General features: G+C 37.4%; 14 protein-coding genes and 2 long non-coding RNA genes across 26 annotated transcripts; 9 read left to right on the top strand and 7 right to left on the bottom strand.

The window, feature by feature from the left end:
* Positions 1-3,922: 3,922 nt before the first annotated feature.
* Positions 3,923-17,124, bottom strand: LOC105380000 (shootin-1). Of its 3 annotated transcripts, none has more exons than XM_048630576.1 (10): positions 16,797-17,124; positions 13,931-14,470; positions 11,612-11,798; positions 9,441-9,565; positions 8,212-8,360; positions 7,077-7,234; positions 6,448-6,631; positions 5,524-5,842; positions 4,998-5,171; positions 3,923-4,523 (listed from the first exon to the last, which is right to left on the bottom strand). In XM_048630576.1, exons 2-10 carry the CDS (start codon positions 14,205-14,207, stop codon positions 4,327-4,329), a joined length of 1,770 nt encoding a protein of 589 aa, XP_048486533.1. In that variant the 5' UTR covers positions 14,208-14,470; positions 16,797-17,124; the 3' UTR covers positions 3,923-4,326. The 3 variants fall into 3 exon arrangements, with proteins under 3 accessions (XP_048486533.1, XP_048486534.1, XP_048486535.1); XM_048630577.1 differs by having other exon boundaries at positions 16,943-17,124; XM_048630578.1 differs by lacking the exon at positions 16,797-17,124 and adding an exon at positions 8,866-8,917 and having other exon boundaries at positions 9,493-9,565; positions 13,931-14,874.
* A 9,250-nt stretch (positions 17,125-26,374) lies between these two features.
* Positions 26,375-74,939, top strand: LOC105379999 (protein Skeletor, isoforms B/C). 4 transcript variants are annotated; one of them, XM_048630634.1, is made up of 17 exons: positions 26,375-26,469; positions 28,722-29,343; positions 57,166-57,397; positions 59,962-60,073; positions 62,412-62,630; positions 63,517-63,717; positions 64,564-64,584; positions 64,914-65,006; positions 65,859-65,989; positions 66,688-66,800; positions 67,442-67,650; positions 68,100-68,241; positions 68,573-68,605; positions 69,084-69,207; positions 69,611-69,741; positions 73,262-73,425; positions 73,854-74,939. In XM_048630634.1, the coding sequence occupies exons 2-17, from the start codon at positions 29,289-29,291 to the stop codon at positions 74,016-74,018; spliced, it is 2,145 nt and encodes a 714-aa protein (XP_048486591.1). In that variant the 5' UTR covers positions 26,375-26,469; positions 28,722-29,288; the 3' UTR covers positions 74,019-74,939. The 4 variants fall into 4 exon arrangements, with proteins under 4 accessions (XP_048486591.1, XP_048486592.1, XP_048486593.1 ...); XM_048630635.1 differs by lacking the exon at positions 64,564-64,584; XM_048630636.1 differs by lacking the exon at positions 68,573-68,605.
* A 3,577-nt stretch (positions 74,940-78,516) lies between these two features.
* LOC105379998 (protein Star) lies at positions 78,517-89,925 on the top strand. Its single transcript, XM_048630638.1, has 6 exons — positions 78,517-78,768; positions 79,310-79,610; positions 80,167-80,357; positions 86,667-86,840; positions 88,570-88,746; positions 89,131-89,925. The coding sequence occupies exons 1-6, from the start codon at positions 78,757-78,759 to the stop codon at positions 89,260-89,262; spliced, it is 987 nt and encodes a 328-aa protein (XP_048486595.1). The 5' UTR covers positions 78,517-78,756; the 3' UTR covers positions 89,263-89,925.
* A 2,067-nt stretch (positions 89,926-91,992) lies between these two features.
* On the bottom strand, positions 91,993-111,044 carry LOC105398848 (clathrin interactor 1). Of its 2 annotated transcripts, none has more exons than XM_048630633.1 (11): positions 110,839-111,038; positions 107,203-107,404; positions 105,749-105,877; positions 105,209-105,317; positions 102,299-102,385; positions 101,135-101,243; positions 100,539-100,714; positions 100,061-100,199; positions 99,583-99,782; positions 99,123-99,281; positions 91,993-94,563 (listed from the first exon to the last, which is right to left on the bottom strand). In XM_048630633.1, exons 1-11 carry the CDS (start codon positions 110,886-110,888, stop codon positions 94,190-94,192), a joined length of 1,734 nt encoding a protein of 577 aa, XP_048486590.1. In that variant the 5' UTR covers positions 110,889-111,038; the 3' UTR covers positions 91,993-94,189. The 2 variants fall into 2 exon arrangements, with proteins under 2 accessions (XP_048486590.1, XP_048486589.1); XM_048630632.1 differs by lacking the exon at positions 91,993-94,563 and adding an exon at positions 94,849-98,524 and having other exon boundaries at positions 110,839-111,044.
* A 792-nt stretch (positions 111,045-111,836) lies between these two features.
* LOC105398847 (TBC1 domain family member 7) lies at positions 111,837-114,193 on the bottom strand. The gene is made up of 6 exons (XM_048630604.1): positions 113,876-114,193; positions 113,214-113,410; positions 112,776-112,954; positions 112,376-112,471; positions 112,155-112,284; positions 111,837-111,960 (listed from the first exon to the last, which is right to left on the bottom strand). The coding sequence occupies exons 1-6, from the start codon at positions 114,060-114,062 to the stop codon at positions 111,862-111,864; spliced, it is 888 nt and encodes a 295-aa protein (XP_048486561.1). The 5' UTR covers positions 114,063-114,193; the 3' UTR covers positions 111,837-111,861.
* A 460-nt stretch (positions 114,194-114,653) lies between these two features.
* Positions 114,654-122,535, top strand: LOC105398845. Its single transcript, XM_011571085.3, has 16 exons — positions 114,654-116,846; positions 116,921-117,129; positions 117,220-117,499; positions 117,631-117,744; positions 117,923-118,100; positions 118,495-118,615; positions 118,891-119,107; positions 119,205-119,352; positions 119,431-119,525; positions 119,596-120,123; positions 120,203-120,408; positions 120,517-120,679; positions 120,769-120,888; positions 120,993-121,337; positions 121,499-121,698; positions 122,075-122,535. The coding sequence occupies exons 1-16, from the start codon at positions 114,764-114,766 to the stop codon at positions 122,465-122,467; spliced, it is 5,400 nt and encodes a 1,799-aa protein (XP_011569387.3). The 5' UTR covers positions 114,654-114,763; the 3' UTR covers positions 122,468-122,535.
* Positions 122,536-129,985: 7,450 nt separating this feature from the next.
* On the bottom strand, positions 129,986-138,876 carry LOC105379997 (nuclear hormone receptor HR96). The gene is made up of 8 exons (XM_048630688.1): positions 137,886-138,876; positions 134,801-134,929; positions 133,816-133,924; positions 133,282-133,389; positions 131,569-131,694; positions 131,228-131,311; positions 130,595-130,819; positions 129,986-130,228 (listed from the first exon to the last, which is right to left on the bottom strand). Exons 1-8 carry the CDS (start codon positions 138,620-138,622, stop codon positions 130,025-130,027), a joined length of 1,722 nt encoding a protein of 573 aa, XP_048486645.1. The 5' UTR covers positions 138,623-138,876; the 3' UTR covers positions 129,986-130,024.
* A 5,626-nt stretch (positions 138,877-144,502) lies between these two features.
* LOC105379996 (inactive heparanase-2) lies at positions 144,503-150,594 on the top strand. Its single transcript, XM_038111364.2, has 7 exons — positions 144,503-145,007; positions 145,347-145,768; positions 146,569-146,773; positions 147,177-147,288; positions 147,817-147,942; positions 148,806-149,056; positions 149,344-150,594. The coding sequence occupies exons 1-7, from the start codon at positions 144,823-144,825 to the stop codon at positions 150,560-150,562; spliced, it is 2,520 nt and encodes an 839-aa protein (XP_037967292.2). The 5' UTR covers positions 144,503-144,822; the 3' UTR covers positions 150,563-150,594.
* A 127-nt stretch (positions 150,595-150,721) lies between these two features.
* LOC105398834 (complexin) lies at positions 150,722-423,323 on the bottom strand. 2 transcript variants are annotated; one of them, XM_011571071.3, is made up of 6 exons: positions 423,180-423,323; positions 400,940-400,990; positions 264,027-264,112; positions 174,400-174,563; positions 156,190-156,322; positions 150,722-155,876 (listed from the first exon to the last, which is right to left on the bottom strand). In XM_011571071.3, the coding sequence occupies exons 3-6, from the start codon at positions 264,079-264,081 to the stop codon at positions 155,803-155,805; spliced, it is 426 nt and encodes a 141-aa protein (XP_011569373.1). In that variant the 5' UTR covers positions 264,082-264,112; positions 400,940-400,990; positions 423,180-423,323; the 3' UTR covers positions 150,722-155,802. The 2 variants fall into 2 exon arrangements, with proteins under 2 accessions (XP_011569373.1, XP_011569375.1); XM_011571073.3 differs by lacking the exons at positions 264,027-264,112; positions 400,940-400,990; positions 423,180-423,323 and adding an exon at positions 192,806-193,107.
* On the top strand, positions 202,152-206,489 carry LOC105386939. The gene is made up of 5 exons (XR_007267835.1): positions 202,152-203,447; positions 203,947-204,075; positions 204,723-204,856; positions 205,288-205,347; positions 205,846-206,489. It is a non-coding gene; the product is annotated as an uncharacterized LOC105386939 (long non-coding RNA).
* LOC105398837 lies at positions 247,179-248,181 on the bottom strand. Its single transcript, XM_011571075.3, has 2 exons — positions 247,674-248,181; positions 247,179-247,422 (listed from the first exon to the last, which is right to left on the bottom strand). Exons 1-2 carry the CDS (start codon positions 247,800-247,802, stop codon positions 247,189-247,191), a joined length of 363 nt encoding a protein of 120 aa, XP_011569377.2. The 5' UTR covers positions 247,803-248,181; the 3' UTR covers positions 247,179-247,188.
* Positions 260,062-261,714, top strand: LOC125490681. The gene is made up of 2 exons (XM_048630677.1): positions 260,062-260,474; positions 261,406-261,714. Exons 1-2 carry the CDS (start codon positions 260,349-260,351, stop codon positions 261,712-261,714), a joined length of 435 nt encoding a protein of 144 aa, XP_048486634.1. The 5' UTR covers positions 260,062-260,348.
* LOC125490682 lies at positions 273,429-274,388 on the top strand. Its single transcript, XR_007267836.1, has 2 exons — positions 273,429-273,543; positions 274,038-274,388. It is a non-coding gene; the product is annotated as an uncharacterized LOC125490682 (long non-coding RNA).
* On the top strand, positions 318,378-324,619 carry LOC119691185. Its single transcript, XM_048630665.1, has one exon. The coding sequence runs from the start codon at positions 321,233-321,235 to the stop codon at positions 324,287-324,289; it is 3,057 nt and encodes a 1,018-aa protein (XP_048486622.1). The 5' UTR covers positions 318,378-321,232; the 3' UTR covers positions 324,290-324,619.
* A 4,004-nt stretch (positions 423,324-427,327) lies between the features above and the next one.
* LOC105379992 lies at positions 427,328-434,954 on the top strand. Its single transcript, XM_048630497.1, has 8 exons — positions 427,328-427,515; positions 428,328-428,663; positions 429,159-429,288; positions 429,613-429,703; positions 430,986-431,134; positions 432,795-432,933; positions 433,379-433,499; positions 434,827-434,954. The coding sequence occupies exons 1-8, from the start codon at positions 427,328-427,330 to the stop codon at positions 434,942-434,944; spliced, it is 1,272 nt and encodes a 423-aa protein (XP_048486454.1). The 3' UTR covers positions 434,945-434,954.
* Positions 434,955-435,244: 290 nt separating this feature from the next.
* Positions 435,245-504,621, bottom strand: LOC105398833 (protein Skeletor, isoforms B/C). Of its 4 annotated transcripts, XM_048630663.1 has the most exons (15): positions 504,431-504,613; positions 487,403-487,540; positions 472,929-473,110; positions 472,193-472,355; positions 468,666-468,793; positions 465,930-466,067; positions 448,918-449,017; positions 448,515-448,699; positions 441,125-441,319; positions 440,587-440,721; positions 440,052-440,214; positions 439,527-439,720; positions 438,868-439,095; positions 438,200-438,340; positions 437,964-438,104 (listed from the first exon to the last, which is right to left on the bottom strand). In XM_048630663.1, exons 1-15 carry the CDS (start codon positions 504,468-504,470, stop codon positions 438,102-438,104), a joined length of 2,133 nt encoding a protein of 710 aa, XP_048486620.1. In that variant the 5' UTR covers positions 504,471-504,613; the 3' UTR covers positions 437,964-438,101. The 4 variants fall into 4 exon arrangements, with proteins under 4 accessions (XP_048486619.1, XP_011569371.3, XP_048486620.1 ...); XM_048630662.1 differs by having other exon boundaries at positions 435,245-438,340; positions 504,431-504,611; XM_011571069.3 differs by lacking the exons at positions 472,193-472,355; positions 472,929-473,110; positions 487,403-487,540; positions 504,431-504,613 and adding an exon at positions 471,772-471,898 and having other exon boundaries at positions 435,245-438,340.
* Positions 504,622-506,092: the final 1,471 nt, after the last annotated feature.

Here is a 506,092-nt window from a genome sequence, read left to right as displayed (position 1 = left end):
TCGACTTTTTAAAAAAAGTTGTAAAAAAAAAAAATTTTTTTTGTTCCTCCGTTTTGGTGACCATACATTTTTTTATATTTCGACGGTGTGTTAAGAATGTCTGACAGATTATAAAAAAAATATAAAAAAATAAAAAAACAAAATGGCGGCCGAGTTGCAGTGAAGCAAAGTTTAGGGCGTGTCAGACCCGACTTGAGGTGAATTGATCTCCCGGAAGGGGGGGAGATAGGGGGATGGTGTTTTTTGTAAACGGTGGGGCACATGATGAAATTTATGGGAAAATTCCAAAAAATTGTTTTTTTTTTACTGCAGGGGGAGGGGAGATTTTTTTATAAAAACGTGTTTTTTCGGGGATTTTCAAAGCATTTTTTTATTGTGTTGGGGGCATTTGACAAGTTTGACTTGTATGGAGCGGTTATGCAGTTTGACAAGTAAAGTTGCCATGCGAAAGAATTTTCCCCATTTTTAGGGTAAATTTCAAGATTTTCCCCAAAAACATGAAAAGTAGAAATAGCCAGTTTTAATTTTAAAATTTGATGCAGTTTTGTCGGAAAGACCTGTACTAATGACATTTGACCATTTTTATTACTTTCGACTGGCAACCCTGCGCGATAGGCGAGATTATATTTTTTCGGATTTTTTTACGTCGACCCAACTTGAGGTGAATTGATCTCCCAGAAGGGAGGCAGGTGGGGTGATGATTTTTTTTGGACACGGTCTGTTGTATGGTGCAGTTTATGGGAAAATTCCGAAAAATTGAAAAAACAAAATGGCGGACTGCTTTGGCGGCCAATTTGTAAAAGTGACTTTTTTTCACAATTTTTGATTGGTTGTTTCACATGTTTCGAGTGGTTGGGGAGATTTGTCTTGTATAGCGCATTTGTGTAGTTTGTTGGGTAGACTATACCAGTTAAATAAAATTTCCCCATTTTTAGGGAAAATTTTGAGATTTTCCCCAAAAACCTGAAAAATAGAAATAACCGTTTTGGATTTTAAAAAATGATGCAGTTTAGTCAGAAAGGCTCATACTAATGACATTTGACTATTTTTATCACTTTCGGCTGGCAACCCTGAGAAATACGGGAGATTATATTTTTGAAAAAGTTCGACGTCGATTCAAGTTGAGGTGAATTGATCTCCCAGAAGGGGGGAAGGTGGGGTGATGTTTTTCTTTGTACATGGTTGGATATATGGTGAAATTCATGGGAAAATTCCGAAAACTGCAAAAATAAGAATGGCGGATGAAGTGGCAGCCATTTTGTAAAAGAGAAATTTTAAATGTTTTTAGGCTATTTCAGCTGTATTGAGTGGTCTGACAGTTTTGACTTGTAGAGCGCGTTTGTGTGTTTAGGTACGTTTAATTTTTCTATGCAATAAAAACTCCCCATTTTTAGGGAAAAATTAAAATTTTCCTAAAAACATGGGAAATTATACATAAATATGCAATTTTATCGTTTTATGATGGTCTGAGGAGATTCGAATGTATGGCGCGTTTGTGTAGTTAAATGCATAGATTTTTAATTAATAATAAAAAAACTCCCCACTTGTAGGGAAAAAATCAAAATTTCCCTAAAAACGTTGAAAAAATTACCTACATTAGCAATTTCACCCCGTTGAAGTGGTCAGACAGATTTATAGTATATGGCGCATTTTTGTATATAAATACAAACAATAATTATTTAAAATAAAAACTCTCCACTTGTAGGGAAAAAATCAAAATTTCCCTAAAAACGTTGAAAAAATTACCTACATTAGCAATTTAACCCCTTTGAAGTGGTCAGACAGATTTGTGGTATATGGCGCATTTGTGTAGATAAATACAAACAATAATTATTTAAAATAAAAACTCCCCACTTGTAGGGAAAAAAAACAAAATTTCCCTAAAAACATTGGAAAATTTACATAAATATGCAATTTTGTCGTTTTGTGATGGTCTGAGGAGATTCGAATGTATGACGAGTTTGTGTAGTTAAATGTATACAATTTAAATTTAAAATAAAAACTACCCACTTATCGGGGAAAAAATCAAAATTTCCCTAAAAACGTATAAAAAATTACCAACATTAGCAATTTCACCCCGTTGAAGTGGTCAGACAGATTTATGGTATATGGCGCATTTGTGTAGATAAATACAAACAATAATGATTAAAATAAAAACTCCCCACTTGTAGGGAAAAAAATCAAAATTTCCCTAAAAACGTATATAATTATAAATATTAATAAAGAAAAACTTCGGGAAAAGTCCCGTTTATGAAGTGGAAAGCCGAGCGAAGCGAGGCAAAACAACCTAAACCATCAATCCAAAACCTAGAGAGCCGAGCGGAGCGAGGCAAAACTACTGAAACCAACATCCGAAAACCCGAAGAGCCGAGCGAAGCGAGGCTAAAGCACAATAAACAGCAAGTGCCTATGTAACTGCAGAGCCGAGCGAAGCGAGGCAAAACAACCGTGACTACCATTCCGAGACCTGGAGGGGAGCCGAGCGAAGCGAGGCTAATGTACTTTAATCACCAACTACCTGTTTAACTGGAGAGCCGAGCGCAGCGAGGCAAAACATTTCAAAACGTTATACCACAAACACTGAAGAGCCGAGCGCAGCGAGGCAAAACAATGCAAACCACCATACCGCAAACTCTGGAACGCCGAGCGAAGCGAGGCAACACTACTAAAACCCTCGTCAACACAACTACCTATACAGGGTGTTACAAAAAGGGTATACTAAGCCGAAACCTACATATGCAGCATGGTATATTTAAGCCCGAAAAAGAAATCAGAATTTAAAAATTCGCGAAAAAAATTTATCAATTTCCATAGAAACTATGTTGGTCACGTGACTTTTTACTATGGAAAATGACTTTAACCTGAGAGCCGATTGTGGCAAAGAAATACCTTGAATGAATAAAAAAGAAAGTCAAAGTGTTGGTTTGGGTGCGTTTATACTCGTAGTTCGAATTATGGATTAAATTGAAGTATTAAAACATAGTTCTGTAAAAAATTGTCTTAAACAGCAAACCTCCATAAGAAATTAATGAATAAAAAAGCCTGTAAATTTCATTGCTATGAAAAAGTTTCTCTTGAGGACAGATTAAACTAATAATCGAGATGCTAGAAAAACGCGCGAATGGAGGTGAGTCAGATTTATGAGGTGTTAAAGAACCCAATATTTGTACATAAAACTATGTCGCCTCAATACTAGGTAAAGTTTACGAAACCAAAAATTGTCCACAAAACAAAGGCAAAAGCTTCAATACCCACATGCTGATATCGAAATTCATAATGAAAATAGTTTTTAAGGCAAATATAAACATTCCTGTGGAGTTTTTTGTAAAGCCTGAAATATCCGTTGAATTATGGCAAAGTCAATTCCGATTTGTTAACAAATTTCATACTGAAATCATTTTTCAGCTACGTTAAATGCTTCCATATAGATGTTATACCTATATTCAGACTGAAATTAGATTTCAAGGGAAAACGAAACCCCTTAAATGTTCGATACGTTAAGGTTAAGTTAATAACCGTATCTTACCAAAATTCATACTGAAAACTTTATCCCACCTGAAACAAAATCATCAGGTACCCCTTTGATAAAGAAATTCATAGTGAAAACAGTTGTAAGGCCTTAGAAAATGCAAGAAAGATTTGCTACGGTATGGTCAAGTCAATACCCTGCTGAAACCGAAATTCATCCTGAAAACTGTATCTCACCTGAAACAAAATCATCGTACCCCTTTAATGAAGAAATTCATAGTAAAAACAGATTTTAAGGCATAACATAACGCAAGAAATATTTGCTACGATATGTTCAAGTCAATACCCTGCTGAAACCAAAATTCAAAATGAAAACAATCCCACCTAAACCAAAAGCATCAAAGCACCGCGCGGCTGCTTGCAGCCCGCGCCACAACGCGACCTCTAGTTTAAATATAGAACGAGAGCTGTCAGGCAAAATACAATGAGATAGAGTCGTGGTAAGCCCAGCGTTCCGAAGCTTTAGGAATAAAATATTAGCAAGTAATGCCATAAATATAATCAATTAAGTCCACTTTCACCCGATAAGGTTGTGGCACGGTATAAGGTAGCCGTTTTCCCGTCAAAGAGTAGCAAAGTTAACAAAGAGTTTTATTACTTATACCATAGAATAACAAGTAAGTACAGTAGTACTAGTACTCGTTATTCTATGCTTATACCCTGATAACACCTACCGAGTGTAGGGTGGCCGAACACTCGGTCAATAGCTAGCTGTCCATTGGCCGAGGATACTGTCTCGCCGTTCTATTCGGTAGGTGTAACAAGGGTATCAGTACCACCCCTCTCCCCCCATCTCGGTCATTCCCCGCCACCCCCTACAAATGCGGGTCGGCTTACACTCCGTCTCTTCCTGAGCGTGCCGAGGATGGCCAGCATCTCGGAGACGGCCTCGGGCGGCTGCTCGCGGGGACGCCGCTCCAGAAAGTTCTGGTCAGTGGATTTTAGGTGGAATTTTCCGCCTTTGATTTGGTCCACTATTGCGTCGATTGCGCCGCCTGGAATGGGGGAAATGTTTTGGATTAATAATTGTTTATAAGCTGAAGGTCAGCAGTGGGAGTAGTGGGACAGTCGGAGTTTGGAGTGTGAATTTCACTGCAGGAGTTCAGAAAAATTTGGTATTTTACAGTTGAACCAAGCCTTCGAATAATGACTAATACTACAAAATGGATACCGTGTAAATGAACCCTTAGATCTCAGACGTTCCTGAGACGAAGCTTCAGAAAAACTAGCATACCAAACTCGTCTGCCCCAAAAGATCCATCTTAGATAGATATGGAATTTCTACTACAGCATGCATAAACCATTACGTTTTATATCGAACAAATTAAAAATTCAAAAAATGCCCTATTCGATGGCGTTGCCTGTGTCGCATGGGCGGCAAAAAACTGTTACTTCGTGTTTGAAGTGCCACCAACTGTCCCATAGATGGCGTGTTACAGAATAAATAAAGTTTTCGTTTACAAACTCACCGTTATTAACTTGCGTCTTCTTCAGCTTGCCCTGCTTGCTGGCCAACAAGGCTGCCATGTCTCCGCCCGCGGCGGGGGTGAAGGCGGGCGGCGCGGGGGGCGGGGGCGGAGGCGGGGGCGCCAGGCACGGCGGCGGCGGGGGCGGGGGCGGGGGCGCGTGGAATACTGGCGGGGCTGAGGATGCCATGATAGATAGATTATTTACTTAGTTAACACAATACATACAGACGTTACACGAAATGATTAGAATAGGTAATGAAAGGGTAATGATAATACAGGAAATTTAAAAACAGACAGAACAAAATGCGCTAAAACAGAATAGAATGTGCATGGCATGTTAGCATAGCAAAAGCCTGATCTAAGTCCTGAGTTTCTGACTCAGCATAATGTCGGAAATTATGGTTTCGGAAAATATCAGAAAGGTTGGTCGCCGAATCTATTATTATATATGTTAAGATTAATTGTTATGATTAATGGAAATAGAAAATATATCCTTCTATAAAAGCTATAATTGATCAACTCTTACCCGATTTCTCAATCACTGCTACTTTTTCTTCTTCCACAACATCTTCCTCCATTTTAACTTCTTCTTCTACTTCTGCTATCTTCTCTGTTACTTCTGTTCTAGTACTTCTACTCTCAGGCGTCCCTCCACTCTCGAAGTAACTTATCCTAGACATGAGATTGCTGCGTTTGGCCCCAGACTTGGCATTAGCCAGTTCGGCTAAACGTCTTTCGGCCTTTTCGGCCCGCTCCGTGGCTTTCCTGGCGTCCTCTTCGGCCAACTTGATCTTCTCTTCCCAGAGTAATATGTCGGTGTCTTCGTGTTTCTCTGCTAGTTTCAGCTGTGGAAGGAAAAAGTAACCTATTGTGAACATTGATATTTAGAGTAAAATTATTTTGTTAAACAAAATTGGAAAATATTTACAAACTAATATCAAAATGCGATAAATGTAATCATAATTTAAGTTTAATAAGATTGTACAAAATTGTTAAATCTACGGTTAGAGCACTGCTTTTTAGTGTGTCGGAGGCAAACACACTAGAGCTGGTCTCCAGTCTCCATGACGTAGGTATATGAAGTACAGTTGACACGTCGAGGAGGCTCCTTTAGTGCATTATTCAACAACTTGATACCGTAATTACTAATTAGTCTCACTTACCTTTGCACGAACCAGGGTCTACACTATCCTATGAAAACCTATCGTAGGTAGTCAGTAGCATACGTTTGCTCTCAGATATGCGCCCTCAGCTTTCGTCTGCTGCCAATGCCCAGGAAAACCCACCCTAGGTACAGTCAGTAGCATGCCTTGGTACTAACATATTATGCAGCTTCAACTCTCGGCTGCTCCAGTCTCTAGTCGGCTGCTCTCACCTGCAGCGCCTCCACCTCCTGCACAGCAGCTGCTCGCTCTCACCTGCAGCTGCTCTCACCTGCAGCTGCTCTCACCTGCAGCTGCTCGCGCTGCTCGTGCTGGCGGGCGCGCTGCTGCTCCAGCGCGGCCCGCAGCGCCTCCACCTCTTGCAGCAGCAGCAGCAGGCGCTCGTCCGCTGTGAGCTCCCCGAGGAGGAGGCTGCTCTGGTGCGTCAGGACGGTGACGCGCTTTTGCGCGGCGCGGGCTTCGGATTTGTAGCTGGAGAAGGGAATTTGGGCTTGTTAAGGTTAAGCTTGTAAAATTCAAGATTTATTGTATTTTATTTATTACTTGGTAGCCACTATAATAGTAACAGCGAGTCACTTAGAAGTGACCACTGTATTGTGGGTGATTGTTTAAATGTCGCCTTTGGCAATGGCAACCCTTTTTCAGGGCCACGCGCGTCTCGGACTTGTAGCTGGCGGAGAATATCAGCACTATTCTTGAGTGGTTTGACCTCCTCTATGAGTAGTTTCTATATTGTATCACTACTAGTATCTGTGTAGGCGTGTGTATGTGTCTCTCTCTCTCTAACTCACGTCTCAACCAGTTCCCGGTGTTTATCAGCATTATTCATCGGCTATGCGACCTCCTCTATCAGTTTGGACAGCGTGTCGCTACTAGTGTGTATGTGTGTGTGTGTGTCTATCTCTCTCTAACTCACGTCTCGGCCAGCTCCCTATCCTTGTCAGCATTATCCTTCAACTTGGTGACCTCCTCTATGAGTAGCTTGGACAGCTTGTCGTGTCGCTCGGCTCGGGAACGTAATTCTTGTAGTTCTGTCTCTTGGGAAGAGGTCTTCTCGCGTTCTATTTCTAGCTCCTGGAATTGGAATTTAAATTTTCTTTAGTTTATGTGATATTTAATATTACGATTATTATCGATTGTTGAAAGGTCAGTCTACGACATTGTCAATATGTAAATAAAGAAGCAATGGTTGAAAACCTAAAATGTCGACAAATGCAAGGCAAGGTAGGGAAAAGTAACTGCTGAAATAGACATAAATATAGTGTTTTCTACTAGCCATCCTGTGAGTGCGGGTGTTCCTCAAGGCTCGATGTTGGGACCATTGTTCTTTCTTTAGGACCAATATGGTGATTCAGAGACAACTCACCTCAGTAACCGTGACAAGTTGCTGTTGAGCCTCGAACTCCTGTAACTGAGCCGCTTCAAGCTGCGTCTGCAGCTGCGCCACCTGGCGGCTGAGAGGGGAGACTGTCTGCTTGAGGAACTCGATCCCTTGTACACATGTACAGTCTGCTTCAGAGACAACTGACCTCAGTGACTGTGACGAGTTGCTACTGCCTAGACTATCCTGTGAAGGTACTCCACAAGGCTCGATTTTAAGACCATCTTTCTTTCTTATCTACATCATACATGTACTGACAGCCTCAAAAACAACTGACCTCAGTAACCGTGACCAATTGCTGTTGAGCCTCGAATTCTTGCAGCTGTGCGGCTTCAAGCTGCGTCTGTAGTTCCGCCACCTGGCGGCTGAGCGAGGAGACCGTCTGCTTGAGGAACTCGATCTCTTCTACACATATACTAGACCTAGAGCCTCTGCTGAGCCTAGGCTAGCTGTCCTGTGGGTGTTCCTCAAGGCTCGATTTTAGGAGCATCTGTCTTTCTTATCTACATCATACATGTAGGAGTAGGTACTATGTGCCTCAGAGAAAACTGACCGCCATAACCGTGACCAGCTGCTGTTGAGCCTAGGCTAGCTGGTCCTGTAAGTGCAGGTTTTCCACAAGGCTCGATGTTGGGACCAATATTGTTTGTTATGCAATTCATGTACTGACCTCAGTAACCGTGACAAGTTGCTGTTGAGCCTCGAACTCTTGTAACTGTGCCGCCTCGAGCTGCGTCTGTAGTTCCGCCACCTGGCGGCTGAGGGAGGAGACTGTCTGCTTGAGGAACTCGATCTCTTCGTTGGTGCTCGCGTCTGATACTGGAATGGGGATGGGAGCAATATTAATTATGTAAATTAAGGAATAGTAGGCATCAATATGCTATCAAACTCTATGTGACGATCCAGCGATAGCCGTTTCAATATATACATACATATTTGTATAATAGGTATGATCATAGACGTTAATTTCGCCAGGGAGGTCGTTCAGATACGTTCGTATATGTAGAACGATGGAGCGTCGCCTCAGCTCAGTCGACGCAGTGATAACGCAACGACACAAGTATAGTTTGTAAAAATTGGCGTTCATCAGAAATTTTTATATTTATACGATGAATAAAACATTTGACTTTGACTTTAACACACACCCTTCACACTAGCGGCATCGCACTAATAGGCAGATCAGGTTCTCTCGGGGATTCTGCTTTCATGTTCTATTGCTAGGCTGCATTCCAAATATCCACTGGCTCTACGCAATTTGCAGCGGTACTCGCGCCTATAACGGGCGAACAGTTTGCCTACTGGGAACGCAGTTAAGGACACTCACCGCTGTCGCTGGAGTCGGTGAGGTCTATCTCCACGGCGCTGGGCGGGAGGGCCTGCGCTTCAGCTGCTTGTTCTGTTCATCAGTGTTAGACACGTGTTAGACAGCTGTTAGACACTCACCGCTGTCGCTGGAGTCGGTGAGGTCTATCTCCACTGGGCGGGAGGGCCTGCGCTTCAGCTGCTTGTTCTGTTCATCAGTGTTAGACACGTGTTAGACAGCTGTTAGACACTCACCGCTGTCGCTGGAGTCGGTGAGGTCTATCTCCACTGGGCGGGAGGGCCTGCGCTTCAGCTGCTTGTTCTGTTCATCAGTGTTAGACACGTGTTAGACAGCTGTTAGACACTCACCGCTGTCGCTGGAGTCGGTGAGGTCTATCTCCACTGGGCGGGAGGGCCTGCGCTTCAGCTGCTTGTTCTGTTCATCAGTGTTAGACACGTGTTAGATAGCTGTTAGACACTCACCGCTGTCGCTGGAGTCGGTGAGGTCTATCTCCACTGGGCGGGAGGGCCTGCGCTTCAGCTGCTTGTTCTGTTCATCAGTGTTAGACACGTGTTAGACAGCTGTTAGACACTCACCGCTGTCGCCGGAGTCGGTGAGGTCTATGTCCACGGCGCTGGGCGGGAGCGCCTGCAGCAGGGCGGTGCTGCGTCGCTTCAGCTGCTTGTTCTGCTTGTACCACTCGCCGGCTTGTTGCATAACCCTGGGGGGATAGAGAAGGGGTTTATAGTAATAATAAGATTACATTATACATATACAGTATTTACAATTTCCCCAATACCATATTCACCCAATGTCACAATATGCTACCATCTTTTACGGCCATCATTTAGGATGAGGAATAAAAGTTTTGTAGAATAAACGATATTTCTAACCGAACTAATTCAAAATAAGGGCTTATTGGTAGAAAAGGGGGTGTTATTTATTTGTTGAGACGTTTTTTTGCACTGACACTCCATGTAGTTCGTAATGAAATATCGTTGCGTAAAATGGGAACATGAAAGATGACGGTACACGGTGATATCAAACTTAGAATAGCGTAGTACATAGTTCAGATCACGCGAATAAAGAATTACGAATAATGAAGGTTTCGGCAGCACATAACATAAGCACAGCACATACGGGTGAATCTGGGGGTCATTCTGAATACCTCCCGAGTCAACCCCTTTTCAGTCACTTTTTCATCACCCTGTATACGAGACTTATAAAATAAAATATATGCATTTTAAACAAAGACTTACATTTTGACATCACAATTAGTAGTCTCACTGAACAGTAACATTAGAAGACCAACTAAAGAAAGCCAATTTTATTATTGATAACGTTTTATAATATAAAACTTATTTCACAGACAAGACAACAACCAAGTGTTCAATATAATGGCTAGATTAAAACTGCAGAAGTCAATGGCTAAATGCGAAATTCTCCCCAATGAATAATTCTGCATAAGTTATTAGCAATTTAGTCTGGTGGCTGGTTGGTTTTAGCAAAATAACCAATAATCACTTTCTCTCGGGTCACAATGGAAAACAAACGTAAGTATTTATTACAATGTGATGTGAGCACATAAGTTGATCTATCTTCCTGCTATAGACTATACCTCTACTAGGGTCTTGGGTTACATTCGACCTACAGAAAACCTTCATTTTGATATGATGTAGATGAAGATTTCTCGAATGAACACTACGAATAGACAAATGTAACGTGGGGCAACCATTGAAACCATTGATTTGTTGTGATTGTGGTCACAGGTGAGTTGCAGGGATTAGGCAAGTATACAACGCATACAAAAATAGGCACATAAAAACAAACATTTCATGGTCATAGCGATTCTGTCTCAGTAAGTAGGGTTTTTATCAATTTAGGTGCAGTGATGATAAACAGTCAGCATTGAAAATACCTTTTATGGAAAACAATGGAGTAATTAATTAGGTAGGTACACAAAGTATGCATCAGTACACATGTATTGTACATACAAATAAGGTAAGATAGCTTCATACTCAATTTGAGGAAAGAACCCTATTTTGAAGCATAAACAATCATTTAAATTATATACCCACAATAATATTGTTACTGAAATTATGTAAAAACTTGTTCTTTTACTCAATTATTCATATTCAAATTCCTTGTGCAATCCAATAATCGTTTAAATGATAATCGCTATAACATAAACAAAGACTGTCTATAAATGTTAAATATTAGCATATAAAGTGGTAGGTGGCGAGAGTTTAATATTCCGACAAATCGTATGACTATATCAGTTCTGATTCACATTCAAATAAGAGTATTTAATTACTTGCGGAAGAAATGTAGTCAACATTTCTACTCTCATAATAGTGCGTAGTTTCGCACAAACTTTTTCACTACGAAAATAAATTAAGCCTCCTAGGATATACACCTTTTCCTAACAGGGACCTGCCTTTATAGCATCAGTATGATGAATGAATACCCTACCTGAACTATCTAGCTAGAGCTGGTTGAATGCCTAGGTAGTAGAGTACCCAGGTATATACCTAGTGAGGATGCAATTATCTCTCCCTCCTCATTTTAACATGAGTAACAAACATTATGATTCATATCATAGTATTCATAGTTGGGAATTTGGGATTGACAATATTATTGTGGAATATTCTTATTTTAAATTGGTTTCAATAAAGAAGATTATAAAAAAGAGAGACCTACCCCCAGCAGTGAACAATCACAGACTGATTATATCCATAGATTCTACTCCAAACAAAACGAGACTCACTTCTGCATGACCCCAGCGTCAACCTCATGTTGGTTCTTGAGCTGCTGGTACTCGGCAAACAGCTTCTCCGACACCTGTCTCAGCTTGTTCAGTTCTCTCTCTCTTTCTCTCAGCTCGGCCTCCAGGTGGTTCCGTTCTTCTGTGACGATGTTGCAGCGGCGCTGCAGCTCCGTGGCGTCGCGCCTGGCTGGAAATAGAAAGGAGGGAAATGAGGTTGAGGTGTAAAGTGTTGGAGAAAAAATATGCTTGTGAGAAAATGTGGTTTGAGGTTTTTTGGTGTTTTTTTTGGTTGAGAAAGTATTTGTGACTGTTGGTAGATGGCGGTGGAAAAAAATTGGGATTTTTCTTGTTGCATTGATTATTTCAAATAATAGAACAGTTATAGATAATGGTTTGTGATGTCGGTAGTGTTTGATTGAGTTTTAATTATTTGGTTTAAGCAGTGTTTCTGTGCCTATTGCTGCTGGTTTATAGTTAGCAATTAAATGTTTTTATACAATAAAAATTGTGTATTCAATTAATCCTACATATGCCTATTTCTATGTTAAACTAAGTATTTCCTTATGTGTAAATATCAACAGATTGACATTGAGCATGATCGTCTCAGGCTGCGGGAATTCAAATTCAAATTCAAATGGTTTAATCGACGTAAAATTTTAAAATTATTTGTCGATAGTCATCTACCACCTTGCATAGGTTCTCGCACTTAGCATAGGAAATAGTGTGTAAGGTTGAGTGTTTGTTCCAGTACCATATCCAGCCTACCCTCCTATGACTTATAGATAAGAACCAAGAGAAGGACCTAAGACAGATCCTATCGCGACTTAGGGCAAAGCGAGCTTGCAGGCTAGTCTATTTATAAAATACAGTTTTAGATAATTATCACAACAATAACAAAAGATAACTAACTCTACACCTAATTTGGCAATTTGCTAATCAGTTATCATGTCACAATTTCATAACATGAGGTAGATATAATAATATGACACGCCATTTACTCACAACTTATCATATTTATCAATAAGAAACAGTGATAAATAAAGATTACAAGGAATTTATTTATGACTAAACAAGGGGAAACTAATAACTAACTGAACTGTATGTATAGAACCAATACTCAGGAATTGCATGTTGAAATATCTTATTTATAGAGTAGTAAGATATCCACAATCAAGTTCTTACGGAGGAAGAACTTTGTTAATCTAATTATTCAGACAGGATAACTATGGTTATGTTATTTCTGCGTCTTGGGAGGCAAAAAACAATAAATGTATAAACAATAAATTAATGAAAATAAATGCGTACCTTCGCCAACACTGGACCATTTCTAGATTAATATATTTCAAATACATTTAGGTACTTAATAATAATAATAATAATGTCCTCCTAGCCGAATTTCGACCACGGCGGCCAATCTCAATTGAGATCAGCCATCTACGCAGGAGTAGATTATAGTGCCCAAGTGTGTGCGCAGAACACAGGAGCACTCTCTGTTCCATCACTCTCATAACCCAATGGGACGGATTGACCGACACGACTGGAGAGAGCTAGGCGCAGGACCGACTGCTTTACATGCCCATCCGACAGCATGGATCGTTTCACTGTTTCGGACATCAGGTGATCAGCCTTCTATGTCCTAACCAAACTTGAAACCACAATTTAGAAACACAAATTGATGGTCCCACCCGGGAATCGAACCCGGGACCTCTGGGTCATGCCTGACTGCCTCTGTGGTCTAGTGGTAGAAGCTTCGCTAGGTACTTATAACAGCTCTAAATTACACTAAATATAAATTTTAACAATAATAACCGCTGAATAACAAACCAAAAAGTATTAAAATAACAAAAAAGCGTTCATCAAAGTAGAAAGTTTTGTTTTGACGTTTTGATTTTTGATTGACCTTTGTTTTTGTTTTGACAGTTCGAAAAAAATATTAACAAATAAGGATGTGTTTACAGTTGATACAAAAATTTTAGTTATCGATATTTTTAAAGAATGTATTTTTAAGGGCAAAGATAAAAAATATAATAAGGCAGGCACTGGCAAGTAGTACCTAACTGGTATTAAGTACTAAAAGTTTGTTGAACAGATGAAATAAATTTCTTTGGAACTCGAGCAGTAAAGTTTATGAATATTTAATGTGTAATGTGTGCAACAGGTTATCATTTCTCATAATCCCACAAACACACGGACGAATAGGATCTCGTCCTTTATTTTTTTGCACACGATTAAGTGGGAGGGTGCCTGTGTTGGAGCATGCGCAAAGGTACAAGACGTATTTTGAAATTAAATTTACGGATAAAATTCAATGAAACCTACCTTTTTCGTTTTTGAGAAGGCATGCTTTGTGTTTTCTATCAGCCTCCTCGTATTTGTTTTTCCATTTCTCGACGTATGTGCTCAGGGCGATGTTGGCTTCCTTGGAGTTGTGTTCTGGGTCCGCGGGCGGCGGCATCCTGGCGGCGCGCGGCTGCGGGATCCTCGTGACGACGGGACTAGCTCCGGGACAGAGCGAGACGGCGGCAGCGCTTCTGGCCGGGCACTGATTGCCGCTCGACGCGATCGCAAATACATTATCGCCGTTCCTTTTAATCATTTTTGCATTCGATTTTTATCATACGCGCGCGTCGGGCAATCGCATCGTCTCACGTTTTCACGTATGTATAGTTCCGTACACGTGGTTGTATCAACAGGCTGGCGCGTCGCTTATTGGAAAGTGTTTATAATTTTGTAACTAGTATTTCTTTGTTCTCGAGCGTTAAGGAAAATATCGGAAACATTCGAGTAGGTCCTCGGTCTCGGTACGCAGCACGGTATCTGTGTCATACGCCTTCACTCAATAACAACAGCCTTGAACGTCTGTTAGAGGATAAAAAATATTTAACTTAACTAATATTGAAATATATTGTACAGCAAATGTATTTATACGTGTTATATGATCAAGAGTTAGTGTGGAACTAAATAACTTCGTGTTTATGATAATGAATAATGAAACATCGTCTTTGTGAGTCATTAGGTTCAATGTTTACGCTTTTTGTTTACGCATGGTGATGTCTACTACATGTGTGTTATAGAATAGTTTTTTTAGACATTTTTTAAAATCTAATTGGTAAACAGTAGCATGCTTGATGTTTTTGTTAATTTATTCGATGTTTATTCCATTAACACACCTTTAAGTAGGTATAAAGGTAGCCTTTAAGCTTTATAAATGTATTTTTCAATTAATATGTACTAAGTTACCTTAAGTATGTACTTACTTTATAATTGTGTAAGTATTTATTATTATATTATGGATTGTTTTTTATTTAAGTAGGTAATTCATCATTTTTATTACTTATAGTACTTTAACTCTTTTTAATTACTTACACATTAATATATTTAGAGCTTTACAATTTACATGCAATAATCACCTACCAACCTACGTAATATCCTGCGGGGGCGGTCAAGGGATCACTTAATTTTCAGCTAGATATGAACGAACGACTATACTATTAAACATTTGCGGTTTAATTTTGATGAAACATTACAGAATCAGATTGAGCATTAAAGTTTAATAATAATGGCTAAAATACTTTATTTAATACACTGCCGGGCAATGAAATAGTTCCACTGATATAATACCAAATTACTCCGAAACGAAAAATTCTAGCTTAATGACGCCTTCTGCAATATTGGAGAATATTTAATTGCGCATCAGAATATTCCCATGTAAAAACTTAAATAATGTAATAAAAATTTAAATTAAATGTTTTAAAAAAATGGAGCATTTGGCAAATAAAACAAAATCTGTAATTATGCGTTTATTAGGTGTAAACGTGGTATTTTGATAACTCAGTACTTGGTGTTTCCTCCATGTGCTATCAATACAGCTTCTACGCGATTGGGCATGCTGAATACCAGATTCTTCATCATATGCTGAGGAATGTTCTCCCGTTCTTTGATGAGCGCGTCTTTCAAGCCACGAAGTGTAATTGGAGGTGGATCTCGGTCTCTCACACGTCGGTCAAGCTCATCCCAAGCATACTCAATGGGATTCAAATCGGGGCTCCTTGCTGGCCACTTCATTTTGTGGATTCCTACGTCATGAAGATACTCATTTACAACTTGAGCAGTGTGCGCCCGTGCATTATCGTGCATGAACATGGCATTCTCGCCCATATTGACCAAAAACGGACCAGCATGTTCATTGAGGACCTCATTGATGTATCTCACAGTAGTTAGGACCCCGTTCTCGATTGAAACTAACGCTGTTCGACCCTCTGCAGAGATACCCGCCCACACGTGAAAGCTGCCTTTGCCGTGTGCCACTTTTTCTTCAAAACATACTTGTGAAAAACGTTCTCCTGGTTGTCGGTACACTCTTTTCCTGCCATCATGATGGTACAGCATAAATTGTGACTCATCTGAGATCATCACTCAGCCCCATTCGTCCTCACACCATTCTGTATGATCACGGGCGTATCGCAATCGGGCAACTTTATGATGCCGTTCCAGTTTTGGGCCATTTGCTGGCCTGTAAAGCTTTAATCTTCTTTCGGCAAGACGTCTCCTGACTGTCCACTCGCTTATTGGCTCCCTTCGAACTTGTAGAAGTTGCTGTTGAACGGTTACTCCCGTCTGATGTCGATTTCTTAACATGATTTCCGCAATGAATCGATCTTTTCTGACTGTTATGCACCTTGGCTTGCCAGTACCTGGTCTTCTCAGGTTTAATCCAGTCTCCCTAAACCTTTAGATCACTCGTCGTACAGTATTATGAGTCACACCCATTATTCTGGCCACATTTCTTTGGCTGGTTCCCATTTCCACCATGGTGATGATTCTCACACAATCCTCGCGTGTTACAGGCATGATTTATGGGTACGAGAGCCGTAAGACTTTACAATTTTATAATTCATTCACAACGACAAAAAAAAGAATGAAATAAAAAGCAAAACTAAAAAGGAAACAAATGTTTTCCAACATTTTCAAACACAAAATTTTTCCTTCTTTTCTTTTTTTATCCATGGCTTCGAAAATAATACTATTAAAAAGAGTTTGCATTTTAAAATGTTTGCATAATAAACTATATTTCATTAAACTTTTTAATTCATGAAGCTAGGTTCTATATCTTAGGAGATATTAAGGTGTTTGTCGGCATTTTGTCGGTGGAACTATTTCATTGCCCGACAGTGTATGTACCTACTTTTAGATTTCTGCTATAGTAACTGGGAATTTTAATTTTAAGAAAACAGTGTAGGTGCTTCGGTAACAAACAACATTTCACTGCGCAGCACACATAAAAAAACGAATTGGCACAAATTTAACTTCGATCACTAAAAGAACAATCACCACAGGCGTCAACGATCACTGGGAAAATGCAGCGGGCACATTTCGTCCAACTAGGGCCGACAGAAATTCTAAATTTAAACTGTTTCCAGCGAAAACGGTAGAGCAAACACAGAGTTGTGTGTAAACTAAGTGAGCGGCCGCCTTGTGTGGGACGGCGACGCTCAAATGGCTGATGTAGTAAAGTGATTGCCGACGACTGTCGCATTAATCTTGCTCGGGCTGGTGCCCAGATGACGTGGGTATAGTCTAGAGTGCTCTGGAGTAAATTGAAAATAATTAGCTATGCTGCTCCTTGGGTTTCTCTATGTACCTAACTACTACACTACATTTTAAAGAATCAATCTCTTTATTTGCTCTTGAATATGACTGCCGATATAACTACCTATGCTTAAAGTATGATAAAAGTATGTCATAAAATACCACCATGAACAGTCAAGAACAGCTAGTTCTAAATATACATATACGACAGGATGTGTCTACTGCTACATCTATCAAATCACTCTTCAGCTTTGTAACTATTTATGTGGTAGGCATGAAAGTAGGGTAGGTACCTATAGTTAGATTAAAATTATTATTCGATTCTTTCTGAAAAAAAAAACACAAGTAGTACATAAGTAATCAAAAATACAGAGAGAAAATAAAAATGGGCATGACCCAATATACCTACTTAAATGGCAAGGTAAGAATATTTAAAATACAGGAGCACCTACATATAAAAACCAAAAAGATAACGAGTTTCAAGTGAGCGCAAAAGCCTGATAGCCTTACAAAAGTATACCATATTTAGGTAAGGAGGTCAAGAGAGTCCTTACCTTTGCCGACCGGTAGTAGCCGGTATGGAAATCCGATTATAGGCTGATAACCATATTCGTACTACAATATGTTCATTACGGATCGCATTGTGATACATATACACACATAATGTATCTTCTTAAATACTTGAATAAATAATAGACCACAGCAGGATATCGGCATCCTCTAAGATTTTTTGCCTGGTTTTTGAAGGTTTTTTGCCAGAGTTAGAGATATCACAAAACACACATTGAAGACCAAGTGGAATACTTCGGTATGAAGGTGCCTACATAATATTGTAATATGTTTTCAAAAAATAACTTGGTATGAAACGACCGAAAAAGGTCAATGCACTGATTTTGGCAACGTTCGTTGTGTAAATAAACACTAAATTAGATTACATACTTAAGTTTTTTGTTCTGTTTCAGCAGAATGGAGACGGTACGATACCCGTAACATTAACTTATAAATAGAAAGCACTTACCCTTTAAATAATTCGGTTACAAGGTAGAAAATATTAACAATAATAATATATTATTATGACATTTTCTAATAATAGGATCAACATAAAGTATTCGATATACCTATCTGGTAATATTACGATGATTTATTTAAGAAGCCAAAAGTTTGCGATTAATTGCTGTTAGGAATAACTGTTAGCGACAGTTTAATCAAAAATATTAATGTTGATACTACTTACTATTCCTTTCGACGCCATTTAAAACCGTTATTACTGATTAGTAGTACCTACTTACCTACCTACTTTTAATATGATTTTAATGTTTGTCATGTCCATGTATACCTACATAAAGTTATGATTTGACACGAATTTTGTACTTAATTGCCGCTATTAGATGTTTTGTTTGAGCATGTTTTACTATAATTTAACAGATAACGTATCTTTATGTCATAAAAAATGGCAGATGGGCAAGGGAATTTAATTAAAAAGTACTTATTTTTTCACCTTTTAATGTTATTTTATCACACAACACAATGTAACATAAGTAAATAAATATTATTATACTTTCTGTTCTTATACAATGTTATGATAGTTTGCATTGATTTGCGTTTATTTTAATCTCTTAGGTACCTACTAAACTAAGTACGAACATAGTGACTCAAGATTGAGTGAACAAGTGAAACGATGTGTGAGTAATACGTTGACCACATTACCTACTCAATATCACTACGTGCTATACACCTAGATACTTACTGGTCTTGTTAAAATATCACAATGGACTTGGACACTTTGTTTTTGTTGAATATCCAATACTTTTCAATGCGGACTTGCTTTTGACGATGGTTTACTCTAACTACCTACCAACTTCGTTTTGTCTTCTTTTTATGTAAACTACCAACTAGGAAAGTAATCTGTAATTTTGATAATAATCCATCCAATTATACGTGCTAATTGAGAATTTCATTTTAGCAAACACGTAGGTAACACTGATACACTGTTGAGTTCCCATGGCCATCTTCCAAATCCATCATCAGACTCTCGTTACCATCTAAATACTTTAGAAAAAAACTCCTCAAGATGAATCAAATAAGCCCATTTAATTATTGATTTTCTATGGCTGTCTTCAATCAGCCTTATCCATCAGTAGGTAAGGTAGGTACTCGTCAATACGAATCAAACGAGTATTGTATGAATTGTATCGTTACTGTCGTTTGGTTATTTAATTATACTGATTTCTTATGGCCAACCTGCAGTTCAATCGTCGGGCTTAACAAAAAAAGAACCGCTTGAAACGCTTTTTTTCTCTGTTCCCTAATGAAGTACCTAACGATATAGAAATAAAAGAACACGCATAACATATTTAAGTCAATAACTCATTGAAACTTTTTTAATATTCGGTAATTTTGGTATAAAACCATCAAAATTCTCTTTAATGACGTCATTACGTACCTACCTATCTCATTCTTGCACGGTGCGTCATTCTTGCTTGACCCCGTATCGGTCATCACTATATTGTGTTGTTAATTATTGTGCAGCGGTAATTTGTTGAAATATAAAAATCACTCGACAGTAGGTACATACTAAAGTTTTTTTTCAATATCATGTGAACAAGTAAACTAACTAGGTATTTTTTTTTCTTTCGCGTAGTGTTCCTTTTTTCGTGTGCAAAAGGCGTAAATACTATACTTAATATACCAATACTATACTTTAAATATATTTTTTATTAATGGTAGGCGGGTAAGTATTACATAAAACAGATAGGAAGGCTAACTACTTTTATTTATGATAGTTATGATAATATGACTACCATAATTTATTACAAAGAAATTTATGCTTACTGAAAAGTAACTATTTTACTTAAATAATAATCGTAGAGATGCTTTCAGGAATCCAAGGTATAAAATTGTTTTTTCCATATACACATACAATAACTAAGGAATAAAATTATCGATAAGCACTATTCGCTGCGCATCTCAGAGCACAACCCTATTTTGCTTTAGAAATTCAACTCCTGACATCTGTAGTATTTTTATAGTACTTTTACAAGATTGTTTCTGGTATGATTAGAGTTAGAGTAGTCTATGGTCTGGCCGCTGTCGCTGTTGTGCTTATATTTCTTAAAGCCTTCGATAGATGGCAGCAGTAGTTTTGAATTTTTAGTTTCCCTTTCTTCCCATGGAAGACGGGACGTAGGTACTTACCTACGTAGAAAAATATTTCTTCCATAAAAATTTTAGCACAGCACAGTGTTTATACTTTGTAAAATAATAACAAGACTCCTATGGAAGGGTTTTGGCGGAATCGGAAAACGCATCAAAATATTAATTAAGTTGTCGGAATAAAGCGAAGAATACCTATCATTTGTGAACACACTCATAATGGTTATAAACTAAATGAGTATAGTTTATAGTTACTTCTTATACTTACCTACCAAAGTTTTGCGGTGCAGCAGATCTAGAAAGATGCTGAACTATCAGTGTGCGGACACTTCTGGGGTGAGTGGACATAACAATAACATTATGGCTTTTACGTTAGTTTAGTTTTCTACTTCCATGGTAATACCACGGTAATACTTACTATGTTTCTATACACATCTGATTTGGGACATACTGCTAATGCACCATGATGGTCCTTCGAATAAATTGATACAACGGACGGTTTTTTTCAATTTCTCAATCGAATATAATTGCTAATTAGAGTAACTAGTGGACTCCCGTCTATCAGTGGCTTTATTGATTAACTAAGTACTTATAAATCGAAGGGTGTTTATTTTGAACCCCTTTCTTGTTATTCTAAGCATTTCTAGATCCCCATAGTCTCGTAGCAAATATTAATTAGGTAACCATAATACCTATTGATTGTAATAAGTTAGAGGTACTTACCTAACTCACCATGAATTTAAGGACGACCGAATGGCGTAGTGACGACCGAATGGCGTAGTGGTTAGTGACCCTGACTACTGAGCCGATGGTCCCGGGTTCGATTCCCGGCTGGGGCAGATATTTGTTTAAACACAGATATTTGTTCTCGGGTCTTGGATGTGCCCGTAAAATGGCAATAGGCCCGCCCCCTATTACATTGGGACTAACATAACACTCTGGCGAAAAGTGGGTGCAGCAATGCACCTCTGCCTACCCCGCAAGGGAGTACATTAGTACAAGGCGTGAGTGTGTGTTGTGGTAGGCTTTTTTATTCCGGAATATCCACGAAAACGAAGACCAAGCGATGCGTGCCTAGCTCTGGTATATTTTCAGAAGTATCCAGGATAAGTACTTACCAATTACAGGTACATTAGGCTGAAATACTTAATACTTTTAAAAAATCTACAGAGAATCACTGTTTTCATTAATCAGTGACTTTTGTTTCCATTTCCCACACTTCCTCTCAGGAATAACTGCCTACCTATAACTTACACATCCCCATTTTCATCACTTTCCGTTCCCCCGCGGCACTAGTGCAGGGGAGACCCGCGTGACGGGAGCTACTCTGAATCAGCGACTGCCTGAGAATACAATAGAATATGTATAAGTAATATAATACTTATACAATACAACACTCTTTATTTACACCAAAGGAAATAAAACAAAAAATAACTTAAAAAAAACAGTAAGTACAAAAGGCGGCCTTATTGCTTAAAGCAATCTATACCAAACAACCTTTTGATTACTTATTACATTTTTGAACATAGTAGGTAGAGTAGGCACTTACCTTACATTTAAGTAGTTACAGACCAGCGACCTGTGACTCCTGTGAGCGACCTCGTTTCGCGTTCCACCAATCACAGCGCCGTATTTATGGTGAATTGCGATATAGTTTCGTTTATCTACTTATGTCGATAACCTGTGTAGCTTGTAGTAGGAATATTAGAAGATACGCGAATTTTGACATTCTGATTTCATTTTCTGGCTTCGATAGGTATACTTACTTATAACATGCTGCACACGTAGGTTTCGGCTTAGTACCTACCCTACTTATACCCTTTTTGCAACAGTCTGTATTTCTATAAGCGATGTCTTTTAAAGTTAATTATGCTTACCCTGGTTTACCTTGTCATCAGCTTCCTGACTCGTCACCCCGTCAGTGTGCCACACGATTCCACTGAACTTTTTTTTCTGTACATTGGCGATGAATCACGTCCCCAATCCCCATTATCAGGCAGTAAAACCGGAGTGCACCGCCAATTTACCACCGTGACGGTCCCTAGGGGTGGAAACACCATCGCAATAATCATTATAATATTGTAGGCGATTACTTTAATGCACTTTGTCCAAACGTTTGGGGAGGATTTCGGCCATTCTCCTGACGCCATTCAACTTCCTTTGAGAGGAAACGAAGGAATAGAATATTTACTAGGTACCTAAATTGTTTTTACATAAAATGAAATTAAAGGAAGGTATTTTCAAAATTCTAGACTCTGGATCTGTACCCTAAATGCATTGTACTCTTTCAAAAACGGAGATACGGCTTGAGACCTCGTGAGTACAAACTACAAATGCACAGCGAAAAGCGGTGACTACCCCTGACTACCCCTTCAGGGATTACAGTCGTGAGCATAATATTAAAAATTATGTTCTTATATGTACCTATGTATGTAGGTATTTTCAAAATTAAAAGTGTCTAAATGAGTCCTTTTGTTTATCCTGTGCCAGTTGGGTTGCCCATTTACCTGATAACTCTCTCAGCACAAGCTTGCATGTGTTGGGGTCCACCAACCCGCACTAGGCCAGCGGCGTGATGGACTAGGCCTAAAACCCTTCCTTCCTTGGAAGGAGACCCGTGCCCCGGCAGTTGGGATGCGATGGGTCGTGAATCGTGATGAAAATAGCCTTTGCCTTGTTTTTGTTGTATCTTTTATGTTTCCTATGACTTTATTAAATACCTAACGTGACTAACTGAATATCAGATACGCTCAAAAATACATGTATACCTAACTACTTACACAAAACACACAAGCTCAATTAAAACTTGTAACATCCATATTTTTCGGTGGGAGGTTAATAACAGGGAGGGAGTGCATTAGTCGGTGCCGGGGGTAGGAGGTACTCGCTAAATGATGAAGGCAGTTTGTACAGAATCACAATTTGTCGCGTCCCCTTAGTATTCATAATGTTCATAATCATAATATTAATGTCTTTGTAAATGAATTTGTATAGCGGCGGGGAAACTTTTGGGCGTAGTCATTTCACTAAGATACACGTGAAGGATGGGGTGGGTGGAAGTTGAGTTCGTTTATTTTAAATGAAATCATTTTTTTTAAGAACGCAGCCTTCTATAAAAAGTGCTCTAAGAAATTATATCGAAATGTAAAAAAAGCTTGTTCTAATGCCTCACCTTGTCAGCTCAATTTTTTGTATGAATTTGATCGACTGTCAATTCAACTCTAATTACTTACAGCAATACCTACTTATTAAAAATAAAATATAGTTACTTAATAAAAAAATATATTCGCACGTTTTTAACTTCATTTCGACGGATCAAAACCTCGGTAGGTACGTAATTATGAAATTTAGTGGCTTGCCTGCTCAAATTATAACTAGTCCCTCTGGCCAAAATTCTTCAGTCAAGACCGAAATACCCACCTACCACCTACTGAATTAAATTTGTTCAGTCTTTGACGTGCTTATTATAAAGTGCTTCAGTCAAATCAAATAAAAAATAAATCTATATTTTGGCTATTGATTGATTGGCTAGTCCAACCTAGGAGCGCATTAGGCCTTCGTAGTTGTACTACTATAACATATAAGTAGCTACTTTATTTATTTATTATTGATTAAATACAATTTAGTAGGAACATTTGATTACATCAGTTTTTAGTTAGCCAAACCGAAACCTTTAAGGTTTATAAATGTTGACTAATGAGTTCGGTAAGTAGGTACATTATTAACATTTTATATTATTGTAGGTAGGTTAGCATTCCTAGCATTAGCAGTCCTAGAGTACGCCTGGAACAAATCTACACGAATACTTGGAACTTCCGTAATAATCTAAGTTTAGCCTACATTTCAGACCTAAGTTCCGTGTGTTTACTCCAGAAGAGACAGACAGATACGCTAAACATGGAACCTAATTACTACTTTACTTACATCCTACTTTATTTACGTTAACTACTACTTGCATGCTGTAGACACAATATTTTTTGGAGTGTTAACTGTTTTCTGTGTTTGTATTATCTGTAATATTGTTCATGGTATTGTTAACTTTCTGTATTGTGTTCCAATAAATAAATAAATACAGAGTGAGTCTTTCGCAGATGATGATTATGACAATAACTCTGCAGTCTTGGATGAGGTCCATGTTCTGCCGTGTATTATACCTACATATTATTATTATCAAGTACTTATTTAGGCACCATAGTTGACCAACATAATCGCGTAAAAACCGCCTCAGCACTCAGAATAAGGAACACACAGTACATAACGTGTACAGTACTACTCGTACTAGCTACAGGCACATCTGGTAGTACACTATAGGCAGTCCCGTAGTGGTGTAGGTAGTGTGTGTAGGTAGGTGGTGTAGGCAGGCGCAGCGGGCGGGGTCTGGGAGCGTACTCCGCGGTCCCGGGGTTGCCAGGGGGTAGCTAGATATTCCCCGGTAGAAACTTGCATGAATTCCCGAAAGTCGTAGGCTTGTTGTACTTAAGTAGTTCCTAGATAAAAGGTTTGCTGAAGATCACGAGGTCAGAGAAGCTATCATGAGCTAACGTGGCAGTTTGATAGGTACTAATTTCGATACTACACAAACATATGGAAAAAGAACAGCACCAACGTTAGTAACTTTTGGAACTAACTACCTTACATTTTGACAGTAACATTTGACGATACGCAACGTAAACGTAGGTTCGAAAATCTTATAATAGCTGCACAAGTGCACAGTTATCTTCTTTTCACTTACGAATACAAAACATATAAGTACCCACCTTTTAAATAAGGTAGGTAATTTACCTACTTGTGCTTAGAATGGAGGCTTCCATGGGTGTAATTATAACTTTTAAATATAAAAACATTCGTCTGTAACCTCGGTCGAAAATTCTACATCGACAAAAATCCACACCACAGTAACAATCTTGTCTCATCAATAGGTAAATCGCGATTGTCAAACTTACCTTACATCGATACGTATCGATCGTACCGCTTACCCCATCACTATTTCCTGAGCGAGCCGTGACGTAGTCGGTAGCCGGACAAAACTAGCCTCTGCGGCCGCTGCATACTATGATAGCAGTTTTTTGCCAGTTACCCTCGAGGTAATTTATAGCTTTGAGTCAAATATTGGTACATCGTAAGTACTAATATTACCTTGTCAACAAATATTAATCTCCTAGGTTAATATAAATATTCAAGTATGATGATTAGGTATTCTGTATTCCTTACTTTAGATTTAAACAGTGCTCAATTCTATTATTTTATAAGTTTAAAAAGGCGTTTAGCTTGTAAAAACATTTCAATAACTTTATTGTTTTGTTCACACTGACCGTGTTAGTGATGTAACTTTATTGTAAAAATATTATGTTAATAAAGAACTTTTATAAACTAAAACTAACTAATTATAACTGCTCTATACATAGTGTGCGTACAATGTAGGGTAAGATTTCTTCTGATTAATTTCAGAAAAAATCTTACCCATTCACATGCATTTAAATCATATCACTTCACTTTTAGTAAATAAGTACTTTAGTAACCAATAAGTGTTCTAAGGTAAGTAATCTTTTTTATTTATGATCTAATGAATTATGTGTGCATAATATCTATGCTTGCGTAAGTAATTATTTGCACGATTTTACCTGAGCATACATTTATAATAATTATATCCGCATGTGAACTGTTTATTTAATTCATTATTACACAAATATTATTGTTTATACCAGTAGGTACATTCGTGTCATGGGTGGATTTAAAGCTACATAACTACTTCCTACCAGTCAACCAAAAGCATACCTAAGTATGGGTTGAAGCTAGTACTTAGATATGATGTTAGCTAGTTGCTTTGTCTGTGTACTGTAGGTGTAGTTTTTAAGACTCACATTGACACAAGTAAATTAAACAAAATTAATTGACACAAATTACACAAAATTATTTTACTTCCACTTTCAAGAGCTTGACTTTACACCTAGTCAGGACTGACCTATTTATTGTATTGCTTAAAATTAAGAAGAGCATTTCACAATTTTCCCGAATGTGGGGAAATTCCCACCCCTTCTGGGCACCCCGGTGAAAATCTGGCAGTACCATCCCAGCCGCGCGCCGGCCGTCGCGTCCCTCCCGCCGACACACGCCAAGTAACGTACCCACCTAATACATTCAACTACAACACACCATCATTAAAACAATAACAAGAAAACTTACAAAAAAAAAACAAAAGTGATTTCCCGCCTTTTTTGAGGTTATAAATAAATTGGGACGTGAATTTGCGAGCGATCGATTCTTTTCGCGGACGTTTTTCGGCGTTCCTATAAGCTCTTTGCTCCAATACCTACATTGCAGGCCCCTTTTTTCAAGTGAAAATGTTTTTATTATATTTTTTATGGAGGTGGAATGTTTGTTCTGAATATTGTGCAGAATTTTTTGTTAGGTTACAATGACAAAAAGTTACATTTTTAATTTTATTTTCAAAATATACTAACTATATTAAATTACTCATATTGTATCATTGTGTGTGAATTTATTACAATGCAATACTGTTGGTAGATACAGCACAAAAAACTTAAGTAATTACATATTCTTTAATACAAATCTGACAGCTCAGAAAAAATAAAAAAATAATTTAGGTAATTGCTGACAACAAAATAACAAAACAATAAACCGTAGTTTTTTAAAAAGAAATAAAACATTTGCCTTCTTAAAAACTAAAACTTATTGTTGATGCTGCTGGCCGGAAATCCGCCAAGTCAAAATGGCGGTGGATGTTTTGTGTCTAGGTCTCACGTCGCACTGACTACATACGAATCGGAAACCACTATACCACCCTTAAAATTCATAGGAAATTAAAAAAATATACCTACTTACTTAAAGATTGTGTTCAGATTTCCTCTTTCTAACTTAACTACTAAATTGCTTAAATACCTATAGATTTTTAGTAAGTAAATATTTTAATCAGCTTTTAAAGTTCCTATGGTACCTATATAAGTTCATTTGGTAATAAAAATCAAGCTTTTTTGATAGGTAAGACAACTACCTTTAACTCAAAAAGTGGCATAGACCCCAAAAGCGTCTCTAGATGTGTCGTAAGACAATAATATAAATACTTACTTAAACTATTTAAGTTATCAGTAAATATAGATATCATAAGTAGTTAGACTTCGTTGGATTTACAGCCTGGGTAGAGCTCAGACTGAATCAATTACTTAATTTGAGAATTTATAATGCTTCATCTGTCGGGCTACTTGAAGGCCGTTTGACTGGTTCGTACTTTTGTAATGTACGTGTTGAATTTTATCAGTGCTATTGGAAAACAAGGCGATGTGCCGACCACATATTATAAAAAACAAAAAAAAATGGTATAAATAAAATATATATAGCAATTAAATAGGCACCAGCCACCATGGGCCAGAAAAATAATAATTTGGTAGGTACTTAGGGTGGTTTGTACCAAAAAGTAAATCAAAACTAAATAAATTTAAACGTTCGTGCAAGTCACCCTTAAATGTACTTATACATATAAGAAGGCTGGTATACTATACAAATTAATGTTTGTTCCAGTATTAATGATCAGTGATTTTGAAAATATCTGAAGTCCGTTGAGGGATGATTTGGATACAAAAGTGTGTACCTATAGTTTACAATATTTAATGAAATAATACTTAATAAACAACAACAATATTAATGAATTATACTGAAATTTACCTGGGTAAGTAGGTATTTGCTAACAAGCGATGTTTCTACTAAACTTTCTATCTGGGTTATGGAAATTTTCCTTAAAATGTTTACCGTGAGTATCTCACTCGACGTCATCCTAGCAGAGATGAAAGAGGAAAGAAAACTTCTAACTTTGCTCCTCATTAAAATAACAAAGTTTTTCCAAGAAAAATCTGCGACATTATGAGCTAAGTAACTTTACATTGCGGAGTAGTATCTAATATGTAGGTAAGGAATTATACTCAGGTAGGTACTTAATCAGGTCGGCATAAAATAAAGAGGATTACTTACTTCATTTATTAACCATACTGATGATAAATAAATGATAAGATTTTAAAATTATTTGATTTTGAATTAAACTTCTGACAACATGATGTCCTCTGAGCGCGCAAGCGTTAGCGTTTGTCTAGCTCGCTCCGTGGCGTGAATCGTGATGTAAGCAAAACGCATTCATGTAGAAATTAATATCCGGCGACGAATACTCGATTCGTTCATAAGGTTCAGTTTGGGGTGGCAAGGAGTTCTCATGATGATGAAATTGCATGCTTCTAGGACACGCGAGGAGATTCAACTCTACAATTTAGATTGTCTATACAGTCTCTTTAGTCCCAATTTAATTTACTTAAGTTACCTTATAAAAAATAACATAACCTTATTTTTTTTATTTTTTTTTCAGAATCCTGGCGGACGAAACGGTCAATCAAACGATGACAATACTAATTACTAAATAATCAAACCTAAATTAAAATTAATCTAAGTATTTAAATACAACCAGTCTGGTTCGACAATAATAGTAAATAAGTATAAAACCTAAAAAAAAAAACTAAAAATGTATTTGCACGAATGTGTATCAGTGAAAGGCTATACCGGTATATTTGCCGAAATGTGACGTAACGGTGATATAGTGAGTTTGAACTTTACAAGTGAAAGTTGTGCGTCTATCGGGCCAGTTTAGTATACAACACGCGCTGGCTGAACGCGAGCGTACCTTTGCCGAGCAAAACAACTATTTAAAAGTTTATAAAAAAATCTGTGCAAATTTTCCCGCGCGCGAACTGTCAAAGAAAACCATAGACAGTCCAGTGTCTACCAAGTGCAAAAACTGCGTTCACAAAAAAATATCAATCGTAAATTTTGGAAAAAGTTTGATGTGCAAATGTGAGTGGTGAAGTTTTCAGCAATTTGGAAGGCTGTATTATATATAATCGTGTCGGGTCGGCTCGCCGCCCCCACCGCTCGTCCAATGACGCGCCGGGTGACGCCCCCGGGGCTGGCTGCCTGCGTGTTGCTCCTAGCCGGTAAGTGGATATGCGAGTCGGCTTCTTGTCTTCACTTATGCCATGACTAGTGTTTAGCTCCAAAATTGGGAATTCACCAACTGTAGTAGGTAGTAAGTAGAAGTTTTGGCAGTAAAAACCGGTCTAAGAGTTCCTATGTTAGTGTTTGGTTGCATAAAGGTTCTATAGTTGCATTAGAGGAGCATTGATGTCGATTCTGCAGACACAAAATTTAATTATAAAAAATGATATGAGATTTATGCATATTCATTCATTATCGATTCGAATTTTAAACAATAGAATCGGTGCCTTTACAATCGATATCATTAGTAGTGTTATTTTGGTGTTATCAACCAAAACTTTTACTTTACTGTTTGCCCATGATATTTCTGAGTACTCATAGACTACATTTTAAATAACTAGGTAGATATTCTCGGAATAAATTCTCACGCCCATAGGCGGCCCCCCATGGCTCTATAGCAACAGATAGCGTTGGGAGGTAGTAACAAAATATCCTATTGTAGTTACATACATATATATATATATTTATGTTTAGGTACCTATGTATACTTTTTCTTATTCTTATTAGATAATAACCTGTCTAGCCTGCGAAGACAAAAACTTGTTGTTATTTATCAAAAAACGTATCTATCTCATATATTGTCGATATACCGGTTGGTTGAGTTAGATCTTGTATAATAAATATTCGCCGAGTGGAAATTTCTCTACCATTTCTTACCGGAGTTAACACCCAAGAAGATGGCCAGAAGATCTTTTGACTTAATATTTGTTTATGTTATCTCCTAGGGGTGAGGTGGAATGGGTGTATATTTTCAAACTTATTGACATGACAGGCTTTCATTAGTATCGTCTTTTTCGAATTAGGAATTAAGAAGTAAGGCAAATCAAACATCCAGCAGAACAGCAAACATCCAATCACAAATACGAATAGCCAAGTGGGGTAGCAGCATAACAGAGTAACTTTAATCATAATGGCGCAAATAATGTCTGCGTGGATGCTAGTGTGATATGTGAGAGACGCTCGTGTATGTCGATATTTATCATCATTTGATCATCCCACTCGGTAATTAGGCTGTGATGGAGACGTTTCATGACTGACATTTCATTCATGAACGTTCCGCCTACGTGCAAGGGAAATTAACCAAATTGAAATAACTTACACTTACTTTCCAACGCCTCGGTAATGTATTGCTTATTTTTTTTTATCTGGAGACTAAAGAAAATCTGATAGTCGATATAGGTCCATTCTGTAGCGAGATGCCGATTATTTCGGTTTTTCGACTTTTAAATTATTCATACCTAGTATCGGCAAGCCGACTTTAGCAAAATTAGCGTTTTGTCTCTGATTTGAGAAAAGTTATGGTTTTGACTCCAGATTAGTGTGTAACTAAGTATTTTATTTCAAAATACTATTCACCTACAATGAATACAGTAGTATACAGCATAAGGAGTTGATATTTATAAACGTGACATAAACTAATGATCTAGTGCACATGTGGCAGAACTCAGCTTTAACACTAGGTCAAGATAAACCTACAATAATAAATACATATACATAATAATTTAAGCCTTGTCCCATAATAATGTGTCCTATGTATACCTACCAACCTAATAGAACGATTCCTTTCGTCACCTTTCTTTAAACTTCCCATATTTAGTTTAGTTGAGATTAACCCCTAACTTAAAAAGTTTAGTGTTATAAGTTTAACGTAAGTAAGTATCTACTTTTATCTGTCTAGAATCGACGAACAGTGGTCGTAGCATGGTCATATATTACTAATCATCTTTATAGCTGCAAATAGTTCCACGTCCGACGTTTCCAAACCACCTGAGGTCATCAACCTTACAACACCACTACCCACTAGCAAACAATGTGTTGGAGACGCGAGAGTGTTAGGTATATCCATGGTTATATCACTGACTGTAGAGTCTTGTGCATTGACACTCAGTTTAGCACCTGAGCACGGAACTTGGATCATTTGGATGTTGAATGCAGAGTATCGCGAACTTTTTTTTGGCAACTATTTTGGGATTATAATGTATTGAATTTAACACTTATGTCACTAATTCCTTCGTAAATATTATTTAGTTTTGTATCCGCGATAGGGCGCCAAGCCCAAACACAAGCCCGCACCTCAGCTTACATCGCTACATATTATGAGGTACTGATTTATTTATTTAAAAAGTCACATTACTTACCTTTTAATTAAACATAATTATTAAAAAAATATTCCATTACACGTGCGTACCTACAGCTCTTTGATGGACAGTAACCCACTGGCCCAGCCGGCCATCCAATCTCCATTGCAAATATTGCGACAGATCCATTCGCTGCTCATTCTCACATTCCTTCTTTGTCTTTGAGTTGTGGGAAACGACGTCTTGCTTCTACATTATAGTTGTACTGTAGGGGTTTAGATGATCGTAACACTTATTTTAGATATTTTAAGTAGTTTTTATTGTTAGTTTTTATTAATTAAAGATGTCACATCATCTGCAACTTAAAGAACAAGATCATGTAATTTTTATATTTCTAGGATTGTAACTCAATTTCACCATTTTTTGACTTAACGTTTGTTCTGAGGGTACAATGTGTTAAGTATATAATACCTACCGAAATACAAAAAAAAACCCACGTTCACCAAATAACAAAACCATCAAACCAACACCAGCTTGAAGATTAAATCTAATCTTCAACTACCAAAAAACAATTCAATAACATTCGTTATGGCAAGATAAGTTATTCTGAATTATGAAAGGGGACAGCCACCTAACAACAAGCGCTGTAAGAGGGAGGATTAGAGCCTGACGACTCAATAGAGAAGCGCGGGCTCAGCAGAAGCGACCCCACTTCACGGCGTCCCCTGTAGCACCCACGGCTGTATAATCGATTCCGCACACACCCCGCAATGTGCATGGGCCTTGTTCGACGGAGTACGGAGTTTAGAAAAGCTGGTGGCTGGTGGGCTCAACTCTTTACTACATACAATATATGTATAATTACTGTTACATAACAGGATTTTGAAATAATATAAAGTGATGATTAATTTATGGACCCGGGAGGGCACAGCAAATTCCGGCAGCAGTTTTTTTCTTGCCAGTACCTTCATACTCAGATTAATTAGACCAGTGAAAAATAACTGTCTGCAATCTGTTTCAACCTATATTATTTATTATAAGTTATAAAATATATAAGTACTCAGTTATAAAAAGTTGCTAAGTTAACTACAGCTAATTTAATGATGATCCGTAAAACCCGAAAATTCGCACCCCATAGCGTGTCCCCCATCAAAAAGGGTAACCGAGATAGACTGCCTACGATAGTTAGTTACTAGCTGGGTATGAAAAGTAGGAATAGCATAAGCAACGAAATCATGTCCTTATTTACTTTATTCGGACTATTAAAAAATCACCCCCAAAGGTTACCCAGACCTTAAAGGGTTTTGGTAAAGTATTTGGTAATAATGCTCTTCGGTACGACCAATATGTACCTACCTACAAATACATATTATTATATTCGTCCAAAGTTCCGTTTTCCGTCTAGACACCTACGCACCTTCTGAAATAAGGAGACCACAGGTAGCTATGGCTATTTTAAACTTTAACTCGCCTAACCTTTCGCAATTTCAACAGCAGGTTTCTAATTACTTTAAGGGTCTGCAATAGGGAATCGAGGGTTGGCATTGTCATAGAATTATGTAGTAAATGATGCTCTACAGCCTTGAAAAAAATCACACAGGTAGTTGAAAAGTCTAGCTAGGTGCTGAATCATTCGAATTTAAGTAAATGATTATGGATAACTGTAAATTAATTTCAGAATATCAAGAAAAACCAGTCAGTCACACTCCCGTATTGTAACAACTGTGTCGTAATTATAAAGAATTTTCATATGATTTTTATCATATTATAAAGTTAAAGGCTTGGACTAGGCGCTAAATACCTTGTTTTTTAATAAACACACACTTATTTTGTGTAAATTAATCCCAAACTTGAGCAATTTTTTTCCCTCAATTCTTCATACAAATATCTATGGCGGCTTTCTGTGTTATAAAATCATAAACACAAGTGACGTTTGACTCAGTTGGCCGCTGGCCTCCAAAGAAGGGTCACGTCGGTTTAGGCAGCACTGACAGCTCGCGATCTTATCGTGTACAGATACAAAATCACTGCACATTGATTGTCATTGCACTTTTTCAACTTTTATGACACCAACATAATTTGATTTGAAATTGAGGAAGCATAATTCTTCCAGTATATTCAATACATTAAATTAAATTAGATAGTGTGCAATATTTTCGTGATATAACAGTCTCGTAAAGGTCTGATGAGGAGCAGGAATATAGCGAATGGATCTAAGTGATGACAATACGCACGAACATTAGGTTAGGGATCAAAAATACAGTCTCTTGGTGCTGGTTGAGGTATGGTCTCGTGAGGATCTGATGAGGGCAGTAACACGGTGGTGGCTCAATTTTATTTCAAAGATGTTAATAGCTAAAAGCATCGAGTTTGGGCTATTAAGTATGTTTTTCAGAGAGAGGGAAAGAGATTTTGTTTTTCCTCTGGATGTGTTAGGTTTACTGGGTTTACTAAGTTCATTCTGTTAATGGCATCAAGTTGTTATGTGTTCATAAGTAATAATTATTTATTAACAAAATGCTGTTGATTCTCCACGAAAATGTAAAAATAAAAATAAAATAAATAAAAATAAATTCGTAACGTAAAATTGTCTATGACGGAATTTCTTCTATAGACAGTAGCCACAAAAAAAACAAACGATAGATGGCGTGATTTGAAGATAAAGATACATTTTTTCGACACATAGACAGCAACAACAAAAAAAATACAGATTTAAAGAAAAGAAACACATACTTATACAAAACAACAAAGAAAAAAAAAGGATACACATCAAAATAACTGGAAAAAATATAAGCCCCAATTTACTTGTGTGGGACAGGGAGTACCATAATATTTTTTTTGGGGTACTCCCCATCTATGCGAAATATAAGCTTGATATCTTTACCCGTTTCTGAGAAAAAGGGCGGTGACAGACAGTCAGTCAGACAGACGGACAACAAAGAGATCCTATAACGGTTGCTTTTTTTCTTTTGACGTTCGAAACCCTAAAATTAAGTTAAAATATTATGCTGCCAAAAAATGTACGGTGGCCTGCGCCTAAAAGTATACAGGCGGAGTTTTTAAAATAGCGATCCCTGATGATGAAGGGACCTGCTACATCTGTTATAAATCCGGGGACGTGTTGTGAGTGATGTGTATAGCAGTGGTGTTTATGTGGATGTGCTTGAGCAGCATGTGAGCTTGAGATCGCTATTTTAAAATCTCCGCCTGTATACTTTTAGGCGCAGGCCACCGTACTTACAGGTATTGAAAAAGCGGTATATAAACAAATTATACCAGCAGAGGGTTCACCATTTAGCTGAATGTTACTTAGAAAACGGCCTTTAGTGGCGGTCAAGTTGGTCCCCGCCTGCGATACTTTCCATTAACATTGGGACTCGTTTTCATGTTTTTAGCGTACAGTCAGGTTTTTAGTTTTTTATAATTGTATTTTTTTATTTGTAACTTTTTAGTTGTTTTTATTTTATGAAATTTTACGTCGGTAGGTAGTTCATGATCATTTTTTATTTCAATAATTTTGGTGTTGTTATTTAAATACCTTCAATATGCATATTTTTGTAATGTGAAAATCAAGTCCTTTCATTTGATACCTTACACGGCAAAGTTGAATTATTATTTTTTCGATCATCACGTTATGTCCTCAAGAGGGCGCTATGTACATTTTAATGGAACGTCACATAGCCTATAGCCATCGCGCCATCAATACGCTTCTAACAATACCTCATACATCAAAATCTATCAAGCCGTTTAGGCTACAGGAGGGAACAAAGAAACAGACAAACATACATATATACATACATACAATCAAAAAACATTACCCTCCTCCTTCGGCAGTAGGGTAAAAAGGAGTAAGACAGGGGGTCATTCTGAACTTTTGCTCTACGAGTTTTGGAAATTAACAAAAAAAAACCTTTTTCATAGAAACTTTGTTGGACATGTGACTTTTTACCATGGAAAACGAATATTTTTTTTCGCGAATTTGCAAATCTCGTGGAACAAAAGTTGTTCAGAATGACCCCTTGAGTCATCCCCTTTTGGCTTAGTATAGCCCTTTTGCGACACTATGTATTTACTTTGCTTTGTCGTCGGGGTTCAGTTGGCTGGAGAATGCCCGAAACTTATTATTTTTTTTTTTTTTTTTTTTTTTTTTTTTTTTTTTTATTATTTGGTCTACAAAACTGAACATAATCTACGCAATGTAACTTTAAACAATTAAAAGAACTTAAGATTATATTCTACTAGTTGCAGACACAGCTTGCGTTTCTTAAAATACTTAATAATTTAGGTGGCACATGCTAGCCAAATTACATTAATATTAGGGTTAATCTTGATTACTAGGGAATATGATTATTATTATATTTACAAAATTTTCTTCAGACTACTTTTAAGTGAGGTAATAGAACTACAGAATATATCTATTTCGTCTCTGATGTAGTTAGTGGAGGAGCACATACGATATATAGGTAAGTGTAGACCAAGATTGGACTTCGATTGAGGTAGGCTGAATGTTTTGCGGTTTTGAAGGCGGCTGTTTGAGCGAGGAATAGAGATATTTACTCTCTGTAGTAATTCAGGACAATTAATATGCCCGTGAATTATTTTAAAAAGAAAGCATATGTCCAATAACTTTCGACGAGTATTTAGAGGCGACATTTTGTAGTACCGAAGACGATCAGAGTAAGAGTCTAATGTTCTACACTTCTGGTCAGAGTAAGCGAGATGGTAGAGAAATCTTTTCTGGACTCTTTCGATTCTATCAATATGAACCTGATAGCTTGGGTTCCAGACAGTACTGCAATATTCTAGGATTCCGCGAACAAGAGTATTATAGATGACGACAGTGACGGAAGGCTGCTTTAAAGATTTCATTTGTCTGTTAATGAAGCCGGAGAGTTTTGAAGTTTTATTTATAATATTATCTATATGGTGACGGAAACTGAGAGAGCTATCGATAATAATACCTAGGTCACGTATGCTGTTGACTTCCTTAAGACTTGTGTGGTTGATGCTGTAATTAGCTGGCATTGGGTGTTTTTTCCTTGTGAATTTTATGTGAAGACATTTCTCAGCGTTTAATGACATGCAGTTATCTGTGCACCACTTGTAAATATTATTTAGATCATTTTGGATTAATTCACAGTCCTGAATGTCACTAACGATACGATATAATTTCAAATCATCTGCAAAGAATTTAAATTCAGATTTAATAATATTTGATAAGTCATTAATGAAAATCAGAAAGAAAAGTGGACCAAGGTGAGACCCCTGTGGAACTCCAGATGGTACTGGTTTTTCCACAGATCTGAATCCTTTTATGTAGACAAGCTGCGAACGATTGCTCAAGTAAGATTCACACCATCGCAATAAGGATCCGTGAATACCCATTCCTTCAATCTTCCTCAATAAAAGGCTGTGGTTTACCAGATCAAACGCCTTACTAAAATCAGTATAGATAGCGTGTACCTCATTCTGTTTGTCTAATGCATCAGAGAGATATGAAACATAGCTAACTAAGTTGGATGCAGTCGACTTCTTTGGTAAGAACCCGTGTTGGTTTTCATCTATTTGGTTTTTAACGTGGTTTAGAATGTATTTTTGGACTAGTGATTCAAGCACTTTGCCACAAACAGATAGGTTGGAAATGGGTCTATAGTAGGCAATATTGTTATAATCACCTGATTTGTGTATAGGAGTTAAATAGGCCAGTTTCCATTTGGTAGGATAAAAACTTGTCTTCAGTGAGAGTTGAAATATTTTAGTAAGAGGTTTTACTAAATTACAGGCACATTTTTTTAGAAAAAAGGGTGGTAATTGATCTGGACCTGGGGCTTTATCACTATCTAATGCTTTCAGTTTTTTTAATACTTCTTCTTCCGTTATTGTGAAATTATCTAAGGCTAGATTATTAGTTACAACGTTGTCACCAATTAATTGTGTGGTACTTCCACTTATACTATAATTACTGTAGACTGACTGGAAATGTAATGAAAAAAGATCGCATATATCCTGACCTCCTTTAGCCATTATACCATTTAACGTCATTTCATTAGGTAGTGAGTTACTATTGCGCTTTAGGTCGTTAACATATTTCCAGAACTTTTTTGGGTGTTGCTTTAGGTGATCCGCTGCGTTTTTTTTAAAGTTAGTGTAACATTCTCTGATCAATTCATCACATCGGTCTCTTAGCATGTCAAAAGTCAATTTGTCTCTAAGGTTATTGAATTTTTTGTACTTGCTGTGGTACTTTTTTTTCTCTTTGATACATTTCAAAAGTGCAGGACTGTACCAGACTGGATACTTTTCATTTCGTGGTTTTCTCAGAGGCGTATGTTTCGAAATTATTGGCATCAAAGTTGCATAAAATACATCCACAGCTAGGTCAACATTAGAAATATTTCCCAGCTTTTCATTCCAGTCAATTGATGACAACACTTCATTCACTGCCTCATAATTAGTCAAGAAGAAATTCAGCGAGGGTATATTATTCGGTTTAATAATAGATTCTGACATTTTAACAAAGTTAACCTCGATAGCGGGGTGATGGTCATCTGGTGGTACTGCAGAGTTAGTGTCTTCTATAGGTGTAATAGAGATATTCAAGGGGAAATTTGAGCAGACTAAATCAAGGATTTTTCCGTTCTTATTTTTAACGTAGTTATATTGGTGAAAGTTATTGTATGACATATTATCTATACACATATTTTCAATTGAGTTTGATGAACAGGAGGGATACATAGCATTTGTGTTTGTGTCTGGCACCCATTCAGTGTTAGTTAGGTTGAAATCTCCAATAAGCAAAGTAATTGACGAATTGGGTACTTTATTATGCAATATATTGGTAAGATTGTTTAGAAATACCTGCATGTACTCATATTTTAGAGGAGAAGGAGCATAAACAGCACAGATATTTAGCATAGTTCTACCTATTTTAATTGTAATCCACAAGTCCTCACATTCGGATTCCCATTTAGTCCTCCGTAACACCTCATAATCCTTACTTATCGCAACCACTACACCACCTCCATCCCTTTTGTCCTTGTTTGATACGGTTGTACAACGATCGCGTCTGAAAATATTGTACCGATTGTCTAATATCTCACCATCAAATACCGTAGCATTCAGCCATGATTCAGTAATAATAATAATATCAAACTCATTACGCAAGCAGTACAAATAAAAATCTTCTGTTTTGGTTCTGAGACCTCTAACATTTTGATAATAAAGTTTGAGAGTGAATTTAATATATCAGTGTATAACTATTGAGCTTATAAGTATATAAATTCTAAAACTACTTCATTTTAGTTGGCAATATAATAATTTTAAAGAGAGTCCAAACAGTTCAAGTCTTTAATTAGCTTTACTGGCGATTTTATGTCTTTGCGCATGAAAATACGTCCATTCTTGATCCATACAAACTCGTATTTTTTGTCTTTGGCAGTGATTCTGGCTGCAGCATGCAGTTTTTTGTTGAGAACAGATAGGTGTTCTACGACATAAATGGGATTCTTATCACCAGCAATCCCCAGATGAGATGTGTTCAGTTTCTCCTTCTCGTGTTTCTTATTGTAGATTTTGCTTGCAGCGATAAAGTTGTCTCTTATGTGTGGGCTTCCGAGCTTAACAACAATGTTACGAGGCCGCTTGCTTTCCGTATTCAATTTAGCTACTCTGTGAAAGTCTTTGATATCTCCTTCCTGTAGTTCAAAGGACACTGTTTTTGCAAGTTGCTTCACAACAGTTAAGATATTCTCGTTTTTGTATTCTGGCACACATTGGATTTCGAGATTGCAATCTCTAGTCTTCTGATCCATTAGGGCCAATGCACTTGTCACTTCCGATAGTTGAGCATGTAGTGCAGAGTTTTCCTTGATTAATTTAGACATAGTTGTTTTATTTTCCTCGTTTATCTTTATTTGGTCATCGTGACTATCAGATAGGAACTTCATAGATGTAATTATACCATCCATTTCTTCACGTATCTTGGAAAAAGTCACTTTGACATTATTTATATCATGCTGAATACTTGTCAAAGTAGTATTGTACGTCTCCAGGTGCAATTGCTGTTTTTCGAATTTATTATTCATCTCGATGCGAAGACTCCGCAATTCCGCCAGTATGGAATCCTGCTGCTGGGACATCGAAGATGTGTTAAGCGATGTTGAGCTTTCTAATAGAGCGGCACCTTTTGGAGGGCCTGAGGTGCACTCAGGGCATAACCACTTTGAGCGTGGTGAAGCAGCTTCGTTAAAATTAACACATTCTTGATGAAAATATCGTGAGCAGTTAGTTCCCGTACATTGTACTCTTTTCTGGGTCACCAAAATCTTTTTTGGGCATAATGAACAGTGCATCATTTTTTTATCCGCGGACATAATTTTTCAACACAAGAAAAAAAATAAAAAAGATGAAAGTTGCTTCTCCCAGGATCGAACCACGGCTCACTTAGTCAGTGGGTTAGCAGACCAGTTGCCGAGACGACTACACCACAGTGCAGATATTGTACGTGGTGAAAATTTACGTTATGTGAATACGTTGTGTGAGTTTCTTGTGTATGAATAGCTGTTGACGAGTTTAATATATTTTGTTCGTCCACCCGCAAGTTACACTTCACTTATCACTGTTTATTGTTTTCAATGTTTTTAGTCGATTTCGATAGTTTACGCAGTAGAATCATTTACTACGGCTTCACTCGACACACACGCTCAGTAAGTTGATAAAAATTAGCACTAAACTGATATGTTTACTATTTTTAATTTGAAATTATCTTGGAGAGGTAAACAAACTAGACTGCTTGCAGTGGTACCAACCGAAGAAAAAAAAAGTTATTATCTACACTTTAATACTTTTAGTTACCTTTCTACAAGTAAATACCACATTTGTTTGAGAAAGCTAATCGGGTTCCGAGTATAGAGTAAAGTGGCACCCCTATTAATTTCTACTCTTTCCTGGTGCCTACCAGTGTAAGTAAGAATTATACTTACTTACCATAAAATCACCCAAAATGTACTTGAACATAATTGTCAATAAAGTTGGCGAGTAAAAGTTTATCGACCCACTGTGCAAACTTACATGTGTGCGTGTCACTGCGTGTGCTGTGTGAAGAGCATTGAAAACCCAAAATTGGCGCGGCACGTCACCCTGTACGGGCCCTTAAAGTCAAAGGTCAAGTTGTGTCGCTCCAAAAAAAAAACAATTAGATAGATATTAGGTTACCTATACAATCTCCAGGAATAGAAATAGTTAGAATTTCGTGCTACCGAGTACCATTATAGCTCACAAAGTAAATACCGTGAAACCAGGATTATTAGTGAAACTTCAAGAGACATACAAATTTGTTCAACTTATACTGAGGAATTCCACTAACTCAGTGTCTCAGATATCCAGTCGTCTCATTTAGGTATAGGGGGTCCCATCAATTTAAAGTGGTAGTTTAGCATAAAGGATACTAAGCACATTGACTTATAAATTAACTAAGCCATTCTAAACAAAATTTGTCCTACCACTTTTGTAAATTCTCTTTTCCATAGAAATGGTTGGTGAGGTGACTTTACTATGGAGAACCAATTTTTTTTGGATGGCGACTTTTCATCATTTTAAGTAAATTTTTAGCAAAAAAAATAATAATGCGATGCAAACAGGAAATAGGAAATACCTGTATCACAACCACAGCAGACTATCTACTCTATCCAGTGATGTTAGATTAAATTTTCACCACTTCCGGCCCGCCCACGACTTGCTCTAAATATCCTGAATTACGGGTTTAATCTAAATGTTATAGATCTACACTCAGATTCAAAATTTTACTAGAAATGTGATTACGAGAGATGGGGTGACGATTTGAGAAAGGTGGCTCGTAATGATTGGATGCGGAAAGCTATAGATCGCATCCAGTGGCGTGCATTACGTCCAGCACTGCTACAGGGTGATGATGACTAGAAATAGAAATGTCTTCAATTTGGTAAAAATGTACGGACTTCAATGGCCTTCAACTTCACAGTTAAAACCACGTTAAAACAGCCAGATACCCGGGTCCGAGTGGTTCTATGCAGCCAGGTTACTACGTAATATTACGTCGCGACGTGTGACGTAGCGACTGCTAACGTGGAGGGTTGCCAGTTGCCACTCTCTGACGAGAAACGAAGTTTCGGAGCGCTGCAGCGCTTATCACGACTCTATGTCGTTCAATATTAAACGTGCCGATTTCACGACAGCTCTCGTTCGCTCGTTTTCCGTCAGTAAGGAGTAACCCCCGTATGACGTAGTCACAGCTAACCTGTGACGTCATCGCGTCACTACCCGCAGCCCACACCGCGTCCCACGCGTCCGTAGGCGGTGCGTAGTATTGGGAAAGTTTGTTTATTCCATTCTCTGATAACGGGAAAACACCCCCGTGTCTGCAGAGATTCTTTGACCTATTCTCACAGCTCCGATTATTGGGTGTTTCGGTGAAATAATAGGTAGATGAGCAGTCAATTGGCAGTAAAATCGGTGGCTTTTGGATCTCAGTTTGGAGTTTGTCCGATAGCTTCTACGTAGTCCATTTAATCCTAGTGAGGTGCTAAAGTTTTTTTTTGTAAGCTTTTCGACTGTATACAAATGTAGGCAGGTACCTATATGTAATAAATATTTTTTTTTTATATAAAAAGCTGTTCTACGCTCAGGCGCCGTTCTCCAAAATAAACAGATTCCAACCCTTGGGTAACAATCTAACAATGTACCTACCTACATTGCAAGGAAAAACTCTAATGTAATTCTATCGACGCCGTAGAGTATAATGCGATGCACCCCGCTGTCTCTCCGCCGCTGTATTATGCTAAAGAGGAGAATTGAGTGGATCCGAGGAATACATTTGACGGCTTGGTGGGAATCTTCTATTGGATCACTGGAAGTAGGTAGGTAGGTAGGTACAGTGGTAGATTTTCAAGTGAAGCAGCTTAATTTGAGGTAGCCTGTAAGAGATGCAATGCAAAACTTTTGTCAAGTCTGATTTACGCGTCTTGCGCCCCTTGCTTGCCATTCTTCTTCTTTCATATCAGAAAACATTGAACATGCGAATTAAATTTGTCCAGACCAAAAAAAGCAACTTTGATAGCATTCTGGTTGGCCTGGAGTAAGTCTTCCCGAGTGCAGGTGGAAGTACCTACACAGGGGACAGGAGAGTAAATGCTCCATAGTCTGGGGGGCGGTACCACAGTCGCATAGTACCATCCTATGCGACTACCACCTGTATAGCCCCACTTGATGTAGGTGTGTACATACACATATCTACATACGTTTATCAGTGCTATAAAATAAGATTGTTAGTAGTCAATTTCAATTTCCCATGTAACGGAGAACCGATGCGGTTGCGGTTTCAGTTAACAGCGTTGTTAACTTTTTTGTTGCCCTTCATTCCCCGAGATCATGTTCTATCGGTTCCATCCATGTTTAACTTTTTTTCAGTTCGTCTAGCACGGGATTTACAGTTTACGAAAACGAAATATTTTTACTTCTCCTACCCCTTCTGTCATCTGCATACATTTGTCGCGAATTCATTAAACTATTTATATGAGTAAACGCGAATATCTGAACTGTTAATAACCGTGATTAGTACAAACATACTAATCACGGTGACGAACTGAATATGGGATATATCATAAACATATTAGTTACTTAATATCACGCACACGTGATGACCGATCAGTCTAATGACCTGATCGTCTGAATGTCAAGGATAATCCTGATGTTTTTAGGGGTTTCACCCCAGTGGCCTCCAACCTCCCCTATAGCCACCCCGTGCCTCGCTAGCAGGGTTGTTCCCTGGGACTGATCACATAGGACTGTTTCCCTAGCTTCTTACACTGATCACATGGGACTATTTCCCTAGCTTCTTACACTGATCACATGGGACTATTTCCCTAGCTTCTTACACTGATCACATGGGATTGTTTCCCCTGGCGCACTGAATATCTAATCTATCTATTATCACACGGTACGGGTACGGTATGTACTCGTACCTCCTTTAAACCTTACATTACCTCCTTAGTTTCCTTACTCATTATAAACACAATTGGTACATCAAGAAATCAAGTGTAGGTCTAACTTATCAATCATAAACGAGAGATAAAAGGTAAGTAGAAAGGTCACTTAGCTGTAACTGCGCGCACTTGCTGTAACTGGCTGTTGTCTGAACCGGGCCATCACGCCCGCCTCGGCTCCCCGAGCCTGGGCGCCTCGGCTCCGCTCCGCCGGTTCCTCACGCACCCACAACACTGATAACTCCCTCACTCTCCGTCTGCTCACCGCGGCTGCTCACAAAAAGTGAAAAAGGGCTCCCGCGCTGCTCGCTTACGTCGATATTATCGTCTACCCTCAACTCGCCGATATTAATATTAAGGCTCGTCTACACTCAGAATAATTATCTTGATTATTCTGTGAGTCGAAATCGGTACAACTCCCGATAATTCGGGACACTCCCGCCGAGAGAAAAGTTTCTATGAGTGAGACGCTTTTACCTATTCTAATATAGGTCATAAGTGTATGTATAGATCAGCCACCGACAAATTAGACCCTTCTCAAAATTTTCGTGTTTTGATTTTACGTCTATATTAATACCTGTTTCATTAATAAGCAATAAAGCATACATCGGTAGCAATCTCTAGTTTTGGCTCCTTTGCTACAAGTTCCTCAATTGCACTTCTCCTTTCGTACCATAACAACATTCCAGTAATTCAAGCAATTTTCTATTGCAAGTTCTATTTCATACTTCTACTATGTGGCTTCTATTACAAATAATAGTTCATCCTATTTTTCTATTATCTTTTATTCTTACTACACCTCTTCTTTTCTTACTACACCTCTTCTTGCATTTACATTTATTACTGATATCTGTCACATAATACACACGACTGTACTGCAATTTTCTGCTTTTAGCTATTTTTCCTGTTGACTTCAGCATGTAGACACTTGAACACTCTAAATCTTAATACTCAATCAACGATAATCTTAAATCAAATAAGAATTAGCAAACAAACTATTGTGACAGTTTACTCGGGAGCCGTGGCTGGCCTAGCCGAAACCAAGGGGAAATGCACAAAGGTTCTACTCGAGAGAGCCACGCACAGAAACATCGCCCCCTCTCTGCACAGAATAGAATAGAATACATCTATTTCAACACACAATAATGTATTCGGTGTCGACACGTCCCCCATATAGCTAAATTAACGCTTCAGACTAAACAATATAATCATGTCATATTCTTATCATTTATCTTTATTAATATTGTATTTATTGTTTGCTATTCTAAGGATATAAATATTAGTAGGTATCCCAAATGAATGTTCAATGTACAACAACTATATTAATCTCTTCATCTATAACCATACTGTAACTCAATTTTATTATTCTATATGTATTTATGTTTTGGTATAATTGGAGTGTTAGCTACTACAAGCTATTATCTTGAACTACGTTCGAAGACCCTCCCCGGCACAGAAAAACTTTTAATTTGAACATCTAAGCCTTAGCTTTTATTGTAACAAGCATTAGAGTAAATTTCTGTGTATTGTAATATTTCACATTCTTTTACCTCCATCATTATTATTTCTTCATATTTATGCTTTCATATTGCCTTTGACAGTTAAAATGTTGAACCAACACCAAGGTTCAAGGGCAAATATAGGAAGTTAACAGCAGTAGTTCAAAGTTAACAATTGTGATTTGGTATTCGACTTATTACGTCGTTGCCCTATGGCAAGGTTTTTATCCTTACGACTATTCGTATAAAACAGTGCTAGTTATTAATGATTGGTAATGATAATAAATGCTAGCAAAACAACAAAATTCATTTTGTTACTGAAATACCTAGTGAAAACAGGTATACTTATGTCTGTCTGTCTGCCATAAAACATTAACTTAGTAGTCATCAGACTCTTATTGTATGCCTGAACTTTAGGAGTGCTATTCTGTCTTTTCATCCCTTCATATTAGAATACCATTAAAGAATCTGTCTCTTTATCATTAACAGATTATGATATAAGTTTGGAAACATTCATTGCAACAAGTATTTGTAATAGGACTAAGTTGCTGGGAATATTATGTCATAGTAAACCCACATAAAAGTCAAGAGAAGTCCTGATCATGAATAAGATACTTTAGTATATCTAAACTGAGGCTAACTCTCTCTTGTTCTGACACTGGACTTGGTTATTATACAGAGTTTGATGACACGGTTAGTCATACACCGATACTGATGCTGATACTGATATGCAATTATATGTTCTGTCTATAGTTCTGTTCAACGTTCTATGAAAGTTCAGATGTGTGGGTAGGTTCATTACTTATAAATTAGCTCAACCTTTCCAATTACAACGGGCACTGATTTTGCCACTGGCTCTGACTGTGACTCTGACTGTGACTGACTGTGACTCTTACTGTGACTCTGACTCTAAAAATATGATATAATGATTCAAATCTAAAAATATTGCAGATCTCAATAAAAGAGATGTGTTTATATACTACTTGGTTACCCATACTATTTACCTATGGCAAACTTGTTTTTACTAATAAAACTATTTTGGATTCAAAATAACGTGAATCTTAATTTTATCTTTGATGACTAATTTAAGTCTGTGGTGGTCTATGTTCTATATCTAACGTTCCTCTATATCAGTACTGTTATAACCAAGGATTTAAGACCACGTTTCGTAAAGTAAAACTCTAAATTAATAATCGATCTACTGTACCAACATGATATGTATCACTAAGATTTTGACAGTTACTTTGTAGGTATTCCACATTGTCAATGAGTAGTCTAGATTGACTTCTTAACTAGATCTGAATTCTTATGTCTTAATAGCAATGCTTTTTCTGCAACTGGGCTATTTTACGTGCTATAACTAGAATGTTATAACATTAATCATAGAAGAACTTTCATAAAAAATGCCAATTTTACGACAGATTTCAATATTATGGTGGTAAAAATATGGTGAATACCACATACCACAATGCTGATTGACTGACTTAACTTGGTCTCTCTGAATAGGCAACTTACTGTTGGACAACTTACTGTTACTGATAAGTCATAACATGCAACCATGCAAGTGTTGTCGCGCTACTTTATTTACTTGTGTTATAATTCTAACAGCTATAACGACACTAATCAACTTCATCTCACATAAGTACAACTGTTTCAACTTTGACGAAACTGAAACTACTTTTTGTCCTCTCGGTCTCATTGACTAACACTTCTGAGATCACTCGTGATCCTTTAAATTCTATGATTACTATAAACCTTGTATAATGTATATCTTATTTACGTTGGCACGTAATTATGTGTCCCAACTTGGTACTTATGTAGGTATATGCAAAGAAAAAGAATAGTCTTAGTTAACCCAGTATACATATATCTAATTTCAACTGAGTATATCAATTTTACAGTTTGTTTTCCTTTACCTTCAGAAACTTTAGGTTGAAGGTACAGTACTTAGGCAACTATACAGACTTATGTTACGTCTGGTCTGCTTGAGAAGAAAATCGCAAGAATTTATCTGAAATTTTACATTGCTAAGATATATGTAAGTATAAGTAAGTATACTCAGTAAGAGTACGAGTTTCAATACAATGACAATTCAAAAATTCTTAACAGTATTGGGCACAATGTGAATCATATTCATTTTTAAGAGGAGATTCATTCTCCGATATTGGCCACCCTGCTTGGTTATTAATAACCAAAAACGTTCTTTGATTTATAAGTTAAGTACTTTAAATTCTGATCCTTTTCTGAGTCGCTCCTTGGTTAAGGCCATTCACTTGTAACTAAAGCTTAACACTTACTGAAATCTAAACATTTTAAAGTTCACATTGAACTAAAGTAAGACATTTAACTTCTAAATAACTTGAAGCTTTATATTATAAAGTATAACTTCAGAGAACAGTATATACCTACATATACGGGTATAATCTTCGTTAGCTGACAACTTCACTATTCATATTCGGTACTAATTTTGTTTTATTGAATTACTTGACTCCATGTCAAGAGATTAATCTTGACCGTCTCAGGCTACTGATATACCTAGTACAAGTTCTATCAACTTTCACGATATCTAATTCTAATATCCTCGAATTATCAATCCGACGAGAACTATAAAATGTTTGGTAATAGGTAAACTGTTCCTTTCGAACATCTGGTATAGGTATATTCTGTAGCTCATAAATTTTCAACTGGTTATTCTAAATTTCAAGGGGTAGGTACCCACAAGCAAGAGCATCACCTGAGTCTGTACTACTTATCATCAAATCAAAATAATATTTTCTGCGAAATCCTTCATTAAACTGAACCATATTCAATAGGCAATAAAAAACAAATTTCTTTGCAAATTATTTAGACTGCAACAATGTAACATAACAAAGAAACGGCCGGTGGCGCCAGCGCGGGCGCCTGTTGTCTACTCGCGTCGTACAGTTAGCTTACTGTGACTTGCTCCTTTACAAGTTTCATTTCACTATAAAATTGTAGAATTTGTGCTTAATTTATCAAGAATAGCATTAACTATGTAACATCTTTGCAGTTCAATAACTTGTGAGCAACCACTTGATTATCCCGATGGCGTCTAATTCAATCACTAAATATCTGAATCTGCACCATAATAAGTGCCAGGAATAAATTACTCACACACGCTATGATATATTACTCAAAAATTCACTAAATAGGTATATCTATAATACTCAGGGAAAAATATATGCTGAGTGAACAGATTGTAGACTACAATACTCATTATCTAAAAGTCACATTTCGGTGAACGGACTGTACTATCACATTATTTCAGTATGATAACTAATAAATTCAAATCTGACTTCGCTCATTTGCAGGTCTAAATTTGATCAATTGCTAACTGCAAATTGACATACTGCAAAATTCCAATCATAATCCTCTCAAATATCGTATGCCATCCACTACTGGAAGGATCTTGTCACTATAATGTTACGCTACTCTAAAAGCGACTCTAATGCATGTATCATTTAAACTCTCAAAGGTTTACTTCAATTTATAGGTACTTGTAATTTCATCAAATACTCAATAAGTAATGCTTAAATCAGTCAAATACTATTGACTACTAATATAACAGTTACACCAAACTAATTTACTTGCTGTATCTTAATCTTTATGTGTATATTTTCATTAAAACCTTTCACGAGTCTCAAGAATAGTCCCCAATTTCTCTCAAACAACTAAAGTATTCACTGGTGAACGTTTATCATGATATTTCAAAATAACTTTTCTTGTATTTTGCAAAACCCTTTTGCAGGGAAAAATAAATCACACGTAAGTCAAACAAAGCTGTAACACTGCACTCAAATCCCAGCATCTCCACCATGTCGCGTATTCATTAAACTATTTATATGAGTAAACGCGAATATCTGAACTGTTAATAACCGTGATTAGTACAAACATACTAATCACGGTGACGAACTGAATATGGGATATATCATAAACATATTAGTTACTTAATATCACGCACACGTGATGACCGATCAGTCTAATGACCTGATCGTCTGAATGTCAAGGATAATCCTGATGTTTTTAGGGGTTTCACCCCAGTGGCCTCCAACCTCCCCTATAGCCACCCCGTGCCTCGCTAGCAGGGTTGTTCCCTGGGACTGATCACATAGGACTGTTTCCCTAGCTTCTTACACTGATCACATGGGACTATTTCCCTAGCTTCTTACACTGATCACATGGGACTATTTCCCTAGCTTCTTACACTGATCACATGGGATTGTTTCCCCTGGCGCACTGAATATCTAATCTATCTATTATCACACGGTACGGGTACGGTATGTACTCGTACCTCCTTTAAACCTTACATTACCTCCTTAGTTTCCTTACTCATTATAAACACAATTGGTACATCAAGAAATCAAGTGTAGGTCTAACTTATCAATCATAAACGAGAGATAAAAGGTAAGTAGAAAGGTCACTTAGCTGTAACTGCGCGCACTTGCTGTAACTGGCTGTTGTCTGAACCGGGCCATCACGCCCGCCTCGGCTCCCCGAGCCTGGGCGCCTCGGCTCCGCTCCGCCGGTTCCTCACGCACCCACAACACTGATAACTCCCGAGCTCCGAATCGTTTTCCGAATTACTCTTCTCCGATAGCACGGTTCGTCGAAATCACTGTTCGTCGACGGTTTGTTCATCGAAAAAATCCTTCTCCGATAGCACGGTTCGTCGAAAGCACTGTTCGACGATGGTTGCTTTGCCGAAGAAATCGTTCGTCGATTGAAAGATTCGTCGAAAGCACTGTTCGACGATGGTTGCTTTGCCGAAGAAATCATTCGCCTATAGAGAGATTCATCGAAAGCATTTTAAACCGATGCGGATGGTTTGTTTAACGAAAGAATCAATTACCGCCGCAAAGCATTGTTTGCCATTTTAGTATCGATAATGAAATTATGAATGATGATTAAATTAACAATACACAATTGTAAATAAATGTTAATGTACAATTGTTTCTAAGGCATAGAGTTTTATTTAAGATTTTATCATTATAGATGACAAGACTGATAATCGAATTAAATTAAAAAAAACAAAAAACACTCAAATCCAGTGCCGGTCAAAGGTTTTTTTTTATTTCATGAAATAAAGGAGATTTGGTTGTGATTTTTAAACTTTTTAAAAATTATATTTTTTAAATGAAGTGTGTAAGTTTCGTGGTAGATTTATAATAAAAGCATTTTTCTTGAAATAAAAATGAAATATTATGTATGAAGACTGCCTGAAACTATTTTGATTTCAGGAAAAATGCTTCTATTATGATTTCTGCGCCTGTCTGAAACCGGGTGAACATTGTGAGATGTGTTTAGTATTGCATGGTGGAGAGAACACCAACTGTAAGCTACTGATGAGTACCTATCTCAGCAGATCATAATCTGAATCTATAAATTATGCATCGATCTTTAGGTTAGTAATACTATTAGTAGGTATACTAAATGGAAAATCATAACTGCATTTGTGTTGTGTACCTATAACATTATAGCTTGGACATAACTCAATTTGTTATTCCTGACTTACCAAAAAGTTGAGGTAGATACCCTATCTAGGTAGGTATTTATACACATGGATACACACAGTAGTTACCTTTTCGAAAGCAATACTTATAATGATTATACTTACCTTAAATATTCCAATAAAGATATTAATCCATTTGGTTCGATTCCTAACGAAAATGGTGAACAATAAAATTCTTTGCGGCGGCAATTGATTCTTTCGTTAAACGAACCATCCGCATAGGTATTGGGTAAGCGTAAGCAAAAAGAGCAAGATTACCTTATAACTTGGATATTTATTGGAAAACGATAGTCACACATATTATACACCGTTAGGCCGGGACTCCACCAAAGCGGAGACGAGACGAGCGGAGAGGAGATGTTTTTAAACAACCAATAGAATTGAGTTATTGACACGTCTCCTCTCCGCTCAGCTTCAGTGGAGATCGCTGTGCGGAGATGAGTAATATTTGTATGTCGCGGAGGAAGCGGAGATGTGAGCTGTCGGACGACGCGCAGTGGAGACGAGAGATGTGAGCGGCGGCGTGCAGTGAGCGATGTCACCCTCCCCCCTCTCGCCCGCTAGCAACCCGTCAGAATGCGTACTGAGCACTCAACGCCTCGCACCCGAGCTGAAAAACATCTCTTCTCGCACAGCACACAGCACACCGCACACATCTCTGCTTTGGTGGAGTCCCGGCCATAGGCAGGCAAACAGAAAGAGAGAGACGTTAGGTGCATATAGAGCAAGTATAGAAATAAAAATTACTTTTCTTAAATATTACACAATGACACAATAAGGTTATACTAGTTTATACATCATTATTCCAATCATATACCATCGTCGAACAGTGCTTTCGACGAATCTCTCTATCGGCGAATGATTTCTTCGGCAAAGCAACCATCGTCGAACAGTGCTTTCGACGTATCTTTCAATCGGCGAACGATTTCTTCGGCAAAGCAACCATCGTCGAACAGTGCTTTCGACGAACCGTGCTATCGGAGAAGGATTTTTTCGATGAACAAACCGTCGACGAACAGTGTTTTCGACGAACCGTGCTATCGGAGAAGAGTAATTCGGAAAACGATTCGGAGCTCATAACTCCCTCACTCTCCGTCTGCTCACCGCGGCTGCTCACAAAAAGTGAAAAAGGGCTCCCGCGCTGCTCGCTTACGTCGATATTATCGTCTACCCTCAACTCGCCGATATTAATATTAAGGCTCGTCTACACTCAGAATAATTATCTTGATTATTCTGTGAGTCGAAATCGGTACAACTCCCGATAATTCGGGACAACATTGTCTGTTAAAAGTTTCATGATAGTTTCCGCTAGAGGTGCCACTTCTTATGCGAGAAAATGAAAAGTTTTACCTATAGTTTTCGTCAAACTATCAAACATAAACGTAACTTAAACGATTGTTATTTTCACCAATTTTCAAAAGTCGTAGAATAAAATTTATTTAGCATGAGTCACCACTTTCCTGTCATCACGTAGCGAGTCGATTTCCTATCCTAACTAATATTATAAATGCGAAAGTAACTGTGTCTGTCTGTCTGTCTATCTGTCTGTCTGTCTGCCTGTTACTCTTTCACGCGAAAAGTACTGAACAGATTTGAATGAAATTTGGTATACATATGGTATAGACCCTGGGAAAGAACATAGGCTACTTTTTATCCCGGAATTCCCACGGGAAAACTTTTTAAGGCGTAGCGAAGCTCGCGGGAACAGCTAGTTTAAAATAATAATAATAAAATAAGTAGGTACCTAATTTTTATCAGAAACAAGCCCAGACGCAGTTAAACAAACATAAATCATTATCTCGACAGAGCTCGAAGACAGAGCCGTACGTATTCCCCTTAATATCCGCAACGGAACTAGAACTCGAGGGTTTGGCCGGTCTGCAGGGGCCTACTCCTGCTTCATGAAATACCTCCGTCAAGCATCGAATTAACTGCTTTCGTAGAAATGTCATCCAATCAGTACGTTTTATGAGACGATTTGAAATTTAGACAAAACTGTCAATATTTGCATGGACCTGCTTGACAGATAAGCGATGATGCTTAACCATTGTTGATTGCTAATGTATCAGAGTTAGTAAGGCAACTAAGGCAGTAGGATACCCAGTAGGCCCTGTAGAAAAGGCCTCACACTCAGCCCAGCTGTATATCCCGGTGGCAGGCGCTTGTCTACATAATTTAGCTAAAGACGCTCCAGTTAAATGATTTCCCGTCTCTCCCCCGCGATCACGGCGGCGCCGTCGATGTATTTATCTAATATCCTAAGCGGAACGGAGCGGGGGCCCATTAAGGGATATTTTGATTGACATGTTCGCCCCCGAGATTTAGACTGCGAGGGTGGGTTAGGGCTGCCACAATGTGGAAATTATAGAAAAGACGACAATCATCATGTCATGACATGAGTCTCTTCAATGAAGTGTGTAAAAGGGAATAAGTTTACGGTTACAAACGTATAGCTTTTGAATCTTTTGATACAGATGAAAGCTCGCCTTCCTGAAAATTATTAAAGTCCAAAAGTCCGAGACAACCAACAGGCAGACAAAAAAAATACATTTTTTTTTTTTATTTATTTATTTATTGGCACGTCAACAGCACACACTACAAACATTGAATTAAAAGTAAGTTTATAATAATGTAGGTCCGAAGTGTGCACACATAACAGACATGCACAGCATTTACAAATAATGTATTAAATTAAATTACAAAATATAGGCAAAAAACATGCAATATTAATTAACTATTAGAAGATATAAAATTTATACAATAAAATGAAAATAAAACTTAATTTTTCATCAGAACCGAGATATTATATATTATGTAAATCATGCAAAATTTCCATGAAACTATAAAACTCTGCTTTACGCTCAAACTATTTGCTCTGCGAGTGGATACTAATGACTAATTACATACTAAACAAGGTACTCTAATCTAATAAACACATAAAATAATATCTGAAACACATAACAATTCACAATGCGAGATGTTTTCCAACAGCTGCGGATGAAATCGGTGGGAAACTCACAACATTTTCTTTGCAATTGTCTTGAGAAAATAAAACGACTTCATACGACGAGCACACGCTTTGCATTTTTCCTCTGGAGAGGAAATTATCTTCTTATTTCTGTAATTTCTTGTTTATTATTCCGATTTATTTGTGAGTTTCCATTTATATGTCTAAATTGTATATTTTATCAATTATAGACTGTATTTACAGGGTGTATTTTAGTGAGTTATTGATGTCGATTCTGAAGGCACACAATATAATTTTAGAGCTGTCATACCTTAATTTCTTTGTTTTAAAATCCGACTCATATACTCACTCGATCCATATTTTTTCAGATTTATTATGTTCATGCTATTTTATTGATTGGTAAGAGAGGCAACCCTAGCGACCCCGGGATCCACCCTCGCCCTAACACAGCTTTGTCTCGACATTTTGATACTCATTTTTATACTCGTTTCTTCGCCACGGATAACGTATTATTATTATATTGCGATCTATTTTTTGAGTTTTCCCGCGGGATTTATGGGATGGGCGATGGTGTTGACGCTCACGAATAAATGAGCTTTAGATTAGTGCTAAAATTCTCTTTGAATAACAATGATAGTATAATACTAGTACCTACATTATGCTCTGAATTATAACTTAGCCATTGAAAGTGGCATTTATTTATTTATTTATTTATTTCACAAAATCCACAGCACAAGACAAAATAATAGCTTAGGTATTATATAAGCCATACATAGGCCAATTACGGACTTACATTATACAAACGAATCACAATTACATCAGACAGAAAATAAAGTATAAAAAATACATGCAAAATTTAGGTTACATTACAATACAGTCACACAAAAAATTACAGAAGAGGACAAGCAATTAAAATTTACAAGCAACAAAACATAAACAAAAATTCATTTAAAGTTGACTCATGTATATTAAACACAAAAGTTACCAGCATGTCATTTAAAAAAAAAAAAAAATAAAAAATAAGACGTAAAGTTACCAAAAATCTAAATTTGGAGGCTAATTCCAAATTTTTAAATTGTAAATCAATAACTGTCCTTGGCGAAAAACCATTCCCTTATTCTATTTACAAAGCTCAATTGCGTTAAATGAAAAATGTCAAAGTCTGAGAACTGTTTATTATAAGTTTTAGGTAGTCGGCAACTTATGGAGTTACTTGCGTAGTTTGTATGCACTAAGGGTATGTGGAAAAGGGCTTTGCGAGTATGACGTGTGCGGGTGGATGGTGTATTCAGGGCATTCTTAATTTCTTACGTCTAAGTATTCCCTTACACAAAAATTAACAAGAAACTAGCCTCATCGTCGATTTAATTTGAAACTAATCGTAACCTGTTAAATTTGGTTGCTTCATACCTTTGCATGTAGACATCTAAGTACTCGTAGGCCACAAACTTGGCTAAAAATATACCTACATATAAAATATTATATTTCCAGCTCTGTTTGCAGGCAAACGGCTTAAAAACTAAAATAATTACATACTCCATAGAGATACAGATAACTCAATTCCCGGTTGGCATCCTCAAAGGCCCAGCCCCGCCCCAACATAAGCCTTCACTATAATCGCCATAATATCTCTATTTGAACCCCAAAAATAAGCGAACAGTTTAAATTAATAACTGCGAAACCGACGGGGTGGAGCCCTACTCTGAGTTTGCGATTCATTGCGGAGTCAGGATACGAAAACAGTTAAGAATTGCGTTTCTGCGCTAACGACCCACGACTCTATCTTGTTGTAAAACGTACCTAGTAGTACCTACCGATTGCATAGTGGCACTCGGTAATTTCGTATTAGATGAAGCTAGAGTAGCCCCTCAGGTGCATCGTGTGCATGCAGTTAGTAGGAGCCGGAGTGCACCTTTACATCAAATACTTATCTGCGAGCATTCTTACCGACACTTATAATAAGGGCGATGCTTGCGGTCTATCGTGAAGTCAAAACGAAATAACATTTACGAAGTTATTCGTTTCAAATTCAATACATTTTGAATCCGAAAATGGTTGTCAAAATAAGTTCGCGATAGCTACACTGATCTTACAAAATTTACTATTAGTTACAGAAGTATGTAGTTACCTAGTTTGTTGCTATTATATAAATATTATTTTAAATTGTTTACATTGATATTTCCCAAGATAGGACCCTATTAATCACAATAACTTCATGGAAGGTTCAAACTTAGTGTCGAATAAGTCACAACCTTCTCCCGAGCGCCATACGAAGAGTGATCGATCAATGCTTTTAACATTATTAAACTTATAAAACGTCTTATGTCCAGCATAAAACACGAGCCAATATGAGCCTTAAAACCTCAACATAAAGGTACAGATATAAAGTGTAGTGGTGTGGCGTTTATGATAGATTTTCTGGGCGGAAAAGCGGGTTTTCCGGATCCAAATCGTTTGGAATCACACGTTACGTTGTACATCAACAGCGTACATTGCCGGTGTGTTATGGAACCGCTTTTAATGCTATGAAGGTAATCGGCGACAAGTAAGCCTATTAGTTAAGCCGCGTTTTTTCTAAAAAGTTACATGAACATCACAATAATTTTAATATGTTCATTTTCAGTTTGCCTTAATTTATAGAAAAAGATACCGTATAAAATTAAATAGGTACTATTCCATACTATCCATTTTTCATGTGCGTTATTTTATATACTTACTAAACATGGTTTTGCTTGATATTCAAGTAAATGTTAGTGGTAGCTAACGCGTAGGTAAATTTTCTCTTTTCCCCTTTCCCCTCTTCAGTTAAATTTAAATTTAGCGATAAAGACTTCATGGATTTATATATGAGTATATATTTCCGAATATAAATAACGAAAACAGATAATATGAGTAGGTACTTATGTCCAATGTTTTCTATGTCTATCTGTAATATACTAAGTTATATCTCTGCCTACGATCAGAAGCACGAGCAATTGTTACAAAATAATCCCCCTATACAATGAAAGGTCACGATTAAATCCTTCCCTTGACCCCTACAATATAGATCTAGGTCTCAATCTAGGTCAGCCGGTATTACTGTGAACTTATCTAGTATTTGCGAGAGTTGCATTGTGCTAGCCTTTGTGTGTAACATATAGGAGTGGAATATAATATGAAGCTTTCATTGGTTGAAATTGAAAATGATTCTTCACTTTCCATTTAGGGAGAAAAGATCTGCTACCCAGCAAACTATAATATTTCGCCTTTGCCACCAAATTTTTCTGTACGTATTTTAGTTATAGGTTAGGAATAGATAGATGAATATAATATGTACTTCGGTTTTTTTTTAGCTCCCAAGTAGCCGATGATCCCATGATGCTGGAAGTAGAAAGTATATACCTACCCCATGCCTTACCATGGAAAACACCGTGTAACTTATCTAGACACCAAATTTTCTCTTCATGCGTAACGACTTTCGATGTTCAACTAGCTAATCTAAAGCTTGAATCGTAGTTAACGCAGCAGCGCTCCTGAACTTAGATTTTTCGTAATCTAGGGTGATCCTTAAACGTAACTTAAACGGATCGCCTTTCTGTTCTTCTGTCACGAGCTCGTGAAAAGGCGATCCGTTTACGTTTGTATGAGCCGTGACTTTTACACACAAAACTAACCACCCGTCTCCCCCAGGCCTGGCCTCCGGGAAGCACCCTCAGCCCTACTACGGGCGGCTCATCGGCCGTCTATCCAACTACGCGCACGGCATCAAGGGAACAGTCTACGCGGTGGACGAGGCCACGGTGTTCGTGCGAGGGTTCGCGTACGACGGCACCGGCCCTGACGCCTACTTCTGGGTGGGGGACTCCCCGCAGCCCTCGCCTGAGGGGCTGCTGGTGCCGTACCCTGATGATTATAGCAGCAGGTTAGTTGGTGGAATAACAGAAGGGCTAGCACGGGGCGCAAGACGTGCAAGTCAACACAAGTTTGTGGCGCTTTTATCACGTCTTGACATGAGAGAGACTTTGGGGCCAAGAAAATGCTTTCCTACAAGTCACAAATTGGCAATTCTGAAGGTGGTACACTTACACCTACAGACTGTCTATACCTACAGTATTGTGCAAATTAATGTGAACACGAGTAAAAATTTGAAAAAATACATTTATTAGTACTAAAATAAAAGAACAGAGATGTATTAATACAATTTAGGTTATTTTAATAAAAAATGTGTTCTCCCTGGCTTTTATACTTCTTCATCACGTTTTGGCATAGAATCGATATGATTTTAACAGTTTTCTGATATTTACTGGTCTAAAAAAACTTACGTATGGATTACAGCGTCAATCATTTTAATTTTTCTTGTGCAATCCGTTTTACGAAGTCTAATTTTCACGATGGCCCACTTATTTTCAATGGGATTAAGTGCCGGTGAGTTCTCTGGCCATCCAAAGGCATGATGTCTTGTTGTCCTTGAAATATTTAAGCATAATCTTAGTCTTAGACTCGTGGCATGGAGACGAATTTTGTCGAAAAACTTATCGACCGTTATCATCAAATTTTCTTAGTTTTACTTCTAATCTCCGTTCTAGCAAGTCACTGTAATGTAGCGAGTCCATCCTCCCTTCGATGGGAACAAGTCATCCGGTACCTATATAAGAAAAACAGCCCCAAACTAAGAAAAGTTGATGCTATGACGGTCAAAAAGTTTTTCATCAAAATTCGGCTCCATGCCACGTGATTATGCTTGAATATTTCACGGAAAACAAGATATCATGCCTTTGGATGGCCAGAGAACTCACCGGCACTTAATCCCATTGAAAATAAGTGGGCCATCATGAAAGTTAGACTTCGTAAAACGGATTGCACAAGAAAATCTAAAATGATTGAGGCTGTAATTCATACAAGTTTTTTAGACCAGTAAATATCAGAAAACTGTTAAAACCTTGTCGATTCTATACCAAAACGTTTTGATGAAGTTATACGAGCCAAGGAAGACACATTTTCTATTAAAACAACTTAAATTGTATTAATATATCTCTGTTTTTTTTATTCTAGAACTAATAAATGTATTTTTTTCTAATTTTTACTTGTGTTCACATTAATTTGCACAATACTGTAGGTATTCAATGTGTTTGTTACTAAAGTTATCAATAACTAATATTTTTATCCTTGACTCAGCACAACGACCTCAAAATCCATTAAAAAATCGAACCTCAACCGTTGGGTTTGTCCCTTTGAACAATTATCTAAAGAGTAAAAAGCTGCCTATATCAGCCGGATCGAATATAAACATGCCTATTGATTATTATTTTTATAATATTGTCCGATGTTATCTGTAATGGTGGGTAGGATACGGCAAAGTTACGTGTCGTGTGGATAACTAGATAGTAACATGCTATCGAATCACGGAAAGTGAATAGTTTGAAAGCTTCAGTTTGCCCTAAGCTTTGTTTTACTTATCCATATAAGCGTATATAGATAAGTTTACATATACCTACAGCCTACGTTTAAATAACTTCAATTATATTATTATGGTTTTACCTATTTAATCATGTAAGTACTTACATGAATAAATAGGTAAAACCATATTTTTCTTTTTTCTTTCTCGTATTATCGTCAGAAGTGGAAAGCTGTAGTTGTGGCCCTATGCTCCACTAGGAGTTAAAGGACTTAAGAAGAAGAAGATTATTTCTCGTATTATTGTGTTACGAATACGATTGACTATTACTATTTCTAAAACACAAAAATATGAAACCAGAAAATAATTGTATTTTTAGTGATTTTTCAGAGGATGGCTGAAATATCCATTATTATTTAAATCAAGGTCATTATCATCAATTAACCTTCATGAATTCCTTATTAAGCTAACATAAACAAAACAAACAATTTCACGGCACATTAATTAAATAAATTAAGTTCTCATTTACATAATGATTCTCCTCTTATCCTGGCATAAATTTATGTATTTTTTGTTTTTTTTGCGTTACCCATTCAATGTTTTTTGTCTTCTACGGTCGCATTTGCAATTCTAAAAGTTTAAAAGTATTTATTTATATTAAAACTCTAGTTTTTCCTCCTGTGCATCCAGGGAGTTAGTTTCCTACACACCAAATTTGATCAAAATAGTGCAAGTGCTTCTATTTTCCTGTCAACAAGTAACAAACATCTATCCATACTTATAATCCGTAAGTAGGATGCTCTGAACAACTCAGAGCTTCATCATCATGATTGAAGACCTTTATGAAGACAAGATTTCTCATCCTTCAAGGAACTTAAAAACAATAATTACCTATATGTGGAACAACTCACACATGACCATTCGATCCAAACAGGACCAAAGCTAGGCACCGTCTCTACTACTGGTATCTGACGGCTGACATATCTACACAGATACATAGATCTACCTTTAAACAATGAGCAAAATCTACCCCGGCCGGGGCTCGAACCCAGGACCTCCCAGCAGTCACTAACCCCTCCCCTCCCCCTCAGGGAGCCGCCGATCCTGCAGGCGCACAGCGGCACGGACATCCTGCTGCGGCTGCCGGCCGGGAAGCGACTCCGGGACATCAAGTGGCTCAGCGTGTGGTGTCGGCGGTTCACTGTGAGTATGCCGTACTCTGACTTACAGGATCTGGTAAATGGTATACCATCATCGGACATGGATGAGCTATGCGAAGCCTTTGATATCAACTTATCATAGATAGGTATAACGATTTATTTCACATTATCGCAGCATAACTGCATACTTTCCCGGTGCCCTTAGGCGCATGTACAGTCTCCAAAAGAGATAAGTATCCCCCACAAATTTTGAAATTTTTTATAAAAATCTACTCATGGTGATTGGAAGCACGTAATGAATGATACATGGCAATTGAATAGAGCTTTTGTCTATGTTAGGTTCAAGATGACGTGCTAAACTGCTAATAAGTTGAGTCACCTTTTTTCGGCTTCCTAGACCACTGTATAAGCTACCTATATTTCATTAATGTTATATGTATTAGAGTGGAGTTTAAGATTGCCATGAATTCTGACCTGCCCTAGACTGGGTCACTGATAATAAAATTCCTCATCCCATGGGATCATTTGTATCTGGCCAACTAGGAAAATCTTCTTTTCTATTGAACTTTCCCATTAGAAAACCGAAACATAAAGGCCGACCAATAAAACAAATAATGAATGATAATGAGCGAAGCCAAATCGCGTTAACTTCAGCCGGCGGATGTCATCGTAATATCGATCAGGCTCTAGGGGACGGGAGGGGAAGGGGAGGGGGGGCGCATGCGCGGGGGTTCGCGCCAAAATGTGACAGCTCAGCGGCGATGAATGAACGTGACGTCACGCACACACGGGGACTTGGGGAGAGGAGTAAGTTCCATGGATTAGGGATGATAATGCTATGGCTCTTATCCCCAAAGGAACCCCTAGGCAATAATGAAAATCGTATAGAGAAGCGTTTTCTTCCCTTGCTGGTTTCATACCTTACGATAAATTAATTTTAAGAGCGATGTCGGTGCTGCCATGACTCTATTAAACGTACCAACGATGTTAGCTCTCGTTAGTTCTACGAAAAGCTGAAAATACAACATGGATGTTGTATGAAAAAAAATATTAGATTAGACTAACGTATTCCCCTAAAATATCAGTCAGTTCCAATGATTTTATTCAATGGTTAGTTCATAAACAAGAGAAACTAATTAGTAATTACTTATACATCGTTTCCATGAAAGTAACCTTAATTTAACAAGTGCAAGTAGCAGAAGATATTAATTTAAAACTTTTCCTTTCATTCCGTCCATCTGTATCACAGGACCGAGGCTGCGGTGCGTTTGTTCGATGACCTCCTCATTTCCTCTTCAACAACTTTTATTATTATCTGTTCACATCTCATTGAAATGAAACCCTTTCTGGATGTAGCTTCATAATATTATTTGTAAGGGATCTGCAGTCAAATCTTCACTCATCATTTATTTACAACTTGAATGGAACTAGGATTTTATTACAAAATATAGAAAAAGAAAATGTGTTTTTAGGGTTCCGTAGCCAAAATGGCAAAAACGGAACCCTTATAGTTTCGTCATGTCCGTCTGTCCGTCTGTCCGTCTGTCCGTCTGTCACAGCCGATTTACTCGTAAACTATAAGTACTACAGTGATGAAATTTGATGGGAATATGTGTTGTATGAACCGCTACAAAAATATGACACTAAATAGTAAAAAAAAGAATTGGGGGTGGGGCCCCCCATACATGTAACTGAGGGATGAAATTTTTTTTTTCGATGTACATACCCGTGTGGGGTATCAATGGAAAGGTCTTTTAAAATGATATAAAGTTTTCTAAAAAACATTTTTCTTAAAGTGAACGGTTTTTGAGATATCAGCTCTCAAAGTCGTAAAAAGTATGTCCCCCCCCCTCTATTTTTATAACTACGGGGTATGAAATTCTAAAAAAAATAGAGGTGATGCATGCTAATTAACTCTTTCAACGATTTTTGGTTTGATCAAAGTATCTCTTATAGTTTTTGAGATAGGTTGATTTAACTGTAATTTCAATAAGTTTATTATATTTGCTGCTACGGAACCCTTTGTGCGCGAGCCCGACTCGCACTTGGCCGGTTTTTTTTAATGTAGCGTTTCTGCTTATAAAGCAACTTTTGAACGGGATTGTAATAGGAAAGAGAGTGAAATCATTGCCACACACTATTGCACCAACAATGGATGTATAAATTCCGCCCTAGACGAAAATAAAACCTCACGATATTTTGCAACACAAGTTTTACAACAGGCTATGGTACCGAATTTGAATCAAAAGGCACTGATTAAAATCTTGCGGTCCCATATTTACTGTTATTTAGTAAAAAGACATAGCAATTACATAGCTGGTTACAATGAACAATTGAAAAACTCCTTCAAACGCCTCATAAACCCTCCAACCCTCTTCCAGGTGAATTTCGGCGACGTGTTCATCCCGGCCGGCCTGGACCCGCCCCGGCCGCGGGTGCTCCCTGAGTTCAAGCGCCTGGCGCACGGCCTGCGCTCCGGGAACATCAGCGTACTGGATGCCAAGACCTTCTACATACCCAACCTGCACTATGATGGAGCCGGGCCGGATGCCTACTTCTGGGTCGGGAATGGAAGTGAGCCTAATCCTTTTGGGACTAAGGTGAGTGGTTGATGGGGAAAGATGGGTTTTTCTGGTTGTTGTCCTGAGACAATAAGGCGGTTTTGTCCTGGATGCCAAGACCTTCTACATACCTAACCTGCACTATGATGGAGCTGGGCCAGATGCGTACTTCTGGGTCGGGAATGGAAGCGAGCCTAATCCTTTTGGGACTAAGGTGAGTGATTGATAACAAGAGTAATTATGATCGGGGTTGTTGTATAGGTACGGTGTAATCATCAGATAATAAGACGGTTTTGTACTGGATGCCAAAGACTTTCTACATACCCAACCTGCATTATGATGGAGCTGGACCGGACGCATACTTCTGGGTCGGGAATGGAAGCGAGCCTAATCCTTTTGGGACTAAGGTGAGTGGTTGAGAAAGGAAAGATTAAGGAGGTTTTGTCTGGTTGTTATCATGAGACAATAAGGTGGTTTTGTGCTGGACGCCAAGACCTTCTACATACCCAACGTGCACTATGATGGAGCTGGGCCGGATGCCTATTTCTGGGTCGGCAATGGAAGCGAGCCTAATCCTTTTGGGACTAAGGTGAGTGGCTGATAAAAGAAATATGGAAGTGGTTGTATCAGGTTGTTTGACTTTGGTTGTGCAACTATTTTTGAAGGAGTGCCTGGAGATTATCCTTGACTTTCGTAATTTAAGATTTATCATCGTCAGCGCCTATATCAACCCCAATCATCTAATTTATAATCGAAGGAAAATGAGACGATAAAGTATCATGATTAACTACTTAGTTGAGTTTTAATACTATCCATCAGCAAGTCCAGCTACCTTTGTCTAAGGACGTCAATCCAGCGGGCTCTACGTGTGCCTGTTTTATGGTTCCCACTAAATTGAGATATATTTCCTTCCCAACCCCCCCAGGTACCAAACGAGATGGGTTCCCTCCACCCGCTCCGAGGCTACCAGGGCGAGGACATCGAGATCCAGCTGCCGGAGCGGCTCACAGTCTACGCGGTGGACTGGCTCGCCGTCTGGTGCGTGGAGTACCGGCACAACTTCGGGCACGTCATGTTGCCGAAGGACCTGGACGTGCCGCCGGCGTTGGGGCAGACTAAGATTACTGTGAGTTTGGGGTCGGGGTGGGGTGGTGAAGGTTTGGGGTACTTACTGGGGAAACCGGGTGTGAAAAGAGCATCCTCGACTTATGGGCTTGTACACAAAACTTCGATCATTAATAATCAAGCTTTTACCCTGAAAAACTGTCAAAACCGTCGCAATTTTTTGTGTACAAGCCCTATTGACAGTCTGCCACTACGGTTACATTTCGACGAAGGCCGGTAAAGTGGCACTAAGTAAAAGACCACATACAATGTCGTATTTTCCTAACTTTGTGAATAGTCTGGTAAAGGCTCTAGAAGACAAGGATTCACCATTCATGCAACATGCAGTATTCAGTAACGATTTGTTTATCGTGGTCTACATTATTTTTATTTTTATTATAATGACAAAACGTTTTGTCCCCTTTTTCTCCTATTTTTTCTCATGCAGCTAACACAGGATTACTAATATTTACTTACAGGGTGCAGACAGTTAATAACCTTTGCTTTTCCTAACATGAAACTTTGCAATTTCAGAATAAACACAAAAAGCCGTCGAGGAAGCGACCGCAAAAAACACGCACTACCACCACACGTAGACCCTCCTTATTCGATTTTGATTGGTTTAGGATCCACCAATAAACCTACATTTGTTTTTTGATATGTGATTTATTATTTTAAAACACCGTGCGTTGCCTTAAGACTGAATTAAACTACTATTTTTCGGGGTCTACGGTCCTACTCGTTAACATTATTTCGTTGTTATATTATTTGTCATCTGAATTAATTTAAGAATTTAATTACACATTTAATAACAATCCATTGTGTTTCTCTCTGATCTGTTTGCTTGCCTGTGGATTGTGTGGAACAGCCGGCATGGTGGTATAACCCCGTAAGTATAGCTATTTAATAACTTTACTAAGTTTCCTTTTCTTTCACTAACTATAATGGGCTTAGCAACTAATCTTCTGCTTTAGCTAAAGCGGTTCATTGATCCAACAAAGCTTACAATTTGAAATGTCAAAAAATATTATTACTCCCGAAAGTCCCGAATAAGGGCTATCTCTATATGTATATCCATCCGAAAGCTACTTGGATAAATATATTACACTTTACCTACATAGTTTTAAATTAACAGGTGGAGGTGATCCTAATTAGTTTTAATGTTCACGATTATCCATGTATCTAAGATAAATTGCTAACAAATGTACAATTTCACAGACAAGCTCCACCACGTCTCAGACTCCCTTTAGCGCCACCAATAATTGCAAGGAAATGTTGGACAAGCGACTGCAGGTGCGCTGGGAGATACAGGTAAATAAGACCGCCTTTATGATTAAACTTCATAATTGTAATTTTTCAAATTAATTTTTAGATTAAGAACCTATTACGAAGGACTGCAACTAGATTGTACTACCATCGACACATACATTAACAATCCTGCTGTACCTCTACCTACTGCCAGCCGATTTGACAAACATCTCTGATCATCAGAGAATGTAGTTATTGTGTCTAATCGTAAAGGTACATAATTAAGTATTTAACAATTGAAATCATCTGAAAAACTTGTGCATGATACTGAAAGTGAAATAAAACATGAAAGTAATTAGATGTTCCTCTTTCTTCCTCCACAAGCGAGTGCTACTGCAATAAGGTAATAATGATTGTTTCACAACTGCTAACTATATTTTATGCTAATTTTAAGCTATTAGGTAAGTATAAGTACTTAACATGACAAAATATAATCTGAGATTGTCTTGACATAATTAGATTGTCCCCAATGTCCACTTTTAGTGCTAATGACAAAATATCTTGACTACGTATTTAAGGAAGATTACATTAGGTAGAGAAAGACAGGCAGAGTGGGTAGGATTTAGGATTGAAATTTTGCAGCAGCAGGCCAGAACGTAAGTTAAAATCGCAACAATATGTTTATACAGTGTCGTATGACATCACGGCTTTGTATGTCTTAATCAAAGAACCATCTAGATCTCCTTTATACCCATCCCAGACAACAACAACTTCACTTACCCTACCCCTTACTCTTACGGTGAAGGAAAATATCGTGAAGAAACCTGCACACCTACAGTCACCTCTGACTACCCCTTGGGGGATTACAGTCATCAACATATAAATGAATGTGTTAACCCCCTTTCCCTTCCCCAGGGCGACCACGTCCAGATCTCGCTCTCGGCGCGACTGCGCAAGGAACAGTACATGGCATTCGGCGTCTCCGGGGCTGTGGGCAGAGCCGCCATGTTGGGAGCCGACGTGGTGGTTGCTTATTGGGATAACAGGTGCGTTGGGTTGGGGTTAAAATCATCATCAGCCAACAATCATCCACTGCTGGACACAGGCCTCTCCCAAGGAGCGCAACAACACTCAGTCCTCGGCCTTCCTAATCCAGCCACTACCGGCTACCCGCCTAAGGTCGTCGGTCCATACTGTTCGTGGTCTCAAAGAACACTCGAGAATTCGTCTAAACTCTAACCCAACGGTGGTCTAAATAAAACTACCTATAGTTTGAGTCAAAATCAAAACTTATGGTCTCACCTGTAGTCTGTTTTCATTATGGAATCTGTAAAATATCAATTTTTGGCGAATAGCTAATAATGTTCGAATTTTTTGATAAGACTTTTCATAATGAATAGATACTGATGTCAAAAGGTAAGATTTTATTTAGTGAAGTATCTCAGAGACAAATTAAAATACTTATAGGTTTACAAAATATTTCACTCTTGGAAAATTTGTTAACTACTTAACTACCTAGGTAAATACTGTTTAAAAGCGTGCGGATTTCATCATGCACGAGGGATTGCGCGCAACAGGACACCTCTGCAAGTGTACAGTGTAATGCATGGAATATACGCAATCCCTCGTGCGTGATGAAATCCGCACAGCAATAAAATTACATGACTCTGATCCAGCACGCTAATATGGACTACTAGGTATTATGAAATAAATGTATTTTAACCCAACCTCCCTCAAACTCCAGGACCAACCAGCCCCGGGTCTCCGACTACACGATCACGCACCTAGCGCAGTGCGACGGCGAGCGCGGCGTGTGCCCCGACGCGCGCCTCGGCGGCAGCGACGACGCCAAGCTAGGTGAGAATGAACCGGGCTAGGCGAGAATGAACCGAGCTAGGAGACGGTGAGCGCGGCGTGTGCCCCGACGCGCGCCTCGGCGGCAGCGACGACGCCAAGCTAGGTGAGAATGAACCGAGCTAGGCGAGAATGAACCGAGCTAGGAGACGGCGAGCGCGGCGTGTGCCCCGACGCGCGCCTCGGCGGCAGCGACGACGCCAAGCTAGGTATGAGAGTCTTCTTCTTCTTCTTAGCGTATCGGTGTCAACCAGTCTGAACCTTCACTACGGAGACACGGACCAGCCCTTCTTCTTAGCATATCGGTGAGAACCTGAAAGGACTAGCCTGTCAGATTAGCTGATAGTTGCGGACCGCCCAGGCCAGGGTAGATGAGAAAGATCGAATCATATTTATCATCAATGCGCGCAGCCGCAGGCCGCAGCTTAGAGGGCTAGATATAGATTCAACCGAAAGATATCGAAGAGTACCGAGAGAAAACTTCCAATCCCTCCATCTCCGCCTGTGAAAAATACAGTCGTGTTTTGCGACGGTTTAACCCCTAGTGACGAAGGGTGTCGCCAATTTACCTGGCTCTGTATCCCTAACATCAACAACACAGGTTACACAGGCTTTACTAACACCCATTTCTATCCAAATTTCAGTGTCCGGCCAAAACAAGAACGGTATCGTCACCATCACATACAAGCGTCCTCTCTCGGCCACAGAGCCGCTGAAAGACAAGGAGGTCCTGTCGTCCAGGTCTCAGTCAGTGATAGCTGCCTTTGGACCCCTCAACTCCAAGTATGAGGCTAATGCGCATTCCTTCATGGACACTACGAGGGATGACGTGCAACTTGACTTTGGGGCTATGGTGAGTTATAGTTTCTTGTCTTCTTCTTGGTATAGCATATGACCCTTCAGTGGGGCAGAGGGTAGACACAAGAGTTTTCCATGCCTGTTTGTCGATAACAGCGATAGTTTCTTTAGGTTGTCCTATTTTTAAAGCGTTTGCTGGGTAAACATACAGCTTGGTAGTTTAGTTAGGTTAGCCAACCTCTACTGGCTAATTTAGGAAGCCTGTCACGCGCACTTTTACATGCTGAGAACTTACATCATTATCATAAAAAATGCTAAGACCCGTTGCGTAGGCTGCCGTGTAAATCTGTTACTTAACTGAAACATTTAGTGCTCTTGTATACCTACCTACTAATTAGGTAGGAGGTACTCGTAAGTCACTTCTAATGTGTCTACGACTACTTGAGTTGTCCCACTACCTTCTCTAACTCGACATTTTATTCAATTGACTCCTCTCCCCTCCAGAACGACAACACGTGCGTGGGTCTAGCGGAGTCGGCCGGGGCGGGCCCGGCGCCGTGGCCTCCTCGTGTCGTGTCCGGGGCCACCTCGCTCACGGCCCGCATCGGCCCGGCCGGCGGCGCGCGCGGGTACACGCCCATCACTGGTGAGTAAAAGCGTAAAACAAACGCATAACTTGTGGACATGGATCTCCACGCTTGGCAGACGGGTTGGAGATATCATACAACACAATCACCGGAGAGTAGTATACTGTGTGCAACTGTACACTGTGTGCTACTGTACACTGTGTGCAACTGTACACTGCGTGCAACTGTATACTGTGTACAATTGTACACATGGGCCTAGCAATTATTACCCTAAGGGCCTAGCCTAATATATCCGTCGTCGTCGCGGTTTTCACTTGGTAAGGAGTATTTCCTTTATGTGAATATGTGTGTTAGAATTAACTGACTTGTTGTTTTATTTGTTACACGCAGACAATGATATTTCAAATGGATTAGTTCCTTACGGTACGTACCTACAACCTATACTTAGTTTTAGTACCTACAGATTTAAACTTTTACCACCAATACCTAAGTAGTAGGGATACTGAATACCTACATGATACACCGCAACACAATCAAATCAACCATCACGCGCTGAAAGAATGGAGCCTTTTACAACAGTCGTGCTTATTTTTACCCCTAGAAGCTAGAAGAACATGGGAGTTTTATGTCCATATTCCAGATTTTTTTATGCTCCGTAAACATCCGCCCTTTCCAAATGGAGAATAAGTAGTATAAAAATATTCTTTTAGGGTGTTTTTAATAGCATGCGTCCCGCGTGAATATTTCACGCGTTACAATGAATACCTGTATGAAAAGAGCACTTGATATTGTCACGCTAGCGGGGCAATCCCGCGTGCGTGATGGAATCCGCACGCTATTAAGAACACCCTAAGAATGACGTCATTTCACAACTCACTAACACCATCCTTGCCTCCCACAGGCCACCCGTCGTGGGGCATCGCGTGGTACATCAACGACCAGCTGATCCCCGAGGTGTACGTGGAGAGGGGGAAGACGTACACCTTCCTGGTGGAGGGGGGCGATGACCGGACTAACCCCGCCAAGTGAGTAGAGACAATTTACGATTATTATAGATAGGGGGTTAGCCCGGCTCACCAGTGATCAGAATATTGCAATAACACCTTAGCAAAAAGTCGATTTCTGATCATTTTTTGTTTTACGGCTGTTGGATATTGAAAATAAAAAAAATGAATTGTTTCGCAGTAAATTGATGTGACTCTGAAAGTCCCTCTAAACGTGTTTTAATTTTTACTTCTACGTATTTATAGGTATTTTTGACTTATGTTTGTATTTATTTAGTATTTATTGTACACGGAATAGAATGCTGTGGTACCTAATATACATATAAAAAGTACAAGTACTTAATACTATATACTTAGGTACTTACGTGTAACTTCCTATCAAACCTCAAATCTCTCTCATCAAAAACCCCGTCTCTCCACCCAGGTTCCACCCGTTCTACATCAGCGACTCCCCCGAGGGCGGGTTCGGGCAGAAGCGCGAGGAAGAGCAGCGCAAGCAGCGCGTGTTCGCCGGCGTGGCCTACGACAACGAGGGGTACCCGTATCCTACTGCTGGTGAGATTTTAATAGCTTAGATACAAATATTTCTTACGACCATAGAGAAAATAACACTAACGTTTCTTACGACTGCTGGTGAGCTGCCCAAACCATCCGGCCTGGTCGGAGGATACCACCCAGGCCCTATATACCTATGCGTAGCATATAAGGAAAGTGTATATACCTAGTCCCAGCTGCACCTACATGGTCGCGGTATATAGGCGGGATTCCACTTTATCTATATTTCTTACGCTATATGATCGATTTATGTCGTAGGACTTACTGATGTAGTGGAATGACTTTTTAAAGTTTTGTGTATTCATGTACTTTGTTCAATTTTTGTACAAATTTCCCGCCGAAAAAAATACAATCCACGTGTGACAGGCAGTCTTACATAAAAGCTCGGAATAATAATTGCCGCGCAATCATTTACAAATGAGTAGGGTAAACTGGCCTAAATCAAACCAGTGAACTAAATTCGAATTTTATAGCTGACATCATATTTTAAAATTTACTTTATTTATTTATTTACGACTAAAATATTAATGTTTATTATGTTATTATGTTTGCCACGAATGGGGTCAGAGACTTCTTTGCCTTGATGCGTAATCTTACAACTTCATTTCACAATAGAATTGTTAACTGTAATAATGAAATTATTAAAACTATTTTTGTAACTGTTTACCAAAAAACCACACCGTTCTGTGGCCTTAAGACTAATGATAAAATATGTAAAATGCCTAATCAAACTGTTCAATTTGTACCACACTCTCTGACAAACTTACTTACTTACTTACTCCGCTGGCTCAGCGACCCGAAGTGGATCTTGGCCTCAGACACAAGAAGTCGCCACTGGTCTCTATCCTGCGCAGTCGCTCTCCAGTCGCCTGCCTGTAGTTGGCGCAGGTCCTTGCCGACTTCATCGCTCCAGCGATATTTGGGACGGCCAACTGGTCTACGACCGCTTGGTACTCCAAGGTAGGCCCTCTTGGCAGCGCGATCCTCCCCCATCCTTTGCAGATGACCAAGCCAACGGAGTCGCTGGGATTTAATGTGACCAATGATGTTTGGCTCGGAAATCAGGTCTTCGATTTCCTGGTTCTTCCGTACTCTCCAGCTACCATCTTCCCTCCTAGTTGGTCCGAGCATTTTCCTCATCACCTTTCTTTCCGCAACCAGAAGTTTATTCTCTTCCTTGAGAGTGAGTGTCCAAGCCTCAGAGCCATACATCAAGATCGGCCGGATTACGGTTTTATAAATTCGGATCTTGGTTTTCCTGCTGAGAAGCTTTGACACTAGCACTTTATGAAGAGCAGCGCTGCATCGGAGGGCGTTTTGTACTCGGATGTCGATCTCCTGCTCCCTTGTGTTTGTGTCAGTGATCGTACAACCTAAGTATTTGAATTTGGCCACTCCCTTATAGGCTGTCTCTCCCACTTGCAGGTTTTTTCGTACCTCATGGTTGCCTCGGTGTCGTGTCATGTGGAGGTATTCGGTCTTTTCCGTGCTGATTCTGAGCCCGACCCTGTGAGCTTCCTCTTCCAGTATCTTGGCAGCTTCTTGGACCTCGCGTTCACTCTCCCCCAACAGAGCTAAGTCGTCGGCGTACCCGATCACCTTGTGCTGTCCATTCAGTTGTACTCCGCCATCATGTGTCAACACTTTTTGGATGACATACTCCAACACCAGATTGAACAGCGCGGGTGACAAGGCGTCCTTGCTTGAGCCCGGTTACCACGGAAAAGGCGTCAGTCAGGTCACCGTCCACCTTTACGCGCATCCTACTTATGCCCGTAGCCACTTTTATCATGGACACTAGTTTTCTCGGCATTTTAAATACTAGCAGTATTTTGAACAGTATTTCCCTGTCTACACTGTCGTATGCCTTCGTGAAGTCCACAAAAAGTGCGTGAATGTCTTGCGCGTATTCCCACTTCTTCTCCATTAGCTGTTTAAGCAGGAAAATCTGGTCAACGGTGCTACGATTGCGTCGGAATCCACACTGGTAGTCTCCCAGAGTCTCTTCTGCATACGGTTCTAGTCTACGTAGCAGTATGTAGGAGAGGATCTTATAAGCAGTCGGCAGCAATGCAATACCCCGGTAGTTTGAGCATCTTTTCCTAGATCCCTTTTTGTGGATGGGGCAGATAACGCCAACATTCCATTCGTCCGGCTGTCTTTCTGTTTCCCAGATCTTCAGAATCAGCTTGTGTATTCGTGCCTGTACCTCATTACCACAATGCTTCCAGACTTCGGCGGTGATATTATCAATACCCGGACATTTATTGTTCTTTAGCCTAGTGATGGCGCTTACTACTTCATCAATGCTTGGTGGTTGTACTTCTGCTTGGTTCTCACTATCTTCACCTATGCCAAGGCTTTGAACGTCAACCGGAGGACAATTCAGTAGCTCCTGGAAATATTTAAGCCACATGTCCTTGCGATTGTCTTCATCCGTTACCAGGTTCCCTTCCGAGTCTTCAAGGAACTGTGAGGTTGGTTGATAGCCTTTTTTCACAGACCTTAGCTCTTGATAGAACTTACGTGTGGCATTGGCGTTCATTAGTGCTTCCATGTCTTTTACTAAGTTCTCTAGGTGTTCTTTCTTAGCCTTTCGTATGGTGTTTCTCGTTGCCTTTTTCACTTCTTCATACTTCGCCTTCCATACTTCGTCTTGTTCTGCTAGTAATCTATAATGCCGCTTTTCTTCACTTGCTCTATCACATTTGTCCGTCCACCACTTCCTTCGCTTTCTCTTCTTCCTTTTGCCTAGAACTTTCAGAGCAGTGTCTTTGATCGTGGCTTTGATTACAGCCCATTCACTGTCGATGTTTTCCTCTACCTGCAAGTGTTTAAACCTGTTGCCGAGTTCTATTTTAAAAGTTGTTCTCATGTTTAGATCCTTAAGAGCTTCTGTATCAAATGGTTCTTCAGTTGGTTTCCTATGCTTCTTTGCAAGTTTTATCTTCGCCCTCATTTTGACACCTAGCATATAGTGGTCACTACCACAGTCTGGTCCCCTATATGCTCTGACATCCTCTACCACACTCTTGTGCCTTAAGTCAACTAGGATATGATCAATTTGATTGACTGTTCTTCCATCTGGTGATTTCCACGTTCCTTTGTGTATATCCTTGTGTGGGAACATTGTACTCTTCACTACCATGGATTTAGAAGACGCAAAATTGATCAATCTGATGCCATTGTCGTTTGACTGGTCATGTTTACTAATTCGATTCAATTCTATGACATTAAATAAATCTCATAATTTTTGTTTATAACAATTTAATAATAATTTAATTTAATTGCTTACTTTATAATTGTAAATTAAGTAACAATGAATGTTAAATGTAAATTTTGATATTTATTATGTTAAATGTAAATTTTTATGTATTATGTATAACTATGGGACCCTGTGCCTGAAATAAAATGATTTTATTTTTTTTATTAAACAAAACCTAAAATTATTATTTTTGTCATTAATCGTTGTTCAATAATAAAAACACGTAATCTAATCCCCAACGGTACTTTTCCCCAGTGGGCCGCTACTGCGAGTGGACGCACAAGACGACGGACCAGTCGGCGGTGTCGGAGACGTTCGAGGACTACATGAAGACGCTGCAGCTGGAGTGCAACGAGGGCGAGCCGGCCGCGCTCAACTGGACCGTCGCCAGCGCCACGCCCGACCTCGTCTACTATCAGGTAAAGTGAATTTAGTAGAGTAATTTGAAAAAATTTACGTTCATCAGAAAATTTTATATTTGTACGATGAATAAAAAATTTTGACTTTGACTTTGACTTGACTTTAAAAAGTTTTAATGAAATAAAAAAAAGTTTTTTTTTCTTTGTTTGTGGTGTGAATATCGATGACATTGAAATGAAAAATGCTCGTATTATAATGTAACTGATAAGGATGCGTCTGGATCAGATATTTCTTGTGGGTGTTGTTGAATTCCAGCCGCTAGTGGAGGCTCCTTTTGTGCTACTATATATTATGAGCTTACACTAACTTAGCTAAGTTGTTTATAGAAGAGAGGATCAGCTTTAGGGTGGAACTACCCTATGTGGTCCTACAAGGATCAACCAACTATGATGAATGGTTAATAATGACAAATGTTTGATATTTACAGTGTTACACGCACAACAACCTGGGATGGAAGATCCACGTGGTGGACCCTGGCGCGCAGGTGCCGCGGCCGGGCGACCAGCGCGCCCGCCTCAACGTCGCGCCCGCGCCGCCATTACTCGCGCCTGTCACTGTTGCCGTGACAGCTGTCATCGCCGCGCTCAGATAAGGATGCGTGCAAGATAAGCATCGATTGCTCACCTACTTTCATCGATTTTTTCAGCCTAACTATAAATGTACCATTTTCTGAATTTTATGATCGTTACTAAGTATGTACTTATCTATTTATATCAAAGTGATTTTTAAGAAATTGAAATGAAAAGATTGTTGGCCGCTTTTACGTGGTGATTCAGTGATAATAATGAAAGGTATGACAATAATAAATATTACCTATCTCTATATGTATAATGGTATGCTCCGCTGTTTGAGAAAGCTTGTTGCTTGTGAAAGCTCGTTTGAGCTTTTTATAATGAATATTGTTTGTGATAGTGATAAAAATTGTTGGAAGTTAGCGGAGCTTACTATATATGGTAAATGATATACAGGTGGTTCACGTTTTTGTACTAATATCACAAATGTCAATCTTTATATATCAATTCCATATCAATATTTAAAAATAGCATTTCGATGCATGATCTATCTTATACAGATTAGCACATTTACTGAGTATTTGATAAAATGTAGTTTAATTATAAAATTATTACTATTTACACTACTAAGAGTTAAGCTTCGTAAATACTAAATCAATAAAGCCACAATGGAAATATTGACAATAATGAATGACAATTTTAAATATTTAAGTACTTAAGTTTATAATAAATAGATAATTATGTAAGAATATAACATTATCGTTATAAATTACTTTGTACGTCCTGTCGAGTGACAAAAATAATTTGTACTATATTTTATATCTAAGTATTCAATTTTAAACGCAACACAAATATACATAATATAAAATAAGCTTTGAGAAGAAAATATCCAGTCTTTATTAGTATTGGGGGTATTTTTTTTGTCTTTTAATTTAAAGGGAAGAAATCTAAAAACGAAAGGGTTCACCTTCATTTTCAAAATGTACAAAATAAAAACTGTTAATTAACATATCAACGTTAATTTTCATTAAAAGCCACAAATATTCTTAAAAACTTGTATGTTGAAGTACCTACATATCTAGAAGTACAACACAGTCATGTTTGACTTCTATGTTACTACTAAGTTGATACTAAGTACTTATTTCTTATTTCTTATTTGAGTATACATTTTCGGCAATTAGGTACCTATGAGTAGCTTTGATTAAATCAATGTATGTTTACCTTGGTATAGGTATCTATACTTATTTAATTACTTCAGCAGTTACCATTCAATCAATGCAGGTAACTATTTATGCAAGTTAGTCTGTAGATAATTCGTAATTGCTTTTCTTTTATGTTTACGTCAACGATAATAATTGTATTTATAATAATAATATGAAACGATGGATAATGTGTAATGTAATGTAAGACAATAACTTTTCTATATGAATTAAGTATAATACCTACTTACTAATATTTGCCTAGAAAGATTTACAAACTTTTGACAATAATTGTCCAATGTACGCTTGGGTAGCTGGTTCAGTTCATATACAATATGTATATTATTATTATTATTAAGTACATAAAAATATTTAATTTTAAATTAGTAAAATAAATGTATCTATGATTATTTTAAAAATATATAATAGGCATTTGTATGTAGGTTATTTCAAAACCGAACAAAATAATCAAAACTCTATTTAACTAAAGGTTTTCGAAGATTTAAATCATTTGAAAAATATAACATGTTTCCGCAATTTCCAATTATTTGGTTAATTTTGCGGCACAATATAATAGAATACCTACTTTATACCTACTTGGTAGCTAAATTATGTACTGATAATACTTATTATTATATAGGTATAAATTGACAATAAAATAATGATTTACTCATTATTATATTAGCTTTCTTAAAACTGGCACTATAGGCAATTAATATATCATATTAGAGATTTTATAATATTTCTAAGTTCATATACTACTTTTTGTTTTATGTAAAAATATACACCTTACTATCTAATGAATATTTTTTTGGATTTTAGAAAGTTGTAGAACGTAATTTTGAAAGGAGTTTTTCACTTAGTAGTCGTAGACGTTGATGCACAAATTAAATTTTGTTAATTTTAAGAATTTTATTCGTAGTTGACTAATTGTTAAATCACGGTTATATAAACCATTTATACACATTCATAGATGAGATATTTATTAATAGTATTAAAAAATACAAAATCCAGTGCAATTAAGTGGGTGTGGAGGGTTTTTTTAAACTTAAAAGTTTTCCAAAACGACATAAGCTTGTTAATTACCTACGGGCCTACGGCTAAGCCAATCAGGACAATATATCTACTTACCTACATAATAATTATGTTTTTCTTACTAAAGATCTTAGCGAATAAAGACAAAAGATAAAATAATCTTATGTACTTTTACATAGGTACCTAAAATTTATAAATATGTATGTACTATGTACCGCTAAGGTTTCATGTCACGTTAGAAAGGTCATAGAAACTATGATTCAAAACTCGTGTATACCGATAGTTTAACCAATCAAAGCCACATACAGCACAGGCACATCACTGTGCCTGTGTGCCTGCCTGCACATAAAGAGTAATCCATGAGTCATGTAGCTTGGGCTGGTATCTATAATTTTATGGAACTTAAGTATTTTTTAGCATTTAACTTTACGATACAAAAAATTCCCGTACATTAAATCATGACAATAAAATATCTCACTATTATGTAAGTTACGTAGGTACTGTACCTAGAGCGAATGTTTTTGAAAGACATGCTGTATATATTACATTTATTTTTTGTGAATCGCATTCCAATTTCTACACTTTAGCCTGCAGTTGTAATGATGAATTGCTGTTAATTTGTGTAATTTACTATAAATTTGACAATAAACGTTTCCTAAACTACTTATGGATATTTTTAATACGAAACCTATAGTTGTTCGATACCTTAGTACCTTGGAAAGGAAGTCTCTGATTATGGATTAATTGCACCGGTACGCGACAGTGATAATAGACTGAGTTACTTACATACTAATACTGACTGAAATATCTATTTTTTTAAAGTTATTTTGTTGTATTTTGGTAGGTTATTTTAATTATAAAATTAAAATTGTCCTAACTATCTAAGTTATGTTATAAATGAAAACTGTTTTGGTTTAAGTTATTATTTGGTGTTTATGTTACTGTAAAAGCCCGAACAACGGTAAATCCTAGGATTTACCAGTAAATCTTAGGATTTACCAACATGAGTTGGTAAATGTAAGGATTTGTGAAAATGGGTCATTTTTTTCGGGCTTTTACCATGAGAATTTGGTAAATGCTAGGTTTTTCCACTGACACCTAGTAAAAGTTGGTTTTGGAAATAAAACAAAGATTAATTATTACCTATTCATTTATTTCAACCCAATAACCACTTGTCGAAAAGAAATTGGAGGTCAAGGTCATTCATCAACTTTTGGGCGATGTAATGCACCGGATTATGGTATTTATGTGTATAGTGATAGATGCGAATTATCATTGAATGCTGGATTATTGGAAAATAACTTTATTTTCACTCATTCACTGAACGATAATTTAAACACGTAAACCGGAAGTAAAATAATTTTCACGTATTATTATTGTTGACGTCGAGTAAATTAGATTGCAATAATAAATATTTCTTAAGTTCGGTTAGTTATAAGTTATCATCATCATCACGACTCATTACGTCCCCACTGCTGGGGCACGGGTCTCCTTCCAATGAAGGAAGGGTTTCGATCTAGTCCACCACGCTGGCCTAGTGCGGGTTGGTGGACCCCAACACAAGCAAGCTTGTGCTGAGCGAGTTGTCGGGTAAGTGGGCAACCTGACTGTCAGACGTTTTCAAGCCGCCCGAAGGCCTCTGACTAGGCTTAACGACTGCTGCCGAAGCAGCAACCGGGACTCACGGCTTAACGTGCCGTCCGAAGCACGAAAGCATCCAGAAAGGAACCATTTGAAATCGGTCACCCATCCAATGGCTGACCATGCTGGTTGTTGCTAAACCTCAGTGATCAGTTACGATCACTGAAGCCCGCTCGACTACGGACGCTTTGTTCGACTACGGAGGTTATAAGTTATAACCTGGCTTTTTCAACATTTACCGTGCCTTAATGTAAATCCTAAGATTTACCAAGTGAATAGTGGTAAAAGTGCGAATCGCAAAATCTTTCGGGCTTTTACCATTAAGAGTTGGTAAATCTTAGGTTTTACGCGTAAATCTTAGGATTTACCGTTGTTCGGGCTTTTACAGTAACATTTACATTATTTGCTGTTTACCCACCTACATACGTACGTTACCGATTACAATCCACAACAGCTGCTGTAGATGTATAATTAATGTATAAACCAAGGAACATATTATCGAAAAAATACTTATACTAAAAAGATTGACGGTGTATACTAAATTACATGTCCAGTGTCCACGTATGGCCAAGCTACCCTAAAACCATAGACATTCATCCATTCGTTTCGTTGCTCATTCACCGTCTCAGAATAATAAAGACCGCTCTATTTAAATTTGCTCTGTGTAGAGTTGTTGCTCGGTTATCTGTGATTCTTTTTTTTTTTACAAGTTTGTTGTGTGATTGCTGTGATTGTGACTCATTTTTGTGTGTGAAATTTATTCAAAAATCAACAAATAACACGATATTCAGATAATGATTTCACAAATTACCTATATGATGTTTGTGTTTCTATAATAAACTGTATAAATCATCAATCAAGTGAATCCATTGTGTTTTGCGCTGCAGGTGTTGTTTTATGTTTTAACACTAAACCTATTGTTTCACTCTGCGTACTACCTACGATGGCTGAGAAGGTAAGCAATGTATAACATTACATTCAATCCGTATTAATTAATCCGAAGCTCTGAGTTTAGTGTAATAATGAGCCCGAGATAACCTAATAAAATTCACACTCCATGGAGTTTCATTGTTACGCTATAAAAAGTGTGAACACCTTTGCGCCTTCTTGCGCCACCTGTCTGGAGTCTGTCGTCTGTGCGTTGTTTGTGGATTATATTTCTTGGCTCAAAAGGACATGTTTCCAGGGCCGTTAAACTGATTTAAAAAAGTATTATATTTCATTTTGGTATTGGTAAGCATCACCTAAATTGATTGTGTTTTTGCCTGATTACTAAATTACTGTTGCATACAGGTGAATTTCTTCCAAACATTTATGTTCTAAATTCAAAAATCACAGAGAAGGGTATTTGTCAGGTAATAATGTAAAATATAAATGCAATAGAGGGTAAACCTATGCCATGGTGGTCTGCACTTAATCAGCTAGCATACTCACATTCAAATATGCCTTCCTTTGGTATATTTGCTCAGAAAAACATGACTGCTGTCCTGTTGCAGAAAGCCCAAGAAATTTCCATACCAGAGGAGCAAATAAACAGCCAAGCAGACAAGGAGAAACCCGTGAAGATGCAGAGTCAAGAGAAAGCTACAAACACGGAGAAGCCCCCACCGGTGATGGTCCCCGTGGCGCTCCCCACAGTGCCGGTGGCTACTGCGGTGCCCGGGCGGGTGGCAGTGATGCCCATCTTCAGCAAGACTCCTCCGAATGATCTGTACCGACGCCTGCTGCCGGCAGTCTTGTTCCTACTGACATTTGTTACTGTCATGACAATGCTGCTGGTGTATATGGATACTGTTGGTAAGTTATTGTGTTTGATACCAGATGTTTAGGCATTGTTGGAAAATGTTTTCATGGCTACAGTTGATGTTTTATGATTGTTTAGGGAGAGATGCACAAAGGTTTTGCTTGTGTGATTTTGTTATTGCTAATAGATAGTTATTACATAAATACAATTTTCAAAAAACTAAACTTCTGGTCACCAACCAAACCCAACAATTTAATGCACAATATCTGGTTTTTTACAATAAAATAGCTCATGTGGGTGAATGCAATGATTTTAGAATCAATCTCTATTCTTTTCTTCAAAACGATGTTAGTAGGACCTGCTCTCTCCAATGGAACCTTTGTGCATATCATTTTCCAACATGCTGGTCCATTGCAGGTTTGTGGGCTCACATATTATATCTAGATGGGCTATACTTTGTAACATATACCATAGGTTGTTTGATTGATAGATGATTGTGCCTAGTAAATAAGTTTCAGTTTCTCTTCTAACATAAATATTAGACTTGGCATCTGCCATAGGATTCATGCTATATTTAACAACAACCTCAAAACCATTTCCTCCCCCCAGCACTAGGCGCCCAACAGTTCCGCCTCAACATGTCGCGCGACTACGAGCTGGCGTCCATCGCGCAGGACTCGCCCTCACTCATCCAGTACGTGCGGCAGGTGCACCTCGCGCCCCGGCCTGGACCCGCTGATGAGGAGCCGCTGGTCGAGACGGAGAGTGTTAGGACGCTGGATAAGCTGTTTGGGCCTGATGTGAGTGGGAATTTTTACTTTACTAAGGCCCTGTTTCACAACGTCTGGATAATGGATACCTGAGGGATAAAATACATGCTGTCACTGTCTAAAACACAATTAGAGAGAGAGACAGTGTGTCTTTTATCCCACAGGTAGCCATTACCCAAACATCGTGAAACAGGCCCTAAGTCTACTGTTCTTTTTCAGTGTTTCAATGACAAATGCGAGACTGTAGAGCACTTCTGAAAGTTGTCACCAGTCAGAATAGCTGCATTTGTGCAGCCCATCCTACTGTTGATAGTTACATACTTTGTGCAAGCCACCCTTGTATGTATGATCTTCTTTTAAATTGTTTAAACACAATCGTGATGATGGTGATGATGCCTCAAAAGAGGATGGGCAAAAATATATGGGAGCTGGGACCACCCTCCAATAGCAGTAAGACTAACGTCGTTGGATAGGTCTTGTCAATAGGAATAACTTTTGCTATGACAGTTTTGTTGTCACAGTTGTCCGTTCAGAGATATATGACTTATAAGTTCCGATACTCGTCAGTTCATCTTACTGCTATTGGAGGCTAGACCACCCTCCAATAGCAGTAAGGCTAACGTCGTTGGATAGGTCTTGTCAATAGGAATAACTTTTGCTTTGACAGCTTTGTTGTCACAGTTGTCCGTTCAGAGATATATAACTTATATAAGTTCCGATACTCGTCAGTTCATCTTACTGCTATTGGAGGCTGGACCACCCATCAATAGCAGTAAGACTAACGTCGTTGGATAGGTCTTGTCAATAGGAATAACTTTTGCTTTGACAGCTTTGTTGTCACAGTTGTCCGTTCAGAGATATATGACTTATAAGTTCCGATACTCGTCAGTTCATCTTACTGCTATTGGAGGCAGAATACACCTCCACCGCTGCCCTTTTTGTTTTTTATCGTCAGTTATTGTTATCCAATATGCCCTGATAATATAGTTGAAGCTACTCCTACCCAGGCCAGTAAAAGGACTAGGTCGGAGGAGCAAACGCCGCCAAATCCACCGCGGAAGCAACCTAGGTGTGATGGGACCCCGGAGGACCGCCCCACCTATAGTGCCGCCGCCAGCTCTCTCAAGGTGGGAGTGCGCGATGAGCGAAGGGCCCTCAGTATTGAGGACGTAGCGCTCTTTAACGCTGCCATCGAGAGAGAGCTCTACGTGACTGATTTTGCGCCAGGGACAGCACCCGTCTTCGGGGGAGTGTCCTACGCTGACGGTCTCATTATCGTCACGTGTCTTAACCAGGCCAGTCGGGATTGGCTCTGCGGTTGTAGCGGCAGACTTCGGCCCTGGGTGGGGGCAGCCCTGAAGACAGTTGAAGGGCAAGCCCTACCCAGGCCCGTGATAGCGACGGCCTACTTCAAGTCCCTTGCGGAACCGAAGGTCCTCCTAGATCTGCTGCGAAAGCAGAACGCCGGTCTCGACTGCAGCACATGGCGAGTGCTTGGTAGGAGGCTCGAGAAGAATGGTCAACACTTGACCTTTTCTGTCTCCAAAGCCTCCTACGAAGTACTGAAGGCTGTGAAATTCCGCCCCAACTGTGGAACGGCTGGGGCTGTCTTCAGGGTCAGAGTCCCGAAGGGCGCAGCCGCCGTGGAGCAACCCACCGCGCAAACCACTCTCCCGGCGGCTCACTGCCAAGCTAGGCCTGATGGGCCGGTGGAAGCAGAGAGCCGAGGGGGGTCGAGCGCGGCTCCGGCGGTAGAGCCAGTTGCGGGGCCGAGTGGTATAAGTACTCACCGGCCGGGGCCGTCACGCGCGCCGCCGGCCGGGGGTGCTGCACCGCGGGGCGGCAAGCCCGCGCGCCCGGGGGCCCGCAAGGCACCGGCGCCACGTGGGAGAGCTGCTGGAGCTGCAGCTGGAGTGAGGCGGCCCGCGCAGCTGCCCTCTCTGGCAAAGGAGCACTCCAGCAAGAAGGCCTCCCGTAATCCCCTCAACAACCCACCTTAACCCACCAAGTCCCTAAACCTAATCCCTTCAACCTACCCTCCTTAATCTCCAAATCCTAAATCCTATCCCCTCCCTTCCTACCACCATGTTGAAAATCTTACAAGCCAACCTCCAACACGCGAAGGCATCCAGTGCCATTGCGTGCAAGGTCCTCCAAGAGGATGGACTGGACATGGCTTTGTTACAAGAACCGTGGATCCATGGAAACACGGTACTGGGACTGACCGCTGCAGGTAACGTTTTATACAATACTTGTGGCAATAGACCCAGAGCTTGCATAGTCTTTAAAAAGAATATGAAATTTCTGCCGATTCCAGGATTCTGCACTGATGACCTAGTAGCGGCACATGTAATGCTGCCCGGCTGTGAGGGCATGAAGCTCATTGTTAGCTCGGCCTACCTGCCCGGGGAGCACACAGATCCGTCGACGGCCCTCGCTCCACTGGTGGAGTACTGTGAGGACCAAAATGCCCAGCTTGTGATAGGGGCCGATTGCAATTCCCATCACACAGCCTGGGGCAGTACGGATACCAACAAGAGAGGTGAGATCTTGTTCGACTTCCTCCTGACTAACAACCTATTAACACTCAATGATGGCAACACACCAACTTTCGTCACACGCGCGCGTCAGGAGGTTCTAGATGTAACAATCTGCACAGGTCTACTTGAAAGACGTGCTTGGAACTGGCATGTCTCGAAAGAGGCATCCATGTCTGATCACAGACACATACGATTCGACATTGCTCTCATAGGGAAGAGCCAAGTGGAGACCTTCAGAAACCCGAAGGCTACAGACTGGGACGTTTATCGACACCAAGTTTCGGAAAACCTAGGGGTTATGAGAGGCTCCGTCAAATCCACACAGCAACTCGAATCAACAGTAGAGGAGCTCGGAAGGTGCATGTTAGATGCCTACGAGAACAGTTGCCCTCTAAAAACTAGATGCTCTAACACTAAGGTCCCCTGGTGGAACTCTAACCTGGAGCATCTAAGAAAAACAGCTCGGAAAGAATTCAACAGGGCTAAAATCACGAAGCAATGGGATTTGTATAGGAAAGCCCTCACTGAATTTAATCGCGAGCTCCGGAAGGCGAAAAGGCAATCTTGGAGGCGCTTCTGTGAAGAGGTAAAAAGTGCCCCTCATGTTGCGAAAATCAAAAAGATTTTGTCTAAATCGCCTTCCGCTAATCTGGGACTGCTTAAAAGACCAGATGGGACCTTTACTGAATCCCCAGAGGAGACTCTAAGGCTGCTTGCACAGACCCACTTTCCTGGATCGCTGGATGGGCACAGTGATGCACATGCAGGGCAGCAGCCTACCAAAATTAGGCCAAGTAATGAGGACTGGAGAAAAGCCTCACAGGTCTTCACTCCTAACCGTGTTAGATGGGCAATCAAAAGCTTCATGCCCTTTAAAACCGGGGGAGAGGATAATATATTTCCAGCACTACTACAAGAAGCATGTGATATTATCCTTCCAATTGTGGTAAAAATCTTCAGAGCTTCTTATGCCTGGGGATACATGCCACACCTATGGACTAGGGTGAGGGTGACCTTTATCCCCAAAACGGGAAATAGAGACAAGTCCCTACCTAAGTCCTATAGACCCATAAGTCTCACCTCCTTCATGCTCAAGGCTATGGAAAAGGTGATCAATCTTCACATTAGAACGGGCTACCTCACACAAAACCCACTGCATGTGAAGCAGCACGCCTATCAAAAGGGCAAATCTACGGAAACTGCCCTTATTGAACTTACTGATAGGATTGAGAAAGCACTAGAGGACAAAGAAATTGCCCTCTGTGCTTTTCTAGATGTAGAGGGCGCTTTTGATAACACCTCGACGAATGTCATTCTCAAATGTATGAGGGACAAAAACATCGATAACACAACACTAACGTGGGTAGAATCGATGTTAACCAACAGGACTGTTAAAACAACACTCCTGGACAAGAGCATTGAGGTTAAAATAACAAGAGGATGTCCCCAAGGCGGCGTACTATCGCCCCTGGAGTGGTCCATTGTTGTCGACACCCTGCTCTGCGAGCTCAATGAAGCTCGCTTCGACACTCAGGGCTACGCTGATGATCTCGTTATAACCATCGTAGGCAAAAGCGCCAGCACGATTTCAGATCTGATGCAAAGAGCCCTAAGGATGGTAGAGCGCTGGTGCAGGGAGTATGAACTCTCTGTAAATGCCAGCAAAACCATAATTGTACCGTTCACCCGAAGAAGGATCCTAGATGGTCTGAGACCACCTGATTTCTTTGGGGAAACGGTAAACTTCTCCAAAGAAGCCAAATATCTTGGTGTAATCCTAGATCAGAAGCTGACTTGGAATCAACATCTGCAGTACATAGCCCAGAAAGCTAAATGCGCTATGGGATCGTGCTGTAGACTAGTTGGGAAAAAATGGGGCCTAAAGCCGAAGTTAACTCTTTGGCTATACGAAGCCGTAGTGAGACCTATGGTAACATACGGCTGCGTAGTATGGCACAGGAAAACCCAACAAAAAACCTGTCAAGATGTATTAAGTAGTCTTCAAAGGTTAGCGTGTCTGATGGCCACTGGAGCTATAAGGTCCACTCCGACAGCGGCGATGGAAGCCATGCTGAATCTTAGCCCTTTACACATACATGTGCAGAAAGAGGCTCGATCAGCTATGCTACGGGCTGCTGAAGGAGGCAGGAACCGATGGCACTCGGCTGTGTTCAGCTCGCTCCACCGAGAGCTTCTCAGTACCCATGCCATGGCGATGCCTTCCGACGCTATGGAAACGGAGTACTGTTTTTCAAGGCTCTTTTCAGTTGAGATACCAGAAAGGGAGAAGTGGAATGATGATAAGGCCCTTCAAACTTTCCGGTCGGGAGACATCGTGTGGTACACCGATGGATCCAAAAAGGAAGGCCTGGCAGGTTCAGGCATTTACGGAGAAAGGCCAAGAGCACGCAAATATGCGAGCCTGGGAAGGTTTGCCTCCGTATTCCAAGCCGAGATATATGCCATCATTGGATGTGCATACGAAAACCTGGACAGAGCCTTCACTTGGAGGAATATATTTATTCTGTCAGACAGCCAAGCTGCTCTTAAAGCATTGACTTCTGCAGAAGTTAACTCCAAACTTATAATGGAGTGCATCCTCATCCTGAACAAAATTGGCGCTAACAACAGAGTGACCCTGCGATGGGTGCCCGGGCATTGTGGCATCAATGGCAATGAGGAAGCAGATGAGCTCGCACGTCTGGGAGCAGAAAGCCTACCGTTGGGCCCCGAGCCCATCATCGGGCTACCAAAATGCACCAGTCGTCGCGAGATCAAGGACTGGGCACATAACCAAAGCTTAGAAGCTTGGAATAATGTACCAGGGCAACATCATGCAAGAGCCCTAATCGTGGGCTATTCACAGAAATTTACGCGTCGAGTTTTGGAGCTCACACGCAACCAGATAAGGGTTTTGACAAGAACCTTATCAGGTCACTGTAGGTTGAACCGTCACCTACATAAAATGGGTCTGTCCGACACTCCAATTTGTAGATTCTGCAATGAAGAGGACGAAACGCCCATGCATATTCTCTGTGAATGTGAGGCCATCATTCACAAGAGAAACAGAATCTTGGGCGGCTACAAATTAGCCCCCATAGATGTCAGGTCTCTCCCTCCCGGTAAAATCATCAGGTTTATAAAAGACCTGGGCCTGGAGAGTGAGATTTGACTCGGCAAGGGGAGTCACAATAGATCTTTTAGGTCGCAGTGGCGAATGGGCACTGGTTGCCCTCCCCTTTTCTATAACTATAACTATAACTATAACTATATCCAATATGCCCAGATCTCGTCTGATATGAAATGAAATGAAATCGTTTATTTTTTCGACGTAGAATATTAGAATTACTTGTCATAAGTCATAATCTACCACCATTTCACTAAGGCCCCGTCATTAAGGAGGAAAGAAGTGATAGTGATAGTGTAGATAGTGTATTTAATTATAATAATAAATAATTAAAGAATCACCCGTGCTATTATTTTTCTTCCCTACAAAATATTTAATTAACCCCCTATCGGAACTTATATGTCATATATCTCTGAACAGACGACCGTAACAACAAAGCTGTCAAAGCAAAAGTCTTTCCTATTGACAAGACCTATCCAACGACGTTAGTCTTACTGCTATTGGAGGGTGGTCCCAATCTGCCCATTGTCATTTATCTACAAAAAAACGTTCATAATATGTGTAACTGGATAGAGAGGTAATGTAACATAGTAATCAGTTTTACACTAAACTGCTCCCTTTCTCTTGTTCTCAGTTTACACTAACTTAATATCTCTCCTCTCCCGTCCCCAGTACATAGGTACATTCGTCGAAATCCTGCCGTCCGGCGGCGCCTCGGCCTCCGCGCTGGCGCTGCAGCGGCGCGGCTGGCGCGGCGTGCTGGCGCGGGCCGCTCCTAGAGACTACCTGGCGCTGCGGGCCGTGGCCCTACATGCGTGTCTGAGCCCTATAGATCATCCTAGAGAGGTTAGTGATTGAAGAAAATATAGGGTAAGGTTGTTTTAGAACAGCTATAGAGACCAATGAGGCTATTGCTACAAAATTTTTGCCAAAAGTGGGCTTGTCGGAGTAACTTAGATCATTCGGGTGTGTTTAATAAGCCAAAAAACAAGTGAACGTGTTATTTTACTGGGATGGTAACCATTGCGGTAAATAAGTGCGTCTGTCATAGACGTATACATATATAGTGTGCCAATAATGCGTAGAAATATAATAAAAAGCGAGTCAAACGCACCCATTGGTGTCTAGTGCGTAGAAAAGACACTAAATCCGGTCAAGTCCGTCAGAAACCGACTCATGAAGAGCGGTACAGCTCGCGCTGCAGCGGCGCGGCTGGCGCGGCGTGCTGGCGCGGGCCGCTCCTAGAGACTACCTGGCGCTGCGGGCCGTGGCCCTGCATGCGTGTCTGAGCCCTATAGACCATCCTAGAGAGGTTAGTCACTTGTTTTAGAAAATCTAGAGAGACATGACGCTATTGCTACCAAATTGTTGCCAAAAGTGGCCCTACCTTGTCGGAGTTCCTTAGATCATCCGGGAGAGTTTAATAAGCTAGCTAAAAAACAAGTGAACGCGTAATTTTAGTTTGATCTAGCCCGTGCGGTAAATAAGTGCGCCTGTCATGGACGTATAGGTATAGTGTGCCAATGGTGCGTAGGAATGGAACAAAAACTGTTCAAGTGCGAGTCAAACGCACCCATTGCTGTCTATTGCGTAGTTATATGGCACTAAAACCGGTCACAAGTCCGTTACAATCCTTATGAAGGGTGGTGGCGCTCGCGCTGCAGCGGCGCGGCTGGCGCGGCGTGCTGGCGCGGGCCGCTCCTAGAGACTACCTGGCTCTACGGGCTGTGGCTCTACATGCTTGTCTGAGCCCTATTGATCATCCTAGAGAGGTTAGTAGCTGGAGAGATGAAATGAAAGAGACAAATGAGGCTATTGCTACAAATTTGTTCAAAAAGTGGTCGTTTCTAAGGCCTTTGGTCTTAGTTTCATAGATCGTCCGAAATAGTTTAATAAGTTAGCCAAAAAACAAGTGAACGCGTAATTTTACGGGTATGTAACCAGTGCGGCAAATGGAGCTATCCCAACAGTGTAGTGCGTAGAAAAGACACAAAAACCAGTCAAGTCTGTTAGAAACCGTCCTATGAAGGGTGGTGGCGCTCGCGCTGCAGCGGCGCGGCGCGGCGCCCCGAGGGACACCTGGCGCTGCGGGCCGTGGCCCTGCATGCGTGTCTGAGCCCTATAGACCATCCTAGAGAGGTTAGTAGCTGGAGAGAGATGGAATAAATGAGAAAAAGCGTTTTAGAATAGCTAGAAAACTCAACTGAGTGGGGTCATTCAAATTCAAAAGGTGTATATATAAAAAGTGTCCCTGCATCCTTCTCTGGGCTTCATAGATTATCTGTGAGATTTAAGTGAGGGTGTGAGGCATCACAAGTGAACCAGTCAACGGAGCGTAGAAATTTCCAGGCCAGACCAAGAAACATGTGAGCTGAAGCGTCGAACTGACTTATGAAGGGTTGTTAATATCGACACCTCTCGGGGGTGCTTCGCCCTCGGCCCGAGCTCTAGACCGCTCGTCTAGAAGAATTTTGAAAACGGTTTTCATAAATTGCCGGCGTTAGTTGTTTTTTGAGAATGTGCAATAAAAAATCAAATGTAAATCATCAATAAAATTAACTTCCCTCCCCCGCAGGTGGCATACCACGAGCCCTCATCCCCCGGCGGCTCCTTCTGGTCTCGCGTGCTGTGCCTGCCCCTCTACACGGTGTTGGCGGCGGCGGACGCTCTCAGGGCGGACTACCTGGCGCTGGGCGGGGCCGCCGCGCCGCCTGCCTTGAGGGCGCTGCCCGCCCAGGGGACTAGAGTTAAGGTGAGGATGCTATGGCAGTAGTAGTACTAGTCAATATGAATCATCATCATCAGACCGTAATGATGGGATACTCGATGGATATAGGTCTCTCCTCTCTCCCAAAGATGCCACAAGACTGCCGCTCGACCCTCTTCATCCAGCCTAAGGGTTATATATTTAAGGCAGTCGGTCCAGCCAGAATTAGGTAGGCAGTAGTAGGGGGCACAAATACATAACTTAGTATTGCAAATACGTTCAGAAACAGGTTATTTTTTTGGGTTGGCATCCCTAATTATATCTATGGGAAAGCTACTTGGGTGACCATGACCAATTGACCATGTATTAAGTGAGTTTTGCACTTGATGTATATGTTTTTTAGTAAATGAGTATATATTATTGTTCCAGGTGATAGAATACCTCTCAACCGACGCGTCTCTCCGCAACCAGACGGCGGCGGCGCTGCTGGCGCGCAACTACACGCTGCTGGCGGAGAGAACCGACGGGATCATGTATGTACTGCAGGAGGGGGGGGACTAGAGCCTAGCGGGGGGACGGGGGAAGGGGTGGACTGGCGTGGCGGTTGTGAAGGCAAGCAAATCCATGATAGCCCTAGTTTCACCATAGTCTGTTAGATCATTAACACCCTGTTACATTGTTAAGTGTCATCTAAAATAACATTTCTGTATTGATATCTTGACGGATGTGTCAAACGTCAGCGACTAATAACTTGTTAAGTATAATGTAACAGAGTATGGTGAAACTAGGAATAAACCTACCTTCTTTGTAAAACATAACGTGAGCCCTATGACAGCTTACAAATCCATAAATTTCATGTGTCATTTGTTTTCAAGAGAGTAATAGATTCCACTAGAGGCGCCACTTTGTATGCGAGAAAAAGTATATGTATACTTTTTTAGTTTTGGTAAATCATAAAAAACTTACTTTCTGCCTTCATTTTCTGTTCTAGGTTAAAGTTCTTTATGTCGCCAACAATATAAGATTGTTCGGGGAATATACAATTATGGTAAATTTGACAGTGGGTCATATACTCTCAATAACCTCTTATCTGTTGCATAATATTTCACTCAGGAATCTGTATATCCCACCACTGATACACACAAAAACTACCCTTATTCAAATGTAACAAGGGTTCTGTCAGATGACTTTCATCATTATTAGTTACACAGAATGAGTCTGTGATTTGTATCAGTATTTGTGTTGTGCAGTAACAATACAGTCGTATGGAATTCTACATTTGATATATTCCTCGCAGAACATAGTACCTAATGCTATTTTTAAACTCGAATCTATTCTGTATACCTCTTCTTACAAATAGTAGGAAGACTTCTACAAAACAGTACCTAATAAGTATTTAATCACATGAAAATAATTTAATTTAATTAAAAACGGCTTTTTCAATGGTCAGATAAAAGTTATCTGATTGATTAATAAATGTATCCGAGCTTCTATCTGACTGATGAATAATCGGGCCTAATGGAATAAACTAACAATTTAGATGTAATTCTATTTTTAATTTATATTTACAAAAGAAGTGCCTTAAAATTGTAATTTTTATTTGCAGTTTTAAATCATTTTTCACAAAAGTATTATTAGACGGTTTTACAATGTCTGAGTAACTAAGTACACCCGTGATAAAAAAAACTATCAAAATAAAAGCAGCTTCGTGGAAACGAAAAAGCTGACTTCACGTTTAATCAGACATTGAAAAACATGCCCTTAGAATAATGGTATACCTACACATAGTTATGTCACTAAGGATACAATTAGCTTCACTATTCCAATAATTATAATGAAGAGAAAGATTAAACGATGCCATAAGACTGCCTTTATCTTAGTATGGGGTGGACACTTGTGTCATTGCAGTTTAAACCCTGATGAAGTGGTCTTACGGTATTTATTGCTCGGACAATAATAAGGTTTGTGGTATAAGATCGGTAATGTAATAATTAAGATAGATAGGTTTTAAATTATAATTCTCACTAGTTTAATTCTGATGATCTACACCAGGGGGCGCCTTACGCTAACGTTGAATAAAAATATAATCTAGCTTTCTAGTTATACCTAGGCCTTTACTCAGCACTCCATGACACTTTACAAACTTGTATTTTGGTCCACATTTTCTACAAAATGTAGAGTTTAATTTCTGAAATACATATTTTCTACAGAACATGTATAAGTAGGCATGTACGTACAGAAAGTTTACACTTTCATTACAGCCAATTTGATGATTTATGATGAAATGAATGTATCAGCACTAGTTGGAAATATTCAGAACACATTGTTAACGATATTCTTATATGTATTGAATTAATCTCGCACATTTTGTGGTTACTTTCTTTCTAAAGGTTTCTCAATCAGCACTCCATTTTGATATTATGATAGTTATTTCCCTGAAAATATAAACTATTGGAGTGTAAGCTCGTATTTATCCGATTAAGATTTTCTTATCAGTTCTTTTCTCACATTCTACTTTGACTGTTTTATTAGCCATTGCTTACAATTTTTCAACGACCTGCTCACAATCTTTAGAGCAATGGCATGTCTAGCAGCAGCTTTCCAGTTTTGAAACCTACGATCGTAGAGTTCCCTGATTCGCATTTGGTAATATTATGTCAAACTCTGTAATGACAAAGAAAACCTATTTCGGTTCTATTTTCTTTTAACCCTGTGTTTGTCCCTGTCTAATTCATTCCGATTGCCTGATTTTAATTTTAAGTACTTTAGTTGTAAATCTTTTAATCTTAACGCATTTTAAGCACAAATTATTTAAATGCGCATTCCAATTTTATAATTTGATTTTGAAGACTGAATGTAATTTTACTCGAATCTAAATGTCTTAATTATTTATTGTATAAGAATTGTCCGTATAATTATTTTATTTTTGGCAATTTTTAGATACTTTTTATTTTGAATCGCTTTAATGACAAAATTGTAACAAATGATACAAAATGAATTTGAAATACTTTTTAATATTATTGATAATTAACAGTTTATGTGATTTCTTTCAGCGAGTATTGTGTAAGATTACCTAAGTTAAGCTTAGTTATCTATGCGCTCAATTTTTCACGAATAAATGGCTTTAAATTTAGTCCCTGTGTTTTATTTGGGTACTTACTGTGAACTAAGGGAGAGGCTCCATTAGTGCGTTTGGCGCAAGTAAAAAAAACTAAGCAGCGACGACGAAGCACAGCGCAACGCACTAATGGGGCCTGGCCTTAACGTGCGTATAAAATAAAACACAAAACATAAATACATAATAAGTTTATTAATACGTTCAACGTCCACGACTCTCGACGCAGCCACAAGTCCTTGTCTCAATCTCATTTAATATTATATTAATATTTTTTAACTCCAATTAAAACAATGGTACTAAACCCTGGTCGATTAAATAAAAGCAATTTTAAACAATAATTGAAATATACATCCATCCTATAGAAACGTTAAAATAATACAGTTTAGTCCTTGTGCGATCCAAGCAATCTGATTTCATATTATGACACATAACAATTATATAATCCATCTAAATGAAAACTAAAGTAATAAAATCAATACTACAACCACAACTACAAATAATTTTACTTTAAATTATAATTATTGCTTTGAAAATTCTATTAAATTGAACAAAATAATTGGAAGAGCTACGATAACTTAGGAAACTAATTATATACATAAAAATCTAGTGAATAATAAACTATGCACCAAAATATTACAAAAAGCACACAACATAGAAATTAATTGCAAAGACAATATAGGTTAAATACTTCCTGGCTAACAGATATCTCAGTATTTATAATTAGCCCCCTTAGTGCTAGAGGGTAACTTGATAAATTATGAACACTTTAAAATGTTATAGCTCTCTTCCTTTCTTTCTACCACTGACCAAAGCTTAGGTATTGTCATTGCAATCAATTTCATACAATAATCATAATCTTCATGTTTATTAAAAACTATTAAAATTTATAATAAGTAAAATACAAAGTTAGCTGCCTGCAATCAAAACACTCGGTATGGAATGAACATTATTAAATGCATACAGTATATAATGAATGTTTGGAAAGAAATACAAGTACAAGTATATTTAAGTACAATCAAGGAATACATTTACACAATCAGTACCTATACACATCTGCATAACATTCCTTATAAATTTACCATTATTACTTAGGTCCTTACTTAAATTTACGTAGCACTAGTTAATAGCTGGCTACTAGAATATTCTAGAAATTTACTAAAGTATTTGCCATTTAATGCCATGATGATGATGATGACATTCTGACCAGTTGGGGATGATTACTTGTATATTTAATTAAAGTTGATGATATGGACATCCCCCATGCATTTGCAAATGTAAATACTCTAGTAGCTCAGCATTTCATAACGTTACTGTATATTACTGGCTACATTTTGACACTACCAAGAAAAGGGTTGAAATTTCTTGATTCAATCGAAGCGGGTATAAAAAATATTCTATCAGTGTAACATCCAACATTAACAACTAGGTACATCCACTACAACCTGCTTCAAAAAGGTACTTACGTAAGTATATTTCATTTATTTACTTAAATAATTTCAATAAAATATCTACATGTGAATAAAAAGGGTTTTTACATGTTGCGTATGGCAGTATTTACTAGCTGATATCAAGTTTGTTGTAGGGTCTCAGGGTAGGAATGCTCTATTTTGAGTACCTATCATGAAACGATCCACTGAATCCTGGTATTGTCACCCTTTTGTGATAACGAAGTGGTTTGTACTCAGCCTCCATCTTCCAACCACTACCTCATACCTTTTACAAACTTGTTAATGAAATACGATTGGATTGCAATATAAAGTACGGCATGGGGAAGTACGCCAATAAAATAAACCTATTAAGAAGTAGAACATTAGAAACATACAGTTTTGAAGAATTGACAGACGAATCAGGAATGTAAGATGAGCATTTTCATACGTCTCTACTAATTTATATTTATAACATTATAGTTCACGTTAAAATAAATTACACAAGTATACATAATTTCTTTATATATTTTTGACATAATATCATGTGATATACCTTGATATGCACCAACTATGCGGGGGTTAAAGCGGCGGCTCCAAAGTAAACACTCGAGAGGGAGTTAGTATCAAAATCGTACAAATTCTACTATCTACATACAGGAGCCGCCTCCACTCACGTTCAACGTTTGAAGCAATAACAACTCAAGTACACATTAATAATGTAGTTTTCTATTATTTAATAACAGGGAATTTAATTATGGTTGTGATGTTTCAAATAATAATAAGTTAGGTCAGACTAACACTATAAATGTTAGTAAAGTTTTCTGATAATTTCATTAAAGTAATAGCGACCTAGAAGTTCATACGTAACAATACATTAAAAAACAGACTTATTGCTTCAAAGTCAAGCTTAACCGTTCTGGCAGACATCGGCCAAGGCCCAATATCATTGGAGCAAGTTGTTGTGATTCGCGAACGCGGTTGGTTGGTTGTTGTTCATCAAGCTTCCTGATTGGTTGAAGTTGTTGTTCATTGGTGGGAACTGATAGCCCATTGGTGGAAGTGGGTTTGCGCTTGGGGTTAGGGGTTTGTGCGCGGGGCTGTTTGGGGTTGATTTTAGTTGGTTGATGGAGGGCGCGGGGCCTATTTTGGGAGATCTGGGGCCGAGTAGGTTGTCTACGTCTATGTTTATGGCTCCTTTAGTGTCGGCCCAGGTGGCTCCTAGTTTTGTCGTTGGTTTAGGGTTGTTGTTGTTTGTTGTGTTGTTCTGTGGAGTCGGAGTGGTGGATTGAAGGAGGTTAACTGGAGTGGGCTGCAAACCTGTAGAAAAATGTTGCACGCTGTAGCACACTATAGGGCTATTTTAAAGGAAAGTCACCGAATATGGTAGGGTACCCTAATAATACAATACCCCTATTTTCTAGGACGGGACGGCGTGGCGCACGCTTGTAAAGGCCCTCTGTACCACTGGGGTACCTTAGGACAGCAACACCTATTTTTTATGGTATTCCATATGTGGTGACTTTCCTTTGCTACACATGTGACTGTTCTGATAATTGTAACTTACCTCTTGCGATAGGAAAGGCTGTGAAAGAAGAGAACAAATGACGGCTAAATAGTTTTATTGACACAAAATGTGATCTTAATCTATCGGTGGGTTACAAGTTTGCTTTGCAAAACGGTAAAACAGATTTTTACGTGATGTTCAGAAATATAGATGTATCTTAAGTTTATAATATCTTTAAATATGTTTTACAAACGTTTAACACATAGTTTTAACATTAAAAATACCTTATCTACTAATTAAATTACACTTTAAACAGCTATTAAAATGTACTGAAATTCGAGTGTATCGGTACCTAATCTAACAGAAACAGAGGTGATTACATTATGTAATGTATATTGAATAGGTAGGTAAACTAGACATAGACTTACAATCTTAATAGTAAAAATAGTACCGTTTCAATCTAAATGCTTTAAGAGGACTGTCATTTCAAAGTGATTAGGAAAATAGGTTTTACAATTACAACATCTATTTTCAAACCCTCTAAAAGATCAATTAAGTTCCAAAAGGATAGTTGAAACTCGTAATGAAGTACCTAATTTCATAAATATTATCTTTAATATTTTGTCCCCCGAACCTTCAGTCTATCAGCCTCACAGTGCGACAAACAAACTTACAATACCCCCTAAATAAAGGGACCAATCCCCTAAATAACAACTTTTCCCCAGTGCTTTCATTTGGTAAAAATACCAAGGCCATTGTCAGAAATCCGTATTTTCGTAATGTACTGAAATTACATTCTTAAATACATAAACAGTTATAATAGACACAGGCCGTTTAAAAATTACTACATAGAAGTTCTACAATATACTGACTATAACTTCATAATTATCCAAAAAACATTTCCCCTTCACTGACTTTAGGTCTCATTACGAACCAGTCTTCACAATACCTCAAAACCTAACCCTATCCAAATTATCATCTCCAACAAACGTCAAATTTACGACACATTCGGCAATTCCTCCTCCATAATCGCCTTTTCCAGCAGATACAGCGTCTGTCCCGCTATAACCGCCGCCTCGGCCTTCGGGCCGCCCACCATAGCCAGGTCCATCTGGTTCACACAATCGTTCAACCACTCCCTAAAGTCCACCATATACTCCAGAAACTCTGCAATAATCATCGACTTTGGAACCGCCAGAATAATCGAGGCAATGAGAGACATAACGCACACTTGTATTTTGGGCTCAGAGTTGTATCGCAAGTATAGCAAGATCTCCATCAATTCGCCGCAGTATTTGGGGCAATTCGGACAGTTTTTCGACGCGAGAATTATATTTCCGACCACAGACAAGTATTTTATTAGCAAAATATTGTCGATGTCTTGTTTGAGGTTATGATAGCTTAGAGACAGCTGTTTTCGTCCAAACCCACTCACGAGAGGATAGAAAAAGCTGTCGGATACTGCCGCAAATTGATTCCTCTTGGCTTTAGCGAACGGGTGAAGCCTTTTGGAATGTGTGTACTTGACTTTATTCAGCAGTCGTCGCCGTATTATCTCCTCAGCGGGTAGATTGTCGTCCGACGCTGTCTGTTTCACCACTATATCCTTCTTCGGTGGAGGTTTGTTTGGACCATCGCGAACATCTGATATTCTATTAGCAGACTCAGACAACACATCTAACATCAGTATTTTGGTAGCTATAGAGTACCTGCCTATGTCCGAATGGAATTCTTTGCACAAATGCTCAGCGCTGACTTTCGGTTGCGCCACAACTATAGCAATGCAAATCGCGAATCGAATGTTATCGAAATCTTCGATGTTATACTTGCTTTCTAAATGAATGAATAGGTTGAGCAAGTCTATAGCTAGTTTTGGGTCGTCGTTTTTGAGTTGCGCATGAACTAAATCTTCTGCCACCGCTAGACAAGCCTCATAGTCTTCTATATCAGCTGCGTCTGTTAGTTTCTCTATCAGATCTCTTAAGAACGCTGGTCTCTTCTTGGCAGAAGCTGGCAGATCATTACTCATGTCGTAAGGTTGTAGTTCGTCGTCTGAATCTAAATCTGGGTCCGGGTCCAGTCGTTTGGTCAACGCACTGAGTTTTTCAGCTATTATCGTTTTGATTATCTCTTTAGTTTGCGTCGGGGTTTTCACTGCGCTCGTTATCAGCGTGTTCTGAACTGGTTTCTCATCTTCTTCCACTAGTTTATACGCAATTGAATCAAGAACTTCATTGATATTTATGGTCTTCTCCTTGTATTTCGGTGGAGGCTTCACATTAGGATCTAGGAGACATTTCGTGTCCAGTTTGAACAGAGTCTTGTGTATTTCCTGAAACTTCTCACAGATGGCGGTGTAGTCAAAATTCAGCGTTGCGCCATCTTTATCCTCCACCGCTTTGAGGTTGTTGAGGATTATTTCCACGGTGGCCATGCCGATAGTCCTGAACTCGGCCGACAGACTGTCCAAATGCTTGGATATCCCCATAAATAGGACATTTTTCAGAGCTTGCGAGTCCCATTTCTCTTTCATATTCGCAGCCATCAACAGTCTATACTTGACTGCTAGCACTAGTATCTGAGATATGAACATGTGCTGGCTGTAATTCGTGGTATTCAAGGACTTGACGTCTGACCAGACTAGACCCAGTCTTAGGATGAAGTCAGTTAGAAGTTCTGGAGCGGTGCTACTAGTAGATATGTAGTAAACCAGGTTTTCACAGAACAGCGTGTTTTTGTAATCCTTTGGTACAGTATTGAAGGGTATCTTGTAACATAGGACTTGTTTCAAATCCTTGTTAGTATCGATGTTGTCTCCTAATACCTCCAAAATGGATTGCTCCTGGTTTTTATAATTGATCACGCATCTCTTCATAAGAATTACAGAGAATGTATCCAGGGCCTGTCGTGTCATGTGATGGACTAGTTTATGAAACAGTTTCTTTTTAATGAATTTCGTCTTTTCCGTATTTTCTTTACCGACCCAGAAAACAATCACATCTATGAATTTATTCATAGCTTCGGAATTACCAGCCATACTGTAGTGGACGACAAATTTAGACACCAAATGAGCTAAATACGACATGTCATATTGAACATCGTGATGGAACGTACTCTCAGCCATGTAATCGATGCTGCGAATAATCTGAAAGATCAATATGTACGAGTAGTTTTCATGCGAGAACTCTTTCGGAGTCCTTCGCTCCAATTTATTTGCCACTCGTTCTGGCAGTGTCACAATTAACTGGACATAGTTCTGCCAATCGCTTTGCAATTGATAGAGGCGATAATTTTCCTGCAGTTCAACGCTACTACAGTCAACCACGGATGACAGAATGCAGTCGCTTTTAACAAACTTCAGTAGAATGAAGCTTAGAGCCTCAATTGAGTTTATATTACACTCATGTTGGAGAAAGCCGCATAGAACGGTCAACGTCTCTCGCACCACCTCAAAGTTTTCTTCAATGACAAAGATCTTTTCAACCGTATCTTTGAAGATGGGCCACTGTGGGAGAACAAACTTGATGACAGAGCTTTGCATTTGAGACAACACATCTATCGCTTCCAAGTTAAACGTGTAATCATCAACTCTGCATAGCTTCTGTATGGTGATTGGTCCGGGGAGGTTGTGTATAATGTTTTCAAAGTATTTCTGTATAGTTTTGACTTCGGATTCACTTTTGAGTTTCTTAATAGAGAGCAAGGTAGCGGTCATGGTTTTGAGATCCCGGAGCAAGGACTCTTGTACCGAAGTCTTCGAGGCCATTTCTTTTCCTGTAAATAAAGAATACCTGAATGTGCCCAAAACTGTTGTTTTTATTAACATCGAAAGTGGTTGACAGTGAGAAATAAAAAAATAAGAACAGTCACATGTATTTTGGAGGAAACTTAAATAAAAATGGCAATAAAAATAAAAACTAGATTAGTGTAAGCTTGTTAGGAAATGGTGCGAGACAAGACATGCAGACCAGTTACACATTTTATGTATATCATTTTGATTCATATCAAAGCTGTAGTGTTTTATTTGCATAAATTGGTAACTAAACGCAAAAGTAAATTAAAGCCGTCTTTCATAGGATATACGTATGGATAAATAACCTCATACACAACATTTTGTACTGAAATTTATTGCTGATTCCTACATGGTAAACAATGTCACTTATGAAGATTATTCATCCATGCTCATCTGTATTTCAGTCATAGCCTTAACTAAGATTCTGAAGAAACAAGTTTCAGAATTTAAATCCTTTACAATCCGCATCGAAAAATTACTTGCAGAAAACCAAATCCAAGTTTCGTTTTACCCTATATTTTTTGTCTACTACTATTAAATTCAAACCATGTTCCATCATCATCACATCTATGTACTTACCACCAGCGGGTGTGGGCATCAGCGTGAGTCCTGCCAGCGCGTCGGCACCGGAGTCGAACCCGGGACCGTCGAACCCGGGCCCGTCGAGCGAAGGCGCGGACAGTGGCGCGACGAGTGAGGGGGAGAGCGAGCTGAGTAGGTCCAGGTTTGATGCTTGTGCTGGAATGGTGAAAAATGATGGTGTTTATTAAAGTGGATGTATGATAATTATTAGTTGCCGCTATATTAGATATTTGTTTCTTTATTTACATACATATTAATATATACATAAATATTAAGAGACGGTTTTATCAAAAAACGAGGTTTAACACTGGAATACACCAGAGGAACTAAGCTTATTCAATTTTTATTTACGGTTACACCGGTATTTCAATAATAATCTAGGTACAAAAAAACAAGCGTGTAATTAGGCGGCTATTTCGCATACAACAAGTCCATAAAACAACCAATCAATACTCACAGTTCCCCAAAACATCGAACCCGTTGCTACCCGCATCTCCGCCCGTGAACGCACTGCTAAAGTCCGCAAACCCGTCGCCCCCCGCCAGTGACGTTGCCGGGGGCGCGAGTGACGTCACTGGGGGCGCTGACTCGGGGGCGGTAAATGCGGCTGTGAAGTCGCCAAAATCCGGCTCTTTTGCGGGCTTCGGGTCGTCCGCTCTGGAATTTGGTGATAAACAAGTTAGTTCAATAAAAGTATACAAAAAAGAATATTCTATCTATCTATACAGCAAAAAGACACTTGAAATAAAAAATGATTTTTTTTATGTTGCCCTGATCACGTGGCCTAGGCCCCATAGCCAGCTATAGAGGTGCACTATTATACTTATGAACTGCTGCACCGATTAATATGAAACATGGCCAAGAAAACCTTTGATCAGGCAACAAGAAAAATGAAAGTGCCAACAGACATATTTTTTGTAGAGTATGAAACTAACCGTGGATCAAAGTCATCCTCACTGGGCGCGGCGCAGGTCTTGAACAGGTCGTCCAACAGCTCCTGAGACTTGTTTGTGTTGGCGGCGGCGGGGGCTGAGCTAGCGGGGGCGCCGGATTTGCCGTAGGAGGCCGCCGCGCCTGGAATAGAAACACATTTATTTATTTATATGTATTTCTATGACTCTCTGTTGGGAAATGTTCTTTATCTCGTCTTTGTTGACTGGAAGACTTTTGTTTAAGCGATGCTAAGACCGCCATTTGAACATATGTGCTAGATTTAGATTTTTGATACTGTGTTCATGTTTTTGTGTAAGTACAAATAAATAAAATCTATTGTACTATGTGTATACAGAATACTGTATTCCGTAGTTTTTCTACGCTAGCTCTGTACCGCTTATAGAGGTCGTTTTGAGTGGGATTTCTAGGATAAAAAGAAACGACTTATGGTTACGTTACTTTTAAAAGATAAATCCTCACCTAAATCAATCTTCTTAGCCGGCGTACTGCTCTTAGTCTTCTGCGGCGTCTTCAGCTGTATGTTCAAGGCTCTATTATCCCGGGGGCGGGAACCGACGGGGGCGCTGACGGGAGAGGGGGCGCGCGGGGGTGAAGGGGGCGTGTCTTCTTCGCGAGTGTCGCGGTACACGTTCTCTCTGAGAATAGATAAAGATAATATTGTATAAGTACTGCATTCATTCTTACTTGGCACCAAAAGGTTAACTATCTTTGTGTGTCTTTTTAATCAAAATGTTATGAAACAAATAAAGTACAGCTAAAATAAAGGTTTAATAATTCATTAAATACTGCTGCAGCAGGATCGAGAGGACAGGAGTTTACATACTTCGCTTCGCTTTCAAGTTTCAAGTGTCGGAGCTGAATGTGAACACACACTACCGCACAGTAATAGCAGCCACACGAGTGGCAATGGCAGCGCCATGAGAAGTATCGCGTTTACACACTCGTCCTGCCCACTTCCCTGCTCACTACGGCTGAATGTAAATGCGACATAACATTTTTTTATTATCTTTATTTGTTAAAGAAGGGCATAACATTAGAAGGGCATGTAATCTTACTTGCTAGGCTGTGGCTGTGTAGACCTTGGCGTGGAGTAGTCTCCATCCGAGTCGTCAGCTCGGTCATACTCTTCTTCATCGATGCTGCGAGATCGGTCTTTGGGCTCCTCTGTAAATAACATCAAATATGTTTAGAGATTATTTTCTTTGACACACTGTTTTTTGCGCTACAGCTGATGTTTGTGTTAATACTCAGAGCAGCACAAAAATACTTGCGATTCTCTGAATAACAAACGACTGAACGACGAAGCTGACTGTCCACTCAAGAGAGCCGAGTACCTAACCCTTATAAACCCCTAAGTCAAAGGTTTTTAGGGTTCCGTAGCCAAAATGGCAAAAACGGAACCCTTATAGTTTCGTCATGTCCGTCTGTCCGTCTGTCCGTCTGTCACAGCCGATTTACTCGGAAACTATAAGTACTACAGTGATGAAATTTGATGGGAATATGTGTTGTATGAACCGCTACAAAAATATGACACTAAATAGTAAAAAAAAGAATTGGGGGTGGGGCCCCCCATGTAACTGAGGGATGAAATTTTTTTTTTCGATGTACATACCCGTGTGGGGTATCAATGGAAAGGTCTTTTAAAATGATATAAAGTTTTCTAAAAAACATTTTTCTTAAAGTGAACGGTTTTTGAGATATCAGCTCTCAAAGTCGTAAAAAGTATGTCCCCCCCCCTCTATTTTTATAACTACGGGGTATAAAATTCTAAAAAAAATAGAGGTGATGCATGCTAATTAACTCTTTCAACGATTTTTGGTTTGATCAAAGTATCTCTTATAGTTTTTGAGATAGGTTGATTTAACTGTAATTGCTGCTACGGAACCCTTTGTGCGCGAGCCCGACTCGCACTTGGCCGGTTTTTTTTAAACAAACGAGTTATGAGTGTATGTCGTTCGCACTTTCCGGTATTGACAGAGTGAGATGGGTCATAGTTAGGACCAATAGCAACGCAGTAAAAAAGTTTCAGCAGTAATCGTCTGTCATACTCTGTCCATTATATTATTGTTTTTTTGACATTCGAAATCCCATACATATTTGATGAATGCAAAGGAAAACCACCTGTACTAACCAGACATAAGGAAACGTCAAAAATGCAATAACATAGTGGAAGCACTAATTAAAAATTTTACTACCGAATACAATAGTGTTGTACTGACCCCAGTTCCCGGCGCCGCGGTCGCTGTACTCGCCCCAGCCGCCCGACCCGGAGCGGGTGCCCATCACCGTCGCTTCTGATGACATGCCTGCAAGATACAATATAATACATGGTTACTAACTAATGACTCGCGCGAATAAAATGACTTTTGTCGCATCAGTCGAAAGCGTAGATTGGCAGGCCTTTTACACCTGTCCAATCAGAAGCGTAGACGATGATGCCAAAAGTATAATTAACACCCTATACAATAAAATTCAAATATGCTTTCCTCTACGTACCACGACTATACGAGCACAGTGTGATCAATGGGTTTCAGAGGAAATACTCAACACAAAGAGAACTATTTTTGACTTGCTGGAGCTAAACTCAAAACTTGACGACCCAGACCTTCATAGGCTGGTGAATATTTACACTGACAAATACAAAATAATGTTGACACGTGAACGGACGAGTCATTTGGCTAACAAAATTAGTGACAGTGAAAATAAGTGCAAGGCGATGTGGCAAGTAGTGAATGAGGAACTAGGACGCCATTCCCGGACCTCGGTCGACTTCACGGACCTTGTGAAGACGCCAGAGGGGTGCAAATACGCCTCAAAAGTGGAGCTCCTCACCGCAATGAACAAGCGTTTTGTTGAGGCCGCCACCGAGTGCAACGCCCCAAAGGCAGACCTCCTGATGTCCTGCGCGATGTTGGGCTCCGTGCGCGGCCCACTAGACCGATCTCTGCGGTTCAGGCTCTTTACGCCGCGGGAAGTCCATATCATCATTACTAGGCTGATTCCACCTAAACCGAGTAAAGATATTTATGATATGTCCTGCGACCTAATGAGACTGATCGCACCGTCGGTCTGTACCACGCTGGCTGCTCTCTATAACCGATGCATACGCGAGGGGATATATCCCGTGTCCCTTAAGCGCGTAAAAATTTCACCAATCTTTAAGGGCAAAGGGAAAAAGGAGGACGGGAACGCGTATCGGCCTGTTGCTATTATCCCAGCTCCTGCAAAAGTTCTAGAGAGCGGCATCAGCGCGCGGCTCACGGAGTTCCTCAACGACGCGGACGTGCTGACCGAGCGGCAGTACGCGTACCGAGCGGGCCGGTCCACCACGGACCTGACGCGCGAGGTGGTGTGGCAGGTGCTGCGCGCGCGCGACGCTAACCGGCATGTCGCTGTCCTATGCTGCGACCTGTCGAAAGCTTTTGATGTGGCCGATCACTCCATCGTCACGGCCAAACTGGAGCACTATGGGGTCAGGGGACCTGCCCTCAATCTCCTTAGCGACTTCATGTCAGATAGACAACAAGTTGTGGTGGGAGAGAGAGGGCTGGTTAGGTCACTCGAGATGGGAACTGAGATCGGGGTTCCGCAAGGTTCGTCGGTCTCCAACATTATATTTTCCCTACTGATGAATGACCTACCTGATTCCATACCTGACGCTCACGTGACGATGTATGCTGACGACGTTGCAGCGACTGTCACTGGAAGCTCAGTCGAAGACCTGGAGGAGCGGCTGTGTGTAGTTGCCGGGCAGCTTGCTAAATGGTTTCGGATCAATGGCTTAGCCTTAAATCCGAAGAAAACTCACCTGCTGCACTTTAACCTGGCAGGTAGGCGCGGTCGCCCACTCCAGGTGACACTTGAGAACGAGACCTTGTCGCAAGTCAATGAGACCTGCTTTCTAGGGTTCAGACTGGACAGCGGCCTGTTCTAGGATGCGCACATCGACTGGCTGTGCGGCCGACTCGGGGGCGCGTGCTTCGCGTTGTCGCGGCTCGCAGCCACCGTCCCGAGTGAGGTGGTGAGATCGTGCTACTTTGCCACGATCCAGTCTCTCCTCACATATGGGATCGAGCTGTGGGGCCGCGCGGCTGACTGGCACAGGGTATTCGTCATGCAGAAAAGAGCAGTGCGTGCTATAGCCCGAGTACGATGCGATGAGTCGGCACGTGACCATTTCATCGCGCTCAATCTGCTGACGGTACCCTCCTTGTACATACTGCAGGTAGCCTTGTTTGTCAGGAAAAATCTGCAGTTGTACAAGCAAAGCCAAAGAGCCAGACGCGCGGGGCAGCTGCTCGCCGTCCAGCACCGGCTGGCGAGGTGCGCGCAGTCCGTGCGCGTGTGTGGCCCGGAGGTCTACAACGCTTTACCTACTGAGATCAAGGATGCGCCGTCACTGCCAGCTTTTAAACAATGTCTAAAAAGGTGGCTTGTCCAGCACGCCTTCTACACTGTGGGTGAATTCATTAGCAGGAAGACTTAAATTATATTAGATTTTTTGTATTCTTTACTTATAACTACTGACATGTATATTCTTTTAAATTTTTTATTCTTGACATTTTATTATTGTATAATTTACCATTGACTATCTATTATATTATTTATCTTGACATTTTATTATTGTATAATTTACCATTGACTATCTATTAGTATTTGAATTTTTGTACTACTACGTACATTTAAATGATATTTTAGTATTTAATTTTAGTTTAGGTATGACTTAATTTTTAATATTATTATTATTTTATTTATTTTTTCCCTGACATGTAATGAATATTATGAATAATAAATACAATACAATACAATACAATACTACATTTTATAAAAGTGTTGTAAAAAAGGTATACTAAGCCGAAAGGGGGTCACTCTGAACAACTTTTGTTCTAAGACTTTTGGAAATTTGCGAAAAAAATAATTTGTTCTCCATGGTAAAAAGGCACGGGACCGACCAAGTTTCTATGTAAAGGGTTTTTTTTCGTGCAATACTGTAAATCCATCACTGGATTCGTCATTTCACTGGACATGTCATTCCTGCAGGTTTGATACACCTGATTGTACATTATTACAATTATTGCTTAGTTTGTAAAATACAATAAAAGAATACATATAAATAAATGTGCACTCACCTATATACTTGTCCTTGTTCTTCTTGGCCTTCTTCCGCTCGTCGCGCAGCTTGTCATCATCCTGGATGAAGTCGATGAGCTCGCGCACCTTGTGGCGCACGTTGATGCCCTGAAAGTACATCATAATATAATGTTTTATTCGACGTAATATTTTTGATGAATCTACGCCATTTCGGAAAGGCGCGGTTCTGTCGAAGAGGAAAAGAAGGATCTTTACAACCTATTAGTGAGATTGACAAAGTACAAAACTAACTGTTTATATTTTAGGTCTCTCAATTGCAATACTGTCTTAGATACAGCGTAATGAAGTCTCTATTAGGTATGTATATTTACTTACATAGCAAAAAGACGTATTAAAACAAATGATCTGTTTTACAGTGTTTCAGCTCTATACCTTGTTTCACGGGGAAAAACATCTGACAGGACCCTTATTACATTTGACTAAGGGTAGTTTTTGTTTGTATCAGATGTCTTTCCTCGTGAAACAAGGTATAGGCTAGGTAATAAAAGCGTTGAAAGATAACTAATCCAGTCCCTCACCTGGTCCTTCCCCAGGTCATCGACATGCGTGTAGTTCTCGAGGCTGCGCAGGTCGTAGATGTGCTCCCGCGCCGACGTCACCACGCGCTCCGACCCGTTGCGCACCAGGTAGCTTAGTAGGAGCAGACACTGGGGGGTAGAGTATTAGTTATGTTAATCGTAGAATGATAAGACAGACAGTACGGGTAGAATGATTCAGAAGGAACAGGGGGCAGAGAATTAGTTGCCAACACCATGATGGGCTTCAGTTCTGATTACCTGACCGGCTACTCACTCTAAAATTCGCAAAACTGTCATGCAATTAGGTATGGGCGTTATTTCACGTCACTATTTACAGTAACTGGCTACGGGACAAGTAACCGAATAACCAGTTTCTAGATATACGACAAACTAGTGATTTTTGTAACCTAGTGATTTTTGTAACCTATTGATTTTTGTAACCTAGTGATTTTTGTAAACTAGCTTTATTTCATGTCACTATTTACAATACGACAACCTAGTGACTTTTGTAATCTAGTGATTATTGTAAACACGACAAAACATTTGTAGACTGAATAAAAGAGTGACAGGAAATAGTTAAGTTGAAAGCGTTATTTTGTGTTTATTACACTAATTTAAAACAGAATTTTATTTTTCACAAAAATATACCTCTGCCCTCATACAAAGACATACTTAAAACAACTCCCCCTAAACAACTCCCCAAAACACCTTACGATTGCCGAAATATTTACAGATTTAAATTTCCACAAAAATATACCTCTGCCCTCATACAAACACATACTTAAAACAACTCCCCCTAAACAACTCCCCAAAACACCTTACGATTGCCGAGATATTAACAGATTTAAATTTCCACAAAAATATACCTCTGCCCTCATACAAACACATACTTAAAACAACTCCCCCTAAACAACTCCCCTAAACACCTTACGATTGCCGAGATATTTACAGACTTAAATTTCGATTTATCCACCCCATTATTTTGTATGTACCTAACTGCATAGTTACAAAACTACTTCGACGAACACCAGGAATAAGTAACGTAGTCAACGTGTCATTATAGTAATACTTCGGTAAAATAACTTGTATCTAAAATCACGGTTGAAGAAATAGCTAGTTACAAAAATAGCTAGTTACTTAACTAGATAACTAGTGACGGCTTAGACGTCACCGGCTACGTTACGTTTCGTGAAAATCACGTAACGACCCACACCTACATGCAATCAGTATGTTCATTGCATCCAATACAGTCGCAGTTAGCGCACTTAAACCCCAAATCGTCATACTTCTCTAGCTTTTTGTAGCAAACCACCCTCACCTTATAAGTCCTCCGCCAGTGCACCCTGTTATCGTGCATCACAATAATAATAATTATGGTCAATAAACACAACCATACCGCGATGTAGAACGTATCACACCAGCGCCATCTAGTGAGAATCACAGTAAACACTCACCTTGTACGTCCTCCGCCAGTGCGCCCTATTGTCGTGCAGCATCCGTCTCCACAGCATGCTCATGACCTCGGGGAAGTGCTCGTAGGTGAATGTAGCCAGTGCTAACTCCTGCATCTGCTGGCCGGTGGGCCCCCACGCCTCGTCCGACGTCGCCTCACGAACTTTTCCTTCTACCTCCGTGTAGTTCATTACTACGTTTGTTCTGGAGGGGAGAAGGATTGTTACTATTTTGAGTACAAAGGTAGGGAGGGACCATTGACTTATATATTAGCTACTAGCGTAAGGACAGGGCCAACCGCTCAACAGGAAGGATGCGCTCGTCAGAACATCTTGTCTACAGAAAATGGCACCCTCACGCTTGCCCCAAAATCTCATATTTTTTATGATTTTTTTAATTAGCCATATTTGTGTCCCACTGCTGGGCAAAGGCCTCCCCATATTTATTCCACAAGTCTCTGTTGTCGATCACCTGACGCCAATCCGTTAAAAATTTGTCCAGGTCGTCCCGCCATCTCCGTTATAATTTTTGCCCACCTGTCCGGGTTGCATTCGCATGACGTGGCCTGCCCAGGCCCACTTCAGCTTAGCGGTCTGTGCACCTACGTCTTTTATGCGAGTGGCGGAGCGCAGTGTGGTATTTCTAACGCGGTCTAGCCTAGTCACACCCAGTATGCTGCGCTCCATCGCTCGTTGGCAAACCTACAGCCTAGACTTCTGATGTTCCGTCAAAGACCAAGTCTGAGCGCCGTAGGTTAGGACGGGCAGGATACACATGTCAAGGAGCTTCCGCTGGAGCGATAATGGTAGCTCTCCCTTCATTAAAGATTTCATAGACCAGAAGCTTTTCCAGGCGTTTTCAATCCGTCTTTCGACTTCTTTGTCTTGCCGGTTATGAAATGAAGGTATCTGGCCTAGATAAAGGATAAATCTCATATATCTGTTCTAATTTGTTTGAATTGGGGCCAGCTGATGACATTTTCTTTAGACAAAATGTTTTGACGGGCACATCCTTCCTTTTGAAATCATTGGTTTATGGTATTACAATACATTTGGTATTATGCTACTCATTATAACTTCTAAAATACGAAAAAGGGCATTTTGGCCGTGGCAATGATGAGGAAATGAATAGGAAAGAATATAAAAAAATAAGGGCCAGTAACTATAGCTCTTAAAATCTACGAGCTCAAGTGTCAGTGGGTCGGCCATATATGGATAACTGATGAGAAGTTTAGGAGACTGTGAAAAGGCAAGACAGGAAGTGTACAATTTAGGAATCATGTGGCAAGATATCAAGTGAAGCACTCGACAGTAATGTGAAATTTGCAACATTATACTATCTGAATATTACAGCAGTCAGTTTAAAGCTGTAATTTAATCCAACATAGTCTTCATCAGATAAGAGGCAGAAGTTACATAAGAATTAGGTATTGACAGATCCATAACCTAGATTAAGTCAAGGTCAGATCATTATCATTAGAGAACATCTAACTCCTGCAATGGAAACCACTTTACAATGCAAATTACTATGCTTCCTTTGTAGTGATCTCCACAGTTGACCTATATTGTTTGATCTTCCAAGTTACAATGATTATGTATGACGACAAAACCATACAGTATTATAGTTATAGGGTCTAGGAGCTGCAAGTTGAAATACAGGCAATACACAGTTTGGCATCTTTACAAATAAAAAAAAATACAATTTCTTAGCTATTGAGGTGTAAAAATTCTATTATTTTTGGAAATAAAGTATTATGTTTACATTTAAGTATGTATACAGTCATACAAATTTTCCTATCCAAAGACATATGACAATCTAGTCAGATACCATTAAGCATTAAGTCCACCTCATTGTACATCTACTTTTGTAAATTGTGCAATAAAAGTATAAATAAATAAATAAATAAATAAATACCTGGGTAGCAATACTGTACAGTAAACAGCATTTAATTAAACTAGCTATTAATGATCATTGAATGTTATTAATTGGTAATTTAGTTTTATCCTCACTACAACCACAGAATAGTAACTACTACAATAAAGGATTTCTGGAACTCTACACATATCTATGTACTTATACACAATTACACAGATATGTACCTATGCAGATATAGTTTTAGTATAACATGAAGAGATTGAAATGAAAATAGGGTCTGTAACATAGAAGCAATGGGAAGAAGTATTGACAGACCTATGATTAGGGAGATGAGTCCATCTGGATTTTTATAAAATCTATATCTTTAACTGCATGCCTTATAAATAAGTAATATTTGATAACTTGTTGCACAATCACAAAACTATGTATGCTCATACAATCAGAATCAGCCTTGAGGCTACTCTAAAGTAAAGAATACAAAGTCATTCGGTCACTTGGCAATACTGAAAGTGAAAGACAGGAAAATGTAAGAGTAAGAGTTGTTTGTATATTCAGAGGATCATACTTTTCTTACTGTGTCCAATGAGTAGAGCCAATCAATGGTTAATTTTAAGAAAAATTATGTGTCATTATTATCATACATTCCAAAATTTTATTTAATAAATCAGCTAACCCAGTTAAAATTCTGAGAAATGGTGCATAGTTTTCATGTAATGTAACTGGTCAAATATACATCATTTTCAGGATTTGTAAGAAGTAAACAATGGTGTTAAATTTTGTTCACTGAGAAATTCTATTCATTTTAAAAAAGATAAGCTTATCAGTGTCAGGGCAAGGTAAAATGGATATGTGTATAGTGTGACAAACTTATCTGTTCCGGTGAGAGCGAACTAAATTGATCCATATCTCATTACTTACTAATGAATTGTATATTGTAAAAGATTAGATGGGTTTATTAACGCCGCAAGAGCGAATTAACAATACGAGCAAACTTAAAATTTTATAAAATTAAGAAATATTAGACATTTATGTGAGCTGACACCGGAACAGATAAGTTTGTGGCACTGTAATAGTAAACTAAATTTTTGGTTCAAGGTTAAAAAATTTGCACAAATTTTATTGTAAGATGAGGGATAAACCTCGAATAATAATCATAATAGTTTATTATGCAGTATTTTAAATTAATGTTGTTATATTCTTAAGGGAAATAAACCATCTTTAGCTTTAATTTATCTTCTATTTTGAAGATTATGCCTATTAGACATTATTACTTATTTTTATATGAAAATATGGGTTAGTATGTTAAATGTATTAACTATCTTTAGGAGATAAAACCTTGAATAAGTTTTGAGTGTGCCAGTGTCAAATTTATCCTGAATTTAGTAGGAAACAGGTCTCATACAAAAGGAAAATAAAGGAAGAATGATATCGCATGAATCGAACACACACCTATTGTTCTTTATGTTCTCAAAACAAGCTTGAGGACAACCAACACAACTCGATAATTTAAACATAAACGTAGGCCGACTACATTCGGCTAAAATGGGATATTTCCCAAACTTGTTCACCTCCAGTAAAAACCAGAATGGAGGAATCCTGAGGCTAAAATAACAAAGTTTCATGACAGTATCAGGGGTAGAACATGTAGTTACATTCGTGGTTATCATTGATAGCTCTATAAAAAGTAAATTAGGCAGTAAATTTGTTACACAGATGGAATAATTTACATATTTAGATAGTGCAAATAACACTCGAAAACTTACACTTTGTCGGCCAGCTCCCGCACCTTCCACATGCTAATAAAACGATCCATTTTGTTCAACACAACAATTGCAGGCGTCCAAAATAAAAAAAGCACTTCAAATACACGAAATATCACACAAAATTTAACTTAAAATTCGAGCTGATGATTTGGCTGACATTATTGCAAAATGGCGAGAGGCAAAATGTTGCCAGGCAGAAAATATTTTTTCTACCTGAGTTACTTTTTCTTGCCTATATTTTAATGAAAAACGTGTTAAGTCCCCCATTCACTACACGCATCGCGAGCCGAGCGACGAGCCCCGAGCCGTACCAATCCGTGGACAAGTCCGTCATCGCCCACACACTATACGAGTCGCGAGTAGCAGTCCAGTTAATTGTAAACTTTACGATCCTTGCACAAGGAACAGTATTCGTACCCTTAAAGGCTGTATTCTTGACGAAGTACTTATAGGAAGCTTATTTATAATATAATGTATATTATACAGAAGAATATGACATAGAAAAAGTAAGTAAGTACATACACAAGAAGCTATTAGGTAGAGGAAAATAAAACCATAGCATACTATACAATCTTTTAATATTAATGCTTATTTTATAGACCTTATTATCGAGTATATTAATTTAAATTTATGTACAGAGGAAAGAACCTGACCCAATCAGTAGCAATGCTACTCTAAGAGGGGTCAGGTTTCTGAGCAAACCACTACAAAATACCTACATTTCAATCTTCTACAATAATAAATATCCACATATTGCACTTTTTATCAATTAACACACATATTATTATGTTAATTCCGCAATCTTCGTTTCATAGGCATTTTCCTGTGGAATATGCGTATAAAACTGCATATATTTATCGAGCCACTTCTAGTTTTTAATTCACAATATTACCAACACATTCGTAGATAATTAAGTTCAATGTTAGTAGAACCAGGCGATCATTGCTTTAATTAAATTGTCCAAATGTTATCCGAAAAGTTTGTTTTGCTTCTAATGGGCGAAACCCATTAGAAAGTCATACATCATTTTTTCGCTAGTTGTTCGCTCTGTGGCTGTGCACCGTAGTATTGCCACAGCTCTATAGCTTTATTTGCCACCACTTCCTCGCACTGCTCAGGAATCTGAAAAATAGAATATAACATAATTTTGTTGCCGACATTGTTGAGTTTTAAATATATTTTTTCTACCTTATTTTCTGTTTTTTTACAGATGGCAACATTTGTTAACTTTTTATCAGATAAATAATGCAAATGTTGAATTCATTATTATGCCAACACTAAAAATACCTGTAGATTCAAGAATATAAAAAATTTACCTCAGAAACACATTTTAGGACTTCTTCTGCATTTTCTGCTTTCAATATGCATCTTCTCAGAGTTATAAGTAACATCACAGCAACAAACGAAAGTATTTTCGGTGCCCCGCCGCATAATTTGTCCCATATCCTGAAAAAATATGAATTTTAATCATAATTCTCTGTAGGTAGGTCTATAGCTATAGCACGTCTATAGTAAGATTACAGTTTACTAAACATACTTGGTAAGAGATGTATCATCCAAGATGCCAGCAAAGCAGCAGTTGAACCATTTCGTCAAGGGAAGAATGTCCAATCCTTTGATATCCACTAGATGGCTGAAAAATAAGAAAACTTTTTATATATTTTAAATTTTTCTACACATATATCACATTAAAATAAAGAGTCCCAATGGACGTTCTTATACAACTACCAGCTACTACCATTATCATTAGTGATCAGCCTAATCGTCTAGTGCAAACTCAAGGAGTGCAGTAAAAATAAGACTTACCACACAAAAAATTCAAATAATGTGTGGTAAACACAAAAAATTGAAAAACTTAAATATGAAATTGATTTTTTTTTTTTATGTTGTAAAATAAAATATCTGATTTGGAAAAAAGGCCACATATCATATCATACTTGTAAAGCTCGAGGTCCTCCTTCTCCAGCATGGTCCGGAAGACCTCGACCAGCTTGGGCAGCTCCCGCTGGGACCCGCGCACCACCTCCGTGAGCCCCTTCGTCAGCCAGTACACGTCCACCTCGTCCGAGTACAGCTCTAGTAGGGATGAGGCTATCGGGATGAATGTCTCTTCTGACTGGAAATGGAAATGTGAAATTATATTTATATTATGGTAATTCAGGGATAATAAGTAACCTACAATGTAGCATTATAATAGATAAAGATTTTACAAAATCAGTCCAGAATTTTCAGTCTTTTAAAAGCCAAAAAAATAAATGTTCAAAAGTCTCCTCCTCTTTATTTCATCAGCCTTCATTAAGGAGAAACTAAGTCTAAAACTGATAAAACATTTTACAGTAACAATTTACAGAAATGGATTCAGTAACAAAACTCACCGGAAACTTAGTCTCTGGGAACAAGTATGGCTTGATGCGTCCACTCTCCAGCTGCCACATGGCGTAGAGCCTCCGCGCGGGCGGGGCGGCCGGCTCCACCAGCTCCATGACTTCTAGCGCGTGCAGCAGGTCCTCATACTGAGCGGTACGCTGCTCGAGGACGAACTGGTGCGAGTCCGGGTAGACTGGGAGTATGCCTGGAGGGGACAGGAAGAAAAGCTGTTTATGGTGTCAAAAAGAATAATGAAATCTATGTGATCAAATGAATTTTATAAAAACGTATAAGTAATAATGTTTCCCAAACCAAGAAACATCAGCTACTACAGTTCTAACATAAGTTTTTACTTAGTCTTCAGGAAATTACATACTAAATAACATAGTAGGCACAGAAACGTTTTTAAATTCCTTAAATTACTTTGAGGTACCTAGACCTACTCTTATTGTTATTTTGATTTTCATCATCATCAATCATCATGTAAGAACTAAGAATAAAATTGCCTTTTGCTGAAGTGCTGAGCATCTCCCAATTTTTATTTTGAGTATTATAACACTCTGGCCTGGTGTTCCTCAACCCTTCATACTGGCTATGATAATACCTGTCTATCGAAGTTATTGGGCATATTTACAAGACCTATGTATCTATTTATAAACGCTGTATTTACCGAGCAGCACCCTCCAGATGAGGTTCCTGTAGGCGGCGGGAACGGTGAAGCGAAGGCAGAACTGCTGCAGCTTCACCCGGTCCCACGGCTTCTCCTTCAAGAGGATCTCCAGGGACTTCTTCTCTTCCACCCCACGGCAACCGACCTTTTCGTAGTACGAAGAACGGAAGTTTCGCTTGTCGGCCATGGTTAGCCGGTAGGTGGGAACTGGCTAGATAAATAGGCACTCTTAAATTGAATTCAGTTCTGGTTTTTCATTCAAATTACAAACAAAAACAAATATACGGCCGCGAGCGGATCATCATAAGTTTTAAACGTCAATTTGACATTTGACATACTATGACATTTGACGTTTGACAAAATGAAGCAACTGTTCAAAAAGCGCTAGAGCGTTGCAAATAAAACAGGTAACTTCCTCATCAGTATATTTCGAAACCTTACGTTAGGATTGAATAAGATGACTGTTTCGATGGATAGGAGGACAAAAGGGATGTTGTAGAACTTGTATCAGAGAGGTGTCTCTGTATCATTTTGTCAATGCTCTGTATACAGTGCGCTCCCTTTTGAGTTTGTGGTAGATTATTGCTTTTGAGTAATAAACGTGAAAGAAAGCAACAGGATATGGGACGTGGGTGATCCACTTTCTTTGCTACACCTCTGATGAATGACTAGGTAGGTACTACCTACACCATAAAATATTCGTGTCGACTGGAACGTATTAAATTCCTTTTTTTGTACCTAGTTTCAAAAATCGATCTAACGAAATGTTCGTTACCCGGGAAACCAATAAACTTTCATATTTTTTCAAATGTGTTTCTAATCAGAAATAAACAAAAAGTAAAGAGAGATTTTCCTAGTAAAACACTCTGAGTGCTCTTTGAAGCCACCATGGATACTCCAGGGGTTTCGTCAGGTGATGCGGGGTATATCGATAAAAAGAGGAAAGAGCTGCAAGTGTTTTTTAAGGATGCCAAGTTCTCTCAGCAAATGATTGACAATGTCATAGAAAATGAGTTGAAGCCACTGAAAGAGTTCAGTGATAAACCTTACATTGCTGCGTCAGCACCAGGAGAAGTGAAGACCGAGTACGAAGTGATGACTGGACAGCCTTTCACGCAAGTTGACAATCTTACAAAGCCTCTTACACGTGAAGAAATAAAAGTTTTGCTCAAAGATAATCCTATAATAGCAGAGAAGGCTAAACAAATACAAATAGTAAATAAAACTGAGCACAGGGAAATAACAATACCTATAGATGAAATAAACTTGCCCCGTTACAGTGAGATGACGGAGCAAAGGGCAATGGCAGCAGATGACAAAGCCGAAATAAACAAAATTAACTACAATCACATGCAATCATTGTGCAATTCCGTTAATAACTATGATATAAAATGTAAGAAACGTATACCTCATGCTGAGGTTGACACTTTCTTTGACTGTGAAGATGATGATGATTCTGAATACGACGCTATCGAAGAAGCAGTTTGTAAATACACAAACAAGTCGTACGAAACAAGATTCAAAGAAACCAAAGAAATGTTAGCAACTTTAGCAGATAGAGTTGACAACACAGAGCCAGGAAAACTTATAGATAAAAGTGATATAATTTTAAGCAATCCGGTCTTAAGAGAGTCTTCTACAACAGTAGTAAAAGGAGAGCGAAGAAGGAGTATGTTTGCTAAAGTGAAAGAAAGTTATGCCATTAACAAAGATTTGAATATTTCACTCAGAGATAATCCTGTAATGCCTAATTTAAGTGGCGAAATCAAAACTAATCAGCCTGAAAAAAAACATAAAAAGCCCGATACATGCAAAACCTTTGAAATGAGATTGATGGACACGGAAAAAGCATTACAGAACCTGAATTTAGTATTTAAAACGAGAAATATTCCTGAAAGTATCGGAGAAAACACATTTACCGTTGAAGATTTAACAAAAAATAATGATTGCAACGAGTCTATTATTGAAAACAAGTGTGAGATTCAAAAAACTAATTTTGTTGGTTCAGCGTCCCAAAATTTTGCCGAAAAACTTGAAAAATCATTGGAACATACTTTGGAAAGTATAGTCAATATACCAAGTCATCAAAATGAAGAAGACAAACAAATGGAAGTTCAAGAAATGAAAAATTTAACTCGTAACATTGTTGAAGGGGCTGATAATCTTAGCATTATGATCAATGAGGACATAACTAACAAACTTAATTCAATGAATGAACTCTTGAACGATGTTAATCAGGCTTTAGAAACCTCGAGAAAGTCTGACTTAGCTTATCAAAAGCTTAAAGAAGAAGGAGACAAAATAAAACAGGCAAGTGATATTAAAAATAGTCAACTTGAAAGTGTTCGTCAAAAATCAACAGTAACCGACAAAGATATTGATGACATTCAAACTGCTATAGGAAAGTTGAACCAAGAAATTAAATGTCATGAAGAGCGTGTTGATAAAAGTATAGAACGCTACAAAATGAGAAACAAAGAATGTACGGAATTTATGGCAGAAGTTGATGAAGTGTTGTTAAAGTCGCACCAAATACTTCATCCAACTAAAGACATCAGTGCTAAAACTTCTGATACAGTAAATAAAAACTTGACCGAAGAGAAAATTGTAGACCAACAAGAATTGTATGAATCTGAAAAGAATGATGGAAAAAAGGGAAAAGAATGGGATGTGAACTTGGATTTGAGTGATGAAACTAATAAAAAGCTTGCAGTGTTTAAAAAGCAAGAACAAGAACGGAGCAAACGTATTGATGGTCTGCTTCACGATATAAAAGATCGGATGAAGGATAATAAAGAAGTATTAAGACTGGCAAATAACTTGCTCAGAAGGGAAGAAGGAAAGAATAAAATTCTAGAAGATAATAAACTATCGAGTGAAGTTGATTTAAAGGCACAGGGAGATTTTATTGCTGTCCACGAAGGATCTGAAAAAAATAAGGTTTCATCAGTATCTGAAGTATTTAAAGCTGGTAAGAAATAAGCAAAGAACTAGGCTATTTCTAGTAATTAACTCCATTAGCTTAAAGTTAAAACTTATTTTCAGAGCCTACTGATTCCGGAGAAATGAAGAAGAAACGGGAAGCTGATGAAGAGAGAGTGAGGCAAAGGGAGTTTCAGCGGAAGATAGAAAAAGATATGGAAGAGATGGACCAGAGACCACGAATGACGAAAAAGTTTATACGAGACCACTGCAGACAACACAAGCTGTATTGCACACCGCGTTTGAATGACAATCTCTATTTACACTTCAAAGTAAGAGCAAGCAAGTAGTTATAAAGTTTTGTTGGAAAGCTAAGACAAAAGCACATACTAAAAACATTGACATTTACGTGTATCTTTCAGGGTTTTACTAAAATAGAGAATCTTGAAGAATACACAGGGCTTAAATGCATATTCTTGAACAACAACGGCATCGATAAAATTGAAGGGCTCGACAATCTCAGCGAGCTCCGATGCCTCTACCTGCACTACAATGTCCTGAGGAAGATCGAGAACCTCGATGGCTGCCCTAAATTGGACAGTTTAAATGTGGAGCACAATTTCATACCCGTTATTGAAAATTTGGATGTTGTCCCAGTCCTTCACAGCCTGAATATTTCTCATAATATGCTTACCACAGTGGGTAAGTATAGATTTCGTGTTGTATATTTCGACCTTTTGTGTATATTTCTAAATTTCTTTTATTAACTGAGGTTCGATTAAGTAAGTCATATTGTTATACATTTATAAATTCTATTCTGCCTTGATTTACAGACGACCTCATTCACTTGAGAACTTGCAAGAATCTATCAGTCCTAGATCTATCCTACAACCGAATCGAGGACCCTCTTATAGTAGACATATTGGCTGATATGGATATTTTAAAAGGTTAGTAGGTCATTTCTAGTAGGTACACATACCCCCAAATTCATTACTTAAACTTAAAATACGATCTTTGAATTTAGGGGTAAGTCTTCAAGATTCAAATCAAGATTTATCACTTTTGTGAAATTCAGCGTTCCACCCACACATACTTATTATTTAAAATATTTTCTTCTTCTATTAGTGCTAGTCCTAACTGGCAACCCAGTGATCCGCAACATCCCAGCGTACCGCAAGACGCTGACGCTCCGGCTGAAGGAACTGCTCAATCTGGACAACATCCCGGTGTTCCCCCGGGACCGCGCCTGCGCCCTCGCGTGGCAGCGCGGAGGGGTGCAGGAGGAAATTGCAGAGAGGAAACGGTAACATAAGAAGTACTTATTACTGTCGGACTTCTACGGTGTTGAGCTGACACCGTAGAAGGGCCGTCTGACCCCAAGCTAGGCAGAGTCTGTATTATGGGTATAAGGCAACTGATATATAATATTTACAGAGATATTGATAGCTACATATTCTTAGCAGATATCGCAGAGGTTTTCCAGTGCTTTTCATAATTATACCTCCACCTAAAACAATAGAAAACAGCTACGCGATGGGCATCTTATTTAGGTTTTCTCTCAATGGATTGAAGGGCATGAAGATGCTGAAATTTACACTATATCATGGCAGTCACTGAAAGTGAAAGTTCGTACTTTTCATGCAAATATTAGACAAGCATTTTTTTCAAATTATATACTTTTAGATCGTTTTTTTTAGATGGATCCAGAGGGACCAAGACAAGGTGAACGAGAGCGTCCGCTACCTGATCCGGATCAGGGACGAGAACCTCGCCAAGAGACAGGAGAGGGAGAAGGAGGCCAGGGAGAAACTGCTACTTGTAAGAAATACTATCATACAATATAACACTTTTATGAAATGAAGTATATTGTACTAGTGTACTAGAACAGACAAAGCGAACAAAATACACTAGTAATATTAATTCAATGCTTGTACCTTAATTTACCACCATCATCACTTGTATCATCAGAATGTACGTTAATATTGAATCGTGACGACATGCCTACCTGAAAAAAATCGAGTGACAATTCGCGTAATTTACTGGTCCTTACACTAATTTCAATAATAAATAGTACATAAAAAGCCTATTGTCAGGAAAATCCGGATCTTGCAAAGCAACACGATGAAGACAGTGAAAAAAAGGAAGAAAGCTTTTCAGAAGAAGAAGCTCCAATTGCAAACAAATACGATAAAATTGTAACAACTAAAGATGGCATAGCGGAAGACATGCTCTCAGGATCTGAAGCTGAGAGTTCTGATAGTGATGAAAGCAGCAGTACTAGCTCTGATGGTCATGATGATGATGATGAAGGTAATCTTTTCTGTGATAGAATAGTTGTGAAGGTTTTGTCAATTTCTGTAGTATCTTAATTTCATTTATTTTTTTCTGAGATCATGGTCTATTGTAGGGCAAAAAACAGGAGAGATAGAATGGTCACAGTTGAACGCAGGAAAGCGAATGGTGCAGGAGATTAAAGAGGAGACGCCGCAACCGGTGGAAGAAGAGTACTGGTACGGGTACCGGGGGGATCTGAAACCCAATCCCAGACAGGATACGTAAGTGAAAATTTACTGCCTTGCTTTATTTGCAGTTACTATATTTTTAATTTTTTTATCTATATAATATATTTCCAGAGCGGCTGGTTTGGAATTAGACCAATTGAGCAATTTACTTTTCAATCAAACACCTCACGTGGAAAGTAGGAAGAGAGTCACAAAGATTCTGGATGGTAAGTTAATTATTTTCACTTATCTGTTTTGTAATAAAATGAATAAGCTGAAAGTGAAATTCTATTTTAGAGGCCAAAACCACGAAATCTACGATAGCAATATCCGAAGATATTGATTCCGAAATTGAGAAACCAAACCAAACATTTGCAGAAAAGAAGCCTCTGATAGAAGTTATAGAATCACGGTGTGTAATTGATGAAATAAAGTCAGAGAACGATTTAGACGATAAAATTGAGGCAGTAACTGGCATTGTTAAAGACAAAGGTCTTATCATAGACCATGATAGAAAAATTGCTTTCGAAGAATCAAAAGAAAAGCCGTTCGTTAACGTTAACCATGGCGATGCTAGCACCACACTCAAAAAGCCCCTGAAAAAGATCGCGATTGAAGAAGTTAAACAATCAGAGACTAAAAATGACAGCGATAATAATCCTGAACAAAATGATTCTAATGATACAGAAAGACCTAAAAATAAAAGTGAAAATAATAAAGAAGATGATGAAGTTGATGGAAAAACGGGTGAAGATAAAACTATTGATGCGGCTGGATCCTCTGCTACCTCAAGGCCGCTTAATACAGAAGAAAGCCTAGCAGCGGGTAAGTATTTTTTGTACTTAATTAAATAACTATTCATGCAAAAAAATTAAAAACGTTAAGTAATTATTCCTCTTCACAGTTCAACATAACTCAGGCGATGGTATTGCTTTGATAAACTATATGCGAAGAATGTCACACTCTAGAGGAGACCACGAAGAGTATGATGATGATAACGAAGACCTGAAGCCAAGTGCTGAAGACTTGCAGATATTTGAGGAGTTGGATCGAGAGCAAGAGGAAAGAGAGGCTCGCATAGCTAGGGGAGAGCCACCTGTGGATCCCATGGTAAGTGGAGTTAAAACATCAAATTGTATTAAAAAACGCAGCTGTGTGCTTTTTTATATGGCCAGGTTCAAATATCTTTTTCTAAAATTATTGAAATCTTGTTGATAGAAATTGTACGACAAGAAAACAATGGATGAGTTTCACAAAGCAGAAGATAAACAGCCGACTGTGACACAAAATGTAAAGAAGAAGACAATGTTTACAACTTACAAACATGATAACGCTTTCGACAGAATCGCTCTTAGTCAGCTCACTGGTGGAGAGAGACCCGGTAAGAGTTAGCACAAATTTAACACTTATTTCTGTTTTACAGTATAATGTTTTAAAGGACGTTTAAATAAAATTGAGATTTTCTTTCAGATCACAATAAGATCAAATTAACACATGTCCCAGGGGCTGTCTTATTCCAATATGTTGATAAACCAGCAAAGTCACAGGAGTTGAAATACGAAGTAGGTGAGGAAAATATGGACGGGCAATGTAAGTTTAATTAAATCCAATCGGTTCCTAACGATATTTTTGATGAATACCTTTCATCGTAACTGAAATTTCTTGAAACCCCCATTTTATTACTTAAATTTCAGCTTCATTGGGTGATACTGATATTATTGTCGTTTCGAATAAGTCTATTTCTTCTACTAAAGTTGAAGAAACTGCTGAAGAAGCTGAAAATGTTGCACTTGATACTGATATAACCATTTATGAGACTGTAAAGTCAACGGATTCCGATAGTTTTCAAGTCCCAACTAGCTCCACACCGAAAAAAGATGAAGAAAAACAAAAGAGACCTCGCGTTCAAAGTGCTAGAAGAAACACTGATATGCCATCTACGTCTTACGCTTCTATGTTAGATGCGGACAGAGATGAAGCGAAACAATCCATCATAGATACTATCAATTCTTACGAAGACGAAAGGTTTCCGTCACAAGGTAAACCCACATAACTAAAACACCTTTTTGATGAACTATGGATAGGTATTCTGAAAGTGGTAAAAAAGAAATTGAAGACCTCAACCTCATTTCTTCTCCAGATGCAATGAATAATTCTAATAATGAAAACAAAACAAACCCCAATCTTATTTCCTCCACAGGTGTAAAATACGACGACATGGCGGAAAACGCGCGCATAGACGACACAGTAGCCGGCGAGATATTCGACCGGACGCGTCACTTGGAGGAACAGGAGCACTACCGGCACATCGACCAGCTGACCAGCCACGCAGGCAGGGTAGACAACCACACCAACCAGATCATTGAGCAGATCTCCGATCAACTGTCGCATGAGCTATCGGTAAGATGTAATGCAATACAATAGGTACAAAAGGCGAAAGGTAAGGCGTATAGCAATCTCTGCCAGACACCCTTTTCATGGAAGATGTTTCAGAAAGATAACAGTCCCTTCATGAAATTAGTATTCAGTGGTCGTAAATTTAATTTCTGAAGTTGTTTGGTTAAGTAACGGACTTGGGTTGTTCGTTTCTTCAGATAAGAAGTATGACTGTTATTGTTCATTTTAGATGTACCTAATAAAATCTTATCTATCATATGTAATAGTTCAATTTCAACCACTGTGATATTATTTAGAATATTAGGTACCTACATGAAACAAATTACTAAACCTGTAATCTCAGAATTCGTTTACCTCGATGACTTAATATTGTTTTCAGTTGCCAGATGTTTCGCGCATAATAGAAGGGCACATGAATGCAGCTGCGCAAAGATGGAAGGCAGGAGAGTACGTCCACTACATACCCGAGTCTCCACCAGAGTCCATCATAGATCCTGAAGAAGAAAGAACGTTGGTACCAAGTGACACATCTTTCGAGGACACACTCACAGAGGATGACATTAAAACAGAAGAGAAATTGTTAAAAATTGATGAACAGAATTCGGACCATGAAAATGACATGGATATTGAAGACGTAAGAATCAATGATGATTCCGGTATTGGCAATGAAGCTGACAATTCAGTTAATAATAATGAAGAATTTGAACGGGTCGAAGAGAATTACTCTATAGAAATGAAATTAGCTTTAGGCATCGATGACAAAAATGTGTAGGTAATCCACAGTTATTAGGTAGGCAGTAGTTTAGTTCCTTTTGGTTTCAGATATGCATGTTACCTACACTTATTTTATTTTATGTAGGCTGCACTATGAGCCTTCTCTCGTAACATTATAGGTATTTAGCTCAAATAAAAATATTTATGTCTTTCTACATAAAAAAAGTATATTTTTATAAGCACGATTGCCCTATTATTTTGTGTAGGTAAGTAGTAGTAGGTACTATAGTATTGTTGTAGACGTTTGCAGTTTTCCTTATTAATATTAATAAAAAGTACATTATAAAATATATTGCTCTTGTATTTATTTTAACAGATGACATAATAACCGATAACGTAAATATAACAAATATAATATGGCATTGTACAAGCATACAACAAAATAAATCATTACATTAAACTGCTTGATTTTACTAAATTTAAATGAAATAGGATTTACCAAGGGCGTACCCAGGATTTCAGCTAGGGGGGGGGCAGCTCGTATGAGCTGTTCCGAGATGATGGTCGGTCGGGTTATATTGAAACATTATAGATAAAAGAATATTAAATCAAAATATCTGACTAAAAAGAAAAGATACTTTGTTTCCAACACTTTATGTTGCGCACAGTAAGTAACACGTTTTTAATTCCCACTTGGCAGGAAAATTTACGTTTATTTTATCATCTAGGGGGGGGGGGGGGCAGCTGCCCCCCCCTGCTCCTACCTGGGTACGCCCTTGGGATTTACAAAGCAGCCCTGCATATCTGTTTAGGTACTTCATTGAAGTTATATCAGATATGCAACGCTGCTTCGCTCACACGTTAGTTATCATGTTATCAATCATGCATGATGATGAATACTATGGAGTGCCAAGTTAGGCTTTACTCAGACCTAGCCTTTGGATAAAGACAACATTAGAATGAACGACTAACTGACTGCCAGTTTCAAAAACTGTCTACCGATGACTGGTGTAGTTAACTACTTTCATATGATTTTGACAGGTCGTTAAATGTGTAGGAAGGAGTATTAAAATTCTACGAATAGGGCCTTCGCTCGTACTACGTAGTTAGATAGCATGAATCCGTTTTCCATTTTTATATTTATTATTTCTTTAACAGCAGCGATTGGGCTTTATTGGGTTTGAATAGGCCTAGAGACATAAGAGGCCGTCTCCACAGGCGAGGTAATCGGGACGAGTTGACTTTTCACCGCATTCAGTCTCTTGGCGATACTCGCTTTCACCATGTTGTGACACCTTCTATGAGAGTACTTATACAGGGTGTTGCGAAAAGGTTATACTAAGCCGAAAGGGGGTCACTCAGGGGGTCATTTTGTGGAGGGAGGTTTGAAAATTTGCGAAATTCCTGGAATGACGATAGTATTGTCGCGATTTCCTCGTCTGTGGTGACGGCCATAAGACTTATGAGTTATAACTTATAATAAGCCATTTAAACCTAATTTATGTAACTTAAACTATCTTAAAACTAATAAAGCTTTGATAAATATAAATCTTTCAGTACTATAGTTTACAACGAATAAAGATAAACATAATTCATTTTGAAGTTACAACAAATTACTAATATTCTTATAAGGTTTAGAGCAAATTTTTCAATAGTCATCAGATATAATTATGTGTTGTAAATAATTCTGATGATCTCACGCCGGAATTTAATATTAATTGAAAAAAATGCCCCTTAATAATTTTAATATACCCATTCATAAATTAAACTTCAATATACCTACTCTTTAGTAACTATCTACTTAAAATCAAAGTAAAATACTTACACGATAACTTTTCAGCATAAAAGTTGTCTGTTATCAGATAAAATAAATCTAGTTGTCAATTTTAACTAAAAGTTATACAGAAAATAATCACAGCTTCATTATAACATTTTTACGTAAGTTAATCATGAATTTAATAATATTTTTATATTACTTATTGATAACTGTACTAATTTTACCTACCTTTATCCATATAAAGTTTGATAAAATGTATAAAATATCTAGCCATTTTAAACTATTATATTGCGGTTATTAACTATAATTAAATAACATAACATTATTTTGAACCTAAGCTAATACATCGAGTTGGCATATAGGTATATTTGCATGATAATCTTCATAAGGCACAAAGTTTGGTGTACAATATTAAAATTGTAATCTAGATTCTTACAATTGCAAAGTTTCATTGAATTTTGACCAGTCGGATTTAATTTAAGGTTTAGCAATTTTATACAAAATTCGTCATACCTAAGTATTTAGTACGTATGTACCTACTTATTAAAAAGAGTCCAGTGAATTAAACTTCACAACCCTTTTAAACAACACGCATCGTCTTGGCATGATCTGAAAAAAAAAGCAGATTAAAGTTTAATATTACTGAACGGTGACGTCACTATATTATAATTAATTTCCCAACTACAATAACAAATGATACCTTTCTCGTTTCAGCTAAGGTTCACTGTTTTCAGAATTACGCACAAATACTACCTAATTACCTATTACAAAATCTTTGTCAAATTACATGTCATTGGATACGACTCAATAAATCGATACACAAAATCTAAATAAAAATATAGAATTTATTATAGGATATCTCTGGAACCGCGAAACTCAAAACGTCTCCATAACGTCACAGGAATTAAGGCCCGGGTCTCCTATTTATGCCGTAGGTCGCGTCCAGCGTCAAGCCGTAGGCCGCGTCACGATGCTCACTATAGAAATGTACTGATGCGGTCTCCCTCACACGCCGACGTTGGCGCGTAGACGTAGTGAGTATCGTGACGCGGCCTACGGCGGTGACACTTGACGCGACCTACGGAGTAAATAGGAGACCCGGGCCTAACTTAGGTAAAACGAGGTATAATTATATAAGTAACAATGACAGATAGTTCACACGGCACAGAAGTTGTTGATTCATCAATTTTGTGGACAATAGTTCAAAAAAAAAAATAATCAAAATAATTTATTTGTGAGTCACAGGTTAGGTTAAGATGGATTACAGTATATTATATAATTGCTCCGTGCTCAGCCAACATGGCGTACAAATATTTCAAATTAAGTACATTAAACATGCAAAAACTAAAGATAACACATTCATGTTGTATAAGTACCTACATTTAGTTATATTAATTGGGACTTATAATAATAATAATGTCCTCCTAGCCGAATTTCGGCCACGGCGGCCAATCTCATATGAGATCAGCCATCTACGCAGGAGTAGATTATAGTGCCCAAGTGTGTGCGCAGTACACAGGAGCACTCTCTGTTCCATCACTCTCATAGCCCAATGGGACGGATTGACCGACACGACTGGAGAGAGCTAGGCGCAGGACCGACTGCTTTACATGCCCATCCGACAGCATGGATCGTTTCACTGTTTCGGACAACAGGTGATCAGCCTTCTATGTCCTAACCAAACTTAGAACCACAATTTAGAAACACAAATTGATGGTCCCACCCGGGAATCGAACCCGGGACCTCTGGGTCATGAAGCGAAGCTTCTACCACTAGACCACAGAGGCAGAGGGGTTGGCAGAGGTAATTGGGACTTACTGTGTATCGGATAGGAATTCATTGACGCTGTAATAAGTCCTGTCTAATAAATAGTTTTTAAGTTTGGTTTTAAACATTTGGATGTCCTGTGCGTTTCTAATGTCCTTTGGTAGTTTATTGAAAATAGAGGGTGCCATCCCAAAAACATTTTTACTAAAAAGTGCGGTATTGTGTTTAGGAGTGCTTATCTTATTACCGTAACGTAAGCTTCTAAAGTGCCCGAAAATATTAAAGTTTAATTTGACAAATACAGCCATTTCGAAAATATATATATAGAGGGCAATGTTAATATTTTAAATTTTTTAAACAATGGTTTGCAAGTATCTCTGCTGCAAACTTTCGCAATTGCACGAATACATCTTTTTTGGGCTTTAAAAACTGTTTCCTTGTTTGTTGCATTACCCCAAAATATAATTCCATAACGTAGTATGGAATCCACGTAACCTTTATAGGCAGTAATTACTACATTTTCACTAACTACTTTGGACAAATTGTAAAGTGCATATGAGAATTTGCTTAGTTTAGTACATATGTGATCGAGCTGAGCTTGCCATGTAATTTTTTTGTCAATGTAAAGTCCTAGAAATTTAGTCACGTCAGTTTCATCAATTTTATGGTCATTGTATTTTATGTCAATAGAATTATTATTAGATTGTTGTTCAAATGTCATTATTTTAGTTTTATCCAGATTTATTAAAAGATTATTGTTACTAAGCCAATTTATTATGTTCTTCAGTGTTGTATTTATTTCTGTTTCAAAATTTGAATCAGTGTTATCTTTAAATAACACTGTGCTGTCATCAGCGAATAGAACCATGGGGTGATCTGTGACTTGAGGTAGGTCATTTATATAGATAAGAAATAGTAACGGCCCCAATACACTTCCCTGCGGAACGCCAAATCGGTTTTCCTTATCATTTGAGAAGTAAGCTATGTCAGTTTTTGATTTTAGGCATATTCTGTCAATTCGTGTTTTTTGCTTTCTATTAGTCAGGTATGATTTAATAAGATTTTTTGCCGTACCTCTGATTCCATATTTTTCCAATTTATTTAGTAGTATGTCATGGTTCACGTAGTCAAAAGCTTTTGTTAGATCCATGTAAAGGGCTGTTACATGAATACGCTTATCCATGCTATTTAATATTGTGGCTAAAAATTCATATATTGCCATATTTATAGACTTGTTTTGCCTGAATCCCATTTGCATTGGAGAGAAAATTTTATACTTCTCCATGTAACAGTTTAAACGTTGATATACTACTTTTTCAAAAATTTTAGACAAAATTGGTATCAATGCTATGGGCCTATAATAATTCATATTTTCCCTGTCGGTTCTCTTAAATAGTGGTATAATAATAGATGTTTTAAGTGCATCGGGATATGTCCCTTTATCGATACAGAGATTTATAATGTGGCTTAATATTGGTGCAATAATAGGAGCAACCCGCTTTATTACATCAGTAGTTATTTCATCATAGCCTGTACTTTTTGTATTTTTCAATGAATATATAATTTTGAGAATTTCATCTGGAGTTGTGGGATTTATAAAAAAGGAGTTAGAATTATTATTACTAGTCTTAAATTTATTTGCTTCCTTAGAATTAGTATTAATGTCAGTTTGTGAAATTTGATCTATAAAAAAATTATTGAAAGATTGGGATATGTCGTGTGGGTCAGTAAGTATTTGTCCATTATTATTAATTTTGTAAATATATTCCTTTATATGACTTGACTTAGATTTATTAATGACATTCCATGTAGCCTTGCATTTGTTGTCAGCAGTGTTTATGAAATAATTATTTCGTGACTTTTGGGTTAGTTTTACAATTAATTTTAGTCTGTTACTATACTCTTGGAATTTTATTTTTGACTCTTTAGAGCGGCATTTTCTATACTTCCAAAGAAGCTCTCGTTTTCTCTTAGAGCATTTTTTCAAGCCTTTTGATAACCATTTTGGTTTCTGGCATACTGAGTATTTTACCTTTATTTTTGGGAAACATAAGAAATATAAAAGTTTGAACATATCATAGAATTGTTGAAATGCTTCGTTAGCATTATCTAGTATATAAATTTCATTAAAGATAATAGAATTTAAATAAGATTCAAATTTTAATAAATTTTCCTTACTGTAGTCTCTTTTAACTATATACCAATTATTAAGTGTATTTATGATTTCTTCACTGGACATGTAAGAATTTGCGCACAGTGATCGGATAGAGCTAGTTCAATAACTTCGCTTTTGCTTCCCCGTATATTATGAAACATGTTATCTAAGCAGGTTCCGCTAGCTAGGCGGGTAGGTTGATTTATCTCTATTCTTAGATTGTAACTTTGTAAAATATGTTTGAACGTATCTGTAATCTTATTTTTATTTAGCATATCGATATTAAAATCCCCGCATAAGATTACTTTTTTATTACTGTTTTGGCAAAGATTGTGCAACATATCATTCAGCTTCTTAAAGAATGACGTATATGCTGTTACTGTATATTTAGTTATTCTATAAACACACACAATGATAATTTTGTGTTCTATAAGTTCGATTGCACAACATTCTATGACATCATCCAAGCTAAATTTAGCTACGTCTACAATTTTTATTAACAAGTATGCACGCTCCTCCATGGCGAGATTTTCTAGAGAAAACTGAAGCTAGTGTGTAATTGGGTACATTTAATACAGTGTAGTCATCTTCAATCATATTATGTTCTGTAATGCATATGACATCCAAGTGTTTACCGCTATTAGCTAATTCATCAATGTGTATAGTTAACTCATCCGATTTACCAATAAGTCCGTCAATATTTTGATGAAGTATATTGACTTGATTATATACGAAAAAAGTCTTTGCTACATTGTGGTTTTGTAAATTCATTTAGATCGTCAGAATAATAAAATTGATAAATGTCATTGGTTGCTTGCAATATATCCTTAAAAACTACCTGCATTCCTATGTCGTTAATTTTTCCAGAATATTCATTATACATGTCAATATTATACGATAGGTTTGCATTGGGATCCATAAGAAATACATGTCTGTTCGATAATACATCTAAATACATTAAGTTATTAAATGTTTCTACTCTCCAGTTGTACATCAATTTATGTTCTCCATATTTATACGTCGGGGGACATATTAAAATGTTAGTGTTCTTAATGGATTGTGTAACCTCTCTCAGGTGTAAGACCAATTCGAAGTAGTTATTCGTGGTCGCAAACTCTTCCTCTCCAAGTACAATAATACATATTTTATGTCTTTCAACGTAAGATTTTTTATTTCGTCTTGTTCCAATTTCTCAAGAAGACCTCTTGTCCCGAGATTAGGATAGAGAAGGTGAGTTAATCTTAAGTTGGAAGGGTATGTTTCTTCAGCTATTTCCATTATTTTATTATGTTTATTGCTACTTAATATAACCATTTTACTCGGAATTGGTTTGGTTTGGATCCGTTTAGGTTTAGCTATATTTTTCCCTTTACTTTTTTTCGCACTTGCCGGGATTGTTTCTGCGGTGCATTTATCTTCTCCTTTCTTGCTAGGCTTTACTATATTTTTCCCTTTACTTTTTTTCAAACTTGCCGGGCTTGTTTTTGTTGCGCATTTTTCCTCTCCTTTCTTAATAACTGTTGTATCAATCATAGGAGTCAAATTTAATTTAGGAGTAATTTCCGATTTTTTTGTTAGTTTTTTCTTCGGAGTAACTAGGTCATTTTTGAGACTGTTCGCAACTTTTTTATATATATTGTTCTCTTTCTGTAAAATTTCGATATTACTTTTAAGTTCAGAGTTTTCTAAGTTTAGATTTGTAATTTCCTCGTGTGCTGCTTTTAAATCACGATTGAGATGTTCAATTTGCAATTTTAAGTCCTTGACAATTTCGTCTTCGTCTTCAGAGAATGATGGCATACTATTTGTGGTGCCATCTAGAGTAGTATACGAGTTAGTATACGAACTTGTAAACAAAACTTACCAATGCTCTATGAATCCGTCAAAATCCAAAGACGGTGACTACAACACAACTATCATACGCCCGTATGGTGTTTCAAATCGAAAATTTCCATCAACAAAGGCTCTATAGGGTTCACATCTAAATACACGCTGGTGACTTCATCAGCTAATTTGTGAAGTTCTAGAATCTTCTGGATCAGTTTCAAGAAGGTGGATTTAGCTTCGCATCCCGCGTAAATGCTTTCTAGGTAGCGTCGGAGGAGGTAGTAGTAGGAATTCTGGAAGGAAAATATGTAGTTTGAAATAATATAATTATGATGAACAGGGTGCTGCAAAAAGCGTATACTAAACCGAAAAGGGGTCATTCTTAACAACTTTTGTTCTGTTTTATATACCCTTTTAGCAACACTCTATAGAAATAGAATCCAGTCTAGTCTAAATTAAGAGCGCCCGACCGACAATAGATGATCGACTTTTTTAGGAGGAAAATAATAATATAACGTACCCATTGCAATAGTGCAAAGCTACAGTAAAAAATAAGATGAACTTAAGTAAATCGGAAAAAAATTAATAGTCCCGTTTAGGTATCTGTCCTACAAAAATTTGGTCGTGTTAAACCCTAAAAAATATCAAAAAGCACTCACCTGCTCCAACTTAATAACATCCTTATGCACCACATTCAATCTATCCGGCGTAAACAACAAAATGGCCGACATTATCAGTATAATGTTCTCGTCCTGCCGCCATCTTTGATCGAAGGACTGCTGGAAACTCTCGTGGACTTGGTAGATATTTCCCTTGGCCAGTTTCAGGATGTCTGTTCGTATGTGGCCGTATTGTTCCACGTAGCTTGCGCTGCTGTGAGGTATCTGGGAAAAGGTTTTAAGTAGTTAGGAAATTTGTCGTTAGATATCGGGGCGTTGGGCGTAATAATGTAGTGGAGTTATTGTTGAACATAAGTATTCTTTATTGTTAAAAGGGCATGCAGAACTTATATATCATATAAGAAGAAATGGCTAAAAGAGATTATCTATAACCAAAATAAATAGTGTTTTGCGTATTTGCTAAAAAAACAGTAAAGGAGCATTCAGATCACATGTCATTCAAACACATACAAAAACTAGTAGGCACTATAGTCAACCAAACGGCAATAGGCCCGCGTGGTGGACTAGGCCTAAAACCCTTCCTTCATTGGAAGAAGACCCGAGCCCCAGCAATGTGGACGTGATGGGTCGTGATGATGATGATGATGACTACAGTCAATGTTCGCTACTCACTTTCCACGAGTTCCTCTGTGTGTCATAGTTCATTGTACTCCGCAGCAACATCATCTCCGTGCAGCCTCCTTTTAACAACGCCACCTGGCGGGGAAATGGGGAACAATTAATTTAGGTTCGATTAATAAAATTAGAGCAATAAATTTAATGCCATTGAGAGAATCTTAGATGATGATGAGGCCATCTCTTTCAGCCAATAATATAAATTTTATAACACTTCTTTAAATTATTAGATGAATTAGTTTTATGTTTTATTTTTATTTTATCTATTCTATTCTATTCTAAATATTTCATAAATCATTCATTTTCTCTGCAAAAGCTACTAAGTAACAAATAAATACCTGATCTTTTTCACACATATTCTTGAAGGCGTTGATTTTCTTGGCCATTTTGATGAGTCTCCTTATTGCTATAGCGGTAAGGTTCACTATCTTTATTAACTCGGGGTCGTGTTTGCCTCCTCCTCCCTGAAATAAAACAAACATTCTTAAATTAGATAAATACTTACTATATTGTATACAGAAGGGCTAGCACAGGGCGCAAGACGCATATCAAGACGTGAAAAAAGTTTTGCATCGCGCTCACTCACATAGCGCGGCCTCAGTCCGACGAAGAAATATTTTAGTCAGGTCTTGATGTGCGCGTCTTGCACCCCGTGCTAGGCTAGCAGGATGTTGCTAAAGTGGTATAGTAAGCTGAAAGTGGGTAAATCAGGGATCATTATAAACAAATTTTCTATAAAGCATCATTTGTTTTCGCGTATTTCCAAAGAGAACACTTAAGTTCTTTCGAAATTTTTTTTTTTTACAAGATTTTGGTCTAGGATTAATGTCTGCAGAATGAATCACCCAAGTCCCCTAGTTTGAGCATAGAAACTAATATCTTCAACTCCAAGGTTTGTGTCCGAGTTATCGATCGATTGATTAAGTTTTCGCTACATTGTTGCTATCTGTGACACTGAACTATTTTGCACATTTCATGTGTAAACACAACGATTTCATGGAAGTTACGATAAACTACATCATATCGATAAAATTAGATTATAGTTTAAATATTATTATGCCAAACGATAAGCGTTGGTGCTGACTATTTGTCCCTTGATTTGTTTTATTAGAGTAATATCGACTGGAAGCCACGAACCAGCAAACATAAAATGTTCTCGAAACATACCCTCCGTCATTTATCCGCCATTTTGTTTTTCTTACATGATCTGCATGGCTGGATGAGAAGGCCGAGGACAGAGTGTTGTAGCGCTTCTCTCCCAAGACATATGTCCAGCAGTGAATGACTACTCATGCTGATGATATGATATACCTTCTTGATTCACCTATCATCCAGCTAAGAATCTAAGTATGAAACAGTTTGCTCCGAGGATCACGTGTCTCTATTGTTGACCGTTCGTCATGTATCTTGATCCCTATCTCCTTTCGTCTGATGAAAAAGTTTCAGCCGGAGGTGGTCACGTGTCTCTGTTGTGGACTGTACCTACCTTGATGGCGGCGGGCGCGGCGGCTATGAACTGCGAGACGTCGTCGTCGGTCGTGTTGGCTGGAGGTGGTCACGTGTCTCTATTTTTGACTGTACATCATATACCCTGATCTCTGAATGTCACTCTGTGGCACCTATTCGTCTTAGAATGAAAAAGTTTCAGCCGATGGTGGATACTTATCTCTGTTGTGGACTGTACTTTGATGGCGGCGGGCGCGGCGGCTATGAACTGCGAGACATCGTCGTCGGTCTTGTTGGCTGGAGGTGGTCACGTGTTTCTATTGTCTATATTATAGACGACCGAATGGCGTAGTGGTTAGTGACCCTGACTACTGAGCCGAAGGTCCCGGGTTCGAGTCCCGGCTGGGGCAGATATTTGTTTAAAGACAGATATTTGTACTCGGGTCTTGATATTTATATTTAGTATCTATCTATGTATGTATTTGTGTAGATATATCAGCTGTCCGATACCCATAACACAGGTTCTGCCTAGCTTGGGGTCGGATGGCCGTGTGTGAGATGTTCCCACATATTTATTTTATTTATTTATTGTGGACTGTACCTACCTTGATGGCGGCGGGCGCGGCGGCTATGAACTGCGAGACGTCGTCGTCGATGGGCGCGTGCAGAGTCTTGTTGGCTACGATCAGCTCGTTCAGCTTCGCTCGTTCCACCTGGTGGGTAGTAGAGGAAATTGTTAGGCAAGGGATGAGGATCTGAGCGAAGTGAGGGCGCTAATAGCCCGACACTTATGTTATGGTGTTGACTGGGTATGATGGTATATTGGGATTGGGACTAAGGACAATACTGGACAAAAGTGGCTGAAATATAGCTCCTCTGCCTAACCCGTGAGAGGTCATAATAATTATAAGGATGAGGAAAAATATTATTATAATAAATATTTTTTTATCGTTCAACATCCATATACTTACATACATAAACGATGATGCTGACGATGTTAGTAACTGTCCGGCTAGATGGGGTGACGATTTGCGAAAATGATTGAATGCGGAAAGCTATACATAGATCGCATCCAGTGGCGTGCTTCGGGAGTGGACTGATATAGGCTGATGATGATGATGATGCTGAACAATGCGTACCTCATTGAGTTCCCTGGAGGAGCCGCTGCACGGCGTGACGGAGGTGTACGCCTCGAACTCCAGCTTGATCGCCTCGCACAGGATCGACTCTATCGAGTTGGGCTCTATCCTGGAGAGCAAAACAGGAATGTTAGTTGTAGCTTTTACAGGCATAGGGGTTTCAGAAGGGCTATCACGGGGCGCAATCAAGACGTGGCAAAAGTTCTCCGTTGCGCTCGCTCTTGAGGCTGCGCGATGTGAGTGAGCGTGATGCAAAACCTTTGTCATGTCTTAATTTCGCCCCTTGCTAGCCGTTCCGAGGGGGTTATGGGATGAAAACTCTTTTTTCTATGAATTTTCAGAACTAATAGAACAAGTTATCAATAATAACAGGATGAGGGCGGGGAGTGGCACTTTCGGCTTACTTTGCTACTTTTGAAACAACCTTATAGATGGTAGATTCACGTTTTTATTCTTTACTGTACTATTAGGTGTTTCATGTGTGTGTGTCCACCTGCATATTATATCTTTGATCTATCCATGTGCTCTGAATCAGATAGATAAGGATGATAGAACGATAAGCTTAGTCAGACATCCTATACCTACATATCAAGATTAGAATCATAGTGAGTTGTTAGTGACTTTAATACATAGGCCTAATGATAGATATAGGGTGCTGTTCCACCAGAGATGAGCTATGCTAAGTTGCATGTTGCTAAATATGGATGCGTTTGATATACCAATCATATTCATTATTCTACATAGCTGAGTACTGATGGAAACGGATTTCTGTCACATCATCACAGCATAGCTGTCTGCCCATTACTGATGGAAAAGCACCTTTAGACCTAGAACACATAACTGCGAATTCGCATCGCAAAAATGTCTCCCTCAAACTTATAGGTGTTCCATAAGCTCTCTCCCTCTTTAGAGTTCGCGGAATTCACAGTTTTGTGTATGGGCCCTTATACAGAAACTATTATAAAGCTCTTGTTACACTAATTACCTCTGCACATCCTCCAGTATCTCCCTGGCCTTGTTGGCGTGCGGGTCGGCGGGCGCGGGGGGCGCGTCCTTCTCACACACGTGCTGGGGCTCCCGGTACAGGACCGTGTCCTCTGTCGTGAGGATGGACCTGGAAGCAATATTTATTGACTAGCTGTTCCCGCGAGCTTCCCGCTAGAAAAACCCGTGGGAATTCCGCGATAAAAAGTAGGCTATGTGTTAATCCAGGGTCTCCATACCAAATTTGATTTGAATCGGTTCAGCCGTTTTGACGGGAAGAAGTAACAAACATACACACATACTTACAAACTTTCGCCTTTATAATATTAGTAGGATGTTAAGGCTGATTCTCACATTGATTAGTGCAAGTGTTAAGTAGATGTATATTGCTGAGTATGTATGGCAAATTCAAAAGTTTTGCAAATAAAATACAACAAGTTGCTGGGCTTCTACGTCTACTTAACACACTCACACTAAACAGTGTGTGAATCAGCCTTTATGGATTCATTACAAATTACCATACATGACATACATGAATGAATATAATTTTGATCAATGTAGTCTATGGCAGTCACCTCTTTTACACTTTTGCAATCAGATTAATTGGTAATATTCATAAGACTTTTATGTTAATGGGTTTGCAATCAAATATCTACCAGGGGATGTTTATTGTACAATATTTTGAAATACAGTAATTGTGTGTAATCAATTTGATCAGATTTGTATTCAGGGGGGGCCATGGTAGTGCCTTGATTAATGAAGGTATTCATTTAAATAGTCAAGCAATAGGAGTTATAGTAACATAGGTGAAAAAATAATATAAACTAGTGATGTAACGAATGTGTGTTTTTGGACATTCGCGAATGCGAATGCGAATGCGAATATCTGATATCGATATTCGCGAATGCGAATGCGAATGCGAATATTCAGTTTGTGTTCAAAATGTTCAAATTATAATGGGCGTTTTGGGACCTATGTCCAATAAAGATGAGACATACATCGTTGGATAGCTCTTTTCAAGTGAGCAAAAAAATATTATCACGACAAATCCGTATAAGTTGTCCATTTTGAAATATATTCGTCAGAAGGAAGTATTTTTCTATGGAATTGCACTCTCTCTCCTGGTGACAGTTAGGGCGTAATACACGTAAACACGTATTATTAAAATGGGAGAAAATACTTTTAACTGGTTTTATTGACTGAGATATAATAAACAAATATAATATTATAATGAATGATGATCATTTTGTTATAAAAATTTATAATGAATGTGAAAAAATAACAAAAATATTAAAATTACAGAAATAAAATATAAAAACTTTCAAGGTACAATTATTCTAATTGGACAGTAGATCAGGACTGGCGCTTTCGTTATTCATATTCTGCAAAAAAAATACCTTTTCAACGACGTATCACTCATTTCTATTGGAGATGGTCCCAGCTTCCATACATTGGTGCCCATCATCATTTGTATGATTTGGTGGCATTCTCGTACTGAACGAGGTACGTTCCGTTCTATAGGCGCATTCCGAATCAGACTAACCAATGCTAGACGCAGTTTAAAAAAAAGACTGTGTGCGGTTTCTGAGGACGATTTACACGAAAAATTTAAACGTAGTTAAATCTATGGCTGTCTTGCTCTGACACTATACTGTCAAGACACGGTTTTTGTTTGTTTATTTACACTCACGGGCAGTAAAAAGATCCACTAAGAAAAACGCAAAAATACTCTGCTTATTCTTCTGCAATATTTAAGTTCATTTAACATTTTAATATTTTATTAAATTTCCTATTCCTATGAAATGTTTAAAAAAATAGGGGCTATTTGGTGTCTGCATTTTTTAAGTAGAACTGTTTCTTTGCACGTGAGTGTATGTTTAAGTCTTATGAAACTACAAGGTGGTCCAAAAGAAGTCATCCGATATTGTTTGGCTGTAATTTTTTTCTAAATGAAAAACTTGGTTTTTGTTTTTTGATTATGTTTATTTGACTTTTATAGGTAAAGTCTAGAAGATGATATAGACCAAATGGGCGCCGTCACAATTGATTGCCATACAGGCTCCTTTTATGGCATTTCTCATCACTTCAGCGAGAACTTCAGGCGAAAGATTCTCACACTCGTATCAAATGTTGTCCTTAAGGGCTTCCAGAGACACGGGCTTATTCACATAAACACGGTTCTTCAAAAAACCTTACAAAAACAGTCTCAAATGGTAAAATCGCGCGATTTTGCAAAGAAAAATGACAGATAAAACGAAAAAAAGGCGTCCCGACAACTGAATAAGTATACACAATTATTCCGCGATCTTGGGGTGTATATCACTCCATGGCTTCTGAACTTGTATTCTGCATTTGTCCTGTCCACCAATATCAAAACAAATTTGAAATTGGCGGCCATTTGTACAAATGAGAGCAACTTCCAATAGGGTGATTACCTACTTTTGGCCCACCTATATTTCTAAAGTTTTATTACCTACCCAAAAAAACAAACCTACCAAATGATAAAGTAAGATTGGTAATGTGATTAAGAGGGTAACTTGTAATAAAAGGTCATATACGAATGGATTTTGATTATGTTAACGTACCATTATTTTAAAATAGTTTTTTTATATATGCGAATATCCAAAAATATGCGAATATTCGCGAATGCGAATGCGAATGCGAATATTCGTTACATCACTAATATAAACCTTTTACCTATGACATACTTAGCAGCTAAAACTATTGCTCTGTTATCTTTTAAATAAGTGAACACAATTGCCTTATCAAGCCTTTCTTATTTATAGCCTTCAGTATTTATTATGAGTAGTCAGCAACAAAATTTGTAGCTGAGTTAGCTGACACATGAGGGTCAAGAGTTAAGTGTGGTGCAATATGTGTAATGATAAAATAAAATTTATAGCACATTTGGTAGTAATTTTGATTTAAGTTGTAGAATCAAAGTCCAAAGGTGTGTGATATATTTAGTGTTTGAGATATTTATGACTTTTAAAATTGCTTACAAAAAATTTACTATAATTTATCATCATGGTAAATTTTTCAAAATTATTGCTATTATACTAGAAAATACATCAACAAACACTTACTTTATACTGTTCTGTTTCTCATACATGGTACAATCCACACTATCCATGCTGTAGGGTTCCATGAGCCTCCCGTCATAGGGCATTGACTTCTCACTCACGGGCCCCACCTCCAAGTAGTGACTCTGACCCTGCGAGTACACAGGATACGTGTAGTCCTCACTCCGCACGGGAACATACTGACTATACACCGGTGGGGAATGTATTGAGGTGTCCACATCTGACCTTAGCGGAGACTGAACGGAGCCATTTGAACTGCAAGTTGTACTTAATACATCATACTGTACGGAGGATTCCACTTGTGGATAGCTCGTACTAGCCACTTCGTCATCTAACTTAAAGTTTTTCGAGCTGGTGACAGGTTCGCTTGGACAGTGGCGTTTTTTCGCTCGGTTCTCTTCGATCTTTTTCCGTTTCTCAGCTTTGTCCTCTTCTGACATTATGAACTCTTTGACCATGCCAATGCTGAGGCATTTTACTAGGCGGCACTTTTGGCAGAACCGTCTGGTCACGACGGTGATGTCGCAGTTATTGGTGAAGGGACATTTAAACTCCTTGCTGGCCAGCGCGTTGCGTCGGAAGAAGGCCTTACAACTCTCGCAAGAGATCGCGTTGAAGTTGTACCCTAGCGCTTTGTCGCCGCAAACCAGACATATCTTCTGCAAATTTGGCGGCAACTCCTTCTTACCTGCCGCAGAGTCCTCTTTCTTCTCTTCCACACTATCACGGACACTGCTCATGGCTTTGTGTTACATCGACACGGATTTACAACCATAGAAACGCTAAGGACACCGTCTAATTAGATCATGTTTAGGCGAGAAAACTACACTTTTATCACCAATTTAATGCCCCGGATTATTGATTGAATGGTGAAATGTTCGCCGAGTACAGATAAGAGATAATAAAGCTAATTAGATAAAATAGAGCGTAGAAATTGGCGTAAAGTTTATCTTTTATTTATTTCACAACAAAGCTGTCAAGTGAACTCAAGAGCAAGTGTCAAATGTCAAAATAGAATTATGTCATCATCAATCTGACAGATCTTTGCTGCGTTCCGTTTTTACAAAACAGTGAGTGCTACACTCCTCAGAATAATAAATATGTAGTTAGGAAAAGTAATTTCCGAAAGGCGTTGAGATTACTTGTGTGGCGGGCGGTGATATTCCTTGGCTGTTACGGTGACAGAAGTGAGGGGGTCATTCTGCACAACTATACATGAAAAAATGTTCTAGCCGTTCTTACTACCCCCATAATGAACCGTGTAACTTTGATGACAGTGTAGGGTGTGCTAGCTATCCATTACCTCACATTTACCTACCTAGGGTTCGCGTTGGTTGGTGCTCACGTGTTCCTCAATTTTCGCGTCTTTGGACCCCTTTTTTGGGTCAATTTAGCAGTTAATTCTTGTTATTTGTAGTAATTGTGGTGTTGGTAAGTGTTTAGTGTTGTGTTCGTCCATCCATTAAAAGTGTTTGTTCCATTTTAATAAAAATGTGTTGAGGATATTACATGTAACGATCCCTCTATATGGCTCGAAGGGTTCAGTAAATAAATAAATATAAATATGTGGGGACATCTCACACACGGCCATCCGACCCCAAGCTAGGCAGAACCTGTGTTATGGGTGTCGGACAGCTGATATATCTACACAAATACATAGATAGATAAATACTAAATATAAATATCAACACCCAAGACCCGAGTACAAATATCTGTCTTTAAACAAATATCTGCCCCAGCCGGGAATCGAACCCGGGACCTTCGGCATAGCAGTCAGGGCCACTAACCACTACGCCATTCGACCGTCTTAAGCGACCGTTCTTAGTGATAAGCTGGCCCCTCCATATGTCCCACACTATGATTCTTTTCCTCCACCCCCGTCTATTATACAATCTTCAGACAGACTGGATTCACCATTCTCCATGGATGAACTTCAATCTGCTCTATCAGGTCTATCCGATTCATCTCCAGGTATTGATGGCATCCCGTATTCCTTTCTTTCAAAATCAAGCCTAAGGATCAAGCGGGTCTACTTGGAGCTGATAAATTACTTCCTCGAGTATGGAGTTACTCCTAGCTCATGGAGTAAGCAGATAGTCGTACCTATATTGAAATCTGGCAAAGACCCTCGTGATCCAAACTCCCGACGACCGATCGCCCTATCCTCCTCCTTGGCTAAAGTTTTAGAACATTTAATAAAGTGCAGGCTTGAATGGCTAGTCGAGAACAAAGGCATCTTAGCCAAAACCCAGTTTGGGTTCAGAAAAGGCATGAGCACTTTGGACAGCCTCGCGATTCTTACTACTGACATCCAAATAGCCTTTAAGAGGAAAGAATACCTGGTGGGTGTCTTTCTTGATGTAGCATCTGCTTACGACAATGTACTTCTTCCTGTGCTCAGGCAGAAAATGCGCCAGCTGAGTATTCCAGTGAAGCTTACCCGTCTGGTTTGCAGTCTATTGATGGAGAGATCCATTTTTATTAAATCACCTACATGTTTCGTAGACCATCCCAAATTTGTTTGGAAAGGCCTCCCCCAGGGTTCAGTCTTGAGCCCTCTCCTGTACAGCCTCTACACATATGATCTTGAACGGTCCGTTGACTGCTTTTGCGATATTCTACAATATGCTGACGACCTAGCACTCTACTATGCTTCCTCTTCATTAGCAGAGACCAATGTCCAGCTGAATCTGGCCTTAAGATACCTCTCGGACTGGCTGACTCGACATGGCTTATCCTTATCCACCCAAAAATGTACAGCAGTCGTATTTACCAAAAAGCGTACCATCCCAGACGTGGACATCGTTATTGGAGAAGATACAATTGCTGTATCAAGTGAAGTCAAATTCTTAGGCGTGATATTGGACTCCAGGTTATCAGGTACCCATCACATGAGCTATGTGGCTCGGAAGTGTGAGAGGGGTGTCAACGTCCTCAGATCACTGTCGGGTGTTTGGTGGGGTTCTCACCCGTACTCACAGAAACTGCTCTATAATGCTATAGTCCGGAGCCATTTCGACTACGCTGCCTTCATAATAGATCCGTGCAATAAAGCAGCTCTGGAAAAAATAGACAAAGTGCAGTATAAGTGCCTTCGCATAGTTTCGGGAGCGATGAAATCCTCCCCCACTAATGCCCTCCAGGTTGAGTGCGTTGACCCTCCTCTCTCACTTCGGAGGCAATACTTAACTATGTGATCGATTTTTCTTCCGAATTTGGCAATCGACCTCCCACCCTTTATTGGCCAAACTTGATACCCTTAATCGCCTATGTAATACTCAAGAAACCCATGGACTTTCCTATCTACTAAAAACTTATATCTTTTCTGCTAACCTCCCACACCCTACATCAAAATTTAATATTAACCCTCTGTTTGATGTTCCTTACGACGCCTTAGTTTTTCAGCCCAATGTAGTCATGGATTTAGGTATCCGTAAAGACTCTCCTGCCGCTGAAAAAGCTCTAAGTGCGAAACTCAATTCAGAGTGGCCAGGCTGGCTCCCCATTTTCACTGACGCTTCCAAACTCTCTGAAAACAGCAACGTGGGTTTGGCCGTATGGCTGCCCAAGTACAAAGTTGCACTCAGTTTTAAGCGTCCCCATGAATCCTCGGTCTTCACGGGCGAGGCAACAGCTATTCTCGAGGCGCTTCTGTACGCTGAGTCACACAAACTTAACAAATCTATTATCCTTTCTGATTCGGCCAGTTCCTTACTAGCAATTATTTCCTTTCCCTTTAAATCCAAATCCAAATTTCCTATCATTTTAAAAATTAGAGAAACCCTATTCCGGTGCATGACTCAGGGTATTGAAGTAGCTATCGCTTGGATACCTGGGCACAGTGGTATCATTGGTAATGAGTGTGCAGATTCCTTTGCTAAGGATGCCGTTGGCTTGGGCCTGGATACTCATTACCAAAATTTTGCCCACGACCTTGCCTCGCTCGCAGGTTCGAGGCTGGACAGATCCTGGAATGTGTCTTGGGACACTTCCAGGAACATCAAAGGTAAGTTCTACTCCCGTATCTCTCTCTCTCTCTCAGCCTTCTGTAGTCCACTGTTGGACATAGGCCTCTCCTAACGATCGCCACCCCAAACGGTCACCCGCCATCTGCATCCAGCGGCTTCCCGCTACCTTCCGCAGATCATCAGACCAACGGGTTGGGGGGCGACCGACACGCCGTTTGCCGACACGGGGTCTCCACTCCAGAACCTTTCTACTCCAGCGGTCGTCGGCTCTGCGGGCTACGTGGCCAGCCCATTGCCACTTCAGCGTGCTAATCCTTTTGGCTATGTCGGTAACTTTAGTTCTCCTGCGGATTTCTTCATTACGAATCCTATCTCGCAGGGACACGCCTAACATAGCCCTTTCCATAGCATGTTGAGCAACTCTGAGCTTGTGGATAAGCCCTTTGGTGAAGCACCACGTCTCGGCTCCGTAAGTCATCACTGGCAACACGCACTGATTGAAAACGTTTGTTTTCAGACACTGAGGTATGTTTTCAGTGAAGATGTGTCGTAATTTCCCGAACGCTGCCCATCCGAGTTGGATTCTACGAGCTACCTCTTTATCGAAGTTGGATTTACCTAATCGGATCACTTGTCCTAGGTAGGGATACTGATCGACAACTTCGATGGTGACACCTCCTACAGTTACGGGCGATGATGAAACATGTTCGTTCGACATGACCTTTGTCTTGTCCATACTCCCGTATACAACCTCATATTCCCAAAAAGCCATGGTTTTTTAGAGCCAAACAATTAGATAAAACCACCACTTTAACTATTTGTAGACTGCGTCTGGGCCACGCGTGCACCCCGGTGCATTTGGCTAGGATTCGGGTCCGTGATAGCTCTGTCTGCGACTGCGGTGCCAGTGAAGGAACTGTTGATCATCTCTTCTTCGAATGTCCCAATCTTCAATCTTCTTTATATGATATCCTCCCTCCCACTATCCCCAAACCTGTAAATACTAACTATCTTCTAACCCTTGTACATACTCCCCTTGTTAATATACTGTACAAATTCCTTAAGACTAACAATATTAAACTGTAAATGTGTTTGTACATATATACTAACAAATCTAACCTTTACTTGTGATGTCTTTTTGTACATATATTGTGTTTGTCTGGTTGTTTCAGTTTTTAACTGTACATATAGTCTAAAATAACCGTAACGACTGCTTTTCAATACCGCGAGCATTGGTCACGTGACTCTGGCCCAGTTAGCCGTGTTAGTACTTTTATATAGCTAATCAATAAATGTATTTTATTATAAATAAATAAAAAAAAAAAAAAAAAAAGTCACACACGGCAAAGAGCCATTCATCCAAAATTGAATTGAATTGAATACCTACCTACATATTATAAGTCACCTTCGTTAGAAACCTGTAAACTCCGTTAAAAAATATATGAAGAAGAACTCAATCTTACGCTATAGTCTATAACTACGTAGGCACCAGCCCCCGTATTGTGTAACTCCGAGTGGGGTTGGTTGGTATAAAATGGCTGACAACTTAGAGCATTATTAATTAATAACTTTTTACTGACTTATCTGATTTCACAAACGTTTATGTTGAATGTAAGGATATATTGTTAGGCTTCTTGCATATTTCTTTCATTAAGATTTTTGGTGTTTTCGGTTAATAAGTCTCTAAGTTGATACCAATTATCACCGGTTGCTAACTCTCAAAAAGTTACAAAATACGGGGGCAGAGCCGCGAGCACAGAGTCGTGAGCACCAGTTTCGAACCTCCGTTAACGTTGCGTATCGTCAACTGTCACTGTCAAAATGTGAGGAAAATTTGTTATTTCCAAAGTTCAATGTTAGTTTCAATGTTTGTGTAGATTCGAAAATAGATGATGAATATGATGATGACCGGTATCCCGTATAATAATAATTAAATGATATCTAGGAACTAGCTGTCGTTATTACTTAAGTATAGCTTTATAAAACCTGGCAGAAAAAATGGTTGTTATAAATTTTACTGTGTGTCATTGGTATCTAAGTCTAAGTATACTTAACTTAGTTACTTATACCTAGACAGGTACTGTACAATGAAAATAAAACCTGCAATGGTCATCATGATGAACCTTCGCCTAGGGGAACAATAATGCAGCCCTGACCTCAGAATTCCTCATCCACCTATTACCCGCTCAATGCAGTTATGTATCTATATATGCAGTATGCAGTATGCATCTGATCTGTGTCGATAAATTTCAGCTGTCCGATACCCATATTACAAGCTCTGCCTAGTTTCGGGTCGGATAGTCGTGTTTGTGATCATGACCCCACATATTATTAACTATAGGTATGTAATACAGTCAGTACTTAAGTAAGTACCTTATTATAATAACATTCAACAACATTCCATTCTAACTTCTAACCGCTCGTTCTGTTTACACCAAACGTGATTTTTCTTCATAATCTCAACATACCTCGTAAGCCCGAGGGCAAAGCCGAGACACTTTAGATATTGCGCCGTCAGCAGAACGTTTGAAGCATCTAACAATTGTATTGTTGTGCATCAGCTGTTTTATGTTGCAGGCATGCCGGTTGGTTCGTTTTTTATTGAGATGCCTGCCTGCAAGGTTGAAGGAATATTGGATAGGTTGACTAGTGTGAAAATGACTTTGTGCGAATGCATGGCTGTATTAATTAAAGCGTCCCATTGATTGTTAGTGACTGATTCTAATTATCAGGGGTCATGTCGTGCGTAATTAACGCGTCAAAGTAGCAAGTAACTAAGAGTTCGCGTGCTCTAAAACAAGAATTAATTTTAAACTAGATATAAAAGTAATATAGCGAAAACCTGAATATTTCGGCTTTGTTAGTTTCATTATATTGACTACAACACGTAGCTTCCGCATCAGCAATTTCTATAAAATCCATGTCGCAGGCATATTTGCGTTTACTTGTTAGTTTAGTGATATGTCTGCACCATGGATCGCTTAGCGAGATTTTGTGTTTTATTCACGAAGTTATTGTTTTTTATACATTCAGTGAGTTCGGATCTGTTCTCAGTGAGGATAGGCACGGAAACTCCTATAAATGTGGTTGATACGCGATTTCTAAGTTTTACCATCGACCCCGAATATTTGTTTACCAGTGATGAGAAATATAAAAGGTAAGTTTACTCACGTATTATATTTTTATACCTCTTAGAGATACTCAAGTTACTTATTTATAAAATATGTCTTGGTGGTCAAGTGGTGTATAGAATAAGAAATGCTCTCAATGCCAATAATTTGACTCACTAGGGGTGTATAGGAATGCTTTTACTGTCAGAACATTTCAGAATCATCAGTGTCATGATTACAAGGTACCGTCAGCTTTCCACATACACCCAGTATCGGTCTCCTGTTCAAGGCCCTTAGTCCAGCGAGCTGGATGGCATCCCACGCTAGGTTAACTTCTTAATCACCACTCCAGAACCATAAAATAACGCAACACTATAAATTTCCAGCAAAGAATGCATGTGCATGGCCTCAGCTCTATCTCCAGCGTACATCCGCATAGCTGGCCCTTCCACCTCGCGTCTGACCTTCAGCAACAGCACCCTCGGCCTTGAACCTGACCTCGAGGAGACCCCCATAGAGCTCACCTTCACCAACAAAGCCAGCAAACTCAAGCTCGAAGACATACTACGCCAAGCGCGCAAAGACAACAAAAAGCCGTTGAAAAAACGCGAGAGTTCCTTAACAGTCACTCATAAGCAATGGAAGAAGTTTGCAGACTGGTCCAATCAGACTGGTTTTAACATAGTGTTTGCAGTGAACAACCAGGAGAAGCTGAGATCTGGGATGTGGGATGCCAACTCGGCGCTGAGCATCCTGAGCGTGGCTGATAGAGGGAAGATTGACAATGTGGTGTGGCAGCTGGGTTACGGTGAGTTTTTGCTGCGATGTTTCTTGTTCTTTTTGTAAAGCTGCGTACAGACCGGCCCAACTAATGCCAACGAACGGGTTTCGTTGGCCTTCGTTGTTGCAATCTGCCCTGTATTATGTATGATAAATATCCATCGTTGGCCGTTCGTTGGCCGTTCGTTGGGCCGGTCTGTACGCTTAAAAAAAACAAATTGCAATTTACATCATAGGTATTTACGTTACTACCACGTACAGAAATTTAAAAGAAACGTGCCAAATGGAATAATTAATAAAGTATAATATGAATTAAACTCTCATTAAAACTATTCTTTACTACCCGTTTATCGATTTCACAATCACAATTCCACTTCAAATAAATCTTCTTCTTCTTCAGGTGCCATCTACTATCGTAGGTCGGCTATCATTATGGCCACCTGGGCCATATAAATAAATAAATATTATAATTTTACATTTAAAAAAAAAGAAAGATTTTCTGTAGTTTAGTTGGCTTGTTTTCAGATGTTTATGGTAGGTATGGTAGCATCAGCATCAGTTGTACCTATGTTTTATTTTTTAAACGCACCAAGTTCAACGTAACTATAACACCATTATCTTCTGCTCTATTCTCTAAAGGCGGGTACAGACTGCGGTAACAAAACAATGTAATGTAACACGCAATGAAATAATTCCCATAGTTGAAATGCGCCTAGTATGCACGTTTCTTCGTCGGCACTATGGGAAACGAGTGAGTTGCGAGGTAGGTACATTACGTGATACGTTACAACAGTGTGTATCCGCCTTAACCACCTCAACAATCCGCAGAATGCACCAACCAGTCCATAGAAGAATACCTCTACGACTTGGAGACCCTTCGTGTCATGGTGGACACCTTCCCCCAGGGCGCCGCGGGGGGGTGGCGGGTGGTGGCGGGGGACGTGACCCCCTGCCTGGATGCGGCTTCCAAGAGCGACTTCAAGGACTTTGTGGCGCTGAGCAATGAGAGATTGGACGCCATTTTGTTGGACGGGTGAGTGGAGCTTTTGAGGTTATGTGGTTGCGATTCTTTGGGGATTGAATTTGGTGATTTTTATAGGCTTTGTGTGACTGCCTCTGCGGTGTAGGGGTTGAAGGTTTGATTCAACACTCGCCGGCCATAAGTTTAAATTGTGCTTTTTTACGTAACAGCCTTAAATACCTTATCTACCGCTGCTACGTATTCAACCAAGAACGTTTACTATACCTACTTACTGGACAGATACCTTTATTTACAAAAATACCAATTTGCGTTACATTCAAACATCATCACGAACATCATTCAAACATAACGCTAGCAAAAGATGAATGCAGCAATGAATCTGCTCCCCATTTTCTTCCACACCCTCCGACCCTCCGCAACATCAGGGCTTAACTCACAAAACGTACATTTCCAGTAACTCATCATCCCACGAGCTGGAGAAGCTCTCGGAGAAGGAGCGCACGCGGCTGCTGCGGCTACTGTCTGCGGGAGACACACCGCTGTGGCTCAGCGACCACCACGCACAGGTAAGCGGCATTATTAGTCACATCACCAGTAGAATCATCAGTGGCAGTAGTATCGTCACCTGTAGCATAATCACAAGTATAATAATCACCGGTTTAATCAACATCAGTAGCATCAACAACAGTAGTGACACCAGTAGCATCATCACCTGTAGCGTCATTACCAGTAGAGTTATCGCCAGTAGGGTCATCACTAGTAGAACATCACCAGTAGCACCAACATAATCACCAGTAGCAAAATTCAGCAGTAGAATCATCACCGGTACCTCGTCACCAGTAGTATCATTACCAGGAGCATCATCACCAGCACTTTCATTACTAACAGCATCAGCTAACAACCAACCACTGCTGGAAGGGCATCATGAAAGAGCTCGATCCACATTGCTCTGTCTTCGGCCTTGCCCTCAACCTCTACGAGGCATTTGCATTTTAGATGCAAAAAAAACTTTTTTTCTCAGACATGAAATGAAGCTTTTTTCGCATACCTACAGCATGAGTATGAATAAAAAATATTTTTTCCTCTCATTCCAGAACATTCCACAATCCCCGCTGCTGCGCGCCGCGGACTGGATGTCCTCGCTGGGGCACTCCGCGAGGAACGGGTTCACGGTGCACTTCAGGGAGCTGAGGGAGAATGAGCTGTTTGAGCCGAGCCTTGTGAGTCACCTTTTTATAATAGTAAATGATATGGGGGGACTTATTGTCATACACGCCCATCCGACCCCGAGATAGGCAGAATATGGGTATCGGACAGGTAATATAGATTTAGCAGATACATTTGATAGATACATATTATATTATTCAGTAACACCCAAAACCCAAGTAAAAATTTTATATCTGTCTACAAACAAATATGAGCCCCGAGAATCGAACCTGGCACCGCCAGTTTAGCAGTCATTTTCAAGCACTAGAGCTTTTTTAGGTTGAAAGGATTAGCCAGAATAGCTCAGCCACTCTTTTTTGTTTTTCTTGTGCTCCTTTTGAGTTTTAACTCAAACCATCATCCATTAATTCCATTCATCTATTGTCTCTCACCCAGAGTTATTGCTAAGAGTGGTGATCATGGCAATAACCCACCAGTCTTTGAGTGAGCCTATATGACTTCCGTATTCGACTATTTACGGTGTCTGTTGTGAAATTTGCACTCTGCCTAAGTACATTTTGTTGTTATGCATTTTCTAGTGCTCCTTATTATAATTATGGAGGCCCTGGTAATTATTTATTGGGTAGTTTATGACAGACCTTTGATTCCTATCTGAACCTAACCGGTTGTTCAAGATACTTCATCATCATCATCAGCCCGTAGTTGCTGATGGACATTGGCCTCTCCCAACAGCGCCACAACACACTGTCCTCGGCCTTCCTCATCCAGCCACTTTCAGCCACCTGTCTAAGGTCATGGGTCCAGCGGGCCGGAGGGAGGCCCGCCAGTTCGTGGCACAAAACAATTACATAATTATAATTATTACATCAAAGTATATCGAAAATAGATTAACAATTTCATTTATTTACACTTCCAGAGTTTCTACATGGCGCTACTCTACAAAAACCTGGTCGGCGAGCGCGTACTAGACGCAGACTTCGACTCCAACTCCGACCGAGCGTGTTTATTCGCGCACTGTACATCGCTGCGTCACAAGCCAGTGCCGGGAGCCGTCACTTTGTACGGAGCTAACATGAACGACGAACCGGCCAGATTCTCACTGAAGCTTAGCAGGAGGGAGGAGGGCGGGGATATCATGCAGTTTATATTGGCGATGGATGATAGCGGGTGAGTCAGGAAAGTGACCTTTTGGATGTTATAGGAACTGACTGGCGTTTTATTCTATCTAATCCTTAGTAATGTCCCAGGGTATACAGGGTGCTGCAAAAATGGTATAAGTACTAAGCCGAAACCTATCGAGAATTTTGTATATGGAATTAACAAATGTTTATGTGTTCAAATATATGCCCCAGCCGGTAATCGAACTCGGGCCTCACGCGCTTTTCTTCTACGCTGCACATAAACTCCTAACTTACCTTTTAACTTAACTGATCTGTTATTTCCTTTCATTACAGGAACATCATAGTGAACGGTCGCGCCATGTACTACGAGGGAGATATCCGACCAGTTGTGAAGCGCGTGCGTCCGTACAAGACACTGCTCCTCAACCTACCTCCTAAATCGTTCGGGTTCTGGGTACTCGCCAACACTAAGGTAAATGCATGTTACGACACAAAAACAAGTGACTACGAAGAAAACCACTTTGTGCGAGCAATATCTGTTGAAGACGACAAATATAAAGAAAATACAATAAGATCTAAACGTTCAAACGAGATGAATAGTCTAGATTATCCTGATTTTGTTGATCTCAATGAAGAAAGAATTGCAACAACTTTAAAAAGAACTCAAGCTACAAATGACATAATAAAACAAATTGATAAATTAAACGAGGATTTGCAAAAAGCACACAAACTGCTAAGGAGAACTGAAAGGATATCGGACAATGGGATCGAAACACCACTAATAAGACGTAAACGTCAAGATATTGAAGAAGAAAACAAACCGAAAACTAAAACATTATTTAAAAATAAAATTATTAAAAAGCCTTTGTTTTTGATATCTAAGGACCGCAAAGTTGTTAAAGAAGAACTACTTGAAGAAACCAAGCCCAAAGTGGGCTGGGTCGGAAAGTTACTTCGTTTTAATGCTAAATTAAATGAAACAAGGTATTTACGACATGAAAAGTTGAAGAAACTTAGAGAGTTGAGTACTAAGAGCAAAGTTAATAAAAGACATTTAGGTAAACTCCCTCTTCATCAGGACAATGAGGTCATCAAACCCGGTAATGCTAATATAAAAGATAATGAAATAGATTTTGACGAAAACCTTAAAAAGAGGAGACGGCGAAGTATATTATCTGCCAAGAATATTAACACAGATGAAGACTTATTAGAAAATGAAATTGATACTGACACTAGAGACAAAAAGTTCATCAGATACGGTAAAATACTTCATAAAATTAATGAACAACTAGAAGAACTACCCGCAAAGCTACAATCTACATTGAACCAAGATAATAATATCAACAATGACGGTAGTGAAGATTCTTCAGGTGCTTTAGAAAACCAAATTGTACTGAAAACCAAAATGACAGAGGATAACGCATCTATAAATCTTATTGAAAAAAATACTCCAGGCTTTTTCAGAAAAACATTTAACAAGGCATTTGAAATCATAGATGACTTAAATACTAAGATAAACACCCTAATTTCAGCTTTGAATTTCGTGGACTGATTTTGTAAAACGATTAAATTGTTTTATGTAGACAATCACAATATTCACAATGTATAAAATTAGTCAGATAATAAAATTTTCATAAATTATTTAAGAATAGTTTGTAAAATGTTTGTTTTTAGTATTTTTGTACTTTTGATATGAAATAAAACACATAAATGGTGGTACAATGTAGTTTATTTATTATTTAACAACATGGTAGTTAAGCCATTTTCATATTCGCACAATGCACATATGAAAATGGTAACCTCTAAACTTTTTACATAAACTAATCAGTAAAGGACCTCAAATGAATTTAACAATGCAACAGTTCATAACATAATTCATAGCGAAGAAGCCTACGTATTGCATAAACTACTTAAAGATGTGTAGTTAGAATTAAAGTTAAGTTAGTATAAGTTATCAAATCTGATCCAAATCTAATTCTTTATAAATTTACAGCCATCCACGACTCTACCTGCGTGTCAGTTGTTTTTATTAACCTATCCAGTTTAAATTAAATCCATGTAGTGATGGTGGATTAAGATTTTTCAGAACCAGTGCTTGGTCTTGTTGAGAGTCGTGTCGTAAATGTTTATAAAGTGTTAGACGTAGATGATGATCTTAATGTAACAGTTTTGATAGCAGATAAAGAAAGTTCCGATCATATGGCAGTCGTTTTAAGTAGCTGCAGAAACATTGCAAATAAGGGCCTAATTTTATATTAACAACAGGTTTCACAAAAGCTCAATCCAACTTTAATACCTAAAAACATTATCAACAATAACCCCTTCGATTTTTTTTGTTTTTTTTTTCATCCATTACTCTAAATGTTAATGTAATCATGGATAAACTACTAACCTTCTTTAATATAACAATACAACATTCATATGAACCAAGTTCATATTGTAAGAGTAATGTTTTTAAATTTTTACTTTTTAATTTGCCTCCGTAAACTTGCAAATATTAACACTAGTTGTCACTAATAATAAAAGCTAATGCACTATTATAAGTGATTGTATAATTAATATTAACTGAATGAATTAAACATGGACCAATCTGCAACATCTACAATTTACAGGGAAATATCTGTTATTGTAGGTGTCCAGATTGAGTACTGTAACATTAAATTAAAATATCTTAGGACAAATTGAAAACTCCAACTAAGTATTTGAAAAATCGTTTCGCTATTATTGTTCCCGAATTAGATGTTGATAAAAATGTCCTTCAATTACTGTACTTGTTAAGAAAACCTTAAAATTACAACTAAATGTAACAAAGTGTGTGATTCTGAAGCTCTTGTGTATTGTATGTGTCGTTGTCTCTAAAAGTTCGTCTATTTACTATTAAATATTGCGGATTACTTCTAACTTGCGCCATGTGTCAATTGGTTAACAATCTCAACATCACCTTAACTCGATCTTGTTAAAACTTCAACTCCATCGTCATCTATTACTAAAACATGTGCTCCTTTCGTCATCATCGCCTTTTGACTCAAATCACTAAAAGTCATTGTTTATTTGAGATCTATCTACGTTGTTCAAAGATCAAAATTTGTATCAACCATCGTAACGTGTGACCTAAGATTACCTAGTGCAAATCTATCATCATCAATAGGCTAATATTAAAATATTTAACAAGGTTAGTATTAAATTGTATAAGTCTACTCAATTTCAATGAACCCGCTAGGGATATAATAAATAACATTGAAAGAATCCTACAGGTTGGAAAGAGGAACATGGATATATAAATTCAGAAGTTATATCACTTTTTGTAGAAGGATAAGAAGAGACCCACCGCAGGTCAAAAAGTCATACCATCTCTATGTAGTCTAACTGAACATACAGATATATAGTTATAGATATATAAATAGACAACAAACAGTTAATGCACATATATATTACCCTGAGTAAGAAAGTCATAAGATCATTAAAATTCAAAACCGACGAACTAAGTAGAGACAGTCCGCCCGACATTGGTCGCGTCACAAGACTGGACAGTGGTTCTAAAGTAACAAACGAAGTTAAATTACAGATTACATCAGAATAACATTTTGATTATCATAATTATAACTAAGCTACACATCTACCTTGTATAAACCTCTTTATAAACGCTATATCCGATAATAATATTGAAGAAAATATAATGTCAACTGTTGGTGTGTGAGGCAAGGTGAGTTTAACTTGCACTTAAACATATATAATATTAAGTTTATGAAAGACTGTTGGGTAAGAGATTTCTGTTTTAGAGTGTGAAATTCAGTGTGTACAACCATTTGATATCACCCAAATTCCCTTTTAAAATCGCGCATCGAAGCAATGTTGTCATATAACAAATACACATCACTGGCTGCAAACAACTATTAAGTATATTATGTAATTATCAATACCATATTTTATTTACTAGACACCGAACATCGAAAGCTTTACATACAGTTGCAGAGAGCAGTTCTGAAGCAAGTGAAATGAAATTCTGGAAAAAGAAGACTTATTGAAGAGAGAACGACACCAATAACAAGAGCTCATTACGCACACTTCTTTTGGACACACCTTCATGCAAACATTAACTTAACATAAGGGAAACCTGGAAACAAAACTGGTTAGTATAGTGACATTTAGCGCATATAAACGACGGTTTTACTTAACATTAGTTTTCACTATATACGAAAATAACATTTTACTAAATAACCTCGTCTAGTCTACGTTAATTGAAGTCAACAACGAAGGGAAAGAGCAAGGAGCAGACAGCGGGATACAGGAGACATCGACTACACACACAGCGCTAACAGAGAAAGCGGGTCACGACAGGACAGTGATGGGGAGAGTGTTGAGTGTACTTCTTAACCAAATTGGTCATCTCGTCGAAATTATATTACGCATACAGGTTCCACTGATTCTTAATTACTATTATTGTTAATTTTGAACTACTAACAACAGTTAAACTATGACTGTCATGCATACGTATAACTATTATGTTAATATAGATTGATATACCTAGGCTAGTCACACATACACAGCAAGAAATTTTAAAGTTATACTTATTAGTAGAGGTGAAATTTGAAATGGAAAATTACGGACGGGGTCGAACGACTTTGAAGAAGCGATGCCCATCTCAAGTTAACATTCTTTAAATATATTTTTCTTTATGTATAACGATATATATCATGAGGTAAGAGTACATAGTAATGAAGCAGAAGACGCTATTGAAAGAAGCTATGAAAATATACAACATGTGCAGTGAATAGTGCAAGAAAATATCTCGTTTCCTAAACATTAGAAAATAGATTCGCATTCTCAGTAAACAATCAGAAATTATTGCATTTTCCTATTTACATTGTGAGTGTATATTGATAAATATTCTTTTGAATTTGCGTTTAGAAGGTAGGTATAATTGACGTGGATGAAACATCGAGGCGTCCAAAACAATTATTGCAAAATATAAATCTTGTATAGAGATATGTTTTGAAAATGAATGTAGAAATAGCAAGCGTGATGCGTATATTATTGCGTACCAACATTGCGGAGATCAACTTAAACATTAAAAATACATGATGTGCTGCTTGCAGACAAGGAGGAGATGAGATGAGGGACCTACATGGTTCAAAGGGACGCGAATGAGATTGAGTTGAAGATGGTGATAGTTTAGTATTAACTGGAAAGAGAGATGCTAATGAAGAGAAGAATGGAAGAGCTGCCTCGCAGATTGCGCTCGGCGTTTTCGTTAAAGTTTTATTTAATTCTTATATCACAGCTTTTGACGATAACAAATCTTTTGCAGTTGCAGCTTCAATTGCGGAGGAATTGTTCGAACAATTTTCTTTGTGCTTTCTACATCAGACGGGGTGGGACAGGCTTCGCGGCTTTTGTCAATATAATTATTACTTCAAACACCTTTTGATGGCCATTACCTTTCATTTCCTCATCAAGCATTAGCAGTATCTGCGTAATAATTATGTCAACAAAATTATCTTGTACTCTTCAATCCATATCGAGGGCTGTAATCGCTCGAAGAATTGCTCCCACATCGTGTTCTTTAATCCTAAGCATAAAACATCGATTTGAATTAAATGTTTAACTAATAACGCGCTACTCTATTTAGATTCAAATGTAACCCGACTATCACGTTAACTTCTTTAAACGGTACTCTATCTACATATTTCTTTACATTAATCTAAACATCCATCTTATTATTAAAAGACATGCAGATAAAGTGGACATTAGGGTAGCTAAGTCTGAGACTTTAAGTTCTCAGGTTAGCGATATCGGTGACAACAATACGTTTATAATATTGCTCCTATTATAATTTTCGATGTGGGTATTAAGGCTAGGTTTGGTTATGTACACCCTAGAACAAAACGCACAACACTGATCGACACTGACAAAGCACGCATGCAAAAGATTTTAGGCGAATTGTAGATACAATAGATAGTACAGAGAGAGAGACAAGAGTGCACATTGCGCAGAGAAGCGTACAACTTTACCGACTAATTAACCGTCTGGAAACCGGTAATATTGTACTAGTGTGTAACCGTGGACATACAAGCTGAGTGGAATTTGGATGAAACAAATACATGTAGGTAGGTAGTTATATAGATATCGAAATACATTGTTATTTCAATGTAACCCAGAGTGATTGATGACCGACAGAAGGTGAAGTTAGTATTCAGACAAAGCAGAGATTTCGAGATATCTACACGCGTGCTAAAGGCTCCTTAAATTACATTTCCCTTTATTTTCGTTCTAGTTGTATTTAAATTTATTTCCTCTTTACACTTAAATAACAATATATCACAAGCATCAACATATAAAACTGGATTGTTTCGCGCGTCATCTTCAGTAACCGGTTACCGCCATTCTGTTTAGCCGCCATGACTTTTTGACCTAACGTTTAGAAACGCGTTTCTTGAAATCTCGCAAACTTTTCGGCTGATACTCGAGGGCTGCTCTCCACGATTTTTATTATGAATGTATAAAAATATTATTGCTCATTATCAAGCACCAACGCGCCACTAGCCAACTACGTTCCGAAAAAAATGATTTCGAATCTCTCCTACAAAAATGTTTGAGCGCGAATGATACGGTTTTTGAACGTAACGTTTGGGTTATTCTTCTGGGGGTGAGGGGTGATGGTGTGTACGGGTTGTGAGGCATCGTAACAATGACCTTAACACAGCTACATCATGTATTCAGATTAATATAATGATAAACATGTTGGTTGCGGCGCCCCGCTGCCGCCGCCGCTGCGCCGCCGCCGCCGCGCACTCACTGCATCACACACTTACTTTCGATCTGAGACTTTAATTCGTTCACTTGCGTTTCGATGGTGTTTTTCAGTTCTGAAAGGTAGAGAAAAGGAGACGGTTAATTTACGTTACCAACAATATGTAAGTAAGTACCTAAAATGAAATAAGATTTGAAATTACGTTCATTTTAAAATTCAGTACCTATTTACAAGAATCTTTGAAATGCAAAAAATAAAAAGAGTTAATTTGCCAATATGATATGCTAGAATGTTAACTCAACTACATCTAGGAACGTCCCTCAAATCCATCCAGAAACTTCTACCAGCTGCATATAGAAACTTCCATGAACTCTCCATATATACCTATACTCGTTTCCTAGATCTAGAAAGTTCCACGTTCCACTCACTGGTGAACTCGTCCTGGTCCTCCAGCTCGGCCTCGGCCGCCAGCTCCTCGGGCGTCTTCTTCTTCCTCATGAGCGGGTTGTCGGGCTCCATGGGCTGCTGCTCCACCACCTCCTCCTTCTTGGGGATTTTGTACTGGAAGCGGAGACGGGGGTGGTTAGATGGTGAGGTAGAGAGAGAGGGGAGGTTATATGTAGTGAGTGAGAGAGAGAGATAGAAAAAGGTTGTTGGTCAACTGCTAATGTACCACCGCCGATACATTAGCAATTTAACAATCCATAAGCAGCGTGGCGAAAAGTGGGTGCAGCAATGCACCTCTGCCTACCCTGCAAGGGAGTACATTAGTACAAGGCGTGAGTGCCTGTGTGTGTGTGTGTGTATAAGCAGCGTCGCTTGCCAGTCAAACGTTTGTCAGATCAATACAAGTCAGATTTGACAAGCGAGCGGCGCTCCTTATACCTACATCTTACCAAATGAGTGTTTGTGAAAACTTTAATGGCCTTTTATGTACTATTTATTTGATAAGTAACCTTATGTACTAAGCATGCTGTTTGTTTTCAAAGAAATAAATAAATAAAAATCTTTTATACAACATGGTCGATGGTGGTAACCACACCGGAGAAGCAGCGATTTGTGCGAGACAGTTCTTGAATTTTTTTTCAGCTGCCGCTAATAACGTAAGGAATGTAACCCTTTACTTTCAGATTAAAATATAGCTACTACATTACAAGTTATTTTTTCGCATTCAGATTCCTATAATACTTCCTTGTTTGTTCAAATACAACCCATTAAACAAAGGCACAAAAAATACTCAAACGTCTTTTAACAACACAAAGGAATCGCAGAGATCAAAGTACCTCAACTGTTCTATGGACATCCAGCGTTAAGCCAATACGTATAGAACACAATTCATTTCATATTTCAAAGCGCTCGCTTCCTTACATCGACTTCTGAACGGAGCTCGGTTTCCCGCGATAATTTCCCAAAGGGACGCGTACCGTTCGATTTTCGAAATACTCAGTGTTGCTAGAGTCAAATGGATTGGGTCTTTTCACGTGCTACGCTCGTCCGACGCAAACCACGCTTTATTTTTCTTCTCAACTCCCTCGACGGCCAAAAATGAGACTCTTACCAGCCAGTGTTTGTTATTTATTACTCACAGTATTAGTATTGGAAAATAAATAGGCAAGTATTAATATCAAAGCAGATTTTTAATATCTCCGCGGCAAAGTAAGAAGCTTAATTGTGGCATAGAAAATTAAACTGAGGCAATCCTCTTTGGTTTTAATCTTCAATTGATTACGCCATGGCGGCTGGGGAGGAATTTATTTTAATTTTCTTGGAATTTTTTCCGCTGGCATCCCTCCGAGATCTCATTAAGGCGACTCTCGGTAACAAGCAGAAATACTTAGAATACGGATCCGCTCCGCATTTCTGAACGTGATCTTTAAGATGTTAGTTAACTTTCATTTACTTTGAAAAGTTGAAATGCAACTTTTAAAGTTGAAAGGACTTTGTTTAAATGAGTTTTAAATGAGAATAGAGTTGTTGAAGCGGGCCGCTCGTCAAAATTACGTTTGAGAGTTTATGGACCAATTAGTACGAGTAACTTTGTGTCAGAGATATGATGAGGGATAGTTACTGCTGCACCGTATATACAGGGTGGTGCAAGAGTGGTGTGCTAAGCCGAAAGGGGATGACTCAGAGTGTCAATCTGGATTACTTTTGTTCTACGACATTTGGATATTTACGAAACCAATAATATGTTGTTTATATTGACTTCCTCGTCACCCCCTTTCGGCTTAGTATACCTACCACTACAACACCTACGTATATGATACAATAAAATAAATCTACCCATTTCGGAAACACTAACAGATATTTGTAAAATGAATTTTATATGAATGTATATTTTTAACAAAATATTCAACTTACCTAATATCTACGGTCATGCATTTGGCTACGGCGTAGCGTTCGTAGCAATTTCGTAGCCGTCGGTGTAGCAATCGCCGCGACAAAAATATTACACAAAGCAACAAGTGTTTTCAATATCCTCACAATATACAAATCTCACAAAATATAATTATATAAATTTATAAATATTATTTTCTATCTAAGTAAGTAATAGTAAGTATAAAAATGTTAAATTTATTCATGTAGAGTAGTAGGTAAAGTATATGAAATTTGAGAAGGTTCAAAATTGGGCCGTCCCTAAGGACCGTCGGATTATCTAAATGAAAGGGACTGCGGTACACGGCACATCTGACTCGAATTAAATTATAAGAATGGCTAAAATTATTATATTTAGGCTGGCAATAAATTTTGCTTTTGCGTTCGCTTGTAGCATTGTGAACATTGTAATATTTTGAAGGTGCTGGTTACATAACGCTAAAATTAACTTAGCGTTGTGTAACCATCACCGTCTAATATATTTTTTAAGTATAATATATAAGGCAATGCTAAAATTATATTTACAATAAGAATATTTTGTTAACTTTAGTTGTACATAATAGGGTATTTAAAAAATATATTTACTGAATCTCAAGCTTATTAACTAAATATATAATACATAGTTTATCATGTACTTTCTGAGGGTTTACTGGCAATAAGTCTATCCTTTGGACATTTATTTTTATATTTGTGTTATACAGGCTTAAATAAATAAATAAAGAAATAACGTGAAAACCAAAATTTTAAAAATAACCTCAAAATCCAATCTTCTTTCTTCATCTTCCTAGGTCTTCTAGAATGTTCTAGGCAGAGGTTAGCCGCATAGAAGTCAACCTGACTCCATTAGGGAGTCGCGGCGTGGACACGGACTCCCTACTAGAGTCAATTTCACATCCATGGGCTGCGGTTCACTTCTTCACGGCTTCTGCTCGCCTGGTACTTTATTTGTGGGATATTTTTCATCCATGGGTTAGATTTCTACTTCTTCACTGCGTCTGCTCTCCTGGTACCTTGTTTGCGGTAATTATTTGGAAATTCTTTTATAAATAAGTCTTGTGTCATTGTCTTGTTTATGTGCAAATATCCGTATGTCTAAAAAGTACCTAATAATTACTAAGTAAATATAATATTATCAGATTTACAAAATTATAAAACATCCTTTATAAGATATTTAACATATTTCATAAGTGGAATTAAACTGTGTTAATATCCGTAGGTATCTTAATACAAAATTGAAATCCCAGCACTAAAACGACGCTCCCTAATAAAATTAACACTAAAATTAAAATGAAATCCGAACCTAGACGTGCCTAATTGCATCACAAGCAATTTCCCCCCATTTTAAACGCCTTAAACTTCCATCGGCCCAAACATTTCCCTCTAAGTAACTTCGCCCAACCATATTACCACAATTTGATGGCAATTTTCATCGCCCCTTACGCCGTGGAGTTAAAAGCTAGTTTCGCGTGTGCCTAGATTCTAACTAGGCTAGTGCGGGTTGAGGAAGGCTGGCGGGGGGAGGGAAGGGTTAAATGCATTAGAAACTCATCAAAAGGGACGATGGACTATGAAACAGCTATGACGTTTAGTTTCATGGGCACTTGTCAGATAAATTATGTGCATATAGGAGCCGGGCGGCGGTATCTGTCCATCCATCTATGTAGTGTGTTGATAGATGATGTCCTGCCTCCAAGTTGAAGTGGTTGGGGTATTGACTGAGTAGGCTCTGTCTGCTTTGGGCTGTAATATTCGATCATGATTGGATGAAGTTGCTAATTGGTATTCCAATGTTTGATTTGAAGAGTTGAGAATGTAATAATTTGCATGTAACAAATAGTGGCGTAACTACTTATTTGATTATTTTTTAACACGACTGCCTCATTTTTTACACGACGTTCGTAAAGGGATTGATTCAGTTTTTTTATTATATTTGTGTGAGAAAATACTGAGTGCTCACGGAACCCTGAAATGTCGAGAATTTAAAATGATAAAGCATCCTCACGGGAAATCTAAATAAAATGTGAACAGAAACGTTCCGGCTCAAATTAATTTCAACATTTTGAAATGTACCATGTTTTAAAAATCATTAAAATGAACGGTTTTACTGAAATAACAAATGTTATTAAATTATTTTCTTTTGATGTTTTTCTGAGAAAATTCACTTGATTAATAAAATGATACAGACCTAACTAACCCACTGCGGGTTGTAGTCGTATGTAGAATATATTATGATAAATCAATAAGTGTTTCACTATTTATTTCATCCAGGGCGGTTTAAAAACTAGGAAAATTATAATTCTCTGGAGGGTCACTATATCTTACAAAAAAGCAACGAACGAAAGCTTCATTAATTTAATTTAATTTATATTTACTGTACTAACTCTAGACTAAGAAAAATTGTTACTAATACGCTATGGACCTAAGTGTCTTATTATTATTTATGCAATCAGAGCTTTATGCAATAGAGTCGTGGATAGTCGTACCGGAAACTCTTAAACTTTGTTTTTCTTAAGCTTAGAGGAGCCGCAGTGACCCCCCTCTACTAGGCAACACGGCTACGCAAAAGCCTATTACGTCACCCCCCACTGACCAACCGTAGCCGACACTCAGGGCATGCTGGGAGATATATTGACAAGAAATGTTGTATTCTTGTTCGGCGATGATGTATACAGGCTTTTAGGCCCACTTGCAGAAACATATTAAATCTAGATTTAGTGTTAAATCTCGATTTAGTGTCAAATTTTATATGGACTGACGTTTCTTAAATCGACATTTGACACTAAATCTAGATTTAATATGTTTCTGCAAGTGGCCCTTAGTGTTTTATTTACGCTTTTGTTTGATAAGTGTTAGAATAGATAATAGTTTTTTTGTGTTTTGAGAAAATAAAGAATTTGAGGTTAAGACACTTTGAACTGTAGTGCCGTTTGTAAATACCTTGACTCATATATATATGCTATTATGATTTTAATTTTATTCAGACTATTGGAAAGTAAAAAAAGTCCCTGTACTACACGTTTTTAACCCTGAAATTTTATACTTTTATTCATTAATACAAAGCGTTTCCAATGGTTTCCACGATAACCCTTCAAAACCGTTGGGAAAAAGCTAGGAAACTATAAAACCAGGAACAAAATAAACAAAAAAACACTGTAGCAATCGCATACATATCGGAAAAAACTCGATTCCGATGTCACCCGGAAAATTCCGGCGAAAAACCCATTAGTTTTTCTGCCGACCCTACCGTCTGCGGGCAATTGATCGGAAATGTTTACTCGCGCCGCTGCCGACCGTACTTACAGTTTGTAGTGGCGAAAGCGCTTTTAGGGACCCGCTGCCTCTACACTTATACAGGGTGGTGCTTTAATTGAGGAAGCGACTAGAGTGTGGATGTTACGGAACTTTCTAAATTTTTTAAATGGTCATAGTCTTAAAGATGCGTTTAAATCATGGCATGTCCACAAATGATATCGATTATCCAGTACTACCTCATTACACCTGCGAATCTGCAAATTAAACTGTTTTATTGGGGTTGGTAACCGATATTATTTGTTAACTGTTTCGTTCTGAATAGTAGTGCACTAGTGCCATTAATTGATTACAATAATAATATTATTTTCTTAAGGGGATCCCTAAAGCTAAAATGCTAAAGTCGGCTTGATATACTTGATTAGATTGGAAAAACGGTGGCTTCTATCACATTGATAAAAATATATTTTGTAGCAGAGGGTATACTGAACATGTTAGTTGCTTATAAATTGGTGCAGGATTATAATAAGTATGTTAAAAAAAATTGCAAACACACCATGTCTTTTGCCATTTTTTGACTTATTATGAAAAAACCCTCGAAATCAGAGGGCCCATTTTCATGGAATCTTATATGTATGTGTAGGTAATTAAATTCTTAACAAAGTTACCTTAAAGAGTTGGATTTAATGGACCAGAAGTCAACTTTTTTTGCATAAAACTAATAAATTCCGGTTTAAAAATGATGACACCGTGACAGATTTCAGATTTCTTCAGTCGTCGCCCTGGTGGCGGCCTGTTAGGAGCGATACCCACGCCATTTTATTTTTTATCAAATATTTCACAAAAACTGATTAAATCAACAAATTATGACTACAAGTATTATAATACATATGCATTTGCTATGGAAAGTTAATTTTCTAATCATTTTAGATGCAGAAAAGCCGAAAATTCTTAGAAAACATTTCGCCTTTTCGATTTGTTTACATTTTTTACTATAGAGTTACAGATGCATAGATAAAGGTAAACATTGCACATAATGACACTTATTAGATTCTCCGAATAAGAACTATACGGTCAATGCAGTATGCCAAAGCGCGAGCCTGTTTATATTCTGAGGGGTAATTTATTTTATTTTAACGGTTGTGTATGGTAGGTAAGCTACACAATATACAGGGTGTTGAAAAGTAAGTTCATAATTTGTTTTATTTGAAACCAAAAACCGTAGTTAATTAAAAATATATATTTTTTAAGATGTGGTAGTCTGTACACTACAGGTTGTTAAAAATAAGTAAGTATTTTTAAAAATTGAAGATCTAAAATTTACATAATTTTTTAAATCTATTTAACAAGCTTTGCAAAAAAGCGGTTAAGTGCGACTGTATCTCGCCATGAAAAAAATGAAATGTTTACTGTAGCTATGAATTTTATGCGTTACAAGTGGAATAAAATACCGCATAATATTATGTACAACTATGTAAGAGCCTAGTTTTAAAAAAAAAACTCATAAGAAAATATTAAATACACAGGTTTTTTAACCCCTGAAGGAAATAGAGGGGTGTTATAAGTTTAAAGTAAGGGCTGATTTTTTTTTTAAATTAGGGTGATAGGTAATGTATATTTTTAATGATTTTTTCAAATAGATAAATGTAATACCATTTTTAAATTGCCATAAAATTACCTATAGTTATAGTTATAGAAAAGGGCAGGGCTACCAGTGCCCATTCGCCACTGCAACCTAAAAGATCTATAAATTATGACTCCCCATGCCGAGTCTCACTCTACAGGCCCAGGTCTTTTATAAACCTGATATTACCTATACAGGATGTTGCAAAAAGGGTCTATCTATCTATCTATCATGGCGAGCTGATTTTCCGCATTTAGCCTCCAAGGTGGGCCATTATGCGTGAAATACCTATGAGGTGACTAGCTATTAAGCCACCCAAGCTCACGCCAGAAAGCCAGTAGACGACCTAGGTTGCTCATGGCTTCCCGGAGGGACCCCGGAGATCCGAGGATTGAGGCCACCCAAGCTCACGCCAGAAAGCCAGTAGACGACCTAGGTTGCTCATGGCTTCCCGGAGGGACCCCGGAGATCCGAGGATTTGCAAAAAGGGTATACTGTGCCGAAAGGGTTTGACTCAGGGGTTATTCTGAACAACTTTTGTTCTCCAAGTTTTGGAAATTCTCGAAAAATAAATTCGGTCTCTATAGTAAAAAGTCACGTGATCGAATAAGTTTCTATGTAAAAGGTTTTGTTACGTGAATTTTCAAAATTGTAGAAGAAAAGTGGATCAGAATGGCACCTAAATCCACTCTTGGCTAAGCTTTATACCCTTTTTTCAATACCTTGTATAAAATATCGTCAGCGTCACCTTAGATCGTAATCATCGTAACTCCTCGTGACCAAATTTTAGAGGAGACAAAAATACTGTTTTATTTGTAGTTCTAGTTGGCATACTACCCACCTAAAGTTTTTTTTAACTAGCCTAAAAATGATTTGTTTAGACAGTCTATCTTCCTGTTCAACCGCAGCCTGAGTGCCAGTGACTCAATGACTGAAAGGAGGCCATTAGTGCTCCTAAATAAATAAAGCAGGCCTGTAGATTATCTTTCAGTGTACCGACACATCTGATTGCTGTAAGAGCCTGATAAGCTCTTCGAACGAGTCATACCTCTGTGGTGGTACGGTTTCGACCTTTCGGACAGTCAGTTTGGCATCCGAAATGCGGATTCGAATAGTGGGTACAATACTTTGCGTTCGTTCACTGTCGGAGCAGGATAAGAACCACGGGCGAGTTGTTGCGCTGGCTGTTTGCTTAAAAATAGTAACCGCGTTCAACTCTATCCCCTAGAGGGCGAACCTTTAGGGCGGCTCTTGTATACCATCACTTGTCTTCTTATCTGCAGAAAATTGACAGAGGTCATACGTGTCTAACAAGTACATTGAGGATGCGAAAAGAGAGGGTTTGTTTTCACTGAAGAAGTTCAGTTGCGGAGTTCCACAGCGGTAGGTCTTGGAACCCTCTGCTGTGGAACTTGGCATACAACGCGGTCCTGCAAATCAAGCTCGCAAACGGCGTTAGCACAGTGCATTTTTCTAATGTCACACAGGTCGTGAGGTAGGCTGAGAGCCTCCTTCGGGGATGACATCCCAATGATTCATTACGAAAAAATTGCTGCAGCTGTGCTCGCCATGCAGTGCATGGGCTACTTCCGAATCTGGGGGGCTGTTGCAAAGGAGTCCGTTGCCTCTATACGGTACGGGTTCCGTGCGATCTATGATCCTTCCGGGAGCACCTGTCTTGTCAAGTCGAAGAGAATGGCTCGTATTCGACGCAACCTGCAGTACTGGTGGGATTGGTTGGAGGACAGGACAGCAGGAAGCTGCAGCAGCCGTCATGCTGTGATTCGACGCATAGATGCAAAAAAAAGTTGAAAGTAACTTCATGTTAATAAAATATTAGATCTTAATTTAACAACATAACATTGCAAAAAAAAATTAACATTGTTGAGTATGTTATTGTAATTTACTAAAGTAGTAATAAAAACAAAGGCTTATTGCATAGTTTTCGTTCACGTTCGCCTACATCGCACGTTGTATATGAGAATAAAGGGTATAATTACTAAGTTTTCTTGTTTAAAAATCACGGTTTGGGGTTTAGAGGAAAACAAATGGTAAAATGCGGAATACAGTTTTTTTTTTCGAATAAAGAGGAAAACATGTGAATTCAAAAAACGTTTCTATTGACACCAAAGAGTACTTTTCGCCGAGAAAAGTGGAGTTACAATGTTTGCGATCTAAAGTGATGATAGAACTAGAACTTATTTTTTCAGTTCACCTGCTGTTGAGTGAAATCGTAATTAGGTAAATGACTCCTTGACATGAAAATAACTTTTTTTTTATAATCGTTATAACAAAACCGTTTTTTTTAATACAGCAATATTTGTAGGTGTACTTACAGTGAGCAAAAGAGCGCAGCAAGGTGTAAATTTTTTGGTTTTTAAGAAACAAAAATATTATTTCTATCATATCCCAAATACACATAAGTACTTAAAAAAAAATACACACTCTCGCCTTGTACTAATGTACTCCCTTGCGGGGGTACTTACATGTTATTATTTTTCTGGTGACCTCCCCATATCCCTTTGCCAGCTACGTAACCTTTTGTGACACCCTGTATATGCAGAGTTCTGCAAACTACTGTTCTGCTTTTGAAACACCAAAAAAAAAACAGGTCGTCTAACTAAAAGGTCACGTGACCAAAAAAAAATTATATGAAGAAGCGTTTTTTTCATGAATATAAAAAATTACGTAGGATAAAAGTTTTTCAGAGTGACGCCTGAGTAACGCCCTTTCGGCTAACTATACTTTTTTTATTACACGGGGGCAGAGTTTAATACAACACCCTGAACTATTAAACTCTGATAATATTTTCGCGATTTTTTTACATTCTGATTTCATTTCCTGGCTTAGAAATAACATCAATAACATGCTGCACACGTAGGTTTCGGCATAGTATTAAACCCTTTTTGCAACAACCTGTATAAATATCGGCACGGGTACGACTTTATATATAATTAATTATTAAATATTAAAAATACTTTCAAATAAAAATAAATATTTTCGTATCACAAAACAATATTACTTACTTAGTATATTTTTAACAAAGTGGCATGTCTTCACTTTTATGTTTTCGAGTACTATGTTAAAATTTCATGTCATTGTCCGTAGAACGCCCCGCATACCTCAACCCCCCCTCACTAGATTTGACAGATTCTGATTTTCTTCCAGCTTTAGTGACAGCCTTAAAGACACAATAATATAAGTACTACGCGCTTTTTTCGTGACATCAATCACAATCTTTGGTAAAATTATATCTACAATCTACCTATAGTGGTCCGTGGTTATTATGGTTCAAATATCTATACCAGTCTATCTTTTAGTATAGGGATTTGTTAGTGATAACATGAATTGAATACAGAATAAATAAATTTGTTGCACCACTAAAGTACCAGGGTATAAGCTATCAAAAGAGTCAATGCACTCAGAATAGTAGGTTACGCGAACAATTATAGTGGTATCGACCGCTTGAGTGGTGGTAGGCTTAGTTATGTCTATTATACATACTCGTATAGCATCACCTTACTAGGGGCTTTCCTCGTTAGTACTTTGTTTTTGATGTAGGCAGTCACAAAAAGTCTGTTTTTTGGATTCTCTGTAAGAATTATTGTTGAAGATTTTAAAGTTTCTTTAGGTGAAAAAATACGCTTTTCAGTTTTGAATATGCAGAATTCAGCCTTTATTTGCATACTGCTTACTGAAAGAAATCAACCTGCATTTCAGCACGAACATAATTTAGGTTAAGCTGTTGTAAGTAGGGTATAGAATGGAGTGTAGAGAACTCTTACTCGGTATTCACATAAAGTCCAGGTTAAATGGGTATTTGACTGATTCATATGTCATTGTGGTATTTGACAGTGCTAAACATAATTATTTAAATTTGTATTTGGTTATTTGTATAAGTTTACATTAAAAGACCCGTTGTATTTTTTGCAAAACAATATTACTGGTTGCGTCCCAATAGCATTATTATATTTGTACCCTTAAATCAAAACTGCAAAAGCAAAAGCGAAATAAGAGCTGAGTGCAAAAAATCTCTTGCACTCACACACACACCCAGTTACCAGGAATGCATAGCTTGCAAAGTTCTATATTACCTAGGGTCCAATACAACAGTGCCAAAGAGAAGCCAAGTCTTTGTTCCGAAGTTTAAAATATGCATGCCTTCAGTCACGCTACCAGGCACGCAGGGCCCAATTTTAAACTAGGTTCTATACTTGTTCTATGACGCGGGTAGTTGGAAATTTAAACAGTGGGGGAAAATCGCTTGTTGGCGTTTTCGATTAAGTGTTTGCTCGGGGAAATCTTGATTTTGGTTTTAGACAAGAGTTATGTTTTAAGGTTTGTGTCTTAAAGTGAAAAACAGGGAAAAATACCAGTTTAAAGTATTTCTTGTAGATTGGCATTTAGATAATTTAAATTGGTTTCCGATTGAGATAAAGGCTATAAATTTTTTTTTAAGTTTTTCTATCCTTTCGTAATTTCCTTGTATCCTAGTCTAAATGCCGTGTAAAAATTGAATTATAGTTGAGAATGCTACTAGCATTAAGTTCACTTTTGTACCAATTTATTTTGTGCATTAAAGAGAGCATGAGTATATACCAAATATGCAAACTTTAATATGAAAGTATTCTAATATTTAATTAGAGTCCCACGAATTCATAACACTGTAATAATATCCGTTATACACGTTATTGTATCGTGTAAATGTCGAATGAATATTACTAACGTAATCATTGAGCGATAAAACCGTTTAATTATGCATCATTACTGCTCGCCCTGACATGGATTTATGATATGAACTCATTGAACGTAATGTGATTATAGCCTGTAAATTAAAGCTCAGTAATAGATAATTATGGAAACGTGAACTCTAGATTTTAATTGCTAATGTTCAATGTAGGTATTTTGAAATTGGAAACAATATATTATTTGCGTACAATAAATCGGCCATGTCAACTTTTGTCATTGCTTGTGAGACACTCGAGTCCGCGTTGTTCTATGCTTGTGAGTGTATGTAGTATATCCAATAGAACCACGCGGACTCGGGTATTACGTTCCAACCTACTTATTTATTTATTATATTTTTAAAACCATTCTTTTGAATACTACTTTACACGACAAAAGTTGCTATTTTATCTTCACACCCATTGAAAGTGGCTTGTAAAATTTTAGATGCAAATATATATTTATTTACCGTTCCGTTATACCCAAAATTCCCTCCTTAAGGGCCATTTACCGTTACACAACTGCGTGGATACATTGAGATAATGACCTCATAATTTCAGCTGAAAGAGCAGAACTTTCAGGATTGTCTGAATATTTACATTGTTTCAGAGTCGTTCTTTGGATAAATTATTTGTTTGAACATAAGGGAATGCTTTAAGTTTTGCAAAACAAAATACTTTGTAATTTTTTAACAGATTTATTGAATGAAATGATAATATTATTTAATTTGAACGATAAATGTACTCAAAAACATAAGTATAGGTAACTAGACTTATTCACTAACATTAAGATTACAAATCATAATTTTTGAAATTATAAATGGAAGTCAAGAACACTCTCAATTTTTTTTTAATTATTTAGGCTCTTTTTCTCTCAACTAGGTTTTGACGAAAGATTGAATAACATGTGTCGCACACCTTATAAAACCCACTGTTTATTCAGTAAATAACAGTTACCAACTCTCAGAAGGAATATTTATAATATTATTATGTAAATAAAATTGACATACTTTCGCACCATTTCCTGCCTCCCCACCCTAAAACCGTCCTTCAAAGATCTGAAATACGCAATTTGACTCGAAGCAACATTATGTCAATACTCGTCACATCAAAGTGGCGAATCACAGTCAGTAATGGTGACAAGTGGGGTCGTACAGAACTTTTGCCAACTCGAGTCAAGTTTAAATTGTTACAACGAAGTGGAGTTCAAAGTAGAAAAACTTTGTGAAGTCGTGTTGTTAAAATATTGTTTGGTATTTTTTTGTTCGAATGTGCCTCTTTTGAAAGTGTTCTTATCATTTTCAGCGAAATCTGATCTGATCTTAAACTATGATCAAATTAAAGAAGAATGCAATATGCCTATTGCCTATTTTGTGACTGCGGTTGTATATGCTACGTCGTAGCAGGCGTAGCAATTTCGTAGCAGCGGCTACGACACGTACCATTTATTTACCAAAAGTCTAAATATTATCAGCTCCAAAGTACCTACATATACGTATGTACTTGCTGGAAATACGGAAACCAATACACGAGAGCACTTGCCCTACTTGGCGAAGCGAAAAAGCGTGAAGTTTCCAGCCATTTGACAGAAAGGCCACTTATTCAGTGGATTACGAAATTGCCGTAATTTCACCCGCGAGTAGAACTCAGCTAGTGGCGCGCTCCTTTGTGTGATAACCTCCTTGTGCTTCGTGGGCGCCTAGTACTTTTCACACGATTTCAATAAGGGAATATAACCTATTTACCTAGTTCCTTTTTGTTTTTTTATTCGATGGTTAAAAATTATAGTTCAAATTATATTTTAAGAAAGGATTTTGTTTACTTATCCCGTTTCTTTCTTAGATAACAATTTAAATACATCAAGTACCATAAGAGGAGGTCTTTTAGACATAATTTAGGTAAAGTAGTTTGTAAATGCATATTTATAGGTGGTATAACGTTTTGAGAGGAGGTTACTCAGCTCATCATTCTGAACTACTTTCTTCAAGATTTGGCCATATTAAGTAGAACCCTTTCAGTCACCCTTCAGCTTATTACACGATTATTATGTAAACCTATGCCATTTTGTAGAATTTAAGTTATAGGTACTCACTTAAAAGCTTTTAAAAGTAAATTTATAAATTTTCGAACTCCAATATGTTTAAGTACACACCAAAGAGGTGATTCACGAGAAGAAGCACAAAGGTGCAACTACCTTTGTGACGTCACTTCCGCCGGAAGTCGAGGTGGGACGTTGTTGAGTGGTCGTGTCATTAGCTTGCTCTAGATTTAGAGCTAGCCCTCTTTAGCACTAATTTCAGAGGCGACTCTTTGAAGGAAGTTATTTGGACTAATTTTAGTTTTTTAAAGGAAAAAAATAAGATTTTATCTAATGTTTTTTTTAAAGTTAGTCTCATGAAGAAGCTTTTTATATCATTGTCAAATACGGATTGGACATTTATCACGACTCTTAAGACATGGTAACCCATAGGCCATAGAAATGAGAAAAAACTTAGTATAATACATTGTTAAACAGAAATATGGTGAAATTAATTTTGAGATTCAAACTTAGAAATACAATTAACTATAAATTAACACATTCTCGGTAAAGCCACAATCACACCGCTTGCAGCGACTCGAGACAGATAAAGCAACGTTTACACACGACGATAGATAAACAACTATATGCAGATGCACAGGGGACTATTCTGGGAGATGCAATAATGCCATTCTCAAGATAATATTGATAAGAAATATATTGACAGCATGTAGAAGGTACATGTGAATCTACCAAAAATCTTGATTATCATCCAATAGCAATACCAATTGCCCAAAGCACCTCCAGCGACTGACGCCAATCTTACTGGGCAATCCTGCCACCACGGTGATCAAACCTAGTCTAGCACTTGTCACCGATATACTAGAAAAAGAATAATTTACCGATACTCTAGAAGAAGAATAGTTAAAGAAGAATAGTTTCCTTGTTCTGAATAAGCGCTGGCAGCTTGAGCTATTATGTTAATTGTGTGCGGCGGCGGCGGCGGCGGGAGAGGCGACAAACAAGCGGAATAAACATGAGGAACCTGCAGGGTACATGCTGCTTAGTGGAAGAAGGTATATTGCAATACAACATAATAATAACCTGTTTATTTTAATAAAAATTGTTCAGAATGAAAAGCTCTGTGACATACTTCCGGATGAGCACCTATGAAAGACTCACCCTGTATATCAATCTGATACATCAATAGACGATACAAGTATCTAAAATTAAGCTTAGATGGCTAGCTATGGGTTGGAGAATAAGTAGTTCGTATTATTGTTTCAAATTCAAATACAATACTTTACAAACATTTACAACAGTTTTTTAATACAGTTAATAAGAAATACGACTAAACAAATTACTCTTGCGAATAAATTAAGGTTATATCCCTGAAACCACGTAACTTACAGTAATCTTAATTAACACGTCAGCAATATATTCGCAAGCCACTGTACCTACTCACACCTAAACTTACTCGCAAGGTTCCCACGTAGGTACCCACTTTATAATTACGACACAAACTATGAAATAATGTTCTAGGCAACAGTATCAAATCTTTACCCATTTAATTCCAACCGTACAAGATGGGTATCATGAGTTAGTATATTTGTATTTTATCACGTTGCCCCAGTTGCCCCAGTTAAGATTGCCCAATTTGAATGGTTTGTTTAGTTTTACAATTCTCATTAACAGGGATTTTAAATTCAATTTAAGAACCATGTATTTTTAAAAATCGTGGAGTTTTGACAATATTGTGAGAAGTTCGATAATAATTGGGAAAACTCCACGATTTTTAAAAATACATGGTTCTTAAATTGAATTAATTGAATATATTGTGATTAAATACTAGTAAGTATTTAATACCGTAAACTTTGCACACAACCTCCCATCAAAGTCTATATTAGTGTGTCACAGAGTATCCGGAAGCACTTAGACCCGCTCCCGCCAGCTAGTTGATTGCTCTGTGGTGCACCCGAGCAGCAGGTGTAAACAAATGCTGTTACTTTAGTTAAATTACTGTTTCGCTGTATGCCTGGAGGCAAATACGCGAGCCACTTTGTAAATTAGCTGAGCGCTTGACTAGTTATGTTTGAGTTGTCGTAGTCTGTAGCTGGTTGGACAGATAACGTGTGAATAAATGTTTTGTATTTAATAATGTTATATTCTTTAAGAATACAGCGGATAAATGAGAGCCATATGTTTTCGGAAAAGTCGTGCACTAAACTTATACGATGAAATTAACAGCAGCTATCTAAACTAAGCTTAGTGCTTAGAATACTGCCGCAGAGATAATAAACTCTTTGCACTAAACTATTCTGCTTTTGTTCATCAAACTTTTTAAAAGGCTCAAACCATAGAGCATAACTTTTTAATTCTCTTCAAACCATAGAGAATAACTTTTTAAATTCTCTCTGCATGCAGCCAGCGCTCGCCTCGTTCGCACTCTCACGCAAGAGGGTCAAGAGGCGTACGTCACTCGGAGTGGCAGTTAATTGTTCCTGCAATTGATTTTTACACGTTCCACCATGTTTTAAGACTTGGTTTGGTGGCGTTTTGTGCAGAATTTATGTAAAAATCCATGTTATTTTCAAATGAATCGCATCAGCACTTAAGTTATTCAGAAACATTAATTCAGTCAAAACGTAGTGAATTGAAAATAACTTTCATGTTTCAGTTTTACTTATTTAATAATATTAACTCTTTTTAAGAGTGATAAAACTACCCTACCGCTGCTGAAAAACCAGTCATAACCTCTTTTCCATGAATAGACTAGTCCAATGACAAAATCAATACAAAGCGGGCTTCCCTCGCTGAATTATAAACGAGAACCACACTACACTGAGTATCATGGTTTACGTAATGGCATATTGCCTGAATATGTTTTCGACCTTCCGCCGAAAATAGAGGATCATTATAATATGGGTTTGTATCCATTGGAAGCCTGTATACGGTGTAGTCGTCAATTTATATTATTATTTTAAGGCAGAGCTGTGAAATATACATAATTATTATTATACTAGCTGTGCCCGCAAGCTTCGCTTCGCCTTAAAAAGATTTTCCCGTGGGAATTCCGGGATAAAAAGTAGCCTATGTTCTTTCTCAGGGTCTAGACCATATGTATACCAAATTTCATTCAAATCCGTTCAGTAGTTTTTGCGTGAAAGAGTAACAGACAGACAGACAGACAGACAGACAGACAGACAGACAGACAGACAGACAGACAGACAGACACAGTTACTTTCGCATTTATAATATTAGTTAGGATTAGGATTATGACATTACTATTTACAACACCCAGGCCTGCTACTCCAGTTTACTCGGGAGCTAGGCTGGCTGAGCTGAAATCGAGGGGATATGTACAAAGGTTCCACTCGAGAGAGCCACGTACAGGAACTTCACCCCCTATGAGAATAGAATAGAATAGAATAGGATTATGACAGAGCTCGCAAAGTTACTAGCCCCCATATTGTGTCTTCTTTTAATATACGATGTTCCGACACGGAAGATCGAGACCTAACCTTTAACTATAACTTTCACAACAATGCTGCAGGCCACAACAGTCTCTATTGCTTAGCTAATAAGGGTCACCACTCGTGGTAGCAATTTAAGTCTAGAGGGCATAGTATGTTGAACGAGGACTGTGGAAGAAAGCTGAATTCCCACGAGCAGTTAGAATTTAGTTCTTAAGACACCGTAATAAAGGTGGTAGGAAAAATTGGTGGCTCTCTACTGTATCGCTAAGCAAATGGGTCACAAAGTTTATGTAAAAATGCTTTTATTTTTATGCGGCTGGTTTGGTTTTATGGTCGTATTTAGCAAATTAAACAGTGGGTTTAGCGATGAGTTTTGGTTTAGGTAAAGTATGATTGATTTCATTGTTAAATTGCTGTTGCGAACTTCCCTTTAGTATATAACCTAGGGTCTGAGTGTCGTTTTATGTTATGGACTCAGGTATATATATAGATGTAGTAATATTTTAAATATTATCAGATTTACGCGTCATAAAAAAGTACTTTATCCTATTTAAAGGCCTCAATGAAAGGCTTAAAATAAACTTTCTGCAATATAATTATGAATAATCATTTCGGCGTCCATCATCACTTGAAATCTCATTCCGCAAAACGTCCCTTTTGTTTGTAAAGTACATTAAACCTTAAACCCGTGCATCCGAAAATGGCGGTTTTAAACCAAAACAAAAGTGTTTATCTGTCGTGAATTCCACAAAACAAAACACGTCGCGTGCTATCTCATTTACTTTTAATTAAAATTTCAGCCTCAGACTTTGTCTCTAACGTGTAAAAAAACCTCGGGAATTCCTGGGTGGAGTGGAAAAGGAGGTTTTAAAACAATTTTGGCCTCAAATATGTCTTTGGCTTTAGATGAGTAAATTTAGCGGTTTTCAATGCCAGGTTACATTATTCTTATAAAACTAAGTTCAAAGTAATTTATATATTCCCCCCCAAAATTTTCTCTCTATGTACCTACACCAGGCAAAATTCAAGACTAACCTTCAGCAATAAAACCTGTCGTCTATCCTCAACCCCATCAATTCCCCATAACTTCTATCTTCAAACTCTGACTCATCATCATCACCACCTACGCTACGCCTACCTGTGAAACCTCCCCCCATCTCGCTCCCACCTACCTTATCCCGTATCTCCTGTCTCATCTTTTCCCGCTCCTCCTCCATCTTGCGGTGTTTCTCCTTGCGACGGTCCTCAGCCTCCTTGATGGCCTCCTGCCGTTCGCGTTCTGCTTCTTCTTCCTTCTCCTTGTCATCGCTGTCGTCGCCGTCGCCGCCGACTGCGCCTGGAATGGAGGGAATGTCAGTGATTGGGTTGTCATTGTCCGAAGGGGTGAGGCGCGGTGATGTGATTGGTGCGCGCTATGCTGCTTGGACGCTGTTGGTCTGTTGTGGCAAGGAACGCTTTGAAAACTCTATATCTCTTCTTTCCGATTGGACATGGCTACTATTTGGGTCAAGTTACTAGGTTTTTAGTCTAAGTATCCTTTGAAAAGTGGTCACTGACGATTTGAAGCCGTTCAGTGCGCTTTGGAAAAAACTAAGCTCAGTTAGAAGTCAAATGTCAGCATTCCAAATTCCGGCATCCGAATTTGGAACCGAAGTAAACAGTGGAAAATGGTTACGATCATTGCTATAATACGGAATGATTCAAAGCCCAAAGTGTTTTGTCCACCGATCAAACACACTTCTCACGCCATAGACAGTACGTCACCGCGTCACAAAACAAGACCCTATTCAGGCGACATCAGCTGCATACGGCGCTAATGTCCAGATTGACGTGAAATGGGTTTTTGAATAGACCCCCCCTCGACGCCATGTTGGATCGCCACTTCAACTGTGCGAACACGCGGGAATATGCGTTCAGTAATTCCATTCCATTTTTAAAATGTTTCGTCAGGTTTTTGTTCCGATCGCTCCTCATTGATTTGAATATTGAATATTAAAGCGGGCAAAAAGCCATCACCGCTTGATAAAAGTTTCACGATCTTCCCATGTTCATAAAAGTAAATTGGTTACTGAATATTAAATAAATAGAAGCCTCACAGAAGGAAAGGCTTGTAGTCGTAGGAATTCCGCATTCCGAGAGTTGGATGACAATAGAGAATAAAAATTAGACCCGCCGCGCCGAAGGAGGTCGAACTCTTCACAACCTCATTTTCATGGGCACGTTCCGGATCCACCGATATTAAGCCGCAAAACAATGTAGTCTACATTCCTCCAAGGGAGGGTGTCTCCACATTAAATGAATTCCTTTCGTATGACGCGCGCACAATTCAATTTATTGTGCTCCCCGGCTCAATAACGTTCCCATTAAGAAAAAGACGCTCGTTTCTGCGCGCGAAATTCAATTATTAATTGATCATTGGCCGGTTTCTGAACGCAGCGTGACGACTCCGTGGCACTGACAGAATCATAATTTCAATTTTCCCTCGAGTGTGACTCGGCTTTGAAGAGTAATCGAGGATTCCCTTTCTTTGCATTTTTTCTTCGGGTTCGATTTTGGAATGTTTTTTTAATTAAATATCCCGACGGCGGTTACGGCGTCTCTCTTTAAATATTCATTCGGAGTTCCGGATTTGAATATTAATTAATAATTTTATCTATTAGCAAATATTTTCCTGTCGAAAATGGAGGGATTCTTTGTGAAACAAAAGTTGTTTAATTAAATGGAACAAGTTTAGTTTGTTTTTAAATTGAAATGAAATGTACTTTGTAATTTTTATCGTGTGTTTTTTTTTAAATAATAAGTACCTAAAAAAAGTTGTGAAATTAAAGGCATCAATATGTATGTGGGTAACTAGCTACATTGATTCAAACTAGGAGTAGGAAGCAACATTATAGAGCCCAATTTAGTTATAACGTAGTTGCAACACCCGAAACTCGGGTTTAACTTAGACAGATGACTTTCTATGTAGGGTCCCAATTCTAAGCACTAAAACTAACTTTCCGCCTAGTTCTAGCACTAAAATTGAATTAGATGTGAAGCCTAGCTAGTGCTACTAGATTTATCGATTTTCCGTTGAATAATGCGCTGTAGGCATTTTAATCTATTGGCCTCACTGTAATAAATTTAATAAGTTAATTTAACATGGCTGTACTATTTTTGCCTCCTTTTGAGACTCTTGCGATATTTTATCTAAAATATACTTATGAACAAGAAGACATGTTTAAATAAATGAATTAACAATGGAGAATTGTATACTGTATAATAAGTCTTTGTATGTTTGTGATGACTCTTACCAACCTATAAGCTTAGAGATTATTGGCTACATACTTACCTCCTTCTAGCCTTGGTGGAGGCAAATCCACGGACAAATTCAACAAGATCATTAAATATATTAATTTTCCTAGATAAATAATCAGAATTCGGACCCCTAGCTACATAAATACTCAATTCATTATCCTCGTAGAACATAAAACTCCGAGTGCAATTATCAATATTCTAATTTTATGCGTTTCACGTTTCGACCCAATTAATTTAATAACGTTGTTTACGTTTCCAGAGCCGTTACTAGATTTACGACACGACGCGGCGACGGCACAGCTCCGGCACGGCACGGCAACGATGTTTCACGGACGGAAAGCGGTAGTTAAAACATTCATTTTCAAAATGGATCGTGTTTTATTTCGTATTTAGATAAGAGTTGATTGCTATAATTTTCACAATTCTATTTGCAGTTAAAACGTGCAATTATAATATTATTTTTGTGAATGCTGTTACGGACGTTATAGGAAATTTAAGGGTATTCATGGCGTTTGGTCAAACGATTAGATACGAGTAGATTATATATCATCATCATTACCCCATATTAAACAACTACAGAGGCTCGCTGCTCGCCCAAGAAGCCCTACAACACTGTGCCCTCAGCTATCATCGTCCAGCCACCACCGCCTGACTAAAACCATCGGTCGGCTGGGCTGGACGTCCCACAATTACCTGTTCATATGTAGTCCCTATATTCTTTTACCATCGGTTAAAACACAAGCCACAACCATCTGATAGAGCTGTGTATACCCCTAAAACAAACAGAGGAAAATTTAATTAAGAAACCTCTAAAAAAGTGTTGAAACTGATCTATTATTTTTAATTCCCAGCACTTAACTTATTAGTCTGACCATTTCAGTTGAAACAGAGGCGCCTGCGGAAAATCACTTTAGTTCATTATTTATTCAAAGTTCGTTACTGAAATAATTTGCGAAACTGAAATAAATTGTTACTAAACAATATGTAGGCAGTTAAAGCTTATCGGTCTTATTCATAAAAAGTTACGGGAGACCTATAGGCCTGCTATAAGCAAATGTCAAAAAAACTTTATTCATAAACGATCAATAGCGCTAAAGAACTCTCCAACTGATTCGTAAAACCTTGATATGCTAAAAATGGCTGGACCCTACTATACACCTTCCGTAAACCTCCTATTGTACAAAAACATGGCGGCCGGTCAACGGCTGTTCTGCTTTATTGACGATTTGACATTTGTTGTGAGTTAATATTTGCTGAAAATAAGTTGCCATGGTACCTAACGTAAAAAAATATTTTTTTTTTGTGGGTGCCACTGCGCCTTTAAGCCAACGTAAACTTTTTTAAGTGCCGCGCCGTGGCTAACATAGATAATAGAGATTGATAAATGAATGAAAGTTTTCGCTATTTTTGTTTATGGTTTCGTCAGACCGGCAACTTAATAGGGTAAATGTCAAAATGTTTGGTCTGTGAAATCTATTAGCATCACTATAGTTATTGAAGGTTTAAGGAACGATTATGAATAGAGATTTTTATGAAACCTCAAATAGGCTTAAAGTGTTCCGTAGCTATTGAGCTCAGTAAACCTACTTTAAGGTTTTTTTATGAATAAGACCGATATGTTTCTAGTTTCTAAAATAAAACTAAAAATCATAGAACGAATTGTCACTTTATAAGAAACTTGCAAGCGTCATCCTGATACTTGAATTTTCGACTTTCTGTCGAACACAAAGTATGCAACTTTGAGTATCACGATGAATAATAACTTTTTGATTTTATTCAATATTTATCCTAAAATACTTGAAAAATACCGCCATAGCCTTACAACTGTTATACACTATACCTATGTAACTACATACTGCTTATAGTATCGTAAACAATGCAGCCTATAATAGATGCTTACTTATAATAACTTGCTATAGTTCTCTGGTGCCCTAGTACAATGTTAGCCTATCATAGGAAACCAAACTCTATTCTGATTGGTTTAAGACTTAATGGTTGATTTAAATTTGCCTTCTAATACGTGTTTGCTAGGGGTAGGTTATCCAGGGCTGAGTTGCACGCAAGGGGCTGAGCCGGGCAATCGATAAAATGACCACTTATTTATAGAGCTAGAACTAGTATTACGTCAACATGTAGTAAACTAGCTAAGTTGCAGCAATATGGCCTACTTTGAAAAGTAAATTTAAAAAAAAATTACAGTGTTAACGCATACACTGTGTAGTGTGTACATACACCAAGACAGAATAATCTATGTTCTTTTACAGTCCAAATTAAATTGTATCCCAAAGCAAATGTTAGCTTATATTTATAATAGAATGAATTTTAGATTTCTATGTTAATATCTAAAGAACCATACACCTATTATGTCACAAAGAAATTCAATACCATAAACACCATAATAGGTCAGCAAATGAAAAGTCTAATCATTGGAGTTGAATACCACGATAGAGGGCAGGAATGTTGAATAGAGGACGTGACAGCTCACGCAAGACAGATAATTAAAACCACCACTTCATGTCACCCTGTTACCTTGTCATGTGGGGTTGTATAACTGTTATTGATTATACGGGAAAAATTATACTATCTTGTTGCTTTTTATTAGAAAAGAGTTTTTTCATAATATATTTAACCATACCATAGGTATTATAAATAATATCGCCACCCCCAGGTAAATAATATTACCCTACACATACCCCTGGGTTATAAAAGTGCCCTTGTGTACTATGTACACACTTGGGAACTGTAATCAACTCTTGTTCGTCGTATAATATTTTGTAATATAGATTTTAACCTATACCAAGGGATTGCTACGAATATTCGTAGGGAGTGCTACGCGGCTACGGCGTAGGCCTGTGAATCACGATGGAGAATATTATTATTTTGATACACTTAAGTGCGTACCTAAAGAATGTAAGTCAAGTTTACTATAAGGAAGTTTAGGCTTTCATCATTGTGAAATGGTGGTAGACTAATATTATGGCTATCGACAAGTAATTGAAAAACTTTACGTCTAATAAAGAACATTTCATAACATACCAATCTAAATACAAAGAGAAGAGATATTTATTTATGTAATATGTGTGTGAAGTATACACTCAAAAACTACTTACTGATTCCCGAGGATGGATAATGTAGACTACTTTATATCCCGGATTACCCCAGTTAACTCAAAAACAATTTGAAACTGCAAGTGAAAATTAAGTCCTTCATAAAAATTAACCTAGACATGAATCATTTACAAACTAATTTTACTTGAACAAAGGTTTCACATTATGTAAAACTAAACTAGGCTATCTATTTCCATACAGACTATCCTATAAATTATTACTGCGATAAAAGTGGGCAATAGTATATTTAGACACAAATGCAGAAAATCAATACTTATTGAATAGTTAAGCAGATACTCGTAAGCTTTCAGATTTATGTGATAACAAAATTACGATTTGGTAGCTTCTAGGATTCACAAAAATCCGAGATAAACTGTTACATAAAGTGGTTTTGGCTTCAAAAAAATAGTAAATCTTTTACCGCAATCAGGATTTTAAAATTCAACAACCTTTTTCATAGTTAACAACGACTCTAGTCCTAATACTTTTCAGCGGAACTGCTGAAATCGCAAAATGGTCTTCACGGAATAGCTTCCAAAATGGCGAATTCAGCACCTGAAATACTGGTTTGTTCTATTTGCTTGTTTGTTCGCCTGCAATTAGCATCGCTTAGTGCTCGCGTAATCTGCTATATTTTAACTAGTGCTATTGTTGTTTCAGTAGATGAAAAAACAAATATTTACCTACTGTAAATGCAAAGTAAGAGTGCCGTAATAACAGTATGTTTAACATGTGCTGAAATACTTTTATAACAAGTGTTGTGCAAAGTTTGCATCAGTCTCAAAATATTCAGTTGCTGGAATAATGATCACCTACGAATGAAACGAAAGTTCAGATTTAGTATTTTGGCTACTTTATATGTTATCCTATGGAAAAAATTATCATGAAAACTAATAAATATTGTTGTCATGTTACCAACAATCCGTTTTAATCTCCTTTTATCTATAGATATTTATGCAAGTTGTATCCATTGTAATGTAAATTTGTAGTACTTTCCCTCCAGTACCCGACTTATTTTTTTATTTTGTACCTGTATCTACAAGTAATTTAGTTTTAGGAATTTGCACAAAATCAGACACTGAATTCGGGGTGTCGGCATAAAACATACATACATACACGAACTCCAAGCAACCTCTCTACCCTGTACCTACACACGATTCCTGAAACATGTTTACAGAAGTCAACCCGCGTGAAATAGCTTCTTCCACCTGACTGCGCATTTGTAAGTAAACTGAAAAAGATTTACTTTAACTCGTCCCACAAATCCGGGCCTAAAAATCACCCGTTTAATCTTATGTCGATACACGAGGGGTCGTTTTTCTTCGATGGGGAGAAAATGTGAAGGGACAAGGTGTCATAATACTTGGAACCAGCCTGCGTTTGATGATAAGCGATTGGTGGAGACATTTTACTTTATAAATAACTACATGTTGTGGAAAACCGTGTTTAATCATAACAAATAACTGTGGTATTAAAGGGGATTTTAAGGCGAGGTTTAAGTTTTTATGTTAAAAGTAATCTAATGTCAATAAAATTGATAAATACAGCATAACCAGTCAATTTTAATAATCCATGGTACATTCATCTATACGTGTAATATAAACCAAAAATATACTAGAAATATATTATTTTACTTGGGCCATTATTTCCCGTGGAATTACGAGGCCATCATAGATAGTGCACAAGTCCGACGCACATTTAACCAGCGTCAGTGTGGCCAGTATAAATAATACTATCTGCACGGCCCCCGACACTGAAATATGGCCGGCTATTATTCAGTGTTGCCACACTATGACCCGCTTTTACGTTTGGACAGACAGTTATTTTATTGTTATTGAGTTTTTTGTGTGAAAAAGGTTTTATTCAATCCAAGCTGTGCTCCAAGGGTGGGTGAGATGTATTTCTTATGATTATGTAAATCTTTTTAAGATTATTTTCCTCGTTTTTATTGAAATACTTTTCACTGACCCAAAATGAAGGAAAATTTCCTTCCAGGCACTGGATTAATAATATGGATGTTTCAAGTTTGAAGCCGTCTGTCTAATAATTGTATTATATTGTTTATTTGTATGTTAAATAGTGATGGATGATTTAAGAACCATAAAATTATAAGTTATCCATTATTAGATCTCAACTCTCATTATCACACAAATAGCTTTTATTTATTTAATCCCTTATTGCACAAATATAAATATAAATGTACAAAGGGTGGACTTAATGCTACAAGCATTTAATAAAGTTAAATAATATAAATTAAAGAGTTTACAAGATTTATTTCATCGCTACATACCGGGATTAAGTGTTAGAAGAGCGAGAGCTATATGTCTCCTTTCTTTTTAATTCACTTTAGTGGCGACTAACATATACGGCCTTTTTACTTAATTAAAAGTTTTACCTACTTGGGGAGACTCTTTGGAGAAGTTTTATTTTCTTTTTCTCTTTTGTTTTTGTTTAATAAGTTTCTGGTGAAATGAGGTCTCAGACTCCTGGTTGCGTAGGATGTGATAAGTCATTTCAGTGAGATTACTATAAATTAAAAACATTCGAACAACTAAGTAACGTACAAGTTTATCTATCAAGTAGTAGTGGTCTTTGCCAACAAGCATAATGATATGATGGTATGATATATAATACTGAATGTTTACACAAATTATTATTCATCATCATCATCATCAGTCTATAGCAGTCCACTGCTGGACGTAGGCCTCTCCCAAAGCACGCCACTGGATGCGAGCTTTAGCTTTCCGCATCCAATCATATCGAACCTTTGGCAAGTCGTCACCCCATCTAGCCGGTGGGCGTCCCACACTACGTTTGCCTAGTCGCGGCCTCCACTCCAGAAATTATTATTACATGAGATATTTTGAAATGTTTTTATTTGAAGTGGAATCTATATGTTTATACTACTACAACTTGGTTTACAACACTACAAATTGGTTTAGGGGCCGTCCATTAATCACGTGAGGTCGTTTTTCTCATTTTTTGACCCCCCCTCCCCCCTGGTGATATTTGGTGAGGTTTGGGTCCATCCCCCCCTCCCCTTTGAGCCTCACGTGATTAATGGACGGCCCCTTACACAAGTCATCAGTAAACATTTGAAATATCAGTAAATGATCCGCATATCTTTCCAAGAATCAATTTTCCTACAAAATACACACACACACACACACACACACACACACACACACACACACACACACACACACACACACACACACACACACACACACACACACACACACACACACACACACACACACACACACACACACACACACACACACACACACACACACACACACAACCTGCCCCGGCACAAGAAACTCAGAGGTAGACGGTTTGATCCCCACCTAAATCAACTTTGACATGTATACCCTTTTACCTAAACAAAGGCCCTTAAGGTGGTACATTATTTTCTTTGGCAAAACTTAAACGCAACATCGAAAGTATTTTTTTTTTTAAATCATACCTTTTCATCTTTTAAGGTTTTGTATCTTGAACACCTAGATTATTTTAATGGACTACGACCACCACCAGCTTTTAGCAATAGGCCGTCTTGAGCTATTTCAATTTTAAAACAGCATTATATCAGATTGTATTCGATACAGATGCATTTATTATAAAAGCACCTAAATAACTGGAGCAACGTTCGTTGTATTTCGAAAACATATTGGCTAAACATTAATTCAGTATCAACTTCCTTAAAAGCAGAGCATATAAAACATTTTTTGCCGCCATTATGTTCAACAAAAGGAAAAAGAGATAATATTCATTCCACATTGTTCTATGTGCAATGTTTTCTCTCAGTTGCATTATATTATTTACGACCTTCTACCTACATTTAAGAATATTTTTCCGCAAAAATATGGTAAAAGAGTGTAACTTTTTTACAGCATAAGCTTCAGTCAGTCTTTTATTTAAAACGAAAAGTGCTCCTTTATCTTAATGTCCTGAGTAAATTTTGTCAATTACGTTCTTCGTATTTTTTTTATTATAAGTATATTATTATTATTATTAAATACTTTATTGCACAATAATAAAATTATGTACATAGGCGAACTTAATGCTAACAGCATTCTCTTCCAGCTAACCTTGGGTGTTGTGGAGAAAGTTATAGGTAGTGCGAAAGACTGAGAGGAAAGATAATTTTGTAAAAATACCTACAAACACTAGAATACACTTACTTGTATATAATACATGTATAATAAATATATACCTATAAGTTACATACATATACAATACATAAACCTAATACATACTATACTTAACTAAAATAATATTTTATATATTGTATATAATAATATCATCGTCACACTTACATACTACTTACAACAAAACATGTGTATTATATCAGTTAAGCTGATTGTTCTGTTTCTGGAGGTAGTGCAGACGAACCTTAGACTTAAAAGTTTCAATGGACTGCGATTGCCTTATATGCAATGGTAACTGGTTCCACAAGCGAACCGCTGACACGGTGAAAGAATCCGAATACCCTGCCGCATTATGCTCTGGGGTTCGAAAGATCAAATTTCTACTTGACCGTTGAGGACGGTCAGTAGAGTCGAAGAATGAGAAGCGTTCTGTTAAGTAAGAAGGGGCATTAGGATCATACACTATACCATAGACTAGGGAAACAATATGAGCATTCCTTCGATGACGGATATTGAGCCACTTGAGTTGATTCCGAAATGTGGAGACGTGATCATACTTACGCAGGCCAAAAATATAGCGAATGCATAAGTTGAGTAGACGGTCGAGTTTATCAAGTAGCTCTTCGGTGAGATCAGGGTAGCACACATCTGCGTAGTCAATAATAGGGAGCAACAAGGAGTTGACTAGCGTAACTTTGGTCGAGTACGGCAAGAAATTCTGCAGTCGTTTTAGTCCATGCATCGAAGCATAGATCTTGCGACTAACTTCTGAAACTTGCAATTCCCATGACAGGTTATTCTGAATGTGAAGACCCAGGTTTTTAACATTGTTACAGTAACTCAAGGAAACTCCATCAAATGTTACTGGTGGTAGTGGGCCGTTTCGCAATCTAGCCAAGTGATACCTGCTGCCAACAAACATAACTTGGGTTTTAGTGGGATTAACTAGGAGACCGTAAGCTGCTGTCCATGTTTTGACAGCCTCGAGATCAGCAGTCATCCTGTCAATAGCCTCTAAAACTTCACCGGGACCACAGGAAACGTAAAGCTGAAGATCGTCAGCGTACACGTGGTAGGAGGTGAACTTAAGGACAGTGACAAGGGTATTGATAAATACTGAAAAAAGGATAGGGGAAAGGACACCACCTTGGGGCACGCCGGCTGTGACATCACACCAGTCTGATTCAATATCATCGGCCCGGATGCGTTGTCGGCGACCACTCAGATAAGAAGAAAACCACTCGGCTACAGAGCCAGATATATTAAGAGAACGGAGTATGGACAGGAGGATATCATGATCCACACAGTTGAAAGCGTTGCTGAAATCAAGAAGTGTTAGGAGAGTTAATTGGCTATCGTCCACAGCCTTGCGAAGGTCATCAGTAATTTTTATTAGAGCAGAGCAAGTACTGTGGGATGGACGAAATCCCGATTGAAGGGGGTTTAAGAGATTGTTAGAAGAGAGAAAGCACGAGAACTGTCGCAAGACTACACGTTCCAGTACCTTAGAAAGAAACGGGAGAATTGATATAGGCCGGTAGTGTTTAAATTCCACAGGCACAGATATTTTTGGGACAGGGACCATGAAGGCTAATTTCCAGAGGAGGGGAAACGTGCCTGAGGATAAAGAAAAAATTATGATGAAAGTAATAGAAGAGAGGATAGAAGAGAGAATCGGAAGCAGCATGTCACGACCAATGCCGTCACTGCCAACTGCTTTGCTAGGGATAGAGAGGATAATCTTTTTAATATCTGACTCAGTAACCGGTGTGAAATAGAAAGGAGTAGATGCTACGATTGGCAAGGCTTGAATGTTGGTGATAGTGAGTGCTTTAGTGAGAGGATCCAGGATATGGGGAGGAGATGAGAAGTGTTGGTTGAGCCCGTCCTTGTCAACAGACAGTGGCAGGTCCTTCCTACACCTTCCAAATCCCAGAGAGTGAAGAAACCGCCAAAGGTTTTTGGCTGAACAGTTTTCAACAGACGAGTGGATGTGGCGGCGCTTTGCATATTTTATTATTAGTTCAGTATGATTTTGTAGGTACATGACATATACAAAAAACTAAGTAAATGAAATGGTTGTATTCGTAAATTGGATATCACAACACAATAAAATCGTATTTAAAAAGTTACTAAGACCAAAGTGTTACGTTTATAGAGGTCGCTCACTGAACATTGTCACTAATAATTTGTATTCTTATTTGTTCACAAACTAGTACCTACGTATACACCAAACATCAGCTATTCTGATTGGCAATATCCCGAAACGTCAAAAAGCTTTCGAATGGACGAACCGCCCACAATCGAATACCTACACAGAGAATAGAGTACAATAGCCAGACGGTTAGAATAGCCGGTTTAGCATTCTGGGTGCAATTTGAATATAAAAAATGTATCTGCTTTCCTATGTATACTATATGTGCACCTGTGCGTTACTCAATTTTGTGGTTTGTTTGGCTAAACAGCTTTTCTTCCATATAGTTTAAAATGGGTAGCAATAAAACGAGTGACTGTAAATTACAGTTCTAAGTGTCAAAATTAATTAATTTGGGTTATAGAATTACTAAGTGAGCGACTGACTGTGAGTGACGAGAAATCAACAGAACAGCAACTTACAAACATTCATTTGAGTTACTTAAAATACAAAATGAGCAGCTTCATAATATTTGAGCGACCTAATATTTGTTTGAGTGTCAACGTTACGTCCTGCATTTTTTTCAATATTTGCCAAATATATTTTTTATACTGAGCTGCATTTTATCTTAAATGAAGTGTTTCGAATACAAAAACCACTTTGAAAAATACACTAATGAGCAGAGTATAATGAGCTCACATTTAAAAAATAATATGAAATAACTATTTGAAGAAACACTATATTCTATTAGTTGAGAAATTTTATTATTGAAATATAAGGGTAATTAAATAAAACAATGTACTCCGTAAAAATAAAGTAATATGCATGAATTTATTTCAATCAAATGAACAAAAAAAAAATAAGACGCTTCAGTCAACATAAAAAAACTTCTTATCAATACTAAGGGCCACTTGCACCAACATATTACATCTAGATTTAGAGTTAAATCTCAATTTAGTGTCAAATTTTATATGGACTGACGTTTCTTAAATCGACATTTGACACTAAATCTAGATTTAATTTGTTGGTGCAAGGGGCTCTAATAAACATTGATAGGTATGAGGAGCCCTACTAGCCTACTACAACTCACCTGACTGCAACGATTCGTAGCCCCGCCCCCATTCAAATTCACGCGCATTTAAAAATCTGTAGTTTTCATTAAAAAAGCGTATCAAAATAAAAAAAACATAAGCCCTCAAATAGAATATCAGTAATCAATAATCATTAATAAAGCAGCATACAAAACTTTGCTCAAAGTGAACTTTTTAGTAGTTCGCTAAGTATAACCTCACTTAGAAAAATCGAATCTATCTTAATATTGAAGTTGCCCTCTCTGTATTTCCAGTCGCTCACTTAGTAATTAAGTCGCTCGGATAAAATTTTAATATCTGAAATGGATTTATCACAATCCACTTTTTGTAAGCTCGTTCTGGTTTTTATTATAAATCAATATTCGTCGTCAGTTTAGTTAATTTTTCGCATATTCAAATTCATACCGCTCAAGTTATTAAAACAGTATGTCATCATCAGTCGCAAAGTTTTTTTTTGTTCGCTCGTTTTATAATTCCCCGTTTAAAATGAATCACAAAACAGGATTCAATTTATTGAGCTTCCACTATGTTATTGTATTTTGACGTTTCCGTATGTCTGGTAAGTAAAGTTGGTTTTCATTTGCAGTCGTCAAATATGTACCTATGGGATTTCGAATGTCAAAAAAACAATAATATAATGGAGAGTATAGTATAACTAAATATGAATATAACATTAATTATTCAGTTACCTAGTCGAGTGAGCACGTGAAATAGATATTCGGATTTAAACCCAGGATTATAAATAATAACTACCGTGCACTAACCGAATTAATTTCAACTAAGCGGTCAGCATAATAATTTCTAACTATCATCTTCTGTTCTGAACGTCCGTTCATTAATTCAAACAACCAATCGTACAAAATCATTCTGTCGATAAAAAACGCAGTGATCCGTGTGGCCAGGGTTGTCAACTGCTAGGGAAGTAAAGAAGCTAGGATTTTTATAAAAAGTAGCCAGATTAATTATTTTTTTCGTCTTGAAAAGTAGCTTGTGAAAATAGGATGAATTATGATGAACTTACTGTAAATTTACACCCTGGCAAATAACGGTAATAAATAAATGGCCGGAATTGTCATTTTCGAAAAGAACTTTTATCTTTATCCCTGTAAAAATAAAGACTGAATATCTACTAAATAAAATTTGCTATCGGGCATCAAAAAGTAGCTAGACTTGACATTAAAGTAGTCACGTTGGCAACACTGGCCGCGGCAGTATGAGCGGGGTTGCCATCACCGCCGCCGCCACCGATATTTGAGATTTATGGCTTCGGGTCGGATATTCGTTGGAACTTCACTCGCCCGTAAAGTCAATCTCTTGTCCTGTTATTGAATTTTCAGTAAATTCACGACAAAATGTATTATGGGGGTTTTTTTATTGTTGGCTGTGAAATCGTAATTGCTTTTCTTATCTGTGAAGTTATGTTGATTGGTTGTTATTTATTCTGTACCCATTGATACAGTAACTAATTATAGCGTTGTTAAGTACTGATTCTTACTGTAATGCCTCTTGAAGAAAAACTGTCCGTCGTAACTTGTGGTTCAACATTATTTATGAAAACAAAAGCACTGGAATGATTATATAAAAACAAACTGCGGTCCATCCTCATTTTATGATATAAAGAAGAGGCATTATAAAGGTTTCTACATTAAACATGGCTGGAGCAAAAATCTTAATCCTCCTTTGACCCTCACGTTAAAAGCAAAACTATGTACTGGATTGTTTGGTCGAGCTATACATACTCAGTACATATAGCTATAGCACTAAAGAGGATAGTGACTGTTCGCACATTTGCCGAGAGCTTATATCAAGAGCTTAAGGCAAAGCTTTGGTGTGCTTTGATTTATTAAAATAACGTTGTCGAAAATAATAAAAAAACTTCTGTAAGTTATATTTTTTAAAACTAATTTTAACTTTATAATAATAATAGTTTTGTTCCGTGCAATGGTTTATAAATTTCATGAATTCAGCCGCGATTTTCAGCGAAATTATTTCAGTGGCGAGTCTATATGTGTGGTCGCGTGCTAAAGCTTTAATTGTCTAAAATATTTTCAGGAGCGCGTAATGCTATGTAGATATAAGTACATAATATCATTAATATTGTACAAAAGTAATGTAGGCTGCGTTTCCATCGCTTGTATAGGGCTTCCCATGAGATTTCTATACCACCTTTTAAAAGTAAGTTGTTGCGATGTATTTTGTAAAATATTGTTCTATAACATTGTATGCCCTCATAATTACACTTATTTACTGCAGCAACCATAGGTAAGTTTAACATAACTAAACTTTATACAGTTCTAAATTAAAATGTAGTTGCTTAAGACTAGCTGCCATTGTTTGCATATTTCTCTTCAAACAAAACTCGAGGCTGAGTTACCTCAAGCCCCTTCGTGTTAGTCTTCAACCACCCTCCCTGCCCTCTGTGTAGGTATTCTAAACATACATATGAAGTTTTGGAGAGCTGCGGGTCACTATAGTAAGTTTGACAAGGAACAAAAGTGCATAGCTACTTATGAATGTGACCTTTACTATATCCAACTTCGATAACCGGTCTACATAATTTTTGTAACGTTATAAGTGAAAGCAAAATATTATTTCACTTCACCTTAAAGTTTATGGTGTTAAAACTAAGTTTTTCAAATTCGCTATAGGAACTGCTTCTTTCGCTCATGATACGAAGAAAAAAATAATTTATAACACCTTTCTTGTTACGTCATCGATAAAAAAAGATGCGCTCCAAAATTTTTATTTTCCTAAGCTAAAGTGACCCCCTAGCTCTCCATAACTTCGTCGCCAAGCAAAAGTAGCCCCCGTAGCTAATTGTCCCGTTTCCCGGAAAATATGCAGCGAAAATTGTAGCTAACTCCATAAGGCTTTATAAAGGGGGTTACAGCTTGATGCACCGCCATAGTTAATACAATATTGCAACTTGAGTGTTGAGTCTGAGAGTGGCTGGCTCGCTTCCCCGACTTACTGCTACTATGAGGTTATCAGTAGAATTAAATTTGCGAAGAAAATATATTTAAATTCTTTATTTGAAAAATATAAACCTGCCCGCAATCAAGTACATAGTTACTTGTATATATTTAGCTCTGTAAGCATATCGAGTACATTAATATTCCTTCAGTTAAATGCCATGTGAAATTATTAGAAGCAAACAATCTTTGCAATTTAAGTAACTTTAGTGGTCAGTCTGAGCATTTTCGTCCAAGAAAATGTTGTAATTCGCGAGCTTAGTCTGTAATGCCTTTCGTCTGATAATACACATTTATTTTAAAAAAACTGGTATACATATTTGAGTTTAGTAAAACTTGTATCCCTATGTGAATGTAGTTTCGTAGGAAAACCAGCAAAGCCACTGTAATCTTCAGCTTCAGGACGTCGCAAATATGACAAGCAAAATGAAGTCTTTGCAGAGACCTGGGATCGTGTGGTTATACAGTGAGTTCAATGTATCTTGCTATTTTTAGCCACCAACCTAACTTTTTATTACTTTATTTCATCCAAACAGCAGTGTTTAAGAGACTTTCATATATTATTTTGGACTCAAAAATCCCAATAAGTGTGAAATTGTAAAATCATCAGTGAAATTAATTATAAGACGTTGCAAAGCCGACCCTAAATAAGGAAAAGGCTAGGAAGAAGAAGAAGACTTTGTATGACTACCTACACTTGAATTTACAAATTATATATAATTTACTTGAATCTTCGTCCATGGCTTTGTGGACGCAATACCCACTGTAAAATTTAAATGTTCTATTCTATTCTATTCTCTGTGGGGGTGTAGGTACCTGCACCTGGCTCTCTCGAATGGAACCTTTGTGCATATAATTTAAAGGCTAATACACGGCATTTTATTGGAGATAAGACAATGTATAGTGACTGTATCGTAGTGCCTGCCACCTACATACTACATACTTGGCTCTGTAATAAGATTAGCAGTAATATTGCGGCGTGACGAAGTGCTGGCTTTAGAACGGATTATTCCGAGGTACTCGCAAACGGAAATACAGGGTCGAATTTTATTTGTGAAGTTCCCGAAAGTAGGTCATTGTACCCCACATACTCAGAATATTTGTATTATAATTATACATTATTATAACTACTTATGTCGTTTGTATTATACACTCGTGTGTATTATATATTATTTGGTTAGGTACTCAATTTAGGCCATCTTCTATCGTAAGCACTACCAATGTCTTTTTTCAACATCACCAAAGGTTAACTGGTAGAAAATGCTGCTACCATTAAGTTCGCCTTTGAACCAATTTACTTTGTGCAATAAAAAATTTAATAATAATTATAATTGAGCTTACTTCCTCCACTTAAGTCCACTAATAAAATTCCGCCCCTAGAACGTATGCTGGTACCTAACGTGATGAAGATTTATACATTTTACGTACTGTCACATCAGTATCATAATACATTTTCATTTAAGTATCCAAAGTTCAGTCTGTAGATTACTTTGTAAGAGGAAAGTAGCAAAAGTCAAGGAACACGGAAACAAAAGTTCCTCCCGTCTCATTTCGAGGAACCGTCAGAACTCTTCGCTCGCGCAATTTCGCGACAAAACTTTACGTAAATCCTCCCGTATTCATATTCAGCTGCCTTAGCCCTCAGATCCGAAGGGAGGCTCGTAAAACCTAATATATTATTTAGTCAGTCTCATTACTGGCTGGCGGGGCGGCGCTACGCAGCGACCCAGCTGGCTCGGAGCCAAAACCATGTAGCCTTGAAAAAAACTCGGTCAAACCAGTCGATGGAGCGGAGGCTGGGCCGACATGCTCCTATTTTGAAAACCTGCATTTAAATTGCTTTTAAAAAGGCCGCCACTAATGAGTAATGAACGACGAAAAGAGGTTCTCATTTTAAAATAACTCAAACTTTTTTCACAGTATCCAGTGGTAAACGCTGAATAGGTGAATTTTATTTGTGCCTCAACTTTATTGTTCCATTTCAGGTTTGAATTTCGAAATTGAAGCTGTTAATTTAATAAGTTTCCATCTTTGAAAGGCACTCTCTAAAGGCGAAGAGCAATTTAGCGAGATGCCGTTTCAACATGATCGCATTACACTGGATGTTACTTTTTTGTGAACAAGAAGAGACAGTTTATTCTCAGCGTCACGAGCTTTTTGCCGAGTAAAGTGTAATAGAATATGAGGTTTGTTTGATAAAAAATACAAATACTGTTGCGCAAAATGTGATATAAAACGTTAAAAGTGTCGTTCAGTTTTCTTTGTTAACTCTCACGTGTAGGAGTTTTGTTTAAAATTTCAGTTCCTTGTTTCATGTTTTCCGAAGAAAGTATACCGTCGTTTTTATGATGTTTTATCCGCAAAGTGGCGTGCGAAAGGCGAATTTCACCCGTAAATATCCCTCTTTATGAGTTACTGCCCTCAGACGGTGGCGTGCGGGAATATCCGCGGAAAATGTAAGAATCACGCTACTGTTCGAAATTATACCTATTGCAATCCTTTTTGCAATAGTTAATGCTGTAATTTAAAATATATTTTAATCTAAATTTATTATACCGCAACTGAAATAATAAACAAACTTTGAATACACCAAAAGTAACTGAAAGACGAATAGCGGAAATAATCCAAACGGAAAACCGATAACAAAGAAATGGCACATTCGTTTACGAACCACTCAACTTTATTTCAGCTACTTTCAGCCGGCGGCCATCAAATTACAACTCTATTCTATTAAACGCAAAGCACCAATTCAATTAGCCGGAACAATAAAAGTGATCGTAAATCGAATGTTCCAATATAAATACTTAAACAAAGTACACAACTTACCTATGAAGTTCATGATGTCAGCTTTCTATCACACTTGCTTTATCTATCAACAACTATCCATAACAATCCGCGTAATTCTATAAAAAAATAGTTACGATAAAATCTCTCTTACTAATAATAATTTAGAGTTTAAAATTTAATTTTTGAGCACCAAATTTTTCGACTTAACGTTTAAGCATGATACGTGTGGTTACTTAGAGAAGAGAGGAAAGGATAATTTTTGCAAAGTTCGTGTCTATGACATTGTGTGTGGCTGGCGCGACCGACTCGCGCGAGCTCCGGCCGGCGAGTGCTGCAGCGAGCGCGCTGCGGCGGTATTTATGGGCGGGCCCAGCCTTGCGGCGCACGCACACTGACGCAGCCACACACAGAACGAAATGTCATTCACACAGAGCGCCGCTAAGAGGGCGCCCAAGAAAATGGTGCCCTATTGTCAGCGGGTAATGGGGGATGGAAAAGTTGATTCTTCGTCAAATTGGGCTTTTAATAATGATAGACATAATTATTATTATTGGCGCTGAACAAGTGTCTTTGGGTTTGTGTGACTTCGTTTTATGTGAGAGGTGATTTTTTGTTCAACTGGAAGTAGCTCAGTCGACTTTACGGGTGGATTAGTTTCGTTTGAAAGGTTGGCTGTAAAGATTAGAGGAAATTTATTTCACTGTGATTTTTTTTTAACTATTTAACGTTTTTCGTGTTTATATCTTTCATCTTTATTGTAACAAGAAGAAACAAACAAGGTGGGGTAGCCCTGGTTCCTAAACTAGGGTGAACTGTGTGTCAGAAACCAGTAAAGAACAAGCATGATGTTATTTTCAATATCTACAAAAACCTATGCTATGCATGTCCATAAAAAAATTTAGATTGACCAATGTGAATTTACATAAGCCAACCCAAAATAACGTCAAAATACCCAATAAAATCCCATAATTAATTTAAAAGCCAACCATTGCTTGTCTCACCAGCAAGCGAACACATGCATTGAAACCCCATTTCCATGGAGGCAGAATTCTATTGCCTCCATAATACAAAGTAAAGAAGAAAAATTGTCCTATATATCTTGCTACTTTTAGCGCACACTAGCGCACTGTATGCTGTTTCACTTACTCTCTTGGTGCTAGAGCGAGTCAGAGCGTCACTCGAACGGTGTGATGACACGGCGTCTATGTGTGTGTGTGTGAATGTGCATGTGTGTGCGGGTGTAAATCTTTTATAGGTCGTCGCATTAAGTAATTTACTATTATGGCATGCATTTGACAGTGGACGGTTCAAATACGGGGTTTTAAGCTTATTTTCCTCGTTTCGGGCTATCGGATTTTCTACTTTTGTTGTTCATGGTATTTTGTGGTTACTTTTCAGACTTCATATATTTCACTGGGAAAACTCTACAAAAACTTTTATTTGCTTTATGGGTTTTTCGAAAAAAACCTTCTTGTATTTAACCCAAGTATATCCTTTATAGTCTCCAAGACTTGATAAACTGCAACTAGAAGAAAGGGAAATCATTAAAACTCCCGAAAACTTTAAAAAGTTTACAAAGTAAGGCTGATCCAAAATATATAATTAAGTATGGTATTTAAAACGATCATAGTTTTAAAACACATAAACTATCAAAACATACACTATGGAAAGATCAATTTTATTTACCTGTGGTGGCGTAACGGGTAAGCTCTTATTTGGGAGTTCGTGGGTTAAAATTCTGGCATATGGAAACATTAGTACCTGTCCCTCCGCAAAGAAAAAATAGAGGGGGTTATTGTTTTATAAAATTATGTTTTTGTGGTTATCACTTTTACTTTTCCTTAATACTGATGTGAAATGTACAACACCATTATGTAGAATCAGACAGTAAATTTCAACTCGAATTACTCCGATGCAACGGATCCACAATACTGCGGCGGTATCCATGATACATCGATTTGTAGTTGAACAATGGAACAGAATTGAACAGCATAAAGTTGGATAAAGTTACAACTGTATAAGCTTGATATAAGATGACTCGCTTGCCAGCTAGGTAGGTATCCACTTTTAGAACTTAAATATTTTAAATAATGTTTTATGTAATCTAAAAAAATAATGTTAGAAATCTTGCTGTGTAACCTGTGTATGTGTTGTGTTAAGTAAATAAATAACTTATCTATCTATCTATCTAAATACATTGAAGATACAACATAACCTAACATAACATAGTAAAAGCATTAAAAAACAGGAAATTGATTTCGCTTTTGATATTTTGGGTCTGATATAGCTTAAAACATAACAACATAAAAAATATGCTACGACATTTTGCTACGAGTTCGTAGCAAGCTACGACATGTTGCTACGGCGTAGCCATATCTTTGTAGCATATTTCATCAAATGTGTAATAAATCGTTACTATTAGTATTATAAAGTTTAGTATACGTAAGTATGGATCAGCATAATTTACTGCCTTCTATGACGTATGCTATCCCAATTCAATAATTACACTCACGGGCAATGAAAAGGTTCCACTGAGTAAAACACTTAATTACTTCTAAACGGAAAAACTAGCTTAATTACGCCTTTTGCAACATTGGAGTACATTAAACAGAGCATCAGAATATTACCAACTTAAACCGGTAATATTTATTATTTATTTCATATTTTAAATTAAATGTTTGAAAAAAAAAGGTCGTTTAGCATCGACATTTTGTGAGTGGAACATTTTCATTGCCCGTGATGGTATTTAAAAATGGTACGTTAGGCTAATGTCGTTTCACAAGTGTAGTTATATACCACTTTATGTAACACTAAGGCGGCAATAATTGAAACAACCAAGTGAAATCGGACATAGACATGTTGCTACTCAATAAAGAGTAACCTTCTATCAGTGCTCGCTTCAATGGCAGGTCATTGAACCCATATTTAGTTAAATTTTCTACTAAAATATTTAGAAATGTTAATATCCCTTTTTATCAATTTGTAGTCAATTTCACATTAATTATTACTGTGTAGGTTTGTAGCATTACACAGTAATCGTGCGTTTTGTAGCACAAATCCTGAGTACACCTAAGTGCCCTTTTCCAATGTATTACTTTGTACCAAAAACGGTTGTCTGGAAGAGATCGCTCTTAGCGATAAGACCGCCATTTGTGAATTTATGTTATGTAAGTAAAATTTAAGTTATGTTTCATGGTGTGCAAATAAAGATTATTATTATTATCCTGCAATTTCACAAATTAGAAGTTACGTTCTATAAATATTTGATAATGCATGATAACATATATTATGCAAAATGGTAAGGCCTTACCTGTACTTACACAAATACATACACAGGTCTGAAATTACATTGAAAATGAAAGCGACTGCATCAGCTCGCCATTCTGTAAAACCTTTCTTCTCATACCATTTTTAGAACACCCTGTATAAGACATCTCGATCACGAATAAAACTCCCCCTGTAGATCCACCTGCACGTATCTAGGGCATGTTTTACATAGAGCTCGTAAAGTGTTATGTTTACGACCTTCTGTTCTCTGTGACTGTGTGTGTGTGTGTGTGTGTGTGTGTCATACGAAAGAGATAGGGTTGTTTGTGTGTGTGCTTTTGTTTGACCATTGATGGAATAAAGAGGTGGTATTAGTATGTCTGTGTGTCTACCAAAGTGCCGAAATTAATAGAATAATTTTAATGTTTATTAAAATATTAATGGTGACTTGTGGCTGTTTTATGCACCATTTTTAGCTCCATAATAATTGCTAAAAGACAATGGTATTAAACACAAAATACGATTTATACAAGAAAGTTTATGAATAACGTATACAAAAAGCTTCCTTTAAATATCTCTATTTTTGATTTTTGTTTTCTTTTATCCCAGTCTGCTCGTACATCCAAGCAACATAATATTTTGATATTTCATTTTGAACCACCATCTGGTAGAAGCGAATAAAAAGTGCATACTTGTTGTAGAAGTAGATTTGATATTCAAGAGGCGTTCCTACTTCTACATAACTGAGAGACGCTTATGAGAACGTATTTTATTATTAATAAAGTTTTTATTATTACTGAACGTTATTATTTTACTGTACAATCATATTCTTACTTTAAAAAATACTGTCTCTGTATGTTCTTATTATTTCAGAGGACAACGCGGCATAAGTTTAGTTCGTTACATGCAAAATTTACGAACAAAAAGATAAAAATATTGTGTGTATAAAATAGGTAATTTCATTAAGTAGGTAGGCCTAATTCTCTTATAATCGAGTCGGTGATGATTATAAGGGTTACACTATGGTTTGTAACGGTCGAGGGTAACCCTGAACATAATGTAAAAGAAGCGGGTAATATTTCACTCGAGGAGGTTAATTTTTACTAAGTATTTAGTTTAAGGATAACTTAGTTAAAATTCATAGATATCCAGTAGTGCATAGATGTAGAAAACTGAGGAAGAAGATTGTAAAATAAAATAAAATAAAGTAGTGATGATAATGATAATAAATATAAAGCCTTCATTAATATAGAATAGAACGTGACTGAAATTACGCTTTCACGATATTTTCTCTCCCAGCAAAATAGATACGCGATGTAATTGCTGTTAGTGAGATGAATATAAAATATAAAAATATTTTTATATATAACATAAAACTCAGTTTTCCCCGAGGAGGCGAGGCTGTAACCTTATTCGTGGTAATTTCAAAATGGCCGCAATTTTTCGGTTATTACACTTTTCGCGCCAATTCACTTTATTTCTATGGGATTTAAGAGAAGTGAGTATTTTAGTCGGAAATGTTTATAAGGAAATTTGTGTTTGTGAGTTCATTAAATTTATTTGATTTTGCTTTTATTTATGTGTATAAATACTAAGTTAGTAAAAGTAGAAACAATAAAATAAGCTAGTCATACGTAAAACCTGCAAAGTTTAATAAGCAGCTGGTTGAAATAATTAATAATTATGTTCACATTAAACTTACTACCATTAAATTAACTAAGTTCTATGTTTCACACGTCAAACCTTGTTCACCGTGAGCTTTTTAATTTCAATACCTGAAACAAAAATAAGCAAAATTTAGTACCCGTACTAAATATGTAATTTATAATAAATTGTGTACATAGGTACATTTTTAAAAACAATTGCTATGTAATGTCTGTCAAAGATATACATATAGATGTAGATAATGTAGGTAGGTATGTATAGAAATACGTGGCATCATGAACGTATTCCTTTTATAAAGACGGTTTAAAATATAAATGTCGCTAAAAATATCCGCCGAAAGATTTACGGGCAAAATAAAACGACAAGTTTCGTAGCATTCGTAGCGCTACGGAGCTACGCCGTAGCCGCGTCGTTGCAGTGTCGTAGCAAGATGGTGCCATAAAATTAGGTCTGTGAATATAGCAGCAGAAACTAGCAGCAATTTTTGTATGGCCGAATATGTTTTAAAAAAAGGCAATTGTAGCAGAATTCTGTTAGCACTACATGCTAGAGAATATATCAATGAACTTATAGACATATATCACATTTACCAACGTGCTCCGGGAGATTAATTACGTCACAATTACTTTACGGCGTGGCGTGCGCCTTATAAAGTGCAGCTAGCAGCAGTTACCAGTTTTGCTAAACTGCTAGCTGCGTGTCCTAAGGCGCGGGTGTGTGACGATGACGTCATGTCATCCAAAATTGCTGCTGGCTGGCAGCGATTTTAATAACGCCGAAGTAATTGTTATGTAATTAATCTCCGGGAGCACGCTGTTAAATGTTTTGTATGCCCATAAGTTCATTGCAGTGTCCTCTATCATGTAGTGCTAAGCGTATCGTGTAGAATTGGTATTTTTCTTAATAATTATGAAAAAATAGTCGCCCATATAGGAAAATTTTATGTTAATCAAGTTAAAACTTGATAAGAACTAAATCTACCACTCACCGAGTGTATGTAATGGATAGACGATGGTATATAGATCGTAGCAATAACTACTTTACATGCGTACATGGTCAAGGGACTTCAAAATAATGAATTAAATTGTAAGTAACTGAAAAATAGTCAGGCTAGGAAAGAATGTGAAGGAGTTTTTCACTGAATCAATTATCAGTACCGTGGTCTAGTTGGTTAAGAGATCTATACGTTTGTCCTTAAAAGTCGTTGGTTCGCGACACACCGCGGATCTTTCTTTTGTTTTATGTTATTAGTGTGAAGCGTTTTTCTTTTTGTATTTTATTTATTTTGATAGTGTAAAGCGTTTTTCTTCTTTTATTTTATTTTGATAGTGTGCAGTGTTTTGGGATTTAACGTTTAATGTTTTTGATGGATGTTCGACATGTTAAACTGCTCAACATTAAATTTAATTTTGCTAATGGGTGCAGATAGGAAAATATTATGTTTTGTAAATAAAGTTAAACCTTGATAAGAATAAAAATCAGCAAGCTGGGTGTGTACAAACATAATTATATATTAAGTATAACTTATAGGTGACACATCTCATAAAAGCGCCATCTATATACATTTTAATTAACTATCTTGTACTCTTTAATACATATTATGTGTAAAATGACGCAGACGCAATGATAATTAGCATTAGGCCTAACCTACGTATTTGATTATGAATTGATGACGCATCATGATGCTATGAACTACTAAGTGTATCAATAAACATCATAAATCAACTATACCGAATGACAACTTACTTTGAAATAATAATTACATTTAAGTATTATATATTGATCCAGTAGCTAGTTAAAATAATTTTATTTATCAGTGTATGTAAATAAAAGTTACCAAGACAAAATGTATTTATATTGTTCAAATCCACATTAGAAACTACATCAGCATATTAAATTATTTTTATTTTATTGCGATGAGTGTTGTTGCACGCTACTGACCAACAGATGGCGTTACTGGTATCTTAATAATAAAAAATAATAATACCACCCACCCGATGCCGGGGAGAACCCCTGTTCCTCATCTCTGTCTTGCCTTTATTGGTTGTCCAGAGAGAAAACTGACGAGGAACAGGATTTCCCACCTCTTGCTTGCCTTCATTGGCTGGCTTGATTGGTGTACCGCTAGAGCAGAAATGCTCGAGGTAGGATGTATTACCCAGTAAGGTGCTTGTAGGGGTCTTGACCGATAACGCGATTGCTCTGAGAGCCGTGGAATACCTCTCCTTCCTTACCACCTCATGCCATGTTGCCCCCTTGTTGCTACGCCACTGTAATGTACTAGCGACTGTTTTGGGGGGCCCATTTAATGTGCGTGCGAGTCACCCCCTGCCTTTTTATCCGTGTGTGAAACATATACAAAATATAATACAATACATACAATTACAGATATTTATTGAAAAAAATACACTTATGCGTGCGATTTAAATTGATTAAAATTCAATAAGGAGAACGGCAGTGGGCGTACCGCCTTTTTTTTGGAGCGTTTCAGAACCATGTTTTCACCATTTATTAATACAGTGTAGATAAGGTATTTTCAGTAATTACAATATTTTTAGAAGTCGGGGGAAAGGAAAAAATGATAAATGAAGAATATTTAAATCTAAGGATAATGGAACGTAAAAACAAACATATAGAGAACGGAACGTAACAATAGTGGTGCCAGACCTCGGAATATAACCAGCAAATCCGAGCAAAAAAGTAATCGAATCGAATAGAAATATCGATACATTCTTAAATACAAAAGATATTTTATTTATCAATAAATTACATGTTCTGGTACTATTTGTGCCAAAACTAGTACATTTGGTTTATAAAATATGATTATATTTAAGTCTTGAAGACTTTTATCCATAGTAAACCATTTTCTTTTTCTCTTTATTCGATTCACTATCATCGATATTTTTTTAATATTTAAATCTAGTAACACTGAATCTTGCTTGTCAATCTTGTCATAGTAGTTGTTATTTCATTTTCCATTACCTAACCTAATTATTTAATATTTTGAATACCGCTGAAACTGCTGAAGATATAGAACAAATGTGACAAAGGGGAGAACCAGACCCGGTTCCTGCTCCACCTCCCCGGCAGGCTCCCGTCCCACTTCTTCATCAGGAACCTGCAGAAGCAGCAGAACAAGAACACGCAAAATTCTGACAATATTTTCTTTGAACCATAGGATGATAAATACCTAAGTCAAATATGAGAAGAGCAACTGCGTTCTGCAGTTCGAATCCCGGCGCTGACATGTACCAATGTGTTCTTTGAATTTAATTAAAATGTATACCATCACACTTACAGTGAAGGAAACCTGCATACCTATCTAGATTTAGCACATCTAGAGAGCCAGGTGCAGGTACTTACACCCCAACAGAGAATAGAATAGAGTAGGTAATAGGAACATAAAATTCCTAAAGTTGATTCCAGGCAAATTATGTTATGTAAATAAAACAATGATCTTTTAAACAGTATATTTTATTTCATTACATTACTCGCCAAATGCATACCCATATAGTAGAACCTTTACATATAGCATTTCGAAATGGCATAGCAGATCCCTGTTGCGGAATGGCAATTTAAAACTTCAGAAGTTGGATAAGTATAACATTATTCCATAATGAAAGTAGTAGCCTGATCTAGTCAATAATATTAATAAAATCATTTTATTTATTATGTACGTTGCACGTCCCGTATTTATTTAAACGTAAACATACAACTTGATATACCTAACATAATAATATTATTATCAAATTATTATTCACGTTGTTCGTCTTATGTTGTTCAAGTGTTGACGTTTAGTTGTTGACATGACACATTTTTTTATCATTTCAATTTTTCTGCTCTGGTTTTGTCAATTTTTATCATTATACTGAGATCCAACCTAGACATTTATGACGTAAATCACAGAGTACTTGGCATAAACATTACTTCACTTGACGTTCCATTCTTCCTGTATGAATGTTTACGTTCCATTGCGACTACATTTTAAAGATTCTTTTTTTCCGTTTTTCTCTTTTCTCCCAGCTTCTAAAAATCTAGTTATTTATTTATTTGTGTACCTATACAGTGACTCTCTAAACATGGTACTTTCATTACGGAACCCGTCATTTTCATAGGGGTACCAAACGTCCTTAGAACTCTGCCATTGTCCAATTAGCGTGCGTTCTCTTTGGGGGATAAAAATATTCCAAAGTAGGGATGTTCGATCATCACTTTGGTTGTCTGTCACTCGATTCGATAGCACATTCAGGTACTCGATTCATTCAAAAAAACTATATATTTGAAGTCGTTAGTCTACATAATACGAAAATTACAATGTATAAATCATTGGGGAACAATTTTGGAAGCATAATTTTATTTTAAGAACTGATCCCTTATACCGAACTTGTATTGAATTTGTTTCGACTTCACGATAGGGGACTGGGGAATCAGGTATTATTAAAATTATTATGTTTTACTTTTTCTCCTCTTTGACAGTTGTCGTCTATTCGAACGTTATACAGTGTCTGAGTTGTACTGAACTGTCAAACCCTCAGAACACAGATTTTGTGTCAGCTCACATCTTATTTCCAGAGAGGAAATTCTATATCTGCCCTCATGCGTTCTCTACAGCAACGACGCTTGAAAAATAAACATTCTGAACTTGTAAATTTTACTAAATAGAAGTAAGAAGAATATTGTACAAAATAAAGGCTTGTACAAAAACTCAACTGACAGTTGTCAAGTAAAACGGCTCATTAGTGGGACAATATTATATTATTACAGGTTAACTCGATTGACGAACAAGACAGACCGTGTGTACATCACTACAATAGTAGTAGTGTTGCCAGTAAAAAAAATATTTTTGAAATCACAGAACGTTCATAAATCTATTTTCATCGCAGAGAAAAAAGAACGTTCATAAACACTGAGCCAATAAACTACATACAGTGGTTAGGGTGGCAAGCCGACTCGTGTGCCTCTGCCAGTGGTGAGGGTGGCAAGCCGACTCGTGTGCCTCTGCCCAATTAGAACAAAATGCAAAAATACCCTTCTAATCACATCAATTGTTTACAGATTTTGAAGTGCTGAGTTTTGGATTGCCTAGAGCGTGGTGTTGATGACTTTGAGAAGACGTTGCGGTCGAGGACGTCACGCCATCAGGAAAGGCCGTGTTACAAATATAACTCCGAACCTCAGAATAATAACAGGAAGCAATCGTATTTACACCGCGACGACGTACTCTGTGGTCGGCAGATAAGCCATGGCGTGAAACGTCAAAAAGGAGATGTCAATGTCATTGTCAAGGAAGGGGGGAGTTGATTTGAATATGGAGTCGTGTTCTTGTATTTTCTGATTTAATTTGTTTGTTATCGATATAAATCCTCATGTTTTCAAGTTGTATTAATGATTTATGGTAAAACAAACCTATTTCACAAATGAGTTTACTTTTTGTGTCACCTTTTCCTTCTGGTTTTAACAGATTTGTAAATCTATTTTCATCACAGAAAAAAACGAACGCTATAATAAATAAAATTATTTTACTACCTAACTGGACCAATCAAAGTCAAAATCGGTCAAAAATCATCATGAATCGGTGAATTGTCTATGACAGCAACCTATTTGGGCATTTCAAATCTCAATGTAAACAAAATGTTATCCAAACAAACAGACAGCAGCAAGTGAAGAATTACAGTTAACAAGACTTTTACCTACTTGGATAACAGCGCAAGCGACCAAATGACAACAGATGGTACAGACATCTGAAAAGGTACGTAACTCTACTAACTCTCACACAAACCACAACAGGCTTCCTCCTATTGAGATACCAAAATTCGGTGGCACAGTTAGTGAATACTATGCGTTTATGAACTTGTTCCAAAGTGTAATTGGCACATGATAGGTTATCCCAATGTGATAAGTTTTACTATCTGCATTCTCTTGTTTATGGGGAGGCGTTAGATCTAATAAAACATCTATCTCTGGACAGTTCTAACTATGTGATTGCTCTGGAACTACTAGCCAAGCGTTATGACAATAAATTGATTGTTATAAACCACCACATTAACTCAATATTAGATATGAAACCGATCACTAAATGTACAGCACAGAATATAAGGGAATTCATAGCTACAGTCAGACAGCATAGTAGTGCGTTGAAAGGCTTAAATATACCGGTTGACTCATGCGACTTAATAATAATTGCGATCATTCAGCGGAAACTAGATCAATATACATTGCAAGGGTTTCACTTTCTTTGACTTTTCTAGAAAAAAGAGCTGCAGCAATGGGAAACATCACATCCTGCGAGTCTACAGGCCAGAGTGTGAGTAAGGACACTCCAAAAAAGCCGTCATACATAGCTAACAACATCAAACCCATCACTGAAGAACCCACATGTAAGTACTGTCATGCTTCTAATCACAAACTATTTAGATGTGAAAAGTTTAAACTAGCTGCAGTGCATGAAAGGATTTCATATGTGGCCAACAATAAGCTATGCACTATATGCCTCAACAACCACCAAAAATGCAGATTTTTCTTTAAGTGTGGTATCTACAAAGGCAAGCACAACACCTTGCTTCATAATAGCCAACCCGCTGCCGCTGCTGCTACTAATCATGTTTCATTGATGTCTAACATACAGAGTGAGGTATTATTGCCTACAATATCTGTCAAGCTTCAAGCTAAAAATGGTGAGCATATCTATGCTAGAGCTCTACTAGATTCAGGGAGCTCTGTAAATTTTATCCTAAAGGATCTAGCTAAGCGAATTAATACTGAGTTCTTCGATGAAGAAAACAATTGTTGGTGTGTGCAATGCTTCCAACACAACCAACCAAAAGGCTCGATTTGCTATCCAGTCAGCCAACAGTGATTATAAACTCACTGTTCTATCATGCATTGTCCCCAACATAACATCTTCAATGCCTCATTTCCGTGTCAATGTACAGGACATCAACATACCATCTCACATTCAGCTTGCCAATGCTTCAGCGAACCTAGAAATATAGATATTTTACTTGGGTGTGACATCATGTTTCAGATCCTACTGCGTGAGAGACTGCCAGTGATACCAGGTCAGCTGTTTCTACACAACACTCAGTTCGGCTACATTGTTGCTGGCACTGCACCATTGAACAGCGAGGGATGTTCATCACTACCAAGTAACTTTTGCAAGTCAGTATCTGAGGCTGTCTCAACAGAGTCTTTAAATAGGAAAATAGATGGGTTCTGGGAATGTGAGAAGGTACCTGAAAAAGGGAACTATATTCCTACTGAATTAAATCCAGCTGACTGTCTGTCAAGAGGTGTAGATCCTCACAGTCTACTGAATAATCAATTTCATGAAACTGAATTCAAACATAGTGTAGAATCAGTAAATGTGCCTCAGAACTTACCTGAGTTAAAGTGTGAGGCTGAGAAAACAAATATGATACATGCTTAGAGTATATAGATACATGCAATCGGTTTAATATAACCATAAGCCCATAAGCAGTTTATTTGGTTCTTTATGATTGGCTTTGCAGACATACCATCCCATTGTCTGCTTGCCTTCTTACATCTCTTCTTATATCTTTATTTAATATTTTTTTTCTTCTAAATTTCAGCTTTCCTATTTTTTCGGGAATACCGCCGCTGCCCCCGGGCCATGCCTCTATAATGAGAAGGTAAGTGTAGAAATACATTATTTTAAAACAATAAAGTCATTTAAATGATATTGAAACTGATAGACCAGTGTAGCTCAGTCGGATAAGCGCCCGCTTCTCACGCCAGAGATACGGGGGTCAACACCCACATGTGCCAATGAGTTCTTTGAATTTAAGTACAATGTATACCATCGCTCTTACGGTGAAGAAAAACATCGTGAGGAAACCTGCATATCTAGATTTAGCTCATCTAGATATGTGATCTGTTCCTCTCTACCAACCCGCAGTGGACCAGCTGTATCAGGGCCTCTAGTACGGGTTTTGCAATTTACGTAACCGAAAATTTTTTTGTTTTCTTCTGTCACCTGCATAGATTATCTGTCAAAAGTTTCATGATAGTTTCCGCTAGAGGCGCCACTTTGTATGCGAGAAAACTGAAACTTTTATAGTTTTTAGTTCACACAGCAATGTTATTTATTTGGCACGCCTATTTACTAATGTATCGTTTCTTGCCAACAGATCACCTGGGTGAAGATGACGATGCAACATCGACATGTCGAAGTACCCAGCGAATGTGACGACAAAACTACTAAATGGATTTTGATCAACAGACAACCTGGATAGGCAACTTTTTAAAAATCCTAGAATCACTACCAGAAAACTTTTTAGCTCTAAGTTTTATTTTAACAGTTACTAGAAAATAAAACCGAGAGAGAGAGAAAACAGCTGTATTTATTTTAACTCTTTGGACACATGGCGCCATCTGTTGCCGAGTAGCGGTAATAATAGCGACACCTGTTGTCGAGTAGTAGTAACAATGAGTTAGTGCAGTGAGAGTGAAGTGAACGTAACAATTATATTATTTATATATATTTTAATATTTATAGGTTCTATTTAAGTTTAGGTTTATTAGTAGATCACATTTTATTCTGTTTTATTTAATAAAGTATGCTCTTACTTAAAAGAGCTATGATATAATTCAAGCTATCGATTTTAACTGTTACTTGTATCCATATTCTGATTGATAAATAATAAATTTAGAAATATCATTGTGATTTTAATCATACCTACTTATAACAATATAAAATAATTTAACATGATTGTGTTGATGTAGTTTCTAATGTGGATTTGTATACTTAAAATAAAATAAATTTGTCTTGGCATCTTTTATTTACCAAATATTAAGAACCCAAAATAAGTCTGTAATATAACTGGTTACATTCATTACTGTATGTATTTTTAAAAGTAACCATCATTAAAATAAAAAAAAGAAAAAAGATCTTTAGTTGCTTTAGTTAGATTCGATCCACAGACCACAGGGATCTAGTTCGAGGCTGTAACGAACTGGGCTGAGGTGCTGATAATTGTTTTAGTGAAAAATTCCTTCACTTTCTTCCCTAGCCGACAACTTACTTAATACATATTTCAGATGCTTACACTTTTCATTATTTTGAAGTCCCTTGACCATATACGTACATAAAGTAGTTATTGCTACGATCTATATACCATCGTCTATCCATTACATACACTCGATGAGTGGTAGATTTAGTTCTTATCAAGTTTTAACTTGATTAACATAACATAATATTTTCCTATATGGGCGACTATTTTTTCATGATTATGAAGAAATAACCCATTGTTGCGGGATACTGTTAGCACTACATGCTAGAGAATACTTCAATGAACTTATAGACATACAACACATTTACTAACGTGCTCCGAGAGATTAATTACGTCACAATTACATTATATAGCGACATAACCGCAAATATGAGCGACAATTTTTTCATGATTTTGAAGAACAAGCAAATCTACCCAAATTCTGTTAGCACTAGATGCTAGAGAATATTTCAATGAACTTATAGACATATATCACATTTACCAACGTGCTCCGAGAGATTAATTACACCACGATAAATTTACGGCTTCTTTGCGCAATTTGCTGTACAATGTATTCAGGCGCTTTCTCTTTGATTGATTATTTTGAAGTCAATTGAGCAAACACAAAGATGACATATATAGATTTATAATGTATTTACCATCGTCTATCCGTTATTTACACACTCATGTGGGTAGATTTAGTTGTAATTTTTTTTTTAATGAGTGACATTAACTTGTAATGTAATTAATCTGCCGGAGCACTCTGAATGGTGTAATAGTAGTTAGTAAGTTAATTGCAGCATCCCCTAGCATGTAGTGATAACAGAATTTTGCTACTTTTTCTTATTTCTTCATAATCATGAATAATATTTGGCCGTATTGAGTGTCCTTATAATTAATAATTTTGACTAATTTCGAGCACACTGTTAAATGTGTAATATGTATATAGGTTCATTGCAGCATCCCCTAGCATGTAGTGATAACAGAATTTTGCTACTTTTTCTTATTTCTTCATGATCATGAAAACAAATTCACTCATACAAAAAATTTGCTTCTGCTGCTATGTTCACGGCGGTCCATAAAATTTAGCAACTTCAATTAAATTTTAGTTTTGTGGCTTAAAAATTTACAATGTTTAATGCTGAAGTATTTTCTTTTAACTACTTGTACAATATCTTTATTTTAAGTTAGAAGCACTATTAAAATACCTTAGAACAGTTTGATTCTGAGAGCTTTCTGGTGTAAATGATATACATTTTTTTATAAATCAATTCATCATCACTGTTTTAACCCACAGACGTCGACAAACGTTTTAAGGAGAGCTACAACTACAACTGTCCTCAGCCCAATTTACCTACCAAATACCAGCTACTTCACTAAAATCCTGTGTCCAAGGAGGGTGTCCCACGCTATCCTTGCCTTTTCGCATTTCGCAACTTCGCAACTTCATGATAGATACTAAGACAATAGGGAAGGCATCAAGGCAGCAGTATATCCGTAAACAAATAAATATACATTCGCCGGCTCGCCACTCCGTGTTGATTTCATTTACAATTCATCGGAAGTACTTACCGTGATAGACGGCAGGGCTGCCACTCGCTACTTGATTTATACATTTTAATATGTTTTGTGTGGAAAAGTAAAGGGATTGATGGCCTATTTGAATAGGTGTAAGACTAGTGATGAAGGTTTGATAGATTTTGTGCATAAGTTTGGCGTTTGTTTAGTTCAGTTGATGTAGGTTTGCATTATGTATATTGTGGTTGTAACACTTAGCAAAATCATGCATTAGTTTTACCCTCAAATTCATAGACCGATTGTATATTTACAACAAGGTTAAAATTGACTTTGAAACACACGAGTTTCGGCTCTCTACGTCAATCAAAAAGTTGAAATTTGTAAAACACAACGTCAATTTTAAACCTATTATAAACTGTCAAAAAGGTGTATGAATTTGGGGGTTAGTGTAAACATTTTTTTTATGTTACATGTTTGTTATTTAGAACGCTACTCAATTCCATAGAAGGGACAACAGATTTGTGTCTGATTTCATGAAATTGAACCTATTAATTGAGACAAAAATTAATTGAAATAACAAAGTGGCAACCCTACAATCATTTAGGTGTAAAGCCACACCGGGTCTTGACTAGAGTGGCGAAGTAAATACGCTTCCTTAACCTCCCCCCCCCTGCACCCGTGGCTACTCACCCCCTCTACGCGATAGCTCTGTCTGTGCGTTTGTAGCTCTATAGTTTTATCAATGCACTGAATACCGTGACTCGTGGCTATAAGTAATGTAGTAATTATGACAATAATTAATGTAGTTTTCATTTTTTGTTATAAGGTAAAAAACCGTTTGGATTTTGAACACTGTAACCTTTTTCTATGATACGAGTACCATTCACACACGGAAATATAATTGAAAAATTTAAGAAACATAGACTATATATTTTGGTCAAAAGAACACAAATACGTTTTTTAAACCTATACCAGGTGTATTCCTATGGTTAGGTTCAAGATACAAGGCCTATTCCTGTCCAATCCACGCTCTGGATACGTTTTCATTGTCTAGACAAAGAGCTTTCATGTCAAATTAACGGACATTCCATCCTTGTGTCAATCTCGTGAGTATTCTCCGGGAGAGGGCGCTTCTCAAACGGTGCATTTTCCTCATATATATACATATATATATATATATATATATATATATATATATATATATATATATATATATATATATATATATATAATTTAAATTACCAAGATTGGTAACTAAAATGCCCGAAAATAAATTAAAGAATACTTTGTGAGAAGAAAATAGACTACAGATTTGATGATTGCTTAAATGATAAAAATGCCTGCATGGTTAACCTATCCTGTTTTTATAAGTATACACAAAACACACACCATTCTACATACAGTTTTTAAATGTGTAGGCAACTATGATTAAATAAAATTCACAAGCCATTCACAAGCCGTTCACAAACTCCTTCACAGTAATAAGGTTTTTACAAGGTTTTTACAAGTTTTTTTTACCTTCCATTACGTATGAGGTCGCTTGGGAACCGCCCGGCCTCAAGCGGTCCGGGCTCCTCCCGTCTGCTCCTAATTTATTGACACTCGCCACTCAACCCTGATGGGCACTCTTCTGCTGGACTATTTACTTCAGATTAAATGTCTAAACGGCACAGAACTATTGTGGCGAGGAAAATACTGGAGGTTTTACTACGCGCAGTTGAAAGAGAGAAAATGCATTTGTGTAGGAACTTTTGTGGTTCAGGGATAATAGGAGAGTTGTATTGCAAATAGTTGTAGTCATAATAATATTCATAGTTTCAGAGTATTATCCTATTATGTTTACCTACTTACCAAAATTTGTGTTTTCATTACTTTAAATAGATTATTACGATGTTTTAATTATTAACTGAAGTTGCATTATATATCGGCATGATTCCGTCAGCCTGTGGGGAATCCATTGGTCGCGTTTTTTAGTAATAAGTATAATTAACTACAGTCAAACTATAAAGTCCTGATATCAAAGAGTGCGATTTTGCTAAGACTTTTTTATGATCATCAGTTATTTACTTACTTTTACATACATTTTAAAAATAAAATAAGGATTGATTATGGATTTTAACAGATTGTCCTTTAATAAATATAACAGATCAATTAAATACAATCTTAAATAATTAGTTACGATCCACTTCCGTTTTCACGACTTTGTAGTTGGACTGTAAGTAACAATAAGTATTTAGAATTGTAAGTTCTCATTTTGAGTGAATGTTTTTTATAATTTTCTTATGAGAAATAAAGTATCTTAAACCTTATGTTTTTTCAAAGGGTATGTAAATATAAGAGACTCGGAGTCTAGCAAATGCTTATACTTTTCGTTTCGAGATTCACCCAACCAAACTATCTAGGCAAAAGTGGAGATAACTTATATCTCTGTTTACATATACGATTGAAATGATGCACTCTCAAAACCTGTACTACCCACAGCTACAACAACATCACACTTTAAAAAGCAGTCGTCCGAATGCTAAGCTGCAACTAGTCTGCATGTCGCAGATAACTTGTGCTTTGCGCAGAGCGGATCGTCCGAAATTCTGTCACACACACGCCGGCATTACAAAGCTTTGTGTCACAACTTATTGTGGACACAGCGAGCTGTTGACGCGGCCACCTACACGGACGAACTGTGTAAAAGGATGTCCTTGTGAAAACAGATATTAGGCCTCAATGTTTATGAAAAAATGGGTTACAACCACCCAAAAAGAATTGGTAAGAATCTTGATTATTCCATAATCTTGCACTGCTTATGTTAAGCTTCTCCAAACGAGTGCTCTGACACACGTCATTGGTGTTACATAGTTTCTAAGGCACGGCAGACCGATGAGGGCGTCCCACGCTACGCATAAGCATAGTAATGTCCTGACTTTCAGCTTAATTGAAAAAACTTGAAAAAAACCTTGGTATATATCAATAAAAAAAGAAAATACGTTCGTTTTTTCAAAAGTACGCAATAACCCTTTCATTTTCCCGGTACCTATTAATTTTTATTCGCAACTTGTGTTATTAACCGACTAAATGAAGTTTCAGTTGGTAATTTCTATTACACCAGTAGCAGCAGGCCTCTCGGGAGTGTTCGGGTTAGCGATATTATTTGCCCGAGCAAAGTAGTCTCACTGATAAAATAACTATATAAAATAAATGTAGGTAGTACGTTGCTAAACTCATTTGGGATTGTTCCTGGTGATTTAGTGGTTGACCTAATTAACTGTTTGAACTAATTCAAAACAGCATTACGGTGTTAAATACGAAGTACAGAGTTCTGTGGCGATCGATTGAAAGATTTCTTAAAATTATTCTTTTTATAATGTTTTGTGTATTTTATTGTAAATAGGATGAGGTACCCATCAAATCTTTAAAGAAGATCAAAATAGCAGCCATTTCGGATAATAACTTGACGAATGACAAAAGACGATTCGGGACGCATCTTGCCGCAATTGACCAATAACCGCCGCGCGGCATAGCGCGCACCAATCGCGTCGCGCTGTTTTACACATTCTCCCCGCGCCTCACCCCGCACCTCCAATAGGATCAGACCCCTTAGCATGAATTTTCATCGTGAACGTGACGTGAAATTACACGATGAATCTTGTAGGGAAATTTTAGTTCTGCTACCGACCGCCAGGGGCGCTGTTCATATTTTCATACAAAATTCACGATGAAAATTCATGCTAAGGGGTCAGAAGAGTCTTCCGGTCAAGTTCCGTGGTTCCTACTGTATAGTAGCACTAGAGTGATGGATGGCAGTATCTCCGTCGGTGAAGGATCAAGAGGGTTTTGGTCTGATTTATAACTATTTAATGCGAAAGCTTTTCCTCAAGTTTCCCCGATTCTGACGTGTGATTTATTTTTGAGCAAGCTTTTATTGGAGGTGAGTTTTTTTTTTATTTACAAGTTTTTTCTTAAAACAATAAATATTTATGTGTTGTGGAGTAGAGTGAAAGAAAAGGGGTAAAACTAGTTACAGGAAAGTATTTAGCTGTATGATTAGATTAAAATTGAACTATTATGTCAAGATGTTGTAAATGTTAGTACATTTTTATTCACTTTAATAAGTTAAAGGTTTACAATAGGAACATCGTCCAACTGTTCACGCTGTCTGCAGCACAATTAGTTTATGCTGCAGGAACCATTCAATACAGGACAATCTTAGGAATGTCTGGTTACTACTAACGCTCTTATTCCAAGAGAATGGGAAATGCCAATACAGTATTAATAGAGGTACTATTACTATACAGGGTATTGCAAAAAGGATATACTAAGCCGAAAGGGAGTGACTCGGGGGTCATTCTGAACAACTTTTGTTCTACGAGTTTTGAAAATTCACGAAATACCTATCCTTAGCATACCTTTTTTGCAACACCCTGCAATACTATTAGAAACTTATATATAAATGAACGGTTTATATTTCATTGATTTTATTTATTTATGAACACTTTATTGTAGAAAATGGAATAAACATGAATTTGAATAGTACAACAAATTATTTTGCTTGATTTTGTAATACTGACTACGCCTAATACCCTACCCTCATTGGAAGGACATTCGTGCCCCTGCAGTTGGGAAGTGATGTATGATAATGTAAACTGCAAAATTATATTGAATAGGTCCAACCTAAGGCTCTTATCGGTACCGACTAGAGACGACATCTGCATCGCATCGCATCGCATTGCTCGGCTAAAGTAATTAAATTGAAGTGAAAACGCAGAAAATGCCGGCTGGATTGCGCTTGTCAGCGTCCATTGTGCGGCGAAGCCTTATTCTGAAGCTATATAGAGGAATCGATCCCTTCATAATAGTATAATTGTGTTTTAGAAGAAGTGTAGTGTAGTAGTGTATTACTCATTTATAATGACGATACGTTTTAATGTTTGGTGCAAGTTGTGTTTTACATTACTTGTTCCGAATTAGATTTATAATTAAAAGTCGTCAAAACACGTACCAAATATAAATTAAGTTACACAGTATAAATTTGTCACAAACCAGCCTCTTTGACGCATAGTATAAGCCTTATAAGAAGGTACCTTAGAAATTATATGGAATGTAAAAGTAATTATGGAGAAATATAACTTTTTCGCTCCAATGAATATAATTGGTACGTAATATAATAATACACTTTAAATTACAAGTGATGCATCGTTAGGTAGCCACAAACTAACACAAAACAACGAATTATCACAATAAATTATATGGAAAGCTGCGGTATCTAAAACAATACGTCATCATGATGTACAGAAATTACTTATTCTGTGCCGCTTGTTTAGATTGGGATCATCCATCTTCTTCACAAGTCCTCAGTTAGAAAGAGATGGATTTCGGTAGCTCATTTCCGAGTGCCGTGATTGGCGGTTTTTGTTAAATTGTGTACTTAAGTAATTTTGATGATACGGCTATGAAATAATAGTAACAATTGAAAAATGGAAAGTACGGTGGCCTGCGCCTAAAAGTATACAGGCGGAGTTTTTAAAAAACCACTAATATGTAAGAAATAATTTAAGGTTTACACAAATTCTACTCGTATGTGACAGTACAAATATACCTAAGCAGGAACTGTTCTTTTTTGATGCTCGTGCGGTGACAAAGTAATCTAAAGAAATATGGCACCAACTTCAAAAAAGAACAGTTCCTGCTTAGGTATATTTGTACTGACTGTCACATACGAGTAGAATTTGTGTAAACCTTAAATTATTTCTTACATTTTAGTGGTTTTTTGAAGTCGGTTTTTTAATTTTTTTAATTACAAATAATTATAATAAATAAATAATAAATATGTGGGGACATCTCACACACGGCCATCCGACCCCAAGCTAGGCAGAACCTGTGTTATGGGTGTCGGACAGCTGATATATCTACACAAATACATAGATACGAGTAGATAGATATACTAAAAATAAATATCAACACCCAAGACCCGAGTACAAATATCTGTCTTTTAACAAATATCTGCCCCAGCCGGGAATCGAACCCGGGACCTTCGGCTCAGTAGTCAGGGTCACTAACCACTACGCCATTCGGTCGTCATTATTATTTTATTTTATATTTTTTAGTTTATTTGCAATAATTTTCAATCAAAAGTAAGGTGCAAATGATACCAAAAAGTCCTACTAATCAATACGAATCATTCAAGCCTAAACACGAAGTAGTTGCTATATACCGTTGAGGAGTTCCCCTGACTGCCTTCCGTTTCCATCATCAGATCAGCTCAAGGCACCATCATATTTTATTGTTATTAGAACTATATTTACGTTCTTAATTTCATTAGAATCAGTTAATATGTGCCCAAAATGGAAATTCATACCCTGTTTTTACCCCTTTACCCATTCTTGGGGGTGAGATAAAATTCTGAACAACAAAAAAATAATTTTTAAAATCGGTTCATAAACGGCGGAGTAATCGGTGAACATACATAAAAAATATATAAAAAAATAAAAATCCCGACGAATTGAGAACTTCCTCCTTTTTTTGAAGTCGGTTAAAAATAGCAATCTCAAGCTCACATGCTGCTCAAGCACATCCACATAAACACCACTGCTACACACATCACACACAACACGTCCCCGGATTTATAACAGATGTAGCTGGTCTCTTCATCATCAGGGATCGCTATTTTAAAAACTCCGCCTGTATACTTTTAGGCGCAGGCCGCCGTACCTAGGAAATTATCAATAATTTTTTTTTTTCAATATACCTACAAATGTTACAAAACACCTTACAACTTAAAATTTTCAAAAATTGTTTCAAATTACTCCCTGTGTCCCTCTTTGGCTTAGGATACTCTTTTTGCAACAGCAACACCCTGTTTAATATTATTATATTTTGAAAACATTGCTCATCTTGTGATCAGACAAGATACAACTGAGCTCATACTGTCAGGATGAAACTGTTTGACTGGGATGGCATAACTATCCCTTTTGCTGGCTGTATGTTTACACCCTTGAGCTCATACAAATGTGACTTATGAGTGTGATAAGTGCAGTCTAAGAAGGGGAAGTGTGTAGGCCACGGCAGTGGTAGCGTCGGCAAGACGGATAGCTCGTCACGGCACATACATCATAATTAGCTGACTGTACCTACGCACTCTGATTGCCTTTACAGGACATTGCAATTAAAACCTCTGCACTGAATTATTGTTGTTGCTGCTGATTTAGTTTCCTGAGAAAGATGCAAAGACATATTATTTGCTTAACCTGTCGTATGTCTAAAGACAGAGCAATGAGCCGAGACAGTCTCATACTTAGGGTGACTTTTACCAAACGCTAAACGTACTTATTTAAATCAAATATTTAATTTTTACTGACATACTTTTGACAGGCGACTAAATACTATACTGAACAATATATTCTGGGTCTCGTGTGATTTTTTAGGCTGGATTACAGTGGTTCTAATCTTTAAGATAAATGCTTATCTGATAGTTTATATATAGCAATTTTTTTTTCTCAGAGGACATCCTGCTTATGGATTACATTTTATAAGTGTGCAAAAACTTTCTAGCTTCCTTTTTGCCGCCAGTAGCTAAAGGTAATTGTGACCGACACTCAGAAATTATACCTGCGTTCCCTCTCACCACTTCCACATAACAAACAAACCTGCGGAAAGATATCCTCGGAACAAGGAACGCACTCTATCAAAATACCCCCATTTATCCCTCCCCTCCCATCAATTATACCCACCGAAATGGGCCCAAGAGTGGCCGGTATTACTTAGTGGGAATTACTTATTTGTTGCCTCTCTCTAGTAGCTGTATTTCTCAACCCATTGCCTCTGTTTTGTCCGGATTGATAAACTGAGTTTAAATAAAGTATCTGAGTAAAATCGTATTGTATGTAGTTAGGTTGTTATGCTATTACTGTTGCCAAATTCATTGTTATACAGGTTTTTAGGCAAAAAAGCTTTTTAATATGACCGACATCCTAGAAATACGTACTGTATGTGTATATGAATGCGCCTCAAATTTAATCCTTCGTAACCCTAAAAAGGAAACTATAATTTGACACCCTTAGAAAAAATCCAATTATCAAGTGAAGAGCATAAGGAGAAGTTTAAATGAAATTACTCCGGAACTTTAAAACAGCAGAGGGAGTTAGTTAAAACTTTGGAGTTTTCTGTGTCTTCAAAAACTAAAAACTATTTTAACTTCCTGCTGAGGCCTCGACTTAATAAATACAGCCAAACTGAGTAGGTACTTAGTGATGTTTTGCTAAGTAAATCTTGTTGTAAGAAGATATTCAACGGCATGTTTCAAAAACTTCATTTTGATGTCTTCTCTCCGCTCTGCATAAGAGTCGAGGCGGAGTCGCGGCGGTAGCGAAGAATAAGCAGCACTATAGGTACTTGCTTGTTTTGGGGTCCACCAACCCGCAGCACTAGGCCAGCGTGGTGGACTAGGCTTAAAGACTTCCTTCATTGGCAGGAGACCTGTGCCCCAGCAGTGGGGACGTGATGGGTCGTGATGAAAATGATACTAAAATCTATCTTCCAACGAATGCATCTTATTGTAAATCAAACCTAGAACCTAAAGTGCAATATCCATTCGGTATCTGATCACACGGCCACACGACCCATAAACCCTTGCAAGCATCTAAACTGAAACTATAGAAATTATACCACGTTAGTACGAGAGGCTGTTCATACATTTATGTATGAGGGTAGGTCCTGCGTTAATTAATATGTATGATAGTGGGAAAACAAAGGCTCTTTGTACTGGCGCGGTATTAAATTGGATTCGAATATACATACAAAGGTTATGTTTGGGTAAGTTTAGTGATTTGTGGAATTAGACGGCTGTAGTGCAATTGGAGAAACAGTTTAACTACTTATTTATATACAAAATATATATATGTATATATATAAGTATTCAATTGATGTACTTAATTCAAATATTATAAACGACGGTAAAAACTTATTAAGCAAACAAAAACGGTCGCACTCGAGAATAAATCAATTTAATATTTCACACAAGCAAACTCCTGACTGCTAAGCGAATTACTGACTGAATTATACTTCTCTCAATTTAATATTAATAATAATAACTGGGATTCGCCCGCGGGGGTCAAATTTCAGACTCGACCCCTAACAGCGTCACTTCCGGTCCAGAGCAAGATGGCGTCATGACAATTTCCGGTCCCATGTGCCTTTGCTGTAGGCGCTCTGTGGATTGTTTAAATTTGCTAAGAATCTTGTACCTATAGGTACTAATCTGTATAGAATCTGTATAATATATCCCACTTTTGCTCACTTAACGTCTTTTGTCGCAAATATCTGAAGATCTTGCAATCCAAAAAAAAACCATGAAAACTTAAAGACACATGCTAAACGCTGTCAACTGGCTGTCAACGCCTGAAAATGTGTCAAATTCTCATTTAAACACTTATTAAACCAGGTTTTTATTTCTTTGATAGTAGTATTAATATAGCTTCACTTCTAAATACTTATCGACCCTGACTTGGAATGGGTTGTAGGACATTTGCTACTTTAATACTAGTTATAACCATAACCACTGCGCCACTATACGTCACTCGTAATACGTCAGTTAAATCTAACTTCGCACATTCCCACAATGGGCTCGGGCCTCAAACACATGGGGCTAAATTTCAAAAGGCCCAATTTAACAAGGGATTTGAATTTGTATTTCACTAGTACGGATAGCATAAGAAAATTAGATTGGTAGATTTTGTGAATTATATTTTGAAATGCCAACCCTAGGTTTAATTATGATATTTGTGGTGAAACTTTAAATTTATTTAAGTTACTTTTATGTAGGTAGGCAACCTATCGTTTGTCCCACTTCTTTTATCTTTTTCTTTAGTTTGTCTGTTTCATTTGAACTGTTTTCAACACCCTTAGCACATCCCTCATAAACCCAGAACTCCAGAATCAAACATCCATAATAGATTTAACCCTATAAATAAATCAGACATCCCTTTTATGCTATCGGTACCGGGAATGACCTCCTATAATACGACCGTCCCTTACAAATTACTAAAAGGCTATGGAAATGTCCCGGTCGAATCCATCCGGTATTGGGTTTCGATAAAAGGTTGAAGGAAAGAGATAGCACTAGCGATATACAGGGTGTCTCGCGCTTTTCTATAAAATTTTGACTTTTGGAGAAGCATTCTTTTTTGTCATAGAACAAAAGTTTATCAGATTAACCTCCTTAGTCACTCACTCTACGTTGGTCTACTATTTACGAGACACCATGTAGTTGTAAGAAATTGTTAAAAGTTTGAAAGGAGTTATTGGACCTTTAGAAGGTTTGTTGTATGAAGTTTCAGTTTGGGCAGCAACTACTTATCACCAGAAATAATAGAACATAATACTTGAATTATATGCCCAGAATTAAGAAGGTTACTTAAAAAATAATCATAAATAAACTTTCAAATTAAAGTGTGCAAACTAACTTTACATTCACATCACGTATAATAACCGAATTATTTTCCACCGAAACCTTTTCCGGGAGACTTTTGAAAGTGAAGTCGTCATAATCATAAAACAAATGTTTCCCGCCATTGCCCCTCCATTGCCGCGGTGCGCTGGGCGAAGTAGTTTTTGTCGTTAAGTCCGCGTGAGTCAGTGGGGAGGATTTGCTCAGAGTCACGTACCAAGTATCTGAACCCTTTCAAACACTTTACACTTAGTGTGTTACAGGCGTGTGCCTTAATTTAAACATACACTCGTAAGCAATGAAAAAGTTTCAGTGCTAATACCACCAAATTACTTCTGAACAGAAAATACTACCTTATTGACGATGCAATATTGAAGTACATTTAACAGCGCATCCGAATATTGCCAACGAAAAGCGTAAATAATTAACTATTGTGTTCAAATTTAAATGAAATGTTTAAAAACAACTGGGGCCATTTCTTCTTGGTATCGGTATTTTGTGAGTGGAACTTTTTCATTTCTTAGTATATTGACAACATAAGGCCAAGGTCCAATATAAACCGCTAGTCTCCCCCTTCTTACACCATCTCGCGCCATCATCATCCGCTGTACGAGCTCAGAGATCGGCAATAACTCAGATTTTCCCTCATAATAATAACTGCGACGAGAAATGTCGCGAGCGAACATGCTGGCTGAAGAGAATAGTGCGGTTCAAAATAATAGAAAAAGAAAAAATGCTTAGATACTCTTTGCGGTTTTAGTTTTATTTTATAGAGCATGCAAGTTGTCTTCAGAAGGAATTGTGATGTTGTATTTTGTGGCGAACAGTTCTTGTTATATTTGTACATAATATGGATTCTTGTGTTCATATTCTGTATGTGGTATCTTGGCTCCCTGTCGTTGTTTTGACAACGATTTTCGGGTTCAAATAGTATTGAATTTGACTTTTATTTACCTCGTAAACGTTACTTAGTTTTGACATCTCGGCCACGGATTGTATAGTGCCACAAACTTATCTGTTCCGGTGAGAGCGAACTAAATTGGTCCATATAATCTATGTCAATTCAATATGAAATTCATTAGTAAGTAATGAGGTATGGACCAATTTAGTTCGCTCTCACCGGAACAGATAAGTTTGTGGCACTATACCTACCTATTTACATACCATCATGTAATTATTTATTTTTTATTATTTTATTTATTGAATTATAGGTAATTATACATAAGAAAAAAAAACCAGCTTAAGGATACTACAATAATCCTCGCAGGATTGTGCGCAGCACCTTCATTCTAAATGCAATAAGCACAGGGTGTCCCACTAGAACAGCTATCCTCAAACTGCGGCCCGCGGGCCGCATGTGGCCCGCCGGGCCTTTATCAGTGGCCCGCGTGCCTTGAGAGAGAATAGAGAATATACTTCTGTGTAAAAAGTATCGGAATTATATATATTCATAAAACATTTTTTTTTGTTATTCATCCAAATTTATTTTGTCACATTCAAAGTTTGCTCCTTCAGAAACGACACAGATTCGCCAACGAAATTATCCAATCATTACAAAAAAAATTAAACACTGTTTTCAGTGTAAAGTTTAGGAAAAAAAGAAGCTAGAGCCGTGAGCGGCAGCCATATCTGGTTAATATGGTGGATACTCGATGGTATTTGTTGAGTGTTTGCTCAAAAATTCATTCACAAATGATGATCCTTTTGCGAAAGGCGCGATATCGTCGTGCTTTTCTACAAATCTGACCTTATTCGTCGAATTTGCTCTATTAAATTCTACATAACCCGCAAAAAATATTATTTTCGTACCGTTTGACTTTCTGGCAAGAATTCCGTGAGCACAACACCACGAAAGTCAAAAAAACAGTCAACATGCCTTTAACTAACTATCGATAGAAGAAAAAAAGGAAAATTCGCCGCGAGTACTAAACACAACTCCGGAAACAGCGTTAAAAAAAATGTTGTGATGATTGGACAATTAGTCTGAAGGAGCATACTTTGAAGGTAATAAAATAAATTGGATGAATAACAATAATTTTTTGTTTTATTGGTCTAATCCCGATACTTTTTACACAGAGTAGTACCTACTTATATACATGTATTTTTTTATATTATTATTCGACAGTTTACAATGCTTTATAATAGTTTTAAAGAAAATTGCTTGCGGCCCGCGACACCATGACCTAAACGTGTTTGTGGCCCTTACATAAAAAAGGTTGAGTACCAATGCACTAGAACATAACTGTGGTTTACAATTTCCATGCTTTCCTTTGTTCCAACAAATTCCTCGAAAGAAAAGAGTGTATACACAAAGCTAATCATAACTTAAAAGTGTTAAATACAGTTGCAATTGCCACCATTTTGCTACTCTAAAAGACCCCTACGTAGAATAAGTGGAAGGCGCCATTCAGCGAGGCAGATTCAATTATCAAGGTCTTTGATTACACAAATCAGAGGAGGCAGCGAGCGACTCTGGTAATTTCATTGTAGAGCAGAAACTGAGGCGGCGGGGGCGTTCACACGGGGCAGTGGAAGGGCGAGTAGATGGGGTAGTGGGTTAGTGAGTTTAAAGGCAAGTGTGCTGGCTACAGAAGGGTTTTTTTAGGGCAGTTATAAACAACGTTTTTAAGAATCATTAAAGTATGACTTGAAAATGTATGATACTTAATATTTAAGTAAAAACACTTTATTTTGTTACTGAAGAGGAAAAAATTTAGAAAACAGGTAAAAATTTACTTATATAGTATGACTTGATTGTTAGAAAAACTGGTCAGATGATGTCAGGTATACTCGATTGTGCTGCCAAAGTTTCACTTGGTTTCCTTCCACATAAAATAAAAAAAAATCGACGATTTATTTTATTAATAAAAAATACTTTATCGTCTTATAGTGCGCTTGTATACTTAAACTTCAGAATGGCTAAAATAAGGAATACAAAAATGGTTATAATTATTAAATTTTTGTTCATCTCAACTTGCCTCTCCCACTCGCCCGCCGAGTGGCCGCTCCAAACGCTCCACTAGACTAGTAACGTAAATTTATTGGGGTTAATGAAAATGAAAACCGAGGCGCTCCCGGGTTCGACTGCCTCGCGCCGCTCTGATTCGTTTAAACTACAATAGAAGTACAAGACGCCAACTTGCTAAGGAAATCTTGGCCTCCCTTTCAAGTTATTTGGATGGAAATATTATTTTATTCGTTCAAGTTACGTAAATGCAGGTCATTGACATCGGGGCCGCAAAATCTCTCGCAGGTTTTTTCATGATGTTTTCCTTCACCGTAAGAGCGATGGTATACACTGTACTTAAATTGGTAAGTACCCATTGGTACATGTCAGCGCCGGGATTCGAACCCGCATCTCTGGCGTGAGAAACGGGCGCCTACCCGACTGAGCTACCACCGCTCGCATTTTTCGTTTGCTGATAAATGAAAGTACCATTAGTAAGTGCTATTTAAGAAAAAATATTGTCAGCAGTCAACACCCACAACCAACTTTACCGCGCACTCAACAACCTCGCAACCGTAAACAAACTCCAATATGAATAAATCAAAAACTGCCGAAAAGCCTCGTTACCCGGGGGTGTGGACCACAAACAAAACATATCATTCACATGCGGACCAGCCAATTATGCCGAGCGAAGAGGCCTCCTACATGTCACCCGCAGCCGGAACCGGAAATTGCCGCCGCCATCTTGAAAATGGACCGGCGCGAAAATCATCGGCCTCAAAGACTTGCGGTTCGCGGGTTATGCATAATTGGATGTATTGTCTTGCAGACCTAGTAATGTAAACTAAAAGAACATAATATATTATGATATCACACAGCTTTTTTATCAGACTTCTTAACTCCCTTATGTTGGGCTTACAATCAGACAGCAGCTGCACAGTTTGTAAGTTATTTAAACGGGAACACCCAAATATTCCGAAAAACTTTTTTCCGAATTTGATAACACCGAATATGTAATTTACGAAATATTGCAATACCGATTTTTTAAAATACCGAATTATAAAAATCACGAAAATTATAATTTCGAATATTATAATCACGAATATTTGTTATTGCGATTGTTAAATATACGAACGTTAAAAAATACGATTACAATATACGAAAAATAAAATACCGATTTATTATTATCACGAAAAAGTGAAATCCCGATCGGAAATATGATAATTCGTGATTTTGACAAAAAACATAAACGTCTTTAAAACTTTAGAACCAAAACCAAAAGATAGGTGCGACGACGAGCAAAGCGAGGAGGAGCGTGTTAGGTGCACATAGATATCGAAAAACAAAGCGGAGCGCAGCGAAGCGGAGCGGAGCGTTTAAAATATAGAGCAAAACAGTTGCCAGGATTTTTATTGTGTTTAACCTTAAAAACCTTAGGACCTAAACCTAAAGATAGGTGCGACGACGAGCAAAGCGAGGAGGAGCGTGTTAGGTGCACATAGATATTGAAAAACAAAGCGGAGCGCAGCGAAGCGGAGCGGAGCGTTTCAAATATAGAGCAAAACTATTGTTAGGATTTTTATTGTGTTTAAACTTAAAAACCTTAGGACCTAAACCTAAAGATAGGTGCGACGACGAGCAGAGCGAGGAGAAGCGTGTTAGGTGCACATAGATATTGAAAAACAAAGCGGAGCGTTTCAAATATAGAGTATAAATATTGTTAAATAGTAAACTATATGTTGTTAAGTTAACAAAGCAATACAATTGCTCAGATTTTTACGGTGTTTAACCTTAAAAACCTTAAGACCTAAACCTAAAGATAGGTGCGACGACGAGCAAAGCGAGGAGGAGCGTGTTAGGTGCACATAGATATCGAAAAACAAAGCGGAGCGCAGCGAAGCGGAGCGGAGCGTTTCATATAATATCATCATCATCATTGGCCACAGCATCTGTTGTAGATGGTAGTTGCAGCACTCGTAGGTTTATGGGTTGCCGCATCGCCGTTGATGGCTGTACAAGCCTATAGCGGCACGGCATTTCTTTCCGCATCGATCGCAAACAAAACATGAATGTATGGGAGGTGGTAGATCACGACGAAGTTTTTTCTGCTTAAGATTATCTAGCCAGTCTTCGTCGTGTTTTGACATTCCAACTTTAACGTCATGGCGCCACTCAGGTCTCATGTCAGCGCGTTCTTCCCAACCGTCTATCTGAATACCGAAGCTGTTCATGTCCCGCTTGCAAGCATCCTTAAATCTGAGAATTGGGCGCCCAACAGGTCTCTTTACATCAGCTATTTCACTCAACATGACTTGGCGTGGCAGTCTCTCAGGGGCCATCCGATGAACGTGACCAAGCCAACGAAGCCTTCTCTGCTTTAGCATGGCAGTTATGCTGCAGCAATGTGTCACTGTGAGAACTGCCTCGTTGCTCATTTTGTCCTTCCATGTGACTCCAAGAATAGTCCTCAGGCATCGCATATGAAAGGCGTTAAGTTTGCGTTCTTGTTTCGCATATGAAGTCCACGTTTCCGAAGCGTACAACAATATACTCAGGACGCAGGTCTGGTATACGAGGACTTTGGTGTTCGTAGTTAGCTTTCGGTTTCTCCAAACGCGTGCAAAGAGCCTTCCAAAAGTAGTTGACGCTTTGCCAATCCGAGTATCTATTTCTCTGTCGTTTGATAGCGAGGACGTGGTGGTTGAGCCAAGGTAGCAAAAATGATCCACAACTTCTAGGACAGCACCGTCGAGTGAAATTTTTGGAGGCTGGTCAACGCCCTGCACCATGATTACAGTCTTCTTGGTGTTGACACTCATAGAGAACATATGACATGCATTGCCGAATCTCGTCACTAATTCCTGGAGTTCGCTTTCCGAGTTAGCAACTAGTGCAGCATCATCTGCATAAAGGAGTTCTCTAGCAATCAAATCTTGACGCTTTCGTTTTGACTTTAGGAGACTGATGTTGAATAGCCTTCCGTCCTTTCTTGTATGCAGATGTACTCCGACGTCGCAGTTTTCAAAAGCAGTCAGAAGCAGTGCAGAGAAGAAGATCCCGAAGAGGGTAGGTGCTAGCACGCAGCCTTGTCTGACTCCACGGTTAACGGCGAAAGGTTCAGATTTTTCACCATCAAATATTACTGACCCATTCATGGTATCGTGGAAGGACCTGATGATGGATAGAAGTTTTGGAGGGCATCCAATCTTACTCAGCACTTCGTACAGCCCCTCTCTACTCACAGTGTCAAATGCCTTGTTGAGGTCGACAAAGGCCATGTAAAGAGGGAGACAATGTTCGCGACTCTTTTCTTGAAGTTGCCGAAGGGTAAATATCATGTCATTGGTCGAACGGCCTGCCCTAAACCCACATTGTGATTCCGGGTATATCTGGGAGGCCAAAGTTTCCAGCCTTCGTAAAACAACTTTCGCAAATGCCTTTCCTACAATACTTAACAGGGATATTCCTCTGTAGCTGTTACAATCGCCTCTATCTCCTTTACCTTTATACAAGGTGACTATGTCAGCGTCTCTCATTTCTTGAGGCACAGTTCCTTCATCCCAACAACGCAGTAAGAGTGCATACAGGGGCGAAAAAACACAGCCGAGCCTTATCAGTTCAGCGGGCAAATTGTCAGAACCCGTGCTTTTACCTAGTTTTAGGCTTTGGAGCGCTTTAATGAATTCATCACCTTTAGGGGGGACGTCAAGTTCCGTCGCCACGGTTCGAGGAGTTAGATTAGCTAGTGCATCGGGGCGTATAGCAACTTCTTGAGAGTACAGGTTCGTGTAGTGCTGTGCCCATCTTGAAAGCTCTTCTCTTTTGTCGGCAATCGGATTTCCATCAAGATCTTTGATTGCGGCACGTTTTCTTTTAGTCGGGCCGATTGCAGACTTTATTCCCTGGTACATACCCCTGAAGTCACCTACATCCTTACACTGTTGTATTGACTGGCACAGCTTTACCCAATATTCATTAGCGCAACTGCGACTGACGCGTTGTACTTCTGCTTTGGCTGCCTTGTATGCATGTGTCTTGGCAGGATCCCTGTGGTTGTTAAGGAGATTAGTGTGAGCTATTCGTTTTTTCTCAATAACAGGAAGCAGAATGTGTTCGTAGTCAGCGAACCAGTCACGAACAGTCCTTTCTTTTTTGCCGAATACCTTTTCAGCTGTTTGTGTTATTTCCTTCTTCACTAGCTGCCACATAACTTCGGCACTAGTGGTTTGTTCCAAAGATTCCTTGCTAAGTTTTTCCTCAATCAGCTTTTCCAGATCTTTATATAGAGCCTTATCCTGCATAGCTGCGGTGTTCAGTGCAACTTTTCGAGGAGCTTTTCTAGCAGAATGAATTTTCTTTGGTGTAAGGCGGGTTTTGGCCATGATTAAGGAATGGTCTGTGTTGCAGTCTGCGCTGTGATAGGTACGGGAATTTAGGATATCGCGTAGATCAGTCCTCTTAGTTATAATAAAATCGATCTGGTGCCAATGACCTGAGCGTGGGTGTTTCCATGACACTTTGTGAATACTTTTGTTCTGAAAGTAGGTGTTCGTTATGCAAAGAGAGAGAGATGCACAAAGCTCCAGAAGGCGTTGACCGTTATCGTTAATGTTGCCAATTCCATGATGTCCTATGCATTCTGGCCAGTTGTCAGATTTGTTTCCCACCCTTGCATTAAAGTCGCCGAGTAGCAAAAGTTTATCAGATGCACGAACTTTTTCCAGACATTCCCGTAGATCTTCATAGAATTTGTCTTTTACGTCATCAGAAGCTTTTAGAGTTGGAGCATAAGCTGACACAAGAGAGATAGGGCCTGACTCTGACATTAATCTTAGAACCATTATACGTTCAGACACACATATAGGTGTTTCTGTGCAACGAAGTAAGGAGTTGTGAACAGCAAACCCAACACCATGTTCTCGTCTTTCACCGTCATCCTTCCCTTTCCAGAAGAAGGTGTAATTGTCTTCACGAAGACTGCCTTCGTCCAAGAGACGAGTTTCCTGCAGTGCGGCTACATCGACACGGAGGCGGAGAAGTTCTCTGTCTATGATGGTGGTTTTCCTGAGCTCGGGTATATCGTCGGTGCTTGAGGGCGTCGAATTAGAAATTCCAAGTAGCATGGTTCTCACGTTCCATGATGCAAATCTGGTGACTTTTGATGTTTTATAATTGTTTTTATTCAATGTTTTGCTAGGTGCATCAAAATCCCATCCTGTTTCAGACATTGTGACATGCCTGCTGCTCCACACACCTATAGAAGCGCAGGATGAGAGGCGGACCAGTACCTTATTGGCCGGGGGCTGCCCAGCTTAGGCAGGCGGTAACTGGTCAGTTAGCCACGATGGACTATCCTACCGTCGGGAGTCACCCCTGGCGCCCGGGCGTACGCCTATTAGCGCGAAGCTTATAACCGGTGACTGCGACTCCCCGTGTTGTTATCCGCACCTTTCCAGGCACGGGTGAAGTGTCCTCTCCACAGGCGCTGCATGCCTGGGACGCATTATTAAGGAACACAGACTTGCCCAGCATCCATGATCCTCTCTCGACCTCCTTGGCTGTATCCCCAGGAATGACAAGTCACTACGTGTGGAGCCAATTTGGTTGCAGGAGCTGCCGACTTGTTCAGGTTGGACCTTACTGTCGCCTACGGTACCCCAGATCCGTTGCCTCATCCGCCGACCTACACCGTACCGAATCCTATCTTCTCCGCTGCTGTCGCCGTTAAGGTCTTCACCCGTGACCCTGGGCAAGGGGTCCATGTTATACCCCATGGAACTGGGTCCCTGCCGAACTTAGCCACTCACTCACCCCGGCCTACTGGGGAGAGGAGTGCCCACCCCCGCGACGAGGACGCGCCGGACTGGAATTACCCCGATGATAGACAGAGAAGGTAGCTCTGTATACCTCGGGGCCGGGTTAATGCCCTTGTGTGGTTCCAAGAGCAAAGTATAATATAGCTTAAAAAATATTGTTTGTATACGGATTATGCTGTTAATAAACCTACTATTCCTAATATATATATATTTATTGTTCACTAAAAACATTCGGGAATTTGTATTTTCGGAATATTTAAAATTCGGAATTCGTAATTTTAACAATTCGATATAATAAATAATCGTACTTTTGAAACATCGAAATTATAATATTCGGAAAATAAACTTTCGTCATTTTAATTAATCTGTTGTTTCAAATTTCGTTTATTATACTATTCGTGATTTTCGCTATTCGGAAACTTAAAATTCGGGATTGTGAATTATTCGGAACTATGAAATTCGTAATTATGAAAATCGTTATTTTCATATTCGTAAAAAAGTAATTCGAAATTCTGTAGTGTACCCTATTTAAACATTCTGTTCACTTTCATTAAGTAAGCATCCACTTTTCAGCATCGTACGCAACGGACAGACGCATCGCATTCAGTATTCTTTGTCTAGATAACTAGGTATTAACACTAGTGCGTCCACTTCATCTGCATTACCAGTGCCGTTTCTTCATATAAGTACCTACTCGTATCTATGAAATCCGTTTGGTGCGGTACGTACGCATCAGAATATTACCAACAAAAAAATGAGTTAAAATTCAATCAATATTTACCTATTGTGTTAAAATTTTAATAAAATGTTTTCGAAAATTTCGTCCGTTCAGTGGCGACATTTTAGAAGTGGAACTTTTTCATTGCTAGCGAGTGTATTTATGAAGGGTAGTTAGGGTAGTAACCACTGAATGAATGACTCACGATATAGCTTTTCAAAAAGCAGTACAAGGTTCCTATACCCTTGGAGAGCATCTATCAGTGACCCTGTGAGGCGCGCTATCACCCAGGGCCACTCGTGTGACTTGCTTCACCAACCGGAAACTGATTTAGGGTTGGCACTTTCTTGTATCCATGTTATTAGCGACTTTTGCCAGTTGTTAGTTTTCACCTTCAAAATAATTCCCGTGGGAATTTCAGCGGGACAATTTGAAAAGCCACGCATACTACCGTTTACTACCTGTGCAGCGATTACAAGATTTTCGAACCCTCGTTAAGGTAAATGTAAGATAAATTTGTTAGTTCCAAAAGTGACTACGTTGGCGCAGTTCTTTTTCCATATGTGTAGTGTCTAAAATAGTATAGTATCTTGCCCGTGATAGGCTTACCTATTTTCATTTTGGTTAGTTTTTTTTAGCATTTATTGTGCATGAGATATTTTATCTGTATCTAGTATCTACCCTACCTCATTAATTTTATGACATTTTTTATTTATTTATTTACTTATTGACATAAGTACTCTTACACAGTTGCAGAATTTACACATGTAAAACCTTACTCCCATAAACCAATCCAAAATTGCTGCCACCTATTACTGTCTTCAAAGCAAGACGGAATTCCTTAACAACCTCACAACATGTAGGATATTCTACGAAGCGCCTGCGAGCAGCATTGTAGCAGAGTTTCACAACGTTGCGACTTCACACACCATTACCCCAGGCGCGGGCTTTGTTCCAGCTCGCTCATACAGTAGATTGATGATGTAGCTACTGCTTCTAGAATGTTATAACGTTACTGGAGGTCACTCTCTGAGGCGAAGTTTTGGAGCGCTGCTGTGCGAGCTATGGCAGTTCTCGTTCGTTGGTTTTTCGTCAGTATAGAGTAACCCTCCTACCAGCCATAATTACTTATTCTATTCTAGCGGCAATGATCCTGTTCATGGAATGAAAATGTCTTGACTAGAATTTTTGGACAGGATCAGCAACTCTCTCTCGAGTGATTATAAGTTTTTTTTATAAAAATGTCTACGTAAGCTACCCTTAGTGTGGCAAATAAAAAAATGGCACTATATCCATAAATTCATACAGCACCCAATAACAGAAAGCCTTCTACCCCCAACTACAGTCACTTACAAACAATTTAAAGTCAATTTCACACTTATTCCCCAGTTTCCCCTGTCGCCCCGGATCGCCCCGACATCCCCTCTGAGTCCTGTTTATGGGCCAGGCTTTCTTCTATGAAACCTATAAATTTTTATACGTTTCCGATCCTATGGCCTCTCTCAAAGATTTATTTCGCAGTTTTATTTGAAAACTGCCATGTTTTATTTATTGATACTTTCTTGGACGATTAATTTGTAGCAAATGAGTTGTAGACACAGTTGGAATCATGATGGTAATAAGGAGACAATACTGAAAACTAATTTATTTATTATATTATTTTTCTTGGAAAACAAACAGCATGCTTAGTACATAATGTTACTTATCAAATGAATAGTACATAGGTCAGTAAAGTTAGTTAATAAGTACCTACCTATTAGGTACAAAACAAGTCAAACGTAGGTAAGTACATAACTTTGTTTTATACCTACTGTTGCCGTCACTTTTGTATTGATAACAACAATACAAAGCTTCGATTGAAGTGTCAGCGGAATAAATAGGATTTCTTCAGCTCCACTATTATTTTCTGAATTGAAACCTGTTTACACCATCAGCCCCCGTATTATGTAACTCCGAGTGGGGTTGGTTGGTATAAAATGGCTGACAACTTAGAGCATTATTAATTAATAACTTTTTACTGACTTATCTGATTTCACAAACGTTTATGTTGAATGTAAGGATATATTGGTAGGCTTCTTTCTTTCACTAAGATTTTTTGTGTTTTCGGTTAATAAGTCTCTAAGTTGATACCAATTATCACCGGTTGCTAACTCTCAAAAAGTTACAAAATACGGGGGCTGTTCAGAACGTCATAATCGTTGAGCAATCGAATGGTAAGCAAAAAAGGGACCAACGTTTTCATAATACCTACACCCAACGTTTTCATAATACACGTCTAAACATCAAAGCTTCAATCCCTTCAGCGGTGCCATATAGACTATCGCTATATCGAGGTGTTGAGATGTATGTACAATGCTGCCACAATGTCAGTTCGATTACACGAACATAGCACAAAACCGATCCAGTTGCAAAGGGGCGTGAGACAGGGAGATGTTATTTCTCCGAAACTGTTCACCTGTGCACTGGAAGATGTTTTTAAGCTTGTAGAGTGGAAAAGACTGGGCATTAACGTCAATGGCGAATATATCTCTCATCTACGATTTGCTGATGACATAGTTATTATGGCGGAAACGCTGGAGGAGTTAGGCGAAATGCTCACAGACCTCAATGATGCCTCTAAACAAGTTGGGCTGAAGATGAACATGGACAAGACAAAGGTCATGTCGAACGAACATGTTTCATCATCGCCCGTAACTGTAGGAGGTGTCACCATCGAAGTTGTTGATCAGTATCCCTACCTAGGACAAGTGATCCGATTAGGAAAATCCAACTTCGATAAAGAGGTAGCTCGTAGAATCCAACTCGGATGGGCAGCGTTCGGGAAATTACGACACATCTTCACTGAAAACATACCTCAGTGTCTGAAAACAAAAGTTTTCAATCAGTGCGTGTTGCCAGTGATGACTTACGGAGCCGAGACGTGGTGCTTCACCAAAGGGCTTATCCACAAGCTCAGAGTTGCTCAGCGTGCTATGGAAAGGGCTATGTTAGGCGTGTCCCTGCGAGATAGGATTCGTAATGAAGAAATCCGCAGGAGAACTAAAGTTACCGACATAGCCAAAAGGATTAGCACGCTGAAGTGGCAATGGGCTGGCCACGTAGCCCGCAGAGCCGACGACCGCTGGAGTAGAAAGGTTCTGGAGTGGAGACCCCGTGTCGGCAAACGGCGTGTCGGTCGCCCCCCAACCCGTTGGTCTGATGATCTGCGGAAGGTAGCGGGAAGCCGCTGGATGCAGATGGCGGGTGACCGTTTGGGGTGGCGATCGTTAGGAGAGGCCTATGTCCAACAGTGGACTACGGAAGGCTGAGAGAGAGAGAGAGAGAAACATCAAACGCCGATGAATATAAAAACTGATCACACGCCGTATCATGAACCTTCAGTTTCCTTCAAAAGTGTTTCCCCGATCGAAGTTTCCCAAATTCAATTCAAATGAGCCCACCCTGTATTCCAGTGCCCTTATTCCATTTTCCAATAAGAAGGGGCCCTATTCTCGAAGCCATTCGCGTCTCGCGCGAGAATATCTCGATCAAATAAATACGTGCGAGTGTGAACGATTATGCCCCTAACGACTTCATTTTGCTTGCAGTGCGATGGTTGCCATGGCAACGGCACGTAGGCCACGCCCCTTTATAATGGGGCTAGTGATGGGACGTGCCATATGTCTTAGGGATCTCGAGTAACTGAATTATCTACGATATGAATTGAAAATATAAAAATAAGTTTTGTTAAATACATTTCTAAAGTGCATTACGATGATGATGGCGGACAGATGTTGATAGCGATAGATGAAGGCGGTAGATTCATCATTTTAAATCATCCTTGAGCTCCTTGATGATTTCAAACACTTACCAATCTACTGTAAGTGCTTAATATGATTGACATTTAATTTTAATAATTTTATGTGATGACTTTTATAACGACAGGAATAATCGAATTGGTGGAAGAGAGCTTATATGCTTCTGAGGATCTTTCTGGCCCTGTAGCACAGGTCGCTATTAAGACGTGACAAGAGTTCACCGTCGCGCTCGCTCTTGAGGCTGCGGGATGTGAGTGAGCGCGATGCAAAACTCTTGTCACGTCTTTAATGTGCCCCGTACTAGCCCTTCTGACTACCCCTGAAGGAACAGTACTATAAGTAGCATGTGTGTGTATTGTCTACGAATTGTAAAGTTTACAGCAATTTATCGATAATGATTCTCGTCCCTACGAGTGTGCCACTATGAGGGCATCGTGGAATTCCCGACATTCCGATCCGCCGGCGTCTCCGATATTTGGCGTTCACCGCCGCACTGAATATTAAGTGAGCCGCATACTTCCAACAAATACCGAATACTTTAACATACACCGTCTAGTTTAGGGAGAACTTAGTTCCTGGTAATTTAAACATGTTTACGTGCGAAATAGTTGGCTTGACCGCGCGAAGGTTTAGATTTTGTAGTAGTTCGTCATAATTTAATTATAAATCGAAATTGTGGAAGCAATTTTTATATCAAAATGTAAATATTAAAAGTCTCAAAGTCTTTCATGAGTGCTATTTTGAGCTATCTAACAGCAAAATATCCTACAAGACTAAACAGAAAAGATTCGTAAGTACACTCATTATTCATTAAATCAATAACGACTGCAACATAATGACTATTACAAATCATAAATATAATAAAAAAATATGTCACCAAAAACTATCGATAAGATCTGAATAATTTTACCCCATCACTATCAATGGGAGATGTCATTCCATTCCTTCTTGCCGTGAACTGACCGGGCGGTTTCAGATGCCCTATTGAATATTTATACCCGCATAGCTGCCTGGTTATCAACGCTATAACCCCAAGACCGCAGCAGTCTTAGGGTTAAACCATGGGAGAATTATAAATAAATAAACTTGATTTTACAGTAAGTATATTTTCTTTTGAATGTAGATAGAATCTTCTTTATCTGTACACAACAAGAAAATAAATTACATCTTTTATATACCTAGTTACTAACACATAGGTACAAATATGGCGGACTTATTGCCTTAAAGATTTTTTTCAAGACATTATGTATACTTATAAGTAGGTAGGTAAAATTTACAATAATATAATGTTGGGTAAGACAGTCACAGAAAGTCGGACCATTCAATTGTACATTTTATAGCTTTTCGATTTGCAAAATGACGGCGGGGCCGGCCATAATGATATTGGATTTGTCCGCAGGATTGAGGCCGAGGCTTTATTCAACAAATTATGATGGCTTTTAAAGATCCCTATCTTATAAAATAGTAAGATAGATTTTATTCTGCAAGACAGTATTCACTTTGCAGTTTAAGGCTTTTACTGGGCAAACTGGTATCGAGAAAAGAACAAAAACATACCATTGGATGTCATTGATCCCGTAGAAGACTGAAGTGTTTATTACCTGAAAAAGATAGTTAAATTTAGTAATTACATTAATAGCTACAGCTAGTTGTTTCATCAATAGGCAGCCTGAAAAATGTGGTTGTTATTAATTTGGAAGGTATACGTATAATCCTTCGTATCTGTACGTCTAGTACAGGTTTTGATATTTTTGAAAACTTTAAAAGTTTACGATTTCTTCTGTCATTTGCATACAATTATCTATCAAAAGTTGCATGATAGTTTCCGCTAGAGGCGCCACTTTGTATGCGAGAAAACGTAAACTTTTATAGTTTCCGACAATATAACAAACCTGTACTAGACCCTCTGTGCAGCGATATTTTAATACTAGCTAGATCGAGAATCACGTCAGTGCAAAAAACGCCTCAACAAATAACACCCCATTTCACTTATTTTGAATTAGTTCGGATAGAAGATTTGAGACCTTTTGGTAGAACATAAAACGGTTTGACAGTATAAAAAGTGCTAACAGTTTATTGCTATGTTTTGGTATGCTATATGATGTGTCATCCAGTTCGTATATTGTAAATCTAAGTCGCAGTCTTTAAAACCGTTCCAAGAAACAAAGTTAGGGAAACACTTGATTCAATCAAAACCGTACTTATTCATTCATCAGTATGGTTTCCATTCGTATAATCGCTAAAACAAAGACAGGATTAACCCCTTTTGTCAGTAATACCCCGTATTTAGAGCTATTGTTTTTGTTAAACAATTGAACCCAGTATTTTGTGAATACGGAAAGCTTATTACTGGTATTGTGTGAAATCTATATTATCAGGTAAAGCCGACTACCAAATGTAGGCCCTTAATGCATAGCCATGGTAGAAATAACGTAGCGTGGGACACCCGACGGCCCATTAGACCAACGAGCTTAGACAGAAAGCTGGTAGTAACAGGAAACCTATAATAGTAGTGTAGTGTGTTTCGTTGAAGATTTGATTATTTACACAATTTTCGTCTGTCAACTGCGTACATCATCACCTTCATTCATTTGTTTCACCATAGTGGCCACTACAAGTAGTGGTGTTGCGTTGTAGTTGTAGGTATATATGAGAATAATTTGATATATATGTTACTAGCTGTTCCCGCGCGCTTCGCTTCGCCTTAAAAAGTTTTCCCGTGGGAATTCCGGGATAAAAAGTAGCCTATGTTCTTTCTCAGGGTCTAGACCATATGTATACCAAATTACATTCAAATCGGTTCAGTAGTTTTGGCGTGAAAGAGTAACAGACAGACAGACAGACACAGTTACTTTCGCATTTATAATATTAGTTTAGGATGTACCTAGATACCTTCTTTACATTTTCTGTGATCTGTTCATGATAGTTTTCGCTAGAGACGATCGTGTAAAGGTAAGCGTCCATATTTGGGCATTGTACCTACGCAACGGACGCATCACATTCATTTTATGTATTGTAACAACCAAATTGACTACTACTACTCCATAGATTATCTAATTGAAAATACACTCACGGGCAATGAAAACGTTCCACTCACAAAATTCCAACACCAACAAACCATTTTTTTTCAAACATTTAATTTTAAAACTTGAACAAAATATTACCGTTTTTTGTTGGTAATATCCTGATACTCCATTAAATGTACTTCAATGTTGCAGAAGGTGTAATTATTTTAGCCTTTTCCGTTTTGTAGTAATTTGGTACTTTTCTCAGTGGAACCTTTTCATTGCCCGTGAGTGTAATAATGTTAACAAAAGGAAATTTTGGCCTCGAGGTACAATACATACAGCCTAAAACAGGTACTCATTTAGGGTCTGGTACCTGGCCCTAACCATATATTAATAGTGCTATTTTTCAAAATCCGTCAGTGCTATATCAACCGTTGCAGAGTGCGAATTACCTACTTATTGGTTGTTACATTACAATTTGGAGTTCTCATCATGCCGAAATAGTAAGAACTCTTCAAGAAGTACCTACCTAATTGTGAGTATATTTTTAAATCAGCTTTGTATTTTTATCTAATTTTATTTTTTATCCATTGCCCTTAAATTGAAATGTCCGGATGTACCTTTTGGTCAAGTTTCTAAGCTTATAATAGGAATTAAATTTTAATTATTTCTTTGACTCCCACCTCCTTAAGATAGTATCGTCAACTGTTACTATTTTCGAATCTACACAAACATATGGAAAAAACAAATGCCACTTTTGGAACTAACAAATTTGCCTTTGACAGTGACATTTGACGATACGCAACGTAAACGGAGGTTTCGAATCCTGTGCTCGCGGCTCTGTTCAAAAATATATTCCATTCACCTTTTACCAACAGGATGAAATACGTCTATGAAGCCTAAAATAATTAAAATAATACTCCAGCATGTCACCTGCACGGTACCAGCCTCCTTGCCTCGACATGTCCGTATGTTGCATCTACCGAGACTGCTGCAGGGTTCTGAAGTCCTGGTATTCAGACCACAGTGTCCTGTGTACTGCAAGGCACTCCTCCATTGGTCGAAGGCTGATGACGTCACAGGTCATGGGTTCGGCCATCGCAGTATGAAAAATAAACAATAGACGAAGAATCTGACCACAGCCTGACAGAAATGCGGAGCTTAAAATTCATAAGATGTATATTTAGGAGGGTTTTTCCTGTGTTAAGTTAGTAAGCTTGAAAATAATACGCTAAGTAACTATGTAATGCAAGTAGAATTCAACGATAGTAATTAAAGCCGTCATGCTAACCAATATTGTTTTTTTTAATACTATACATAAGTAGATACTTACCTACCATACCATAATTTTAAGTTTGAAAAGCTAATTAGGAATGATTGAATTAATCCTCGGTACACGACTTGAAACGAATAACAATGATTCCTTTCTTTGATCTTAATGATGTGTGTGAAATTCTAAGTTAATTCGGTATAATAAGTCTCATTTTTATATCATAATTACGAGTACTTTCCTTAAATACTGGATAATGAATTATGGTAGGTACGAGTAGTTAAAGAAATAACTTCAAATCAAAAATATTTATTCGTCTTTAAAATATTCAGTTTTGTATTTTATTAAGTACTTAATTAACAATATTTGTGTAAATTTTCCTATTACTGAATAACATTATATACAAAACGTAATTTACAGTTTAAAATCTTATCTTAATTTATACGAGTAAGTACCTAATACAAAAATTTCAATTGCACATTGTACATTAAAGCAATGAGGCATTTATTTATTTATAAATACTTATACTGCAAAATTCACAAGATGCACAATCAGTGGACTTAACGCTAATAGCATTCTCTACCAGTCGACCTGCAGGAGGGCATCTCTACTGTACTATAAAGCATGTTATAGTGAGAAGTTTAAATAAAATGGAAATTACAGACATATTTGGCCGTCATGTCCACAGTGTCATTTGTCAAAGTAAATTATAAATAAGGATATTATAGTAATGTAGTAAGAATATACCGTGAACCAACACCTTGAACAGAGGAAAGAGGAATTGTTCAAAACGTTGGGAAAATTATGAAAACAAAACTAGGCAGTTTGCTAAGCAAGAATAATTCCTATACTGAAACCACGGTCGATAAGACACGGCTTGCCATACAACCCCTCCATAGAGATACAGAGAGACATAGAAGAAATAGTGCAGAAGCAATGGCTGAGGATCTACCATGGGATAAAGCAGACTGGTTGGGACATCAGCACACATCTACTTGATCTAGACGAGTGGCACAGAAACAACCAGCATCATAATAACACCAAATTATGTTTAAGTACAACTACCGACAAATGACGATACATATAGGATCGGTATGGAAAAAGAAATAAACGAAGAAGCTGTCCAGATTTGACAAAAAATATATATATTATGATAAAACGGAATGAATAAAATGTGAATAAGACAACGGAGAATGGCCATTTCTCTAAGGCGCCATGACCCGTCAGAGCAGCCATTGAAAGAAAGAAAGAAAGAAAAGACATTTATTCAGAGCTACACGAATACACCACTTACACAGAAAAACAATTTACATAATATCACAAACACAGATAGTACACAAAACAAAAAAAAAAAAACAAAAATAAACGTATAGCAAAAGAAATATACAAAAAATACAAAATAAACAAAATAACCTACCGGTCTAGCCAGTCTGTGTGGTGGTGCATCAGCGCAGCGCCAAAAAGGCCCCGAGCTCAGCATATGCTACACGTACATAAATGCACCTGCAGCGCTGATTTTCAGCAGGGACCCTTTACGTGACTCACGGAAACGACATCGAGACATAAAAATACAACATAAGTAAATAAATTAAAATAAAAACAGAAACAAGCCGCAGTGTATAAATATGAATGTATAATGTATAGGTACACATTGATGAAACATATACTGATGTGTAGCCCATGACAACAGTACTCATGACTCATGACTCATTTGGCCGTCATGTCCACACTGTCATTTGGCAAAGGAATTTATAAAAATTATAAATTGAAATCATATAAGTATTTATAAATATCAACATAGGTACCGTGAATCAACACTTTGAATAGAGGAAAGAGGAATTATTCAAAGTGATGGGAAAATAAAGAAACCAAAAGCAAGCAGAGACGCGAGCATAGGATTCGAAACCACCGTTTACGTTGCGTATCGTCAACTGTCACTGCCAAAATGTAAGGCAAAGTTAGTTCCAAAAGTGACATTTGTTTTTTCCATATGTTAGGTGCAATTTCACCAAACGCTAAACGTATTTAGTAGCCTGTCAAACGTCTGTCAGTTAGTACAAAATGTATTTAAAATTTGATTTAAATACATTTAGCGTTTGGTAAAAGTGACCCTTCGTGTAGATTCGAAAATAGTATCGAATCCGGTGCTCGCTACACAGGGTCTAGTGCCTACTATAGTCTTCTGTCGTATAACGAAACTTTTCACGAATGATACCAACATAGAGGAGCGGTATTGAAAAAATAATAAACGAAGAAGCTAGCCAGCTTGTCATTTGAAAATTATGAAATAAAATATGAATAACAGACACATTTGGCCGTCATGTCCATAGTATCATTTGAAAAGTGAATCATTATTAAAGAGGGTCGTAGCAAAAAAGTGTGTAGTAATACAATCATGAAAAAGCATCCTGAACACAGATAAGAGGAATTGTTCAAGACGTTTGGAAAATCAACGCAGAATCAAATATGATTCCAAGAAAAAATATTCCTACATAATAATATTATGTACATTTATAACATAGAAGACAAAAAAATTGGATCAGTATGAAAAATTAGCAATAAACGAAGAAGACTGATAGAAGATTAATAATATTCCAGATCACAGCAGCAGCGGTCTAATAAACACAATACATGGAGGCGAGCTGATGATTTCCGGGATTCTGATACATAAATAATAAAATAATAATAATAATTCATTTATTTCATATAGTAAAATCCATAAAAATAAAATAAGTAGGTACAAATTATTTAGTGTCGGACATATTTGGCCGTCATGTCCATAGTCTCATTTATCAAAGGAATAATCTCACACCAAATATGATCAGAGGGAATAATAATAAATGAAATTAAAAAATAAATCAAAGACATATTTGGCCGTCATGTCCACAGTGTCATTTATCAAAGGAATAATATCAGACCAAATATGACCTGAGGGAATATTATAAATGAAATTAAATCAAAGACATATTTGGCCGTCATGTCCACAGTGTCATTTATCAAAGGAATAATCTCAGACCAAATATGACCTGAGGGAATATTATAAAAGAAATTAAATCAAAGACATATTTGGCCGTCATGTCCACAGTGTCATTTGATAAAGGAATAAGTACCTAAGTATATTAATCACATTAACGGAAGCAATGCAATGCAATATATAGTAAAACTGCCATGAACCAACATCCTGAATATAGGAAAGAAAGATAGTACCTACCTTAATTCATTTTACACACACACAAACACAAGCAAGACAAAAATAACTACCTACTTATAAAAAAAGTGAAGAAAGTAATAAAAAAAAGTGTGTTGCTTCCCGGTGCTCAAACGGGTTCTAGCTCAGCTTGGTGCTATGGTAGGCCATAGCTCTAATACCTTCTACTTACAACTATAGAGCTTATAATTATGATGTCAAACATTTTGATTTGCCTGAGGAACACAAGACCACGCGTTTCTATCATTTAAGTAATCATTTATACACAATACAAAGGGTTGTGTTTTACAAATTTCTCGTATTTATTTTCAGGAAGATTCATAACAGCTTCTATAGTTCAATTAAAAAGCTTACGAGTAAGTACAGTTGAATGAAGTATTTGTTTCAGCCAGTGTAGGCGTGGGAAATAAAGTTTAGTAATATAGATAATGTACATAGGACTAAGGTTACCGACATAGCTGTCAAAATATGCAAGCTGAAGTGGCAGTGGGCTGGTCATATCTGCCGAAGAACCGATAACCGTTGGGGTAGACGAGTGGAGATCACGAACAGGCAAACTCAGCGTGGGACGCCCTCCTGCCCACTGGACTGACGACCTTAGGCGGGTGGCGGGTAGTGGTTGGATGAGGAAGGCCGAGGACCGAGTGTTGTGGCGCTCCTTGGGAGAGGCCTATGTCCAGCAGTGGATGACTATTGGCTGATGATGACATATAGGTACAGTACCCGTTTACCTTTACCAGTACCAATTTACCTGCCCGTTTTTCGTAAAGGACAAAAATCACTCCCCGGTTGAAAAGGGCGGTATCCTGGATAAAACCTGCCGCTTGTGAGTAGTTTTGCTATGATTTGTAATCGATCTTGATACATGAAGAGCCTCAGTTTCTTCGTCAGAAATTTCTATTTTCAAAGTTACTCCGTTTTATAATCAGTTTCATCGCGTAATTGAAATTTCCTGGAAATAAAAAGATATAATTTAATTACTAAGCAATCGTTGATACATGACTCTAGCTATGGGGTGGAATTTTATTTTTAAACACAGATTATGATGGTGGGCAATGATAACACACAAAATATGTACCTACGAATATTATACGTACTGATACAGATGACATACAAATTCAACACGTTTTAGTTTAATGATGATAATTTACTATATTTTTAGTGAGATAATATATAATACTAGCTGTTCCCGCGCGCTTCGCTTCGCCTTAAAAGGTTTTCCCGTGGGATTTCCGGGATAAAAAGTAGCCTATGTTCTTTCCTAGGGTCTAGACCGTATGTATACCAAATTTCATTCAAATCCGTTCAGTAGTTTTGGCGTGAAAGAGTAACAGACAGACAGACAGACAGACAGACACAGTTACTTTCGCATTTATAATATTAAGTTAGGATTTTATGGTTAAATGCGATGGTAGCTCAGTCGGGTAAGCGCCCGCTTCTCACGTAAGAGATGCGGGTTCGAATCCCGGCGCTGACATGTACCAATGAGTTCTTTTAACTTAAGTACAATGTATACCATCGCTCATACGGTGAAGGAAAACATCGTGAGGAAACCTGCATATCTAGATTTAGCACATCTAGATATGTGAACCCACCAACCCGCAGTGGACCAGCGTGGTGGGAAATGCACAAAGGTTCCACTCGAGTGAGCCAGGTGCAGGTACTTACACCCCCACGGAGAATAGAATAGAGAATAGAATATGGTTAAATGCCTATCTGGGTACCAATACTGTAATGTACAAAGAATCAAAGATACATAGTGTATCTCGCGAGAACGAAACAGCGCGAGGAAATCTGGACATCTTCATTCAAAATGTGTACCTACTCAAACTTTTACGAAAACAAAAAATATATAATGAACACTTACCTCATTAGAAATTTCTCGTGGCAGATATAAGGTTGATATTGCAGAAATAACCATCAACTTTGGTAGAAAGTAGCCTTTACAGACGATTTATGATGTTAAGTGATGATTTCAGATCACAAATTCAGCAGATGCTCCCAGATATAAATGATTCAAAGTTTTAAATCACAAATCAATGTGATGAGATGTTCATCGGTTCACGCTTGCGTTATGAAAGAGAGAATGGTGGTGTTGCCAGCTTCCATAAATATACAAAAAAATGTCACGGTACCCTCAAATATTATTTAGTACCCCCTCAGTACTAGCTCAGAATAATAACTAGTACACCATCCATAGCCCCTATTATCTTCAGTGCAGTGAGGTTGGCATAATGAACTTAGTTTTTCTAGCAATAATATAGATTTACCTAGTTCGGATTTCATATGTTTAACCTATTTTTATGGACCAACCATTTTTGGCGGCATGTTTCTAAGATAAAGAAAAATTCAAAAATCATATTTGGAGTTAAAAACAAAAGCATTCCTTATCAGCCAGCATGTGGCATTCCTCTTAAACCTTTTTGTTGTAAAACGCTTTTTTATATACACTTCCCGGTAAAGATAACTGTTTCGGACAACAACAATCATAAAACAAGCATACCTATTTTTGGCGCAGACTTGACGGTAGGTACCTGAATGAAATAAGAGTTTTATCATAAATACTTAGGTATGTAGATTGTAGCATCCTAATGTTTGGCCAGTGTAGAACAGCTGATGCGCTTGGCGAAGAATAGAGAGGAGTACGCAGAGCTGACTGCCAACCTGCAGTAGTGGAGAGGCACTAGAAGAAGAAAGAAACATTATTCTTCTTCTTCTGGCCACATGGTAGGTAGTTAGTAGGTCACACTCGACAACTCGTCTATTTACTCTAAAACACATCGGTTTTTCAGCAGATATCTTATAGCATCAAAATTACTTACCATGGATATGACATATTCCACAGTGCCTACAGCCTACTATATAACCATCGAAGTAGAAAAACTTCGATGTAAGTATATAACATAGGTAGATACCTACTCTTTTTGGTTATTGATTAATTAAATTCCATTAATAAATGTAACCAAACCTTAGTAAATCGAGTTACCTAATTAGAAACAAAACATTTCTCGCGAAACTCTAATTACACATCAATACCCTAATCCCTTGTCAATGCCAGACGAGCAACCCCCAACCGTCACAAACATTCGCCTACACTTCCAAACAAATTACATTATGACTCTTAACACTTACAGTATACGTATAGTGCCACAAACTTATCTGTTCCGGTGAGAGCGAACTAAATTGGTCCATATCTCATTACTTACTAAATGAATTTCATATTGACATAGATTATATGGACCAATTTAGTTCGCTCTCACCGGAACAGATAAGTTTGTGGCACTATATTTACGATAGGGAAAGGATAAAACGTCAATTTCGAAAACAATAGAATCCCTTCTATTTTTGAATCTTCGTTTTTAAAAAGTGAAATTTACTGGCCACTTTTGGTCACCCGCTCGTCTAAAGCGGGTGCCAGGGTGACTCTGGTTATGTGTTTTGCTTTCGGTCGTTTGTTTTTGTGTTCCAAATTCGAAATATTGTGATGTGGTGAGACGATTTGTGTGATTCTTATAAAGCGATGTGGTGATAATATAATGGCTCGGACACCGTTCCAACCTCGGGATTATATGTATGAGTTGGTATGTATATTTATTTGTATTTTCCATGGTGTGAAAATTTATAGTTTCTGTTGATTTTTGTAAAGAAAATTTTATTCTTACTGTGTCAGCTAGCTAAAGCGTAAGGCTTATCAAAAACTAGCTGTTCCCGCGCGCTTCGCTTCACCTTAAAAAGTTTTCCCGTGGGAATTCCGGGATAAAAAGTAGCCTATGTTCTTTCCCAGGGTCTAGACCGTATGTATACCAAATTTCATTCAAATCCGTTCAGTAGTTTTGGCGTGAAAGAGTAACAGACAGACAGACAGACAGACAGACACAGTTACTTTCACATTTATAATATTAGTTAGGATTAGGATTAAATTTTGTAAATATATAAAAATAAATTAGGTATAATCATACCTTAGTTATTATAATTTAATGCTTAACAGAATTTTCTTCTACGAATAATCAAAATTTTCCCGGGAATTATGAGAATGTGAAGTTAATTATTGACTAAAGATTATTTATTATTGTGATAAAGTATTATGTATTTATTGGTCTCAAATGTATAAGTAGTGGTTGGTCGGCTACTACTATTTCTGTTTTTTAATTTATAAAAATAAAGATTTAACCTTTGAAACAAATGAATTACACTGAGAAAGTAGGTTATAAGAACGATTTTAAAAATGAGTCACTATCGAAAAATCCCCGGCATCGTTAGCTTATTAACGTTCTCCTATGAAATAACGTTTATCTAATTACTTTAAAATCACCATTACACACACCTGAGGCTATATTTATACCGCAATTGTTATACCAACATACTTTCTATTCACTGTCATAATAAAATTGCCATTATGAGATTTGTACTTTTGTAGTCTTCAGGCGTGGTATGAAAGGTATAGTTATAGATAAATAATTTTATTTTACCTATATAAATTAACTGATTTATAATCTGCGCGCACTAGGCCAGCGTGGTGGACTAGGCCTAAATCCTTCCTTAATTGGAAGGAGACCCGTGCCCCAGCAATGGGGACGTAATGGGTAGTGATGATATAATCTGCAGCATTAGTGAAAAGTTATAACTTAATAATCAACAACAAACGCTTTACGAAATATCTATCTTCTCTATTTCAGGAGCTGGCGCTGCAAAATGTCCGGCTTCACCTCATAGAGCTGCTGGACAGTGACGAGTGCTACCAATGTCTGCAGATCACCTGCTGCTGCAACGACTACGACGACACCTACAGCTGCGAAGAAGAAGACTTCTACTACGATTACTTCTACAACGACTACATAGCACCGCCGCTGCCTGAAGACCTTCCACAACCGCACTTCCACGCCGACAACCACTGGACGCTTATTGAGACACAGGATCTCATTAGTTCGTGGACCGCAATACAACGTAAGGAACAAGACAAAGCGTGGACGAAGGCCAAAGCGAACCTCGGCCTGGTCAAATACAACGAGTCCAACGCTCCTTCAAAAGACCAGCCAGCGTATTTGGCCAAGATCGAGAAATGGTTCGCTCAAGCACAGACTCAGAAGACCAAAGTAAAGAAGGCCAAATGTGAGGAATGTGCGGTTGAGGTTATAAAGCCTGATTGGCCGCCGGCTAATGACTCTCCCTGGTGTTTCCGGAGCCATCAGGTTCCTTGCCCGTATTTACAGAACTACAGTTACAAGAACGATGACTTTGGGCATCAGCAGCCTAATCAATCGGGTTCGAAGACTATGTACAGCGCTGTAGCTGACTTTTTCAAGCAGTTTGCACCTAAACGTGATGGGTTTTATACTGGATTGAATTAATATCGTGAATTATGTTGTGGATATATACTTTATAAAACTAAAAATGACTGATACTGAAACCATGTACGGTTAACGACTTTCGTAAGTGCACTTGAAAACCATCGAGCACGCTTTGTGTCAGTTATGTTTTTATTTAAATACATATAGGTATAAACTTCACCAATACTGTTATGAAAATGATACTTAAAGATGCAGAAATTTCGTTATAAGTGTAGCATTTTTTAAAATTTTTAATTAATTAATTTTATGTTATAAAATCATGATGATAAAATCATACTCATAATCACTATAAATTCATAAGTTTTTTTTTATAAAAATCTCACTTTTAATAAATCAAGAATTTCTCAATCATTGTCATTGATATTAATTAGTAAGGATCTGTAGTGCGATCAAAAAAAAAATGGTTTAAACATCGATCATTGTATAAAATGTCCACAATTGGAATAACCCCACTTGAACCTAGAAGGAGATAATGAAATGACTTGCAAGAATATCTTGTTTTTTATTGCAGCAGACTGAAAGACCTAACTACCTGATTTGTTTTACAAAATGTTTCATGAATACCTTTAAGAAGTATATTGTATTGACTGATCGACATTCTTTTTGTTCATCAAATTTCAATAATCTTAATTTTATTCTAAGAAGTTTATTAACTATGAAATCTAAATCAAATAATGGAGTATAATGCTTAGTTTTATCAAGTATATTATATTACAATTTAATTGTACCTACCAAATAATCAATTAGGAACGTTTTTCCAAAAATATTGACGAGTTTTAATGAAAATTTTAATGAAGTAATAGGTACCCAAAAGTTGTTAATAAATTATATAATTGATATTGAATTGAAAAAATAAGATCGTAATTAAAATACCGTTTTATGAATATTCTTTCTTTTATTTAAATCCTCTTCCTCCTATGATATACATATATTGATGTATAGCCTCTTTTTAAACAATTAATTAGATCATAATACATAATAGGAAGATCCAACAACATGGACGGTCGATATCCTCTGATATAAGGTAACCGGTAGGGTTTGAACAAGGCCAGGGACAGAATATTCTAGAACTGCCTGGGAGAGGCCTATGTCCTGCTATGGACGATTGTTGATCGATGATATAGCTAGCTAAAAAGAGCGACATATCGTGGCGGGGCGGGCTATAACTAGGGCATGCAATACCGGTAATATTTTCAATACCGGTATTGAGTTCCGGTATTAGAACTCAATACCGGGATCCCGGTATTAATACCGGTATTAGACTTCCTTGTTATAAATGGCATATATTTTGTTTAAAGGTAGGTAGTATAGAGCAAAATACAACAAGAAAAAGCAATAAAATTCTGTATGATGTAATATTTTTTACGAGAATTGAGTATTAAAATTAAAATTTTAGATCGCATGGACAACAAGTAGATTTCCAAAGGCCAAAAACCGCTTGTAACGGTTGAAAACAAGTGAACTTTCATAGTATATAGGAGCACAAGGCTAACTATATCTTAATCGCTTAATATATAGCCTAAAAAATGACTGATTCCGGTATTACTTTCACTACCGGTATTGAAAAAAGCGTGGATTTTGTCCGGGATCCCGGTATTACGCAATACCGGTATTGCGGTATTGCATGCCCTAGCTATAACGTAGGCCTACGTCTAGCAGTTGACGGCTATAGGCTAATGATGATATACCAAACAATAATATGCTCACGATAATAATCCCCGAAGGGGTAGTCAAAGGCCAAAGGTGACTCACTTGCAAGCCACCCGCTTGTCGAGCCGTATCGCCGTTTTTGAATAAGTACAGTCACGGGCAATGAAAAATTTCCACTCACAAAATGCCGACACCACACGACTCCAATATTTTCAAACGTTTAATTAAAATTTTGAACAAAATATTACCGTTTTTAGTTGGCAATGTCCTGATGCTCTGTTCAATGTACTTCAATGTTGCAGAAGGCGTCATTATGCTAGCCTTTTCCGTTTAGAACTAATTTGGTGTTTTTCTCAGTGGAATCTTTTCATTGCCTGTGAGTGTACAATGAAGTTTTAGGACACATCTAGAGGCCAATAATAACAAAATATAAAGTTATTATTATGTAGTATAGGTAAAATCGGAATATGAATAAGTCTGAAATTGCTGTCAGAAGCAGAAATAAATGATAGCATCGTATTCATAATGATATCGTCATCCTGGTCCTTATGTTACTAAATAAACTAAATACCTATTTAGGTAAAATATGAAAAGTGTTTAATATTTTGAATCGACGAAGTCGGCTATAATAACTATAGGCTTTGAATAAATAAAACATAATATAGGTACTTAAACTGAAATAAATATTTATTAAAATACGTGCCAAAATCCTACACAGTAGAACAAGTCACAAAGCATCTTGTTTTCATATCAGGCATAACAAAAAACTATTTCCTCAACATCCTCAATGGTGAAATCGGATGCGGGCTCTTCATAATGTATGGCAGTTTGATATCTTTTCTGACGCTGAAGTCTATGGGTTCCGTATAAAAGTAGTTGACTTCCGGTCGGCCATATTGGTAAGGTGACGTGTTGCACTGGATCTTCGGTTGACTTCTGGAGGGAGTGGGAGGGGCAGTGGAGGGGAAGAAACGCCTGTGGGCGTCTATCCAGTTTTGTACCTGAAAAATAAATAGATTGTCCATGGAAACCATACATATTTATAACATCTCGTATATACGATTATATGGCAGCCAATGTTAGAAGGATTTTTAGGTAAAATCATAATAATGCACAACACAACGATCACAACAATTTTTTTTTTCGGAAAAACTATTCTCAAATCTTGTTCTGTAACTTTAGAAACTATAGAAATTACTTGACAAAATTAGAAAATCCGTATTGGTTTCTACCTAGTAAATATTATACTTACATAAGCAATTTTGGCTGGGTCTACTATAATAACGTGTGACCCAACACTGTCTTCATACTCCGGCTCCGCTGACTGCTGAGGCTTCTTGCACCAGCACCAAGTAGACTTGGCCTCGAATGACTTGGACATTATAACAAAAACACCGGGATAAACAACTGGTAGGTTAAATAAATTTGTCACCGGAATTGGGACGGAGTGAGTTCAAATTTGGAATGATTTTGTTCTAAAAACGACAGTATTTAAATATAGAATTTCCTAATGATTCGAAAAATAAATTAAAAAGAGTTTTCGAAATGCGTGAGAAGAGGAAGTGGCCGGTAATTAGGTAATTGGTTGGTTTCTTGCAAAATAACAATTACGTTTTGTTAATTGACATGTCTATGTCTAGTCGGACATTATTTTATGAATTTGTCATTAAGGTGAGGTGTATCCTAATTTAGCTTTAATTATTATACTAACTAACTTTAGTTATTATACTAAGAATATCCTTTGATATTCGTTATTCACAACCTGACGGCTATATTACGAAAAGATTCATCTCTTACGAATAGGAAACGTAATAAGGACTTTATAAAGTTTGATTTGAAGTTGAGAAAGTGAATGTTTGGTACACTATTATCTATGGTCACAATAACTATGAATACTTAATACTTACCCATAAAAATAAGATAGTATTGAGACTTTTTCATCACGCGAATAAACGACGTTATTTAAATTAGCCTCGAAACCGAGTACCGATGATTTTTATTTGAGACTGTATGTGTGTATTTGATTTTAATCGGTTCAGCCATCGAAAAAAAGTACGCCAATAAGTTTATTACTGTAGGATTAAAATTTATAACACATGTGTAAATTATTCATTGAAACGCTGGCAATACTATTTTTTAAATAAAACAACAAAAAAGCGGGTAGTTTAACAAAACCGTTGCACTTTCGCATTTCGAATAAAACAGACATTGAACCCGACAACGCCATCGCGGCTGCTAACCAAATTCCATTTGACATTTAATTAATTTTGACATCATTTTAATAATTGCTATTTTATCCCCTTCGAGACAGTTTGACTGCGTGTTTTGTGTTTAAATTTGGAACGGCCACGTATTGTGAATAAGGTAAGTGATGTGTGAAAACTTTTTGGTCTGTTGTTAATTTGGCCGTGGTGGCATTCTTCTTTTTTCAATTCAAAACGGGAGTTTTATTATTAGTCGATGATTAGACTTATTAAAGACGGACTTAGTTTAAATCTGTTATGTGACATGCATGTCATACCATGATGTAGGTATCTTGAATTACTACAACAAAAGAATATCCAGTGCGATTACATGTTTACCCTATTGTATGTACGGTGGCCTGCGCCTAAAAGTATACAGGAGGAGTTTTTAAAATAGCAATCTCAAGCTCACATGCTTCTCAAGCACATCCACATAAACACCACTGCTATACACGTCACACACTACACGTCCCCGGATTTATAACAGATGTAGCTGGTCCCTTCATCATTAGGGATCGCTATTTCAAAAACTCCGCCTGTATACTTTTAGGCGCAGGCCACCGTACCTAAAATGGTATGGCTATAATGCATATAAATCCGCATATTCTACAGTAAATTACAATAATATGATATTCAGTCCGCACCAACCAGCATTAAACTCAACGAAATAAGTGACGCATTACTATCAGCCGGTAACAATGCCGGTAAAATAGCCGAAATACTTCACATTGAAACAATTTAAATACTTATATTATAGTAGTAAGTAATCGGTAGTATTAAAGCGAAATATTCAACGTTGTTATTGTGGCTGCTTTATTCGAACAATACAATTTCAATTCTCGAATGACTTCATTGTAGCAAAGTTAATAAGGGCAGATTTTAAATATGTAGGTAGGTACGTTTAGCACTAGGTTTAAATGGTGGCGGTTGAATTAAAGGTTTTTAGCAGTGCGAACCATCTGTTTAAGTTTTACTTAGTGTTTACGGTTAAAAACCTCCACAATTTGGAAATGTGTTTGTTTATATTTCACGTCACATCGACGGCATATGTATGTAATCTTAGCTAACCGTTTCAATACCAACATTACCAACGTAAGGCTTCTAACCAAGGCAAGGTAAGCTTCCCAGAAAGCTAAGCGCGCGTATAGCCGCAAATTGCATAGAATCGATATGCCACCAACCCAGTTGGCAGCAAAGATTTCACCAATTTCAAACGCCACCGCAAAAATATAGTGTGTGTGTCCTCTAAATATAGTGTTTAAGTTTAAATATCTAGGACATGTTGTAACCTCGGACCTGAAAGACGATGTAGACATAGAAAGGGAGCGTAGGGCGTTGTCTGTTCGTGCGAATATGATAGCCCGCAGATTTGCACGCTGTTCAAGAGGCGTCAAAATCACTCTTTTCAGAGCATTTTGTACTTCGTTCTACACGAGCAGTCTGTGGGCGAGTTATACGCAGAAACAGTACAGCGCTCTACGGGTCCAATACAATAATGCGTTCAGGATGCTGTTGGGGCTGCCGCGCTTCTGCAGCGCGTCGGGCATGTTCGCGGAGGCGCGCGTGCAGTGCTTCCCCGCGACCATGCGCGCGCGCTGCACGTCACTGCTGCGCCGGGTGCGCGCCAGCCGCAACACTATCCTGAGCGCATTCGCGGAAAGGTTTGACTGCCAGTACCTAAACCACTGTAGCATGATACACAGGACTGCAGTCAAAATATTATTTTAATATCATTGATTATTTTTAGAAATTTATGTATATGTATTTTATTGTGTTTAAATTTGATTGTGAATATTAATTGTTATCTTATGGACTTTGAGTCTGAATTAAATGATTTGAATTGATTTGAATTGAAAAACCCTACATTCTTAAACCCCTCACAACCCAGCAGCCATGGTGCCGCCCTACCCGCCCCCGGCCCACCGTCTCCTGGACCCCGCCCAGCCACCAGAGGTCCATCGCCTGCTGGAACCCGCCTCGGTCCAGTACACCAGCTCTGCAGTCCAGCGGGCCTTTGTGTCCTGGACACAGCTGGGCCACGCAAACCAGTTCTATCGGGTGGCTGATTATTACCATCATTTGGAGGCGCTTGTGAGTTGTTGTTGTTTGTTTGTTTCATGCATGTTATGTAGATTAGAAGTACACTAAAGTATTACTGAATTTTCTAAAAGCACCTTCGCCTTAAAAGCCTTTCCCGTGGGAATTTGGGGATAAAAAATAGAAAATGCCTGGGAAGACTTTATATAGATCAATTTAAATCAAATGAAAGAATATTCCTTTCTTCTAGACCTAGCTATGTGTTTGATGTAAATCGATTTTCAGGCGATGCAAAAATCGCTGAAAACCCCAGTATGTCATAAAAAAACATTCATTGAATCAAGTTATTGAACAATTTTTGATTACATAACGAAATTGTTTTATGAATTTGCTTATACAACCGTATATAAATATTTCTTACAAGCGTTTTACAAGTTTCTTATAAAATTGGAGTTCTCTTGCCTGTAATTAACAGATGTATGTTCTCGGCAGGTATTTAAGTGAACACTTTACGGCTGATTATCTAATTAGGGATCTAATTAAACAACACCCACATTTTATGTACGAGGAGAGTGAAATTAAAAGTTTTAAGTGAGAACCGCTAAGTAGCTTTATAAGTTATTCTGTATGTGGTTGGCAAAGAATACATTAAAATTGCACGAATTGTACGTTTATTTTTAAGCAAAGATATTTGGAGTATGTCCATTCCTTCCTTTAGCGTTCACCGACTAATGTGACTGGCCAATCGTTTCAACACGGTGACAAACTACATAATAATACATAGAAGAATAGGTACATCCAACACATCATATTTCAAAACAGATGTAGGTATTTTCTATTGTTCATATTCTTTATCTTCTTTCAGGAGCTGACGATGACCCCCGAGCAGCGGGCCCTGAGTCGCAGCTACGAGTACAGTCTGCTCTCCGCCCAGCCTCCCATGTCGGAGTACCTGCTGAAGAACTTCCCCAACCTCTACCCCAGCAGCAGAGCCGACCAGCCGATCCCGGAGGAGATCAGGAAGATGACTGAAGACCGGACCTTTAACATAAATGCGAATAGTCGAAACACTAGTCCTACGGCTGAACCGAGCAATGAGGATATCGTCGCCACCAGCCAGATTATTAGGAACTACTGTATTAGTCATCACACGTCGTTGAGACAGTTCATGTGTGAGTTCCGAATGTACGCCACTAAGCTGGGGATAAATCCTACAGTGAGTAATGTAGCCTTTTATATCAAGTATAGGAATGTTCTGGAGCAGAGGGAGATGGAAGCGAAACTGAAGAATGATTTGCGTTCCAAAACACCCAGTCCTGTCGAAAATAAAGTCAATGGATTGAGTAATAATAGCAACGTCTACGTTAAGATTGAGAATGATGTCAATGCCGACAAGAAAAGGCAAGAAACGCAGAAGAATAAAGTTGTAGATCAGATAGTGAGAAGTATTTTTGAAAACGCACGTTTGAAGAATACAGTCAATGGAGTCGTAAAGACCAATGAAAGAAAGAGATTACTGTCGGAAAGTGAAATCAACGATGTTTTAAAGGAAATATCTGCCATGAAAGAAAAACTAAACGAAGAAGTTTATGGCCAGATAGGAACCAATGATGATAACAATAACACAGTTATAGTAAAAACAGAAGATCTTATAGATGATTATATTGGAAAAGACATTGTTATAGAAGCACCAACTGAGAATGTTTGCCTTATTCAATTCAGTAGCGATGAAATGGACTCGTCGACAAAAACACTAGACAAAGCTAATGAGAGCAACAAAACATCGTGCAGTTTCAAAATAATCAAAGTGAAATCAAAAAGATTTACGAAGAAGCGAGATTCATTGAGGAAGAGGGATCTGAAAAACAAACTAGGAAATCACACAAAGTCCATTGAAAACGGTTCGTCTTTCCGAACTAATTCCACTGAATCCGTCGATAACGTTAATTTTGAGTCGTGTTTTGAGAATTCTAGCGATTTGTCTGAGGATTTTGAGAAATTGAATCTTAATAGGTGCTCATCCTCTATACAACTAAGTTAAAGTATTTACCTCTTGTTGATAATTTGACTTGTTATTTATATATGACGGTATTGAAATAATTTAGAAGGCTTTAGACGCTTAAGAAATAAATAATAAGTCAATGTAAATAAGCCATGTGACATGTAAGATTAAGGGCCTGTTCCACAATGTCTGGTTAGTGGCTACCTGTCGGATAAAATATATACTGTCACTGTCTAAAAAATAATGACAGAGAGTGACAGCATGTATTTTATCCGACAGGTAGCCACTAACCAGACATTGTGGAACAGGCCCTAAACATCACATTAACTAATGTAGCTGACTTTAAATCATTTTAAATTATTTCTAAACTATTAAATATTTTCTGACATAATTATTTCAGTGTATAACGTGTAAGTAACTAATTAATGATGATTTATGTTTAATTATACCAATGTTATTTAGTTAAAGCATTTAAGTTAATATTTGTACTTGGGTACTTTATCATTTTTAAGTATTTTATAGTAAGTATAATTTACATCTATGACGAAATTGATAATGGATTATTTATGTAATTGATATTTTAATAAATAAATGATATACTTACCACAAATTAGAGTATAATTTTTATTTCTACCTAAGTATACCTATGTAATGTAGAAGTACTAACTTGATATGGACCATAAAAATAATCTTTATTTCAATAACCATACTTAATCTAGGTGTACATAACTGAGGCAATAATCCTTTTAAGTATTTAAAGACTTAAGATAGATACTTACTATCTGTGTTGTTCTCATGAAAGTATCAGATTTCACACGAAACACTTTCTTATCTTAATTACTCAAACAAAGCGCAAAACTAAACCAGTATAATTATTGAGAACTATCTCCTGCTCCCAAAAACTTTACCTGCGCTCCTTGAAACAATAGGATTAACGCCCTAGTGTACTAGCTTCGATTCCCGGTACATCCTAATTACTTAACTACCTGAAGCTTAACTGTAACGACACCTATTTCTCCCTTAAAACCATCAGCTGTTTCAAACACAGCTCATTCAAGATTCAGATTTGCAAACAAGACCATCAACACATTTGACTCTATTTGAACTAGGCCCTAAGTTTGGACCCTTTCAAAAATGGAATACAGCAAAGCTTTGAACGCAAAAAGTGAACTGTCAGAATTGGAGGCCGTGACGCCGCCTCTTTGGAACGGGCCTGCGAGGATCGAGTCCCCTGAGCCCAGGCCGCTGGATGATGGTGATCATCCACTCCTGGACGAGGTGTCTACGGCATACTCGGCGTCGGTCATCCAGCGCGCCTTCATCACGTGGGTGCATTTGGGCAAGAAGAACAGCTTCCGACATGTCTGCGATTATTATCATCGGTTGGAGGATTTGGTGAGTTTATTTTTGATTATTTGTAATGGTTTAAGGTGCATTGAATAGTTGATTGGTTAATATCATCATCAGCCAACTACATTCCACTGATAAATGAAGTCCCTTCCAAGATGCCTTTCATAATTTTAGACAGATGCCCATGCCCACCACTCTGTAGAGACCTTATATACTTATGTTATTAAGAAATATTATAAATAAATAAACAATTAACAAACAAACAATTAATTGTTGAACATTTTTTTTACATTATTCCAAAGTCTTAAATGACAACAAGCTCTCTTGTGTCAGACAGCAGTCATCAACATTTAAGACTTCGACTACTCCGCTTTCAGTCATATTTGTAACTGTTTCTAACCCACCCCTTTTCTCCACAGGAAATGACGTTCACACTCGACCAGCGTGTGAAAAGTCGTCGGCGTGAGTACAGCATCATCAGCCGTTCCCCTCCACTCTCCAGCGAGTTCGTACGACACTACGGGCACATCTACGGGTACCAACAAGAACAATCTACATCTTCCAGCGCCAGCGCCTCGCCTGAACAGAAGCTTGCGGGCATTTGGGGAACTAACGGGGCGATAGCCAATCAGCTGCTCTCGATCTCGAATGGAGCTGTGGATGCCGAGTCGCTCCAGTGCTGGGCAAGGATATACAATGCGAAGACTATGTGATTTGGTTCTTTGGGCTATGTTGGATCAAATTTTGGACAGATGTAAGCCCAGTTTCACATTTAGGAAAGTGCATATTTGGGTTAAGCTGTATTTAATTTTTTTCTCAAGTGAGAATTGGGGGTTGTACCTAGGCACACGACAAATGGTATTGTTAGTTTAGTAGTTGACTAATTTATATTAAATTTATAATATTATTAATGGCTGTGTTAAGCCACAAATATGAATAAGTAGATACGATGCAAAGAAATTATTGTATAACAGGTTAACAAATAATAAAGAATGAACTTAATATTCATATTGAATTGTAAAATAATTATGTAGAATGATTGTTGTGATTGGATGAAGTAGATATGTATGATGGATTTGCAATTATAAGAATAGCTAAATAGTTTTACTTAATTTTTTTAATGTAACTAGAACAAATAATGCCATGTAGGTAACAAACAATAACAAGGGAATATATACATTTTAATATAAAATCAAACTGTTTTTCTATTATAACTAACCTAATTTGTGCCGAATCTTAACCAAAAATAAGTAAGAGTATACTTATATACTTAATTATAGTCAATAGGTATAAAAATCAAAGCGCAGTATGAAGTATGAACGTAATGTCTATGAAAGTGTTAAGTAAAAACATTAACTTACACAAGTACCTATACTTCACATGAAGACTGTAGTGCAGACTTACCTGTAAATAATAAAAATATTTATAAATAAAATATTTGCATATAAGTCCCAATTAAATCTAATTACAGGGACAAACCCGAGTTTTACTTAAAAAGTTCATCCTACATAAATGAACCATTTCGGAACCTTATAGTTTAGCCAGGTATCCAGCAATACCTGCATTTGTTTATTTGAAGTACGGTTAATTCTTCAACTGAACAAGGCTACCAGAGCGCTATCTTCAAAAGCATTCCTCGTTAAAGATTTGCTTCGTAACAACACCAGCTGCAGAATAAACATTATCAATTTAAGAAACAAAAAGACTCTAAACAAAGAAGGTTTTAGACAAAAGGAGGTCGGAATACAATAAACTGTGTGTTACCTGCCAGTGCTGGGAAATGGATAAGCTTCTTGTAAACTTGGGAAGTTATGTTTTTTTTTACCTATTTGGTTATTATTTTATTCTTAGAAATGCGCGTAAATATTAAGGAAATTATATTTAAACTATATTTTTTCAGGTTTACTGATGCAGTGCTAAAAGATCTGTATAAACAAGAAGATAGTCCTTATGTTGGCAGCTATAACAAATTTGTAAGTTTGTCTTTCAAAGTTGTCTTTCAAAGTTTTACCGGTGGTTAGATTGACAAGGTACAAAAGTGTATAGCTATTATGTAGCTGACTATACATCGCGATTTTTAAAAAGTAATGAAATCTGTTCAAGTTTATACCCGCTGAGTCACTGTTTTTCGGCTTACTATACTTTTGCAGCACCTTATACATACCTATAAGGCATGCCTCATCCATCAGGTAGGCCATTGGAACACGTAAAATATTCCATATTTCCTCAACCTGCACATGTGTTTTTTACCGGCCTTTTACTTTAACATAATGCTGGACTTTTTTACGGTTTGTAACACACGTGTCGCGGGAAACTGGCCTAAATCTCGTTGGTAAATAAAATAAAGTTTACGGTGCCGCATTGGGTAAGGTTATAACTTTATGCGTATGCTGAATTTAAAATTATTAATGCATGATAGTTTTGTGCTCGAGCTTTTGAGAAGCCTTTTCAAAAGGTCCCGTGGGAATTCCGGGATTAACAGTAGATTAAGGATCGTTTAGCTTTATCATTATCATCAGCACGTAATGGTCCAATGCTGGACATAGGCCTTTCAGAAGGAGCGCCACAATACGCTGTTCTCGGTATTCCTTATCCAGCCACAACCGGCCAACTGTCTTAGGTCGGCTTAGCTTAGTAATGAGTGAATCCATTCAGTAATTTTATTTTCAAACAATCAAATTTTTTTTTAATTATTATTTTAAGATGAAAATACAGTATGGCAACACTAACATCAAATAAAAAGAGGGTACTCCACCAAAACAAAAACGAATATTAAATTTTACCCGTGAGTACACATCGGTAACGTAACAGAAACAGAAAGAGTACCTAGTTCCTAATAAAACATAACCTCTTAAGAATCGAGCGTAATCGGGTAAAAAGTGGTGAAAATAAAACTTGAATTTAAAAAAAATGCAGCCTTGCAGTCGCTCCGGGTCTTGGTTTGGTTCACATCTGGAGGATGGCAGTGTAAGTATTTTTTACTTTATGTTTTTTGTCTGCTAGAGAAAACTGTTAATAATGTATGTAATTGTGTGCTAATGTGTAAACTTTTAAAATTATAGGTATGTATAATTGCGAGCAATGAAAAAGTAGCATAATTATGTCACTGAAACGTTTTTATTGCTCGTGAGGGTAATAGTTTTATAATACGTATTCGTCCACTGCTGGATATGGCTTCTCCCAAGAAGAGCCACAATATTCTGTACTCGGACTATCTCATCCAGTAACTAGCTTACTATGTAAAGGGGATTCCTTAAGAACAATATCATTAAGTATTTTTTTTAAATGTGGTCTAAAATAATGGTTTTTATGTAAATCATAAATTACAGAATATCGTGGATATCGAGGGTCGTTATTTGATTAACGATTGATTAGATTACGTCAAAAACATTAATAAATCTGAAAAATATTGTGTCAACTGAAAATGACCTTTAAATTAGCGACAGAGCCCGAAGCGGATTATTTAAATTCGATGCTAATTAACTTAGCAAACGATAAGCTTCTTTCAACTTCTTAACTTTGTCCATATTTTATACGCTTTTAATTTTATCGTAGCATCTATAAAAAATATAATACCTACCTAGGTACTTTTGATTTATTGTTATATGACTGCTATAAAAATATAATTTAATACTAATGTTTTATATTATTATGCTAGGCCTAAAACCCTTCATTCAATGTCGTGCCGCAGCAGTGGGAACGTGATGGGTCGTGATGATGTGATGATATATGTTACATTGGGAACCCATACTATCTTTAATCATAATTCATAACGCAATCTCCTAGAGGTTGTAAGATATAAAAACCTAGTAATAAAATATCTTAAGTACTTATAATTTTATCTTTTTCAGCCTCCAGCCAGTCCATCTCTCCTGGACTTCACCAGCTCCAGTCACACGGTCACATCCCAGACCACCTACTACAGCCCGCCAACGACCTTCGTCCCTCAGAACAATAACTACAGCAGCCCACCGCCAACCATAGACAACAAGCACGTCTATGACCGCTACTTCCAGCAAGTCACCAAAAAGGATTTCTTAAACTCGAGCCTCCTTCTTCAATATGCTAGAGAGAGAAACACTACACCTCAACTGCTTTTTATAAGCTATTGTGCCCATTTGAAAAAGTCGCAACTGCCGAATACACTGACTCATTTAATAGACTTCTTGGGCAGTTCCAAAACTACCGCCAATTCTATAGAAACGCATTTTTTCAATAGTAGTACTACTCCTGATTATGAAAATACAAGCTATAACTATTACCAGGGGAGAATACCAGAGTGTGAGTACAAGGATGAAGCACTACATGTTTTTGAAACATATACTTACGCTGACTTTTTGAGAGTTAAAAGAGAGGCTGAGGAGGCTTTTGAGAAGAAAATGAAAGAAGAAGAAGATCAGTTGGCAGAAGATAACAGAAGGAAGGAGGCTATGGCGCAAATTGATGAGCTACTCAAAGATAAAAGTGGTAGAAATTACAAGAGGGAGATGGTAGAAATTACTTATGTGTTAGAATGATTATGAATCCCAAGATAGATTTTTATTATGACGATGATAATATCAGAGTGAAAGGTTAGCCGAAGGATAACCTAACCTATTTAGATAAATGATTAATTTTAGACAGCATAGTGTTACAATTTTGTAATAAGTATTAAAGTAATAATTTTATATTAATTTGAAGAAGAAGTTTTAGAAATGCTTGTAAGTAATTAAATTATTGAATTTCTTGCGAATTGTATGTGTATGTAAACAATTTTCTATTTTATGAATATTTTACCTATTACAATTTACAATTTTATTTCTATGTATACTTTTAATGCATAATTAATTTTACTGTATAGATTTTGCTTGTTTAATTAACACAAATATAAAATTAATGAGTAAGTACTTAAGTTTCTTTTACCTATCCTTTAGCAAGTGTTGAAAAAAATTAAACTGACTTTTTAAACCGTTGAACCAATTTAGACAAAAACACTAAAAACAGTGCTAAGAACACTCTAAGTAATGCATTCTCGAAACAAAAACAGTTCCGTTCGAAGTTCGAAAATTGAAACATGATTTCAAACTGTCAGCTGATAGCCGAGGGGCGTTCACCTCCCGGTGTCAATCATCGCTACTTGTACACAAATACTTGAATCGACCCGCTATTCAAGTAACCTTCACAAAGAAGCTATTCCTGTTCCTGGGGCACGCTAGTGATGGGATGTTCAAAACTACTTAGCAAGGTTGCGTAGGTCTAGGTACGTTAATTGTGAATATTTTTTTATAAAAACATAGTTCAATAACGGTATGATAAGTCTATGCAGGCAGAGCTGATGCATATTATTAGTACTTCCGTATTCCATGTTTTTATGAAGATAAATTAATCACTCACTATAATGCATTTTCGATCATAAATACTGAGATATTTAAGTTCGATTAATATGTTAAAATGTATTAAGTACTAATTGCTCTTTCTTTGTAACAACGAAAGTACCGAATTATTGTTTGTGAAAACTTAACTGGCGTATGTAATATTCATTTGATAAGTAACATTATGTAAGCATGCTGTTTGTTTTCCAAGAAATAAATAAATAATAAATACCTAATAAAATACTTTAAAATACCAGTGTCGATATAAGAACAAATTAGTGGCAGTTAGTTAGTATTTGATTATCACATTATATGTAGATACGAGATTTCGTTATAATAACTAAGAATGTTAAGATTTATTTAAGTATATACAAAAAATATAAAACTATATAAATGCGTTTTTTATACATGTGAAAATCAATAATATGAAAATACATGTAGATATAATCTACGTGTTAATTTTATCGACAAGTAGTATCATAATGCTGCAACTCTGCTATAACAAGATCTGTGCCAAACCAGTAAAAAAAAACACGACCCCTAACTAACCAATCCCAAGCCAGACTAAAGTATTCATTCTACCTGCGAACACGCATATTGCTCTCTCGACTCACGTTATTTTTAGTAATAATCTACTAAACTAGTGCACATCTTTTTTAATTTTTATTCTTCCCAGTGCAATTTAAATTATTCTTCCAAAATTTAAACTTTGTAAAAACTCTATTTTCATATCTTATTACGTGTGCAAAGACACTTAATTCTAAATTTTATTTTTAAATTAAGCGTGAGCGGTTGAAAACGAGATTGGACTGTTTCTTTTTTCAAATGTGTTGTGTGCCAGTGTTGTTTATTTGCCTCTAGTGGACCAAGAAGGTTGCATACCTAGTTAAATGATTTAAACAAGAGTTTTTATTTGTAAGTGTGCAGTTTGATTTCCGAACACTATGGAGACCCCTAAAGTGAATGTATCGACTCCAATGAATACGGTTTCGAGGGAGAACTTGGCAGTTTTGATCAGAAACAACACAATCATGAATGATTCCGTGGAGTTTGTTTCCGATTGTGATGTGGTAAGTTGAGAGGTTCCGTAGACATACATAGTTGTGATTGTATTTTATGATAAGTAAATGATGGGTCGACAGGCTTAGACTGACAATATACGAACTAGATGGAGTGTGAGTGCAAAAGAATGTCCCCGACAAATAACACCCCAATGTCCTCAATGAGCTTTTATTTTGAATTAGTTAGGTTAGTAGATTTGTGACCTTATTCATTGGTATACAATGGTTGTCATTAGGTAGAACTTTAAAACGGCTTGACAGTAAAAAAATGTTGTCAGTTTTTGCTTTGTTATTGTATGTGACATAAGTACCATCTTGTTTGTGTATTGTTAATCTAAGATTTTATGGCAAGGAAATTATAGGTCGACAGGACCCAAAGGGCCCATCGGCATCGGAAACCTTAATCTTAATAATCTTGTTCCATGAATACCATGATTATTTATCATGCTATGATTCAGATATAGACAAGTAGTAGAACTGTAACCATGTAATATACTAAACGAATTAATTAAAGTAATAGAACTGTAGGTAACCGTTTAGTACCTACACTAAACAAATAAATTAAATGGAAACTAATATAAATTTTATTATCATGTAGGTAAGTATATTGTCTGCTTCTTATATTTTGTCAACGTCAAATACCTAGGAACATAAAATAATAAACAATTTAAAGTTTGTGGAATAACACTATTAAATGTTTAATTTCGTGTAGGATGTTACACTGCCCTTGACTGACTACTGACTTGCAGTGAACAGTGGGATTACCACCAAATGAACATTAGCAATTAACAAATCATAAGCGCTCGCTTAACTTAAATTGTATGGATCTGACAGATGTTTGACAGGCGAGCGACGCTCTTTATGCATTGTTACGCGTATGTTGGTGGTCCTACGGAAGCAGTTAATCTTCCATACTTAAGCACATTTGTCACTTTCCCAGATGGAAACCGACTCGCCAGTTCGGAAACCGCTAGCGACACTGCAGCACATCAACAAGAAGCTATTCCACTCGCCGCGATTTCAGAACTGTCCCTCCAAAGAGGTTCTAACTCGCGCCAACAGCGAAGGAAAACGAGCGAAGAAGAGAAAACAATGCCTAGTTCCAAATTCTAATGAGCCAATCAAACGCGCCTTTGTGAAAGAGTGTGATAAGGATGGATATAGTCCCGAACCGTGTGATGGAATGAGGAAGAGAGTGTTGATTAGTTTGTTTCATAATAAAGAGTATTCGATGGACTATAGTGAATAGAATACAATAATATTTTAGCTGTACTTACATGGTTAAAGACTGATAAAATGTTGGTTAACAAATCGAATTCAATGTTTCTTATATGTATATTAGAATAATTAGGATACAATTTAATAATTGTAAATATAGGATAAGACCATACATAGGATATTAAATAGTGATAAGATAAAATGTGATTTAAGTGTAATTACCTACGATAATTAAATTGAAATAAAGTTCATTAAACATACCCAAGAGGTTTAAATTATTATAGGTTTGAGGCAGAAGATTACACACTTAGATTTTTAAAATCAATAACACATTTCATATTGAATTAATGTAACATTAAATGTGGTATTTATGGTAAACAATAAATTTTTACATTTTCTCAAAGAGTAGAATTTAGTCCCTAGAATTTGTCATTATGAAGTGTAAAACACCATTAATAACATCGACAAATATCTAAAGACAAATCATTGCATAAACACACCAATATTCATTCTAAGCGAAGTCATTTGTACCATTATTAAAATATTCCCATTGCAGAAAGCGGTTGATCAATCATCAGATTCAAATCACAGACAACGTTTTATTCTTAATCCCAGATTAATAAAGCGAGCCTCAATGGCGGATCAAAGATGGCGTTTAGCTCAGATTTCCCGCGGGAACTCGACTAGGCGGGAAATTAAAGAAGGTAAGTACTCACGTCACTCGGGGAGACATCACTCAAAAGAATAATTACTTATTGAGATTGTTGGGATGATTTTGGTAAGTATAGGTAGGTAAGTGTTTTGTTATGAATATGAATAACCTCTCACCAGTAGCAGCCAAATGTGCGAAAATTCCCTAAGCACCCACTCAGTACATCTTGGACAGGTTGGCAGGTTGTCGAAAACTATAAAAGTTTACGTTTTCTCATTAAGTATACAAACTGCCGCCTCTTGTGGAAACTATCATGTTTTTTTTTACAAATAATGCAGATTTAGAAGATGACAGAATAAAACCTACAAGATTTTTGTCTTCGTAAATTCCAAAACAAATTGTTGTTGTTTATAAAAACAAACATACTTGGTTTCAGTGTTTAATGATGTGTTACGTGAAACTCATTACATTCAGTTTCACATAACAACATTTTACTGGAAACGCTAGCATATATACCTCCTAAATACATATACATATAAGCCTGTACAAATAAGAATATTTCATTATTTAGCGGTGCCCCCGATATATTAAATCTAGTTCAATTAAAAACAACGATATCGAAAAAAACTAAGGTACCGACTCCAAATGATCAGAATGAAGAATAACAAGTGAAAATCTAAACTTTGTTACAATTTCTGTCACGACCTCGTCTTTGGAACAAATCACTAGAGATAATAAATTTTAAAATGTCTTTTCCACGGCTTCTCCTAAAGTTTTGCGACAAATAATCGGATTCCTTAGGAGGCGCTACTGTGGGACACTAAAGTAAACTGATTTTAAAACTACTAGAGGCTTTTGTCAACTTTTTTGTTCTGAGTGTTTTTAAGCTAAAATTAAGAGGGTACATTGCTATGTGCGGATTTAGTAGATAGGTATAATATAATAATAATAACTTATACATACAACTAAAAATAATCATTTTTGCTGAATACTACAACAGAAACTATCCCTCCTCGCGCCTCGTAGGTACCAAGTAGTTCAATTTTCCGCCACCAAGAAGTTTTCACTGTGGCGCTTTAACAAGACAATAAATCCTGCTTGATACAGCAAGGAGGTACGTGACCTGCAGATATTTAGCTTATAGAACTGGCTACGACGGCAACTTTTGTAGGTAATATTGTGACGGAGCTATCTTTGAAGTGATTACAGACAAAAATGTAGGTATTGGTTTTTGTTTTTTTATTCTGTCGTCAGCCAGGCCTGGCTTTTAATGAGGCACGACCGTAGAATAAGGAGTTTCTCTCAGAAGTCTTAAGATACTTATTTTTTATTTACTTTATGGTTTATTATAGCTATAACGTAGTACATACTACTACATACTTCTTCACAGATGAGAAAAAAAAACAAGTAGGTAGGTAGATATAAAGTAGACAGGAATTAATTCTCTTTAAACCATGCCTGTCTATATTTTAAGTCTTACAAAGTAACGTAAGTCAATGTATGAGAAATGAATGATGTAAAAAATGGTAGTCTAAAACTGATAAAAACTTTTTATAAAAATACTTTCAGCTGCCGCGCAGGATCGGGAGAAGTGGAAATCCTTTCTACGAGCCCTATGTCCCTGGTGAGGGATAACAGGATTTCATCATCATCATTATCATCAAAAATACTTATTAAAAAAAAACACGAACCTTTGACAGCGCTGAGCTTGTTTCCCACCATTTGCTTCGCTACGAACGCCGCCATTTTGAATCCGACTTCCGCTTCCGGTTAACGCCTGGAACGAAAAAAATATACTTTTATTTCACAATCTCTGTCAGCTAAGCCCTAAATTGGTCCGATTAACCGAAAAATCCCAAACATGTGGTCGCTTTAAAATGGACTTTAAGCTCTAGTTGGTACGGTTGAAAGCAGTAATGGGTCTCACAGTTTTTTTTTTGAGACGGGATGGAATTAGAACGAAGATTAAGGCTATTAAGGCAACCTTAGTACGCCATTGTATTAGAAGATTTAGCTTTTTGATATAAAAAGTCTTGTAATAAAATGTGATAACGCGATTGGCTGTGGCAATTTCTGTAAGTATTATAAAATTATAATTGCAAAAGATTTAGTGAAAATAATATGTATAGTACATAATTTATTATTAATTACTAAATGTGTTGTTTAATAATACATTTTATTGATGATTAAATGGTTGATATTGATTGTGGGCTTCTGGTGACCTTGATGATTGTTAATTTCAAAAAGGGTAACTACGAACCGAAACCTACATGTGCAGCATGGTACCTATATCTAAGCCCGAAACTGAAATCAGAATTTCAAAATCGCGAAAAAAAAATTCATTTTCCATAGAAACTTTGTTGGTCACGTGCCTTTTTTACTATGGAGGTTTCGGCTTAGTATACCCTTTTTGCAACACCCTGTGTAAAGAGAACATTCACCTGCAAACGGGCACACTGATAAAATTGCACCTGTACCTATGTACCTAATTTATGCTTCGGTCTTTTCATCAATCATACACGTAATCCCGCTTAAATTAGTTTTTTTTTTCGTTTCGCGTCTCTCCGCAAAGTTTTTATTACTAACCATTAATCTAAATTTCGTACGAGTTCTCATTCCGATATGGGTAAGTACTTTTGATCTGCGGCCGCGGCACGGGTCTGTCATCCACGTCGATAAACTTATTTAATGCTTTCTCAAATCGCAACGCCGTATGTATGGCTAATCGCGATATAGTGACGTTTATCTAGTCGGTAACAAACTGGTGAAGCGGCAGCTGAAAGGCAATTCTCTTGTTATAAACACAGTTAAAATTAAACATTACACAAACTATTTAACACAATTTTAATGGGATTGACTCCCACAGAGAGCGAAGCTACCAACGTTTTAAAAAAAACTAATTCATGTTATTCTATTTATTTATTTATTTAATTCTTTATTGCACAAATATATAATAAATGCACAAAAGGTGGGCCTAATGCTAAGAGCAAATATTCTACATGAAAGGGTAAGCTGAAAGGGGGGGGGGGGTATCCTGAAAAACTTTTGTTCTGCGACTTTCAGAAATTCGCAACGAAAACGCCCTCTTGTTGGTCTATTCTACCTACATACTTATTTATATTTACTTATTGCATAATTTACAATACCTAGTAATAATGTACAATCAGGTGGACTTAATGCTAAAAGCATTTTCTGCCTACTTACCACTTTTTTGACACCCAGTATGTATGGATTTAGAAAAGTACATTTTTAAAATAACTTAAGTACGCTATCTAAAAGTTTAACAAGGATCAACAAATCTCATTTTAGTACCAAACTTCAAGCCACTCTCGCTTTTCGAGCGTCGGAAGTTATCACAGGTAAATAATGTTGGGTAATCTTTCAACAGTCACGTTTAAACTAAGATTAAATACTTAACTTTAAGTTGAGACATTTCAAAGAAAACTCGGGTTAAAATATTCAAGACACGGCTTACTTTTCAAATTAAAGCTCTCAGGTATAATTTCATGCCTTCGTTTTGCTTCAACTGTCCTTTTCATAGGAATGATAATTATTATTTTTGATCAACAGAGCTGTTTTATGGACATAATTTAATAAAGGTGCACCAATCGGTATCTTGATTCTGAGACCAACGGATTTGCCATTTATATTCTTCATAATAATGGAACGGCTGAATTCAAATTCAAATTCAAATTCAAATGGTTTAATCGACGTAAAATTTTACAATTATTTGTCGATAGTCATCTACCACCATTTCACAAAGGCCCCGTCATTGAGAAGGAAAGAAATGGCGAAAGAAACTCCTCGAGCATCTTTTCAACTTTGTATTTCAATGGTGTAGGTAGGGGTTAGTGACCCTGACTGCTATGCCGAAGGTCCCGGGTTTCGATTCATAATAATTTTTATTTATAATTCTTGTAATTATGTAGGTAATATGCAATAAAACTATTGCTTTGAACATGGCAAATTAATTACAACTCTCAAATCCGATTCGCATCTCAGTCCTTATTCAAATATACATTGCAACAATTAAACTCGCATCAATAAATTAATAGTAGCACTGGAGCCACTGCAATTGCAGGTCTAATGGCCCTGGCGTGGCTATTACCATGATTTAGTGCCAGATAAGACGACCATGTGTTGCTGAACTAGAATAGTTATGTATACCACATTAGATTAACAATATACGAAAACAAAGTCACTTAAAAAAACAAAGAAAAAGCTATCCGCATTCTGTTTACTACAAACCTCAAAGAATAAAGACACAAATCTTCTAGCCGCACTAATAAATAAAGAAACTCAATGGTATAACTGGGGTAATATTTGTCGAGACGTTTGTTTTTCACTGATACTCCGTTTTATTCGTATGAAAATATCGTTTGCTTATTAATTAAACAACTTGTAGTGGTAGTAGAATGGATGCGGTGGTGGCGTAATGGATAAGGCCTCTTCATCTCAATCGAGAGGCCGTGGGTTCAAATCCTGGCCTGTACCAGTGAATTCTTTCAATTGTGTTTTCAATTAAGGAGTTTAAGTATAATAATACCACATGGCCGAAAGAAGCACATGATCGGGAACGGTGGTCAGTTCATAAGGAGGCCTTTGCTCAGCAGTGGAACACCGCACATGCTGTATAAAATAATCACATTCACTTACGGTGATGGAAAATATCGTGAGAATAACTGCACATATAGATTCTAGATGTGTATCCTAATTGTACTTATTCCACTTATTCCAAAACGGTGATATGGTTCGCAGCCTATCACGTGATTACAAATGTGCTGCGAAAAGTGGGTGGCTCGCTTGTGAGCCACCTCTGACTACGGGGACCTTCGGGGATTACAGTCGTGAATGCATATCTATATGTATGTAGAATGTATGCGTAAATCAGTGTAAAATCAAATTTTTACTTTGTCTTTTTTAAACAATTTCAGATTGGCTCGGATTGAGATCGTAAAGTTCCGCCATAAAGTATGCTTAAAACGGCACTTTTCCTGAACAACTTTGTAATTTATAGCCAATTTTAACATGAAGCACAGCTTTACTTCTGCATACCTACTTACATGTATTTTAATACATAAATGTGCAATAACTATAACCAAGTAGTATACTTCTAATCTAAGTAATAATCAGTTTAATTTCTACGTTTGTCAAACAAAAAATTGTATCCTTCCTATATTATAGCAGGGCCAAGGCATATAGGGTAAAGGGTTAAAAAAGTACAATAATATGAAGCTGAATGAGAATGACTAGGGATTCTGAACAAGTTATTTTCTACAACTTAGAAAAAAAGCTGAATGTAATTACTACATAACACGCATTGTACCTATCATAATTTTTTTTTTCAGACCTTCTTACACTTTCTTCAAACCTATGTAAGATAAAAGGCCAAGGAAAGAGTGTTGAGTATTGTGTGTTGAGACTTTTTTTGCTGGGAAGTATGATTTAGCATTATAGCATAGACTAATTAGTCTATGATTATAACATTCTTTTTTTTCCGCAACAGAAGTGGAAAAGTAGACGAAATAGGAAAGTCAACGAAGTAGGAAAGTGGACAAAGTAGTCCAAGTATGATTTTCTCATACATTTAAATTACGTTACTTAATTCCTTCAGTACCGCTTCTGAAGTTAATATTAAACCACAATTGTTGGATAAAGGTGGTTGTCAGCTCCACTACTAACTACTATACCGTAATATTATGTGTCGTAGGTGCTGTGTGTGTAATTTCGTAGAATTTTAGCGTGTGTTTTGTATGCAGGACGGCTGCGTAATTGCATTGCATGCATATTAGTTTATTCCGCATCCAACGCCCTCTATTGGGGCTAGCTGGTGAGTGTATGGTTTCAGGAACGCAATTTTTGCTGTATTGAATTTGAATTTGTGCTCTCTATTCAGCGTCGGTTTTAAAATGACTGCAGTGTTTTTTGGTGGTTTAACTAAATGGTGTTGTTAAAAGAATATTGGTTTTATGTTGCGTAATCAAGTTTAGATTGTACAACAAATTTATATAGCATTCACAATATAGGTACTACATCCATTGTGAATGTTATAAATGGTGCGGTTCTAGGGGTTGTTATCATTTGACCTTATATAACATTATTTACTACCAACATCTATTGTGAACGTTATAAAATTTGGTGCCAGGGGTTATTATAATTTTATATAAGTATGTATTTCTTTTTAAATTACTTCAAAAAAGGGGGGTTCTCAATTCGTCTGTACTTATGTATTTTAACAAAATTGAAAGCATCTTACCAATCAATAAGTATATTTCTGTCATCTAAGAAATTGTATCCTGCATTTTGCAACAACCACTTTTACCCATCTCACCAATCAATAAGTATATTTCTGTCATCTTAGAAATTGTATCATGAATTTTTAAAACACCGATTTTGCCGTACGATATAACTCATGACGTCATAACGGAATTACATATGCAATCCACATCCGGTTTCATTACTACTGCAGCGCGACGTTACGAGAAATAACTTGAACTGGGAAGAATTCTTCCACTATTATAAAGCTACGGATATTATAATACTAATAATCATCATCATCATCATCATCAGCCTATAGCAGTCCACTGCTGGACGTAGGCCTCTCCCAAAGCACGCCACTGGATGCGATCTTTAGCTTTCCGCATCCAATCATATAACTTAATATACTGACAAAAATAATAGTTTTGTTGATTCAATTTACCAATAATGAAATACGTAGGTGTAGTTATTTACCTATTATTAATTAGTGACACGAGACCACAAAAGAAATGTAGTCGCGATCTTTATTTGTGATTTCATGTTTATATAATTTATTTTTTCAGAATGTCTATTTTTGCGGTAAGAACATTGCACTTATTTACTAGGTAATAATTACCATCTTTACAATTATTTGCACGAAAGGTGACTTTTAACAATTTTTCATTTAACTAGTATCTAACGAAACTTTTGTTGTTACAAGTGTTGTCGTAGAATGCTTCTCAGTTCTAATATGAACCAAGGGAACAGTTCAAGTCGATAGAGATTAATGTCGCAAACGACAATTCTCGCCCGACATTTCGCCCCTAGAGGGCAATTCTCGTTTCAATGGACATAACCAGTCGGTTGATATTGATATGACATTGTGTGTCGGCAGTCGTGTTTGCTGAGCCAGGTTTGAACAAGATGCAATGCGTTTACTGATATGTGCCAATAGAAATTTGTTATTTTGGGTAGAATGTTAATTTCAGGGCCTGTTTCACAATGTCTGGATATTGGCTAACAGTGGCATAAAAACAGGCTGTCACTATCTTAAAAATAATTAAGTACAGAGAGTGTCTTCAAGTTTTAAGTGAAGAATGAATGGATAGGTGGTTTGTTAGTTTGACAAGGCACAAAAGTGTATTCGCTGCCAACTTCCAGAACTATCAAGTTATTTGGCTAACTGTGCCTTATTTTCTTGCTATCACTCTTATTAAAGCGGTTCGAATTTCCTAGTCTTCTCCTTACCAGTCTTGGTTTTGATTAACAGTAACTTTTTTGCAATCACTACCTAATTTACAGTTTTTGTATACCTATTAGAGGTATTTACATTTAAACTACATTATTTTAACTAACATTCCTTAATTAATTCTCAATACAAACCGCATTGCGAAAACTACCGACTAATTTATCCATAATGTTTAATCAAATACTGTAACCTAGTACTCCCGCAGTTCTAGCGTCTAGCAATTAGCGCTAGTACTAGCACTAGTAGTGCTGGGAACGAAATTACTAAGCAAAGTGGAAGAGTGGCACTGGCGCGGCACACAGCCTCATTCTAGCACAATCTAGACATTCCGACAAAATTACCCAACGTTTAATCCCTAGAAAATGCAAAACCATACCCCGCTTACCCTACTAATACTGAAAGTTTGGTGGCAGGAAAATGGATAGATAGATTTGTTACTCATTCACGAAAAAACTGCTGATGGCGTGATGGCGCTGAGTCCAACAGTGGTCTATAACGGGATGTGTGTTTGTATGTTTACATACCTGCGGTGATATTTAAAGAATTGCGTCTTTTTTATATTTCTTTTCTTTAGCGAAAAACATACGTTTAAAACTCAATTAAGGTGCATAGCTCAAGGCTATTTAAGTTTTATCTGCAACCTCAAGGGAGCAATTTCGCTAGAACCAGCTTCATTGCACTCTCATAGTTCGTTCTTATCTATAAAAGTGCAAAGAAATTAGTGAGCCATTTTGTAAAGTATAATTATAATTTGTATTTTTCACTGGAATAGGTACCTTGATATATTTTTTTATTCCTCTTATTTGTATATTTATAAATTTAGCATTGCTCAGGCTTTGTATTTTTGAAATTGCCGCATCGTCGTCGTTTTTGGACAACTAGAATATGAGTATTTCAGTATAGTATGTAGCAAAAAACGGGTAGCTAGCTCGCCATTCACATCTGACTACCCTCTCAGGGATTACAGTTTCACAACATTTTCCCTTTGGACGTCACTCTTTAGGCCACCCTGTATAATATTAATGACATTGACAAATTTTTACCCCAGATATCTTCTGGCACACATTTTAAACCGAAGCTAAGTTTACAACCGACGACCGAATGGCGTAGTGGTTAGTGACCCTGACTACTGAGCCGATGGTCCCGGGTTCGATTCCCGGCTGGGGCAGATATTTGTTTAAACACAGATATTTGTTCTCAGGTCTTGGATGTGCCCGTAAAATGGCAATAGGCCCGCCCCCTATTACATTGGGACTAACATAACACTTGTAACGTTATTTATTTCTTCCAAATAAATAACTTACATATTAGTAAATAACGTCATAATTTAATTGTAAATTCCCTTTTTAAAAGTATCGACTTTATCGATAATTTAATCTTCGCGTCGATAATTCTTCAAATTATCGACGCGTTCCCATCCCTAGCCAGCGAAGCGGTCTTTTGTTCATGTCCCCACTATCGCGTCAGCCCCACTCAGTGACCACTGGCTCTCGATCATTCGGCCACGGGCTACGGCATCGACTGACGACTGCGCGTGACCCTACCTCACGGCAGTCCTCTAGGTGCCTAGCCCGCTCTAAAGTGTCGAATGACCTAGACCTTACCAGTGGTACCTTGTGCGTGTCTTCCCCAATATCGGGTAAGTGTGATCAGACTTGCTTAGCTCATTTTAGGAACCTATTTGTATTTTAAACTTGTTCTAATTGTGTTTTAAAGTGTTAATTTAAATTTGTCTAACGTAGCTTCCTTTTTACTTTTTATTCGCTTGCTTACGCGCTAGCTAACTTAACTTACTGCGCACTTATAACAGCCAAGATGGCGGATATGCAATTACGCAATATCATTTAGATGTTTCATCAGCTTTCCTGTTTCTTTTATTTTATCTTTTTGAATACGCTAGCTTGCCTAGATGCATTAAATACTTTTATCCAAATTATGCTGCAGCTAGTCTACCGCTTTTGGCCTTTGTTAATAATTTCTATATTATCTTTAATTTATGTTAGGTATTCCGTTCTGGTTTTCACTGCCGCCTCAATCAAGTTAGATTAGGTGCTCTTCTGTAGGTTTTGATGACGGTATGTGGAACCTAGACGATAACGGTGTACTGATGCGTTGGATTTCCATCTTTTCCAGGGTCCAAGGTTCACGCTTACGTCCACGGTACGGTTTACCGACTCAACGGTTCACCTACGTGGCTTCTACGGCTCGCCCTCTACGTGCTGGTTTGGCAACCCCCTACCTCCGTGTTGCTGACCACGCCGCGCAGCCGAGCTACACGCCACGCGCACGCTACGGCCACGTGACCTGCCTGCCTACCTACCTGGGCACTGGAGAAGAGGACTTCCACGCCGGTCGCGTTATCGGGATTCCACGCCGATACTCTTCGACTCAGGGGAGTCCCTATCCGTGCCAACTGAAAACTGACTGATCGTGTAGTGTAGGCCTAACCCACGTTGACCTTAAAATAAATTTGTGTCAAGCTGAACCCTGGCTTCTCATTTCTACTCTCCCGATAGCTAGCCATTTTTCATAAGCGCGACACTGGCGCCCTCCACGTGGTTCTAACGGTCAGTCATTTCTTGGTTGGTAACGTAGCTTGTTTTGTGTGCGTGCAACTTGTAAAGACTTATTTTCATCAATTTATTTTATTCCCGCTGCACCTAGTAACTCATGTACTGTGTTCCTATTCTAGTGCTGTAGTAAATTAAAACTTTTGATATCGATAATATTTTCCTTTTAAAATATTGATTTGATTGATCTCTTTAAAATTTATTGTTTTGTATAGGTATAACACAGTACAATAGTTGCATTTTTGTTTTCAGCTGCATCTTTTATGCTTTTGCTTATGTAATTTACTGTGTACTTGAAAAAAAACTGTCTCCTTTAATTGATTTTGTAACAGAACGGAATCAATGAGTTAAGTGGATCTGATCACACAGTAGTTTTAAAAATGACGCTTTTCGCCATAGTTTTAAATTTTCGGATATAATTTTTTTTTTTTACTAATTTAAACCTATTGACATCTACCCTATATCCCTTGTTTTAAATTTATTGACTTAAAATCGTTAACTTTCTTTTATAATTGTACCCTCACTTTAGAATATTTTCTTCATGAATAATGATTCTGCTTGAGTTAGCAAATTATTATATATTTGCTGCCTCTTTGAATGAAAGGTGGCCTTATTATTCTCTAAATCTATGATAAGGCCTATTATGATTGAAAGTATGAAAGATTTTTGCAAGAGAAGTATGAATGTGTATGTAGTTTCTTTTAGTTATGAAGAAGTATTAGTTAAGCAGCGGATTTTGACTTTAAGGAGGTCAAAATCCTTGGGCAGAAAGGGGGGTAATGTAACGTTATTTATTTCTTCCAAATAAATAACTTACATATTAGTAAATAACGTCATAATTTAATTGTAAATTCCCTTTTTAAAAGTATCGACTTTATCGATAATTTAATCTTCGCGTCGATAATTCTTCAAATTATCGACGCGTTCCCATCCCTAGCCAGCGAAGCGGTCTTTTGTTCATGTCCCCACTATCGCGTCAGCCCCACTCAGTGACCACTGGCTCTCGATCATTCGGCCACGGGCTACGGCATCGACTGACGACTGCGCGTGACCCTACCTCACGGCAGTCCTCTAGGTGCCTAGCCCGCTCTAAAGTGTCGAATGACCTAGACCTTACCAGTGGTACCTTGTGCGTGTCTTCCCCAATATCGGGTAAGTGTGATCAGACTTGCTTAGCTCATTTTAGGAACCTATTTGTATTTTAAACTTGTTCTAATTGTGTTTTAAAGTGTTAATTTAAATTTGTCTAACGTAGCTTCCTTTTTACTTTTTATTCGCTTGCTTACGCGCTAGCTAACTTAACTTACTGCGCACTTATAACAGCCAAGATGGCGGATATGCAATTACGCAATATCATTTAGATGTTTCATCAGCTTTCCTGTTTCTTTTATTTTATCTTTTTGAATACGCTAGCTTGCCTAGATGCATTAAATACTTTTATCCAAATTATGCTGCAGCTAGTCTACCGCTTTTGGCCTTTGTTAATAATTTCTATATTATCTTTAATTTATGTTAGGTATTCCGTTCTGGTTTTCACTGCCGCCTCAATCAAGTTAGATTAGGTGCTCTTCTGTAGGTTTTGATGACGGTATGTGGAACCTAGACGATAACGGTGTACTGATGCGTTGGATTTCCATCTTTTCCAGGGTCCAAGGTCCACGCTTACGTCCACGGTACGGTTTACCGACTACACGGATCTACGGCTGATTCTACGGCTCGCCCTCTACGTGCTGGTTCGGCAACCGCCTACCTCCGTGTTGCTGACCACGCCGCGCAGCCGAGCTACACGCCACGCGCACGCAACGGCCACGTGACCTGCCTGCCTACCTACCTGGGCACTGGAGAAGAGGACTTCCACGCCGGTCGCATTATCGGGATTCCACGCCGATACTCTTCGACTCAGGGGAGTCCCTATCCGTACCAACTGAAAACTGACTGATCGTGTAGTGTAGGCCTAACCCACACTTGACCTCTAAATAAATTTGTGTCAAGCTAAACCCTGGCTTTCTCATTTCTCCTCTCCTCTTAGCTAGCCATTTTTCATAAGCGCGACACACTCTGGCGAAAAGTGGGTGCAGCAATGCACCTCTGCCTACCCCGCAAGGGAGTACATTAGTACAAGGCGTGAGTGCGTGTTTTTTGTTTTTTTTTTCTAAGTTTACAAACACACACTTAATAGTGCTTGAAAAAATATCTTACTAACACAGTGCACAAAATGTAAAACTAAAGTTGGCACTTCGGAGAACTTTATAAAATTTTGTTCAAAAATCCCCGTTTCATTTCAGTCAGTCTCGAGAGGGTAATTGCAGTTTCATTTAATTACCTACTTATTTTTATTTTGTCTTTCCGTCTTGATGGACTCAGGTTCGAAACCTGATGAAAGTAGATGGAATTTGTAAACTTCTGACGTGAACGTAACGTGAACGTGAAGTAGAATTCATCGAGTAATTTTGTATGAAAATATGAACTGCGCCCCTGGCGGTCGGTAGCAGAACTAAAATTTCCCTACAAAATTCATCGAGTAATTTTACGTCACGTTCACGATAAAAATTCATGCTAAGGGGGCTGATATATTATAACGACTTCTTCTTAGTTATAAGGATTTGTTTGGTTTGTTAGAAAAATACCAGAGTATTCTTTCTAGACCGTTTTCATACTGTACACGTTTTTTTCTGAATTTTCCACATACTCTTGTGACCTAGTTGGATTTCCATGTTAATTAAAGTTGTTTTTGCGAGCATTGTACCTAACAATGTTACGACGCTAAATGAGAATATTATACGTTTTAGTTTAAAAATACAGCTGAGTTTTCTTTAATAAACCTCTGCAGTCAACAACGGTGTTGTTGAAGCACGACTTAGCTAATTATTACTTGTTGTAGCTAGAGGTAGGTAATGTACAAGAATAAATAGCAATAACTATGTATTAAAGAAAGAAAGAAAGAAAGAAACATTTATTTGACGCACTGAACAATAAAAACAGAAACAAAAAGAACAAAAGAATACAACAAAAAATATATATGAAAAAACACAAAAATAATACAATATAAACAAACAAGGTTGCTGTCCAGAGCGTCAAAAAGGCACCAGCTCAGCGTGTGCTATGGCCAGAGAGGCCACAGCGCTGGTTAAAGGTCATGTCATGTCTTCCAAAAAACCGAAAACGTTTGGCTAGCGTTCGAGTGTTTTTCATAATAATATATTATGACTGTTTGTGGGTTATAAGGTGATTGGCGACTGAAATACCGACCAGCCGTTTAGGAGCCTTTTGGTGCTATGTCAAGTGGAACTTTTTCATTGCTCGTTAGTGTTCTTATTTACCCCAGACTTTACAAGGTAGAAAGTAATCTTTGTATGTATAACTTTAGTTTCCCACAGCAGTTCACAGTACAGACAGGAATAAATTTGCATTTAAATCGGTTCCTTCGTATAATGTTCGCGTGGCCGCGGCCGTGGCTACCTTTTCAGAAAACTTTTTCCGTATTGGTAAAGTATGTTAGGTTAGCATTTCATCAGTGCCTGAACTACATACTGAACAAAATGTGCGAAAAATTACATTCAACGTTACATACGTAGGTACATAATGCTAGTCCCTTATCGAGAAGTTGGAGCATTTCTGAAATAGCCGTTGAAATGGTAGCCCAAAAATATGGTCTATTGCTATCTTATGGGCAATAGGAACGTATAAAATATCAAACCGGGATCCCTATATAACAGATTTTATACTTATTTTAGGGTGGAACTAATAATTTTAAGGCTTATAGTTTATAATATCCAAATAATTATGAGTTAATTTAATTTAAATAATTGATTTCAATGCATTGAGTATGAGGATAGGTACAACCGAGTCCGCGTTGTTCTATGTTTCAATGTAATGATGAATGAATACAGTATGAATCCAAGAAAAACAAACAATAACATTTTTACAGAGTAGGTTTTCTACAAGGAAAAGTGTAAAGTAGCGCCATCTTGTTCAAAGATGCGGAACTACTAAGTGAGCCAGCGGACCAGGAAGTCGTAATGCGACGCGTCGGGAGGACTTCAAGGAGTTGCGTTGCCATGGCAACTGAAATGCTGAGTGAAAAACGCGAACTATCTATTGTTCTCTTTCTTTGGCAGTATACTGACTGAGCGAGACATTAACAGGCCTAATTTTGTTTAAATATTTAATACATGGTACCTTGAACGTAACCGTACACCTATCGCTTTCGTACGTATCACGCCAAACGGATTTGTACCTTATCAAACTAACAAACAGCATATTCATTCCTTCAAAGATTAATAGTTGGTTAGTTTCACAAAACAAAAAAGTGTAAAGGCTCCCATTCACGGGCGCGCCGTTCCGCGGATTTGCCGCGTTATATATTATATTCCTTGTGCTAGGGTCGTAAAGTTCCCAATCGACTGGACTGCAACTCGGGGTTCGTGTAGTGTGTGGGAGATGACGGATTTGTCCACGGATCGGTACGGCTCGGGGCTCGGCTCGCAGTGCGTGAAGTGAATCGGGGGCTTAATAGTAGCCATAATTCATTTATGAATTATAAATGATTTCCTATTTCAGTTTAAAACACCTGTGGTATTAATATGTGAAATATTTGGTTAAAATTTATGAAAGCTTCGACCAAAAACCGCTCCTTTAATGTTTCAATTTCATATAAATTATCATTTAAAACTGTGATCCATTATCTTTAATAAAATAATTCTGGGTGGTTAATATTTTATTAAGGAATATGGTTTCGATATTACTAATGAAAACAATACTTAGTTGAGACATTGAGTGCATTTTATAAAGAGGAAAGTATATTTTCATAATATTTTATGTCATTCATTACTACGTAAGTAGGAAATATCTGTATATAAATAACATTAATACATAGGCAGAATTTTAGGGGTAGTTGGTATAATGAATATGAATATATTCATTATACACATAATTCTGATTTCTTTAACTTTGTGACTTTGTTTGTTCAGTAGGCCTTGCAGTTTGATTTTATACTTACTTATTTCAATTTTTATGAAAAATAAAATAATCTAAAAAACTTTATGCCACAATACTCTGTACTACAAAGCGAAACTTTATTTCCATAACTATTATTACTGACAATGGGCACTTCAGTTTGGAACGTCTGATACTTAGATTTTTGACCAATGGTTGAGTTAACTACGGATTAAAACTGGCCCTCAATCGGATCGTAACACCCTGTAAACCAATTTAACCAACACCAAATATCGAACAGAAAAAAAAACAGTCACATAATCCTGAACACGCGACCGAAAGCATAAATCTAAATACAAAACCGTTGAACATAAAAAAACGGGTCCGAAACCCGCCCACTTTGCCAGACCTCACCTCATTGCGTACGACAAAGGATCACGTCATATTATTTACATGTAAATACAGAGCCAGAGAGGTCAATGGATATTGGACAAATCCAGGCAAAAGCGGAATATTGGGGATTTCGTATAGTAGTGATATGTTTCGGACGTGGTAGTTTGTAATATGGAAAACAGATGGCGTTGGTTGTCAGATAAGTTAGAAGGCTTGACAGATGATGTTTAGTTTGAAATAAAATGTGCGTGTCAATGTAATGTACACTTTCAGAATAAAATTTCATCAATCAAATCAGATAATAACTTCGTAAATAATCTGGAAATCACCATATAATTAATACAATAACTTACTAGTTCAGAAATGCTGTGGGTAATCTAAAGAATAAAAAAAAAACATTCATTTACCTAGGAGTTAAGGACTCGAAAATATTGTGCTACGATGTACGCGCTACGGGCTACGACGCGCTACGGCGTAGCCGCGTAGTCATTTTGAATATCATTTGTATTTTTTATGGGCTTGTATTTAAACCTCCACCAGAAATTATATGATACTGCCGCCAATAAATTCGAAATCTCCGCCAAAACGGATAAATCATCACCAAATCATGCTTCCCAAAATATTTTTGGAATGAACCAAATTATTTTTTACTGCATACTGTAAAACTATATTGACACCATTAAAATTTATTTCAAACCAAATAAAGTATATCATCGCTATATAGATGTACCCAATATATTCTTTTATCAGTATCATTTTAATACTCCTTTCTAACCAAAAAAAGTAAAAGTAAATATTAAAAATTAAGTTTATACCAAATAATAAATAGCTTATCCCAAAACAAAGTCACTTGTTAAATTGCTTTATGAATTAATTAAATAATTAGTATGTGCCTAGTAAAATCTATCCGTTACGCCATCTCGACTCCCATTCGTGTGGCCGAGGGTTTGAATTTTGCCATGTACCAATAAATTCTATAGAAATAAGGAATTGAAATACAATTTATTATAGTTAATTGCTTGGTGCTTGGGGTTTCTCTGATGGATCGTATCAGAAATGAGGTTATCTGTCAGAGGACTAAGGTTATTGACATAGCTGTCAAAATATGCAGTGCATGCTGAAATGGCAGTGGGCTGGTCATATCTGCCGAAGAACCGATAACTGTTGGGGTAGACGAGTTCTCGAGTGGAGACCTCGAACAGGCAAACGCAGCGTGGGACGCCCTCCTGCCCGCTGGACTTACGACCTTAGGCGGGTTGTGGTTGGATGAGGAAGGCCGAGGACAGAGTGTTGTGGCGCTCCTTGGGAGAGGCCTATGTCCAGCAAAAAAAAAAAAAAGATTATTGGCTGATGATCATGATGATGATAGGTAAATGTATGTATATGAGTATGCGGGCGCCGCTCAAATTTGACCTTGTCCAGAAGGGGTGAATTTGCCGCGATGTATTGAGGTCGATGTACTAGACATCAACATTGCGTCCACAAGCATCGCGCAAATTCAAAATTCATGCCGCACCACTCTTAAAGCCGCAAATGCCTACATATTAAAATTAACAGGTAAATCGATTATCTTTATACTATATTATATATGGTTTTGGGTAGGATAATTTGGTGATATATAAAAAAAAATGTACACTTAGTTTTGGTGTCAATGTTTATATTTTAGTATAGCATAATTTGGTGATGATTTATCCGTTTTGGCGACGAAAACGATTTTCTATTGTAAACTTGCAATTATTTGGAGGCGTGTTTATTTATTTTGGAACGTAAACGTTTTTTGTTGGGTTTCGATTTTGGAGTTGATTTAGTTAATTTGGTTTTAATTATTTTTTTGGTGCAATGTATTAGCGTACAATAATTTTTTTTGGTGATGATTTAAATTGTACCCTTTTTTATGCACATATTATGTCATTGTATTTTGAAACTTATACTACATTATGAGGTATATGCCGGTTTTTTAATAATGAAGTATGTATTCTAACAACTACCAAAATGAGCTTAGGTACATATAATATCTAAACAAACAGTAATAAATGTATAAAAAATAATTAAGGGTCAACAACAGTGTTAATGCACTATTTCTTACTATAAACGACGACCGAATGGCGTAGTGGTTAGTGACCCTGACTACTGAGCCGATGGTCCCGGGTTCGATTCCCGGCTGGGGCAGATATTTGTTTAAACACAGATATTTGTTCTCGGGTCTTGGATGTGCCCGTAAAATGGCAATAGGCCCGCCCCCTATTACATTGGGACTAACATAACACTCTGGCGAAAAGTGGGTGCAGCAATGCACCTCTGCCTACCCCGCAAGGGAGTACATTAGTACAAGGCGTGAGTGCGTGTTTTTTTTTTTTTTTTTTTTTTACTATAAAATTATGCATTAAATTTTGAGGGTTAGATTCTGAATTCAAATTCTGTACTGACTTTAAATGTGTGCATACTACTACCGCCACCTACGGACCATCGTGGTACTAAACCAAAGGGCCGATTCCACTCAACCTATCAAATGTCCCTTTTGACTATTAAAATGGTAATTCCTTACCCAAAGTCTCCTTTTGAAGGGGGTTTTTGAAGTGACCCAGTTAACAAGAATTCATAAATTTAAAGTCAATCCCTATTTTACCGATTCAATGAATAACATTTTAACTTAGATCGACTGGTTGGAGTTTGAAAGTAATTGGTGTTTTCTGGGATCATACAGTTTACAAAGTTTATTTTAATTATTTATATTAAAAAGAGATACGCATGATTGTGAGTATGTATAAGTATCAATAAAACAAAAATAAAAAGTTCATGTACATAACAATCGTAGAATAAAAGTGGCCCAGAATGACCCCCAGACTCACTCCCTTTCAGCTTAGTATACCACTAATAAAACTTCCTGTGTAGGTATCTATGCTTCATGCAAAACGATTAATACAATTACAAAAGAGTACATACTTGATATTACTATTGTAGTGTAGGTACATATTTGTAAATATTTGTTTATGCATAAAAATCTGAATATAACGTGTTTACTCAGGATATAGGTAGTTTTATTATAGATAATACCTTTATTTCTTTTTTATGATGTGGTGCAGATTTCTGGATATAAGTTCTGATTACCTGAAAAAAAAACAAAAAATATATTATTAATAATAAAACTTAAGTCTTTAAGACGTTGGACTGGAAAGGACATGGCATATGTATAAATGGCGAGTACATGTCACACCTCCGCTTCGCGGACGACATCGTTATTATGGCAGAATCTCTGCAGGAACTCAGCTGGATGCTAAGTGGCCTAAATGCTGCTTCCCGACGTGTAGACCTCGGAATGAACTTGGACAAGACGAAAGTCATGTACAATTGTACAATGCTCACATCAAACCGGAGCCGGTCGCCGTTGGTGAGGCAACACTCGAAGTTGTGCAAGAATATGTCTACCTCGGGCAGACTATTCGGCTAGGCAGAAGCAACTTCGACAAGGAGGCTGCAAGGCGCATCCAACTGGGTTGGGCTGCATTCGGGAAACTACGTCACATATTCTCCTCGGCCATTCCTCAGAGCCTGAAGACAAAAGTCTTCAACCAGTGCGTCCTGCCAGTGATGACGTATGGTGCAGAGACGTGGACACTGACGGTAGGACTGGTCCACCGATTTAAAGTCGCTCAGCGTGCTATGGAGAGAGCTATGCTTGGGGTTTCTCTGATGGATCGTATCAGAAATGAGGTTATCCGTCAGAGGACTAAGGTTACCGACATAGCTGTCAAAATATGCAAGCTGAAGTGGCAGTGGGCTGGTCATATCTGCCGAAGAACCGATAACCGTTGGGTTAGACGAGTTCTCGAGTGGAGACCACGAACAGGCAAACGCAGCGTGGGACGCCCTCCTGCCCGCTGGACTGACGACCTTAGGCGGGTGGCGGGTAGTGGTTGGATGAGGAAGGCCGAGGACCGAGTGTTGTGGCGCTCCTTGGGAGAGGCCTATGTCCAGCAGTGGATGATTATTGGCTGATGATGAATAAAACTTAAACAATATCTCAAGTTGTGTCGTGTTATATTTTTTCCCGTATATTTTTGTGGATTTGTGATCATTGACGGATTCAAAGTTATAATCTTTTTCTCATAATCGTTACAGTTTTCAAACTTCGGTAAGAAAAGGCTTTTTTCCAACTTCTCGGTCAGTCGTCACGAAAATAATGTTTCATTCATCGCAAAACGTGAATGTATTCAAACAAAAACATTATTTCAGTTTACAAGTTTTTCAGCACAGGAACGGAATTCTTTCAGCAACATTTTGTTGTGCGGAGTTTTTTCACGAAACATCCACAATAGCCAGACCGTAAATCCGAGTAAAGCCTTGTACTTTTAGAGAATTTGCGAATACAGCCTGCTACTGCAGACGAAGGCATTTCACTTCGAAATATTTTCAGCTTTGTCTGTGTTATATGAAGCATTCAATGAAACAGGCTTACTTATACGGGGTAGAATTTTATCACAGTTAGACCGTCGGCAGGCCCACTCATAAATTTACACCCTCTCCCTCTCTCTCACTCCTAAGGTAATAACAAAAAATATTATTTTAAGTAATATCTCGATAGTTAGTGATCCTGACTACTGAGCCGAAGGTCCCGGGTTCGATTCCCGGCTGGGGCAGATATTTGTTTAAACACAGATATTTGTTCTCGGATCTTGGATGTGCCCGTAAAATGGCAATAGGCCCGCCCCTTATTACATTGGGACTAACATAAACGCTGGCGAAAAGTGGGTGCAGCAATGCACCTCTGCCTACCCCGCAAGGGAGTACATTAGTACAAGGTGTGAGTATAATATTCTTGATGGGATCTACCTTGTGTCAGATTTGTAGGCCTTTTTTACGTAGCGCGTTTTGTCATATCCATAATTACATATTATCATTTAATATATTTTTAATGCATCTAACCAATACTTATTTTTAAAATTTTCTCCTTCTTCTCCTTCTCCTATAAATTACATATTTGTTGACTAAAATAATTAAATATACAATTAAACGGATATTTTAATATTAAATAATGACTTATGCATTTCATGAATATGGCAACTCAATGCATTTTATATTACCTACATTATTATATGCGAGTTATTACTCATGTGAGAAGTCGTAAATCTAGTGCTTAAAGTGGAAATATGTTCATAAAATAGGATGGAAATCATAACAGTTTGATATAGAGGGGAGGGGGTGTGAAATTGAAAAGAAATAGAATATGGTACTGATGGCGTATAAATTCACAACTTTTGAAATTAAATTGATATATTCACTAAAGATATGTATAGTCTAGAAACAGTGGTTTTGTGTCAAATATCATACCTACGTTTTGACTTGTTTTAAAATACCGGCCCCAGCGCTCTTTGAACTTGTACTGTGCTTAGTCCTAAGTCAGTTTGTAATTTAATTTTAAGTTGTGTACATCTATTTATTGTATTAGGCTAAGCTTATTGCTCAATAAAAATTTATTTATTTATTTATTTACCTAACTCAAGCAACGTTAAAAACCCCCATATTCCACACAAAAAGCCAGATCAGCTAAGCCGATTTTGATAAAATATGGCTAAGTACACTCATTAAATAACTAACAAATCGAAAATCACCCCAGCCGTTTGGGAGCTTGCTATCACAGACAGATACAGACACTTAATACTTACCACACTACTTACACTTAATACCTGTTCTATATTTAAACAAATTGATAAAAACCTGTTTACTGGCTGTCCACGACACAGGCCTAGCCTAGTGTGGTAGCCCTTGCTACATCACCACCTTTAAATTGTTAACAAACGCTGCAACCTCTATTTTTTGTGTCTTCATAATCTTTATTTTAAATAAATATTTTTTCATTTTCATTTTCACTTACCTATTAACCCCACTTTTGCGCCGGGAGTTAAAAACCCCTGTCTAAGTTCCTCCATACTGAATAATTTAATATTCAAGTACTTACAAAGAACTAGATTTGTCGAAGTGCTCAAACGAATTGGCTTCGATCCAGGGTCCACTCTCAGGGGACTATTAAGACTAGACGTGACGTCACGGTGCTACGTGCCACGGGGTCAAACTCGAGTCAAACGGGTCCACGTACCGGCGTAGCTTCTATAGATTCTATAGTTTAATCGGAACATTAAAATGGATATTGCTCAGTCGCAGGATGGTACAAAAAAGCTTTTTGGAAGGCATTTTTTTATATCTTCTAATATGTGAGGATATCTCACATACGGCCATCCGCCCACAAACAAGGCAGAGCCTGCTATATGGGAATCGGATAGCTGATATATAAAAAGATAGATACATAAAAAATATTATGTCGCAGTAAGATAGTTACAGCCGTAATATAATTATAATAATATATACCGGTACATAGTTATATAAAGCGATTCATTACTATCACACTAGGAATATAGCTATAAAACGGTTTAGTGATATACTTATATAACTAGATTAAGTTTAGTAAAATAGCTTTCGGAGTAGGCGACGCAAAGATACATCGTAGACTATAAAAAATACTAGGAAAACTTTTAGAAAATCGAAATAAAAGTCATAAAAAATGGAATATCAGTTGGTATTTTGAAAGATTGGTTACCCAGAAATGCAATGCTAACCTAACCTAACCACTACACCATTCGGTCGTCGCCTTGTGTTGGAAATAAATGTGAAGTACTTAGCATGTTTTCAGCGTCAAGCATAACATTAAGTTAATTTCCTAATTTCTCTGGTCTGTTCGTGAAAGTGTTTATTTTCAACGGCACTTTAAAGTAAGCACCTCTAAATTACATTAAATTATCATAGTCTTTTGTTTCAGTAAATGGGGCCGAAAGGATATTATTTTATTTATTGTTTTATTTAAACTTTATTTCTGCTGGAATTGTGGGGTATCTGTTTTGAATAGTAAGTATTTGTGTAGAATCGTCCTAATAATATATTATCTTAGTGTTTATGCCCGCTAACAGATGTCACTATCTAATTGCCTGCATCGCGGTATTAAGATTTCTTTTGATACAATGACTTTCTGGTTGTTACAAATATACGTTACTTCTGTCAGCAAATAGTGGTTTGATTTGGACTTTTACATGGTCCTTCGTTAGCCGGATTGCGGAATCAGAAAGTCAAATTTTGGTCCGACGCAAGTATCGGGGAACAAGGAGTCCCTGAAGGTGCTACGGGTGGTTGGCCAGTGCGTCAGCCAGCGAGAGCAGCCAGTGCAGCGCGGACAGCTCCAGCTTCAGCATCGGCAGAGTTCCTGAGTGCCCAGCGACTGACGGCAGCAGTGGCGCCGCGAGCAGCGTCACCACGTCGGTCCACGCAGCGGCAAAAGGACGAGCAAGAGAGAAAGTATATCACAGGAATCACAGAAAACCGGTATCCACAAAGTGAACCAAACGTGAGTAAATTTTGACATTATCAGCTCAGAGAGACCCTCAAAAGTGTCAGTGTCATCAGTGAACCTTAGAATAATTAATTGAAGTGACAGTGTCAGTATGGACAGTAAGAAAATAGAAATATTATCTGTAGTTGAAACGCACTCTTCTCTTTGGTAGACAGTAGGTAGTTAGAATAATTATTTAGTCTTAGAATAATTTTACAAATATTCGTCAGACGGGGAACCTATGCCCGATTTTGGATCTGTGAAAAAACTAATTTAAAACTTATAAAATTTTCAAAATTTCTTTGCCTTATCAAAATTCCAAACATTGTCTACGTCTATCAAAATGTCTTTTTGTGTAAAAGGTCAACTTGGATTAATTTCTAATATTGCAAGAGCGTATGAAAACTATAAAAAGGCACCAAAGGACCGGTTAACTAAAGAATCATACTTACAAACCAGACTAGAGGCATTAGAGGCTCAATTCAAAATTATTACTGATACTCATACAAAGATACTGTCTGAAGCATCCGATGAAATACTAGATAACCACGAATATTTCTCAAGCGACATGTACTCGGAGGTAGAAGAAACGTACATTATGTACAAGTCAGACCTAAAGGAAGCGCTATCCCGCGTCGTGTCTATTGCATCGGTTGCTTCTGATAAGACTTTGATTATATACAACCCTAGATTCCCCATAGGAGAAGCAATTGCTGCCATACATAAACTGGGGCACTACTGCCCCGCTACAAATTTCGCTCTAGCAGTGTCTATTGTGTCATCGCCGGTGCTACACATATTTGACAGTTAGCATTAATTTCAGTTTTGTCCTTTTAAAATGCGTGTATGTGCTTTAAAAGTGTGCAGAAACTACAAAGTTCGACTAAAAACGCCATACAAGGTCACCTACCATCTGTAAATAATGTATTAATATAAATAATTTAATAAAGTAAATATTGATATAATTTTCGTCGGTGTTGCCAGTTTTTCTTGAAAATAAATACCAAAAAGTGATGATAATTTATATGAACCGCTTGAATGTCCTGTCGACACCCGGTCGACATGAAAAGTGTACAACAAATTGTTTCGTGATTGGATTCTTAAAATTGGAATTAGGTACTTACCTTGAATTAATTTTATAATAATATAAATTTTCTTTAATGGTGCAAAATAAATAGTATTCTATTCTATTCAGCGATTGGTGTAGTGTAGTGGTTAGTGACCCTGACTGCTATGCCCAAGGTCCCGGGTTCGATTCCCGGCGGGGCAGATATTTATTTAATGGCAAAATATATTTGTGCTCAGGTCTTGGGTGTTGATATTTATATTTAGTATGTATCTATCTATGTATTTGTGTAAGATATATCAGCTGTTCGACACCCATAACACAGGTTCTGCCTATCTTGGGGTCGGATGGCCGTGTGTGAGATGTCCCCACATATTTATTTATTTATTATTTATTCTATTCTGTATCGCCTTCAATAATGGATGGAATTTGCAAATCCTACGCATTTATTAAAATCATTTTTTTTCTGCGTTTCTATGATTGTTGGTTTTGCGATTTACGAAAACGAAAAAGTTTCGGTATTCTTTCGTCAACTGTATACCTAGATCATAATGTCTAAATATTCGTGATAATTTCCGCTGAGGCGAAATTGTATTCGACAAAACGTAAACTTTTACACAACTAAATCTAACATAATTTACTATAGGTACCAAAGGTAATTTTATCACTAACAGCTTAAATTCAGCCTAAATACACGTACATATGTATTATCAGGATACCGAATGATCCCATTATACGAAGCAAATGGATAGAAATAATTAGAAAAAGCAGCGGAGAGGACTACTGGAAACCAGCAACCTCCTTAATAGTTTACCTCAGGATATACGACCTATATTATCTAAATTTAAAACTAAATTTAAAAAAAAATATATATATATTTAACCTACCTATTTGTTGTGATACTACCAATTATGTACAAAAATACCTACTTAAGTAATTTTTTTTTATGAAGAGACTCCGATCCCTCCGACCCACCGATTGTATATAAACAGTTTTGTGGAACACATTGTAAAACTACAATTGACAACATTTCAAATAAAATGCTCACCGATTTTATTTTATTTTCGACGAGATATCACAAATTTAGATGACCCGTATTTTTTTATTTCTTAATATTTCTATGTTTTAATATATTTTTTTGATTTCAAAGTTCAAAATATTTTTAGTATGAGTGACGTCACGTCGAGGCTTGGGATAAAAATATTTTCGTTGCCTGCCTAACCTAAAAAAAAAAAGTTGGATGACATTAACTTGACATGAACAAGGACCAATCAGCTTCAACTTCAACTTTATTTTGTGGCAAGGACCAATCACGTACTTCCGTCATTGACAAGGACACATAAAAGTGACAGACATTTGAGTGATGTTTGTCATTGTCATTGTCAAAGTGACATAACATGTTTTTTTGTTGTTTATGTTTTAGAAGTAAAAGCCCGTTTAATTATTATGCCACATCGTGGTGTCACGAATGATAATTTAGATTTTTATGTTTTTCTCTGAAATAAATCAAAAGAAAAATCGGAAACATTTTTTTTTGTGAATATTAGGCCCATATCTCTAAATGGTTTTCGAATTTCAACTGTATAAAATTTTGAAATGTTGTCAATTATTATATATGTGAACCTAATAAATAAATAAATTATTTAAATTCCACATTCCAGGCATTATTTTTATTACCAGCGGTGGTAACCCATTCGGGTGAGTCGGATAAATCATAATGTAAACGATTTTAACTAATATAAATTTCCCTAAAAAATATCACCACATTATTATGAATTTTCCACCAACTTAGTAGAATTTTCTTACGTTGCCACATTTTTTCATGTACTCAATGACATGACAGGAGGGAATGACAGTACAGTCACGCACAAAAGTAATAAAATATTGGCCTGTTTTCAATGTAGGCGATGTATGGGATGAGTCCGTCTAGGGTTGTAAATGGTCGAAGTGATAAGATAATCAAACAAGCAAATACCAAGGGGGGATCTCATGTTCACTTGCCTAAACTTATAATTCCGGTGTTTTCTGGCACATATGTAGAATGGATATCATTTAGAGACTTATTCTTATCATTGGTCCACAACAACGATGCATTAGACAATGTACAAAAAATGCATTATTTAAAGGCGCACCTCTCTGGGGAAGCTGAGCAGCTCTTACGGCATGTACCAATCACAGCTGCAACTTACGACGAGGCCTGGGTGACGTTAAATAATAGGTACAATAATAAGAAGTACTTGGTCAATTGTCTAATGCAACGATTTATGGATCAATCTTACATTGTAAATGTAACAGCTGGTGCAATAAAAAACGTGCTAGATTTAGTGAATGATACTTTGAACGGTTTGAAGAATCTAGGTGTACTAACCGAGTCTTGGGATGTGTTCATCATTCACGTGGTTTGCTCAAGGTTGGACTCTGAATCCCGAAAAAGTTGGGAAGTTAAAATAAGTACCTCGAACGAACTGCCAACCTTGAACGAATTAATGCAGTATCTAGAAGCTCGATACAGATCCCTTGAATTCCTAGACACCGAACCAGAACCAACACATTTACATGCAATGCACGCAACTGCCACCAGTGGCCATGCAGGAACTATAGGGTGTGCCTACTGCAACAAACGTGGCCACAAAATCATCCACTGCAAGGAGTTCTGTAAGCTACAATATGAAGCACGACACAAGTTTGTTTTAACCAATAGGCTATGCTATAATTGCATAGGCCGTAATCACTCTGCCAATAGCTGCCGCTCCATCAACACATGCCGCATCTGTTATCATCATCACCACTCATTGCTTCATCCGACGCCAGCTTCGGGGTCGCATGTGGGTGGATCCAAATCATCACTGGCCGTAGAAGTCAAGGCAACAGGTGCCAATGCCAAAGCAGCATCGGATAACCCTGGATCATTACCATCGAATACAGTCCACCGTTCGAATCAACTAGCATCATTCCATTGTCATCAAATCAACAGCATGCATACAAAAATTACATCAGGTGACAATGGTAAGCAAATGAATGAAGGCGGCCACAAATTGAGAATCGACAGGGCCAACACACATTCAGCTTGGTCACGTCACTCAAGCCATTGGTCATCATTCAAAAGAAGCCGAATATCAAAACGTTCGAGGAAATCATTCAGCACACAGTCCCACGCTCACGACCCATCCATCAATCACTCATCTGCATGTCCTACCGATCCATTCAGTCACAGCTCTGAAGTCCAGTCCAGTTGGAGACGAACTTGGATTTCTAATAATCATCATCCCCAGGTCGGTAGTTATTAGGTAGATTGATTACGCAAATTTTCGAAAAAATTGGGTCGTAGTATCGTATTTCGTGATAATAAATTGTATTGCAAATTAACTATGTTAAATTTTTATCTTATCTGTCATCAACTGTTATCGTTCATCATTTAATATATTGTTATGTTGTATATGTATTTATGTCTTTTGCAAATTCTTCATAAAATCGAGTACCAATCTGTCTCAACCAAAGCGTGTATTTTCTACTAAATAGTTTTAAGATCGCGCAAGGTGCATACCGATGCCATTTTTATCTACCTTTTGTTTCTATCAATGCATCTTGTGACACCCCCTTGACCTCATGGTGGGCGGTAGTTAAGAACTATATGTTCTTGGTGGGCGGTATGTAGAATCGTCCTAATAATATATTATCTTAGTGTTTATGCCCGCTAACAGATGTCACTATCTAATTGCCTGCATCGCGGTATTAAGATTTCTTTTGATACAATGACTTTCTGGTTACCGCTGACATACGTTACTTCTGTCAGCAAATAGTGGTTTGATTTGGACTTTTACAATTTGTATTACTTATGATTTATTTTAATGTATAGATTTATCACTCAACATAATATGGGAAAAAAATATTACCCTGCAATTTATAATTTACATGTAAAATGCTTAAATATAGGCCTTAAATATAGGCCTATAGAGGTATAAGTTAATAGCAAATTAAGAAAATGCACTCACGAGCAATAAAAAAGTTCAACTCACAAAATGCCGACACTACGTGGCCCCAATTTTTACTTGAACAAAATACTTACGTTTTTTGTTGGTAATATTCTGATGTGCCGTTAAACGTACTTCAATATTGCAAACATTGCGTCATTAAGCTAGTCTTTTCCGTTTAGAAGTGGGTGATTCTTCGGGGACCGTATTTTCGGCGGCGTTGAGGATATCTCTGTAACTAATTAAGATAATGACACGTATTTTTTTTTCAATACAGTCTAGCTCTATCTCTATTTGTAACCAATCTAATTTTTTCAGAAAATGCTGTTTCAGTACTGAAAAAAAATATTTGAAGTGTGTTATTCTGATTCATATAGGGCGTCCGTTTGCCAGCTTCAGGAACAAAATGTTCTGTATCACATTTCCCTTTTAATTTATTAACATAAATTAAAATTTTATCAAAGGGAAATGAGATTTCCTTTTATTAAAAAAAAAATAGTACTTATAAATACGTAAGTTTTTTTATGAATCAATAATTAAGGAGTGTCCGGCACGTGGTACTGATTCATATGTCGTAACATGTTGATGACCATACTTAGTCATGTAGTGGCAATGGGAGTCTGGCTATCCGATCGCTAGAATCCAGCTCTCCAACGCACCAGCCAGTAGATGGAGGTGCTCCTAGTATGCCTACATCCAGGTGAAAAGAAGGTCAATGTCTGATTCATATGGTATTGGTTCAGGTAACCTTCTGATTAATATTTCTCCTGTAAAAATTCTGTTTTCTGAGTATGATTCTTCAATGTGAGTTTCATGTAATGCTCTTGGGTTACAGATTTATGAAAAAAATATACAACACTATAGTGTGAATGTATTATGAACTACTTAAGGTTTTATGCAAAATCCTGATTCATATGTATATGATTCATACGGTAAAAAACCTCATCCTATACAGGATGTTCCAAAAGTTTACGTCATGCCTTGGAGGGCTGATAGTACAGCTTAGGAGTGACCAGAATATCGCTATATGACTTAAGTAAAATGTCGGTAGTTTTTGAGATATTGACACTTTTATAAATTTTATGAAAATAGTCGCCCCAGATCAGTTTTTTGCATGTCACTGGTACAAAATTAAATATTTTAAGTTTTAATTTTATTTTGCGTGACCTTCTATAGTTCTTCTATCGATGACAGTCCAAGAAAATTACGAGAAATGCTGTATGTTTAAAACAAAGATGGTTTTCCATGGTGTTCTTTCCTCTGTTTCTGATTCATATGGCAACAAAAAATTGTAACGTCAATAACTCAAAAACTAATTGATAAAAAAAACCGGCCAAGTGCGAGTCGGGCTCGCGCACAAAGGGTTCCGTAGCAGCAAATATAATATTACAGTTAAATCAACCTATCTCAAAAACTATAAGAGATACTTTGATCAAACCAAAAATCGTTGAAAGAGTTAATTAGCATGCATCACCTCTATTTTTTTTAGAATTTTATACCCCGTAGTTATAAAAATAGAGGGGGGGGGACATACTTTTTACGACTTTGAGAGCTGATATCTCAAAAACCGTTCACTTTAAGAAAAATGTTTTTTAGAAAACTTTATATAATTTTAAAAGACCTTTCCATTGATACCCCACACGGGTATGTACATCGAAAAAAAAAATTTCATCCCTCAGTTACATGTATGGGGGGCCCCACCCCCAATTCTTTTTTTTACTATTTAGTGTCATATTTTTGTAGCGGTTCATACAACACATATTCCCATCAAATTTCATCACTGTAGTACTTATAGTTTCCGAGTAAATCGGCTGTGACAGACGGACAGACGGACAGACGGACAGACGGACATGACGAAACTATAAGGGTTCCGTTTTTGCCATTTTGGCTACGGAACCCTAAAAAAGGGTGCCTTTTCCAATTATATGTTATTTGCTATATCTATTTTCATATAAACATACGATATAGAGCTAAAAATCAAATTTAAAAATGGCCATATAAATCAGACGAAGAATGGAATTTCGAAGAATCACCCAAGTAAGTTAGTGCTATTCATAAATAAATATAAATATGTGGGGACATGTCACACACGGCCATCCAACCCCAAGCTAGGCAGAACCTGTGTTATGGGTGTCGGACAGCTGATATATCTACACAAATACATAGACATATTAAATAGATAAACAATATCACTGAAACTTTTTCATTGCTCGAGAGTGTATAATACACACTCACTTTCGTGATACTCAAAGCTAATCACAAGGTACCGTATAAGATTTGATCAAGAAACTTCTTAGTCATAAATCACCCCTGAGACAACGGGAGACACGCTAAACATATTAATGCGAATAGAGAAGATACATTTTTTATCGATATCTATAGTTTTAATCTTTTTTTATCGACGGAAGTACAAATTTCGCTAACTGTCGTGTACATATGAGGATTATTGCGCATGGTAGTATGTATTGGGTATGTATAAAGTACTTATATTAGAAAATGAATCGAAAAAAGTAACGTCACACACCCCACTTATAACATGGTTAAAAAATTATTAATCATGCCAAAGCTTTTTATTAATTACTTCATGCTAAGAATTTAAATTCTGTCACGCTTTTATAAATAATTAAAGTTTAAGCATAATTCAAGTAGAATTAAGACTTTAATTTTTTCAACACCAAATATAACATAGACCAATGTAATATAAATATTCTAATATGAAAGCTAATATCGATAGATTCACTTGGATAACTACCCCGTCACTAGTTTAGTAACTGATACCACCACGTTTACATAAGTCAGACAAATTGATGTAGGTCCTCCTTTGTATACTGAGTACATACAATACAACTAAGTACATGTATGTGTATAGTTAAGTTGAATTAGCATCTTAGAAGTAAGTAGTAAAGTTGTTATGTAATCGTATCAGATATAAAACAATAGAATGGCTTGGTTTAATTGGGTATCAATAACATACCCTTTGTTCGGGTCAACCGAACACTTACCTCAGCAATTCGTATTTCTTGCGAGTCGCGCACACGCGGCCGACTCAGTGCATCGCGGAACGTATTGCCGGGCGGCAACGGGTGCATTCATCATTATCATAGTTTTAACGTAATTAAGTATCATTGTGGAACTTGAATAAACTTTAATATATCATTTATCAGTGACTTTATCATTTATAAAATTATCATTAGTTATGTACGGACTTACAACCCGCACACCCTTATTTATGAATATATCTATCTATCTATAAGATTATTTACCTGGTATACAGAGGATGTTAAAAAAGAGTAAGCCATAATAGGAATAACTCAGGGGGTCATTTTGAACAGCGTATTTTGTTCTATACGATAGGCTAGGTGGATAATAAACAGTTCTTAGTGAATAACATTTAAAGCGAATACCTCAAGCCGAAAATCTAATTTAATTTCTTTACTTATTATTTGACTTCAAGAGCTAGATGAAAGTTATATAATGAAACTAATCCCACAGGGATACGGAGTTAGTCTTTATTTTACTTGTATAAACCAATAAGCCACCGTCTCAATTTCAACTCAATCCTATTTATAAAGATATAGGTACTTTTATTGAACAACATTGTCCCGATGCAACAATATACCTTCCTTACTAAGGAATGCGAAGAGAAGAAAAATTCACTCTATAAATTCCTTAAAAGCGACATTTACTTGAAAAATGCCAAGCATTACTTCTTCGTAACACACAAACTTTATTTGTCTCTTTTTAACGCACGTGATTCGGTTCAGATAGAGAGAGCTAGAACTACTACGTCAAGAAGGAATCAAAGATTGATTGCTATCGAACACACCTGTGAACATGAGATTAATGTTCTTTGAATATTTTCTCCAGAAAAAATAATTCTCCAGAAGAAATGAACCTTGTGTTTTTGCAGTGAAGGATTCAATTTGGTTTCAGGCAGAATAGGCCTATGTGATTTAGATGACTTGATGGAAAGCGGAAATTTGATTTTCCGGTGTTTTACGCTGAGCATTTTTTAGCATGCATTAGACCGTATGATTTTTTTCATTGAAGTTTAAGTATGTATAATATAAATATCGCAAAGTTTTGATTTAGTTAATTATATTCATAAAAGTAAGTATTATTAACACGCAGTAAGTAATAAGATAATATTGTGATATATTTTTCAGATCGAAACGAATCCCAGAATCAATCTTAGCCATCTGATATCTCAAAAGTTTAGGATTGATTTCTGGAATTTATCTCTGAGTGATATTTTTATAGTTGCATTTTTTGCAAGTAAGTAGGTACACATTTGTGTTTTTAACACCCGGCGAAAAAGAGTGGAGTTATAAATTTACATTTACAGTGCCGATTTTAGATTTGTTTTATTTTGGGTTACAGTTATGCGACTTGTAGTCTGGAATGACAGGGGTCTTTTAAACTTTGCTAGATTATACTTATACTTTATTTATAGTCCCTCTGAATCGGGTAACCTATTTTCCTGATGAAGATCGTTCGTTCGTAAAACGTATCTCGTTCAAAAGGTTTGCAAATTTCCGTGGCCTTTGTAGGAGGGTCACAGGAGCTGTATACAGGATGTCCGGACCCTTTATACAGGGGGAGAATATACAAAATCTTTCCCAAAGTTTACTTACCTGCCTTATCAGGCTATCAGGCTATCGCAGTCACGTTAGTTGAATGTATGCATTGATACTTGTTAGGTTTTAAATAATATATATTCTGTGTTGATGTTCAATGAATTTCCGTAGGTACCTACAAACATTTATCTTCTCTTATTTCATAAATTATGTCATAACGTTAGTATTCATAGATACCTAATAACATGTATTTATTAGAAGTCCAAATTATTGATTTATTTATCTACTATTACTGAAGTATTGCAAGGTACCAGCTTTAATATATTTTTGCCCCTTCTCCTTTTAATCCGCCACGAGTAAAAACCACTTCACAAAATAAACAAAACAAAAACACTAAGCGCTGATCAAAAAAGGTGGCAGCTTTCGACATACAACAATAACACCTGATTCAACACCACCACGTTTTATAAAAGCGCTGATTCGATTCCACGCGTGACCTGCAGTTCCGTCGACGCGAATCAATTCCGACTACTAATAGTGATTATTCTAGTGTTTTTATACATATAGGCGGCCGAATGGCGTAGTGGTTAGTGACTCTGACTACTGAGCCGAAGGTCCCGGGTTCGATTCCCAGCTGGGGCAGATATTTGTTCTGAAATTTTAATGATACTTATTAAAAAAAAAAAAACTTTCTAATTCTTCATGAGTGTATATTGAAGATGAACCATGGCATTATGCTGTAGTGCTTCTATCTTGGCACATAAATAAAGAACAAGTGCAAAGTGTGTATCATCGCAACAGGGGCTGCATCACTTTAAAGTGACATTAAAAATGCATTACCCCCTCGTTGGACCAAAGTAAAGGCAGAGAATGCGGATGTGGATGGTGTCTATTATTGCCTCTTTGTTATAACACAGCCAAGGTAAGCTGGGTGATGCTGCAATCAATGAGGCGTTTGTTAAAAAAAAAAAAAAAGTTCCTTTTTGGAGAAATAGATGGCGTTGTCTGGGGTGGTACCAACTTTCAAACCCTCAGAACACACTCAGATCACAATATGTTATTCTGTGAGGCTAACGAAATGTGAAAGTGACGTAGGTAGGTAGAATTGTAGTATTATTTTCTCTATGATGTCGATGTCACTGTTGCTTCAGCGTTCAGTGCGATTGTGCGTACAGCGGTTCTTTTCAAGTTTTCTCAGTTTCCTTGTGTTTCTTCTGTATTAATTGAGTTGTAGTTGAGCTATCTGCTCCTCCTCCCTTGATACTGTAGAGTTAGTGCACTTGAGATAGTGACTCTTTTGAGATAGTGACTCTTGTGATAGTGATGTCTTGTAAGTATTTCTTTGAGATCTTATTTAGGATCATACAATAAATAAAAATAGAAAATCAGTTCTCGCACGCAGCACCCGTTCAAACGGCGCGCATAGAGAAAAGAACACTACGTGACGGCGCGGGTAGAACTATTCACAGAATACTTAGCACTATCCCAAGCCACATGCAGTCTGAGCCTCGGAAGGATGGCTCGCGCTACCACCCGACATTTAATCACAACTAGTGAGTTCTTATTCTGAGTTTAGTACTCTTTGCTCTCTATGTAATTTTTGACAGTTGGTACACTGCGTTTTCACGCCATCTATCGGCTTACCCAAAAGCTCAACTGACAGCTGTCAAGGAAAACGGCTCATTCGAATACAAATTCGAAGAATATACTATTTTGATTTGAAGATGGCAATACAAATAAGAGAGATAAACAACTTTGTGTTGTTTACTTCGTACGATAGTTTCGTACTCTAACACAATTTTCAGTTACTAACCCGCATCGAATAGATCACTGATATTGTCGTAAAAAGTTAAACAGACTTTAAAATCCCTTTTCTGTTTTTCAACGCTCCAAACTTTTATTACAATATTCAAGTTCGGGAAATGAAAAGCAATAGTTTTAAATGACTCGCAAACATGACCACTTTATAAAAAAAAAAACAGAAACTCAAATTGCTATTCCATGTAACCCATGTATTGCATTTTACCCGAAACACAAAACAACTGGGTCGGAACATGAATTTTACACGAGAGTTGGCGAAAACAATATAAAATATATTGCAGTCCGCATTTCAATCACATTTAATTAAATTCGTTGACGTGAAAAATGTGACACGATTTCATAATTGAATCGTTCAATTTTAGCATTCTTTCAGGAACGAGTGGCGGTCGCTTACCGTGAGTAATTGTTAAACATTATTTTATTTCCAGATTTAAATATTCCATAGTAGATTAGTAAAATATGTACAGTCAACTGCATAAGTAGCTGTACACTTTTGTACCTTGTCAAAATCACAAACTGCCAATTCAAACATTGACGGTTTGTTATGTACTCAGTTTGACAAGGTACAAAAGTGTATAGCTACTTATGCAGCTGACCGTACATGCCAAAAAATTGTGTGAGTTAAATGTATATTATTAGAGCCGAAATAATAAACGATAATATGAAATCTAATGTATGTAATTTGGTATTAATTTGCTAACCACTTAAACCAAACTTTACCTACTACAAAACACAATAGCCCACTTACCAATATCATGTTTCCTAATTTAATTTAATAATTTTGTGTTAATATTTTCACTAAGGTAAAACTTTTTAATCCCAAAACCGGTTCAAATAATTTTCACACAATTTATAAAACATCCAGAAAATTTAATCATAAATTACGTCGTCACTATAATTAAGACTTTAATCCAATTTCATCGTGAAAATTTTAATGCAAAATAATATTATCTGAAACGCGTACACGAGGCCACACGATTATAGCCGGGAACCCGGGATACACAAGATAAGGACCACCGCACACTGACGGATTTTCGACTTGAAACCCAGCAATAAACCCACGAATAACCTTACCTAAATAACGTTAAAAAATTCCGACAATCAACACAAGGGTGACTTATAAAGTGCATTTAAAAGTTTAAATCTACTGCACGATTGCTTTGACAACATAGTCAGACAGCAATTTATTTATATACATTTAAATGCACTGTACAAGTCACCTTTAAAGTCGTATAACATTTGTGGTCCTTATAACACAGGGAATCCTAGTTTGAGGACCAAGGTTTCAACAAATTTATGTGTCTTTGTTTGGTTTTTCAAATAAACGAATTTTTATTTTATTTTATTTTTATTTGAATGGCTACTTTGATATAACATGGCTAAGAATACTCGGGATAAAATAACCTATGAGTTATGACGTAATATAAAAATCCAAAATCGATTTAGCCATTTGGGACCTATGCTACCACAGACGGATGCATACACAGAGATATACAGACACGTAAAACTTACATAACTCCTCTTTTCGTCGAGGGTTAAAAACGTTTTCGTGTACGTAAGAAAGCATACGTAATAAATGGGGTTTCCAAAGTCCGTGGTGTGCGGACAGCCTCACTCAATTCACCGAACTCCAATCCTGTAATCCAGGCCGGACCTTATCTGCTTCTGCGTGGTACATCACGTGACTGCATTGTGTTCAATGAAAAAAACAGCTTCATTTTATTAATAAGTTGTTACATTATTTTTGCAATTTAAAATACATCTATTTTATACATATAATATGACATATGACATACTTATAAAATAGACTTATAACAGCTGCTTATTCGAAGACTACAAATTCGCGGATAAAGCCAATTCTTCAATGGTGAAATCGCCCCATGTTTCGTGTATACGTTGCTTGTAATTATCTCCCTTTGTATAGAAAACATGCACAGTCCAACACACTGAAAAAGGCATCTGCATGGGTTCAGGCGTTCATACAATTCACTATTTCTATACCCATATTATTATTTCGATCTACTTAGCTTGCCACAATTTTTTCCTTGTAAAGCAATTTACTTTAAATACTAAAAATATATAGCTACTATTGTTTTTTTTAAGGAAAAAGGTTGTTTATTTACTTGAGGCTTTATTTCGTTGGCGACTGTTTAGAATTGCTAATCACTTCGACATCGCCGCTTCCTACGACAACGGCGTGGCGTTTAAATATTTAACACGATGGTTATTTTTAACTTTGTTTTTGTAAACAACTTAAGTTTTTTCTGCCAAAAAATAAATCTTTGGTTAACTATACAATTTTTTTTTATCACTTTCATTCGATGTAGATTTATTTACTTTGGTACACAAAATTTAGTAGGTATGGTATATTATAGAATAAGAAAAATTTGCTTGCTTGCTTATTCTCATAGATAAATATGTGTTGAAATCGAAATATCGACTGATAATCTCTTTATGACTAGTTTTTGCTCAATAATTTAAGATTTACACCAATTCTATGTGACAGTACAAATATACCTAAGAAGGAACTGTTCGTTTTTGGTGTTGGTGCGGTGGCAAAATAATCTGAAGAAATATTTGCACCAATTTAAAAAAAAAACAGTTCCTTCTTAGGTATATTATTTGTACTGTCACATAGAATTGGTGTAAACCTTAAATTATTTCTTACTTTTTAGTGGTTTTTTGAAGTAGGTTTTTTAATGTTTTGAAATTATTATTTTAATTTATTTTTTTAGTTTATTTGCAAAAAAATTAATCAAAAGTATGATGCAAGTGATACCTATAAGCCCTACTAGTCAATACAAATCATTCAAGCCTAAACACGAGGTAGTTACTATATACCGTTGAGGAGTTCCGGTTAACCGGAGAATCGGTTAACAGGTGCCCAAAATGGAAATTCATACCCTGTTTTTACCCCTTTACCCACCCTTGGGGGTGTAATATAATTCTGAAAAAAAATGGGACCACCCCTGAGCTCAACCCAATACATCAAAAAAATAATTTTCAAAATCGGTCCATAAATGGCGAAGTAATCGGTGAACATACATAAAAATAAAAAAAACATACAGACGAATTGAGAACCTCCTCCTTTTTTCCAAGTCGGTTAAAAATTGTTTTTTTAATTAGGTATTTATTTTTCATTTTTAATAGCAGATTAATCAATTACTTAGGACATTTCCGTGTCCATCCTAATCCTAATCCTAACTAATATTATAAATGCGAAAGTAACTGTGTCTGTCTGTCTGTCTGGTACTCTTTCACGCCAAAACTACTGAACGGATTTGAATGAAATTTGGTACAGATATGGTAGATCTTGAAAAAAAATATAGGTTACTTTTTATCCCGGAATTCCCACGGGAAAACTTTTTAAGGCGAAGCGAACCTCACGGGAACAGCTATGTTAAATATCATATATACATTGTACATGTTTACATGTAAATTTTTATTGAGTTACCATTTACGATGCCAAAGACGTTAACACCACATCTAGTGTTTGACGATAATACCATAAGCAGTGTGTGACGTATTCTGTTATTTAATAAAAACGCTCTGACAACAAAAAAGCTTCTAGGATTTTGAGAGTAGAAAGTAAAAATTGCTCTTTTTAGGAGATATTTTTAGCTCTATCGTTTAAGATAAGGGAGGTGTTTGTGTGTACTTAGTTATAAATAGAAAAAAAATAGTATAAAATTAGGTAAAAGACAATAACAATCCCAATCTAACTTAAAAAGTCAGTTTTATACCAAGATAACTTCTATGCATTATAATAATTGTAGGTTAATTTTAATAATGTTGCTTTAGCATTAACTGACCGAGTAAATAAAACGTTCACTCTCTTTTATAGCTCTCGCAACAACGGCTTACAAATGAAATAGCTCTCGATCCAAGAGTCACGGACTCGGATGCACTCGAATGATTCAAATCTATTCGAATGAATCGAATAGATCTCATCGTCGACAGTGTTAGAGAGCTTGCTTTGCTGAATATTTCAATTGAGACTTACGTCTAGATTACATGCTCTTTGAGTGTTCCAATCGGTTTACCTAGTTGAATTTAATTCAACGTTGGAGCGGGGCGTTGAATATACGTGTATCTAGTTACCCGACCACAAAGTAAGTCAAAGATGGTTTACAATTTAGATCGTTACCTGTACGTAATGTTATATTCATCTATGTTATAAATGTAACTATAATTTTATAGACTAATTTTATATTTATTGACTAATTCATATTTCATTTATAGTATGTGAAAGTATGTTTACTAAAACTTGCCTGTCTGTTGTTCGATCGACGTTTGATCCTCGTGTTACTTTTCAAAACTATTATTACTTTTTTAACTCACTTAAGTATTACGAGAAAAATAAAAAATGTAAAAAATGCCAAGGAAATATTAATTTTAACTACTTGTCAGTAAACCCATATTTATATATTTTTTTTTGACATGTGTGATGTAGGTATTAAAAATCAGTAGCAATAAGTGAGAGTGAATTTCGCGAGACTGAAAATTGTTTTCTTTTAACATTATTTTACTTTTTCTGAGCATCTCCAGTATTCTAAAGTTGAATAATTAGCAAAACATTTATTTCGGTGTTCCAAAAATAACCCATCTTTACACGACAAAAAGTTTCCAAAATGGCTTGTGAGGAATTCGCGAATTTTCGCCCGACCGGCAGATTCAGTTCAGAAACTATTTGCCTCCAATGTTTGCGAGCGCGGGAACAGCCAGGTAGCGCTTGTTTTCTCTTCGGCCGGCGTTTCTAAACGAGGAACACATGACATTTAAATTTGAAAAAGGAATGGCGTTCGCCTAAAAGCTTCAAACTATTTAAAGTACATAAAATATGTTGGAAACAGTTTGAGAACATACTAATTAAGTAGGGATATGATATATGATAAACTTAAAAAAATATATATGCGTAAATGATTTAAAACAAAATATGCTATACATACCTATAGTTGTATACAGTCATACCAGACCATTAGCAAAACCTTTACAAAGAATACATTTAATTCAATTCTCAAATCGGCATATTTGGCCGTTACATTTTTATTTACAGGATGAGTTAATTTTAAGTTTGTTTGTTTAAACTGTACTGAATCCCTCCACCACTACATTCAAAGTAACTTGAATGGCTAATGCAAAATCACTAGGAGTGCTTTATTATACAATTTCACAGAATCTGTTTCATTTTACAACATGCCTTATGAGGCTTTAAAACTATGAGCATATTACGGCAGTAACTTCACCATAACGTTTTATTTGAAACTATAAAATTTAACAATTTCATGGCTTGCACAATTTTCTCGTTATATCTCATTTTAATATACAGATAATTTATTTTTATTTTTATTTATTTATTTAATTATAGGTAAAATACATAAGAAATAATACTCAATTATATACAGCAAGCAAGAATAGAGATTTATAAAAGCATTTTTTTCTTATGTAAAAGTAGATTAGTTTAAAATTTAACTAGAATATTTCTATACCTATTTTTGTTTTTTATAACAAATATTTCACAGATACTGATTTTTATTAGTCAGATGGAAATCTGAGTAACAAAAATCTGCTCTAAATTAGATAATGTATAAATTTTCTTGTCAATACACCGAAAAGCCTCTTAAAAACAGAATTCCAAAGGATTCCATTCACTAAAACCACTACACCGCTGCCAAACTATCTGCAATTTAAACTTACTAACTACCCTCACTTGCCAATTTCAACCCTAGCCCGATGTACTAAAGATGAATTTTGACCGCCGTAAATCTCGTTAAAACTGAACATGGCTGAAATATTTTCAGATTAAACTTTAATAGCATAGAGTCGGATTTTGCTTGCAATAAATTCACCGATAACTGCCGTTGGTGTTTGAGTTATTTTGAAGTTTATCCGGGTAGTTTTAAAGTCTATTTCCGTATGGCAAGTTGGAGGCTGTCATGGAGGAATGTTGAGTTATTGAAAGAGTTTTAATGCTTTAAGATTTTTTTTATGTTTTCGTTTTATAGCGAGTTTGTGAGTATCCTCGTTTGAATATTTTATTTCTCTTTGAGAAATGTATAAAATAATTTTAATTGAATATCTATCACTGTAAAAAAAAAATTCGAAGAGTATCTTTATCATCTATGGTACCTAAAACATTAAAAAAATGTGATCTGAGATCTGAGTAAAATGTTAAGTGGTTACCATTATCCTTCTCTTCAGGTTGACAATAAACATATAAGTATTGTTTAATGAATACTTTATAATAGTAAAAGTCTGTAGTATATACATAGCCTCTGATTCTGGGCATTTTATACAGCCACTTCAGTAAGAAAGTTTCTGGAAATCTATTTCCTTAAAAAAAGTTATTAGATCAATCCATTGTGCATCGTAATTAAACTAAAACTAAGATAAAGTGGATTTTTAAGAATATTCAAAGTCTGTAGGTGAAAAATCACTTTGTTTCCGACAAAAGCGTTATAATATATTTTGTGTCAATCGCTTGTTATTTATATCAAAAAAATCATTTATAACATATTAACTATTTAAAATGAATAATAATAAAATCAGCCCAGTAACAACAACTCAACATAAAACTCAACTCGACATCATTTCGCTTAAAGCCGCGGCCACACGCAGCAAGCATCAAAATGTCTTTAACTCGGAACACAAAACCTTCATTAGGCTCTCTCCGCTGTGACGCCATGACGGCCATTGTGGTGACGTCACAGCTACAATGGCCTCTTCGTGAGTCTTTATTATCAAAGAATAAAAAAGAATCATCTGAGATACCGCCCCTTCCTTTTGTATGTAGGTGAGTACTTACACATTTTTCGTAATGCTCATTTTCGGGTGCAAAAGTTGTTGAAAATACAATGGGTGAAGCCCGCGGCAGCACAGCTCAATCAAAATTAATCTTCGAGCCAACTTGGTAATTTGTATTTGTACTTTTTCTTGTCAGTAAATTTTTTATGTTTTTTTTACAAACTGAGTGACAAAAAATATCTACCTATGAATTTTAACTATTATAGATTTATAACTTATTCGTCTTCCCGTTTCATACCCCATCCACACGCTCGGCGAACAATGGCAAACAGCAAACAGCAAACAGCAAACACTGACGTGTGGATGGGTGTTTGTCGTTGTTTGCCTGTTTGTGTTTGTGTTCGCCAGTGTTCGGCATCGGTGTCGGTTTTTCTTGCCAGATCAAAGGATGTTCGGCAAACAGTTCGCTACGTATCCACACGTCTGGCAGCGATCAGTATGCGCGCTGAGCTTGGAGGAGGCGGACGTATTTACTTCCTACACTTTTTCGTTGGCGCGCAAAGCGTCAGCACCTACGATTCTGAAATTTTTGGAGGCTTATCAAAATAAAAATATAAAACAAATTAAAGCCCAAATAAAGCAGTAGGTACATCGTACGATTTCTATGTATTTTTAACCAACTTCAAAAAAAGGAGGAGGTTCTCAATTCGTCGGGATATATACCATTTTTTTATGTATGTTCACCGATTACTCCGCCGTTTATGAACCGATTTTGAAAATTCTTTTTGTTGTTGTATTGGGTTGAGCTCTCAGGTGGTCCCATTTTTTTTCAGAATTTTATCTCACCCCTAAGGGTGGGTAAAGGGGTAAAAACAGGGTATGAATTTCCATTTTGGACACATATTAACCGATTCTAATGAAATTAAGAACATAAATATAGTTCTTATAACAAAAAAATATGATGGTGACCTTGAGCTGATCTGATGATGGAAACGGAAGGCAGTCAAGGGAACTCCTCAACGGTATATAGCAACTACCTCGTGTTTAGGCTTGAATGATTCGTATTGATTAGTAGGACTTTTTGGTATCATTTGCATCTTACTTTTGATTAAAAATTATTGCAAATAAACTAAAAACTATAAAATAAAATAATAATTAAAAAGAAGAAGTCAGATTTTTTTTTAAATTATTATTATTATCCCACCATCGTCTTTGCTTTCTTCTTATTTTCCTTTTTTCTTTCTCTTGCTTTAATTTATATAATAAAAATATGTCAACCCGAAAAATAGCTCGTCGTCCGCCGTGTTTGCCGGTTCGGAATGTTATGAGCGTTCGCCGAGCATGTGGATGGCTGTTTGTGTTCGGTGATTGTGGTTGGTGTTTGGGACTTTGTTTGCTGTTTGCCGTGTTTGTGACAAACAGCAAGCGTATGGATGGGGCTTAAAAAGAGAGACGAAACAAAAAGGTGAAAGTTACAAAAACAAAGGAAGTGAGAAAGGAGGCGGCAGTTTTGTCGCTGAAACTTTTTAATTTATTTTGAAACATTTTTAGAGAAAACTTTTTGGATGAATCACTTTTTTGTTCGCTAGTTTTGTGTCGAATAATAAAAGTGGTTACTGTACGTGATCTCTTTCGAGTAAACTTATTGTTTGCCGATGTAAAAATTCCGCATGGCTAAAAGCCATGTTATCAAATATGAACTGTTACGAACGAATGACACTTTTGAATCGGTATATTAAGCAAATAAACACAATATTACAATTACCTACTTACTTACTTTTTAATCCCACGGGACAATTTAGTAAATGACACAAAATGTGCTAGGCTTCTCATTTTATAACAATATTTTATTGAAACGAGACTGGGGCCATTTTTAGGGTTCCGTAGCCAAAATGGCAAAAACGGAACCCTTATAGTTTCGTCATGTCCGTCTGTCCGTCTGTCCGTCTGTCCGTCTGTCACAGCCGATTTACTCGGAAACTATAAGTACTACAGTGATGAAATTTGATGGGAATATGTGTTGTATGAACCGCTACAAAAATATGACACTAAATAGTAAAAAAAAGAATTGGGGGTGGGGCCCCCCATACATGTAACTGAGGGATGAAATTTTTTTTTTCGATGTACATACCCGTGTGGGGTATCAATGGAAAGGTCTTTTAAAATGATATAAAGTTTTCTAGAAATTATTTTTCTTAAAGTGAACGGTTTTTGAGATATCAGCTCTCAAAGTCGTAAAAAGTATGTCCCCCCCCCTCTATTTTTATAACTACGGGGTATAAAATTCTAAAAAAAATAGAGGTGATGCATGCTAATTAACTCTTTCAACGATTTTTGGTTTGATCAAAGTATCTCTTATAGTTTTTGAGATAGGTTGATTTAACTGTAATTTTGGTTAAGTTATTGTGCTACGGAACCCTTTGTGCGCGAGCCCGACTCGCACTTGGCCGGTTTTTAATAAAGTGCCGTTGGTATTAATTTTTCAAGATTACACCAGTTTCTGTGTGTGTGTAGGTATAATTCCTGTGTCACGAATTTTACCTCAAAAGGTTTTCGGGTATTACCTCTGCATGGCGAGGTTTTTAATTTGGATTTGGGCCTCTCACTGCTTTTGGCATATAATTTGTTTGACAATTTTCGAGCTCTAATAAATTAGGTTTGCTTAGGATAGGATACAAAGATGAATTTGTAGGAACTTAGCTTTACATGTATAGGTTAACATTACCATTTTTCTTCTTCACATGTTGTATAAATAAAAGCATAATTATTAATTACATTAATTACCTATATTCAGCAAAATAAATGATTTGATTTGATTTGATTTGATTTACATAATACTAATTTCAAACATATTTTTAGAAAGCGAAAACGACGAACACTATAAATGTTAATGTTATCATATCATTATCAGTCTGCAGTCGCCCACTGCTGGACATAGGCCTCTCCCAGGCACAAAGCTCGCAATGATTGACCATAATTTATTGCCGGCCGACTGTCCATAAATTCCGGAAATACTCCCGATACCAAAACGTTTCATTATAGAGACTCAACACCTTTAGTTGCTGAACGATTTATGTTGGAGCCCAAGAGTTGGCACAGGGCCAGCCTGGCCGATCAATACTGGCGACCTCGACACCTATTTTGGATGTTTCAGCGCCAGTTTTTGTTCAACAACCTCCTTTTGGTGGACCTTTTTTTGGCAGAAGTTTTGAAGTTTTGTATAACCTTCTCTGAACTGGCATATTTTAGACAAAGTATGATCTGATGATCGATTTAAAGCAAATGGTTGAAGTAGTTAAACGATTGTAAATATTATGGTTCAAGTAAAGTGATTTGGTGCTGAAACAATAATAATACACATAATAATATAATGGTTTGTAGTTGCAAACTTTTCCATACTCAGTGAGAAAAAAATACGAAAATAAAAAGAAGTTATCTAGTTTGTATTGTTTTCTATATCTTTACCTATAAGAGAGATATATCGGTACATAATAATAATATATCATGGAGGAGTATCATGATATGAGGTAATCGCAATATCACTCTCAAGAATATTTAAAGTACCTACTTAGTTGTGGACGATTTATTTTTCTTTTTATTTCTCCCGGAGAAGACATAAAACGCAGGGAAATTACATCATAAAAAGTTTTCGTGAATTATTTCAACCATAATTCTGGATCCATGTTTGTTTCAGCTCATTGTTGGAAACATGAAATAAGTTTGTGGCACATGAATATTATTATATTTTTGAGGACTTGTACTGAAAAAATTAAATCGAAAACAACCAAAAAAACAAATTTTATACAAACCATACCACGTATTAGTACACGTGGGCTGAAATGGAGTAAACCAGCTCGTCATTCTGAATAACATTTTGGTACGAATTTACATAAGTAGTTCAGAATGACCCCTTAATCCTGTCTATAGTATTCTTAACACCCGGTATCTTTCTTTTATAATAAATGGTAAGTTGACATCGAAATTAGATAAAGCCATGGAAGTAAAGTGCGTAATTATTACTTCCATGCATAAAACATATTCAGTACGCGGACATCAGAAAAAGTGAAGCAGTCAATTAATTACAACTTAACACCACCCATCGATCAGCCAGCCTGACACTGGCCAAAAACAATAAAAAACTAAAGAAAAAAAGCAGCCACAATCACTGCCCTATTTAACAAAGTACTAGGGTGGAAGAAAATAGAGGAGATCGCAGTGAAAGCAATTAATTGTCAGCCACATGTGCCCTGTCACGCTCACGCCCACAGGATTAACGGAATTCGCTGCAGTTTTTTGGACTTACGTACACCAGTGTTAGTAGTGGTTAGTAGGTCAGGAAGGGTACTGAAAAAAGATTTGGTCATGTTATTGGGGGATGTTAAGTCAAGTACAGCAGAGCTCGTAATTCGTATAGAGCTTTGCTAAGTTTTGAGTTTGCTACGAGAAGTGCTACGGCGTAGGCATGCTACGGCGTAGGTGTGCTACGGCGTAGCATGCTACGAGGAAGATAATGATGTTTATAAGTTGTAAACAAAGCTGTATGTGTATATTCGTATGCAGTCAGAATGTTTCTTACGTAGTAGGAGTGAAGTTTATAAAATTACTAACAAAAGGTATTATAAAAAAATCAAAAGCAAGAAACATATTAATACCCCGGTTTGAATTTGGGATAATAGTGACATCTATTGATACATACTGCCTGCATAGCAACTGGAAGTCTAGGCTTCATGCATATGTGATAAGTAGATATATGTACCTATTTCACTCAGGAAGAGCAAAAACTAGTAAATAAATAATAGAACTGAAAGATAAAATTTGAATTTTAAATTAAATATACCGTACCCACGGCAACCTGCTATCGTATATTTAATAATAATAGCGCTATTTGTATGTTAAATCGGTGATAATCGTAAATGCGGGTTTTACGGCGTCACTTAAAAATAACTATTTTATCTAAAGCAGTAAAGTCGAGGTGTCATAGTAAAAGATTTAAACACTTGGTGGAAAATAGATAGAATACGCTTCATTTGCACACCAACAAAGAATCATAGGAATAACAAATTGCAACTTAATTAGGGTACAAAAGGCGGTCTTATCACTAAAAGTGATCTCTGCCAGACAACCTTTGGATGGAGGGAATAAGAGATAAGATTACTACTAAAATTAATACAACTAAAATACTATAATATTAATATTTTTTTATAGTATTTTAAACTTGAAATTTTCAAATTACCCGTTAACTTTGTTTGTTTTTATGAACCACTGGATAACGCAGCCAAAAGAGTGCTGCATTTAAGTAGTCATTATCTTGGAATTCTCAAGTGAGACACTGAGCATAAGTAACCTTCATTGCTGTGCCAATTAATTATTCACATAAATATTTTTAAGGTTACGAACTTACTAATTAAATACAAACTTCACCTGTTTACCCCGAACCTTTATTATCAGCCCATAGGTAAACATTCACATCAATTCCATTTGTGATTCGAACCCAAGACCTTTGCATTGCTCATCACTGCACCATGAGTTGGCCTGGAAATTAATTTGGCTGTCAACTGTCAACTCTGTGTGACTGCGGCGGTAATTAATGGCGCCGGTCAACTTAATTCAATATCGGACTTCAACGGACGTTTCGGATATCCAATTAGGTAATTTTTCGTTAATCAGTAATTAGTAATTACACCGTCAGTTTCATCAACATCGCAACTCACGCGGTAAAGAAATTTCTAGCGGTGCTCATAGTCTGAATCCCGCCTACGACAAACATTTACACTATTTTAACGTTATTATTTTAATGACGTCTTCTGCGATATTTAAGTACATTTAATGGCGCATCAGAATATAAAAAACAAAAAGTAGATATAAAAAAACTATAAATGTTTTAAAAAATTCAGGCCATTTCGTGTTTCCTGTATTTTGTAAGTGGACCTGGTTTTTTACTCGTGAGTGTAGTTAAGTCTGAAAACACCATTCAATCCTAACTTCCTAACTAATATTATAAATGCGAAAGTAACTGTGTCTGTCTGTCTGTCTGTTACTCTTTCACGCCAAAACTACTGAACGGATTTGAACGAATTTTGGTATACATATGGTATAGACCTTGAGAAAGAACATAAGCTACTTTTTATCCCGGAATTCCAACGGGAAAACTTTTTAAGGCGTAGCAAAGTTCGCGGGAACAGCTAGTACGAAATAAAATATACAACAAAATTAAAATACACTTAAATACAGGGTTATTTGCAACATTGAGTAATCTACTAAATTATCAGCCTGATGCTCACATGTCATGTTCTAATGAATACGTAATTCAGAACCGCAAACTTCTGTTCAACTGTTATTTGAGTTTCGTGATTCGTTTTGCCTGCACTGTGTAATCTGTGTTTATTTTTCTAAAGTTGTCAGTACGGGTCGTTGTACAGGATGTTGCGGAATCTGTTGGTAATAGGAATGGCGATGTATGGGGAACTATATTGCCCATTAAAAATGCACTATGAGTACTGTAGAGTAGTAGGTATGTATAAATAAACTGTTTTTACCTTATTTCCAAAAGGATTTACTTGCATTTGTAAGCGAATGTTCCCGAACAAAATATATTTTTAAAACATGTAAAATTCTATCCGCAAATCAAATCCCAATTTACTCTAGCTTATAATAATTATGTACATGATTGATGAGTGTTATCCCTTCCTACGTACCCACTTTGGGACATCCTGTATATATTAATACCACAGCTATACGTGTGTCTGTGTGTGTGTTGAACGGTAGCATGTAAGCTGTCGGACATATCGGATTAGGCGTGTTAGGGGTTTAGGGGCGCTGCGGTACTACGGGTCTGTAGGTATTGGCCGAATAGTGTTGAATAAAATTCGTATAAAAGAGTGTAACGTGAATCTGTGATGTAATTTATTTAATGATCTCAACGACTCAACAAGCGGTGTATGATGATTAAAATAGATTTCCTAATAGTGTTTACGGTTCCGTAAGTCTACTAGGCACTCTTATAGTTTAGTCAGTTCAGTTTAGTTTCAATGTATTTATTTAACATAAAAAAACACAGTCATGTCTGTATGTCCGTCCTAGCTCGTTCTCCTCCGTTTCTGCTCCGATTGCCACGAAAATTGGTGAAGAGAAAAAAAGTTTACTGATAATCCAGAAATTGGTTTTAAAATTATCAAAAAATAATAATACAGTGAAAAGATGATTCGAAAAAAAATCGTTTTACCCCATCGTGTGGGGTATTGTTAAAAAGGTATTATATTAGACAGGTCACAATATTATGTAAGCATTCTTTTTTATAATCATCTTGAATTTACTCAATCCGTTGAAAATTCAGTTGAACAAAGTACACCATGGTACCCCAGCACTATCCCCAACTAAGTTGTGTTGTCGGTATGTAAATAGCAAGTTTGTCACTCCCTCCCGACACGGTCCAACTAACGCACAGCGGGGTCACTCTAGTATACGAAAAATAAACAAACGAGAGCTTTTATGCAATCAACACCTGAAACATAACGAGCTACAGGTTGTGGTTAGCATAAAAATGGTCTGAAGCTTTGGAAATATTAAGTTTAGCAGCGCTGCTGCGTAAGTTAACAACTTAATTCCAATAACGTTAATAACAATATACCTTAACTATGTTAGTATCCAAATCCTGCTTATAGCTGCATAGCTTGTTGCATGCTTGCGTGAAAAGTCTCGTTCGTTTTTCGTAAACTGTAGTGACCCTCCAGATCAGTTGGGAAAAGTTAGGTCTCTCTATCAAGATTAATGATGGTGGATTTAGGATGACGAAATTAGATTGAAGCCAATTTGATAGGCCGCATTTGGGTGATTTATTAATTTATGTATTAAAAAATTGGTAAGTATATATATGGGTAAGTGATATTGAATAATTAAGTAATCTTTTGCATTCTGTGTTTTAGTAATAATAATGTCCTCTTAGCTTGGAGCATAGCATCTCATTGAGATCAGTCATTTGGGAGTAGATTATAGTGCCCAAGTGTGCGCAGTACACAGGAGCACTCTATGTTCCATCACTCGCATAACCCAATGGGATGGATTGATCGACACAGCTGGAGAGAAATAGGCACAGAACTGACTGCTTTATATGCCCATCCGACAGCATATCATTAGTTTTTATTTATTTTTTTACATGGAACCATAAGATTATTTAGAAACACAATCTCATGTTCTCAAAAAGGCCTCGAATCCAGGTCAACTGGTTGTTGAAGCAGAGCTTCTACAAATGGGTTGCAGAGATATTTTTTTACAGTTACACAAGGTAGGTACGTCGTATGAAGTATCATAGAATGTTGTGTGTTTAAAGAAACATTACTCTCAACCCCGCATGACATACAATTTGTTCTAACTTCCGCCTCGCAAGATTTAAAACAAAACATATCTGCGAAAATAGCGCTGCATTTCTCTGGACTAGCGTTTATCTAAGTTCTTCCGTGTGTAATAAATAAAGTGATACAGATAGCCCTGCGGTCCAACTTAAATTGAATCTAGCGCTGAAATGCTGAAGCGCATTTTCGCTGTTTTTGTCAAGTCACGTTTTTGTGCCAAACGGCTTCGGAAGAATAAGTCGTAGTCGATACTCGTATTTCAGTTGATTTATAGCCAGTTTGTCGGTTGTTTGATAGACATGATTGAATACCTCGTTTGAACTAAACTGTAAATGCAGAGCGTCGTCTCGTAAAATACCTGAAACAATAAAATATCCGTGTTAGTGTATAGAAATCTAAAGTAATTTCGGTTAGTTAGTAGCTAGTTAGTTAATAGAAATGTAATTTATTCCGGTCGCGAATAGAATGTAGAATCAGACACATAGTATAAGTCATCCGGCATGACGATTTGTTTTCCATCATCATTATCACCCGTTATCTTCCACTCCCGGACATAGGCCTCTGCCAAGAAGCTCCACAACACTGCTACGCTTGTGGGCGTCCCACGCTTGCCAGTTAGAGATCTCCCCTCGATTTGTATTTGCAAACTCGTATTTATTTAAAGTTCCGCTTAATCATTCGGGGCGTCGATAAATCCAGCAATCTCATTGGTTGGCGATTCAGCCCGGCACGTCATTAATCAACTGACAACTGAGAGCGTTATTGCGCTGTCAGTCCGACAAATAACTGATTGAAATCACGTAACACTTTGCGATGCCGTGGAGTAAAATACACCACTAACCGAAGGTGAAATAAATATGGAAAAAAGAGTAGTTTGTTAAAATTGACGTTCATCAGAAAATTTTATATACATACCTACGATGAATAAAAACATTTGACTTTGACTTTGACTTTGACTTTTTGTATGTAGGCAAATCACGAAAAATAAATTGGATAACTTCAGTTACGGAGCTCCATACTATGATAATGATATACAGATTGCTATCTACCTATAATAATTAATGACCTGTGTTAAATGACTCATTCATATAATATATTTATATGATCCATAGGTATTATAACCCTCTTATATTTTATGGTTGGTGTTAAAATGGCTTTGTTTTTTCCTGCAAGACTTAATTTAAAAAGTGAATTTAGCATTTTTGTAAAATGGCTGGCGCCACGATCATCATTAACTTTCCTTTTTCCTTGTTCGAGGATTTCTGCCGAATTTACGATTTTGCAGATAAGATTCTAGTTACCATACTTAATTTCGCATTTGCATAAAGTAAGTTGTGTCTGTTTTCCACATAATAGTATTATGCTCTACCTGTACTTAGGTTTAATTCAAAGGGTTGTAGAGTTGAGGTTTTAATTACCAATTTTGAAAATACCTTCAACAACATTATATATTTAGATTTATAACTGTATTCTTTTGCTATGTTATGCTAGGCGCATCGATTCTTAAGTAAATCATAATTAATAATTGCATTACAATTTATACCTCTGACCCCACGCAACAATCGCGAATTAATATTTATAATTTTAATGTTTATTGGATAGTTGTAAATGAATGGATATGTTCATAACTTTAAAAAACAAAATTCTGTTATCTTATCAGTTACTTTATAAAAATCTTGTTGTGTTATCGATATTATTATTTACAAAAACAACAAATACATAAAAGCGCTACGGTATTTTGTAATAAATACTTGTGAATGAAGTATTCCAGTGAGCGGGAGCTAAACAAAGAATTCCGTTCCTTTGAGCGATTCGAAACGAAATTTCAACTTTCAGTTGCTCTTTTGAATATCTGAAGAAATATTTCAAACATGTTCTTTAGCAGTTCTCTCTGAATGAGAATTAAAATGGGCACTTTGAATATGTGAAACTTTTATGTTTAGGTTTTGTAAGATTGAGTGTTTTTATCAGCTCATATAAATACTTACGGTCTTATTCATAAAAAAACCTTAAAGTAGGTTTACTGAGCTCAATAGTTACGGAACACATTAAGCCTATTTGAGGTTTCGTAAAAATCTCTATTCATAATAGTTCCGTAGACCTTCAATAACTATAGTGATGCTAATAGATTTCACAGACCAAACATTTTGACATTTACCCTATTAAGTTGCCGGTCCGACGAAACCATAAACAAAAATAGCGAAAACTTTCATTCATTTATCAATCTCTATTATCTATGTTAGCCACGGCGCGGCACTTAAAAAAGTTTACGTTGGCTTAAAGGCGCAGTTGGCCAAGCCAAAACCCACAAAAAAAATAATTAAATTTTTACGTTACCATGGCAACTTATTTTCAGCAAATATTAACTCACAACAAATGTCAAATCGTCAATAAAGCAGAACAGCTGTTGACCGGCCGCCATGTTTTTGTACAAGAGGAGGTTTACGGAAGGTGTCTAGTAGGGTCCAGCCAACTTTAGCATATCAAGGTTTTACGAATCAGTTGGAGAGTTCTTTAGCGCTATTGATCGTTTATGAATAAAGTTTTTTTGACATTTGCTTATAGCAGGCCTATAGGTCTCCCGTAACTTTTTATGAATAAGACCGTTAGGGTGCTTTTCCACCAGAGATGTGCTATGCTACGATGCTATGGATGCGTTTGATATCCACCAATCATATTACTGGTGCACATAGCTTAGCACTGGTGGAAACGGATTCAACTAAGATATGTTTTTTGTATGGAATGATGCGTGCTATGGATGTGTGCTACGAGTATGGATGCGTGCTATGGATATGTGCTATGGACCATCGCGAGTGGTGTAGCTATGGCGCCGCCGCCCCCGTCGTTTCCCTACTATCGATTAGCATAGCTCGAGATGCGCATCTTTCTCGCACAGCTACTTTGCGGCGGCGCATCTTCGTAGCGCATCTTCCTCGCACAGCTACCTAGCGTAGTATTGGTGGAAACGGTCACATATTTTCGTAGCGTAGATATCACATCTTCGCAGCATAGCTGCATAGCACATCTCTGGTGGAAAAGCACCCTTAGGGTGCTTTTCCACCAGAGATGTGCTATGCTACGATGCTATGGATGCGTTTGATATCCACCAATCATATTACACCAAGCACATAGCTTAGCACTGGTGGAAACGGATTCAACTAAGATATGTTTTTTGTATGGAATGATGCGTGCTATGGATGTGTGCTATGGATGCGTGCTATGGATGCGTGCTATGGATATGTGCTATGGCCCATCGCGAGTGGTGTAGCCGCCCCCGTCGTTTCCCCACTATCGATACATAGCATAGCTCGAGATGCGCATCTTTCTCGCACAGCTACTTTGCGGCGGCGCATCTTCGTAGCGCATCTTCCTCGCACAGCTACCTAGCGTAGTATTGGTGGAAACGGTCACATATTTTCGTAGCGTAGATATCACATCTTCGCAGCATAGCTGCATAGCACATCTCTGGTGGAAAAGCACCCTTAATATGATTGGTGGATATCAAACGCCTCCATAGCATCGTAGCATAGCACATCTCTGGTGGAAAAGCACCCTTAAGCTTGGTTTTTCAACATAAGAAATAAGCTAGCAAAGCTATAAAATTGTTGTTATAAATTTTATCTAACAAAAGCAATTGTTCATAGAAATATGCCAAATAAACTTTGATGACATTTAAAGAACAAAAGAACTAGGTACCTATAGCAGTCAGTTTTCATTTCAGTAGTATAAGTTGCGCTAATGGACATTATTGTTTGTTCGATGGAAATGTACTTACGACAAAATAATAGTATAATTATTATTACCTCTATTCTATTTATATTCTAAAGCGAGATACTCCATTAAATCCTTGATTAGATTAGATTAGATTCAAAGGCTATTTTGTATCTAAAAGTAAAGTTATTATGTACGTAGGTCTGTCTCATAGATATTTTTGTTTTTTTTTGTTATATGTAATCGTATATGTAATATGTAATCGGATTTAAATCGGTCATAGAACTTCTCTTGGTCATGCGTTATTATTTATCACTCTTATTACGATAAAAAAGCTAAATATATGAAATAGGTAGCACGACAAAATTGCCAGCCTCCAACAATGCAGCGTCTTAATGTAAATCCAGAAATTCTTTGTAAGTAGGTATTTAAAAAAATAAAATGGCCAGCTACGCTGCAACCCTTTCTAAAGCACCTCTGGGTATATCTTACCCGCGTCCCGGGCAAACCAGGCGTTCCCGGACGCACCCGGACGTAGCCCCACACAATACCCGGCTCTCAACAAAAAAACCGTAATTAGTGGGTTTATTAAAAAATACAAAGCCACGGCTAATAGGCTACGTACATTCGTGATGAGCCGAAAATATTTTATGAGCATGAGAGTATTTTCGTCTTGTCCGCTCGCGTGGGTTGTTGGCCGAATTTTGAAGTGAAGCTATTGAATTATGTACGCCAAAAGCATAAAACACCTGAGAGGGAACTAATTTATTTGTGAAAATATTGTGTATTTTTGGGTTAGCATTTGTTTGCTGAATATAAATCATATTTGATAATATCTGTAATTAAAAGTATAATTAAGAGCTTATATTCATACACAAAATAGGCAGAGGTTATTTTTTACAATACATTCTTTTTCACTTGTACTATACTGTGTTGTATGTAGGTATCCTCTGTTTTGACCTACCATCTACCATGTACTTTGGGTACATATCATTGAATCTAGCTCTCTTATTCAAATATAGCCTGTACATAATATGAACATATATATCCTAAAATAGACTAAAGATAAGAAATTAAGTTGTAACAAAGATCCACACCCAGTGAATCGCAAGCCGCCAGCTAGTGAACGGTTGAAAGATACAATTGAATCTTACACCGTCTGCGTTCAAACCTTTTTGCTTTATCAGATCAGGATCAAACATGAACCAAAATTGCACCCTGCTACCTGCCAATAAGATGCAAATTCGCTTACTTATGCAACCGGGTATTCCGTTATTGGATCCGGGTGCCCGGATGCTACTTGTCCGGATTTCAAGTGTCATTCGCCCGGCGGTGTGCACTTGGCTTTATATTCTTAAAATCTCTTTGTCATGTAGTTGTACGTACAGTTAAAGTACCTACTTACCTATTTCGTAAGTGGGATATAATACTACCAAATTTTATTTATATTTAGTAGTTTTGTACCGGGTGCCGAGCGATTATATAACCGAGTGGGTGCCGAGCGATGGACGCAGGCACCCAGGTAGACCTAGAAGGAGATGGCGGGATGACCTGGACAGATTTTTGCTGGATTGGCGTCAGGTGGTCAACAACAGAGACGTGTGGAGTAAACATGGGGAGGCCTTTTCCCAGCAGTGGGACACTGAATGGGTTACTTAAAAATATATAAAAATAGTAGTTTAAAATAATTTTCAATTCAATTTCAATTTTCATTTATTCATATACGAATTAAAACTTAAAACTAATACACAAACATAATAGTTACCTAGTCAGAATATTTTTCGATCTGTGAATCAGAAAATACTTTCCAGATCCCTACATTATTAAACAGGAATACATTTTACTATAGAACTCTTATTGCAGGCACTCAGCTGGTCTAACCCTACATCCTTACCAACAAAGACCTTCTAATACCCTGTATATCCAATCTTACATAGCACCAACTTCTAATGAGCCAACAATCTAAAATCAATTTCAAAACCGCCTGTTCAGGCACTAAAACACCATCTATGTATGCGCGCCAAACTTCACCGCTAAACTTTGCAGTTCCACAGACTATGGCAAGCCTTCGCTCTGTGCAGAGCTAAGTACAGCCCACTCCGGGGCATATCACACGGTAATTTAGTCCGGGGAATACGTATCTACAGTTTGAGAAACTTGTCGCAAGTTAGTCTACTTTGATTGTATCCTGTTACCGTGTCTAAGGTAGTTATGCATTTGGCAGACGAGCTTGTTGATTGGTAGTAATGGAGGTTGTATTGGTGGATTTTGATTTAACGGTCTACAAATTAACCATATTCAACATTATCAATATAACACACAAAAGCTAAGTATAGGCTAAGGACAATCACACCACTCGCTTTTACAAGAAATCAACTACAGAATTTTGCAAAAGTGGTGTATTAAAAGGTAATATCATTTGTTTTTCTTGTTTTTAAAAAGTTTCTGGTAGGTAATTATTGGCCTTTGTCATCTTTTTTAGGCAATTGTTTATACCTAATACTTCCACATTGAATTTATAAATTCAGTGTCTATATAAATACACTTTAAATTATTCAACACTAATTACGATGTAATTACCAGAGCAAATTTGTTAATTTTGTGCTGCCTGGCCCAATACTACGTGATCTGAAGCTAAGTCTAGGTAAACAATTAAATTTCGGGTCACGACTGCTAATTAATGTATAACTTACGATATCCAACTATATTACTTCCTATTATATGCCTTCATCAATAAAATTGGTATCAAGTTAACCAGACTAACCTGGTCTCTGGATCTAATGATTAAATCCGGATTACAGGAGTCAGCTAATCTGGTCGAGGAATCCGAAGCTAGCCACAAATTGGGGTCAGAGCCCGGGAGACCCATTTGAAGAAGATAGCTGAGAACTCAAGGTTTCAAATGTAATTTTCTGTGTGATATTGCTATGTCTGGGCTTCACGAAAATGACCATTACCAAAAATGATAGTAAATTATTAAGCATAACGCAGACTACGTGCCAATTTTTCCATAGTCGGTTATCTAACCGACAGGGATTGTGTTAATGCGCCATCTATGTGTCAAGCTGCGAACCATGTGGAACGAGGCCTGACGACCACTCAACACAATCACACAACTGGATCGATCAAGTACTACGAAGTTCCTGAAGAAAACGCTAGATGGCAGCACTAGAAGATTTATACTTATGAATCGTCTATAAAATCCCGTGCGCACCGAGGCGCGCTCTCTTTACCACGATATATTTCAACCGTCATATACCTACCTGCTTGTGTATATTAAGTTTATATTTATACTTAAATAAATAATTTTAAATCAAGTAATCAACACAAATATTCATTGAAGAGCATCCTAATAGCTAGACCCTTCAGAAACTAGAAGAACTGCTGAGCTGTAGACGATTAGACATTAACATATGGTCCTTCGAGCCGGATACCATAACCAAGAAGAAGCAGCCACGTGAAGCGGTTAAAGGTCTGGCCAAATCGTTCCCGTCTTCTCCATCCTCTTTCACCCGATCTGTGCTAATACCGTTTTATTTTATTCAGTACAACGTGCTACGCGCTGGTCGCAATCGCCGCCGTAAGGAAACTGTGAGTACCCTCTCTTTATAAACCGCCATCATGACCGATAGCTCCTCTAGCCTAAAAACCCAAAGTGACCCACGGACAGACTTAATACGTAACTTAACTAAAAAACGTGGTAATCTAAAAGGTAGGTTAACTTTGTTTGACAAATATTTGAACTCTTTAGACCCGCTTAACTTATCAGAAGCTCAAAAGTCAGAATTAAAATTGCGTAATGAAAGTATACCTTCCCTCTTTGATGAATTCCATGCCATTCAAAGTCAAATCGAAGATGCAATCCCCGAAAGTGAGATGTTATCGCAGTTAGAATACCGTGAATTGTTTGAAAACATGTATTTTAAATCATTAGCGTCTGCTCGGTGCCTAATAGGCAATAGTGACGTGTCCAAGTGCAACTCAAAATCTACGATAAAATTGCCTACTATTACGCTACCCACCTTTGATGGTTCGTATGACCTTTGGATCGAATTTAGGGACACATATTTGTCGATAATTCATAATTCAAAAGATCTAGATGATATACAAAAGTTTCATTACCTAAAGTCATCGTTAAAGGGCAACGCATTGCAAGTTATTAAATCGTTGGAGTGTTCGGCGGACAATTACGTAATTGCTTGGGATTTACTTGAAAATAGGTACAATAACAGTAAATTGTTAATTCACAATCATGTAAAGTCGCTATTTTCACTACAATCGTTGCATAAGGATTCACCTGCTCATATAAGAAAATTAATTGACACAGTTCTAAAGAATTTGCGTTCGTTAAAATACCTAGGGGAGCCTACAGACCAGTGGGATACCCTCATTATTTATCTAATCATTTCAAAGTTAGATGTAGAAACGGAGAAAGAATGGGAAACTTATAAAGCCACAATAAAAAATGAATTAAATGAAAAAGATCCAAGCCATAATAAGCTAACCTTAGATGATTTGTTTAATTTCTTAAAAAACAAAGCAGATATGTTAGAAATGATAAAAACTAATCACTCTAGCTACACAAGTAGGAATTCAGGTGAAAACTTTAAAAAACCACATCAAAACGTGCACAGTTTCGTATCCAGTTCGGCAAAGAACAAGAAAAGTAATTACAATTACCAATCCCACCGCACTTGCGCAATGTGCAACGGTGATCATTCGCTTTACTCGTGTAATTCTTTTCTTAACCTATCCATAACTGATAGGGTTAAATTAGTTACAAACAAAAACCTTTGCCTTAACTGCCTACGAAAAGGGCATACAACCTCAGATTGTTATTTTGGTCCGTGTCGACAGTGTCATAAAAAACATAATAGTTTATTGCATATGGACAACAGTGAGGAGGGCGCATTACAGTCATCATCGTCAGCGGCCAGTCAGGTGTCCCAGGCAACACCCGTCGTTGTACCACCCACCGATTCATCTACCATATTGCATTCGACTTCTCAGTCGTCGTCGGGAACTCAAAATAATGATTCCGCGAGCCTCGCAAGCACACAGTATTTAGAACCGGTTCTGTTATCTACAGCCATAGTAGAAGTATCCGATTCAAATAACAAATACCATAGGGCTCGTGCGTTACTAGACAATGGCAGTCAACATTGCATAATCACGCAATCATTATGTAGAAAAATAGGCGCAAAATCAATACAGTCCACTTATCAAATCACAGGAGTAGGGCAATCAATCACACAGTCAACACACTCTTGTCAAATTAAACTTCGGTCATTAAATACTGATTTTAGTACAGACATAAAATGTTTAGTGTTACCTAACATTACCTCCAATATTCCTTCTATGGGAATAGATAGGAATTCAATTCAAATACCTGAAAACATAAAACTTGCTGACCCATCATTCGGCATTCCATCGCAAATAGACATTCTAATCGGTTCTAACTTATTTTGGGATTTATTAGCGGAAGGTAAAATGCGATTACCTAGCGGGCCGCATCTTCAAAATACACAGTTAGGATGGATAATCTCGGGACCTTTATACACCGACGGTTTGCGCATTACTCAAACTCAGTGTAACTTTACAAACACAATAGACACACAATTAAGAAAGTTTTGGGAGATAGAAGAATTAACTCCTACTGTAAAACAATGTCTTAGTGCCGACGAACAAGCGTGCGAAGATAATTTTACTAAAACAACAATACGGCTGCCTGATGGTAGATTTTCAGTTCGAATTCCTTTAAAGGAATCAGTTGATTCCCTCGGTGATAGTTACAGTACGGCAAAGGCTAGGTTCTTATCACTGGAGCGAAGATTAGAGCGCTCACCTGATTACAAACAATTGTATTGTGATTTTATGTCGGAATATTTAAGCTTAGACACATGAGTCCCGAAGATAATTTTGATTTTAATTCGCCGCATTATTTTCTCCCACACCATGGGGTATTACGCGAACAAAGTACTTCAACCCGCTTAAGAACTGTTTTTAATGCAAGTCAAAAAACAAGTTCCGGCAAATCGCTTAATGATATTCAACATGTAGGCCCTGCGCTTCACAATGACCTGTTTTCAATTCTCTTAAGATTCAGACAATACAAATATGTCGCGTGCGCCGATATAGAAAAAATGTTTAGGCAAACATTAATTCAGGAGGATCAGCGTAATTTGCAACTTATTTTATGGCGAGAAAAATGCAGTGAACCTATATGTATTTATAAACTCAAAACAATAACATATGGCCAGGCCTCAGCCCCATATCTAAGCATGCGTTGTTTACGGCAATTAGGATTGGAATGCAAGGATGAAAACATATCAAAAACAATGTTAAATGATTTTTACGTTGATGACCTAATTACCGGAAATGATAACGAACAACTGCTCTCAACAATATGTAAAGGCGTAAACGAAGTATGTTTGTCTGGCTGTTTTCCTCTACGTAAGTGGATATCAAATTCCCCTGAAGTTATTTCATCTGTCATGCAAAGTACCGAAAATTCAAAACCGTTATCTCTCGGGGAAGATAACAAAAGCAAAACCTTAGGTATAGGTTGGCTAAATAACACTGACGAATTTTATTTCACGTCTGAACTGAATTACAACTCTAATAATATTACTAAACGTTCTATTTTGTCAACAGTCTCCCAAATTTATGACCCACTAGGATTATTATGCCCTGTAGTCATAGTAGCAAAAATGTTATTACAAAAGCTTTGGTTATGCAAGGTACAATGGGAAGACCCTTTGCCTAGCGATGTAGTTAAGTTATGGGAAAAGTTCGTAAATTCATTGATTTCATTAGGTGACATCAAAGTCCCACGACATGTACTCGGGACGGACCCGTGCAGAGTCGAGTTGCATATCTTCACTGATGCGAGTCAGTGTGCATATGGTGCATGCGCTTATATTCGTACTATCCGTAAAAATCACGAAGTAGTCGTGCGATTATTGTGCGCAAAAAGTAAGGTCGCTCCCATCAAACCAATGTCAATTCCTAGACTAGAGCTTATGGGTTCATTAACCGGAGCGCGGCTTCACGATAAAATATTAGAATCACTTCGATTACAATTTGATAGCATAACACTTTGGACGGACTCCACGATAGTGTTAGGTTGGTTAAAAATGTCACCTAGTATACTAAAAACATTTGTTCAAAATAGAGTTGTAGAAATTAATGATCTCACCAGCAGCTCGACGTGGTTACATGTAAACGGCAGTCAAAACCCCGCGGATTTATTATCACGCGGAATGAGCATAGATGAACTCAAAGTTTCGCCTCTGTGGCAAACTGGACCTAAATTCCTACATGATAAGGAAGTTACAAACTGGTCACAAAATAATACAGAAAATATTCAGGATGAATCACAATTACCAGAGTTAAAGTCTAATGTTAGTGTTAATTTGACTTGTAAAGATAATTCAAATGATAAATTTCCCTTTAACAGGTTTTCTAACTACAGCAGACTTATACGTGCATGTACTTACATGTTTCGTTTTATACACAATGCTAGATCTAAAGATAAATCGCAACGCATTATCGGGCCGTTAACTACAGCAGAAATAAATAAATCTGTCGTGGTTTTAACAAAAATTGCCCAGGAGTACAGCTTCCCTTCCGAATATGACGCATTAATTCATAAATTACCTATAAAGTCCAATCGGAGTATTGCAGGTTTAAATGTTTTTCTCGACAAAAATAATATTATTAGAGTTGGGGGGAGATTAGAATATTCAAATGAATTTTCATATGATAAGAAACATCCAGTACTGTTATGCAGTAAGCACTATTTTACTTTGCTAATTTTTAGATACGAACATAATAAATTGCTACATGCTGGACCCCAACTGTTACTTTCACACGTAAGAGAAAGCTGGTGGGCTTTAGGTGGTAGAAACTTAGCTAAAAATATAGTACGTAAATGTGTGAAATGTTCCCGTATGCAAGGACAACTCATACAACCAATCATGGGTAATTTACCCACTGAACGTTTACAGCCAGGATTTCCATTTCTTAGAAGTGGTGTGGACTATTGTGGACCAATGTACATACTAAACAAAAAAGGCAGGGGAGCAAAGCTAGAAAAATGTTACGTCTGTTTATTTGTTTGTTTAGCAACTCGAGCTGTGCACTTGGAACTTGTCACTAGTCTGTCATCCGAATGTTATATAATGGCTTTGAAACGGTTTATATCAAAGAGAGGAAAATGTCTCCAAATCACTTCCGATAATGGAAAATGTTTTGTCGGAAGTGCAAAAGAATTTCAAAAGTTTGTAACTGACAACTCCCAGTCTATTATTGATTACGCATCAGATAACAATATTGAATTTAAATTCATACCTGCTCGCGCCCCAAATTTCGGCGGTTTATGGGAGGGGGGGGTTAAATCCTGTAAACATCATCTTAAACGTGTAGTAGGTAACGCTAACTTACATTACGAGGAATTCATTACGGTATTGGCACAGATCGAAGCCGTCCTGAATTCCCGTCCCATGCATCCTTTGTCAACAGATCCTAATGATTTCTCCCCTCTCACCCCGGCGCATTTCCTAATTGGCCGACCACTGACTGCACCAGCTGATGATGACCTGACGACAAGGCCTACTCCATCATTGAGCCGGTTTAAGAGGATTGAACAAATGAGACAACATTTTTGGCAGCGTTGGTCAAAGGAATACATTTCAGAATTACAATGCCGAACCAAATGGCAGGAGCATAAAGGAGAACTGATACCTAACACTTTAGTTCTAATCAAAGAAGATAATCTCCCACCGCTACAATGGCGAATGGGTCGCATTTTATCTGTATTTCCAGGCAAAGACGGCATCTCCAGGGTGGCTGACATACGCACTAAAACTGGAATCACACGACGGGCTGTCTCGAAGATATGTCCACTGCCGGTGGAGCCATCCAGCCCTGAGACGAAGGGCACCACAGATGACTGATGATGATGCGGCTCCTTGAAAGCTATCGGGCAGCTTTCAAGGCGGGCGGCATGTTAATGCGCCATCTATGTGTCAAGCTGCGAACCATGTGGAACGAGGCCTGACGACCACTCAACACAATCACACAACTGGATCGATCAAGTACTACGAAGTTCCTGAAGAAAACGCTAGATGGCAGCACTAGAAGATTTATACTTATGAATCGTCTATAAAATCCCGTGCGCACCGAGGCGCGCTCTCTTTACCACGATATATTTCAACCGTCATATACCTACCTGCTTGTGTATATTAAGTTTATATTTATACTTAAATAAATAATTTTAAATCAAGTAATCAACACAAATATTCATTGAAGAGCATCCTAATAGCTAGACCCTTCAGAAACTAGAAGAACTGCTGAGCTGTAGACGATTAGACATTAACAGATTGATTAATAAATTAAACATCATCTCCATATAAAATTCATGACAGATGTGTCAAAAATAAACCACTACTCCCTGGTTATGCTCTAACCGACAATGGAGAAATTGGCACTTAGTGTATGACGTCCTTGAATCATGAATATAATACAGTGATTAGATTCCGCCAATGTTCATAATAAAGAAGTTGAGAAAGCAAATAACAACACTACAAAATGTTTCGCCTACATTCTAACGACTTCACCTAACAAACAACACACAATCGCACAGAAATAGAACTTTATTTTTTAAAGATTTAAAATATAGCATTTTTACTGTTCAACCTTGACCAAAGAGGGGTAAGAACGAAAATCGACTAACGATCGAAAGTCCGAGTTTGCAAAATGCATTTCAATTCTATTGTATCTGACTTTGAACCGTATTCGGCTGCTTGTAAGTCATTGAATAGCTTAGCAGACCAAAGGCGAATCAATATAGAAAAGAGGATTGCAAGCGAAGCCAGTCTGGTACAACTACAAATATTTTTCAGAAGGCTAATGTCATCCAGTTTCCAAGTAAAAAAGGAAATGAGGGTCTTTTTCAGGCAAGTTTTATTTGTTTGAGAGCTGTAAACTTTTTTTTACAGCACAGGAGTAAAATTAACCGTACTTTTTACGATCCATTTTGGAGCGCGCGCAGTGAGCAAATGTATTTCGTTTCTGCTTGTTTTGGGTCATATTTTTATCGTCTTGTGATAAATGTTGTTGGTTATCGAACAAATACCGGCCGTTATTAATTAATTATTGATATTATTGCATTAGGTATATTTGTGACGACCGAATGGCGTAATGGTTAGTGACTCTGACTACTGAGCCGAAGGTCCCGGGTTCGATTCCTGGCAGGGGCAGATATTTAAGTAGTTTAAACAACACAGATATTTGTTCTCGGGTTTGGATGTGCCCGTAAAATGGCAATAGGCCCGCTCCATATTACATTGGGACTAACATAACACTCTGGCGAAAAGTGGGTGCAGCAATGCACCGTTGCCTACCCCGCAAGGGAGGACATTAGTACAAGGTGTGATTTTTTTTTGTTTTTGTTGTGTATATTTTTGAACATAGTACCTAACGTTGAAGCTGCAAAAAAAAACGTGAAGAAAACTACCTAAATCTGCAAAAAATCTTCCAAAGACTCTACAAAATAGACTGTGAACATAATGCTTATAAAAAGCCACTATTTACAAACCGAATAATTACACTTTTTCTGCTTGCCCCGTTTCCTAACAAACATCCTGTTTACCGGTTAGCTCCTTTTATCTCCAACTCCGCACTTCCAACCTTTTATTCTTATGTAAGCACCTATTTACTTAAGCCCTTTATTATAAAAGTTCATTGTTTCAACTGGAGATCTTTTTGTGTAATCTACTTTTAATTGTGGCCTTGAAATTGTTATTATTATTAAACAGCAATATACAATAGCGCCTTGAAGCGTTTGAGATGTGGGTTTACCGCTCAAAATATCGTGGGTCCAGAAGGTTCGGAATGTAACAGTCCTTCAAAGATTAAATAAAAAAGGCACAGAGGTACTGAATACCATAAAAAGACGCAAGCTGGAATACTTCGGCCACATAATGCGAAACCCCAAGTACGAAATACAAGGCAGGAGGAGGCCTGGGCGGCCAATGACATCACGGCTGCAAAATCTACGCCAGTGGTTCCAGCTGAGCACTGGAGAATTGTTCCGTGCGGCGGCCTCCAAGACGGAAATCAGCAGGATGATTGCCAACCTTCGATAGGAGACGGCACCACAAGAAGAAGAAGAAGAATATACAATAATTATACAATTCATGATATTTAAAAGTTTCTTCCTATAACTGGGCGTTGGTATATTAGTAAGCGTCCACCTATCGGTATCGTACGTTTCGCACCAAACGGATCGACTCTCATATAAATATTTATGGAGAAACAACGTCGGCAATGCCGATGAAGTGGACGCACTTGTGTGAATTTCTATACAAAGCGATGCGATGCGTCCGTTGCGTAAGATAAAAGATACCGATAGGTGGAAGTTTACCTTTACACCGCTGTAAATAACTCGGCTTGTGTATCCAAAATGCTGTATTTTTATCCTGGTGATATCCTGGATGTGGCAGTAAATCCTCGTCCGTATCTACGATCTCTCTTCAATAGCTGCCCTAAGTCGGAATCTTGTGAATAATTTCCGTAGCGGCGTCAAGATTCAGCCATAAGAGATTACGACGTCGAACATAAATCAACTCTTATTGTTAACCGTTTTGGGGTGTTATTCTATAGGATTTTGCGAGTATTTAAGTTCATAATTCAGTGGCGGGAAGGCCTTTCGTAATCGCGTTATTTCCAGGTAGTGACTGCGGTTTGCTTAGTATTTTTAGGGAATAATTTTAATGTGTTTCTACGGTCGTGTGGTAAATTTTATTTCAAAAATACATAGGTACTGATAAAATGAGAACCTGCTCATTTTTTTGAAGTCGATTAAAAAAGGCTAATTATGGGAAATCCTTTTATTCGAAGAGGGATGAAACAAATTGCGGACATTCTGTCACGTCACACAATCACGCGCCGAGAATGCGAAGGTAAATAATTGGAAAATCTCCCAAAAAGGGTATAATAGGAGACACAAAAATATTTTACATAATCAACTTGTTTGTTGAAATTGACGTTAGTTGCTTTACGTATACTAAAGTCAAAATTTGTTACAACTATAATATTCTGCTTCCTACCAATAGAAATGTGATATCATTTTACCTACCACTAGGAACGTAGGTATATCATGATTATCATCCCACTATTGTCCACTGCTGGCCATTGGTATTAAGTACCACTCATGACAAGAGTCAACACAACAATCCATATATCACCACAATCTCACGATCAAGTTACCACAAAACTTTAATAAATATTTTAAAACACCCCAGCATCTAGGTCAACCCGATCTCTCAACAAAGAAACCCGATAACTTCTATACTGCAAACAGTGACAACTGACAACTCTGTTCAAAGTGAATATAGTCGCAAGACAAAGCGAGCGAAGTTGTCGCTGAATGGAAGTGGGCCACCGGGTTGTCTGGGATAGAGCATCGATTGTTGTGTTGATCTGATAGTAATGTGTACTTTGATTCAGATACATCATATGCGAGTATGTGCTGTGGGTATAAGTGGGTAGATAAATAATAAATAGTCTTGAACTTGAATTGCTGTTTCACTTACACGTTTTACATGGCGCAGCCGTAAAAAATATAAATTCGTGGTATTTAGTGCAGAAAACATTTAGAAAATTGTGTATACCAGTACCTGGGGATATTAATTAATAATATATATTGTTAGACGTACACGAATTCGTCGAGTAACTTGTTATAATGGAATCAATGTTAAAGCCGCCGGCGCCATTTGCATTCGTTAATAACTTAGAGAATGTTACATCGGGTAACTTATCTAAGGATTGGGAAAAATGGAAAAACGCGTTCCAAATATACTTCGACGCGTGTGAACTTTCTAAAAAGGATCCAAAAGTGCAAGTGAGCATATTACTGCATGTTGTCGGTGAACAGTGCCGGGAAGTGTATGAACAATTCAACCAAACGTTTACTGATAAGGACAAACTGATTAAAAAGTTCGACGAGTTCTTCTTACAAAAGAAAAATATAACGGTACAAAGACATTGTTTTTTTACACGTAATCAGCTGGATGGTGAATCTATAGAACAATACGCATTTGAGCTAAAAAAGATGGGTGTAAAATGTGAGTTCAAAGATTTATGTGATGATCTAATTAGAGATAGGCTCATCTGCGGAATTAAGGATATAGCTTTGAAGGAGCGCCTACTACGAGAACCTGACCTAACCTTAAAAAAGTCACTGGACATTTGTAACATTGCGCAAATGTCAAGATTGCAAGTAGGAGTGATAAAAACCGAGACAGAAAAAGATGTATACGCTGTAGAAGAATATGAACAGAGTCCCGATGAGGCCTATGCTTACTGGATGACAAGGAACAACGAGCGAGGCAGCAGAGGACGCGCGCGAGCCCGCGGGCGCTGGAGCGGCCCGGGGCGCGCCGCAGCCGCCTGGGCGAGCGCCGGCCGCCCGCGCGCGCCCGCCCCTGTGCAGCTCCGGGCCGGGCCCTCGTCGACACGCTGGTACCAAGGTCAGACCCAACCAGATTCACCGTCATTTAGACTGAATAAAACACCGTTTATTAGTGCTGACTGTAAAAACTGCGGATTTTATCATGAACGTAATATGTGTCCCGCATACGGCAAACGTTGTTTAAAGTGTAATAATGTTAATCACTTTTCAAGGAAGTGCAATATTTATGATGTACAAGCCGATGAAAATCCAGATCAGGTAATCTATTACTTTAATAAAAATTGTGGTGATTGGTCAATAACTTTGTCAGTAAATGATTGCGAAATACCTTTTAAATTAGACACGGGTGCAGATGTAAACGTTTTACCCAGTCGTTATTTACAACAACTAGGTTTATTAAAAGAGGACCTTCTGTCAACGTCAATGAAGTTAAGAGGCTATTCTGGTGGCGATATTATAGTAATAGGTAGATGTAACTTAAAAGTATTATACAAAGGTCAGTCCTATAATTATAATTGATTTTATAATTGCGGATGTGTCGTCCCCACCTATATTAGGTAGGTATTCTTGTCAGGAGCTAGGTGTTATTAAACTAACTTTAGCAGTTACTATGAATTCTCAAGATGAGTTTACGTCGGGTATTCTAAATGATTACTCTGACGTATTTGAAGGCATTGGATGTATGCCTGGAGAATATAAAATTTGTATAGATAATACTGTACGGCCAGTAGTACATGCACCTCGAAAATTACCGGTAGCAATAAAAGAAAACCTAAGAAATAAATTGAATGAAATGGAACAACAACAGATCATAGCCAAAGTAGATGGCCCAACAGATTGGGTAAACAGTATGACGGTAGTTAGGAAACCAAATGGTGATCTACGAATTTGTCTAGATCCCCAGGACTTGAACTTAGCTATTAAGCGAGAACACTTTAGTCTCCCCACCTTAGAGGATATAACTGTAAAACTATCGGGGGCAAAATACTTTAGTACAGTCGATGCTAAAAACGGATTTTGGCAATTAAAGTTAAGTAGTGACTGTACAGACCTCTGCACCTTTAACACAGCGTTTGGAAGGTATAAATTTTTAAGACTACCGTATGGCATTACGTCTGCTTCCGAAGTGTTCCATAAAAGAATGTTTGAGATGTTCGATGATATGGAGGGCGTATGCCATTTCATAGATGATATTTTGATTTTTGCAAAAACGCGACAAGAACACGATAGGAGGCTGAGGGCCGTATTGGATAGGTGCAGATTGATCAATTTGAAACTAAATAAAAATAAGTGCAAGTTCGGTCTAACAGAAATAAAATATTTGGGTCATAAGTTTACACAAAATGGTATCTATCCTGATGAATCTCATACATCTGCGATAAAAGAAATGAAAATTCCAGATAATACTAAAGATTTAGAGAGGTTTTTGGGATTAGTAAATTATATAGGTAGATTTGTACCTAATCTGTCAAACAAAACTTATGAACTTAGGCAGCTCTTAAAAAAAGATGTGGAATGGCATTGGACTGACCAACATCAAAATGAATTTGATAGTTTAAAAAATATCTTAGTAGATGCACCTGTTTTACAATACTATGTTGTAGATAAGCCCGTGGTGATATCAGTTGACGCGAGTAAAAATGGATTAGGTGCATGTATTCTACAGGATAATTTACCAGTAAGCTATGCATCTAGGTCTATGCAATAGAAAAGGAACTTCTAGCATGTGTTTATGCCTGTGAAAAGTTCTATTGTTATATTTTTGGTAAAAATGATGTGATAATTGAGACAGACCACAAACCGCTGGTAAATATAATAATGAAACCCATCTCCAGCGCTCCAGCCAGACTCCAAAGAATGTTACTGCGATTGCAATTGTATTCTTTTAAACTAGTGTACAAACCGGGAAAATACCTATACATTGCAGATACGTTATCTCGCGCACCACTACCCGTCTCTAATCAGCAGTTAGAGGAGCGGGATCATTTTGATGTTCAGGCTCAAGTTTGTGCCGTCACAGCGTGTAATCCGCTGACGGATACACATTTTATAATTTTGCAAAAAAGTACAGAAAGTGATATGGAACTCCAGCTAGTTATTAAATACATAAAAGAAGGGTGGCCAGATAATAAACAAGATGTGCCCGACTGTGTCAAGCCGTACTGGTGTTTTAAAAGTGAGTTGTCGATATCGTATGGTCTTGTCTGGAAAGATAATAGAATTGTTATTCCTAAAGCATTGAGACATGAAATGCTTAAAAAAGTACACGTAGGGCATTTAGGATTAGAGAAATGCAAACTTCGTACCCGCGAGACAATGTTCTGGCCAAATATAAACAGTCAATTAGAAGATTATATAAGTAAGTGTCAAGCTTGTCTAACTTTTAAAAACGAGAACAGGAGAGAAACTATGATATCACACGAAATTCCAAATCGGCCGTGGTCTAAATTAGGTTCAGACACTTTTCATTTTGATGGAAAATTGTTTTTAATTGTTATTGATTATTATAGTAAATTTTTTGAAGTAGCCGAGCTTAGGTCGTTAAAATCCGAGGAAATTATTCAGCAATTAAAAATAATCTTCAGTAAACAGGGTGTTCCGGACATTCTCATGACCGATAACGGTCCGGAGTATAGTTCGTTTGAGTTTAGACAGTTTTCGGAACAATGGCATTTTAGTCATGTAACGTCTTCCCCTCGATACCCACAGTCGAATGGGCAGTCAGAACGAACTGTCCAAACTGTGAAAAATATTATGAAAAAATGTAGGTATGAAAGTACTGATTACAGATTAGCCCTCTTGGAGTACTTAAATACACCTATTAGTAGTTCATTGGCCTCCCCTTCGGAAATATTAAATAGTCGAAAAATGAGGGGGCTATTACCGTGCATTCCGAAGTTACTTAAGCCGAAGCTACAAACTAACATAACATATGAGTTAAATAAACGGCAAAGTATGCAAAAGCAATATTATGATAAGGGAGCACGTGATCTAGCACCACTACAAGTAGGACAAAGAGTAAAAGTACGAGTATCTAAACAGTGGGTCGATGGGTCAATCACTTCATACGTGGGTAAAAGATCCTATTCGGTTCAAATTGATGGTGGCAGTAGATTGATTCGAAACCGACGGTATCTCATAATCAATCCAAACGCCAACAGATCAAACCATGATCAATCAACATTAGCTTACGATGATATCGTCATCCAGAATAGTCCTCCTAGACCTCCAATTAATAATAATGTTGTTTGTCAACCATATGTTTCTCGTTTTGGCAGGGAAGTGAGACGTCCTGATCGGTGGGGCTACTCACACACTTAAGTAAGACGGATGCCTTCAGTGTACCTATATACTATAAAACTATGTATAGCCATGTACCTAGCCATACCGACTGTTATTTTATGATGATTCATTGTTGTTATTTTCTGAGTATAGGAGTTTACTGTTATTTTATACCTACTACTAAACTATAAATCACCTAAGTTAAAACATTATGTACTTACTTACATTATACCTAGTTAATTACATAAACAAAATTTAAATAAGTGTTGTAACAGACTTAGTAAGTACATACCTAGATGTAAACCTTTAATTATACTTAGTTAATGTTATTAAGTACCTACTATAGTCAAAACTTTAACTAAATTGATAAGTATTTTTTGTGTTAGTGGTTATGTAACGCTAATATTTATATAGATTCTTAGTTAAGATTTATGATTAATTCTTGCCTACTTTACTATCGTTACAATACAATATAAAAGCGACGTAACTACGTGATGATAAATTGATACGTTGTATTTAAAACTGTTTGAAATCTTAAATTGATAGCTTAAGATTTATTACAAGGTACCTACTGTACTTATCCTTATTAATACAAGTTAAACAATGCTTTGTAAATTTATATTTATACCTACTTAGGTATTGTTTTTAAATTTTTCTTTTCAATTTTTTTTTTGTGTGAGTATGGTATATATCTATATAAAGCCTTGTAAAAGGGGGGTTGTGGGTATAAGTGGGTAGATAAATAATAAATAGTCTTGAACTTGAATTGCTGTTTCACTTACACGTTTTACATGTGCGAGAATCTATTAAGTCACTATTAAAATTAATTAAATTTTGTATTTGATCAAAATCATACTTAAAGTAGTACCTATGGTAAGCTTAAGTAAAAACAGATCCGAATGGCGCCCAGATATTTAGGTATGTTTATGTTGTCACGGCAAAAAATTAAAACAGGTCCGCTTGGAAGTGAACCTTAAAGTTCCAAGAATTAGAAGACCGATGCGACACACATTAAGTAGAAGCTTCAAACAGATACCTAATATAACAACTCCAATTTTCGGTTATAAGCTCAAAGTGTAGACTAGTTACAAAACAAGAACGGTGCAATTTACCTTCATAATGGTAGTCCTTTACACGTAAAAACCACAAAATTAAGGAAGCCGGACAAAGTCCAAAGTTGGCAGAAAATTTCAACCATTTGACCCGACATACCCTTTTAGTTCCCTTTAGACCGCTGCGTTTGACCCTCTCAGGGTAAATGCTGGATTAATCTGTAGGTGGCACGTGTAATGTAGGTGAAATAATCATAGACTATACAATACAGGGTTGCAATGTTATAAATAAATACAAAAGACAGAGACCATGTAAGTTGTAAAATTTAGGGTGTCCTACTTATTCGCAGCTGTAAATTTTTTATCATGGGGGATCATATTTTCGGATTTTTATTTAATTAATTTTGCGCTTAAATACAAAAAAAAAATATTATAAATAAACTACCTAAATAAAATATTAATCAGCTTTGCCATACCTCGTTTTCTAAATGGATGCGAACTAAATGCGCTTACAAAACCGTTTTGCAAAAAACCATCTCATACAGAGCTTTAGATGGATTTGCATCGGGCTTACAGCAGTAGCTAGAGCAACTGCAAATATTTATCCAACCAAATGCTAACTGAATGTTTGCGAATGGGTCGGAGTGATTAAATAGTCGAAGTGAGGCGAATGCGTCTGCCATCTGAATCTATACTCGATCTCAGAACGTCCTCGCTGTAGTGCTGAAATGGAGTATGCTCAGTGCCTCCGTAATGGGTGCGACAATGCACCAATGGGCGATGAGTGCAGCTTACTTCAGCCAATCAAGCGTGACTAGGAGAGCAGTTTCCAAGTGAAACCCAACGATAGGTGAAGACGGAATAGTTTCTGTATAATTTGCCACATACGATTCGTTCTACGGTCATGTACATTATTTTGGTATTAGTAATATAAGGATTTATCACTTTATTTATTGTTCATGATCTATTCATCTCAATATCACTTTAATCATTATATTTAACTTGTACAGCTTTTTTGTGAGGCAAATCATTCAAGGCTATGGCATTTTTAGCCTTGAATGATTTGCCTAAAGGAGGTCCAGACTGTTAGTTATATTTGTTCCATTGTGCAGAGCTTTCAACTTCGATAACCTCTCTTCTTTGTTCCAGTTAACTCAGTATGACCCTGCTCTTTCAATCATCTATCTTTGTTTGCAAAAACGAACTGAAGGGGACTAATAATAGAACTGAAACTGCAGTGGCAGCAGAAAACTTAATCTATCAAAGGAAGGCTCAAGTCAGCTTGCAGAGTTGTCGTAGCAAACATGCAATTGTCTCTGGAACTGAAAACGACAGATTTCAATGTTGGAGGGTATGAATAGCCTTGTGGATGTGTGTGTGTGTGATTTCAAAATGTCAGAAGAGCTATTCCCGCCCTGCCTATATGTCTGAAATGGGATATTTTTGCTGCCACGCGAATTCACAAGTTTTTGAGGCAGCTTGATAATTTCGTTCACTGGAAGTCTTAAAATCACTATAGGTACTGCGAAAAAAAACATTATAATATTTAAATTGCACCATAAGATTCGATCAAATCAGTTTATAAAGAATACAAACAAACAATACAACATGCAATTTCGGGGCTACTTTCCAAATCCATAGAATGACATTTAAATTATAACACGTAATTAGTAGGTATGCATCAGAACTTTTAAAACCATGTTTTGGTTTTAAAAGTTCTTTCTTTAAAAAGCACACAGATCAGAAAAACAAAACATGACTGAACTATTAAAAGAAAAGAAGCTGAGTGGACCCTGGGGGATCACTCTATCTTACAAGTAACTAAGATGCGGAGCGCCGCGGAGCCTGCGTCGTTTTTTGTCAAGCTAAAGTAAACCTACGACTACGGGGGGACAAAAATCACGTACAGCCAATATTTCCTCGGCCAGGCAGTGTGCGTCAGAGATCGTGATCCGAGTGTAAAGGGACCACGTTGATTAGACCCATGTAGCCATTCACACTGGGTTTGTTAATTGGAATAAGCTGGTTTATAAACAGGAGACAAGATAGAGTATCTAGTATGGCATTAGTAGTTGACAGTAGAATGTTATAGAAGGTGATATAGGAGTGAAAAGACCAATAGGAATACGTAAAAGCTAGACTAAGGCTAGTATAACAAAGATTTATATGTGTTGTAACATATCTTATATGCGTCGATAATGTTTATTAGTAAATATACTGTTAGTAAAAACAAGAAGAACTTTTATACAGGATATATAAAGCTTATAAAAAAGTTTAAGTTAGTAATCGGCAGTCATGAATAGCAAATCCATAACCCCAAAGCTATCCAATCAGCGGAACTCAAGTTACCGTATTAATCAGCCATTACCTATCCCTCCTACCGCACTAACCACATTCCTCATCAAACAGAGAACCAACTTTCATCTCATCAAACATCGCACTAACAAAGTTCAGAGCAAAAACGCAATATATGTAAAACTAAAAACGCCCGTTCAGAAGTCAATTTGCAACGCGCTGGCAAGTCAAATACGGTTCAGCATAGTTCGTTCATTATTCGCTGCCATCGGGATTGTATCTCTATTTTCAGGCCTGCAAGGTTTTCAGTGCGTCAAGCGTTTGTCAGCTAGGCTGTTTTCATTAAGTGCATGCCTGGCAGTAGATGGAAAAAAAGTTTAGCAATAAATACGTGTGGCCGAGTTTTTCTGCTCTGTGAATGTTTTTAGACAACATGGCGTCGGTCGGGGCTAATTGGAATAATTTTAACGAGTTTACGGAATGGAAGCGCTTTGGAAAAAACATACAATTGGAATTTTAAGTAGGAAGTATGCTGATATGCACGAGTTGCCAATCCAATCCTTATAAAGCGAAAACGATCGTTTCTGCCGGAATTTAAAATAACTTAGTTTTACGTACCATGAGATGGTAATGATAATAAACTTGATGATAAATGGTTTATTTTCTATTCGACGCTATTTTATCCATGGTTATTTGTCTAAAGAGAAAGTATACCCGTATAATTATTTAAACACTTACACCACAAATTATACAATAGTTTTAAAATAAGATAGGTATTTCTTATTATTATTTTCTATTATTCATCAGAATCTAATTAAGATATTTCTAAGATATTATCATACATTTTTGTGGTTTTCCAATATCACGCGAAACGGAAACCTTCATGCTTATACAATAAACTTTTAAATCAAATTTACAAATGTGTTACCTTCACGTTCTGTTGAGAGTTCCAAAGTGGCACACTTCAATAATGTATTCAGAGTCCACGCGACGATACAACTTTGTCACAGTGAGGGGAACTTATGACGAGAGTTGTATCGAACTATTTGATTGAAATGTTAAATTGACAAAGTGGTTTAGCGGTGTCTCGTAATAAATTATTGTTCGAACGTATGTGAGGTGTGTGTGTGTAAACCAAAATATTTAATATTATTGTAGGTATATAGCCTGAAACTGATAATTCAGATATAAGCCTCATTATAAATAGCCTCGGTAAAAATAGAAAGATATGTATATGTCGCAGGCATCTGGTTTAATCTCCTGTTTGATTGAACCGCTAGCCCGTTCATTGGATGACGCTATTCAGTTGTATGACTAGGCCGAACGTTGATTGTACAAGCGTCACAAAACGTCCAACTAGTTAGCGGACTTAAAATCAGTCAGGTGGTGAATAAAACAAATATGGCGTCTAACTTCGAACAGCTGACACAAAAAGCACTTGTATTGTTATTTTTTGCAAATAAATTAGCTTTAAAGTGCCTTATTTATGTTAAAATAGTGTAACAACATGGATTTACCTATTATTACACCGACGGCTATTTATTGTTATTGTTTATTTAATTTGTGAGATGAGAGCTTTGTAACATAGTCTTTTTGTTGACTCTTGTCTGGTCATGTTCATCCTAACCAGACATTACAAAGTTGCTATACTATATTTAACGACTTCGCTGAATAACGTTCAGTCAAGACGTTGGACGTTACAGTCAACCACTTGACGAGTTGTTCTTTAGTCATTCAACTGAGTAGCGTCATCCAATGAACGGGCTAGCGGTTCAATCAAACAGGAGATTAAACCAGATGCCTGCGACATATATATATTTTTTAGTAAAATTCAACTTTTAGAATGTTAAAAAATTACACAAAAAATCTTACTTTCTACCTGTGCGGCGGCGTTTCCAGAATTATCGTTCCTCTTACCTAAAACAAAAATGAGAATTGAAATCAGAATTTAGATTACACATAATAATTGGGCGCATCAGCCTGGCTATACAGAGAGGGAATGCTGCCAGCTTCCTCGGAACCATCCCGGGCGACGGCAGCGAACTAAAAGAAATATTCTACCTTTAACAAACCTCTACCTGACCTCTGTGTATTAAAGGTAGAATATTTCCGAGCCATTATAATATAGATGTTGGTATACAATTCGATATATTTTTAGATAATAGTATTATTTAAAAAAAATATACTATAATACCATAAGTTTTTTATGATATCTACCTACCTATATTGTAGTAAACACATAATAATTAACAACAGATTGGAATTCCCATGGAAGTTAACCTACGCCAAGAATTTCTACATGAACACTAAACACTGCCTGTCGTAAAACCTTTACAACAGTGTAAGGGAACAATTCAAATTAAACACACGAAACATAATATAATTGTTTCAGGCATTCAAATTACTATCTTTCAGTAAGTACATTATTATTTAAATAAGTTGTTTAATATGCTCAGTTATATACATAGACTCTGACTATCTGTGTGATATAGGATATTGCAGTAAGTATACAGGATATTAAACAATCTTTAAAAAAGCTTACTTTTATTTAACTACTTATTCGCACCATTTGTTTATAATAGTAATAGAATACTTATCTTATTTGGCATCTTATTTAATTTGGCACTTTAATTGCACTCACAGGCAATGAAAAAGTTCCACACACAATGACGACACCGAACGACCCCAATTTTTTCAAACATTTAATTAAAATTTAGCGAAATATTACCGTATTTAGTTGGTAATATCCTGATGCTCTGTTAAATGTACATCAAAGTTGCAGAAGGCGTCTTTAAGATAGCCTTTTCAGTTTAGAAGTAAATTTGTGCTTTTCTCAGTGGAACCTTTTCATTGCCCGTGAATGTGTTAAATTCTTTCATGTTTCCTTTTGAATCCTCCATTAGTTTAGATTTCTATTTGACCCACCTTAACCCTAAACGCGACAATGAATCACCTCTTGAAGCCTCACAATGTGGAATATAGATAATGGGAGGCTTCGTCTACAAGGCATCGTAATTGCCCATCGCACCGCGACACCGTCACAGCCTCCTAAATACTGCTGCCCTCAGCCAGTGTCATACACAAAGCCTTAGTCAGGTGAAGTTGTGCCAGGAAGTATGTGGACTGCCGGTTTCATACACACTTTGTTGGTTACGTGACGGAGCTAAGGAGAGTAGATTTTTTGAAAGAATTTACAGACTCGTAGATAAAATATGTTCAAAATGTCCAGCTGATTTAGACACCCTATAGCGTACCTAGCTCAGTATAGAGATATATTCACCAGGTTAGGTTAAGGCTCCGCTTTGCGTGAATGGTCCGAAAGTTACTTGTAATCCGTTTATGTAAAGAACACGCACATTCCAAAACACTGAAAACGCATCTACGTTCGTTCGTTGATATGTTCATCATACATTTACTCAAAACCGAGCGTGTGTGAATAGCCTTAATCCCATGTCTAAGATTAATTAGTAACATACAAACAAGATGATTTGTCACCAATAAATCTGCTACAGAACTAACTCAAAATAAGAGCTCAATGTTAGAATTGGGGTCTTATTTGTCATGACGTTTCTTTTACACTGACCATCCATCTTGTTCTTTTATTTTTAACTAGCTGTCCCCGCGCGCTTCGCTTCGCCTTAAAAAGTTTTCCCGTGGGAATTCCGGGATAAAAAGTAGCCTATGTTCTTTCCTAGGGTTTAGACCGTATGTATACCAAATTTCATTAAAATCCGTTTAGTAGTTTTGGTGTGAAAGAGTAACAGACAGACAGACAGACAGACAGACACAGTTACTTTCGCATTTATAATATTAGTTAGGATTAGGATATCAGATTCCTGTAGTGTGAGCTGCACTACTGCTTGCAACATTTCCCTCCCACCATAGTGCGAGGCGGCTACTCGTGCCGTTATGTCATAATTGGATAGCCGGGGACAGATTGCCTCTTGTTATGCGCATATGTGTGGACCGGCCTTAATGGAATCCCTTTTAGAATCATGTTGGCCTAAACAATGCGGCTGTGGAGTTAATAAACGTGAACAAAGTAGAAAACATGTAAACGGCACACATATTATATTTTTTTTAAATACACTCGCCCAACGAAAACGTTCCACTTACGAATGTCGACACCAAATGAGTCCAATTTTATTTAGAATTTGTTCAAAGTTCTTTAAGTTTTTGGTTGGAAAAATTCTGATGTTCTGTTAAATGTATGTAGGTACTTCAATACGGTACTGTTAATATTGTCACTGAAACTGATTCATTGCTCGCAAGTGTACTATCGTTTGACCTCCACACTGAACAGGTGGGTTGGAAATATGACACAATTTTTTTTTTAGGACCCATAGACCCTTGGTAAGGACAAATATCTATCTTTAAGCAAAGGTTTACGCCGGGATTCGAACCTGGGACCTTCAACACAACAGTCAGTTACTAACCACTAAGCCATCGGGTCTTCTTTTAACGAGATAGCTCGCGATCCAATAATCAGCTCACAGCCTTTGAGGTGAGGAAGATGAGGCAGTAGCGGACAGGAATGCAGTAGTCTAGAATCTAGACTATTGCATTCTCAGATCAGCGAAGGTTGATGTAGATACGGCGGTGTTTAGTCATGGTCAAAGGTTTTGGTGTAATTAGTTTGACTGAGGTAGATTTAATTACGTTTTAGTAGTCAAAGCACTTTCTTGAAAAATTTGTCTGGATTCTGAGTTTTTATTATCTAATGTACTTAACGTTGTCTTTAAATAAATGAATATCTGACAAAAAAGTAACAAAATTTAATCGTTTGCTTCTGAAATTGTCGGTGTCACACAATTGTACATACCTACCTGTTATTATGTATCTTACGTAAGTTCCCAACAAGCAATATTTCAGCTGCAAGCCCCGAATATTTCCCCTCAAATAACTAACGAGTTTTCAATCAGCTGCCGACGATCCAATTACATTGACATGATGACCTGCTGCTGCCAGGCGATCAGAGAGACATGGAGGTAGTGGGTACTACTAAGCACTAAAAGCTAAAAGTAGAGCCTTTCACTATTATCTTGGGGTTAGATAATCATTATAGATAACCTTCGGGCAGCTTGAAAACATCTGACAATCGGGTTGCCCACTTACCCGACAACTTACAAGTGCATTGTACTCATTCAAAAACGGCGATACGGCTCGCGACCTATCAAGTGAGTACAAATGCTAAGTGAAAAGCTGGTGACTCATATTGGTGGACGCACATTTAAAAAATACAGACGAATTGAAAAACTCCTCCTTTTGAATTCGATTAAAAATTAAGTTATTTTTTATTCTAGCAAAGCCAAGAACTTTGCCACTGAAAACAGGTATAGGACCTAGTTTCCCAAAATCCCCGTCTCTTTGGAAAATCTAATTAGCCTTCGCGAATGGAGCTGAAATCCTATCTTAGTTCCAGGCTCGAACCACGTATAGGTTTTATGATTCACTTCGAAGAAACCTAATTACTCTGGAGTGTGCTTTTGCCTCTCGAGATCAGAAATGAATGGGGAAAATTAATTAAGTAGCTAATCGATTTTATTGGTGACTAATTTAGGGTTCGTCTTGATTATCGAAATGTAATAAAACTATTTATTTATTAACATAAGGATCTCCAGCCAGCAGTTAACACAACAGACATACTTAACAGAAAATTTAACATAATATAAATTTCGTTGTGAAAACCATTATAGGCGATCACGGCATTATCAAATAATACTATCTTAACGACAACTATAAAAAAAACAAGTCTGAAACCGATCTTATACACTCACGGACAATGAAAAGGTTCCACTGAGAAAAGCACGAACTTATTCCTAAACGGAAAAGGCTGGCTTAATTACAACTTCTGCAACATTTTACAACATTTAACAGAGCATGACCGTCAGTTGGTCATAACCAACTAAATAATAATATTGTGTACAATTTTGAAATAAAAATTTTTGAAAAAATTGGGATCGTTTGGTGTCGACATTTTGTGAGTGGAACTTTTTCATTGCCCGCCCGTGACCCGTCATCATCGTCAGCCAATAATCATCCACTGCTGGACATAGGCCTCTCCCAAGGAGCGCCACAACACTCGGCCCTCTGCCTTCCTCATCCAACCACTACCCGCCACCCGCCTAAGGTCGTCAGTCCAGCGGGCAGGAGGGTGTCCCACGCTGCGTTTGCCTGTTCGTGGTCTCCACTCGAGAACTCGTCTACCCCAACGAATATCGGTTCTTCGGCAGATATGACCAGCCCACCGCCACTTCAGCTTGCATATTTTGACAGCTATGTCGGTAACCTTAGTCCTCTGACGGATAACCTCATTTATGATACGATCCATCAGAGAAACCCGTGACCCGTGAGTGTAGTATTAATCTGGCCAAACTCAAGGGGTAAGAGTAAGTCTGCCCTCAAAAGTCTAAACTGTATCCTAGAACCAAAAGTAAATATATACCTACATACTTACATCCTTCGATCAGCTTACATCATAAAATTTGTCGGCTAAAAACTTACAGAGTATTTGCAGACAAAAAATGAATCTCTATTTTGGTAAAGCTTTCACCGGCCACATAACTGTGAAAATATTTGTCAAACTTATTGATAACATCTTTCTGACAGCCTTTTATAGGAGCTTAGGTAACAGCACTCGAGTTGGCACCCAAGGACTATTGAATTAAGGTCGATAATGGTTCGGCGGTAAAAGGTATTTCTTTATGATTCGATCAGGCGTGAGTGGATTGAGGCGGGGGTGGGGAGGGGGGGGGGATATTTGCATTTTTATCACAAACATTAATGGAAGCTTAACGAGGGGTCAATGAACTCGTTCTTCCCAGCGTGAAAGTGACAACATGTAGAGCTGAACCAGGGTTTATCACCGGGGTGTAAGGATTGGTCAGGTTATAGACTGGCGCTGACTGCTCACTGCTCAGTGCGCCGGGCGTATATTGGACAGCTTACTGGGTGTAACTTCAAAACACTTTAGTGCGGGAAAATATTGATATTAGATAAATATGATTGTGGTTAATATGAATACTTATGTTATATATGGCATAAAATAGCTTTATTGTGCTTTGTAACACGGCGTGCTTTTTTAACGGGCAGGGCCACCCATAATGTATGCTTTTGTATGCTTTTACGCTAATTCTATAATGTGATAGTATAATTGTGGACCCAAAACTTCAGCCAGTACAACCTCTGCAACTGTTGCTAATTAAACCCTATATTAAGGTGACTACACACTAGTTAGTTGTACTATTTAGGTACCTACATGTATAAGTAATGAATAAATATTTATGTCCAAATTTTTATAACAAAACGACACAGACCCATAAATCCACAAATAATTACCTAATTATGTTAAAAAAAAACAATGCAATCAATTTCTATTAAAATATGTAACAATTATTTTAAAATTACAAAGTCTACGATCCATAAAATTATCCTTTGCTACATTCAACTGGGAAACGGAAACCGAACCTAAAATCTTTGACATACGATCTCACTTAGAATCCAACACCTTATCAGGTGCTTGACCAATCACAGAGCGGGGTATTTATTGCTCAGTAAATCCACACCTCAAGTGACAGCGGTGGCGGCCATATTGTCAACTGATTTAGGACACTCGGAATTTGTAATTATTCGTAATTAAGCGTTTATAAAGTTGTAAAATTAAATTATTTTACCTAAAATTTTCGGAGTAACCTAATTCAATTTAATGGAAGGTTTTTAAAAGTGTTTAAGTTAGTATATTTTTTATTTGTATGTTATGGCATAGACTAAAGTGTATTAGTCTATGGTTATGGTAACCTACTCTATAGAAAAGACCTTCAATACCTGCCTCTTGATATAAAGGGCATAGTCTCTCAAAAATTATATTCTATCTGTCAGGAGTTTTTAATTTCATGAGCTAAGATTATGTCACTTGTGTAACGATGGTTTTTTATTTTTATTTTTATTTTATTATTGATAAGGAAACATACAGAGCTGATGGATGCATTAAAGTTAAATACATAAGTAGTACTTTTTCCAATAAAGTTTCCATTAATATTTAAAGACATTTTAGTTTTAAAAATCCACAATACACACTAAAAAACTTAACACGCACAAAAACATGGTTAAAAGGTATAAAAGTTCCTACGTGTAAACCACCCCTTATAACCGACAGGTAGGTAACACAATGTCACACTTGTCTCAAGACTAATTAGTTAGTAACTGAAACTTTCAGGACACTCGTGTGACGTCACACCTGAAGTTTCATTATTACCTTTGTTACGTAAGTGTTAGGATGTCTGTGAACATTTGGATATTAGTTTTATGATTCTTGGAAATTGGGTGCTAGTATTAAACAATTAGGTAAGCACTTAGTTATTATTTAAGTACAACCTAGGTATATTAAATGCTGTGTTGGCTACTAAATTTATGCAAACTAAAGCATTTTTTGGAATATAGACCAACCCTTTTAAACAGTAAGTACTTTATTGAGTAAAGAGTTAAATAAAAGAAAATCGGGAGAAACCATGAATAATAATCCTAGTAATAGGTATTTATAAATTTTAATGTGTTTGTGAGTATGTGTGTATGTTTGTTACTTCTTCACGTCAAAACGGATGAACCGATTTTAACTAAATTTTGTATGGAGTTAGATGAGACCCTGGATTAACACATTCTATTGCGGTATTCCCATGGAATTTTTTTTAAAGCAAAGCATCAGGGTTCACCTAGTAATTAATATAGTACAGGATTAATACAAGTATACTACATACTATTATACTTTTACAAAATAACCTCTATGTCATTGCTACGAAAATGTAAACTAAAATACAAAACTAAAGTAAACTTCACACATTCTTCAACTCTTGAGATTTCCACAGAAAAAGAAAACCAACCGACTTGTGTTTTAAACTGTCCCCACAAGTAGGTCCGAGGAGGTTCTGCTTCTTACTGAATAATTCAGCAACTTAGCAAAGAGTTAAGTCTTGTAAGGACTTGAGTGTTAAGTCTTCTCAGATACGGCTCACACCACCCCAGCTATTGGTTAGCGGAGCTATGTGTACAAACTCTGGTGAAGTACGTAAGTTTAGTTCTGAATTCGTTGTGCTTGGCAAATGGATTTCCGTGTAAGTAGGTAGTTATGGAAAGTTCTTGGCAAGTCTATTGTTCGCTGTGTGTACCTCGCGTACATATTTAAGGTGACGGTGCAATGTTTGTCGGGTGCACTAAAATAGCCTCTTCAAGTATCGTATCATCTGTTTTTTATCTAGCGACCGTTACACGGGTTTGTTATCGACGCCGATAAACTTGTTTTGCGTGTTCTTCTAATCATAGTGCCGTATTTATGACGAATCACGATATAGTGACGTTTATCTCCGTCGATAACGAACCCGTGTTGCGGCAGTAGGTCCGGCGTGACCTGGGCAGTTAGCGACTGACTCTAGATCTAAGTTCAAACATAGATTAATGTTCCTTCATGCAACACATTGTTAGTTATACTTCTCAAAAAACAATAATAATGTTAATAAAATCTCCGAAATTATAATATTAATCATTCGTTCAATATTCCGCACTTAAAATTAACCCTTAAGGACGAAGGACATTAATATTTGAGGCATCTCTCATTAAACATTCCACACAATACTGTCTTCAGAATGTTGGGACAAAAGCGGTGGTTTCCAGAACTCACCACTTAGAGCCTTTGTGTGGGAAGCGGACAATCGGTCGTTCTAGGAATAGCTGAGGTTCTTTCGTATTCCTGTTTGCTCAGTTGATGTTTTGACCGGAGATTGTTGAATAATCTGAATAGTAATGAGCAAGGAAGTCTTAGTTACCTAGGTATTGCTATATATAAACACTCACACCTTGTACTAATGTGATCCCTTGCGGGGTAGGCAGAGGTGCATTGCTGCACCACTTTTTGCCAGTTTATGTTTATGTCCCAATGCAATAGGGGGCGGGCTATTACCATTTTACGGGCACATCCAAGACCCGAGAACAAATATCTGTGTTTAAACAAATATCTGCCCCAACCAGGAACCCGGGACCTTCGGCTCAGTAGTCAGGATCACTAACCACTGCGCCATTCGGTCGTCTTTATTGATATGTAGCTTATTAGAGACCTGGCAGGTGCGGTAGTAGGAAAGTTTGCTTTGTGTTAACATTGGTTTTACAGATTTGGATTCCTTAACGCCTATCAGCCTAGTACATCACAACATGTCGTTTGACAAAACCTACACACAAATACATAGAAACCAATTGCAACGTAACGAAAAGTCTTCTCTTGCAACCTCATACTACCCGCCACTAATTTGCACCTCACAGACCTAATCTATACCATCCAAAACTAAGCACCGATACCGAGCTTTATTCAGCCAAAAAGCGCTGCGTCGACAGAAGCCGGAATAAACCAATTGTCCGAGTTTAGCGAGCATCGAGCGAGCTCAGCGCTTACAGCTGCAATTTGACTCCCACCTGCTTTCGAATGCTAAGTAGGGCTGAACGGGTCAAAGAATATTGGCATCGACGTTCGCGTGGGCCGCTGCTGTTATAGGGACGGAAAAACCGTTTTCTTGTAAAAGGTTTTGGAAATCGTTTTCTCTTGACTAAAATATACGGGTAAGATCATTTTGTCTAAAAAAAATAAAGTTGACAATGAAAAAAATTGCTACGACACTGTGGCTACGAAACTATAGCTACGACTTTGTGGCTACGTGGTGCTACGACTGTGTGGCTACGAAACTGTAGCTTCGACTCTGTGGCTACGAAACTGTAGCTTCGACTCTGTGGCTACGTGGTGCTACGACTGTGTGGCTACGAAACTTTAGCTTCTACCCTGTGGCTACGTGATGCTATGACTGTGTGGCTACAAAACTGTAGCTTCGACTATGTGGCTACGAAACTGTAGCTTCGACTCTGTGGCTACGAAACTGTGGCTACGACACTGTGGCTATGACTCTGTGGCTACGACTCTGTGGCTACGTGCAACGACACTGTCTGCGACACTATAATATATATCTACGTGATACGATACTGTGACATTTCGTTCGAACAGAAGTTACTGTCACTGTGTCAGTGTCGGCTCGGCACCTTTAGTGTCACTTAAAATATAATAATAATAATAAAAAGAGACAGCCTTTACCAAGCCCAGTAAGTAACTTCATAACAATGCATTTTCTTGCTAGAAACTAAGCAGACAACCTTTATGCAACCAATTTTTTACAGACTCACCTGCCACTACCGGGTTAAATTAAGAAGTGCACGGTTATCACGCTGAAGCTGCAAGTTAGTGGTCTACTTCGTTTAGCCGGGTTATACAGCCGTACAATAATATGGTAATCTTGTTTGCGCCGAGGCGAGACGGGGTTAAGGTGATTTCAGATAAGGATTATAAAGGTACAAAAAAATAAATTTGTTACATATTTCAAATACCAATGTGCCAAAACAGATCCACTTATTGAATTGTATATTTTAGTGAAGTATGTATGTATCTAATTAAAGCTTAAAGTTATTATATCTTATAAAAGGCAATAGTTGATGGCATTAAATAGTTATTTGCTTATTGGCTGTCTTCATCGTAGGTTTAAATCTGAAATTTATACAGTAGAAAAAAACAACTGAAAACTAAATCAAATCTTTTACTGAAAATCGAAAGATATAACTTTTATAATACATAAAGTGAACAAATGGATCTGTTTACTCAATCTATTAAACTAGTTCTGCTTTAAACGCCAACAGCTGAAGCAGTGCAGTGTGAAGTGCCCTTAACAGCTGGAAACATGCAAAACAACCCAAGAACCGACTCACTTTTATGTTAATATTGTAGTTGGTTTCATGTTTCACGAATAAAAGTGTTTTCGTGCTTTGACAAAACAGTTTTTTTTTGTGTTTTTGCTGGAGTGACTGTGGCATATGCAATTATGATGGTATAAATATATACGAATAATTGAAATAAGAAGGGGGAGGCCTTTGCCCAGCAAGGGAAACAAATAGGCTAATTAAAAAAAAAATTGAAATAAATTGGTAAAATTAAAAAAACAACTTCCTTTTTATAATTTTATATGTGATGGAATGAGAATCAGACGATTGGTTTTCTCTACAACCTCTCTGTTATAGATATAGATAAAACATTCTGCCCTTATAAAACAGGCTGTGTATCACTCGCCATTAATAATAATTAATACAAAAGTCATATTTTACGGAATTTCCAAAAGTATCAAGACCATTTCATCCCAGTGTAACTACTGACTGAGTACCACTATTCATTTATTAATAAAAAGGTCATATTTTAAGGAATTTTCAAAAGTATCAAGACCATTCCATCCCAGTGTAGCAACGGACGCCGCCACTGAGGCGCCGACCCGTCGCGTCGCGACGACTACTATCAAGTAGATGTAGTTATACTATACACATACCTATGTACCTACTCGTGGATTTAGTAAATAAAAAGTTATTAAAACGGGTCAGCTTGAGGACAATCTTATTGTATCTAAGCGGAAATTTCTAATCTCAAAAAATCAAGGCATGCTCTTATGTTTTTTTTACTATGTATTATTATTCAATTTACTGAGCAAACTAACTAACTTAACAGAGAACAGTTTCATTAAATTACTCTCTATTATTTTCTAAGTCAAAGTCAAAGTCAAAATGCTTTTTATTCATCGTATAAATATAAAATTTTCTGATGAACGTAAATTTTTACAAACTACTCCCCGTTCGGATAAGGGGGGCTCTTTCTGATTATTTATAGCTTAAAATAAGTTATTTACAAAATACATAAGCGCATAATCCACCAATACGTGATTTCATAAACGATACACCTTCATCTATGAGAGTTGAGCTCGGCGGAGTGCCACGAGCTATCCGCGTGATGTTGATTAAGTTACGTCAATATTGGTGCCGAGATGAGCACGTGGAGGGTATTGTTCAGGGTGAACGTTTATCAGTGATCTACCCGATGATCGTGCCTTAATACGACCGCATTTGACGATCAAATGGTGTAGTGGTTAGTGACCCTGACTGCTATGCCGAAGGTCCCGGGTTCGATTCCCGGCTGTGGCAGATATTTGTTTATAGACAGATATTTGTACTCGGGTCTGGTGTTGATATTTATATTTAATATGTATCTATCTATGTATTTGTGTAGATATATCAGCTGTCAGACACCCATAACACAGGTTCTGCCTAGCTTGGGGTCGGATGGCCGTGTGTGAGATGTCCCCCCACATATTATATAATACTAAACAACATCGGAGGTAAACAAGCCTGAAATTTACAAAATAGGGAAATAGAAAGATGCTATTTTATTTTTCACTGCCTACTACGTGAACAACAAAGTTTCAATGAACAAGCTAATTTATTCTGCAAATTTTCTAAAGTCGAAGAACAAAAGCTGTTTAGAATCACCTACTGAGTCTTCCTATTTCGGCTTACTTTGCCCTTTTTTAACACCCTGTATAGTTTACGAACGTTGACCTGCCTGGTCGGTCAATGATAAAACCCCACCTGTATTAAGTGGAGGGGCGCGGGTGGATACCCTCCGTCGTGAGGGAAATTGTTATGTCGCAAAAAATTACCGAGATTACATCACGAACGGTGAATATGGCGGCTCTGGCGTCGGTAAAGATCAGTGATAATATCTATGTTGCTTGCTTATGATAATAATAACGAGACAGCTTGTGGCATGTTGGACATTAGCGACCCCACCTACCCCGTTCCTCATATCTGACCGTCTAGTACGGGTTATGCAATTTTTTGAAAACGAAAAAAGTTTAATAATAAAAAATAATAAAATAAATAAATAATCATTTATTTCAGGCTAGACACCACAGGTTTAGGTTTCCTCTTTTCATCTCCATACATTATCTGTAAAAAGTTTGATGATAGTTTCCACTAACGGCGACACTTTGTATGCGAGAAAACGTAAACTTTTCGATTAACTATCAAACCTGTACTCGACGGGCTGGCTTGCCCTCATATTTTGTACATATTTGTTAGTATTTAAGTTATGTAAGTTGATGTTATGTGTGTGTACAAATAAAGAATATTCTATCTATCTATCTTGCCTTATTGGTCGTCCTGAGTGAACACTGACAAGGAACAGGATCTCTCACACCTTGCTTGCCTTCATTGGCTGGCTTCAGTTGTTTTAAACTAGAACAGAAATGCTGGAGCAAGGATGTATTACCCAGTAAGGTGCTTGTAGACTTGCGAGTCACCTCTGACTACCCTTTCAGGAAATACAGTATTTCTGTAAAAACTTTGTTTCATAGATGTCTCTAAGGCTGCGTGGGTATCTGAAGTTCAAACAACGCTTTTCTTTTACCGCATCAATCACTATTGTGATCGAGAAGTTTGGGTCGGAGACGAGTGGAAAGGTCACGAAAGACAGTGTCATGGTCGCGACCAATAAAAGGCATAACATATAATAAATCTAAGAATAAATAGGTATTTTATACATGGTTTTTATAGACCTATCAAAATTGATCAGTTCTATAAAAATACCTTGACAAGAAAATAGTATTTGTTACAAATTGCTAACGTGTTAATATGCGTGTGTACTTTTGTACCATCTAAAATTTATTTTTTCATTTAAAATACATACATATTACATAAAACAGAATAAAATGTGATCTACGACTAATAAAGCTAAACTAAAATAGTACCTATAAATATTAGAATATTATAAAACTACTGTGTGTGTGTACTTAAATCTTCCTGAAAATGAAATATTAATTCCTTCACCACTAGCAGAAAAGACTTTTCCACAGAATCTCATCTAGTGGAGACCCTCTGCACCTTTAAGGTGCATTATAACTACAACAACATCTTCAAGTAATATGAGAATTTAGAATTAAACATTATAAATAGACCTAATATACAGATCTAGAAAAAAAAAACCTCTCAATAGATTTTACTCAAACAAAAGATTCAATTTTGCTACGACGTTAGAAAAGAAAGACGTCAGAAATATCGCCCACGAACATCGCTATATCCATCTCAAAAAACACTGACAAAGACGGAATCCACGACTCAAACCATTTAGCAAAAACCACGAAAAGTCCCGACAAGAATACGCCATTACTTCTGAAACTTTCAAAAAACTTTCAGAATCCTCCGTCTTAGAGAAATTCGTAGAGATTTTCGGTTTAACTGAAACTAAGTGGGTAGTTGTTGAGAGTAAAAGACCCATTCGGGCCGCATTCTGAAAGGACATGCGATACTGTTTCGATTCTATGGAGGAATCCAGACATATAGTTCTTTCCACAACAAAGTTATAGGGGGTCAAAAATAGCATGAACTGCTTCGAGAAAAGGATGTTACGAAAGTGCCGCTGTTTTTGCTGCCGTGCCCACAGATTGGATTCTTCAATGTAATTACTAATTATATATAATTTTCTTGTTATTACGTAGTAACAGCAGGGCCACTAACACACGTAACGCATGTAACATTACACATAGCCTAAGAGCTAACATAAAGGTTACATAAATGTATTATGTAGCGTGATAGTATGTATTTGGCCATACATTTTTTCAGTGACCATTTAAAAACTTTAAAGCTATGAAGCGGTAGTTCTATTTATAAATAATATAATTACCTATCTATCTATGTATACTTACATATTATGTTATGATTATGATCTTAACAAGATTCGAAATATTGCCTTAAGTCCGCATTCTGTTCTTTAAATTAGCACGAAATTTGCAGGCCTTCAATAGCATAGCTACGGGTGCTTGAATACCGTACAAAATGGTTCTGAGACAGATAGATGGGTTAGTTGTGTGTCGGCGAGCTCGTCGTGAAATATAGCAGCTAAGTGAGCTTACTGTTTGCTTTTCTGTGCGGATACCTCCGTCCACAGTATAATGTTCCGTACACTATAAAGCATAGGGTCACTAACAATAAAGGATGATTCAAGCGAACGCTCGATGGTGGGATCGCAATCTAAACATTTAACAAATGAAAGTACCTAACTAAAAGGCAAATAAATGTCTTTTTTTCCGTGTTCTGAGTAAAAATATGTTTTCTTTCTCTAGTAAGGTTATTAATTTAATTTAGTATAAATTAGAAGCATGGTAGAATTTATTGCAACAAAAAAATATAATATTTCAAACTAAGATTCAACAAAATCGGAAAGTGAATGGCAAACGAAAAACCGAGATGCTAATCTCATTTCATTGAAATGTTAATGTAAACAAAAGTTGTTTATTTATGAAACACTTATTGTATTCACTTGATTCTGTTATAAAACACAATGCCCGCATTCCCAGTCTATTTTAAACCTTTCGAGTACTGTAAGAGGCACGTGTACACTAAGTACCACCCTTTATGTAACACTTAGCTCTTATGTAGCTTGGAATAAGGTCGGTAGGAAATCCAAAAGTGCTACAAGCAAGTCTCTGTGAAAGTACTCTCGTGTTAGTAGGTACAGTCGGCTAAATATACCTATAAATATGCCACAGCAAAACAGTTTGATCTTATGATTATGTGGAAGATAGATAAATCAAATAATATTTCATCGATACATGAAAACAAACAATCTCTAGTTTAAGTATTTTTCATGTCACGTGTCCGTGGATCATAAAATGGAAGTTTTTTTGCGCTGAAGCCTACGTATCTCTTTCGCTGACTGTACTTTCTTAAGAGTACACTCATCCGAAGTGAGGTTTTAATCTAAATTTGTAAACGGGTCGGCTCCAGCCTTGCTTAAACGTATTGTGTCAGGCACAATACTTCTACAAATATTTTATGCTTTCGTTTAGCAGTTCAGTGCCTCGACCGAGATACTTCTTTTTTGTGTTATTTTTTGGAGGTTAGAATGTATTTTATTTAAAAATGGACAGCTAGGCAATAACTTTAAATGGTTTGCCGTGGAAATTTAGGCATAGTAACCTAACCATATAACGGTTACAGGTATTTTACTTTATAAGTTAAATAATATACATACATATTCATTTACACTAAAACATTTGAAATATCACAAGTTCTGTGTCCTTGTTAGATAATAATCTTTGTTTAAACATGGACTGTAATAACACTAATAACAGACAATTTATATACAATTACAGTATGTAAACACGTCTTCATCCACTGATAATACAAACAAATATAATATATCCACGCAATGAATAAATAATGAAAATGACGGAACTCAACAATGATAATCATAATAATTTGTATAACCACACCCTATACTGATTAGGTATATTCTGAATAACTTAAAAACACGGAAAAAAACAAGTACCTAGCCAGATTTTTATGTCATGGCAAGTGTTTTGTAAAAGTTTTTTACCAATGAGTCCTTTGGAATTTGAGTACAATGTATACTAGATAATGGGAACTTACCAACCTGCGGTGGACCAGCGTGGTGGGAAATGGTCCAAGCTTAAGAAGGCAGTTTAGACCTTGGGGATATGCACAAAGGTTCGATTCGAGAGAGCCAAGTGCTGGTACTTATACCCCTACAGAGAATAGAATACTGCTGCCACTCATGCAACAGTGCAAATCGCATGTTTGCTCAGGTGTGGCCAGCCTAAACGTACACCACGCCGGCCGGTGTTGCCAGCCTAAACGTACACCAAGCCAGCCGGTGTTGCCCGCTGAAGCCTGAAATATTAACGCTACGCCACCGCCAACGGCTATTTATAAATCACGATCGATTTTGGAGGGTTACTCTATACTGACGAAAAGCTGACGAGAGCTGTCGTGCAATCGGCATGAAATGAAATCGTTTATTTTTTTGACGTAGAATTTTACAATTACTTGTCAAAAGTCATAATATTACTCTACCACCATTTCACAAAGGCCCCGTCATAAAGGAGGAAAGAAATGGCGAAAGAAACTCCTCGAGCATCTTTTCAACTTTTTGCTTAGGTATAGATAGATAGATAGAGTACTCTTTATTTGTACACCAAGAAATGATTAACAATTTTACATAGACACTTAACTAGGGTACAAAAGGCGGTCTTATCGCTTATAGCGATCTCTTCCAGACAACCTTTGGATTGATGGACTAGAGATATAAAAGGGGTACAGTGTACTTACTCAAGGAATATAGTATAATTTAAGTTATTATTATCTAACTCCACACTAAATATAAGCAAAAAATATATAAAAAATACACACAAGTACATACGCCTACTACATGTATTATAATACACAATTATATACAATATAATACATATATAAATATATACAAACACATATATACATATACATACATACACATACATATCATACATATTATACCTACATACATTTTATGTATATTTACTTATATGTAGTTAATACAATTTTACTTAAGTACCTTTATCCATTTTATTTTTCCAACAGCCTTAGCTGAGGTGGCCAAGCCAAGGCACGTTTAAAACAACAAGATAGAGTCGTGGCTCGCGCAGAACCGCTCCGAAACCTTGTTTTTCGTCATATAGAGTGACCCCGCTGCAGTTCACTCGGCTTCTTGACAAGGGGTAGAGCTCTTTGATAAAATTGTTCGATAAGGTTATTGTTAAAACACTATTAAGACGGATGTTAAAAATTTTACTTATTTTATTTTTACATAAGTATTTAAAAAAAATAAGTACCTAGTATAAGATCTTACATAAAGAAAAGTAACTATACCCTACAGGGCATTATGTGCAGAGCGTTAATGTACATAACATTTTGAGAATTATGTAAAACATGTTGAAACAAATAAATATGATTATACAGATCGTTGAAATTTATTATTTGTATCAATCTCTTTTGTATCATGCACAATCTACCCCACAAATCCCTTGAAATCAACCGTGAATTCGTCGATGACAGCTGGGCCTCTAGTACGGGTTTTGCAATTTACGTAAACGAAAAAAGATTTGGTTTTCTTCTGTCACCTGCATACATTATCTGTCAAACGTTTCATGATAGTTTCCATTAGAGGCGCCAGTATGCGAGAAAACGTAAACTTTTATAGTTTTCGTCAATGTATCAAACCTGTACTCGACCCACTGGACCCACCTCCGCTATACAGAATGTCTCGGGTAACCAGTAGTTAGCTAGACCCACAACTTGCGTCGTGATAATGGGCCGACCTTTACCGAATATTCGTGACCACCGCGCGTAAGTCTTGGCCAGGGGAAGCCCGATAATCAAGTAGAATTCCGACTTTTGTTATATGTACCTACTTCGTGGATCATATACAGTATATAACATAAACAACTTTACTGCTTGAATATCAAAATCGAAAATTTATTGTTTAAAACATACAATATCAAATTGTTAGATTATTAGAACTTTATACAATTTCAGTGTCTTACGGTATTTCAACATCGTGTGGATTTACTCACGCACACCCGCATGTGTGTTGCGTGACAAGCTGAAGTGTTATTTTTATACAAGTGTTCATAGTAACGCGTGGAATATGCACGCGGGACGCGGAAAAATGGCGTGCAATCCCGCGTGCGATCGTCACTGGATATTCTACAGTATTGTTTGATTTAGAATATCCAGTGACGATACTTCGTACTGAACTCTTGTAAAATGCTTTATATTTCACAATAATCGCGAGATTCGCGAGTGTGCTTGAGTAAATCCGCGCGATGTTAAAACACCCTTGATATGCAGTACGTTCTTACGTTGTGGCTTTTATTAATTGTTTTAATTACATAAATTCGATGTAAATTGAATTATCGCAAGTATGTACAATATCAGCTGTCAACGGCCGATGACAGATGGCGCCACCGTTACTTGCAAAAGCGGTAACTGCTAAGTCATCTTGTACTTTGCACTTTATGGAATAAGGCTTAGATTCAGTTTTCACATGGAAGATTTTAACTTTTGGTTTGTAAACTTTTTAAAAATACGAGTAGTAAAGTTTTACCGGACCTTTGTCGGACTATATTATTTTACCATTTCCCTCAGATAGTGGCTGTTCAAATATTGGTATTAATTACGGTAAATTCAATCGGCTCTTGGCCTACAGAGGACTCTTGCCTTAAAAGGGTACTTGTAGTAAGCCGAAAAGGAGTAAGTAACTCAGAAAGTTGTTCTAAATATCTCCTGTTCTGCGATTTCAGTAAATTGGTGATTCGGTAAGTACTCCGAAAAAACGTCTTCTTAAAACGTTAAATATTGAGGAAGAAGAATTTTTTCCCGATTTTTGGTCACCCCTTTTGAATTATTAGCATAATAATTCAAAAGCCCAAAGACTTTCGCCCAGTCTATTTTAGTAATAATCTAACCAACATTAAAAAGCCCCAAAATTCAACACTAAAAGTCGTTATAACTTTTTAACGGCTAAGCCCATTTTGATAAAATATGTCCAAGAACACTAAATTATCATCCACTTACCACACAAAACAACTAATTGAAAATTGTTTCAGCCGTTTTGGAGCTACGGTACCACAGACGCGTTAAACTTGCAACAACGCTCTTTTTTTCGGGATTTAAATAATATTATTTTGTAGTCGACCGGTTTATTGTTTCATTTTCTGTGGGGTCGAGACACGACCACAGGGGCCACCACCGCCGCCACCGTCCAAATGGGATCTATTTTAATTGAATCAGATTGATATGTTTGTTTTCCGAAACTGGAAAACCAATTCCGTTAACTCATCGACCTTTTTGTAGACAAAAGGTTGGTCCTTTTGATGTCTGTTATGGAAACAACAATTATTTTTTAGGTATTTTTTATTACCGATTCGAGTTTTAGCTGTATTTTTTTTGTCTAGCGTTTCTTTTTGTGTTTTATATCCTGAGGTGCAAAACTTGATAGAACATTAAAGGTAGTACGGTTATTCAGACTCAGTAAAAAAATATCTCTAAAAACCTAATGTACATACCTAGGTACTTGGATCATACCAAAATACATTTAAAAAAAAATCCAAAATATGTTTTTCATTTATTTTATTATGGTCTTCCGGATTACGATTATCATTTTTGCAACACTGTTGACATTCAATATAAAATATTATGTAGATTTCGTCACAACATTTTCCCCTTTCCGTGAAAGCGTTACCATGTAAATTGACAAACAACAAGCCTCAAATATATCCCGAATAATTTCAGGGGGATCACTCTCTTAATCGACTAACGAACGAACGAGATTTTTTACGCAATCGGCACGCTTAGTATTAGCCACATGCACTGACGACTATAATCCCCGAAGGGGTAGTCAGAGGTGCCTCACAAAGCGAGCCACCCACTTTTCGCAGGACATTTGTACTCACGTTATAGGTTGCGAACCATATCGCCGTTTTGGGATCAGTACAGTCAACTGCTTAAGTAGCTATACACTTCTGTACCTTGTCAAACTGACGAACCGTCAATGTTTCAATGAATTGACAGGCGGTTTCAGATTGACAATGTACAAAAGTGTATAGCTACTTATGCAGCTGACTGTACAATGCACTTAGGATACACATCTAGGATCTAGATGTGTAGGTTTCCTCACGATGTTTTCCTTCACCGTAAGAGCACGTGGTATTATTGTACTTAAACTCCTTAATTGAAAACACAACTGAAAGAATTCATTTAAACAGCCAGGATTTGAAACCACGGCCTCTCGATTGAGAGGACGAGGCCTTATCCATTACGCCACCACCGCTCTTAGTATTCTCTATAATAATTCGTTCGTTCGTCGATGGAGTGACCCCCCAGTTCCGTTACCAACTCCGATTATTATCTGTTCAGTAATTTAATCAAAACTCGAGACATTCCGTTGAAAGTTTGTAACTTTTACTCATTATTGATTTCGTTGAGTACAACTTGGAAATTATGGAGATTGTTTTCGCTACATCGGGACTTTTCATCGAACGATGGGTTAGATTGTGAATTTCTTACAAATCGGATGATTCAAAAGTGGTACAAAAGCAAAACGAAAGGGAGTCTCACGGGGCCATTCTAAATAACTTCTGCCGTATGACTTTTGGAAATTCGTTAAAAAATACTTTATAAAGGGTATTATTTTATTAGTGACGTTCTCTTCGGCAGTTCAATAAACCCGTCGGTAAAAATATAAACACAAAAAATCTACTCTTGTTTTGCGACTTCAGCTGTTAGTAGTTTAGTTTTCAATCATGTTTAGTTTAAAACAAATAAATAGTGTTTTTAACCAATATATACAATATTCATAACCATATAAAATGAAACAGAGCTCTTTGATATCCATCCAAACGTGCATTTTAAATAATCAGATGAATACAAAATAAATATTTAATATTATTGTATCAATACCGCGCCGCAGTTTTAATCCTGTTTACTTTTATTGGAATTCCACGAATTTTCGACATTGTTTATCGACAAATTAGCTATATAACTTATTAAACTTAACTTATTTTGAGTTCGCTTCGAATTAGTTTGATTCATCGACTTTAATTATTATACGGTGATGGAAAACATCGTGAGGAAACCTGCACATCTAGATTCTAGATGTGTAACCTTAGTGCATTGTTCTTATCCCAAAAACGGCGATATGGTTCGCAACCTATCACGTGAGTACAAATGTGCTGCGAAAAGTGTGTGGCTCGCTTGTGAGCCACCTCTGACTACCCCTTCGGGGAATACAGTCGTGAGCGCATAATGTATATGTATACTTTAATTATGTTTAATGATAATCTATGTGTTTTTTTTAATACCAATTAGGAATGTAATTTGACAGTAACAATCCTATAATACCTCTTTATACAGCCGGGAGTTTAAAGTGAAACCTCATATATTTTTGTAGAAAGAGCAAGTCGCCTAACGACGTCGTAATTCGTAGCAATTTTCAGGCATTTAAAGAATTCCGATCTAATTAAGCCTACGTCTTTATCACCAATTAGAAGAAAAAGGTTTCCTAGGAAAAAATCAAGTAAATAAATTAACAATGCTATATAAAGGTAGGTTGGCTGGTAGAAAATGCTTTTAGCATTAAGTCCACCTTTTGTACACTTATGTTATATTTGTGCAATAAAGTATTAAATAAATAAATAAATAAAGTAATGTAATATACAGTTTACAGGATGTTTGGACATACATACATACATGATATGTCACGACTGTAAGAGTTGACTCGCAAGCGACCACCCACTATTATAATAATAAAAAATCGCAATTTTGCAAATAGGTATAATGAACGATTCTTAAATTGTTTTTGGTAACTGTCCCTCCATCAGATCAACCAGAATGCACGATGTGTTAAACGTAATCTATCGATTTCACCTAATTACACAATGTTAGACCCTTGAAGCACCACTATAAACCCGTGTCAGCAGGGTTCCTCTATCGTTCCAAAAAACAACGCTAAGAATTAGAGCTGTCATTATACAGAATGTTGCAAAATTGGTATACTAAGCCCACACTAAAATCTAGGCGAACAGTCTTTGGAGCCATGATTCTGTACGGTTTATGTCACAATTTCTTTGACTGTATTGACTTAACTAGCCAAATTGCCTATCTAGTACCTAGAACAGTACATCGACGCGAGGTGCGCGTCCGCCAGCTGTTCGCGCCCGGCACTTGCCGCACGAACGCTGGCGAGCGCGTCCCTTTACGCAGACTGGTCAATAACTTTAATAGTATGTTTTCTGATATTGATATATTTAGTTATTCCAAGCCTATGTTTAAAAAAATACTGTACGACACGTTGCATGTTAGTAGTAAGTAGTGTGTAGTCGTCGGCACGTGTCGAGTTTAGCACTTTACATGTACCTATACAGTACTGCGTAACAGTAATGTTGTCGTGTCGGCGTCTGCACAACGCACGCATATATTTTTATACTGTTTACCTATCTGTGGATAACGCTGTGGGTCTTATGTTTAACTAACATAATTTTACATATTTACTTACAATACCTACTATACAATGTAAGACTGTTTGTTTTCCCAAATAAATAAAATAAAAAATAAAATAAAATCTACATATGCAACATGTTATATCTAAGTCCGAAACTAAAATCTGAATTTCTAAATTCGCGAAAAAAAAAATATTTCTCCATAGTAAAAGTCACGTGACCAACAAAGTTTCTATGGCAAATGTTTTTTTTTTCGCGAATTTTGAAATTCTGGTTTCAGTTTCGGGCTTAGATACATATACCATGCTGTACATGTAGGTTTCGGCTTAGTATACCAATTTTGCAACACCCTGTATTTGGTACGTTTTTCAACGATAGGTAAAAACGTACCAATAGAGTCGTGGTTAGAGCGGCAGTGCTCCGAAACTTAATTTTTCATAAGCTAGTGTGACCCTAAAGGATATGTGGTTCGCAAAACAATAATGTATGTGTGTGTTTTGTACTACATTGGGGCGCCCATTCTATTCTTACACAAATTGATCGATGTCTTACTTAAATGGAGACAATAAGATTGAAAGCTCTCAGATTGGTAGGCTATAATATTATTTTGTTTAAAATTTATTCTATCAAAGAGAAACTCATTAATTTGACGCCAAAAAAATTACCAAAAGGGAGAATCTACTTTTTCTAAATTCGGTAATTACTTAGCTAATTTCATTTACGGAAAATCAAAGGAAATTGGTATTTTGTTAATGATCTTGATTCTGAGGGAGGATGTAGGGCGACAATAAATAATGACTTACAGCCACGGCGGTGGGGTGGCTATCAATAATGTCTTTTCTGGGATAAACTGGCCTTGAAGGCGGATTTTGTTCGAATAATTAAATTATTGAGTTGGTGACACAATTTTTCTTAGGGTTATTCAAAAATAACACACACACACTCACTCACGCCTTGTACTAATGTACTCCCTTGCGGGGTAGGCAGAGGTGCATTGCTGCACCCACTTTTCGCCAGAGTGTCATGTTAGTCCCAATGTAATAGGGGGCGGGCCTATTGCCATTTTACGGGCACATCCAAGACCCGAGAACAAATATCTGTGTTTAAACAAATATCTGCCCCAGCCGGGAATCGAACCCGGGACCTTCGGCTCAGTAGTCAGGGTCACTAACCACTACGCCATTCGGTCGTCAAAAATAAGGATATCATGAAAACTTAGGAATGGCCATGCTAAATCTCTAACTTTGGGTTTGCACTATTTGTGAGAGTACAAGAAGGGTTAACAATCTTAGTAAGTAGGTACTTGAATAACAAAAACATATTCATGTCCTGTAGGATAAAAGACAAGCTGTTACAGAGAGTGACAGCATGTTTTTTATCCTACAGGTAGCCATTGTGCAACCGGCCCTAGTAATAATATTATGTGTGCAGTATATTAAAGTGTTAGTTACTCTTCCTTCCATAAGTTCATTTCTCTCTTATATTCAGGACGACTACAGTAATTTTACCACAGTAGGTATCTTGAATAGCTTGTAGTAGACGTACCTGTAAACAAGAAATATAATTCGTTAAAATAATAAAATAACAACGCTTATATGTTCAATTAACGTAAAATATATTAACTACAATATTTATTCGTAAGCCTATGCAATAAATAACATCTAGAATTCGCTTATGTGTGAACCCACCAATCTACAGGTAGAAATAGGGATATAGGTATACATAAAAGTATCATAATATTATGTATTTAACACCTACAGGCTGAGGATGAATTTGAGCATAATCTTTTAACAATCACTTGTAACGAACTTATTTTTTCAAACCTGTTCTTAAATTGAATTACAGTTGCCGTTTTCCAACTCAACAATATTATTGTTCCGTTTCCCGCCCCCGAAGTAAAAAAAAAATAATCGGATCTGCAATGAACTTTTTTCTTTGACGTTTCAAAACAGCCAGCATTTTCCGTACAATTCTTATTTTAATCAACTTCCGCGATCATTCTGAGCTTTATAGGAATTGAAACAATTAATTAGGTAGATAAAAGAAAAATAACATTTATATTGAAGCTACTATTTAATTGTTCTCGTCAACAATTTCTTTTGTCCGCTAATTGTTCATCATCGTTGTTTTGACTAAGTACGCTTGTTTATTTATTTTTAGACTTGATTAATGTCTACTGTAAAAGTACATCAATTGAAATACCCACTGAAGTAAAGTAAATTCATTTTGAAATTTGATTTTCTTTTTTACCTTTATTTCTATTACACTCACGGACAAAGATACAGACAGTTCCACTTCCAAAATGCAGACACACACAAAATGGCGTCAATTTTTTTAAACATTTAATAGGAAATTTGAACAAAATATTTATGTTTTTAGTAGATAATATTCTGATAAATGCACTTAAAGATTGCATAAGGCTTCATTAAGTTAATTTATTCGGTTTCGGTGTAATTAGGTGATTTTCTGAATGGAACGTTTTCTTTGCCCGTGAGTGTATGTCCAGTAATCCGGTTGCGATTAATGCAAATGTTAGCAGATAAATTTCATCATTTTCTTTACTGAAATACAAATAATAGTTTCTACTAGTATTTCCCTCAATATTAATAAATATAACATCGTTATCGACAGATCTGCAACCTGCACTGTTTCAATTTAATTGAGAACCCTTTCTAACTAGATGGAATCTTCCAATACTGCAAAAGGAAATTCTAGTAGAAACTATTAGGTATTTGTATTTCAGTTATGAAAATTATGAAATTTATTTGCTAACATTTCTACAAAATATTTATATTGAATGGAGTAACTACCTCTGTAATTATATTTTAGACTTGTTTATTGCGATGAAAAATATAATGTAGAATTGCGTTGCTAACCGACTTCGAAAAAGAAAGAGGTTCCCAATTCGTGTGTACGTATGTTCACCGAAATCTTACTATAGTTATTGTTTAGAATGATGAAGTAACTTTACCACTTTTTCAACACTATGTTTAAATGTCAAATTATAACACCTCTCTTTTTCAGTTCATTCTTAATAAAACGTGTAGGTACATTGTGAGAGCAAAACAGCATAAAATATGCATGAATTATGCAAATGTTCTACTTGTGCTTTTATGTTACAGGAATATGCAATATGCAGGCACATCTGTTGAAATCTGTTCCGATTTCGTGAGTTTAATACAGTCCCACAACGTTCACTTTGCAAGGGGTAAAAATGGGAAATTATATTTTATATAAGTAACATTATCATCGTCATCATCATCGTCATACGGATTTATGGACTATTATTATTTATTTACTTATAACCAAAATATCTAATATAATAAAATAATATTAATTTGATAACTACGCCAAAGCACAGCCCGTTCTTTAAGCCGATATAGGCCTCCGCCGAGACTGAAGGTTGTTGCTTTAATCTCCACGCTTGGTAGACGGGTTGGGGTTATCACATAGCACAAACATTTCATACCCCTGACCATAATAAAGTGTAAACAAATATCGAATGAACCTTAAGCATATACAGGGTGTTGCAAAAAGGGTATACTAAGCCGAAACCTACATGTGCAGCATGGTATATCTAAGTCTGAAACTGAAATCAGAATTTGAAAATTCGCGAAAAAAATATTTCATTTTCCATAGAAACTTTGTTGGTCCCGTGACTTTTTACTATGGAAAATTATTTTGTTTTTTCGCGAATTTCCAAATTCTGATTTCAGTTTCGGGCTTTTTCAAGTTATGCCTACATTTCGTCGCAAGATGTAGTTTTTAAGATTTTGTTTCGGGCTTAGATATACCATGCTGCACATGTAGGTTTCGGCTTAGTATACCAATTTTGCAACACCCTGTATAGCAGTCTGACTCACTAACATCTACCTATATTGTTTATGTGGCGGCGTTGTTCTATGGTTGGTAGTCATGAAAGTCACTCGAGCCTGTATGTCAAACGGGTATTCACGAAGTGTTGACAGCTCGATGTTTGATGCAATAATCGAATCGAAACGCACTCGATAACCGATACCAATTAACGGTGACAGAGCGCGACGGCGGCGCGGCGGCGGCGACGGCGGCGGCGGGACACACTGGCGTTGGAAATAGACGTGTTATGGATTTCGAACTATTTATTACATACATACATACACGCTCACGCCTGTCTCCCAGAGGGGTAGGCAGAGATTACAGATGTCCACTGGGCACGATTCTGACACACCTCCTTCGCTTCTTCCACATTCTTACATCTGCGTATACATGCTCGTCGGTTACGGGTACTCTTAAATTGGTAAACCCTTTTTCAGTATGTCGCCAATCTGGTCGACAAACGTCCGTCTAGGGCGACCCCTCCCGACTCTACTAATATTTATTATGTTTGGATTCTCTTAATTGGTTGTTACAACAACTGATTTTGTTAACGAATGGACGAATTGAAAGACTGAGTCACGAGTTCACGAATCGGGTTCGCCTAGTTTTGAAGTTGTTTAATTTTCTGACGTCACAAATCCATATTTTTTTTACTTTGACATTACCGTACCTACTTAAATTTTATGTCTTCAGAATCGACATCAATAAATGTGTGAATCCTTCTACGTCCTACAAACAGACGTGTCAAACTTATAACACGCATCTGTGTCGTTACAATACAATACAATACAATACTCTTTATTTGCACCAAAATAGAACATACAAAAAAAAATGCTTAAAAATAAAAACAGTACAAAAAGGCGGCCTTATTGCTTATAGCAATCTCTACCAGACAACCATTGGATGGAAGAGAGTTATAAAAAAATAATAGAAATAGAATTAGAGGTAGCTGAGGTACAAGTGTATAATACACTACTTAAACACTACATACACTAAATAAATAAATATAGTAAGAAAATAAATAAATAAATACATAATATATTACATAATATATATTATTATACCTATACTTACATACAATAATACATAATGATACCTACGGATTAAAATGAAACGAGTGTTTTGATTTAGTGTTGTTTGTTTACTTGTTGTTTGCGGACTTTCTGAAATATAAACAATGTTCCCTTTTTATGTAAAATAGCTTTTTACTAAATGATTTATGAACTGATAAGCCGAAACTGACGTTTTTAAAATATCAACTGCGTAAGGTAAGTAATATTTCATGATTATGCTTTGCGTGGGGTCTCGATATCTGCTTATTTTTAAGTTTATGCTTACAGCAGTGGTTTGAAAAATAAGTAAGTAGATATATTACACTAATATTATACCAATAATATTAGTGTAATATATCTACTTAACTAATATTATTATATTATATATTATATATATAATATTTGTACCTAGTTTTGATCTCTATAATAGGTATAGAGAAATACACAAAGTACATAGGTGGTGCATGAATATTTCTGCTAGCTTTTTACGGCACCTTACTAACTCTGTGAGGGGCTGGTAAAATAATACTCACATAATATAATTAAGTTTTAAGTGAACTGTTTTTAAATACTTTAATTTGGCTAGGCTAGCTACAATGACAAGTTAATTCGACCGCGGTAATGAGGTAACTGAAAACTCCTTACACATACTTAGATGTATGTAATATGTTATACATCTATTCTGCTTACTACAGATATCACTACTACTATACTGATAATATATGTGCGTTTCGTACAAACTCGACCTAACAAAAAGCTGGCTGAAAGACTCAACTGTATTACATTTATTCCTGAATGTCATACCTCATTACGCAGAAATATAACTCACAACAGCTTTTAATGTTTTATCTCACTTTGACATGGAAAATATTACATTTCATTTCTAAATTTATTGCTTGCCTTTAATGGGAAAACTCTGTGAAACGAGTAAGTATCCTTTTTTGTTCACATAATTTGCGTTTTGACGATGTAATTTTTTATTCTTATAACAAAAAACATGGTAAGTTAATAGCAACAAAGTTATCATAAGTAGGTAGAACCTTTTGAGTTTCGCAAAAATATTTAAAATAACCTAAAGAACCGATTTATAAGGATAATTTGATGAAATATACCCAATACTTACCGAAAAACATAAAAATACGAGTATATGAATTTTAAATAGCATAATTATATCTATGTGCCGTTCGAGAGCTAGGTCGGATATACAGTCACGGGCGAAGAAACAGGTCCACTTACAAAATGCAGACACAAAATGGCCTCAATTTTCTTTAAAATTTAATCGCATATTTGAAAAAAATGTTTACGTTTTTAGTTGCTAATATGCACCATTAAATGTTATATATTGCAGGAGGCGCCATTTAGTTAGTTTTTTCAGTTATGGAGTAATTTGGTGATTTTCTCAATGGAACTTTTTCATTGTCTGTGAGTATTGTATTTATTATTGTAATAGAGTATTGTATTGTATTTATTCAGTAACAATTTACATTGTATTTGAAATTTAATATTAAATCTAAACCTTATAATTACACATTCTATTACAAATCAATTACATATTCATATATCAAATAAAAACATAATTAACTATTACTTACATCACATTAAAATTGAATTAAAATTATGAAATGGAAGTATTAAATTTGAGAAAAAATAAATAAAAAAAATGTATATATAAAATTATCACAGTTCATTTAGGTACTTGTCATTTATAAACTCATCTATCGAATAATAACACTTTCTTTATCAAAAATGATTTCAATTTACTCTTGAATATTCTGTAGGAGGTTATCTCTCTGAATGCAATTGGCAGGTGATTGTAGATGTGAGGCGCCTGATACCGAGGTGAGTATTTTACAACATTGAGTCTTGGACATATGTCAATTTTGAGGTATTTCCTTCGGGTCATTAACCTTTCCTTTCTCTCTGTTTCTGTGAGTGTATTATGTAGCGGCCCGCCACTAACTTCACTGTATTTGGTAGCATTTTGTGATTGTGAGTGGAACTTTTTCATTGCTCGCTAGTGTAACACCCGCTTAACAATACCAACAGCCGAATAGTATAATAAGATTGTCCACCGGGGGATCAATACGCACATAATCGCGTTAGTTTCAGACTAGTTTGGCTTCACATATTCCTATAATAGGAAAACTTTAACAGCTGGGCCACACATTGCCTGGTAATATTCGGTGTTATTGTAAAATTGCAAGAAAATAAATACAGAGCCAACTCTTAACTCTTACAATACTTAAAGAACGCGAACTTTGCAACGGTTCAAGATGGGAGATTATTGTTATCTTTATCGTGTATGTGGTGTATTTTTGAAGTGCTAAATCCATTACCTAACCATTCGTCAGCGTACCCCTGATTTAGACTGTATCTAATAGTTTTGTGAAACTAGGCCTAAATAAACGGTTGTAATTTTTTATGTGACAAAAACCTTGTTCGTATATTTAATCTATGGTTATATTCTATGTATAACACGAAATATAGTAGAGCTGAAGGTGATACGTATTGACTTCTGCGTCGGAATGTCGATACAGCATCGCATCCGTAGTGATGTCACGTGCCACGTGGGATCATTTATCATGCATGGTACAAGTCGGTTACCATGTCTGCATTGTTATCTATTTTATCATACTTGTAGATCATTTTCCTGTACCTCCTGGGGGTTGACTGGCAGAAAATGCTTTAAGCATTAAGTTCACCCTTTGTACTTTTATTTTAAAATATTTTTGCAATAAAGAGTTAAATGAATTGGTGATTGGTATTTACCAATATCGTCTTCCCTGGCTTTCTAATTTGTTTATTATTAGTGAAAACATTTAATTGTCTTTGAATTTACTTTTTTACTGTACATTGTATTACATTAATATGTTGGTTGTAAGTTTTTTAAAATAAATAAACAATAAATAGCATATATCACAATAATAGTAGTCGTAAAGCCTAGTCAGAGGCCTTCAGACAGCTTGAAAGCATCCGACAGTCGGGTTGCCCACTTACCCGACAACTCTCTCAGCACAAGCTTGCTTGTGTTGTGGTCCTCCAACACGCTCTAGGCCAGCGTGGTGGACTAGGCCTAAAACCCTTCCTTTACTGGAAGTCCAGCAGTGGGGACGTGATGGGTCGTGATGATGATACAATAATAACCGAATTACCTATTCCTCTATAGCACGTGATGAGAATACTGGCCCTCCCAGCCTCGTTGCCCAAATTCCCGCAAACTTTTTCCATTTGTTCGGTGCAACTCACGAGCACACTTTCCTTTGTTGCTATTCGCATCGGTTGAATACGTGAATGTTAGATGCTTTTTGTGCTTCGAATTTTCCGAGTGCTTTTTGTGTATCGTTTTGGTTACGGTTGTTGGTTTATGGAATAGAATCTTTTGTTGTCTTTATTGTTTGAGGTGCTTAGGGGAAAATTGGGACTGTTTGGTATGCAATCGAGGTAGATACCGCCATTCTATTATTCTCATGGGGTAGTAGGAAAAAGGCCATGGCGAAACTATTGCTGATGAAATAAAGAAGTTACGAAGAAAGTAAAAACCTGCCCCATATAGCTCCCAGTACCTATCTTAACACAAGAATAATTATAATGTAGAAAGGGTAACTACATAAATAACTTCACAGTAAATATTGGGACGAACCTTCTGAAACGTTATACAAAGATCCGCAAATATTTGCCATGTTGCTACAAAACTGCTTGTACAAAAGCTAAGTCAACAGGGAAAAGTTGAAGATGTCTGCTTTTCCTTAATTTATACAACACACTATCTCTTAGAATGTTCTGCTGATATTATTAGTTGGCATTTTGGTGATACAAAAATTTTACTTATACAGAGTGTTGCAAAACGGGTAAGTCGAAAGGTGGTGACTCATGGCTATTCAGAACAACTTTTGTGCTACGAGTTAAGGAAATTCACGAAAATAAAAAATCCTTTTCCATAGAAACTTTCTTAGTCACGTGACTTTTTACTATGGAGAGCGAATTTTTTTTTTTACGATTTTCCAAAACTCGTGGAACAAAAGTTGTTCAGTATGACCCCCTGAGTCACCCCCTTACGGCTTGCAACGCCCTGTAGTTTACCACGTGTGACTATGTATATGTCTTTCATATCCTAACTCGACCCGGAGTGAGCCTGTGTTCCTCACTCGTTATCTGTAGAGACATACCACCCCCTATCCAAACCGCCATGACATATCTATCTATTTTAGTCAAACATGCGTCATCCAGCTTCTATACAGTCCTCTGGTGCGAAGCAAAGTTGAGTCCAGCTCTGTTGTTTGGTCTCCTCACGAGTCCACATATACCCTCATGCTAGAAAAGGTCCAAAAAGCATTCCTTCGCTTTCTATATAAGAAAAAATATGGATACTATCCTTACCTCTATCCAACTAGCTTCTTGCTGGGAATGCTGGGGTTCAACTCGTTGGAAGTTCGACGGGATCTATACCTAGCGATAATGGCATCTAGGACCCTGCGAGGAGAGACGGAATGTCCTCATATGGTTGGTGAGGTTTGCTGCCTGTTTGCCCCTAACAAGTATCTGCGAGCCAGATCTCACAGGCTGCTGGCGGTGGGTGCAGCGCGCTCGGTGGCGCGGCAACAATCGCCTCTAATTCGGGCCACTACGATGGTGAATGCCATAATAGATTCGGCACCACAAGTTGATGTGTTTGCGGATGGTTGGCCAAAGTTAAAAAAGGCATGTCTGAAATTTTGTGAGTCTGAATAGTCTGATGGATAAATTATTATTATATAACTAAATAAGTATTATTATTATTGTGCCTCTATGTAGCGCTAAGGTTTTTCTTTATAACTGTAATGCTATGTAGTGTGATGATGAATAAATAAATAAATAAATAAATAAATATCTATCATTCAAAAATAATATGAAAAAATATATTTTAGATAAACAAATATCCCTAGCTAATATAACATATAACTTTGAAAAGAAATTAAACTAAATATAGGGCTTACCCAAATCAATCTTATTAATTTATCTCAGTTTAATATATTTATTTTTTATATCTAATATACAATACCTACAGTAAAATACACACTTTCATAAAAAATCACTCACACAAACTTCAACACATATTATAAAGCACCGAATTTGCATAATATAATTCCATTGTTTAAAACTATAATATACAGAATACCTACTTATACATACACAAAACATTATTTAACTCATACTTATCTACTTATTCAAAATTCTCAGTTTCACATACCGATTTATTTATAAAAGTTTTTTTTTATGATTATTAAATAAGTGCATGAAAATGTTGTTATTTCTGTAGTTTACTTTACAAGGCGCCTCTGTTAGACTGTAAGGATATTGTAAATTAAATAAACACACTGGGGCATGCTGAAAAACAGCGTCGATCGAAAACCAGTTTTCCGTCGACTTATGCTGAGCATGTCACCATTTGCCAAAATAAATTTTTAATTTATTTGAAGTACTTGTTTTAACTAAAATAAAATAGTATAATATAACTTAGTCATAATTAGTTATAATGAAGAATAAGCTATGTAAGGTCATTTATATTTTGGCAATAAAGCATATTTTACTTTTACTTTTTTTGCTTTTAGAAAAACAGTAAAAGTCCAAGAATAAAAGTATAAATTAAAACGGTACAAAAAGGCGGCCATATTGCTTATAGCAATCTATACCTACTGCGGGCCGGTGACTCATGCAGCCATCCTGGACTACTTTCTACCTACGACATTGTAAAATTAGATTCCATACATCCCTTAGGGTCACATTAAATAAGTCTTATTCACCCAAAGGTTGCCTGGAAGAGATTGCTTTTAGCGATAAGGCCGCCTATTGTGCTGTATGCTGTGTGTTTTGTTCAATAAAGTTATATTATATATTGTATTGTATTGCATTAAATTTCTCTCAACATCTATACTGAATTACTAACAGACACTTCGGTGCTACACAGACAGACAGACTCTCACAGAGAGACAAACTCATAATATCACTCAGTTTCCATCACGTTTCTATTCACAATGTTCATAATTATGTCCTCATCATCCCGCTGAAACCTTCAGGGAAAGTGCGACGGATCCACATCATCCTATTTTCCGCCCTTCACAAAAAGGATTCTCCTCTGGGAAATCAAAAAAAATGGTTTGACCGTGAAAAAGTTATCATTTTTCATTGTTTTTTCGTTCAAATATAATAACATAATAGGTTAATAATAATATTACCTATGTAGTTGATTAAAGGTTTGGTAGCAGTTTTTATCAGACACCATCTTAAACAAGTAATCCACTGGACACGAAGCGCTTCCCGATTTCGCCTTTACCCCTCCGCCACCAACGGCGCCTTGTAGTCACTGTTTTCTGTTTTCACTTCCACCATGTCAGTGTCAATTCAGTGCCCAAGCAGTAACAATCTATGAAAAATGGGCAAATGCGCTGTATTGTTTTGTAATGTTATTCTGGCGGATCGCAAAATGTTTTTTTTGACCGACTTCAAAAAAAGGAGGAGGTTCTCAATTCGTCGGGATCTTTTTTTTTTTTTTTTAATGTATGTTCACCGATTACTCCGCCGTTTATGAACCGATTTTGAAAATTCTTTTTTTGTTGTATTGGGTTAAGCTCCCAGGTGGTCCCATTTTTTTTTCATTATTTTATCTCACCCCCAAGAGTGGGTAAAGGGGAAAAAACAAGGTATGAATTTCCATTTTGGGCACATTTTAACCGATTCTAATGAAATTAAGAACGTAAATATAGTTCTTATAAAAAAAAAATGATGGTGACCATGAGCTGATCTGATGATGGAAACGGAAGGCAGTCAGGGGAACTCCTCAACGGTATATAGCAACTACTTCGTGTTTAGGCTTGAATGATTCGTATTGATTAGTAGGACTTTTTGGTATCATTTGCACCTTACTTTTGATTGAAAATTGTTGCAAATAAACTAAAAACTATAAAATAAAATAATAATTAAAAAAATTAAAAAAACTACTTCAAAAAACCACTAAAATGTAAGAAATAATTTAAGGTTTACACAAATTCTATAGTGCCACAAACTTATCTGTTCCGGTGAGAGCGAACTAAATTGGTCCATATAATCTATGTCAATATGAAATTCATTTAGTAAGTTATGAGGTATGGACCAATTTAGTTCGCTCTCACCGGAACAGATAAGTTTGTGGCACTATACTCGTATGTGACAGTACAAATATACCTAAGCTGTTCTTTTTTGAAGTTGGTGCCATATTTCTTTAGATTACTTTGTCACCGCACCAACATAGTATCGATGTGGTATCGATAAAGCGTAATAAATCCATTAATTTACAGTTAAGTACATTTTTATTGCACAAGTATAAGTAAACTATAAGATAAAACTTAAACATAGGCAATGCGCAATCACTACTTATACTATTGATACGCGTAATATGCGTGTTATTCTTTGTTACAATTTTACTCTATGAGTATGAAAAACTTCATTTTGTACTTTTAGAATCGATATAATTGTTAGGGTATATTAAAGAGGAAAATACTTTTCAAAATTAAATTTTATTCCATCATGATTCGTTCATTCTTTCTGTTATAACTTTTCGATCAAAAAATATCTACTTTGTCATGCACTACTGTCAAGCGAACCCTCCCCTTGCCCCGCAAAAGATGGTCGATGCGGTTTTCATACATTTTGAATGCGCTTCTTATCCAGTGGTTGACATATATCTGGACACCATACAGTGTGTTGCAACAGCAAATAATAAAGTTTGACGGTCGAATGGCGTAGTGGATAGTGGCCCTGACTGCTATGCCGAAGGTCCCGGGTTCGATTCCCGGCTGAGGCAGATATTTGTTTAAAGACAGATATTTGTACTCGGGTGTTGGGTGTTGTTGATATTTATATTTAGTATCTATCTATCTAAGTATTTGTGTAGATATATCAGCTGCACCCATAACACAGGTTCTACCTAGTTTGGGGTCAGATGGCCGTGTGCGAGATGTCCCCACATATTTATTTATTTAAAGCGCTACAGTAAGCAGAAAGGAGATGACTCCTAAGGTATAATTGTTTAAAGTGGTATAGTGGTGTGGTAAGCCGTAGAAAATAGTTGTCATGCCCTTCCGGCTTACTATAATACTTTTGCAACACCTTAAACGAAGATTGTTCCTTTCTGAAAAGTTTGAAAACAAGGCACAAAGAAATAGCCCAACTGTCAAGCTATGACATGACTTCAAAACATGTTATTTATTTGCGTCACGGTGAAGTAAGCTGAGGCGCGGGCCTTTTCGGCGCTGAACAACTCACACGATTATATATTTAATTACTCTTAATGTTCTTTTGTTTCTTTTACTTTTAATTTTTATTTAGTTTTTTTTGTAAATGTTATTATTATTTTTTGGTGTGTGGTGCTGGACACCGAATAAAGAGTTTTTATCTTTATCTTTTATCTATTTATCTGAGGCCCTATCGCAAACTAGTTTTGACAACGATTTTCGGATTGAAAATGTATTGAATTTTGCACTTCTTACCTACTTCGATTCGATTTGACTTCGCGATAACCCCACAGATTCCGGGAACGTGTGATTTAGCAACTTTTTAGTTACTTTGTCATCGACACAATTTAAAGGAAGTGTTCCTCAATCGCCATTACCTAGAAATTGTTGTGTCCTCGTCCCTTTTTCTCCCAATTGCAGACATTTTATTAGGTACATCTAGAAACGTACAAATGTCTTGTTTTAGTGCGGTCCTAACTCCTATCGCACTACGTCCTAATTCGCGTGTTTGTCGCACTTTAGCTTACGAAAAGCAAAATTTCGCAGCTCTGTCCACGACTCTATCTCGTTGTATTAAAGTCCCGATTACATGGCAGCTCTAGTTTTTTGTGAAGCTAGAGTAATGCTTACGAAGGACCAATATTTATGGCGCACTAAACTCGGCTGGCCGGAATTCTGAGCTGTCATGTTACAAAGTGACAGTTTGCAGCGTGTTTGTGCCTTTCTGGAATCTAGACTAAAATCTGGTTAGCGGAACTCTGACGTTTGTTTTTGTAAACGTTTTTTGTAATGTTTGGTTTTCAATGAAGCAAGTAATTTTTTGTTGATCTGGATTTTGGATAATTAAGTATTACTTTACTTCATAAAGTTAATTAGCCTTTCTCACAGTGCCAGCAACTTATCTGTTCCGGTGAGAGGTCTAATATTTCTTAATTGTATAAGATTTTAAGTTTGCCTGTAGTGGTAATTCGCCCTTGGGGTTTTAGTAAGCCCATCTAACCTATATTAATATATAATTCATTATTATGTAATGAGATATGGATCAATTTTGTTCGCTCTCACCGGAACAGATAAATTTGTCACATTATACTTGTCTAGAACAGAAAAAAACTATTTGTCACAGACTAAACAACGAACGAACAAGCAACTAAAGTTAATGCTACCTATTTACTTCGTAGCTGGTAGTTGAGTACATAGCAAGGGTTGTCAACCTTTGTGCGAACTACGGGGAGGGTGACTAATGAGCTACTAGCAGCTACTTTTAATCTAGAACTCTATGGTCTGAGCTTAGATTCTCATGTCACAAACACAGTAGGTATGGGCGTTATTTCACGTCACTATTTACAATAACTGGCTACGGGACTTGTAACCGAATAACCAGTTTCTAGATATATGACAAGCTAGTGATTTTTGTAACCTAGTGATTTTTGTAACCTAGTGATTTTTGTGACCAAGTGATTTTTGTAAACTGGACATGTGCGTTATTTCACTGTCACTATTAACAAAACGTTATACGACAAACTACTAGTGACTTTTGTAATCTAGTGATTACTGTAAACATGACAAAAAATTTGTAGACTGAATAAAAGAGTAACAGGAAAGAGATAAGTTGAAAGCGTTATTTTGTGTTTATTACACTAATTTAACTAACAGAATATTATTTTTCACAAAAATATACCTCTGCCCTCATTCAAAAACATACCTAAAACAACTTGCCCTAAACAACTCCCCAAAACATCTTACGGTTGCCGAGATTTTTACAGATATAAATTTCCACAAAAATATACCTCTGCCCTCATACAAAAACATACCTAAAACAACTCCCCCTAGACAACTCCCCAAAACACCTTACGATTGCCGAGATATTTACAGATTTAAATTTCCTAAATACACCCCAATATTTGTATGTACCCAACTGCATAGTTACAAAAATACTTTGACGAACACCAGTTTGCAATAAGTCAATGCAATATTTTCGTGTCATTATAGGTAGTAATACTTAGGTAAAATAACTTGTATCTAAAATCACCGGTTGAAGAAATAGCTAGTTACAAAAATAGCTAGTTATTTAAATAGTGACGGCTTAGACGTCACCGGTTACGTTACGTTTCGTGAAAATCACGTAACGACCCACACCTAAAACACAGTGGTGCGACCATTATGCAGTTGTTAAACTGGATTCATTCCCACGAGGTCTCAGAAACGTTTTTTAGTAGCAAATCATCATCATCTCCATCATCAGCCTATAGCAGTCCTCTGCTAGACGTAGGTCTCTCCCAAAGCACGCCACTGGATACGGTCTTTAGCTTTCCGCATCCAATCATAACCAGCCATCTTTCGCAAGTCGTCACCCCATCTAGCCGGATGGTGTCCCACACTACGTTTGCCTAGCCTAGTAGCAAATATTATTCATATTTCCCAGTTCTCAACATCCAAAAGTGATGAAAAGGCGTATTGCATTCAAAGAGTTGACTTCCGAAGATCAACTACTGAATGTATGAAAATAATTTTACAGGAGGATATAATCACCTTCAGAGTAGTTGCGTTGATTGAGATACAGAAACGTGTGTTTACCTGAAACAAACATATTTATAAGTACAATGTTCAGAAGTGTACAATTACAGGAACAAGAATTAGAAGTTCAATTTTATTTATTAGTTAATCATCAGGGTTTTCTTTTCAACCAAAAGCTTTTTGCTGCCGCTGGTTTTTAGTTGTTAATATTCTTATGCGCTATTAAATGTGCTTCCATATTATATATATATATATATATATATATATATATATATATATATAATTTGGTGCTATTTTCACTGGACCTTTTTCATTGCTCAAAAGTGTGTAATTTTTATTACAGAACGAGTTGGAAAGTAAGATAAATTCAAATGTATGTAATGTAATTTAATGCAAGCAATAATAATAATAATAATAATATAATAATAAAAAATCTTTATTGCGCAAAAGAAATGTTACATAATTACTATATATTAAACAAGGTATTATACTTAAGGCTGTCACTAAAGCTAGAAGAAAATCAGAATCTGTCAAATCTAGTGAGGGGGGGTTGAGGTATGCGGGGCGTTCTCCGGACAATGACATGAAATTTTAACATAGTACTCGAAAACATTAAAGTGAAGACATGCCACTTTGTTAAACATATACTAAGTAAGTAACAACAAAACAATATGTTTTGTAAGTGATACGAAAATATTTATTTTTATTTGAAAGTATTTTTAATATTTAATCATTAATTATAAAAAGTCGTGCCCGTGCCGATATTTATACAGGTTGTTGCAAAAAGGGTATACTAAACTAAGCCGAAACCTACGTGTGCAGCATGTTATTGATGTGATGTCTAAAACCCTTTAAATGAAATCAGAATGTAAAAATTCGCGTTTTTTTTTTCGCGAATTAAGTATAGCCTCACTTGGGGGCAGATTTTAATATAAGAGGGACTACAGGGTGTTGTATTAAAAAAAGTATAGTTAGCCGAAAGGGCGTTACTCTGAATAACTTTTATCCTACGTATTTTTTTATATTCGTGAAAAAAAAACGCTTCTCCATATATTTTTTTTGGTCACGTGACCTTTTAGTTAGACGACCTGTTTTATTTTGGTGTTTTAAAAGCAGAACAGTAGTTTGCAGAACTCTGCATATACAGGGTGTCCAAAAAGGTTACGTAGCTGGCAAAGGTGGTGATATGGGGTGGTCTGGGTGAGGTATAATATGTACTTAAGTATGTGTATTTTGGATATGATAGAAATAATATTTTTGTTTCTTAAAACCAAAAAAAAATAAAACCTTGTTGCGCTCTTTTGCTCACTGTAAGTACCTACAAATATTGCTGTATTAAAAAAATTGCGGTTTTGTAATAACGATTATAAAAAAAGTTATTTTCAAGTCAAGGAGTCAGTACCTAATTACAATTTCAGTCAACACCAGGTGAACTGAAAAAAAATAGATAGTTCTAATTATTCTATAATCACTTTAGATCGCAAACATTGTAACTCCACTTTTCTCGGCGAAAAGTCAATTAGTGTCAGTTGGTGTCAATTAGGGCATGCAATACCGGAATAATTTTCAATACCGGTATTGAGTTTCGGTATTACTACTTCGGGATTCCGGTACTAATACCGGTATTAGACTTTCTTGTTGTTATAAATGGCAAATACTGTGTTTAAAGGACTATAGGCCAAAATTAAACAAGAAAAAGCAATCAAATTCTGTAATTATAGATATAGATTTATACGACAATTGAGTATTAGAGTTAAAATGATAGATTTGAAAAAAAAAATTGGTGTCGGTTTACGCATGGGCAACAGTAGATTTCCAACGGCCAAAAACTACATTAAACTATTGGAAACAAGAAGTGCGCTTTCATAGTATTGTGATATTTAGGGAAATTATACCAGAGTTTGTTTCAGCCATTCGTATATTCAGTCATAAACTAACTAGAAATATAAACAAACTATAAACAATCTTTTTACCAAAAAGGCCAAACACCACATACCTCCCCTACTATTTATAAAATAATATAACATAAAACTCAATAAACTATTACAAAGCCATTACATAGAATAAACTTAAATTATCAAAAAATAAACAACACAAAATCGCTATGCACTGGCTGTCCACTGTCCCTCCTGGGGGCTGAGGAGCACCATCCTCTGCACTCTCCTCCCCCTCTACAGCAGTACTTCTGTGCCAGGAGTCATCAGGCCCGCGCTGCTGCCCGCTCACACTCAGCGCAAACAGTTGCTCCTTCTCCTTCTGTGCCAAACTCCTCACTCGAGTCGCCCACTCAGCCAGTCCCCTCTCTGGCAATGCCATTAGAGCCTTCTACTCCGCATTGTCAGCTTCTTTGGGAAGGCCAAGCCCTTTACGACCCGGTAATTTCCACCAACTCCGTTGGCAGCTCGGCTCTCCTGTTAAGGCCTGCTGCATCGGTGGCCTCGCTCGGTTGTCGTTCGCTGAGCAGAACTATACAAACCGGCTTTTAAATCTTCGCCACACGACTCGACGGTTGTGGTCAAAATTTTGGTTACCATCACCGAATATACCTACTTACTTGCACTCATATTTATAACTTCCGCTCTTGCTACGTGTATTAGTTATCTATTTACACTCGCGTGGGGTCTTATTCGTCGCCAATGTGATATTTAGGGAAATTATACCAGAGTTTGTTTCAGCCATTCGTATATTCAGTCATAAACTAACTAGAAATATAAACAAACTATAAACAATCTTTTTACCAAAAAGGCCAAACACCACAAGTATATAAGAACACAAGGCTAACTATACCTTAATAGCTTTATTTATAGCCTAAAAAGTCCGATTCCGGTATTACTTCAATACCGGTATTAACTTTCAATACTGGTATTGAAAAATACTTATTTTTTTTCCGGGTTCCCGGTATTGCGGTATTGTATGCCCTAGTGTCAATAGAAACGTTTTTTGAATTTACATGTTTTGTTTTACTCTTTATTCGAAAAAGAAACTGTATTCCGCATTTTACAATTTGTTTTCCTCTAAACCAGAAACCGTGATTTTTAAACAAGAAAATTTAGTTATTCCCTTTATTCTCATATACAACGTGCGATGTAGGCGAGCGTGAACGAAAACTATGCAATAAGCCTTTGTTTTTATTACTACTTTACTAAAATAAAATAACATACTCAACAATGTTAATATTTTTTTTTGCAATATTGTAAAATTAAAATCTAATTATTAACATGAATTTCAACTTTTTTTTGCATCTATGCGTCGAATGACGGCATGACGGCTGCTGCAGCTACGTGCTGTCCAGACCTCCAACTAATCCCACCAGTACTGCAGGTTGCGTCGAATACGAGCCATTCTCTTCGACTTGACAAAACAGGTGCTCCTGGAAGGGCCATAAATCGCACGGCACCCATACCGTATAGAGGCAACAGACTCCTTTGCAACAGCCTCCCAGATTCCTAAGTAGCCCATGCACTGCATGGCGAGCACAGCTCCAGCAATGGACAACATTTCAAAAAACTAAAGCTGCTATAAATCGGAAACCATTTCGAGATTTAGCTATAAAGGCCACGAAAAAAATATTTTTGAATTTTTTGGATGTATCATTTTGGAGAAATTCATAAAATAGTCAAAAAGTGCTGATGACGTCATGCATTAGGTGCGATGAATTTTGTTGCTCAAAGCCTATCGATGAAAAAAAAAAAGTAACTGTCACTGTCATTTTTGATTGACGTTGACGTTTTGTTGTTTATTTGGGTCATTTTCATAAATTCTGTTCCGACACTTTTTGACTTTTTTTTTTATTGATCGTATATAAAATGGTTAGTACGCATTAAGAGATGACCCGCTATATAATATGTCCCAGAGCATGCCACCGCCTACATAGCTAAAAAAATTGGGGTAAGTACATTATATTTATTTTAAAATAGTAATATATTATGCATTCATGTGTTTCAATTATGCTTGACTGGAATGCTTAGTAAAATTATTTTTTCATGATAAGTATTTTGTATCATCAGAATTATATATAACTGCCTCTGTGGTCTAGTGGTAGAAGCTTCGCTTCATGACCCAGAGGTCCCGGGTTCGATTCCCGGGTGGGACCATCAATTTGTGTTTCTAAATTGTGGTTCTAAGTTTGGTTAGGACATAGAAGGCTGATCACCTGTTGTCCGAAATAGTGAAACGATCCATGCTGTCGGATGGGCATGTAAAGCAGTCGGTCCTGCGCCTAGCTCTCTCCAATCGTGTCGGTTAATCCGTCCCATTGGGTTATGAGAGTGATGGAACAGAGAGTGCTCCTGTGTACTGCGCACACACTTGGGCACTATAATCTACTCCTGCGTAGATGGCTCATCTCAATTGAGATTGGCCGCCGTAGTCGAAATTCGGCTAGGAGGACATTATCATCAGAATTATCAATGTCACACTTTTTTTGTCATTTGAAAATGACCCATTTGCTGGTTGGCACGTAAACAAAGTTTATGTCACCTGTCAGTTGTCAGTGTCATTTATGTTTTTTTTTTTCGAGACTAAGGCAAAGGACTTAAATCAAAATTGAGCCTAATATGTGACGTCACTTCCGGTTTTAAAATAATAAACTTTAAAGTTAAAAATAACATGGAAAAAGAAATGTACATGAAAAATAAAAAAATACGGGTCCTCTAATTTTTAATAAACTTTCCGAATAGCTAATAAAAATGTAAGGTAAAAAAAATGAAATGTTGTCCATTTTTTCGTAATGAATCCTTGGGATGTCAGCCCTCTAGGAACGCGGTTACTATTTTTAAGCTAAGAGCTAGTTCTCATCCTGCTCCGACAGTGAACGAACGATCACGCATTTCGGATGCCAAACTGACTGTCCGAAAGGTCGAGACCGTACCACCACGTACTACAGAGGTAGTATGTGCAGCAATGCACCTCTGCCTACCCCGCAAGGGAGTACATTAGTACAAGGCGTGAGAGTGTATGTATGTGTGTAGATATGTAGATAAAGTCGCACTTAACCGCTTTTTTTGCAAAGCTTGTTAAATACCTTCATAGATTTAAAAAAATATGTACATTTTAGTTCTTCAATTTTTAAAAGTACTTATACTTTTGAACACCCTTTAGTGTACAGACTACCACATCTTAAAATATATATTATAAAAAATTACGTTTTTGGTTTCAAATAATACAAATTGAGAACTTAATTTTCAACACCCTGTATATTGTGTAGCTTACCTAGCATACACAACCGTTAAAATAAAATAAAGTTAAATTATTACCCCTCAGAATATAAACAGGCTCGCGCTTTGGCATACTGTATTGACCGTATAGTTCTTATTCGGAGAATCTAATAAGTGTCATTATGTGTAATGTTTACCTTTATCTATGCATCTGTAACTCTATAGTAAAAAATGTAAACAAATCGAAAAGGCGAAATGTTTTCTAAGAATTTTCGGCTTTTCTCCATCTAAAATGTTTAGAAAATTAACTTTTCATAGCAAATGCATATGTATTATAATATTTGCAGTCATCATTTGTTGATTTAATCAGTTTTTGTGAAATATTTGATTAAAAATAAAATGGCGTGGGTATCGCTCCAAACAGGCCGCCACCAGGGCGACGACTGAAGAAATCTGAAATCTGTCACGGCGTCATCATTTTTAAACCGGAATTTATTAGTTTTTTGCAAAAAAAGTTGACTTCTGGTCCATTAAATCCAACTCTTTAAGGTAACTTTGTTAAGAATTTAATTACCTACACATACATATAAGATTCCATGAAAATGGGCCCTCTGGTTTCGAGGGTTTTTTCATAATAAGTCGAAAAATGGCAAAAGACATGGTCTGTTTGCAATTTTTTTTAACATACTTATTATAATCCTGCACCAATTTCTAAGCAAATATCATGTTGAGTATACCCTCTGCTACAATATATATTTTTCTCAAAGTGATAGAAGCTACCGTCTTTCCAATCCAATCAAGTATATCAAACCGACTTTAGCATTTTAGGTTTCGTAATCCCCTTAAACTATATCTATGCACACGTCTGAATTGGACATTAATCACAAGGAGCAGGGGTCCCCAAACTAGGCTAAGCCCGTATCTTGGGGTACCAAAAATGACTTGACTAAAGTGAATTTATATTAATTAGTAAAACATAAACAGTGTAACTATGTTACACAAGAGTGAAATAAAATTTCAAAAACAAAACAAAACATAAAATTATCTTAAACAGTCTTCTTGTTATGGTAACTAGGTACTTATAGAAATAAGACAAGCATCTTAGGCAAGATCAAATTTTAATAGAAACAAAATATGATATAAGCACCAAACTCTTTCATTCTTTTTCAGAAAAAATAAAAAAATTTAAAACGATCTTAAATCTGTAGGATATTGGTTGGGCGGTGAACAACATCTGCTTTACCCTGCCAACACACGGGATCGAGCGACGCGCGTTAATCTTGTCACGTGTGCGGGGCTTTACCCTGCTTTACCTTACGAGGTAATTTGGTAAAAGTGTCTGCCAAAATAAATGGTCTTTTAAGCCAGCTTGCGAGTTTTTTCTAGCTTTTATGTAATATGTTTTACACGATGTAACCTTTGATGAATTACAGAATTTCTAACAAACATGAAGAAATATTAGTTTTCCAAAACACGTTGAACAAAAGTTGTTCAAAATGACCCCCTGAGTCACCCTTTCGGCTTATATACACTTTTTGCAACACCCTGTAGAGTGACCCCCGGCTATTAAAGAAGCGCCCGGAAACGCCTGGAGGCCCACAGAGTAATCTACGATATTAGATCTGTCTCGGTGCCTTCAAATTTAATAAAATATTAAATTTCCCGCCAGCGAATGGCTGGAGCGAATCAGTGACGTTTAAATGACGTCTGCGGTATTTTTTGAAATGTATTTCAAGACGCGAAGGCAATTTGGCGAAGACATTTTGAAAGATGTAGCTGTTATTTTCGGACGCTATTTGATTAGACAAAGGTACATTTTAGAATAGGAAGAATAAGCTGAAACATCAACAAACAATCAGCCCCTCTAGTACGGGTTTTGCAACTTACGAAAACGAAAAAAGTTTAAGTTTTCTCCTGTTATCTGCATACATTATCAATCAAAAGTTTCACGATAGTTTCCGCTAGAGGCGCCACTTAGTATGCGAGAAAACGTAAACTTTTATAGTTTTCCACAAACTGTCTAACCTGTACTAGACGGTCAGATGACGCTACACGAGTTCGTTATCAACGTAGATAAACGTCACGATATCCCGATTAACCATAAATAAACTAAAAATACGTAAGTAAAAAACAAAACGAAAATCGGTTCCGTCATTTGCCCAAACACAGGCACACAGACTTGCTAAATGTATAGCCCCTCTTTTTCCGTCGGGGCTTAAAAAATATATATATTTCAAACCAACACCAGGGCTATCAAACTAAAATTGGATCAGCTCTCTACGTATCAACCCACAGGTACAGTCAGCCAACAATAACTTTGGTAATTAGTTAATTAGTGCCGGCTTTACGCGGCTCCCGAGCGTACGTGACGCGAATCTACAACTGTGGGTCCCACTCTTAGATCAACAATATACGAACTAGATGGAGTGGCATATACAAAAACAAAGCAAAAAACTGGCTGCATTTTGTTTACTGACAAACCGTTTTAGGTTTAGCCATAGTGGGTTAGAGCATAACCAGGGATTATTGTTTGACTTTTGACACATCCGTTAAAGAATTTAATATGGAGATGACGTATAATTTCCCTGCTTATGATCTAACCGACTATGGAGAAATTGGAGCTTAACCTAATGACAACCATTGTGCCAAAACGCCAATGAATAAAGTCCCAAATCTAACCTAGCTTATTAGAAATAAGGTGGTTGAAGTGGGGTATTATTTGTTGACACTGACACTCCATCTATAGTTCGTATTAAAGATCGTTGGTTCCACTGTACCTCACTACGTTTATTGGTATACCAGTGAGGTTTCAGCCTGTTTACGACTTATAGTACACCTAAGCAACGTTTGTTTTAACCTAATAGGTTTGTTATAACTTAGTTAAATTACACTTAAGTATCCGTCGATAAGTCCAAAGTTTTTCAAAACAATAGAAGTTTAATATTATAATCATTATAATCTTTGTTATCACACATTATAATATTGTAATCTTATGCATAAGCAGGCCGCCATTTTAGCCCGATATTTTTTAACTGGCACAAACGACAATGATTTCATGCGCTCCAAAAATAAATCGTTCATGATAGGTATTTGAATTAAGAACCCGGGAAGGCGCGAACATCTCGTTTTTATTCGCTCGAGCGAGCGCCGATCCATCATCTGTGACGTCACCACAATGATAAGGGAATTCTGTATTCAGCCGCAAAAACTCAAACCTCTTTGCACCGTCCTTCGAGAGAAATAAAAAGAAAAAATTGACACGATGCTGGCCGTTTAGAATGATGGAAGAAAAATGTTGATAAGTTATGTTTCGATTATTTTGATTTGTGGCTTCGTTCTAAAATCAAACAACTCTATATAAAGACATATTTTTAAAAAAACATCACATCATAATAATGCATAAAGTTTATACTAAAAACAAAAATAATATATCTACATATATTTATGCTTTTCTTTCAAAATCCGAAATCCATTACTGGTTTGTTCGCAAATGCATTTCAGAGTCCATGTTAAAAGCATTTCCTGAAAACTTCTGTTTTAAGTTTTTGATGTTGTAATATTGAAATATTCAGAGGCGCCTAGCACGGAGGAATTTATTTATTTATTTAACTCTTTATTGTACAAATGGAATTCAAATGAATGAAAATTTTATAATGTATTTTTCTGTATTTAAATGATTTGAAGTTGTTTGTTTATGTTTTCACCCTAATCATACTTCATAATTAATTCTGATTTTATAAAATATGTTTCAGTAGATGATAGTTTTATACTTTGTGCAGATGAAAATAGATATTTATTACTATGCGATATATTATTTATCCGATATTTATACGTTAAGATACTATACATCATACGATAATTAATAAAAAATTTAAATAATTATATTCCTTGAAATATATTAACCACTAAACTAAATTTAATCCGAGATAGAACAATGTTTAAATATTATTTGAATAAAGACCACCCTCATCAAACGTTTGTTTAACCAAACACGTCAACCAGTCGGCTTGTGGTTCATTTAAATTCAAAAACTATTTCCAACTTCGAATTACAGAAAAACTTTGGTATCAAATTAAACCCTCACTAATAGAGTTTCACATTAAAACTAGACCTGTCTGAGAGCTAGGTAGAATCTAGACTTAACGATATTTTAACACCTGGCCTAGCCTATTTTTCATGTGAAAAGCCTTGATCCATTAACCTAACTTGGTTGATGATACTGTGTGATTTCGAAATACTTATTTACTATTTCATAACTTCTTGAGACGTAACACATATGGATAATATTACTAATATTATAATTATAATGAAGCAGTAAAGTTAGCATATTTTATGGAAATGAGCTGGTGCACATGTTAGGGTAAGGCCCCATTGGTGCTTTAAATTGATAGTTATGGAATAAAAAGATCGGTACCAGCCCTTTGTATGTGCGAGCATAAATAAACACGCAATTGTTTGTACGTAAGTAACGTACGGACGCTACTTACGTACAACTAGCAAAGTTACGAGAAAATAAAAAGTTATTGTTTGGTTACGAAGCCCGAACAAACAAAACTTTTGCAAATAAACATTAAATAACTTTATGGTTGCTACGCCGTGTGCTACGCCGCGCTACGCCGGAGACTTCGTAGCACTTCGTAGCAGCGTAGCTTTCTAACAATAAAGCGGTTTGACGATCGAATGGCGAAGTGGTTAGTGCCCCTGACTGCTATGCCGAAGGTCCCGGGTTCGATTCCTGGCTAGGGCAGATAATTGTTTAAAGACAAATATTTGTACTCGGGTCTTGGGTGTTGAAATTTATATTTAATATCTATCTATCTATGTATTTGTGTACATATATCAGCTGTCCGATACCCATAACACAGGCTCTGCCTAGCTTGGGGTCGGATGGCCGTGTGGGAAGATGTCCCCACATATTTTAAAACAAAAATAATATCCATTCCACACTATTTGACCCTACAGGAACTAGTTATAATTCTGTGACCCTAGTTAAGGTGAAGCGTTAGTTAGTTAGAATAGATGAAAATTCCACCTTATGCCATTGCAATTTCATCTTCATCAGCCTACAACAGCACGCAAAACACGGACCTTTAAAAAGCACCTCTGAATGGAAAGCAAATATCGCGTTTAGTAGCTAGTATTGTTACTCCGGCCGTGGGTGTTAAAACATTCACGGCACAATACAGGGTGAGCAAAAATCCAGCACATTTCATCACACGCCTATTGCGAGACGACTCGCCTTCCCGAAGCGAGCCTGTCGCTATTGTTTATTAACAAGCCGGAGCTAGTGATGGGACTTTTTGCAATACCTAGATTTTTTATTTTGTACAATCCACGTGAGTTATACATTTACAATCAGATGGACTTAACCCACTTATGACTACTGTTCCTTAAAAGACACACACATGTCAAAAAAAAGTTCCATAAATATAAGTTTACTGACGAGTAGTTAAAATTTATATTTCATTGGCATTTGCTAAGAGCAAACAATTGTTAAATATTAAACTATTTTGAAATATTTTTTTAAATAAATAAATTAAATTAAATTAAATTAAATATGTGGGGACATCTCACACACGGCCATCCGACCCCAAGCTAGGCAGAACCTGTGTTATGGGTGTCGGACAGCTGATATATCTACACAAATACATAGATAGATAGATACTAAATATAAATATATATATCAACGCCCAAGACCCGAGTACAAATATCTGTCTTTAAACAAATATCTGCCTCAGCCGGGAATCGAACCCGGGACCTTCGGCATAGCAGTCAGGGCCACTAACCACTATGCCATTCGACCGACTCGAATAAAATATACCTATAGTTTAAAATACACTTCCTAACAGCTACAAAGACCTTCAACCCCTTCGATCGATTCATCTGTCTCGCAAAACCGGCCTAACATTTTAACAAACCAATTTTTATTCCATGCTGAAAAAATATAAAATATAAAGTTTAAAATACACAGCTACAAATTCAAATATTTTAACAAACCAATTTTTATTCCATGCTAAAAATCGTAAGCATGTCGCATCACTAGCACAAAGCGAAGGCTAGTTGCAAATAAATAAACAACAATACTTTATTAATTAATAATTGCTTTAATTGTATTATAACATATACAACAAAGTATTTTTAATATTTTCCGATAATTAATATATACATTATCAGTGAATAATTGTTTTCTGGCAATTATATGCAGTAATAGTACAACTGCACCTACCTGCTGGCATAGTACCTACCTATCTGATTATTTACATTGACAACTGTCACTATGGTCACCACACAAGAACTTTTGGAGCAGCAAAGAGACATGGAGAGAATGATTGGTACCAGGATGGATGAGTTTGAGAGGAAGCTGCAGTCCTCCAACACACCTTTGAAGCCAGAGCTGGAAGACCTATCCAGGGACTTCATCATTTTCAAGGACTCGGTAATGCCCATTCTTCGGCTGATGCATGAGCAGATAGCTGGCCTGGCAAGACACGTCGATGAAATGGATAGCCAGAGTCGTCACAATGCTCTCCTGTTCACCGGCATCAAGGAGGAGAAAGAGGAGGACCCTGCAGCACTGGTATCACACACCATAGTCTCCAAGCTAGGCCTGACTGACTTTAAACGTTCTGCGATCTCCCAGTGTGTCAGAATTGGTGGTGTTCTGGATCCTCTGAAGCCTAGGCCGATACTGGTGAGGTTTTCCAATCCATCGCTCAGGTCGCAAGTTTGGGATACCAAGAAGCATCTGAAGGCCAGCCCCATCGTCATTCGCGAATTTCTGACGCGGACGCGGCAGCACATATTCATTCGGGCCCGTAAGCATTTCGGGATCAGAGCCTGCTGGACGAGAAACGGAGCAATATTTGTGCAACTTCCAGACAGTAGTCGAGTGAAGATTGTGTCTGAGCTGGAGTTAAACGAGCTGTGCAGCAAGCACCCGGCAGTGGCGCCCGCCGCCCCGGCCCACAAGCCGCCCGGCTCCAAGCCCGCCCCAAAGCCCGCTTCATCCAGAGTTGTGACTCCAACACAGTCATCGGCTCCCAAATCATCGGCAGCGCAGCCCGCGCCCACTACCAGGAGTAAGGCCGCCGCCGCTCAGAAGGATAAGCGTTGATTCCAATAGCGTGCGCCTCCTTTTCATTTTCTGCACCATAATTCTTCGTATTGAAGGTATTTTAATATATTGTGTAGATTGTGCGGACCGTTCTCGAATGTTTTAACTTTTTTTAATTAGTTTTTATGTTTTTCAACTTGTCAAGCTTTTTCCGTTATGTCAAATGTCAAACCAACCACAGTGAATTGAAACGTCAAACCAAATGTACTTTTTAATCTGTGAATACTTTTTGCGTTCAGAAACCTTTATATAATATGTTTATCGTAATTCAATGTTACAAATTATCGTTATTCTGAGCGTCTAGTCTGTATTTAATTTCCTTTTTTGTTTGTTTTTTTTTTGCCTTTTTGCCAGCAGGATCGTGCAGGTAGTTTTTATCTGTGCTTTTTGATAAGTTTTTTTTTTTTGTTTGTTAGTGTATCGTTATATAAACTTTTATTGTATTATTTTATTTATATAATATTGTTATAGATATTTTATTTATTTATAAATTGCAATCATATTATTTTATACATGCCTAACGATGGGTCTGATGACGATTCATTCGTTTCAGCTAATTCATCTGTTTCTTTTCTAAGCCCTGATAGTGATGGGCTATGTCTTAGTGACATCATAAACAATGAATTTTCCCCTATTGCCAAAAATTTTAATGTCTGCCATATTAATGCTCAAAGCATTCCCAAACACTACAATGAGCTCCTTAGCACTTTTGAATCAGGTATGGTGGACGCAATTTTAGTATCAGAGAGCTGGTTAGTACCCACTCTGTCTTCTCATGCGTATTGCCTCCCTGGTTATGTCCTGGTTCGCAACGACCGCGTGGGTAGATCGGGTGGTGGGGTGGCCATATACTTGAAGAGCGATATTCCTTTCTCCGTAATTGCCCAGTCCCCGACTTCCAGTAACGCTCCTGCGGAATATCTTTTCCTTGAGCTTAATCTTGGTGTCAAGGTTCTACTTGGAGTATGTTATTGCCCTCCAGGTAATGATTACTTCCTTTCGATTGAAACCGTCCTTGAAAATGTTATCTCTAACTATTCTCATCATATAATCATGGGTGATTTTAATACTGATTTACTTGTTCCTGATTCTCGAAGCCGCAAATTACTTTCAGTTGTCGAATCAGTTAACCTCAAATTTCTGCCGTTGTCGGCCACTCATCACTCTTCCACGACCGACACTCTAATCGACCTAATTCTTACTTCAGATGACTCTTTAGTAGCTCGCCACGGACAACATCTTGCTCCAGGTTTTTCCAAACATGATTTAATTTTCTGTTCGTATCGTTTACGAATTCCTAAGGCAAAGCCCGTGGTGCTACTTCAACGAAACTTCTCGAAGTTGGATGCTGAGAGGCTTAGATCCGACGCCACGCAAATCCAATGGAGTGACATGCAGGACTTGCCCGATATCAATGACAAGGTTGCGTTTCTCTGCAGTAATGTCATAAAACTATTTGATACGCATGCTCCTGTACGTCCTGTTAAGCTGAAACATCGACCTACCCCTTGGATCAATGAAACCATCCGGAAGTTCATGGTTAGGAGAGATAGAGCTTTTCGCAGGTACAAGATATCGCGCACTGAGGAAAACTGGTCAGCTTGCAAGGTTGCCAGGAATCGGTGTAATCAGATGTGTAGGAACGCCAAACGCCGATATATCGCAGAGCAACTCGAATTATCTTCACCTGCAGGTACCTGGAAATTCCTCAGGTCTCTGGGCGTGGGCAAGCCTCCTAAACTAGATAACCAAATTCCTTTCGATATTAACACTCTCAATAATCACTTTGCATCTTCGCTAACTCTTGACTCTCACACCAAAAATTTAACTTTAAATCTTATTCATAATATGCCCACACCAGACATAGATTCCTTTATTTTCGCACCGGCATCACCCGAAGAGATCAGAAAAATTATATTGTCTATTAAATCTAAGGCGGTTGGTCATGACAACATAGGGCGCATTATGGTGACCAATCTTCTCGACATCCTTCTCCCTGCTATCACCCACATCATAAACCATTCTCTTGACTCCGGTAATTTTCCCGATTTATGGCGTAAAGCCTACGTTATCCCTCTCCCCAAAATTTCCAATCCTTCATCTCTCAACCATTACCGTCCCATCTCAATTTTACCCTTCCTTTCCAAAGTCCTCGAGTCGATTGTTCACCGACAACTCACTGCGTTTCTCTGCAATGGTGGTTTACTTAATCCGTACCAGTCTGGTTTTCGTGCGGGGCATAGCACCACTACTGCATTGCTAAAAGTCACAGAAGACATAAGGTCTGGTATGGAGAATCGGATGATTACCGTGCTGGTCCTTATAGACTTCAGCAATGCCTTCAACGCCGTGGATCATGACCTTCTGCTAGCCGTCCTAGTAAAATCTCAGATCTCTCCCGCCGCTGTTAGCTGGTTCTCCTCTTATCTTCGGGGTCGCCAGCAAGCGATTCGTAGCTGCTCGGTATTATCCGACTGGTCCGATTTGTCTGCTGGCGTTCCTCAAGGCGGTATTCTCTCTCCATTACTTTTTTCTATCTTTATTGATTTAGTATCTTCAAGTCTTCTTTGTTCCTACCATCTATATGCCGACGATTTGCAACTCTACTGTCAAGTCAAACCTGAAGACCTTGTGTCTGCCATTAATCAACTAAATGGGGACCTTAACAGTATCCTTGACTGGTCCAACCGTTTCGGTATTTTGGTAAACCCTGGGAAATGCCAGGCAATCATTGTCGGCAGCTCTCAACTTATCTCTAACCATGACCTTAATTCAGCTCCTCTGGTGTTCGACGGATGCAACATACCTTTTTCATCAACAGTCAAAGACCTCGGAGTGACCATTGACGAAAATTTAAGTTGGGTGCCACAGGTCAACAGCGTGTCTCGTCGGATTTTTGCTTCTCTGCATTCTCTTCTTCCACTTAAAAACTTTCTTCCTTTCCAGACCAAACGTTCATTGGCAATGTCTCTGCTCTTGCCCATTTTAGATTACGCTGACGTGTGCTACTTGGACCTGACTGAAGCACTTCTTAATAAGCTGGAACGTTTGCAGAACACCTGCATACGTTTCATTTTCGGTCTCCGTAAATACGATCATGTGTCAGGTTACCGCGCCAAACTAAAATGGCTCCCTATTCGGGATAGACGGAATTTACGAATTCTTTGTCTACTCTTTTCGATCCTTCATGAACCAAATTCTCCTTCTTACTTAAAATCAATGTTTAACTTTCTTTCCGATACCCATAACAGGCACCTCCGCTCTTCTCATAACCTTTTGCTATCTTTACCCTTACATCGGTCTGGTTTCATGCTTAATTCTTTCTCCGTCACGGCAGTCCGTCTGTGGAATGATCTCCCTGAGTCAATCAGGAAAGCCCCTTCTCGACCGCTCTTCAAGTCTATGGTTCGTGCTCACTACCTCAGCAATTTGGGACAGATTAATTAGGCAGTTTTTCTTGTACCCCCTGTTTTTATATATTTAATATATATTTGTATATATATATATATATGTATATGTATATTTATATGTATATATTTATATATATATTTTGTATAGGTAGTATTTTAGTATTACTAGGTATAGGGTCATATATATTTATTTAATTAGTTTTAGGGTTAGGTATTATTTTTATTTAGGCACTTCACAATCATACTGATCTTTTTTTTCCGTTTTTGCACACCCGTACTTTTTATCTTTGTACCTCCTGCGGGTTGACTGGCAGAAAATGCTCTTAGCATTAAGTCCACCCTTTGTACTTTTATTTGTAATATTTGTGCAATAAAGAGTTAAATAAATAAATAAATAAAGGCTACTGGCTTAATAATGCAGACATCATAAATGAAAGCCATTCACAAATGCGCCTCCTTGCATCGCTGTTTCAGTAGACGCTGCCTAAGAATCAAGATCATAGCAAATGTTCTCGCCTTAGTACTCAGTTAAAAAAGACACGCAGCTTATTCACATTCTCTAAATTAAGGAATCCAGCGGGAAGCCGCTGGATGCAGATGGCGGGTGACCGTTTGGGGTGGCGATCGTTAGGAGAGGCCTATGTCCAACAGTGGACTACAGAAGGCCGAGAGAGAAATTAAGGAATGGTTGTACATTTTACTGTATCTGTGTGTTGTGATGCACATTTCAGCTTCAAATAAGTTTTCAATAACTTTTTTAATAAAGGATTTTTTAAAAGCTGGTAAGCAAAGAAATAGGTTAAAAACATAATTAAATTCAACCAATAGTGCGTGACTATGAAGTTCAGACATATTATATTAAAATGATACCTAATCCTCGATTATGTCAAAGTCTTAGGCCCACTTGCAGAAACATATTAAATCTAGATTTAGTGTTAAATCTCGATTTAGTGTCAAATTTTATATGGGCTGACGTTTCTTAAATCGACATTTGACACTAAATCTAGATTTAATATGTTTCTGCAAGTGACCCTTACTAACCAATCAAAGCCTTAATAGTAAAATAACAAATTTAATACAATTTACATTAGTATTTTGACCCTTCCACCTACCGTGGACCTCGGCTGTACGCCCAAGATAGCACTAGAATAAATAAACTAGATTTTGATTACACCGATTCATAAAGTGGTACTATGACTATCATTATTATTTGGTGATTACCATGTAATCTAAATTTGAATTCGTGCAATCTAAAGTTAATTATTCAGTGGATGTACAAAGTGCATTGTGAACTATTGCAATAGTTTCAATTGAAACTGAAAATAGTTTATATACAGTTGGAAATTGTGCATAGTTTTCGTTGAAGCTGATCTCCTGTACTGAAGCCAATATAGAGAGAGGTTTATAATATACCATCACTAACTATAATACTGTACATATAATGTCTTGTACATAACAAGAGTATCGCATGAGTATCGTATTATAGTTAATAAGGATGATGGCATAAAATGAAAATGTAATTAGATTCTAAGAAAAAATCTTTGATTCGACAAAGTAAATTAGTGTTCTAAGAACATTACTCTTTAAAATACTTTCACAGTATAAACATTCTTCCGTAACAAAGTCTGCTATAAAGAAATTGCAATTCTTTTAAAGTGAAAAGGAACAGAGCAATTAAGTAGGCACTAGTACTAGACTTACAAAGCGTGTTTAAGTTTCAAATAAAGAGTAAGTCGATCCATTCTTAGATAAGATAAGATAAAATACCCTTTATTGCACACAAACAGAAACAGTTTCACAAACATAGAAAAGAAAAATGGTACAATCGGCGGCCTTATTACTAAAAGTAATCTCTTCCACACAACCACATTGAAAGGAAATATAAAGTATAAAGAAAGGGGTAACGTGTGACAAGACAAGAGAAAATACAACATAATTACTATGAACAATGTATATATAATATATTTAAATATTATTGTATGTAGGTATTTACACCTACATACAATAATATTTAAATATATTATGAACACAAATAAATACTTTAAACCTACATAGCTAATAATAATTATATACCTAGACCTTATATGTAATAATACAATACATACCATAAATAAATATATATCTATATGTATATATATATATATATATATATATATATATGTATGGTATGGTGTGTATATATATATATATTATGCTGTTTTATTCTAATCTGGATAAGGTAAATTTAAGTAATGCTGTCTGAGCTTGTTTTTGAAGGATGGTAGAGAGGGTGCGAGTCTGATTTCCATGGGCAGATCGTTCCATAATCAGCCTGAAAAGTGAAGGTACCCTCATAAAACACCGTGGTGCAAGAGGGAACATGAAGGCGAAAGTTATGAGATGAACGTAGTGAGCGGCTGTGTGTAGAGCATCTCAACTCAAAACGCTCCTTAAGGTATGTTGGGGAACAAGGATTGAACAGTACCGAATAAAGTAGTGAAAGTATGTGAGTATTCCGTCGTAGACATCATTTAGGGTGCTTACATAGAAAATCCGATTCCCTGTATCTACCTGTACCGGTAACCTGATTATGCGAAAGCGCTCACTCACGGAGCTTTTCGATTTTTAATCTCTCATGAGCGCTTTCGCATAATCATAATAATTTCGCATAATAATGATTATTACCTACAGAGAGAGAGACTATAAACAAATTAGGAAAAATCATTACCCTCCTCCTTCAGCAATCAGGTAAAAAGTGGCTAAGCAAACAAATTAAATATTAATCACCATCAATTATAGTACTTAGTTCTAAAGTTTAATCTTACATACTGGTTAAGCCCTTAAAATATTACCACTGTGCCAAATCATAGTATTTGTATAAATGTTTATCATCGAAATAGTCACTTTTTAAAGGTTTTTCAAGCAAAATCCAATTCGATATCTGCACAAAAATCTCCATCTCATCATTTTCTTACAACTACCAGGCGCCCAGAAATGGCTGGGAGCCAAACGCACAGTTCGATCGCAACTGTGCACCAACTGAACTAGCACTGTAAGGCGACACAACAAAAACTACTTTTGCTTGTTATCTGTAACAATGTGGCGGGAGATATTGGCGCACAGCCAGATATACATCGATCGCCAATAGTGGAGGTCAATGTTCGTGGCTCGTTCTAAAGCAGAAATGGTTTCGGTATTGGAGCGTTGCTTCGAGTTGGACGTTCTTCGATTGTATTCTTGGTAGTTGGGAAGGGATTAAATGTTGCACCTGGTTCCTCCAAATTGAGCTCTTGTAGGAAACTTACGTCATTTCATATTCATGACATGGGCATTGGGCATATTCAGAATGTATTTTGAAACTTGGTTTACGGTAGCCATAAAAATATTGTCCAGAGACTGAAATACTCTTTCGTACAGTTGGTTTACTTATGTATACAAATACTATACACAAACTCAAATTTAAGTACCTGATGTTTATATCTGTCGAACATCCTTTAATCTTGTTTAAGATTTATCAAATAAAAACAGGGAAATTTAATTACTTTAAACAAAGTACCAAAGTCGTACCAACCTACTTACGAAGCTCAGAAACAATACAAATTAATCTCATATGAAATCTGAAAAACAAACAATAAGAAATGCACGGTGTACATCAATCCATATTATTCCATATTCATAAGAATACATATTTCAGTAATGTTTTAACATAAATTGTTTGTGTCGCAATAACTGGTACAAGCACTCACAAAACTCTTATGTCTTTATTCTAGAATCTTCCACAAATGTCCTTAACGCTCCTTTTTATTACAACAACCAAACGTGGTCTCATATAACCTTAGCTCTTAGGGTTGTGACATCTGTAAGTTTTTTACGACATCTATGAATCCTATGATTGAGATAAGTGTGCAATATACTAATGTGGTAAAAGGTGAAACAGATATATTTTTGGAACGCCTTACTAACATGACCGGCAGCCTATTTTCAACCACAACACGTTAGTGGCAAGTCATAATAATTGTATCTCTTTGCCAAGAATATTGACACAGTCCGCTAAAAGCCTGCGATTTTTTTCCGGGAATTCCCACGGAAAGCCGTTAAAAGGTAAGCGTCGACATATCTGTAAAGTATGTATCGAAACTACGAATTTTCACAAATGTACCTATGGAGAAACGGCGTCGACAATGCCGATGAAGTAAACGCACTTGTGCGAAGAATATTCGAATGAATGAATGAACATTCGTCCGTTGGATGGATGGCGATGGACGCTTAGCTTAAATTTAATCCATGCGAATGCGTAAGCTAGTACAATATAGTATAAAAATACCAAATAAGACAATAGACTATCACTAAAATAAATATAGTGACTTTCATCTATTGTATAGCGACAAGTGTCCTCGTCCTAACGACGGTACGAATATTGTATTCATTCGATGTCCGAGCGGTGACCGTGAAGTGTGGCCTGCTTATTGTTGGCTTCACTCGGTATAATACTAGTTTATATTTCATACATTCACGAGCAATTAAAAAGTTCCGGTGTAAAAACCGAAGAAATATTTAAACTAGCCAAGAATAGAGAGCGCTGCAAAGAGCTGACTGCCAATCTCCAAATGTTTGAAAATATTGGGGTCATTTATTTTGGTGTCGAAATTTTGTTAGTTAAACTTTTTCATTGCTCTTGAAAGTACCAATTTCAAAGACCAACATTTTTATAATTATACCACACGGCCCTAAAAATATTCCACTTATTTAATCAATGATAAAGTTTACTTCATAAAGCAGCCTCAACTAATAATAATCTTATTAGAACAACAAGAAAATAAAACGGTACGAAAACTTATTTAATAATTAAACTTTTACACAAGTTTTAGCTTGTTAACTGTTATTGTTAATACATAGTGTTTTACACAACTAAAGAAAATGAGAACTTAGAAAAATGAAGTTTTAACAGTAAAAACGTTTGAAAATAACACCAGTATTAAGTTAAGATAGTTATAATAGTTTGTTATAAGGCTTTGTTATCGTCCAAATGCTTGACATAGGTTTCTTCCAACGAGCGCATAACACTATACATACGCCTTTGTCATCCATCCACTACCGGCTACTTGTCTTATGTCTGAGGTCGTCGGTCTGGTGGACCGGACGGTGTCCCACGCTACGCCCCACAATAATTGTTATGCCTGTTTGGTGTCTTTACTGAAATGAAATGAAATGAAATGAAATGAAATGAAATGAAATGAAATGAAATGAAATGAAATGAAATGAAATGAAATGAAATGAAATGAAATGAAATGAAATGAAATGAAATGAAATGAAATGAAATGAAATGAAATGAAATGAAATGAAATGAAATGAAATGAAATGAAATGAAATGAAATGAAATGAAATGAAATGAAATGAAATCGTTTATTTTTTCGACGTAGAATATTAGAATTACTTGTCAAAAGTCATAATCTACCACTATTTCACTGAAGAAGATGTTTACCCCATCGTCATCGTTTATTCGATGGTTTCACGCCTACATAATATTTAAAATATTATGCAAACGCAGAAAAGTAAAAATATGATTCTTTCCATTATTTATTTCTTCATTGTTACAGTTTCAAGGATAATACTTGGGTTAGTAATCACAGTAATTTTTATATGGTGGTATATTTGGGTTAGAACAATTTCGTTACCAAGAAATACTTAAAAAAAACTAACATCACTACAAATCTATACCTACACATTAACGAAGCACAAAGGCCAAAGTCCATACAGACGGTGAAGCCGCACAAATAAGTGCAATAAGAAAGAAAATTGAGTAAATAAAACCATCGTTCTAATAGTTTATTGGACTGGAAATGAATTCTGAGCTTGCCAAGCAACTGTGGCTCTTATTGATCCCTAGCCGTTGTTGATAAGAAACAAAGAACTATGAAATTAATTTATGAAAAAATGGAACTAAAATTTCAAGAGAACTGGAAAAAATTGTGGACCTTAGACGTTTGTGTATAGATTGGTACTACCATAGGTGTTTGTTTAAAAAAAATGTACTGATTGTATTGTCAGACTAGAGATTATTGTATGTCAGACGAATATAACAAAGTATTTACCTACCTATAATATGTATTGACTCATCTATCTACATTACCTATATACATATTAACCAACTCGATACCTAATCGAATCGATAAGGCTAAATTATATTCACCCTTTGACCGCTTCCGGTTAGCTACGGATTGGGTAGCCCACAACCTATCATATAACTTACCTGCTACGCAATCATGCCACCCTGGTAGTTTCAGGTAGAATGGATTTATTATTTATGGATAATATATTTTTACGTTATTGAAGGAAAATGTGAATTACTGACCACAACTGGTAAAAACAATGGATTATTGGAAATTTTAAGATAAAATAGACCGTACTAGTCAAGTCCTGCTACTAAACTATAAATAACAGGACTAGAATACAAATGCATAAAATAACAATTTATAGCAAACTAGCAGTTTCCGCGAGCTTCGCTTCGCCTTAAAAAGTTTTTCCGTGGGAGTTAAGGGATAAAAAGTAGCCTATGTTCTTTCTCAGGGTCTAGACCATATTTATGCCAAATTTCATTCAAATCCGTTCTGTAGTTTTGGCGTGAAAGAGTAACAGACAGACAGACAGACAGTACTTTCGCATTTATAATATTAGCGAACGTATATGCGTGATTTCAATCCATACGTAATAAAGCACAATAGAGTTTGTTATCATTCGAAAATATTGATATTATTATCGTAAATGTTGAAAGCATAAAAGTATAATAAACCTTAAAACCTTTATATAGGTATACTTGTACTTTTAGCTTTCTTAGAAAACCATAGAATTTTCTGTAAACACACATATCTTGTGTATAACGTATTTTGTGTAATTTTACGCTTTTCTCTATTGCCTGTATTGCTACTCTGAGATACAAAAATTACTTCGTACATATTTCATCAGGAAAAGCATATTCAACGTAAATTTTGTTATGTTTTTCTTACATTTTTGTTAGCTTCAAAGAGAAAAACATATTCAAATACGTTTCATTATAAAATATTACGTTTTAGATAGGAATAATACAAACATAAGCCTACCAAATGAGACTTTTACGGGTAAGTAATACGAGGTTTAAAAACGAATAGTAGGGCAAAACACCCAGTAACTGACCACCTTTTTACCCAATAACTGACCACCTATGTCAGTAAATGGAAGGAGTTAAGATAGAATGCTCATATTTTGACACAAGAAAATGGCACATATGAGCTATAATATTACGTACTTATTTTGCCTAAATTCAGCTTCAAGCAAAAATCCCAATAACCGACATAGGTGGTCAGTTATTGGAAAATCGCTGTTTTGTCGTCCAGTAACTGTCAACCCCATTAAATTCAATCAAACGGGAAATAACAAGCTGAATCTTATCAAAAACGTAATCTTTATAATTAAATCTATACGGTATAATTTTTTCTTTTATTGATTTCAATATTTTTCATGGTAAAATTTACGATCAAAAAATTCACTTACCTTAACAAATACGTTAGTCACAACTGCAATTTACTCGGTTCGCGCGCCAACTGAACTTTTTCGATCGCTCACTATCCATCTGTTGGCGGCTGGCAAAATCTTTTGTATCAGTAATGCTCTCAATGAACCACAAAATAGACTGGATGTTCACTAGATGGCCCTGCTTGGCTACATTTCTTATTTTTTGGAGTTGAAGAGGAAGGTGGTCAGTTACTGGCACATGGTCAGTTACTGGGTGTTTTGCCCTATAACATTGACAAGGTATACGCCCATACTACATAAATTTATTAAGTACTAGCTGTCCCCGCGAGCTTCGCTTCGCCTTAAAAAGATTTTCCGTGGGGATTCCGGGATAAAAAGTAGCCTATGTTCTTTCTCAGGGTCTAGACCATATGTATACCAAATTTCATTCAAATCCGTTCAGTAGTTTTGGCGTGAAAGAGTAACCGACAGACAGACAGACAGACACAGTTACTTTCGCATTTATAATATTAGTTAGGATAACGTTCACTGTGTATAACAAACGGAAGGTATAATTACTAAATACATAATTTCGTTAAGAATAACGTTCAAAAAGTATAATTTCAATTGATATATCGATTAAAATGTACCTATAACGTTCATAATATATAACGTTTATAACATAATTTTATTATTCAACGGATATAATATAATTATGTATAATGAACAAAAAAATAATATTATTGAAGCTATGTTGGGAGACGCTCCGCTCCGCTTCACTCCGCTTCGCTGCACTCCGCTTTGGTTTCGACGAACATGTGCACCTAACACGCTCCTCCTCGCTTTGCTCGTCGTCGCACCTATCTTTTAGGTTTTGGTGCTAGAAGTTTTGACGGCGTTGGGTAATTAAACACAGATTATGTGACATCAGAAGAACTTTATACAAAATGATAGTATATATTTTAATTGATATACGTAATGTATGTTATACGAATTGATATTAGTCCTCATGAGTGTTAGTTATTTTGATATTATATGAAATGTACGTTATACCAATTGGATCTTATACCTTATGAAAATATATATGTTGTTGTTATACGTAACGTTCATTATAATATGTTGTGAACGTTATTAATGTGAAATTATACATTTCGTTTTTATACGTCACAATACGCACCCGACTTTTACTCTTAGCTATAAGTATATTGTACTTATGGTTTTATGAAAGCTACGGTTATATACCTACATTCACAAATAATACACTCACGACCAATGAAAAAGTTCCAGTTTTCAAAAAATCTTTTATCAATATTGGCTACTACATACTTTTCAGTAATTCCACAGTCTACATTTTAGCGTCAACGCATGAAACCTTCAAAGCACTTAGGAAATTACGCCCGAAGCATGAAACTGGCGCGAGGTGTCGATCACTGTGACAAGGGTGCTAGTCCGCCGCGCCGGCCTGACAGTTGGAACCCTGTCGCACTGCCCTTCAATTTGTACTTGTAACTTCTGAGCGCTAATAAATTCCTTTGAAGGTATTTTTGGGGAGTTTATTTTTTACGCTGAGTTACTGAGTAGATTATTTTTCTTGAAATTTTAGTCTAAGCAGGCCTGTGTCACTTCGCGCATGGGCGGCGCAGGCGCCAGCCTGGCGCCTGCCGCCTCGAGTGGGCAAATCTAGTCGGCTGCCGCAAGCGGAAGACGATACACGCGCGCGCTATTTGTTCCTATTTCGTACTAGTTTATAAATGTCGTATTTAGGTATTTATTAAAATTTATGAATAGAAAAATGGACATAAAAAGAAAAAAAGCAGCAAAAAATACTGTGCCGTATTTAATTGCTTAAATACGGATCGTGATCCAAATTTAATTTTTTTTAGATTACCAAAAGATGCTGACAGCTAAAACTAATCTAAGTATTTTATTGATTTTTTCTACGTTCCTTATTTGAAATGAAATTAATCCGAACTACAAACCCTTTTTTTCTCCATGTTGAACAAAGTCTATTCCAATTTTGTTTTCGTTAAAGTATTAAATTTTCAGACACAACTACCTTCAAAATGTATTAATGAATCGATTATAAAATGTGCGCTGAGTGGGATTAGTGCTTAACGAAACTAACACGTTCTGTATCATAATATAAATTATATCCATAATATAAATTATAACGAAAAAAAACATGTTTTCACAAAATTAAATGTTTTAGGTACTTAGATACTACTTCATACATATTTTATGTACTTCAAAATATCTTAACTATGAAATTGTTATTGTTTTTTCTGGTTATTTCCAATAGAAAAAAAGTTTGGAATAGCTTTGTATTCTAAATTCAAATTAATTTTGTTTTAAAACGTGACATTCTTTTTACAAAGTCAGTCCGTTGCTTAGTAAACGTTGTAGTCTGTGGTGCTGAGGCAACCCTAAGGTGGCTTCTTTTTCAATGCGTATAACCACGTATAACTTATTATGCACCGTAGTCCAGCGAAATAAGGCGCATATTCCCTCAAAAATTAATTGGTAGGTAAGTAAATAAAAACGTGTGCGGCTGGAACGCGATCTAAATTAGATCTTATTGCTTATGGGATGGAGTCATATTTCTTTGCAAGCCATTGCGAAGATGGACTTCTGTACCTGGTACTAGTTATTATTCTGTGGTCTAAGTAGGTACACACCTATCTACGTGCTTACGATCTCTCCATTTTGGATAAGTATTCAATGTTTTATAAAATACTAATATTATAAATGTGAAAGTAACTGTGTCTGTCTGTCTGTCTGTTACTCTTTCACGCCAAAACTACTGAACGGATTTGAATGAAATTTGGTATACATATGGTTTAGACCCTGAGAAAGAACTACTTTTTATCCCGGAATTCTCACGGGAAAACTTTTTAAGGCGAAGCGAAGCTCTCGGAAACAGCTAGTATTTTATAAAATATATGTAATTATTATATTTACCTTATTATATGTCTGGAATACTCCTCGCGCCCTTTACTCTCCTGGTAACGCCTGAAAAAAAAAATAAACACAATATAATCATGGGTATTATCATCATGAAAAACGTAGGTACATACTTAAACATATTCCCTATTTCAGCATTCATCATTATTAGAAAGAAAAATCATTCAGAATTTACCTCAATTCTTCTCAAAAAATCTGACCACAAAAAGTTTTCAAGAAACGCTTCAGCGAAATGTCACTCTCGCTGACAGTTAAATACGAATAGACATGGACAGAAACGTCAAAGCTTTCACCGACGTCTTACGGAAACGGAAACGAGACGACACCGACACGACGTCGATACGATACAGGATGATTCGGGGAATTCATTTTCTAATTTGAACTTCTCACTGAATGACTTTGAATTTCATAGTTTACGTCGCGTGTAACTATTTTGTGAATAATTCGTAAGTACTTTTTATTCTTTTACTCTATTTTTATTTAAGGACTTTGATTTTGAATCGTAGGTTAATAAATAAAAAAATATGAATTGATGTTTTGAAAATTTCGATAGATTTGAATTTTGCAGTTGAACGTATAAAAAAAAACACTCACGTTTTGTACTAATGTACTCCCTTGCGGGGTAGGTAGCCTATAAATAAATATACCTACCAAAATCTTTATTTTCACTAGGTTTTAACAATTTTCTACGATAATTAAGGAGGTGTGTGTGTGTGTTTAATATTACCTTTTGAAAGTAAGGAATAATGTGGTGGTGCGAGAGTCAGTTGGTTGCTTAAATAAGTTTTTTTAAAACACACACACACGCACTCACGCCTTGTACTAATGTACTCCCTTGCGGGGTAGGCAGAGGTGCATTGCTGCACCCACTTTTCGCCAGAGTGTAATGTTAGTCCCAATGTAATAGGGGGCGGGCCTATTGCCATTTTACGGGCACATCCAAGACCCGAGAACAAATATCTATGTTTAAACAAATATCTGCCCCAGCCGGGAATCGAACCCGGGACCATCGGCTCAGTAGTCAGGGTCACTAACCACTACGCCATTCGGTCGTCAGTGAGAGCTGACCGGCTCTCTGTTCTGGTGAGAGCGAACTAAATTGATCCATATCTCATTACTTACTAATTAATTGTATATTGCTAAAGATTAGATGTGTTTATTAACACCGCAAGAGCGAATTAATAATACGAGCAAACTTAAAATCTTATAGAATTAAGAAATATTAGACATTTATGTGAGCTGTCACCGGAACAGATAACTTTGTGGCACTGTAACCTTCGCAAAGTATTCTAGGTTTTATCCCGTGGTGATTCCCAAACGTCAAAATGGCCAGTTTTATTCGCGAGGACGATAAAGTTTACTAGCAATATAACCCCAATGACTCGCAGTTAAGGTTCCTTTCCGTTAATTTGAAGATTACTTTTATAGTTACAGCCACGATCTTCACTTCAGGGTAAAGAAAGGTGTATATTCAAATTTTGTTTGTAGATAAGTAGATAAGATAAGTATTTGGTATATTATAAACATGTGTCCTGGAGAATCTAGATAGCAAAACACCCAGTAACTGACCATGTGCCAGTAACTGACCACCTTCCTCTTCAACTCCAAAAAATAAGAAATGTAGCCAAGCAGGGCCATCTAGTTAACATCCAGTCTATTTTGTGGTTCATTGAGAGCATTACTGATACAAAAGATTTTGCCGGCCGCCAACAGATGGATAGTGAGCGATCGAAAAAGTTCAGTTGGCGCGCGAACCGAGTAAATTGCAGTTGTGACTAACGTATTTGTTAAGGTAAGTGAATTTTTTGATCGTAAATTTTAACATGAAAAATATTGAAATCAATAAAAGAAAAAATTATACCATATAGATTTAATTATAAAGATTACGTTTTTGATTAGATTCAGCTTGTTATTTCCCGTTTGATTGTATTTAATGGGGTTGACAGTTGCTGGAAGACAAAACAGCGATTTTCCAATAACTGACCACCTATGTCGGTTATTGGGATTTTTGCTTGAAGCTGAATTTAGGCAAAATAAGTACGTAATATTATAGCTCGTATGTGCCATTTTCTTGTGTCAAAATATGAGCATTCTATCTTTACTCCTTCCATTTACTGACATAGGTGGTCAGTTATTGGGTAAATTGGTGGTCAGTTACTGGTATTATTATATATGACATATTTTTACAGCTTTCAGCGAGATGAAGAAGCGCCAAGATAGCAAAAAAAGTATAGAAAAGGCAATTCCACTTGTCTGAGACAAACTAGGATCAACAAGACATTCCAAAACAATTCAGGGTGACATGCAAGCACCTTTTAAAATATAGGGAATTCAAACACATAGTCCAAGTTTATTCCAGAATCGGTATTAGCTGATGAGGAAGATAAAAACGCTAGTGGAGCATACTATCAGCCTAGGATAATGTGGATTCTCCAGGATAAAGACAGATATCACCATTTTTCCTTAAAGATAATCCTTGGAGCAGCCCCTCCAAGAATGCAAGACCAGGAGACAAATGGCTTTCACCATCTCACTCTATGAAAAAATACTCAAATGCTATCTTCAGAACAGCTAAAGGCGAACCTAACCAATGCCAGCGCTTGTGAACCAGATGAAATTGGTTCCCCAAAGCACAAAAGCACTTGGCGAACAAGACCTCAATGACGCTATTAATGACCCAACCCGAATATACGTTACCGACGAAACGCGCCGACACATTTGTTCAAAGACAGGCAGAGCCACTTCAGCAAAATAGGAAAAAGAAAGCATCACTACAATGCTAGCACCCTCAGCTGGTGCACGCCCTTCAATGGCATTATGAACGGCCAACGGATTTCAAACAGAACGGTAAAATTGGCACACAAGAAATGGGGCATTCTTCTATAAGTTGTTACCACGACCCCAGCCATTTGGATCCGATACCACAACTATCCGGAATCCACTGGCAACGTTATAGCATCATTGGCGGACACATTAGACCAGCAGCGGAAAATGCAGAAAGTACAGCGATGTTCTGCTTCAGTGACGCCTCTTCAACGAGGCAAAGATTCCCTGTCCCCCTTGCAGATATGACTACTCATGTCTTTGGCAAAATACTTACCTACGAAAGCACGTTTCAACAGCATCATAAATATTCCAGTTGAATAGTCAACAAAGTCATTGAAATCCCGTTCGTCAAGGCATCCATCTTTGTATCCTGAAAAACTAACCCCCAATATCTGATTCAGTCATAATTACAATGGCCAGCCTCAATGACTCTTTTAGCCGCATTGAAAGTCTCTGGGTGGGGTTTCAGCAATAATGAAAACCATCTGTATCTGTCTCTGGTCCTACATCCCTGAAAGGACCGGCGGGGAAAGGGCCTACCTTTCCGGCGGGGAATTTATATTTTCCCAGGTCGACAATACAATCCGCCACGATTCCTCCTCCTCATCAGTTGATACCGAATATTTTCGGTTCGATTCGCTACTTTATATTTAATAAAATACTCGTTTTTGGCACCAAGAATGCTTCATGGGCCTGTCCCACTGATCCTGGCTTGTTCCGGACAAACAAAATCGCCCTTTCTATGACTTATCTGAAGGTACTACATTGGGGCTTCTTAATCTCCCTGAAAGCTGTAAATTTAAAATGCGTGCTCACTATGTGCATGTGTGTTTAATTCTTTGTTTTTAGTATTTAACAAAAATGCATAATATTAAACTTGTGTTTTTAATAAATAAATGGTTGATTATTAGGATATAATATCATTTGAATTATGCATTAAGCTGATGAATTAATTTAATGCACTTTTCAGTTAAGAAACCTTGAGCTAAAGTGATGTGTCACACATTAAAAGAGACCAGAGGATCGGTACTATTACATGAAGTAATCAAATAAATAAATAATGATAAGATTTAATGATAATTCCATTTTTAAACCATTTTAAATTGGTGGTCAGTTACTGGCATCGAGTGTGGTCAGTAACTAGATTTCAGTGGTCAGTTACAGGGAAAATCGCTACTTTTTGTTTACAAAAATATATAAAAAAATCAGTAACTTTTACATGTTTGCTATTTACTCATGAATGTAGCTCTGTTATTCTAGTTTTTAAAACAAAAATCGGATTTAATAAGCGATAAGAATTGAGCGCGCTAGAGACAAATTACTGGAACAACTCCCTTAAGGTGGTCAGTTACTGGGTGTTTTGCCCTATAAATCATAGATAAATTTTATTAACCTACCTATTTCTAGTGTGTTTTTGAACTTGCGAAAGTTATAACATGCACTCACCAATTATATAAATTTTGATAAATGTAACATTATATCGGAATGGAAAATAGAACTAAGTACCTACGGTAAGGTATGATTAAAATACCAGTATAATAAAGTAAATGTAAAGCAGTCGGTCCTGCGCCTAGCTTTCTCCAGTTGTGTCGGTCAATCCGTCCCATTGGGCTATGAGAGTGATGGAAGAGTGTGCTCCTGTGTACTGCGCACACACTTGGGCACTATAATCTACTCCTGCGATGGCTGATCTCAATTGAGATTGTCCGCCGTGGTCGAAATTCGGCTAGGAGGACATTATTATTATTATAATACCAGCGAAAAGGCACGTTGTGTTAATTTTCTAATACCGGTATCCATTTCTAATACCGATTTCTAAGACCGGTATACAGTGTCCCATTTCTCCTGACCTCTTGTGTGCGGGCAATTGACTCCAATTACCTATAAGTATTGATCATTGATAATAACGTGATGTACACAATATTTCAACATAATTAGGTATATTTAAAGTACCTATGGAGACACAAAATATTTGTTCATGAATCTTCAAAAGTTGTTTAGAATAACCACCTGATGTCGAGTTGCACAATAATGTCGGCAAAATATATTTCTGTCTCTTTCCGTTCATTTAATGTCAAAGCAAGGCATCAATACATTTAAGGTCGACTTTAGCTTAAAGTTCCTTTGTAAAACTCAGCATGAGTCAACACATTTCGCCTTTATTGTAACATCCTGTAGTGTAGAATTACCACGGAAAAGTTGTTAAAATTTCGTGATTCCAGATTTGACACCGTTACATAGTTGTTGTTCTTTATTTCAGCATACTCACTAAATTGGTCCTGGCAGAATACCAACGCTGTGATTATTTAATTATAATCATAGTATTATGCTGAGTCAGAACCCTTTTGCTAACATGATAAATACACATGTTGCTTATCTATCTGTCTGTCTAATATTAATGTTTTGTGTTAATGTAATCTTAAACTTAATGTTAGAAATCTTGCTGTGTAACCTGTGTATATGTTGTGTTAAGTAAATAAATAACTTATCTATCTATATATCTATCTATCTATACCGGCTAACTGGATGATCACTGATAAAACCGTACCCTATACAGATCCTATTTCACGATAGACCAAACAGACCACGTGGTAACTAATAATTCCACCTGAAACCACAATCATCCGACCAAATCACGTTGAGCCGTCATTATAAAGCTCTCCCATACATTAGCATTTGTAAAGCTCCTGATTCGGAGGCCAAGCTACGCTGGCGGTATTTCTGGTCAAGCCTAATCGATTGGAAGCTAATAATTAGGCATGTGTTGAACAGTAATATATGCTGCGGTTTATCTTCATTTACATGCCTTGTGCTTAGGTGGGCATACTCACTGTATGGCACACAAAAACAGGAATATAATATGAAGGCTACTATAAAAACGAAAATAAGAATGACTGTTAAAAGAACCAGTAAATAGTAGCTATTCTAAAAGCTCAACTTTGTGTATTTAAAAAAATATTAAATACGAAAGAATTTTCACTTTTTTAAATTGCTAGTTAAACATACCTACTTTGTTCAGCATTGCTACCTATTTTACTTTAGCTCTAAAAGTCCTTACATTCAATCAATATCACAAACAGATTATTTTTCCATTAAAACAATTTAATGGAATTCTAACCAGCCAGCAACAAACATAATACGCCAACGACAAAGCAAACTATTGTTTTCAAACTTCGAACAGAATTGAATTTTAAAAATAGAAGCACTAACCGACGCGGCACAAACTCCGATATGTCGTCGACTGACAGAAGCATTGCAGAACTTACGCAATAATTCACGTGGCAACCCTCGGTAGATTTATATCTAAACAACTGCAGTTCAACCCTAGGGGTACAATGGTTTGGGGCAATTCTACGCTAGTTAAAGTTTTCACAACAATATATTAATTCGTGGTATGTTTATGTTTACTTTCTTGCACAAATATAAATATTAGTATGCAAAAGGCGGACTTAATGCTATACCTAAGCATTTTCTATCAGTTTACACTTTTCACATAAATTTTTGTAAATGTGGTAAAGAAGTGATGGCTTTTAGTTTGTTATTTTTGTTCTCAGTAATTAAGTAGAATAGAATAAAAGAACTTCGCCTTGCATAAGATAGATTCCTGTTGGAATTTTAGAGTCAAAAAGTAGCATCTAGAGTGAGTCAAACAATTAGACCTTGTATGGTATAAAATAAATTGTAAACACATCATCACGACCCATCACGTCCCCACTGCTGGGGCACGGGTCTCCTTCCAATGAAGAAAGGGTTTAGGCCTAGTCCACCACGCTGGCCTAGTACGGGTTGGTGGACAATACAATGTACACACATAATTCATATTTATTTTCTTGACTAAAATCAAACACTAAATAAAACGTTAAAAAGTTTTAAACTCAAAAATAATTAACACCTTAACCTTTTTAAGGCCTTATCTATTAAAAAGTAATGTCTTCCGTTTTCTCTTAATTAAAAACATAAAGAAGCACAAGTTGTCATGTCTCAAGCTAAGCCCGGGGGGGCTACTGTGGATCTTAGATTATCAGAAATGCGATCGAGAATGAGGGGCATGGTTATACAAAATTATGATTTAAAAAAAATAACTTTATGCAACGACGTCATTAAATCTCATAAAATGATCTGTGTTATTTAAAGGAGATACTGATGTCGATTCTTGAGGCACAAACTATAATTTTAGAGCTGCCAATACCTTATATTCTTGGTTTAAAATTCGACTTTATAAGTGTTTCCGTAAATCTCATCTCATTTGACAGCGCTGAAATTATTTTTTTTGTCTTCAGAATCTACATATTTACTACATATTTGTCATAATCATAACGTTTTAATAATAACGTAATATTTTACAAAAATATTAATTACATGAGGAAATCTGAACTTAAGTTGTTGCGATTTACCGATTCTTCCATAATCGTAAAACCAGTGTAAGGACCCGGATGTAAGTCGCTTCCATTGTAGAGGATTACGTAACCCTTCGTACGTCAGGATTTAGTTTCATAATTTCATGATTATAACGAAAAGCTTTAATAATGAAAACCTCTTTAACACAAATAACGTTGTTGCTTAAAATAGAACTTGCGAACAATGACAAACTTGCAATGAGTAAAGCACCAAATTACTTATAAACGAATAACACTAGCTTAATGCCACGCCTCTGTAATATTGAAATATTTAACAGCGCATCTGAATATTACCAAGTAAACCTGGATATATTGTTTTCAAATTTTAATTAAATGTTTAAGTAAATTATAATTTAGGCCATTTGGTGTCAGCATTTTGTAAATGGAACTTTTTCATTGCTCATTAATGTAATATTATTATAGTAGAGTATAATATGAGTAGTGAATATTAATTTATGTGAGTGTTATGTTACAGTCCAACTATAAAGTCGTGAAAACGGAAGTGGATCCTAACTAATTGTTTAAGATCGTATTTAATCGATCTGTTACATTTATTAAAGGACAAATCCGTTAAAAATCCATAATCAATCGGTATTTTATTTTTAAAATGTATGTAAAAGTAAGTAAATAAGTGATGATCATAAAAAGTCTTAGCAAAATCGCACTCTTTGATGTCAGGACTTTATAGTTTGGCTTTAGATGTGTTAGAAGGGTAATGTTGCCAAGTTATGTCGTCACATGAAACGGGTCACTTCGCCATTTTAATGTGATTAATGAGGCTTGTCGGCCGCCATGCAGCCTTCACTCGACGATGTAACCTTAAGAAAGTCATGATTGAAAATTCTTGAGAAACTTTGTCACATTTGACGGCTGAATGGCATAGTTTTTAGTGGCCCTGACTGCTATGCCGAAGGTCCCGGTTCGATTCCCGGCTGGGGCAGATGTTTTTTAAAGACAGATATTTGTACTCGGGTCTTGGGTGTTGATATTTATATTTATGTATGTATCTATCTATGTATTTGTGTAACTATATCAGCTGTCCGACATAACACACGTTCTGCCTAGCTTGGGGTCGGATGGCCGTGTGCGAGATGTCCCCACATATTTATAATTATTATTTATTATTATTCTGTATGTTTTTTTCACCATTATGCTCACGGCTGTAATCTCTGAAGGTAGTCGCAACTCGCAAACGAGGCACCCGCTTTTTGCAGTACATTTAGTGCTCACGTGATACATTGCAATAATACCACATGCTCTTACGGTGATGGAAAACATCGTGAGGAAACCTGCACATCTAGATTCTAGATGTGTATCCTAAGTGCATTGTACTTATTCCAAAACGGCGATATGGTTCGCAACCTATCACGTGAGTATAAATGTGCTGCGAAAAGTGGGTGGCCCCCTAATGAGCCACCTCTGACTATCCCTTCGGGGATTACAGTCGTACATATGTATATGTATGTGATATATTACGAGCCGTATTGCCGCTTTTGCCGGTTATTTTCATCATCAGCCAATAATCATCCACTGCTGGACATAGGCCTCTCCCAAGGAGCGCCACAAAACTCGGTCCTCGGCCTTCCTCATCCAACCACTACCCGCCACCCGCCTAAGGTCGTCAGTCCAGCGGGCAGGAGGGCGTCCCACGCTGCGTTTGCCTGTTCGTGGTCTCCACTCGAGAACTCGTCTACCCCAACGGTTATCGGTTCTTCGGCAGATATGACCAGCACACTGCCACTTCAGCTTGCATATTTAGCCGGTTATTTTGAGAAAGTAAAACTACGCCGCCAGGCTTATATTTAATCAAACTGATAGAACCTGTTTACTGGCTGACTGACTGACACAGGCCTAGCCTAGTGCGGTGCCCTTGTTATATCTCCACCTTTAAATTGTTAGCAAATACTGTAAATTATATTTATTGGAATCTTTTATTATCTTTAGTTTAAATAAAAAAATAAACATTTTCAAGTAAGTATTTGTGACCACCAAATAATTTCATAATTTTCTTCGCACACAAACACGTTTTAAAATACAAACAAATTAATATTTTAATTTTAAGTTAGTTTCCACGAAACTGTTACGAGTCCAGAATAAATTATTTAAGTGGCGGCACTTAGGGAGGCGAGCTGAAAACAGGCAGCCAAGAACTGGGTCATTGACATACATAGGACAATATTGCAGCGTTTTACGACAGACTAATGACTTGTGCTGAAAACTTCTTGTTGAAATATTTATACAGGATGTTGCAAAAAGGGTATACTAAGCCGAAACCAGTATGTGCAGCTGGTTATATCTAAGCCCGAAACTGAAATCAGAATTTCAAAATTCGCGAAAAAAAAAAAAATTCCATACGTCACGTGGCTTTTTGCTACGGAGAATGACTTTTATTTTTTCGCGAATTTTGAAATTCTGATTCAATTTCGGGTTTAGATGTAACATGCTGCACATGTAGGTTTCGGCTTAGTATACCCTTTTTGCAACACCCTGTATACATAAATCAGTACCTAAATGTAAGAGGAAGGCTGAGGATATTATGTTTATATACAATTTTTGGAAGTAAATATTGTTGGTAATGCCGCCTCATGTTGAATACTTTAGTCAACAAAATTGTGATATAAACTTATGGGAATTACACATACAAATGTATTAATGTATGATTTCACTGTGGTACTTATACTACGTACCTATAAGTACATTATTAGGTATGTAAACAATAAGCTTTCAAAATCAATTAACCGAAATTCGCATTAGAGTATAACAAATTGTTGTTTGAAAGAGAGAGACAAAACAGTTCAATAACTAAAACGTCCTATAACTTTTCTGTGAGATTAAAGAAAAACATCAAATTCTCAACGTAAAATTTTGAATTAAAACACTTAACAGGCCTCCCTCCGATTATAGCTTTTATTTGAAGTTTGTAAAAAACAATGGGTTGAGACCCGTTTGATCTTCTTTGTTGGGCCCGTGTTCCCACTTGACCGCCCAATGACCTTCGCCCGACTCTCCGTTTGACCTACATAGTCGGCCCAAAACACTTTTATTGGATAACATGATGAGCTAAGGTCCAAATGGGAAACAAATGTTTTCTGGGTAATAAATTATAATTGGAATTCTTCTATTGACACGAAATAGAATGGACTGTTTCATTATTACATTGAAGGTTGTAAGGTATTATGTTTGAGATAGGTAGCGGTTAGCTGTGTTCTATCGTATTGTTATTAAATCACTGTTACCCCAACGCAACAAAAGAATAGTACCTACTTATATTTATGTATTGAATGCATACTTTTTACTCATTGCATTGGGAACGTTGTCATAATTTCAGGATTTCAAATTTTCACACTAAATATCACTCTTAATCTAGGCATCTAAGCCTTAAAATTAATATAGAACACACACATATAGATATAATAATTAAGAGTATATATTATGCAACCAATACATAATGTGTATATAACAGTTTTGGTAAGATTCAAATTTCGGCGGTACTAGGCTCCCATGTTTACGTAAGAAGTCTCATAAAACGCGAGGCGACGGATGGCGTCATATCCGGCGGAGATGCGAATACCTCCGCCTTCCTTAGGGTGCCATAAGCGGACGCCTTCTCTACCCGGTCGGATTATACATGCGACTATAAGACATCCGTAGTAGGCGTGAAATTAGATACGCGAAGACGTAGAAATGTCGAGTGGATTGTCTAGAAAGGAAAGTTTTCCGTAAATCGGTTGTTGATTAATTTAGTTGGTTTTGTTTTATTGGATGGAACAAGGAAATCCAATCGAAACTACGTTATTATTCAAGAGTTCCATCAGTGCGACAGAACACAAGTAGGTAGAGATTATGTACACAAATTTTCCTATTTACGACGAGGGTAGATCAGGGTTAGATGTAGGGAAAGTGTGAGTGACATGCGGGGTCGACCTAGGTAGGTATCTGCTTAGCCTTAGTAAAGGTACAGGAAAAAAAATCAAGCTAAAACATAAACACTTTAATAACACTATGTTTGACTCACGTCTTACACTCTTTTAGTATGCAGACGTTCTGAGCCATTTTTTCCTCAGTGCTATGTAAAATAGGGTTAGTTATAGGATTACAGCAAAAATTACTGAGTAAACTACGAGTACAGGGCGGTTATAAATTATTATAAGCTTACCAAAGTAATGCACAGGGTGTTGCAAAAAGGGCTAAGCTATACTAAGCCGAAAGTTTTGGAAATTCGCGAAAAAAAATATTCGTTCTCCATAGTAAAAAAGCCACGTGACTAACAAAGTTTCTATGGAAAATATTTTTTTATTTTTATGAATTTTTAAAACTCTTAGATCAAAATTTGTTCGGAATGACCCCCTGAGTCACACCCTTTCGGCTTAGCTTATTGCAACATCCTATATAAGGCAATGAAGCTAACATATATGTATAATTTATGTACCTACGTACTGTGGCCTGCGAGTTTTTAAAATAGCGATCTCAAGCTCACATGCTGCTCAAGCACATCCACATAAACACCACTACACACATCACACACAACACGTCCCCAGATTTATAACAGATGTAGCTCGTCCCTTCATCATCAGGGATCGCTATTTTAAAAACTCCGCCTGTATACTTTTAGGCGCAGGCCACTGTACATTAGATTGTGCCTAGCTTAAATGAAAAAAAAAAACAGAAATATATATTATTTTTACCCCGCGACTCCTGAAATTCAATTCGTTCGGAAAAGCGAAACGCGTAGGCAAAAGCTATTACTTACTTGTAATAATTCATAAGTCTCCGATATTCCTCAAAGGTTATTCAAAAGTAAATAGCGGGGCCCGTTCATTTCGTTTTGATCTTCGGAAGGGTAAAGGTCAATCTTTTCATGCATTGAAAGTGAAAAATCATAGAGCGATTGGTTACATGATCATCTCTTTTTAACCTCAGAGCGAAAAGGAGAGCTGTTATTAGTTTTTCGTTCGTTTCGTTATGTGAATTTGAATTACATAGTATTTAAAGCGTTTAAAGCGTTAAGGTTTAGTTAAAATGAATTGGGATTAAACAGTGTCATGTAATTTTTATACTTATTAGAAACTAGCTGTTCCCGCGCGCTTCGCTTCGCCTTAAAAAGTTTTCCCGTGGGAATTCCGGGATAAAAAGTAGCCTATGTTCTTTCCCAGGGTCTAGACTATCTGTATACCAAATTTCATTCAAATCCATTCAGTAGTTTTGGCGTGAAAGAGTAACAGACAGACAGACAGACAGACAGACAGACAGACAGACACAGTTACTTTCGCATTTATAATATTAGTTAGGATTATTGGCAAAACGAGTCATCACCCTTATTAATTTACCCTTAACATAAAATTTCATGTTTCGTATGTCTGATTTATATTTGGTGTCAGTGTGGTTCAACAAACTAATATTCTATTCTATTCTAAATTTAACCCGAGTAAAATAAATAACTCCACCGCTCTGCAATCAAAAGTTCTATACCAACATCGTCTTTCAAAATCACAAACTCCCAACAAAAGAAGTCGGTACAGCAATTTTAGAACCGCGCATATTTGAATTTCAATCTGGAAAAAAGCTATTTCATCTGTGTATTTCATTGAAATTCTCTGGCCTGTGTGTGTCATCTAGAATTGCATTCTTTATGCTGCATACAGATTCTACCCGGCCTTCTCTATGACAGCCTGTCAGCTCCACAATGATACGCTGTGAGTTAGAACGTGTATTGAAACTAGGTGGTGTTGTCTGCACTGCACCTATACATAATGTCACATAGGTCATATTTATACATTTGTTCATGTCGATTCTGAAGGCAGAAACTATGTTGCTAGGAAAAAAAACAATTTTTTATCAAAGAAATTAAGGTTTTGACAGGTTTGTGCCTTTAGAATCTACATTGTTTTCTTTAAACTTGGATTTATCAATGTTAAGTTAATAGTGAAGCAATAATTAGGTGGTTTTAGATGGTAAGTATTTCATCTACTTACCTAAAATCAGATTTCTTACACTCTCATATTAGGTACATAGAAATAAAAAATAACTATATTTCACTCTCTCTCTCTCTCTCAGCCACTTCTGGAGTCCACTGTTGGATATAGGACATAACTATATTTCACTAAGTATGTTAAAATTTTGTACATTGACACCTAACTGGTAACGAGCTAACAAAGAACCTAACATTTACGTAGTAATTATAGAGCTTCCACCACTTCCACTATGTTATTATGTTATTGCATTTTTGAAGTTTCCATATGACTGGTAAGTAAAGTTGGTTTTCCTTTGCAGTCATCAAATATGTATGGGATTTCGAATGTCAAAAAACCAATAATATAATGGACAGAGTATAGTGTCATATTCTATACTATTTACCTAAATCCGATAATCGTTGACAAAACAAATTCGCTGGTATTATCATGATAGACATTGTGACTTTTCCAGTAACATTATACTGAATAATTCGTCAGTCGCCACAGAACAGGTAATCTAGCAACACGAAACTAGAACCAGAACAGACGACAAGTAACTCACAGTCGACTAACTCGCTCCAAAGTTGCAACCTCAGAACGGACTCGAAGATCGCTCCCATTGATTCCGTCAACGAATAGTTGACAGAAGTTGCGACGAGTTGTGCGACAAGTTGTACAACTAGTACTGTCACTGGTTGTAGTTTTGCAGCGACGTGGTTCTATATTTTTGCAAGTATGTAGGTCTTGTTGAAGTTTAGCTCAATAGGAAAGTTATAAATACTTTATAAAGTCACCTAGTTGAACAAATTGATACATCGTTAAATTCTACTAGGTGATTCATCATAATTTCATGCATGCATTTTTATTCCAATACTTAGAATAGCTACAACGTTTCTATTTTAATGATGAGATGCAGACGACATCGTGCTTGTCGATGAGAGTGGGGATGAATTACAGGTGCAACTGAACCAGTGGCGAGATACCCTAGAGAGTGTGGGATTGAGACTGAGTAGGACCAAAACAGAATATATGTTCTGTAAATTCGGAGGGCCTACTTCAGCTGCGTCGATATCTCTGGGTACCTCGCCACTGGCAGTAGGTGAGGATTTCCGATACCTCGGCTCCCTTCTACAGAGTGATGGAAGTATTGACAGGGATGTGACGAGACGAATGAATGCAGGATGGATGAAATGGAAACAACTCACCGGCACGACGTGTGATCGCAAGATGCCAATTAAGATCAAAGGCAAAATATATAAAAGCGTCATAAGGCCGGTGATGTTGTATGGGGCTGAGTGCTGGGCAACCAAAGTATGCGATGAGAAAAGGATGCATGTGACAGAGATGCGAATGTTGAGATGGATGTGTGGTGTTACAAGAAAAGATAGAATACGAAATGAGTATATAAGGGGAAGTATGAAAGTGGCTCCTATAGTGGAGAAGATGAAAAGCCATCGTCTTTCTTGGTTTGGGCATGTCATGAGAAGAGAAGATGATTATGTGACAAAGAAAGTGTTGGAAATGAGACCCGAAGGAAGGCGCAAGAGAGGAAGACCAAGAAAGACGTGGCTTGATTGCGTGAAAGAAAATATGAGAGAGTGTGGAGTGAATGAGGATATGACAGAGGATAGGGTAAAATGGCGTGACATGACCAACAAAGCCGACCCTAAATAAGGATAAGGCAAGGAAGAAGAGAAGAGATGTAGCGATGAGTGAACTACATAGTTTAACTTTGGAAGGAAAAGGATTGTTAATCGATGATAATTATAAAACTTCCGAGGAAGTACCTCCCCGATTTCATTGATAATTTACCTAATAAAATTACCTATTATAAAAATCATAAAACTGTTTAGTTTGAATGACACAATCATTTAATTTTTACAAAACTTAAGTACAAAATCTTAACATAATATATTATAATAGTATTCCACCGCATTCAATCTAACACCAAGCAACGAACATCCACCAACGTTTCCAATCAACTGCAAGCTGGACCAAACATTGGTCCAAACGACATTTTAGAGATCAGTACAAGTTGGTATGCATTGGACATTAGTTTTATCTGTTGGACAAAGTCTGTCGTGTAGCGGCTTGCGGCTGGCACTGCAGTTAGGGAATACGATGAGGTCACTTTAGCTCACGAGAAACTAAGTTTTGGAGCTGAAAACTACTCTATCCCGTTGTATTAAACGTTCGGATTGAATGTCAGCTCTCGTTCGTCCGTTTTCGTCAAGATAGAGAAGCCTCTGATAGCTATTGCGGTGTTAGCGTCGACTCGTATTCGGGCTTTTGTGTGTTTCTTGTAGTTTCCTTGAAAATGTTTTTAGAAATTTCTTTGCGCGGAGGTTGTGGATTGATCGGACGAATGGCTTGTCCGGTGGTTAGTTTGATTTAGCTTTTGCAGTCTGAGCTGATACTTATTTTGGTTATTTTTACTGTTGCTTAGCGGATACCTTAGTAATAAATACATCATGAAATTACTTGCTATTCATGTTTACAAAGCACATTTTAAGGATAAATATTCCTTTAAGGATACCTATATATTTAAAAAAAAAATTGTGTGGCTTTAATATTTGCTGATATTAAAGGCCATGCATTTTACTCTAGCAGTAAGTTACCTAATGTAGGCTTAGCAACATTCACAACAACTAAAAGCTAATTAGTGTACCAAAAATATTCATATATTACGTAGGTACATAACGTTAATTACTTATACATATAAAGCAAGGTGAATCGGTATAATAATAGTCTGCCTATTAAAAAACTTGGTTTATATTGATTAAAATGCTATTACGGTCAATAACAGATCCAGAACAGAACACCGTCCAAAATCCTGTCTACAAATCCATCATCTATTTCACAAAACCATCCTCTACACAGGCGCTTTTGAATCCCCAAACTTTTCCGTGAAAAAATAACTGCGCGTTCAAAACAGCGTACCGACCGGACTCAGTCGTATTTCGGAGCAAAGTTTGATACATTGCTACGTTCTCTGATGCGACTGAACAGTGATGTCTGGGGGGTCACTCTATACGACAAAAAAACAAAGTTTCGGGGCGATATTGCGCGAGCCACGGCTCTATCTCTTTGTTTTTAAACGTGCCGATTGCACGACAGCTCTCGTTCGTTCGTTTTTCGTCAGTATAGAGTAACCCCCATGCCCCAATCCATTGATGCTGTATTGATGTTACTAGACATGGCCCCGTAATGCCAATACCATTTGAATTTGTAGACAGAGATGCTAGATACACGAATGTGGACGTGAGACAGAGGTACTAAAAGAAATTGAAAAGGCTGTGGAGTTTATAAATTCATAATATTAGCTTCTGTATTTACGATAGAAAAGAATAACAGTAACGCTAAACAGGTATTTCAAACTGACTAAAATTTTGACTTACTTATGAAATATTTGATAGATCTTTGACAGCGTTTAGCATTGTGTTCACGTTTTATTTAGAATTTGATCAAAATACTTATGTAATTACCTAAATTTTTTGCTAGTTTTATCATAGACGAATACTTCTGATGCGCTGCCTGTTAAATGTTCTTCAATATTGCAGACGGCGTCCTTAAGTGAAGTTAGTCTTTTCCGTTTAGGAGTAATTTGGTGTTATTTTTCACTGGAACCTTTTCATTGCTCGCAAGTTCGCGAGTGTAACTTTATAATACACTAGCTGTTCCCGCGAGCTTCGCTTCGCCTTAAAAAGTCTTCCCGTGGATTCCGGGATAAAAAGTAGCCTATGTTCTTATGTTTTTTCTTAGGGTCTAGACCATCTGTATACTTACCAAATTTAATTCAAATCCGTTCAGTAGTTTTGGCGTGAAAGAGTAACAGACAGACAGACAGACACAGTTACTTTCGCATTTATAATATTAGTTAGGATTTGGAACTGTCAGTAACTCGCTGAGTGTCACAAAGTTGTGCATTCGATGGAACATTTACTTATCGATGATGTATGGCCGTTCTCTTCCGAATTGATTCAATTTCAAACGAAAATAGAGCGCTCTGATTGGTTTGATTTGTGAGTTGTTCCGTTCCGGCGTCTGTGATTGGCTCATTCAATTAGGTCCATCGTTAATGTTTATTGATTGGAAATTTATACTCGAACAAACGCGAGGCTGTTATTTTTCTCATAAGTACATTAAAGTAATTCATAAAGTGAATTCAATAATGTTTAGAAGAAGTTTTTTTAAGAGCATAAAGAAATTGATATTTTGAAAACTAGGTAGGTAAGTTGACGACCGAATGGCGTAGTGGTTAGTGGCCCTGACTGCTATGCCGAAGGTTTCGGGTTCGATTCCCGGCTGGGGCAGATATTTGTTTAAAGACAGATATTTGTACTCGGGTCTTGGGTGTTGATATTTATATTTAGTATCTATCTATTGTATTTGTGTAGATATATCAGCTGTCCGACACCCATAACACAGGTTCTGCCTAGCTTGGGGTCGGATGGCCGTGTGTGAGATGTCCCCACATATTTATTTTATTTATTTTAAGTACCTATTTGTTATTTTTGCGATTTTATTTCTTTGGATATCGTGAATCATGAGTAAAATAAGGAGATCTAAAAGAGAAATTGATGGATTGACAGGATAAATATTTTGCAATCTCTCTGTCGTAAGAACTCTCTTTGAAACGTAATGCCACTCATTCGAAGGTCAATTTAACCTAAAAGCATTTGGTAATATTGGAATAAAATGACGAGAATCAAAGAACCCAAAGGAATATGAAATATAAACTTAATGAGACAAAGAACCAAGCAAATGGGGCGGAGAACCTTAACTTGATGTCAAAGATAAATGTAACATGAGACTTGAAGGTTCACACTTTTACTACACAAGAGCTAACAACCTACTCTATTGTGAAGTTGTTACAATAGACCGAAAAGCGACTGAAAGTCGTTTCAATAAGATAATTGAAGGCAAAGATAATACATATTTCATACTAGTGTCACGTTACTACTAACTTTACGCCGGTTTCGGTCCCTGAAACTTTCACAGGATTCAACTATTTTGCAGTCTCACCGCAAACGCAATTAAAATTGGAATAACATCCAATTTAAAGTTTTCCCAAGTCTGTTTTTGATATAAACGTAAAATTCCAAAACTAGTTTGCGAACCTCAAAATTATTATAATGCGCCCGGAGCGTTGCAATCCAAGATTGCCCTTGAAGCTGCTGTGTTAGGGTGTGTTTTTGTGTGGTGGTAATTATAACAGGTCTGTTTTGCCAGTCAGGGGTCGTCATTGTCTGGCCAGTGTAGCGTGGTCCCCCCCGCCGCCCGCGTGTCTTTGATCGCAGATTCTAAACGGTGTAACACTAATGACTCGACGCGGCTCAAAGTATATTTGACGCGCTCTGGGCAAACACCCACCGCTTGTTCCATATTTTGCTTCAGTTTTTTCCGTTTTATATACAGTAATGTGTTTGTGTGTGTGTAGCTGTTAATATTGGATTGCATAAGTACCTATGTAAGTAAGTCCTTATGTATTTTAGCGCGCGTGAAATATAGCAGTTCAGCATAGTGTGATGACTGATCACCAAAAAATATAAAGTATACTGGGGTAGGGGTTGATATTTTAGGAAAACTAAAAGTTTGCATATTACAGTGAAAACTGTGTATAAAATCCGCTATTGCTACAGTTTGAAAATACGCCTTACATATTATAATGAAAGCTTTGATAAAACCAAAATTTTACCATCAATGGTGAAATAATTAATTAATTAATCAGAAAGCGAATATTTAATTGGCAAGCAAAGGTAGAATAGAAGCGGAATATTCAAATTGGGCGAAGCACAGTCAGACAAATCCTGTGTAATTACAATCAGCTATTCACAATCAATTAGGTCATTACATTGTGAATAGTGAATAATTACATTCGTACATACAACGTCATTAGGAAAGCTTCGAAATTCAATTGTTTTTTTCATGCGAGCTTCGGTTTATATTTAAAAAACCTGTGACGACACCCAAATAAAAGTAGCTGTAGTAGTAATTTGTTAATATAAATATGTGGGGACATCTCACACACGGCCATCGGACCCCAAGCTAGGCAGAACCTGTGTTATGGGTGTTGGACAGCTGATATATCTACACAGATACATAGATAGATACAATATTAAATAGATAAATGACAACCAGACACAAGGCAAAAACTCATCAAGTGCTCATCACACGAATGTTTGCCCTGTGTGGGATTCGAACCCGCGGCCCCAAGCTACGGATTCCAGCAGGGTGTCAGCTTAAAAAATACAAAAATTAAGACCTTGGGATCTTCATGGGAATGAATCCAGTTTTACGGTTGCATAATGGTCGTATAATTGTGTTTTTGACATGATAATCTAAGCTCTGTAATGCTAGCACCACACTTGGCTATTCGTTTTTTATTTTGTAGGCAAATTCCTCAATAATTTTGGCGATCATACTTACCAACTTGCCACACATGCACGGCAGTTTTGGCAAATCTTACCATAGTCATACGAATAGCCAAGTGGGGTGGTAGCATAAAGACAATGGCGGCCGGACCTAATGGCTCCTACCCATTGTACTATCTAGTCTAGTATTACTTAACGACGAGGACGTTTGGGAATTAATCTTATGTAAAGAAGACGGCCTTTGCAGAATTCAACCGAAAGGAATGGTACTTTCGTTTATTATTAACTAGCTGTCCCCGCGCGCTTCGCTTCGCCTTAAAAAGTTTTCCCGTGGGAATTCCGGGATAAAAAGTAGCCTATGTTCTTTCCCAGGGTCTAGACCGTATGTATACCAAATTTCATTCAAATCCGTTCAGTAGTTTTTGCGTGAAAGAGTAACAGACAGACAGACAGACAGACACAGTTACTTTCGCATTTTTAAGATTAGTTAGGATGATACTATTTTATACTTTATCAATCAGTAGGAAACAGAAATTTATGAATGATAAGATTGATAGCGGTGTTGTTACGTGTACATAAAGGGATTTTTCTTATTGAACTAACTTACTCTCAGAAAGAGTAGGGACAGACAAAATAAAACATTACTGATAGACTACATTCTGTAAGATAGTGAGGTTATATTCAATGTTATTCAATCCTAATCCTAACTAATATTATAAATGCGAAAGTAACTGTGTCTGTCTGTCTGTCTGTCTGTCTGTCTGTCTGTCTGTCTGTTACTCTTTCACGACAAAACTACTGAACGGATTTGAATGAAATTTGGTATACATACGGTCTAGACCCTGGGAAAGAACATAGGCTACTTTTTATCCCGGAATTCCCACGGGAAAACTTTTTAAGGCGAAGCGAAGCGCGCGGGGACAGCTAGTATATTAAATGTGTAATAAATAGAATAAGATACAAAAAGCAATAAATTAGATATATTCGAGTGAAACCTGTTATGTTTGATATTAAAAAACTACAGTAGGGAAGTAGATTTTGCAGTATTAAGAATAAATATGTAATATACCTCTCAAGCAAGGCTTCTCTTTCTTTAGAGAAATAATAAAATTATGAAATTTCGGAGAGCTGTCAATAGGGTCACTCTAGGTTACGATAAATCATAATATCAATGCAGTTAGATTAAAGTAAGCGATATGGAGTAATTTGAAGTTATCAGTGATAGTACTTATGATGTTATATTTAATGAATGGACAATTGGACATACAGCTGTGGCTATGGCATTAGCACTTAACATATCGTTTTTGTGAAGCTAGAAAGACCCTCAAATATGCGATTGTGTGTCTGTGTGTTATACTTAATCAAGATAAAATTATGAATTGATATACCTAACTATACTTAAATGAAGTTTTGTTATTTCACGCTTACTAATGATAATAATATAAAATTCCTGGAGAGAATTAATACCTACATACCTAATTATGGACTTTGGGTAAAAGAGCCTATAAATTGACATTTTGACAGCTGTCAAAGGTAATCTCTTAAATTGATTCTACTATAGTGGGAACAGTCTATACGTAGAGTACATAGATAGAGTGAAATTGTATACCAGTGAAGGAAGAAGCAACATATACATATACAAACCAAAACCTATTGTTCAAATGTAAATGACTACCATACTACGTACATACACTAGACAATGGTGAGATAATTAGTCAGATAAATCTTCTGCCTGTTCTGCCACAGTAATACCGTGCGTAACCCCATGGAATAGAGTGTAAAAATGAATGCGAGTCGCTGAATCGTAACAAGAAATATGACTCACAATCTCTATACATATATAGGTATAGTAGGATTCAGAGATATAGAGCTAGCTAAGCAAGCTGTTCCCGCGAGTTTTGCTTCGCCTTAAAAAGTTTTCCCCTTGGAATTCCGGGATAAAAATAGCATATGTTCTTTCCCAGGGTCTAGACCATCTGTACTTATTACTTACCAAATTTCATTCAAATCCGTTCAGTAGTTTTGGTGTGAAAGAGTAACAGACAGACAGACACAGTTACTTTCGCATTTATAATAATATAATATAGTTAGGATAAGGATTCTACGATATCTACAAACTGCAAGTCGATATCAGCTATCAGATAACAAGATTAGCAAACAAATCGTGTGTTTACTAGAACTATACGTATAACCCGGTAAATGTAGATTGCGGCCGACGCGGTAGGAATTCCGCAGCGATCGATACTTTTCCTTTATTAGCATAATGTTTACTAAACGGACCGCTACCGTGCTACTGAGCTTAGTTTTTAATGTGAATGTTTTTAATAATGACCGGCCAAGCGATTTCATATCTTAATGGTCTGTGTATTTTACTTCGCGTAAACACGAAGAACCACTGAGTGAAGGTGAATTTTGTTACGAGTGTTAAAGCAAACATAATCAAGGGTAATACATAAACCCATTCGTTTCACTGGCCTCTTTCATCACCATTACTCCAGTATCTGCACCAAACAAAATTCACGCGACAGTGCTTCCAACTCGCATTCCAACAATAAAACCGCTCATTCACAGACCTACATCAACAATAACCTATCATCAGTCAATCATAACTTCCGATGTAGCCTTATCCTATGCGTCAGTGACCATGAGTGGTTGATGAGTGACAGGCATGCGGTGGTCGGCAACTCACCTGAAGAGTGGGGGTGGTTGTCTTCGACGCGAGTGGTTCGGAGAGGTTACAGAGCGGGCACGTGCGTCCACCGCGACCGACCAACGACTACTGCCGCGTCGATCGATAGGCGCCGTGGCGGGCAGACGCTCTCTCACACGAAAAACGAAGTTTCTGAACGGTTATACGCGAACCACGACTGTATCCCTTTGTATTAAACTTGCAAATTCCACGATAGGTATCGTTGGTTCGTTTGTAGTCAGTGTAGAGTCACCCTCATGCGCCACGCGATCGCCGTGCGTTACTAACTCCTCATTTTTCGGCACGAAACGTCGCCTCGTAGGCTTGTGCTTGAAGTAGGTCATTGGAGTAAGGTCCTGGTTTCTGTCACTGTCTGGAGGGTCCTGGGTAACCTTTTTGCAGTTTGTACAGTGGCCGAGACAGTATCCTCGGCCGATCGGTCAATTGCTAGCTGTTCGTTGGTCGAGGATCGGCCGAGGATACTGTCTCGCCACTCTACTCGGTAGGTGTAATCAGGATATTACCGATGAGCAGGACTGGGTCCCGTTCCGGTAGTTAAAGTGCTGACTGGGCTTGAAGTTTGTGTGCCCGGGTGAAGGCAACAGCTGTAAGCTGCTAGCGGAATTGGCACGCAATATCAGAAGCGGAAAAATGAGGCTTTTTGGATGGATACCAATTATGATGTAATCTGAGATTGACCCTCACTAAAAAGTAGTTTAGGAGGGTCTATTATGCTAAGAAAAGTTTGATACTGTCAAAATAATGACGAAGTAATTGCCACTTTTGTAATACATACCTAATGTTCGTATAATAAAGCTAGATACAGAAACACCTATGTCACTCTAAAGGAGTCTACACACCAAACCCGCCGACCCGCCGACACAGCCCGGCGGCTTGGTGTCGGCGACTTTGTTTCAAGCATCATGTCGGCGACTCGTACCCGCGCGTGCAAGTCGGCGGCATGGCCGGCGACTTGCGTACGCGCACGCTTAGTTGCCCGCCGACAATCCACGTTCGTACACACTGCAATCACTAACTAAAAAAGTTGTACTGATTTCTTGCCGCCGACTAACTCACCGACACAGCCCCATGACACATGTTGGCGGGTTGGCGGGTTTGGGTCGCCGACACCAAGCCGCCGGGCTGCGTCGGCGGGTCGGCGGGTTTGGTGTGTAGACTCCTTTAGACAATATTTTTGGTTTTACTTAATGAATCTGTACACCCTGAAATAACTTAGTTCATGGGCACCTAGGTACAGGTGATATAGCTATAAATATCTCAGATTAAACATGCTCTTTATAAAGCTACTCAGCATTTCCAAAGCGAGAGTGTCCTGAATAGGCCCTGGGCCCTATGGTTTCATGAATACTGCACGCCCTTAAAGTACCAGAATTATTGGAAAGAAAACTATCTTAGGAAAAAAACCGTAATTTATTGTGGTATGAATGAACAAAGACCTTAGCCCTGCAGTAGCGGGAAAAAGACAGAAAATTTAGAATTTCTAAGAAGTATTTTCAGTATTTGTCTGTCTCGTTTTTATAGGTAGTAAATTTTGTGTCATATAGGTGCTGTGGAAAGTTAGTCATAACAAGGCTACAAGGCAAGATAAGAGTCTTTGAAAGGAGAAGAAGCGAAAATAAAGAAAAGAGTATTCTGGCAATCTATCATCGAGAAATTAATTAAGTATTATGATGTGGAAACATCTAGTGCGAGTAAAATAACAAAGAATGAACTAGTTAACTCGAGTATAAAGCCACCTTTGTTCGTATTGTATTCACACCGCTGCATATTTGTAACTTATGATGAATGAATGCAAAACCAATATTGTTTCAACATTTCACGCCGTTCAATTCAACCTGCCTTTTAATAATAGACGTAGGTAACCTATCTCTACTTTCTTTTGAAATAATAATAGATATACCTATGTACATATTATTATAATGGAGTTCATAATTTGTATGTGCCTAGGTAGTTCACAATTATGTATTATGTTAATTATGTATGTCTCCCAAGGAGCACTATAACACTGTGTCTACGTCTTTAAATATGAACCCCACAGATAATCGGTTCTTCGGTATTATAAGGCTGAACTGCGATATTTTTGCTACGCAATATTATGTCCCAAAATATAACATTAAATGAGTTGATGTCTCCATGAGCGCATTGCAATTTAAAAATCAAATAAAAAATTTGGAAATCCTAAAAAGGGAAATAAAAAAAAATACTCTCACTACATAAAATTATTCCGATTTCAATTACAAGCAACGCGACCGGCGCAGAAAACTGAAATTCTAGTAAATACCTAATTGAAAATTACGTGAAAGCTACAGCCCACAGCTGAACATCCGATGTTGTCCTGTGCCCGTGTTTCTGCGAAATTTAATTCCAAACCTTTTAGGCAAGATTAAGCCGATAAAGTAAAAAAAACAGTCGCCGACAAAATACAAAATCCTGGTTGATATTGGTCCGATATACCACTGCTAATTTAAATGCGAACTCGTAACGAAACTTGTTTTTAACCCTATACGGAAATGGAGGGATCTTATAAGTTTAACGTGTCTCAGTATTTGTGTGTGTCTATCTGTCTGTGGTAGCGTAGAGTTGAATGTCTGGGGTTTTTGAAGTACCTATTTGTCTGTCTACGCGTCACTTAAAACAGGTTAAAACGATATCTATCGAAACTTTTAGTCCATAAAAGATTGAACTAGGTAGAACTAGTATAGAGTGTCCTCTCCTAGCAGTCGATAATGAGTAATGTCTCGGCAACTGCAATTGTGGGACACCCCCTGCTCCGACAGTGGCGCAATTTGTGGCAGCCACTGGGGTTAGCCAGCTAATCACTTGGGACCTGTAGTAGGGTACCTTTACACCTGAGATAGGGCTAATTGAAGATTGGAAATAAATGTAAAATTATAAGAAGCATACATGCTGCACTATACGTATGTATTACATTAAATATACTTAGCGCGAGTTTCGCCATAGCTTAATGTATTAATCCAGGGTGTCAGCTCCCTACATAGTCTTCATCAATTGCTTCAGCCTTTTTCCCCGTGAAAGAATAACAAACATGCACACAAAACTTTCGCGTTAAAATATTAGTAGAAAGAACATCGTAGCCAGATAAATAAACTATACGTTCATATAAGTAACGATAAACGATAAACTAGAAGCTTGAAATGAAAATACTATCAATATAAGGGAATGTAAACATACCAAAAATACAAGTAGTAGGTAAACAAAGTTCATTGCATTGCAATCTCTGACATTTTGACTAAGAACTTCTACTTCACATCTGTTACGGCGGTTGCAAGTTACGGCCTACTGTTAAAAATAACACTACGTCCAATTACAATTAAGTAACTATAACAAATAACGCTTAAATTAAATTGTAATGAAACCTGAAAGCTGTTATTTTCAGAATTCCACCTTAGGGTTAGTAACCATGGCGACCAATCCTGTCGATTCAACTTTAGTTTTGTTATTCTTGCGCGAGATAACTTGCGAAACACTGAACGACCCTGTCTGTCAGTGCTTTCATAAGTAATTAAATAAACCGTGTTTTAAAGTGAACTCCAGTGAAACAGAAGTTTAGTTCATTACAGTTGGAAAGTAAATAATGTAATACAATCACAGTGTCGAACTTGCAAATGTGTATTCTGTTAATGTTGAGCTATTTTACGTAACGATTTTGTTTGTTCGCGTGCCAATTAAATAAAATTCATTTATACCAAACACACATAGAAACATCACAAGCATAAATAAAGACAATAAGGTTTTCTGCCAGATAAACAATGGAAGTTGAAATATTATAAGCATAATATTAGTTCAGTGGATATGTCATATTTTCAAGCAACAGCACTAAAAAGTGATTTTATTTTGTGTGTAAAGCTGATCATAATTTGATTACCGTCATGCCAAAGGCGTGATGTTTAATTCATTAAGGAAAATTTAAGATAATAATATTATTATATGGGTACTTAGTAGGTACTTATGTCAACATACAAAAAAAGTGTAAGTAAATTATTAACCTTTTGCATCGTAAAGTCGCGATATCCCCCGATACACCATAGATTTTTATGTGAATGATTTCACGGGATTCAACCGATTAAAGGTAAATCCACGTGACCAACAAATCATACTCCATACCGATGGACCTGCAGACCTTCCTCATCAAAACCTTCAAGAGTTGGAGTCCCGACCCTCCAGAGCAGACATCTCGTACTCAGCATGACGTGACGTTGAGCTGGACGCCCGGCCCGTGGAGGTTTGTGGAAGACCAGCTGTTGTACCAGGTCGAGAGGAGGGAAAAGATACCAGCATGGGTACTGGTTTATAGGTTAGTTTAGTGAAACTGACTTTGTTAATTTAGGGGTCACAGGCACCAACATATTTAAGCAATAAATTAATATGGATTGACGTTTCTTAAATCTGGATTTAAGATTTCGGTGCACGTCGCCCTAAGCGCCTGTTTCACAATGTCTGGATAATGGCTACCTGTGGGATAAAAGACAACCACTCTTTGTCTTCTTTCCCAATGGTAGTCATTACCCAGACATTTTGAAACAGACCCTAAATATAACATCGATGAGTGATAAGTAATATGTTTGTGTTTGGCTTTGTTTTTTATACATTATGATAGTATGTGGAAGAGTATTATTACATAATATCAATTATAAATAAATACCTTGCATGGTCCTGGCTGCAACGGCAACGTAGCGTGGGCGGTATTGAAAATAAATCTGATGAAATCTTCCCGATCACTCACACTTTCTGTATCTTCCATATTATTTATAATAATATCTATGCATAATGCCTATCAGCTGGTAGCTTTATTTTATGAAAAGGCCCACATGAATATAGAAGAATTTCGAATTATCAATCCGACCGAGAAAGCGGATGAGAGGCTAACCGGCCGAGGCAACGACCGAACTACAACAATAATCCATACTACCCTAGTATTTTTTTTTATAAAAAATATTCGATGACTTAAAAAACGAACTATTTTTTTGTAATTCTGGGCACAATCTGCAAAATGTAAACAGTTTAATGTAAGTACATAAATGATGTGAGTGCTTGATGAGTGCCTAATGGTAGGAACTAAGTAAGTTATACTTATACCGTAAAATAATTTTCAATTATTAATTTCAGTGGTGGAAAAACAACAAAAACTATTGAAAACCTAGCCCCAAGCCAACCCCACAAGTTTCGGATGAAAGTTCTTCTGAAATCCGCAGCAGTGGCTAATCTTTCACAATTCGCAATTAACCATTTTGGTACCGAAGAGGGCGTTTATAAACATTTTAGACAAGGAGTCGAAAATGATAATGACGACGATAATCGTTGTGATGACGATAAAGATAACGGAAAAAATGAAAGCCATGGAGACAGCACTGATAAAAAGCCTAGTGATAATTTTATTGTAAATGAGAATAAATTCACCCCTAACGGAAAAGGTGATCATCAAATGAAACAAGTTGTGAGCAAGTAAGAATTTTATACCAGAAATCAGAAGCAATCATCAGAAATTTTTAAATTATACTCTGTCCATTAATAAATAAATAAATAAATAAATAAATAAATATATTATTGGTTTTTAGACATCCGAAATCCCATACAAATTTGACGACTGCAAAGGAAAACCAACTTTACTTACCAGACATAAGGAAACGTCAAAAATACAATAACATAGTGGAAGCTCTATAGTTACTAAATTTTAACAAACGTAATGTAACTTACCTATCAACAGGCCCCAAGCACACTATATAGGCAGCCTTGCTGCGCAGCCGCAACCAGTAAAATTTGTGGGAATTCATGGCTGCCTAGTGCGCGGGCTCCTATACAACGTCATGTAATGTTTAACTAGCTGCCTGCCACAACCCTGGCTGCGCTATGTTGCCTAGTGCACCGGGGTCCTGCAACAAAATCCCTTACAGCACAGCACATCACACATTCCACAAACTTGCCAGCATTTACTTCCAGTGTCCACAGTAGCCAGTCCCGGCCATGGCTGGAGTCCCGCTACTCGGGCCAGGTGTGGACGGCCACGGATTCGGAGGGAGCGTCCGTCATTTGTTTCTGCATGGCCGTGCGCTGCGGGTATCTTAAACAGGTATTTTTACGTGTAAAGCTTCAGCTAGGTTCTAGTTATAGCTGGTGTTTTGAAATAATCTCTCTAATACTCTAGAGATACTCTAGTATGTATGTATATTGTATACCCCTCGTTAAGTTCAACACATTTCAAACAACATGAAACGTACTTATATGTAATCTTGTTTAGCTACGGTCAGGAAATCTAATTCCCTGACGATTACTTCCCTAGCGTCCATATTTTGGATTCGTAGGCTACGGACGCACCATATTACCAAAGATACACCATATATGACAATCCGTCTCTCTTCCTGTTATACCTAATTGATTGGTTTCTCTTCATCAGATACAACAGATGCTGGAGGAGCGCCCGCCGCTGCTGGAGGTCATCAACTCGGTCAACGGGATGACGCCGCTCATCACGGCCGTGCGGAAAGGTAATATTTTCTGCACTAAGATACAGTTGTAGCATAATTTAGAAGATTTTTAGAGGTCATGGCTCCCTTAAACAGCATTAGTCTCAAAGTTTTTTCATGATTAATAACTACTTACTTACCTTATAAGCCTTCTATTGACATTCCTATCCCCCCCCTAAGCTACCCTACTATACTTTACTTGAAAGACATTAGTAAAGGTTTGACAGTGTGTAAAAAAATAGGTTTACTATTTCTCGCATACAAAGTGGCAAAGCTAGCGGAAACTGTGATGAAACTTTTGTCTTATAAAATAATAATGTATTTCCTTTTCGTAAATAGTAAAACCCGTGATTTGCTGAGTTTTCTAACACACCTACTAGGTACTTAGTTAGGTACTTAGCCATATTATTTTCATCACAAAACTCACAAAATAAAGCCAAGCACTCTTTTATCTCGCCTCATCCGTCGTGACTCGTGGTAATGGCGGCCCTCGCTCACGCCCCGCGGGACATTCATTTAATTACCGTTGTCATGTGTGATGTGTGGCCGCCGCTATTGGAACTTGATATTTCAGGAAGATTTTAGGTTAGCCTTGTGTTTTGAGTAGCGTAGAGTTTCTACTCGTTGTAGTCAACATTCAGTAGAGTACCTACCTAACAGGATAAATAGAAAGCAACACGCTACATTAGGTGCCTTACCAAACTGAACATTCTTATATGAGCTAGTTGTTTTCACGGAAAACCCTTTTAAGACAATGAGGATCTAGCCGGAAAAATACTGTCACCCCTCATAATTTTCAGCTGAAGAGAAGATTTTTGCCTTGACCACCCCTTTACCTATTTGTTGTATTATAAAACTAGCTATACGTAATAACGTGCGAACTTTACATCATTGTACATACATTTAAATTATTTCCCGTAGGAATATCCCTATCAAAAGTAGTTACGAGTATTAACATTCATTTAAGTATAATAAAACTTAATGCATATATTTTTTGCCGAATTGCACAAAGTAACTTTTAGCTAATATGTATCGGCATTAAATCTATGTCTATCTCTTTTTGTCCGTGTACAGTCAAACCAAGACAGCAATACATTTAAGGTCGTTTTATGTTACTTTCCGCAACTCAGCACTAATTTCGGATCCTTTTCAATACGGACCAATCAAACAAATGACTAGTTTTGTATGTTAAACATTGGTATAGATTTATCTATCTTACAGAAGCATTGTTAATATGCGAGGGGGTTCAGGTTTGTCTGCCTCTGACCGTACTACTCCTATATCATTTCATTCCACATTCCAGGCGACACCCCCACCGTGCGTCTGCTCCTGTCTTCAGGCGCGGCGGTCGACGCTCGCTCCTCGTCCGGCCAGACGGCTCTGCAGCTTGCCCTGTACTGCCGCAGGGCTGGTATAGCTCAGCTGCTGCTGGAGAAGGGCGCTGATGTTGCCGTAAGTCATCGTGTTTAACTGTACTTCGATTGGTTATCAGAGGCTCCTGATTCACGTGTAGATATATGCGAAGTCCGATACCCATATTACAGGCTCTATCTAGCTTAGGGTTGGATGGCCGTATGTGAGGAAATCCCTCATATAAATAATATTATTGTTATGATTAAGAAAGGGGGGGGGGCTTGTCGCTCACGTCCGTAGGTACAAACCCTAGTTACCCTACACGTGTCCCCTGGGTGGTGCTAACGAGTGACAACGCCGAATGTCGGGCGGCGGTAAATCGACCCGACCTCCTCTCCTAGCAGAGGCGGCGATCTCCCGCCGTAAAAAAGGAGAATCACCAACACGCCTGCCAAGCGCGGTGATTATGGCAAATACACCTCCTGATGGAAAAAACAAAGCCCCGGCCCCCAGTCCCCGGCAGCCCCGCTATCCCGGACTCCGGTAGCGGTCACGGTAACGGCGGGGCAGGGGGTGCGAAGAATCTCCGGCAGAGAGTCGGCTACCAGCCCAACCGACCCTTGCACCTGGCAACATATAACGCACGGACACTGAGGGAAGACGTGAAGATAGAGGAGCTGGGAGCTCTGGGCGATGCTTCAATCCCTTCAGCGGTGCCATATAGACTATCGCTATATCGAGGTGTTGAGATGTATGTACAATGCCGCCACAATGTCAGTTCGATTACACGAACATAGCACAAAACCGATCCAGTTGCAAAGGGGCGTGAGACAGGGAGATGTTATTTCTCCGAAACTGTTCACCTGTGCACTGGAAGATGTTTTTAAGCTTGTAGAGTGGAAAAGACTGGGCATTAACGTCAATGGCGAATATATCTCTCATCTACGATTTGCTGATGACATAGTTATTATGGCGGAAACGCTGGAGGAGTTAGGCGAAATGCTCACAGACCTCAATGATGCCTCTAAACAAGTTGGGCTGAAAATGAACATGGACAAGACAAAGGTCATGTCGAACGAACATGCTTCATCATCGCCCGTAACTGTAGGAGGTGTCACCATCGAAGTTGTCGATCAGTATCCCTACCTAGGACAAGTGATCCGATTAGGTAAATCCAACTTCGATAAAGAGGTAGCTCGTAGAATCCAACTCGGATGGGCAGCGTTCGGGAAATTACGACACATCTTCACTGAAAACATACCTCAGTGTCTGAAAACAAAAGTTTTCAATCAGTGCGTGTTGCCAGTGATGACTTACGGAGCCGAGACGTGGTGCTTCACCAAAGGGCTTATCCACAAGCTCAGAGTTGCTCAGCGTGCTATGGAAAGGGCTATGTTAGGCGTGTCCCTGCGAGATAGGATTCGTAATGAAGAAATCCGCAGGAGAACTAAAGTTACCGACATAGCCAAAAGGATTAGCACGCTGAAGTGGCAATGGGCTGGCCACGTAGCCCGCAGAGCCGACGACCGCTGGAGTAGAAAGGTTCTGGAGTGGAGACCCCGTGTCGGCAAACGGCGTGTCGGTCGCCCCCCAACCCGTTGGTCTGATGATCTGCGGAAGGTAGCGGGAAGCCGCTGGATGCAGATGGCGGGTGACCGTTTGGGGTGGCGATCGTTAGGAGAGGCCTATGTCCAACAGTGGACTACAGAAGGCTGAGAGAGAGAGAGATTAAGAAAGAACCCACCGTCTCCATCACCAGATCCGGGACCTGAACGGTCTACGCGCGGAGCACTATGCGGTGGACTCGAACAGCCTGGAGTCAGTGCAGCTGGTGTACTGCGGCGGAGGTCAACTAGAGGTCAAGGACAGCCGGGGGTGGACACCACTGTTTAGAGCTGGTCAGTGATATTCTATTATATTCTCTGTGTATAGTTGTACACAACCTGCACCTGGCTCTCTTGAGTGGAGCCTTTTTACATATCCCTAAGGTCTAAACTACCTTCCTTAGGTTGGACCATTTTGTAGTGATAAGTAATATTGTTTTTGTTGAGGCGCATAGTGTCTCCGCCTTGCTTACAAACCTTCACCTGTACGTATAATAGAAGATGTAATTAACATTTAACTGCTGAGTGGTGTGCTTTTGGAGAGGCCTACAGTCAGTCCAGCATTGGACTGCTATAGGCTGATGATGATGATATAATCAATGTAATCTGTTTAGGTGAATTAATCAAATTAAATCATTATAATATGGCTTCCTTCACCCATCTTCTCTACAAGATTTTATGTATTTCTTACAAATGGATCAAAATAGAGGGACTAATATTTATAAAACAATAATTTCAGTACTACAAGGCGCTGATATAGAGATAATTGAAGATCTAATCAAACGCGGCGCAGACACCAGAGTTGTAGACGCGGCCGGGCTGACCATAGCTGATGCAGCAAGACTCTTGAAGGATAAGAGGTAAGAAAAATTGAATAATAGCGTGTAGGTAGCAGATAATTTTGACACTCGATAAAAGCTAAAATGTGAATAATGTAAAATTTTGGTACACCTTTCTTTTACGGTTAAGGAAATAGTTACCAATGTATTTCCGTGAGTAATCTCTACTCTAATCTCACGAGCAATGAAAAAGTTCCAGTGACAATAGCACCAAATTACTCCAAAACAGAAAAGTCAGCTTAATGACGCCGTCTGCAATATTAAAGTACATTTTAACAGCATATCAGAATATTTTCAACTAAAAACTCAGTAATATTTTGTAAGTGGATGTTTTTCATCACTCGTGATTATATTTTCGTGAGTGATATTTACAACACTTGTCTTGGGGACCACAAATTGAATCAGTCAGCCGAAAAGTGTTTGGCTCAGCTGCTTCGCTTCGGAGATTGCGTAATTTCCTTCCTACATCCACTAAGATTGCGCTTTCTCAATCTCTATTATTACCGATTCTTGACTACGCCGACGCCAGCTATCTCGATCTCACCAAGGAGCAAATTAATAGGCTTGAGCGACTTCAAAACTTTTGTATACGGTTTATATTTGGTTTACGAAAATATGACCATATTTCCGAATATCGTATAAAACTCAAGTGGCTTCCTATTCGCCTTCGACGGAATACTCATATCTTAACGCTTCTCTACAACATACTGTTTAACCCGGCATCCCCTCAATATTTAAAAGAGCGTTTTCAGTTTCGGCACTGCTCACACGATCGCACACTTCGGTCTGCTCAGAACTTGCGACTGCTAGTTCCGCCGCACAAAACTGACTTCTACGGTGACTCCTTTACGACGAAATCAGTGGTTCTCTGGAATGCTCTTCCTGAAGAAATTAGACGTGCACCATCTGTGGCCTCTTTCAAAGAAAGGGTCAAATTGCACTACCTACAGTCACTGACTAACTAGTTGAATATAATATTATGTAATGTGTATTATTTATGTAAGTATATTATAGGTATATATATATATATATATATATATATATATATATATAATATATATAGTTATTAGATATTTATTTGTTGTTTTATTTATTTATTTAGTTTATGTACTGTTTAAGTTGTATATATTTTATGTATATATATACTTGCACCACAACTACCTCACAATCATATAGACTTACTCTCTTCCATCCAAAGGTTGTCTGGTAGAGATTGCTATAAGCAATAAGGCCGCCTTTTTGTACTGTTTTATTTTTAAGTTTTGTTTTTGTAATTTTTATTCTTGGTGCAAATAAAGTGTTTTGTATTGTATTGTATTGTACAACAGTTTCTACTTATTTTCATGAGTTACCCTCGCGATGCGGTCGTCAGGCTGGTGGACCCCAGCTACCCGCACGAGCAGGCCGTCACGCACTTCACCAGGCTCACCAGGAAGATCCACAGTATGCAGACCCTCTTTAAGTAAACAAAGTAGTGGCCGCGGCACGGGTCTGATATCGACGTCGATAAACACGCTATAATCACGATATAGTGACGTTTATCTACGTTCTTAATGAATCCGTGAAGCGGAAGCAGACCGATACAGAGTGTTAACAAAGGGTTTAGCAAGCTGAAAGGGTGTGAACTCGAGGGTTTATTCTTAACAACTTATTATATTATGGTTACTATACCAATTTTGAAAAACTTTGTAGATGTAAGTGTAATGGATATTTAGTTAGGTATGATTATTTTAATATAAGAGGAGGATAATATTAAACACAATCGATTAAAATAAAACTATTTTTATTAATAAAAGTAAAAAACATATTTACAAAATGCTTACACACTAATGGAGTATTGAACTGCATCACGAGACGGCTGGTAACAGAAGTCTATAAGTACACGCTAACGCACAAGATATACATGACGAAGATACTGCTACAGAATCTGCGAGAAACGACATAAATAACTACCCACAGCCAAACCCCAATAAAGTAATTGTAGCTAAACCTGCAACTACAACGAAAATGCATTCAATGGCTTAAATTACTCTAATAAATAAGTTAAATTAAATTGTCAGCCTTCCAACTCAGAGTAATTTCCAAATAAATAATAGTAATACTGTGTTTAACATCCAATGTGTTTGTGTAATTGAAGCGCTGTTTAACACTAAGAAGTCTACTTGGTTTTTGATGGACGTTTCCTTGATATGATTAGGTTCTGACCCTTGGGAATGGGGGCTGTGTTCAAACTCTGTCGCTCCCGTATCTCTTTTCCGCCGATTGCCAAAATCATCGTCGTGGTCTTGATAATCTTCTGGATTAACCTCTTGTGATCCATCTTCTTCGTCCGATGATTGGACGTTTATGTGCTCATCGCTATCTTGATCGGCTTTGACTTCTTTTTTTGGTGGTTTAGAAATATTTTCTACGTTTTGGGAAACATTTGTAAGTTTATTTTCTGTTTTATGTTCAACTAGTACCTTATTCTTTTCTACAGGTTGGTCTCTTTTTGTTTCGATTTGAGGTGATCTTTTATTTTCTTTTTGCGTCTTTTTGCTTTCAATTTGTACTTTTTTACTTACAACTGGTTGAACTTTTTTAACTGCCTCATTGCTAGTTTTTTTAATAACTTGGTTGGGTTCATGTTTCTCTGAATACTCACTAAAACTACCACTATCGGTTTCCATACTGTTTGGGGGTTTCAAATCAAACACAGAGTAAACGAAGTCTTTAAATTTAAGATTAGTAGACCTTACTTCTTTAGATGAAGGAGCTTGAATATCTGAGTTTTGCAGTTCTTCCAGTATCAGTGGTGGTATTTGTCCTTTGAATGGTCTAAACTGAGGTGTCCTCAATAGTTGTTCGGAATTTTTGGGCAGTTTTGCTGAATACAATTTAGTGGTTCCTTTGTTTGTGGGCTGCGGAGGAACTGGAAGTGCTGTTAAGCTTGCAGCTGATACGGTTTTTCCATCATACGTAGTAAACGTTTCCTGGGCAATGGACTTTTGTGGCACTGGCTCCTTCACCTGTTTTGGGTCAGGAGGAAGATACTGTGGGCTCACTTTGTTTGACTCCATAACCATATCTGCAGGAACTTCTTTATCTAAGTTCTTTTGGGAGAATAAAGCTGACAGCTCACTTTCTGTTTTGACATAAACTGGATGAGGCCGATCTTCTTTTGCGTGGTTACTAGGAAATACTTCCTTTGTCAAATCGATTGACGGTAGCATGTGATCTTCGGGGGATGGGATGAACATGGGTTCAAAGGATTGTGTGTTTGGTTCACTGGGGAAGTTGTGGTTATTATTAACGAAGTTCGGAATTTGTGCCGATTCAATGTAGTCATCTTCAACATGCGTATCTTCACGGCGATTAGCAGTTTGGTTGATGTCATCGTCCGAAACTCTTGTGTCTTCACTTTCCATTAATGGTTCTCTAATGATTGGCTTAAACCCACTTTCAATAACAATAGAACTAGGTTTGAATCCAGTGTTTTTGGCTGGAGATACTGTAGATGTACCAGATGATTCACCTAAGAAATCCGATGACTTCATATCATTATGACGTTGAGGTTCATCCATATCGAAGTTAGCCGTTTGTATTTCAGGAACTCTTATCGGATACTGTTTTGTTGGCATCATTTGCTGATCAAGAGGAACTGGATTTTCCATAGGCTTTCCTAGTATTATCTGTTCAATATCCGACCGCACTGGGTTGATAGCTAAATAACTTGGCGGAGCACTGTGTTGGGCCACTGGTTCGTTGAATCCTGGCAATGTGATTTGACTCTTCACAACTTGGTTGGCAATCAAATCAGTTTTTCCGAGACTCAGGGTTTGGCTTTGTGGTGGCAGGGAGTTGATAGGCTTTCCCATTATGATCGATTGGACTGACTGAGAGGGCGGTGGTCCATTGGAGAACTGCTGCTGCTGCTGTTGATATGCTGGTGGTTGTTGAGAAATGGGTTTCTGTTGCTGTACTGGCTTCTGTTGGGGATTGGGTCCGTGATGCTTCATTTTGTTAGGAGGCTGTCTGTCTCTCTGTTCCGCAGGGCGGTTCATGTTCATGTTAGGTGGTGGAGGCAAACGTGATGGTCCAGAATTTTTATGGTACTTTTTCATGTTTGAGCCATGAGGCCCACCAGGGTGACCGTGAGGGTTGGGCATCTGCAGAGGGTAGGTGCTGCCCATATTTCCCATGTGATGAGGAGGTGGTCTACGTTTGATTTCTGGTGGAACAGGGCGACGGTAGCCCATGTGCATTTGTACCTTCGGGTTGTTGTGAGGTCCGTGGGGCCGCATCACAGCTTTAAGTGTCAACGGCTTTTGGTTCGGCGGTAACATGTATTTATTCGGCACATTGCCAGCCTCTACTGTGAAGTCTTCGTCTTCTCTCAAAGGCTGTTCCGGTAAGAAAGTATCTTTGATTCCTTCTCTGTAAATGGTGCTGGGTGACAGTTTGATATTCTTTATGAATTCATCCTTCATATTGTTCTCGAGATTCTCCATGGATTCGATGACTGACTTGAGTTGGTTTTTTGTTATTGGCAGTTCATACTCGGCTTGGTTGTACTGAGGCTGGTTGTTGGTTGGTTCCTGTCTTTCCTCATCATCGGAGCTCCTGTGGCCATTTTGATCTAATTTACTGAAATTGTTATAAGGTTTTTTGGCGTTGATTATTTTCTCGTACTTTTTTCTTTGATCTAAAATGTCATTACCGGGTTTGACTTTGGTATATACCTGTACGGACTCTTCTCCTTGTAATAAATCAGGCATTTCTGGTTGGACTACTCTCTCCACGACGCGACTACCTTCAGCCTCGACTACGTCACATTCGTCCAAAACGTTTATTTTCCAACCGAGGTGTCGATGTGTGAAGCACTGAAACATGAAAAAATATATTAGCATCTAGAAGTTTCTACTCCAAAAACGATTTTCAATCACCATTTAATGAAACCATATGATTCTTAGATAGTAAAACCTCATGCGATACAAAGAAGGCTTGGAAAGCTGAAACAGAAAACAGAGAAATATAGATTATGTACACACAAGAGTAGGGAGTAGTAGTAGAATGTATCTGAAGAGTAATGAGAATGAGTATTGAACAGTGAAAGTGTGATGTTTGAAGTATACTAAGTCGAGGCAAATGCGTAAGATATAGTCAATGATAAGTATTCAATAGGAAGTCTTTTCTGTCTGTGTGAGTATTTACATATGAAAAATTTTGGTAATTATTTTAATAACGAAGATTTAATTTTAATAACAACTAGAAATATTATAACATCTCCCCATTATGAACATTATTGTTTCACCCAAAATTTTGAATGATACAATAAAAGTATCACAAACAATTACAAAAAGAGCTATTCCAGAGATCGAAACCACCCAAATCACCTTTCAACCCTTACCTGATAGTAGACAGTATCCGGAGTATTCTTATCAGGGATCCAAGTGACAACCCCAGGATTCCCTTCCTCACAGACCAGGGTGAGTGACCTCTGATAGGCCCCGAAGCTGGGGTACTCGTCAGCCTCTGGCCCCTCAGTGTCGGGGGTCCAGTTGCAGAGACGACCGACCCCCGTTGGGATGAGTTCTCCGGTGCGGGTTTGACGTACTCCGGCGTAGATTTCCACGCCCTGTTGGATTTAGTTTTATTTTAGAAATGCAAAATAAATGGACAGTAGTATGTTTCGGTTGGCCTCTCTCTCAAAGCTACATAATGATGTGAGTGAGGCTGGAGTTTAATTTTAAATAAATAGGTATGTAAATAAATATTTTGGCTTTGGTTCGAGGATTCTATAGATGTATACTCCAATAGTTTATATATACAATCAGAAACAATGAAAAAGTTCCAGTGACAATAATAGCACAAAATTAATCCTAAACGGAAAAGACTAGCTTAATGACGCGGTCTGCAATATTGTACATTTAATAGCGCACCAGAATATTACCAACTAAAAACGTGAATACGAGTATTTTGATCAAATTTGTCATTTGGTCATCGTTTTAAAAAAATGGTTATTTGGTGTCGACATTATTCTTGAGTTTATTAAGATATGTCTCGCACCTTCCTCTCCTCCTGGCTCCTATGGAAGTACCCTCCAACAGGATCGTTGGTGATGTAGAAGGGGTGGTAGCGCGCCGGCACGTCGGGGTTGGACCCACCCTCTACCACAAACGTGTACTTGCGCCCCCGTACCACGTTGATCTCCGGGATCAGCAGCCCGTTTATGTACCAGGATATGCCCCAGCCTACGTGACCTGGAAAAGAAGAGATAGTACATTTAGTACTCTTACATTTTTCGATTCCGTGTTATAGAGAATTTTGTTATGGGTGATATTTTAGTTGCACAAATGGAACAGAATAGAATAAATGGATTGCCTATCCAATCCAATCTAATTGATATAACTATCAGAGAGTGATTGCATGAAGAAGGCCGATGACACAGTGAGCGTATGATGCTAAGGAGAACCTTAGGTAATTGGACAATTGTTGGCTAATACCATATACATACATATGCACTCACGACTGTAATCCCCGAAGGGGTAGTGATAGGTTACCCTTCGGAAACCCATCTCTCCCAGAACTCACCAGTAATAGCAGAGTACCCCTGCTTCCCGCCAGTGGGCCCCATCTGCGCGTAGAACACGCCATCGGCCGGCTCGTGGCACTGGATGGGGGGGATCTCCCACGGCTCCACGGCTGGGACCGGCTTGGGGGGCGGCACTGGGTTCGGCTTGTAGGCTGGCTTGGGCTGGAATGGCAAGGGTGGTTTGTTTATGGATGGTCCCAATCATAAAGATTGGGTAATGCGGTAATGCGATTATGAAGGGACTTTTGAATTTAACATTGTCAAAAAGATGTAAAATCATAAATGGCCACAACGAGTATGCTGAAACAAATGACAGAAGGTGTAGGTACCAAACTAATACGTAGATAACTTAACTGTATGATTGGCTATGAAAATTATACTTTCCAGCACGCTTTTATTCTGTAAAGTATTCAACAACTTTAAACCTGCCTTTTTCGACACAATAGAAAGAACAACATTACATGCTTTTCACTCCATCACTGAAAAGAAAACTTCCCTCAAAATTTACCCTCAAAGCAACTAAAACCAACTCACGCTGTCTTCAACAACCTCCTGCTTGCGCGGCGGCGGCGGCGGCGGCACCCCAGCTGGCTCCTTGCCCTCCTCCTCTGTCTCGGGCATGGGGCAGTTCCACACGGGGGGCCGGCCAAACTCTATGGACTTGTCGCCCTGGGGAGTGGGGTAAAAGATTGGTATTAAGTTGCTTGGAGATTATGGTATTTGTATAAGTTTTGGGACAATATATGTATGTACTTCTATAGGTTCGAATTTTCACAGCTGGATGTTTGGCTACCTGAGCTAGGAGATAGCACTTGAAGAATAAGAAAAAATCAACACCTTTGCTATCTATACCTGTAAGAACATTGGTTATTGGTTTGGTTTGTCATTGGACAATAACACAATCATAATCAACCTATCTGAGGAGCGCCAACTCTGACGTCTCCCTTCTTCATCCACCTATCATTCAGCTATCTACATCATCCATCTTGTTTAACTCTGTCCTCACAGCATCCTCATCCAGCCACTACCAGCAACCCATATCATCCATCTAATGTAAATTTTATAAACAAACCTTCAAGAAATGCGAATGATAAGACACTTCGTTCCTCGAGTTCAGCGGTCCTGTAGCCCAGATGATCGGCTGGGAGACGTTGGTGTAGATGGCTCGGTCGAGCTGGTCCGCCGCGCGCAGCCCGCGCTGGTACGTCACGATGGAGTAGCCGTTGACTAGAGCCGCGTTGAGCAGACGGAGCGAGTTCGTCTTGGCCTGAGGGAGAAGGGAATAGTTAATGAGAATATTAGAAAAAGCCAGCTGCATCTGCATGTCCATCTACTACAGAAACGATGATTCTTGGACCTACAGAGCGCTTATTTCAGCATTTGCAACATCCAGGCTTGCTGCTCCAATTTACACAGGAGCTAGGCTGGCTATGCTGAAATTAGGGGGATATGCACAAAGGTTCCACTCGCCACGTACAGGAGCTTCACTCCTTCAGAATAGGATAATAGAATGGTTAGAAAAAGATTAGGTAGAGGGTTACAATACATAAAAACTTCCTCCTGAAAAATAATTACAACTGCCTTTACTTCTTTTTCTTAATCAAGAATTACAATTAATGTTATAATTGAAGCCAAATAGTGGTTTATTAAGCACCAAATGCACCGGTAATGCATTCGAATCTGTTCACCCATTACGTTTTCCATTCACAAACAAAACATCATCGTTTCCCAAATAAATGCCAGTTCCAGATATACCTTTTAACAGTGAACATTTCGATCAAACACAGTGTATTTTATGAATATTCCGCTAACCGAAAATTGAGGTCTATTGCGATAATATGTCGACGCAAGCTACTGGCGCGTGAAGCGGCCGCAATGCACGATAAACGCAGCCAAATTTCATGGTTGTCCATCTGTAGATAATTAATACCCTGTGATCTGGCTAGTTGGCTAGAGTGCTAAAGACCAAACTGTGATCATGAGCAATCGGGTGCGGCATTCCTTTATGCAGTGTTTAGAATTTTAGAGTGGATTTGAGTAAGCAATTGAGATTTTTGAGTATGCAATTTTTGACACGTATAATTTTAAGAGATTGATTAGTTGTATACGTTGTAGTCATTGAGTATGTACACCCGAGTCCGCGTTGTCGTCGTACGTTTCAATCAACGAGATATATCTAGTCATGCGGTTAACGCAGCAAGCGTACATAACCTACCTGCGCTTTAAATTTTTATCTAAATTTATTTATTAGTTTTTATTTCTACCTCTATCCTAATCCTAACTAATACTATAAAAGCAAAAGTAACTGTGTCTGTCTGTCTGTCTGTTACTCTTTCACGCCAAAACTACTGAAAGGATTTGAATGAAATTTGGTATGCATACGGTCTAGACCCCAGGAAAGAACATAGGCAACTTTTTATCCCGGAATTCCCACAGGAAAACTTTTTAAGGCGAAGCGAAGCGCGCGGGAACAGCTAGTAGAATATATTTCTACAACGAAAACAGTTTCGCATTCATAAATTCATAATATTAGTAAGATTAATTGGTCGGTTACTCTCAAAGCTGATTGGGCAATGTAATTATCGCTACATGATCGGTAATGTAATATTGTTGGATGTAATCTGAGCTTAGCCAACGATGATGGCTGCCGGGAGATTGGCATGCGAGTTTAGACTTTAATTATATTGGAATAGGCAGTTACATGTACGTATTTTGAATTAAAATAAAATATTTACTATCAGGTGGATAATTCTTTGGAACATGATTTATTACAGTATCAGAAAACGTTTTTTTACAATAACATTACACGTGAGAACAGTTAGGTATTTCTTTCATAATATTGTTGCAGAAAAGATACTGAAAGTAACAAAAATCCTGGCATTCATTTTATAAATTGAATCATTGCCATCATCTGACTGTTTAAGAGTTCTCAGATTACATGGTTGTATAGTTATAAAAATGTAATCCGATCATTATTTATAAAAAATTAAAACTGAAGTCAATCTTTCATTACATGGCTTGTAGAGGTACTTACTGGTAGACATAGATATGTGTTATCTCTCAAAAGTTATAAACCATACACAATAGGCAGTAATTCGCTACCATCAAACCTATTTTACGACTTACGGATGGCCAATGATTAATATCTACACTGTTTTAAACTGACTGAACAGGCGAAGGTCCTGGGTTCAGTTTCCAGCCGGGTCAGACCAAAATTCGGAAAATATTAAGTACCTATAGTTTATAACTAAGTAAGTATCAGGTAAGTATTCAATCCGCCATTACCCACTGCATGTGTAAAAATTAGGGATTTTAGACAAACTTTGACTCTATTTCGTTTCGCTTGTGCCTTTTTCTTTCAACCCTCGAGAGCTGGTTTGCCTACCCCCCACGACCGAGTTGATAAAAGCAGTTAATAGCCTGATTACACCTACCGAGTATAGAAGCGAGACAGTATCCTCGGCCGAGCACTCGTTCAATTGCTAATTGCTAGCCATTCATTGGCCGAGGGGAGAGGATACTGTCTCGCCACTCGGTAGGTATAATCAGGGTATATAATTATTGATTTTGTAGTATGTAGGTGTATTTTAAGTCAAAGTATATCTTTTATTCATAGTAAACTATTTAAACCAAGCATTTTATCAACTATCATAAAACTTACCCTATAATATAGCAACAGTGTAAAAGCACCTTAATTCTGTCTGGACGTAGGATTAGGATCGTCTCAATTTCAATATTAATTCCGGCTAATAATGGGGCCCTTGATTGGGATATTGAGGACTCGGGATAATCTCGTAATTTAACGTTATTATATTGAGGCTTGACATTTATTGTATACGTTTGATAGGGTCTCTATGAAGCTTTTGTAATTTTTAGATTCGATGTTATATATATATAGCCAACTACTAATTTTCTGGTTTTTACCGTTTATTTCACTTATATAATTATAATAAGTGAAATAAACGGTAAAAACCAGAAAAATGTAGGTTTTCGTCTGTCATCTGCATGCATTATCTGACAAAAGTTTCATAATAGTTGCCGCTAGAGGCGCCAATTTGTAAAGAAAAAACGTAACCTTTTATAGTTTTCGATAAAATACATAATAAATTCTACTTACCACGCAACCAAGGCTCGAAATGCACACGTTTTAACTTTACTTCTATTAAAACTTAAACTTGGTACCTATGTCGAAAATTAGATTCACGCTGCCAATCAAAAAGTACGATTTCTATAACAGACTCTTCTTACCTACGTTTTAAAGATTTCGATAGTACCTACTTCTGTCCTCACCAAAAAAATATAATAATGTACAATTTACAAAGTTTATATAGCCAATTAATACTAGAATGAGTTGTGCACACAAAATCTATCAGGACTCGTATCACGCGCGCACTGGCAGCCACAACTAATTAATTTCGGTTCAGCTTAAGAGTAGAGTATAGCACTTGCTCGTCCATACAAAAAGAGAAAACGTTTTACTACCCCTAAATATTATCCAATCTCCATGATTTTTTGATATGTTATTGACACAAGGAATAACTAGGTTTATAGGTTTTCCTTTTTTCAAAATTTTCTATAGATTCAAACTTATAGGCACCTCAAATAAAGTTTTTTTTGTGATTGCGACTTTGTTGAATTAAGCCGTTTGTGGATCAATAACAACGTATTTTTTTAAAAAAAGCGAAACCTATAAACCTAGAATATATTAAGCTGAAGCGATTGACACTAAAATCAAAGAGATTGGTTGATATTTAGTTGGTGTAAAACGTTTTCTCCCAAAACCAGAATTTCATCTAGAAAAGTACCTATTGTCAGTCCCGAGCTGCAGTGCTCTCTATCGCACGATTGAGGGTCGGGGGGGGAAGCAAAGCACACGTACGATAGGGATGTCCATAGTGAAGTCGATAGTAGAGATGGGATCCCGCCTGCGTAATCGATATCTATAGATATACAGGATGTCCCATGTTAAATTGCACATCCGAATCATAGTGACACAACTCGTCATTCTAAACATCTTTTGTTTTGAGACTTTTGATTGTTTGCGAATTTTATTTTTGTTGATTCATATAAACTTTGTTGGCTATGAGATTTTTTAACTATAGACATAGACAGTAGATTTTTTTCACGAATTTACAAAAGTCGTAAAACAAAAGTTGTTAAGAATAACAAATTAAGTCACTATAATTTGGATGTGCACTTTAATTTGGGACACCCTGTATATAAAAAGATGTGAATAAGAAAAGTTTAAAGTACTGGTAGGTTTTCAAGCAAAAAAATGACTAGTGACTATATTATATTTAATCCTCACTCAACATGGATTAGGTTACTTAGAAAATTTTATTTACTTACATCTAAACTAACATAGTTACTTACATAAAAATATAATACTTACTTACTTACTATAAATTGACTTGAGGCCACAAAAGCGAATAATAAAATGTATTCTATGATATAATTACTTAGGTAAGTATACTAAGACATCATCAGCCAATAATCATCCACTGCTGGACATAGGCCTCTCCCAAGGAGCGCCACAAAACTCGGTCCTCGGCCTTTCTCATCCAACCACTACCCGCCACCCGCCTAAGGTTGTCAGTCCAGCGGGCAGGAGGGCGTCCCACGCTGCGTTTGCCTGTTCGTGGTCTCCACTCGAGAACTCGTCTACCCCAACGGTTATCGGTTCTTCGGCAGATATGACCAGCCCACTGCCACTTCAGCTTGCATATTTTGACAGCTATGTCGGTAACCTTAGTCCTCTGACGGATAACCTCATTTCTGATACAATCCATCAGAGAAACCCCAAGCATAGCTCTCTCCATAGCACGCTGAGCGACTTTAAATCGGTGGACCAGTCCTACCGTCAGTGTCCACGTCTCTGCACCATACGTCATCACTGGCAGGACGCACTGGTTGAATACTTTTGTCTTCAGGCTCTGAGGAATGTAACAGTTTCGGAGAACAGTTTCGGAGATATCACATCCCCCTGTCTCACTCCACGTTGCAGTTGGATAGGTCTTGTCTTGTGGTCCTGTACTTGGACAGTCATAGTAGCGGCATTGTACAGACATCTCAACACCTCGATATAGCGCCAATCGATTTGGCATCTCTGCAAGGATTCCAAAACTGCCCAGGTCTCGATGGAGTCGAAGGCTATTTCATAGTCCACAAAGGCTAGACACAGAGGCTGATTATACTCTTCGGTCTTCTGTATAATCTGCCTTACTGTGTGGATGTGGTCTATTGTACTAAAGCCTTTTCGAAACCCAGTCTGCTCTGGGGGCTGAAACTCGTCTAACTTTTGGGCAAGACGGTTCGTGATAACCCTTGAGAACAGCTTGTATACATGGCTTAAAAGCGAGATCGGTCTATAGTTCTTCAGAAGGGTTTTGTCACACTTCTTAAAGAACAATACCACGACGCTCTCAGACCATGCCTCCGGTGTAATGCCATTGTGAAGAACCGAATTGAAGAGCCTCTGGAGCTGTTCGAGGATTGCAATACCTCCAGCTTTCAGAAGCTCTGTAGTAATTCCGTCTTCACCCGGAGCCTTGTTGTTTTTAAGCTGCTCAAGGGCTATCCTAATCTCGCCTATGTCGACGTCAGGGATGTCGTCAGTATAGTGGCGTATTAGTGGCGCTCTGGAATCGGTGAGCTGAGCCACAGACTTCTGCGCGTGTGAAGCATAAAGTTGTCCGTAAAAACCTTCGATTTCGGCAAGAACCTCCGGCTTAGAGGCAACGATATTACCATCTGCAGACCTCAACTTCGTCAAGTGGCCTCTCCCAAGTTACTGAACGAAGACTTTTGACCCCCGATTTTGCTCAATTGCTGCTTCTATGGCGCGTGTGTTGGAGCGACGGAGATCTCTTCGAATCAGCTTCTTTATACGCTTGTTGAGTACCCGTAGTTCTGACAAAGTGTCACCTGCCGACGGAAATTCGCGTCTCTGCCTCATAAGCTCGGGTGTCTCGCTTGAAAGTTTAGACTCCTTGCTTTTGCTTCTCATGCTAAAAGAAATAAATACTAAGACAACTCAACATCTATAAACAGCCCCGAAACTTTGTTAGTAGGTAAGTACTTATAAACTTATATTTTTACAAAACCATCATAATGTTTTTTAGATTCACTGCATATATAGATCTAAATAACCTTACATACAAAATGATAGTCCAAGTACCGGCAAAAGGTCTATTTTCCAATCATCAAAAATCCATTTTATGTACTTACCTACTAACTCGTTACTAGGTTGGTAATTACCTACATAATAAAATACTTACATGAAATTATCACTAATTACTTATACTTCTTTCTATTTATCTTCAATAATTTCAAGTTTCGCTCACAAGGTCACAAGTCACAACTCACAATCACAATCACAACACAGAAATAATAATATGAAGGTAAGACGAAGACACTCCGTGTTTGGTCGCAATTTCTCGCCAACCGGCGCGGCGGCGCGGTGGCGGCGGTGGCGGCGCGGCAGCGTCCATCGATGTGTGCGTGACGCTACTTGCATGTGTGTGTGTGCGGTGCCCGGCGCGGGCGAGTGCACGAGCGACAGCAATACTTTTCCTAAATACCTATTTCGCTAGGATCGCGAAGCTATACTCTCCTCTTAATTTGTGCGTGTACAGTACACATGTGGGTTGAATTTTATCAGTGCCTACGCTGAATGAGGGTGAATATTATGGATATAACATGAAGAGGAAAACAGATTCTTGAAGTTTTTTTATGGGTTGGTCTAGCCAGCATAATTATAAGCACAATACATATATTATATACCAAAAATTATAATAATAATTATAATACAATACATTACCTATAGTGTATCATAAACCTGAATAATCATAATAAAATTGATCATATCTTTGTAAATTCGAATTCAATAATAAATTATACTGATTTTGGTTGAACCATGGATCAATTCCAACCCAGTAGACGTCAAATTATAGGGCTAGTATTTGCGGACAGTTAATTTCAAAAACCACAAAATTAAATTCCAAAAACAATGTGATTACTTACTAAACATTTGATTGAAATTATATAATATAAATATAATGACTTCCCAAAGGAAGGTTTCAGGTACATACGTACATACTGTTGCAAAATATTTTATTGACTTTTGAAAATTTGTAAGCACACCCTGTAGATACATCCAAATAAAGCAGATACATTTACCCCCAAAAAATAAATGTTTCTTTCTTTCAAAAGAAAGTGTATTTATCCCATATTCCTGTGAGTTTCACTTCGAAAGGTTTTCATGTACAGCCGCCGTTCAGCCGTTTTTTCGTGAAAGTATTAGGAATACGAACTCATTGGTACTTTTGTCAGTGCCGGAATTCAAACCCGCTTCTCTGACATGAGAACCCGCTTACCCGACTGAGCTACCACCGCAAAAGAGTAAACACAGAAACAAAGAGTACACTTAAGTAAACTAGTAATTTAAACTGTAATCTCCTTACCCCAAGCCGCTCATCCGGGCATGACCCCCTCACGCCCGCGCACTGGCTCTTCGCGTCCAGGTAGTAATCGTGAGCGTAGCCCTTCAGCGAGGTCTTGTCCACCCACGCCACTGCCACGTCACCGCCCACCATCTGGGACGAGGTGGCGTCTCCGGACAGACCGAACGACATGTACTCGCCATCCTCTGGAGGGTAATGGGAATTTTCTGATTAGGTTCCTTGTGACTGAAATTTTATGTTTTAAAATACTAAATAGAGGCATGTAAACGAAAATCTGACAAACCTTGCGGGGGTTGTTGAGCATTTTATTTTAACACGGTAACAGTAGTACCTGTGGCTGTAATCATCTCCTAATTTGCTTTGGCTTTTTGCTATTTGGAATTAAGTATAAAGGTAGACTTACCGAGTTTAGCCACAAGCTGCAACACGATGCTGTCGCCCGCCACCGCCCAGCGCACCTCGAACGCCATGTCTTCATACAACACCTCGCAGTTGAGCTTCGACTGTTAACAAACGTACAAAATCAATATTATATTTAGGGTAATATAGTCAATATACACGGTGTTGCAAAAAGAGTATAGTGAATTACTGATGCCGTGTGTTTGCATAGGTAATTCGTAGAACAAAAGAAAATAAGTGCCTCTGCGAGTCGTTCTGTGTTCAGACACCAAGTGACTTTCGGCTTAATATAAAACTTTTCAGTATTCTAAAATGTTAGTTAATTTATAGTACAAAACTACATGTATTATTAAATAGGTATGTGCGGGGTACAAGTCAATCTAATAGCTACAAATCTATAACATTGCCGTCGTACCCCTGTACTAGTTGTCTACAAGTGTTCAGCCCTCGATACATACAGAGCCACACAATACATCATCTAACCTCCGTCGTTTATTGTGATTCCGGGGCAATATCTCATACAATCTACGTATTGATAAAATATTGGATACTGATACACACTGCTAGCAAACAGTCGACATGGGTTCCTTTCAAGATGGTTCAATAAAGTACTCAAAGACCGCAGGGTTATCTCATAGAATTCAAAACTAACTAAGAAAAGTGTCAGTTGCACATGAATTACAAAATCACCTAAACCAGGCTCATATTCATCAAAGGTGTTAATTTTTTACATTGATTAAACGCTAAAAGTATATATTTTAATACTGAAAGTAAACCAGTTAAATGTTGAAAATGGTTTTTAAAGTTAACTAACCACACTATTCTACCACTCCAAATACATGTATTATTTAGCGACTTTATTCGTTTGTCGTCGACACGATAAGAAGAAGAATACATAGTACCTATTTTTGAATTTTAAAATGTTAACCGAAGTTCACGCAACAGTGCACCTACAAAATACTTGTTCGAATATTTCAGCTCTTGTCTATATGATATAATCCGGGTCCGGATCGCGTGTACAGTTCACTACATGGGAAGTTGTACACGATTTATCACTCGCTCCTACACTCACGCTCGAGGTTATACTGCGAATAGCGAATAACGAATTATACTAGAAGAGGCATACACCGATAAAAAAATATACTTATTGAGTTTTTAGAATAAAAATAGGTACACTCACAAGCAATGAAAGAATTCTGGTGATAAAAGCACCAAATTACTCCTAAACCTAAATGGAAAAAAAGATGGAAAAGGACAGCTTAATGACGTCGCCTGCGATATTGAAGAACATTTCACTGCCAAATATTTGAAAAATTTAGGCAATTTTCTGTTGGCATTTTGGAAGTGGAACCTTTTTTATTGCTCGTGGGTGTATAATAGTCTCTTCTATTGCATTCTGTACTCTCGGAGCGTACTCTGTCTGATCGTATACGCTATACTCTGTGTTCCGTTTATATCTGCTAAACTCTGTATTTTTAGGGGAAAATATTCTTGTTCCGCATTCCGTTCGGAGAATATTGTACGTAGGCAAGCAAGAAGTATTCGGTAAACATTAGCAGGTACAATTATAGCGTATAAGGTACTTAAGAACATCAGGTAAGTAGTTCTAGATTAAAACCGCTTTTCATTCCTGGGATTTTATACCAGTAGTAACAGCCAGACAGTGTTCTAAGTAATCCAGACCTACCTATGTTCAGTATTTTTAAAAGGACAATCGGACGACATGTGTGGCAACTTTTAACACACTTTAGAAGGAAAACCTAGATCATTTATAAAGAAAAGAGGTGGGCGGACTCTGAAAAGTAGATAAGTACTTTTATACAAAATCGTTAACAACAAAATGTATTTCCCCATACTTAAAAGAAATACTGCTAAAGCTTTTCTGACCCAAAACTCTAATTGAGAGATGCGCCGATAAAACGAGCATCAGAATAAGGTCTACCATACACGTACGGGAATAATCGTCCGTCCGGTATCCGACAGGTTTTGCAGGGGAGTGATCATCGGATGGCGCAGTGGTTATAGTTCCCGAGGATCGGGTCAGATGTTGCATCCAGAACACCAACTTTTTGTAAGCCGTAATCATTCAGTTGTTTAATCATTTACTTGCAGTCGGTCGGACTAACGCAATCAGTACGTTCTATTTTTCTCATAATTATAAAAAGTTGGTCACCGATAGTCGGTTGTGTGCGAGCACCCTAAGACTTCAAGTTTGTATTTGAAGCTGATTTTTTCTTCGGTCACCGGTCGGCGTAAAGTTGCCATTGTCCGCGGGTCGAGTTGCGATGGCGTCTCGTGGTCGTTAAAAGTTTTTGCTGGATGCTCCCGAACTGGGAAGTAGACCAGGAGATCTCATGTTTTTTTTTGCAACCAGAAATTTGCACTGTTATGTTGCGGGCACTACACGCCATTATAGTCCCCTCGGATATATTAAAAACGTCACGTTTACGTCATTTTATATCAAATAAATTCATATTATCCAGAGCCCCAATCACAGGCTAACGTGGCAATACGCTAGCGTTGTACGATACTAAACAAAAATATGCAAAAAGAACAACGTAGTCAATTTTGGAACTAACGAATTCACCTTACATTTTGACAGTGTCAGTACTGACAGTTGACGATACGCAACAGGTTCGAAAATCTGGTGTTCAGTCTCAACATCTAAAACGTTGCGTATTTTAGAGGTTTAAGGCCCGGGTCTCCTTATATTTACTCCGTAGGTCGCGTCCAGCGTCACGCCGTAGGCCGCGTCACGATATTCACTACGTCTACGCGCCAACGTCGGCGTGTGAGGGAGACCGCATCAGTACATTTCTATAGTGAGCATCGTGACGCGGCCTACGGCGTGACGCTGGACGCGACCTGCGGCATAAATAGGAGACCCAGGCCTAAATGGAAAATGACAGTTTACGACTATCTTGGGACTGTCTTTTAAAGAGGAGTATAGACTCTTCACTCCCGGTCTACCGAGAAGACCACATCGTTGAGTCTGCAAGCACCGGGCCCCGAGCGCCGTGGTTAGCACGATTTATTCCACTACTTTACCACCTCGTAGTTTCAGACTTCAGTGGAGGAGGGGTTGTTTTGTAAAGCTGTTAAATTAAGGCGTTGATTTCGCTGCGATCGGGTTTAAGGAGAAGAAAAAGGTATTTATGAGAGAGAATGATAATATTTGAGCGATTCTAGCAGTTTCGTGACCTTAGCTTTATCATAATCATCAGTTCTCCTTTTGCTAAGTAATTTTAATTTATTTCCTACCTATTTGATTACGTTCTGCTTAGCGAGTCGGTGACAAATAGTTCTCTATCTAGAGCTCAAGGAACATACGTAACCTGAGTACCTACTTTTCTAAAGGTGGACTAGCGTTTGTCACCATAGTAAAAGGATTATTTATCACGTACAGTACAGTTTACTTATTGTCATATCAATCAGGTTAATCAGGTACATTAATTAATAATAAAGATTATTACCTGAACGACGGCTGAATGGTGTAGTGGTTAGTGACCCTGACTGCTATGCCGAAAGTTCCGGGTTTGATTCCCGGCTGGGGCAGATATTTGTTGTATGACCGGTCGGATGACCATGTGTGAGATGTTCCCACATATTTATTTATTACCAATGGATCCCTTTTCAGGTTTAATTCCTATCACGATCCCACATGTACCTAGTCGTTGTGTGAAAGTGATGACTCGGGAGGGTGTAATCGTGTGGACGAACCAGGGGGTCACTCTACATCGACGAACTAACGAACGAGAACTGTCATGCAATCGGCACCTTAATACAACAAGGTAGAGCCGGGTTTAGGGCAGCGCTCCGAAACTTCCGAACAAGAAATCTGAAGCTTCAATCACGGCTCTATCACGTTGTATTAAGCATGTTTTAAGTCTAGGCTTAAAAAAAATGGCTTGTTGAGCAAGCGTTCTATAACTTTGATGAATTATTTATTGTATAATTATGTTTATTACCTACTTTAACTACTTATTTTAATTACTTTAAATCATTTTTAATTATTTCAATGAACACATTTATATGAATGAGTACATTTTTTAATCTATTGATTAAAACTATTGTTAATATAATGAATATTATAATTGTAATAAATATACTATTTTGGAACTATAGTTTGTAACGAAATCTTTTGACGTGTAATGTAAAAACTTACTAATAAATATGTTTCAATGCATGCCGATTGCGTGAGAATTTTCGTAGATTAGTTCGGCGACGTAGAGTGACCCCCGGGACTCAGCCGACTGTGAAACGATGTGTCAGGCTGAGACAGACTGAGCTTTGAGGAAAGTAAAGTTCCTGTACAGTGTACAGTCAGCTTTTTAAGCGGCTACTTATAAATACTTTTTTCTACCTTTTCGAACTCACAAACTGTATTTAAAACATTGAAGTATTTATTTTAAGGTCCAAAAATGTTATAGCTACAGGTAGGCTATGAAATTGATCGTACCATCTCTAGATTGACTGTAGACTAAGTAGAAGATACCTTTAGTGCCAATTTCTCCATAGTCGGTTATCTAACCGACAGGGATTGATTTATAAATTAAACGTCATCTCCATATAAAATTCATGACAGATGTGTCAAAAGTCAACCACTACTCCCTGGTTATGCTCTAACCGACTTTGGAGAAATTGGCACTTAGGTAGGTACCTATGTACAGTAAGGTGCAGAGAAACCTGACCCCCCTCAGATACATTGTTACTATGAGAGGGGGGTCAGGTTTTTCTGCACCTGACCGTACCTACCTAAATGCATCAAGTTCACAGTTTTTCTAAAAATATATGGTCCCAGTTTTTTTATCAATTACTTTTAGTTTTTTATATAAATGCATTTTGAACATGCTACAAAAAAGCCAAAAGCTTTGTGGCGTCAAAGGAATGGATTCATAAATAAAATGCAAATAGTATTTTGGCAAGTTTTATTTCAGTTTTTTTGTATATAACATGTTATTCACCGCTTATACGAGTAGGTATATGTATATTAGTTACAATATTTATACTTCAAATAAAATATACAGTGAGTATTTTGAAAGTAAATAGGATAAACTCTTCTGTTATACAGGGTGGACTTGGTAAAGAATCAATCGTCGCAAAAAAAATATGCTTATAATAAATTCGATATTTACAATTTTGTAAAGTGTTGACCTAAAATCCCACCCTGTATTATACAGAATATAATATATCACTTTTATTTTATCACAGACAGTTGGGAATATGATTAATCATATTATTATATTAGCATTTGTAATTTTGTACTGAATATCAGTAAAATTTAATATAAGTACACATAATAAGTAGGTAAAACGTTTATACAATACTACAATACCATATTTTTTTAATGTACGTGGGACTTATCTTATTTTATTAAACGGTTAAACCTAATACAATAGCGAACTAAAGTCTAACAACGACAACTTGGCAACAAGTGAAAGATGGCATAGTTTTTTTTAACCTAAATGAACCTTGTCAGTGTCAGAAATTATGGTGTTGGCAGCTTTTTCTGTTGCTAAGTCGGCGATGAAAAACTCTGATTTCTGCTTAACTTATACTGGCATCTTAAAACAAACGTTTTAAATATAAACACAATGGCTAGTGTATCTATAATATTTTATGTACTTTGAACACTTCACAACATGAAATGGTATTTTAGACATCGCAATATAACATCTTTACCACAACGCATATTTTGGTGATGGGGTCATCCCATCTTTAAATTATCATGAATTTTTTTAAACATTTTATTAAATTTTGTAACGAATTTTAGTATTTCAGAATATAAGAATTAAAAAATTTAAAAAACTAGGCACTGAAACTTTCATTTAAATCAATTTCTCTGAAACTAGAATCACATCAGGATGTTATGAGCTTAGAATGAAATAAACTAACGTTGAACTCCATGTTAGAGAGTGCATTCTATGAAACGGATTTATTAGTATTTCCCGGAATATCTATCAGCGAACACGCAAATCCGAATGGTTTTAAATCTCCTTTGATTAAATAATATTTTTCATATCTTTATACGAAATGAATGTAGACGGACCTACAAGCTGGTGAAAAAAACTCCAAAATACCTAACATTATAATGTTAGAAGGGCCTGTTTCACAATGTCTGCATAATGACTACCTGTTATTACAGAGAGTTACAGCATGTATTTTTGGCCACATGTAGAGTAAAGTCGAAACAAAACTGAATTTAAAAAATATATAAATATAACACCTCAACTTTATCTTGGCTTTCCTGATCTAGCCACAACCGACGGCTAAGTATATAAATGTGTGAACAAATGGTATATTCCATACTCTATTCAGGCTTACTAAGACTTTACTTGGCTTATACTGTGTGAAAACGAACCAGTAATATAACTCCTAATTAGCGTTGCAATGTGCTGAAAGTGAAAAATTTCATCGAGGAACCAATATTAACTTTAATGGTGTTTTTTCATAATCTCTTACCGCACCATTATACTTTGCAAAATATAGCATGAGCGCTATGACATGACGGCTGTCACATCCATACATTTTATTGGTCATTTATTTGTTTCGTTTTATTTCGTTCTGTAGAATTCGTGTTATATTTTACAAATTATAAGTAGAGTTTAGAAAAGATGTGAGTACACAAATTTTATCCGTCAACAAATAGTGCAATAGCCTGGAGCGACCGTATTACCGACGTTCGACTGCGGCTAAAAGCAGTGGCGGCTAGACCAAGATAAACCCCCTTTAGCCTTCGAACAGTTTAGAACAAACCCGACTTAACTTTATGCATAAATTTTAAAAACTTTTCAATGTTCACTTTAACTAAGAAAAAGTTACGCTTTAAATTATTAAACGTGCAGTGTTGTACTGCAATTTACTTTCCTCCAATCAGAGACATAAATATTGAGTTTTGCAGGTTGTTAAAACTAATGTTGGATAGTTCGTACTACTTTCTTTTAAACGGTCGTTATTTGTGGCTATTCAAAGTGGTTTGAAAGCTGAGTTGAGTACCACACATACAACTGTTGCTATAACTCCAAATTGGCCTTATCTACACCAACATTATTAATCCCCCATTTAACTGTAGTATCTAAGTTTACGAAGACCTTTCTCCTCTAACATCACAAGAAGTAGAGCGTCCGATGTTGACATAAGACTTCTTCGTACGTCCAAGTCTCCAAACGAATCGGGAAGGGTTGCGTAAAAAATATCTAGATTCACTTCTATACCTACATGGGCCGCGTCTTAAGAATCTCGAGTGCAGTGTTTCATCACTCGCCTTATGGAGAGGGCAAGGCTGGTGAGAGGTCGATGACTCACTCAGGAGAGCCTAGCAAGCTTGATAAACGAAATGAGACTCTATCTCGTCTCTTTAAATGGTTAGATTGCATGATAGGTTGGTATTTTGGTGAGGTGGTAGCTCTTCAGGCGGTTGTCTACTAGTATACTGAGTGCTATGAAAAGGACGAAGTTTGAATGATTGTGAAGTTTTTGTGATTGATGTGTTTTTGTTTTGTGACAGTAAAGTAAGATGCTAAAGGTTCTTGTGCAAGTCGCCCTAAGAATTAAAGAGTCAAGGGATCTGAGTGATTAGATTATAGGTACTAAGGTTATCTTAGGCAGAATTGGTGGAGGTATAAGAGCCAACATTTTCATAACATAACATACTTAGCTATGCAAAAGTATTACGTAGTTGATGCAATTTTGAGTCGAATACATTTTAAAACCGCAGTTAACGTTTGTAAATTCAAGCTCATAAAGAATCGTCGTCGTACATAAAACCATTTGTCAAAGCGCAGTGCTTTGTGCAAAACCTAGTTTTTCCTAGCCGTTTGTTTGCTAGCAACAAAAGAACATTGTACGTAAATTAATCTTAGCCTATTCAATTTAACTTTGTAACAGTTCCAAGGGAGCCGGTCGTTGACCATCTAATATTGAGTTAGCAAATCAAAGTCGAATAGAAAGTTGTTGATATTGAGCGTCTAAAATACCAAGTCAATTAGCGGTGATGAGATGCCTCGTTCAGGCGGGCGAGCGGCTCGCACGAGTTGCATCACTCCCTTCACTGCGACCTTCCAGTATTTGGGTCAAGGTCAACGCTCCTCTGGATGGGGTCAACGATCGTCCGGTACTGCGCCGTCCCGTCGTACGGGAGCAGCGTGTACTGTACGGGTTCCGGGGTTTTGTACTGGTTGTACTGCTGGAGGATTTCCTCGTAAGCCTGCCGCCGAGGGTCTGATTCCTGCTGCGTTTGCTGTTGCTTCTGCTGCTGCAGCAGCGCCTGAAGAATCTCAATCTGCTGCTGCTGCTGATTGTACAGCTGCTGGATCTGCTCTTGAGTCAGTCGCGCCTCGGGGAATCCGGTGACCGGTTGCTCGATTAGTTGGGTTCTAGCCGGCTGGTAGTTGTCAGCGCGGCGGTGCAGGGCGATGCGCTCGTCGTCAGTTGCCTCGAGCAGGGCCTGGGGCCCGGGGCGCAGGCGCGGGCGGTACGTGGTGGCGTCGACGCGGGCGGGGGGGCGCGCGGGGCGGCGGGAGGGGGCGCGCGGGACGCTCTGCGCCAGCGCAGTGTTGCGGCTCTGCAACAGGAGAACCTGCTCAGGCTGGGCGGTGATTGGTTGACGCCGCGCGGTCATTGGTTCACGTTTTGAGCGGAAGCTACCCCCATTGGTGAAAGTTTTTTGTTCTTCCCGTGGCCGTCAGTGGTCTATGTTTCACTTGAAAGCAGCTCGGTAAGTTTGAGACAACGAGCCTTTAAATCCTTTTGCAATGAATTATGACGACCGAATGGCGTAGTGGTTAGTGACCCTGACTACTGAGCCGAAGGTCCCGGGTTCGATTCCCGGCTGGGGCAGATATTTGTTTAAATATGTACTCGGGTCTTGGGTGTTGATATTTATATTTAGTATCTATCTATCTATGTATTTGTGTAGATATATCAGCTGTCCGACACCCATAACACAGGTTCTGCCTAGCTTGGGGTCGGATGGCCGTGTGTGAGATGTCCCCACATATATTTTTTTTTATTTTATTATGAAATACGAGTAAAATTATTATCGAAACAGTACTACAGACTCTTGAATGTAAGGTCAATATTTGACCGCTACTTAAACCTACCAATTATTATAATTACACATAACGCCATCTTAAATACCACGCCACAAATTTTATAGCTTCATCGAAATAGTTGAGACTTGAAGCACTTACGGAGGCTACAAATTGTAGTTTTAACTAAACGACTTTACTCGCTCAAGTCGTAAATAACTGGCCCTAGTTTTTAACTATGTGGGTTTATTGCCTATTCGGACGCTGGGCTTGTGACCCCCAGTTATAAGGGAGGGCCTGTTGAAACGTTAGCAAGCCTAACTTTACGACTTTAGTTCCTATATTACGGAAAGTGCTTGTTAGTATTTCAGGAAGTCGATTACCGATATTGGTACCGGTTGTACCCTGCGAGCTTTCGTGTCACATCTTCATTTTCTTATATTGGTGACAAATACTAGAGCTGGAACAGGGCTTGTCATCGTGGTTATGACAGGATCAGCCATTATATCAACCTTTATACAGAGTGTTTCAAAAAGGGTAGTAAGCCGAAAGCTACATGTGCAATGCCCTGTATATAATATAATAAGGTCAACCGGGGCCATTGCGCCACAATACTTTGACTTTCATATTCATTTGATCATAACAAACAGACTATACGCCCTATTAAGCTATAACTTGTAATACATATTAGCAAATTTTATGTAGTTTCATATTATGATGAAATTTTATAGAATTTTAAATATCTTCTACGTGTAATCGACGTTTCTACAAAAAATGGGATTTTTAGGCGCAATAACCCCTAGTGGGGCTAATGCCTCTTTCACTAGTTTTGTGTGCTTGGAAGAGCTTTTTACAAGTTTAAGTAGATATAATTCATAGAATTACTATTAACGTAGCTAATTATTAGCTTGTAAACTAAATACTGTGCTTAGTTAAGGAGAATTAGTTGATCAACAAAATTTCGGGGCTATGGCGCCTACATACCCTAATTTCTTGTAGTGGCATTTACCCCATCCAAGATTCCAGGGGTGCTCAACATTTTATTTATGAATACTTTATAGGACTTAAAAAAGGTATATATACTTACATGACAAATTAAAATACAGTATAAAAGCATACAAGGGCATATTTTTTATAATTTACAATCAAACCACAACTTTAAATTAGTAAGTATACCATTTTTAGAGTCTGACGGAATGTTAATCATTACAAAAAAAAAGTAAAGGAAGCAAAATAAAAGTTGCGGCACCCGCGCACAATATAATATAAAGTTTACAAAAGTATATAGCGTGCAAAGTTGAAGGTAATATATGAATTTCGCAGTCGGCAGATGCGTCGAAGCTTTCATAACTGAAGGCCACATTAACACACATGTGTGCATAAAGATAATAGACTTTTATTGTTATGTACTGATATAATTATGTTTTTTTTCTGTCGAAAAACCATAAATTCAACTACTCATTAACCTATTCCTAATTCATAATACAGTGTAGGTAAGATATAAGTATAGGGTAAAAGTACTAGTAACTGGCAGTTTAAGCGACTAGCAACACAAAAAAATATATTTAAAATAAAGTATTGGCCTGATTTAAGCACTGGTAGGCTTGAATTACTGGCAATAAGATGACGAACAATTATAGGCATAAATTGTAAAGATATAAGATTAATATTCGATTTTAATGAAGTTTATATCCACTACCCCCAAAAAACCTAGTAACTGGCATTGAAAATTAGTAACTGTCACATGATGTTTCAGTAACTGGCACCTTTTAAAAAATCATGCAATTAGGTCAATAAGTACTCTAAAATCAATAATATATTTGATATTAGGTAATGTACAATTACCTGTCTAGGTTCTGTACCGGTAAGACTCAAAATCACCGTTGTAATGGTCGACTTCTACGACAAAATGACAGTACAAGTATGCTACGAATCGTGGGTCCATATGAATGCAACAAATCGAGAAACCCTTGGATTTGGAAACGGAAATGGAGAAAGCAAATGCTTGTGGACCTTGATGTATTCATTCAGCAGCTTGGGGGAAGTGACCTGGCTAAGTTAAGGACTGCTGACGGTAGTATAGTTGCCTCTAAGCTGAAATTTCTTGCGGAAATTGAAGGTTTCTACGGCTCAAGCACCCAGAGCATGTTCAGCTTCACATGCTCTGGGTAAAGACAGAATTAGTGTAGCGCTTCTGAAAGCTATTACTATCCTCGAACAGCTTCTATGCTCTTTAACCAATTTTGTTTATAAGTCATGTTTTCAAGCTGTTTTATAAGGTCATCACGAACCGTGTTTCTATCAAGTTCTTCAAGGACTATAAGAAAGCCTTTGATTCCATTTAGACCTGGGCAGTTCTGGAATCCCCTCGTTGTAACATGCATAGCGGCCTTAATGCAGCAACAATATATTATGTCTACCTTGGACAGTCTATTTGACTAGGCAGAAGGAACTTTAAAAACGAAGCTGTAAGGTGCATAAAACAAAATATTACTGAATTGGACTGCACAGGGGAAGATTTGACAAATTTTCACATAAATGCCTGAAGGCAAAGGTCTTCAGTAAATGCGTCTTACTGGTGATGACGTATTGATCATAGACGTGGACAGTGACGGTTGGACTGGTCCACTGATTCAAAATCGATCAGCGGGCATTGGAAAGATTGGTGGTTCTTCACTTACCATATCAGAAATAAGGTAATCCGTAAGAGAACTTGAGTAACCGATATAGCTCTTAAATTCTGTATGCTCAAGTGGCATTAGGCCGGCCATAGCTGCCGAAGAACCGATGACCAGTGGGGCAAACCTGCTCTAGAGTGGAGACCACGAATAGGCAAGCGTAGCGGCGGATACCTTCGAGCCAGCTGGACCAACGACCTTATAAAGCTGACCGGTAGTGGCTGGATGAGGAAGGTCGAGAACAGAGTGCAGTGTCACTGCTGGTGAGAGATCCAGCAGTGGACAGTTACAGACTACTGTAGATTGCCTTGATTTTATCATTTTTCTGAAAAAAAATATGAAATAAATGTTTACCGCACCAGTAAGTGCCAGTTATTGGTGCGTAAAAAAATGTATGCAGATTAGTAACTGGCAGCCCCGTGCCAGTTATTGAAACAAAGCTGACTAGACACTGGGGGTTTTTACAGTGCACTTTAAATCGTATTTTCTGTCGATAGAAGGTATAAAATAGCTTAAAATCACAAAACCCAAAATATTAGTAACTGGCAGGGGGGTGCCAGTTACTAAGTGAAGATATAAATTACATTTCAGTAACTAGCACCCTCAAATATAACTCGAAAGCAACTAAAATCACAGTGAATCGGGCTATTATGATATTGTTTAGACCTTCCCCTATTTCCTAGTTATTGTCACACTATCAAAAACTTATTTATTTTCGTGAAAACAGGCCATACAAATTTTGGTGTCTCCTTAAGAAAAACTTAACGCACGTGCATTTTTTTGGCGATCTTCGCCGCTTTGACTGAGATAATTTCCAGCGCCGGAAAATACCCACCTGGAGGCGTAAAATTAAACTATAATATCAATGAATAATTGGAGATTGCTGTAAACACATCAAAGATGGTCTTACTATATCCAAAAGCTTAATATATTTAGTTTTATAGTCAAAGTGCCAGTTACTGACACATGCCAGTTATACCACGATTTACCCTACTTTGTATAATATTTCTGAAATACTTTTATCTCATAAAAAACTTAAGCTTAGCATTTCGTTAGTAAAGTTAAGCAACAATGTTCGAGGGTACAGATGGTACGAAATTGCTAGTAAAAGCTCATCAAGTTAAGATATTTTAAGAAAAGTGCACTACTTCAATGAAATTTTATAGACTACCTATGTACAGGGTGGCTTTTTGTCACTGGCCTAACTAATCGCATGACAACGTTTCTGCTCAACCACCCTTTATGTATGATAATGGCAAAAAGTATTATCTCATCATAACTAAAGTTGTAACCAAAGAATTTCATGCGAAGTGAGGCCCTCATTCTGAGGTTATATGAATAAGTCAATCATAATCACAACTTAATAAGTCATAATACTCAAAAGTCAAAGTGAATCTCATATGTAAATTATACATAATGATAATAATAATACCAAAGTTAATAAAGCTCGGAGCAGAAAGCTCTCCTATAATATGGATACAGTCTGAAACTTCATGAGCAGAGCTTTCAATAATAATTCACGCTTCTTGCGGGAATCAAACCGCGCCCCGCGGAGTGGGAGGCAATTCACGGCATTCACTTAAATTTTGTGTGCTACAGGCATGGGAGAACGGCGATTTTATTGTTATATTTAGGTATCGATATTGTTTAGCATATTACAGAGAAACAGCCATACACGCGGTAGGTAAGGCGCGCACTAATAAAAAGACTAACCATAAAAATATTTTCCGGTAGTCAATTATTTTCTTCGCTCTTACAAAAAATAACTATAACGTATCATTTATAAACACTCTCTCATCGTAGCAAGTGTGGCGAAAATATCCAATGACAATTCAGGCAATTAACTTAACGTTTTCATTTGCAAGATTGTTGTTTGTTACTAATTTTACTCAATTAGTAATAACATTTTTTAAGATCTAGATCTCCCATTCCCAGTGTCCCTGGCCTGCCCCCGCCCTGGTTCACAGCATTTCATAGCTTCTGCAGCTTGGAGCATTTCCAAGTAGCTCCAGAACAGAACTTTGCGTATTCTGTCACCGATAGAGTTTGTTCACCGGTATTCGTGGGAGACCACGAACAGGCAAGTATAGCGTGGGATCCCCGGCCAAATAGATGAATGATAGAAAGGTGCTCGAGGAGTTTCATTCAATTTGTTCTCCTCAGTGACTGAGCCTTTGTGAAATGGGTGATATTTGACTATGGATAAGTTATTGTAAAATTTTACGTCTAGTAAAAAATTTGTTCTATCATATTCTATGGCTTAAGACTGGTAGCCGGTAGTGGTTGTATTAGAAGGACAGAGTGGACGGATGTTGGCGGATGATTTTGAGTCTTTTTGAATATGAAGTTTTAGGGACTGGCATGTCATTCCAATTTAATTAATGTCTGGAGCAGATTGCTTAAAGCAATGAGGACGGTTTTTTTACAATACAATACAAGTAAAAATTTTGTTAAATGGCTGCTGTACAAATAAATGGTAACACCATCCATGTATCACGTGACTTTAAATATGAGAATTTCACGTTTTTCCAAAAGTCGCAGAAGAAAACTTGTTCAGAAAGAGCTTCTTACTTGATTGACACTTTTAAAGGTATCCTGTACAAGTAAGAAAATACGTCTAGCAACCCAACATTGTTTCCAGAATAGGGGCCAAATTCACGGGTTGCATAGAAATCTAAGTTTTATTAAACTACGATTTCATTAATCACGATTGCCGATTTCGTCTGACTGCGTTTAGAGTAACCTGAAATTCATCGGTGCTATTTTAATCTCGTTTACGTCACCGGTGTTTCAGCTACAGACGAGCCAGCAACACTGAAATGCGTTTAGTTATTGCGTCGCGCCGTACATACTTTTTGCGTATTTTGATTTCGAGCAATGGAGTAACAAAACGTTTTGACACATTATAAAACAAAAAAATAATATATGTCGTTGTCAAAGCGTTGTTATTTGCTCAGTGGTTTGTTTATGACGTTTGACAATGACAGCTTTCTATAACTGCGTTTAGCAACGCTAACTGGCCAATTTATAGCAGTTACAGCTGTAACTGCGTTTTGCTCTAATCTTGGTTAATATTGGTCGGTGAAAATCGAAATGAGCGTATAAGCTCGTTTAGAGCATAAACTGCGTTTTCGATCCTTCTAACGACGTTTAATTACTTCGGTGAATTTGGCCCTTAGTCTGCTGTAGTTTTTGTTGAGAGCGCCTGGCTGGAGCGAGCTGAAGTAATTGTTGCTTATTTACTCGCATTATACATTCCGATATGTACTGTTTCCAGAAACGCGAATGGGAAAAGGGCTGTAGAAGCGAAATTTCCAGATAATTATGCCCAAGAATATGTACAGATATATATAGTGTACCTACAGAATAATAAAATTTCATATTTCTTTATATTATTGATAAAAATAAATAGTGTTATCTTTACCTCTATATTTATTTCAAATCAATTAATTACTTACTGCACTTCTTTATTAATTTACAAAGCTAGTTATGCTTATTTTCATATTATAAAATACATTATAACTAAGTAACTTTTCAGAAAATTCGCTTTTCATGCAAAGCTAATGAATTTATTAAAGCAAATATCGTCGTGAGTTAAGAGCACAATATTAAAAAGCAATGACAATAAATTATCCTCTGGATTATCAGAACGAGTGTTGTTTCTTTTGTTTTGTAATTTACTTTTTAGATTTATTATATTTTAATTTACCTATTTCTAAGCTTTATCTACTTGGGTAATGACTTGACTTTTTGTAAGTTACTGAATAAAAGCTGCGTACTTAATTAACGTATATTAAATCATGGTAAAAAGTTTATCAATCAGTGATGAGATATAATGCACATAATGTATATGTCTACATACATTGTAAATAATATAAAATAAATCCAGTAAAACGATCCATTTTTCAGGACACACGCTTTAGAGCTCAATAAAAGTTGTGTGCGATGCAATACTCGTATAGCACTATAAAGTTTATATTCAAACTATCAATACAAGTCGCTTTATTGCTTCATATCGGTTTCAAATATAGAGATATTTTTTTATTATTTTTTTATGCAGCCTGTGTCGTGTCCCACTGCTGGGCAAAGGCCTCCTTATAAACTGACCACCGTTCCCGATCATGTGCTTCTAGAGATATTTATTTTATTTTATTTAGGCTTGTGATAGTAACGGATCTCATGAGTGAAGCCGTGGGTTCGAATTCGGCCATGTACCAATGAATTCTTTAGAAAAAAGTATTTTAGTGCAATTCTACCACGTAGGTACTCTTACGATGAAGGGAAACGTCGTGAGGAAACCTGCACTTCTAGATTCTAGATGTGTGCCTAGATAGATGAGCCTACGAGTCCAACAAACAATAAAAAAATGATCTCTCTTTTAATGTAACTAAAGTTTAATATCTAACTTAACCCAGTTGTTCACATCTACCCACTCGGTAGCGTCTACAGATCAATGCACAGCTTACGTACCAGAGAGGTCGTTCCACTAGGACAATTTATTTGGCTAACTTAACATGGCGTAAATTGGGTGCAAATCACCTCTGCCTACCCCTGAAGTGACAATGTTTCTGTATAATACTTTTCCCTTAAAAACTTATAATTATTGTAAAGCTGGAAAAGGTTTTGTGTCTTATAAAGTGACGTATCTATCGAGCATTCTGTGAGCTCACGAATACTGGGATATCACAGAATATTGCGCAGGGGTCATTGACCTCGGCGCACTAAATCTGCAGGTTGCAAAATAACATCTCCTTGAGACGAGTACTTTCCACAAGTAGGTCGAAGTTTACTCATACTTTAGGTACAGTACCTGTAGTATACCAGTTGGCAGTAACGAAAATACTTGATAAAAATAACTCTATATGAACATTTTCTTTCTATGACATTTCTAGGGGTTGTTCGGGTTGTGCGGGTTGGTAACACAAGCAAGCTTGTGCTGAGAGAGTTGTCGGATATGTGGTCCACCCGACTGTCAAATGTTTTCAAGCTACCCGAAGGCTTCTGACTAGGCTTTACAGCTGCTGAAACAGCAACCGGAACCCACGTCTTAACGTGCCGTTCGAAGCACTGAAGCACTCAGAAAACAACCCCTTGAAATCATGGCCTTGCCATTTGTTCCTTAACTCCAATGAACAGTAACGATCACTAAAGCTAGCCCGACTACGGACGCTTCGGCTATTCGGCCGAATATGGACAAAAGTATAGCTGCTAATAAACCTGGTTTCACGTACCTATGTGTGTCCCTATCAGTACCCTTTACTCTGTAGTGTAATGAATAATGACTGAAGACAAACAAACAAGCCACATACCTGCGGTGAGACGCCCAACATCTTCAGACTGGGCGGCACGTTGCTGAGCTTGGTGCTGGGCAGGGTCACATGGCCGAAGTTCACGGTGAAGGCTTCACACCACACGCTGAAGTAGCCGATGTCGAACACTGTCAGCTCCTGACGGGGGAAGGGTGGGGTGTGAGAGGGAGGGAATGTTTAAGGGTAGCTGCTAGCCTAGCACGGGGCGCAAGACGCGTCAAGACGTGGAAAAAGTTTTTCAACGCGGTCGTTCCGAAACCGCGCGATGTCAGTGAGCGCAATGCAATACTTTTGTCACGTCTTAATGTGCGCCTCTTGCGCCCCGTGCAAGCTCCTTTGGTGGTAAGGGCGGGTTTTCATTCAGAGAATTGATAATTCAATAAATTTATTATTCAATTCGTAATTTTTAATAATATTTGCCAATTAAGGTGCATACGCATACATTAACAAAGGTGGTACACGCATGATGACCAATCCCATGTAGCGGCCTCTGGTAATCTAACACGCAAATTATAGAAAAAGCCATGCAATAACCAATAATCTGATTGGCTAAACCTAGTGTTAGCGACGGTCAAATGGCGTAGTGGTTAGTGGCCCTGACTGCTATGCCGAAGGTCCCGGGTTCGATTCCCGCCCAACAAACATTTTACCCTCAGTTACAGCTATTTTTATAACTTTAACCTGTATAACTGTGTTATAATTATCTCAGTTCTAACATAAAGCGATAAAGATGAGTTAACAAATGAAATTAGTGTTAACAGCAGGTTTAAGTGTTAACATGGTATTAGTCAAAGCAATTATAATTAAGATGTTATAGGTTTAAACTGTTTCTAGAACCTAAAGCTATACAAGAGTGCTCACTGACACCTGTTAACACTTATGGTTGTTAAGTGGTTTCCTTTAATACTCATATAAATCTTAAGGTGTCATATTGAATTTAGGCTGCAGGAATTGGTTATAAAAGAGATTTTGTCAAGAGTGCAGTAAGACAAGATTCTTACAGTTTTGGAAAACTCAACAATGCAGTTTTAATCTTTAAGGTTAACTTAACTTACGCTTATTGCGTTAGGCAAGTAGACTGTAAAAGTAACGGTGTTAAGCAAGACTGTGCGGATCGACTAAGACTGCATAATACCCTTGGCTAAGGGTGTTCTATTTCAAAAAGTGTAATAGATGACTTAGGTGAGTCTATGTGTCTTAAATGTAAGTTCGCCATTTGCATTGGCGACCTAACCTATAAATTGCTGGGATAAACAATATTTTGCTTTAAAATACTTACTTATTTATGTGAATTTTGTTATTCCAGTCATGCCAATCGATTTATGAAACTAATGGACATACAGCAAGGATACAAAAAAATACAAAATTGAGTCGTCTATTTTATATTTACTTATGTTTCATTTGAAATCCTTAATAAATTCGGAGCGCATTAAAATTGAGGTGGGAAATATGGTATACATTACAGTAAAATTACAATGGCATATTATTTTCAATTCACAAAACATGTTAAGTCAAGTTAATATATTATATTTACTGTTATTTAGTAATGATCAATACTGTCACTCTAATACTGTCGGGTATGATTGCTGTTGACACTATTATTTTCAAAGACATGCAACTTGTATGGTAAAAGTGTATTCGAAAAACGGTAACATACTCACTTAACCCTTTTTTACCAAACAAATAAGAGTTAGGGAGTCAAATAACCATTCTACAACCACAACTATACCGGTAAAAGTTCTAGCTGAGAGTGATTAAACGCTCTTCTATAGTAACTTTAGCACTTCAATGATACCGTACTACAGGCTTTCTATAACTTAAACACTTCAATGACACCGTTTTACAGACTTTCTAAAGCCTTTACTCTCAAAATCGTGGGCCTCTTTCGTGGTTATAAGTGAGTTAGAGCACTCTCCTACACCCTTATACAGCTATGTCTTAACACTTTAATTTTCGAATGGAACCATTATACAAGTTATATGAGAGTTTTTTTTACGCTTCGGTGTTAGTTGGGCGGCTGGGGCAGATATTTGTTTAAAGACAGATATTTGTACTCGGGTCTTGTGTTGATATTTGTATTTAGTATCTATCTATGTATCTATTTGTGTAGATATACGAGTATCAGCTGTCCGACACCCATAACACAGGTTCTGCCTAGCTGTGAGACCGACATAGTCCAGAAAGAGGCCGCAGAGCGAGATCGGGAGAGGGCCGATCCAGCTCGGAGGCGACGGCGAAGGGCTCAGGCCAGGTGAGCCCGTCGCGTCCCTGTAGCCCGGGAGTAAGAATAAGGCTACGGTATCTCCTGCCCGTCGTAGAAGGCGACCAAAAGGAGGTTAGGGGCTGTGGGCGGTGAGGACGGGGGTCCGAGCCGCCGCATAATAGCGGCCCCGGGAAGAGCGAAGGAGTGGGGAGACCTTGAGTCTCCCGGAGAAGAGCTGCGGCACAGTGCGAGGTGACTCCGGTGCGTTCCCCTGGAGATCCCGGAGCACCTACCTGCACTGATGGTGGCCACCGAGGGGGTTTTAGTGGGTAAAAATCCCACATATCCCGCCTTCCTCCCCCGAGGTCGGCGGGAATCTTTCTGAAGATTTCCCCCTCGTAAAAAAAAAAAAAAAAGTTTCTGCCTAGCTTGGGGTCGGATGGCCGTGTGTGAGATGTCCCCACATATTTATTATTATTACCTATTTATTAGTGTAGGATCGACACGCTATTACAACAAGAAGTCGTTCTTACCCCGGGCAGAGTGAGCACGATGGTCTTCCGGTCGTATCTCCGCAGCGGAGTCTCCTTGCCATTCTCGTCCGGGATGCGGATGCCCTGGGGCGAGGGCTTGTCGCCGCGACCCACCCAGAACTTCGCATCTAGAGGGGAAATAGAGTGTTGAAAAAATTAAAATCAAGAAGTTGCCGAAAAACTGTAGGTAGTTGTAAAGACATGGTATCGATTCACGAGTTGCGGAGATCATCTCCAATGCCGAGATTTAGCTTAGATGACATTTATCTCGGTGGTTTAAAATGATATTCTAGCAATCTCGAGTAAAACGTCAATCGTAAAAATTTCTATGAGTTTGACATTAAATTTGAACTCGTAGCTCGGAGCTCCGGTCGGTAAATAGTGACATCGGCATCGTGTGTGTCATACAAAACTATATTCTTTCATAATTATAGTCGCTACATAAAAGTAAATAAGTGTATTTCCCAATTTATGGACTCTTTAGCATCCTCTATTTGAAAAGAGTGTTAGGTCATTTCGAACAATGAAGGAACAGAATATTCAAAATTATGTTCAAATAATCTGTAACATGCAGATTTGCCTTAAAAGTTAAAAACATCTTAAAGTTTACTCTCCATATTTTCCAGCGAAAACTTTAAAATCTTAAACGCAAACATCTTTTACCGCCACAATTCCAGTCCTATCTTTATAATAACTCTTCGCCGTTAAAAACGAACCCTTTCTAAAGCTTAATAACCGTCATAAACAGTCGAATTCATCACAGACCACACTCATCTGTGTACACCTCACACCTGCGACTCTGTGACAGTTGACAAAGCGATCACAGACCAACCTGCCACCCGCCACTTCCGACCTTACCTCCAGCTATTCAGATTTCAAATCGCTTGCACGCGTAAGTTTGCAATGGAGCAGCCTGTAGAATCTCAAGTCGGCAAGTGTAGATCTTAAGCTTCAGTATTTCAGGTAGGTTTTTGCTTGTGTTGCAGTGAAGGTTGTATAACAAAAGGACGGATAAACGCACGTCGGCTTGGCTTCCTCAGTTATGACTTCCGTTGTTAAAGATTAGGGTTTGTCAGGATCTTGAGTGTTGAAGCTTTACAGGAATTTGTTATGGGTGTGCTAAATTTGAGGGTTAAATGGAGGGAGAGTAAAATAAGCTATAGTAAAACCTGAACTGTAAAGTATGCACAAAAAAGTTATAAAAAATATCTTTAAAATAAATGTATACCTTAAGATTTCGTAACGTTTTTTCTAAAAGAAAAGCTGTGTATGCTTGAGATGTTTTGCCAGCGTTGTTATCTTTATTCAGCCATAAAAACATATTGGTTTCTCAGCATAAACTTTCCCCAAGGTTTTCCTTCAATCTTTGGCGACGTCACATAAGTCTTTATATTTTTGCACGACTTATTTTTTTCTACATTTTATTATCAGTGTCTATGAAATATATACCTACATATACCTACTTCAGTCATTCATATATTATATTATGCACGTACATTTCACAAACTTTCAACGAGCAGAACCTTACTTATCACTGTACATTTCAGTGTGCTTCGAGCGAGGAGGGACCTAAGTACTTTCTATTGATCGAATAAGCAATTTAGGGATATTAGTGAAGAGTCATGGATGCGAACAAAATCACTGGCGTGGAACACGATCAAACGAGAACTTGGATAGGAGCCTCATGTAGTACTGAGACCAACAACATTTTACCTATGTACCTGGCCTGTTTCATAATCATAATAGCTACCTGTGGGATAAAAGCTGGATAAAAGACATGCACTTATAACATAATTACAGATACTGACACCATGTATTTTATCCCACACGTAGCCATTATCTGAGAGATCGAAAAAAATAGTAATTTCCATCCAACGGTCTGTTTCACTGGAAAAGCTTTACAAATAAGCAAGCTTTCAATCTTTAACTCCATAGAAAGACTTATATATATATATATAATAGCCTACTTATTTTCCCACTGCTGGGCAAAGGCCTCCCCTTTCATCTTCCACACCTTTCGATCCTGTGCACCCTCAGCCCAGTTGTTATCGAATTTGTCCAGGTCGTCCCGCCATCTCCGTCTCGGCCTGCCTGGCATAGAAAGACTTATTATAGATTATCAGCAGCTTCGAGTATTATTATTTTTTAATTTCACATGTAAATTTAATTCTCTTTTTCGTTCATAATAAGCAAGAGAAGAGCTTATTTAAATTCAGAATTTTTAATATCCAGTAATAAATACACTATTTATTTAGCGAATATTGAAATCGATATTATGTTGGTTTAATTTCGTAAGTATGTAAATATTCCTTCAGCGCTATTAAAATAATTTCCATGTATAAAATTTTATCGGAAATGTTTCAATTATTGCACGAATATGAACGATTATTACTTACTTTTCATTAAGTTCGTTTCGTTTTTTCAGTTTTTCGAAATAAAGTTTAATACTTAACAATATTACCTGTAAATTATTATATTTTGATATCCTCAATCAAATTTTAATATTTTCATTAATACCCTGTTAGCTAGTTCTTACCTCATTGAGTACTATGCCTACTTGGAACACGATGACATAGGCTAGTCCACAGGTCTTTTTCACCGGCCCACTAACAAGAAGGAGTCAAGACTCCAACAATAAAATAGCAACACAAAACCTCAACTAACCTGGTGCTTCTCCATCGTACGAGAAGTTGGGTATCAACAACGTCTGAGCGTCGACCACCACGATGTTGTCACTGGAGACCCCGTGCACCCCGGACAGGGCTCCGACCTTGGCGGGTCGAGGATACTCCAGGTCCCGAAGGGTCCCCCACCTACCAATCCATAAGCAACGTCGCTCGCTTGTCTAATCTGACGTCACTTGTATGGATCTGAATGATGTTTGACAGATAAAGCGATACTGCTTTTGGATTGTGGATTGCTGATGTGTCGGTCGTTGTCGGTAAAAGATCGCCAGAGGGTTCCACCCCTCCCAATACCTAGAATGTCTATCTAGAAGATGCCGAAGAAACGGCGGAGGGCAAAGTTTGGAAAAACGCTTTAAAAAAAAAATTGTTTTCCACTGGCGGCACTTGTACTTCTAAAGCAACACAAAACCTCAACCCACCTGGTGCCTCTCCATCGTAAGAGAAGTTGGGTATCAACAACGTCTGTGCGTCGACCACCACGATGTTGTCGCTGGAGACTCCGTGCACCCCGGACAGGGCTCCGACCTTGGCAGGCCGAGGATACTCCAGGTCCCCAAGGGTCCCCCACCTACCAATCCATAAGCAGCGTCGCTCGCTTGTCTAATCTGACGTCACTTTGTATGGATCTGAATGATGTTTGACAGATAAAGCGATACTGCTTTTGGATTGTGGATTGCTAATGTGTCGGTCGTTGTCGGTAGAAGATCGCCAGAGGGTTCCACCCCTCCCAATACCTAGAATGTCTATCTAGAAGATGCCGAAGAAACGGCGCAGGGCAAAGTTTGGAAAAACGCTTTGGCGGCGATTGTACTTCTAAAGCAACACAAAACCTCAACCCACCTGGTGCCTCTCCATCATAAGAGAAGTTGGGTATGAGCAGCGTCTGAGCGTCGACCACCACGATGTTGTCGCTGGAGACTCCGTGCACTCCGGACAGGGCTCCGACCTTGGCGGGTCGAGGATACTCCAGGTCACGTGGGATGCGCACGTCACCGAAGTTTACCTGGTGGGTAGAGTGGGGTGTTAGTGGGGGGAAGTGGTAAGTTGTTTGGGAGGTAGGTTCAGAGGTATTGAGGTTCAGAGATCTATGCTGAACACAGCTCGACTATTCGACTTTTTAATGACAAAGCCCAATAAACCACAAATCACAACTTTCTAACTGGGAAAGCAGTTTGGAAGTTGTGACTTGTGGGTTATAGGTCTTTGTCATGATGGAATCGAGCTATGTATATAAATGTATAGGATAATTTAAAATTATTTGTTGATGATAAAAAATAGGGGGTATTATTTTTATAATGTAATAACGTGACTTATAAATCGTGGCACATTTCGTATAGCTCGTGAATCATCTTCATCCTATAGCAGTCCACTGCTGGACGTAGGCCTCTCGTAAATCCTGCTACTGCATGCAATCTAAAGCTTTCTGTGCTACAGCTAGCTACATTGTGAATTGCCATGATTCATTAACTCGAGCAACTTACAATTAAAACTCACAACTATTAACTTAAAACTCACAGCTACAAACTTAAAACTGACAGCCACCAACTTAAAACTCACAGCCACCCTAAACACTTACCGAGAACTCGTCGCACCAAACACTGAACCATTTCACATCCTTCAGCGAAGTCCCCTCAGGCAGGGTGAGGGTGACGGGCTCCCCCCGGTAGCGGCGGAGAGGGGCGGAGGCACCTCGCTCGTCGCGGAGACGGGTGCCCGAGCCGGAGATGGACTTAGAGGTGCCCACGTAGAAGTAGGCCGCTGTGGGGTGAGAGTTGGAGTTAGTTGGAGGGTTGGATGGAAATTATGATGGTACAGGATATGATTTCAGTGTTGTCTTCCACAGTGGTATGGAAGTCAAGTAAGAGTTGAAGGGTAGAAATGGTGTGATTATAAATAAAAAGGTTTTTTTTAATTAATTAATAAATTTACACAAGACGGTGAAATAGTGATGGTAAAACATTACCCTCCTTCTTGGTCGTGTTAAACTCAATTCTTAGAAGATATAATTATATACTCTGTAAGTACTTGGCTTTGCCGATCAAGACCTTAACATATACCTATCTTTTATTATATTAATCGTATTCTAAGAACATACACCAAAATAACGTATGAGAATGAGATAAGAAACTCCACGCGTAACATCGGAGCATAATATCTAATACATTATCGTTTCCACTGCCTTTTACCTACCAGTTAAATCTATACACACATGCTTGCAATACATTTCAACCAAAGCTGCATCGCTTTTAGAAATCGTAGTGCCATAGCAGGGAAGACCTAGGTCAATAGGTCAATCTAAGAATACACTGCGCTTTTAATGGGTTGGGTTGAGTTTCCAGGAATACACTGTTATTTCTGGGTTATCCTTTTACGTCTAGTAAAAGTAGGTTAATCTAAATACGGTTACGGAATATGATTACTGTGAAGTGTGTTATTCGCTTGTGTATAATACTAGGGTTTTTATTCCGAAATTCCCACGGGAAAACATATTATGGGGCAGTGAAGCTAGCAGGCAGCATATAGGCAATTATTATAAATAGTAGGTTAACTTAGATCAGATTCTGTAAACCACTAGAACTAAGTATTATGGAGAATGTTTCTCTTCTATAATTTTATCATACATATCTACATACATTTGTTTCGTTTTCATAATTTATTCAGTTAACTTGAGAAGTAATTTAGAAAAATACGTTTATTTTAAGTTAGCTATTTGGAAAAGTTCATGTAAGTGAGAGGCCAATTAAATTCGTAGTTTGATATTTGTCTACTGGACTAGTTATCTTTTAATCGATCAATTATGACATTCAACAGAGACGAACGAGTGATGAGAAAGTGTTACTGATCCAAGATATAATGGACTCAGGTTTGGTTCTATACGCGTGATCTTGATACTTGAGGTAAAGTCGGTGTAACACTTGTAGCTGTATGATAGATAGGTATACTTTATTTTATTACTACTTTAAGACCATAAATTATTCATTCAAATTTAAAAACAAAAATCCTCGCATACAAGATAGATAAGATTGCAGCAGCGTTGCTTATGGATTGCTTATTGCTAATGTGTCGATGATGGTACTGTAAGCTCTACGTCTTGTCATCTTCTATCACACCAAGAATAAGATATTATAGCTAATTTGTCACTGGACACTAGCACATAGTGACGTCCAACATAACTTCCATCTCTTTCCCACCATCCATCAATCACAGACGCGCGAGAGAAAGTGACCGAACTATACCCTCAACCAGATTACAGTGAAAGTGGACAGAATGGTAACGATTTAAGAGTTGTAATTAATTGCGCGCCGTGATTCGGCTTAAATTGTTTGTGGGTCAACTGCTTAGATAGCTGGATGTGATAGCTTGAGGAGATAAGAGAAACCGTAGTCTTGAATGGCAATCTACAAGCCTCAGTCACCCTGAGTTTTGTATGTACAGGCAGTATAAATACCTCGTACATAAATTATACTATACTCACGGGCAAATAAACATTTCCACTTACAAAATCTAGATACCCAATAAGTTTTTTTATTTTATTTCATAGGAAATTTTAACAAAATATTTACCTTTATACATTGACGTGCAAAGAAACAGTTCCACTCACAAAATTAGGACACCAGATGACCAGTTTTTTTTTAGATTTAATAGGAAATTGAACCACATTATTAACGTTTTTGGTTGGTAATATTCTGAGGCGTCGTTAAATGTACTTCAATATTGCAGAAGGAGTTATCAAGTTACTTTTTTCCGTTTAGGAGTAATTTGGTGATTTTCTCACTGGAACTTTTTCATTGCCCTTGAGTGTAATTAGATAATATTTAAGGGTACCAACAATACATATTGTATAGTTACCGATAGTTGAAAAAGGTCACTGTAAGCTAATAACCTAATAAGCTAAAAGACTCTTCTCACTCTTCATTACGTATCTATTCTACCAGTTTAGAATTGACGATATTGTTTTGATTGACCTTTGTCGTTATAAAATGTCCCGGCTAGGATTCGAAGCTGTCAACCCAGTAGCTGTCCACTAAATCATTCTGTCGTCTACACCACAGACTGAGATATATTCCTAACCTAGTCTAGGACCAAAATAACGGCACTCCATTAAAATCTAGGCCAAACCGACCAAACTTAATCACAACTAGCGACCAGAATGACAGATCCGCCGGAAGTGGCGTCGACGTCCGGTATCCATTCCACTTCCGGTACCAACGCCATCTCGCGGGAATAAAATTGGAATTTAATTACAAAATGGCTGCGAAATGGAGCAATTCATTTTTTACTCCAACGGGAATGCCGTTGATGCGATGCAGCTGGACCGGGCCATTCAAATTACTGTCGTTCTCTTACTGATTGGAATTAAGAATTTAATAGTTTTAAATTGGTTTTCAAGTGAACTATTTGAATTTGATAGCCTTTAAGCGTCCTCGTATTTTGCGCAGAATCGTACTATTTTTATTCTAGGAACCTGTAGGCAAGTAGTTGCAGAATCAATTCTTTACAGAGTCAATATGATGTTCCAAGCGCATCTCTAAATTAACTCTTACTACAAGGAATAACGGTTTCGTTGACCTTCGTTGCTGTAATCTACCCTGTATTATGTATGATAAACATCCATATCGTTGGGCGTTCGTTGGGCGTTCGTTTGGCCGGTCTGTACGCAGCTTTATAGGAAGCTGGACCCGACAGTACCAAGCGTATATAGAGCATATCGCGAGCTGCACTTCGGATAACGGACACTGCATAATCAACTATAACTGTACGCAATACCAACAACTATAGGTAATCATGAGATAATACAATAATGATGATATCTGTGAGAACTAGTAAGCGACTTAGCGTAGCGTGGGATGCCTATCGGTATCGTATCGTGTACGTATCGGCCCAAACGGATTGTCATAATGTATGGACAAACGGCGTCGGCAATGCCGATGAAGTGGACCCACTTGTGTGAATATTTGTACAAAGAATACTGAATCACCGTACCAAATACCGTCCGTTGCATACGATGCCAAAAAGCTGGATGAGAAAGGCCGAGGACAGACTTGTGGTATTATACAAGATAGGCCTATGGCCAACAGTAGAACATTACGTCCTTTAGATGATGATCTGTCAACTGGCTCTAAATAAACGATTTTCCAAAAATACTTAATTCAAAATGTTCTCCTTTGTGCCCTCTTTTCAACACCCTGTAGATGTCGCTATTACTCTATTGGAATGTAGAACTGAAATAGTTAATCCAAGTAAAGCTAAGTAAAAGGTGTGCTAGATAATTAAAGTGGCTTAATCACGGTACTGAACTTTACCCGGCGACACACGGCGCGGTTCAGTGCAGCTTTACCCGCGCATACACGGAGTGACGTGTGCGTTTTGAACTAAGTAAAGTTGTTAACTTAAGCTCAGTCGGGGTAGAACTAGCTAGAGTCATGCTTGTATGGATAAAACAGTTAAGCTTGTTTATTAAGAAGCTATAAAACAAAGGAATTACTAGGTAGCTAAATAATGTTCTTTTCCTCATAAAAAAACAAAATATGTCTATTTTGTTATAGTATGAAGACTATTGAAGACATATCCACAGCAATTCCACTTTTTCTATCAAAAAAATAGGACATGACGTTTCAAATGGAACTTCACAATTTGGTCGTATAATCCTGCCGCCATTTCCTTTCAAGCTAGTGCTAGACTTTGGCACTGGGACATAAATTTGTGAGCGCAAAACGCTCTGTTAGCTGTCTGAAACCTTCAGCTGCTTTCAGAATCATTATTCACTGAAACTTACCGATTTAGACATTTTGCAAGAGACTGCTATTGGATCATTAAGAACGTTTTAACTCTTTTTCCTCTTAGCGTTTCGATGACAGACAGCGGTGACAACTAACATACAAATCTACCCCCTTATTCATAAAAAAGTTACTGGACGCTTTACCTAATGAACTGTTTTGTCCCTCTCTGACAGAGAATAATTTGTTTTTTGACAGAGAACTACAACACAGTTCAATAACTAAAGAGCCCAGTAACTTTTTTTTATGAATAAGGGGGTAGATTTGTATGTTAGGGTTTGCCACCGTGGTGAGAGGTTTGGCTGGTCTGATTTTGGTCAGTCGCTGACTGCCGTGGTGCGCCAGGTCTATACGTACACGAATTTCCAAAAAACGTACAACAGAAGTTGTGTTGACTTGACACCCTGTGTCGCCCCCTTTCTCCTTCTTTACTTTAACACTTAAGCAACACTCTGTGTATGAACTAAGTGATACGTTACTAAAGGAGGCTCCTTTCATGCAACTTATAGTGCCACAAACTTATCTGTTCCGGTGACAGCTCAAATAAATCTCTAATATTTCTTAATTCTATAAGATTTTAAGTTTGCTCGTATTGTTATTTCGCTCTTGCGGTGTTAATAAACCCATCTAATGTTTTAAAATATACAATTCATTAGTAAGTAGGTAATGAGATATGGATCAATTTAGTTCGCTGTCACCGGAACAGATAAGTTTGTGGCACTATACTTACGTTTTATTTTTATTTTTACAATATAGCGGTGCAGTGAGTAATCAACAAAAGGCCCAGTTTCAATACCTTACTAGGCAGATAATTCGGCCTTCCAGTCAATAACTGATTAAACTCCCCCCTGTATCTACGCAAAGGGGCGGTGCATGCCTGGTGGTGGCTTTTCAAGACATAGTATAATACTATCTTTAACTAATATTGGGAAGTGGGCACATATTTTTAGTCCGGTTTACCACTAAAAATATTAAGGAATTTCAATGTTTTCAGAGCCTCTAGTACGGGTTTTTCAATTTACGAAAAAAGTTTAGTAGTTTATACTGTCATCTGCATACTTTATCCGTCAAAAGTTTCATTATGGCTTCCGCTAGAGGCGCCACTTTGTATGCGAGAAAACGTAATCTTTTTAGTTGTTTTCAATAAACTATCACACATGAAAAACACTGTAGTACTGTAGATCCTCAGAACAAGAAACTAGAACCGTTTTTCTTTCTTTCTTAAATCAGGCGAGGAAAGGACTAAACATACGTTCCTCATGCATTATCACCTGACAACAATGGCATGCTGCTTGTGAGAGGAATGTGTATTGTGCACTAAAGTTATTACTCGCTGCAAAGGAGATATTAATTAATAAGCTAATAATTATTTTGAGTGCTTAGTATGGTATAGCTAGTCGTGTTAGGTACCTATATAGGTATGAATGAATGAATGAATGCACCCACCCAGCCAGGAGTCACCCTGTATCACGGAAAGTGCCGCGCCTACTGGGGGGCGCTCAGTTTTTAAGGGGGGGGGAACACACGCTCGAGGAAAGGGTAGGAATGGAGTATAATCGACCGAGTATGCACCCTAATTAGCCAATATAGGATGTTAGGTAGAGGAAGGAGTTGGGTTTTGTGGAGAGCGTAAGTTGGTAGCCTTCTCGGCACTTTCTTCATTTGGAGTTCGCGTCCTATTGTCTTTTTCTTGATGTAAGGGTGATTTGGTCCGTAGCAGCTTCACAATAGTTCGGGCTTGGTTATTGTGTTTTATGTTTCTGATCCTGCTGTGTAGTGACTTTCATAGTCCGATGTTTCGTCGTTACTGTCAGTTTCGCTTTCATTCAAGGCCTCGTATGCTGCAGCCTTGAAGATGTCTCTATGTGGGGCTAGGCTGACCCATTCATCCGTGGTTTTATTGTAGGTAGCTAGGCTTTGTGTTAGTGAATCTTTCCAGGTATAGATGGGTCGTCCTACCTTTTTTTCACGTGCTTGATATTTTAGTGCCGCGTGTAGTAAGTGCGGTCGTTCTCGCCTGAGAACGTGCCCGTAGTAGCATATTCTGTGACATTTCAGCCTTTTGGTTATAGTTTTTCCCTGTAATACATCTTTGGCTTTCCTTATAGGGGGCTTGTCGCGGGCGTGTTGTAGTAGGTCCCAAAGAATTAGTCTTTCGTACCTTCGGAGGCGCGATCTGTTGGCTTTTGTAAGTGCTGCTACCTTCAGTCCGTATAGCATACCGGGCACAATTACCATCTTGTATATAGTACGGACAGTTTGCCAATCCATTTTTGCTTCTTTTACAAACTGAATTAACGCCTTTCCATTTTTTTCTGCTTGTTTGCAGCGGTTTCTTATTGTACTTTTTCTGCATAGTCCAGATGTTATGTAGGTACCTAAATATTTAATTTCCTCCACTGGTTGAAGGGCAACGCCGTCGACCGTAATGAATTGCGGTTGTTTTGCTAGAAAAGGATCCCTAATTAGTATTTTGGTTTTTCCATTGTTTACCTTTAGGCCCACGCTGTATAATAGAACTTTAATTTTTTGCATTATCTCTTCGAGTTTGTCGAAGTCGTTTGAGAGTAATATCAGGTCGTCTGCAAAAGATAGTATAATCGGCAGCTGAATTGCATCGTCCTGATTCAGTTTTAGACCTGAGACTTCCTCTTCCAACGTCTTTAAAACATCATCAATTAGAATCGTAAATAGACGTGGCGATAGTGGACAACCTTGCTTGACTCCCTTGCCTTTTGTTATTTCGCTGGTTTGTTGACCTAGCCATTTTATAGAGGTGTATTCATTCATGCAAACTTTAACGATGCGGTTTGTTAAGGCTATGTTGGTTCTGGAGAGTAGTATATCTCGTAGCGCTGTGAGATCTACTGTATCGAATGCTTTCTCGAGGTCTATTGCCATTACGTATAGTCTTTTGCCTTCTCGCCACTCTTCGTCGAGAACTCGGCGAAGTGTGAATATGTGGTCGTCGGTAGATCGGTTTTGCAGGGAGGCGGCTTGATAGTTACCTGGTTGTTCGATCAATGAGTCGAGGCGGTCTAGTAAAAAGTTTGCATATATACGGTATATGTTATTGCAGATTGAGATCCGTCTGTAGTCATTTACTAGTTTTGGGTTTGTGGTTTTCGGTATTGGTACCTGTACTGTTCGATTCCATGAGTCGGGTGTTATGTTATAGAGAAAAGCTTGTTGTAAATGTTTAGTTATTTCCTCTATCATTTTGGGAGGAAGTGCTTTGAATAATTCAATAACTATTTGGTCCTCTCCAGGGGCTGTTCGGTTTCGCATTTTTTAATTATATCTTCTACATCTTCCATGGTTGGTGGGCTGCCTAGCTTCGTTGTGTCTTCCTCCGGTAGTAGTGGGACTCTGGGTCCTTCAGATTCCTTTAATTCCAGTTCCCATTTTGACATGGGGATGTAGTTACGTTTTTTCTTTCTCTTCATGTCCAATTTGTGGTCTCTGTAAAATAGGTAGATAATCTGCATACGTTTAGATGGGTGCTTCTTTTGGAGGTCCGAGAAGAACATTTCACATGCTTTCTTTTTGTCTTCATCTTTTGCTTTTTGCAGCTTTGCTCTGCAATCCTTTAAGATTCTGTTATGTTTTGCATTGGTCGGGTATTTCTTCCTAAGAAATTTTGCTTTTTGTAAGTTAGCCGTAGCAATTCTAATTGGTTTCGAGTTCATAAATCTTATGTTGAGCGACTCCCTTGCTGCTGATCTTATTGCTTCTGTTATTGATTCCCATTCCATCGAAGGATTGTCATCCTCTTTGTTCTGATTAGACGTAGGCATGCGGCTTAGAATTCCACTTTGGTATTTCATTCTTGTTGGTATGTTGGAGAGTGCTTCATAGTTAAATCGCTTATGATTGAATCCTGGTTGTTTATTATTAGGTGTTTTTGGGGATTGGTTTTCTTGCGTAGTTGGTGTGTTGTTCGTTTCAGTGTATAAGGTTTCTCCCCAGATAAGTTTGTGGTCCGATATCGTGTTTCGTTTACCGGCCCATTCTCCTTTAATGAATTTGAATCTTGGGTTGAATGGGTTTGTCGAAATTATATGGTCAATCTGTGATGTGTTTTTGCCAGATTTCCAGGTTGTTTTACAGGAAGGTCGGGCGGTACTGGTTTCTAATAGGAGGTTTTCATTTTCTATGGTATCTATAAGAATATCCCCATTAGGATTGTTATATTCATGGAATAGGTTATTTCCAACGTGTCGTTTCTTTAGTAGTTTTTTTGTATCTACGTAGCCAATGTGGGAGTTGAAGTCGCCTAGGATTATCGTATTTCGATTTTTAGGACTATTTCTTATGAGGAATCTGAGATTATTGAATGATTTTAACGCCATTTGGTTGTTGCTGGGGATGTGTGCCGTAATAATATGCCAATTTACGTAGTTGTTTTTCTCGTTCAAGGTTTTTAGGGAGACATACATAACATTTTTATCTGTTATAGTTTTCTCCAGGGTGATGTTATGGTTTTTACTTATGAGGATAGCGAGACCTCTATGAGCTGTGGTTTTCACTCCACTCAGGTGCCACGTGTAGTTTTTAGACTCGAAGATACCAGATGTCATTTTTGTTTCTTGTATAGCTGCTACGTGTATGTTTCTTAGTGCAAGTTCATGATCAATTCTTGATTTTTTTACTGGTGAGGACGTTCCTCTCACGTTCCATGTTGCTATAGTAAGGCTGTTAACTAGGTATTTTTTGATATACGATGATTTTGTTCTTATTAGTGTATATCCCGTGTTGTCAGCTACATCCTCAGCACTGTTAACTGAGATTTGCGTTTCGGTTTGTGTTATTGATTGTGCTTTGATCGGCGATTGGCCGTTGCTTAGGCTGTCAGGTTCCAATATTAGGCTATCATAGTGGTTATTTTCGAAAAATATGTTTATATCCCCTACGGGTTCAGTAGGTTTTTCTGGCCTGTAGGTCAGCATGCAGTCTTTCTGGTGGACGTTTACATTAATTATGTAATAGTTTGCGGCTGCAATAATAACTTCTTCACCTGCCCAAATGCCATCGTTGTAGAGGCTTTTAAGATAGCGAGACCGGCCAATTTCATCCTGAATGTTTATGGCTAATTCAATATTTAGGTCTTGGTGGTGTTCGTTAACGTACCTAGCTAGATCTCTTCGTATCGCGGCGTGGTCAAAAGTTAGATGGAACAGTTCATTTATTTGGTGCGCTAAAGCTCTGAACAAACAGTTTCCGTCCCCGAGCATCTTTATGATTTCCATTGTGAATTTAAAGTATTGGTTTTCGTTTTGAAAGTTTTATTACCTAGGGTTGCGTTATTCCTCTTGTTTGTTAATTGGTTTTTCTGGTTATTGTTTTCGTGTCGGCAGTGTTGCGTCGCTTTCTTGTTTATGACTTGCAGATGTTGAGCAATTTCTGGGTATTGTTTCGGGTTCTTTCTCTGCTGGACTCTTGGAATGTGTTTATTTTACCTAGGTTCAATGTTGCTTTGTTTTTATTTTATAGTTTGCATCTGGTTAAGTTTGCGCTTTACGTTTTTGTTAATTTTTTTTTTAAATGCTTTTCACTGAATCTTTTTCTGTTTTTGTGTATCTGTAAGAGGGCTTAATACTAAGAAGTTTCTTCGCTGTGGGGTAATAAATATTAGTTAATGTTAGCGAGTCTGCACATGTCGCAGGATATTTGTGAGTATAGGTATGTTATATTTCCAGGGCTTGATTAGGTAAATAATATTGTCTACAGAAAGGTCAATAAAACAAAGCGCGATTGTTTAGGGTGTGGTATTGTTTATGTTATAATGTATCTACACACTACTTGTTATGTTATTAACACCACATGAAGGGATGTACTAATAGTTACCTAAGTTAGTATACCTAATAGTACAAAATGACAACGGAACTGAATCTGTAGGTTGTTCGAAAACCTAGTTAAAGGCTTTGTGTCTATTGTCTAGCACGATGTGAAGGTTTTGGTTTTATTTATAGGGGCTTTTGATGAGATATGAGCCGCTGGTATTATGTTTCAGATGCCTGTGACTGTGTTGACGATTTAGTGTTTATTGGCTGCCCTACCTCTTGACTGTTGATTATGTTATTCTGATGGTTGGCTGGCGTTTTCACGTTGTCCTCGGGGGTTAAGCATCTAAGGATTCTAAGGTATTAAACAGTATGGATTTATCTTCACCAGCGTTTTGTTTAGATTTGGCGCGTCGCTGCTTCTGGCTGGCAGAGAGTGTCGTCGTATGTCACCCGGAAAGATTAACACTATAATTATAACTAAATGATAACACTACACATTTAGACGGTTCCTAGGAATTTGGGCAGCGTCACCAATCAAAACATCAATTACTAGCGCAAGTTAATGTGTTATACTCCTGATTTGTTCTTCGTAGGCGGTATCTAGATCGTATGTATTGGAATTCTCTCACCAAATTTTCGCACGGTTCTGCTTCTGGGTGTAGCGTTGAGCTGGGTAGAGACCTTCCGTCGCGCCTGTGGGGGAGCTGTATCACTCTGCCCAGGAACACACTTCACAACGAACACTAACACTAGATGCACGATCGTTAAATTGTAGCCCGGTATACAATTAATAAAGTAGAGGACTTTAGTAACATTTACAATCAAGGAAGAGATCACTTTGTTAGCACTTGTTTAGGCGTTTTCGTTTTAGGCAATAAACGAAGGCCCGCGAGACAAAGGTTTTTTTTTATGTGCGGCGGGTATTGCACAGCGGCCGACGGTTCGCACGTGTTGGGGTCTAGGAGCGGTCAGCGGACACGTCTGTTCACCTCGGCTGTTCGACAGCAACCCGTGTTAGGTACCTATATAGGTATGTCAGAAAAATTCACGAAAGGAGATACCCTGAAGGTAATAAGCGTCCATATTTCGGCAACGGACGCATCGCATTGCAACCACTTCATCGGCATTCGTCGGTATTGCCGACGTCACATTTTCTTCGTACATTTATGACAATCCGTTTGGGCCGATACGTATACCGATAGTTGGACGCTTACGCTTACTTCTACGGTGACACATACTATTTTAGCTCAATACAGAGTTTGTTACCGAGACGCTCAAAAATAAATACCTACTGATATTTATTAATCTGAGATACTTAATGTCAAATTACCATGTTTTTTTTGTATGTAGGTACTAAGAACTCTGTTTATTTTTTGTGTTCTTCAATAACTCAAGTGAGCGTGTGCCTTTTTGTTATTCTTTGGCATGAAATCGTTAAGTTTGGACATACGCTTTAATAAAATTATAATCATTATTATTATGTAATTATGATATTCACGCTTTGCACATCATTAGTAATAACAATGTTAAGTTTACTGAACCACCTTGACAACAACTTAATACAACTTAGCGGTTAAATACGTCGTCACGATCTTATGTTTTATATCAATTATAGCTCCCATATTTTATATAAATACTAGCTGTTCCCGCGAGCTTCGCTTCGCCTTAAAAAGCTCCCCCGCGGGAATTCCGGGATAAAAAGTAGCCTATGTTCTTTCTCAGGGTCTAGACCATGTGTATACCAAATTTCATTCAAATCCGTCCAGTAGTTTTGGCGTGAAAGAGTAACAGACAGACAGACAGACAGACAGACAGACAGACAGACAGACAGACAGACAGACACAGTTACTTTCGCATTTATAATATTAGTTAGGATTAGGATAAATTAGGTACGAAGGTACCTCTATTGACTGTTATCAACCAAAATTATGTAGGGATGGCTTGAAAGTAAGTTAAAAGTGGTATGATAGAAGAAGCGAACCAGTAGGTATCACATAAAAATCGTCACCAAATTAAATTCATAATGGATTCGAACTAGAGTTATGGCGTTATTTTGTAAGTTATCCGTGGTGAAAGTACAGTTTAATACACCTCATATGCCGGAATTCCCACGGGAAAACCTTTTAAGGCCAAGCTCGCGAGAAAAAAGAAAGTACTTCAGTAGTAGGTATCACATGTTGTAACAAAGAATAATTTACATACAACGTAACGAACTTACCGCATAAAAATGTGATTTGAAACTTAAAAAATATATTTTCAGCGAAGCGAGGGTGGGACTCGAGCTCGAGTATGAAGCGCGGGAAATATAAAACCTTCCAAGTGAGATTTCTGATACTAAAGGCTCCGTACTAACTTATTTTATACACTCACGAGCAATGAAAAAGTGCCAGTGACAGCTATGGAATACCTACATTTAACAGCGCATCAGAATACTACCAACTGGAAACGTAAATATTTTTAGCAAATTTATTATTTATATATTTTAATTCAAGGAGAGACCTTTGCCCAGCAGTGGGTCACTAGAGGTTGCTTACTTTGCCGTTGCTCCCGTCTAAATGATTAACAGCCCGCTATACAAACCCGTCCTTTTGCTAAAGGAACCCTAAAAACTGCGATCGTAAACTAAGAAATGCCTCCAGCACAGTTGTAGGCAAGTCTAGCAAGAAGTATAAGGTACAGTAGGATAAATAATTGTGCTTCTTTGAGGGGCGGCGCTAGTGTAGTATTTCCGAACCATCGAAAAATTAGAATATTTACAAGTAATTCCAGAAAGATATAGTTTATAGACTGGAAGCAATTTATATTCCAGCATTGCGATTCTATAAAATCAGACTTCACTTCGCATCTCACTTCGATCTTCATTCTCCCTTCACCTCTCATGTCATCTCATACATTATTTATTAAAATCTCGAAATTCTATGTGTCTATAGAATGCCAATTTGAAAACTCACTCCGGATTCAGAATCGAGTTTTGACAATTACCTAGCTTTATAGAATCGCAATGCAGCGTTCGTTCCGGACCAAACGATTTGTCATAAATGTATGGAGAAATGGCGTCGGCAATGCCGTGCCGATGAAATTGAGACATTTCTATACAAATAATACTGAATGCGTTGTGTACGACGCTAAAAAGTGGACGATAGCTTATCATTTGTCGCTCTAAATACAGAAATATCTAAATACCTATATTATGTAGGTAACTTTTCATTTTGTTAGGAATTAATTCTATTTTCGAGTTCACAAATAACATTTCAGCAACTTTAAATGATTTCGTTGATCCAGTTTATTTCTTTGTTAACTTAATGATTCTCATAAACCAAAAAAAGGTAAATCTGCACATGTTTAACCAATCTCAATAACACGTTCCCTAAATATTATCGCGACTAATAGTTCCTATAGCACTATTTACTATTATATCTTGCCAATCTTTACTCGCATAGTACATTTGTTATGTCTATTGTAAACAATACAACTTTATATCCCATCAAGCACTCTGATCAAAGATCGACTCTATCACAAGCGGGCAAGTTGCAATTTACACTAACAAGTTCAATCCACTTTATGGACACAATATTATTACGGACCTAAGTAAGTTTTCTGGAGAATAAGCTAAGCACATGTAATAAGGAAGATGTAAGAGATTTACTACAAAATGCCTAAATAAATTATCCAGGATATCTTAATAAGTTGTACTTAGGCAAGTAATATGGTAATGCCAAAATCGAGCCTCAACATATTTTTTTTTCACTTCTATTGCTCTCTTTTTAGCCACCGACACTTTAAGAAGATGAGACTTACCATAACATACCATCGATCGCTCTTACGGTAAAGGAAAACAAAGATAACGTGAACCCCCAACCCGCAGTGGTGGGAAATGGTCCAAGCTCAGAAAGTGAATTTAGAGCTTACCCAGGTGCAGAGAGGTTACTCTATACTGGTGAAAAACGAACACACGAGAGCTATCATGCAATCAACACGTTTTATACAAAGAGATAGACTCGTGGCACTCGCGGCAGCGCGATACAGAATACTGCAAAAAGGGGGTGAGACAGAAGACCAGGAAAAAAAATCCTTTTCCAACTTTGTTGGTCACGTGACTTTTTTTACTATTGAGAATTTTTCTTTTTCGCGAATTTACAAAACTCGTAGAACCAAAGTCATTCAGAATGACCCTCCGATTCACCCCCTTTAGGCTTAAAATACCCTTTTTGCAACATTCTGTAGAGTGACCCTCTCGCCTGCTACTGTATAGTGCCACAAACTTATCTGTTCCGGTGACAGCTCACATAAATGTCTAATATTTCATAATTCTATAAGATTTTATGTTTGCTTGTATTGTTAATTTGCTCTTGCGGTGTTAATAAACCCATCTAATCTTTTATAATATACAATTCATTAGTAAGTAATGAGATATGGATCAATTTAGTTCGCTCTCACCGGAACAGATAAGTTTGTGGCACTGTACACCCTTATAACAGAATACATACCAGGTCCCTCCCCATCATAAGTGAAGTCCTTGATATACAGGGTGCGCGAGTCAACAGCAAACACTCGGCCGCGCACGCCGTGGTGCAGCTCCGATAGCGCGCCTAGGTCCTTGCCGAAGTACTGGGCTTGTGCTGTGCCTGGGGGGGAAAGGGGGGGTTAGTTGAGGGTTGAGAAGGTACAGTTGGTAAAATACGCTATAAGTACATTACTCTTTGTTTTCACTAAAAGGAAAAATAAGATAAAAAATAACTTAAATATAAAGTTTTAAAAAGTACAAAAAGGCGACCTTATTGCTTAAAGCAATTTCTACCATATAACCTTTGGATGGAAGAGATAATATCAACATAATAAGAGGAAGCTATGAAATGTAGAATGAGCCCTATGACAGCTGTCAAATGCACAATTGATTTGTCCTTTGTGAGTTTTAAGAGAACACGAGAACACCAACTTATTTACCGCTATCATTCTAAACACAAATCTACTTCATTCTCGACCTGTGTATTATTGTTTTCTTTGCACATGGTAACAATTTAAATTAGCACTTAAATCTTATAAGGTCTATAAGTTATTGTACATGAAACTTTCCATTACCAGTTTATGTCAGTATTTTGCAAGTTGCAAAACAGTAATAATAATAATAACAGTTCAACTAGGGATGTTAAAACAAAATGGTTAAGACCTAGGTTTTACGAGTACTATCATAGTTTTAGGATTTCAACATTCGTTAATTAGTTTATATGTAACATCACAACTATGAATAAATTTAATATCGTTATTTTCATAGCTTCTTCATTGTGAAATTATTAAGGTTTACTTCAAAACAGTAAAGTTTAAAAAAAATATTTCCCTTTATTCATCAATCGATTAAACTTCATCATTTTTTCCATCTTTCAAAATTCCACAGCACTTTGATCAAAGGGAAATCTCATCGAGAAAAGGGACGGTATAAGTTAAGTGAGGTTGTTCAGTTTGACCAGTAGATCGTGTGGATAAATTTTTAGGAAGCATAAGTTTTACACCCTGTATATGTAGGTACAACTTCAAGTAATCTACTTCTCATAAGTACATATATATAGGTATATATATATATATATATATATATATATATATATATACATAGACTACACAGTGAGTAGGGCAGAGTATAATGAGTAACTCAAAATACCTCTTGAATTTCATACAAAACTCAGTGTAGTCAATACAATAAGCAGGAGGTACTCTTGTATTTCTCTATTATTATTTTTTAACCTTACCAACAGACAGGTGTAAGTACTTAATATAAATTCGACTTAATTATTAATGCATCGGTGTATAAGTTTGTCCGAGTATAATTTCTTCACTGTAAATGCCAAACTATAATTTTTTTTCTACCCATTTTCGTTGTTTTTTAAACCTAAATCAGATCAATTACTTAGTTATAAATACATGCTATATTAAAATATGTGGGCAGTCTCGTGATCTAAAAAGTTGCAGAGAAATTTTCGTGTTAATATCTCTCCTCTTTTGAATAGTCATTCTTATTATAATTTATATTATAGATTCAATAGTAAGGCTTTAGTGTGTATGTTGGTAAGTGATCTGTAAATACGAAAGTGGACACCACCTTATGAAGAAGTGTAGCCTGAAACTTTCAGTTACTGTTTCACATAATGATAAACTTAATGTTAAGATTTATATAAATGAGAAAATGGATATTGGTCATAAGTTATGTTATCAATCATAAACTAAATATGATTGAATTGATTTCTTTAAAATAAGCATTTCAGCTTATTTTCCACACGAAAACTTAATAAGTAAGTACTTAAAACTATAGCTTTGCGGGTACTATGACACAAAATACTCATTACAGGTTGGTACTCATTTACTTTTACTCGTCTCCCCTTAATAAGTAGTTATGTTATTAATATTATTATAGAGTGAAGAGAGACACTCCGCAGGGAAATTAAAATAAATTGGCGACTGAAGCTCCACCAATCGTCAGCAAAGCTTTCAGCTGAAGTAGCAGGGGGTCACTCTACCTCAGCGGTTTCCGATAAGTGTTCTACTGAACCCATGGGTTCCGTCAGAGGCTCTCAGGGGTTCCGTAAAATTTAACACACACACACACACACTCACGCCTTGTACTAATGTACTCCCTTGCGGGGTAGGCAGAGGTGCATTGCTGCACCCACTTTTCGCCAGAGTGTTATGTTAGTCCCAATGTAATAGGGGGCCTATTGTCATTTTATGGGCACATCCAAGACCCGAGAACAAATATCTGTGTTTAAACAAATATCAGCCCCAGCCGGGAATCGAACCCGGGACCTTCGGCTCAGTAGTCAGGGTCACTAACCACTACGCCATTGGGTCGTCGAAAATTTAATAATACTGAAATTAATCTATCTCGTTGTATCAAACGTGCCGATTACATGACAGCTCCCATTCGTTCGTTTTTGTCAATCTAGTGTAGCCCTCTAGTAGTTTTTACCGCGCATGTTAAGCAAAGTTTGATTACCTATTTTGGTTATTAGTTGGTTTATATTTAACTTTTAATTATATCCATTCCCTTGGGACATTTGTGTCACATTATAATCGTTTGTACCCTCGTATTTAATTAAAATATATTGTTATTAAATTATTTTTGAGTTTTAGTCGCCTCAATAACACACAATATTTTACTATGATAATGATGCCGATTCTAATTTTAATGCTGTCAAAACCTTAATTTCTTTGTTTAAAATTTGACACTATGATTGTTTCCGTAAATGTCATTTTATGCTAGCATTTCTGCCTTCAGAATCAACATCAATATATACCTAAAGATAGTTTTTTTTTTTTAACTAGAGTATTTTGAATGATGACGGACAAAACTCGTTCAACCATCACTCAACCCGACAATGTGTCACGTAAAAATCATTAGCCAACTTACGTAACACAAGATTTATATCTGAAAGAGCTTTCACAAACAACACAATGGAATAGCCTAAATCATTGCGCACTGTATATACAGGGTGTTTCACAAAGTAGAGGACTAAGTGGGCTGATCAATAAATGAATAAGTAGGTATTTTTTTCTAATTAATAAAAGTCAATAAAATATTAAAAATGAATCTAGAACAAGCTTACTAATAATAATCATCATGTTATCATTAAAATTTTATTTAATGTAGATAATTCATTAGGTTTCAGATGGTATCTATAGTCACGCCAAAATAAAAGAATTGCTTGTTATTTACTGTTTTCTGGCAAAATGTTTCACATCTACTGGTATTAAAAATATAAACCTAACCTACTTTATCTATTTTATTCTACAGCATAGAATTTTATCATTTCGTTTACCATAGGCAGGTTAAAGTACCCGACACATTGATGAGTGAAATGCTAATGGTTTATCAGTATAAACAAAAATATAGATTTTAAAACACCCTGTATGATACAGTCAGTGTTAGCGCACTCACAGTAACGCTAATTAACAGCCTCTGTCGTAACAATTTTCACATCCGAATTCTTTCAAACAGAAAAATACAGAATAGCATTCTATTATTTCATAGAAATAAAAGAATTCACGAGAATATTTGGGACATGCGACAAAGGACATCCTTGGTTCACAGGTCAATGCAGTTTTTTTCAATTGAAAATGAATTTAAATAGATTAAGATCTGTTTTGGGATTACTAAATACTGTTTGTGGAGGTTATCCATGTGTGTGTGTATACTGTTGTACGCGAATTTCTAAAAGTGTTTATAAGGAATTGAGTTAATCTCTATTGGTTTATCTACTATAGACACTTTCACGGACAGTCTGTACGCATATTATGAATTATATTTCTTCAAAAATATTAGTTTATCATCAATGATGATATTTATTTATTTATTTCAACTGGAACACCAGCAGCTTATACAACTAACATTTTTTAAACAGATATTAAATTTATAATTTCGTTTTAGAAGCCAATTAAAGGTGTACACAACGTATCTTTGACCACTTAAAATAAAAATGTATACATATAAAATTATGATATTGATCAATTATTATATTAAACCAATATATATATATATATATATACTTACTCACAAGTATGTAGGTACATCATATTAGATATTGCCGGTTTTTTACCCGTTGCTAAGTAAACGCAGTATTCTTTGTATTTATGTATTTTCTCGAGTTTTCAGCGTCATTTTGTGAAGAGTGTATTCGAAACTTTATTTGTTTCATCATACTTGACTGCCTCTGATTGGCAGATATCTGATTCTAGGGTCTGTAGATAATCAAAATTGATTCGATATCAAGGTCGAATAATTCCGAAGTGCTTGGTTCCTACGCTTACCGATATCATAGACTAATATAAAACTTTATATCCGCCGATATGAAACTTTTTGTTTGACGTAATGAGTTGCAATGTTATTAATTTACAATACTAGACTCTTCATTCTATTTTATGTATTAGTAGTTTTTTTACAGCTAATGCAGCAGTTAATAGATAAGTAGGTACATAAAAAACATTTATAGAGCTTTTGAAATAATGTGTCTTAGTAAATAAGCAAACACTGAGAACTTCCTTTTTATTAGAAATTACTTTTAATCACCGTTACAGTTCAGGAATCCACAAACAATAACATAATCTACATAATTTATAATTACATAGGAAACTCACACTGCAAAAACGAAAGGAAAACCACACCGTCCATGACCGATAACCATCTACGTTTTCGATCACGAACGCAATCGATTCGAACATCGTTATCGACTGCCCCTGAATCAGTGCTGGCTTTCCCCTCCCAGCACCTACTCTTACTTTCAAGACATTTTTGTGCGATTTATCGTCTGCAACACTAGCGAAGGAGTTTGTACTTTGTCTCGTTAGTAGTAGGGTGGTGAATTAATCGCAGGTGTGGCCAGGTGTGTAGTACATCAGAAGATGCAGTTATGCAATGTTCGCGGTCGACTGGTGGTGGTTTATTACTGCATTGGAGAGATGCAGTCTGGAAATTATGTGAGGTGATTTTATTAGAGATGAGTTGTCGAGGCCAAGCAGGCTAGAGTCGCGTGGGACGCCCTCCAGATGTGCCGATGATTGTTTTGGTGGGCAGTGGACGATTGCGGCCTGAGAGTACATGGCTGTGTTATGGGTTCAAGCTAAACGAAAAACTAACGTAAGTATATAATATTTTAGCACTAGCAAACAAAAGGAATAAAGCCTGATTATTTTTGTCTATGATCTAGCTTTTCAGTATTTTTTTTCGGTTATGCCATAATTTGATTTATTTATGGGTATTTTTTTTTCGATTACTCAATAGTTTATTGACACTTGTAACTTGGTGTAGGTACATTACGTAGGGTATGTAACTTAGGTATAAATACGTGGGTATATAATGTTTATGTAACGAACGGTCGGATGTGATAGCACGTCCTGCCATCAACTTTCACACATAAGGCTCTCTACTTAACATATACTTATACCTATCTATATACCTACCTTATACTATACCCAGACTTCCTCATAGACCTTAGTAAAATAAAAAAGGACTTTGTATGTTAGTTTGAAACGAATAAACTGAAAATATTCCACACATTAAGTAAATCTTTTGCCCCGCTGCCGCTGGCTTCGTTTTTGACAAATTTAAGTTACGGATTCAAGTATTTTTCAGTTAATCTATACATAGTTTGAAAATATACCTATCTGTCATGTATTAGTTATATGAGTAATTCAACATAAGTACGGCACGTTAGTTTTTCAGTACCTAGTTTTTTCGCGACTTTTCAAGGTTTTCAAATTCATTTGTCTACAAGTTTCCACATTTGTGGTCACATTCACCTCTACATAACACAATAATACTATCTTTCCCTTTTCACGTTAACATCGACACTGCGATCTCCATGCACTGTGTCGTGGCCGTACCATGAACTGGGTTAAAGACCGCTCCGCCAATTAACTTGCAATTATCTTCAGTTTTCATCTCCAAGTTTAATACTTTTATTGCTCGGTCTGTTTGCCCGCCGCTTGCAGTGAATGGAGGTTATTCTATTTTTACTGTCTTACTAATGAATTGCGAGAGAATTAAATTAAAATAAAAAATTATTCATATCCTAATAATAATGTAATGTTTACAATGAATGGGTACTATTATAAGGTTCAGTTTTTCCGTATGCAAATGAGAGATTTCGTATTCGTATTATTCTAAGCTTGAACGTTAAGGTAAGGAAGAGGACTTATCGGTAGGTATTATTATTATTTATTTATTTATTAATACGTTATTGCACAAATTTAATATGAGATATAAGTGTAATACATAAAATATACCTACATGTTACAACAAATGATAAATATAAATTATATCATCGGTATTATCGGTATCGTACGTATTGTCATTGTCATAACAGATTGTCATAATGTGTGCAGAAACGGCAAATACTGAATGCGATGCATCCGTTGAGTACGATGTCGAAAGGTAGATGCTTACCTTAAGTCCTACTCAAAGACCTATCACGACCACAAGATCCAAAACGGTATATCAAACAGCCTAAATTATTATAAAATAAATGTTATAATAAAATAATCGATTGCTCTACCCTTGAATATTGACCGCCATATAATTATAAATGTGCATATTATTTGCATACAGAGACACTAACCCAAATACATACATGCATAATAAATATAATCTTCATCTATGCATTACAGCTAGCCATATGCGTAGAGTCAGGGAACGCTAACTTTGCAACCTCAACCTTAGTTACGTCAGTTACAGAAATAGGTGATCTCATTTTGTGTTACACTTATAAAATTCACCCCTAGATCCTGGAGTCCAATTTGGGAAAGCATGGCCAAAAAATTACGATACCCTAATATTTTTTTTTTAAACCCTATAATAGGGAAAGCTCCAATTTCACAATAGTCGGTTAAATCGTAACCAGGTATTGGTTGATCAATTATACGTCATCTCCATACTAAATTCATGACAGATGTGTCAACAAAGTCAACCACTAATACCTGGTTATGCTCTAACCGACTATGGAGAAATTGGCACTAAATTCTGGGACATACGTTCCCCATAATCCACCATAGCATGAATATTATAAGGTAACAGAACGGAATAACCGCTTGTTTCTATTACAAAGTTAGCGTTGTTGGACTCTACAGTGCGTGCTGGTTACTTGTGTGTTTGTGTGTGTGTGTGTGTGTGTGTGACTTGGAGACATACTTTCAATCACGAAGATATGTTTAACTGCATGACATTTACGACCAGTTTCCAAAACACTGTTTCAAGCTAACCAAGGATCTTCTTAAACTTGTATGAATTTATACTCATAACATTAGAGCTTTAAAATTAGTACCAAAATCTAGAAACCAAAATCCAATTAGCCAAAACACAAACATTTTAGTCGTAAGTACAAACCTATACAAAATTCGTAAAAAAAACTATATAGGGTACCCCACAGGGCGATGCATGCCACATAAAGTGAACGTAGGGCTATCTCTAATACTAAATTATAATAATAAACATTATTTGCACACCGTAAAACATAACTTAAATAACGTTCGTTCGTTTGTTAACGTGGCGTTCTTGTCGCTAAAAGCGATCTCTTTCAGACAACCGTTGTGAAACCATAGAAACATAGAAAAAGGGCTTTTAGGTTACTAAAGATCTTTACTAAAAGGAAGGAGACCCGTGCCCCGCAGTAGGGGCGTGATGATGATGACTCAAGAGTCTTCATAAACTGTCTAAGCTCAGTATTTTCATAGATGACTCAACGTCCCATTATATACCGATTAATTTGATATTTTCATTACTAATTAGTGTCATAATAACATGAGATGGGAGGAAGATATCATGTTACAGACACACCTGGTATATTAAGACTTTTTTTATTGGTTATTAATTAATTAAATAAATAATTTAGGATATAAAATTTCTACCAGTTGGTGATATCATAGTCAGGTGCGGTTTTGATTTTGATCGGAACAGAGGGGTGGGGTAAGTTTCCTATTGGGTGTGTTTTTGTATGTTGCTACGTAGCCCAATATCTGATGAATTTCTATAAGTAGCGTGTTGCAAAATGGCAAGTAAAGCGAAAGTGACTCAGGTTGTCAGTCTGACCAAGTTTTGCTCTACAACTTTAAAAATATCGATAAAAACAGAGGCTTATTGGATTATAACGTCATCATCCAATTATCGTCTACAACTAAGCATAGGTCTCTCCAAGACGTAGTTTTTCTCCCTTTAAACGTAACATTTCTAATTATTCTAGTAGGTAACTATTAACAGTACTAATAGCAGTGCTCTATAGTATGTGAACTTTCATTAAATAATTACTACCGTTATGGGAACTTCACCATAAAAGTGATAGCAAAGGGAAGGAAAAACGACTAGTTAAGTAAATTCTACAGTGAGGGAATATAGGCTGAATAAGTTGTATGGACTTTAGACTATGTACAGTAAGGGGCAGATAAACCTGACCCCCCTCAGAAGGATTGTTAGTATGAGAGGGGGGTCAGGTTTCTTTGCACCTGACCGTACTTTATTTGATAGAGATGCAAACTTACATCCATCTACAGTCAAACTATAAAGTCCTGACATGAGTGCGATTTTGCTAAGACTTTTTATGATCATCAGTTATTTACTTATTTCTACATACATTTTAAAAATAAAATATCTATTGATTATGGATTTTAACGTATATGTCCTTTAATAAATATAACAGATCGATTAAATACCATCTTAAACAATAAGTTAGGGTCCACTTCCGTTTTCAAGACTTTATGGTTAGACTGTATAATTCGTATTAAAATATCGTTGAGAACCTTCAACGATTCCCCGATAGTACCTATACAATCTCATAACTAACTCATTAATCTATAAATCCCATGAAACGTTTTCATAAAGACTTCTTATCAATAGGATAGGAACTATCTCTCATACAATAATGGAAATCAGAACCTTTGTACCTATATAAGCCTTCTCGCAAAAAAGGTTAGCTACTATTTGACACGAATAAACCGTATTAACTTTGAGTTAAGGTGCGAAATCGCTAGTCGTGTCGAATTAATGTCATGTGGGTAATTGCTGTATGTTACACATGCACTTTCTCTCACGTGTTATCTACAAGACTCCATCTCGGAATGTAAAATAAGTAAAGTAAGTTTATCAGCTAACAAGACGTTATACGGTACCGAAATTTTTATCCTTGCTTATCCTTACTATCCTTACTAATATTATAAATGTGAAAGTAACTGTGTCTGTCTGTCTGTCTATTACTCTTTTACGCCAAAACTACTGAACGCATTTGTACAGATATGGTCTATTTTAAGCGAAGCTCGCGGGAACAGCTAGTAATTCTATAATTCGAGAAATTCTTATTTTAGCGTGTTATGTTGGCGACAAACATTAGAGCTGGTTTATCAAAGTTACAAGTAATCTTCTATAACCTGTATATATATGGTCGTAGAACAAAAGTTGTTCAGAATGACCCACTGAGTCACCCCCTTTCGGCTTAATATAGCACTTTTGGTGCATCCTCTAATTATAATTATACTTAGTTGTCATATGCAGGATGGTAATTTTGTTCAGAAAATAGCTACTAGGGCCAGTTTTTTGATCCGTGGTCAACTTTAACCATTAGTCAAGTCACGTGTCAAGCATGACAACTGCATACGAATTTTGTTGGTTTTTAACTGGTTGCCATTATTTACCAATGGTTGAGTTAACTATATAGGGATAAAAAAAACTGGCCCTAAGTGTGTGTATGTTCCACGAGTTCTGGATATAAATTATCTGTGATTCTCTCATTCTCTTAAATTCCATTTCTATACCACAGATAAAGTTTATCCGGACATTTTGAAACAGACGATATCGAGTGAATGTTTACTTTAATAAATTATTGGTTATGGGTAAATACAGTAATAATATTATGAATTCACTTCATTATTGTGACAAGAAACCGTTTCCCAGCCTCGGTTACGATATGGAAACCGATCCGTGGGATTTTTGCTGAAAAAATCGGACTGAACAATTGATAGTTACGTGGCGTTACCTCATTGCCTTATAAATAATAAGTTAAATAACATTATAAGTTTAAACTTCGTGCAGAGGAAATAGGGACATTTTGTTGAAACTAAGGACTTTGTCATCAAGCCTTTGGTGTACGTAATAAATTGGTTGTAGAAAACAACGGATAACATAATTATATTATTAATATCGTAACAGTTGCGAGCGTTTTCAGTTGGGATTATTTTGATGCGCTGGTAAATATTGTACTTCAATATTGCAGACGGCTTTATTAAGCTAGCGTTTTTCGTTTAGGACTAATTCAGTGCTATTGTCACTCAATATTTTTCATTTCTTTTTAATAACCAGTACCTATAATATATGTACGCAATAATTTCCAAGGTTAATCAAAAAAACTGTTTTAATCCCGGAGTTTTACAGTATTTTTGACGCCGAATCGAAGCTTTCTAAAGCTCTTACCTTATGTAGGTTAGAGCTTTATACTACCTACATAGAGAGCTATAAAGAATGCATACAAAATGTGCAATCAATTGTAAGCCTCGAAGTTGTGACTGCATTCGCGGATATGAATACGTTCATCAGAGCTCCATCACCAGTAGCTGTAACTTAGTTTACTTCACTCTACAGGAGGTTTCCAAAGTCATATAAGTAGTGTACTGTGGGGTTGATAAACTTATTGATCAATATCAGAGTGACAATTATACCTGAAAAGGATTAGGTTTACTTTTCCGCAGAGGTGTAGACCTAAGCTATAAGGTAGGCCACTTTTAGTAACAAATTAACTGTTAGGTCCTAAGAAATATATCTCATCCCAGACTTAAATAATTACATGTGCATTTGGCGTAACATAGTAATAGTAATTTTCTTTATTGACTTTTGTTTTGTTGTAAAATATCAACTTTACAGCGTAAAGTAATACGGCCTATTATCATTACAAGCGTCTTATCTCACAATTATCCAGTTTTAAATAAATCTGTAGCAAAAACTACTTTGCCAGCCGCCAAAAGCCTTTATTAAAGCTCTTAAAGCTGCCAGCTTAAGAGTGGCTTTTGTACGGTACAGGTGTATAGATAGTTTGGTTTGATACCGGTGCATGTACCGTTGGTGTTTGACCCACTGTGGTGGTTGGAATGTGGCCGCCAGTGTACCCCGTACATCGCTGGCTGACTATGGGAATTTACAGCATAATTCTTGATCCAAGGTTAACAGCCAGCATTGTATTTCGAAGCCGTTCTCTTGTGGTGTTGACGGAATGTAAGTAAATGTTGGGTTGTTATTGTTAGAGTTTGGCGCATCGAGAGATTATCCGAGGCTCGTGTTGAGCATTGTTTAAAAACAAACTTATCGAGGATAGGATCGTGCAGGAAGTTATTCAAAGTGTTTACTTACGTACCTACGAATAACCTAAAATACACTCTGAATGAGCAATTAAATACTATTTCCACTTACAAAAAACGAACCGAAATAATCCCAATTTCGTCAAACATTTTATTTAAATCGGCGATATGGTACGCATTCGCATTCGCAACCTATCACGTAAGTACCTACAAATGTGCTGCGAAAAGTGGGTGGCTCGCTTGTGAGCCACCTCTGACAACCCCTTCGGGGATTACAGTCGTGAGTACATATGTTTGTATTTAGGTATTTTATTTAAAAAAAATAACACATGTTTTGGTTGCTAATATTCAGATGTACCTACTTCATATAAACAAAAATAAATATGACAGCGTCATTGAGCTAGACTTTTCCATTAGGAGTAATTTGGAGGTGTTGTCACTGGAACTACTTCATTGCTTGCCATTTAATGCTTTCAGTGCATTATACAAACTTAATTAAATCCATGAACTCACTGACAATATTTTGCAATAACTTTGCAATCGTAATAGCTAAAATCCGGTGATCTATCAATCTGAGATCTAAAGAAGCAATTGAGAAATATATTAATAGCAAGCCTAGCAAATCTAGGTACAGGTTTATGCAATTTAATTACTAATTCAGTCATTTTCCTCATAGGTGCTCTATAAACTGCGGTAAAATTGTATAAGTAAACCATAGATAATACGAGAAACTTAACTATACGTTAGGATAGGTCAGTTATTACATTCCTATTTGGGTCAGATATAGTCACACAGTGCGTCAGGAAGTTAGGATAGGTCAGGTAGTACATATTTGGGTCATATATAGTCATAGTATAGTCACATAGTGGGTCTAATCTGGCCAAAACTGACTGATTAGGCCCGCAGGCCTATAAACTCATAAGTAAAGGGCTATTTTAGCTATATGTACTTTATGAAAATGTCATCTTTTATCCAAAGTCAAACCAAAAATATTGGTAAAGTATAACACTGTAATATTATATAAATAAATAAAATAAATAATAGTATTAAGAAGAGTAATTTTCTTAATTATGTAGGTACCTAATCTATTCTTTGTGCTCAAGCGTCACCTCGTTGCTTGTGGCATATCACCGGACAGTTGGGAGGAACTAGCTGAGATGAGGCCAGAGTGGCGTAACTCTGTCCACAAAGGCTTAGAAAATTTTGAAAAGTCTCGACTTCAAGACCTTGACGTGAAACGCCACTCTCGGAAGACACGCCCTAAGCCCTCCTACAACTATACATACAACAGGATGGGACAGCTCTACTGTGCTCAGTGTGTCAGGATGTTCAAGACGAAGTTCGGACTTGCCAGCCACATAAGAGCACATAACAGAGTGTAGCAAGAGTCGCTGTTGTCGGATACGACGAAGAGGACATCATCATCATCATCATCATCATAATCTATTCTATTATTTATCAAATAATTCTAAGTACGCGCAATATAGGATTGTGGGAACGTGTTTTTCATTTGGTAGGAATAATAATGGTTTTGAACCACACGATTTTACTTAGATGATCTTCTATCTGGCTGTACTTGTAATGTTTTGCATGTTGCATGTGGGACAACTGAACAATTTATAGCAATTGAAGAGAAGAAAGCTCTGTAAAGGACCCACTTATGCCGACAAACAGGGTGCAACTTTATCAGTGACGGTCCCGTTGCATGGCAGGTTTTTACTGAGCAACTTTCATATTATACAGTGTGTTGTTTTTCGGACCCGACAAACTTTAAGGGTGGATTCTACGAATAATTTCATCGGTGCATTTCCGTAAGGCGTTTAAATCTCGAGATATGATTTTCTAAAAGAAGAAGAAAATCTAATTTAAGTTACTTAGATCCCACATATGGGGGTTTTTTCTCGATGAAATTACTCGTAGAATCCCACCCCTTAAAGTTTATCGGGTCCGAAAAACAACACACTAAAATCACGATAGATAATTGAACAGGGTGAACTGAAAAGTAGTATGCCGAAAGGGGGTGACTAGATAAAGAGGTCGTTTTACGACTTTTGAAAATTCACGGAAAGGTAGGGTGCTTACATAGAGAATCGGGTTCCCTGTATTTACCTGTACCGGTAACCTGATTATGCGAAAGCGCTCCTGACATTTAAAAATCCGGGAAATGCTCCGTGAGTGAGCGCTTTCGCATAATCAGGTTACCGGTACAGGTAGATACAGGGAACTCGATTCTCTATGTAAGCACCCATAGACGGGTAATTTTCAAACATTAAATTAAATTTGCATCTCACTGATAATATTGCACCCTGTAAATGATCAGATTGAGCACTGTGGTTGGTCAGCTACTTTCCAGAGACTCGTTTCATATAATTTTGAGTCTTCGGTTGCGTTTAAATTGGAGCTAAATTGAGATGCAAGTGTTTAAGTTGTTGGTCGAGAAAGTTAAGTTTTTTTTCGAGATATAGGATGTGGTTGCATGGCCTATCTATATAGGTATATTATTGTTTACTTATATTGTTTCTCCGTTTAAACGAAAAACTTGCTTCAAACTTAGATGAAGTGGTTTTATTTTTTATGAAAGAAAAGGGTAATAAAGCAACTATGTATTATTAGTATGTATTAGGTATATATATTTTTTTTTATATCTATCTATCTATTAGGTATATTATAATATAATGTAGAAATATATTTATATATGTAGGTATATAATTTGTACAGTTATTATGTAGGTATAAGAAAGAATATCTCTGTGTCTCGATTTAAGTAGATAAACTTCTCTCCTCTCAGCCTATCGCACTACCAACTTTCTCGACATCACCAAAGGTTAACTGGTAGAGAATGCTACTAGTATAAAGTTCGCCTTTGTACAATGTTTTTATGTGCAATAAAGAATTTATAATAATAATAAAGCAACTATACTAGTCTAGACACTATTGTGACGAAGTATTTGACTTTGAAGTTATTACTTAATACTCTATTACTTTAGTAAATGTCATCATCAAAATTATAAAGAACTTATATAATAATTACCTTATTTAAGAAGCTAGATAAGTATCTAATAACTGTGAAAATAAAATAAGTTGAAAACAGCGATACTTAGGTACACCTTTAAAAAATCTTCTTTACATTTTCGTCGAATTTGACCAAATAAGTCGCTAAAAAAACTTAAAACTGTAGTTTTAATTGGTTTCGGTACCTAAAATTACGCAGGAGTAACAAATTTATAACACCGTACCTTACACGGGCGGTTAAAAACTACAAATATTCTAAATAATGTGCAATAAACGTTGTTTATTTTGCGGTCGTAAATTCGCTGCTGTGAACAAAACTGCGGTTGTGACATTTATCGTTCGAACAATATCGTTGTTTCAAATGTCTCTGTATGCTAATGCTATTGCTTATAATGTACAGTCAGCCACAAGTAACAAGTAAAGTATTTTTGTAAGTGTAACGTAGAACAACGACGCCGCCTTTCGGCTTACCATACCTACCACTTTTGCAATACTGTATAAATCATTTGCTATTGTTTACAATGTCTCCAAACATTGTTTGTTTATGATACATAAACATAATATTATTAAAATAACTTTTATTAACTACTAGCTGTTCCCGCGCGCTTCGCTTCGCCTTAAAAAGTTTTCCCGTGGGAATTCCGGGATAAAAAGTAGCCTATGTTCTTTCCCAGGGTCTAGACCGTATGTATACCAAATTTCATTCAAATCCGTTCAGTAGTTTTTGCGTGAAAGAGTAACAGACAGACAGACAGACAGACACAGTTACTTTCGCATTTATAATATTAGTTAGGATTTATTTACTTTTACTTCTATACGCACTTACTATAGGTATAAGTACTCACGGGCAATGAGAAAGTTTCACGTGTCATTGACGTTCCGATTATGTTACTGGAACATTTTCATTGCTCGTGAGTGTCAAATTATACTGTGTCAAACATTAGTTGAACATTACTCCTTATGTTGGCGCCAACATTCCAATGTCCGAAGTTTTTTTTACTTTTATTTCCTTGCCGAGTGAGTAGTGACCCACTGAGCGAGTTTGGAGTGAAAACAATGTACTTAAGGATTTACAAGTGTTCTCTACACTAGGGCAATGGCTGTGTGTTTAATTTGTTGCCCGCTAAAGAAAAAGAAAGTACGATTTTTTACTACTTTCGGCCTGCATCCTTAGCCACTTCGAGTCACTACTTAAGTTTACTTAACATAAATTAAAGATGCACCAGAGAAGACTCCCTGAGTAAAAAATATAGGTATACTTAAATATAATAAGTATACTTTACATATAAACATCGGGAAAAAAATTCATAGCAAACCGTGTATTGAAATAGACGATTAAATAGAAAATAATAGAATAGAAAAACTAAACTTGTCATAAAGTCAAGATTGCTACTTCCACTTTATAATACTTAATATTTTTTATTAAAATAATTATGATGATGAAGTCTATCAGTCAAGGTTAAACTTTCATTAGTTGATATTTATTTTAGATCGATTAGATTAGTCTCTGCTCTACATTTCCGACCGGTTATACCTACCGTCAAAACTTTTTATGTAAGTATTTTTAGATAGCTTTTCTTTGAATATCGCAGTTAACTATATGTAAACGTGTACCTATCTACCTGCACGGTACACAAGAATACCAAAATATGTAATTTATATGAGTTTATGGAGCTTAAACTGATCAATAAACATCGTAGTAATATAAGTACCCATGGTAGGTACCTATTTAGCTATAAATATACTTACCTAGTTCCTATATTAACTGATAGTACATACATACATACATGCATGAACTCTCACTTTCATCAACCTACAATAGTCTAGGGTAGGTACCTATTTCTGGACATGACCCTAGAGCTAGATACACAATCAATGAAAAAGTTTCAGTGACAATAGCACCAAATTACTCCTAAACGGAAAAATCTGTAATATTGACTTGTAGGTATAAGTACATTTAACAGTGCATCAGAATCAAAATAAGGTAGGTACCTACTAACGAAATACGTAAATATTGTATTTAATTATAAATGAAATGTAAAAAAAAATTAGGCCAAAATGTAGTCGGCATTTTGTGGGTGAAACTTTATCATTGCTCGCGATCGTATTCCGTTTGGTTAAATTAAAGTGAAGAGATGAAGCGCAAACTGGTTTATATTTAAGTATCGTATGTAGGTACCTAGTCATTCAGTTTCTAATTCTATCATTAACATAAACTTCGCTGACTCATTAAACTTTTTACCCAGCAGAGAAAAAGTGAGGAGTTTTTGCTCTGTGATCTCAAGTAGGTAAGTAAGTACTTAGCTGCTTATATTACGTTAATTTCAGTTAGATAAATGTAGGTAAAATGCAAGATGATTCTTCGACTTAAGTAACTTTTAAAACCTAAGTCAAACTTCGATACTTAAAATTAAAAGTTATAGGTGGGTAGATATAAAATTACCTACCCTAATACTCTGAACTTTATTCATACAATATTAAATCATGAGTAACAAAGTTTAATCTAAGTGACAACGTTGAATTTTATTAATTTAATATTTACTTAACTATAACTTTCATAAATGTAACATCTAATCCAATCCAGATACAGATTTACTGACCATATTTAAATTAAATTGACCTCCGAAACCAATCTCATCAATCATTTAAAAATAGTTTGAGTACTTTCTAAAAAAAATAACCACAAAAACTCACCAAAAAGGCAAAGCAGCGCAAGCGCCGCTGCGAACCGCATCCCGCCAAATTTCCGAACACAGATTAAAAAATATATTTCAAAAGTCAGCCAGCACCATAAATAAAATTTAAAAAGATAATTTCTTTTTCTTTTCCCCTGGTGCGTCCGACGCTGCAAGCCGCGCGCGCGATACTGGCCGCATTCAAGTTTCTGCAACAGTTTTGCTGCGCCCGCGACCGTCTCCGAAGAGGTCACACGTTATGCAAACTGCTTGCATAAAGCGCGAACGAAGATGACGGGACCAAGAAGCATCATTAGGCGGGAACTATAATAGTTATGAGTCGCGGAGATAATGTCTTGCTTAAATAGGAAGAAGACAATGGAACTGTGAGTGCCTTCTGATTAGCGCCGTCCTAACCGCAGATCTAGGTAACCCTAAGTAACCAGAAGTGGATAGATGATGCTAGCTTGAAGTAGGTACTTACCTTCTGGTATTTATGGGCAAAGATAAGTTGTATGACGAAACTGTGTAGTCTGTGGGTGTATCGGTTTATATCATATCAAGACCAAGACGCAAAGCAACTGCGACAATGCGGCTGCTAGGTCCTAGAACTCCTAGATGATGGCCTAGTCTAGTCCAAAATCTAGTTACCAATCCGTTCAGCCAAACTACTAGGTAATGCGGGGATGGTACCGAAACACGGGCACTGTTGGTTTCAGATCGGCGAGACTACGAACAGAAGGCCTAGCACGGGGCGCAAGACGTGAGAAAATATTTCCGCCGCACTCGATCTCGATGGCGCGCAATATATAAGTGAGGAAAGGAGAAAAAAAGGCGTCTTGGCGAGCGCGTCTTGCGCCCCGTGCAACCTAGCACAGCAGGCAAACGCAGTATTATGGGATGAATAGGATGCCATCTAAACATTAAGTTCGCCTTTGTACAATACCATACATGATCAACATACAAAATAAAACTTAAAAATAAAAACAGTACAAAAAGGCGGTCTTATTGCAAATGTGTACCAGACAACCTTTGGATGGAAGACAGTTATAAAAATTAAAAAAATAGGATTAGAGGTAGCTGAGGTACCTACCAATTTGTACCAATTTACTTTGTGTGAAAATAAACAATTTAATAATACTTAATAGACTGCGTAAAATTAAACACGTAACCGATAGTGGATGGAGAAGAATGGCTTAGGAATCAATGTGTATGAATAGCCTAGGCTAAGCCGAAAAATAGGGTAAGGACCTACATACCTGCAACACAACCTATTTAGATTGGAAACGTTTTCACTTTTCCTTTCTGCTTCAAGCTAAAACACAGATTGAGTATTATAAAGAATTTATAGGCAGTTTGTAACGATTACGATCGCGGAATAGAAGAGATTATTCCATCTTGTTGTGTTGTGGTTGAATTTTATTTAAACAGGGAGGTATCAGGTAGGTTAGATACTTACTCAAGTAAGTATTTCTTTATTGTGGTGGTTGGGATGTTACTTAGAAAATAATACTTACCTACATACATAAAATATTAGTAGGTAGATTCTTATTCCGATTTAGTTACTTACCTGTTTTTTTTACTCGGTTCGAGAATTAACGAGTTTACGCAGAAAGTATGGCGCGGGAAAGTCGCCACCTAGCGGTACTCGCGCTGCACTTACTAACTACAGTAGCATGTG

Source organism: Plutella xylostella, chromosome 26 (genome assembly GCF_932276165.1).
Source record: "Plutella xylostella chromosome 26, ilPluXylo3.1, whole genome shotgun sequence".
NCBI classification, from domain to species: domain Eukaryota; kingdom Metazoa; phylum Arthropoda; class Insecta; order Lepidoptera; family Plutellidae; genus Plutella; species Plutella xylostella.
This window is presented reverse-complemented; position numbering and strand designations above follow the sequence as displayed.

Coding starts and splice junctions, on each gene's coding strand:
- LOC105380000 (XM_048630576.1), bottom strand. CDS start 14,207: ATGATTAAAAGGAACGGCGATAATGTATTTGCGATCGCGTCGAGCGGC. Junction 8,361..9,440: donor CACCGACTCCGGCGACAGCG/GTGAGTGTCTAA, acceptor TCCCCATTCCAG/TATCAGACGCGAGCACCAAC. Junction 5,172..5,523: donor AGCAGTGATTGAGAAATCGG/GTAAGAGTTGAT, acceptor TGGCATCCTCAG/CCCCGCCAGTATTCCACGCG.
- LOC105379999 (XM_048630634.1), top strand. CDS start 29,289: ATGACGCGCCGGGTGACGCCCCCGGGGCTGGCTGCCTGCGTGTTGCTC. Junction 29,344..57,165: donor CTGCGTGTTGCTCCTAGCCG/GTAAGTGGATAT, acceptor CGTCTCCCCCAG/GCCTGGCCTCCGGGAAGCAC. Junction 60,074..62,411: donor TGTGGTGTCGGCGGTTCACT/GTGAGTATGCCG, acceptor ACCCTCTTCCAG/GTGAATTTCGGCGACGTGTT.
- LOC105379998 (XM_048630638.1), top strand. Junction 80,358..86,666: donor ATAAGCTGTTTGGGCCTGAT/GTGAGTGGGAAT, acceptor TCCCGTCCCCAG/TACATAGGTACATTCGTCGA. Junction 88,747..89,130: donor CCCAGGGGACTAGAGTTAAG/GTGAGGATGCTA, acceptor TTATTGTTCCAG/GTGATAGAATACCTCTCAAC.
- LOC105398848 (XM_048630632.1), bottom strand. CDS start 110,888: ATGGATCGTTTTATTAGCATGTGGAAGGTGCGGGAGCTGGCCGACAAA. Junction 100,715..101,134: donor ACACAGCCACAGCCTAGCAA/GTAAGATTACAT, acceptor ATCTATTCTCAG/AGAGAACGTGTACCGCGACA. Junction 100,200..100,538: donor GGCTAAGAAGATTGATTTAG/GTGAGGATTTAT, acceptor TTTCTATTCCAG/GCGCGGCGGCCTCCTACGGC.
- LOC105398847 (XM_048630604.1), bottom strand. CDS start 114,062: ATGGCCGACAAGCGAAACTTCCGTTCTTCGTACTACGAAAAGGTCGGT. Junction 113,411..113,875: donor CATCTGGAGGGTGCTGCTCG/GTAAATACAGCG, acceptor TGTCCCCTCCAG/GCATACTCCCAGTCTACCCG. Junction 112,472..112,775: donor GAGGACCTCGAGCTTTACAA/GTATGATATGAT, acceptor CTTATTTTTCAG/CCATCTAGTGGATATCAAAG.
- LOC105398845 (XM_011571085.3), top strand. CDS start 114,764: ATGGATACTCCAGGGGTTTCGTCAGGTGATGCGGGGTATATCGATAAA. Junction 117,745..117,922: donor TGATATGGATATTTTAAAAG/GTTAGTAGGTCA, acceptor TTCTTCTATTAG/TGCTAGTCCTAACTGGCAAC. Junction 120,889..120,992: donor GGAAAATATGGACGGGCAAT/GTAAGTTTAATT, acceptor CTTAAATTTCAG/CTTCATTGGGTGATACTGAT.
- LOC105379997 (XM_048630688.1), bottom strand. CDS start 138,622: ATGAGCAGTGTCCGTGATAGTGTGGAAGAGAAGAAAGAGGACTCTGCG. Junction 134,930..137,885: donor GAGAAACAGAACAGTATAAA/GTAAGTGTTTGT, acceptor TATTGCTTCCAG/GTCCATCCTCACGACAGAGG. Junction 133,925..134,800: donor ATACTGGAGGATGTGCAGAG/GTAATTAGTGTA, acceptor TTTGCTCTCCAG/GATAGAGCCCAACTCGATAG.
- LOC105379996 (XM_038111364.2), top strand. CDS start 144,823: ATGGATCGCTTAGCGAGATTTTGTGTTTTATTCACGAAGTTATTGTTT. Junction 147,289..147,816: donor TCAGCGACCACCACGCACAG/GTAAGCGGCATT, acceptor CTCTCATTCCAG/AACATTCCACAATCCCCGCT. Junction 149,057..149,343: donor TTGGCGATGGATGATAGCGG/GTGAGTCAGGAA, acceptor CTTTCATTACAG/GAACATCATAGTGAACGGTC.
- LOC105398837 (XM_011571075.3), bottom strand. CDS start 247,802: ATGTCCAAGTCATTCGAGGCCAAGTCTACTTGGTGCTGGTGCAAGAAG. Junction 247,423..247,673: donor ACCCAGCCAAAATTGCTTAT/GTAAGTATAATA, acceptor TTTATTTTTCAG/GTACAAAACTGGATAGACGC.
- LOC125490681 (XM_048630677.1), top strand. CDS start 260,349: ATGGAGACCCCTAAAGTGAATGTATCGACTCCAATGAATACGGTTTCG. Junction 260,475..261,405: donor TTGTTTCCGATTGTGATGTG/GTAAGTTGAGAG, acceptor TCACTTTCCCAG/ATGGAAACCGACTCGCCAGT.
- LOC105398834 (XM_011571071.3), bottom strand. CDS start 264,081: ATGGCGGCGTTCGTAGCGAAGCAAATGGTGGGAAACAAGCTCAGCGCT. Junction 156,323..174,399: donor GACAGGAGATACGGGATAAG/GTAGGTGGGAGC, acceptor CTCCGCTTCCAG/TACAAAATCCCCAAGAAGGA. Junction 155,877..156,189: donor GGACCAGGACGAGTTCACCA/GTGAGTGGAACG, acceptor TCTACCTTTCAG/AACTGAAAAACACCATCGAA.
- LOC119691185 (XM_048630665.1), top strand. CDS start 321,233: ATGAGTCCCGAAGATAATTTTGATTTTAATTCGCCGCATTATTTTCTC.
- LOC105379992 (XM_048630497.1), top strand. CDS start 427,328: ATGGACCTGCAGACCTTCCTCATCAAAACCTTCAAGAGTTGGAGTCCC. Junction 429,289..429,612: donor GCTGCGGGTATCTTAAACAG/GTATTTTTACGT, acceptor TCTCTTCATCAG/ATACAACAGATGCTGGAGGA. Junction 431,135..432,794: donor AGAAGGGCGCTGATGTTGCC/GTAAGTCATCGT, acceptor CTCCATCACCAG/ATCCGGGACCTGAACGGTCT.
- LOC105398833 (XM_048630662.1), bottom strand. CDS start 504,470: ATGCGGTTCGCAGCGGCGCTTGCGCTGCTTTGCCTTTTTG. Junction 468,794..472,192: donor TTATGATGGAGAGGCACCAG/GTGGGTTGAGGT, acceptor TTTCCCCTCTAG/ATGCGAAGTTCTGGGTGGGT. Junction 466,068..468,665: donor TCGTGCTCACTCTGCCCGGG/GTAAGAACGACT, acceptor TTCCCCCGTCAG/GAGCTGACAGTGTTCGACAT.